General features: G+C 47.6%; 6 protein-coding genes and 2 non-coding genes across 12 annotated transcripts; 5 read left to right on the forward strand and 3 right to left on the reverse strand.

Annotated features, from left to right (window-relative positions):
- The first annotated feature begins 10,601 nt into the window (after window positions 1-10,601).
- PINX1 (PIN2 (TERF1) interacting telomerase inhibitor 1) lies at window positions 10,602-60,682 on the forward strand. Its single transcript, XM_069485080.1, has 7 exons — window positions 10,602-10,726; window positions 14,548-14,657; window positions 16,336-16,428; window positions 17,889-17,967; window positions 20,374-20,466; window positions 26,481-26,557; window positions 59,979-60,682. Exons 1-7 carry the CDS (start codon window positions 10,708-10,710, stop codon window positions 60,480-60,482), a joined length of 975 nt encoding a protein of 324 aa, XP_069341181.1. The 5' UTR covers window positions 10,602-10,707; the 3' UTR covers window positions 60,483-60,682.
- A 16,325-nt stretch (window positions 60,683-77,007) lies between these two features.
- On the forward strand, window positions 77,008-81,747 carry SOX7 (SRY-box transcription factor 7). Its single transcript, XM_069485079.1, has 2 exons — window positions 77,008-77,245; window positions 80,734-81,747. The coding sequence occupies exons 1-2, from the start codon at window positions 77,008-77,010 to the stop codon at window positions 81,654-81,656; spliced, it is 1,161 nt and encodes a 386-aa protein (XP_069341180.1). The 3' UTR covers window positions 81,657-81,747.
- Window positions 81,748-97,823: 16,076 nt separating this feature from the next.
- On the reverse strand, window positions 97,824-108,483 carry C12H8orf74 (chromosome 12 C8orf74 homolog). Its single transcript, XM_069485324.1, has 4 exons — window positions 108,415-108,483; window positions 107,141-107,333; window positions 100,272-100,675; window positions 97,824-98,060 (listed from the first exon to the last, which is right to left on the reverse strand). The coding sequence occupies exons 1-4, from the start codon at window positions 108,460-108,462 to the stop codon at window positions 97,824-97,826; spliced, it is 882 nt and encodes a 293-aa protein (XP_069341425.1). The 5' UTR covers window positions 108,463-108,483.
- A 20,790-nt stretch (window positions 108,484-129,273) lies between these two features.
- Window positions 129,274-137,993, forward strand: RP1L1 (RP1 like 1). Its single transcript, XM_069484782.1, has 3 exons — window positions 129,274-129,882; window positions 131,193-131,325; window positions 133,153-137,993. Exons 1-3 carry the CDS (start codon window positions 129,274-129,276, stop codon window positions 137,991-137,993), a joined length of 5,583 nt encoding a protein of 1,860 aa, XP_069340883.1.
- A 19,440-nt stretch (window positions 137,994-157,433) lies between these two features.
- LOC138393569 (serine protease 55-like) lies at window positions 157,434-172,388 on the reverse strand. Its single transcript, XM_069484783.1, has 8 exons — window positions 172,285-172,388; window positions 171,968-172,165; window positions 170,416-170,666; window positions 169,013-169,155; window positions 166,221-166,528; window positions 159,735-159,858; window positions 158,596-158,731; window positions 157,434-157,486 (listed from the first exon to the last, which is right to left on the reverse strand). Exons 1-8 carry the CDS (start codon window positions 172,386-172,388, stop codon window positions 157,434-157,436), a joined length of 1,317 nt encoding a protein of 438 aa, XP_069340884.1.
- Window positions 172,389-188,997: 16,609 nt separating this feature from the next.
- Window positions 188,998-475,822, reverse strand: MSRA (methionine sulfoxide reductase A). Of its 5 annotated transcripts, none has more exons than XM_069485086.1 (7): window positions 449,687-450,088; window positions 449,410-449,483; window positions 358,731-358,799; window positions 335,902-336,021; window positions 289,631-289,735; window positions 272,437-272,543; window positions 188,998-189,751 (listed from the first exon to the last, which is right to left on the reverse strand). In XM_069485086.1, exons 3-7 carry the CDS (start codon window positions 358,741-358,743, stop codon window positions 189,587-189,589), a joined length of 510 nt encoding a protein of 169 aa, XP_069341187.1. In that variant the 5' UTR covers window positions 358,744-358,799; window positions 449,410-449,483; window positions 449,687-450,088; the 3' UTR covers window positions 188,998-189,586. The 5 variants fall into 5 exon arrangements, with proteins under 5 accessions (XP_069341187.1, XP_069341182.1, XP_069341185.1 ...); XM_069485082.1 differs by lacking the exons at window positions 449,410-449,483; window positions 449,687-450,088 and adding exons at window positions 248,096-248,190; window positions 475,457-475,822 and having other exon boundaries at window positions 189,692-189,751; XM_069485081.1 differs by lacking the exons at window positions 449,410-449,483; window positions 449,687-450,088 and adding an exon at window positions 475,457-475,818.
- Window positions 475,823-507,387: 31,565 nt separating this feature from the next.
- On the forward strand, window positions 507,388-507,491 carry LOC138393857 (small nucleolar RNA U13). The gene has a single exon (XR_011235264.1). It is a non-coding gene; the product is annotated as a small nucleolar RNA U13 (small nucleolar RNA).
- Window positions 507,492-557,323: 49,832 nt separating this feature from the next.
- LOC138393845 (U6 spliceosomal RNA) lies at window positions 557,324-557,430 on the forward strand. Its single transcript, XR_011235254.1, has one exon. It is a non-coding gene; the product is annotated as a U6 spliceosomal RNA (small nuclear RNA).
- Window positions 557,431-576,716: the final 19,286 nt, after the last annotated feature.

Consider the following 576,716-nt stretch of genomic DNA (forward strand, 5'->3'; position numbering starts at 1 on the left):
CTGCCCATCTGTCCACACAACGCCCCCGCCTGTTGTCCAGACATTCCAGCCTTCCCAGATGTCTTCCGCTCCGGAGGCATTTTCTCTCTTTGGGAAGAGCATCCCACAGTTCCTTTTAGCGATCTGTTTCAGGAAACCCTCAATGTTTTGATCCAATCAAGTCTTTGTAATACTTACTATAAATTTCTTCTGGTTTTTCTCTCTTTTCATTTTCTCTCTTTTTCTTCTCCAGAAGCCAGAGTGTGTTTTCCTCATGCAAACAGGTAGACCCAGAATGATGCCTGCAGGCCTCCTGGCCTCACCTTCCACCTTAAAGGAGCTGGGAAGCCCCTGGCTTCCTCTCCTTTGGGAGGACTCTTTGGGGTTTCTGTCCCGAAGCTTACACAGATCTAACCTAGAACGTGTTTTTATTTGAATTTTTAAAATCAAGTCTGCCCTTGGCTCAGGAGGCACTAGATTCTGTGTCATCTCTGAGAAGGGCCGGGGGAGTCCTACCCCTTCCCCAGCCTCCAGGTCTTAAGAGTCTCTTTCTAAATAAAGGGAGAAATGTTTTTTATTCCAATTAGATTACAGTGCTGTTTCTTGAAAGACACCAAGTCCCTGAGTTGAAGATTTTTAAAGGGCTTTATTCCTTTAAAGGGCTGCTATTCCAGCCTTTTACAATCTCACACCACCTCCCCGCCTTTCATAAGTGACTCCCCCCGTCCCCCCTACCAGGCGCCAATCAATCAGGCTCCAGAAAAGATAAAATGTGGCCCTGGGCCCAGGAAGGACCTTCAGTGCCCTTTCCTGGTGGTGGCTCCCCAAGAAGAGGTGAGCAGCCATAGGAACTGCTTTGTCCCATCAGACAGCGGGTGGGTGGGCGTCCTCCCCAGGTGGGTGGGGGTCCTCCCCTGGAAGTGCTGGGCGGGGGAGCACCCCTGCTGGCTGTATGGGAGGAGAGAGTGCCCAGAATTGGCCAGCGCCGGGGCACTTAGCCACCCAGCAGGCAGCCCTGGCAAAAAAAGGCCCTGCAGCCGCCACCCCCAAGTTAGGGCCATAGGTCCCGAAGCTAATTTGCTTGGCACTAATAAAAGTCATTATAATCTATTCTCTTTAAACCAGAAGATGTGACAGAGTTTGAAAACATGCTATTTCATAATCCGGCTATCCTAACACAACTCTTTTCCCAGTGTGTCTCCCGAGTCCCCTGCTACTGTGGGTATGTCCTGGTAGTTCATGTGTGTGCACATTCTCTGCGTCACTGCAGTTGGTTCCAACCTGCAGGTTTATGTGTTACAGTTTGGTTTCTGAACTGTCGATCAGTAGAGCCCCTCTGCTCCCCAGTGTTCTTAGACCTAACACGGGCACGGCCAGCCCCGCTGCCAGCGCACCCGCTCGCTGCTCAAAGTCACGCGCAAACCCGAGGCTGCTGCTGTCTCCACTGAGCCCTGTGGGCACCCAAGAAGGGTGACCACAAGCTCAGCAAAGCAATAAAGCGCACTTGCTATTGTTGTCATGCTCCTAAGGCTAATCGGCAGGATTTTTAAAAATCGCTGCCTGCTTTGGGTAGAGCAGAGCTGAAGAACATGACGCTGATTTAAGAATGTGAAGCCCACCGACCTACCAATCGATCTGAGCAATGATCGTGAACTCGTGGCCAATCTTTTGTTGTCCATCACCTCCCAGGCTGGTGACCACATTTTCTTTATCGATTTATTATTGTAATTCTTAGGTTCCTGGATAAAATGCCGCTCATCTTTCTTTGGACCAAAACAAGTAGCTCCTATCAGAGGAAGGCCAAGCAGGGAACTGGTCCCAGACGCTGGCCGTGACGACCGATGTTTCTCCTTGCACACACTCATCCCCACCCCGGGTGATCAGAGCACAGCCTTTCTGTGCCGCTGCCTGCTCAGGCCCCAGGCATGTCACGGAGCGCCCTTTCTAGACCACCTTCCAGCGCTAGAGGGTGGAGGCGATTTCTGCCCAGTTCACCAGGGTCACGTGCGGGTCATTGGCTGGAGTGGTAGTTGTACCCTGTAGCAGCAGCCGCCCGGGAGCCGGTTCTTCGGCACTAGGCAGTCAGTTCACCCAGCATCTTGCCGGTTGGGCCAGAGTAACAGGCTCCCGCTTCCTATAGCACTTCGGGGCAACTGCCCGTCTTCTTCACTCCAGAGCACAGGGACAGGCAAAGGCTCTGTCTGTTCTGTTCCATCTTCTGGGCGTTTCCCTGTGAGTGGATCCAAGTCAAAGCAGCTTCTTTCAGAGACACCCCAGGACCTCCCGCTCCCATGGACATTGTAGCTGCCATTCCATCTGCTCTAGAGGAACATTCCTGAACCTGAACGGCCGTCCTCCTCTCCAGCCGAGCGTGGGTCTCGCTGGGGCATGCAAGCCTTAGGCCTGGCTTGCCAGGACATGGTGTTCGCGGCCACTGGGATGTGCCAGACACCGACAGCAAAGGTCCCGATGTAACTTCTGCACGAACCTTGGTGCTTCCTCCTCACCCTCGCCAGCCGGGTGGCCGCAGGAAAGATCCGAGACGGTAGGAACTTCGCTCCGTTTGCCCCAAGTCAGGGATGAGCCTCCTTTCCATGGAGCCGTCCAAAGGGCAAGCCCTGTGCTACTGCGTACTGTAAATCCAGAGCTTCAGGAGCCGAGGCTTCCTGTGCTTGGGGGGGAGGTAGCTGAGGACAAAGGGACTCCTTCCCACCTTTCGTTTACCTTCGATCTGGCTGAATTTAGCTGCCCTTAACTTCTAGTTTGCTAAAGTCCTTATTGCCTTAAGAACCACCTAATAAGCAGTCAGAACAGAAGAGAAGCCCCTCCCGTGGGATCCATTGTAAGCCTGTCCCAGTCCCCCAAATGCTGCTGTGCCTCAAAAGAGTCCAAGCTCTCCCCTCCCCCCGCCCGGTCTCCAAAGCCCAGGGTTCACCTCTTGCTAAAAGAGCGACGTTCCCGGGCTGAGGACAAACCCAGGACTGCTCAGGTGGAGAGATGTCCGTACCCCACTGTCCCCACCGTCACCCCGACTCCACCCTCAGTCCCCGCGGCTTCAGATCTGGACTCCTCACTCTCCTCCACCCTCCTCTCATCCCAGAGACCCTGCCCCCATCGCGCTCAGTGCTGTTCCTGAAGACCATCTAGACTTTTTTGTTCTCCGGAACATTCTACTCACCTTCAGCTGCAGCATATTTCTTCAGCCTCTCCACCAAGCTCTTTAAAATGAAAGGCAGTTGCTGTCTTCCCTTGGACAATAATGAATGTATCTATTGTAAGTGCAGACCATGCAGAGAAGTGGCTGGGTTAAGAAAAAAAAAAAAAAAAAAAAAAAGAGGGTTTTTGTAAAGCCTGTTTATTTTTTTAAGTCAAGTTTCGAGCATTTCTATTTTGCCACCCTTCACATGGTTTTGGGGAACCCAAATTGTATCAAGGTCTCATGCCAAAACAAGCCAAAAGTCGTATTCTTTACCTTTTTCCTCCATGCACCATGATTTCAATGATTGTTTCGGTGTCATTTTAAATGTTTTCTTGTGACATGTACTGACGATAAAAGTCATCTTGACAAAAAAAAAGATTTATACATGAATCAGAAAGTATTTATTTCAATTTTGTACCTTTCCATTTTAATACATTATAATGTATTGACTCAACTGAGATAATATAAACAGTTCATTTTAATAACACGTGTGTGTGCGTGCCTTTTCCTTTAAGCGTGGTGGGGGAGGGGCGGATAATGGTGGCGTGGAACATTCTGGCTGCGGTTGGGCATCCGTGTGAGCAGAGGGTGGTCTCTGACTGGACCAAAGGCTTCCTGCACCGAGTTGGAAGCAGCTGGCACCGGGAGAGGAAGACTGTTAAAGGGTAAGTGGGCGGTGATGCCCCCAGGTGTGCACAGCTCCCGCCAGGTAGGAGGAGCCCTGCACAGAGCCTGACTGCAGGCGACAGCAGAGGGTTGAGAGAGGGGCTGGGTAGGGGCAACCCCAAAGAAGCTAAGGGGACGAGAAGCTGGAGAGAAAACCCAGCGTTAAAAGTGAGAGTCTGGGGGTGGGGATGGCAGAAAAGTCCGGGGTTGTACTTTCTGGGTATAACACTCACTCCCACCCCCAATGCCTTATGCAAGAAATTCTGCAAATGAACCTTTGGGGCAAAGTGCCTTGAGACCAAGCCCCACTGACACGGAGCAAAAAGATTTCTTATGGTTCCATTAGGATTATTTGTTATGGCTGCACTCGGAGAAACACGGCATGGAATACAACCCTACTCATTCCGGACTCTTTATTGGATGTGAGCGGAAGGTGGGGCGGGGAGGGGCAGGTTGAGAGAGGGGGGGGCTGAGAGGGAGGGGGCAGGCGTCAGATGCTGCTGGGTCCGAGGGCTTGATTGAAACAGCTTTCAAAGCATATATGGCAAGTAAGGTGGTGGTTACATGAGTCTCACGATGTTATTCTCTTCTCTGCGTGCTTGGACATGTTCCATTTTCAAGAAGTGTCATTTGGAAGGAAAGGAGGAGCCCTTCTTGAAAGGAATCCCTGTCCTATCAGCCCTTTCCGCTTGGCAGGAGGCTGCCCCAGGGTGGGACTCCCCTGAGGAGCGGGGGACAAAGAGAAAGAGGGGCCTTCACCAGATGGGGGCATCCCGGACTCCGGGAGGAGAGAGGGCACTTTCTCAGCAACTGGCCCTTGCATTGACCTCCCTCAACTCCTCATTCTCTCCGTCTCCTTCCCTCCCTGCCAACTTTCTAACTTACAATTTTCTATACCTGCCTTCCCGGTACTTCCTCTCGAGGGCAGGCACCTGGAATGCAGGCTTGTCTTAGAGAAGAGACCACCCTAGAGGAAGGAAACAGCCAGTGGTGAGTAGAGGGGCCTCCCTGGGCCTCCTCAATTGCCCCCAGTCCCTCAGTCCCTCCTAGAAATGTGGGCGAGCCCTGGACAGGGGACTGACTATTAGATTGTGCCAAGCCCTACGCCAAGACTTCAGAAAGGAACCAGTTGCCAATTACACCAAATAAATGGCTCTTCAGTCCCAAGAAGGGGCAAATTGGGGGACACGTCTACTAGGAAAGAAACAGAAAGCCCCCTCCTGCCCACTCACTTCTCAACCTCGTATTAAATGAACGGGTGATCGTTAGCTTACAGAGGGTTCAGCTGTTTAAAGAGAGTTTGAGTTCTGAGGAAAAGACGTTGGGGGCTCCTACTGGTTAGTTTGGCTAAAATCCTTCCTAAATTGAGTTTCTCCCCTTTAGTAAATGTTTTTATCAAACCAGTTATAGAGAACCCCATTCTGAATTTTCGCTCTTGTGGAATATGCGTCTAGAATTTAAGGTTCTCCCCCTGTGCCAATGTGTAATTTTGCTGTGATTCCGGACCCTGTCTTAGTCCATGCGGGCAGCTATAACAAAATACCATGGACTGGGTGGCTTATCAACAACAGAAATTTATTTCTCACTGTTCTGGAGGCTGAAAGTCCAAGATCAAAGTGCTGCCAGATTCCAGGTCTGGCGAGGCCCGCTTTCTGGTTCATACACTGTGCCTCCTTGCTGTGGACAAGCTCCTTGGGCCTCTTCTCTAAGGGCACTAATGCTACTCGTAAGAGCTCCACCCTCAGCACCTGCTCAACTCCCAAAGGCCCACCTTCTCACACCGTCACCTTGGGGGTTAGAGTTTCAATGCATGAGCTCTGGGGGGGACAAACATTCAAAGCCCAGTTGACCCTCTTTTCTCTGTAATGCACAGAGACATTGGTGATTCCTTGTTCCCTTGTACTTGGTGTTGGGGACGGACTATTGTGGGCACACCCTGTAGCTAACTGGGTGAGCTGCTGTCCAGTTTGCACTTGCTGGCCCCTCACCCACACACAGGGCCCTCCACTCCCAGGAGGTCCCAGTGCACCACCCACCAGCTCTGGCCTCTGCCACGTAACCAAGCACCATGCAAGCCCATTTGGACACAGTTTTCTAAAGCCAGGAGCAGTGGAAGTGGAGCCATACGTCTCTCTGTGCCCTCTTTTTCCTTATCTTGTTTCCTTCCAGCCCCCTCCTCTGCCTCTTGTCTCCCAGGCCTGGCCTGACCTCCTCTGCCCCCAGATTCCAGCCCATTGATGTGAATGATGGGCCCTTTGCAGAACTTCAATGCCACAGGGGGGAGAGATCGCCCCTGGGGCTCAGGGTTGGTCGGCCTCATCGTCTGTGCCCCAAACTCAGGGAGCCTGTGAAAGAAATCCATGTTGGCGGGGTCCCACCTGACATTACTTTGGCTGCTAGAACTCTTAAGATCAGGGCTCCAGCTGCTTTGCTGCCCTGTGGCAGTCTTTTTCTCAGAGTGGTGTTGGGGACACACTCACTCCTGTAAGCTCCTAGCTGACTTCTCTCGCGCAGACAGACCCACAGAGCAGCTTCTCACTCTACATCTATCAAATGCTTCACTTACATCACTGCAGTGCCTTCCGGAAAAGACTCCCCTCCTCTCTCCTCCCCTCCCACACATCTGCACAGGGATTGCTAAACTGCGAGGCAAAAGTGGGTGCGGGAGAAATGTAAGGAGGGGAAGAGGGGAAGCCAACATCACCTGGCTACAGGAGACACCTTGGCCTTCAGAGCTGCTTCTCAGATACCCACAACATCCCCCTCAGTGGATGTTGGGAAGGGAGCACTGACCTAGCTCAATGCCAAGTTTTCAGGCAAGATTGCAGCCTGCACAGCTCACAGAAAATGGGATCTGGTCTAGTGCATAAAGAAGGGAAAGGGTTTCGGAGGCTCCTTTGACATGACATGTTATGCTTAGGAAAAACGTAGAACACAAAGGAATATTTAAGAATTTTTATATATACATTGAAAAAAATCCCAGCTCTATCTGAATTATACTGTGATCTTGTTATGCAAACTCTCCCCATCCACTGCCTTCAAAAGGGGGAAAGTGGCCTCGGGCATCTGGGGAGGAATTTTCAAACCTCTAGGAGGAATATGGAAAATCTGTTGGATCTTGTCCTCTCCCTGGCCATGACACATAAACATAAACCAAGAGCAGGAAAGAAAACACTTAGAAAACTTTCTGTTCATTTTTACGGGGAGTAGAGCTGGCCCCTTATAGACCCTGACTGAAAGCCTAGACTCATAAAATGATGTTGGATGACTTTAAGAGAAAAAATATATTCCTTTGGGAAATCAGCTCTGAATAGAGCATAGACTCCCAGTTGAGTTTTTTATCTCTCTCTCTCTCTCTCTCTCTCTCTGTGATTCTCCTGCTTGGTGAACAATATTCCTGGATTTGCTGTTAATGTTTGTGGTCCAATCGTGGCTGTCCTTCCCCCCACCCTAAAAAGAACCACCTCAGAGTCTGCTAGGTTTAGCCTGGAAAGTGAATGTCCATGTGGGGCTAAATAGTGCCCCACACGGGTCACTGTCCCTGGCCCTCCCGTGACCCCTGCGCTGGCCCACTCCTTCACTGTGATGCTCTAGTTTAACTCCAACAGGCACAGCTGGGGTGACTTGGAGCTTTCCAAATGCCCTTACTGAGGATCAGGAGAGAGTAACAGGGCAAAAAGTAATTATCAGATAATAAAATGGAAACAGCCGAGCTTCCAGACACCCCGCCCCGTGCCTTCCCCATGTGTTCTGAGCTATTTCCACCCTGGACCCTGTGGGTTGCTAGACACTGAGCCTGAGTCCCTCATTTCTTAGTTCCTGGCCTGGCTCCATATTGGAGGGCATCTTCTTACGGGCCACCCACTAGAATCCCCCTTCTCAATAGTTTGCCCACTTTTTCAACAAGGCCAGAAAGATGAATCCCATTGGGCAATTCCTTTGCCCATTTCTGTTTCCTCTGCTCTCAGAGACATAATTCTTCTCTCTGGTGACTCCTGTAAATAACCTCACCTTTTATGTGAGATCCCAAATCCACAGGGCAGCCTTATCCATGTAGTGCCAAGAGTCAATTATTAAAATAGTAGTTTCATCTCTGGGATCAGAATGCCTGGGCATTTTTTGGTTCTTACCATCTGTATAAACATGTTAATATCTCATGCCTTAGTTTTCTCATCTGTAATATAGACAATAATACCACCCATCTCCCAGGGATTTTGTGAAGAGTAAATGGAATAATACACATAAAATATTTAGAACAAGGACTCCTACATAGTATTATAATAAGCAATCTTAGCCATTATTATTAGTTAGCATTATACACTATTTTTCTCTTTGCACTGAATGCTGCATGCTCACGGCCAAGTTTGTAGCTCACCTTGAAACTTCAGCTGACATTTACGGTGTGCATCATTTTTATATGCTAACTTTATCCTTAACTAACCTTATTTTTCCTACCCATATTTTCTCTCTTTGTCCTGATTTCTTCTTATTTTTTAAAAAATCTATAGTTCATGTATTTTAGTAAGTCATAAGGCGCTTCAAGTGTTTTGGTTTTTTTTTTTTTTTTTTTGAGACAGTCTCGCTCTGTTGCCCAGGCTAGAGTGCTGTGGCATCAGCCTAGCTCACAGCAACCTCAAACTCCTGGGTTCAAGCAATCCTCTTGCCTCAGCCTTCCAAATAGCTGGGACTACAGGTGCATGCCATCACACCCAGCTAGTTTTTTCTATTTTTAGTAGAGACGAGGTCTCACGCTTGCTCAGGCTGGTCTTGAACTCCTGAGCTCAAGCAATCCTCCCGCCTTGGCCTCAGCAGAGTGCTAGGATTACAGGCATGGGCCACCGTGCCTGGACTGCCTTGCTTTCTATATTAATACTGAGAGTCTAATCTGGACTTAATTCCTTTGCCTTTGTTATTTATTCAACTTTAATTACAATCACTATTTTTCCTATGGACTTTCTCTTTAATAAAGTCTAATTATTGTACTATGATATGTCTTAAAGTTGATTGTTGTAGGACAATTTTCCCAGGGACTTGATGAACCCTTCCAATATAGATTCAGATGTTCCTTTATTTCTGGTGAGTTTTCTAGGATTAGAGTTTTAAACGTTAGTTTTATTCCATTGTTTTGTTTTTCTTCAAAGACTCCAATTTTATATGTATGTTAGATCTTCTTTGCCTCTCTTCCACTTCTACCACTTCCTAGCTGACACTTTTTTAAAACTTCTGTCTTCATCTCATTTTCTTTCCCTTAGGTGTTTTCTTGCCTTGGTTCAATATATTTTATTAATTTTTACTTTGGGCACCTTGTAATTCTATCTGTTCTCCACAGAGCAGCCATAGGGATCTTCTAGAAACTATAAGGTGTATTACCCCTACTCAAAATTCTTCCATGGCTTCCCATAGCTCTTGAGACAAAGCCCCTTTGTGGTAAGAGGGAATGAGCCTGAGGTAAGATGCACTAAGGGAGAAATTATCTTCCTGAAATCATATACCAACATTCATGGGACTTGGAAAACACTGACTTCCTGACCAACTCACTATTCTTCATTGTATGTAACTACCTTCCATTTTCTCTGGTATAATTAAATAGGTCTGTTCATTATCCTGAAGTGTCCATGATCCTGTCTTCCTGAGTCCAACTTCCTACTTTAATATTGTCCCCTATGTCACAATTTACCTGCTCCCTGCCGTGGCCGTGAAAATTCCATTCATTTCCATTTCCTCATCCCCCCTGGGTATTCACTGATAGCTATAAATGTCCTTTTGTTTCTTCTTTCTAACCAGAGGGGTTTACCTTGTTTGTCTAGATTCCTAGTTGAAGGGTTTCATTTAAAACAAAAATCTAGTTCTTCACATAGTTTCTTTCTACACCTGGGTGGTACTTTATCTTCCATTTATGTGGGGAAGGCTTCTGTCTGCACTGTCATCTGCAGTTCACTGGAGACTCACCTGGCCAAAAACATGCCTTTACTCTACCTGAAATTGTCACTGTCTGTCTCTTAACTGCCCTGGAGACAGTCACTTTACTTTAGCAAACATCTATGGAAGCCCTACCATACTGAAATCATTTTGCTAGGTGCTGGTATGAATACACAGATGGATGTGATAAAGACAAAGTTCCAATGTGTGGGCTGTAGTGGAGGAAATAAATAAAAACTTCTGCCTTGTTGAAGGCATCGCGTTATTTAAAGAGAGAACATTTTTCTCCACAATTAGTTATCCGCTTAACGTGGGATCCCGCAGACAGACCAATAGATGGAGGGATATCAGATCTATCTATCATCTGTCTATTGATATCAGAGGGCAGAGGTAGGCCGTGAAGAAGGGATGGGACGTCACGGTGCAAAGTCCTCCTGTCCAGCTGAGTTTTCCAGAATCCTTGTCTGCACGGTTCATATAACACTGACGGCCCTAAGGACGGCTGTTTACACACTTCTTCTCCCCAAGAGACTAAAGTGCTTGAGGGCAGAGTCCCGACCTCTCTCCCGTATGCACCACGCGGACATTTATTTAGAAGTCAACGAGGAAGCCGCCACAGGTAGTCCTCGCGCAGAGCAGTCGCTGAGCCCGCGCTCTAGGAGGCATCTGCGCATATCCAATCCATTCGTACGCATCCCGCTGTAGCCAATGAGCGACGAGTACGGCCTCCGCCTCCGCCTCCCGCCGGGCGGCCACCGCCCCGCCTCCCGGCCGCCGCGTGGCTCAGGAGGCCGTCGCGCGTCACTGACGTCACCAGCATGCGCGCCGGCCGCTGCAATCCACCTGGCCGACGAGTCTGGCGCTTGTAGCTTCTCTTGAGACAGCTGCTGCCCGGTGGCCACAGTCGCCCGGTCCGGAGGTCCCCGTGTCACAGGCTCTGCGACATGTCCATGCTGGCTGAGCGTGAGTGTCGGACGCGGCGGCGATCTTATGATGCCGGGGGCCGCGCGCGGCAGTGCCGAGTGGCTGGGGCCGCGGGTCTCCGGCGCGCCCTGGGCGGGGGCGTCAAAGGCCGGGGATCTGGGGGCTGGGGAGCCCGGCCCGGCTCGCCCTGCCCGCCGCGGCGGTTTGCCAAGCCGGCACTTCCCCGAAGTTAGCGGCAGTCTGACCGCGAGTGTCTCCCCGAGACGCGTGTCCTCACACTCAGACCTGGGATGTGCGCGGGGTTCGAAAGGGGGTCAGGATGTCGGGTCCTGGGCCTGGCCCTGCAGCCGCCGGTCCTATGGACCCGTACTGGTTTCTTCACTCCCCGGGTCTCAGCTTCCTCAGGTCAAAAACGGGAGGTTGGGCCGGAAGGATCACATCAGGCAGTGTAATCTCGTTATCGAAGATGTGTTGGACTCAGGAAAAGAAAAACAAACGGTTTAGAAATATCAAACACAAGAAGACAGCCTTTTCTTTGGAGGGGCGGGTTACAGGGCTAATGAGTAATTCTACGTAAGACTGACGGTTTTGACTTGGGTAGTGGAATTACTCCGTCAATGAAGGGTTGGCCGCAGGCCCCTGTCCTGCCTCCTTTTGCCTTTGACGTTTACCCTCACTTTGGGGTGAAGTCAGTAAATTTCCTGTTTCTGAAGAGGCTGTTTCACTTCTGAATGGCGCCTGTAGCTAAGGCTGCTGGCCACCAGATGGCAGTCGTGCTTTGGCCATGAAAAACCCGTCCTTAACTTTCTTTGAAAGCTGTGTAGTGAGCAATGAACCGAAACAGCTTATTTAACAGATCACCTGCACCTGCACGAGGGTTTGTGAAATAAATGCTGTCAGGCATCCTAATTTCTAGGAGGATGGAGCACTAGGAGCACGGTACGAAATGGGTCGGGCACCGCCTCTATTTTCCAGGGGCAGAAATTGAAATTCAGAGGAAATAATTTGCCCCAAGTCGTTGAGCTAGAAAGTGGCAAACTTGGTCTAGTTATCTGTACATCTTTATGTTCTTGCCACTGAGACCAGCAGTTTTCTACTGTTCTTAAATGGGGACTCATAGAAAGGAATATGTTTTAGGCAGTGAATCTGTGGGCTCTATTTCTTGGTCTGTAAAAATGAGCAGTCCAGATTAGAGCCTAGATAGTTAAGCTCTCTTCTGGTTCTCTAGTCTTTAATGTATACTTAATTCAGCATGCACTTGGGAACACTGGCCCTGGCTTTGCCATTCTTTTATGTCTATTTCCTTGATCAGTTTTTGTGAGGCTATTAAAAAACTTCACTTGTTACCTTCATCACTAGATTGCCTTAAAAAAATCAGTGAGATGTTGAACATGAAAATAGTTTGAAAAGTCGCAGGTGCTATAGAGATATAAAGTGCTATTAACATTTGTAGACATCAGTAGTTCAAATTGCTTTTCAAGAGAATATTTTCCGTTTTTCTCTCCCCATGATTATTCCAAATTTTCAAATCTTTCTCATGATATATAGTATTTTGTGTTGTTCTTTTTTTTATAATTTACTAAATTAATGTTTACAGCATTCTCTGTGATTAGATATTTAGGATTAGTGTTAAAAGGAAAAACCTTAGACTAGATAAATTTAACAGAGTTTGATTGAGCAAAGAATGATTTGAGAATTGGGCAGCCCACAGAACCAGAACAGGTTATAAGAACTCTGGCCTGCTACGTGGCCAGGCAGCATTTATGGACAGTAAAGGGAAGTGAGGTACAGAGGTAATTTAATTGGTTACAGCTCAGCCTTTGCATTTGCTGTATTTGAATCAGCTGGCTGCCTGCAGTTGACTGGGGCTCAGCTGTCTGCAATTGACTCAGGCTCAGTTGCTTGTTAAAAGAACATACTCCCAAGTTAGGCTTTCACTTAGCGTACATGCCAAGTTAGGTTGCAGTTAGTGAACATTTTCCCTTTGTTAAATATGCTGTTTCCTTTGTTTTCCTTTGTCATATGGATTGTATTTTGTTTCCTTTCATCACCACAGGCACTTTTTCTATTTTTTAAAGTCTAGTGATTTTCTTGGTGTTTTTCAAAAACATTCTTTATCCTATATTTGTCTAATTATTAAACGTTACTTTGTTAGGTCTCTCCAATGTAAGACAAGAAATCTAGCTTACACAAACTTCTCCCTGGATAAGACAGTAATTTCATTTATCATCCTCACTTTCCAGTCTTTATATAATTTGGTGTTTTAGACTCAGATTATTTATTGAGACATTACTTTTTTCAGACTCTTTCCTTTTCTAGACCAATCTTTGACACTTGCAAGTCATTACATTTTGTAATCAAATCACAATACTATAGTTAATGGATTTTTAATTCTCATTGCATTAAAATTTTATATTATATTGCAGTTTCCTCCATCTTGAATATGTCTTGAATTAGTTTTTAATAAAAATACATGGGTGGCGTATTTTGAACTCCTGAATATCTGAAAGTGTCTTTGGATAAATAAAGAGATGAAACTTCTGTCCCTGGCTCTTGGGACTGAGCACATCCTTTAGAGTAAGCTGAGTCCTGGCATAGGTCATGTGGTGCAAGCACAGAGTGACTGAAGTCCCTTGCAGCTGTTGTATGGGCGGTTTTTATTGGCGTTACCACAAAATGTATACTGACAGAACCATAATGTTAGATCTCCAAATAGGAGGAGGCCCCCACTAGAAGATAGTTAACCCCATTGTTCCAAATAGTGATTCTGCAGATTCAGGGCATCCTACCCTGAGGTTCAGTGCTATGCTGTATACACTGCCATTCCAGCTTGTGTCGGGAGTTCCCAAGGTCTTCCCCAGATTCCCTTAATTCAATTATCGTTCTTCCTTTTTGCCTTTTCTTTCCTCCCTCCTTCCTTCCTTCTTTCTTTTTCATTCATTTATATATTCATTCACATATTTATTGAGTGCCTGCTATGGGCAAAGTGTTTTTATACTTCTTGCAATGAAACATAAGAAAAAAGAAGACATGAATGTGAGCCTTAAGGAGATTATGGTCTAATAGTAAACATAAAAGATAGCTATAAATAACTGTATCACAGTAGACTGTTAAGTGCCAAAAAAGAAATCGATAGTTTATTCTAGAAGTTTACAGCAGCAGTCATGTGGCATTAGGGCATCCCCGTGCGACGGGATGGTGTCCCATCTGTAGGTCACTTGTGTGGAAGGTGCAGTTGCCTCTCCCTAGGAGCATAATGGCTGCTGTATATTGTGCGTTAGGAATAGAAGCTTTGAAGTCAGTAGGACTTTGATTTGTTTAAAGGGTCTGGTTTTCACTTGGGTATGTTAGGTAGATTTTTTTCTCTAAGCCTCAGATTTTCTCATCTGCAAGGAGAGATGATAGTATCTACCCTAATTGGGTTACTGTGAAAATTAAGTCTAATTGTGGGTAGCGTTTGGCACATGATGCATCGCGGCGGAAGCTGCTACAACTGCTGGTGATGCCCGTGCTGGTGTTGGGAGGGGCCTTCACTGGCTGCCGATGGCTGAAGGTGGAAGGCCCAACTCTGGTATATTGAGCTGATTTCAGTTTGTCACATTGGGAGGGAACACTTCAGTTTTAATCTTATGAGGCCAATTTATATGTTGAGAATATACCGTTATTAGGGAAACCGGGATACACGATCCAGCCTATTAACATTCTATTGGATGTTGAATCTAACATCTGTATCATAATGTGTGTCATATTTTATGCAAGTGTGTGTGCGTGTGTCATGTATTAGTATGTGTGTGTGTATCTGTGTGGTATCTTCCAGATCTGAAATACGAATTGCTGATGAGATACTTCTTCATTTCTAGGTCGGCGGAAGCAGAAGTGGGCTGTGGATCCAAGAAACACTGCGTGGAGTAATGACGATTCCAAGTTTGGCCAGAGGATGCTGGAGAAGATGGGGTGGTCTAAAGGAAAGGTATTTTGGGGAACAGCAAAAATAATCTGAGCCATGCAAAGAGATTACAGATCGGGAGAAAAAACATCCTTCTTATGAGACTGAGAGAAGTTTATGTTTTGGATCAATAAGTAATTTTGATCCCAAATCAAAAATTTTCATGACCTTATGATAATAATATTAGAATTGGACATAAATGCCAACACTGTTTATCATTGAAATGCCGTGATTAGCATCTTTTGTAGATAGTACCTTTTAACTAGTTGCTCATGGAATCATATTTACCCCTCAGAGTTTTATATTTTATTCTCCTTTGTAACTAGACTACATTTTTTTTTTCTTTTCCTCACATCCTATTTATTTTTGACTCCAGTAGGGCTTCTACTGGTATCTTTCCACTTAAATGATTTTTGTTAAGGTCTTTAGTGGACGCATTGTTCTCACATCACTTAACTCGGTAGCAGCATTGGACATAAGTGACTGCTGTCTCCTTGAAATACTTGTCTTGGCTTCCACAGTACTGCCCTCTCTCCTGTTCTTGCTTTTACCTCACCAGCCATTCCTAAATTCATTGCTGTCTTTTCTTCCTCCTCCAGACATGTGATTGTTGCACCTCCTTGGGGTTCAGCCCCAGGCCCGTTGCTGTAGTTTGCTCCGGTGATTTCATTCATTCCCAAGCCACACTTTAAATTATTTGAGGTCAGGGAACTGCCATTTTTCTGTATCTAGTCTAGTTCTGTCTTCTGAGCTCCAAATTTATACATTCACCAGCTTAGTTGACATTTCCACTCAAGTAAGCATCTCAAAGGGATCATTTTTAGTATAAAACTCTTGATCCCTCAAATCTTTTCCTTCTCAAATTTTCCCCATTTTTGCAAATAATACCATCCACCCACCTGCTCAAGGCAGAAGCCCAGGAGTCATGCTCGCTCCCGCCCTGGTCCAGCCAGAGTCATCCTCGCTCTGATGCCCTCCTCAGCCTCTCAGCTGCTCCTCTGCCTCCCTTCTTTTTCTCCCCTGGCCTATTTGCCATACAATAGCCAGAGTGATCTTGTAAAATATGGAAATTAGATCAGGTCATTCCGTTGCTTGAATGACCAGTGGTTTCCCATTGTGTTTAAAATAAAATCTGAATTCCTGCCATAACTTCCAAGGTCATTTTCAGTCTGTCCTCTTCCTGCCATCTTACTTCTTCATTCATTGCTGAAGCTTTCCTGGGTACTGAGGTTCTCCAGTATACCGAGGTCTTTTTCACCTTAGGGTCTTTGCATTTGCTCTCCCCCTTACCTGGAACATCTTACTAGTGAGTGCTAACTGAGACAAGGGACTCGGAGTCCCCTCTGCCTGCTTCCTCATTGTTTTGTAAAAGTATTTGATGGAGAGAGCTGTGGACTCACAACACCTAGGACACCCATGGTGGGCTTCTGTCGTTGTGGCAGTGCTCTGCTGCTGAGTGTCAGCGAGAGGCATGGTCCACTAGTGTTCTCAGGGGCCTTTTGTTGCTCTCAGCTTGAAGAACTGTCATTGACGTGCACCCTTGGTATTACGAACATATCTTGTGGGAATCCTTTAGACTGGATCCTCTGAGGATAGTGCCTCGCTCTAGGTGTTTAGTAGTTAGTTGAATGCTGGAAGGAAGAAAGGTAATCTCCCTTTCTACCTGGTAAAAATGCTAACTCTTTGTGTTTAATCTCCACAGGGTTTAGGGGCTCAGGAGCAAGGAGCCACAGATCACATTAGAGTTCAAGTTAAAAATAACCACCTGGGACTTGGAGCGACAATCAATAACGAAGTGAGCAACGCGGTGCCTGCTGGGGGTTGTCCTTGCATGGCTGATTTCAGTTTTGTCAATATAAAAATTTTAACCCAGTCCAGTTGATTGATCCATTTTTAACTCCTCAAGCACGTTTTGGATAAATAAAGAGCCCCTGGCTAAGCTGGTGCTTTAGGTGAAACGTGCCGTCACTTTGCCATAATTATTGTGCTCATGGGTCCTTTGCTTGCTTATGCCTCAGAGATCCAAACTAGTTTGTTGCTAAACTTAGCAAAAAGTTTTATTTTTATAGAAATATTCATTTCAGGACAGAAAGGAATTTTTAAAATCTTTACCTGTGTTCCGATATAACATGTTTATATCATGAAAACTTGGTGGCATTTACTTTTAGAAATACTATAAGAAAGTGGTGTTTAGAAATACTACAAGAAACAAACACCACTGTCTGTCTCTGTCTGTTGTATACAGCAGTTGAATTTATTCACATTTCCTCTTGAACGCTGACACTTTGAAAATGTGGCACTGTAATTAAAAATTAGTGGCCTGCCATGTTTTTCATTTTCATTCCCTTTAACAAACAAGTGTCTAAGCTGAAAGTTTTGTTGCTAAATTTTTGCAGCCAACAGAATCTGGTAGAAAATCTGGAGGATTGCTTTAGGTAAACTGACTGACTTTGATGAGTTCAGGAGCTCTGAGTAATGGGTTGGAGCAGCTAAAATTTTCAGACACTAAGGAAAGCGTTTCTATAAAGTTGATTTCCAGTGTAGTTGTTGAGAGAAAGATAACACAGACATACTTATTTTCTTAGGAGAAGCGTTGCTCAGTAAACCTACTCAATGTGCATTTACCTTAGGTATTCTTAACAAAGCTTAAGAATGTGTATGAGGCAAATTCGTACATTGAAACCTTGTATGCCAGTGCTTTATATTGTTTGAAGATTCAGATTCTCTTTGTTATGATGAACTTACTAGTTAGTTAACCACTTTACAAATGGGGGCTCATTGATTCAGGGGACTTGAGGTCCTTCCTCCTCCCCTTCCCCAGAGTTTTGTAAAATTGGGGTCAGTACAAGTAATTAGAATTGGGCAAAATATTTTAAGTGCTATTTAGCAAGGCAGAGAGCTTCTAGGTCCCTAACTGCTCTTGTCCTTTGAGCTACATAATTTTCCCTAGTGAGAAAAAAATAGTAATTTATTTTGCTTCGTTTTAGTATTTTGCACACAGGCGTGTTGATGATTTGACTGTAGGTTGATTGTTGAAATCAGGGCCTAAGCTTCTAAGAATCCCCTTCTTAATACTGATCTGGATAAAGAACATTTTGAGTTTCTGTTTCTTGAATTCATTTAAATATATCAAATAGTATTTTGATGAAACATTTAAAATTTCATATTAACCACCAGATTTCCTTGAAGACGCAATTTATCTTAGTGTAGGCAAACTGTAGGCGTGCTGCTCATTCACTTTTTTGGTGTTTTCAGGACAACTGGATCGCACATCAGGATGGTTTCAACCAGCTCCTGGCCGAGCTGAGCACTTGCCATGCTCAGGACACAGCAGGTGGGAGGACAGAGTCGCTTTCCCTCAGGTTCATAGACGACATAAGCTCTCAGTGTATAATATTTTCATCAGCGTTTTTTGCTTTTATTATTTTTTTTAATTGGCACATAATTATACATGTTTACGGGGTACAGTGTGCTAGTTCAGTACGTTTATACAATTTATAATGATCAAATCGGGGTAATTAGCATATCTGTCACCTCAGGCATTTATTATTTGTTTGTGTGGGGAACATTCAAAATGTACTCTTCTAGCTATTTGAAAATATACAATAAATGGTTGTTCATTATAGTCACCCTATGGTGCTATAGAACTGTGGTCCCCAACCCCCGGGCTGAGGACAGGTACCAGTCTGTGGCCTGTTAGGCACCGGGCTGCCCAGCATGAGGGGAGTGGCAGTGAGGGAGGGAAGCATCTGTGTTTACAGCAGCCCCCCATCACTTGCATCACCGCGGAGGCTTTAGAGTCTCACAGGAGTGCAAGCCCTACTGTAAACTGCACATGCGAGGGATCCAGGCTGCGTTCTCCTTATGAGAATCTAATGCCTGATGGTCTGAGGTGGAGCTGAGGCGGTGATGCTAGTGCTGGGAAGTGGCTGCGAATACAGATTATCATTAGCAGAGAGGTTTGACTGCACAATAAATGTGAAGCCCTTGAATCATCCCAAAACCATCACCCCCACCCCCCAGGCCTTGAAAAAATTGTCTTCCATAAAACTGGTCCCTGGTGCCAAAAAGGTTGGGGACCACGGCTATAGAACACTAGAACTTATTCCTTCTCTCTAGATAGACTTTTGTATCCATTAGCCAGCCTTTGGCTATCCCCCTTCCCAGCCCCTTCTCCACCTCTAATAACCACTATCCTACCCTCTACTTTTATGAGATCAACTCTTGGCTTCCACAGATTGGTGAGGGTGTGCAGTATTTATCTTTTTGTGCCTGGTTTATTCCACTTAACATAATGTCCTCTGAGCTCCTCCATGTCTTGAATGACAGAATTTCACTCTTTTTTTAAGGCTAAATATAATGGTATTCCATTCTGTGTATGCACCACATTTTTTGTATCCATTCATTTTTTGATGGACACTTGGGTTGATTCCATATCTTGGCTACTGTGAATAGCGCTGCGATAAACATGGGAGTGCAGACATCTCTTGGTGATGTACTGATTTCCTTCCCTTTCCATATATACCAGTAATGGGATTGTTGAATCATATGGTAGTTCTATTTTTAGTTTTTTAAGGAACCTCCAAACTGTTTTCCATAATAGTTGTACCAATTTACATTGCCACCAACGATGTATAAGAGTTCCTCATTCTCCGCACCGTACCAGCATGTTATTTTTTGTCTTTTTAAATATTTTTGTGAACTCTTTATTGCAAGCATCATATATCTGAAAGTCAACTGATTAAAGCTGTTTCAAATATTCATTTCTGTGTACAGTTTAATGATGCTTTCATTGGATGAACCTTTAGCCCTAAGCAAACACTTTTTTCTCCATTAAGAGTTTGAGAATGGCAAGGTAAATCAATTCAGTTTATACCTTGAATAGGAGAGTGATCTTTCCACGGATGCTTGAGTATGAGTGAAAGATGTTTTGTTAAGCTCCACAGCATGGGAATAAATGGCCTTTTCAGTAAATGGTTTGGGGACAGTTAACTGTCCTTATAAAAAAAATCAAACTTGACCCCTACCCCATACCATATACAAAAGCAATTCCAGGTGGATTTATTAGCAAGAATATAAGTTTAACAATAAGGCTTTTAGAAGATAATGTAGAAGAATTAAGTAAAGATTTCTTAAACAAGACATATATGCTCCTGTGTGTTATGGTATTTGTCACAATAAAATAAATATAAGAACTACATGGGTCCCTTTTGGTAGACTTAAGTTAAAATATGGCATGTGTAATTTATGTCATATTAAAGCTGTAATGAAGGTTAATTAAAGAGTAGCAGATACAGCAATTTGAATATCAGGTATCAGTTTCTACCTTAATGAATATCTCATTCCTTCCTTATTGAGGAATATCCCAATGTAAGGTTGTGCCAAAGTTTGCTCAGCTATACATTCACACATTGAAGGACTTGTGGGTTATTTTCATTATTTTACCGTTATGAATACAACTATGAATATTGGTGTATAGGTTTTTGTGTGAACATAAATTTTCATCTCTCTTCCTTATTAATGAATTATTAATGAAGATTTCATTAATTTCTGAAGGGTAGCCTGGCCTGATCCATAGTACACAGTTTAAAAAAGATTTCTAATCATTTGATCTGAGTTCAATCATAAATGATGGGGCTCTAAAATTTTTAAGACCATTTGCTGTAAGACAGTAAGTGAGAATGGTTACATAGAGTTTAATATAATGCCTTTCATCTTTTTTTTTAAATCTTTTTTTAAGACTCCTTAGACAACAAGGAAAAGAAATCTTTTAGCCTTGAGGAGAAGTCCAAAATCTCCAAAAACCGCGTTCATTATATGAAATTCACAAAAGGTAAGATTAAGCGCTTCCTTATTTGTTGTTAAAATCTATATGTTTGTGCTGAGTTTCTTGAAGCATTTTTAGCTCCTGGCCAGCAGTGACGTCTTGTTGTGTGGACAGTGTGACTGGGCTGATGAAGCAGTGCTGAAGTCTCCGCGTTGACCGTGAGTCTTGTTAAAATGCAGATTCAGGTTCAGTAGATCTGAGATGGGCCCAGGTTAGCTTTACAGGAAAGATGGCATAGCTGAAAATGGAAGTCAGCTTACTATTTAAAGGAAAAGACTTTATGTGGCTAGGTTGGAAAGTGATTTTAATTTATTGCTCAACATTTTTAGCTACATTTTTCATTTCTTTGCGAGCTGAATGTTGGTGTTGAATAGTTCCTATTGTGCCAGTTGAGAGAATGACGGTCTGTATTGAGAACTCCAGTATTATAAATTGAACTCCCTAGCAGACCCTTGTATTATTCTAGTTTCTGTGTCACGGAGTGTTAACGTATAGGCATTCCAGGGTCATTGTCAGCTAGTGTTAGGGTGTTTGAGAGCTGGGTGGTCCATCCCATCTTCCTCCATCACTACCCGCCACGTGGTCATTTGTGTGTGCAGTTGTCCCCTTTAGCCACCAGGTGGCGGTCTTGTACTGGTTGGAAACAATTTAATTCGCACTTACCAACTCCCCAGGTGGTTTCCCATAGAACAGTATCATGAATTAAATGTGCTTTCCAGCCACAAAAGCCTACTTATTACACAATAGTCTTAAAGTATAATAAGTATGATGATGGTTATGTGGTGATACTTAGTCACCATTTGGTGGTTCTCTGGGAGGTGGGATGCGTGTTCCTACCTCCATATGCCAGGAAAAGCCCATCTCTTGCTTTAGTCTCGTTGCCATGGTGGTGGAGTCCTTACCTCCTGGAACTGCCTGGGCAGCAGGGGGAGCCGGAATTCCCACTGCTCTGAACTGTTGATGGTGTTTCTCATTTGGGGCCAGGACCCCAGTAGGTAAGTCTGGGTTCGGTTAGAGTGAGAGTGTGAGGGAGAGCTGTGCAGCGGGGGAGCTGGTGCCAGAAAGCCGCCGCTCCCCTTCTCCCAGCAGGTGCGCCTCCCGCGTTCCTCCTGCCTCCCTCTTCCTGCTTAGCTGCAGGGCTTCTGACCAGGGCTCCCCTTCATCCGCCCTTAGTCTGCTGCGGAAGAGAAATAGGCCTTGTTGGCCCCTCAGTCTTTGAGGGGAGGGTAAATGGTCATTTCATACCCAGTCCCTCAGATATCCCTTCTTTTTTCATTATACCCTGTAGAAAAAAAAACAGATAGAGCAGATGAGTGTTGTTACAGAGCAAATTAATGAAATTAAAAGTGACCTGTAACTTTTGGATGGTATAGCAGCCCTTTAAGCTTTTACTTTTGCAAATAGAATCTTCTGATTGTCCTTTAGTACCTGACTGCATGCGTGATTTCATCTGAAGCATTTGCTGAAGCTGGGGTAAAGCGCTTTAATCCACTTTAATCTCGTGGATGCCGGGAGTGTCTGCTTTCTATTTCTAGCTAAGCCACTCCCTTGCTGGGCGACCCTATCACACTGCTTGGTGCGCTGTGCCTTTGTGTTCTCCCGTAAAGTGAGGCTTGTGTGTTCTTTAGCCCTGCGTGGAGGGAAGGGGGAATGGGTGTGCAGGGAAGAAAGTTCAAGATACAGTGTCGGAAAGGTAGAAGGGGAGATGGAGTGGGGAGCTAGAGGACATGCAGGCTGGGACTAAGTAGAAAAGAGGAGAGAGGGGAGCAAAAACCCAGCCAGTGAAGAGAACGGTGATTGCCTGTCCAGCCCCAGCCCACAGTGAAGGCTTGTGTAGTCTCCAAGGTGGGCCATCTCAGATCACAGGAAACCTGGCTTCTGGCCATTGCTCTCTGGACAAATCTCCTGACCAGTTCCCTTCTTTCAGACTCAGTTTCCTCTTTTGTAAAACGAGGAAACATTTATAAGTCACTATTAAGGTCTAATGTAGGTTCTGTGTTACGATTTTTCAGAAACGACTCATTGTGTGGAACTTGTGCTTTTTCAACATTACAGATAATTAGGATTTTAGCCAGTGAGTATGCTCATAATAAAAGTAATTCACTTAGTTGGTGAGGATGATTAGAACTTCTATGCAGTCCCGGAAATTAAAACACAGGAAGATGGCATTTTTATATAGCTTGGTGAAGAGTGAAGATAAAAATTTTACTTTAGTAAGATTACAGTAGCAAATAGTGTTGTAAAATTTGTTACTAAGTATTGGCTATAGCATTTTAGTTCTGATATTCTGATATATATATATATTCCTTTCTGTAGCCCCAAATTTGAAATAATTTATTATATAATTTTAAAAGTCAGTTTTATCCATATTTGTTTAAAAGCCTAACTCCAACGTGGTTTCTTTTCAAAAAATGTCTGGTGAGGCTGTATCTGCAGAGGGGGGAAATGTCAATTTATACAAAACCATTTTTGAGGTTTGGTATCTATACAGTGAGATGTCGTCAAAAGAACATTGCTTTTTTTCCCCTCAGTTGTAATACAACGGGTGGATGAAAGTCGCACCCCCTGTAGTTGTACAGCTTCATCACAGGAATTTTGCAGACCTATTCACATAACAGTGTATGATATTTTATATGCTGCTTAAACAACTGCGTGCACACCGCATGGTCCCGGTGCTGGCTTGCTGCCGGGAAATACAGAGCTGTGGGCTTTGTGGCATCGTTACCCCCTCCCCACGCTTGGACTCTGGTCCTGAGGACCATTAAGTTTCCTCTTGTGATTCTCTGGACATTTAAATATTGAGTGGCACCATTTTAGGCTTAAAAAAAACTTGGACTAGATTATTTTTGGTTACTAAGATCTCACTTATTTCACCCCACTCTGATTTCCTGCTTTGCCAACATTACCTGCTAGTGGCATTGCCTTTATCTTCTGCCCTGGGCTTACTGTTGGTCCCATGTGTTTGAATTAAAAAAAAAAAAATCAAACTATAATATCATTTTATTTATCCTTCTTGATTGAAGAATGCAAATGGAATTTTCTAAACAGTTGAAGCTACCTACATAAACCTGAATTGTTTTGTATCTTAACAAACACATTTCTGCAAGCAACATTTCCTTGCCCTTGTTCCTCTACTCTGAGTAGATAAACACTACTTTTCCATAGATTTTTTTTTTGAGCCTGTTACAATACAGTGCTACACTACAGTTTTATCCTTGGAGCTTGTTGGGTTATTGCTTTTGCCTTTAAAGTAAGTGGCTCCAAATCACTGTGATTCTTAAGTTCTTGTGTCTATTTTTTAGAGTTTCATTTGCTTCCCATGTGGACCTGTATCGTAAATGTGCCTGACTGTAGCAGTAACGTTCCTCCGTTATGGTTAGCTACCCTGACAGACTGGAAACCTGGTAGTTATGATTACTAGACAGCAGCTAGAGTGATCCTGAGTAAAGCGCTCTTCTGTAACAGGATCTGCTCACCTTGCAGGGACTTTGCCTCACCAGTTTGGATACAAGAAGCCTTTCTTCCTGGTCTTGAAATGTTACGGCCAATTGAAGACTAACAGATAGATGAACCAAATCCAAATAGATAACATATATTTCCTGTTCTATTCAGTGTTTTATTATCATTTTCTCTAAGATATACGTTTATCAACAGTATGTGCTATGATTGGACCATAATTCAGAACTGAGACTAATAAGCTTTTAAAATTTATTTTAATATATATTTTATTCAAAAGTGGCCGTAGTTTTCTAATGTTTATAAACTATTCACCAGGACCATTAATTAATACCTATCTCAAAATCGCTTTCATCTTCACATTTTTGTCCACTTTTAAGTTCCCTTCCATTGGTCTCTGACTCTCATTTCTCCTGTGTGTTCTTGTTTTCCAGATCAAATGCAGAGCACATCCTGTAACAGTCCTGGTTTCTACATTTACTTAAGTGAACTTTGCTAAAGGATAAAAATTTCTGATACAAGACCCCATCACCAAAACTTTAGTAACATTTGTACCCTATGGGTACAGCTTACTGTCTCTACCAGCCGGGCAGCTTTCCCTTTCATTTTTAGATTTGTTTTTAATCTTTGTGTATTCATATTTTGACATCCTGTTTTAGAATTGTGATCTCACATGCAACCTCCCTTCTTTAATCTCTCCAGCATTCTTTTTAGTTGAATTGGTATAAGAGAGATCTTAATTTGCATTTCGTTTTAGGCTGTCTCTCCTATTCCAGAGGACAGGTTAGGGACAGATGGCCAGTGCACATTTTGAATCAAGTACAGCTCCCTTTTCTGAACTAGAACTGCCACCCGAATGTGCTCTGCAGTGGGAGATGGGTCGTGCCGAGGGCAGTGCTGCAAGTGGATCAGTGCGCCTCCTGAGAGTTCAGCCACCTCTCCCCGCCACCACCAATTGCTTCCCCACTTTTCTGCTTCATTTTCTGAGCTCCTGTCTGTAATACGCTTCACTCTCTTCTTAAGTAGCTTTATAGTGAGTCTTTTTGTGTAGGTTCTATTTCAGCATAAATGAGAACCAGGCAGGTTTAGTGTCTGGCTCAGGTAGAAAGGAGAGAGCAGCTTGTAGAGCCACGGAGGAGCCTGCTCCTGACGGCAGCAGGTCAGGCCGCCTGGACCACTTAGTCTGGTACTACTGCCTGTGAAACTGGTTTTGGCACCTGGTTTTGCATTAAATCAGAGATTGTTTTGTTTTTTAATTTCACAGAGTCACTGAGCAATATCATATTTTAACGCCCCAGTGATAATCAGTGAACTAGAACCTTCTGGCTCATGGTATTACATTGCCAGGTCAGTTTGCCGCAGGAAACCAAGAAGGCAAGTGCGTCTGTGACAGTGGAACCTGGGCCTCCAACCCCAAACTCAGAGTCCTGGGTCCGACCCAGACTCTCCCTCCCCCAGAGCCTCCAGACTTCACCTGGAGTAGTTACATTTTAAAGTGCATTTACCATGAAGTTAACAAATGGGAATGGATTTGGCCGACTGCTCACAAAGTATTATTGGGCAGAAGTGGAAATTCCAAAGAAGTGAATTTTGGATTAGTTGGTTTGTGGGTTAGAAATTAAGTTAAAGAGTTTTTTCCTTTTTTTAAAAAAAAAAAAAAAAATAAGACTCCTAGAGCCTTTGGACATTGTTTTTACCAGAGCCATTTAATTTCCTGCTCTCTTTATGTAGTCGTCTTCTAGTTAAAGATGATACATAGTGATAACAGTAAAGAACATTTTAAAAGGAAAAATCTGAACACTTTCACCCTTATATACTATTTTTACTTGCATTTATTCTTTTTAAATTTTCACTTATTGAATGAGTAATTATCGAGCTGTGTGTCAAATATGGTATGTTCTCATTTGTGTGCATCTGTGGGATTTGAAGCTCTGTGTCTAGCAGTATTTTTTATTCTATATTTTATAATACTCCAAGGAAGTAGCTCACGTCTCTTTGAAGTGAATGAGATCTAGTTTATAAATGGGGAACCCAGAGACCCAGAAATTGCACCTTGAAGCCCTACCAGTAGTAGTAAGGCTAGCATTTAGTTTTCCTTGCAGTCTATGTGCTCTAGGTCGGCAGCCCCCAACCCCTGGGCCGCGACCACGCAGTGGCCTGTTAGGAAATGGGGGCTGGCCGCACATCACCACCTGAGCTCCGCACCACACCCCTCCTACCCGACACCCCACACCCCTACCCCCGGTCATTGGAAAATTGTCTTCCATGAAATCGGTCCCTGGTGCCAGAAAGGTTGGGGACCACTGCTCTGGGTTGTTTGTACAATTAAGAGAATGTCAGGGGTTCTCATTCTAAAACATATACTTTGTTTTTAAATTTAATTGATTTTATTTATTAATGAAAGAGTTAAAATCTGTGAAGGAGGGAAGAAAGTCAATAGTTCCAAAATTGTTTATTTCTTTTCCAAAAACCATTTTTCTTTCAGGAGTTGTGTAATTTATATTTGTGCTCCTTATTTTAGAAAGAATGGTGTTACTGAAAAGCATCATGTTTTGTTTTTCTAGGGAAGGATCTTTCATCTCGGAGCAAAACAGATCTTGACTGCGTTTTTGGGAAAAGACAGAGTAAGAAGACTCCCGAGGTATCAAGTCACACACAGTTGATATGTTCTGTTTTAATACCATTTGATTTTCAGCTGTGTATAGGACTATTTATATCTATGAATAGTACTTTTCAGACAAAGTTACAAAAAATCAAAAATTTTTATAGGCTTCAATATAAAGGCTAAATATGATCCTCTCAATAATAATAGCTGGTGGATAATAAGTTTTACAAGGAATCTAGAAAAGGATATGTGTTATCTGCTTTTTTTTCCTGGTGTAAGGACTAAACTTGGGAAAGAATACCTATTGCTGATATACTCAAAGGGGAAGATATCTCTCCCATCACCAGGAGAGCGGGAGGTCGCACGCAGGGACTGTCTGCTTTGCCCAGGCTGCGTTACTCCATTTGGAATGTGGCTTGGGAGGAGGAGTGTCACATGCGTGCTCCAGCACAGCTCTGGTCCGCTTTAAAAGCATTTGGAGGCAGTGCTGGATCAGATGGGATTTAGACGGGGTATTTCCTCCATTGTACAATATTGTCTGCTTCAGAACTAGAAGATAATGGGGTGACTAAACTACACCCTAAATGGCCCAGGATTCATAATCCTAATCATTAAATTGAGCTATATAATATTGCATGGAATTTTTGTGCCATTTCCAAGTGTGAGAGTCCTGAATGAAGTTTGGATGTCAGAATATTAGGATTTTTGAAAAATGGATTTCTGGAGATAATGGGATAAAGTATTTAAAATTGGTATTGTCTAAGAAAATCTGGAATATGTGGTTGCTACAACTATTACTCAACTAATCTGTCACATTTATGTTCCTTTATTTCTAGCCAAGGCCCTTAGTGACTATAGAACAAGAACCCGCTTCACAGTCCCTTCCCCCTTCACACTCTGGCTCCTCCACTCTGCCCCGACAGCCCCCATGGTCGTGCCCTGAATCTGTGTATCTGCCCCACGTCCCAGCCGCACCCTGGCGCCCAGCCCTCTGCCCGCCCTCAGTCCTGGATCAGCGCTGCGCTGGCTCTTCCGAGTCCTCCCCTCCTCAGATTACTCGCTCCTCCCTTCCCCCAGCCCTCCTCTTCTCTAGCACCCTCTTTGAAACTTTACAGCTGAACAGATCAGGGAAGGACTTATTAATTGTGGGCTTTTGGTAGAACTTTAAGAGGATTTATGTGGTAAGGGCAGAAAGCTTTCAGTTGTAAGAGATGAGAGGTTTCTGTTCCTCTGGGGACGTCTATTTGATGACGCACTGGTGTTGGTTGCCATGAGGTTTTCAACACGATCTGTGTTTCTTGATGGTGGTGCAGTCACTCCTAACCGTATTAAAGCGAGGAGCTCACCTGTCTGAGGCGCTTCAGAAGCAGTTCCTAGGACGAGCCCAGGGAAAACCTATTTTGGTCCAATTGGTGTAGAGATGATCAACCTTGATATGACACGGTGTTTTCTGCAAGATTTCTTTCTAGTCACATCGTAATCTTTCTAGTTTAATGTTTTCTTCTGATGATGAATTAAATCCTAACTGTTGGTGAGGCAGTTTTCTACCAGTGCTGCTCGTGGTCTGTAGCTGTGGTTGTCAACAGCGATTGCCTTTCTTGTTGGAGCTTGAGCTTTGGAGCACAGATGCTGTGCTACTTGTGTGTTTTCTGGTCTCTCAGATGAGCTGGATGAGCTGAATATGTTTATATGCAAAAAACATTTACTCAAGCTCCAACAAGAAAGTAAAATTTACATTTTAAGCGTTTTTTTTCTTTTTGAACAAGGAAGAGATTTTTTTTTGTACGGTCCTAGATTTTAAAGCTTTTGGGTCAAGGACTCCTTTGAAAATCCAATGAACTCCGATGTGCCCACACAGATTTCACATATAAATGTTCTTTGTGAGCATAGTATGGGTGAGCTTTGGATTGTGTAGTGGAACACACTGTGCCAAACATCTGATCCCTTAATTATTTCGACTATAACATAGAGAAATAAAAAGAAAATTACATCAAAACACAACAACCCAAGCCCAACACAAGATATCTAGGCCACGTTTATGAAATTAAGTCACCCTGTCTATCCTGTCTCTGACGTGTACACAGCTATTGAAGAAACTGATCCCCTGTGTTTTACGTGTGGACTTTCGTGTCTGTCACATGCAGTGGACAGTGAACAATTTAGGACTCGTGTTCTCATTTCTGAGTCCCCAGCACAGGCTTGATTCCGGTGCTGGGCACGTGGCAGGGATTCGGTAAATTGGAGTCCTACTGTACTTCTCTTTCTAAAATATGGACTTCGGTTGTTACTCATCATGAAAATCATGGTTTGTATAGCTTCAGGGTTGATATTTGAAATATCTTTTCCTTTTGAAATGTTTAGGTCAATAACCATCTCTCTTCTGGGAGTGGCCATAGTCATGAGTCTGCCTCCCACACCAGGCACGTGTACTTGTGCGCATGGCAGGTTCTTCAGGAGGATGACTGAATGGATGTTTGCTTATGCCGTTTTATGTTTTTGCAAATCAATCCAATTTGCCAGAAATTGGCTTTCCGACCTTGCGTTTTACTCTAGAATACTTCTTCATAGCTTTGACTGTTTCTCATTGCTATGGAAGTTAAAGCATTCACACTGCTTCAAGGACTCAACTGTGACTTCATCCATGCTTAGCATTTCCTCAAGCTGCAGAGGCTGTTGAGGGGATGTTTCCGAGCTGAATCTGGCTGTTCGGAAGATAAAGATCATTGCAAATTGCCAATTGCCCAGAAAACTTCTGATAAACTGTGCTGTGTGAAAATGGCTGGTTGTACATTTCTAATTTACAAGTTCTTCCTTTCCACACCATCTCTGTGCTATATTAATTGGAAGACAGCCACTCTGGATTGGAGTACGCCTAAATTGGAGATGTATGCACTTTCTGTGGAGACAAAGAAATGATCGAATGTATTGAATTTAAATTACTAGGGCCCCTCGAGACCTGCAGCGGGTACTTGTGGCCAGTGCCTGCCAGGAGTTGTGTACATGCGTGTGTGTGTGTGTGTCAGAGTGTGTTTGTGTCTTTTCTCACTTGGTTTGTGAGTTAAAGTTGGAGACACTGAAAAACAAATTCCATTAGTTCCTATCTGGTTGAACTTCCTGCTACTCCTGTTTTTTTTTTCCTCTCTCATATTTTCCCTCCCCCACCTTCCCAGTTTCCTTCCTCTACCCAGCTTGTTTCCTGACTCAGCCTTATCACTAGAGAAAATACTCCCAAACTGTATCGAGGATTGAGAATGTGTTAACAACGGTCTTACTTCGTTTCTCTAAACAACATGCTTTTGGCATAGGCTCCTGGCAAGGTAGTTGTCAGTTTCTTCACCTCTATAACCTGGTTGAATTAGAACCTTATATTTTTTATACTTGCCCATGGGACCCAGTTGACGATCACTTTCCTTGAATCCTTCCGATGGCCTTTGCTTTTTGACCCGAGGCATGAATCCCCTTTCTTTCCCATTTCTTGCTGAGTATCCAGGCTGAAAACTACTTTTCAGGAGGCCCTTCTCTGTTATTTGGTTGAATTCACGGGGTATTTTGGACCATTCTTTCTTCTGGTTGGATTCAGTGCCTTAAGTGCCTATTAGGGAAGGTCACTGAGAAAAGAAGAGTCTCTTTTTTTTTTTTTTTTTTTCCCAATTAACTTTAACTTGAAATGTCTTTGAATTGAAGGCTATTTCTCCTTTTGTTCTAAATTTTCACGCTAACCCCTGTCTGTATGGGTTAGCCCGTCCAGTTTCATGAGTGCGTGATGGAGGATGGAGCTCTTCGTCCTGGGCCCACTCTGCCCACCTTCCCTCCAGACCCAGGCACCAGCATCCGAAGCCGCTGCTTTCCCAGCCGAGTCCTTCCGTTCTAAAGTCATCTTCAGTGAAGCTCATGTGAGAGGTCAATTTAAATTAAGCCCACAAATAAGCCAAGAATACCCTTGAGCTCTAACATTTACTTTTTCCAGCAACGATGATTTGGTAATCATCATTGGTAATTCTTGTCAGTATTTTGATCATTGATAACAGAATCAAGGTTCAAAAGAATCTCTCTAAGCTGGGACAGTTGGCCAAAACACTTTCACCTCTTTAAGTTGAAATTTTATGAAGATACGTATAGTCTCATTTAATACTGGAAAGATTTAATTTGGTAGCAGTTAGGTGAAAATTAAGGTAGAGGGTAAGGGCCTGTAACCTGCCCACCAGTTAAACCGTAGGTGGTGTGGCACCTGTCCTGAGCTGCCTTGGAGGGATGGTTCCTACCTGCTGAAAGCGGCAGGCTCTTTGCTTGTTTTCTGCGCTGCTGACTGAGTTTGAACTGCTCTGTTCGGACCTGGCCTCCATAATTTAAAGGAGTCCATTCGGAGAATGGCATTCGGGGACAAAGGTATCTGGAAGGAATGTAACACAGTAACAGATGGAAGAATTGGGTGTGTGTAGCAGACAAGCAGTCAGGAGAAAGGAAGAGCTAGTACTGATGGGCGAATTTTGTAGAAAGATTTCTGCTCAGAGAAAGGAGGCAGCAGGGGCTGGCAGAGGCAGCCAGCTGCAGCCCGCACTTTGTGGTTAGTTTCCTCTAGGATTTCCTGTGCTCAGCAGGAGTCTGCACTGAATGCATACTGCGCTCTTGCAGTTCCAACCTTCCCGATTCTGGAGGAAACGGTGCACATGAAATAATCCCATTTGAAATGGTGACTTGAAGTTTGACATCTTCCTAGACTACAAAGGCAAGCACGTTACTTGGATTCTTGATTCTCATATACTTGGGCAATTTTAGCTTTATCTACTTATGTTCTTTATCCAGGAGATGAATGTGAAAGGTCTTTGGTGTGTTCAAACAAGAAATGAAATAATCTTATAGTAAAATAGCAAGTCACCTGTGTTAGCAGATTTAAGACTCAAAGGAGTTATTAGAAATGTTGAGTGTCAAGATGAAGAAGTTACGTATCTTGGATGTTCCTATTTTATCTGTAAATTCAGTTTTCTTACCTATAAAATGAGAGTGTTGACCAGTGTGTTCTGTGGTAGATTCCGTTTTCCAGAGATGGCCCCAGCGATACCCCTCACCCTTGCCCCTCCTCATCGGGAGGCGGAGTGCGGTTCCCCTCCCCTCCATCTGTGCGGGCCTGGGATTTGATGTAGCGGAGGGAATCTAGAATGTAGCAGTGGGGATGGCGTGTGAGTTCTGAGACTTTGTTAGCTAGAATGCTCACTCCTGGAGCTTTTGTGTAAGTAGTCCAGCTGCCCTGAGCCCCCAGGCCATGAGAGAGCCCAGCACACACACCAGCCCACGTGGAGAGACCATGATAGGTGAGCTGCACAGGTGTCCTGGGCCTGCACAGAGAGAGAGGTGCCTGCGCAGCCCCCTCCTCTGCCCACTGTCAGCACCTTTTGACAACCACCCCTTGAGAGAGACTCTGAGCCAGAACTGTGCAGCCAGGTCCTTCCTCGAATTGCTGACCCACAGAAATAGGGTGTGATGGTGAAATGGTTGTTTCTGTGTTAAGTCACTAAGTTTCGGGGTATCTGTTACATAAATGTCTACAATGGCTCTGCTCTCTAAGGATTCATCATCCTGTGGTTCTGTGATTATACACTGATACCTGTATCAGTATATATACCTGGTGCATATACCTATAGATCTCTATGTACCTGTATATTACCAGTTATATACACCTGATAGAACCATCTTAACCAGTAGAATGAGGAAATCCTGTCATCTATTGAAATGTTCTATTCCTCTGGTTTCTTTTTAGAAAGACTTGTTCAGTGGACTATAGTATTGTGAACAGGCAATTTAGAGATTGATATGCCTGCGTTTGAGCTCTTGAGTAGTTTGAAGACTGTGCGATTTGGGACAAGTTATTTAACCTCTCTGAGCCTCAGCTGCTTCATTTATAAATGTGGATGATAAAAGATCTAGTAAGGATTAAATGATAAGCCACATAAGACTCTTAGCAAAGTACCTAGCACATAGGAAGTGCCCAGCGCACCTTAGTTGATGCCGCTAAGACCACTGTCATAATTATCATTAGTGCACTCAGATTTTTAAGATGGTGAGTACTTACGCTGAAACATAACTTAGAAATGAGAAATTTTAAATCTGTGTATCTGTAGTCATGTGCCAAAGAATATTTGATATAAACATACTGATGAAACTCACTCATTGCCAATCAGTCTTCCCCTTTCTTAAAGTCCTCTAGCAACGTGCCTTCTGGTCGCCATTTTGCCGTTACAACTGTGGAGGACTTCATAACGTGTCAGTTTGTTTTAATTAATGTTTATTGACTAAGGCAATAATGTTCCCTCTAATATATGATGTCCTCTATAATTTTGGGTAGAATTATAGATATTCAAAGTATAAAAAACTCATGGCTTTTAAAAAAATAAAACTGAGATAGAAGCTTCTTATCATCAGCAGCATTTACTGTTTGTGGAGATGCCACTGAATTTAATAAAATTTTTAAAATAGATTGGATGCTGTCCTTGTTCCCAAAAGATTTATAATGTTTTAGTACCTTTACAGTTTGTTTATGTAAAGATGGTAAGACCCCTAGGACAGACGTTCCCTTAGGATCAGCCAGTTGATGCCCATGTCTCAGGTAGGACTATTTCCATGATCATTCTGGAAATCAGTCTGATTCTCTTAACACTAGAAAGGGAAAAGAGATTTTTAGTGTTTGTTTCAGAGATGTAGTTGGCTAAAGAATGTTCTCATCTAAAGAGGGAGTGGACAGTGCAAATGATCCAGAGAGGCCATAGAAAATTCACCTTCGGGAGATATTAACAGTGGAATCCAATGCCATCTAAGAACTTAGGGGCGGTCTCCTTAGGAGGCACCAGGAGACCATTATCCTTACCTTTCCTTTCACTGAAATCCATCTGAGCACATCACACTCCTGGAGATGAAGCTAAAGCAAAACAGTAAATCCTTTACCAAGTATACTGAGTTTGAACCAGGATGATTTTTCATGCCTACTATGATGTTCACATCTGTGGATACTCTCGAAGCCAGATATAAAAGATTTTCTCTTACAGGTTACATACGTTTCTCCTCTTTCACAAGAAGTATAATGTGTTGGTACTTATACAATAATGAAAAAGCAGAGAAAACCTCAAAGATTTAACAATTTTAACCATTCTATAATTATTCATTGAATACCTGGTATGTGCCAACTATTACTCTAGTTGCTGAAGATGCAAACACACTAGGACTTGGTCCCCTTCAGGGAATTCGTGGTCCCCTGCTGGGGAGGTAGACGCGTAAACACCTTGAGCATAATGTCACAAAGTCTCCATCAAGAGTCCAGTAGAATCTGTTCTGTAGTGTCTTTTCCCCACAGCAGCTTGAGTGATCTTTTGAAAATGTTGTATTGAGATCATGTCACTACTTTGCCCAAATCCCTCCCAAGTTTCTCTGTCACAGTAGGAGTAGAAGCCAAATCCTTACGATGGCCTTAAGTCTCCCATGATCCGAGCACAATCCCCCCACCACACACACACATGTGGGTCCTGCTCATCCTGCCCTGCTGTGCCCACCTGCGGTCCCCACGCTGCCTCCTTGTTGGTGATGCTCTTGCCTCCAGTGTAAGTTCTTGGTGGCTCTTCTGCATGGAGTGGCTCGCCCCTCCCTCCTTCAAGTGCCATCTCTGTTGGGCTGCCTTGGTTACCCTATTTGTAAGTGAAAAAGCAAACAACACGACCAGAACTCCTGGCACTTTTGTGCCCTCTCCCTTACTTTGTCTTTCTTCATAGCCACGACCACATCTGATGTTCTCAGTGGTTTACTTGTTGGCTGTCTTCCCTCCGTAGATTGGAACCCCCAGGAGAGCAGGCATTTTTTGCTTGCTGGCATCTAGAACCATGCCTGGCATGGAGTAGGGTCTCATTAAAGCTTTTGTTGAATTGAATTCAGTTGTTGAAGTATGTTTTAAACAGGGTGGGAACACACACAGGGGACGTTAATTCGTACTGGGGATGTCAGGAAAAGCTACAGAGGAGAATTGGTGATTGAGCCGGGCCTGCAGGGCAGGAGTCCTCTGAGGCACAAGCACAGGAGAACAGAAGCAGCGTGAACGGTGGCTCGTCCTTGGCCTCGGACTCGCATGCCGGGCGTCCAGGCGTGTAGCTGAGTGTGTGAGTAGCCTGACGTCACATCAATAGTGGGGAAGGAAACAGTGATGTCCTGTGGTCTGTCTGAAGGTTTCCAAGATCCGTATAGTTATAAAGGCAGTGATAACCATGATGATGATGATGGTGAAACATGTCTGTGATCTCATCCGACACAGACTGCGAATTTATAATCTTGGGCTTATTTGGAGGCAAGAAAATAGTTTTTTGTGCTTCAGGGTGGAATTGCATAGCAAAGACCAGCTGCTTAGACTGGTTTTGTTGAGTGTACATGTTGAAGACGTGCATCTTGTCTCCCGCGCATGCTAATATTCACATCTGTCCTCCTCTGGTATTTGAACTTCTTGGTGCTTCAGTGCCCGTCACAAGCACAGGGACAGATAAGAGGCTTAGAGAACCCGTAGCACAGTGGGAAGTTGATGGCAGTGATTTTGGTGTGTGAACAGCACTTGAGATTGGGGTGCCACTGGCCTCTTCTAATTCAGAGCGCACGTGAGATCATCCCGTGAGTAAGAAGCATTACAGAGCTGGATTTTCTATTGAGCACAGCTTTTGATGAAAGGAAGAAGAGCTAGATATTGACTTTCTGGTGCCTCTTCTATCAGTGGTCTGTTAATCAACAGAGGATAAATTATTGCTCTTCAGAAACAGGAAAGGATACTCCTTGGCTTGAAGACATTTGTACCTTTCTTTTATTTGTCTTTTTTCTCTTTATTGGTAGAGGATCTTTCCTCTAGCCATTTGCTCCTTGGGGGTTTTGTTAAGGACTGAAGGGAAACTGAAGGCAGCTCTTTTGATTTATCTTCCATTCTTTCCTTTTGGTCACTCCACGGGGCTAAAATAGCCGAGCTGGCTTTAATGTGTCGCCATTAGAGACCAAACATTAGCTGAAATAAACCATCATGCCTCACAATGAAAAATGTCCCCTGATTGGCTAATTAATCAGTCAAAGGGGAATGACATGGCTCTCGGCTTGAGGGACTCTGCTAGAGAGAAACAGGCTTTTGATAAATGGTTTTCCAACAAATTCATATATCAAGGAAACTTAGTCATTTTTTAACTACAGTTTGTGTGACTGCAATTTTTTTCCAACTTTTCCTTTTCTGCTGTTCTTGCTGTTTAGGCTGCATTTTTGTGTTGTTGATAGAGAAATATAGGATTTTAGATATGAGAAAATAAATGGTTTCTACTTATTCGTGTCTGTTAGACTGATGGGTTTTGACTGTCTAGGTTTATCAGTAGGTGAAAATGAGATAGTTTTTCTCAGAATAATTTATGAAATTATCTTTTCCTGGCATCCTTCAACGTTAAGATCTCCAGATTCTTTTCCACGTCGCCTGGGTTTAAATCCTAGTTGCTAGCACTGGGCTACTGGACACGTTATTTCACCTCCCTGCACTTGAATTTTCACATCTTTAAAATGGGAATAATAGAGTCTCACCTAATAGGAATGTTGTGAGGATTAAGTGAGGTCACAGGTACAGCAGTGGGAACAGTGGCACATAGAGTATTTGATAAAATTCATTATTTTTACTCAAAGTAACATATGCCCATAAATGTAAAAAGCTGCATCAAACAGCTTAGAATGAAAGACAGCATTCTGCAGTCACACCTTGCCACTTCCACTCCAAGCCTCCTCCCTACAGCACTTCCAATGCTTTTTAAATTGTATGATATTACTTTCGTATTGTAAAATAATATCTTACATTGTCACTTTTTTAATGTCTTATAGACTTGTATTTTGGTAGATTAGGACTTAGGCCTTTATTCCACTCACATTACTGATGTATTATGATTATTCATTTGTTATTAATAGGTTTGTGTCTTTATGATTATGTAAATATTAATATTATTCCCTGTTAAGCCAAATAGTGTACTATTATGACATTTCCTTTCACAATTTTGGGCTGTTTTCTGATGGGAGACAAAAGGTTTCTATGACTCTGTGTGATTTTTCCCATATCTTCTAATAGCCTCTTAATAGCAAACTTTCCAGAGCATCAGCCGGATTAGATAATCTGCCAGCTGGGTTTGTCTCCCAGGAGACCTCCCTCGGAGGGCCGCCTCCTTCCTGCACACTCAGGGTGGTTGCTGGGTCGGCCGTACCCTGTCGTCCTGGGTTTTTCCCTCCACCTTGCTCCATTTAGCTTCTCTGTCCTGAAGCTTACTCATGACTCCTTACTCACCTTCCAGCAGTTTCTGAGAAGGGTACAGGTCTGAAAATCTCTATCTTAATATCATGGTACATTGTCTGGGTATAGACTTCTGGGTTGAAAGTCATTTTCTTTTAGAATTTTGAAGGTATTACTCTAGCGTCTTTTGATAGCCATCGTTGCTGTTCTTATTTCAGTCCTTTGCACAGACCTGTTGTCTGTCTTATCTTCAGGCAGTTTTAGAATCTCCTTTCCTTTGGATTCTAAAATCTCACAGGAATGTGAGTTGGTTGGGTGTTTTTATTCACTGGACCCTTGGTAGGCCTTTCAGTGTGAAGATTCATATCCTTTCATCAGTTCTGGAAAATTATCTTTTATTCTTTTTTTTTTTTTTCCCCTGAGACAGGCTCTCACTTTGTTGCCCCAGGTAGAGTGCAGTGATGTCATCATAGCTCACTGTAGTCTCAGGCTCCTGGGCTCCGGCGATCCTCCTGCTCAGCCTCCTTAGCAGCTGGGACTACAGGTACGTGCCACCATGGCTGGCTAATTTTTTCTGTTTTTGGTAGAGACAGGGTCACGCTTTTGCTCAGGCTGGTCTCTAACTCCTGACCTCCAGCTATCCTCCAGCCTCGGCCTCTCAGAGTGCTAGGATTACAGGCGTGAGCCACTGCGCGTGGCCTTCTTTTATTTATTCTTTCATTATTTTTTTCTCACCTGTTTCCTCTGGAAGTCATTAGTTGCATGGACCTCTTGGATTATTCCTCAGATTTTTCTTTTGCTTCTGGTTTTTCTATATCTTCGTTTTATTTTGGGGGAGATGTGGCGTTGGCAGGTCTCTCTGTCAGTGGGGTTGGGTTTCTCTAGGGAAGCACCCTTGTCTGGGGACAGGACCTGGGCTTTGGTGGTTGGGATGGGAAGGTCCTCACACTCACTGTGGCCTCCCCCCCGCCCTCTGCTGCATCTTAGGTCCTGCCAGCAGAGCCCACCAGCGTCAGTTTTTCCAGAGGCAGTACCTTCTGTTGCCTCACGTTTTTATTTTAGAGGAAAAAAATGATTGTTATTCCCCGTTCTGTAAATTTGATAGGGCCTGATGCCCAGAGGTATTTGGCAAATAGTTACTAAAAGAAAGGAAGGTAGAAACACTAAAAGAGAGCCCTTTCAAATCAAAAGAAAAATTTATTGAACTATTTAACAATCTTTTCTCTCATCAATCAATTCCGAAATGCAATAACTATTTTATCTCAGTAAACCTGGGAGAGTGGGAGTGGTTGCTGCTTTCAAATCCTGGCCCTGGCGTTTATTCCCATTTTAAAACAGAAACAGAAAAGAAAAACTTACTCTAATTACTACTCACATTTACTTCCTTCTAAGATGTGTTTAAGCGGGGCCCTGGGCTCATGCAGACTTCCTCCTCTACACATGCGTAGCCCCCGTCTCGTACTCCAGCCTGTAGGTTTGGAGCCCAAATAAGCCAGAGAAAGACCTGGCCTCGCAGTGAAGGAGATGTGCTCTGCCGTCACCCTTGTTCCCCTCGGCACGCGTGTTGCTTCGTGCTGGGAGTGAAGCACAGGAACCTGCTGAGAGCTCTGGGTGTCTAAGCGATGCCATGAAAACATGCCATTCCTAACTGACCTCACAGAAACGTGGAAGGGATCACAGAATGTGCTCCGAGCCTCCAGAAGTACATCGTCATTATTATTACCCTGACACGGACGCCCGTGTCTGTGACTCCCGCAGCCAGCGAGCTGTCTCTGTTGTACCCAGGTATCCTGTCCCTGGCTCCCATATCCCTTCCCACAGAAACAATGCAAGGTGTCCTGCCAGGAGAGACCGGCCTCACCTGCTGCAGGTTTGCCGTTCTTAGCAGCCGTAATCGCACAGTCAGGAAAGAGGATCCAGTGAGATGGAGTGGACAGAGGAGGGAGCTGGGTACTGGCGGGGCCTCCGCTTCAGGCTCGGATCCGTCAGCAACTCGCGTGTGACCTGCAACCGCAGCTTAACTTCTCCGGTCCTGAGTTTTAGCCGAAAGCATGGCCAGGTCAGTGCACGTGAGAACGGCGGTGACTGGATTAAACCCATGCCCAGGGTTGGAGGAAAACGTGAAAGCCCTAAACTCGTGTGTCAGAGGTCATCTTACCTCCCCAGAGTTGTGGGGTAAAGAGCTTGAGTCTGGTCTTCCATTTCTTTTCCCTTCTGACTCTGGCCCAGGCAGACATCACCAGGGCCCGTGGTCTGTGGTGTTGGCGCCCGCAGCACTTGTCCTGCTTTTCCATTCCTGCGGATGAACCCGTTCCTCCTCCTCCTCCTGAATTACAATCCCAGGTGGCCCCCCAACGCCACTTCTTCCTACTTTCAGGGCTTCCTCTTATCATCTGTTTTCTTGGAATACGTTCTTTGCTGGTGTTACTGTCCTGGCCAGTAGTCCCCAGTGTATGACAGTGCGAGCTCCCTTAGCTGGTACACCAGACCCTTGGCCAGCCTGCACTAGCCTGGCTCCTGCGTCTCCTGCCCCGATCTGTAATGCAAACCCACCGGGACCCTCCTCACCACACTGCAGGCCACTGCCTCCGCTTGCAGTGCCCGGGCCGCGTCCTGGCCCATTCATGTATTTGGCAGATTTTCACTGGGTGCCTCTGGGCTAGGCTCAGGGCTAGGCCCTAGTGATGCGGCAGTGAACAAAATGGGTGGGAATCACTGCCCCGTGCCCCCCAGGGCTTATGCTGTAGTGACGTCTTCATGAAAGGTTTCCTCTTGTCAGTCCCTCCTCCCGCCAAACTCTGCTTCTGTCTGGGTTTGCCGGTCGCTGTACGCCGCCTTAGCTGACACCAGGAGGAGCTACTGAGCATTAGTTTACACATTGCCTCCAGTTCTTAGCTGCAGTTCTCAGCTGGCAGAAGATCCTCCTGGTGAACTTACTAAAAATGCATATTGTAGGCTCTGGCTGGACACTAGAATGAGGATTTTTTACAAGCTTCTAGGTAACTGTGATGTGTAAGTCCGGAAACACTGACTAGGCCATTAGACTCAAAAGAACTCACCTTTTCTGAATTTAGAAACGGTGGCTTGCCCTTTGGAGACAGTTGCAGAAGCAACTGATGGGGAGATGGAAGGATATTAGTTTTACCACACTTGCTGCCAAGGGACTGTTCCTAAATACCCACCAGTGCAGCTTTTGAATTCCCTGTTTGACTCCGTTTATTCAGGAATCCTAGCTGCAGGATTGACTGATAAAAAATAATTATTTTTTTCTCTTCTTTAATAATTTGCATTGTTACATTTTCTTTTATATGTATCGAGTGTAAGTATGCCTTCATATTGACTTTTTATTTTTTTACTATGTACTAGTTGGAAACTAGTAAGTAACATGTCACCACAGTGCCTCATTCTGATGGGTTTCCAGTTATGTGGGAGGGACATAGACCTGGGAGGGGTGGAAGTCGCCTTTAATCAGTAACCGGGGGCTGCGCTTCCCTCAGTATTTTAACAACACACATGCACACACGTTTGCCCTCCACACACGATTGCTTTCCATGCACATGTTTGCTTTCCACACACATGGACTTTAATGGACATATAGCATCCTTTACCCAAGTCAGATGTGCTCTAGAGAAATTCAGGTGTTTTCCAAAAACCTGGGCTGAGCAGCTGATTCAGAGACAGTCCGCCCATGCCTCCCGTCCCAGAAGCACAGGCGCTGGCGGGGCAGTTCCAGAGTGGAGTCTCCGCCCGTCTGTTCTTCCCTCCTCGTGTAGCTCTCGCCTCCCAGAAGTCAGCTCAGTGCTTGATACCTCCTTTGAGAACACTGGCTTCTATCTGACTGGAGTCGCAGGTGGTGTGTACGTTATACTTGGATGCATTAGCCGGGTGACCGAGACTCCTCCGACACTGACGTGTCCGTGCACCCGTCGTCCCTCCCTCAGACGGCTGAAAGGACGGTAGTTCCTGGTGCACCATTTCCTAATTACAGACATTTAAAGAAATTACGAATCATTATATTTCTGTGAAATTATTCTGAGTTAATGTATTTCTGTGACTGAAAATATACCATTAGGTTTCTTTTTCTTCACATTATTCGAAAATACCAAAAGGTAGCACGGAGAGCTTTTTGTCATGATGAAGCACTAGGAATAAAAGTGCATTTCAGGTGCCCTCGTGGTCTTCTGTGTTTAGGTTTCTTCTAAATCTCTGATCAGGGGTTCTTTTTTTATTTTGAATAAAATAATAGTTTGCTAATACTAATAGTCCCCAAACTGCAGTAATCTGTGTGGCTAAGATCCTGTTTGTCTATAGAAAGCCTTTTTTTTTTTTTTTTTAAACAACTCTATTGTCTTCTATAACCAGGTGTTCAAAGCTTTCGTCGAGATCGGTAGAGCACCGCTGTTGGCTGGTCCAAGCTCTGCCCCGGCAGGCTGGAGCCAATGCGAGTGTCCATAGTGTTCAGCCCCACTCTCTTAATCAGTGAGTGCTTTCCTAATGATAATGATGCCTCGGGTGGTGTGGAGCTTTTGGTTTAGGGAGCACAGTCCCAACACTGTTTCCTTCTAGGTCCGTGAGCCACTCCAGCCCTGAGAGGTAGATACTAAATATGAGGAAGCTGACCCAGAGAGGTTGAAGTAACTTGGCCGAAGACTCGGACTGAAAGTGTCAAGACCTGTGCTCAAACCCAGGTCCCTTTCACTCCGTGTGAGCAGCATTCTTCCCGTCATCCCGCTTTTACTCTTCCACAGGTTAATAGAGGTTTCAGGCTGGCAGGAGACGGGCTGGATCCGCCTCAGTGGATTCTTGCCGTCAGCATTGCTGCAGGGCAGGCTTTCCCGAAGTGTGCTCCCCGGAACAGTGGGTGTTCGGGGGTGCTGAGAGTTGTCATGCCCCAGGCTCAAACACACTGGGGAAACTCCAGATTAAACATGTCATCATTTATTCCATTTTTTTTTTTTTTTTTTACCATATCCATCTGAGAGCCTTTTATATGGCAATGAACATGGTATATCTCTAAGATTTCTGTTTTGTTTTTGTTTTTTTTTGACTGGAACCCCTTTTTTACAGCTCTTAGAATAAGTTGAGGAAAGCTGCTGTAAGGGAAGAAATCACTGATTAAAAAAATGTAGGCAGAGTAATGGATTTTTATAACCTGTCTAGAGTGAACAAGTTTGCTTTCTAAGGCTTCCCATATCCAACCGTTATAAAAAGGAAATGTATTTCCAGAATAGAACTAAACAGAACAGCAACCTGGAAGACACGCCTAGCTAGCTGGGTCATCATTATAATAGAGAATTCTTGTCATTCCCCTTCCCAGTCTGCTCTCCCCAAGGTGCACTGATGGCCAAGTGAATTTTGTGACAAAGGCTGGAGCACAGGTAGGACATAGAGAACTCATCAGACTCTTGCACACTGTCTCCACTCTGGTTGAAATTAACCAAATCGAAACTCCTTGGTGCGCCATTTGGCCCAGGGGGAGCCTGTGCCTTTTTATATGCCTGAGGTCTTTGTCTTCAGATGAAGTTCTTCTCCCAAGCTGCCCTGCTACCTGGGTTCTGCTCATAGTTTCTTAGAAGCCTCTCTTACCTGAGCAAACAGACTACTTCCATGCATCCAGCAGTTATTGTACGTGCTGTTCTGAGTCATCTGCTTCTTTAGAAACCTTCCATCTCATTTTCCTTTGAACTTACTGGTTCTCCAAATCTCTAAGCTCTTTCACCACTTGCATCCGAAGTCATGAACCAGTTCCCTTTATGAAGCACCTGCACCTCTCTTCTGACTATAATGATTTTTCTCAAACTACCTTTAGGCAGTTAAAGCAATTCTCCATTTTACTCATCCATGCAAATTCTCTGTTCAGTTGAATGAGACAGAAGTGTAGGTATCGTGAAAAAACTCAAATGATATTTGTGAATAAGGGCCTTTTCGTTGTTTTTGGTGACTATCATGATATTTGACATTCCCTGGTACAGAGTAGATTTTAATTTAAAAAGTAAAATCACTTTAATTTTAACTTTACCTATTTAGGTAATACAGTATGCTTTGAGAGTCTTGTTTTTTTCCTTATAAGCAGTGAGTATAAAGTAAGTCATGAAGTTACAAGTTAAAGACTTATTTTTTACTTAAGGTGACATTGATTGTTGAACATTTTGCTGGCATCTTTAGAAAGAATCCTTTCTGCTTCATTGATTATAGCAGCTAAGAGAGTCTGGGAGTGGGCCAAGTTCTGTATGCAGCCAGATCAGAGAAATTTATATAAACTTATTTGGCTGAGGTAGAAGTTTGATAAGCTTTAGCCATGTAGATTTGGTGATTTTTTCCTTGCCCAAGTGATTTTTTGAGTGAATTAATGTTAGGATTTTTCATTCATAAAGCCAAGAAGCTGTTGAATTTTATTTTCTGATTATGTGAATGAATACCCATATCCTCTTTGGAAATATGTGGCGTGTTCATTTCTAGCTTCAACCCCCTTTATCACCACCTCCCTTCTTCAGTACTGTTCAGTTTCCCAGTCTGACATGTGCGGGAAGCTTGCCCTGAATAAATAGAATAGATAAATGGCCTTTCTGTTCCTGGGAAGAATTCAGAGCACTTTTTGTATTTTATGTCACTAAAAACAAAATGCCATTTTAAATGTTTATTTACTCAAATTTTAGTTTTAAATCCTAAGTTTAATTTGAGGGCATCTTCCCACTCATTTAAAAGTAATACAGGCAAAGCATTTGTTCCTTTTTACTTTATAATACTGTTTCAATATATGATGAAGCTACTTTTTATGAATAAAAAAACTTTTCTATAAGGTTAAAGGAAGTATTTGTGTAAATATTTATAGGATATAAATATTTAGAAATATATTTGTAATATAAAATTTTAATTGTGATAAATTACCAATGAATTAAGCATTGATACTTTGGTCTGTATGAGCCCATTCCTAAAAATATTCCTTCATTGTCACTCCATAACTCATTATTAAAGAGAAAAATCAATGAAGAGAGTTATTACGCTAATGACAAACAACTGCTAAGCAATTAATACATTCATTTTTTTTTAACAGTTTACATTTGTTCAAATTTAAAACTATTCAAATCTTTGAATGCAGTTATCAACTTATATAAAAGGTATGCCGGGCTTCATAGTTTTTGCACACCCCAGTTGAATTATTTTGCCTCTTGTTTGAATCTGTTAATAGATACTCATTGCAATAATATTTGTTTTAAGTTTATCTTAAGTTAAATCTGTACAGGTAATAAGGAGTAAGCTAAAATGCTCGTAAGTGACTCATGTTATCATTATTTGTTATAACAACATTAACTGGATTCATGTTACTGCTCTGACAGAGATCCCTGAGGCAAAGTCACTTATAGGCTCACGATACTTTTATTTTTAAAAAATAGAGTTGTCTTTCTTTGGCTATTGAAGTTAATGGTTTTTCATAAGTAAAATTTAAGCAAATGCCTACACTCCAATGGACACGTGTGTCCTTTCTTTAGCATTGCCCCTTTGAAGCTTTTTGGCAGGAAGATAATAGTGCAGGTGTGAACATTTGAGCAAACCAAGCTCAGGAACACAACTCTTGTCTCAGGAAAATTTGCTGTAAGTAATAACTTGGTTTGAAATTTTTTTTGTAGACAAGCTAATGGAGGATTATATAGATGATATGCTCACTGAAATAGTTTAGGGAATGCAAACACTAGGAGACACAGACTTGGGAACAGCAACTCCTCAAGCTTATGCTTCTAGAAGCTCCTCAAGAGCAAGGACCATGCTTTTGTCATCATCACTTGTATCTCGACCCCGAGCAAAGTGCTGGCACATAGTGGGAACTCGACAGATTTTAATGGGGGTGGGAGTAGTGCACGGAGAAGCCATGGGGGAGTGGGATTCAGCAGATCTGGAAGTGGAGCGAGGCCTGCAGTCCGCTTCCGCCTGGGAGGGACGGGCGCTTGGTAGGGAAGAGGCTGAGCAGCGAACCGGCACAGGCTATGAGACGGGCATCTCAGACAACAAAATGATGTGTCTTGTGTAATCACACATATTTATAGAATTATATATAACACATTGCGATGTAAGTAATTCACACAGGCTCAGCTACACTGTGAGTAATACAACTCAGCCCCTCTGTCAGCTGCGGAGAAGATGGGGGTCGCTCATTCCCTGTCCATGCTCCGACGACCTGCCTGGTCATCAGGGGTGAGAAGCAGGCGCGGGCTGGAAGAGGGAGGCTGGCGGGAAGCTGGCCCAGGCTCGTCCCCTCCACGCCCCCACGCATGGCTCTGCCTTTCCATCCCCGTCCCCACCCGCATCCTGCTTTTCCCCAGCTCCTCCGTTCCCTGGGATTACATAATATTCCTGTTGGATCAGTTCCTGTTTTGCCAGAGAGAGGAATTGTGACTCTTTCAGGGAAAAACCCTGTTCTAACATTAGTAGTGGCTGCTGGTGGCCAATGTATGATCTCATAAGGGAAACCCACCGCTTCGCTGTCCTCTTTGTTCCTGTCTGAGTCAGCGCATAGATGGAGCAACCTTCTGCCTCGGTTGGCTTCCCCTCGGGCCTGTTTGTTCTGTGGGTCCATGATCATTTCACTTGGTGTAATGGAACTGCCAGTGGTCGGTGAGTGACCACTTTCACTTAGACCCAGAGGCCCTGGGTGGTTTACTGCACTCCAGGACACTCGCCTAACATTATACCGGAGATGTGCTTGACCCTTCACAACCCTGAGTATGGAGAAGTTTGAATGTATGTACAAGTAGAGAGAATGGTGACGACGACCTCATTCCAACTGTATTCCCACCCATGTCTCTCCCATTGTTGAAGCAACTCCTAGACCTATCATTTTGTCTGTACTTATTATAATCTCTAAAAGATAAGAACTCTTAAACACACATAATCACGGTGCCATTACCATGCCTAAATAAATCAAGCACCATTCTTCAATATCATCAAATCCAGTCAGTGTTTAAATTTCCCCAGTTGTCTTGTAAGTTTTTAGTTTGTGTACATGTTTGAATCAGGATCCCAACAAGGTCTGTATATTGCAATTAATCAGTAGTGTCTTTTAGACTCTTTTTACCTGTAGGTTTCCATTTCTTTTCTCTTTTCGCAATTTATTGTTGAAGACACTCGAGTTCCTTGTCTTACAGAGTTTTCCATTTTCTGGATTTTATTGATTTCATCTTCCCAGTGTCCTTCAATACACTTACTTTTTAAAGAAGCCCTACACTGACTCACTGTGTAACGTGAATTATCATCCCTGCTGGATCCACTTTTATCCTTAATTTCCCTCACATGGCTCTTTGCCAGGTACATGGATCCTGCTGTCATGTAACTTACAAAGTAGTCTGAAAGATAACAGTTAACTTAAGCTCCTCTAAAGTATTAATGTCAAATAGATACAAGTATAATGTGTCAAATATAGACATTTCTGCTGTAACACAATTTATGTGTTCATAAAAAATAATAAGTTCCACGTTAAAAGTAACAGCTTATGGGGAAAACTTGGGTAAGAGTCAAACTGTTAAAATCTATGCTTTTTGTAACCAGAACGCACATGTTGCCTACCACCCTGCCACGCACGCGCACACACACACACACAGTAATTATTGCCTCAGGAGAGAATTTTCTCAGACCAAGGAGACGACTAAGACAGTGGAATGGATGCGCTGGCTTGTGGGTGCTGCGATGCTAGGGACAGAAGTGGGGCACGATCCGCCCCCAGCTGAGCGCTCTTGGGGAGGGGGTGCTGGGGGCAAGGGTTGTTGCAGGTTGGTTCCCTGGGACTTGGCACGCAGGAAGCTTTCAGGACTGCTGGCTGGGGCGGAGGCAGAGGAAGCAGGGTTGGGCAGGGAGAGGAGCTGGCCGGCCGGGAGTCCTGGGCCCTCCGTTGACTCTGCAGGGAGCTCTGCAGAACTGCCCCAGATCTTTGGAGGGGGCTGGGCCTTTGTACCCCTGCCTTGACCAGTCACAGGGCCCAGCCCTCCTCTGTCCCCAGCAGTGACCTCAGGATCAGTGACAATATGAATAAGGGATGGGAATTATGAACCAAAGACACCAGTGGTGCCACATGCAACCTGGACACCTTCACTGATGAAAGGGACCATGTGGTTTTGTTCCTCACCCTGGCCTAGTTCTGCCATGTTCGCCATACAAAATCCCGTAATGTGGTAGTGATATACCCAGCCCAGAATCTTTTCAGGTAGCTAATCCTACCAGCTTTAATTTTATCTTCGTGGTAACAAACCTAAACACTTGTCTAGCTAAAGAAGAAAGAATTATTCTCAGAACATCATGTTCCTTTAGAATATGTATTACTCCTTCCTTACGTGGGGAGAGGGTATTGTACACACACTTATGTAGATGTACATATACAAGCAACATGTATTCACATACTGGGCACTTAAACATTGATCTTTCAACACTAATTAGTTCAGAGTTGTGAAAATTATTTGTATTCAAGACTTTTTTTAATCTGGGTTTGGGGTTTAAGAGCCTTTGTTCTAAAGGAAAAAACAGCTTCAACCCCAGCTTATTGTTCAAACTGTCCCAATGGGATTGCTATTATAAGAACTAATTGTAATTAGTACAACAAATGTTTGTGTATAAGTGAGAGTTGCCCTATTACTTGAAGCTACCTGAAAGCATTTTTATAGTAATTTAAATAAACATTTGCCTCTGCCTTAGAAGTTCTTTGTAATTCATACTATTTGTAATTAAGTCATTTGGATAAATTATTACCAAAACACTATTGAATGGAGTCTTAAGAGTCTTGTCAGTAAAGTATTAAACTAAGATTCTGACTTGTTAATTTGCTGGGCCAATCCTTCCTTCTTGCAAGAATAATGCAAGAAGCAGCTTAAACTTAGCCCTAAATTAGTAGGAGTTCACAACTAGCTCTAAGCATAGTTTAGACTATCTCTTGATGCTTATCTGTCATTAAGTTGTAATCTTATATAATTCCACTGGAACTAATTTATAACAACCGAAAATTTCTGTTTGAAACTCAACTCCTCAACTAGCCTAAAACTTTATGGGAGTTTTCCAAATAATTTTTTTCTCTGTAAGATTTAACTTATAATTTCTTTATGTTGATTAGGAGTCAGAGTGCCAGTAGGTTTTTCTGTTTGTTGAGATTTTGTTAATTCATATCTGAGGCTAACTGAGCCTCTAAGAAGTTTACTCAGGGTTTGTATTTCTTTGAACGGCAGCCAGTCTCTGCCAAAGAGCACAATCTGTTGTCCTTTGACAAGTTTATCTTTTCTGCATCCAAAAAAGTTGTTTTAAGCAAAGTAGTAGCAGTCATGACATCCAGCCTCCCGCCTCTGACTTTAGGCCAGAACGCCTTTTGTAATTCTCATTCTGACTCCTACAATCACACGGAAGTTCTAAGTTTTGCCTGACTGGTTTTGAAGCATCCGGAAAGCCTGAACTCCAACCAGCTTTTTAAGGAGTCTCTAAACTTATTCTATGTCTTGATTTCAGTACATCAGATTTTGAGGGGTTTCTTTTTCTACAAACAGAAAAGCTGACCTGGGGAAGCTGCTTTACTCCTAAGTCAGTCTGAACATTTAATGTTAGTGCCCTTTCTAGGATGAAGCTGTCTTCTATAGGAAATTGTGGAGTAGACTCTGGCAATCAGTAAAGTTAGTTTTCTCTTATTTCTGTGCAACACTGAAACTTATTTTAGACTCCTTATTAGAGATGCTTATAAGAATCTAGAACTGTTAGGCTGATACCTTGGGGGCACTTTCTTAAAATTAATGCATGAAATCAGCTATGAGTTGAAGTTATAAGAGAGCCATAAACAGAGCCTACTTTCCAGTCATTTGTGTTTTAAAACTACAGGATCAGGCTTGGGCCGACTTAGTATCTTTACACAAAGCTATCGTCTCAGTAATGCCTCCTTCAGGTAAACTCTCACTATTTTGTAGTTGTTCTGAGTAATATGACTTTAATTGTTTTCTTCCTACCCAGTTCCCTCTCCCTTTCCAATTCTTTTTCTACTTAGATGTTTTTCCTTATCATCCAATAGCATTGTTGCGTGACAAATGATTAAATGAATAAGACATAATCCATGTTCCCAATCTAGTCGGGAAGTGCAAGACATACACAGTCACCTGGAGGAAAGGCCTCCAGTGCTGCACCAAAGGATCGGGCGCATATGTCAGTGTTTTATAGTTTTCAGTATATAGTTTTTATACCTCCTTTGTTAAATTTATTCCTTTTTTTTTTTTTTTTTTTTTTGGTATTGTAAATGGGATTGTTTTCTTGATTTCTTTTTTGGCTAGACCCTTATATGTGTGGAATTTACCCCTGGTTTAGTGTACTCAAATCAATCAGTGTGATGTATCACATTAACAGACTAAAAGATAAAGCCACATAATCATCTCAGCTGACACGGAAAAAGCATTTGACAAGGTTCAACATTCTTTTCTTGATAAAAACTCTCAACAGTTTAGGTATAGAAAGAAAGTTCCTCAAAATAAAGGCCATTTATGAAAAACCCACAGCTAACATCACAATCAATGGGGAAAGACTGGAAGTGTTTCCTCTAAGATCTGGTAAAAGCAAGGATGTCCTCTCTCAACTCTTCTGTTCAGATCAGCCTGGAAGTCCTAGCACAAGCCGTCAGACAGGAAAAAGAAAAGATCACCAAATGGGAAAGGAAGACGTGTCATATAAAATTATCTCTGTTTGCAAATGGCATGTAAAAAACCACAAAGACTGTACCCCAAAATTTTAGGGGGTAGATGAATTTTAGGGGGTACTAGATGAATTCAGTAGAGTTGCAAGATACAAAATCGGCGTACAGAAGTCTGTGGTAGACACAGACGGTGACCTGAGTACTTTTGACACGACCCTGCGTGGTATTTGATATTTAACTGAGTCCATCCCAGTTTTTCATAAAGCAACACACTGCGTGGGAAAGTGCTGCGTTAGAAAGAAAGGCTGCCTCTCGATTGAACTTCTCGGCGAAACGTGCTAACCTGTAGCGCAGGGACACGTCTGGCAAGGTTCAGATTATGAGAGGACTGTACGGGACAGATGGTTTGGTTTCATCAAGGACTGTTACAAAAAACAAAAGAGAGAGGGGGATGGGAACCAGTAGCTTAAAAGAGATGAGAGACGTATTAACTAATCATATAAACATACGGTTTTTTATCTGAAACTGACTCGAGTAAATTGTAATAAATTGTAAGTCAATAAAGGCAATGTGAACACAGACTAGATATTTAGTGATGTTAAGGAATTTTTTTTGTCTTTTTATGTGGTAATACTATAATTATGGACTTTTCTTAGAGCTGTCATCTTTTAGAGCTACATACTGAAATACTTATAGGGAAAAGTATATGATGTCTGTGGTTTGATTTGGATTAAGAGGGGGATAATGGTTATATGTTGGTAATTGTTGAAGCTGAGTAATGGGTGCATTGGGTTCGTAATGCTGTTTTCCCTACTTCTCTGTATGTTTGAAAGTTTCCATAATTAAAATGTTTTTAAAAGAAGACTGCCAAATTTATATCACAGGTTGATTATTCCTAATCAGAAAGTATGAAATCTGAAACACTTCTGGTCCCAAGCTTTTCAGATAAGGGATACTCCACCGTACTTTCACCTGAGTTTGTTAGAAATAACTGCATCTATAACGAATTTTAAGTTTCCTTGCTTAGTCTGGATTCTTTTCCAGCATTTATATTTCCCCCTCCCAGTCTCTCCCCCAAAATGCCAAGATTCATAGGTGTGAGTTGTTGCAAAACAAAGCAACTCATCAACGACATGCTTCTGTGTGTTTGGAGAAGCGTCCCATAGGCTCACTTGTGTTTCCGTACTGTGGGGTGCTACTGTCCTGGCCCCCAGAGAATGCTGCTGGTTGAGGGAGGCTCAGGGGCCTGCGGAAGGCGAGAAGCCATGCCCTCCGCAGCCTGTGCTCTCATCCGCCTTGTGCTACGTGCCCAGAAGCTGGTAGCCCCAGGCAGTGAGGGGCAGGGCTCCAAGCAAGGAAAGTGGTGCTTCATTCCAACCGGAGAGGAAGTTCTTACAGAAACCTCGCTCCCAGTTGCTGCAGTTTAACAAAGATGCGAAATCTGTGTGTTTAAAAAAAAAGGCAATTGGTGTTGGGGGGGGTTGCTGGCAGCAAACGATTTTAAGATATATGAAGAACCTCTTCTCTACACCCCTGCCCGCCTCGCTCCCTCCAACCCCACGCCACTCACACACCCAGCCCCCCTTACGCTAGTTTAGTTCATTGCCAGCCATGTCTGCTCTGGAAAGTAGCAGGAAAAGCTGATAAGGTGCTGAGGACAGAATCTCTGGTCTTATCTCGCCCTAGCACCTGGTGCCGAGAGTGCATCCTTTTCCTGTTCTAGGACAGGAGACATAAACTGGCCATCTCCTGGCAGCAGGGACTTCAAACAGCGTTTGGAGCCTGCCTCTACTTTCTAGAGGAGCCAGAAAGGAGAAAGTGGATCATGGCTTTTTTGAAAGTTGTTTTAGTATCAGTAAAAATTTATGTTGTCTCGTAGGTCAGCAAACATAACATCATTATAAGACGCTCATTAAAAAAAAAAAAAGAAGAAGAAGAAGAAAAGAAAAAGCGGTGAGGAGAAGGCCTGCCAGACACCCAGGGCTGCAAGTCACTGGGCCGTTTTGTTTAGTTAGAGTTTCACCAGGACTTAGGTTTGGCCTGAAAAGATTATATTTGGGTTTTTATTTGTTGACAGATGAAGCAAATGGTTTTAAGAGCCTTTGTGATAATAAGAAATTGACACACGGATGGCCTAGTGTGGGAGAAGAGTGAAATACTGGCTCATTTTTCCTTCTGTCCTTCTCTGCTGCCAGGAAAGCAGAAATGACATTCTTTCTCAGGTTTCCATCCTGATGTCATGAGAGCAGGATGAAGAGGAACCTACCTTTGGGTGGGAACATGGGGAAGGGTAGGCAGAGACGGTGAAACTTTGCTTCTCAAGCTGTGGTCTGAGGAGAGCATGGTGGGGACCCTGTTGACTCGAGTTCCCCCCATAGTGTCTTTTTGACCCCACCAGGAAGGGCCAGAAGAGTGGGCCAGCCTTGAGGTCCACCCTTGAGTTCATCATCAGCCATCGTGAGCCTCAAAGAGGACCCAGTTTACAACTCGAGGCTTTACAGGATTGGGGAGCCCAGACTTGATCGTTTGTTACCATTTTTGGAAGAAACCGGTTGGCTGGCCAATTCTGTGACAGCCAATTCTTAGAATTCCAAAAGTAAACCACAACTTTAAGAATTGTGCATATTATATTATATTAAAGATCCAATTGTATTCACAAAAGTTCGTTACTCTCCTGTTGCTGAGTGCTCTGAAATTATCTAGGCTATAATGAACGTTAGAATTGTAATGGACCTTAAAAAATACATCCATTATTTTCCAAACTGGGTTCCATGGAGCTCTGGGAACCCCAGGGGCCTTTACCAGAGGGGCGGGGGGGGGGGGGGGTGGGGGTGGGGGCGGGGAGGCCAGGACATGAGCTGTGGCTTGCCCCAACCCCCCTCAGCCAGAGCTCCCCTGATGTGTTGTACACATTGGCCACATGTCTAAGATTTTATTTGAAGAAAAGCATGTGGTACTAAAACTGTTTGAAAAAAGTTACTAAGTAGCCCTGCTTCCTTGTCTTGCAAATGACTTCACCTGAGGCCCAGAAAAGCCGGTGACTTACCCAGGATCACACACTGTCAGCTGCAGATCAGATCTTTGACACTCAGGTCAATGCCACGGCTACTGTGAATTCAACGTCTGTTTTCTTTCCTTTGGTAGCTAATATTTTATAGCAATGCCATTCAAAGTATGGCCCATAGACCAGCCCCATGACAAGATAAGGACAGAAATTAAGAGTAAATTTTTAGAAACTTTTATAGTAGTTTGATAGTCATTTTTATAAATTAGGACTTGAGTTTCATATGACTTTTTAATATTTCATTTTTGTCTTATTTTACAATAATCTCGCCCTATAATGGATTGAAGATTTGAAAAGGCAAAAAACAAAACAAACCAAAAAAACTAATTCTTTACTCCTGATAATTTGAGAAGCACTGTGATACAGGACATTGAATTTCCAGACTTTGGGTCAGTGGGGATTACAGGCATGCTTTTTTTACAAAAGGTCTTGCTTTAAGGAACCTTTTTGAATTCTGAGCAGGTAGCGAGACAGTATTTCTTGTTCATTTTCATGTAAACTTTTAATATCTTTTTTTTTGGCTTATAGAATAAAATTTTTATAGCTTATGTAAAACCAAGAGAAGAGGTCATTATAGGATTAAATATTTCATAGCAGTAATAATATTTATTTTTTATGTGCTCCTTGGAATTATAACTTTAGTTTAATTGGTTAGAGTTTTTCTTGGATAGAATTGTTTTGTAATAGTTACTGTTTAGTTTCTCTCTGTCCTAAAAATAAATTATCCCAGTGTATTATCTTTTTTTAATTGTATTCCAAACACTTAACATGAGATCTATCCAGTATATTATTTTGTATCATTTACTTTTTTTATATGACTCACTGAGTTCAGAATTTAATTTGGTTTCCTAACTTCATCATCTTTTAAACATAGAATGATTTTGCCCTACCAAATTTGCTCCTAAAAATAATTTTAAAATATTCTTATCTGCTGTATTGATTTCCGGTATATTAAAAAGAGTCTGTGAAAATATTAGCCTTATGTAGTGTGTAAGAATTAGGAGGAGACATGTTTTTGTTAATCAACTGTATTATTGGCCTAAATTAATTTACCTTTCTCTTAAAAATACTATCAACTGATTATTCCAGATAAGTATTCATATTCTATTCTTAGTTTCAAAATATTTTTTTTTTTTTTGCTAAAAGGATTTTAAGTTCTCTAAAATCTTCAAAAACTGCTATGCTTTCTGTAATAAGGAGCCTAACTTTGAGTTGTCATGATTCTAAAGCAATTTTCAGATCTTCTGTGGAGTAAAGATGGAAGAGACAGGACACTCTGGAAGCCTCTGCTTCTGTGAGATTCAAGTTCTAGCTCCAACTGTTTATAAAAGCTGTTCATCCTGCCTCTGGAGAGCAGGGGAGGGAACCAGTCGACCTAGAATACTGAAATGCAGTCAATTTGGATTATTTTTAGACTTCACTCAAAGAAGCTGTGTCACATTGATCTTCTCTGGCTTTGGAGGAGCCTCGTTTATCTCCAGTGGTCACCGTGTTGTGAAATGTCACATGAGTCACTGCAGCTTCCCAAGCCTGAGGACCTTGCAGGGAGGCAGGAAGCCCGCTCCTTTCTCTTGCCCCTTTGCCCAGAGGCGGGATGGGATGACTCTTGTCTGCGATTCCATGTCGGGTACTTGAGACGTGGTTGTCACAGAGAGCCATCCTTTTAAAATATGTTTATGTTGGCTTTTCCTAACTGAGTGGTAATTTGAGTAGCTGACTAAAAGCATATGGGGGAGAAAAGGAAAAGAAATAAAATGAGCAGCTTTGTTAGCACCGGCCTTCATAGGAGGAATTTGGCATTACTATTATTTCTCTGCTGAAATCCGGTGAGGAGTGAGGTATCTCGTCCCTCCAGGTTCCTGTGTCTTCTCTGAGATGTCCAGTTCCTTTGAGTTTGTAAATTCCAGGCAAAGTTCTGGTGCCTAATTATTAGAAAGGTATCTCTGTGTACTTACAGGGTTGTTTAGAGCTCTCTTTGACATCAGATCACTTCGTAACCACACCTTTTCCTCGTCTACCATCCTTTGCTGCTTGAAAACAGCAGCAGTTAGCAGCCGCCTCCTGTTCGCTGGCATAGCGCAGGAAGGCAGGAATCTGTCACAATGCAGGAAGGCAGGCATCTGTCACTGGCCGGAGACTGAGCTCGAGGACTCCACCAAAGCCAAGCCTCCCCCGATTCTACCTGTGTGCATGCATGTGTACGTGTGTAGAAAGGTGTGAGTGTGTGTAGGTACACTTGAAAAGTATCTGTCATTTCCAAAAGTCAGCAGTACAGTAGTCACAAAAGCAGATCACATTTTATAATAAATTTCTTCCTTCAGCAAATACTTAGCACCTGTTATGTGTACTTGTATAATGAAAGAAAACAAATTTCCATAATTTTTTTACCTACAAAATTCAGAACTTACTTTATGGACACTGGTATTTGAAATTCATATAATTTTTTTTCATGTCATAAAATATTCTTTTGGTTTTTTCTTTTCCCCCCATCCCAACCATTTAGAAATGTAAAAACCATTCTTAGCTTGCAGGGTATATAACGATAGGGCCATGGCCATAGTTTGCCAATCCTGGTTCTAGAGAGAACCCTCTGGAAGCCCTGCCGAGTGGGCCTGTAATACACGCAGTGGGTTCCTGTACCTGTTTGCACCTTTGCTCACACCATGCAATTTCTGTATGTGTTTTCCAGTTGCATTGCTGCACAGTTCTCATTCTGTTACTTTATCTTTGCTTTTTAGCGCCACTTCAAATCAAAATGTCTCTTCAGTCTGTGGGGTTTTATATTTTTGACTCCTGTGATATTTGCTAATGCTGAAAGTGATTTTGTCTCCCAGGCAAATTCCCTAAGGCTGGTTATTATGGAGATTGTGTGTGTTTAGCCTAACTCCAGATGTGAGCGATGGATGTCTTGAAAGAAGTATAAGATTTCATACTTGAATAAACTTTTCGTGAGTGTAAAAATAGCTCTTTATCAGTGAAACACTGGATGGAAACCGCAAAGGAAGTGCAGACAGCCACGGCAGCACCGAGAAAAGAAGAGAGAACGTGCGGCCGTGGTGGCGAGTCCTGCTTCTGACTGGCGGCTCTGCATCGCTGTTGGTGGCAAACACATTTGATGACTCCCTGGAACCAGAGCTTTCCCGGCTTGTGTTTTCAGCCCAAGATACAATACAGGCTGCCCCTTACCGACTTGTACCAGAGCCTGCTGGTGGATCTTCCGTCCAGCTGCTTGTCTTCGCTGGATGAGCTGCCGCCTTTGCATCTGATATGCTCTAGAACTGTCTTCTCTCCAGCCTTTTCTCGTGATGGCAAGAAAGTTCAGCCCATTCCAGCACTGCCTGTGTTCAGCTCGTCCCACAGAAGGAACGTGACAGTTCCCACACCATACGGCACCTTGCTTTTTTCCAGTCGACTTATTCCCTAGAAGGTGGCTGTGGTAACATGTGGAGTAATAGACCAGAAGGAGAAATGGATGCAACCCTCGCCTGAGTTCCTGTGTGTCACCAAAGGCCACAGGCAGTCATTGTTTGTGTCATGAGGCAAGGTGGCATCTGAGGAGAAGGAACGGTTTCATCTGAGTGTGTACTAAAATGCTGATTCTCTCAGCATCCCACCCTTCCCAGCCCCTTCTCTGCACCTGCCTGACGTGCACACAAAGCATTTTGGTTCCGTGAGGGTGGGGGGAGCTCTTCCCAGCCTTGGTCCTCTTGGGTTTGGTGTCTGTGCTTTAGCTGAGAACTCCCCATGCCCTGTTCCTCATCAGAGAGGTCGTGTGAATACAAGCAAAATAGCAATGGTCCCTGTTCACAAGGAGCTTGCAAAGCGAATTCTACAGAAACAGAAAATAGAAGCAACTAATTGCTATTGTGGGTAGTAAACAAGAAAGGAGGTTCATGGAAGGAAGCAGTCTTGCACTTGGTCTTGAAGAAAGCTCGTGCGGGGGCCGGAAGAACATTCAAGGCCAGGGAACTGAGTGACTGGATCGTTCTGCCCCTCGGCTGGAGAAGGGTTTCCAGCGCACACACACCAGACAGTGGGTCTCAGTGGTGCCTTCGTCTTGACGAGTCACACAAAGCCACTGGATTTATCTCTGTCCAACATGGATGGATGCAATTTCTGCCTCCCAGGGATATGTGAAGAAATAATTTGGGTAGGTCAGAACTGTCCTGCTGAAAAGTTTGGAAAAGGTGCAGAATGTTCTCGCAATCCACTCACTTGGCAAACTTTCTTCACTTTTCACGGACTAACCCAGCACGCGCTGATGGCAGGCTGTGGCGGGAGGAAGCATCGCCCGTCACGAGCAGTTTGTTGCCCCGACTGCTAATCCACTGCCCGGCAGCTCAGGGTGTCTGCTCATGACGGGAAAAGTTCACTGAAGGATTACAGTTGTGGCGTGGCCTCTGTGTCTTAACGTGGAAATCAGAAAGCTTCAAGATCCGCAGTAACATGTGAGGAAGGCCGGCGAGCTGAAAGGCTTTGCCTCTGAAACTCCATCTCTGCGCAGGTGTGTTTGTCCTAAGTAGGAAGCTGTGTATGTACATGTAATATATGTATGTAATATGTGTGTGGTGCATCTGGCTCCAGATGCCTCACTGAGTTCCCTGCGCCGACGGCTTCGTTTCCTGCCCCAAGATGCTAACAGCATTCTGAGAGTAACAAAGGATCCTCTCTGAGCATTTTACTGGTGATCCATCTCACAAGAGCGAAGCCCTCTGTGAACCCAGAAGAGCTTGCACAGATAGCTCACTGAGCTGCAAAGCCTCCACGTCGAGCTTCCTAAAAGAAACAGAACAAACTCATAATTCTGTAGACACCTGAGAAAACTGGGCATTCGTAGGTTGGGGTATCAGTCAGGGACCTGAGAAGATTGTGGTGTGTTGTAATTGATACCTTGCGGGTCTCTCTCTCTCCAAGAGCATCTATCCTTTGCATCCGTTCTTTCTGTTTTCCTCAGTGATAATTCAGAATTGTCAGAGATGGGCTTAGGCATTAAGATCCTCCAGCTCCAGTCGTGGCACAGGGTGGGTACTCATGAACCACCGGAACCTACCTGTGCTGATGAGAAGGAGTCAGAGCGCTAATGGTGGACTGCAGCGCCGCGCGGAGCGGCTGCCCCTCCGCAGTGGAAGGGCACCTGTGGGAGTTGTCCAGTACCTGCCCGGCAGGGATTCGCACCTGGGTGGAAGGTTGGGCTTGGGTTTTACTTCCTGCTTTAAAACAGGCACACTTTGTCAAGTGAATTTACATGCTAATTTGACAGGTTATAAAACTCTTAAGGCTGGCTTCAGGCTATTTTTTATTTATATGAATTGTGAACTAGATAATGTAGTTTTTTTCCTCTTTAAAAAGTCTTATCTATTTCTGTTGACATTTTTTCCTGTATCAGTCAACTTACTTAGTCCCTGGATTGTATAATCAGCTGATATACATTTTAGCATTGGGATGGCTTAGAGAGCAAGGGTGACAAGGGAGTCTGTGTAGCGCGGGCGAGAGAGAATGCTGCGAAACTATCAAGGAGACTTCTGTTGCGTAAGTGGGCCACCGTCAGGGCGCTGTGTGCCCGTGTGGCTGTGGGTGTGCGCCCGTATGGAGGCGGGATCTTCCTTGTTCATCCAGCTGGGATTGGCCAGCACCAGGAGAGCCTTGAGAAGATTTTTCACTGTGCTGTGTAAAATGTCAGCTCTTTTCCAGGATTTGACGAACAAAAAGACAAAGCAGCCTGATTTTTGTCTCCTGGGGCAACTATTGTTTATTTTTCTGAAAATTACCTGATGGGATTCCAACAAAAATTGAATGCTAATAGGTAAAATTTAAACTTCTTCCCTAAACTTAGTTTCCACATATTCTACATTTTATATTTTGAAATTCTAAAGTTCAAAATCACATGATTTTGCTTTTTCAGACCAGAAGCTGAAAAAAATAAGGCTAGTATTGATTTGATAAGTAGTGATGTTGGTAAAGGTACCCTTTGGGTTTTGAGGCCTACTGTGTTAAGCAAATACAGGGTCTATTTACATATGTTGGTTTGTAATTAAGTTAGCTGCACAAGCAGAGCTTTGTTGGCCAAATTCAGAATAGTTTCTAGAATCCTGATTTGGAAATTGCTTTATTCAGAAACTCTTTTCCCACTCTGCCACCATGAGAGGGTAGAACAACCAGCCTCTTCCGGTAAGAATAAATGAATTATGGAAACCTAAATTTAGCATTATTGTTTAATGACTTGATTATTTTAAAAGTCTCTTTGGGGCAAAGTTATTCTAGACATTGACTTTATTTAAGGCATATTTCTTATATTCTTCAACTTGAAGGTGCTTCCTTTTTTACACGTTTTTATCACCTCACTGTCAGCCAGCCACACCCATGTGGTGTCACCAGCATTTCATTATTTATCCCAGCCTCTTAGGGATTTTCTCTTGCTCTTCAAGCTTTACAGTGAAATGTATTTATTTAAATTAAAATGTAAACCTCACTTAATCCCAACTATTATGTATGAGTAATACCTCAAATTTATTAATAAGAACAGGACTAACACAGTCATTAAAAAAAAAAAAAAGACCAACACAGTTACGAGTATGTGGTTTGTGTCGGAGTAGAGACGGGGGCATCTCCCTTGTCCCCTTCCCCAGCTGAGGGGGGGAGGCGGAAACACGTGCAGTTTTGGCTCTGGCTTGTTCTCTTTGGGAGCAGCTGCAAGGGGGGCCATGCTCTGTGTGGGGAGTGAAAGAAGGTGTCTCTGACAGGCCAGGGTCCAGGTTGGGACTCAGCTCCTGTCCTCTTGGGAAGGCTTAACCTATATATGTGGCATCTGAGTTTCTAGGTCAACATACACAGACCTGTGTAGTACATAATGGAGCTGAAGTCAGTGTCTAACAAAATCACAAAGCTACAGAACTTCAGTGTCCCTGTTTTTTATGGGAGACTCTGGGAACTTAATCACCATAACATTGTTTCTAGGGAGATGTTTATTCAGAATTTCATCTGGCAACTTGCCAGCTAACTTTTTTTTTTTCTTTTTCTTAAGACAGTTTCTCTCTGTTGCCCTGGCTGGAGTGCAGTGGTGTGATCATAGCTCACTGCATCCCCCAACTCCTGGGCTCAAGCAGTCCTACCTCAGCCTCCCAAGTAGCTGGGACTACAGGCACTCGACACCATGCCCAGCTAATTTTTTTCTATTTTTGATAGAGACAGGGTCTTGCTTTTGCTCAGACTAGTCTCAAGCTCCTGAACTCAAGCGATCCTCCCACCTCTGCCTCCCAGAGTGCTAGGATTACAGGCATGAGCCACTGCACCTGGCCCTAACTTCTTAAGTTATCTTCTGTCTGTTCAGCCTGCCACCCCCCACAGTACTTAGCTGGGGTGCTCAGGCCTCCCAGAAGGGGAAAGGAGAGAAAGAGAACCCAGCTCCCAGCTTCGTCTCCAAGTGGAGTCCTCCTGGGTGCTGTGAGGGCTGAGCTGTTGATGCTTAACTGCCTTTCAACTCTTTTGCCCACCTTAGGAAGATTCCAGCCCCTCCACTCCGGATGAGAACGAAACCTCCACGACGACCACCAGTGCCTTCACCATCCAGGAGTATTTTGCCAGGCGCATGGCAGAGCTGAAGAGCAAGCCCCAGGGCACAGCTCCCCGGCCCGACGTTTCAGATACCCAAGTGGAACTGAAAAGGAGAAAGAAAAGAAACCAAGAGAAAACAGGTAAAAGTGTGGAGAGTTACCCCCAACCCAAGGCCAAGCAGCCTGAGGAGGAAAAGTGCGAGGAAGAAGCAAGCCACGAGCGTCTGGCCAAGAAGAAGAGAGCCCTGACGGAGCAGCAGCCCGGACGCCCCCGTCGGGAGGAGAGTTCTGACGACGTGCAGCCCGCTGGTGACCAGGATGTGAGCCCAACGCCCACAAAAAGGAGAGAAAAGAAAAAGCTGCAAAAGCCAGTAGAGGTGGCAGTGGACATTGTGCCAGCTGAAACACCAGTAAAGAAGAAGAAGAAAAAGAAGAAAGGTTCCAAATGAGCTGTCTCCGGGCAGGGCCTCCGACCGCTCCGCCGTCCGGGCGCTGCCGGCAGCCGCCTTGGCCCGAAGTCAGAGTTAACCCCAGAGAGTTTGGGCATCTGTTAACATGCCGTGGGTTGCCGAGTCTCGCCCTCGCGCCGCACTTCCCCGAGTTATATTCCCAGGAGAACTTTTTAATCTTCTAAATCATGGCTCTCATAAACAAATAAATTTTTTTATAAACTCGGAGCCCTTCACCACGAGTGTTTATTCATGTCTTACGACTCCATCCAGTCGTGTAAGTGTGCACGCATGTGAGTCAGTGTCTCCGTCCGTGTTTGCCTTTGATTCCCTTCGGTAACAACGAATGGGGCTTCCTTCTGAAGCACTCGGTCCAATTAAAGGATTAAGAGGCAATAGCTTGGATTCAGATAGTTCCTTTTGTTCTATAGCCAACCATACATTTTTGCCAAGTAGGATTATATGATTACATTCCCAAATCAGAGGGGTTTTTGGTCCTGCTGTGTAGTGTTTGGGTTTGTTTGGGCAGACTGTTCTAATGCCCTCTTGTCCACTACGCCACGGCGGCCCAGCGTTCTCAGGTCTTCTCCCCACGACGGCAGAGCTCCAGACGCGGACGGACGCTGGGGACAGTGTCAGCTCTCAGCTCTCGTGGGAGACCTCTCGTGGTTCCTGTGCTGGATGTAGGTGGTCGATGCGTTTCCTTCGGGGGGTCCTGGAAGACGGTCCCTAGTGAGCTCTGACTTACTCTAATGATCAGAAGGTTCAGAAAACTGAGAGGCCGAGATCACAAAACTAACGTCAGTCTCAGATTGGGGCTGCCTTGTGGGAGGTCTTAAAAGCATAGATACTATATAAACAGTAAAAGACACCTTTCAGGCCTGCCCAAACCAAATGGTGTCGCCTCCTGGTGTTTGTGCCACCTTCTCCTGCCACACCCTGGCCTGTCTCCCTGTGTGTCGGCCACACGCCCCCTCTGGGGTTCACGCAGATACCTGCAGACGCCTCCCACCCTCCCTGGGACACAGAAGGAAAAGAAAGCGCACACTGAGGGTTAGAGGTCCAGCCCTGTGGTTTGCTCAGCCTGTGTCCTCTCCTCTGGTGTCTGTCTTCTCTTCATATCTTCCTTCTTTTCTTCTTCATCCTTGTCTGCTTTTATTGTCCCCTTCCCACTCTCCTCTTCCTTCTAGTTCCCAGTTTTCCTGTACCCCCTTTCCAGCTCCTGTGCCCTGTCCTGCCAGTCTCGAGGCTGCTTGGCCCTGCTCCTGGCAGTCCCGTCAGAGCAGCCGTGGGGCGCGGCAGAGAGGGAGGCACAGGCGGCGTGTTGTTCTCCACTTGATTTATAGATTGCTACTGGTAACAGGAACTAAAACTCGCCCACACTCCAGTGACCTTTTGCCCTTGATTTTAACTCTTGAGGTCAGACATTAGATAGGAAGCACAGTCCCCAGATTCTTGGAGTGGAGAAAGCACACGGAGAATGTTTGCTTTTAGTCTCTGAGGATACTGAACAGTGCTCATTGTTTAAAAAGACACACATGCACACACAGCCCACAGAGAAGATTCTTACAAATTCAGAGCCTGAGGACTCATCTGAGTTTTATCATGTGCCCCAAAGTTTAGAATCTCAGGATAATAAAGCCCCAAAGATTTTTAAAGTCACTTTTCCCCACAGAGGGCACATGCCCAAGTTATCTCTGCTTGTCCTGTCTTGTATGTGAAACAGATCCAGCACAGGGATGTATGCAAACCTAAAGGGAGCTAACTTGTAAAAAAGTATATATAAATGGTTTTTTTCCTATTATTTTATTAACTTTAACTGCCTTCACCAATAAAAAATGAGAGCCCGGAGAACATGCTGGATTCGTGTAGGCGTATTTAGGAGGCAGGTGAGTTGCATTTAGGCCATACGTGGGGGTGAGCGGCCGGGTAGGAAGAGCAGAGGAGGGAGGTGCAGCAGGGAGCTGCAGTCCTTGGAGTTAGGAATTCCCAGGCAGCTGTGCCACGGGTTTGCTTACATGCAACTTTTACAGAGAAGGTAGAATGTGGTGATGATGATTTTCATGGGCTGGAGAAAGGACTCCTGAATGGTTTCAAAATCGAGTGGGCAGCCTGAGAACCAGGTATGTGCTCAGCAAAGGTGAGCAGGGTGACCATTTGCCAGGAAGGAGATGGAGCCTTGTATTTTCTCTAGAAATCCTCAGCTTTCATGTCTCCTAGGTGTCTCTTTCAGGCCACTTAATTTTCTAGATCTCAGTGAAAGTTAGAATAATGAAACATATACTCTGAAAATTGCATTTTGTAGTCTTGATACTTTAATAATTATTGGCATATGAACCCTGTTTGCCTTGAGTTATTTCACCAGGTAAAAACACATTAATTTTGTAGTCTTCAGTGCTTTCCTTGGTATGGTTCAATTTTAAGAGGAAAAGTTGCTTCCCAGGAAAATAAGTGTCCACTGAAGAGGTTTCCCCATGCTGTCCTAAGCAACCTTCTTTCTTTTTCTGGTAGTTCTAATGAATAATGAATTATGATGTGAGGTCTTAGGTGCCTGGTTTTATTCCAAGCACTTTAAATAAATCAATTCACTGAATTCTCAGACAACGCGGTGAGGCAACCATTATCATCGTCCCCTCTTAGAAGAGTCCCTTTCCATTTTCATAACTAGATTTATAATTCCCTGAGAGACCCGGCAATGCTCGAGTCCCCTCTCTACCCCAGGCACAAACTGGCATTCCTTTTCTTCCGTCCTAGCTCCCGCCAAGTCCCACTTCACCTGATAGGCAAGCTTCCCTGCTGCTGACGTTCTTCAAATGTCATCGTTACTTTTAAGTGGGAATGCATGTGAAAGCAGCTGGCAGAGAGGGTCACAATACCAAAACCAGGAAAGGACACAACCAAAAAAGAAAACTACAGACCAATATCCTTTATGAATATAGATGTAAAAATTCTCAACAAAATCCTAGCAAACCCAATTCAGGTGCTTATCAAAAAAATAATCCATCACAACCAAGTGGGCTTCATCTCAGAGATGCAGGGATGGTTCAACATAGGCAAATCTATAAATGTAATTCACATAAATAGAAGCAACAACCAAAGACCATATGATCCTCTCAATAGATGCAGAAAAAGCATTCAACAAAATTCAACACCCTTTTATGATAGGAACACTTAACAAAGTGGGCATAGGCGGGACTTACCTAAAAATGATACAAGCCATATATGACAAACCCACAGCCAGCATCATAGTGAATGGGAAAAAACTGAAAACATTCCCACTTAGAACTGGAACCAGACAAGGTTGCCCTCTATCACTGCTTCTGTTCAACATAGTGCTGGAAGTCCTAGCCAGAGCAATCAGACAAGAGAAGAAAATCAAGGGCATCCAAATGGGAGCAGAAGAGGTCAAACTATTGCTCTTTGCTGAGGATATGATCTTATATCTAGAAAACCCCAAAGATTCTGCCATGAGACTACTGGAATTGATAAACAAATTCAGCTAAGTCTCAGGTTACATAATCAATGTACAAAAATCAATACCATTCCTATACGCTAACAACAGTCAAACTGAGAACCAAATAAAGACTCAATACCCTTCACAATAGCAACAAAGAAAGTAAAATACCTAGGAATACTTTTAACTAAGGAGGTAAAAGACCTCTACAGGGAGAAGTACAAAACACCGAGGAAGGAAATAGCAGAGGACGTAAACAGGTGGAAAACCATACCATGCTCATGGATTGGCAGAATCAACATTGTTAAAATGTCTATACTACCCAAAGTGATCTACACATTCAATGCAATCCCTATTAAAATACCAAGATCATTTTTCACAGATCTAGAAAAAATAATTCTATGCTTCGTTTGGAACCAGAGAAGATCCTATATAACAAAAGCAATCTTAAGCAAAAAGAACAAATTGGGAGACATCAATTTACCAGACTTCAAGCTATACTACAAGGCTATAGTAACTAAAACAGCATGGTACTGGCACAAGAACAGAAACATAGACCAATGGAACAGAACTGAGAACCCAGATATAAAACCATCCTCATATGGCCATCTAATCTTTGAATTTGAGGTAGTAGTATTTGTATGAGCTGCAGAAAATACTTCCAGGTACACTGCACATTAGAAATTCTCAATGGATTTTCTTTTCCAGCTTGGTCAAGAGATTGGTGGGAAATTGAGTAAGCCAGCTCCCTAAAACCTGTTTGCAAGTCTGTGAGAAAAGACAGAATTTCCTCAATTTGCAGAAAATATTGATACTGTGGAAAGATTAAACCCAAATGAGTATTTGTTTCCTAGCACAGGCCATCGCTCCACCTCTCTCCTCTTCCACCTGTTCACTGACTGGCAGGCGCATGCCAAGACCTGTTTTTTAAATAAGAAACAGCATCAGAGAAATGTTTCGGTACAGTGTCTCCAAGTGAGCTCAGCCCTTGGATCAGCAAGCGGCGGCTGTCTTTGGATTTGAGTAAGAACCTCACCATCACCCTATTTATCTCTCGGGTTCTGCAGCCACTGCAATTTGGAGCCTGTTGTGCTGGCGGGCGGGGTGGGGAAGGTCAGATTGGGTGCTCCGGTGTGATTTTATAGTGCTCGATAATTAATGAGCAAATTAGTACCATGTCCTAATAAAGAAGATGACTAAACTCCTTGCATAAAAGTATACAATCTGTTTAGGAAATGGTAAGTATACTCAAATGACATGCACATTCATAGAACCAGGAAGAGTGTGGAAAAGCCAGAAAAAGACGACAGGTAAGGAAGGGCAAGTGGGAACAGCATTGTGCCTGTGTTCTAGAGTGGTATAGATCAGCGGTCCCCAACCTTCTTGACATCAGGGACCGTTTTCATGGGAGACAATTTTTCCACAGACAGTGGGGGGGCAATGGTTTCGGGATGATTCAAGCATATTACATTTATTGTGTACTGTTCTATTATTATTACATTGTAATATATAATGAAATAATTATACAATTCACTGTAGGTTGGGGACCCCTGGAGTAGGTGGTTGGGTAGGTGGCTATGCAGCCTGCACGAGGAGCCGTTTCCTCCCGCCTGAGCTGAAGTTCTGTGCAAGCATTAGCAATGAGCTTTTAGGGAAAGCTGCAGTGAATTCTTTAGCTGAGGGAAGACTTTTGTAATTAGTTGTATGTGGAATGTTCTGTGTGTATAATCTATTCTATATTGGGTTTCCTTAGAGAAAAGTGTGTGGATGCTGAAAGCAGTTATTCTAAAAGCATTTACTGAACACCAATTTTGGGCTAAAGACCAATTCAAGATGGAGTAACTGACTCATTACGAGTCTCTCCACATCCTGGTTCTACCGATTTGTGTCACTGAGAATGGGCCACCATATGCTAGCATCGCCTCCTCCCGGCTGGCCCGTTTCTTCCCGTTAGCATTCATGTGAACCTTAATGAAGTCAGGCGATGAGCTGTGAGAAATTCTTCGTTCATTCATTATCTGACTTGAACCTGAGGAGCGACTTTCCTCTAGAATCTTCCTGTTAATATTTCTAACTCTGTGATAAATAAGCAAAATTATATTACCCACACTCCTCCACAGCGAGTGCATTAGAATGTGTTTTGCCCAAGCGGGGAGGCTCTAAGTGGAAAAGATCAGTCTGAAGACGGAGCCCAGCTCCCCTCCCGCCCCTCCTGTCACTGGCGGACCTGCTGAGGGGATGTGGCCTCCAGGGAGCCTGACTCCACCCACCAACGAGGGACCCCCTTGACCCTGGACGGGACCAAACAGAGGTATTAACAAACGTTAAAGAAATGGAAAACCTAACTCTAGCCTTCAGACCTTGGAGAGAGGAGGTTGTGAGCAGGCCAGGGTGACCTAAGCACCTTGACAGATGGATGCGTCCTTGTCTTCCACACTTGGCAGGTATGTGGCTCCCTGGGTGTGTGACTTCATTCCAGACCATCTGTCTTCCTGCTCCAGCTGTCCTGGCTCCGTACCACATACCACCCCTGCGTCTCCTCCTCTCCTCCATACCCCTGGTCCTCCTCCTCCTCCTGCCGACAACTGGTGTGAGAAGGAAACAGGAAGCCTTTGAATGTTTTTGAGCCATGGGTTCTGTCCTCACCTTCATTGTCTCTGTACGTTCTCTGCCTGTGTACTCGTGGCTGACACTGCTGCTTTCTGGACCGTTCCCAGGTCGCCATCTCCCTCCTCCACTGAGCTCAAGCTTTCCTCCTTCATCTCCAAGCCGGCCATGGCGAAGGTCCCCCAGATGCAGTGGGTCTGAAAGGCACTCTTGTTCATCCTTTCCAGGCTGCCTCCTGCGCCCCGTTACTGTTACGGGGTTCCCTGTGCTCTCATTCACTGTGGCTCCGACATCGAGAGTCATCAACAATTCAGCCCAGTCAAGCGTCTGCTACAGGCGTCCCGAGTAGGGCCTGGCCCTTGGGAGCTCACGACCCGGCACTGCCGCCCTCTGAGCCCTGCCTGCTCAGTGCTGCCCCACGCTCCAAGGCCAGGCCCTGCTTTCCATTCTCCCCGCCTCCTGCCCGTCACCCCCGATACTGCTTCCTGGGACCCCTGCCCCCGGCTTGCCCTCTCCCCCTAGTCCGTCACCGTGGCTCCTGCTGGCATCAAGCCCTGCCCCAGATGCCAACAACAACTTCCCCAGCCTGTCCTGCCCCGGCCCCTAGAAGCAATCTCTCCCTTTTCTGAGTTTTCATTGTGGTCTCCACATTCATGAAAGTCCACTTGTATTAGTTTTGGGATATGTCACTTTCCCCATTCAACTCTAGGGCCTCAGAAAGTGACGTTAATCTTTGTGTCTCTGTAGCACCCGGGACGATGACTTCCACACAGTAGGTACAGGACGCAAAGGAATAAAAATGAGCAGACTGCACCTGTGCTAGAGCCGTGCTCTGAAGGCCTAGGTGTGTCCCAGGACAAGGGCGTCTTACCAGGGATGCACTGCCGTGGCCACAGCCCCTCTGAGGTCCCCCTGAATCCCAACACTGTGTCCAGAATACATGAGGCCTGTCACCCAGCTTGTGTAAGAGCTTGGCTACGAATTCCTCTGCACTTCTCCCCTAGGGCCTTCCGTGTCACTGTTCCCTGGCCACTGGGATTTCAGATGACCTCTCTCCAGGGCCTTATTTCGAGTCTCCCTTGCTGTCGGATTAAATGAACAAGGGACCTAGCAGAATGCCTGACAGCCGCACTCAATGCATTTTCCTGTCTCCTGACACCCACAAGAGGAGAAAATGAAGCGGAAGTGCTCCAGAGGTTCTTTAAGGCAGTGAATCTGCTCTTTATGATGCAACAATGGCGGACACATTTCATTCATCTAAACCCCAAGTGTGCCACGCAAGAGTGAACCCTAATGCAACTGTGGACTTGGTGATGACATGTCAATGCAGGTTCATCGATTGTGACAAAGCACCTCTCTGGGGAGATGTTGGTAGTTGGGGAGGCTATGCGTGTATGGGGGTAGGGGGTAGATGGGAGTTCTTTGTACCTTTTCATTTTACTGCGGACCTAAAACAACTTCAAGAAAATAAAGTCTTTTCAGTCTTTGTTAACAATGTGAGCACACCTTACTGAAGTTGAGGAACCCAGACAGTCAGGAGGGCAGCTACTGTCCTCTCTCAGATGTGGCGGCAGGTGCCAGCAGTCCCGGTGCTCTGCAGAGTCTTCACCAGGGCTCCTGAGCCACCTGCTCCCGCCACTGTCACTCAGGACTGACCGGCTCCCGGGTGAGACACAGGGTGCGGTCGGGTCATCCTGGAGGCAGCAGAGTCCCAGGAAGGCGCAGGGCTCACAACTGGAGGTGGTGACCCGTGCGCAGGCCCTGGGGCAGAGGGTGGGGCAGGGTTGCGTTGACTCAGACTTCTCAGGTGACAGGCTTCAGGATCCTGCCCTTGCCCAGACTCCTAGGCAGCCCCACATGGGGCAAGTTGTTGCAATTCAGCCTGGAGGGATTACAAAATCCTACCGTGATGAGGCAAGGCGCTGCCATCGAGATAAACAAATGGGTTAACTGAACTGGAAGAGGAAGAACGAGTGATTCGGATTCATAAGCCAGTGAGCCTTCCAAATCAGAGGGTCCCTAAGACAAGACATCCTGCTCACCCCAGCCCTGTGAGAGCTGTGTTCTCACGTTCCTCATTTTGCTAAGCACCTTGACCAAGGTGGCCAGTTCACAAAGCGCAGGGGGAATGTCTACCGCACCACGCCACCTCCCCAAACTCTAAGCCCTTTTTGATCCTACTGGGGTTCAAGTTATGAATACTATGTTTGCTTTTTGTTTTTAATAACTGAATTTATTCTGTTCTACATGTGATTTAGTCCATTTTGGGATGTAGGTGCCTTCATACCAACTACAATTTGATTCCCAAGTAAGAGGAGAGTTACACAAAATGCTGTGGGGAAAGTCCCATCGGATGTGTTCGTTTAATCTTTCATTCCACAAACCTTAACTGGTTAAGGCTCTGCTAGGGCTGGGAATACAAATATGGCAGTGACATTGCCCCAGCCCTCAAGAGCTCACCATTTGGTTAACTGTATCACAAGGAAGATGTAAACCTATCTCTATTCACAAGTGACATGTTCTTATATGTAGAAAACCCTAAAGATTGGACACAATAAGAAAACTTCTACAACTAGTAAACAAATTCAGCAAAGTTGCAGGATACAAAATTAGCATGCAAAAATCAGTTGCATTTCTATTCACAAACAATGAACAATCCAAAGAGGAAATTAAGAAAACAATTCCATTAACATCCAGACGTGTGTCTAAGGCTGTATTAGACACCCCACACGCATACTCCCACAGCTGAACTGCCAGACAGATGACTTCTGCAGCATGAGTGACTCCAGGCACAACCAGCAGGAAAACCACCAGCTAAGCCCAGCCCAACTACTAACCCACAGCAATCCTGGGGGCGTGGAGTCCATTTACAATAACATCAAAAGAGTAAGATACTTAGGAATGAATTTAACCAAGGAGATGAAAGACCTGTACAATTAAAACTATAAAATGTTGAAAAAAATTATAGACACAAATAAATGGAAAGACATCCCATATTCGTGGCTTGGAAGGCAATATTATTAAGATGTCAATACTACCCAAAGCTATCTACAGATTCGATGCATTTCCTATCAAAATCCCAATGTCAGTTTTTTGCAGAAATAGAAAAATCCATCCTAAAATTTGTATGGTGTCTCAATTATCCTTGAGTAGCCAAAACAACCTTGAAAAAGAAAAACAAAATTGGAGGTCTCACACTTACTCTTTTCAAATATGCTGCAAAGCTATGGTAATCAAAATGTGCAGTACTAGCTTAAAGAGAGACATATATAGTCCAATGAAGTAGAATAGAGTCCATAAACAAATCCTTACATATATAGCCAAATGATTTTCAACAAAGGTGCTAAGACTGTTCCATGGGGAAAGAACAGTCTTTTCAACAAATGGTCTTGGGAAAACTAGTGCTGTTCTTTGAATGTGTCCCCCAAAAGTTTGTGTTGGGAACCTAATGGCCAATGTAACAGTATTAAGAGGTGGGGCCTTTAAGAGGTGATTGGGTTCTGAGGGTGGAGTCCTTGTGAATAGATTAATGCTATTGCAGGAGTGAATTAGTTCTCATGAGAGCAGCTTGTTCCAAAAGCAAGCTGAGCTTGCCCTTGTGACCTCTGTCTCGTGTACTTGCTGCTTTTGCCTTCTGCCTTTCTGCCATGGAATGACCCTCACCAGATCCCAGTGCCATGCTCTTGGACTTCCCAGCCTCCAGAACTGTAAGAAATAAATTTCTTCAAAATTACCTGGTTTATGGTATTCTGTTATAGCAATGGAAAATGACCTGAGACGACTGGATATCCACATGCAAAAAACTAAAATTGTACCCTAGCCTTACACCATATACAAAAATTAACTCAACATGAATGAAGTAAAACCACAAAACTCTTAGAAGAAAACATAGGGGAGAATTTATGACATTTGATTTGGCAATGATTTCTTGGACAAGAAAACAGAAACACAGGCAACAAAAGAAAAAGTAGATAAGTTGGACTTGGCAAAATTAAGGACTTTATTGTGTCAAAGGACATTATCAACAGAGTGAAAAGACAACTCATGGAATGGGGACAAATATTTGTGAATCATTTATCCAATAAGGGATTGATATCTATAATAAAGAACTTCTATAACTCAACAACAAAAAATGATTTAAAAAATAGTCAAAGCACTTGACTAGACATTTCTCTAAAGAAGATATACACATGGCCAATAAGCATATGAAAAGATGCTCAACATCACTAGTCATTAGAAAAATGCAAATCAAAACCATGAGATACTATTTCACACCTATTAGAATGGCTATTGTTAAAAAAGAAATAAAAGTGTTGCTGAGGATGTGGGGACAAATTGAGTCCTTGTCTTCAAATAAACTTTAGAATCAGTCTGTCAAAATCCACAAAATAACTTTCTGGGATTTTGATTTAAATTGCAGTGAATCTAAAGAAAAAGTTGGGAAAAACTGATGTCTTACAATATTACTCCAGAAAGTGGGAATAGCTCTTCATTCTTCTTTAATTTCTTTCATTAGAATTTTGTAATTTTCCTCATATAGATCTTATATATGTTTTTGATTTATACTCAGTATTTTAGTGGTGGGGTTTGGTGCAAATGTAAATGGTATTGTGTTGTTGTTTTTTGTAAATTTCAAATACCAATTTTTCATTGCTGTATATAGGAAAGCAATGAACTTTTACATATTTCCCTTGTATCCTGCAACCTTGCTATAGTTGCCTATAAGTTCTAAGAGATTTCCTCGTCTATTCTTTGTGATTTTTTACACAGATAATTATGTCATCTATTAACAAACACAGTCTTATCTCTTACTTCCCTATTTGTATACTTTTTATTTCCTTTTCTTGTCTTATTGCATTAGCTAAGACTTCCAGTATAATGTTGGAAAACAGTGGTGAGGATTATCCTTGCCGAATTCCTGATACTAACAGGAAAGCATCTATATTCTCACCATTAAGTACAATGTTAGCTGTAGAATTTTTAAAATTTTTTTAATCAAATTGTGGATGTTCTATTTTTAGTTTTTTGGATTTTGTCAAATGATTTTTCTGCCTTTATTGGTTCACTTCATCTAGGTTATCAAATTTGTGGGCATAGAATTGTTTGTAATATTCCTTCATTATACTTTTAATATCCATAGGATCAGTAGTGATGTCTCCTTTTTCATTTCTGATATTAGTATTTTGTGTCTTCTCTCTCTCTTTTTCTTAGCCTGGCTAGAGGTTTATCAATTTTATTTGTCTTTTCAAAGAACCAGCTTTTGGTTTCAGTGGTTTTTTTCTATTGATGTCCTGTTTTCAATTTCATTGGTTCTACTCCAATTTTTATTATTTATTTCTTCAGCTTACTTTGGGTTTAGTTTGCTCCTTTTTAGTTTCCTAAGGTGTAAGTTTAGATTATTGACTTTAGATCTTTCTTTTCTAATGTATGCATTCAATGATATAAACTTCCATCTATACACTTTCTCTGCATTCCACAAACCTTGATGAATTGTATTTTCATTTTCCTTTAGTACAAAATATTTGTAAATTTTTCTTGAGATATATTTTTTCAGTCATGTGTTATTTAGAAGTGTAATGTTTTATACCAAGTATTTGGGGATTTTCCAGCTGTATTTCTGTTATTGGTTTCTAGTTTAATTCCATTATAGTCTGAGAGCATATATATCATGGCTTCTATACTTTTCAATTTGTTAAAGTGTGTTTTATAGCCCAGAATGTTGTCTATCTTGGTGAATATTCCACATAAGCTTGAGAAAAATATTTATTTTGCTGATTTGGGGTGAAGTAGTTGATGGATGTCAATTATATTTAGTTGCTTAGTGGTGGTGTTGAGCTCAGCTATATCCATACTGATTTTCTGCCTGCTGGATCTGTCCATTACTGAGAGAGAAGTGTTGAAGTCTCCAACTATAATAATGGGTTCGTCTTTTTCTCCTTGCAGTTCTGTCAGTTTACTGAATGTATTTTGACACTCTGTTGTTAGGTGCGTACACATTAAGGATCGTCTTTGTTCTGCCTGCTTCAGTCAGCTGAGCGAAGCCTACAGGTACATCTTAAATCCCTGCTTGTTTTTAATGGCAGAAAGTTACTCTAAAGCCACCTGGGTGGATTTCTCCTAAATGAGCATGGAGAGGTTTCTGTGGGTTAAAAAGGAGGAGCTGGAGCGCAGCGCCTTGTAGGGACATGAGGGCGGCTGGCTGCCGGACTGCGGCCAGGTGGGGGCTGGCTGGCCTGGCCAGGTCTCCCGGCTCCCCAGGGTGCACGTCACTCGTGGCCGACAGGGTTTGCCCACTTGCTTTTCACATACCTTCTCCAGGACACGCCTTGAACTTCAGGCGCGCTCTGGATGAGGAAAGGTCCGGGGAACCTGGCGAGATCGGACCGAGGAGGGCACAGGGCGCGGGGAGTCGCAGCGGCCGGCTAGAGCCCTTTCCTCGGGCCTGGGGCTGGTGCGGGCGAGCCGCGAGCCTGGGCGCGCAGGGACCGCGCGGCGAAGGCACGAGGGCGAGAGCTACGTGCTGGGGCCTCTGCTCTGCCACTTGCAGCCACAGCTCCGCGAGCCTCGTCTGGGAAATGGGCCGCCGCCTCCGCAGGGGGTTGCGTGGAGGCGGGAGGAGCCAGTGAGGGGAACCTGCTTCGCAAAGACCGTCAATCAAGTACGGACAAATGCGTGTGAGCGGAGACGGTGACGGTACCGATTTCGACCTCCAGCCTGGTGTGGGGAGGGAAAAGCAACAACAAAACCCTTGCACCAAAGCTTTGCGGCGCTGCGCGGGCCTCGAAGACAAAGGCTGAGGACCCGCCCTAGCGCAGCCCCCGGCCGGTCCCCCGCTGCCACGGCCGCTGGTTCCCCGCTCAGGGTCTCTCTCTCCCGCTCCCTTTCCCCGCAGAGCTGCCGGGATTCCTCGCTTCGGAAAAAATGAGAAAAGCTCCTGAAGGGGAAAACTTTGGAGGCCCGACCGTTTTAACTTTATTTTTAAAATTTTCACCCACTCATTATGTTATATCTCACAGTTCATTACCATTACGAAGAACTTTTACAAACACTGTCAGTAACCCTATTTGGTCCCCATTTTACAGGTGAAGGAGCTGAGGCTGAGATCGGGTAAGCGAATTATCACCCCGCAGGTTAGTTGGGAGTTTCTGACTTCAAGTCCTGGAAGCCAGTGTTTGCAGAGCTGCGAAGCTAAAAGGAAGGGGAGAGGGTGGGCGGAGGGAGGGAGAGCGGGGAGGGGCAGGAGAGCAGGGAGGGAGGGAGGAAGGGAGGGAGGGAAAAAGAAAAACAAGAAATAAAAAGGCATTTAAGAGCTGAGGAGAGAGCACGAGTGACGTAATACACACCTACACACCGGAAGAATACGACTCCGGTCTGTGCCCCGACATGTCGGCTGCGAGATGCACACGCTGTGTCCACTGTGCCCCGCGTGGTCACACGGGGACCCGCCTCTCCAACTCTGCCCTCCGGTGCCTGCGGGAGTCCGGTCCCCTCCTGCCGCAGGGCCGAGGCGTCCCGCGCTGCCGCCCTGCGTCCCGACCCTTCTCGGCTCGGTCGTCCAGGGGCCGCGCTTCAAGATTCTCCGCCCCAGCCTCGGCGATGAGCCGCTGGACCAACAAGTGGCCGCGGCCCCGGGCCCTGCGCGGGCAAGAGCGGCTGTCGGGATGCCTGGGAGGGCGAGCCCTGGCCGTCCAGCTCGACCCTCCCAGACCCAGGCTCTGGGGCTGCTTGGGGCGTGCGCGCAGCTCTGGAAGGACTGAAGCTTGCAGTGACCAAGGCGGCGGGTCACGGCGACCTCGCGTCTCTTGGCACCGCCAGCACCAGGGCGCGCTCGCACACAGTTGCCCAGGTGAACAAATGCCTCGACGCAAGGGAATGAAGGAATGCAGGAGTGGAGCGAGCGAGCCAGCCGCGGGTTCAGGCGTGCATGCAATGGCCAAGCTCTGGACCGGACCCCGCCCGCGCCTGCGACCGGCGCTTAACGCTCAGCTCCTGGACAGCCTGGGCTGGCGAGCTGTCTCCAGACGAAAAGCAAGACAGTAAACGTTTGGAGACAACCACAACACGTATTCTCCCTGCCCGGCCCCATTGTTTGCTCACATTTGCCGTCGGCCTCTGGGTTCCGACACGGACTCGACCGCTCCGCGTTCCCTGGCCCTCGCGCCTTCTTCACCTGGCGCCCGACGCGGCCCCGCGGGTGCGCGCTCCGCCCAGGGGCCAGGCACGGAGGGTTTCAGGGGCTGGGGGCGGAAGGGGGACGCCCCCGCCGGGAAGGGGGTGCCATCCCCGCAGGCCTCTGAGCCTGCTGAGCACCGTCCCCGCCCTAGAGCGACGGCAGGGTCAGAAAGGGTCGGAGTTCCTGCCCGGGATCCTCCACGGTAGCTCAAGTCACGCAGTGGGACCCCCCTTTCCGCCCTCCCTAAAAGCTACCTGCCCCTGGCGGGGCGTGGCCCTCGATCCCAGGAAGGAGCAGTCTGGCCTCCGGCTTTTTCTGGAGGGATTTCTGGAAGAGGGCCCACCGCTGAAATGGCCTAGGCTTCGCGGGGTAGGGAAGTCCGCCTGGATGGCGGACGCACTTTGCAGACCGTCCCCGCTTGGTCCCCTGCGCCAGCCAGCCCCGCTGCTCCAACTCGGGTTCCAGGCGCCCCTGCCCTGCCCGCGCTGACCCTGCCTGCGCCCTGCGCTGGTCGCTGGGGCCCGCGAGAGCAACGGGTGGGGCGCAAGGGCCTGGGGTGTTGCTGCTGCTGGATCCTGGCTGGAGGGGAGGGAAAACCCAGCAATCTATTTTATGAGGAAAGCGCGGTCTCGGATGAAAATTATCCTGGCCTCTGGAGGTTAAAATTAGGACGTAAAAAATGGAGAGGCTGCAGTTTTGCGTCCACTTGCCCCACTTGCGGTGGGCCTATTGCATGTGGCATGCAAAGTACTGGTCACTGCGCGCTGGGGCAGTGAAGTCTGGACTTAAGGGCTTCGTGGTCTGGAGATGTATTAACGTCAGCCGTCGTGTGGAGAGTGGGAGCTTTCACTACTTTCATCTCACCGGAGCTTCACACAGCCGATGAGGTCAGGCTTATCACCGTCCCGTTGTAGGGTTAGGAAAGCAGCCTCCAGAGATACTGGCATTCCCAGAGGCACATATTAACCCACACACTAAGACAGGTTCTGACTCCAGACCCCACGGTCCTCCCACCACAATGCCACCTCCTTCCAGGGTCACCTCTGCGGAGCCCCGCGCAGGGGTGGCGCTAGGTAAATATTTGTGAATTGAATTCCAGGATCTAGTCAAGCCTGCTGTGTGTTATACAGTAGGGTGTGTCTAGGCCATATTTGCTCACTCACGTATTCATTCACTTCTTATTCCGTAGTTCTTGAGCGCCTACTGTGTGCCGGCGCTGATGGAACAGCCCGACTCACAGCGGGCGGGGTGACGCAGGAGCAGCAGCCCGCGCGGGACTGCCCTGAGCTCCAGGCCCGCAGACCCCTGAGTTGCCCGCAGCTGGGTGTAAGGGTGTCGGGACAAGGGAAACTGAGGGAGCTCCCAGGTGAACCCGAAGCCAGAGGGGACGCGGGAAGGCAGGAGCGGCTGCACTCGGAGCAGTGGGACTGCCAATCAGAGGAGAAAAGAGAAAATACAAGGAGAAAATTCCCCGAGAGAAGAGCTAGAGGCGAGGGAGCTGGAGACCCGGCCCTGGAGACTGGGGTGGCGGTGGCTGGGGGCGGCGTGGGGTGAAAGAGAGAAATCAGACGGCGGAACCCAGACGACAGCCACGCCCTCCTGAGAGCCAGGGTGCGGCGGGGCCGTCGGGGGTCCCGAGCGGGCGCTGCACTGACCCCGAGGCGGGATGCAGGGATGCAGCCCCGGCCCCAGCTGCACCACCGCCGCGGCGGCCGAACCTGGCCGGTGTCGGAAAGCAGTAGGTGTGTTCCCTTAAGAACGGCTCACTGGCTGCTCTCGGGATCCACGGTCAAGGTCTCTCGCGCCCAGGCGTTCCCAGCGAAACCTGTTTGGGCTGGGTTCTCCGAGGTTCCACGCGCGGGAGGAGTTGGTGGTGGCCCGGGGCAGGGAGCTGCGCTCGGGCTCCGCGCGGGCTCTGCAGCACCTGCGGGCCGGGAGCTGGCGGGGCGGGGCGGGAGGCGGCCCAGGGCGGCGGGGCGCGGGTCCCGGGCGGGCTCCCGGAGGCGGAGGGGCGGGCCGGGGGCGGGCGCGGGAGGAGGCCCTCCCCGTCCCTCCCCCTCCCGGCAGGTCGGAGCTGGGACCCGCGGCCTCCCGGGACGCAGGGAGGCGGCCGCGCCGAGACCAAGGGAGGGGCCGCGCCGCGGTCCAGAGCCATTGGAGGACGCGGCCGCCCGGAGCTGATAAATAGGGGACCGGGTCGCGGCTGCCGGCCAAGTTGGACGCCCCGACCCGTGCGAGGGCCAGGTCAGCGCCGGCCCCGCGAGGCGAAGCGAGGCGACCCGCGTGCGGCCATGGCCTCGCTGCTGGGAGCCTACCCGTGGCCCGAGGGGCTCGAGTGCCCGGCCCTGGAGGCCGAGCTGTCGGACGGTCTGTCGCCGCCGGCCGTCCCCCGCCCGCCGGGGGACAAGAGCTCGGAGAGCCGTATCCGGCGGCCCATGAACGCCTTCATGGTGTGGGCCAAGGACGAGAGGAAACGGCTGGCGGTGCAGAACCCGGACCTGCACAACGCCGAGCTCAGCAAGATGCTGGGTGAGCGAGCGGGCTGCCCGGCGGGGGGCGCGGGCGGCGGCCGGAGGCGGCGCGGGGCGACCAGGCGCGTGCGGCCGGGCGCTTGTGTGCCCGCGTGGCTGCGCATACGTGCGAGCGTGGGTTCGTGCGGTGTCCGGGATTCAGAGCGGGGACACCTTGGCGAGGCCTGAAGGGAAACTGCACCGCCGGCCGGGGCTGTCAGGGAGGTCCCTGCCCTGGGACAGGAGCCCGGGTCGGGGCCCCAGGGGGCAGGCGGGACCTGGCAGCTGGACGCCTGGCGACAGGGACCCGCGCGCTTGGACACGGCCGGGACGGAAACGTCGAGGCTGGGTGGAACCGGCGTTGGCTAGGAATATCGAAGCAGGAAAACTCGTCATTCCCTAAACTTCAGAACTGGGACAACCACAGAGGAGGGGCTGTCACCCACGAAACTATACTTAACGAGTATTTGTAAAAAGAGGCATTGCGAGAATGAATCCCTACTTTAACTTAATTAGTAAAATAACAGCAAAACTGTTTACTCCAATAGACTCGGTTCGTTAATCCATTTGTCAATTGCAGGAGTATAGACAGTTTGATTCGGGGGCTTGGGGCCGCCACTTTCTGCGCTGACCTGGCCGGGGCTGGGGACCGGGACCCTCCAGGCCGAAGGAGCCCAGAGTGAGGATGTTAGGAAGAAAAGCCGGAGTTCTTGTCGAGTTTCTTGTCTCTCGGATGTCCGGAGCTGAGCACTTTTCGGCCTGGACTTACCCCCATCTCTTTGTCCTTGCAGTCGGTTTTTATTCATTTTAACCGGTGAAAACCTTTCCAAGCACTTGGTGCACGCAGTGGGCGCCAGGCCCCGTGAGAAGGGACTTGAGAGGCAGGCCCTGCCCTCCGTAACCCCACCCGGCCCGGAACGGAGCCCTTCCTTTTCCGTCTGAGCTCAGGGCTCCTTCCCGGGCGGAACCCGAGCGCCGGTGGCCGTCCCTCTGCTGGCCGAAGCCGCAGAGACCAGACCCGGCTTAGACGCGCTGGCAGAGCGGGCGGAGGGCTGGCTTCAAAGGGCCCCTTGCCCAGGGCCCAGCCTCATGGCCAGCTGTCCTAAGGACGCATTAGTGGGACCGTGGCTTCCTGGGCCCCTTCCCCATTAAAAAAAATACAATAAAATTTATATTTTATACTGTGTTGGCATAAAGACAAATACATTAATATATACAATACTAAAACATTTTCCTTGGCCTCAAGGTTCATATTTTTCTTCAGATTTTAAGAGAAAGGAAAACATGTTTTTTGCAGATCCCTGAAAGTTTTTTTTTTTTTTGCTGGGCACAGTGCCTGCTGACCAGGCCAGCCGGGGACGGGAAACCGGCGGTGACCAGGGCAGAGCAGGCTTTCTGGTGCAGGCCCAGGCCAGAGGCGGCAGAGGAGGGAGGTCAGGGAGCCTTGGCCTGCAGGACTGAGACTGCCTGCTCCCGGGAAGAGGGCAGGCAAAGGGACTTAGAGCAGACAACGCCTCCTGTGAGCTGAGCCTGCTGCAGACTACGCCTAGGTGGGCGCCAAGGTTACGGTTCATTTTGCAGGAAAGTCACTGATTCCTTCTTGCTTAGCTTTATAGCCCCTGGCTTGGGCAAGGAAACCAAAACGCTGGTGCTTTTTAAACTGTGGACTTTGTACACCTGTTGGCAGGGGGACGGCAGGATGGTCACCTCCATCCCAGAGCTTGTTTTCTCAGCCCTTCCGCTTCCGACCCGTGAGAGGAAAGGGCTGGGAGTGACAGTCCCAACTTTTCCTCTGTAAGCTTCCTAAGCTTCATTAAAAATTTCACCTAGTCCCACTAGTATTTGTAGGATATTATGAATGAGAAAGTGCATAAGGACAATTAGGCATTTGGCAGCATTTAAAATGAACCTGTATTTTATTAATACTCCAGCATCGAGGAACATTTAGACACCGGGGTCACATTTTATATTCAGACCACAGACGAGTTGTGAGGTGCATCTGGATCTTGGGCCTCTTCCAACAGCTTTGTGGCCTCAGCCACAGGCTGGGAACCCATGACCAGCCCTGACTCCGGAGTTCCTAACGCTTTTCAAGTTACCCTTTTAAATGACAGCTAATGACGTTAATTAACAACTCCATAGAATAGTTATGAACATTCACCCAAGGGGTAGAACACCCTTAATAATCGTCCTCCCCAAGCCCTCAGCCCCTTTGAGGGCCAGGCCTGAGGAGCCAGCCGGTGAGGGACAGAGGACCGCTGGGCGTGGTTCTGCACCTGGCCCTGCACGGAATGCGCCGAGTGAAAACCAGGGGCCTCTTCTCTTGGACCTGAACCTCTGGGCTAGTGGGTCTCAGATTTTAGGATACAGTAGAGTCACGGGGAAGCATGTTAAAGATGTAGAATCCTGAGCCCACCCTAGGAGGCCAGAATCCGAGGCAGCCAGAGTGACCCTCAGAAAACACTGTAGCCAGAGGGATGCACAGTGTACACTGAGAGGTGACAGGGAGAGCTAAGGTGACTTGTGGAACAGACAAGCCAGCAATGATGAAGTTCAAGTGCAGCCAGCATTTAGCACCAGCGGGTTACATGCATGGGATGCTTCTTAAAGAGAGAGTTTGGAGCTGAGGAGTGTCACCACAGCTTTATTTTACGATGAGGGCAGCAGAGACCCAGGGAAGTGGGGGGTTTACTTCTGTCTGGAGATCAGAAAGCAGGTGCCCCCCACAATCAAAGGGTCCTAAACAGATGGCTGGAAGTAGAAGCTTGTGTGTGTGTGTGCGTGTGTGTGTGTATGCGTGCACGTGTGCCCGTGTGTACCGGTGTGGGTATGTGTGTGTCGCAGGCAGATGCTAGCCTTCCGGCCACAGCCATCCAGCAGGGTCCTATTTGACCTTCAGAGGTGAGGAATAGGCACTGGTTAACCTGACACCCTCTAACTGACTCACATCTGTGAAACTACTGATGGAGCCTGGGTTCGCGCACAGAAAGGGCTGTGACATTTAGGCCATAAGTAAATATTATAATATCATTTCCTAAGAGGCAGCAATAAGTAATGAAGGTAGGGAATTTTAATTAAAATGCACATGTGATAGGAACAGACCCTTGAAGGGTAACAAGAGCCCCAATCAATGTCATGGTCATTAGATATTTGTTTCCTGTTGCTGACATTGGGTCAGGTGGTCCCTTCGCTGAGGACCCCGCGTTGCTTGCAGCGTTGGCTTATCTGGTGGCTTTCACAGGAGAGGTGATGCATGAAGTGGCTTTGTGGGGTTCGGCCTCACTGTGTCTGCAGGACCTGGGCTGGGAAGAGGGTTCGAGACGTGCCCTTGTCCACTGTGTCCGTGAGCGGGGAACAGCGGGTAGAGTGGGGACCAGGCGGAAGGCACGTGTGGTGTGTGTGTGGCCGTGTTTGTGTGTGCATGTGTGTGCACGATGCTTGGAGGCACACGTCTGCGGCAGGTGCACACAGATGCTGAGTGTGGCCTTCTCTGCCTTGTGTGAGCAGGAAAGTCGTGGAAGGCGCTGACGCTGTCCCAGAAGAGGCCCTACGTGGACGAGGCGGAGCGGCTGCGCCTGCAGCACATGCAGGACTACCCCAACTACAAGTACCGGCCCCGCAGGAAGAAGCAGGCCAAGCGCCTCTGCAAGCGCGTGGACCCCGGCTTCCTCCTGAGCTCCCTCTCCCGGGACCAGAATGCCCTGCCAGAGAAGAGGAGCGGCGGCCGGGGGGTGCCGGGGGAGAAGGAGGACAGGGGTGAGTACTCCCCGGGCACCGCCCTGCCCAGCCTCCGGGGCTGCTACCACGAGGGACTGGCTGGTGGCGGCGGCACCCCGGGCAGTGTGGACACGTACCCATATGGGCTGCCCACGCCCCCGGAGATGTCTCCACTGGACGTGCTGGAGCCGGAGCAGACCTTCTTCTCCTCCCCCTGCCAGGAGGAGCAGGCCCACCCCCGCCGCATCCCCCACCTGCCAGGGCCTCCGTACTCACCGGAGTATTCCCCCAGCCCCCTGCACTGCAGCCACCCCCTGGGCTCCCTGGCCCTTGGCCAGTCCCTCAGTGTCCCTGTGATGTCCACCGTCCCCGGCTGCCCCCCATCCCCTGCCTATTACTCCCCGGCCACCTACCACCCCCTCCACTCCAACCTCCACGCCCACCTGGGCCAGCTCTCCCCGCCGCCCGAACACCCTGGCTTGGACGCCCTGGATCAGCTGAGCCAGGTGGAACTCCTGGGGGACATGGATCGAAATGAATTTGATCAGTATTTGAACACTCCTGGCCACCCAGACTCTTCTGCGGGCACCGTGGCCCTCAGTGGGCATGCCCCAGTCTCCCAGGTGACACCAACGGGCCCCACAGAGACCAGCCTCATCTCCGTCCTGGCTGATGCCACGGCCACGTACTACAACAGCTACAGTGTGTCATAGAGCCAGAGCCACTGCGTCCAGCCCAGCCCTCGATCCCTCTCCCTCCCGTGTCCAGGTTTTCCCCCCTTAGCCGGGGAGGTCCGGACTGCCGGCCCAGAGCCTTCGGACTAAAGCCAGACTGGGCTCTGCTGATCCAAGGGCCCCTCTGTCCCCTTCCCCATGGCCCACTCCCCCAGCCTGCATTTTGAGTATATTCCTTCAAATGAGCTTTCGTCGGCTACACGCTGGGAATAAGGCCATCAAGTTGCTGAGAGATGCTGTCTCCCAGTAGAGTGTTCACTGACCTCTTTTCCTTGTCCCCATCGTTGAGACACATGGTGACAAGCCCAGCAGCATTCGAACCTCTCCTGTTTTTGACATGGCTGCACCTGGTCTTTGGGTCCTGCAGGTGAGAAAGCCCCGGGCCAGGATTCAGCCCCAGTTCTGCTGTGGACGCTGGTGAGACTCCAACAGGCCCCCGCTCCCCATCCAGCCCACTCCCCATCCGTAAAGCGGGGGACAGACTTGCTAGCCAAGGTCCCCTCTGCTCCGCGGGTTTTCTGGTTTAGGATTCTCTCAAGGATAACTAAAGGAAAATGGGGGAATCGGACTCATTAATGAGCTCCTTAACATGCAACCTGGTGATAATTGTGTGTTCACGGCCCGAGGACACAAGGCTTGCTACACTCCCTCCAAAATGACCAACGAATTCCAAAAGGACTCTTCCAATTTGAGAGAAAGCGCTCATCCTGATTTGGGAAATCGGGGAAATTAACCAGAACGGTTAACTACTTCACTGAAAATGAGATTGGATTCAAGCTGCTTTCTTATATTTTTTACATAAATTCTTTCTTACCGTACACACGCTTCAGGGGAACACATGCAGTCTGAATCCATGCCGTGAGCGTGGGAGAGATGCCCCCACTCCACGCACACCCTTACACACGCGTCCACGCAGCCTAAATCAGGGATACTCTTATTAACAGCGGCAACTTCCGGCCAACTCCCTGTTCCCAGTGGCCCACACAGCCAGGGTACCTGAAAGGACTTTGCCACAAGGCAGCGTCACTGTCTTCAAGTCTAGATGTGCCGGTTTCTCAAGCAAAATTGCAACACTTTTCCCCTCTGTAGATGCAGAGGGAGTCCCCCCCCCACCCCCGTGTGTTATCCAGCACTCGCTCTCTCCCGTTCCTGGGATTTCTTTTTCTCTTCTTCCTCGCTCTTCCTCCACCCCCAAATTGGTCCCTAACTCACAGAGCCTCTGACTTAAAATCCCAGGCACAATCCCTCTGCTCTGATGGGAATCTGTCGCCCTCACCAGCCAGCTGGTTCGTCAGGCAAAGTCCTCAGCCAATGCTTAACAGAAAATTCTGAAATCAGAAACTCACTGTGTCTCTGAGTCCTGGCTGCCCCCACAACCATCTCCATTCTTCCGCCAAAACTCCTTTGAAGGAACATACCTGACAGTGACCTACAAGACAGTTGTTTGTCTTTTGATTTCAGCGTATTACTGCCTGTAAGAAATATGTGTTTTATATATCCTCCTATTATTTTCACCTTGTATTTTGTATTGTTGACAGATCCTCGTTTTTCCTTCCAAGAAGTCTTATTGTACAATCACCTATAAGATATGATTAATCTTTATGCTATTACTGTGTATGCCATTTGGTAATAAATAGTAAATCGTTGACGATATGATTGACTGGTGCACAGTCCAGAATGTGTATTAGTAATCTTGTAAAATAGTATCACAGACAGTAAGCTAAACTGTTCCATTTTTTTCTTTTTTTTTTGGTAACAACTATACAGGCTTTGGAACGGTTGTAGATATCGATTTGTTGGAAATATTTAATTTAAATAAACATTTTTGTACCATGACACTTCTATCCTTTGAAATAGAGTTTTGCAACAAGAAAAAGTTTTCAGAGAAGGCGTAAATATATCCAGTGCTACTTGTAGTAATTGGTCAAAGTGTTTTCTACATCGGCTTTTTATTTTAAAAACTTGTTACCTTGTAGGGGTGGTTCATTTACTTTTATGAATTACAGTAAAGAGGCAAATCCGCATTGTACATGCCGGAAACTGTTGTGATCGTTGACATGGAACAGAAATACCAACTCTGTGAAGAACAATTTTCTCCTCGAGCTGACTTTATACTTGCAGAGTGGAATGAAGTGGTTCAGGCTGTCTGAGGATTGAAAGTAAGTTTTGTCCAATTACTTGCTTGCTTAAGGCTACTGCACTTTTTTCTTCTTTTTAAGGCAGTCTTGAAACATACCTAGCTTGCTCTTTTTTCTGTGTGTTCATGGATGTGATGTCTCAGTGCGTCACGGGCGCTCGAAACTCGAGGGAAGGTTGTGGAGAAGGCAGGAGGGCCCAGGGAGGAGTAACTAAAGGATGCAACGTCTCTGGAGGTTTAGGATTAAAATTCCAGCCAAAAAGCGTCTGGGAAAAACTGGTTACTCAGTCCCCGTGCAGGTCACCTCTGTCTGGCGTCTGTCCACGGTGAAGCCGTCGTAACTTGTTCCCGTCAAGGGCAGCCTGTGTTTTCCCAGGCCCTCTGGGCCAAGGAGTGGGCCTCGGGAGGGCCTACATGGGCACATGTTCATCCTTCAATTTTGATCCTAATCTGCAGTCATTACGCTAATAGCGCTTTATAGGTGTACGGAGCTTTACAGAAAGTTTTATGGGCTCTTTCTCATCCACAGCCTCAGGTGGGGCCCGTCATCTACCACTGCACAACCAGGGACACTGGGACCCAGGTGGGAGGTGGCAGAGCGCAGCTCACCTGCCTGGCTGGGGGGAGCGGGTCTCAGCGCATCCTCAGGTACGACTGTTGGCAGCTGGAGGCCAAGTGCCTTATCATTCAGCGCTTCACCTGGCGGGAGTTACGCACTGTCCGGTTCACACCTATCACAGCGCGGGGAAAGAAAGAACAAAGAGGAAATCACAGGACCAGAGTTAGATGCGATTAAAGACCTCGATGTTCAGACCCTGTCACTGCGACCAGCCAGCGGTGGCTGTCTGCAGTGTCCTCGGCTGCCCAGAGCGACAGTGTCTGCCCAGGACGTGGTCCCTTGACAATGTCCAGTGGGCGTGTAACATTCCGGCTCTTACTGGGACTGGGGGCAGGAAGGCGCAGGGCCGCCCCTCCCCTGTGCTCAGCTGCGAGTGGATGCGTCCTGCCCGGGAGCCAGGGGTCCTCAGGTCCAGCTGGGCGCATCACCGCCGCGGCACCCAGGTGGCTCCGAGGAGGGTTCCAGCTCCCCCTCTGGGCCCCTCACTTGTCCCTGCACTTGTCCCCGAGTCTCCGTTGAGGCACAAAATGACTCCATTCAATGCGCAGAATGAGCTAACTCTTTCTTAACGGAAGCATTCAAACCGATGACTGCTCACAGCTGCCTTGAGTCTGACCGGGCTTAGCTGCCGCCCGCAACGGCTCCCTGCCGCACCCACTGGCAAATCCAGAGCGTCCCTTTCCCCACGCGCCGCAGCGGATGGCACCCTCCTCCTTGCCTTCTGGCCTGGCATGGCTGCTCTCAGCCTGCGATGTGGGAAAGTAGTTTCCGTCTTGAGCTTTAGCACCGGCTTCCCATACGGGGCAGGGCTGTCCTGCCAGTTGCCAAGGCGACCCGATCGGTTCTCCGGAGTCCCCCGGTGCACACGCAGGAGCTCCAGGGACAGCCGGAGGGTGTCCGGAGAGAGCTGGGACCTGGCGACGGGGTCTGGCTTTAACCATCACTGGGTTTTTATTAGGACTTGGGTGGTGAAGCCCTGAGCCCTAAGGAGGTAGGTAGTGAATTTGTAGGCATTTTGGAAATGGCAAAGCTTTGTAGACAGGCACCGGAGAGCTACTGCCTGTTTGGATTTCTTCAGTTTAGGTTGGTTTTAGGCCTGGGAGCTGGCACTAGTGTGAGAAACCCGGAGCCAGTGTTCCGTGACTGTCGTATCGGTGCTGATCGTGTGGGGAAAGGAGGGGAAGGACCCTCATGAAGCTGAGGGTCACAGAAGGACTCAGTTTCCTTCTTTCGGCACTGAGCTGGGATATAGTCCCTTCTTCCTCCAGTGAGGGTGGCCTCTTCGCCGTTCTTGGCACCTGGGCTTCTGTTTGATCCGAGAGTCCCCTACAGAGGGAGGGGTCTGCTCTCTGCAAGCCGGTCTAGCAAGTCCCCACACACGGGTTCTTCCTCCCACCTCCCCAAACCTCCTGCCCCGTCTGACCCATGTCCGAGGGATGCCGCCTGTGGACACGCAGAGCAAGTTGTCCCCCTCTGGGCCGGGTAAGCCTCACCCTGCAGGCTCCAGGTGGCCTTTTTTCCTTTTATGGGACCACGTTTGAGGCTCAGGTTGGGGTGCGGTTTCCGCCAGACACTCTCGGGCCTGCGTTCCTCTTGGTCAGAGACCGAGTGTCGTGTGGACATGGGGCCGGGAGGGAGAGACGATGCATTATACCAAGAGTGGGGGAGGAAAGTAGGGTCTCCCCAGGACCCACCCCCCTGGCCAGAGGGCCCCCTGTGGGTGCTCTTGGAGGGCTCCACGTAGGCGTACAGTGTCGTTTCGCAGGGGCTCACTCTGCCGCACCTGATGGTGGGTGCCCCAGCCCTGCTCACCGCCCTTTCATCTGGTCACTCGTCTCCTGTCTGTCTGGGGGGCCGTGGGGTGGCTCAGGTCTGGGACAATGGGGAGGGACCAGGAAACGCGAGACATATTCTACCCGGAAAGTCACTGTTTCCAATGAATGAAAGGTCTTTGCAGCCTCCGGGGGCGCCAGGGAGGCTGGTCGTGGTGTCTCAGGGGCTCTGGTGAGGAAACCCACTCGGCAAAGCTGGGACTTCTGGGCCGACTGAGGAGGGCAGGGCGGGCGGGGTGAGGCCTTCTCCCCCATCAGAGGCCCCGAGGAGGGTGTCACAGCTCCTCCGTCCCCTCCCGAGGAGTCACAGAACTTTCTTTTTCTTTATTTCTTTCCCTGGAAAACAGCAGCACCAGCTCACACATCAGGGCCCTTTGAAAGTGGGGGAAACTGTGTCCCGTCTTCCGACCTGCAGGAGAGCGGAACACGGGGGACCCGCTGGGTCCCCTGCTCCGGCCGTTCGGGGTGGCCTGATGCAGACGGAGCAGCTGCATTTTACGGGAAAGAACGTGGGGCTTGGAATTAGATTTTCGTCCCAGCTCTGTAACCTTGAGAAAAGGTCACTGAATGTTTGAGCTGGCGGGAGTCACTGTCACTGCCGACCCCAGATTCCAAGGGAAGGAAACAGAGGCCCAGAGAGGCCACGGTACCCGCGAGCGCAAGCGGCTGAGGGCAGAAGCCGACAAGGGGGTGGGGAGAGCTGGGGGGACCAGGGCCAAGGCAGGAGGGCTGGGCTGCTCCCCCCAAGGGCTCAGCTGCACCAGGTCTCGGCAGGGGCTGGGCTGGCGGCTGGTAAGGGAAGAGGGTGCAGCGGGAGGGGCGGGAGGCCCAGGGGGTCAATGTCTTCAGAGGACGTCCCAGGATGTTCCTTCTTCTGCTTCTTGAAGCCCAGCTCATGGTGGGAGCTGGCCCAGGAGGGCGAGGATGGGACGGAGCCTCCTGGAGTGGGGCGTCCCCACGTGCGCCTGCAGGCCCTTCAGGAGCAGGCAGTGGCTTCCTCCCGCCATAGCTGTCACGGAGATGCCAGCGGAGGCTTCCCTGACATCCAGGCAGTCAGTGCCCCTGTGTCATGTTTGTGCCGACCTTGCGTGCCCCGCCCTGCTGGGGCGGCCCTGGGCCAGGCGGCCGGGGTCTGGCAGGCAGCAGGCCCTGGGGACACCGGGGCGCCCAGCAGGGCGGGCAGAGCTCTGGGTGCCGGCCCTCAGCACACGCACTCTCGTCTGCAAGGAGGAGGAGGAGGCCGCAGGAGGGGCAGGAGAGGGTTGTGTTTTCCTGCCCATGGGAGCTGCTGTGACCAGGAGCAGGAGGATGTGGCCGGAGCCCAGTGTTTCCTGCCTGATAAGCCAGCCCCTCCCTGCAGAGCGCTGGCCGGGGCTGCTTCGCCTGCCGAGAGCCCTGCCCAGGGAAGGGCTGGCCGAGGAGGAAAATCACTTCTCCAGATTAGCTCTCTCGGGCCCGGCCTTCCTCCCCGCCCTGTCCCGCAGCAGCCGCAGGAAGCTGGCCTGGGCCCAGCACCCGGCTCCAGGCCCAGGGACCTGGCCGGTCTCAGGGCCCCATGGCCCAGGTCCCCCGGGAGTGGATGCCTTCTTGCTCCACAGTCAGCCACTTTCAGGCGCGACAGCGACTGACCCCTGCCTGTCTTTGTCAGACCCTGTGCCTGGCGTTGGGCTTAGAAAATCGGTCACTTCTTTCATGGTCAGTCCACGGGAAGCCTCCTCCCACCTGGGCAGGTGCTCTCTCTGTGTCTCACCTCGAGACACATTCTCTGAGCTGAGGGCCGTGGGTTTGAAGGCAGGTTGGCACCGGAACCCCAACCCTACAGCCCTGCCCTGATGAGCTGTGTGGCCGGGGAACACTCCGGCCCCTCTCTGGGCTTGGGTCCCCTTCTGTGACTTGAGGGGTGAGCCAAGTGGGAGCGGAGGGTCCTCCTCCCTCCCAGGAGCCGCAGGAAGGTGCTGGAGCCCCCAGAGCAGCCCAGGGTCCTGGTCCCGCCTAGCGGAGGCAGGGGGTGGCCAAAGGGGGAGCACTGCTTTCGAATGTCACCTCGGGCTGGCCCCAGTCCGTGCTCCCCTCGCCTGCTCCCCTCGGGGCCAGTCTCCTGTCCCGGGGGCGGGATGCGGGACGTGGCTCCAGGCTGGGGCGGGTTGTGGGAGGACGGGGCCGGGGAGGCAGGTCAGCTGGGCTCTGCAGCTGGGAGGGAGGCTTCTCAGGCCGCACTGCTGATGCCCTCATTGTGAGACAGGGACCGAGGCCCAGACGGCAGAGGGACCACACAGTGACACTGACGTGACCCCACCAGGACCACGGCCAGCTCTCAGACGCGGCCCTCAGCGCAGCCCTCCCACGGGCCCTGGCATCCACCCCCGACCCGTGCGTGGGTCCCACCTCCTCCCCGCACCCCAGACCTGCTTCTCCATGCTGATTATAAAGTCACCTGTGCACCCCTCCTGAGGGAGCTGGCCCTTGGCAATAAAAGGTTCACCAGGGGGGGTTCCCTGTGCAGAACAGGTGAGCTCGCACCTGCCTGGGAGACAACGTTTGCACACGTGTCCACAGAGAGCCGCATACGCACACTGCGTGCATGCCCTGCGTGCATGCCAGGCGCGTGGTCACACTCCGAGTGTCACGTGACCATCGCCCCACTCCTGGCGCAGGCGTGGCTGTGTCCTTCCACAGGTGCTCAAGCTGGTGCTGAGGCCGGGTAAAGGGCCGATGGAGGTCACGTCGCTGGATGGATGGGGACACCAGCTGTGGAGCAGGGCACAAACTTGTGCTGTTCCCCGGGGTCTTCACGGCTGGACGGGGGGAGACCAGACCCTCACTCTCCTCACTCCCCTCCCGGCTCCTGCCCAGCTGTCTCAGCTGCTCCCAGGCTGAGCCTCCACCAGCTGCAGCTGAGACTCGGCCCTGAAACAGCTGATGGGCGGGAGAAGAAGGTGGGGACTCACCGGGCAGCAAGACAGCCTGCAGCCACCCAGGGCCACGCGCTGCCAGAGCACGGAGAGGGGGCGGAAGTCTGGGGTCTAGTCCTTTTCATCTAATGCTCTGGGGCCTGGCCCCCCACGTGACCTTGGGCAAGTCTCTTCCCTCTCTGGGCCTCAGCAACGTAGAAGGAGGGACTCCAGTTTCCCAGGCTGGCGTGTCCTGGTTCTCTGAGCTGGTGGAAAGAGAGCAAGGAAAAGAGGAGCAGAGTTCCCCTCGTCTCTGCTCCTGGCCTCCGCTTGGCAGTGGTCTCTAGGGAGGTGGTGGGGGCTGTCCCTGGGCAGGGTCCGTCCCTGGGCAGGGTCCCACTGTGCAGAGCCACAGCAGGCGAGCTGCGGTTGCTGCATCTAGCCCCCCAGCACCTCCCGGCGCATCATCCCCTCCTGCCCTGGCTGCCCTGGGCTGCTGCCCAGCCTTCTGTCACCAGGCCATGGCATGAAGCCCCCACACACCTGGCCTGGCATGACCGGCCCTGGCCCTACCTCCTGGGCACACTGCCCGCCTTGGCCACATCACCTGATGCCTCCGCCTCCCTACGTGGGGTGTCAGGCTGACGGGATGGGGCAAGAGGCTATGTCGTCTGAGCCTAGCCTTGCAGATCCTCACGTAACCCTGGCACCCAGGCGCGCTCTCCCTGCCAGGCAGGGCCCGGTGCAAAGCCTGCAGCTGCTTCCCGTGGGAGGCAGGGCCACCACGCCCCAGGGACTGTCCACCCCAGGCCCGCCCCAGTCACTCACTGCCTGTCACTCTGAGCCTCTCCCCTTCCCACCCGGCTGGAGAGGTGATGGCTCCATAAGATTGGACAAAGTCACCTTTTTGTTTGACAACTTTTGCCTTCCCTGGTACTGCCAAGGCAGTGAGGCTCAGACGTCCCAGAGGGACATTCAGGGCCCTTGACGACCAGTCCCAACTTACCTGGCCATCCTCTCATCACCTGTCTGTCCTCACGGCACACCCTGTGTTCTGGGCACAGCAAATTTCCAAATAGGGTACATTTCCTCATACCCCAGTGCCTTTGCACAGGCTGTTCCCTCTGGCTGGAACACCCCCGCATTTTCAGCCGGTGGATTCCTACTTGCGTCTCAGGACCCGGCGCAATGTTCCTCTCAGAGAGCCTTTTCCACACACCCTGCATCCACGCAAGCCTGCCTCTCCCCGGGCTTCTGTGGCCCATCGTCTGCCTAGTCTCACAATCCTCCGGCACAGATGATGCAGGCTCTCATGTCTCCCCTCCCTCTAGTCTGGGAATGTATGTACCTGGGAAAGGCATCTCATTTACCTTCGAATCCGTGGGGCAGGCCCACAGGCACACAGTAGGTGTCCAATCGGTGCTTGTGGGATGGTCGAACTAGGGGCTCTGGTCTGCCCTCTGCTCTGGGTTGGATCTCAGACCCGTTGCTTCGTTTCTCTGTGCCGTGGTTTTACTCTCTGTGCGTTGGTCCTGCTCTGTGACGAGACATTCCAGATCGCGGGAGGAGACAGGGGCAGCGGGAATGGCCCGGGAGAGGCGCCATGGTGGGATGTAAATTCCCAACACCGTGGCCTCTTCCTGGTCCCTGGAAAGCGTTAATTTCACACCGGCTGGCCTGGGTCTCTGTCCTTGCCGGGCTGTGTCCCTACCCCACCCCTGGCCACCCGTCAGGAATGAAAGTATTTGTGATACTGTCCTCACCAGAGCGTGATAAGGAAGAAAATTTGTGCCACATGGGGAGACACACAGACACACACGTCGCAAAGCTGGGTTCTTCTCTTGCCCCCCGGGACAGGTCCTGAGGGGCTGGCGCTGATGGTAGCGTTGGGGTCGATCCCAAGCGCAAGGGTGCTGGTGCTGTAGTCATGAGGGTGCTAAGTCCCCCCTGGAAGTAAGTGCAGCTGTCTGGCAACGTACTGTTCCAGGTCCAAGAACAAAACCTCCCACGGTTTACTTTGCTATTAAGAAACATGCTGATAGTTACACGTAGGAAACTTGGAATTACAGAGACATGACGACAAAGAGCAAGAGGGGGTCCCCTATGAACTCGCCATGCAAGGACGCCTTCTGGGAATAGCTTGTTGGATTCCTTCTAGAATTGTTCTTTCTAGACCCATGGGTGTGCTCACAGGAATATCTTAAATATCTCTTAGAATGTTGGGATTGCATTGTTTTGGAAACTCCCCTTTAAGAAAGCGAATGTGGAGCCTGGTCGCCTTTCTGTGTCAACGTGTGCCCCACAGGGGCCCTTCTGCCGGTGGCTCTCCAGCTCCCGTGTGTCCAGACCCCCCACACGCCCTCCAGGTTGCGGAAGAAGCCTGAGTTGCAGGAAATGAGGACACACACCCTGTACCAGACAGCACTCCACCTGCCGGTCCTACCCGAGGGGCCAGGGATGCAGCCCTGACCCTTTCAGGGTTTCCCAGGCTCAAGCGGGGTCCCCTCTCCTGCACCCCCCGGGACCCCTTCCTGTGCATGTTTCCAGCAACCAAGAGCTTGTGGAGCTTTCTTGTCCCTGGCGTGGGTTATGGGAATAAGTGGGCCTTGTTCTCACTTTCTAAACTGAATTCTGTTATTCCCGTGAATATCAGTTTTCCAAGGACGTGTTTCCTGCTCCCCCATAATCATCCGACTCCCTCCCCGCCCGGCCCGTCCGCCCTGCTTGGAAAGGCCTCTCCACAGACGGCTGGGGACACAGGGACACCCACTTTCATTCCGCGCTGGGTGCCGGCGGGGAAGTGAGTTGTCGAGGGTTACAGGGTGAGTCAGCAGCTTGGCCTCGGCTGCCCCCAGTGCTGGGAATCGGCGCTGGGCCCAGGACTGCCAGGCCTGGCTCTGACGTGCGCGGTCTTGCTCAGGGCGGAAACCTCTCTTCCGGGGAAGGAGGGGCAAAGGCCCTGGGGCGCCCAGGCCTGGAGATGCCTCCCTTTGCTAGAAACTGCATGGGGAGCTTTTTGGGGCTATTTTCCCTGTGTGTCTCCTCTGTCCGGCTGGACTGTGACTACACAGGACGTGGTCTTCCTGTCTCCTGTGCCCCGAGGTGCAGCCCCTTCCAGCTCGCCGCTGGGGAGGACAGGAAGCTCGGCAGGGAGGCAGCGGCGTGGGCCTGGCCTGCAGCTCCTCCACCTTTCGGCTGAGACCCAGCATGAGCTGCTTCGTTCCCTGAGCCTCAGTTTCCTCAGCTGGAAGGACGGGACCCCTGAGAGAGCCGAGACCCCCTCACCGGGCGGAGAGGCAAGTTGGATTCCACCCAACGACTCAAAGCACAGAGGGGGCTTCCCTCCCACTTCACCCCGTCTCTGCCCGTCCTGGAGACAGGGCTCGGAGGCTCAGCCTCGTGTTCAGGGCCCTCAGCCATGTCCCCCTCCTAACCCTGTCGGCCCAGACAGGCTGGGTAGAGGGCACACAGCACCTCAGCAAAGATGCCACTGGAACCCAGCTACTGCGGGCTTCCTAAGCAAGTGCAGAAGCAAGACAGGCCCCAAGATCTAATTTTTGAACTTGGAGCCCAGGAGCCCCGGAAACCTCCTTCGCAGAAGTTCTGGAGCCGCTGGAGCCCCCAGGCAGCCTTGTCTCTGACCACTGCCCCACTCTGCCACCTGCTGCCACAATCCTCCCGACTCCAGCCTTAGCTCAGCTCTCAGCCCGCCCAGCCTCTCCCCAAGGCCGCCTGTTCCCCAGCCCACCCTCCTGGACCCTTCCCTGGTCCTGGGGTCCCTCCTGTGCCCGAATCCTGCCTCTTCTGTGACGGGTCTTGCCCCTGCGTGTCTGGGACTGTCTCCTTACAGGTTGCATGTGAGGTGTTCAGCCTCTTGTCTAGGTCGGATCGCCCAGAGGGGGAGGATGCCGCGTCAGTGTGGTGGCTGATTTAGGGAAAGGGGTGCACAGTTAGGTCAGGCAGGCCTGGGTCTGAATCCCAGCAGGTTACTTGTCGGCTAGGGAACAACAGGGGCATACCCGAACCCCTCTGAACCCCAGTTTCCTCATGCATGAACCTAGGATGCTGCAACAGAGCCTGGGGCGTGACAGGCACTCGGTGTGAAGTCAGAGGTCACTGTATTGCATTATTTTGATCCCCTCTGTGCCTTGCACATCCCAGTTTTCAGTAACTGCTTATATCCGTTGGAAGTGTGGGTTTCTGGGGGTACAGCTTCACAGGGGACCCTGCAGGGGGGGTTTCCTGTGGGAAAGGCCACCAACCTCACAGCCCTCCACCGGCCTCAGCTGTGCTGCAGGGACCTGGGCTGGGCACCTGGGCCATAGGTTAGGGTCTGCCCTGCCGATGACCTTGACAGTGACTTTGGAAACATCCCTTCCTTTCCCTGTTCCTTCACCTCAGCAGTACTATGGGGCGGCTGAAGTGCATTACTCTACGGTCCCTTCAGCTCTAATGTTTTATGATTCTGAGGTCAAAAGACCTTCCAGTCTCACATAAATTATCAAGCTAATATTTTATTCTAAAACTTCAGACAGAGTGGTAGAGGCTGTGTGGTGGGGAAGGTTACTGCTGAGTAATGGCTGTGGCATTAACTAATCGATTTGATCACTTAGCTGTTTATTCGGCTCTGCATTTGTCTCGTGTTCTGTGCTAGCGAGGCAGGTTGCAGATGGCGGCAAGCGCTTCGTCCCTCCCCGCACCGAGACGTATGTCTGTTTCCCACACCCTTGACTCCGGGCTAGGCCCGACGCTGCCTTAATGAATAGGACACCTTGGAAGTGATGCTCTGCCTGTTTCCACCCTTTTAAGAGAACTGTCAGCTTCCGTGTTTTCCTTCTGAGAACCCTGTCCCCATGCTGTAGGAAGCCCCAGCTGCCACGCGGAGAGGCCCACGTGGAGGAGAATCAATGTGAACAGTCTCAGGAACAACCAGCACTGGCTTGCCAGGCACAGAGGCCAGCTGTCTGGGAGGTGGATCCTTCAGCCCCATTCGAGCTGTTCCTGCTGTTGCCATGTGCGGCAGAGATGAACTGTCCACATGGACCCTGCCCAGATTCCAAAATCAGGACAGGAAGCAGTGGACATTTGGCACGTATTCGGTATGTAGTGGCATCCGTGTGAAGTGGGACGGAAACCACGTGGAACAGTTTTCTGTACCCTTGGCTGGAATCAGGGGTGAGCCCAAGAGACTAGGTGGCATCCCACAAGAGGTGTCCGGGATGACATGAACCTTTGAGGAGCTCACAGTCTCATGCCCCTTCTCAGCACACGGGCAGTGGCTATTCCAGGCAGCCATCGGCTCTAACCGGCTGTGTCCAAAGACGGAGGTTCCTTCTGGGCCTGCGCAACACCCACGGGCAACCTCCTCATTCAGAGTTTGAAAGTGAGTCTCTTCAAGACACCTAAAGTGTCCAACTGGTACCGTCCTTGAGACAGTAGCTGCTGGCCTGAGTTAGTGCTTCTTGCAAACGTCTTGGGCAGTGCTGCCCAGATTTTACTCACAGCTCTAGTCTTTTCCTAGAAAAGTTCCAAAATCTCTGTCTTCCTGCCTGGGCTGAACCCCTGCACAGAAACATTGGAGGCATTTGGAGGACAAAACGCTAAAGCTGGTTTGCATGGGAGGCTCTGGGAAGTTTCAACCCGTGCCTCTTCCTCTGCTTTGAGGTCAATGTAGGGGGCATTTCCAGATTCTACCGGAAATCTGAAACCCACAGGAAGGCTGAGCCTTGAGAAACACGTCTGGAATGATAAGGCCTGGATGACATGGTCTCATCGTATCAGAAGCCTGGATCAGGTTTAGAAAACCTATGTCCCCGTTCCCACTCTGGCCCCGGTGCCTTGGAACTGCAGCCGGGAGCCACTTTCTTAGAATGTTGGAGCAGGAAGGGGCCTTAGAAAGGACACAGGGCTACCTTGCTCCTCAGTGCAAAAACGCAGGCCCTGGGAATGGCCTCTGTTCCTGCAACCTTTCAAGTAGGCATAAAAGAACTTTACAGAAAGTGCCAGAAAGCCCTTTGGGGGACATTCCACAAGTAACACTGTGAGGCGCTCTAGTGGTGAAATGTTGATGGTGGATGTAAGTTTGGACTCTGCGTTTCACAATCGATGCCCTACTCAGTGAGAAGGAGGTGACGCTGCGGTTGGGGTAGACACTCTCTGAAGAGAGAGCTATGACCATGGGAAGATTCTGTTTTGTTCTGCTCAATTCACTCATCTGGGTTTGCGTGTGCAAGTTCCCAGGGGAGAGGTCCTGCCCCTGGGCCTGACATTGGCCACCTAAGAGTAGACGCCGTGGTCTCTCTGAGTCCAGAACAAGAGGGTGGCCTATCCCCAGGGACGACCACACCTGTGGGCAGGGTGCGACCTTGGCCACAGGGGCACGTGCTTTGAGGCCAGGGCGGGACCAGAGCTCCCATCTGGGAGACAGGTTTGCTGCTTCTGTCAGGGCTTCACCTCCTATTAGCCAAGTGACCTTGAGCAATCAGTCATTCCACCTGGCTGAGCCTCAGTTTCCTCATCTGGCGTGGCTGAAGCGTCCCCGGCCCTGCCTGTCTCGCTGACCTCAGTCAAGCGATGGGTGTGTGCACGGCGGCTCGCGCAGACAAGCCCCGGACGGCGGGCGGAGCTGCCCAGGGTGGCTGCATTAGGGGGAATCTCTCAGTCTCTCCGCTCCCTCTCGCCTGCCTCTCTCAGCCTGGCGTCCCAGCTGCAGGCTGCTCCGGCCTCCTGGAATCCCGCAGCCTCACAAGCCAGAGGGAGAGGACCCTGTGAGCCTCGGGCAGAAAAATCCCACAATCATCCCCCATGGCTGCAGGTGGGGTGGGTTGGTGAGGATGCGGTGCTTTGATTGGTCCGGTTTGGGTCATGTGGCCGTGCCTGGTCCAATCACTGTGGCCCAGGGCAATGGAGCACTCTGATTGGTGCACTTGGGGAATGTGCTCACCTGGGAGGCGGCACCGCGGCTGGACGGTCCCAGCAGGACCACCAGACTGTGCCTTCCTTTAGGGCACTGCTTGTGTGTTTTTTGTGACTTTACACATGAGACCTATTCCGGTGCCTGGCACAGGATAGGCACTTACACGTGCCTGTTGAATAGCTTTGGCAGTGAAGTTTCCGGCACCCCAGGGTCACTGAGTCATGCACCTGCTGTGGGCCTCAGGGCGCCTCGCCCCTGCCCCGGGACTGTTGTTTATTCCCCTGTTTGTTGGTGCCCAGCGTGAGCGCGTGCGCTGCCCACGGGTCTGCTTGTCTACCGCTGAGTCCTCAAGGCCTAACAGGGCCTGGTACCAATCATGGGTCAATGAATACTTGTGAAGGGAACGAATGTCGCCTGTCTCTGCAGCACAGTGTCTTCACGGATGGAGTCCGACCCTGTTATTTCAAGTTCCTCATCACCTCCTGCATCCGTCTGCCGTCCTCATTTCTACTTTCCACTCCTCTGGGGGCAGTTGTGACTTAGTACGTCCAGCAACCGATTCTAAGTGCATTTCTGCTTCTTAGGTTTGTCTGGTAGCTTTTACCAAGGTGCTAAGATCTACTCTCTCCCCACTTCATAAATGCAACTCAGCTCCATGTATAATAAAATATACATCTATAAAGTATTATAACCAGCCTCCTGGCTCAGGGTACGAGGACCCACGTGCTCTCTCCACCCCCCTCTGCCCCACCCCAGGCCCTGGGGGGCCGACCGGAAAGGGCTGCGTCCACCGGCTGCCATGTAGTAACCTCCTAACCGCCCTGATTCCTGGGGTCACAGCCACTGGGCAAGGCAACAGCTGCAGGACCTGTGTGGCTGTCTGCACGAGGGGCATAATGCTCCCCACCGCCCTGAAAGAGCACAGAAATGAGAGTCCGGGGGCCTGGGGCCTGGTGCTGGCTCTTGTGCCCCTTGCTGTGTGACTTTGAATAGGGACCGGACCTCCTTGAACCTTGAAACCCTTGACACAGGAGAATAGCCTCATCTCTCTTCTAGGATGTTATGGTGCGAGGGGGACCTTAGACACCACCCCACGGCCCCCACCTGACAGGAGAGAGAACTGGTGCCCAGAGGCAGGCGGGACGTGGGCAAAGTCGCACAGCAGACCAGCGGCAGAGCTGGGCTCAAAGCCGGGTCTCCCGACCCGGAAAGCGCTGGTTCCCTGCCTCAGTCTTGACAGTGTAGGTCGTCGTGGAAGGAGAGGTTTCTGGAGCGCACACGGCGGCTCTGCGTCCTCCAGCAGGGAGACCGGCAGGATGCACGCAGCCGAGCCTGCGTAAAGACGTCAGGAGGAATCCCAGGACGCATTCCCGTAACAGAACCGCTGTGTTACCTGCACGGCCTCGCAGGTGTCTGGGGCGCCCTCACTCTTACCTGCTTCCACCTGCCGGTGTTCTGTCTCCAGCGGGGCTCAGGCGCGTTGGCAAGTGAAGTCTCGCCCCCCTGAGAGCAGCGCTCTGTGCTCACAGAGGGGCACGGCGGTCGCCCATCACTCAGGGGAAAGCCATCTGGATGGGATTTTCAGGTGGCAGAAGGTGGTTTCCAAGACAGAGATAGGAGGGTGGGTATCGGTTTCTTTATTTCAATCGCTAGAAGTTTCTACCTACTGAGTGCTGGGCTCAGCTCATCACACTGCTCAGGATCGCTGGGACTCGTCCCCCGCTGGTCTTCAGGTGACACTGTGGGGACGGCTACTTCTTTGCCTTTGCTTTCTTTCCTTTGTTTGCTTTGTGGGGCTTGAGAGCCTCCTCCTGGCCGGGCGGGCCTGCGGGCGAGGGCGGGAAGGGGCTGGGCGCGTTGAGATGCAGCGTCTTCCTCTGCAGCTTCAGGTCCAGGATGTCGAAGGTGATCTGGATCTCGTACTGCAGCAGCTCCTTCAGGCACTCGATCTGGATGTGGATGGCCTCGCGGATGAGGTGCTCCAGGTCCTGCGGGGACGGAACAGGGCTGGTGACCGGGGCTGGGGGACGTCTGCAGGCAGAGCCGGCCCAGTTCTCACCGGGGCCCTGGCTCCCCGTGCGAGGACCCAGGTGCACTCTCCACCCCACCCCAGGCTCTGGGAGGCCGACTGGAAAGGGGCTCGTCCACCGGCTGCTTTGGCCTCGGCTTCTGGTTGAGTTCAGCCAAGGGGGGTCTCAGCAGGGGGCCTGGGGGGAGGGGAGCCCCCCACCTTCCTCCTGCCCTGCTGTGGGCTGGCCACAGCTGTGGTCCTCTGCCTGTGGCCACATTTCCTGTCCCCAGCCCTCTCCTGCAGCTGCAGCTCTCTTTCTGGGATCCGGTGGTCACTTCTTCTCCTTTCCTGTCAGGTCTAGGGTGACAGTCTCCCTGTTTGGGTGTGCCATTTGTTCCTAACCTTGTTCTGGGCCCCTAGGCTGGTCCCACAGTCCCTGCGAACTCTACTTTCTGGTCCGTGCAAACCCCATCTGGATACCACCATGCCATGTCCACCCTCACATCTCGAAGTTCTGGTGGCCCGCTTCATGGGCGGGGACAGGGGGACCTGCTTCAGGGAGTGGGCATGTCCCCAGCCAGCCAGCTGTGGGAAGAACACAAACTCAGCCACTGTCCACCACGGCACACAGGAGACCCTCTCGCTGGCTCCACCAGAATCGTGGCACACGGAGCCCCGAGACACGGAGCATGCGTGGCCCTGGGTGGCTGTGGCTTCCCTGCGCGAGCAGCCAGATAGCGGAGGGGAGTCTCCGTGGGGGCACATGCATGGGGTGTCCAGTTGTCCGTAATACACTTCTTTGAGATCATGTATTTCAACTTAAAATCCATGCAAAACTGTACGTTTGCCCCAGAATATCCCCCTGGTTGTTTTTACATAAAAATGATGTTCTTCCCTTAAATCTTTGGGAAGATTGTGCTCCAAGAGGATGCACAGTGTCGGGGCACACAGTGTGGGGGGCTTGTGCCCATGAGCTCTGCCAGGGGGATGCACGGGCAGCAGGGCCATGCTGGGGGTGGGGGGCTCGAGAGGAGCAGGCAGGGGCAGCCGCAGGGCTACGTGAGGCAGCCCCTCCTACTGTGGCCAGGCCCTCAGGAGCAGGATCAAGGTCCCCAGAAGGGGCCGGAGACAGACTGTTGCTTGGGTTTTGCTGGGTTCCCAGTAGATGTCTTAAGGCACCAAGATTACACGACCTCCCACGTGCAATTCATCCGGAGACTTGACTTCACACGGGCATCATCCATTCTGGCGTGTGTGTGTGCATGTGTGTGTGTGTGTGTGTGTGTGTGCATGTGTGTACACATACATAGCTTTAAAGCAGTACTCACTTCCGAAGATCATTTGCTGTTTGGCTGATGATTCAGAAACCAAAACCCTTTTGGAACACACGGGCCCTGCGACTCCCCACCCCCACGTGCACACGGACACAAGCACATACATGCACATACATGTCTCTGTGTTCAAAGATGATGCAACAAGGATGACTTCAGTGCCCGAGTACAGCTAAGAAAGTAATTTAGACTCTGTCGGGCACTCAAGCAGTCGGCTGCCCTGGCGCCAGGCCCGTCGCCATTACTGAAGGGCTGGCTGTGGGAGATGCTGGCAGCTGGGGCCCCAGGGGTCTTTACGACCCTCAAGAGGGCAGCCCAATTTCTTAGAGCCACACCCCAGACTCTTCTAGTTTCCTCCCTGGGCCACCGGCTCCACCCCTCGCCTCCCCTGGCCATGTCACCCTCCTTGGCCTGTCCTCGTCCCTGCCTCCTCCACCCCTTCCCCCCGGGCCTCAATGGGTGCTGGCTCTGTGGGCAGAGGAAGGGCATCGGGAGACTGCAGCAGCCCAGAGCCTGGCGTCTGTTCCTGCCTCCTTTGGTGAACGCTCACCCGTCAATGACGCCATAGAAAGAGCTTGGACTTCAGGGCCAGCCTGGCCTCAGTCCAGTGTTAGCTCTACCGTGTGGCGACCTTGCCCGGATTGCGTGAGTTCTCTGAGCCTCAGTTGTCCCATAACTAAAACGGCGACATGGATTTCTACCTTGCAGGGACGTTGTGTGACAATGTGCACGCAAAATCTGCCCTTCCACCCCCTCCCCTGTGTGCAGACGACGAGGTCCCGTATGCCGTGACCGTGGCCTGGGCCATTGCTCGGGAGGCCCAAATGCTCCCCGACGGCAGGTGAGCGGAGCCTCACCTGTCTCTCCAGGGCCTGGCGGGGCGTGGCGGGCGTGTCCCGGAAGGCCTCCTGCAGCAGGTGCTCCCGCTCCAGGCTCAGCGTCTCCTGCAGCAGCAGCATGTTGCTGCGCTTCTGTGCCTCGGCCCTCCCCAGCTCGGCCACCTGCTGCTCGTGCCTCCAGACAGCCCTGTCCCTGCCCTCGGCCAGCGGGAGGGGCTGGGGCGGTGCACACACCTCCACGTGGGTGACCGTAAGGTTGATGTCCTGGTCCTGGCCCAGGACATACTGGTAGAGTTTGTAGTGGCGGATGAAGGTGTTGTGGCAGTAGTCGCAGAGAGCAAGCAGGTGAGTGGTGTTGAACCGCCTCTGGTAATCCCTGAGCTTGTTCCCCAGGATCGTCACAGCCTCGGTAATGGAGCAGCCTGTGGGCACAAGGGGTGCAGAGTAAATGGGACAAAGCTGCACAGATGACAATCAATAAGGGCTCTGAACCAGACATTCTGACTCCAGACTATGATTCTGCATGACCATTCATTAGCTCTTGACAGCTGTGGAGTGTATAATGTTTCCCTTTTTACCTCGGCTTCCAGGAAGCTCAGACAGATCTAATTTTGTGCCATTTTTTTTACTTACATTTATCCCATTTTTTTCTGAGTGTGAGTATTTTCTTATATAAGCATCTCACTCCTTACCTGTGTTTTGTCTTCAAACTCCTGTTTTAAAGACTTCCTTTAGCTGTGCTTTATATTGTCCCCACCCTTTAGGGAGGAGATGGGGATTAAAAAAGGGATTCTGATATGAGGGGAGCAGGAGGTGGTTGGAGGGATGTCTAGGCTTGTGGCATGTGTCACAGAATTGGGCAAATTTTGTCTATCCCATGCAAAGGGATGCTGATGCTCTGAGGGCAGCAGCTGGGCAAGGCTCGGGGGGGTCCACCTTCTCCCGCCTTCCCCCTGCTCTCCTGTCCTCCCCCACTGCCTCCTGCTCACACCCTTCAGCGCTCGGTGTAGCAGTCGGAGGCAGGACTCTCCTGGTGTGTGAGCAGGACTTGACATACGACAGGGAGGCGGTCCGTGGAGGGTCAAAGCTGAATTATGTGCCTGTGCCTTGGAGGGCTTAGGGCAAACAGGGCAGGTGTGACTCTGGCTGGGAAGAAGTGCCAGGCGGTCCCGGAGGGGTTCCCTGGGGAGGCACTAGAGGAGCCGAGACGACCTGTGCCAGAGGAGTGTACTGGGCAGAGCTGGAGCAGAGCGGGGCAGGTGGGGGCGGCTTGTGCAAAGGGCCTGTGGTGGGAGGAAATGTGCCATGTGAGGGACTGGCAGGCGGGTGGGGGCAGGTGGCGAGCAGGCTGCAGGTCTGTGGGGGAGCCCCCCCGGCTGGAGATGCCCCAGGACGCCTCACCTTGCAATGGTGGCACCCCGAGGGCCTCTGTCTCTCAGAAGCCCTCCCTGCCCCTCACCCCACACTCCAGAGCACATATGACGTCTCACATCTTCTGTATTTCACATCTGTGCTCTGCTCCTTGTCATCGTGCTCCTGCCAGACCACAAGCTTCGCGGGAGTGAGGGGCTTCGTCTTTTCCCTTCACTACCAGGGCCACAGGTGGGAACGCCTGGCTGGCAGGGGGCTTGTCGAATGAACACGAGCCAATGGGCAGCCACTGTGTGTTTTAAGGGGGTGGGAGGCATGGGGGGCTTCATTCAAGGAGAAGCTGTTTAAGGAACAGCCCCAGGTACCAGGCGTGGGGGACGTGGCCTGTCACCAAGGCCCTCTCTATGGAGACTGCTGGGCGAGCACCGCAGGCTGAAGGCCAGGCACCCCGGACGTGGCAGGCGGGGGGCAGAGCCAGGTTCCAGGGAGCCGGTCCTGGTCCTGGCAGAGGGGGAAGAGGCCGTGTCGGAGGAAGGGCCGAGGCCAGGCAGGATCACCTGAGAGCAGGGCCTGGTCTGTCCTCACCGACTGAAGCTCTTGGCCGCTGCTGCTCTCGGGATGGCAAAGACCACCTGGCTCCACGTGCCCTGGGGTCCTGTCCTGTCCCGGTCCGCACTCAGAGGTGGGTGCCAGTGTGTGCGGGAGGTCTCCACCGCGAGGCCTGCTGACGGTCAGTCAGTGAGAGCTTCCTTGCAAGGAGCACAGGGGAGAGGGAGGGGATGGAGAAGCACAGGACCCACAGGCCCTGGCCCAGCCCGTGGGGGGGCACTAGCCTGGGGCCACCCCAGGCAGAGGGACAGCAGGGATGGAGGCTGGAGGTGAGCAGAGTGCAGCGTGGCTGTGTGCCCGGGGCCACACCCAGCTCCAAGTGTCTGAAAGCAAAGCTGGGTTCTGGGGATGGGGCTTGTGGTCTCCATCTGGACAGGGACACTCAGAAAGGCCCCGTGCGCCATGTGGAAGGCACTTCCGGGAACTTCATCCCGGAACCCCAGGACTTCCCAGGACGGGCTTCAGGCCTGGCCGGTTCCCCAGGAATTGCTTCCGGAATTTTGCACGCCCTTGTTTCCTGGGGTCAAGTGTGCACAGAGAGAACCGTCAAATTCCTGCAGGTTAGGAGCCGCGGTGGAGAGGCGCTGAGGTGGGGGCGGGGGCTGCCCCAGAGGGGAGGCGGTGGCCGTGAGGACATCAGGGGCGGCCGGCAGAGGGTGCCCGGGGGTGGGTGGCCGTGAGCTCTCCGGTTCTGATGGTCGAAGCTGGACTCCAGGCCTATGCGGGGGCGACTGTGTGAACCTCAGGGGTGGCTCATCGCACCTTCTCTGGGTTCCTCGGAGCTGAACCTGCCAGAAGGTACCCTGTCCCCCAGGCCTGGTTGTGCATGAGGCAGAGTCACCTGAGTCCTGCAGACGTGGTGGCCGTGTCTGCTCCGTTGCCGGGGCCGACCCTCGGGCTTGTCTGTCCAGTCCCCGGCAGCCGCGCACAGAGCCCAGGTCTGCACAGAGATGCCTGTGAGCCCCACAGTGCGACGCTGTCAGTGGGCGAGTACAACGTTCCAGGTGGCTTGTCACCTGGCGGATGCCCTACTGTGGGCGTGAGCTGTGGCCCGAGCCTAAGAGGTGACAGAGCCCGAGTGCGGACCTTGTCCTGGGTCAGCGAGGAAGAGCCCCTGGCTGCTTTCTGACTTCCAGCCCCGAGACGCGGCCTTGGCCAGTCCTGGGTTTCAGCGAAGCTCGTCCAAAGCTGGCACATGAGACGCACTTTCTTGGCGTGAGACCACGCTCCGTGGGCCCCGGGTTGAGAAGTTCCCGGTGACTCAGAGAGCAGAGGGATTAGTCTCGGGGAGAAGGCTCTGGCTGCCAGCGGGCAGACCTGTGCCTGCAAGTTGCTCTTCAATAACAGGGAGTGGCCTTCATTTGCATTGGCTGCTGGGAACTTCCTGAAGACGGTCCCCAAGCCCCTGGAGGCCAGCACCTGCGAGGGGACGGGCCACCGGAGTGGAGGAGGAGAGGAATGAGGAGGGGAAGAGCGGGGGAGGCCGGCAGGTGACAGTGCCAGGCGCCCCAGAATCAGGGCAAAGAGGCGCTGGGCTGGCTCGGGGAGCTCTGGGTGCCTTCCACAGCCCCCACACCCAGGGCCGGGCTGGGCGAGAGGCAGGGGCGCGACACTGTCCCTAAGGGGCTGGAAACGGTGGGGAAGGGATGCTCTTTCCGGGTGGGCCTGAGCCGGAGGACCAGGTGCCCCCGACACACCAGTTTGGTTGTCCCCATCTTGGCTCCCAGGGGAGGAAGCAGGTCGGGCTGCAGCCTGGCCCAGCAAACCTTTCCCGACACCTGGGCGCCCACCGGGCCAGCCTGGACAGTGGGAAGCAGGCGAAAACACAGGGCCCGCCACCTCCACCTGGCCCTGTCCCGTGCCCCCAGTGCTGCCCCACCCCCTTCTGCTCTTGGGAAGGCCACTAAACTGTGTCACCCCAGGGCGCCAGAGACTGTGACGCTCAGGTGTGCTCCTCTGGGTCAGGGCACTCTGACTGCACTGTGCCACACACGCCCGGGGTCACGTGGCCTCCCAGCCACTCCTGGCTCAGTGAGGCTGGTATACCTCATCCCCTCTTTACCCGAGAGGGAAACTGAGGCTCGGGCTGAGGGATTTGCTCAGGGGCATACAGCCGCTAAGTGGCAGAACCAGAACCCTCTCCACCATCCAGTTCCAAGAGGCTTCAAGGCTCTTTTTGTCGACCCTTGGAGGGGGTGCTGGACGGGGCGTCCAGCCCTGTTGGTCGCTGTTTTCCAAAGGACGTTCTGCGATAGGTATGTCAGCTGACCTTGAAGAACACAGGTCGGAGCTGCGTGGGTCCACGTATGCATGGGTTTTCTTCCTCCTCTGCCACCCCTGCGACAGCAAGACCTGGTCCTGGTCCCCCCCCCCCCTTCCTCTTCCTCCTCCTCCTCCTCAACCTGCTCAACGTGAAGATCAGGATGAAGACCTTCATGAAGATCCACTTACACTTAATGAATAGTAAATATATTTTTCTCTTCCTTGGAATTTTCTGAATAACATTTTCTTCTCTCCAGCTGACTGTGTCGCAGGAGGACAGTATACAGTATACATATTACACACCGAGTGTGTGCGCTTCAACCATCTGTGTTACCAGCAAGGCTTCTGGTCCGCAGGAGCTGTCGGTAGCTACGTCTTTGCAGAGTCGAAAGTTATGCGTGGATTTTTGACTACACAGGAGGTCGACGCCTCTTATCTACTTCATAGGGTTAGACAAGAGCAGGTGTATACAGTGCTTCCCACAGGGCTGGTACACAGTAAGCACTCAATAATGTCACTGTCATTGCCGTCGTGTGGTGTTCTGGAATCAACCCGGCTTTGTGGAGGGTGAAGCGTGGCCCTGGGTCAGGGAATCCTGCAGCCTTGACTTCCTCTGTCCAGTCCCCCAGGGGTGATGACCCAGAAGCTCTGCCTGCCGTGGTGGGCGGGGCTTGGGATGCTGGGGGAGGGACCCGGATGGCTGTGAGCCTGCTGGTCCCCAGTTACGGGTGAGAGCGGAAGGGACAAGTCCATCGTGCTGTACCCGCTGGTCTCCCCACGATCGAGAGTGCTGGATGGACCAGATTTCCCACACCCAATTCTAGATTCTTTTTTTAACATTATTTTATTTGATTAATTTTATAAGCCTACAGCACCTGGTATTCCCAGAGGGTCTCCCGTCTAAGCACCAACCAGGCCCAACCCTGATCTGAGATCAGATGAGATCAGGTGTGTCCAGGGTGGTAGACCCAAATCTAGATTCTTGTACTGACAAGCGTGTGTGTGTGTGTATGTGTGTGTGTGTGTGTTTTTACGCAGACAATGGGGCAGGTGATGAAAAATCAAGATCTTCCCAGAAAGCTCTGGCCAAGTGGCTGCTGCCTGGTGCTAAACTCTCAGGAAATAATAATGCCGCCCACCTACACTGGTGTGATACTTCGCAGTTTTAAAGCATTTAAAGTATCTGTCAACTTGTTTAATTATCCCAACCAATCTATGAAATAGGTATTCGCCACCATGTAACAGGTGAAGGAACTGAGGTTAGAGAGTCTATGCGGTTCGCCTGTTGTTAGTAGCAAAATCAGGTCTCAAACCAGATCCTCCGACTCCAGAGTGAGCACAGGACAGCTACGAAAGCACTTGTTAGGAGTGAGTGGAAGATACGTGAAATACACGGTGCTACAGTATGTCCGCTAGTATTTTTTAAATTTAAATTTGGTCTTTCAATTGTAAATATATATAGCATAAAATTTACCATCTTGACCATTTTTAAGTGTACAGCTCAGTGGCACTAAATACATTCCCATTGTTGTGCGACCACCACCACCGTCCCTGGCGCCCAGGCTTGAAACCTCACTCTAGTGTCAGCAGTTCTCCCAGTAACCTTCTCCGTAGCAAAAAGACCCACACAGGCCACGCACTGTGTTTAGTGGCCACGTCTCCTTAGCTTCTCTAAGTTTGGAAATGTTTCCCAGCATTTCCCTGCTCTCATGGCCTTACAGTGTTGAAGCTTACGGGAGAGTGACTTTGGGCAAAGCTCCTGATCGGATGTTTTCTCCTGGGTCGATGCTGGGTCCAAGTCTGTGCTGGAACCCATCCCATAAGGAAGCCGGCTTCTTCTCGTGGCCTTCTACCCGGTGGCACGTAATTCTCAGTGTGGCCTCTTACTGACGAAGTCCACGTGGACCCGTGGATTAAGGAGGTGTCTGTTGGCTTCTTCACTGTTAAAATATTCTTTTCCCTGTTGTCACTCATAAGGGTGTCGTGGGGAAGGTTCTTAGAAAGCCCGTAAATGTCTCCCTTCTCATCGAGCGACCTCCCCCTAGTTTCAGCACCAATGATGCTTCTCGGCTGAGCTAATGTCGCCGTGGTATCAGCCACAGAGGGGCTGCCCCGTACATTTGCCTAATGAATGAATCTGCATTTCACAGCCCAAGGGGTGGACAGAGGGACCACATCCCCTGGTGCCGCAGGGTCACCTTCCCGTGGGAGACACGCTGTCTCCACACACTCACCTGACCGCACCCCCATTCCTGCCCCAGCAAACTCACGCCTGCAAAGGGCGCCCCCAGACGTGCAGCAGGGCCGCACCTGACACAAATTGGGAGCCATTTGCAGTCTCCCAGGGGTCCATGAGGGGTTTCAAGCAGGGAGTGACACCTTTAGTTTATGTCAAGCAAAAATGAAACAAAAGCAAACACGAGCTGCTGGGAAGAGCTTGGGGCGCCGCAGGTTGCAGCTGGGCAGACCATGAAGACCAGTGAGGAGGATGCTGGGAGCCTGGGGGGTCCTCACCTTCCGGTGCGTGGGGAGGTGCGACGCTGGGAAGGCGGGAAGGCCCTGGCGGCCCCGAGGGCTCCTGGGGCTGGGCCGCAGGGGAGGCCTGTGAGCCCCTTTCCGCCCTCTCCTTCCCGGACGCCCCATACCTTTGGTTTCCCTCAGCAGCTCTTCTGTGAACTTGACCACCTGGGCCACCTCCGCCCACGGGAAGCCTTTGCCCACGGCGAAGACGATGCTGTCGTAGAGCGTGTCCAGCAGGATGCTCCTGCGGGAGTCCCGCACCTCGTCGAACTCCTCCCATTTCAGGAGTCTCCGCAGGTGCTCCCGGCCCTGTGACTTCTGCAGGGGGTGGTGTGCGGGAGGGGGTCTCGGGGTCAAATGCCATCTTACTGGCCGGAACACCACTGGGGGCCCCAGGCCGGTGCTCCAGAGCCCTGGTGAGTAAGCGGGAATGCGGGTGTACCCGGGAGGAATCACGCTTTGATTTCCAGGCAGCTTTGCCTCCCCTTCCTGGGGACTTTCTCTCCTTGCTAGCACTACCCTTTCTCCGTGGGTTCTCCCACTAGCCGCAAGCAGGCCTCGAGTTCTCAAATACGGTTCCTCCTCCCTCTTCCCTAAAACACAATTTGACTTTCCTCTGTGTCTACTCTCAGCTAGCTGCCCCAGACATATTGATCTGATAATGAAATTTATACTAAAGTGTACATGACTGATGGAGAAGAGGCTTGGTGTGACGCTTTAGCAGCAGGTATGAGTCTTGTTTGGTGAAAATTCAGGCCCACTGGCAGGCCAGGAGGGAAATACTGTTCAGGGTACCTGTTTTCCCTACCTAGAGGTAAGAACCCGTTTTACTTGAGAGTTTGGCTGGCCCTTCTAGAAAGGTTCTTACAGGTCACCCACAGATGTAGGAGAAGTAAGTGCCACTGAAAAGAAGGGATAAGAAAAGGTGTGGGGTGACGTGGAGACCCACTGCACGTAAGAGCGTTGCTCCCTCAGAGCAAGGGGAGGCTCTGGCTGGGGGGACCTTGGAGGACTTGGTGACACAGAGGGCCCCAGGGACTCCCCTTCCACTGCTGCCACTCTGCTGCCTGACCCAGGCGGACCTTCCCTGCAGCGCCCGTCTCAAAGCGACAGAAGCCCCGACTCACACTGCTGTGCCCGTCCACAGGGCTCCCCGGGGAGGCGGGCTCAGCCCCTCTGTCCCTCCACGCAGGCTCCGCTGCACCGCGGTCCCCACCGTGGGCCTGAGAAACGGCCTGGAGCTCAGACCCACGCACCTGTCACACCTCGGAGGCTGTGTGCTGGGACATGGCGGCCACTACAGGGTCACCTGAACAGGTGCCACCTCGAGCCCCCTCCAGCACCCCCCTCCCCAACCCCAGACAACTTCCTTTTAGAAGCCATGTTTCTCTTTCTTCACCTGAAACTGGAAGACTTCCTTCACTCCCTGGGGTGTTAAGAGTGCCATGGCCCCTGCATCCGGTTGCCAGGACACCCGGCCAGGACTGACTCAGAGTTTCCGGAACCCTGGGGGTGGCTGGGCCGGCTTTGTTAGGTCACCAGGCCTGCTTCTCGAGGGCATTCCTGGGCTTCTTTCCTCCCGGCCCCTCCTCCCCGTGGGACTCTGGGCCTCACTGCCTGCCCCTTTCCAGGGACCCCTACCCCCTTTCTTTCCCTGAAAACCCACCCTCCTTCAGGAAGGGAGTGGTCCTGGGCTTCCCTAGACACAGGAGCACACGCATGCACACGCATGCACACATACCCACTGCCTCCTCATCCTACATGTCCTGCCCCCTGCCTCACCTTGTTAGGATCTGGCCTGCACCCCCCTTCTTCATTGGCCAGTGGCATCCATGCCTCTGTGTTTCTGGAGTGGGGTGTCCCCAAGTGCTGTGCTCCAGCCCCTCTATGCCAAGATTAGGAGGGGTCCGGCTCCCTTTCCAGGCTGGTTTTCCCTTCTCTGTCCTGGAAGCCCCTGGCGCCCCCGTCACCTGGTGGGAGTCCTGCTCTGCCCTGCTCACTGCTGGAGCCGCGGGGAGGAAGCCTGGACGCGCTGGCTGGGCCTGGCAGACGGCTGCCCCGGCCCTGGCTTACCGGGTCACAGTGCTTCCCCCAGGGCGGGGTTGGGAGAGGCCCCGGCTGTGCCACCTCAGCCACCCTGAGCCACAATCCTCCCCCAGCCACACGACCCCGCCAAGGCTCACTTCCTGGCCCACCTTCCTCTTCCATCTGGTGACGATCGCTCAGGCCCTCACTGCCCCTCCCGGCCACACATTCTTGAGTGACGTTATCCAGTCCCAAGGTGAGGTCCGTCCGTTGCAAGCGACTCCCATGTTGGTGCGGTGGAGGTCGTCACTGTGCACAGCCGGGGTGTGCTGGGTGCTGCAGCCTCGCCCTGAAAGCAGGGGCTGTTGATAGTGCAAATCCTCAGACATGCAGGGGCCTCTGGGGCCAGGTGGGATTTAGCGTTTACTGGCTTTTCTCTCGTAGCTACGAGATGTCAGCTTCTCTGGGATTTCTTTGCGTCTTTAATACTGGCTAAGGCGGCAGCTGGAATATGGTAGGTGTTTTAGAAACATTGAGTCATGCATCTCGCGCGGATTGATACAAAGGCCTCCAAGGCTCAGGTTGAAAAGTTCTGGTCATGTTTTTAGAGCTTTGAATAGTTGGAGTAGGTTCTGTGTAGGACAAAGGCTATTTGACCAGGAAACCCATGGGATCACGGACATTTACACATGGCCGTTCTTAGAGGGAGGGCGTCCCTGCACCCCGACTGCCTGGGGCGGCCCCGATGTAATAGATAGTGCCCTGTTTCCCTCCCCAGAGTGGCTTGGTTTAGCTAATAAAGTACGTGGCCACCCCACGGAGAGGCCACTGAATCCACTCCCCTTATTTCGTAAATGTGGACCCTGAGCCCATTATATTTTCCCTTTGCTTGCAACGCTTCCCTGCATTCCCTGGGGGGGAAAAAGAGGGAGTGAAAGTTTTTAGCGCCCTTGTGTGCATATTCGTGTATCCAGACGGACCAGCACGTATTGCACACCCATGAATGCTATGCACCTGTAAAGCGCACGCAATAGATGTGAGCCAAATACACGCATCTGAAACATCTTTGTGCTGCCCGTATCCTGGGCTCTGCATTAGGAATCTGGACTTCAGCTGAGGACTACTGGGCTTGACAATGTTTGTTCCGACTTATTAAAATCACGTGGGCAAGCCCAGCCTTCACCTGTGGCTCCCCCACAGCCCACGCCCCCCGCCCCCCCTCCCCCCCCCCCCCCCCCCGCACACGTGGCTGTTCGGACCGACCTGCTGCGTGAAGCCGCAAGTGCGTTGGTTTGCGCAGTGATCGGTTTGATGCTGAACACCCATAAGCTGAGCCTTTGCTTCTTGGTGCCCACACACCCTCAATCCCAATAATTTCCATGGAGCTCTTTCACCTGATTAATTATTTCCAGTGAGGAAACTGCCAGGCGAGAGGTTGGAGTTCATCCCCTGCCTCCTGGCAGCCTTGCACTGAAACACGGATATTCTAAAAAAAATAAAAAGTTTTCAGCCTTCAGAGAGTAGGTTTGATAATTCCAGGTTCCTATAGTTCCCAGCAGGTGTTGCCGACATAAAGCCAAAAGGATCAATTGAGTCCGAAATGGGTACGAAGAGCCCTCCCCGGGGAGACTGGTTATTCAGCCCCGGCAGAGAGAACAGCTGAGGGACGGAGTGACTGGTGCGTCCAATTCATGTCTGACGCAGTGTCATCGTGTTTTCTGCTTGCTTCCGGGAGATGCCAGCAGGCAGCCCCACTTCCCTGCTGTCCGCCACTCAGGACTGGGGGCTCCTACCTGGCGCCCAGAGTGGGCGGGGCACTCCCCGGCCAGTGCAGGCTGGTCAGGGCCCCCCAGAAGACTGGAATAGGGTGGGAGCCCCTGGGAGGGCTCCCTGCAGCCCCCGGCCGTGTTAACGTCGTGGTGAGCATACTACCCTTGGGCAGAGGGCCAGAAACTGTGCGTGTAACCCCACTAAGCCAATTATCCTCCCTGCAGATGGCATCCCCCACTAATCCTCCTGGGTCGGTCCTAATCCAGCTCTCTTCCGGGGAGAGCTGCCGGGGTGGTGGGGCTCAGTGCAGACGGGCCATCTGCTTGAGCCCAGGAGGCTCGGCTCCTGCCCGACGACTGGGGCTCTGGGCTCCCAAACCAAGGGGAGCAGCCCCGAGGACAGGCTGGAGGAGGTGGGCCAGCCCCGCAGCCCAGCGGGAGCCAGACCCACTGCAGGGAGAGAGGCGGCGTCCACACCAGCCACTAGACGTCCCCCTGCGGCCAGGGGCTCAGGGGAGCCGCGCCATGCCCTTGTGCTCCCTGGAGGACGGTGAGTCAGCAGCCGCCTGTGTCCCTCGGGGTGAGTCACCGGAGGGGCAGAGCGTCTTGGCTCTGGGAAGTCACAGCAGAGCGGGAGGCGTTTCAGCCTGAGAGTCTGGGAGGGACGACTGGAACAGGATGCTCGGGTGATGCAAGGCCGGGTCTCTTCCCGCAGCCTGCCGGGCCGCTGGAGAGTAGGTCGTGTTCAGACACGGAGCTGCTGAGTTCAGGTTCCTGCTCGCTGATTTACAGGATGTTGCTATGACGGCCTGTCTGCTTCTCCCACCTGGACCCGGAGGGTGGACAGGCAGCCTCTGCAGCCAGGGAGGACCCGTCCCTCCCGAGGACCCTCCTCGGGCTCTGGGAGTGGAGGGAGGGGTGACTCCCACGGGGCGGGGACAGCTGGGGAGGGGGGGTGCCTTCTGGAGAGGACCCAGACTTCTCGCAGAAACCTCGGAAGAGCCAAGGGGTGTTGGGGTCCCTGTAAATGACCTCGCCGAATTTTCTCTACCTGGCCTCAAGGCCTGTGTCTACAGAAGAAGAAACTGAGGCGCAGGGAGATTAAGTTATGGGGGGGGCCACAAAATCAAACTGGGGTCTGCTCTTTTTATGGCCGTGACCTTCCCCAGGTGGGCAGGGCAAGTGCCTGTCTCCTGTCCCAGGTTTACTAAGGAAGAAACTGAGGCTTGGGGGGAAGTTGCATGGGAGCATAGATCCACGGCGGAGTCTAGCTCCTCCGACCAGGCCCGGCGGGGCTGCGGTGAACTGTCCCTGCACCTTGGCTCTGTACTTTCCCACGGAGCCACACGTTGCCACCAGCTCTCCCCTGGCTCCCTCCATGGAGGAGGAAGCCCCCCCACGCCCAGCTGCTGCACAGTGACCAGGAAGGGGCACAGCCCAGAAATGCGTCTCCCAGCCAGAACACCCCCAGCGCGGTGCAGCCCACGTCGTTCTTCATTTACCCTCTTAGTTCCGTAAACACTTCTAGAAATCCTCTTACAAATAGTGGTGAACAGAAGAGCTGGCCGCCATTTTCTGCAGCTTAGCGCTTAAACGGGGGTGCGTGGACGAGTGCACAGGTTGCATGTGAGTGGGTGTTTGGGTGTGTGTGCATGTGTGTGCATGTGTTGGTGCGTGTGTGTGTGTCTGTGTGTGGGAGGGGGAGAGCCAGTGCTGTGGACAGACCCCGGGACCTGCGGGCACAGACCCAGGCCTGCTTGGGCCGGCTGAGGGGCGCCCTGCTCCTGGGCCTTGGTTTCCCAGGTGGAGATGGAGGCAGTTGGACTAAACAAGCCTCCAGTTCTTTCCAGAGAGCCTGTGCATGCAGCTTCTCCGCTCCAAGTTAAATAACCCCAGTCCCTGAAACCCTCCCCTGTAAAACACATTTTCCAATCCTTTAATCATCCTGGTTGCTTTCCTCTGAACTCCCTCCAAGAGACCTGTGTCATTGGATAAGTATGTCGTATAAATTAGTCAATAAATCAGTCTGTCAACAGTATCTCTTGAGCAACCGCTCTGCGGCTTGCTGGAGGTGCTGGGCTGATACAATCCAACCACACAGGAACACAAAGCGTTTTCACGCTGCCTCAGACTAAGGGTTCATTTGTCCAGCAGTGGCCTGAGGCCCTAGGGACATGCTGGGAGGACGACGTTCCTTTTAATGACACTAATCTCAAAAGACGAGGGCTGTCCCCAACACGAATGTCTGCAGATGCTTTAAGTAGACATTAGCAGGGCACCTGCTCTGTTCAGAGCCCCACCTGGCACAGGAGGGTTAGAAAAATGAGCGTGAAGCTGTATCTGACTCCAGGGAAGGAGCAGGGACTCAAGGAGGATTTGTAGGGGGGTGGTGTTGGCATCAGGGGGCAGGGACAAGGGGGTCCTGAGGGGGGAGCTGGCCACCCTCACGGCTGCAGGTGGGACCTTGGTGTTAAGATTCGGGCTGCTTTGAAAGGTTTTTTCCCCCCAATATATCAGGATCGATCATAAAGTGAAGTAGCTAAAAGAATTCCGAATTTGGGGAAAACCAGACCTCGGTTTGAAGAGTGATTTCACCACTCATTAACTGCACCAACCTGGGGCAAGGCATTTAATCTTTCTGAGCCCCGATTCTCTAGGATAACTCGAGGATGGTTGTACCCAGCAGGAAGGATTATTTAAACTTAGATGACGTCACATGCGTAAAACGCCTGGTGCAGAGCGGGGAATAATCCACGTGGGTAATCTCCCGTGCCACCACGTGTCACGGATCCATTTCCGAAGAGGCCCTCGGCTCTTTTGTGTGGATGTGCATGTTGTCAGCCGCACCATCAGCTGGGGTTCTGAGTGCTGTGTGACGTGGACAATATTGCCGTCCACGCTTATTGATCCTAAAATAATGTCCTTCCACCTTGGAGGACAGTCTTTTATTCACAGCAGAGTCCGGCGTCGCTTAATGATGGGGACACATTCTGAGAAGTGCATCACTGTGAGCAAGATGAAGTGCACTCACACAGGCCCGGATGGTGCGGTCTGCAGCGCACCTGGGCTAGATGGTACAGCCTGGTGCTCCCAGCTGCACACCTGTACAGCGTAGCGTGTCGCCGTGCTGAATACCACGGGCCATCGCAACACAGTGGCAGGGATTTGTGTTTGTAAACATAGAAAAGGCACAGTAAAAATACGGCCTAAAAGATAAGAAACGGTACATGTGTGTAGGCGGCTCCTCCGTTATACTCTTACGGACCCACCGTCGTGTACGTGGAGCGTCACTGACGAAACATCTCTGTGCTGTGTGGGGCGGTGTGTTGTACTTCTTGTGATTTACAGTCTAGACCAATAGCTGTGAGCTTAGCGTTTATCCTAATGGTTGGGGTTCATGTTATTTTTTAGTTTAGCATCTGTTTGCTTCTTCCTGGCGGGCGGTGCCCAGGCCGGACGGTCCAGCCTGGCAGGGCTCCCGATCACCTGGGTGGTCGCTGAGGGCCACTCTGCTCGTGGGGTGGTGTTTGGAAAATCTGTGCTGTTCACCAAACCCCCGTGATTAGCATCTAGTAGCGGTTGCAGACTGAAGTTTGGCAGCCTCTGCTTTAGAGGACTCATAGACATTGTTTTGAATTTTTATTTTTTCCCTATTGATATCCTCATTTTCCAAAGAATGTGAAGCATTAGAGAAATCTGGGGGGTCAGTGAGTGGGGTCACCCCAGTTGTATGGAACATGTTGAAATAATCGCGCGTTGGTACAGAAATCTGGCAGACTGGCTGTTAGTGCTGCAGAAGCCAGATGGCCACTTGGCTGCGTTGCTCACCTTCCCTGGCAACCGCGGGCCCTGCAGCTGCGCAGGGCTGTACGGAGGGGTCACTGCAGCCCCCAGGGGCACTGGGACGATGTTAGAGGGGAGTTACATGGGACCCTCTCAGGGTGGCCTGGGTGGGTGCCATGTGGGGCCAGCGTGACGACTGCCGCTGCGGCTTCAGGGCTCCTCCCGGGCACCGGCTTCATGGCATCCCCGGGGAAAGCCTGAGAGAGGCGGGGGTTTGTTCTTGTTTCATTGATGGAAAAGGATAAAGAAACTGAGGTCCGAGGGTGGGGGTGACCCGATGAGCCAAAAGCTGCAGGGCGAGGGGCGCCCAGTTTTGCTGTCTCATCCTCAGTCTCCTGTGACATTCGGTTCCTCCCACTGCGTGGGTTTCCATGGCTCTGTCAACGTGCTTCTGGGACCGGAGGCCATGCCACACCGGCACCTGCCCAGGTGAGAGGCAGCCGTGCGCCCCCGGCAAGGAGGGAACGTTTGTCCAGTGCCCGCGTGAGCCCGTGGCCGCGCCAGGATCTTCTCTTTCCCGGTGCAGGGACCGGCTGTCATCTCGCAGGCAGGAAAGACCACATTCCAGCTCTTCCCAGACTCCTTGTACCTGGCAAAAGAGACAGACGGGAAGACAGCCTTCTCTCTCTCTCTTTTCCCCGGGACGTCACCGTAACTGCGTTTCCCTCCTTTCCGGGAAGATGAGCTTGTACCCCTCCTCCCCGACCCCCAGGTCTGCAGGCAGCTCGTGGCAGATCAGCCGTCCCAGGAAGATGTTGTTATTATTATCTTTTTTAGTTGAGGAAACTGAGGCTTGGATTCCTAGTTAATTTATCTAAAATTATATAACTAGTAAGTGGGAAAAAACCAGAATTTGTCCTAAGCCTGGGTGACTCTAAGCTTCATTGTGCCTTGTTTGAAGCTCTGCATTCAAACAAGGAGGGAAAAAAACAGGCGTGGTGGCGTGCACCTGTAGTCTCAGCTACTCGGGAGGCCGAGGCCAGAGGATCGCTTGAGTCCAGAGTTTGAGGCTGCAGTGAGCTTCGATCACACCACTTTACTCCAGTCTGAGCAGCAGAGTGAGACCCTGACTCTTAAAAAATCCATAAATAAATAAATAGAAAACCTCTCTGACCTGGTGCTTAAGATTCTTTTTAGTTTTTGTACTTTTTAAAAAAGTTGATCACAGTTTTGTCAGAGTGAGGCTTATGTCCACTGAAGCCCCCTTCCTTCTCTCCCACTGAAGTAACTGAGCAACTAGTCCCAGGGCCCCTGGGTGCAAAAACAATCTGTGTGTCACCCAAATAAAGCCGGGCTGCCTGGTGGCACAGCTCAGCCTGCTGTTAGGATCAAAGAGACACCATTCTTATATTAAAAAAAAAAAAAAAAGTTTTTTTAAACACAGCTAGAATCAAAGGGAAGGGAAGAGTTGGGACAGTTAACAGGCTTAGGGTGGATCACATGACCCACACCGCGGGGTTACACACACCTCTGCGTCCTGTCTCCCTCTTTCTGATGCACGAGACTTTCCCGCTCACCATGGGGTTGGGAGGACCAGACGGAGGCCAGCAAAGGTCCCCAGCGGAGGTGACGGGTGACACGTGCTTTCCCACCCGCTGCACAGCTGTGGCCTCTCTGTTAATCCGCGAGCAGCTAATAGGCTCTGCCTGCGCCCTTCTGTCTGGCCCTCGTTAGTCCGCTCTGTCCCGGCGATTCTAACCCTCGATCAACATGAGTGGAAATTTTTATTCAATTTTGTGAGGGGGAAAAAAAAATCAAGGGAATGAATGATTGCAATTCTTCCTTTAATCTTTCTCCCCCAACGTGAAACTGTCTCGAATTCCTGCTTGGGTCCCCAGCATCCACGGGCAGCTGCTATGTCGTGCTTCTGTTTGAACTTTTGTCATCAGGGGCTGACCAAACTGTTCTGCTATTTGGCTAGAATCTCTGGGCATCACAGTGCACGCGGAAGCGTGTTTGGAGGTGTTTTATCTGCACGGGCAAACTGAGCCGACGTTGCTGTGTTCACACGTGTAGTCCACATAGGCCGTGCCTGAGACTAACCAACTACTGAGATAAGCCTGACAAGGTGTAGACAAAGCAGGTGTTTTCCACCTGCCTGGACTTAGGACACGCTTCCCCAGACCGTGGCTGTCCCTCCCCAGCTGCCCGGGCCCCGCAGGCCCCCAGCCTCTGGGGCACGTGCCCTCAGCCCACTGTCCTTGCAGAGGGGACCCAGGCCTGGGGCTGCGGGGGAGGGTGGGGCCATGCCCAGAGCTAGCTCCTTATCAGGAGGATACAGAGTCCTGAGAATCCCCCCACCCCCGGGGTTTGTGTTTCCTTTCGGATCTCTGAGCATCTTTTGATCTTGAAACTAATCCATTTTCCTCTCTCTCTTCCTACTTCCCCCCTCTCTTTCCCCTCCTGACTCAACCAACCTAGGGATGTAAACTCCTATGTGGGCATAAGTTACCACCACCAACAGCTACATTAACTCTTTCTTAGCAGGAAAGCTCAGCTGAGCTACAATTAACTAGAGCATCCAGTGCATGTCAGGTAGATTGACTGAAAATGGGGAGTTCTTCTAACTATATATGTATATATTTTAAATTTTATTTATTTATTTATTAGAGATGGGGTCTTGCTATGTTGCCCTCCTGGACTCAAGCGATCCTCCCGCCCCAGCCTCCCCAGTAGCTGGGACCTACAGGTCTGCACCGCCACGCCCGGCTTTTAACTATAATTTTTATTGCTGCGTTTATTCCTTCATTTTGCCAGAGAAGGCTTAGAGGAGTCTTCTGGCCTCTGCATAATGTCACACACAGTGGGTGCTCATTACATTTTTTGCTTAATTGGCTTAATTTGGGAGCGTGAGGTCAATGCTGAGGAGGTCACGTGCTCTACTCTGGGGCAAGGGGGCGCCCAGTGTGACCAGGAGGGCTCAGCTCTCCTCACCCGCTCTGCGGGCCTCCTGCTCTTTCCTCTGCACGCTCTGCCTGTCTCTCTCCCTCGCCAGGGTGCTGCCCCTGGGGCAGCGGGTGGGCATGCTCTGTACCCTGCAGAGAGCGTCCCACACGGGGCCCCGCTGCCACGGCCTCAGCTCGGGGAAGGCCGGACCCGGGAGCTGTCACAGGCATGGAGAGGCTGACCCTTGTCCTGGTCACTGCAGCTCCAGCAGCTTCCCAGGGGCGTCAGAGCCCAGGCGGCCCCGGTGCTGGCCAGGTGGGCGGCGCTTCCCACCTGCCGCGGGTGACAGGCCAGGCCGGGCACGACCCAATCCCGGCTGAGAGCACGTCTGATTGCCTGACCGCCGACCTGCAGCTGGATCATCAGATGTGGCTCTGGGGAATAGGCTTGTTTATAATGCCCGAGACAAAGGGAGGAAGCTGACCGCAGTTACAACAGTCCTTCCTGCCGCCCGCGCCTTTCATCCGAGGAGGCTGCGGGGAGGCAGCGCCTCTGGGCCGGCCCGAGACGCCGTTCAGGGCAGGAAGGAGCCGTCGCTGCACAGGACGTGGGCAGGTGGGATGTCTCCATCCTGCGCAGGACGGTAACCAGGCGCAGAGAGGTAGATTCATTTCTCCAAGGTCACACAGCTGCCACTGGCACGCAGAGGGGGCCTGGCTGCTTCCAAACCTGCTTCTCGTGCCAGGCTGACGTCTTCCTGCTGCACAGGGCAAGGCCCACCTGCCCGGGTGCCCCCAGCACCCTTCCTCAAAACCGGGACAGGGGGCGTCCGGGAGCGCTTGGTCTAGACTCAGGAAGCGTGAGCAACGCAGGACCCATGAGCATTGTTGAGTCTAAATTACTTGCTTACAGATGTGGAAACTGAGGCCCAGACAGATGAAGCAACCCATCCACACCGAAATGACACTGAGGTGCCTTGCAGAAGGCGAGTTGTCACGGAGTTGCTGAATAAGGGAGGGACTCAGTGGCAGAAGTCCCAGCGCTGTCTCCCAGCACCCTCAGAGCACCTGCTGCTCTCCGGCCCGCGCCAGCCTCTTCCGTGGGGGCGGCTCTGGCCACAGGTCAATGCCGGGCCTGACCTCAGGGGTCTTCCAGCACCTGCTGACGCGTGGTGTCCCTTGAGGAGAAGAGACCCCAGGTGGGGTGGGTGGAAGAGCTGTAATGCCTGGGGATGGGTTTCCTCTGCCCGCAGGTGGGCTGGGGCCCCGGCCCCGTGGGTTCTGCGTGGCGGCTCCAGCAGTGCTAGTGTGGCAGCAACGGCAGAGCTGTCCCTGCGCCTGTAGACTCAGTTCCAGCGGGTCGTCCCCAGCCCTTTGCATGGCCTCCTAGCCCAGCAGGAGCCTGAAGAACCGGCTCTCTCCTGCCAGCTGCCCTGCCCAGCCCAGAGCCTCCTGCAGCCCCAGCAGGCGGCACCCAGCAGGGCCAGGCACGCTGGGGGCAGCCCCGGATGGACTCAGGAGCTAAGTTCTTCCCTGGCAGCAATACCAGACCCAGCCCCCACCTTCCACGCTCTGGCCGTTTTGCCGTCTTTGTGTTGATCTTCCCAACTCGGCACGTCACAGAAGGGCAGCCCATAGGCTTCAGAAAGCCTTGCCCGCGGCCCTGGTGGCTGCTCCTGCTTGGGCCCTGGGAGAGCAGGCGTATCAGCCAGTCTGCAGAAGAGAGTGGTAGACCTGTGGTTGAGCCCAAGTGAGTGAGCAGAGGTGTCAGAGAGGAGCCAGGGGACTTGTCTTCCACCAGCCATGTGGCGTGAGAACTCCACTGGCCCCGTGGCCCATCACTTCTCTGCCTGCTCAGACAGCTGTAGGTGTGGTCCAGCCTGACCCTCTGCACCATGTCCAGTGGCTAGGGAGCAGGTGAATTTGGGCACCTGGTCAGGCCCTCAGCCACCCTTCTCCACAGGCAGAGAGAGAGGGGACAGGGTCTCTAGAGTCATGAAGCCTGGGTTTCCCTCGCAGTGGTCGACGGGTTTTCTCATCTGAAAAACTCAAGGGAGATAGAGAGAGATGTCGTCCCTGCATCCCTCACAGGACTATGCAGGGATTAGACGCAACAACATGACGATGCCTTGTAAGCACCCACCCGCCCCGACACAGCGGCTGCTGAAGTTCATAGGATCTTACAGTAGGTCTGGAGAACTCTCCAGGGCAACTCGGGCCACACGCTGGAGGTTTGGAGCGTCTCCTGGTGCTCTGGGTTGAAGCCAGACTCAAGGAGACGTCCGCAGGGCACCTGTCGTTTTGCCTCTCCTAGGACAATGCATCCTCTGGGCAGGCTCGCGGCCCCCATGGCCCCCTGGGCCCCCTGGTGCCTGGCCCCTCGCAGGGGCAGGGAGGGGTTCATGCAGCTGAAGTGCACGCCACGTCTGGAGGGGGGTCACCCATGCCCGCCAAGGGCTTCCTCCGGCGAGGCTGATGTGATCTGGGGTGTGTGGCTTGTTCAGCCTCCACCTGCCCCTCCAGGTCTGTTCTTTGCCCTTTGACCTAGGAGTTTGACCTCTGTACTGCCTCACCTGCACCCTTGCCCTCTGGCTTCTGGTTGGGTTTGGCCAATGGAGCCACCAGGGGGACATCTGAGGGGAGGAGGAGAGTGGGGTCGGCGTCTTTGCTTCCCTGTCCCCGGCCAGGCCCCAGCTGTGGTGGTGCCAGTCCTCCTCTGCTCAAGGTCACTGGGTGGCTGCTCTGTAGCCCCAGCCCCCACTGGGCAGTGTTGCTGCCCCTCCCCCCAGGCACAGCCCTGGTGACAGCGTCACACCGTTGCCATCTCCTGGGCGCATCACTGTCCCTTGCTGGATGCTTGTTGGACACGCAGTGCTTGTCAGTCACCTCCAGCCTGGAGGGGGCCCCAGCCCAGCACGGCAGAGAAGCACGTCCAGCCTCAGCCCGGGGAGGCGTGAGTAGAAATTGACGACTCTGACTGGTGGGCTGAGTGGTCTCAAAAGGATAGGTCATTCTTGTCTTCAAATAATGTCAGAGCTGTCAAGGGGTCCCCAAATGCTTTAAACTCCTCGCACTGCCCTCATCGACCCTCTGTCCGGTCAACCTCAGAGTGAGAACCAGATGACCATTGTGGCCAATGAATGTTCATTCATTCGCTCATTCAGTCGTTCAACAAACATTTCCTGAGCACCTGCAAGGTGCAGTGTGCCATGCACCGGGGAGCCCCAGCTCAGTGGCTAGTCCTCACCCTCGCTGTCTCTCGTCCTGTAGAAGTAAGCTGTGTGCACACACAACAACGGTGCGGGCTGTGAGTTGGGGTGAGGATGGGGGGAGCAGAGGTGCAGAGCTGGAGGTGCTTGGGGGGAAGAGGAAATCAGGATGAGTTGGGGCAGCCCCCCGAATCTCAGGGGGAGAAAGCTGCATAAATCAACACATTGCACTGTCCGGGCAGCAGCTGACTGTTCGCCTGTGAGTTAAACTGGAAGGAGAGCCGGTCTTTGTTGATGTCCTCCTGTGTGAATATTGCTGCTTCTCCATCATCTCAGACCGACCACTTCCACCCACTTCCGGGAGGAGACAAGGGTGAAGCAGAACGTCCTGCAAGACTTTCTCCATCCCAGTGAGGGGCCACAGAGTCCAGGGTTACCCAGTTGTAACTAAATCTGAGCCGGGAAAATAGAGCACTCCCACAGTTCCTGCACCCCGGGGGCCCTCCAGGTTGCCTTATGATGACAACAACGATGACGGTTGTTAGGACCAGAGACAGGACTGTGAGAAGGCGACATCCCTGCCTCCACCCCCTCTCTGTGCTCTTTCCTTCCTCCGCGGGACCTGTCCTCCGGTGGCCCCACGCAGGCTCCCTCCCCCGCCACCACCGCCCCGCTGTGCGCAATGACCAAATGGCAAAAACATTCTCAAGGAAATGCACAGCTCTGCTGGGGCTCTGCTCCCTGGGCCACCGTAAGTGTCAGAGAAAGCGGTCAGGGAGTTATTCACTCTGCTCCCCTGGATCGGTCCCAGATCTGCGCTGGGCTCCGCTTCCTGTTTTTGAGTCCCCACTTGCCCTGGCCGCTTCTCCCACAAGGGGCAGAACCCGTAAGGGCCCATTGTCCCCGGTTTGCCTCCCACTGGGAAAGGGCTGCTTCTCTCCTGCCTTCAACCCGCCCGCCCTCGTGGAGGCATCCAGGCAGCGCTGGGGGAGAGAACCCCGAGTCAGCCTGCAAACCAGCTCCAGCCTCGCCTCTGCCATCTCGGAAGCGGAGGCTGGGTGGCAGGGACAGACCCTGGAGCGGTGCCAAGCTGGGATTGCTCCTTTGTTCCGTGGGGTTTCCCGGCCCCCTGTCCTCTAGGCAATTGTGCGGCCCGTTGAGATAATATTTACGTATGTACATAATCGCTTTGTAAATGAGAAAGAGCTTTGCACATGTCATTGTGTATTGTAAAGAAGTGCCCCTCCCCCGTGTGTGTGTGTGGGGGGGCGTAGGTGCAGTTGCCGTGACAACATCCCCACCTGCCTGCGTGCTCCTCCCCACAGGCCTCGGAAACACCCTGTGGGCTGATCTGGGGTGATCACTTTCACGACACCACGCCCTGCTCTGAAATCCACCAGGGTTCCCAACGGCAGCAGCTGCTCCATGGAGCCCGACCCCTCCGCTCCTGAGGGCCAGGCATTCGCTGTGCGCCTGCAAGTTCTGCAGCGGCGACGACCAGTCTCCTTTATGAACCTCCATGTGCGGGGGCTTCGTGTCGCATGGGCCAGCACGCCGTCGCCATCCAGCTGTGTCCTGTTCTTGCTCAGTGGGTTTCAACACTGGCAGACAATTACTTGGGGAGCTTCAAATGAAAAGGAATATGAAAAATACTTACTTGATAGACTAAAACATTGCTTGAAAATTTTTTTTCCCCCGAGAAGTGAACTTAGAAGTCATTTTACTAACAGAAACCCATGGCCCAGAAACGGCGAGTGCTTTGCCTGAGGTCACCCAGCGAGGTGGAGCCTGTGGTGGAGCTGCCTGCCCGGTGCCCCCGACTCCTGCTGCCCCGAGACCTGGCTTCCTGCACTGGGAATCAGAACGCGAAAGCAAAGCCCTCCACACCCCAGAACTGGTCTCGCTGTTTTCCCTCAATCTGTCCTTTGTAGCTCTCAAACTTACACCTGTTTCTCTTTTCTCCATTTGAATGCCAACAACGGCCAAGAGGGGCACCCCTGCCGTCCCTCCCCGTGTCCCGGCATCCTGTGCAGGTAGGGACAGTCCTGGAACCAGGTCTGCAGTGGGGCAGAGGCAGGAGTTGTTAGACGGAGGGGTCAGATCAGCTGCAGAAGGGGCCAACTCAGCCAGCCTTTGCCCCTGCCTTCCTCCCGCCTGGAATGTGGACGGGTGGCAGAGAGAAGAAAGGCCAGAGCTGGAGGAGGCAGCTCCACTCCCAGCTGGGGGCCAGGTGGGGAGCACTGGGGGACATCTAGGTAAGTGAGACACTCTCCAAGGGCGGGGGCTTTTGCCTAGCCAGGCCCCGTGACGGAGCTCTAAAGAACACCCCACCATCACCAACCAGCCTCCCCCTCAGGTGGGGCCTCGTCAAGGTATGTTAAGACAGAATGGGTTGGAGGAGGCGCTGACATTTCCTGAGCCACCTCAACGCCCATGCGGTGTGGACAGGACCACACAGGAGGGGAGGGTAGCTGCCCTTGGTGAGCACAGAGATTGGGGGTAGACCACTAATGCCAGGCGGAATGGGATGCGGGTCAAACTGCAGGACCCACGGCAGCCGTCTCGTGACTGTGAGGAGTCTGGGGAGGGAATGAGCAAGAAAGACACAGGGCGGAGAGACAGAGGGAGCCGGAGGAACGGAGCCTCCACACCAGCGTGGGAGCATCTATCTCTAGACTTCTTCTAAGAGGGAGGAAAATAACCCTCTGGCTGGGCTAAGTCATTTGGCTGGGAGGGTATCTGTTGCTGGCAACTGGGTTCAATTTGTGACGTAACAGCCCAAAATAGTGTGGGACCACTCCAGTTGTTGAAAGTTGAGCCGAGATCTGCCTCAGTGTCCTAGGAAGGTCCTGGCCATTCCTAACTCCCCGCTCTGCCTCCAGGGCCGCCCCAGGGAAATCTGGTCCCTCCCTCCTCTCCAGCTTCTCCCCGATCCTGCCCGTCTGCTTTTGCATCTGACGTCCTTGGCTCCACCCACCTGCGATTGTTTGTTGGACCCCGAGCCCCCTTAGTGGCTTTCTCAGCTGCTCAGGGCCACAGGCAGCCCAGGGTGTGCCCTGTCCGCGCACGTCCCAGCCCCTTGTCGGCCGTTTATCTGCTTCCTCCGTGCACTTGGCCTGGGGTCAGGCGAGAGCGTGTTCTGCCCTTGCCCTGTTTTTTACAATACCGTCCTACTCCTTGCTGACTTGACTTCTCACCCCATTCTCACCATCGCATGGTTCCCCAATTGTCATCGGTTTATTGTGCAAACCCGTGTCAAGCACTGACCATGTGCCAAGCAGAAGGGACAGAGACCAACCAGACCCACTTCCTGCCTTCAGGGCGCTCGGAGCAGGCGGCACATCCCGCTCTGCACCATAAGCCTGTGAGTCCAGGCCGTCTCATTAACCTACTTCCCTTGCTGATAAGCTGTCTAGAGAACATTAGCGCACACGCGTGTGTGTGTGTGTGTGTGTGTGTGTGCACTCGCGTGCGTGCTGGGGCTGGGGGGGCAGGGCAGGAAGGTGCTCCAGCACTGGCTTGTGTTTTGTTTTTTGACAGTTTCCAAGGATTCTACTTCCCATGTCAGTATCAGGTTTCTTGCAGTCCGGAGTCTGTTTTCCTGACTTGTCACAGATGTGTCCTTCCTTCATCACCAGACAGAACAGGAACCGTCACTGGGAAACTGTTGCCCGTGACTACAGGACGAAGTAGAGGGTCTGTGTTCACAAACGTGATTTCTTTTCTTCTCTCTCAGTTGCACCCTCAGGGCCCCACGGCCGGCCCTGAACTCTATTGAGTCACCCTCCGTATCATCCGTCCTCCCCCCGGCATCCTCATCTCCAAGGATCAGATCAAAGGTTCCTTAACCTGGGCTCCGTGGATCGCCGGGAGGGTCCATGGCTGAGCTGCAGAGGCTTGTGTCCCCAGAAATCATGTGCAGTATTTGGTGCATATGGGAATGTGCCCATTTTTCACGAGGGGCGTTGGTGTTATTCATGGTTTCCGCCGTAGTTTTGAAAGGGGGAGGAGTATTGGAAAATTTCAAGAATAAATGCCCTTGATAATTTCTCACGAGCTCTCCCCGACTCAAGGGTCATCACTGATAGCTCAGCCTCACGTGCTACATTTTCCTACAACCTCTGAGTGTAACCTCAGCAGCCCTGTGGTTTAACACCTTTGTTTTATGGTTAAGGTTAGCAGCAGCACAGAGAAGTCAAGTAACTTGCCCAAAGCCACCAGCTAGTTACTGGCAGAGCCAGAAGCAGCCGGTGCACTCGTGTGCCGAAGGGTGAGGACTCTGGCTCGGAAGTTCTGTCTTCTTTCTGGATTATAGATTCCGTGAGTTGTGAGCCAGAGAGGCGTGAGCCGGAGCCGCCACACGTGCCTCATTCTCTGCGTCCAGCTGAACACCTAGCTGGCACGGAGCGCGTGATCGCTGTTTGCTGCTGGATGGCTTTATGCCTGTTCATGAAAAGTGCTACTCCCGTCAAACCCCCTCTGCCCACGCGTTCTGCCATTCTCTACCCAACCCACCACTCAGCACCAGCGCGCACCTGTCCTCTGTGTGGAGCAGTGTGGTGTGACCCTAAACCCTCACCCGTGTAGCAGCTGGCTCAGGGAAGACGTCCTCCACCAAGCTGCCTTTCTGAAAAGGCAATTCACCCCACCCCCTTCTTTTAAATTTTGTTATTATTTTATTTTGTATTTTTAATTTTGGTAAAATACACATAGCATACAATTTACCACCCTAACAATTTTTCCTCCCCACCCCACCCCGAGTCACATTCCCTGCTAGGAAGCGCCCTGGCTTCCTATCGCTGTCAGCGCCCTAAATCAATGGCAGTCAGGCCTGATGAAGTGCCGTGGCTTTATCGTGACTGTGTGCCACGTGCGCTTGGCTTTGTGTCGTCCTGTCTGCGCTGACTGTCATACGTGCAGGTTTGGGGCTTTTCCTAACGTTTTAATATCTTTGAAATCGAGATGCATCTTGCTATTAATGGCCTGTTTTTGTCTCAGTCTGTTACCATTTTTTTCTTTCTTATCGGTTCATAAAATACTGGTGCTCTTACAACCCGTGGCAAATGCGAGTCGCTGGGAGGTGGTGTTGAAAATGGCTGCCTGACCCCACCCGGCATGTGTAGACCCCTGTGCCGGTGGGGACACCAGGACGCTGACCGGCCCTGCTCCCCAGCTGCCCGTCCCCGGCAGGGCTGGCTTTGGTGTCACTGCCTCTGGCTTTCTTCCCTCCTGTGAGCCCCACCTGCCCTCCCCCAGTCCTTCTTCCTGAATCCCCGCCCTCCCCGGTCTGCGACCAAACTGCTTCCGCCCCTCAGCCCACCCTGCCGATTCCTCCACCGGGCTGTCACCTTTTCTGAGCATTTCCTGTGACTTCTATTTTTTCTCCCTTTGCCCCTTAATCTGTTTTCCCTGCTCCCCGCCCCCACCGGGAAGGCCGCCTCCGCTTTCTTTCCCGGCTTCCTCCCGAAATCCCCAGCATCCTCCCCTCCCTGCCAACCCCACCTCCCAACCCCGCTGCAGACTCAGCTTCCCTGGCTCTGAGCGTGGGCCTGGGGCTTGCTGGGCCTGCTGGGACCCATTCAGCGCCAGTGGTGGGTCCTCAGTCTCTGTGCTCACCAAGACATCCACCACCGCTTCCCAGCCGGACCCCAGGGGCACCCAGGTGGCTCAGGAAGCTAAACGCCAATGCCGGGGCCTCCCCTGCCCCTTGTGCATGACAGCAGGGGAGCCGGGTTGGGGGCTGCTTTGGAGCTCAGGATGGGGCTTGGCTGGGCAAAGGCCCTCTGCCCTTGGAGCTCTCGCTCCCTGTCTAGATGTCCCTCCATCCCCCTGTGCCCTGCTGGGGACCAGACCCCCCGGCCAGCGCCCTGCAGCTCTGCTCCCTTCTCTTCCCTCTCTCTCCAGCGATCCCTTGCACCTTGGGTCAGCCTCCTCCACTGCCTCACACCCTCCCTGCGGGCCTCGTGCCCCAGGTGAGCAGTGGGCAGGACCTGTCTTCTCCCTCCAGGGAGGGGGCTTCTGCGATCACGTGGCCGTCCTGGCCCATGACGTGGTCGGGGAGCTCCGGGGGTCCTCGGTGCCCTCTCTCTGGGCCAGGCCTGGTGTCCACCTTGCTTGTCTGGTTAAAAGGGTCTAGTCTTCTGCTCCTGCTTGGAGAGGGAAATCTCATGACTTTTAAAGGAGGAAAACAGAGGGAAAAAACTAAGTATGCAACTTGATGTGTCCGCTGAGTGTTAATCCTTCGTTTGGCTTCTGAAGGCCTCTCTGGGATGCAGGAATGGGGCAGCTGTCCCCTGCCGTCCACTGGACAAGCTGGGGAGACCCGGCAGCCAGGGAAAAGGGGCTGCCAGCCAGAAGAGTGTGTGTCGTGATGTTCTGCTCTGGCCTGAGCCTGTGGCACAGATGGCTTTGCCTTCACACCAGGTGGCTCCTGCCTGCCCGCAACGTCCTCGAAGCTGCTGTCCTGGGGATCCGAGAGGGGCCCCCTGCACAGGAGGAGATGCAGGGGGCAGAAGCCCTGGGAGGCCGTGGGTTTGCTGGGGGACATGGTGACTCTGGGGACATGGTGATGCTGGGGACATGGAGTTGCCAGGGACATGGTCATGCTGGGGACACAGTGACACCTGGGACAAGGTGGTCCCTTCTCGGACTTTCAGTGAAGGCCACAGAGATGCTCACAGCTGCAAGTGAAAATGAAAACTGAGGTGGAGGAAGGGCCGCCCCCCAGGGCACTCGGGGGACAACTGCTTCCGGCCCTGCAGGGATGTCAGCTGAGGTCTAGGAAGAGCTGCTGCAGGGGATTAGTTGGGAGGGAGGAGGTTGAACAGCTAATTATAAAACTGGTGCCAGAGATGAGAGAGGATTACAAGGTCTTTTTGTGCAGCACAATTTTGAAAATGAGACAATTGTTGGTTCCCTTTGGACAAACGGGGACAAACGGAGAGGAAGGAGGGGAAAGGAGACAAGAGCCCACACCTGGGCACGAGGGAAGACGCCGTTACCTGTGGGTGCATGACAACGAGGGTCCCTTGTGGTTCTGAATCCACTGTGAGCTGGGGCGATGCCTCAACTGGTGTCATTGCTCAGCCCTCCAGCCTTTGCCAGGCCTGGCCCTGGTACGAGCCCCTGTGAAACAGCAGCATTGCTGGTCAGAGTGTATTTCCGGAGCCCCTGAGCTGTGCCAGGCCCGTGCCCTGGGGAGGGTGGGGCAGGCCAGGAGGAAGGACCTGCTGGGGAAGCTTTACTGAAGTGGGGGCTGCCCGGGCCCGGACAGCCAGGGGAGGCCCCACAAAGGAGGAAAGCCAGGGCAGGGTACCGTAGGACAGGGGCCACCTTGATGGCAGCACCTCGGAGCCAGGCAGCCCAATTGGAGGGGGCATTTTCATGCAGGAAAGAAGCAGGAGGGGAGGCTGGAGGCGGCGGCTGGGACAAGTGGGAGAAGCGCTTGAACTGCAGGATGAAGCGCCTGGGCTTTTCTGCAGACGCTGGGGAACCTCTGGAAGGTTTTGGAGCACAGGAGATGTCTGGGTGCAAGCCGGGTTTCAGGACAACTGGGCTGCAGGTGCACAGGACAGGGCGTGGCCAGGAAGAGCACGGGGAGGCTTGTGCAGAGTCCTGGGTGAGGCCACGGGCTCCACGCAGTGGGCAGTGGGAGTAGGCGAAGGCAGGGGCAGCAGGTCTGCGCCTCCATCTCCCAAGATGGCAGCCGCGGGCCGGGATAGTCAACTCTTGTTATGCACCTTGCAAAGTCTTTGGGGCATTGTGAGCGGCAGCATCATTTTATATTAAAGCAAACATCAACATGTAATGACGAAAACACACAGCGTCAGTGGTGGCAGGTCACACACACCGAGCTCCAAGTCTCCTTGCCTGCACCCTGTCCCTGAGGGGTTGGGGACCCACGCCTTCTGCTCCAGCCCCCTCACCTAACAGCTGGAAGGTGCGAGTCCAGAGAGGTGGGAGTCCCCCAGGGTCACACAGGAAGACCCCAGGAGAGGGGGCTTGCCGCCAGGCCACCTAGGCCCCTGCCAGGCGCTCTCGCCTCTGGGTCTCAAGGACCTCTCTTTACCCACCTCCTTAGGAGGGAAACTATAGCACTAAAGTGCTATTCAAGGGGGCTCAAGGTTGGCAGGTGAGGGTAAGGGGCAGCAGGAGGAAGGGGTGGAGATTGGTTGATACTTGCTCTATGCCAGGTGCTTTCTATGTGAAACCCCCTCATTGCTATAGCCACCATGCACGGCGACTGCAGCTGCGTTTTACAGACGGGGCCCCCAACCCCCAGATTACACCATTCACCTGTGGGACCACACAGGGCATACGTGGTGAGGCTGGGGTTTGAACTCAGTCTGTCTGATGCCAAACCTTTGGCCTTCCTCCTCGCCGTCCGAATGGGTCTGCCTGCCTCTGCCAGGGGAGTGAGCAGGAGGCCCCTCTGCAAAGAAGGGGAGAGACAGGAAGTGCAAACCCTGTAAGCTGCGCTGACCACCTTCTTCCCTTGACCTGTTACAGCCACCCGGGCTGCCACGCCATGAACAGCACCCTGAGGGAAGCCCAGGCCCCAAGCCACCGCGAGTGCCTCCTGCCCTCTGTGGCTCGCACCCCCTCTGTCACCCAGGTCGCACCAGCCAAGAAGATAACCTTCCTCAAGCGAGGGGACCCCCGCTTTGCCGGGGTGCGCCTGGCTGTTCACCAGCGCGCCTTCAAGACCTTCAGCGCCCTGATGGACGAGCTCTCCCAGCGCGTGCCTCTCTCCTTCGGGGTGCGCTCCGTCACCACGCCCCGGGGCCTGCATGGCCTCAGCGCCCTGGAGCAGCTGGAAGATGGCGGCTACTACCTCTGCTCTGATAAGAAGCCCCCCAAGACCCCCGGTGGGCCAGGCCGCCCGCAGGGGAGAAGCCCCTCTGCTCAGCAGTCGCGGGATTTTGAAGGCCAGCCGGAGGCACCGGGAACATCCTCCTCCTCGAAGGGTCCCAAAGCCCCAAGGAGGATCCTGCTGGTTAAGAACGGGGACCCTAGATTCCAGCAGATGGTGGTTCTCAGTCCCAGAGACACTCGGAACCTGGCGGCCTTCCTCAGCAAAGCCTCAGGTGTTCTGCACTTCCCCGTGAAGCAGGTGTACACGATCAGCGGGAAAAAGGTAGGCTGCTAGGCCTGGATAGTTCCTTGGAAAACTCCTCTGCACCTTGGGTCAAAATATAATCCTTAGATGGAAGGGGGAGGTTATTCCTTAAACAGAGGCACTTGATCACCCTGCTACTAAGTAAAGGTGAATAGGGTAGAGACATTCAGTCAAGCCGATTAATCCACAAGCAATTGTTATTCATATTTTTTAGCTACCATTTAGCGAGCACTTAGCACGTGCCAGGCACAGTGCCTGGAGCATTCTCATCGTCTTCTTACTCAGTCCTCTCAACAACCTATTTTCTCGAGAGTTCAGCGCAGGAAACTGAAACTACTCCAGGTCCCTCAAGCAGAAAGATATTTAATACAGGGCATTGAGGGGCTTCCCCGTCCTCGGGAAGCTGGAGAGTGAGCTGGGCCCCTCTAGGTGTGACACGAAGCACAAGCATTGGTCTCTGCTCTTGGCAGGTCAGGCCCTGAGTAGAGGTGGTGGCCACATTGGCGTGAAAGACGTGGGGTTTCTGTTGCTAGTTCATGTTCGTCTGCCGCTTTGCTTGTGAGCTGTCTGCATGCCCTGGGGAGGCCGGAGCAATAGGATGACTGTCACCCAGGGAGCAGGCCAGTTTGTGCACCTGATTGTCACCTTAGTGTACATTCACACGGGACACAAATGCTCTCACCCGCTGGGCCAATTCTGAGAGATCCATTCCCAGAACCTCCAAATGTCCCTGACACCACCCCCCACCCCCATCCTGTTCCACCGAGTCCCTGGCTGTCAGGTTGGACTGCTCTCTGCTGCCCACAAATTGCTATAGAACCTCTCGCCATTGCTCCTTCCGTGAAAAATATGCAGCCAAATTACACTGTCCCCTGGATCTTCCTTCCCCACTGTTCCGAGTGGCCCTCGGGCGAAGCAGAAGCGATGGGCCCAGATCCTACTGGAAAACACAGAGCAGACACCAGAGAGGACTGTCCGTTTGGGAAAAGGGTGGGACGAGAATCGGGTCCCCACATGGGAGCTGGAGGGCTTTCTGCTCTGGTTGCTTTAGGGAGCACATTTTGTGCGGGCAGAGCAACAGCCCAAAGGCTCTGAAGTCTTTCCCACCTGAGGCGTCCTGGTGTGGGGCGTGCGGGGCGTGGGGGGTGGGGGGTGGGGGCGGGACCTCAGCCCCCGGCTACGGGGAGTGGTGGGCTCCTGGGATCAGGGATCTGGGGTGAGATGTGCAGAAGTCAGGACAGGGCTGGAGAGATGGGCTCCTCGTCCCCCGGCCGTTGGGCAGAGGGCTTTCTGCAGCCGGGGCTGACTCGGGGCCCTTTCTCCTGCAGGTGGACTCCCTGCAGACCCTGCCGCCCGTGCTGGTGTGTGCCGGCCACGAGGCCTTCAGACCTCTGGCCATGGAAGATGCCAGAAGAAACGGGACTGAAACTTTATCTGGGCTGGCTTCAAGGAACAAAAATGGTGAGTTGGTTTTTGGGTTTCCCCAGTCTGACTTGCACTGGTTGGACGGTGGTTCAGCAAGGGCCGAGCAGGTTTCCCTTCCAGAATATTCAGGAAATCTGCATTTGGCCCCAAATCTCAGGTATCCCAGTCATTCTGGCGTCTCTCTTTTTTTTTTTTTTTTTTTTTTTTTTTGAGACAGAGTCTCACTCTGTTGCCCAGGCTAGAGTGAGTGCCGTGGCGTCAGCCTAGCTCACAGCAACCTCAAACTCCTGAGCTCAAGCGATCCTCCTGTCTCAGCCTCCCAAGTAGCTGGGACTACAGGCATGCACCACCATGCCCGGCTAATTTTTTCTATATATATTTTTAGCTGTCCATATAATTTCTTTCTATTTTTAGTAGAGATGGGGTCTCGCTCTTGCTCAGGCTGGTCTCGAACTCCTGAGCTCAAACGATCCGCCCACCTCGGCCTCCCAGAGTGCTAGGATTACAGGCGTGAGCCACCGCGCCCGGCCCCTGGCGTCTCTCTTGCCCTTTCCTCCTTCCCATCACCATCAGCCCTAACTGGATCGGACATTTGACAGGGATTTGAGACAGCAGAGTCTGGTATTTAAAGGGAGCAGGGAGCAGGAGATCTTGAACTTGAAGTCTCTAGGATCTAAAATAACTGTTACTAAGAACCACAGTGGGCACGACAGCACAGAGGCGATGGCCATGCCTGTGTGGCATGTCTTAAGCAACAGTGGTGCCCTGCAGAGGGGTCAGAAGGACAAGAACTAACCGTGACCGTTGATCTTCCACCCTCCACTCATGTGTCCAGCCCAAAAGCCTACACGGTGCCAGTCTAGGCTACGTTAGCTTAAAAACAACAGCATTATTTTAAGAAGCACAATTAACAAATGCAGAATAAAAGTTTAATCAAAATTTTTAGAAGGACGTTGGCAAATCTGGGGAGTAAACAAAGTACTGTCCCTTGTGAAAAGCTAAGAGAACACCAGCATCGGTCTGCAGATGGCTGGACGCCAGGTGCCGATGTGCGGAGACGCGTTAGCCCGAGCCCCTCCCCAGGGGAGCCCCCAGTCTCATTGGTGCTCGTGGAGGGGCAGGACTCGGCAAAGCCACCTTCTGCCCAGAGGTGCTCCCGGGCTCCGTGGGCTCAGCCTGCGCTGGCCCTGCCTCTTGCTCAGGAGCTGAGAGGCAAAAGCACTTACGGCCCCTTCTTTCTGCCCCCAGCGGCCTTTTCTTCTCTTCGTCATGGCTGGGGGGAGGCGCCACTAGCAGGACCTGACGCTGAGCTCTGGGTCCTTCCATGCAATCGTGTTTCAGCCCAAGAGCATGGTGCACGTTGGGGGATAAATCCCCACTGCTAATTGCCACACGCGTCACAGTTGACAGTCAGGTTTGCAGGCGGCAGCCTGCTGGTCTCGCCTCCCGTGCTGGGGTGGGCACGAGAAGGGCTGGAGTGAGCTCCGGGCACTGCTGCTCTGCCCGCCGGCTCTGCCGGCTCTCGAGAACCTACCCTGTGCCGGCAACTACGCAGGGAGTCACAGGCATGGCCGTGCGTCAGTACCAGCCTACCAAATCGGTAGGACTGCGCTTACTTTGCAGTTTAGGAAACAGGCTCTGCCGAAAGCCACCTGGCTGGTAAGTGGCAGGGCGAGGTGGGATTCAGGCTCAGGTTCATTCTGCTCCGCAGGTGCACAGATGGGCGTTCTGGAAGCGCTCTGCCCCTGCCGCGCAGTCCGGAGGCGGCGGCGCTGTCCCGGGGGTGGAGGGCTCACTGCGTCTTGGCTCTTCTGCCCTCCCTCACTGTCTGTCCTCTTTTCTCTCCCTCTTCACCGGGGCCAGGGAGCTGGGGGCCAAAGGCCAAGCGGAGCGTGATCCACGCAAGGTCCAGGCCGGGCAGCAGGCCGCGGCGGTCCTCCTTGCTGTCGGAGAGGTCTGGGCTCAGTGACCCCCCGGCGTCCCTGCATCGAGCCTGGGTGGGCCGTGCCCCCGATGGGCACCCTCAGGACACGCCTGCCCAGCCTGGCCCCTTGGTGGCCAGCGACGGCGTGAAGAAGAAGGTGCGCGTGAACGAGGACGGCAGCCTGGACGTGGAGATGAAAGTCCGCTTCCACCTGCTCGGCGAGGACACGCTCCTGTGGTCCCGGAGGATGGGGAGGGCCTGCGGGGAGGGCCCCGACCTGGGGGAGGTGGACCCCCTCTGCTGCGTGTGGGAGGGCCACCCTGGGGGCTGCTCGGAGACGTGGGGGCCGAGGCCCTGTGGGGCAGAATGCCAGGAAGCCTGCGGCCGAGGTGGGCAGTCGGGACCCAGATACGAGATCTGGACAAACCCCCTGCACGCAGCCCAGGGGGCCAGGCTGGCTTCTCGGAGGAGGTCGGGGCTGGCCCAGCAGCCCCACTGCAGGGGCCCCTGCGGCCAAGGGGCCACCCTCCGGGGGAGACGCTGGGACAGCGTCAGCTCAGCCTCTAGCTCCAGCCACCCCGAGGGCTCGGAGCCAGACTCCTCTTGCTGCCCCAGGACCCCAGAGGGCAGTGTGGACAGCGGTGGCCTCTCTGCCCAGAGCAGGGCCACGCGGGAAGCTGGCCCGTGCCCAGAGGCAGCGGGGCTGGGCAGCCGGGGCGCCAAAGCGCCTCCTTCTGCCTCGTCGGCCGGCGAGCAGGGCAGGCAGCACCAGGGCTGCTTGGGCGAGACAAGGGCTGAGACTTCCCAGCGGGAGGTCACCCAGGGAGGTGGCCCCAGTTCTCCCGGCCTGAGTCCCTCAGCTTTAAGGAACAAGGACCTGCAGACAGAGACCTGCGGGCAGGGCACCGGGTGCCGCCAGGCCAGGTGGGGGTCTCTGACGCGGCTGCCCCTGGCCCCCGGCAGTTCAGGCTCCTGGGACCCAGACGGAGGTTCTCCCCCACCTCCTGCCTGTGCCTCGGCCCATCGGGGGACAAGAAAGCAGAGGACCCGCCTTAGTGCCGTGGCCCCACCCAGCTCTCCTGGCCTTGGCCAAGTGGCTTGGAGAGGCCATGCCAGGCAGTGTCACCACTGCAGGGACACCCACTGCCTGCCGGACTCACCTGCAGCCCAGCCAGCACCCAGGCCTCCCGACCGAGGAGGGGCCTGCCCGGAGGGCCCGGCACGACTTTCCGAAAGCTCCTGGAGCACCCAGACACAGGCCTCCAGGGACCGGAGGGCCCCCTCCTCGGGCTCTCTGCATTCCCAGGACCTGCCCGCGGCCAGCAGTGCCAGCACCTCTCCTGCAAGCCACTCGGACTGCGCTTCTGGTTCCTGCCACGGCGATGCTCCCTCTGCCGGGTGGGCAGGGGACGCGGGGTCCAGGGTGGAGTCCCCGACTCCCGCTCCTCCCCACACACCGAACTCCTGCTCTCAGGCTAGGGCTGGCGGCCAGGGGACAGAGGCAGGGGGCACCCCCGAGCCTTCCTCGCCCTTGGCCCTGCAGGTGGAACGGCCTGACCGAGGGGAGGCAGGAGCCCACCGAGGCAACTGCTGCTCACAGACCGGGGAGCCCCCGGTGCAAGGGGGCCCCGGTGGCAACACACAGGCGTTGTGGGCACCGTCCTCCGAGGCCACCTGGGTGTGCAGCAGGTACTGCCCCACCCCGCCCAGGGGGCGGCCCTGTGCCCAGCGGCGCCCTTCCAGCTGCGGTAGCAGCGGCAGCTGCCACGGTGCTGCCCGGGGGCGAGGCGACAGCCGGCAGGGGGAGGAATCGCCTGCGGTGGGGTGCATGCTGGCCCCGGACCCCAGGGGGGGATCCCAGGGCAAGACTGCTGGGGGCGGGGGAGGCCGCGAGGAGCAGGAGGAGGGTGGCGGCGCGTCCCCGGCTGCTCTGCCCCACACCTCGCCAGACGCCGTGGTCCGAGAATGGCTGGGCAACATCCCGGAGGAGCCCGTACTCTTGAAATACGAGATGGTGGACGAGGCCACAGATGTGGCCGGGGATGGCCCAGAAAGCCCCAAGGAGGACCCTGGGGACGGCCGTTCCCCAGAAGGCCCAGGGGACCTAGCTCAGGCCAGGCCACAGCCCCCTGAAGGGGACGCCGGCGAGAACCCAGAGCCAGACGGGGCCCTCCCAGGGACTGGCAGTGCCTGTCCCTCATCAGGAGAGGGCCCTTCCCAAGGGGCAGCTCTGGGCGGAGAGCCCAAGGCCTTTGCGGAGGCCAGAGTGGGCGGAGGGGTGGCCGTGGGCCGTGCGGTGCCTCTGCGGGTGCTTCCCGCCAGGGTGTCGGTCTCCACGCAGATCATGAAGGCGCTGATGGGCTCCAAGCACGGCCGGCCCAGCAGCCTGCCCGAAGTGTCCGGCCCGGCAGCTAGGAGGCTCAGCCGCTCGGCCGGGGCCCTCATCACCTGCCTGGCCCAGCTGCACTTCTTTGACGAAGATCTGGGGTCTCCTGCTGGCAAAGTGAGGTTTGCAGACTCCCCGCGGTACCAGGAGCTGCTCAGCCTCTCCCGGGCCCTGTGGCCAGGCTGTGACCTTGGCCACAGCCAGCCAGACTCCAGCCTCCAGGAGCTCCCGTGGAGCCAGGCTCTGCCGGGCCTCGGGTCCCACGCCGTGACTGAGGACCTCACACCAACGTCCTCCTCTGGCGTGGACCTCAGCAGTGGCTCAGGGGGCTCGGGGGAGGGCAGCGTGCCCTGTGCCTCGGACTGTGTCCGGGGCCTGGAGAGGGTGGAGCAGCCCCAGAAAGCCTCCTGCCAGAGGCCTGATTCCAGAGGCTCGGAGAACGCGGAGCATCTGGGAAACCCACGGCCGAGCTGCTGCCCGGCCTCCCCCGACGCGCAAGCCCCCAGCGAGGGCCGGGCAGAGGGAGACGGCGGAGAGCCGGGGCTGGGCGGCCCCCCGGGGCAGGCGGTTGGACACGCAACGCAGGAGGAAGGGGTGCAGTTGGAGGAGACCCGAGGAGGACTGGAAGGAGAGGCTGGGAGAGAGGAAGGGCTTCCGGAAGAGGGCAGGGTGGGCCGTCCGGGTGGGGATGACGAGGGGCAGGAGGAGGAGTTGGGAAGAGCCTCTGCCCTGGCAGCGAGGACAGAGGAACCCACAGGGCCCCCCGGTCAGCTCAGCAAGAGGGACCCACGTGCCCGTGAGGATGAAAGAGGCCTCCAATTTGAGCCTGGTTTGGAAGATCCACCTGGAGCAGCCGGGGTGGGCCACGGGCAAGCCCCAGCCTCACCCCTGCGGGGGGCTGGCGAGAAGGGCACGCCCGTGGCCTGCGGCAGAGTGTCTCTGGATCCTGACCCCATCTGGGCGTCCGCGATGCTGAAGAAGATGGCGAAGGCCTTCATGGCCCACCTTGCCGGCGCCGTGGCCGAGCTCCGGGCCCGCTGGAGCCTGCAGGACCACCCCCTGCTGGACCAGATGGTGGCCGAGCTGCAGCAGGACGTGGGCCGGCGGCTCCAAGACGGCACCCAGAGAGAGCTCCGGCAGATGCAGAGCCGGGTGGGGCGCAGGGCCCCGGGGCCGCCCAGGGAGGCCCTCAGCGGGGAGCTGTCCTTGCAGACGGAGCGGCGCAGGCGCTGCCTCAGGGGCCTGCGCAACCTCTCGGCCTTCTCCGAGTGCACCCGAGGCCTGGCGTCCCTCTCCCTGGAGGACGGCCCAGCCCTTGGCACAGCCCTGGGGACCCGGCTGGGTGGGGTGGCTGAGCCGGAGGAGTTCTGTCCCTGTGAGGCCTGCATGAGGAAGAAAGTGAGCCCTGTGTCCCCGAAGGACACCGTGGGGACAACCAGGGCACCCATCAAAGAGGCCTTTGACCTGCAGCAAATCCTGCAGAAGAGGGGAGGCTGTTCCAGTGGGGACAAAGCCGAGGTGGCCCCTGAGAAGACACGGACAGAGCAGCTTCAGGAGGACCCCTCGAGCACCCGGCCCTCCCGGGGAGCTGATGATGGGCTGGAGCTGGGGCCTGGGGTGCAGGGGGAGGAGGGGCAGGGGAGCCAGAGACGCCGCAGAGATGACAGTTGCCAGCCGGAGGGGGCGGCGGGGGCTGGCTGCTGGGAAGAAAGGGAAGATGTGGCGGCTCCGACGAGGGAAGGGAACAGCCCGGCCAGTGTGGGCAGCAACCCGGGGACAGCAGAGGGGGAGGAAGCCAGGGACCAGGGCTCCGGGGGTGAGGACGGTTTGGAGGGTGAAGCCTCCGCAAGAGGGGACCAAGATCCAGCAGGACAGAGTGAAGATGCTGAAGGTACAGGGGCCCAGGAAGCTGACGGGGAGGGACGGCCTGGGTCAGGAGGGGGGACTCAAGGTGTGAGAGAAGGGAGCCCTCTGGTTGGCCCCGAGCAGGGCCAGTCAGAGGATGCTTCTGAAAATGGCAGGCCCGCGTCACCCCCCACCCCAGGTGGGGACAGCCCCCGCCAAAGCCCAGACCCCCAAACAGGCGCTTCCTCCTCCAGCCCACCCTGCCTGGGCAGCTGCTCTCAGATAGGCTCAGGAGACGGTGCCAGTGGAGACGCGAGAATCACTGAAGCTGAATCTGAGGAGGTCCCTCCTGCAGAGAGAAAAGTCACCAGGATGTATCCAGAAAGTTCTACGTCTGAGCAAGAAGGGGCCCCTTCCCGCCCACAGACTCCAGAGCAGGGGCCAGGCAAAGGTTCTGGCCTACGAGATGAGGAGGCCGCTACAAGCCGCCCCTCCACCGGGGTGGCGGGCAGGGCGGATGGCTTCGGCCAAGACGACTTAGATTTCTAGACAAGACCGGGCTGCAAGACGGCCTAGGCGCTCTGTGTTTGTTAACATTTGTCTACGAACCTGAGCGAGGCTCGGTCTTCTGCAGACGTGCAAAACACATGGAAAAAAGACCAAGGACTTGCCAAGGACACGGCCCAACCATGCTGTCCCTGGGTCCTAAATCCAGAAACTTCCGAGAGCCCCAGGGCCTGCCCCACATGAGCGGGGTGAGGAAGGTGATCTACAGATATGACCTGTTATCAGCTCCGTGGCTCCCCCGGGTTGGTCTGCGGAGCTCAGGACGATGGAACTGATTGGACTGGTTCCAGGAGGGGTTTTGTTTGTGTGTTTGCTTTCTGCTGGCAAGCGTTCCTCTCTTCCCTATTGATCTCCTGCTGTTTTTCTCCTTGGCCTCTCTTAGCTCTCACCTCGTTTGACTTTGAGGTGCTTTTGTTCAAGTCCTGAACATATCTGGTGACTCTGCAGATGAGAATCCTTGGGAAAAGCAGATAACTTCAGGGTCATTTGATAAAGTTTGTTCTCAGCCCCAAAGTCCAAATGTTTTTCCTCCATGCATATATATTTTTTTTTGGTAAGGGAAAAATTGGAAAATGCAAAAAAGCAGCAAGAAGGAAAAGTAGTCATCCACAATCCCATCACTCAGAGGTAACTTCTGTTAGCAGCGTGATGTATTTCCTTCCCCTCACTTTCTAACCATTTTATAGTTGAGATTACTCTACATATTTTTTAAAGTTAACAATGTAAGAATTTCCCCCACTTATCTTGAAATCATCATAAACCTATCTTTTAATATCTGAATACTGTTCCATTCTGAGACTGTAAGATATTTTACCATTTTCCTACTGTGGACCAGTTAGATGGTTTCCATTACTTTGTTCTTAAAACTCTTTTCCCTGAACTTCTAATTACTTCCTCAGGGTAGATTCCCAGGCATGGAATTACTGGGTTCAAGAATATTGACATTTTTAAGGCTTTTGATATCAGAATTGTTTTTCTAAAGGTCTGTACTGATTTACATTACCGGCCTACAATGGTATTGTCATTAAAAATGAGAGATCATTTGCTAACTGTACGGGCAAAAAACAGTACTGCATTTTAATGTGGTGCTATTTCAGGTCTATTTGATTACTAAAGAGATCAAAGTTTTGTCTAGGGTTTTAAAAAACTATTTGCACGTGAATTATGTGTGTATGCCTTTTACCCATTTTTCTACTGAGGTTTCAGCTTTTTTGTTTAATGAATTGATTTGCACGCACCCTTTATACTTAAAAAATTTCTATGTACCATTTGTGAGTTTTTTAAAATGCCCTCTCTCTACATTGTTCTAAAGCAGTGCTTGGACTGGGCTCTGTCCAGGTAGGAGCTCCTGGATGGGGCAGGGTTTCCTGGACTGGTTCTCACCAATTGCCTGCTCGTTCAGGGGTATTTATGGTATCCAGGTTTATTGAAATGCAATCTATGCTACAAGAACAGGTGTTGTTCACTGCTTGCACAAAGCAAAGGTTGGGTGTACGCTGTGTCTGGTATCTACAGATGGAGGAGATGTTCTTAATAAAATCTGACATGTTTTTAAAATGTCTGCAGAGGTGATTCTTTCAAGTTTTTACCATAAAAGCATAAATATACATATATATAAACTTTTACCTATTAATATTTGGGGGGTCGAGTGCTGCTGGTACTGGCAAAGGGCTGGTGGAGGCTGTACACTCGTAGCCCCCCATTAGCAGAATGAAGACCTGGCAGCTTAGCTGGAAGTCCCCAGTGGCACAGACCCCACTGTGGGCTTGTCTGGACATGGTGCCTTGCAGGCTTGAACAGCCCTTGTCCCCACTGGTTGGCGCGAAGCATCCTCTAGGCACCTCTTCTGGGATTTGAGGTCCCCAGTGACCCCTCAGAGATGCTGCAACCCCTTTATTTCACTCCCAGCTGCCACCCCACATGCCAGCGCCAGCCCTCCCTGCCGGCTGCTGGGCTGACACCCTGTTATTATAAAACGGCATCGTTGTCTCTAGCCCAGAGCTTGCAACGGAAGGAGCGTGGGGCCTGGAGTTGGGGGACCTGGGCCCAAGTCCCAGTGATGGCACCTCGGTTTCAACATCTGCGAAATGGGCTAGTAATGTTTTCCTGGCTGTGTTGTTAAGAAATAGAGAACATTTGAAACTTCATCTCGCATTTGCTGGAGCTATCTCGGTATTTTAATCACAACTGCTATGCGTTCAGTGCCTGCAATGAATCAGGTACCGTGCTAGACTCTTTACATAAATCAGCCCGTTTCACGTTCCCCGCACGTCTGTGAAGTAAGCAGCAGGACTCGTGATTTCCACAAAGGAGGCTTAGAAAAGAGACACAAACCCGCCCAGGCGCACACAGCCAGGGAGGCAAAGCCAGGATTTAAACACGGATCTTGCAGACTCTAAAGTCTACGTCCAGATTTTTTTTTTTTCTTTCCATTTTGATTCAGGCCCTGCAAATAAATAACTTAGCTAAAGGTGGGCAACACCTTGTGGAATGAATTTACTACCAAATAGTCAAGACTTAGGAAAGTGACTTAGATGGGATTTTTTGCCCAGCTGATTCCATTCCGCCCTAGCAATGTTCCACTTCTGTGCAGGTACCGGGAGCTGGAGATCAGCTGGGTTTGCAAAGCCAAGGGCTCAGCTGAAAGTTATCTGCCCACGGGATTCTCCTCCTAGTTACCAACTCACCTGCTTTAAGCCCCCAAATTGTTCTGCTCCTTACGTTGAAAAACCTTTGCTGTTAATGGACAACTCTGTGTTTTCTTCTGACTTGGAGATGAAGCCTTTCAGGGCCAGCCGCTAAGGTGGGGATTTTCTGCCTCCTTCCCGCTCCTTTCTCTGCGACAATCCACAATTGTGCAGCATCTCGAACACTGGCCCTGCCGGAGCCTCCGCCTGCCTCCGAATCCAGACTGAGCCGCCGAAGTGCTCGTGGTGTCAGCAGCAATGCAAGAGCTCTGTAGCCGGCGGGGTTTCCCCTTGAATGGTGGGGAAAGGGAACCAAACCCTTCTCTCCTCTGCCTGTTGTCCAGCTGGAGGGGATCAGAGATTCCAGCTCAAAAGGACCACCTGTTAGTGGTTGAGAGCCAAAGCCCCGTGTCCAGAGACTCTGACCTCATTGGTCTGGGCTCCCACATGGCGCTCCTGGTGCATGTCATGTTCAGTCGAGGTGGCGGATCACTGATTTAGTCTGACAGCCTCCTGAAAAAGTGATCTGCCTAAATCACACAGCCTTTTCCATACCCCACTCAATACCCCGCCCCAGGGCCAGGGGAGCCCTGCAGACAAATGCAGCACACTGCGAATCTGTGCCCCGTCACCCCTGCCAGGTCTCCCGCACGCCCCTCCCCCGTCACCCAGCTCCCGGAATCTGAGTCTCCTCCCCGAGGTCCAGTTCTGTCTCCAGAAGGCCCTGTCGAATGTGGGGCCCCTCTCCTGACCTCTGACTTCCCGCTGTGTCCCAGAAAGAACGGGGTCGCTTCCTGACATGCCAGGCTGACTTGGGAGCACCCTGCCTCGAGGCGAAGGGATGAGCTGGGTGACTTCTCCCAGCCCTGTCAATCGTGGCGGTTCTGAGAAAGGGCAGACCCGGGGACGGACGCCCGCGGGTATAACCCGTGCAAAGGTGGGAAGGGTGAGAGTGGGAAAGTGACTAATTTTCTTGGAAAAGGCTGAGCCCCACATTCCATCCCGTTCTGCCCAGCACGGGAGTGCGTCCTCTCTCCGCGAGAGGCAGGCCACGGCAGGACGGGCAGCTCCGGGAGATTTGGGGGACCCAGGGTAAAGAGAGTGCTTTGCGACTCTTTCGTTCTGCCATTCAGTAGCAATGAGCCGTCTCCCCTTTCCTACCCCCAAGCACACCTGAGCCCCCCAAATGCACGTCAGAGTCAAACCCACAAGCAGTTCCGAATTCAAGGGGTGAGGGTGAGGAGAGAAAGCGGATAAACCGAGTCTATTCCCTCCTGGGTCAAGGACGCGCCCCCCACTGTGAAGCTACGTGTGTCCATTCATCCCGGTCTGAGCAGCTGCTCTGTGCCCGGCCACGTGCCACAGCTGAGGATGCAGAGAAAACCACTGTCCCTGAGGTCCCCCGTACATGGGCCGTGTGTGGCCCTCCCTCCCTCGGGGCTCAGTGGTCAGAGGTGCCACCCTCCGACACAGAGGGGGAGTAAAACAAGAACAGTGGTCCCTCTCTGGGCACCGTGTCTGCAACGGTGACAGCCGAAAACTCAGGTGATGGCCGAGAAAACGGAGAGGTGCAGTGGAGTGGCCGCCCCGGCAACCGGCAGCCACGCAAGGGACGCGGCTTGTGGGTCTCTGGGCCGGGGGCAGTGGTGTGTGGCATCTCCAGGGGCCAAGGGCTGGAGCCAGGATGGGTCACGAGCTGAGGCTGGGGTAGGATGGGGTGACCCCAGTTAGGGGAAACTGCAGACAGGTCACACGGCATGCACATGTGTGCACACGTGCCTGTCTGTGTGTGTGTACGTGTGTGTCTGCATGTGTGCATGGGGGACAGGGGGCTCTGTGCAGAGCTGAGAGTCCCAGAGGTGCTGCCTAGTTGAGGAGGGGCCTTTGACGCCCCCCAGGCCGGAGACTCAACAGACACTCGACAGACACTCTCTTTGGAAGGCAAGAGCTTTGGCTGACGAGGGGGCAGGCCCGTGAGAGTCCTGCCTGTGTCCTCGGGGAGGACAGGGCTCTAGCCAGCCCAGCGGCAGCTCAAGGCTTGTCCCTGGCTCGAAGACCAGGGTCCCCAAAACACAGACCCAGAAGGAGGTGGCTGAGGACCTGAGAGAGGTGGGGGTGCAACTGGACCGGGCTTGTTTCTTGCAGGGAAGCGGCCATGGGGGGCAGGGAGCCAGGGCTGTCGGCATCACTGGGTTCTGGGGGAGGGAGTCCAGGCCACCACGAGGGGGTGGGCTTCTTTCTTCCAGAGGTTTCTGCCTAAAGTCTTGCAGCTGCCAGCTAAGATGGCTTCCTCAGTATACCTGGCCTCTCATCCATCAGAGTGACCCAGGGAGCCCACGTCCTCTAGGACTCAGCCTCCCCTTCCCAGCTCTGGGGCCAGGGACTCGAGAGACCCACCCTGTGCTTGGCAGCCACGACAGAGCAACCAGGTGAGAAAGGAGGGCATGCCCCCTCATCCAAAACACTCAGCTTCTAGGGCTGGTGACAGTGAGCCCTGGGGGCCTACTGCCGTCTCCTGATTCTCCGTGTCACAGGAGCACGGGACTGTGGCACCAGGAGGGCCACACACCTGCTACATCTGTTTTATCTCTGTGTCATTGGAGCTTATGTAGTCTGGCACCTTTATTTGAGAGATAAGAGTGCGGAGGCCCAGAGAGGTTGTGCCTCTGCCCAAGGTCACACAGCAGTCCATGCAGAGCCAGGCCCAGGAGCTGGGTTCCCTGATTCACAGGCTCCACGGGTCGCAGCGCACAAGCCTCAGATCCCGGCTGTGTCCCCACGAGGGGGCGGGCACAGAGCCCGGGCAGGGAGGGCAGCGTCCCAGCCTAATTAGACGCTGTCGAGGCGCAGGGACACGGGGCGGGGGGGGCCATGCTCGGAGATTAGTGCCCCTCCATAGATCATAGGCACGCCAAGGACATAATAAATAATCTGCCCAGAGGTTTTAAAGGTAAAAATCAGCAAACCATTAATAACGTTCCCGGCACCATACATCACACTGAAATCTTCCCATTACGCCGCTGCCCGAGCCGCTCGCATTTTCTCAGCTGCTCTTTCTTCTCCCCCTTTCTAGCATGTTCTGCTGCAGCTCCGAAGCCCCTCCCTGCAGGTGCTGAGCTGCGAAGGATGGGGTTTCCCGGCAGGTGTGTCCAGGTGTGGCTGCAGCAGAGGGATGGGGGGGTGCCCACTCCCTTTCCTGGGGCTCCAGGTTGCTGCTTCCACTTCCTTCCCACGGATGGGATGGGGCTGACAGCCACGTCCCCTCACCCCGGCTCTCAGGAGGAATAACTCCGTGGCCTCTCTCTCTGTGACCAAGGAGCTTTAATTAATTAACGCAACAGCGTCATATTAAATAAGACAAGTGCTGATTGCTGCATTTTCCAATCCCCGCCTGGCCCGCCCTCAGTCCGGGGACAGCAGGCAGCCAGCAGGAGCCCGGGGCCTGGGTCCCCAGATCCGGGGACACTGGATGTGCTTTAGCAGTGAGGGGACCTGCGGGGTCAGGGGAACGAAGGGCTGGAGGAAGAGGAGGGAGAATGGGGGAGACGGCTGTTGGCACATGGGCTGGGCTGGCCAGCAGACCCCTGTGCAGGTGACTCGGCCTGTGACGGGGGCAGCGTGAGGACACAGTGACAAGGCAAGAGGAGAACCAGCGGGTTGCACGGGAGTCTCTTCTCCGGCACAGGTCGTGAGACTTTGACTGAGTCACACCCACGTGCTGTCACTTCCTCAGCTGCGAAGCAGACACAGCCCTTTGCGGCGGTCCCATGCCATGCGTCACGAACTAACTCTTTAAAGGACATGCGCATTGAACAGCTTCTGACATCGCTGCAATGAGAGGTTTCTTGGTGAGGGATCTAGGCGAAGGCAGAATGAGAATCCTGTGCTCACTAATCCTTGCCTTCTGGGGAGACCCCTTAGTTAGGGGACCACTCCAGGGAGACTCTCTTGGCCGCGTGGGGAGGAGGGTTCTCGTGTCAGCTCTTTTGCGATAAGCTGGATGGCCTGGAACCAGCTCCTTCACTCTCCTGGGCCTGTTTCCTCATCTACGGACGTTCCCAAAGTCCCTTCCAGCTCCGAAATGCTGGGCTGAGTCACCCCTGAAGTTCCCACTGTACTCGCCGGAGTAGAGCCAGAGCCGCGTGCTGGGGGTCTGGGACCCCCCCGCCCTGGGCAGTCCCGGCTGGGAGCCTGGAATCGCCCAGCTCCAGCCTTTTCCAGCCTTGGCTAAGACATGTCCCTCTCCACGGCTCAGGGCTGTGTTCCCCTCCCCGTCCCCGACTCCACAAAGACAGGTCACGGCGTCCACCAGACTGCACCTACCTCACGTGTGAGCAGCCGCACGTTTCACAAAGCCCAGCCTGGGTTCCCGCGGCCCTGAGTGACCAGGGAAGAGGCAGGACAGGCCTGCTGTGCCCACGTGACGGGCGAGGAGGCTGGTATGGAAGGAGGGAAGGAGGAGCGGGCAAATCCTCCAGGGAAAGGGCCCCTCGCAGAGAGATGCCGGAGGACCGTGTCTTGAGAGCCAACAGCAGGGGCAGGATGGGCGGTTCTAACAGCGTCTCTCTCCCAGCAGGTGCCCCTGAAGGCTCAGCATCCTCCTGAGGCTGGTGGCACTTCCAGGACCGGATCATCCAGCCGCCCCATTTCCCATAGGGAGCCTCGATCCAGCCCAGGGTCCCCAACGGCACGTCGGCGGTCTTGAAGGCCCAGCTGGTGGCCCTGCCTTCCTCTGCACCTCCTGTGTGCCATCTGCCACACTCTGCTGCCCGGCAGTGTGGTCTGCGGCAAGATGCCAATGTCTCCGTGACTCAGTTTGCCCACTGGCCTCCCACTGACCTAAGTGTTTGTGGGAATTCGATGGTGTAATGGGTACATGGCATCGTAAATATGCAATAAGTTAGTTATTGTGACAGGTTGAAAACTATTTGGCTTCAGAGGTACAGGTTGCTGCTGGAGTTCAGCTGGGGGGGGGGGGGCGGGAATTCGCATTCGGTCTGGGCGGAGTGTTTGGGGAAAGGTGCCGTGAAAGAGATGGCGTGTGATGGCGTGTGCTCGACACCTTGGAGAACCGGGAGGGCTTTGGCAGGAGGAGGCGGGAGCTGGGGTGGGGGGGATTCCGGGGCAGGGAGCCGCCTGTCCGCAGCACAGAGGCCTGGGAGACAGGAAGGGTCCCAGTGCCCAGGCGTGGGGGGCGGGGCTGGCACTGTGGCCTGTGCCCGGCTCCCCCACGCTGGGCCACAGCCCCGCCGAGGCATCACTTCTGATGATATAAAACACTTGGCCAGCTGTCCCGAGAGACTCCGCCTTCCCTCAATTCCCTGTCACCGTGACGGACCCTCGACCCCCTCTCAGGCCTTGATGGATGGCTCCCAAGCTGGACTTCATACATCTCCGTCTTCCCCAGAAGCTGTGACACAAGTAATTGGTGTCACCTCTGTTGATTGCATGCCAAGTGCTGACAAAACAGCCCATAATAGGGAGCTCTGGTGCACTGCTCTTGATTGTGCGGGGGAGGGGCTGCCGGGAACTGACCTAGCTCGTCCCCGAGGTTGCGGGGGTGGCCCCAGCAGAAAATGCAAAGGTGCCCTGGTCCCAAGCTGGAGAATGTGCTAGACAGAGTCCCTCTAAACTGACACGGCTCAGTGTTTGGGACCCAGGCTTTGCCCCCACGGCTGTACCTGGGGTGTGACACACAGACCTGCCCCAACCAGTCAAGGGCCCCTTGGCATCTGGGAACATAGCGTCGGAGGCCCTCAAGTGTCATCTTCCCCTGGCTGCTGCCAGCAAAGCACCTGTCACTTCCCTTCACGGTTGATGCATTTAAGGTCAGGCGAGTGTCACTGACGAGTACAGACTGAGGTGTCGGTCGGCAAGGGTTGGTGTCAGGGGACGTGTTCACTGGGTACAGCCAGGTGACCTGCCTCAGGACTAGGTACACCCGACGTTAGGCCAGCCCTGACCTCCCTGGCCTCCAGGGTGGAGAAACAGCTGCTTTTTCGCAAGAGCGTGGCAGCCGCACCCCGGGCACGTGGCTCAGCAGAGGGGCCCGCAGCGGACCAGGGACACGCACGTGGGCCCTCCTGGCTGCGGCCAGAGGACCGTCTGCAGCCCCGCGCTGCCTGACACCTGGCCGAGTCCCGCTGACAGCGCGGTGGGCCGGGCACTGCGGGAGCTGGGCAAAACCTCTGGCCGTCCTCACACATCGACTCTGCCCTTGCAGACGGCAGAGAGCCCGACACACGGCCACGCGCAGCGGCTCCTTCCCCCGCTGTCCCTGACCCGCCCCCGCCAGCCCTGGAGAGAGGGAGCAGCAGGCTGTGGCCGCCGTGAGCCCCCCGGGGAGGGTGTCCACGGCCTTACACCACGTGCTGTCCGTGAGGACTCTGGGTGAGAATTTCTCTTTGGTGTTAGTGTCAGAAATGACACTTTGGTTTGTCTCTGTGTGTCTTTTTCTCCTTTCAAACAACCGCCGTGACAGACCGTGTGGTCCTTTTGTGACAACCGCCGCATCTGCAGCTCCCCGGCCGCGTGCTGGGCGTGCGGCTGCGGCTGGGACCCCGCTCCCGGCTCCACGTCCCTTCCCCTCCCCGCCTTCCTTGCCCCTCACCCGTTCCTGGCTATGACTCAGTTTACCCTGGTGTGCTGCGTGCATCTCACAGCTTGCTCTGAGTCCTTGCTGGCATAAGGTGGGGGGGGGCTGGGAAGTGACTGGACAGACGTGGTCTCAGCGCCAGGGATCCGCATGTCGCACAGGAAGGAGGCGAATCTTCCCTCCAGGCCCGTCGTCCGGCGCTGGGGCTGCCCCTCTGTGGTCTGTGACCCGCACACGTCTGTTCCATCCCTGCTGCTGCCGTGAGCCGGGGAGGAAACGGCCCAGCGCTCCTGCCAGCTGAGCCACCGGCCCGGCTGGGGCAGAGGCAGCGCCTCTTGGGGGCCACTTCAGCGTCACCTGCAGGGCACTCGGTCCTCGGGACAACTTGGTCTAGTGTTGGGCCACACCCTGAGGTATTTTGTCCCCCTGCTCCCCGAGACGGCCAGCCTACCTGAGTGACTGGCAAGGCCCACCTGGGTGTCCGGTGTGGACACAGCCGTTCTCACAGGCGGGGGGGCGAGGGGCCCTCCTGCTGGGCGCTGGCGGGACAGGAGGGCAGCGGAGGTAGAGGTCCCTGGGCCCCCTGGGCTCAGAGCTGTGGCCGTCCCAGAGCGGCCGGCTCCTTGCTCTGACGTGTGACCCCCGCCCTCCCGTGCCCGGGGGGTGGGGGGGCTGGAAGGGCCCTTCTTGGCTGCAGGACTCCCCATCTGCACCTGCCCCACCCGCAGGGAGGGGGCTGCCGAGGAGGGGCAGGGCTCGGAGCACGGGGCCCCCAAACGCCCTCCGCAGCGCAGTCTCCAGCCTGGCCCTGGGGACCTGCAAATCCTTCCTCGCCCCGGCCGCCTGGGAGAGTCCCCACCACCGGCTCATTGTCCCGCTCCTGCCACTTTTCCTCTGCGGCATTGTTCCCGTTATCAGCATCCTACACGCTGCAGCGGCTGCACAGGAGAGCCAGGCTGCCGCTGAGGCTGTCGCCCGGGCTGCGCCCACCGGCCCAGGAGTCCCGCCGCTGGCGGGGGCTGCCCTGCAGGCCTGTCTGGCGTCTCCTGTGCCGGGGTGGTGGAGAGCCCGGCACACGGCCGTGCTCCCTGAGGGTGCCCTGATCTCAGTGCTTGGGTGGGGGCAGGAAACTCGGGGCCCAGGCCCCCCACTTTCCAGCTGTGACCTCGGGAGGTGCCCGCGGTGCCTCTGGGTCTGTCCATCGGCGGGAGGCCCTGCACAGGGTGGAACCGCCATGTCCGTTCCCTTCTCTGCTAAGCACAGGCTGCCTGCGTTACCGAAAGGATCACAGAAGGCCGAGGAAAGGAAAACATTTTGTGGACTGTCCTTCCAGACGAGAGGGGCGTGTTAGGGCTGCTGGGTGGCAGAGGCCCAGAGCAGCCGCGATTTCTCGCGCTTTCTGAAGGGAGGGGTGCAGCTTGGAGCAGGCCTCCCATGGCCGCCACTGCCCACGGCTGGGGAGAAGGGGCTGGGGGAAGGGAGAAGGAGCCCCACTTTTGGTCTGCACTGGGCTCGAACATTCTAGAACTGGGTGGTACACACTTAGTAATAAAAAAATACAAGATACCCAGTTAAATTTTAATTTTCAAATAAAAATGCTTTTTAAAAATATAAGCATGCGATATTTGGTGCAGACATGCTTAAAAAATAAAGTTCTCAATCTCAAATCCAAATGTAGTTGGGCATCCTGTGTTTCCTCTGGGAACTGTACAGCAAGACCCCCGTGGAGGGTCCGGAATGCTGCAGGGAGGCCTTGGGGATGTTGGGACAGGGTGGGAGGAAGGTGGGGGTGTCCTCCTGGGTCTGTGTCATTCCCTAGAGTTTCTCTGGAGCATATTTTCTGGAGTCTTCCAGGGGACACCTGCAGGCTGGGCTGGCGCTTCCGGGCACGTCCGAGGCCCCCAGAGCGGCCTAGGTCAGACGTTTGGGCCCAGCCCAGGGCTCTTTCCTGCCCCCTCAGGGAGGGCCGAGTCTTGAGGGGTTGCAGGTACATTATGGAGAGTCAGTGGAGCTGGGACTGTCACCGGCTGGTCCAAGGAAAGAACCCAGAGAGGTGGCGCCAGCTCTGTCCCTCCCGGTGGCCATGTTTCGCCCTCTGCTGGCCAATACAGATATGACAGGGTTTGTCCCTGGGAAATTCACCTGTCGGATAAGCCACGTTTAGAGTTTCTGTTCCACTCTTTATTGGTTCGAGGACAGTCTGAATTGTGGCTTTTCTGCGAAGAAAAGTATTTTCGAATCTTGTTTCTCTCCCACTAGGTACATGCTGGTGCCCTGAGACACGTTCCCACTGAGGCCCGGCGTGTGGCTTAAACCTTCACCTCTCGGCACTGCTGGGCCATCAGCGGTGGCTGGAAGCCATTTCTGCACCAGGACAGCTAGCGGCGTCTGCCGTGCCACAGAAGTGACTGAGACAGGCAGATGACAGATGGGCAGACAGATCCCATTAAACCCAACTAAATAATCCTTCAATTCCACACCCCTTTAGCCAGATCCCAACAACGTCCTAGGCCACTCCAGTGCCACCCAACAATGGGGCAGGTACCATGGAGGGGAAATCAGAGGGGGCGGGAAACAACAGTCTTACCCTATTTATGAATTAACTATCTTACTTTTGCAAACTTCATGGAGACATGGCCGTGTGAACACATCTGTGGGGCTTTATCCTGTAAGGGACCCCAGGATTAATCCTCGTCACTTCACTGTAAACCCCCCACACTACACATACACCAAGGCCAAACCACAACACAAGAATGTTAACATTATCCACAAAACATTGGCTCCTATTGAAAGAACATTCAGTATTCCAAGTGTTTTGGGGACATTTTTTCCCAGAAGCATCGCCCGGCAAGAGTGATTCTGATGCGCGCATGTGTTTTATGGAGACCACACTTCTTACTTGTAAGCCCAGTAAATAATCAAATGCTCTTTATTTACTGTTTATAAGATTCTGGTTTACCCTGAACTCTCAATGTTGCAACAATCAATGTTGCCAACGTTCAAATTCAGCCCAATTCGTTCTGTCCCAACCCTACCCTGTCCTCCACCCCAGGGACATGAGCACACGGCAGCGAATGCCCCCAGTCAACAAGAATAATAGAGGGACGGCATCACGGGGAAGTCATTTGAGCTGCTGCAATGTGAGCTCAAGGTTCAAAGTCAGTGGAACAGAACGGGAGGAAATGCAACACAATGGGTGCAGGCTGGTTTCAGGGTTTCTCAGCAGAGAGGACGCTACCCCAGGCCTGAGTTCCTGAGCAGGGCAGGGAGCTCTGTGTGGACGTACAGCTGGCTCATCTGTCGGGCTGGTTCGGACTTGGTTTGCAGGAGACAGGAGAGCCAGTTAGATGACAGCGCTCAGGGCATCAGAACGCTCTCTTGGCCCAGGTTCGAGCGTGGATTGTAGGTAAACATCGCCCTCTACTGTTAGGCAGCCGCATCACAGCTCAGGGGCAGCCCGGCTTTCCCACTGGCCCCTCCACAGGGAACAGGTGGAAATGATGGTTTGATGCCTAAGATACCACACACCTGCGACCGAAACAGGAGTTTTCTGTCTTGGCAAGGTGTTTAGAGTCCAGCAATGGTTTGGGCTTCAAACAAGGCATCAAGATACAAGACTACTCAGATTTGGTTGGATAATTGAAGATAAAACAAAACCCTTTTTGTACCTGCTTAGATCTAGTGGATTGGCTCGGGCGTATATCTCACCACGTCAGGGCTTTGCCAGCGCAACGGCCACCCCTGTCAATCAGAGCTTATTCTGAGACTAAGATTAAGCACACCTGTCCCTCTGGGAACTCCAATTTTACCTAATTTAAGAGAGGTGAAGATCATTGACGCCCATGCTTTATGTAAATTGAAGTATCCTCCCAGGAAAACTAAATTTTCTTCTAAAGCTATTTGGAAGCTACAAGGCACTTGGTAATCTAGGATAACCGGGGCTCCGTCATTGAAGACACACACTCCGTGTCCATGTACTCTTGGCTCCTGGGCTCGCTGGGCTGCGGAGCTGTCACTCACACAATCCCCGTCTCTCCTCGGCCCCTCGCTGGAGGCTAGGGGAGCAGGCCAGCCCCCTGTCACCTGGAGCACGCTCGCTCCTCTCCTCTCCTGTAAAGTGACAGAATGGATTGAACTGGATGATGCCCACAGTATCTTCCAGCTGCCTGCGAGATCCGACAATCCCACAATCCCCCCCGTGTTTCCACCGCACTCCTTCGAGGTGGACCAGTCACCTTACACTACAGGGGAGAAAGCGTCCCAGCAGTGGACGTCTATCCCAGGTCACCTCTGTACCCAGGGCACCTACTGCTCTGTCTGCCATCTGTGTGTTAACATCTGAATAAATATCTACCCCCTTCCCGATGTCAAGGAAAACCCTCCGCGATCTGTGGAAGGAAGCCGAGCATTATGGATGATTTGACAAGCTGTGTCACTGGCTTAATTGGTTACATCAGGCAAAACTGCCTGAACCCAACTGTGTTTATGATGTTTTCAAGGCGTAAAAGCAGCAGGGAGACCATACCCCAAGGGATTCAGGCGTATTTTTCCATCTAAACTTGCATCCCTGGGGACTGCTCCCTCGTAAGCGTCCTCACGCAGTCAGGTTGGCAGGTATGTTGGACGCCACCCCATGCCAGGGACCGGGCTGGGAGGCTGTGTCAGCCCCAGCCAGCTCTAACCACCTGACTCTCCGCCTCGCCACCTCTCTGTTCTGACAGCGGCAGCTCTCCAACCAGACTCTTCCAACTGAGCTCCATTCATTCCCTCCCCTAAGCGCCTTGGCAGCTGCAGGTGGGAGGGGAGAGCCTGATAAAATCGAACAGGAATCCATGATACTTAACCAGGTGCCCAGAGAGCTTCTTTGCAACTCCCACGGGCATGGGAGCCACCCAGAACCGTGACAGAGAGAAACTGGAGCTGAATGTGTCTCCTTTGATCTTCCCTCTCCTCCATGGGGTCTTGGCACCCGGGCTCAGCGTTGACTGGAGAGGTTTGTTCTACCGTCCGACCGTGCCTCTGTAGGAAAGCAAAAACTCCAGCTTCCTCTGACTGCAAAGCAACCCTAGAACCAAGAAGACACTCTGCAGGGACAGAGTCCTGCTCGTCCCCCACCCCAACCCCAGCAGGTCTACATATGGGGACTCTTGGCACCCTAATCTATGCTGGGGTTCGGGTGGAGAAGTTGGAAAGTGACAAGCCAGCCTTAGTGTCCTGTTAAACCCACACGTGCATGTGCCCACACCACACACACACACGCACGCACACACACACACCCCTCTGACTGTAAATACAGGATTCAGCCTATAAAAGAAACAATAAGAGCTGGATTCAATGAGGTTCCCCGAGCAAACGGAGTGTTTGGGGTTTTGTTGGGATTCTATTGTGTAGGCTGGAGTTCCTTAATACAGTGAGACAGCAAGCAGCTTCCTGTTATGGAAACAGTCAAAGCCTGACATTCAGAAAGTCAATCTATGCAGCAACTGGATAAACAACCAAGATAACCATCGGCCATAATCGGCACAATAGCCAAAGTGGCATTGCTCGGGGAAGGGGGCTGGCGCGGACCCAAGCAATTCAGATGAACACAAGGCATCTCCTGGCGAACAATCCCCATTCATTGTGCCCTGGGCTTGCGCGGGCTGCGCCGTGCACCGCGGCGGGGAGTGTGCATGCTTGGAGCCCGGCGCTATTTATAGCCCACTGGCCGGGAGCCGGGTGCCTGGCTCTCTGTGTGGGGCACTGTCCCGGGACAGGTGTCCTGTCCTTGCCGGCACTGAGACCGGAGACAGCGCTGCAGGTCCTGTCACTCACTGGGGTGAGCTCGGCCAAGCCAGGCCTTGAATCCAGCTCTTAGTTCCTCCATCGGCAAGAGGGGCATCGTGACAACGAATCCAACTCTCTGCTCTGTTTCCTCTGAGGCTGCACAAATGCGGTGCTTTGATTCTAGAAGAAGGGGCAGCAGAAACAGCTTTATTTTCATAAAGTGTCATGGGGACTCCTGGAATTATTCGGCGGGACAGAGGGGAGACCAGAAACGGATCCATAATTTGTGCCTACCTGTAGTGTTCCATTCTGAAATCGAAGAGCAAAGTGGTTGTGATACGGTTCCAGTTCTCAAGGGGCAGGACTTGGCTTTTCAGAGCCCACATGGATCTTAGAGATTGTTCCGGGCTAAACACTGAGGCTCAGAGGGAGGGCGCGACTTGCCCAGGGTCACAGCACAAGTGGATGGCGGGGCTGGGGTGGGAGCCCTGGCTTTGTGGGGCTGTGACCTTCTCCCCACCGCACTCGGTTTCCACCCGCAGGGCCTGAGGTCGCAGCAGGGGCTCTGTGAGCTCCTGGGCTTTTCAACCCCGAGAGAGGCCTGACCAAAGGCCTTGCCGGGGCAGCCTCTGCATTCCGCGTTCTCCTGATCTCTGGTTCCACCTGCCTCCCAGGAGGAGCGTCCTCAAGTGCTCACAACACTAGGCTCGAGTCCTCGGCCTCCCACGGCTGCCTCAGTGGGCAGGACGGGGCCAGGCTCACGAGACGCTCCCTTCAATCCCTGCCCAAGAACGACCTCAGCTGGGCCAGGAGAAGCCGTGACCTGCCACCACACTTCATTCCTGGCAACAGCGCCTTTTCTGCCACCCAGAGAGAGCAGGGGGACAACAGTGAAGGCCACCCGAGGATGACTTTGAGCAAGAGATTCTCAGACCAAGAAAATCAGTCCTAGAACTCAAAGATCATAACACTTCCTGTTTCTACAGTGTGTAACGCAATTTTGAGTTCCTGCACACACACTTTGCAGTATGTTAAGCACTTTTGGATTCACGCAACCTCGACAGCTCCCCTATGTTGAGAACATCCCTTCATCCCATTTTACAAACAGGACCACTGCTGTCCACGGGGCTCAGTCACTTACCTGGAGCCACGTAGCCAGCGAGTCCCGCGGGCAGGATTCCAGGCCAGCCCAGAGCTCGCCGCACGCGATCTCCTAGAACCTCAGCTCCATACACCCTGCTCAGCTGCCACCGAGGAAGCCAGTGGCGGAGGGAGGAGCATTCACCCTGCTCACGACTGGCAAGTGTCACACTCGACTGAACAGTGCGGATTCACACTGACGTCTGTGGTCCTGTTAGTGTAAAAGTTCTTGAAAGGAAAAAAGAAATCTCTGCCATCCTGGTTCTCCAACAAGGCAGGGCCCGCTGTGGTCCACCCTCCCCCCGACGGAGATATCAGCTGCTGTCAGGCACTTTCATGGAATCATAAAGACGCCGCGTAAACCGACCAGCCAGAGGCAAAGGAGACCCTGTCCACGCAGCTCCCGCCCTGGGACTGCGTGTCATGGTCCTGGTTGTTTTTTTTTTTTTTTTTTTTTGCATTAAATATGTTCAGTTTTTATTAGATATCAACTATACTTCAATGAAGCTGTACAAAACCTCTATAAATGGAAAGATATACTTACAGTACTTCAGTGGAACATCGTGTGCTGTCAGTGCTCTACAAATAAATGTATAAATTCACCATCATCCCAGTAAAAATTCCAGAGAGTTTTCTGGAAAAAACAAAAACAGAACCAAACAGCGGTGCCCAGGCCCTATCCCAGAAAAATTAAACCAGAACTTGGGGCCTAGGGTTTTTTATGTTTTATATTTTTTTATTTGTTTTTATTGATGTATAATAATTGTACCTACTCGTGGGGTACGTGGCAATGTTGCAATACAGACGATGGATAGTGATCGGAGCAGGGTAATCAGCAGATCCATCGTCTCAAGCTTACTTCTTCCTGGGAACATTCGATAACCTCCTTCCAGCTCCTTAAAATGATGTAATATATTATTGTTAACTACAGTCACCCCACAGTGCTGTGAGCACTAGGGTTTATTCCTCCCACCCAGCTGTCACTCTGTGTCCTTTAACAAATCTCTCCCACCAGTGGCCTCTGTGCTGCTTTTTCTTCTACGAGATCAACTATTTTAGCTTCCACGGAGGGGTGAGAGTGTGTGGCGTTTAATTTCTGTTCCTGGCGGTCCTATCTTCTCCTCCCTTATGGGACTCCCGGCCCCGCCACGCCGGACCCCACGCCGTCCTCCTTGCTCTTGCCGATCGCAGACCTCGGACTCTGGTGTCCTGTGTGGCCCTGTGTGGCCCTGTGGTGCTCAGATCCAGCCCACGTGGGTCCAGGCCCCCCATGGGCAGCAGCCTGGCCTGTCCACACGGTCTCCCCGGCTTCTCCCGACGGCCCGAGGCAGCGAGGTCAGGATGCAGGGCAGCAGGGAGAGCTCGAGAAGCCGGAACCACTGGTGCCCAGCAGCGGGGGAGAAGTTGGACTCTGGGTCTGGTGCACACGATGTCACCCGATCCCCCAACCCCCCGATCCCCGATCCCCGCTATGCTGTGGTCTTAGGCCCTTCCTGGTCCCGACCCAGAGAAGCCAGAGCCGGCTCTCCTGGCGCGCTCTTCCTGGCGAGAGGAAGCAGAGAGTGAAACCGAGAATGAGTAACACACGCGATGCTTTCAGGTAGCGATAACCCGAGACCTGCTGTGGAGAATATGAACAGGTTTGGCAGGAAGAGGGAGAGAAAGAGAGAGAGAGAAAGAGCGAGAGGGAGAGAGAGAGGGAGGGAGGGAGGGGCCGGTGTGGGCCTGTCTCTACTGACTCTGTCCCTCACCGCCCCAAGTGCCCCCGAGGGAGCCGGGACAGAACTTCCTCAGCTGTACCTGTGTAGTGAGATATTTGCCTCTTCCTCTCCCCTGGGCACGAGATCGCCACCCTGTGTCTCTGGCCATGTCCCCCTTCCCTGCCCCAGAGACACCAACACAGTGGTCTTGGTGGTCATATTCTCGTCCTCCTTCCCAGGGGATCCCGCTCCTGCAGGGGTAGAGATTCAGCTCTGGCAAGGGTTGCCTGGAGCCCGGTCCACCCACCTCGCAGCCCTGGCAGCAGCCACAGGCCGAGTCAGAAACGCAGGTGCAAAACCACAACATCTGCACCGACCCCTGGTCACACCAGTCACCTCCCATCTCGCAGCCTTCCAAGAAGCGTCAGGATGGAAAGCAATCTGTGGCCAGCGCAGCCAGCCCCAGCGTGGGGTACATTCCAGGGACAGAGGGTGGGGCCGTCCTGGTTTGCACCTGCGGAGCTTTCTGGAAAGTGAGAGTCTGAGCTCAGTTTGGAGATTGCAAAAGTGGGAGTGATGTGGTTTGGCAGTGGGGAGGGTGGGAGGTGCTGCCCTGGGGGTGGGGAGCGGGAGCCAGCAGGGGTGCGGGGTGCAGGGAAAGGCCAGGCCCGCCTGCTGGGCTCTGCCACTGCACAGCAGGGCCTGACCGGAGGGTGGCTGGGATCTGCAGCGGGAGCAGGCGAGGAAAACCGTCTCCCAGAGGCAGCACCTGCTTCTCGCTGTGTTTTCTCTTCTTCCAGGTGAGGGGATGGCGTACAGCTGCCTCCCTTGGGTGGGCTTCTGGAAGGTACGCATGGCCCCCAAAGGGCCCTGGGGCCATGTTAGAACAGCTCAGTACAAAACTGGACGGGACATGAAAGAGTGTCTTGGCTAATTTAATTCCCCGACTTTACAGATGAGAAAACTGAGGGCCAGACGGTAACATTCTCCCTCAATGAAGACCACACGGCTGGTAAGTGGCTGCCTCGAGATTTGACCCATTTTTCTAGCATCCAGCAGGTGTTTTTCTCTACCACACTCTCATCTGCTCTGTGCTGCAGCCCTGAGCCCTACACTGGCGCAGACTGAAGGATGGAGGCCACACTGCACCTGGCTGTCCTGTCCTGCCTGCAAAGTCTCACAGTGGCCCCAGCCCCCCTCGCTCCCCAGAGAGTTGCAGGAGGACCGGGTTTCCCATGTTTGTTGTACGAGAAACTAAAGTCACATACGAAACCCGGGAGCTATTTCACACCCAACACATTTCCACAATGTGGATGATGACACTCAGCCGGCCCAGCATCTTCAGCGCTCCGCAGAGCTGACTTTCAGGGCCGAGAAGACAAAGGATTGTCTTCCACTTACCAGTTGTGAGACTTCGGACAAGCCATGTGCTTTAGTGTGTCCTCATCTCTACAATAATCTGTGCCCTTCTTACGTCACGTAGCTGCCAGGACAAACATAAAATAAGTAATGGGCACATGACACAGCTCTGCATTCACTCTGAAAGCTGTTTGTCATCATCATCATCATCATCATCACCCTCGTGGCCTGGGGGAACCGAAGATGTAGATTATCTCGGATCTCGGAATGCCCAACGCTAATTAGTAATTGCCGAGGGCCTTAGGCGGCTGATAAAGATGCGGCTCAGACACCTGGGCTGTCGTGGTTGGAACTTGCTCTGGGGAGGACGTCGGAGGGAGGACGGCGCCGGGAGGCGGGTGCTGTGCACAGCGACGGCTCAGCAACCTCTCCTGCAGGCAGGACCGGGACAGGCTGAGCGTGGCCGCGGTGGGATTTAGAGCTCACGGCTGGGGGTTCCTCCACCTGCCGTGGTGACGCTGCCACAGCAGACAGGTCCAGGTACTGTGCTCCTAGGGACCGCGGGGTCGGCTCTCTGCACACACGGCTCAGTGTTCCCCAGGCGGGGCCGACGAGACAGGCTCTCTGCTGGGCGGGGGGAGGTCAGGGCTGGTCCAAGGTCTCTTGTCCATTCAGCGAGTGTGTGCGGTAAACTGTGTACTGTGGGAAGAGCCAAGTCATCCCGATGTATTTCCTACTCTAAGAACCCTGCGCTGAGAACGACATGGCAGCACGTCTGAGCCTCTGCTCCCCTGCACCGAGGACGCGCGGCATTGACTTCCCGAGGCGGCGGCTTCCCGGGCGTCCGACAGCAGGAAGGCTGCTAAGGCTACGCGCAGGTGTGCGTTCTGTGGCCTGTGCCGTGCTGTGCTGCACTGACTGTGAGCCCTGCACGCAGGGCGGTGGACCCCAGCCCCGCGGTCCCCCTGCCGTCCCGCGGTGGTCCCCCTGCCGTCCCGCCGTGGTCCCCCTGCCGTCCCACCGTGGTCCCCCTGCCGTCCCGCCGTGGTCCTGCACCAGGCTGACTTCTTGCATCTGTGTGTCCCGCCCGGCTCGCCTGGGCAAAGCCTCCCTTGCCCTTCTGGCCAGAGTCACCCTGCATCACAGCCTGGTTTGGGATGGTGAAGGTGGCTCTGGATGGAGCAGGCCGTCCCAACCCCCTTGCTTGGGAACTAAGGGACATCCCCACTGTGGCAAGTGCCAAGCTCAAGGTCAGGGGGCGAGCTGGAGACAGCCTCCTGGCTCCTGACGCTGGCTGTCGGGACACACGCCTGGTGTTGACATGTCTGGGCCCTCACCGGCGGATGGGTCCTCTGTGGCTTCTAACCCTGGTCCTGCCCACCACTGAGGACCCCCTGGCTCCAGTGCCTCTGCCACCCACAGCTTGTGACCACCTGTGTCCGTGTGCACTGGGGTCCTCTCTCCTGAGCTCCCCTGTGGACAGTGGGGGGCAGCAGACCTTCTGGGGGGGCGACCTCCTTCTGTCCCCCACCCCTTGCCATCCCTTCGCTCTAGCACGACTCCCACGGGGTGGGCCGTGGGACCAGAGCTCACCCGTCACAGGGCCCCGGAGCCCAGGCCCGAGGGAGCAGGGCCGGGGTCGGGCGGGGGAGCCTGGGCAGCAGCGGCCAGCCCCGGCCTGAATGAATGGAAGTCCCGGCGGAAACACCTGGTGGGGACGGAAATCCAGGACAACTTTATTATCCCTGTTCACAGGTCCATTCAGACTATATTGGGGGCTTCCTATTTCCTCTGCTGGCACCTCACACTCATTCACAACAAGAAAGGCCATTGTGCTCCTGAGTTATGGGCCCAGCAGCCCCACGGGGCGGGCATTAAACACATCGGCCCCGAGACTTATTTTTAAAATCGTATTCCCTGCTGAGTTGCAGGTTCTTATTTTTTCCTCCTCCCACAAAGAAAACTTAAGGAGGGTAGTTTTGTCCCTACCGAGAGGGTGAAAAATAACAGTGAGTCCCTTTCCGACGCCCTTCATGGACGATCTTGTGGGCTCCCGAGAATTGGGAAGGGGGCGCCCAGCCCCAGTCCGGGGTTCTGGTCCCGGCTGTGCCCGCACGTTCGCTGGCTGGCGGTAGGTGAGGGTTTAACCCGACGGCTCGGGTCCCTCGTGTCAGATGAGGGAGTGGCCAGGCCTCAGCACCTGCAGTTCCCAAAGCTGTGAATACACATGGCGCACACTGAAGAGGACCATCTTCCTCCGGGCTGCGGCCGCGGAGAGGAGCCTCCATTAGGAGAGGGCAGGACCCTCCCTGCCTGCGTGGCTGTTCCCCTCCCTGCAGGGGTCGGCCCCCGCCCCTCAAATCACAGGCTCCAGAGGAGACCCTTCCCTTGGCCAGCACCCCAGGGTCACAGGAGACTGTCGGGGGCTGAGGGTGGCAATGAGAGCAGGCTCCACTTCTGGGAAGACCCTCCATACAGGGGCATCAGGGGTGGCAGCCCCCAGCCGGCAAGGCCCCCCGCTCTTGAGGTCAGTGCCAGGGCTGCTGCCAGGGCTGCTGAGACCCTCCCCTGACCGGGGGCTCCCGCAGCCTCCCTGGGGACTGATGGGGAAGGAGGGGTTTGACCAGCTATCAAGGGGGATTAGATAGCCAGGCTGGGAGGATTCTTAATAAAACTGGGCCCGGCAAGGACAGACATGGAATCCCTAAGGGGAGCCTCCGCAAAGAGAGGGCTCCAAGGAGCCTGTCTAAATTTTGGCCAAGCCGAGGGCTTTGCCATACCCCTGCCCTACACATGGCAGGTGGGTTTCCCTGAGGAAATCATGACTTTCTCCTCTAGGTCTCGGCGACCCTGCAGTGGGCCAGCTTTTCCTGGCTGGCAGAGGGCCCTCGGCTGGGGGGGAGTTGGGTCTGGACCCTGACTCAGGTGCCGTCCGGGTCCACAACCAGGACTGGGAGTGAGGGGGAGCCCCGGGCCCTCCCCTAACGCAGGCAGCGGGCAGCGACCTGTGTGGGCGGCTGGCGGCAAGCTGGCATCTTTTCCTTCTTCCTTCTCAGTTGATTACAGCTGAGAGGAGGAGCCACGTGGACTGCCTGCTGTCGGGGGGACAGGGCTGGAGTGGGACCTGCTCTCGGCTATCCTGCAGGGGCTCGGTGAATAGCAAATGCCTGAGCGAGTGACCGAGGGGCAGACACACAGGGAGGGGCAGGGGACAAGCAGGTGGGACCATCCACGCCCCCCCTCCTGTGTGGCAGTCCCCTGGGGAGGTGAGGCCCTGCAGGCTGTGGGACCCTCGGCCCACCACAGGTTCAGAGAAGAGCCCCGTTGCCTTTCTCTGCCTTCTTAGTTCTGTCTGGAGTTTTGCTAGTTTGGGGGTCACAGGAAGTGAAAAACAGAAAGGAACATCTGCTGGTAACCCTAACTTGCTCTTAGTCCCGACCTCGGTGGGTCGGATGAGAGCCAGCCTTGGGGTAAGACGGCAGAGCAGAGAGCTCCGGGGACAGGCGGAGGGAGGAGGGGACAACATGCTCCCAGTGCACGGCCAGGCTCTGCTCCCTGTGGCCCTCTCCGCAGGGGCTGACACACCTGCTGTGAGCCAAGCTTCAGGGTCACCTCCTCCTTCCCTACGTGGTAACATCCCTGTGTCACGACTTGGGGGTTCAGAGAGGTCAACTTTCCCTCAGTCACACAGCTGCAAAGTGTCTGATCCCGTATCCCAAGCCCTGGTCTGCCGGCCAAACCGCAAAACAGGGATAACACTGCCCACCCTGCCTCAGTGCCGTTGTGACACTACGTGGGGTGTGTCTGCGTTGTATTGCGGCTTCCTGGGATGAACCACGTCATTTCTGGTCAGAAGACACCCCTGTCACTATAAACCAGGGCGCTTCCTGCAGAAAAGCAAACAGACCCAGAATGAGCCAGTAGGAAACATTCCCAGAAGGACTGGGCTGCCAGGGAGAAGTGGATGCACACACATGCGTGCACACACACACACCTGCACACATACACATGCATACACGCACGGTTGCATACACATGTACACCCACGTGCACACACATATGCACATACACACACCCGTGTGCTCATGTGCACAACACATGTACATGCACACACATGCACATGCAAATACCTATGCACACACCTGCACACATACACATGCATACATGCAGGTTGCATACACATGTACACCCACGTGCACACACACACACCCGTGTGCTCATGTGTACAACACATGTACACACACGTGCACATACAAATACACACATGCACACATGTGTACACACACGCACACACGCAGTCACACACACCCACGTGCATACACACATATGCACACACGCATACACATATACTCGTGTGCTCACGTGCACACATGTATGTACACATGCACACACACGTGTACATGCACACACCTACACACATACATATACAGGTGCACATACACATGTACACACATACACACACAGCAAGGGAGTTTGGGGTGAGTGCTGGCTCCGCCCCCGGAGCCCTGCATTGCTAAGAAGACTCTTGCCTGTCTTTGTGTGGCCTCCGTGGTAGGGATTCACAGCCTTTCCGGGCCGTCACTGAGCCCTACGCATCCCACGCCCACCCTCCCCTCCCCATCCTCCCCTCCCCGCCCAGCTAGGCCCCTCCTCCCCTGCACCATCCCTCTCCCAGGAGGGGACCCTCCCTCCACTCAGCTGGTTTCCGTCCGTGTGGAACATCTCACTGCCCTTGGACCCAGGCCTGCCTGAGACCTCGACCAAAAGCCATGGATGGCCGTGAACTTCAGGCCCCCCAAAGTGCCAATGGATTGTGTACTGACGAGACCGTCAAGGTGAGGTCCTGCTCCCCCAGGGAAAGTTCTGGGCCTCTCCAGACCCCGCCCCACTCTGCAGTTTCAGATCCTGCTGCCCATCCCTTCTCGGCGTCACTCTGTCTCTTTGGCCACGTGGACATTGGTAGGATCAGAGAGCCTTGCAGATGGTCTCAGAGAGAGAGCACCCGAAGCCCTGGGAGGGAGCTGAGTTGTGTCCCCTGAAATTCACATGTAGGCGTCCTAGACCCCAGTACCCCCTCTGCTCCCGCACGCCACGGCTCTGCTTCCAGCGCGGAGCTCGCTGCTTTCCTGGGGCTGCACATCCGCCGCCCTGCCAGGGAGCAGCCTTCACTGACGTGAACTAGTTCTGCCCCTGAGTCACCTGGTGTAAACCCACCCCAGTAACAGCCCCCCTAGATCAGGAACCACGTCACGGTGCCTGGTCTCCAGGTCTCCCACGTCCACTCAACGGCTCTGCTTTCGACGCAACGTCCGGACTGTTCCTCGCCGGCAGCCCCCGTCTGCCCTCCACCTGGTTGGCCAATGTCCTCTTGAAGGCGTGCGTGCTCCAAGAGTTGGCCCTGTCTCAGGACAGCCCTGTCCTCAACGCTCCCTCCTCTTGCCCCTGCAACGCCTCCCACGTGCGGGCAATCTGGCCTTTCCCACCTAAATCTCCTGAATCGATGATCCCAGACCGCTTCTTGCCCGCGCTCTTCCCGGAGCCCCGTGGCTCTGTCCCCAGCAAACACCGGGAGGAAGGGGCGGGGGTCTCGGGCCTGCTTTGCCACTGGCTGCCATGTTCTTGGAGGGGACCCCCCCTTCTGCTGCTCTTCAAAGGGTTAACGGAGTCCGGAGCCCACAAGGCCGGTAGGAAGCTGGCTCCAGGGAAAGGGGAAGGAGCTCCTGCCTTTTTATCCGGCTACAATGCTGAAAGGGAGCCAGTTGGGGGGGCTGGAAGCCAGAAAACAGCCCCCCCAAATGGAACCATGAATGGGCCGCTCCACACAATGCGTGGGGCGTGGGGGGGGCGTCCAGCCTGTTGACAAGCAGCGAGGTCAGGGCCCCGCCGGCCGGCGCAGTAAACAAGGGATCACAATGCCCCCCTTTCCTCCGGAGAGGCAGCTCCTCTCCAGGCCCTGTCCCCTGGGCCCGGGTCCGTCCCTCATCCTTGCCGAGGTCTGTCACTGAAAGCCGCTGCTTCCTCAGGGAAAAGCCGCCTTTTGTGAGCGCTCACTTCCTCCTCCTGTGGGAACCACTGGGCCGTGCACACGTGGCCAGGACGTCTTTCTCAGGGGCCCAAGGTGGGAAAAGGGGGGGGTGCTGGCTGCAGGGCAGGGGGCTGCAACCTGTGGGCTGGGATTGTCATCACCAGGCCCGGGGAGAACAATGGGGCGCCCCCAGCCCCCCAGCTTAGCTTCCCTCTTCCCACAAGCCTGCTCTTTTGTGTGTGCTTTGGGGGAGGTCAGGGGAATTCTGTTGTTTGCTTTTGTTTCCCTTTTTTTGTTTTGTTTTTGTTTGGCCTTTGGCTACCCCCGGGCTTGGGGGGGGCAGTCTGGAGGGGGTGGCCCAGGTAGGGGGGCAGTGATAGGATTGGGGGGAAGTCCCAGGACTCCTCCGGGAGGAAATGTTCGGGGGGCTTTGTGAGGTGAGGAGAGCAAGGTGCTGGATGGCATCAGATGTCTCACTGCCGGGTGGACCCAGCCTTGGATGCTCTCGGCTGGGCCGTGGCTTAGAGTCCTGTGCACGGACGGGCGCCATTCTCCGTCTGCTCCCGAAAAGGGGAGGTGGGGACTTCTTGCCAGCCTCTGAGAGTCCTTGGGGTCAGTGCAGGAGGAAGACACACTGTTCCATTGTTCTTGGCTGTTCCTTCAGCCCTCGCATTGGTACGTGGGTCAGCATTGCCAAGGGCAGGAAGTGAAGCCCCTCTGCGGGGTCCCCCTACCTGGAACAAGATGGTCCAGGCAAACACACCGTCACAGGGAAGCTTGTTCTCCATCTGCTGCGTCCGCGGCCTCAGTTGCTGCCTCCAACCGCGTGGCATCTCCCAGCCATGATGCCGCTGGTGATTCCATCACTCTGCCGTCCCCGCCAGAGGTCGAGCCCGCCCTGGACAGCAACCGGCTGCCGTCTTGGTGTCCGCCCCCCACACAGAAAGCCACTTAACCCCTACTGTGACCTAATGAATGAATGAATGAGTGAGCACATTTTAAAGCCAAGCCAAGGGTGTCTCCACCTCACAAGGTCATTGCCTTAGGAGAGAAGGCAAAGGAGGAGATCAGTAAGGAGTCCTGTGTGCGATTGCTTCCTGTGCCTTTGACCTTCACTGTGAAGCATGACCTCTGCTGCTTGTTGAGCCCAGACGGCTGATAACGGATATCCTTCCACCTCCCTCCCAGAAGGAAGGGGGATTGGATGGCGCTCAAAGCCCACCACTCGCAGGACCTCGCGAGCATGCTCTGAGTAATGTGGCAGCGAAAGGGGTATTTCAAAGTGGCCCTGGGGGACGGCTGCGTCCCTTTCGGCTGGCTGCTGGGGCAGAAAAAAGTCTTAGTGGGAATAACGGATTTACTGAGCGTCACCTGAATGTGAAAGAAGACAGGACGACTGATCAAACACTCCTCCCTCAGGCTCTCTTCCCACCCCATACAAACGTGTTCATGCACACACACGTGAACATGCACGCCCACACATGCACACACACATGCACACACCACGCCCCCTGGAAGTAGGTCATGTGGTCAGCACAGCTATCAGACGGAAAACTGCTTCAGGAGAAGTTAACACAGTTAAAAACCCAGGTAACGTACCCCAGGCTAACAGGAATTTGGATGCAACACAGCTGTCGTCAAATATTCTCAGGGGGGTGGCAGGGAGGAGGGGGCAAGGCTGGGTGGGGAAACTACGGGCAGTCCTGACTCAGAAGGGAGGCAGAGGTCGGGTCCCTGCACGAGGAATGAGGGAGGACCCCTCGGGATGCTGGGACACAGGCTGGACACAGGCTCAGCTCTGACCCCCCCAACACTCAAATGCCATCACCCACCCTCCGAAATCCCACCAGCATTGCCCCTTCTCCACCCGCGCAGGCTGGACCCGGCAGCCTCCCTTCTCCCTCCGGAGACGATGAGCCTCACCTGGGTCCTGGCTCTGCTGTGGCCCATCCCCTCCCTCCCCGCCCCCTCCCTCTCACAGTAGTGAGGCTGGGATGGTCGGGTTGCTCCTGCTCAAGCCCCTTCAATGGCTCCCGTGGCTGCTGCAGGCGCCTTGCAGGGCTCAAAGGACAGGCCCAGCTCCATCCTAGCACTTACTACGGTGACAGGACCATCTGTTTGCTTCCTTCCCTGTCTGCCCCTGGAGGCCAGGGGCCAGCAAACGTGTTCTGGAAACGGTCAGGTAGGAAAGACTTCAGGCCTCATGGGCCATGGAGTCTTCGCTGCGATGACTTAGCTCTGTCTTTACAGCACAAAAAGCGTCCGAAGACAACACGCAGTGAACGGGCATGGCCGTGTTTCCGTACAGCTTGGCCTACAGAGGCAGGCCTGCCACTCCCGGGATGCCCTAGGTCTGCAGGCCTGTCCCAGCCACACCTCCCTGCAGGAACAAAGACCTGCTGCCTGGAGCCACTCTGCCACCCGGAGGCCACCTCAGGAATTGCAGCCCACCAAGCCAGTCCCACCTGAGCGGGTGGGGAGGGGATGGGGAAGGGAGGCGGCCAGCAGGGGAGAGGGGAGTGGAGGAGGACCAGGCAGGCCAGGATTTTGAAGAAAAGAAGTCAATTTGAGCAGCCGCTGTGAAATGCGCGTTTAGGAAGAATAAATAAACAAAATGTGGCATCTCACACAATGATAATTTAGCAATAAAGAGGAATGAAGCTCTGATATATCTATCACATCAATAAACCTTGAAAATGCTATGCTAATTTAACATTCGTGTACTCATGTATTGAGTTAGGTAACTGTCACCCAGAATGAAAAGAGTCCTGACTAATCCATGAACCCTAAGCGCGGTCCCCAGACCAGGGCCCCAGCCTGGCTTTCTGGTCCTTCTGTTCCCAGCCCAGCTCTGCTCCGCAGGCTCCGCCCCTGCGGGAGGCACATTCTCATACCCGCTCCTAGGGTTAAAAAATAGCATCTGTTTTATTTTTGGTACAAAATAGCTCTGAATAACACGTAGGACGGGAGGCAGAGCCAGAGCCAGAATGGGGGGCTGCCTGGCTCCGGGGGTCCCAAGGCTCGGGGGCTGTTTGCCTTCTGCTTCGGGCTCCTCATTTCCTGGGGCTCCAAGGGCCTTCCCTCAACCTGGGTCACCTTGCTGATCCAGAGGCTGTAGGTGGCCACAGCGGTGTATATCCCCGAGGTCCCCTTCTGGCCACAGCTCCGGCCCCAGCTGATAATGCCGACCTGGTACCACTTCCCACCGGGCTCCGGGGTGCAGACCAGAGGCCCCCCACTGTCACCCTGTGGGCGGAGAGCACAGTCAGCAGCGAGCCCACGCAAGGCAGGGCACAGCGCGTGCTTGGAGGAGGATCCCTCAGCCTGTCCTGCTCCGGTGGCCGAAGGACCTCGCCAAAGCCCACCAATGCCCACCCCATCCCAAGGGGCGTGCTGCTGTCCGGCTGGCTCTGGGAGTCACGGGGTGTTGAGCAGAATGGGGGTGTAGGGGACAGGACCTAATGTGGAGGAGGAAGAGGGAGGCTCGGTGGGAAACTGTCACTCCACCCGCAGCACAGGGGGACAAGACAGAGTGACCGTCACACAGGCTGAGGGAAGAGTGCAGACGAGTGTCGTGGGTCTTGTCAGATCAGAAGCTCTGGAAAGGGCTGGAAGGGGCAGGAGAGAAAATGGGATGCCAGAGTGCTGTTACGGTTCTGTCCCTGTCCATGTCCTTAAAAAGGTGGCTAGAATGAGTGGAGTATTCCACGAAGAGGGGAGGAGGAGGATTAGAGTGTCCCGGCCACGAGGCACAAAGCACGGCGTTATCTCCTTGCTTTTTTATCGACCCCGCCAGCTCGGGGATCTGGGAGGTGGGTATTTTGATTCCTATTTTGTAATCAGCACACTGAGGTCCAGAAGAGGTTCGATCGCTGTCACTTAACAAATCTTCACTGGGGCAATGCTCGTCGGCAGGCGTTTGGGAGGCGGGACCGCGTGGTCTTGGAGTTAAACGTGTGAACAGACAGGACAGTGCTTGCTGGGACGGGAGAAGTGTGACCAGGACGGGCAGCAGTGCAGCGGAGGGAGGGTCCTGCTGAGGGAAAGCCCTGTCGGGACAGCTTTTGGCCTGAGGATGCGTGGAAATGTGGCAGGTAGCGGGTGCCTGGGGAAGGGAGGCAGGGGGGGCAGAGGAGGTGAAAATGGGGGGTCTGACCCAGGGTGAGAGGGGGGTGGGAGGGAGAGGGAGATGGCTTGAAACCACCGTGCGGAAGAGAGCTGTGACGTTGGCACGCTGCCGCAGGTCTACTCTGATAACTAAGGGAACGATCGATGATTAAAATAGCCATGTTATCTCATCCATAAAGCAGAGTTTCGATTAAATGTTTCTGTGCATTCCTTTTTAGCTCTAGAGGTCTGTGATTCTCAAAGTCCAAGACTCTACGGAGTGAGATGAGACGTCCACACCCCCGTGGCGGGTACTGTGGTCAAGACAGCACCAGGCAAGCAGCCCAGGTCTGACCCTGAGTCAGCTCGGCAGCCCCTAACCAAACCGCCCTCCCGCCCCGCGGCTGCTGCCAACCCTGTCTCCACCTGCAGGCGCTCAGGGGCCTCCGGGATCTCTTTCAGGCGCCCCTTCCTCAGTGGCTGCTTGACCGACACCTGGCTTCCTCGGTTCGTTTATTTGGCAAACGTTCGTTGAGCATTAATCCCGTGCCGAGCCCTGCACTGGGCGCTGGGAGCTCACTCATGAGCAAGACCCGTTTCTGCTGGAGCTCGGAGGACGGGTAAGAAAACAGGCGGCTGCCGTTCGCTGGGATGACGGTTGCCACAGAAGGACCTTCGCAAAAGCATCGCATTGCTCGCTGGGGATGCGTTTGATTGTAAATTTTGCTTGACTGTGGCACTTAAAAATTTTTTTTAAATTGATTCTTTGAATTTTGAGATAATCGTAGATTCATATGCAATTGTAAGAACTCATGCAGAGAGATCCTGTACACCCTCAGTGTCCACCAGTAACATCTTGCAAAACTGTGGTACAATATCATGACCAGGACAGTGACATTGATCTGGTCAAGATACGGAACATGCCCGTCATCACAAGGACCCCTCCTGTTGCCTTTTAAGGGCCACACTCAACCGCTCCGGAACCCCAGCGTGGCTGTGGCTGTGAGTTTATTTCTGTGCCCATTGGCGGTCCTGGGTGGCAGTCTTCTCCGGCGTCCAGTCTGAGATATTTCGGAGATATACAGGAAACCCCGGGGATCCACAGCGGTGTCATTCCCAAGTATCGGGACCTCCGGCCAGTGCACCTTCTGCCCTGCACCTGTCAGCCTTTTGTTTCATTTCTCCATGTAACGTCCGATGCTTTTCACTGTTCTTAGGACAAGGGACCGGGAGAAATGTGTCTGTTCCATCCTGATCAGAATCACAAGTTTCAGTTCTCTATTTTTTTTTTTTTTTGCAATGTTTTAAATTGTCCAGTGTGTGGAGAAAACACAAGGTTCACGTGACATGAGGATGCATCGCAAGGGACCACGAGACCTGAGGCCGCTGCAGTCGCTGCTTCCTGCCCCTGAGCACCTTCTCCCTTCTCCTCTCCCTCCCGCCTCTAACCCTATCCCAGCAAGCCCCTCCCGAGGGGAGAATTACCAGTTTCCTTGCATTAAACCACCATAGATGAGACATTTTTGAGATCACGCATTTTCCAGACTCCTAATTGTCTATTCCCGGCAGAGACAGGATACCCGTGCACTAGCACGGTGAGCTGAGGGAGGGTCCCCGAGTTACCTGGCAGGCGTCGTAGCTCTCATTCTTGTATCCAGCGCACAGCATGTTTTTGGTAAGTTTGGGAAAATCCTTTGAACACTCCTCCCAGTCCGTGATGACCATCGGCACTTTCATCAGATCTGTTTTCATGGAGTTTTTATTGGCTGGTCCGGAGAGAAAGCACATTACAAAAGCCACTAAGGCAGTCAACGGACTGTGCCCACCATTGCCCAGCCCGGCCCATGTCCCCAGCTCCCATCCCCCACCTCCACGCTCCTCCTTCAGGTAACCGCACACCTGCAGATAGATCACCCAGACCCCCTCCCCCGGGATTTCACAAACAACTCCCCACCTCCTGGAATGAGTCCTCGCATCCAAAACCACATTTCTACTCCCAAGACGCCCAGCTTGACGCCAACCAGCCTGACGAACTCGACTGCTTGGAACCGGCTAGGGGCCACCCCCCAGCATCACCCCGCTGTCTCCACGCATCTGCCTGTCCCTACTCGTTACTACGTGAGCACCACAGGTCCCTCGCACAGGGCCGGGAGAAGCGGGTTTGCATCACGGCGAGAACTTTCGTCCCCCAGCAAAGGTGGGCTGGCCGAGAGCCTTCAGAGGGGACTGGGGGAATCTGCGGAGGTGGAGACCTCGTTAACTAGCCACACAGACATTCCACATCTCTTCCCTTACTGAGGATTTCCAACTGCCTCCTCCAGTCCTGCCTTCCCAGCAGTGCCTGGAGCCCCAGCCAGCGTCCCCCCACCTCCCCTGGTCGCTGAGCCCCCGAAATGCCTACGTCTTCAGGCCCCGGCTCGCTGCAAAGCAGCCCTAAGGATCCTCCATCCTGTGAGGCCCAAGCAGGGCTGTGCTGCTCCCGTCTGCTCCCTGGGCTGTTCGCTTTATGTTTTGTTGGGTTTTCTTTGGGGACAGTCCAGTGGGGCTTTCGAGATACCTTTCTACCCCGGTGCACATTCTCCTATCGGGGTCAAGTAACTGCACAACAACAAGTGACAACAGATTCATGTCTCAGAATGGTCGGGCGACACGCCAGGACCCTCACAGCCTCGCCCAGGGCGGGCAGCTCAGATGCCCGTAGGAACCAGGCAGGAAACATTCACATGTGCATCAACGCAGATGTTTGGAATAAAGAGTGGAGGGGCCCTTGGCTAACCGGAGAGTTTGCATTTGATTAAACACGCACGCAAGACGGCTCCGTGCTGGCTGGGGGGGACCACATCCGAGGACTGGCTCAGACCTGGCATCTCAGCTGGGGCCTAGGCACTCGGGAGGGGCTGAGACAGGGCCCGTGTGGCCTCCACTGTGGGGGGATTTGCTCCCACGCGAGTCCTGTTCTCCTCCCCCCTGCTCAGCTCTCCCCGTCACCCTCCTCCCCTCTCCTTCAGATTCCAGGGCTCTCATACCAGCGTCCGTCTGGCCCCAGCCTGCCACCCAGCACTCGTGCCACGTGGAGGGGCTGGGCTCCGCGGGCAGGCAGATGGGCACCTTCAGGTCACTGAGCGTGATCGGTGTGGCCAGCAGGAGCAGGGCGATGTCGTTGTCCATGTTGACTTTTTTAAAGTCCTTGTGGAGAACGGTGGTGGACACCAGCTTTGTTTCCACGTGTGAGCTGGTTAAGTCGTTGGTCCCCACCACGACGTTCAGGTCTGCAGGTCTGGCGGCGGGAGCCGGAGAGGGGTGAGGGGAGGGGAAGGGAGGTCACCAAAGTGTGCGGAAGTTTCCGTGCCTGAGAAACCAAAACCCCACGCAGTTCTAGGACCTTCAGGCCATCCTGGGGCCACTGCTCAGAGGCTGCGAGAATTTGAAAAAGGGAGAGAAGGTGCCAGAATGGCCCGTGAGCAGAACCCAGCTACGCCTCTGCTCCATCTCGGGTCCCAGAGAAGTGAACGCTGGGGCCGGGCGCGGAGGCTCACGCCTGTCATCCTGGCACTTTGGGAGGCTGAGGTGGGAGGATCACTTGAGGCCAGAAAAGTGAATGATGCTCCCAATACCTCGTCGGGGGCACTCGGAAGAGCCCACGAGAGACCGCCTGGCACAGATCAAACTCGCCTTCAGACAGGTCAGGCGTGAGGACTCCTATTTTACATCCATTGTAATTACCAACAATTTAGAGGCCCAGGAACAGAAGCTCATCTAGACCTGCCAGTGACCAGGCAGAAAAGATCTTCAGTAATCAGTCAACATTCAGGAAACCCGCTCCAGGCAGAATGGCCAGGAACTTTCCAAAGCCCATCCCCCAGTGTCCCATGGCGACAGGTGCCACAAGGTTCCTTGGTTAGGCCATGATGAGACGCTCCCCGGGGTTTGGGTGAACCTTTCTGTGCATCTTCAAACCTTCCCGAGACAGCAGAGAGCAGGAGTGGTGGAGCCAGAATTGAGGTCTTGCCTCTGGCTGCTGGCCGTGCACCGGAGGTGTGGCCTGACTCTACTGGACTTCAGTTTCCTTACCCATAAACTGGGCTTGTTCATTCTACCTGCCTCAGAGGGGCGTTGTACAGTTAAATGAGTGAATATGGGTAAAGTTGCCTAGCAGGGTCGCTGGCACACGGTTAGTCATCAGTAGACGCTAGACGTCCACCCACAGAGGAAACCCTGCCAGGCACAGTAGAGTGGGGGGTTGGATGCCCAGCAAGCAGCCTTCCGGAACTGGAAGGACGTCCTCCTAGAAGGGCTTCGATCTAGCACAGGCACATGGACCAAGCCCTTTGGCTTCATCAAGCCACAGGTGTGTCCTGGGGAGGTCCGAGTGTGGCCTCGGGGAAGCCACGTCATTGGCCCTGGGTGGGAAGGGGAGGGTGCAGCCCCAGGCTGGCGGGGCGGCGTGGGAGTCACCCGTGTCCAGATGGAGCCTGAGCAGCCCTAGGAATCCTCCCGGCGACCGGGTCTGGCTGACCGGGCGGGTGCCCGGGGTCGGGGGACCGTGGGGGGCAGCAGGGCTGGGCTCTTGGTACTCACGAGATGTCTACAGAGTTCAAGCAGTGAGCCGCCGTGAGGATCCACCACTTGTCCAGGATGGCGCCGCCGCAGAAATGCTCGTTTCCCACCTGAATACTCACCTGCCACGGGAACTCGCCCACCTCGGCCTCCAGCCCCCCTATGATTCGGGAATGCCGAGTTCTGCCCTCGTAAGTGGGTCTCTCCCCGCATCCTGGCGGAACAGAAGGGCGCGGAAGAGAAAAGAGGCCACATTAGCACCCACGGCGGGCCGGGCGCGGGGCTGGCAGGAGGCTCGTTAGCGGATACCCTGGTCCCCACGCTAGAGAGGAGCGCACCTGGCCCTCGGGGACACGCCTGGCGGCAGGAGTGAGACGGCGGACGCCTTATCGCGTTTGCGCCCGCCTGGGTCAGAAGCGCCGGCTCTGACTCCGCCCGGCATTGTGATCCCGGGAAAGCCACTCGCCCAGCCTGTCTCTTCCCTCGTGCCAGAGACATCGGAGGGAAATGCGGCCCAAAGCCAGCCCCATGCGGCAGGCAGAGCCACGGCCCCCCAGCAATGGCCCAGTTCTAAGGGGCCACGCCCCCAGAACCCGAGACGATTCTACCTTGGAAGGAAAGAGGGACTTTGGAGGTGGAATAAGGTTGCTAATCAGCTGGGCTCCAAATGGGGACATTATCCGCATAGCCGGGTGGGCCTCGGGGAACCACGAGGGTCCTCAAAGTGGTCGCGGGAGGCAGAGCGTCAGCCTGGGGAAGGCGGGACTGCGACACCACTGGCTTTGCAGATGGAGGCAGGGCCCAGAGAGGGGACCCCAGGCCTGACTAAGGGGACCAGGTGGACCTGCTGTGCGCTGGGCAGGAGGTGTGTGCAGAGGGACGGCCACCTGGCACTGAAGCCAGCCTGGTGTCGGTCAGGCAGACAGAGCCACCACCTCCCTGGAGGGCGACTTTGGGCAAATCCTCCACCTCTCGGAGGTTCTGAGCTCCTCACCCACACCCGGGCGAAGAGCAGAGACTCCACCGTGTGGTGTGGCGTTAAACGTGCGGAAGTACTTGGCCATAACAGCTGCTAAGCAACCCGGCTTCCTTCCAGCCCCGGCCACACCCTTGGTGAGAGATATGACCCTGGAGGGAGCTGTGGGGAGCTGACTGCAGGAACAGAAGCAACCTTGAACTTGATCATGCTAAGCTACACGTCCACTGTGCCTGCGGTTCCCACAGCCTCCCGCTGCAAGCTCTTCACCCTGAGTCACGGGACTGATGCTCAGCTCGTGCTGGGGACTCTATGATTCCTTTGGGGGTACAGTCTCAGGTTGCAAAACCCAAACTCAAGGTCAGACAGGTCCAACTCTGGGCTGGGAAAGAGAGGAGAAGAATGATAAGGCTTTTGAGGAAGGGACACGGGGAAACACGGAGCGATGGCCTGTGTCCTGAGAGCTGGCCTGCTGGTGGCCAGACAGCTAGTTACTGAGCCTGCTGTCCAGCCCGCCCTCGGCCCCTGTGCTCACCACAGGCTGTATGGGGCTGGGTGCGCAGGGCGGTGGTCCTGCCTGGACCCATCTGGGAGAGCTGCTCTGGCCACTGGGGGAGGGGTCCACGTACCGAGGAGTGCTCTCGTGGCTCGGGACAAGAGCAGCAGCACTGACAGCAGGAGCATGGCCCTGGGTGGTGCCGTGGGCCGGGGAGGGGACGGAGGCCAGGGCTGAGGGCAGTGAGGCCGGCGCAGCCCCCCTGCTCAGAGCGAGACCCCGGCTGGTGATGTCACAATGGGCTGCGGGTCTGAGAACCCAGACTGAGGTCACGCAGACTTCTTTTCCCGCTGATATTTTGCTTCTAAGATGGCTGCGCAAAGGGACCCTGTCCTTGAAGCCTCTCTTATCCCCACTTCCCCTCCCCCGGCCCTGGGCACCACCTGCCTCCCCCAGACCCTCATGGGCACCTCACTTTTAGTCCGCATCACACCCAGACCTTTCTGAGGCTCACACGCCTCCCCTTCCACGGGGCCTGTGGGGTCATGGCTTCTCTGTGACCGTGGGGGCGAGGCCTCCCTCCTCCCTGCCTTCCTTGAATGACAAGCACCGAGGTTGTGACTGAGAGGACATGGGGCGCTGGCTGTGAGTGAGCCGTGGAAGGGAGGGCACCTTGGGCTGCTGGAGGTTTCAGGTGGAGGTGACTGAACACCTTGCAGCACCGGTGAGCGGGGGCGGAAGGGAAGGAGCATGTGACTGAAGGAGCCAGAGTCTGGGCGGGGGCGGCTGAGGGGCTCAGGAGGGATGACTCGCTGTCAGAGGCGTCTCTGCTCCCTGGAGCACTCTTGTCCCATTTTCCACCCGCCCCCCTCTCCTGGTTCTCCTCCCGCTCTCCCAGCCATCGCCAGCTCCTCCTCCTCCTCCTCCTCCTCGTCCTCCGTCTGACCGTGTGCTCTGGGCACACACTATCCCTGGGCGACGTCACCACGCTTGCGACTCCAGTGGCCTGGTGACTCTCCAGTGTGTCCCCCACCCCCAACTTCCAGCCCTGGGCTCGTGTCTGCCTGCTCAGCCCGCAGAGCCCCTCGACCACGAGACCACTCTGTCGGGCCTCTCCAGTCCGTCTCTGCAGCCACTTCCTGCAAGACATTATCTCTTCTAGTTTCTTCCTCCCTAAAGTAACCTCTGTGCTATACCCGGAGTCATCTTTTAGTGCAAATGTTACCATGTGACCCATTTTAACTCTACCCCCTCCCCCACAGTGACCTTCGTGGGAAGGTCTAGATCTACTAACAAGTCTTATCAGGCCTTTGCAACCTGGTTCCAGAAAACGTATCAGTAAAAACTCACCTGAACACCCAGAGCTCTGCAGTCAGAGCAGACGCTCGCGTGGGTGTCGGGAGGGGAGTGTGCAGGCAAACCTCAGCCCGGCACGGCCCTGTGAGGGCGTCCTGTCAGCCACCACTGCAGGGGGAGCGCTGGACAGGCAAGGGCCTGACGGCCCTGTGTCCCATGCCCCTGCCCTGCTCTCTGTGATGTCACCCGGCCCACTCTGCCTTGCATTTGTGATGCTCCCCGACCCCAAAGCAGCCGCACCTGGCATTTTATCAGCTTTGGCCGGAGGCAAAGATTGGGCAATTCTGGGCTGGAATGACAAGAAGATGCTCCAGCTTGTAATCCCACTGCTCATGGCACTCAAGAGACACGCCCAGGAAGATCCAGGTCTGTGCCAGGCTTGCCCGGAGCAGAGACTGGGGAGAGGGCTGCCACCACTTCCCTGGCACCCGTAGAGTTGACGGAGAGGCCCCAGGGATGCTGAGTTCGAACAAATGGCTCAGGAAACCAAGAGATTATCCCTGATGACTCACAGTAGGTGTATCGGACTCAGTGAAGATGCCATCTAAAATGACACCCCGGGGTCTGGACCAGAGCTCTGCAAGTACAGGGCACCTGGCACAACAATTTAGCGACTGACTTTCCTTCTGTCTCTGCTCCCCTCTTGGTAAAAACATTAAGGACCCTTCTGGGCCCAACACCCTGGGAGAGGCGGCGGAGTCGTGGTGGAATAAGGCTTTATTTACTTTAGAACACCGGAATTAGATGACGTAATCTCATAAAACGGGGACTATTATGGGGCTGTCGTGAGGAGTAAATGAGTTAAAGCGAAGTTTGTTCTGTAGAGCCTCAGCTCTATGAAAAGCTCCGGGGGGGATGTTCTAGAGTGAGACAAGACTGGAAACGTCCCGTTCGATACTTTTTCTGTGGGATCACAGTGGATATCCACACATTCAAGGCGCTGCTATACCTTACAGTAAAGAAAGTGGTTTAATTTTACTTAATCTGGCATTTCTGAAGTGCTTCTGACCATAAGACCACCCTTGCCCCCACTCCAAGACTTACTGGTACCATTTTATATTGATTATTTTAAGAATGATCTGTTCCTACGGTTTCCCCATTTTGCCTATCCAGGTGAGTGTTTAAAGTGGATTTGCAGAACCTTTTTGAATTTTAATGACAATAGCCCTTTGTCTCTCGTATGGGATCGGCAAAATCTTTTCTCCTAATTCTTTAGTTCTCTTGCAACTTTATTTTGGACCAAACAGGAATTTAAAATTTACATGTGGTGTTTCTTTCTCTGGGTTTTTTACACCTGCATGGGATCATGTGATCACCAGCACAGACAAGATACCGAACAACTTAACTTCAGCAACTCAGCGAATATCCTCCACCCGCCCCTTCACGCACACTCTCTCCTCCTCCCAGCTCCTGGCAGCCGCTGGTCTGGTCTCTGTGCCGATATGACTGCCTCTCCACCCTGTCGCACAAACAGAGTTGTACACAGTGTGTGACCTTTTGAGCCTGGGTTCTCTCACTTAGCATAAGCATTTGAGATTCATCTGTTATTGCATATATCAATAATTCGTTCATTTTTATTGCTGAGAAGGGTCTCGTTGTGTGGACGTACTGCAGTTTGTTTATCTGTCCACTGAAGGGTTTCCAGTTTGGAGGATTGTGGACAGTCCCGTTGTAGACATTGATATACATATGTTAAAATGGCTAAAATAAAAAATGTTGATAAAACATGGTAGAGAAGAAATTGGCGAGTTAAAACCATGGGCTTGGGGTCGCAGGGTCTTGTGCTACGACACATGGACTAGCTCGTTAAACCTCTCATCCGTAGAACGAGGTACTGTGATAATCCCCGTTTTACAGATGAGTCATCAGAGGCTCAGAGGTAAGTGACTCCGCGGAGGTGTCACAGGTGACGCGAGCTCTCTTCTATAGGAGCCCAAGTCGGTGCTGACTCTGCTGTGTCACCTGACCTGTTTGGACCATCAGCCTCAGATCCCTCCTCGTGAAGTCTATTCCCGGAGAGCAGCTTCGAGCAGCTTCAGCTACTCTGTCCTGTCCTGGCCCTGTGACGTGGACACTCCCGCGTCTCTCACCCCCGGCTCCACCCTGACCTCCCACAGCCCAGGGGGCTCAGGAGGCCACCCGGCTGCCTGTCCGGAGCGAGGCAGCTCCACCCAGTGCCTATTGTGACCTCAGCGGTCAGGCTGGCTGTGAGCTCGCAGGCGGGGACAGCGTGGCCACCCCGTGTCCCTCAGCCTCCCTGGAAGCCCCTCCAGGGCCATGTGAAGACCAGGGCTGATGCGAGGGTGGCCGGGCAGAGGGGCCGTGCTCCTGCTGCAGCTTGCCCTGCTGCCGTCCTGGGCACGCAGCTCCCCGACACGTAGGTCTCTGCGGGTCCTTGCGGATGTGTCTGGCCGGGGCTCCCCACGCGGGGGGCTTGTCCCAAAGGCGAACTCCCGGCGGGGGCGGGGCGGGGATGGGGAGCCTCGTTCCTCAGCAGCCCCTCTCGTTAAGCGAGGGAGGAGCTCGGTGGAGAGTTTCAGAGGCATAAACGTGAGAATCATCTGTATAAAGGTGACGTTTGAAGCCAAAGAGTATAGAGGGAGAGGCAGCCCAAGGATTGACCCTTGGCTTTTGGAAGAGGACAAGAACTCAGCAGTCTAAGAAGAACTGGAAAGAACCTTAAAGATTGTTTTTATCAAATGCCCTCATTTTATGGGTGAGAAAACCAATGACCCCAGAGGTAACCTGTTCCACTTTGGGGAAGTTCCACAATGTTAATTTTGATATTAAGGCATATACGAATTCCTTCGGCTCCCGGGACTCCCCTAAATTTCACATCCACAGTGTTCAGATTGTGCAAATCAGCCTTAATTCTGTAATTTCCAACAAAGTGGAATACAGCGACAGGCAGAATTGTCATACTTCCCTCCACCAGATTTTTCACACTCACCTGCAGCTTCGCCCACCAACGCGGACCTGGCAAAGCCCGACCCCCCTGTTGAGGGACGCCCTGCAGGTGTCGGGAGGCCCATCTGAGCCTTCTTGCCTTGCATGTTCCTTTGACGACTCAGCTCCCCATGTGCTGGTCACTGACCTCTCAACGCGCGCTGAGACACCGTGCCAAGCCCTGCTGTCCAGGGCACAGTGGGGTATAATTTCAAACATGTGACTGTTCCCACCCTGGCTTCCTTCTGTGGGTGCTACAGCAAGATCTGGCCCCCAAGCTTGGGTTGTGAGTCTTGCTCCTCAAAGGCCCTCATGGGGACAGCCCTTCCAAGAAGCCAAGCCACGGCGAAGGCAGCGGCCTCTACTCCTCGTCATCACTCTCACACGTGGTGCCCGTGGCAGGCAAAAGTTCGGGGATCGCATTTGTTCGCTGCACCTCCCACCCGGTTTCAGCCTGGCCCAGCCCCTGCTGTCTGTGTGCTTGGGGGTGAGGAGAACCGGAGCTGATGCTTCCGCCAAGCCAAGCAACCTGGACTATGGGGCCCTGGCTCTTTCCTCCATCCTCCTCCTCTCTTCCTTTAGTGTCGTGTGGCCGACGAATCAGTGTGACACCTACGAAGATAGACATTTCTGGAATCCTAGGCGGGGAGCCTGCAGACATCACAGAATTTCCATGGCAGGTAAGAATTCTGCGCGATGCCAGCCATCTCTGCGGAGGATCTGTGCTCAGTGAGTGGTGGATTCTCACCGCGGCCCACTGCTTCACTGGAAGAGATAAGTGAGTATCGCCAACAGAACTTGTTCCAACCAATGTGGTGGAATACTTGCCCCTGGGTGCTTATGATTTTCCTAGGGTTTGTCAGCCAAAGGAAAAAATGCCAGGTGGCTAACTACAGGCCTGTGTGGCTGAAATCTACACTTTGCCGGGGGGATGTGAGCTGCTCCCCTGCGATGATGTTTTGCATATGGCAGAGTGGGCCCTAAATTGCACAGCAAACGTCCCCTGGACTTCTTTGCATCTTGCTAAGCGCATGTGGTCCTGGTCCAAGCCTCTGGAAAGTGCTGTTTCCTAAGCCTCTGCTCTCACTCAGGGAGACAGGTGGGCTGACAGCGGGCGTGGGGTCAGAGAGTTCTCGAAGGAATTAGGACCCCAGGGCAGGACTCCAGGCCTCACTGCGTATCAGAAGCTCCCGATTTGTGTCCACAAACCAGTATTTTTAGGAAGCTTCCCAGGTGCTTATCCAGTCCAGCCTTTCTTGCAAATCAGTTTTGTTTGTTGATGACGTGTGCCAGTTGTCTGTCCAAGTAACAAACTACCCGGCCAAGAGCCAGTCGCAGGGGACAGGACTGGACTCAGGGTCTGTCTTGTGCCAGCCAGCTGGGGCTCTCCTCCCAGCTCTGTGCCCCCGCACAGCGGGAGACGCCTCACGGCCTCAGACTGGTGGAATTATTTTCTCTTAAGACTCACCTTTTCCCCTGGCACCACTGACGTTTTTCTCCTTTTGTTTTGGAAGTTACAACCTGGTGATCACACACAGTGTAAGCAACTTCAGTGTCACGAACGCCACCGAGGTGAAAGTGGACAAGCTCATCATTCACCCTTATTTTGACAGCTGGTTGATGGAGAATGACATAGCTTTGCTCTTGCTCAAATCCCCGTTACCTCTGGGTGCCAAGAACGCACCCATCTGCGTTTCAGAGGTCACCGACATACAGAAGTGGACCAACTGCTGGGTGACCGGATGGGGCGTTACCAGTGAGTTATACGGGCCGAGCAGCCCGGGGCGGGTGGGCCCCTGGCGGCTGCTGGACCCGGAAGCAAACTCTGGAGGCTGCGCTGCCCCAGAAGTCGGCCTGGTGGATCCGGGACGTCACGTTCTCCCTGCGGGCCTCATCACGGGCCTTGTCCACACTGCGCATGGGCGCCGTCCCTCCCAGGCCTTCCTGGGCTCCTCGTGTGCCCGTATCGCCGAACACAACCCCTAAACAGGGCTCAGGGATAACCCAGGTGGAAATTTCCAGAGCCTGAGGGGTATCTTGAAGGAATTTTGAGGGTCATTTCGGTGGGCAAAGGGGCAGCAACGTGAACTGGGCTTCCAGACATTCCCCCCAATCTGTGTCAGCCAGAGCTTCCCTGTCCCATCGATGGCCTGAGTCCTGCTGTCCTGTGACAAAGTCCCCTGTGGTTAAAATAACTTGAAAACCACATGCTGTGTGAATCCTTCGATAGCTCGGTTGGTAGAGCGGAGGACTATAGTGAAAACCACAGAGCCAGGCCAAGGAGACGGGATAAACCGAATAGAAATTTTTCCTTATATTGTTAACCTATAACACACTCCCCTGCCTCTTCTCAGCCAACTCACAAAATAATCCCTTCGGTCTTTGTTCTTGGTAAGTGTGTCTCGCCCCCCCATCAGCAGAAAAAACACATTTCTTCCAAATGGTCAGCCCTGCTCTTCCAAATAGGCACCCAGATGGTTGTGTACCCACTCCAGTGCAATCCCAAAGCTCAGAGCTTTGGAATCACTCTTCCTTGTTGGGAATTGCCCTTAGAAGCTTTTTGGGAGCTTTGAGAAAAGGCCACCTTCTTCACTTAGAGTTCCTCCTACTTCGCTCAACACATATTCATCAAACGTCTTCTATGTTCCATGCACTGGGGACACAATACACAGAGAAGGAAACACCCCCATCTGTGGGAGGGAACATTCTAGGTGTTGCGTTCACTTCCTGCCCAGGCTGTGAACACCTGGCGGCTCTGACGTGGTTCAGGCCTGTCTTTATCTTCCCCGGGCCCCACAACGTAACTTACCATCATGGATGGGCCTCGTGTTCTCACGGATCTGAACAAAACACCTTCCCAGAGTCCTAGCTGGAGCCTGGTGGCTTCTGCAGGGTGGGACGTTGGTGCCCGCTGGCTGAGACTGATCTAGGGCCCAGTCCTGAGGAGCTCTGGATGGCGAGAGGGTGGGCTTGAAGTCTTCTAGATGCCCCTGTCAACCTCTCCCCACTCCACTGTCCCAGTGTGGGTTGTTCTCTGGGCTACAGGGAAGGTCCCTTGTCATTGAGGTAAATGACATGACACGGTGGGTGCTTGGCCTCAACCCAAAGAGACCACTCAGCGCTTTCTCTCCACCTGCTTCTCCTCAGAGCAGGATCGTAAGCCAAGCTTGTCTCCAGGCCTTCAGAAAGTCAACCTCGAGCTGATCAAATGGGAGACGTGCTTCCATACTCTGCCCCTCTTCACCAAGAACATGCTGTGTGCCGGGAATGCTCAAGGTGGAAAGGACTCCTGCCAGGTAATGGGGCTGATCCTGCTTGCAGAGGGGCGGCCAACGTCCCCAGGGTCACCAGACCCCTTCCTCCTCCTCTGGATAAGATGCTGGATGAGTGTCCTGTGGCTGCCGTAACAAATGACCACACACTGGGTGGCTCACAACAGCGGAAATGATTCTCTCACAGTTCTGGAGGCTGGACCTCTGACATCAAGGTGTCAGCGGGGCCCTACTTCCTCTGAAGGCTCCGGGGGGGGGGGGGGAGGGGCCCTTCCTCGCCTCTCCTAGCTCCTGGTGGCCGCCGGCAATCCTTAGTGTTCCTTGGCTTATCGACGCATCGCTCCAGTCTCTGCCTGCGTCTTCCCAAGGCCTCCTCTGTTTCCTCTGCTTCTAAGGACACCAGTGAATCAGTGGACGGGGGTTCCCTGCAATCCAGTATAGCCTCACCCTAATTGAACTCATTGCATCTACAGAGACCCTATTTCCAAATTAGGTCAGATTCTGAGGTTCCGGGTGGACATGCATTTGGGGAGGATGCCGTTGAACGCAGTGCTGATGTCCTGTAAGATCTTATGCGAACACATACTCCGTAGCCAAAGGGAGGCAGTGAGGGGCAGTGGTTAGGGGTGCAGCCTCGGAAGTCAGACCACGAGGCTCCCCTCCCGGCTGCTCTGCTTACTGTCTATTTACTGACCTGGGCAAGAGATGTCCCCCCTGCCTGGCCTTTTCAGATGTCCTCATCTTTAAAATGGGAACACTAAAAGTTCCTACCTCTTTGGGCTGTTATGAGAATTGAGTTAATGCCCACAAGCCCTGAGTAAGGTAACAGGAAATGTTAAATATATTGTTTTTTTCATCATTATCTTTCGCGGCTATCAATCCTCAATAGGGTACACACTGCTGCCACAAATACATAAAAGTACGGTGAATCAGCTCCATGAGACAGGCCTATTTCAGATGGGGAAACCGAGGCTCAGAGAAGCTGAAAGCCTTGCGGAGGACACACCAGCGAGATAAATCGCAGACCCAGAATTCTAACGGAGGCGTGCTGACTTCTGGGGTCAGGGCCACCTTTTGGGCTCCAGTAAAAACCCAGCTTAGTGATGCCCGGATCTGCCGGTCCGACAACCACAAACGCAGTGGGAGCTGCCGTTGAGCAGCTGCTTGCCAGGTGTCAGGACCTGGACTCAGTTGCTTCCTCCACCCCCGCAGCCACGCTGCAAGAGGGATAATTGTTCTCATCAGCATAAAAGCCGAGTCTGAAACTGCTTATGAAACTGCTCAAATTCACTCAGCTAAATATTCACACTGGGGTCTGAACCAAGGTCTGTTTGGCTCCAAGAACTGTAAGATCCTAACTGTGCTCTAACTGTACTGCTGTTCTACCTGACATCTTTCATGACAATCTGTTTTTTTTTTTTTAAAAGATCAAATAATCCTATTTCCTGGTTTTTGTTTGTTTGTTTGTTGTTTGTTTTCATTTTTTTTTTCTTTAGAGATGTGGTCTCTCTCGATCCATCACCCAGGCTGAAGTGCAGTGGTGTGAACACAGCTCACATCAACCTTGAACTTCTGGGCTCAAGCGATCCTCGTGCCTCAGCCTCCCGAGTAGCTAGGATTACAGGCACGAGCCACCATGCCTGGCTAATTTTTTTTTTATTTTTTGTAGAGACGGGGGTCTCACTATGTTGCCCAGGTTGGTCTCGAACTCCTGGCCGCAAGCAATCCTCCTACCTCAGCTTTCCAAAGTGTGAGGATTATAGGCATGAGCCACTGTGCATGGCCCTGTATTTCGATTTTTAACACATCATTGCGTGGTGCTTTTTTCCAGCTTTTTGTGTGTCGCTTAACTTTTTCAAGAATAAAGCTTTGTCATTCAGATCCTAGTTCTGTAAAATCATAATGATGTACGTACATTCACATGCCAGGATGTAGAAAGTTACATCTGAAGATGTCAGTGGGAGTCGCCTTTGCATGGGTGAATTAGAAGCATTGTTGATTTCATTTAGTTATTTGAATATATGGTAAAGAAAGAGCAAGAGGCATAGGCGGGTGTACAATGCAGAGGACATTCACCTCTTATATTTTGTTCCCAGTTGACTTGCCAAAGAGAAACCATTGCTACACGGATGTGTATTCTTCCCAAAATATTCTTTTCATATGCAATCCTGTGTGTTTATATATAGATTTACCTACCCGCATAGTTATATAATACATATAATCTTTATATATAGATTTATATATCTGTATAGAATATTCTTCATGTTCGCTTTGCATATCCGAATTTTCCAATTTTTTCATGATTACACTTCACTCTTTAATAGAATTTTTTATAAAGGTCCAAAAGGTTTTGGGGCATAAAAGTTACCATATTCTCCAATTTTCACATCAATTATGCCTGCTCTGCTTACCTGGGCTAATTTGGCAATCTTTTTCATGATGTTTTAAAATCTGTACGTTGTTTATCATGTAACATCTTAAATCGCAATATAACACTTGGACATGATATTTGTATCTTTTGCATTTTTCCTGTGTCAATCTGTGTGCCTACTGTATTTGCCCAATGACCTATTACGAGGAATAATAGGGTTTTTTTTTTTTGGTTTGTTTTTTACTTTTTGCTACTAAGAACAATATGGAAAGAGAAAAACGGGCCGGCTGAAAATGGATTTGGGGTGAAAAGGCAGGGGGTAATTTTGAAGAATTCTGAAAAATAACAAAAGTGCTCAGAGGCAAAATGGATTGGAAGACCACTCCTCAGTGCATTAACACTAATGCACGCGAGCTAAATCGCAGACCCAGAATCCTAAGGGAGGCGTGCTGCCTTCTGGGGTTAGCACTACCCTTAGGGTTCCAGTAAAGACCTAGCTTGGCCACGCCCAGATGTGCCTGGTCCAACAACCACAAAAGCAGTGGGAGCAAACACTGAGCAAATGCTTGCCGTGCATTGCACGAGAGTAGGAGACGATGATGCAGATTTCCTTTGGGAACCAAACTGTCGTTCGTCACGTTGCATTTGGCCAAATCGTTCGCTTCCTTTCCCGACAGTCACAGAACTAAAGTCTGCTCGTCCAAAGATACCGTAAGTGCTTGCTGCCTTGTGCCAGCTGCCCGCACCTCACTGGGCTACAGGAGTAACTTGCTACTGTCCCTTCCACTCCCAAACCACTTTTCTCTCCTAGGGTGACAGTGGGGGGCCTCTGGTTTGTCAGAAAAAGACGAAGAAAAACATATGGTACCAGCTGGGCGTCATCAGCTGGGGAGTGGGCTGTGGCCAGAAGGATGTGCCTGGAGCGTACACGAAAGTGTCAAATTACCTGCCTTGGATTAAGAGGGAGACGAGGAGGGCAGGGAAGCCGTACAGGTACGAGAGAGACTCCGGGTCCAGCGTGCTGCTCTCACCCTGGGCCACCTTGTTACTCTGTGTCTACTTTCTTTAAGATTAAAGACCGTATTGTCTTAAGAGCCAAGCGTTCTTCTGCATTTGTGCAATAAGGCAGAGGGTAGGTCCGGGTTGCGTGGAGTGACTGTCGGGTAATTGATCGTGCCTGGGCTAATCGGAGACCTATAGGAGCCCTAACAGGATGCCTGAGACCCACCTCACAGCCTACAGGTCACCTAAACCTTGGAGGCAGGTTCCCAAGTATAGCTGAGTCCTCTCACAGGGTCTGGAGGGAGCACGTGTCTACAGGGGGGGCCCGCAAGTGACCCCGGACGTGCTTGAGGCCTCTCGAGGTTCCAGTCTTCCTGCAGACCCACACAGCTCCTAAAGGCTTCACTGGCCTCTCTCTGCCCCTGTAGATGACCTCGTTAGGGACCGAGTCTAATTCTCAGCCTGGAGACAGAATTGGGGACACAGGACAACGTAGCCGGAGGGACTGCGTCAATTCGTCACCGCTCTCTCTGACCTAGTTTAGGGTCTGTCAGTCTGGTGGCATCTGCTCCAAGAGGAAAAAAACCTAACACATCAACACAGCCTGGGGGCGGGGAGCCGAGCTATTTGGGACAGGAGACGGGTTAGGAAAGAGGAAGTTTTCCCTCTGGGTTTTAGCCTGTTTCTTTTTCCACTTCTGTCCGTGAGCTCTGCCCTGATTCTGTCTTGTTACACGCCGGCTGGAATATTTGCACACAAGACGGCAAAGAACGCCAGTGTCATTAATTCCACGTGGGACGGAGGGTTAGAAGGGCAGGTGCTGGGCTTGTGCCTTCGCACGGGAACTGAGCAGCCTCCGACTGATCCTGCTGGGAGAAGAACCGGAGCCTCCCAGGAATGCTGTTATCGACCCGGTCTCAACAAGCAGCTTGTTCCCTTAATTCCCCTGCTTTTTCCCTGAGCACCTGCAGGGAGCTGTGACTCTCCACCCCTCTGAGCTGGAATAAAGGACAGTGATGGTCCTGGAACCGGATAACAAGGACATAACAAGGACAAGCGTCCTGGAGCCAGACCTGCCCGTTGCGCAGGGGTCAAAGGTGAGGTCGGATTGTACACGGCCCACGGCGCTAAGGACGTCACGTGTGCCGTCGTTAACAACCGGATGGGGGATTCTCACTGCCATTCACACTGAATACCAGGTGCCAGATACCGGTTTTGCCACTCAGCATCCCCCTCACCACCCTTCCGGGATTACAGCGGCTAAACTCTCGGGGCCGCCATTTCCTGCACGCGTCACGGCAACGTGGGTGGCGGCTGAGTCCTCGTCCAGGGTCTCACTTCACAGAGTGTCTGATAACTTTGTCACCTCTGGAAGTGCTGGATTAAGTGGCCCCAAGGGCCCTGCCCAGTCCTGTCACTCTGTGACTCTGATTCGGCCCCTCTGCAATCCCGGTTTCCGTTATCTGGAGCCGGCTCGTTTTCTCCGACCACGAGCGTTTGCAGAGAGTGTCGCCCTTACACGGAACTTTCACGCTTATCTCCTTGGGGTCTCGCGGCCCCGTGCAGGGCAGTCAGCACTCGCTCCTCTGCAGAGATGAGGAAACCTGGGCTGAGAAACACAAGTGCACTTGCCTGAGCTGCGCCCACCGAAGTGCCCGGATCTGCACGTCACCCCACATGGCCACGCGGACTGTCCTTCTCAGGCCACCCTGTTGTTGTTCTTCCTCTTGCCAATCCGTCGTGGGTCAAACCCAGGGCTCGGGCTTTGCTCTGGGCTTCTTTCCCAGGAAACCAGCTCCCCTTGGGAGCTCACCCAAGACCCTGTTTCCATACCGCCTGGTGAGAGGGGATCCTCACCCTCCGCCCTCGGCCCAGGCGCTGTCCCCGACCCACTGCAGGGCTGACCTATGATTCTGTGGGTTCCAGACACTTCGCCTTCCTGCTTCCCTTCCTCCACGTAGCCACGCGGTTTACAACTGCATTGCTATAAAGATGAATATATTAGCATACATGAAAACATTTTCTTTGACTTTTTTTCTTTCCAATCATAAAAGAAATTAAAGCGTTTTTGACCAGCCCCTGAAAGTGCTGTAGGCCCCAGGCAACGTGCCTGTTCCATCTAAAGCATAAGGAGGCCTTGCCTACATGGCCTTCCGTAGCCTGGGACGGGGAACTAGCCACGCAGAAGTGTTACAGGGAACAGGCCTGAGAGCTCACATAGGGCTGGGAAAGGTCCCTGTTTCCACCGCCTGGAGTAGAAATCCTCACCATGGACAGGGAAGTGGGCAGAGTGCTCCTAAGTGGCCTAAGTATTAGTCCTAGATTAAATGCTCCTCGGGTCCTATTTCACAAAGCTTAAAAGCAGGTTCTGAAAGGATCAAAAGGTTTTCAAGTAACTTAACTGTGTCACAGAATAAAGCTCAGGAGAACTTACAGAAATACAAAAACATCCAGCACCCCAAAAGGTAAAATTCGCAACGTCTCTGGCGTCCAATCAAAATGTACCAGGCATACAAAGAAGTGATAAAATAAGACACGTAATGAGAATAATCAATCAATCAACGAGAACCAGAAATGACACAGATGAGAGAATAGAGGAGGACATTTTAACGTATTATTATGAACGTATTAAATATGTTTGAGAAGCTGGAGGAAAGACTGAGCATGTTAGCAGATACAGAAGACACATTAAAGCCTCCAGTCGAACATCGAGAAATGAAAACCACCATGTCTGAGATGGAAAATACACTGGGTGGGATGAATGGCAGATTAAACATTGCAAAAGAAAAGATCAGTGAACTTGAAAACATAGCAAGAGGACAATTGGAGCTATCCAAAACGAAAGTTAGAGATTAAAAAAAGCTGAAAAAAAAAAATGATCAGAGCATCAGTGGACCATGGCCTTGGGTTCCCCCATAGGAGCAGGGGAGAGGGAGGCTGGAGAAATATTTGAAGATTTAACGGCAGAAAGTATCTAAACTTGATGAAAATGATAAACCTACAGACTCAAGAAGCTCAATAAAATCTAAGCTTGGGAAACACGAAGAACACTACAGTAGCCAACTGATTTTCAACAAATGTACAAAATCAATTCAGTTGAGAAATGATGGTTGTCTTAGTCCGTTTGGGTTGCTGTTATGAAATACCATAAACTGGGTGGTTTACAAAACACAGAAATTTATTTCTCACAGTTCTGGAGGCCGGGGAGTTCCAGATCAAGTCCCTGGCAGAGTCCGGGTCTGGTGAGGGCCTGCTTTCTGGCTCATAGATGGCACCTTCTCATGTGTCCTCATATTGTGGAAGACGCCAAAGAGCTCCCTTGGGCCTAACTTATAAGGACACTAATCTCATTCATGCGGGCTCCACTCTCAGGATGTAATCGCCTCCCCAAAGTCCTCATACCATCACCTTGGGGGTTAGGATGTCAACATATCCTTCCTTCATTTGTCTGCTTCAAGTGGCACTTTGCAAATTCCTCTGCGACTGTTTTCCCCGGCCTCTGGGTGTTGGATGCCCCTGAATTCTCTCTCCCTCCCTTCCCTCAATGAGCTCAACTGGGTCCAGGGCCTCAAATGCCATCCACATGCTGGTGATTCTTAAGTCCCTTTCTCGGATTCTTCCACACTCCAGCCCCAGGCAGCAAAGGGCCTCCCTCCACATCTCCACTGGGATGTCCCAGAAGCATTTCAAATGTGTTGTGGCCAAAACTGTACAATCCGTTCACTTACCCCCTGCCGCAAGTAAATAACATCCCCCCGGCATACGGTTGCTCAGGTTAAAAAACAAATGAGGGAGAAAGTGTTCAAAATGCCCCAATGGCTGCCCAATTATATAAACTAAAAATCCCATTACGACGTTCCTAAAAGTTTCCCTGGGATGTGGTTCTGCCCACCTCGCTGGGACCTCTCCCCGCTGCCTTCCCCAAGCGCACCATGCCAGCCCCATGGCCTTTCTGTCTCTCTGCAAATCCCTCCCTGGCTTGGGCCTTTCATACTTCCTGGGCCTTCTGTTTGGAACACTTTTCCTTCAAGCAACCAAAGCCCGCCAAGTGGGAATGCCAGCAGTCGCCATACCTGCCCCTCTTGTGTGTTCCCAGCATGCTGCCTTCTGTAGCTCCTGGTGTTGTCGGGATTGTCTGGTTGTCAAGTTCCACCAATTCAGCGACCTCAGCCTCTCTGACGGGCCCAGCTAAGCAGCCCTGCAGGGAACTCCACGGCCCCTGACACAGCTCGTCATCTCGGCTGTTCACCGTCTTCAGACCAGGCACCAGGACCCGAAATCAGCTTATCTGGTCGTTTGTTCACATGTTTATTGCTACGTCCCCAATGCCTTGTCTGGACTGCAGAGGTTCTTAGGGGCGGGGACTGAAGACATCTGCTCTAACTGGAATAGTCCCTGATGAGAGCAATGTGACAGGCTCTTAAAAAACAACTTTTCTTACTGAAGTTGCAAGGAGTTAGAGGTGTGCATCTTCGCCAGAAATTTCCATCATAACATTTCCCATCTGGGGGTGAATGACTATGAGGCTTTTTCCTTCCCAAGCTCTTTTGGAACCCTTAAGTCTACCTGACAGCACTTTGGAATATCCTCCCTAAATGGGGAGAAGACAGACGAGAGGCCAGGCGGTTTGCATTAACGGGCTGCAGGTTTTTATTAGAACAAGCATTTCCCATAGCTATAAGCGAAGCATTAGAATTCATCGAGCTGACTCAACTCTTTCCTCTGCACAGAGGGGGCTGAAAGGGGACAGACAGCCCCGTACAGGTGTCTAGGTCCCACAGAGCAAAGCGCCTCAGTGAATGAGCCACTGAGGCTATAAGTGTTTGCAAATCGTAAGGCACTGGGAGGGCAGGAGGGCACAGAGGGTCTCCAAGGTCCCCTCATCCTGCCCAGCAATCTCCCGGCTCGGTCCCTGGCTTCCAGGGCGGGCACCCAGACCCAGAGGGGAGAACACAGCATGTCTGCTATCTTCATTCAGACCCCGAATCATCCAGAAAACTTCCCAACTCCAACCCATCATAACTTATCAGAAGATCAATTACATTTTATCAACTTGTCATTGCACCTCCTGTAAATTATACCTCAATACACCAGATTTTTATAAATGCCTTTTGCTATTTGTGCATTTCCAAAAAGCCACTGATACATATCACAAAACCATCACCCAATTTGTTGAAAGCATTTTTGCAGGAACCTCCAGGGCCCAACACGTGGGGAGAAGTTATTTTTTAGTACCCAGAGGACAGGACACCCCGGTGCCGCCGAGGCCGCAGTAGCCGTCGGGGTTCTTGCTCAGGTACTGCTGGTGGTAGTCCTCCGCGTAGTAGAAAGTCTGTCCCTCCCGGATGTCGGTGGTGATGGGGCCGAAGCTGTGCTCCGAGAGGACCTGTGGGGAGAGAGAGGCACCGTCAGGCCCCGGGCTGGACAGAGGGCACCAGCGGGCAGGGGCTGGGGGGTGGCGCTGAGGGCAGGGGGCTGCGGCTTGGGAGGTGCAGTGGGTCCTTCCGGGTGGCTCTGCCCATTCCCAGGGGGGTGAATCTGGGCGGACGCTTACCTGGTTGTGCCTTAGTCGACTGGGAACTGACATCAGGCTTAGACCAGCTGTTTTACTCCGCAATTTATGCTCCACCCACCACCCCAGGGCTGCCTCAGTGGTGTGCCCTGGTTTGGACCTTATGGGTGTGTTTGAAACCGGCCCCAAAGCTCTCCCAGGGGAAAGAATGGGTGAGTGTGGCTCCCTGGTGTCCCTGAGGAGGACTGGCAGGGCTGCAGAGATGCGGTGAAGGGGAGGGGCAGGGAGGGCTGCAGCACCGCCCAGCACTGCCCCTCTGCCCATAGGCCCTGGCCCCCTCGGGTAAACAAAGGGTCCCCCCAGGCACTGTGGCTCTAGGAGCAGGGACCCTGCAGGATGTCCCTGCCAGCAGGGGGTCACTTGGGGTCTGCACTCTGAACTCCAGGCCAGGGCTGGTGAGGACGTGGCCTGAGGGTCTGTGTCAACCCGTCACAAGCCTCTGCGTCCTAGTTTATAGCCTGGTGGCATCTACCGCCAGGGCAAGGCACGTGTAAACAGGAATCGGGGAGGAGAGCAGAGCTATTTGGGGCAGGAGACGGATCAGGAAATAGACATGGCTCCCCGCGGACTTCAGCTGCTTCTCCTCCTCCCGATCTCGGCTCTGCCCTAATTCCCTCTCGCTGCAGGCTGCCCAGAGCAGTGAGCACGAGGCCACAGGGACTCAATCCCCGTTTCGCCGGCTCCATGTGGAACAGAGCTGCAAAGCAGGGTGGGGACTGGCCGGACCCTGACCGTCCACTGGTCCATTTGAGGTGAAGTCCCCAAACATGCCGAGCGAGTGCGTCCCAGGTTAGCGTTCAGCACGGTTCCCGGCTTCAGGTTTTCCTGAGAAATGTCGCCTAGTTCCTGAATCTCTGCTCAGCCCTCTGAGCCCCCACGAGGCCGACCGAGGGTCCCAAAGCCCAGCTGGTCCGGAATGAGAAGGACGACGCCCTCGCCAAGGGGGTGGACGGGACCCCACAGCTCAGCAGCAGCCGGCTTCCTCGCAGGGGTGAGAAATGCGGGCGAGAAGCCATTCTGACATTAGTTTTACAATTTATCGTAACCTAGCAGTCATCAAGGGTCTGCTGTAGGCCACACGCTGTGCAAAGATGTCACACCTGTTACTTAGCCTCACCACAGCCGCAGGAAGGAAGTGCTGTCATTGCCACCGCACGTGTGTCAGATGTTGTGCCTGGTCCCCAGCACTGCACAGGTGGGAAGCGCGGAGACCACATTCCCCAGGTCCGATCGCCACAAGGCCCCACGGTAGATTCCACCAAAGACAGAAACCCACGTGCAGTTTGCTGGGCTACGTAAACGGAGGAGCTGTTTTCTGCAGGGCGCAGCTGTGAGGACGGGCGCAGGTCCCTGCTGGGGGCCATCCCGGCCGTGCTCCTGAGAGCCAGTCACTCCTGCGCTGCAGGCCGGGAAAGTCCTCGGCAATGATTTCTGGCGATTTCTATCACTTCTTGATATCCTGAAATCTCCGATGCTTTTCCCTGCCCTTCACCCCAACAGCCCTGCTGACGCATCTGTAAACACCAAACTCCCTTCGTCAAACCCGCCCTGCTGCAGGTACCGCGAACGCTTTCTGTGTCTGCGGTGAAGCCCGGCTGGCACAGGCCTTGGCTCCAGACTGGTTTTCAGGAAACAACCTCAGTGCGAACCAGAGTGGGGCTGACGGACTGGCGGGGTTAGATGCACAGTCGGGAGCCACCTCCCTGGCCGTGCAGGACGGGCCAGCGCCCATGGACAGCAGGGCCCTGCGGTTACTCAGGCGACCGCTGGCGTGTGCCCGTGAAGACGCGCCCCCCCAAAGGCAGGCTTTGGATACCAGGCGGCTGTGAGGATGGAACATTCCGGTGAAGATGGTGAGTCTATGGGGTGTGCTCGCTGCTCGGGCAGCACTCGAGAACTTGTAGAAAAGAAAAAGCTAAGTTGGGACTTGACATTCCTGGCCCAAACTCATTAGGAGAACCAGGGAACTTCTACGACTGCTCTAAAATGATCTCTCATAGTTTGCAACTGTATCCAGTTTGCAACCAAATAAAAAGTTGGCTCCCAAGCGTCCAGATTTAGAATGCAAGTCACGCCCTCACTTAGTCTAAAGCCCAGAATAAGATACACCTTTGAGCCCTCCCTCCCTCCTGCTGTCCACACCACCTACTGAGAGATGTCACCTCCAGGTCCCTACGCTGTCACCTGCCAACACCTGCCTTCTGCCCAGGAGTTCACAGCTGCTGTCTCCAGGAGCCTCTCTAAGCCAGGCGTGGTGGGAAGAAGGTCCTCCCCTCACAGCCTCCCCTGGCGCGAGGACCACCCCAGGGGCAGCACCTGGGGAGCCTGGACGGCAGGTGTGATGGGGGCCCAGGCAGTACCAGCCTCTGCCACAAGATGGCAGACACTCCACTAAGAAAACCCTGGAAAGCACCGCGACGCACCCAGCGGAGACAGTGCCACAAGCTGCCCTCCCGCACCGCCAGTGACGCCTCCGGACAGGTTCGGCTGGGTGGCCGACAGCGGCCATGGCCACCAGGGCTGCAGTTAGCATGGCGCCCTCCTGCAGCCTCGGCTGCGGCTGTCCTCTCCACCCACCCCAAAAGGCGGAGACAGGAGGACAAAAATGTATGAAGGAAACTGGGTGTGAACGGAGACAGGAAAAGGGAAGGTCACATTGAGTCTCCTGCTGTTCCTCTGCTTCCTCCTGCAAGTCACTCCCCTCGGGCACCTCAGGGGATCCTCAGCTACCTTTCCTTACCAAAAGCTACAGTCGAATATGGCGTGACCCCTCCCCCTAGGGCCCGCAGGTGCAGTGAAGTTCTACCTGACTGTTCTGCAAGGTCAGAAACGCGGGGAGACCAGAGGCCGGCGTCAAGCCTGAGCCTCTGCGTTTTCCCCAACGGCAGCATCTCCAAAGGGCTTCCATGCTGTTGCCCAGGAGCCTTCCATGAACTGCAACGTGGGGCGGCATCATTCTCACCTCTCAGCTGGGGACAGTGACGCCAGGGAACACGGAGGCGTGGCCGGGCCACTCAGTCCAGAGCAGCAGAGCTCAGACCAGAGCCCTGTCTCCTCTTTCCCCGGCCCTGGAGTGAGCGCCTTCAGACAGGGTCACCGAGTCCAAAGTCACCATGGCCGCTGCCTGTCCCCCAGCGGTCACCACTAGCGGGGCTCTGGGAACGTGCGGGCATCTCCAGTGAGCAGCGAACATGTTCGGGACTGAGGACCCTAACTCTGATCCCAGTTTGAGGCCCCTGTAGCCAGGAGACGTGGCTGCGGTTGCTTAAGGGAAAGTCCCAGTGAGGAAAGACGGCACCTGCAGCTCCAACCTCACCAGCCTCCGGGTTCCGAAAGCGGATTAAGTCTGATCCAGGCAAACCCCATCTCCTCCACCCAACCAAAGAATTCCGCCTCATCTTCATGTTGGGCTTCTATGTAATTATTTGTAAAATATACTCTATAATGTGCATTTCTTTTTATTTAATAACTTTGTAAAATATTTTAGTGGCATGAAATTAGTTTCCCAGAACAGAAACCCAATTTATGAGTCTGAACCCGTAAGAAACTGGGGTTTGACCTCTAAGAGGCCAACCTGAAGCTGGGCTGTCCAGTCCCCTGGGCTGGACACGGGATGGGGAGTCGGTTCTTCACACTGCCCTCTAGTGGCAGCAGGGGGCTGGTACAGGCACATCTCTCGCGGGTTCCCACCTGTCCCTTTGGAACCGAGAGGCCAGGCCAGTTCCTCCCAGCTCCAGTTCCATCGAATCCCCCTCCGTCCGACACACACACACACACACACACACACACGCACACACGCCAATACCCCAGTCAGCAGTTTCCGTCCACAGGCAGCTTCTGGCTGACCAGATCGCCATCAATCAAAACTTCTGGGAAAGGATATAAAATGACTGGCATGGATATTAAATAAAACCACTAGGAAAAAAAACCACCATCTATTCCGAGCTGGGCGGAGGCTCACTCGTTTCCGGTTCAGGACAGCACAGAACCCGAGTGCCAACCCCTGCCCACAGGAGGGGGCCAGGTGCTTGCCTTCAACCCCAGCGGGGACCCCGGGCCAGCAGGGGCTCGGGCTTGGGGACAGTGGCACTGCCCCAGGAGTCTGTCACCGCTGGCGCACGCAAGTGGGACAAATGAGAGCAGCACAAGCTCCCTCCAACGGCAGCCCTCGAGGACACGGAGAATGCACAGAGGGGCAGAGGCCTGTACCAGGCCCAGTCGGAGCGCACCGACCCGTCCCAGCTTTGCGAACTCCCCGGGCGGGAAAGGAGGAAGGTGGTGACACAGTTAGATCTCACTTGGTCCATTTACAAGACCTGCTTATGCAAACTGTGGCCTCTGGATGAGCGTGTGGCGTTCTTGTGCAGTCCTTCCCAGACTGCCGTTCTGCCAAAGTTAGTAGCTTTCACGATCTATTCCCCCGTGCACCCTCGAGGCATGTCGCGGCATCGTCTGACCGTCAGGGATATTCCTCCTGGCCTGCAGGGCCAAACAACAGAGCTGCGAGCTGAGTTTTGTCTCTGCAGAGAAGGGGAGGGAGGAAAGAGTTCGGTCTGTTCACTCGACCACTGTAGCCTTGACCACAGGACTTGCCTGGACCACATGACTTGCCTGGAACACGTGACTTCCCTGGACCAATAAGCGGCGAGTGAAACTGACACGTGTCATCGCCAGGCAGAAGCTGTAAAGCACCAGCGGGAGCTTCCCTGCTTTTCTCCTTTGCCACAGCGACCGGCAGTAGCTGGTGACGGCTCCATCACTCTAGGTCCTAGTGTGAGGACCATGACAACTTGGGGGCACAGCCCCCAAATGCAATACTTTATTTCCTCCATCGTATCCCCTGGGCTTGGATGTGATGCGGAAAGTTTGGGAGCACAGGCACGGTTAGGCAGAAGTCCGCAGCAGCAAGACTTCTCTGCAAGGAAGTTCTTAAATTCTCCAACTTCACTTAATTAACGGTCTCAGCAGTCACTGTGGTGCATGGGCTACATGCCAAGGCCATGCCGGGCATGTGGGACGTAGGGATGGACAAGACCACCCCTGACCTCAGCAGGGCCCACAAGCGGTTACAACACACGCGCATTGAGTGCCCAGCAGGCCCCGTGCTGGGTGCTGGGGACGCAGCCTGAGGAAGGAGAAGTCCCCTGCTTCCAAGGAGTTCATGGTTTAGGAAGAAGGTCATACGACGAAGATGTCATATCCTGAGAGTGTGAAGTTGTAGCTAAAATGTGACAAAATGGGAGTGACTGAGGTCTCGGGAGTTTGGCAGAACTCCAGGGCAACTCGTCCTGCACCTGCTGAGGGCCACACCCCATGACCACATGCCGGGGAGTGGCGAAGACCTCTGTCCACCAGGATGTCGGAATTCTGCGGAAGGAGACAGGACATGTGTGACCATGAACATCCGCTGTGGGGGGCGGGCAGAGGGGACATGGAGGTGCTGCAGGTGCAAACAAACCTTTGCAGGCACAGAGGAAGGAAAGGTTAGCACATCTGGGAAGATGCGTCCTGGAGTGGGTGGACACTGAACTGGGAATTTTACAATGGGTGGGCGGCGTGAAGACAGGAAGGGTCTGCTCCTGCAACTCTGTCACCAAATGCCTGGAGAGGTGGTGACATGGAGGATAAACCTTCCAGGTGGGCTGGGGCTGGGACCCTGGGGCCAACCCGAAGGAAAAGATGGAAGCAGACGTGGAGAAAGAGGCCTATTTCTGTGTGCTCGTTTGAGGCCACCCAGCTACACGCTGTCCCTCCACCACCTGCCATCACAGTGGAACCACAGAGGGAGCACTTCAAGAGATGGAAGGAGCCATGTGCACCCAGGCAAGCTGGCAGGTGTCTCTGAGGCTCACCTGCTGGCCGGCAGTGAGGGCTGTAAGGCTGACTGGGCTCCGGCGGGGACCCCGGGGAAGTGGGGCTATTGTTTGCTCTCCCGTTGCTTCCTTGTTACCCTTTACCTCCCACTCCTCCCAAATTCCAAGCGCCATTTCCTGGGTGCAAGAAGAACGGGTCCTTCCTTCTCTACTGCGCACCTTGAAGGGTAGCGCCCCACCAGGCAGGGCGGGGGAGGGGCCTCCTGCGACCCCGGCCTGAGGAGGGGGCTGAGATGCTGACACCTCAGGCCTGAGGACGAAGCCCAGAGTCGTGTGGCCGAAACACGCCACTGCCCATTGGCTCTGGCCGCGCAGGGCACTCTCCACCCAAAAGATAGTTTCCATCAACCACGCATTCAAGGACTGCCGGTTCCTCTTGATTTGATCTTTCCTTTGAGATCTGTTGGTTTTGAAAAAGAATTCAAACGGCGTTTCCTATACACGTTTTCCTTTCATGGCTTTCATGTTCAGGAGACATAGATCTCTCTCTTCTCTGTGTAGCTCTCTGAGGGTTTATAATCTGCTTTTTCATACCTGCAATCAATTAACTACAACCTCTGTTTTTGTTAGACGCCTAGCATTTAGTACACAAAAGAAACCGCTTTTCACTTTTCAGAGAAGGCCAAGGACACCGGGTTTCACCTTGGGGAATGAAATGCAGATTTCATTAAAAGGAAAGATCCTTCATTCCAAGAGGGTTGAGTAGAAAAGAACTTAAAGCAAAATGTCAGCTGCTTAAGTTTAGAACAGTGAATTCAAGGAGGCAGAGGAACTTTTCTGAACACCACCATTTCTCATTTATAGATGAGCCGCAGCCACTCAGAGCTGCTGGAAAGACTGGTCTCAATTTGGACTGTAGACGGAGTGGTCAACCATCCTGGTTTGTCAGAGCCGGGGGATTTCTCAGGACGCAGAACTTTCAGGGCTAGAGCTAGGGCAAATGTCGATGGTTGGTCACCCTGATTGCAGAACAGTTAAAGAAATATCTACCTATCTGTAGGGCTGCTAGCAGAATCTTCCTGAACACAGAGAAAATTAACTTTCACCAGTAACTTAAAAGGCAATTGCAATTTCTTAAAATCCTCTTATGCTGAGTTTAAAAAATGAGACTTAGCAACTTTATTGTTTTTTTATTCACTGATTAAGACAATAAAAGTTACGCTCATTTCAATATTAAGAAATTAAAACCCCCCTTGAGACTTTCTCTGCCCTGGGGTAGGTTACATCTGTCAACTGCAAACAGGCCGGGCAGCTTGCGAGCAGAAATTCTCCCTTGGGCTGCAATATGTACAACCTCACACTATGTTGGCTGGGGCTAAGAATTAAACGATTGAGTCTTTTTTTTATTATTATCAAAGGAAATTAAAAATAGGACTATAAAATAAAATATGAGCTGTACGAGAAAATGCTCTTTAGATGTGGTTTGCTGTGATGATTTAGCATCCAGCCTCACATGGCTGGGCCTATAGGGAGACGCGAAAGAGAGAGAGAAAAGCAGCTTTTGTCAGTTTCCTCTAAAGCTTAAAAAACGACCCAGTGTGAACGCACGGCGGACGGCCCACAAAAGGCTGTTTCCCTGCGACAGTGTCAGTGTGACGTCTAGGCGCGGTTAGTGACAAGCGGGTGTGGCGTTCTAGCAGTTTTAGGCAGCAGCATCTCACCTTCTAAGCAGGCATCGCCGGAACACTCTGGCCTCTTTGGATCGTCTAATTTCCAATATAATAACAAAGAGAAAACATAAAACCCGAGTGGAGATGAGACGGAGGGATCTTATTCGGGCTGTTTAATCTTCTTAGCGGCGAAGTGCAGCCGGGATGTTTCTGAAAGGTGGAAGGAGAGGAGGGAGCGAGAGAAGGAAGGGGTGGGGGTGGGGGAGGAGAACCCCAAATAGGCCATGGGATTAAGTTCTTTGCCAGAACATAATGTTCATTTTCTCCAAGGCTCAGAACCGGTGGAAGAACTGCAACTCCCTCAAGAGAAGCTAGCAGGAACACAAGCTAATTATACAATTTAAATTTGCATATAACTGGCATACTTTCCAGTTAAGATGATAAGAACCCATGTTAACTAGAGTTAGGACAATAGCACTGTGTACTGAAAGTAGCATTTTGTATCTCTATGTTTCAAAGATTCCTTCTGACATCTCCGGGAGTTCCCAAACTGATCATGTTTGTCCAGAGGTTGGCGACCACAGGGGTCTGAGCTCTACCTCTGGTTCCACCAAATCACATGATCTTGAACATCTGACCTTGAGCTTGGCTTTCTCTTCTGTAAAATGCGGATAAGACACCTACCTCTCAGCACCATTTTGAAGGACAGACAAAATCACGTATTTGAAATAATACATTGCGTGAATTCAATTTCAGCGGCACTGCTCAAACCATGTCAGTTATTCTGCAATGCTACGGAATGTCATGCTGTGGGGGGGAGGGGGAGAGGTGGCAGGGATTATGCCCCGAGAAGGTGGGACCGTCTAGAACCCGCCTAACTGTAGCCCTATGCCACCCGCTCTGTGTTCCGCCGGCACACCCAAACGAGCGACTTGGTTTTCACGTGGCATCTGGATTTTTGGTGCTATGAAGCCACGGCCTGACTTTCCACACTAGAGTGTCGGTGGCACCCGGCCACACCCCCCATAGCACGTGGGTCCTGGATGTCACAAAACGCACAGCAAAGCATGGGATCGGTGCTGCCATGGGGAAGAACCCGGACCCAGGCCTCGGAGGATAGTCTTTTTCTTCCAACCTATTCTATGAAGAACTGTCTCGATCGATATATATTTAATAGGCCCACGTGAAAATCCTGTGTGTCTGGGAGACGAGGAGTAGCGTGTGTGTGTGATGACGCTCAGCCTTTCCTCCGTGCCTGGCTCTGCCATGCGTGCCGTGCACACAGCGTCCCACGTGGTCCCCGTCACAGCCCCTCTAGCGAAAGCAGTTTCTCGGCCCCTTTGGCAAGAAGATCGCTCAGCAGAGGAGACGCTCAGCAGGACTTGGAACCCGGGCAGCCTGGCTCCGGAACCCGGCTTTGCAACCAGTCAGCACACCTGCCTCCTTCCCTGAAAACTCTCCCTGTCCACGGTGTGACGGCGTACCTCACTCGCATTTCTTGTGACGGAAGAGGCTAACTTCATTTGCAAATCTGGATGCTTCTGTTGCACATTCCTCTTTAAGTGTCACCATAAAGATGTAAAATAAGAGTGGTGCAAGTCACTGATGCTGAGAACCTTGATTTCTGTACATCGCCCAGAGACACGGTCCTTTCTCTCGGGTGTGTGTTCCCTGCCAGGACCCTGGTTCTCTGTTTGTGATGACACAGTTTTTCTGCTGTAATTCTGACCTCATGATTTACCCTTGAAACAAAATTAGAATTTGGTGTAGAAGCTTGTCAGCCTAACGATTGCTTAAAATTGAAAGCCTAGGAGGTTTACATCTACTGTTTCTTCTTTGCAATCCTGTTAATCCACTCAAGGAGCCGTGTGTTACCAGCGTGGCTTGAAGACTAAGTGATCCCGGACAAAATTCTCAGCATGGAAACTTGATCAGACTTCAGAACGCAATGACCATGGGAGGCAGAAACAGAGTTAAAATAAAAATATAATAAGCGAGTGAGAATTTTAATAAAAACATAAACTATCCCATACTCCAGGCACTGTGTTTTTTAGATCGGTGATAATTCCTGCTCCATGTTTCTGTCCCCCGCCATTTCCTGGGGTCTAGACCCTTGTCTCCACTTGTCTGCTGACTCCAGCCTGCCCCTCACCACCCCCCACCCCAGAACTTCCAACACAACACATTCAAACCGGGAGCCATTCTCCTTCCCTCCCCAGAGCTGGTGGTCTTCCCCCGTTCCACCTCCTGGCCCACCGGTCCCCTGAGCAACACATGTCACTGACATCATCAACTCCCCGGTCTCGTGTCCCACGGCAAATCACAGTTGTCAAGCAAATCTCAACAGTTAGTCTAGAATGGTCTTCGAATCCACTCCCACCCTCACGGACACGTCCAGGTTCAAAGCCAGCTCCGGCCTTTGCCTGGGCTGTGGCCATAACCCTCCAGCTGGTCTTGTCAACTCCTGTGATGACCCTGAAGTCTACCCCTCCCCCTGACCAGGACCTGTGTGAGCGCCGGCATTTCATGTCCTCCCCTCTGCTATGAGACCCAGAGCTCTTGCTTATCATGTTTGCAAGGACAGGAAGCCAATGTCACATCTGACGAGGCAAGACTCAAGGCCATCCCCAGCGCAGGCCCCATCTGGGTTCCTTGGGCTGCGTATGTTTCAAGGAGTTCTCAGGTGGCTGCGAAAGGAGGCCCACATGAGACTTTTCCAAGAGATGAGGAGAACCCCTGCACCCCTCAAAGACATCGAAGGAACAAGCACAGAGCGGGGAAGACGTGGCTCCTACGTGAGAAGACACCACCTGTGTGCGCGAGAGTTGCTGTCAGGCCGCCTGAGGCCGGCAGGGAAAAGTAAGCCACGCACTCCAAGGAGACAACGCCAGTCTGCCCAGGGCCCTGCCGCCCACGCGGCCAGCATCTGACCTGCCCGGTAGAACTCCAGGCCGGCCGCTCTGGGGCGTCTCCCACACCCCTTCTCCCTTCCCGTGCCTCAACTGCCTGCTAGGATGCCACTCGCCTGCATGGCCCCCGCCAAGTCACTTAACCTTTCTCTACGTGAGTTTTCTCATCTCTAAAAAGAGAATGGCAATATTATCTTGTGGAGGCGTTAGTTGAAAAGTTATTAAACACTTCAACAGACTGTTATTCTTGTTACCAGAATAACACAGGGGCAGAGAGGTGGAGGACCTGCCCAAGGTCACACTGCTAACGAGTAGCCGTGACCACTGGAGACCACGCTCAGCCCGCCAAGCTGGGCCCCTCTCGGCGACGCTGGCTGAGAACACACTTCTCCCCGGACCCAACACAAGGGCCTCGTTCCTGACTCCAGCCTGGCTCACAGGCACCGGGCGGGCAGAGTCTGTCACTCCCCAAAGAACCAGCTGCAGGGAGAGTCATGAACAGCTCTCGCCCCGCTGGGGAGGAGCAGGAAACAGGTACATAGTTCCTGTTGTCCCATTGGGTCCTACTCAGCTCCCTGGAAGAGCACTCTGAGACAGCCTCACCCTGGGAGACGCCCAGCGAATAGCTCCTCTGTCACTCTCGTGCACGTGTATGTGTGTGCTTGTGTGTGAGCACGTGTGTGCATGAGCTTGTGTGTGAGCACATGTGTGTGCATGAACTTGTGTGTGAGCACATGTGCTCATAAGCTTGTGTGTGAGTGCATGTGAGCATGTGTGTGCATGAGCTAGTATGTGACCTGTCACTCTCGTGCACGTGTGTGTGTGAGCACGTGTGTGCATGAGCTTGTGTGTGAGCACATGTGTGTGTGCATGAACTTGTGTGTGAGCACATGTGCTCATAAGCTTGTGTGTGAGTGCATGTGAGCATGTGTGTGCATGAGCTAGTATGTGACCTCCGTCACTCTTGTGCACGTGTGTGTGAGCACATGTGTGTGCATGAGCTACTGTGTGAGCACGTGTGTGCATGAGCTAGTGAGCACATGTGCTCATAAGCTTGTGTGTGAATGCATGTGAGCATGTGTGTGCATGAGCTAGTGTGTGAGCACATGTGTGTGCATGAGCTTGTGTGTGAGCACATGTGTGTGTGCATGAGCTAGTGTGTGAGCACATGTGCTCATAGCTTGTGTGTGAATGCAGGTGAGCATGTGTGTGCATGAGCTAGTGTGAGCATGTGTGACCTTGTGTTTGTGAGCATGTGTGCGTGTGAGTGCACGTGTGCATTTTCCTTCAGAGCTCACCTCCGCACCTCATCACCCCGCTCCCATTCACATGATTTGCTCCAGTACCAAGTGGCAAAGGTCTGCCCTAAACAGTTATGGAAACAGGGTCCTTGGTGTCCAAGTTCCAGGGAAAGGAGAGTGACAGCCGAGGTGTCGGGGTAAGAAGAAGAAAACACGCAGGGCGTGGAGCACTCATTTTTATTCTCTCTCTCTCTTCAAGAATCTGGCACAAACAGCCCATTTCCTTCCTGCCAGTGATGGAACAGGGGTGACTTGGCGACCGTCTCGTGCCAGATGTCCCCCTCATCTGGCTGCCTTGGCTGGTGAGTTGTTTGGAAGGAGCAGCCCAAACACGGTGCAGGGGGGGGGGTCCTGCGGGGCTGCGGGCGGCAGAGCTGGGTGGCCCCTGGCAATGTCCTGATGCCCTGGTGCAGGGTCCCGCAAGGTGACGGGGCCACTGGGAAGGGCAGAGCCACCTATTCCCTCTTGGCGCTGTCCCAGCAGTGAGGCGGGCGCTGTGTCCCCTCTGGCACTGGGGCATAGACCTGTCCCGCTGTTTGACAGAGACCAGGCTCCTGATGCATTTCAGATCCTATCAACAGTGCAGCGGTACCCACGGGTCTCATCTGTCACACGCAAGACCGCGCTCCGGGAAACAGATGGGAGGGAACAAAGGGCAGCCCAGCCCCTGCGACCGGAACCCGTGACTGTGGCCGACTGTGGCCTGGCCTTCGTGGGCTCCGGCTGGGCCAAGCCCAAAGCCATCCGTGGGGAGCCGTGGGTGCACAGCCGTGCTGTGTGCCCAACACACCAGGGAGGAGACGGAGGGAGAAAGCTGTGCCTGGGAACAAGGACATGCCAGGTTCACAGTCTGGTGGCCAAACACCGAAGGGTGCCAGACCGAGGTGGGCAGCCCAGGGGAACGCGCCTGCCCTTCTACAACGAGAGCTCTGGCCACACCCGCCACCCTGGGCAGGTGCCGCGAGAGCAGAGCCCAGGACCGGGCTGCGGGTCGCACATGGGTGTGTGTGGGGAGGGCGGTGCAGCCGCGCAGCCTGCCAGCGAGCCCATGTTGGTCACCATCTGCCACGGAGAGCCCGCGCACCTGTCGGGAACAGCTGCTGACGGTGGTGCGTAGGTGAGGGAGGGAGCAGCCCCACCCCGGCTGGCCGGCCCCGCAGGACGCCAACTGCTCCAGGAAGCTCATCCACGCCCCGTGTGCCGGACTCCTGCACCGCCTCCACCTCCCCATGGGGGCCAGGGGACGTCCCTGTCCTCGCCTCCCTGGCAGCAGGCCTGACTGTCATCTGTCACAGGGCTGACACAGAATGCATCCAGGACCCCCGTCGGGAAGAGAAAGGTTCCAGCGATCTTATCCAGAGGTGCGAGCCCACAGCCTCCCCCGGGGAACAGCCCTGCCCACCGAGCTGTCTATGGGGGAAGAAGGGCGACATCTCAGTTTCCTGGCACTGTCAGGAACGAGGTGTCCTCCCTGCATGGACCAGGGGCTGAGGTGACAGACTGGAACATGCTGAGAGGGCTGGCGGTGCAGGGCTGGGTCCTCTGAAGCATTTTCTGAAGTTAAATTCATCAACATAAAATAAAAACCCTTAATGTTATGATGACATTTCATGAGGAATCTTTCCGAAGTGAGTTATGTGCTTCCCCGCCCACCGTGTGTTTAAGTATGGATTTATTATTCATGACGTGCTCACGAGTTGCAGGTATTTTACTGCGTTGTCTTCTTTAACGCCCAGACCATCCTCTGTGGCAGGTGCCTGGCCGGTCTGCCTTGGTCCAGGCCTGGCCCCCCAGCACGGCTGCTGCTAATCCCACCTGTGTCCCCCAGTTTCCACTTTGTGAGGCCTTAACAAAGGCCCCGATTGTGCAAAGCACCCGCGTGCCAGGACTCTGTCGGCCACAGACGCAGGTGCTGGAGGCTCTTCCGGAATGTCTGGCTCTTGAGTGTTGGAGCCCAGCTGGAAGCCCACTGCCCAGGGCACTCCCGGAGCCCCCTGGAAGTCCTCCCTGCCCAGGCTCTCTTATCCCGTGGGGCTGAGTCACCCCGGCACCCACTGGCCTGAGAACTCCACGGGAGCAGGGACACCACCGTCCCAGCTTCCGGTCGCCGCGCCAGGAGCTGCTGAGCTGCGCGAGGCACCACGCTTGCCTCGCAGTCAGCAGGACGGACTGCTCCTTGTCGGCTGGGTCGACCTCATTTTTCTCCTGAAACGTCACAAAGTGAGGCACCTTGCTTCTGGAATCTTCTCACCCGCTTTCCCTCTCTACTGGCTGGTGTTTCTTTAGTCTCACGTGCCAAGTTCCAGGAGCTTCTCTGGTGTCTTCGGAGGGCCCCCCCCAAGCCAGCCCCAGACGTTTTAATCCATGGCTTCTCATTTACAGGGGCTGGTAGACAAGGATCTTAAACTTTCTGCATGCCAGTGCCTAAAACCAGAGCCACGACAGGAGCCGGGCACGCTGGCTTTCGTGCTTGGACGTGGCCACTTGTCTTCTGGTTCCTGGAAGCTGTCTGCTCTTCCGGTTTCCGGCTACTCGGCACTCTGCTACCCAGGGCAGCATGCTTTGGCCATGGGTTTGGTGGCCAAAAACTTGCTAGGTGTGATCTCTTCACTTCTCAGAAACAAACTCCTCCAGATAGCAGCAGGGACCAGGTTCATCACCAGTGTGGGGGCCATTCAGTGCAGGGAAAATACAATTTTGTGTTTAAACCTCAAGTCTGGAAAATTCCCTACTGATTCCATATTGTATAATGAAGTAACTACACATACTGTGCAAAAGTTATTACTCGACTACCCTTTCGAGAATAGCTTGGCTGTGTACAACCACACATTTTTTGAAAAGGGTATTTCCTGACGCAAATGTGACTCTGCCTGTGCCAGGACAGTGTTTCTTTCCACTGTGACACTCCTGCACTTTTCCAGGCTGAATAATATTCCCCTGTGTGTACAGACCACGCCTCGTTTATCCATTCAGCTGTCTATGGACACTTGGGTCACTTCTACCTTAAAAAGGCTACTGTGAATAACACTGCTATGAACATAGGTATCCAAGTGTCTGTTTGAATCCCTGCTTTCAATTATTTAGGGTATCTACCTAGAAGTGGGACTGCTCGTAGGATGTAGCAGTTCTATGTTTAGCTTCTTGAGGAACTGCCCAAATGTTTTCCATAGTCATTGTAGAATTTTACACTCCCACCAGCAATGCACAAAAGTTCTAATTTCTCCACATCCTCACCAAAACTTACCACTTTCTGTTTTGTTTTGTTTTGTTTTGATGATAGCCATCCTATTGGGTCTGAAGTGGCATTTCACTGTGGTTTTGATTTGCATTTCCCCAATGATGAGTGGTGCTGAGAATCTTCTCATAGGCCACACTGGCCATTTGTAGATCTTGTTTGGAAAAATGTCTATGCAAGTTCTTTGCCTGTTTTTGAAGTGGGTTCCTTTTTTTGTGGTTGTTGAGTTGTAGGAGGTTTTTTAAAAATATATTCTGGACATTAATTCCTTATCAGACATATGTTTCGCTAGTATTTTGTGGGTTGTCTTTTTATACCTTTGATAGTGTCCTTTGATGTAGAAAAGTTTTTAATTTTGATGAAGTCCAAATTATTTTTCTTGTGTTGCCCGTGCTTTTGGCATCACAGCTAAGAAACCATTGCCAAATGCACTGCAAACCCAATGAAGATTTTCCTCTATGTTTTCTTCTAAGAAGTTTGTAGTTTTAGCTCTTCTGTTTAGGTCTTTGATCCACTTTGAGTTAACTGGTGTGTATGGTGTGAGGTAAGGGCCCAGCTTCCTTCTCTGGCACTTACATTCACTCACAAAACTGGCAATCCGGTCGTCCCAGCACCATCTGTTGAAAACACTGTCCCTTCCCCATTGAGTGGTCCTGGCACCCTTGTCGAAAATCAATTGACATGGATGTGAGGGTCCCCCCTTCCTGTTTAACACTGCCCCCGTACCCTTCTCCTCCTGCCACCACCCGGCAGCGGGACTCCCCCGAAAGGCCGACGGCCTCTGGCCCTGCGTCTCTCAATCGGATTCTCACTGTCTCCAGGCAGCAGCCCCCAAAAGCAGGTCCACCATTCCAGGTCGGCACGGATCAGCACGTCTTTATCTCGTCTCTCGCCCTGTTCCCACTCCTGCTTTTCCTCTCTTTGGTCGCACAGAGGGGTGGGGGGGACTCGATGTTCTCAGCTCCGGCCCTCATTCTCTCATCCCCACCCCCACACACAGCTCGGACAGGTCATGGGTCGTGAAGTCCTCCTGACCTTCTCTCTATTTCTTAATCTGTCTCCTCCCCTCCCCCCCCTCTCCCCAGGCCAGGCTTTCTCGTCATTTCTCACCCCAGCCCACCTTCCAACTCCGTGCCCAGCCCCACGCATTGCAGCCCAGCCCCGACAGCTCCTGCAGAGTGACCAGGTGACATGCCAACTCTCGCTGTCTCTGCTGCTTAGCGCTCTTCAGAGATTCCCCATTTCCAGGAATGTGGCTTATCACCCCACCCCCTACTCTAACACGCACACACCCTACCCCCCACCCAACACACACACACACAGCTCTAGAGTCACTGAAATGGCTGCGGTGTTTCCCATGGTTATTCCAATCCTTGTCACCTCCTCTGTGACAAGTTCTGGATTGTCCCTAAGACCATCCATCTGAAGCAGAGATGGTTGCTCCTTCACGTGTGTTGTGTGTCCTTGCAGCCTATTAGGAACAGCAGCAATAATCAATACCACCGTCACCATCATGACCATGTCCTCCACCACGTGTTGCCCCGTCTTACGCTCTGACACTGTGGGGGCTTCTGGAATACCCATCACAGCAGCCCACACTCACTGCTCTCTTGTCCACTTCTCCCTCTATTTGGTGAGAGACTCGAGGACAGGGACTGTCCCCTATTCACCTTCGCAGCCCCGGCACAGTGCCTGGCACACAGCAAGTGCTGATAAATATTTGCTAAATAAAGGAATGAGTGACTTCGAGCTCTGACTTGAAAGTTTTGCAGCCCTTGGAAAATTCCACAGTGTAGGCAGCTGCTCCTGTCCTCTGTGCAAATAGGCAGTTTATCAACCCGAAGGTTGGCAGCGGATTTGCTGAGCCGAACTCGGTGCTCGGGCTTCTTCCCAGAGCCATCCCTCCCCTCGAGTGGAGGCCGCATCTGCCTCTCTCGATGGGGGCTTCTGCCAGGGAATTAGCAGGAGAGGCGCGGCGCAGCCCCACCGCTTCCAATGCTATTTTAAAAGCAAATTCAGAAGCCATGGTGGTATTTTTTGCCCTTAAGAACAAGATGACTCCTTTGGCATAATAAGGTTAAAAAAGAAACAAAAAAACTTGGTACTGTTTTTCCTTTCAGCTGAATGGGGAAAAAAATCCCCAGTCTCCCAGTTCCAGCTGGCAGACCTCTGGATTCTCAGCTTCCGAAGAGAAGGGGAGCGGAAAGATCGGGCCTTAGCAGCTGAGAACTTATTTTTGGCCGAGCAGCTGTTGGAGGAATTGCTGGCAGCAGGCGGCGTCTCCCCAGCACAGGGCGGGAGGCACCTGCCACCGTCGGGGCGCAGCACCCCCGTCCAGGTCTGGGCCCCGCCGTCGTGCTGGCGTGGACGAGCCTGGCCGTCTCGGGGCAAAGGCCATCCCGGCGGGCAGGGCGTGCTCAGACCACCACAGTGGAGGCGGCAGAAGAACTTCATTGCTGGCGTCAAAGAAAGTCTCTCTTGACAAAGGACCGCAGAGCTGCTGCGTCTTGCAGTAAAGCCGAGACGAGGACCAGCGAGGGGAACTGCACAGAGGCAGAACGCAGCCCCTGCACTGTGAAGAAGGACTTTCTCCACGTTACAGGTCTCTGACAACGGGTGGCTTGCCCCAGAGCTGTTCAAAGGGGAATTTTATTAGAGGGGTCCCCCGACGGCATGGAAAGAACTTAGCTCCTTAGAGCTGGAAAGGCCCCTGCACTCCAGCTAGGAGTCGACGAATGTTGTCACTACGACAGTCACCCGGATAGTAGGGACCAAAATTTTAACAGACTCCAAAGTGCATTTATGCACCAAATTATAAATTTGTCAGTTTGCTCTGATTAAGCTGCAGAGTAATTACCAATCTTCTCTACCTGCGCTGAGTCTACACTGCCTTTCATGATGTTGATGTTACGGCCCAAGCTCAAGGATCTTCACATTAAGGAGAGGGAGTAGGGCCTCCAGCCCTGGTGCCCCGCAACAAGCTGTTATGAGGGGTTTGCTTCTCTACTTTTTTTTTTTTTTTTGTAATTTATAAGGGCAGGAATAAAAAGTCCTAAAGACTATGAGTAAGCAGAATGTTCTTCAAAGAAACCCTTAATCCAGATAGTCAATACTCCAAAAGCATCTTCACGTTCAATGTGGAATATTTTTAAATGGAAACTGAAAGCAAGAGAACGGGAATTAGGTAGAAAACAAGATAATTTCCACTGGCAGAGAGCCTTCCCATTCAAACCCAGAGGTCACCCTCCATGGGCCAGCCCTCTGTTAGCTACCAGCACAGACAGACCCGTGAAAGATGTGACCCCGGCCTGCAGGGGCCTCTGAGAAGCACCCTGAAGACGGGCCCAGCGAACGCTCCCGGAAAGAGCACTGGCTCTGAGGGGCCGCTACCCTAGAGCTCTGCCCACGCTGGGCTGCACGGACCTCTTCCCCTGCCAGGGCCCCTCCCCGGCCCCATGGACTCTCTGCAGGTCAACAGGCTTGTCCCCTTGCTGCTTTGATTTCAAACAAGCCCAATGAAAGCAACATTTCCTGGCTCCTACAAAGTACCAGGGTCGATATTAGGGCCTTAGAGGAGTAGGATTCAAAGGGGAGGAGCTTCTAAATATTTGCCCATCGGTCTGTGTGTACCTCTGCTTTATTCCACCAGCATCAGCGATGGCTTACAAAAATGCAACAGGACCAGGGGAAATATACATTTTAGGAGAAATATACATTTGGGAGACAAAGGTGGAACAAACACCTGCAGGTCACTCACGGAGCCCTACATAGTCATTAAAACAGAAGCACAAATTCGACCACATGGATGAAGAGGACACAGTCTCCAGGCTGCCAGGGGATGGAGAACTGTCCTTATCCAGGACTGTGTGAGAGCGAGGAGCCTGGGCCACAGCGATGCTCTTCGTGGTCACTGTCTGGACACTGACAGTGTTGGCACCCGAGAGGCCAGGTCTCGGAGCACAAAGGTCAAACCGAATCACTTTGGCTGCAAGGCTCAGGAAAGGCTCAAGAGGTCTCGTCTAAGTTGAGGACACTGCCAAGAGTCACCAAGTCACTAATCACTGCCGCCATCTCCGTGCAGGGGCCACGCCCCAGACCTTCCGCTCCGCTCGGCTTGGGCAATTTTATTCATTTAACAAGCTTGAGGTTCCAAATGAGGGCATGGTTTTGTAAGAGGAAAAACAAAACCAGAAGAGAAGGTAGTGGATACACTTCTAAGGGCAGCTCCCTTGATTAAAGAGACAAGGTCACACAACGGCTGAAAATGTGTTATCCTTCTAGAAAGTTCTAATCCAGAAACTGTCTCCAACCCACACCAGAAGTTCCCTTACACTTTAAGGAAAGCTAAAACTCTCTGCAATCATCCCCGAGAGGTTGGGCGCCAGGACGCACGTTCAGGGCATCGCAGTATGAGTTCTCGGTGCATAATCTTCAAACACCCATTTTCAATCTCATTTTCACTACGGCATTTCTCTGGTGTTCTTCCCAACAGTATTTCCATCTAACACACAGCCTCTTCTCGCTCTGAAGTTCCAAATATAGGAAAGAAGTTATTGAAATGTTACGGCTTCCTTCAAAGCTCTTGCAGCTCAACTTGTAAACAAAAAGGGAACGGGGAGGGGAGCGGAGAAGGGTCGCAGGCGCTGAGTGCAGGGGTGGCTTCCTCCGGGGCGTGTACCCAGGACAGGGCCATGGGTTACAGCAGAGCAGGGAAGATGGCCCCAGTAAGCAAAACAAAGCAGGTGGGGACACAAAACGCTGCCGCTAAGGGGGTGGGGAGTGAGCCACATTGGAGCTGGGGGTTCCAACAGAAATGTCACCGCACCACGTGAGGGCAAGAGTCGCCCACCTGAGCTCGCCCCCACTTGGAGGGCTGTGCAATGACTGTCACAAGCCAGAATCTTTGTGAAATGCCGTTCCCGACTGCAGCTTCTGCACAGAAAGGGCTGTGTGCTTAGAGCACCACTCTATATTTTAGCCAAAGACATGTGCCTCTGAAACCCAGGGTAGGACATCTACAGTCTCAAGGACTTCAGCATTTTTCAGGGTCGCAGGACAAAAAGAAGCTGAAAAACACCCTAGGAAGTCGGCAGACGCATCGTCCCTGGACTTCAGGGAGGCTTTCCCACTGTCCAGTAAGTATTCAAAGGTACCTTCCGTAGCTGGGATGCCCCAGGGTCGGTGAAATGCAGATGTTCTCGACATTTCTGGGTGCAGCCCAGAGTCCCATGTTTAGGTTTCTCTTCTCCCCGGAATGCACTGCCTCTCCCTACCCACCGCCGCCCTGTGCAAACACGTGTGTGCACGCGCACACGCTTCCACTGCTTGGTAAAAACCCTGCTCGTCTTTCAAGGCACACGCTTAAATAGGACCATCCTCCTGAAAGCCTCCCCTGCCCCTGCCCCAAGCTCCTTCCTGCTGTTCCTAAGCCATCCCAAACTCATCCTCGCGGCTGCGCTCACCACGTGGTTCCAGGTGCCCGTGTGCCATGTGCGTGCTGGCTTCTGCCACCTGACTAGGCGATCTCAGAGTTCTGTCCACCCGACAGAGCTGTTCAGGGAATCGAATGAGATGATATACAGAAAAGGGCTTTACGAACTAAAAATGTGCTTGTCACAAGACAAAACTCATGCAACCGTTTTGTAAACCCTACCGCGATAAGCAGACTTCCGCTGTTAATAGAATGTTAATTCCCTTTGCCGGGCTGTGTGGAGGAAAGGAGGGAAGGAAGGCTGGGAGCTCTATTCCCGGCTTGACACCTCGGTGTTGGTAAAGGATCAGGCCTTCGGGAACAGCTCCTTTGAAAACACACACTATTATCTTTGGGGACCACAGGGCTCTGGCTGCCAAAAGTACAGATGTATAGTGTTAACTTTGGTTTCTCTACAATGAAAACATGGAATGGCCCCTTTTGGTTTTGGAACGCTCAATGAGAAAGACTCATGATAACAGGAAAGATGAAGAGACTGATAAAATATTTAAATGTTATTATAAATATACGAGACCCAGATGCCATCTAGCTCACAGCTCCTGTCAGCTCCCTGGAAATCCAATGCTGACACTGGTCATGTTGTCTTAAGTGCTCTCCCGTCTGCCGCCTGCTTTGCCACAGATCGCAGGGGGCTCACACCACCCGCGGCACGGGGGCGCTGGCCGTGGGGCCACCCACATGTCCCGCTGCCTGCTGACCACACGACCACACCCACGGCACCCTCACGCCAGCCCGTCCGTGTGTGTGCATGATGCCTGCACGGTGACCACGTAGGTGTGCACACGCAGTGCAAAGACACCAGTCACAAAGCCATCTCGATCCAATCCAATGCCTGCTCGCCCATTAGCCTACCCGACACCCACGTGCTGACCATACGGGAACCAGCTGTCCGTGTGCAGGTCACAGACTCTACAGGACACCCGCATGCCAGCCAGTCCTAATTATTCGCAATTCCCAGGCTGTAAGCAAATCCACACGGTATTTCCAGGCCAGCCGTAGAACTACTCAGTCTGTGTTTGTACGACAGCCAAGGAGCTGTCCAGCTCCCGGACTGAGGCACCGGTCACCAGGCTGTGCCCAGCCTCTCACCATGTCTGTGCCGACCCTGCGTCAGGCACACGGTTATTGTGCCAGTGCCCTTCAAGATGGCATCTTTTTGCCTAGAACATGAGCCCACTTTTACGAAAAGCCAAGAAATCCCTTCTCAGCTCTACAGCAGGATTTTCTGTAATAACTTTGGATTCAAGTCTGAAAACTCCATTATGGAAAATTCGATGGCAGAGTAATGCGGTGAAATGTGCCCGACCGGTGACAAGGACACAAACGCCGGGTGCTGCACGCACGCTGCACGCAGAGGAAGGGCCTTGCCTCTCCTTCTCACACTGCACGGGGACGCTGGGGGTTCTGCTCGCCATTCTCCCCACGTCCTCCCCGAGCTCACGGCGTAGCCGAGGGCGGCAGAGGTGGCTCTGCTCTCCCTGCGTACGTCAGGGGCCCACCCGGCAGAGGACCGTTTCCGTAGGGGAGCGGTCCTTTGAGGTCAGCTAATTTGACCCTCCTGATATCACGGATGAAAAAACGGAGGGCCGAGGGGCAAAGCAGTGGCTGCAGGCCACGCTGCCGATTAAAGGCTGAAGCGAATGCACAATGACACACTCAGCCGCCAGATTAATTTTTAATTACAGAGTATGCTTGGCTACTGAGCGCATTTCCTGACAACAAAAAGAGCATCGGGGGCCAGATCCCGAGAGAGGGAGGAGGAGGCGAGGACAGCAGTGCAGCTCAGGACCGAGAGCAGCTGGGCGTGGGGACCAGCGCTGACGCTGACCAGCCACCGTCCTGCTCTGGCTGGCCGCTTCCTGGGCTGCACACGGAGGGAACAGCCTCTACGGTCCCTTCTCTCCTTGCGGCCAGGCTGACTCAGGGGCTCGAGCGTAGCCCTGGCATTTAGGCTGCTGAAATATAAGAGAGGAGGGGACAGATGTCTGTCGCTCGACTCTGGCCGGCCCCGAGGGGCACCTTCATGCCCCTCCCCTGGTCTCGCGGGTCTGGGGTCAACGCTTAGCGCCACGCAGACAGCTCGACCCCTCCCCTAAGACGCCAGCGGGGAGGCTGTGCTCCACCAAACCTCCCTGCCTCCTTTCCGGAGTTCTTCCCAACCTGAGAGTCTGAAATCTAAGCCTAAAATATCAACTTTTGGAAATGTAGACACCTGTTCCAGACACTTCCATGGGTCAGGGAATGTTCCCTGCTTGAAGAGCGCTGTGGCGAAATGTCCCTAGGAAGTGGCATGCGGTGTTTACAGGCAGTGCCGTCTGCGCACTCACAAGCCCATCTCCTTTCACGTGGGCAAACGCAGCCCTCAACACACGAGGGCAGGAGTTACCCTTCCGGGGCTCGAAGGCAGGGCGGGCTGGGAACGTGGGCGGCGCGGCTGCCAGGCGTGGTCGTGGGGAAGCGCTCACTTCTAACCTGGGTTCGCCTGGGGTCAGACGGCCACCGTGTGGCCCCGGGAACTCACCCAGTGTCCTCACTAGTGTCCACTCATGGATGGCTTTGTGCGATCTCTGGCAAATCCTCTTGGACTCACTAATTTCATTTATTAGTAAGAGGCCCACAGTTATTAATACGAGATGAACAGTATTTCGATACAGTTTTAATTGAAGAGATGATTGGGGTTCAATCACTGAGAATGCCACAGATACCTACAATAGTCCGCTAGGTCCCAGGCGGGACACGAGATATTGCAGACACATGGTGGCAGCTCCCCCTGCAGGGCCAGTCTGAAGAGTTCTGCCCACGTGCAGGTGAAGGGCTCAGACTTAAGTTGCCGCGAGCAGCAGGTGTGCCCAGTGCTGTCCAGACCTTGGGTCCAGGCCGTCGGCAGCTGCAGCAAAGACAAATAACCCCCTTTTCTAACCGGGTTCAGTGGGGTATGTTTCAGATGACATAAAGATTTAAGGGGGAAATACAAAAGACAGTGCAAAATGAAATTAATATTTTTATTAGAAATCACAAAATTATACTTCCTACAGAGTCAGATTATTGACACGTAAGCTTGAGAAACACACCCCTCTCTTTTTGCTGTTTAAAGCACCAGAACATGAGCTACATTTGAGAGCGAGCAGAATTCACCTTCAAAAACTCAGAGCACAGTACCTTGTGCTGTTTGTAACACACAATCTCACATCCTTAATGTCTTTATCCTTAAAAGTGGAGTTAGCGCAAGTCCCCACCTCTCAGCAGGGTCGAATGAGGTAACGTATACAAAAACAGGGTGACAACCAGGGCTCGCCAGCACACGCGAAGTCTCATTTTATCGTCGTAATTATCACTGCGCCTTGGTAAACCTCCAAAACGCTCCCCGAGTCATCATGTGACGGTGGCAGCTGGATGAGGATGTGCTTTAACTGGAAGTTCTCCGTTTGCCTCCTGCCACGCATGAGTGCTCACAGGAGGCCCCGGCTCGCCGTTGGGGGCGGGAAGAGGGACAGGAGCCAGGTGTGAGACCCAGGGGCGGGTGCCAGCAGCCCTCGCAGAGGAGCCTGATCGGGGCTGACAGGTGACCGCATGAGTCCAGCGTGGTCATCTGCGCTCGGCACGCCCGTTAACTGGATAATTGCCGGGCCACCCACTCTGTGCTTGGAAACACATGACCGCACGAGGATCCCTCCTCTTGGGGCTGTCCGCTCCCCACGGAGGCCCCGTCCCCTCACAGCAGACCCTGTGCTGGCCTGAACACATGGGCACAGAGCAGTTCCCAAGGCAGACAGACTGGCACAGCCTGGAGCAACAGGGGTGCAGAAGAGGGAGAGATGGGCTCTAACCGGGGGATGCGGTGGAGGTGGCGACGGCGCTGGGCCCGCAGAAGGTAGGACAGCACGACCGAAGCAGGGACAGGCACGGTGAGTCCCAACCAGAACATCTCCCCGCCTGCCTGAGCTCACTCTGTGCACAGCATGTGGGCCGCTCTGCGAACAACCTTGCATTTCAGAGAGCAGCGTCTGGTTGTGTGCAGTGGGACCACTAAAGTCTTCTCAAAAACGACTCCTGGCTCTAGTCCCTCAGACAACCTACAGGATGGGAGAAAATATTCACAAGGTATACAACTGATAAATGACTAATAATGAGAATCTACAAAGAACTCGAGCAAATCAACAAGAAAAAAAATCAAACAATCCCATTAAAAAGTGGGCAAAAGACACAAACAGAAGCGTCTCAAAAGAAGACAAATAGCCAATAAATATATGAAAAAAATGCTCCATGTGGCTAATCATCAGGGAAATGCAAATCAAAACCATGATGAGATATCACCTTATCCCGGTCAGAATGGATTTTATTAAAAAGGCAAAAAACAATAGATGCTGTCTTGGATGCAGAGAGAAACGAATGCTCATACGGTGTTGGTGAGACTGCAGACTAGTACCACCTCTATGGAAAACAGTATGGCGATTTCTCAAAGAACTAAAAATCGACCTCCCGTTTGACCCAGCAATCCTACTACTGGGTATTTACCTAAAGGAAAAGGAGTTATTTTATCAAAAAGGCGCCTGCACTCGAATGTTTACAGCAGCACAATTCACAATTGCAAAGATGTGGAATCAACCCAAGTGCCCATGAATTCATGAGTGGATTAACAAAATGTGGTATATGTGTACCACGGAGTACTACTCAGCCATGAAGAAGGATGTCTTAATGCCTTTTGCAAAAATCTAGATGGAAATGGAGACCATTTTCCCAAGTTATCCCATTATCCCAAGTGAAGTATCTAAAGAATGGAAAAACAAACACCACATGTACTCGCTATTAAATTGGAACTAACTGATGAGCACCTGTGTGCACAGAGGGAAGCAAAACTCGACGAAAAGCAAGCAGGGGGGAGGGGAAAGGAGGAGACGGGCGAAAACCTACCTAACAGGTACAATGAATACTATCTGGGTGACGGGCACATTTATCACCCTGACTCAAGCATTATAAAAGCAATCCATGAACCAAAAGACTTGTACCCCCGTAACACTTTGAAATGAAAAAATGAAGAAAACAAATCACCCTGCTAAACTTAAGACCATCTTCCCAAACCACATTACTATTATATTTCCAATATAATTGAGAAGTAGTTCTAATCTTTGGGAAACATTGAATTAAAATTTAAACAAACAAACAAACAAAAAAGACTTTTGGGAAAAAAACAAAAAAGAGCGCAGGGCTGGGATATAGAGGAAGGCGAACCTGGCAGCTGAGCCGGGACTGGGGACGGGGTGGCACAGTCCCCCTGTGGCCACCCAGGGCAAAGGCAGGAAGCAGGGCCGGGCCCCCCACGGTGGCCGCAGGGCACAGGAGGGAGAGAAAAGACACTTCAGGAAGGAAGGAAATTCGGAAATTCCATCAGCAGTTCCTATAACCACCCCCACCCCACGTTTTAAAAAGAATGATTTCATTACTGAAGTAGTAACAAGAAAGTTGCAGTTGGATGGGAGAACGCAGACCAGGACAGATTAATCTCACAGGGTGTTTAGAGCCTAACAGGTGTTTTTAAAAAATACCGCGAAGGGAGCTGGCGCTCGTGTTTAACCCTCACGCTGTAATTGCACCGTCTTACCGCCTCTCACCATGCCTCAGGAATGATCCGCAATACTCCTGGTGGAAGTGTATCACTGCTCAGTTCAGGAGACTATTACAGCAGTTCTCAAGCCTTGGCTACACGTTTCAAAACAGGCAGAAACTTTAAAAAACACCAACGCCGGGGACCTTTTCCTCCGGGAGGCACTGAGGGGACTGTCTGGACCGGAGCTGGGTGAGGATTGTTCTAGGCACCACAGATGGCTCCATACGCTGCCAGCGCCGGAACCAGTGCCTACCTCGGTGGTTCCCAACCGGAGACAAGCTCCCCCCTCAGGAGCCATTTGGCCATTTGGTCATGTCTGGGGGACATTTTTGGTTGTCACAGCTGGGGTGGTAGGGAAGGTACAAGCTGCTGGCATCTAGGGGGTCAGGCCAGGCATGCTGGTAAACACCCTACAATGCACAGAACGCCCCCCAACGAACACTTATCTGGCCCCAAATGTCCAGTGCTTTCGAGAAACTCTGTTCTCATTAAATATGATATTAGCTCCACTTGGAAAAAGGGGGGTTGTATTGTGTGTGTTATCTGGAGTTTGATGTCTCGGAGTTTGAATCCTGAGCAAGTTCTTCAACTTTTGGAAGGCTCGGATTTCCCACCAGAAAAGTGGGAGATACAATGGCGTCTCCTACCGTGCAGGACTTTTTGAAGCTAACGTAGGAGATCGCAATGCGCCACTCTGAAATCCGCCTCTTTGGCGTAAGGATTATTTTGAGAGGATTATTTTGAGGAACTGCAGACACAGGAGAAGCTCTGAAAACAGAGAAGTTACCCTTGTCAACCTGAATAACGAACACAGAGAGGCTCCCGAAAAGAAAATGATGTTTATTTGGGAATAGAACATTGCAACGGGAACGCACGCGCCACAGTGAACTATGTGCGTATTCAGGGAGGTAAAGGAAGAAAAGGTGCTTGAAGGAGAAAATGAGGAGGGTTACATAATGGTTTCGAAATAATTATCCTTGGCTATGCACAAGGGGAAAAAGAAAAAAACGTTTTATCCAAGGAAGTGAGCCCTTTCAAATTACCAGGCCCAGAGAGGCATTTAAAATGTAGCAGCAGTGCAGTCTCACTCCCCCTTGAGCTAAATAATTACCTCCGGGAGCCACTTGCTGTGTGGGCTCTAGACTGAGGCCAAGCAGCCATTAGATGTCACACAGCCTATAGTTCCACAAGGTATAGCCAACCCCAGCCAATGGTATTTCTGTAAACCAATGAGAATTCCAGACCAACAGCTTTTGTAATCATCCCTCCTGATTCATCCTTTGTTTTTTTTTTTAACAACTTGAGCCTCTCCTTTGTTCTCCGGAGCTCTCCTGAAAGCAACCTGGAAGTGTGTTCCGGGCTGCAGTTGTCAAACTTGGCCCAAACAAACTCTCTGTATTAATTCTGCCGCAGCTTCTTCCTTTTAGGTCGACAGCTACTAAGATCAATAACAAGGGTGATGCCCAATCTGAGTTGGACAGGGAGTTGCTAGACAGTTTTTTGGTTTTGGGTGGTGTTTTTTTTTTTTTTTTGAGACAGAGTCTCGCTTTGTTGCCCGGGCTAGAGTGAGTGCCGTGGCATCAGTCTAGCTCACAGCAACCTCAAACTCCTGGACTTAAGCGATCCTACTGCCTCAGCCTCCCGAGTAGCTGGGACTACAGGCATGCGCCACCATGCCCAGCTAATTTTTTTGTATATATATATTTTAGTTGTCCATATAATTTCTTTCTATTTTTAGTAGAGACGGGGTCTCCCTCTTGCTCAGGCTGGTCTCGAACTCCTGACCTCGAGCGATCCACCCGCCTCGGCCTCCCAGAGTGCTAGGATTACAGGCGTGAGCCACCACACCCGGCCGGTTTTGGGGTTTGTTTTTGAGAGTCTTGCTCTGTTGCCCAGGCTTGAGTGCAGTGGCATCGTCATAGCTCACTGCAACCTCAAACTCCAGGACTCAAGTGATCCTCCTGCCTCAGCCTCCCAAATAGCTGGGACTGCAGGCACACACCACCATGCCCGGCTGATTTTTCTATTTTTTGTAGGGACGAGGTCTTGCTGTGTAGCTCAGGCTGGTCTCGAACTCCTGGCCTCAAGCGATTCTCCCACCTCAGTCTCCCAAAGCACTAGGCTTACAGGCATAAACCAGCACACCCGGCTTGGGCAGATCTTCTTGCAGAAGTAGAGTGAGGTTGCAATGGGCTTTGTGCAAGGTTGTGGTTTTTGTAGTCTTTTTTGCTATCAGGCATACAAGCATGAGAACCCTCTCATCACGCCCTTCCCCAGCTCTGTTTGTCAGGGTTTTCTTAACATTAGTGACTCCTTTTTGGTTCTGACAACTTTCATAACCTTTTGGAAGGGAAATTTACATCTATAAAGGACATCTCCATTTGAAAGGGTGTCTCATCAAATGACCAGGAAATACTAACACTAACTACAGGAGAAGAGAAAAGACTAAAAGTCATCACCAGGCAGACAGATTTGCATCTGGGAGAGATGACCTGGGAGACTTTATCTGCATAGCAGCATAACCTTTGCTCAAGGTAGGTTCCGCCACTGCCTGCTCTTGCATAAATGAAACTCAACATATATTCATTTATAATTATTTTTAATAATTAGGTAACAATACATAGACACTTGAATGGCCCCTAAGTTCTGAAGTTTTAAGAGGGATTGGCCCGAGGCTGCCCATCCATCCCCCTGCCCTGAAGTGCCTACAGGTAGGGACCTAAGGATTCGGTGACCATAAAGAAAAAGGCGCCATCTCCTTCCTCTTCCGTGTCTGCAGTGCAGCATCGTCCTCCTCTGTCACTATGTGCTCTTAGTCACCTCTGCAGGTTCCTCTCTTCTGCTTTTATAGGACACGTCCCAGGTGAGTGATGACACTCACAACCTGCTCATGCCTGTGTCCCTCCCCAGACCAGTTACATGTCAGAAAAGGGGTGGGGGAGTTTACAAACCTCCACTGGTGACCTCGGTTAACAGCCAGAGTGGACAACCTGTGACCTGGGCGTCCTTAGAGAAAGCCATCCTGGCATCCTAACACCCTGCATCCTGCTGTCCCACCATCCCGCCATCCCGCGGGGCTGCCTGGAGAGGCTGGTGTGGCCCAGATCACCACTAGGGCTCCTCTTGCATTGTTCTGTCAGTATCTGTCCCCAGGGCAAGAGTTCTGCCTCTACATCCCCTGTATGGCCAGGTGCCCGGCAACGTTTCTGAACTGATTTGGAGGCGTCAGAGCAAGCAGGCTGGGGTCAAGGGAGATGCTCCTATTTCCAGGCAGGCGGCTGCTCCCGCTCCCCGTCTCTAAGGGCACAGAAGGCATCGTCACGTAGCTGTCCAGGTGGCACAGCCCTATACGTCAGGCCCTTCTAATTTAAGGTATAAGCTCTGGGCGCATGGCTGGCCTGAAACTGCCAGGCAAATGTCACAGCATTTGAGCATGTGCTTCCATGGAGCAAAGGTGCTCAAAAGGTCATAGATTTGGGGATGAATCTCGACTCTGCAGCCACCGCACTGCGAATGCGGTCACAGCCCCCACCCCCTGAGCCCCTGGAAAGGACTGAGGGTGAGCCTGTGAAGAGGGTCCCGAAAGTTCTTCCCACCCCTAACACCCTACGATGCTCTGACAAACAAATAGACAGGCTCTGCCCCTAGCTGTGCTCAGATGAAGCAGAAGTCCCCGAAACGAAGGTGGCCGTGAGCAGGAAGGAAACTCACAGCGGCGGCCATACTCAGAGTCATCCTACAGCTCCGCAGCCCGGGCTGCATCGACACAGATCGTGGAAAGACGAGAGACGCGGTTCGGGGTGGCCGGAAGAGTGATTTCAATCGCGCCTCCCGGAATAACGTACTTTAAATTCATTTTTATTTCCAGCTATCTGATATGGTTTCCAAAACATTTTTACAAATGTCAAACTCACTGTCAACCCGAAACCACCTGGAAGAAAATAACTGACAGGCAGCTAAATTAAGGAGCCATAATTTCGCTGAAGTGTTCCAGCGACCTTTTAAGCCACGAGAACCAAACTGAAATGACTTTACCAGAGCCCAGAAGCTGTGTGAGTTGGAACAGGCCGAAAAACCCTTTCTCCTTCACGCATTTACACACACACACACACACATACACACACACTTTGCAATTGAACCTGTGCGAGGTGAACTGGAACCTGTTCTCTTCACAGAACCTCAAACCCCCCATTTTGCTTCCTGAGCGCCGCTGGACACGCATCCTACCCAGGTGCTCCTACCAAAGCCTGCACCCCCTCCTCCTCTCCTGCACCTTACTGTGCCTCCCGACGGCAGCAGCGTTGGCTAGCACCCTCCATGGGACAGTCCTGCCTGTGCCATCAGCTGGCTCTGTGACCCTGAGCAACCTCCAAGCCTAAGATATTTCCCCTAAGGATCAGGTGGGTGAACAAGCTGTTCTCTCATGGAAGTTTCCAGAGCTCTAGGAAAGCCCCTCCTTCTTGCCCTTTTCAAAAGTGAGTGTCCAGGGGTTCTGTTTTCTCATCCAGCACTCCAGGAGAAGATGGAAGTTCTCAAGGGGAAAACACATTTGGGAAGCCGAAGACCTCAAAGGGAGCTGGCTGGGGAGGGTGGAGGGTAGGACCAAGGTGGCCAGGACACGTGAATCCACAGGGCAGGGACTGGGTGATGTGAGTCTGCGCTAACAGCCAGTTACCGGCAGGGTGGGGCCTCTCCCAAGCACAGCCTGTCCTTCCGTTCCTGGGAAGAAGAGTCCAGAAATGCCATTCATGCCCTTGAATGACCGTTAGTCCAGTCAAGTCCTTTGTCACCTGCTGAATCTGAAAGCAGAGACGACATATTTGCTGCATGAAATGGTAGCTAGTGGACCCCAAAGGCCTGTTGACCAGATTTTCACGAGATGCTTTGGCAAAGGCCTCTCCTGGCACCACCTTTATGACTCTACATCAGGTTTCCAAATGAGGGGCAGGTGTAGAATGACAGCCTCTGGTCGTTTTGCAAATGGGGCACTCAGAGCGTGCCTCCCTCGCAGCTCAGGATGAGCCTCTACACCAGCTGCCAGAGATGGAGCTTAACACTAAACGCAGTTTGAGGGACTTTCTGGGCACAGGCGTCTTTTCAAAACCAGTGTGGGTTGAGAAAAAGACCAAGGAGATCATGGCCTGGGACTCTCCTCCTGAAGACCCCACAGAACCACAGTGCTAGGGTAGGGCTACCTCCAAGTCCAGAGCCTCGTGAGCTCCTTCCTGGCACTGCTGGAGGCCTTGGAGAAGCAGCAGGGCGGGGAGGTGAGCAGCCCCACCTGCTGCAGCTGAAATAAAGACCTGCGGGTCATCCACAGCCAAATGGTGCGCAACAGCCTCGCCCCAGTCCAAAGGTCACTGGGGCAGTACAACTTCCACGAAGCCACTTAACCTCACAGGCCTCAGTGTCCTCACCCATAGTGGGCAGGAGGACCCCACCCCACCTGGGATGAAGTGGCTTAGTTAGCATTGCTGCTGTCCAACCGCACCCCACTTCTTCCGACAGTCACCTGCTCGTGATCTGCCTCCTGGAGGGCTGCTCTTGACGTGCCCTAATCCCCTGGGGTCCCAAGAGTGGCAGGTGCCCAGGTGGGGCAGGTTGCAGACAGACCCGGGGTGATTTTTCCAGCCCCTCTAGATGGCCATGACTTCAGGGGTCCCTGCCACAGTTTCTAGATCTCTAAGGAAAGAAAGGGTCTGCCCTGCCTCTGCTTTGACACTGTCGCTGGGGCAGAATCTATTGCCCTAACATTATGGGATGTGGGGGGAAGTGTCCCACCCTGTGGTTCCTCTAGCATCTGAAGAAAGAATGCCAGAACCTAGAACCCCACCCACAAGCACTGGGGGCATGTGTGTGTCCACCCCCACCAGCCTGGCCTCCAGGACAGCACGTAGACTTGACTCCAACGTGAAGGGTGACAGAAACCATGGGGAGGGACCAGCAAGGCACACCCAGCTCCAGGATCTGGGCCTCGTGGCTTCCTTCCTCCCAGCTCTTCTCCTGAAATGTTGTGGGGGTGCTGCTCCTTGGGCCGCTCCCTTCCTGGGAGCAAGCCCTAAACAAAAAACCTCCTGGCTACTTAGTCATGGTGAAATGAGAGAGGAGGTAGAGAATGAATGGATGTATTTTAGGAACAGGGTGGATCAGAAAGAAAAGGAAGGAGAGAAAAAAATGATGGCCTCAGGGTAAAGCTAAAAAAAGTAACATGGGAGTGTGGAAAGTGGGAAGGAAAGAACGCAATGGAGAACTGGTTGCATTGGGTAGAGGATCACAGACAGAAGGGAGAGGCTTGGGGGAGACCACTGGGGAAGATGCTGCCCAAGCATCCCTCCATACATCCATCTCTTCATCCATCCATCATCCATCCATCATCCCTCCATACATCCATCTCTCCATCCATCCATCATCCCTCCATCCCTCCATCTCTCCATCCATCCATCATCCCTCCATCCCTCCATCTCTCCATCCATCCATCATCCCTCCATCCATCCATCTCTCCATCCATCCATCATCCCTCCATACATCCATCTCTCCATCCATCCATCATCCCTCCATCCATCCATCTCTCCATCCCTCCATCATCCCTCCATACATCCATCTCTCCATCCATCCATCATCCATCCATCCATCCATCTCTCCATCCATCCATCATCCCTCCATCCATCCATCTCTCCATCCATCCATCATCCCTCCGTCCATCCATCTCTCCATCCATCCATCATCCCTCCATACATCCATCTCTCCATCCATCCATCATCCCTCCATACATCCATCTCTCCATCCATCCATCTCTCTATCCACCCATCTCTCCCTCCATCCATCCCTCCATCCATCCATGCATCTCTCCATCTGTCTATCTTTTCATCCATCTGTCCATCCATCCAAATCATATATTAAATACCTATTGTGTGCCAAGAATATTACTGGTCTCTGGAGACATGAAGATGCAGAAAATATAACCCTTAGTCTAGAAAAGAAAAGGAATTACTAAATGTAACTGCATATTCCTCTCTTGGACTGTCCCTAGAAGGGTCCAGAGTCCACTGTGGGCTAACCAGGATAACTGCCGGGACGGGAGGCTGCACCATCAGCATCTTTCATAGGTCCCTTGGGATATCCATAGAGAAAGAAGATTCAAAACTGAATTCTTACGATGCAACCGAGACAAACAGGAAGTGAGGCTCGGCCCCGTGGCCCATCCCGCCAAGCCCAGCACAGGGAATGTCCCCTCCAGTAGTCTACTCAAAGGCCAGGCCTCCTCCTAACTCGGCAGATGTTGTCCTGGAAAAGCTTCCAGCAGCAGGTGATCTCCTAGCTAAATCTTAAACCACAAGTAGGAATCATCCTGATAGATTAAGGGGAAAGAAATATTCTAGGCAGAGGAAATAACATATAAAAAGGCAAACAAAACAAGAAAAACCAGGCAAGAGAGAGCGTGGCCCACTCAGGCATGGCTGGGACACACAGGGGGGTGTGAGGGAGAGGAAACTGAACTTGAAGAGAGAAACCCAGGTCAAGGTGGAAATGGGCACTCTCCATCTTTCTCCTTCACCCTAGTAACCAACTTGTCGTTGCTGTTGAATGTGGCTGCTTTCAAGCCGGTATTCCCTCGGGTTCGTTACAGACGCACCTCTCCTGTCGCCCAGCCCAATCCGTATTTTTGTTCCTAATCTGCCCCTTCCGGGCGTCGGAGCCGAGCCTGCAATCCATGAGCTAAATAAGCAGGAACCTAGTTTGCCGTGTCATGAAGTTTGGATTTTGTCCCTGAAGCAATGAGGAGCCACTGAAAGGACACACATGCAGACCCACGGACAGGAGATGCCCTAAGGATTACCCTAGACCTAGTAACCCCACACCTGGGGCTCTATCCTAACACAACAATTCTAGAAGGTGCAGGGTTACCTGTCTGGCCTAAGAACGAGCATCGGTCTTGTCCACACAGAGGGCTACTGCTGGGGGGGGGCGGGCTGGGCAAGCCGAGAGGGGAGAGGACCAGGGTGCAGAGTGGGAGGGGAGGGTGGAGGGAGGGAGGTGGAGGAAGGGCTGCCTTCCTGCTGGGGGAGCAGGAGGCTCAGGAAATGACCAGACGGCAGACCTGGCACAGCGAGGCCGCAGGCCTGCAGCCCCACCCCCAGCCCGGCCCCCCTCTGCCGACGCCACCTGCGAGGGGAATGAGCCGAGATTCAGGTGAAGAGAATTCGGGGGAGCCAGGACTGTTCAGTCGCAATGCGTCACTGTAGATTTAGTATCTCTTCCGGGTTGGTTTGGTTTCTTTTTCCTTCGTTAAATGATCTTTTTCAGACAACCTCGTGTTGGGGGTTTACAGGGAAGGTCAGACCCTGGGCCCAGGAAAGCCCCGGAAGCCGGACTCACCCTGGACAGGCAGGTGACTCTTCCAATAGTGAAAAGTGGCAAGTCGCCAAGTGCCCAGGGACAGGGCAGCCATGCACATAAATGAAGCAGGTCACGCCGGGCAAAGGTTTTGCAGTCAATGAAAAAGACAAGTATGAAGGTTATGAAGCAAAAAAAAAAAAAACACACTAATAATGTTAAGTGAAAAAAGTACAACACAAAAATGTCTCTGTGTAAAATGATGCCGTCTATGTAAAAAACTATGCACGCAAATGGACAAGGACTGGAAGAGCCCAGAAGGATGAAAGCGGGCACTGCGGCTGGCAGTGGGCATGGTAGTTTCTAAGGCGTCTTTAATTGCTAAGTGTTGTCTTAGTAACAAGCTGCGGTTTTAAGTGAGAGGGACACACAGACGGGGCGAATGGGGTTGGTCTGTGCGGTGGCTCTCAGACTGGCCTCGGACCGCTTGCATGGGTTGCTGGGCCCCGCCCCCGGGGCCTCTGAGTCAGGAATTCTGGGTGGGTCCTGAGAATCTGCATCTTTAACCAGATCCCAGGTGCTGCCGGTGCCATTGGGACCACATTGAAAACCGCCGGGCCGGGCGTGGTCTCTGAGAGGGATGGACTCGGAGCTGTTGGGGACGGCAGGTGTCCACACAGACAGGCTCTCTGCTGGCCAGGAGAGGAGGCCAGCTCATGCTCCTATGGCCACAGTGAGCCCTGTCTCATCCAGCCTGTTCACGGTCAAGGTCGCCAACTCAGCGAGGTCACAGGAGATGCTGCCGGAGAGGAAGCTCCTCTGTGGCTTGCAGAGATCGGGAAATGATGATGGGCAGGCTCGCCGCCAGCCCTCCTGGTTTCTGGGGTGCCGCAGTGCCCACCTGCAGGGCTCCCCAGCGGACGCTGCTTTGGGGCAGCTGCCCACTCCAGAATCCTCTTGCTGGGCAATTGCTCTTCCCCGTGGTCCCTCAGAATCCAGAAGGAACACAGGCTGCTGGCGCCACAGGGACCCACGGGTGAGCTAACCCAACCGCCAGCTTCCTTATGTCAAGGCCCAGAGGGGAGGAGCTGGCCCGTGGCAGGGCTCCGCCCAGAACCCAGGGCTCCCGATCCCCGTTCGCAGCCCCTTCTCTCGCCTCTGCCCCGTGCTCTCAAGGGTCGGCGGAGCTCCTCTGTCAACGCTCAACCACTGACAGGACATCTGCCGGCTCAGCCATCTGGGGCCTTTCACCCTGAGCAGGTGTTGCTGGGTAGAAGCTTCTGTGCTGGGGCCTGGTTCTCCCAGTGTGGGGGTCACAGGCAGGCTGCCACCACCCGAGCTCCAACTGAGACCCTCCTGGACCACGGGTGCTGGCTGTGCTGGGAAATCTCCTCCCAGTGGGCCAGGACCTGTGTGAAGTGGTTCCCAGCTGGCCACCCGGGAGACGCACCCACTGCCACGCCCAGAGCTTTGCTATTCATGGCCCTCCTTTGACATAGCCCTTTGCCAGTGGGAGTCTGCACATTAAAGCAGCCCAGAGAGACCCAGGAGAGGTTCCCATCTGACGTTAGAGCCTGACATCAGGCAGCTCTGGTGTTATGAAAGACACATGCTGCTCGCTCCTCCGGCTCCAGTCCACAGGCCTCTGGCACTCTCCACCAGCCGTTCTGGGACTATGTCTCGCTAGGCAGAGGCAAAACCCAAAGTGGGAATTGTGGAGTATATTTCTGGGTAAAAACATCTACACCCCTTACCTCGACCACACCCAGAGGCCCCTCTCACCCACCAACCCACCCTGCAAAAGATACCAGAGAAGCTACGCCTTCTCACAGGGCCAGTCACGGCTACTGTGATACACGATTGCCGGGCTGCTAATGGAAAAGGATTGCTACTAGGAACATCAGAGGATTTGATTCTTAATAGCGCAAACTGTGCTTCGAGTCAGAGGTCCCACATAGATACTGGCAGAATCCTCCTCAGAGGGGATTCAGGCCACCTTTCGGTTTGAGACTTTGCCAGCCAAGAATGTCAGATGTAATTAACGTCAAATCATGCAGGCAAACTGGCCTGGTTTTCACCCTCTGGCTGGGTCCACCTGTATAGCAGGCAAATCATTCCAAAAAAACCTTGTGATCGTTACGTGCGGTAAGACAGAGAGAACACCGCGGTCCTGCACCCAGCGGCGTGCCGTGAACCGCCATTAGAAGCTAGTGCGTAACTTTGTGGCCCCATTTTACAGATGAGGAACCTGAGTCACTTCTAAGAAGCTTGAGTGGCTTACCCAAGGTCACACCATAAAAGGATCTGGGCTAACTTTCAGTCCTCTTGATCCCCTCCCCACTATACACACCTTAAAAAAAATTTTTCAAGCAAGATGTTTTTTGCCTGACTTCAGTGCAATGACACAGGAAAGACACGTAGTTGTTGAGGTTACAGTGAACTATGACCGCACCGCTGCACTCCAGCGTGGGTAACAGAGCAGGAGCCTGTCTCCTAAAAAAAAAAAAGGTTAAAAACCAGGAAAACAGGATTCCTTTGGGGTTTGAAGTATTTAATGGAGGCTAATATTTATTGAGCACTTACCATGTGTCAGGCACTATTCTGTGGCTTTACACCCAATAACTTAATTTCCATTAAGAAAGAGAGGAAGAGAAAACCACAGAAAGAGGAGAGGCAGATATGTGTTTGTACAAGTCAATTCCAAAAGTCCCTCGTCTATTCCAACACACAAGAGATCCCAAAGGCAAAATGGAGGGAGAAATGCAAACTGGTCGGACTCTGAACAGTGCAGAGCAAAGAACCTGAAGCTACCTCCTGCTAATATGTAGTGGGAAGGACACAGAAAGACCGACCTGGTAATTTTACTTGTCATTTACTAGCTGTAAGACCTTGGGCGAGTTATTTAATATTTCTGAGACTTAATTCATTGATCTGCAAAACTGGACTCATAACACCTTCCTCGTAGAGCTCTTGCAGGACTCGTCTGCAAGCAGCCAGCCTGGGACCCGGCACGCAGGTCGTGCTAAATTAATGGCTATTCACATCCCGTCCCCAGCACAGTACGGAGGCCCACGCAGGGAGGGGTCTTCCCAGCCCACTGGGGCAGCCAACCCATCTGATAACGTAAGGCCTTGGATTTGGGAGAGTCACTATTTTCCCCTATAATATCTCTACCCATAATCTCCAAATTATATTCTGTGAGTTCACTTGTGCACTTTCTTCTCATAAACTCCACAGGCAAAGCGTTCTGGGACCAAAACGATCCTAGGAATTTGGCCTGGAGAACAAAAGCCCATCAGCTCGCGGCGCTGAACATAAGGCAGCTTGACTCCTCGATCAATCAGCCTAACGGCAGGGGACGATGTCGCCACTGGTGTTTCCTGTGTTTGTAGGAAGCCAGTGCAGTGTGCGGGGGAGGGTAACGTGGCCATGAGTCATGCATCTGCCCTCAGACCCCACCCATAGTCTCTTGATGGGTTCTGAAAGCCCCTGGCCCGGCACTGACCCCACAGCCCAAACCTAACTTCAAAGGTCTTTACAGACACCTCCCTTCTCACCTGCACCTGCTCGGAACCCTCCAAAGGCTCCGCGTCCACCCCACAGGTCCACGCTCCTCCACTGGGCTCCGTCTGGCCCCTTCTCACGTCTCCTACTTAACCCCCAGAGCACATGATGTGTGCCCTCTGCCCGGCGTCCACTGTGCCCTGCTCCTGTGCCTTCAGTCCCGCCGGCCTCCTCCCTGGAGCACACATGGGCCATACCCAGCCCCCCGTTCAGGGGCCAGTGCCCACCCTGCCACGGGCAGCAGCACAATGCCGTGTCAAGAGCACCCGTCAGACAGCCCTGGGTTCTGGCCACCTCTCCCAGATAACTGGGTCCCTGGGGACAATTTCTAATCTTTCGGTCCTTGGTTGGCTATCTGGAAAATGACAGTAATGATAGTACCTACTGCACAGACTGGACAGAGGAACGATGAGATCGTCCTTGGAAACACGCACTCAACACACTGCTTGGCACTGAAACCTACACGAGAAATCCTACGTTTAGCATTACTGGGGTTTCTAAACTGGTTTTAGTTGCCTACCTCAACTCTTCAACCTTCAAAAATAGCAGCTATGATTTTAATCATTATCCCCTGACCGTTCCCACCGTCCCTTGCAAACCCTTGCAGCACCTCTAGTCTGTTTCACATCCTCCCATGTTATTCATTACTGTTTTCATATCTTAGTTTTATCTAATTGTCAGCTTACTCCCTTTGTTCACATCCAGAGAGAGAGAGAGAGAGGTGGGAGTAGATTCATTTCCACCGGATCGTTGTTTTTGTCGCTAGGAACACAGTGGTTGTGTAAGGCCGATTCTCTGAGCTTCGATTTATTTATCTAGAAGCAGAGAAAGCAGCACCTGCCCTATATACGTGTAACATTATTGCAGGGAAATAAAACACAGCGGCCCGTGCACCAGCATGCTGTAACTGCAGACACTCCGCGTGCGTGAGGAACCCGTTCATCTTATTTGCAAGCACAGTGAAAACACTCTCCACGGAGTTCACTCGGAAAATTACTCTGCACACTTGCAGCTCAATGAGGCCTGTGATTGTAATAGTCTATTTCTTAATTCCCAGTTGGACCCCTCTGGCTCGTGTGGCAGCAGCTGCCCAGCGGGGCCAACGACATCCAGCGGGAAAGCCCCGAGCAGCGTTTGGGGCGGAAGGCGGGAAGACCCGCTGCCTGGCGAGAAGCGCTGACGCGGCCCTTCCCAGGGCGACGGTGCTGCCAACACTGCGCCATCATCCCAGACTCGATTTGTCACGAGGTGGTGATGACAATCGCTTCGAATGCTTGAGATGGTATGGCATCGACAAGCCAGTTCTGCTTGGACCCCTGGGTGCATCATTCAGCCTCCGTGCAGGAGGAAACTTCCAGAAGAACTGGAAATCCGGGGAAACCTTACGGAATCACAGAACCATAGAGGTGATGAACTAGACCTGAGCAGACCTTCAGCAAGACTCACCGCCCTTCCTCTTGCGCGCGGGGGGGAGGCAGACGCGGGTACACATGCATGCTAGGAACCGCCACGGACCGCAGAGCAGGAAGGCACAGAGGGTCGGGGCAGAGAAGCGCACAGTAGCACCGGTGGGGTAGGCAGAGGGAAGGCAGCCTGGCAAGTTGTGTGCAGCCTTGCACGCCGCGCTAAGGAATCCAGACACCATCCTGGCCAGACGACCCATCTCCTCTTCTCCCTTCCCGACCGGCAGCAATATTGCTCTTTGCTGCTGTTTACTTCTGCCTGGGCAAAAAGCTGGGAACAGGAGACAAACAACTGCGTCACTCTCCAAGGGTAGGGACCATCTGGGGAAGGCTTGTGTCAACCTTGCGTTTGTCATACATGGGGTCGGAGAAGTCCGGGAATGAAACGCTGCCAGCAGGGGTTTGGGGACGAGGGCGCTTTCCCCACGTCCAACGTAAAGGAGAGCCCACGGAAGCAGAGGACGCGGTTTCTCCCACAACTCGAGCCTCCTCTGTCTTAGAGCTGCATCATCTCTAGAGGCCGAGATGACAAATTTACTTCCTTTCTGACTTTCAAATGCCTTCTGGTATTTATTTCCTTCCTGATCTTGTCCCAAAATAATATATCCTAACAATAACTGTGGAATTAAGTTTTCACCCGTCACCTATCATGACATAGAGAGTTCTGTGTCTTCGTAGGGGTTGCAGAGGGGGGAGGTGGAGAAGTGGGGTTTGAGAATGTCCCCAGGGGATGACAATGTGTCCTGGGTGAGCACCTTCAGCTCAGGGTGGAGTGGGATTGTGGACAGGAGACCTGGACCCTCCTGTAGACACATCTTCTCATGACTAGCCCACAAGCACGTGTTACAGCACGTCCCAGAACAAAATGCCAGCACCTTTTTTCTCCATGGCAACACTGGCACATACTTGCTCGGATAAATGTTCCCATGCTGGCTGACTCATCTGGCAAGAGAGCAAATCCACAGGCTGATCCGAAGCTGACCAACAGCACTTCTCAGGGAAAACCATGAGCATTTGTAACAAGCCACGCTCTCCCTGCTGTTCACCAGGGCACCTCCGACATGCCAGGTACGTAATGTGGACTGGAGGTGGCAAAGAAAGGAGAAAGGGGGTCAGGAAGAGAGAGAGGCATCTTACAATCTGTCAAAACGAGGGCTCCTAAAGGTCGTGGATCAGGTCTTTGTTCTCTGTGCTGATGGTTCAGGGGATGGGGTGGCTGCTCTCACAGTAACTATTGCTGGACGGATAAATGAATGAATGACAACTGACATTTCGTTAAAGGACAAGGGTATTTCACAGTGTAAGTGTGAAATCTCTTTCCTCGGAAACCTCAGGCATTGGGCTATTCTCTGCCTAACTTGCTATTTCCTGACTGGCCATATGTGTGCCATGCCGCCGTATGGAACCAAGATTTCCATGTGGAGGAATAATTCTCCTCCTGGGAAGCAGTGTCCACGGAGTGGGGGAAGCACAGAATTGAGGCCAGAAAATCTAGACTCACGTCCTGCCTTTGCCACTTACTGGTTATGTGATCTTGAGCAAGTCATTTTCTTTCTTTGAATGTAACGGTTTCCACACCTGTAAAATCGAGGACCTAATGATCCAGTGGTTGGGAGAATGAAAACAACAGGTGAAAGCATTTCACAGCTTCAAAACATGATACAAATGTTGCTTATTGAACCAGAAAGCAAAAACTGATGACAGAAGAAAAGTTCACGAAGGTGACCCTATTACTGAGGACTCAGCATCAAGTTTCTTCCACGTGAACAGAACACGCATGTCCAGTGTCCACCTAGGATCAGATGCCAGAACCCTGCCTGTGTGGATATTCCGTTATGAGCTTTCAGTCTTGTAACCACATAGGAGAATGAATGAATGATGTTCCCTCTCTTATCTGCTGTAAGTTACATAAGCGTGCTTTGAAACCTAGAAAACTGACGGATAATTCTCATATCTGTATTTTTGTCCCTACGACTGTGTTTAAAACCATTTTTGTGATTAATAGGCCCTAATTAAGTTAAATAATCGAGCTATCAATAATGCACAATAGGATGGGTGCTGGTGAGCAGTACCTGTCCCACATTAGTAAGTATTTTACTCTGTGCCCTATTTTTTAACTATAGTTTTCATTCTGAAATCAAATTTTGATATATTATAAATTTCTGTAATTCTGTTAGATTGCCTTTTCTTACTCTTTGATGGACTTTTAATGTAGGCAGCACCACAAGTCAAAAGCACACAAAGGTCAAAAGATGACAATTTCATAATTAGGTATGATAGTAACTTACAAAGATCAGTCGCTGTAGGTGGCATTTTGTTTCCTGTACTTATATTTAGTTGTGAAATTTCAGTGATCGATGGTTTCTTTGGGTACTTTGTCTGCAATTAAGGCACTCTACCACGAGGTGGCAGTAGTGTCACGATCATGCTGTGTCCAAATAAGCTTCTGTCTAAAATAGATTATTTCTTAGCTGAGAGGGAGATAGAAACCTGTTTTTCTTCCTTTTATTTTTTAAAAAGAACTCTTTATGAAAACAGCCATAATGCAGCAGCATTTAAAAGGCCACTTTAGCTTTTAATACTTAATATAAAGTAATATTAAATAGTTATGAAACTTATCTTAATAATTCATCTTTAAGTACTTCGTCACTACTTAATATAATTGCTTTTCCCTAAACACTGAATGCAGAGTTCATCTCGAAGTCATTGTGAATCCTGAGCTTGGATTCCGACACGTGCTCTCTTAGCTTTTGGATTTCATGCCCGTTGTTCAACACACCTGTGGGTGCTGTTCCCGATGCCGTCACTGGCACAGCTACGCCCTAGAACCACAGCAATTCTAGTTCCTTGCTAAGCGCTCGGTGACCACTAGAGGGTTTTAAAAACATTTTTCTTTGATTTTCTGGCTGTCAGATCAGCAAAAGGCCCTCAGAGTTTACTGTCCCATCTCCCAGGCAGAAGGGAAAAGTGGTGACAGACAGACAAGTATGAACGGGCAGCAAATACCATGAAGCTTACAAGGAGGAAAGGACATTCCGCTCTTCCTGGAGGGAGAAACATCCCTCCTGCCCAGGGGAGATCTTGAGATGGAGACACACACACACACACACACACACACACGCTTCTCATGGTTCCCTTAGTAACGCCTCTAACTCGGGGTCAGATGCTGTCTCACAACTGCTTTATAAAAGAGCTTTTATCTTTTATCACAGAACAGTGTGTCTTGCAAATAGCGTCTGGGCCAATAGCTACGCAGGGTTTTAAACGCCATCGCTGGAAGCGATCAGGAGTGGGACCACACCACGCTGGTGGTGGCGCTGAGTGTGGACACGTTTCGGCCCCTCTGCTGTGGTGGCCTGCAGCCTCAGCCCCTGGAAGGAGTCGCACTTTCATCTGTGGTTCTGCAAAGGGAGATACCTTTCAGCAAATGAAATGATGGTGTTGCATTCCGTCTTGTTTGTAAATTTTAATTTTTTTGATTTGTTTTAATTTGGATTCTTCTGATCAGATTTTCAAGGCTGGGCAAAGGGAGGGCTTAAAATGACTCACTCTATAAAAATACAGAGTTAAGAGTATTTTAAGCTTTAAAAATGCATCATCGCAATATGGAAGCAACCGAATTTGGAGTCGGAGTGGACGTGTGAAGGCGCACTTGTCCCACGATCCGTGGCGGGGAGGAGCCTTCTATCCCACGGCTTCACGACAGATGGCCATTCCGCCGCTGCCTCGCTCCATGGGAAGGGGCAGGGGACTCTGCTGCCCGGCAGCTGCATGCACTGGGAAGTCCTTCCTGACGGGCCAGCACTGGCCTCACTGCCACTTGCACTCACCAGGCGTGTGCTGTGCCCTGGAGACAGTGAGCACACCTGCTCTCCGGCAGGACAGCCACAAGCGTCTGCAACACAGCCTCCGCCCCTCCCTCGGGTTCCCCCGGGCCAGGCAGACCAGCTTCCTCACGAGGCCTTCCCCATCTCAGCTGCCCTCTGCCCGCTGTGCTGTAGGTGTCAGGGCACTTTGGACCGTCCCCAGTGTGAATGCCACCTTCCAGCGAGGCCCGGCCAGCTAGCGGCAGCGGAACCGGCTTCATCAAGATGAGCTCTTTTGCATTGCAGTCTGCCTCTGCTACTCACACCTGGTGTGACCTGGGGAGAAGCCACACCGCTGTGCTTGCTGGGCTCATCACTGCCAGGGTTATTAGTCATAAAGGGAATTAAGCTGTATCAGATAAGAAGACGTATAACACACTCATACAACGACTGGTAGCTACTACAGTGGGCCCCCTTATAAGTGATGGAGACATTCCAAGACCCCCAGTGGATGCCTGAAACCTTGGACAGTACCAAGCCCTTTATATACAATGTTTGTTCCTCTACATACATACTTATGGTAAAGTTTAATTTATAATTTAGGCATAGTAAGAGATTAACAACAACAATAACAACATAGAACAATTATAATGACATAGTGTAATAAAAGTTATGTGACTGTCATCTCTCTCTCTTTCTCCCTCTCTCTCTCTCAGAATGTCTTATTGTACCGGACTCACCCTTCTTGTGATCTGTCAATCTGTTAACCAAGAAGGCTCCTAAGGGACTAGCAGGCAGGTAGTGTAGACAGAGGGATGATTCACATCCTGGGAGGGACAGAGCGGGACAGCGTGCAATTTCATCACCCTACTCCAAACGGCGCACAATTTAAAACTTATGAGTTGTTAATGTCTGGAATTTTCCATTCAATGTCTTTGGACCATAGTTGCCTACAGGTAACTAAAACCACAGAAAGCAAAACCACAGAGAAGAGGGGATCGATGTGATCATAATGCCAACTGGAACACAGTGAAATCAGAAGGCTTCAGGGAAGCCGTGGGCCCTGGGTCTAGCGATCAACGCAACCAGTTAAGTCCTGTATTATCTCAGCAACTGACTCACTCGCTAAATGAGCATTAGTTAAGCACATACTAATGGTGCTCAGCACCCATGGTGCTCAGTAAGATGGAGCTGACCACAGGGAGTCTAGCAGGAAGGACAGACGCCCACAGCAACCAAGCCCCGCTAGGACGGCAGGTTCTGTTAGAGCTGCAGGTGGGGGCCGCGGGAGCACGGAAGATGGGCCCCGGTTCACACTAGGGGTGAGAAAGGGCTTCCAAGAGGAGACACCACTGTCTGGCCAAAACTCAACCCAAACCAAGAAATAACCACAGTTCCCATTGCTGACGTCCACATCAAGACCTGGCCCAGCAGGCATCTTGCCTGGACTCCAGAATGTCTGAGTACACCTGGGGCAAAGCCTGCCACTGTCCCCACTGCCAGCTCCCGGAGAATTCCAGAGAGGCTGCATGAGGCCCGGCGTGGGGCCACCCCGAGCCCTGCCCAGCCCAGGGTCCTTGCATCTTCCCAGCTCAGACTGCTGTGTCCAAGGCGCAGACTTCCAAACTGCAGGCAGGTGTCTCGGTATAAATATAGAGCCCTTTGCTTCCTCTGCCCACTCATAACTTCACACTTTTCCCCAAGCTGCCTTTGCCTGGAACAGCTTCCCTAAGAGAAACATGAAGCCTTTCTCTTTTTCAAAAAAAAATAAATCTCCTTCGAGCCCATCTGCTCTGGAAAGCCATCCAGATACAATGGTCGCTCTTCCCCTTAGGCTACCACGCCAGCATCGCAGGCTCCCAGGTGTCCCCCAAATCCTGCAGATGGACTTCCTTCCCACCTGTCTGCCCTGAAAAAGCAAGGGAAGGAGGCACAAAAGGTCGCTGTGGGTCGGTGTTGAGGACTAAAGGGGGAAGAAGGGCCTCCTGCAGCCGTAATGACGAGTCAAGGCTGGGGAGGGAGGCAGGAGGACGAGGGGGCAGAGGGATGTGCCCGGAGCCAGGAGCCCTGGGTTCAAAACATGGCTCTTCCATTAACCAGCATGTGACCTTGGTCAAGGCGTTCCACCTTCACACGTCTTAGCTTTCTCCCCTGAGCAGCCAAGAGGCCTGAGGAGCAGAGGCTAAGACAAGCCTCCCCTGCAGCCTGGGACTATGAAGACGCCCCCTCCCTGAGACAGGGACGACTGCTCTGGCCCTGTGCTCCTGTGTCTCCTTCCATCTAGAGCCAGGCAAGCAAAAAGTTAACGTTCTCAGTCTATAAGTAGTTCCTGCTGTTGCAGATAAAATTAAATGGCATGGCTATTTTGGTGGAAAATCAGGTAAAAAAACGCTGAAAAATAAACTCTCCCGTCAAATGCCAGTGCACCCCCCCCCTTGCCCCCCACGGTCTTTTTTTGTGCCCATTTGGTATTTGTTTTTAATTCTGGCTGATTGTCAATTTTAAAACCTGATGCATAGAGTGGCTTGCTATTCCGGAGGCGTTATTTTAAGATGAAACAATGTAAATTCTGACTTTGGATGGCAGATGGCTGGCAGTTCACTGTTTGGCAAACCAACTGGTATGGTATGTTGGAAATTCAGAGCAGCAGGAATGCGGCTCAATTGGAAACCACCACAGATGCTCCGAGGGAGCGGGGGAGGGGCGCAAGCTGGTCAGGAAATTAAGAACAGTACTCTGAGCTCAGAGGGGAAAAAAGATGATAATTAGCCGAAAGTTTGCTTCTTCCAGTCTGGACTTTTTTTTGTGGGGGTGGGGAGGGGGTGTGGGGGCTGCTTCTTAGAAAACCAGGAAGACCCTTACAAGTCAGCACAGCGTCCTAGGTGCCTGCTTGGCACATGGGCTCTGTCCCCGTGAGAAATTCCAAGGTGAGGGGAGGGCGGATAAAGAGAACCTCAAACCCGCGACTCAAGGGAGAGGCGAGAACGGCAACGCTGACCCAGGGCCCCGCTCCCGGCCGATCTTCAAGACAGGATCAGTGAATCGTGTTTCAGGGAGGAAGGCGGTTTCGTGGTTTAGGAAGGACCCACGCACGGGAAAGTGACGATTCCAGTGTTCCTACACCGGGGGAATTTCCCCGGACAGACTTGGAGGGTGTTGGTATTTCCCGTGAATTTGGGTTGTAAGCCCCAATGTGTCGGTGGTGTTCGGCACACCCGGCTGCGGCGGGACGGAACCCTGCTCACATTCACCCACCAGTTAAGGTCTGTTCAAAGTCAATGGAGACACAGAGCACTTTTAAAGAAGGTCACTCACGCTGCAAACCTCAAACTGTCAGATTCCTGTCAAGTAAAATGTCAAAACAACTCATTAGAACAGGAACTCTTGAGATATATATATACATATATATATATGTAGTGTGTGTGTGTGAAAATTGAGCAATTTTTCATTTCCTCCACATTCTGACTATGGCTGGAAGGCAGTGGGGACGTGTTTGCTAATGGCCCTACGATGCTCCTCCTAGAGCACCGAAAGCGAACAGGAAGCTCGGATGGCAAAGGGCGTGTGATGGAGACCTGCCAGGTACAATCTGGAGACAGCATCTCCCAAACCACCCTTGCATTAACGGTCCTCTGACATATCTGAGGCCTGAGGAGCCTGTTTGATGATTCCGAAAAGCAGCAAAACCCCCACTTGGGGTGTCCACGAATTACAACCTAACTCGGTTTAAAGCACCGCAGTCCTCATGACTGAGCAACTCACACGGGCAGGGATGATCCGGTCACCGCATTGCAATCAGGTATTCTGGCCAGGACAACAAGCTAATTAAAATTCCAATTCATAGCATAATTGCTCATCTGGACCTTGAGTAATGAGCGAAGGGTCTCTGGGCTTTAAAATAATCATACGAGTGCGCGTGTGCCGTTTCTCTAGCTGAGTGCGGTGAGGACGAACTCTGGAGACAGTGACCACTTCTCTCCCTCCTGGCACCCAGGGAGGGTGGGGGCACGCGGATGACTCAGACACGGATCCTGCCCTAGAGAACTTACAGTGGAGGGGAATAATAGCGCGTGGGGACATTCAGTGACAGTACTAGACGGAGCATGGCAGGCCCTGGAAGGCTACAGACCTAGCATCAGGGGGACACTGAGTTTCTAGTTCCTCACGGAGGGGCTATGGCCACGCAGGTGCATTTGGAAGGGAGGGCCCCACCCAGTCTACAGATCCCTCCCACACTCCACCATGGCCCTGGGGGTCCCTGCAAGGAGAAAGTGTCTCCAGACCTTCCCTTTATCTGTAGCCCAGAGGAGCCAGGCGTGGCCACGGTCCCTGGCAGGTTTCCCGAGGACCTGGTTCAAAGGCCTGAGAAGGAGCTGGAAGAAGGAGGCTCTCTGAAAATGGGCTAGGGACTGCTGAGCTTCGAATACAGAAGGACCCGGGAGACAAAGGACTCTCAGGAGGAAAGATAAAAGGGATGAGAGGAGGGACAGTTCTGGGGGGGAAATGTCTTGCTTGTTGTATCACCAGCCACTGCCATGTGAGCCACACCCGCGGAGGGGCCTGGCGAGGGTCCCTGAATACATTTCTTGTGAGTGCTCTTAACACCAAATGGATCAAAAAAAAAATTTTTTTTCCCCCAAGATGCTGCAAAAACAGCATGTCCTTCTGCTGTTTCACAAATGACATTTAAACAGCCGAGTGTCTCCAGGAAGGGGACAGGGCAGGACCAGGAGCACAAGAGCTGGGGTTGGGGAGTAAGTCAGCGGTAGCGCAGGGAAGGGCAGGGGGCTGTGTTTAAAAATTGACAAGGAGGAAAACGGCAGGGACTTATGTCCCAGGGAGAAACCAGGCTTGGCTGGCATGAGCTTGATTTTTCAGCCTTTGCAGCAGCATTTGACTAAAGGACCCCCATCTGAGACCACCCTACCTCTGGGGGAAAGGGTGAGGGGTGTCTGTCTGTGGATCCCAGACTCTGAGAGGACTGCCTGGCCAGCAGTCATGTCTACAGATGCAGCCAGGCACATACATGAAGGGAACACGGGAGGCACGCAAACCTCAGACACGGGAAGGGAGCAGAGTGTCTCTCTGACCCTCTGTCCCACCGCCCACACTGTCAAAGATCCAGGCCCACACTTTTGGTTTGTGTTTTTTTGCTTATGACTTTGGGTAGGATATTTCTGGTTTGTTTTACTGGCCATAGATAAATCTATATGGGGAAACTGTCCCCAGCAAGGCAGGAGGGGAAAGGGATGACGCTCCAGTCCTGGAGTGTGGGGGGACAGGTACCCAGGGGTATTTCTCTTCGGCAGGAGGTCACCCCAGTTAAGGACAACTATCTTTGAGCACTGCATTGTGCCAGGCACGAAGCACTTTGAATATATTATTCTATTAATCCTGTTGCAATGATGTGATGCGGGAGTTTTTACATCCATTTTACAGGTAAGAAAACGGAGGCTCAGAGAGGCTAAATAGCTTGTCAAAGTCTCGCAGCAGGGTGGGACAAGGCTGGAACGGAACACAGGTCTCCCTCATTCCTAAGTCCAGGAGTTTTCCTTTGCTTCCTGGGGGCGAGAGATACACACAAAATGAACCAACAATAAGAGCGATGAGGGAAAGAAACCACATAGCTCATGCGAAGGGAACCATTTCCCTTTCCAGGAAATGCAGGGGAAGATGGTGGGAAGGGAAAAAATACACCTTTGCCTTGAAGGATGACAGTGTCATGTGAAAAAATTGAAATTTTAAAACAAACGAATTAGGAAGACATTCTCCACATTACAAGAGTCACGTTTACTTAAAAAAATGATTTGCCTAAGAGTTACCTTAAGTAGATGGCTCCCCAAGTACATTTAAGAGCCAAATAAAAGTCTTTGGCTCATACGTTATTTTTTGTTTGTTTGTTTTTTAGTTTTGAGGGAGACGGAGGGGTTCCTGAGAAGACAGGGCATAAGAGTCCTCAAATGTTTCAAATGTGTCTCCTAGGAGTGGTTTTTACTTGTATCCAGAGTTTCCAGCCTTAAGAAATGCTAATAAAATGCAAGGACAGACTTCTGTACCCCCGACACCCAGGGTACACCATTCTTCCAGTAATGGGAGAGTCAAAGGGAAGTCACCTATTCCATAATATCATCCAGAGCTGCAATGACATAAAAGTGAGTTACAGCCTAAAACACTGAAAGAGACCTAGAATCCTAAGTTTAAGTCTCTCAAACAAAAGTTTACTAAACTTGAGAGACAGACCCCAGAGCGTTCGGGCCAAGGCAGACACGAGGCATTATTATCAGGACTCCTGACGGCTGAGGCAGGAAGACCTTGGCGAAATCGTCCCCAACACATTGCATTTCACAAGGCCTGCGATCTCAGGAAAGGCTGCATTGAGTGTCTCTTGTGATTATGTGTCCAGGACACACACTCCTCTCTTCATTACATGTTTCCGTGGGTAGCCCTGCTGACGGTGGCCACAGCTTAACCCCGGAGCTGCGGAGCCCTCGAGCACAGAGGAGGCCAAAGAGTCGTCCAACTGTATTAGCCAGGGTGAGGCTGTCTGCTGGGTTGAAGACTGCTTTAATTGGGGACCTATGCAAAGAGGCAGACACGTCACTACTGCACAAATTACCTTAAGAGACAAAGGTGCTGGGTGTCACAGCCCAGCAACGCCCCGTCCTGGTGGCGGATCACCGTGGCCGCGGCCACTCAAGCCAGGTCCATGCTGGTCACCTGTCGTCTCCACGCACAGGCCGCAGAGAGCTACTCTCCCCCACCAGAGGGTGGGCTCCTCCCAGATCCCACCCAGCAGTGTGTCCCTGCCCTCCAAATGAATATTTTCCAAATAAATTACAAATACCATGCATTGCCAAAAGCACGGATTTGTACCTGTTTGGGGCTGGGGTTCTGACACAGAGGTAGACGGTTCTGTGTCATTCCACAAACATGTATCGACTCATGTCGTGCACAGGACAATGTGTAAAGCGCTGCTTGATGTTCCGCAACGGCCCTGCCTCCTACCAGCTTAGCACCTCCCTGGGGGGCTCTGGGAAGACGGTAGCTATGGTGACACCTTTGCAATGCCTCAGAGAAGAAACGTGGAGAAATTAAACGTACAATCAACACCTCCCAGATAACATTTGCAACAAAACTAGGTGACAAGGTTTTCCCACGAACCCCAAAATACAAGCCAATGGATCAAACCCCTAATGGCCACAAGACATGCGTTTTACCGGCACCTTGTTAGAGACGCAACCAGAGGGAAGCAACAGGGATGGATCTGGGAGCAAAACACCAAACTACCCAACAGGTATTCCCTGGAGAGCACGGATGGCCAGGGTGAGTGGCAAAGCCGGGAGCAGCTCTGCTCACTCTAACCGTAGGAGCACGCGGAGGCCAGCGTTAAAAGTCCTGGAGGGAAGAGGCCGGAGCCGCGTCATTCCCAGTGTCATTCGCAGGAACTCTCCACGGACTCTTCCAGGACTCCGCTGCTGGGGTTGGAATCAAAACCGAGCAGGTAGAAATTACAGACATTAAGGAAGGAGGTGACCCAGACAAAAGTGGAGGAGGGAAACAGAAACAGGAAATCTCAGTAAACAAGCTGTGTGATTTTTTAAAGACCATGTGAAGCAACAGAAGATGGTGCACTGCCAGGCTAGAAAATCTGCATGAACTAATTCTCCTCCTGAAACTGCAGGAGAACTATAGTCACATAAAAATGCAAATTTTACTTTAGGGCCCCCATCTGGGGGGCTTGGTAGCAGAATGGGGGAAATAAAAGAAGGGGCGTCTCTGTGGCTGTGTGTCTTTAGGTCAAATTCCACACAAGGCCATTAACCAGAACAAAAGGAGGAGGAGCAGAAGAGCAGCCTTCAGATAAGGAAGGCACGCCAGAGAGACGGACTCAAAAAATGATCAAAATTGTAGCATGTTATTTTAAAATGAGCTAAAGGCCTTTAAAAATGATGTAAGACCTAAAATACCATTAAAAAATAATTTAGAAATGAAAACTAAGCTAGAAGGAACACAAAAACTAATACATAAAACAAATGATGCCTTAAAGGAAATGAGAGGTAAAAAGGATATAAGTTTTCAAAAATCAAAAAGAAATGAAGAAAAAGATAGAAAGTGACAAATACGAAAGATATGCAAAGAAGATCCAATTGAGGGAGAATAGGAGTCAGTCTCTGAAAAAGAAAACCAAGGCAAGGGAGCAGAAAAATATTAAAATGTATGACTCAAGACAATTTTCCTGAAATTAAAAAAAAAAAAGGAAAGTAAAACCACACATTGAAAAAGCATACTACAGACTATCAATCCAGAATGACCAACAGCACCACATAATCCAGTAGAATTCTTGGACTTTAAAAAGAAAGAAAAATATCCTTTGGGCACCTAGGTAAAAAGAATACATGACTTATAAGGAAAAGAAAATTGGATTATCACATGGTTTTTGACAGCGATGTTTTATGCTAGAAGAAACTGGACTATTTTCTTATATTTTTGAGGCTGAAGATACTCATGTTTATCATCCTTAAGAAAAAAGTGTGAGTTAAGGGTTTTATATCCAGCACAACTGACTTCAAGTGTGAAGGGCACAAAACAGTGATCGACATGCAAGGATTCGGAACATACTGTTTCTGTGAGATGAACACTTACTAGGGAATCTACTAGAGAATTAACTTCAGACAACCAAAATGACTAAGCTTGCATCAGCGTAAGGACAGTGAGTATTAAATATACAGCTACCTGCATAACTAAGAAAATGCGGATTCAGGTGACAGTATGTATTGGCTATACGAGCCAATAGTGCAAATACAGCACAACCATAAAAATTGGGAGTGGGTAAGGGACTAGGGAGGTAAAAAAGTGTTTAATTGTTTTCAGTACTTAGCACTGATGGTGGGAGCATTGCTATTATTGTTATTCTGAGACTATTGTAATATTTAGGGGATATTCTAATTCTAATTCTGTCTTTAAGAGCCAGGATTCTTGGCTGGAAGAAAGGAGGTACAAACACAATATAAAAGTACTGTAATATAAACATAATATTAAAAAAACTGTAAAAACAATACAGTTCTGATGCTGAGTCTGAAAGATCAGTTTGAACTCACAAAGTATTTGACATCACACACATTCACACACAAAGTACACCTGTGTACATTCTGTCCACTGAAATATTAGAAACAAAGACAAACCCAGTAGCAAGGTGTGTCCGTAGTGCCCAGATTGTGGTCTTGAAATACCTTTTCCAATTAGAAGAAACCAGATTTCTTGGAGAAATGGCTGATTCTAGGTCTAGAGCAAGAACCAGACAACATAAGCCTGGAGTATCTTCCCATACCAGATAGTAAGCAAGATACAAAAACTCCTGAAGTCACGGCAAAAGGACCCTGGAGAAAATTTGAAGAAGTTCCCATTGGCCAAAGATGGGAAAATATTAGTTTCAATAAACATAATACTTGCATTGGATTGAAACCCATCAAATATGTGTAAATCCATGAGTATATAATATCATTTCAAAAGGCCTAGCTGGTTACCTCTTAAGGATGACAGGAAACCAATTCATTATCCTGAAAAGTAGCTATATAAAAAGGGAGGCATTAAACATTTATTCTGCCTTTCCTGTAAGAACCGTATTACTGAGTAATCAGATAGAAAACGGATGGAAGCTTCTTCTGAAAAAAATCATCGCCGCTAATAAATGAAAGCAAAATTACAGAGTTAGGAGGACAGTGTTTTGCAGCGGAGTGAAGCACACCTCGGTGAAGTGATGGGTCCAGGCGTCGAGCAGCCCTGGCTGTTAACGTGCAGAAGGAGCAAAACGCTCACGCTATGTGCTTCCTGACGAAAAGCACCACGACTTTGACAAAGAGATTGAACTTGAGTCTGGCCGTGCCTCTGGGTGCAGCTGCCAATGTGCAGGAAACACAAAAGACAGAGTAACTGCGCCACAGTACACAGGCTTGCAGGAAACTGCAGATGAAGAACGCCGGAGTCCTCCCCCAGAAAAAGCTGTAGGGAGAAGCAAGGGATGGCAGGGAAGCTGCAGGTCTTGAGGGAGGCTTCAAGGACACATCATCTTTTTAAAACTGGGCGGGACTCAAAAATAGCAGTGAGGAATGCACACTGCTTTAGTCTGTTCCGGCTGCTGTAACAAAATACCATAGGCTGGGCATCTCACACACAACAGAAATCTATTTCTCACGGTTCTGGAGACCGGGAAGTCCAGAATCAAGGTGGATTTGGTGTCTGGGGAGGGCCTGCTTCCTGGTTCACAGATGGTGCCATCTCGCCGTGTCCTGGCATGGCGGAAGGGATGAGGGGTCTTGCTCAGGCCTCTTTTATAAGGGTGCTAATCCTCTTTGTGAGGGCTGATGACCTCATGACCTAATCTACCAAAGGCCCACCACGGGGTGAAGATTCCAACATATAAATTTGAGGGGGACACAAACATTTGGTCCCCAGCACACGTTTAGGTGACAAATCCATAAAGAAATGCATGTAAGAAGCTGCCATGACAGCTGGGAAGGATGAGGGTGGGGCACAGGGAGGGGGGCTCTTGAGGTGACCGGCAAAGTTCGGTGGCAACAAGGGTGTTTGCCTTACCCCAAGTCACTGAGCTTCGTGTTTGCTTACTGCTGCTTTTACAAAGATGAAAACAAACTTAAAAATTCCCCCAGGGATCAGTTTTACAACTGAGTACTTCAAGCTCTAGACAAAAGCCAAGGGACAAGGCTGCCAACTAAAGAGTTAGTAGCAGTGAATGTCCAGACCCCCGACTCCGCAGCCACCAACCTTCACGGCGCGGCCGACCTGATCCCAGCTCCCCAGACGAACAAAGGGGCTTCGGGTCAACAGCTTGGCCGTCTGGGCTGCTGGTCCCGTCCTGGCTGTGGTACCGCAGAGCGTCTGGGCTCCTGTGAGGTTCCTTGGGAACAAGCCCCTTTCTCAAATCCTAGTTTTAACGCTGGATACCAGTTTTCCTCTTGCCAAGACTCTAGGACCCTCGTCCCTATGAAACAAGGTCATGCCCTGTCACGTCCACGTCTCCAAGGACTCTCCAAGGTGCCACTCCGAACCCTGGTCCCTTGACTGCTGGGCCTCCCTGGCGCAGGCCATCTGCCCGGCTAGCCCTCTGACCACTGCCTGCTTCTGGAGCCCCTCTCCCGGACCACCCCCAGTCGTCTGCCCCGTGCGGGTGCCCATCTGCTGTCTGGGGCTGGAGTCCAGCCAGCCAGGACGTTCGGATGCTGCCTCTCTCCAAGAGCCACCCTGACTGTCCCTCTCCCACAGAGTGACCGTCCTGCTGCAGTCCAGGCCCTTCCCTTGTCATTGATGCACTGAAGAAATTCGTCCCCTAGGTGAGCCCACTCCTCCACCCTCACTGCGGTTTCGTTTTCTTTGACACAGCTCACCACCCAAGCCAGCCGGCTTTTTCTGTTCCTTCCACATGACTCAGAAGCCTCCAGGTCCAGAAACGCCCTCAGACAGATCATCCTTTTTAATGAGCTCATGAGTTTGGTTGGGAAATCGAGACGCAGAGAAGCGAGGGCAGGTCTGGCAGCTCCGCCATCCATTGGTGATAAGGCTCGTACCCGAACCCAGGAGTCTCCGACAGCGACTCTCTCCATGCTTCTCGCCGTCCATCCCTGGCCGCTGTCTCTTTGCAAACATGCATCAGTGCTCAGCACTTGCACGCAAGCTGCCGTTAGCTCTGTGCCAGGAACGAGGCTGGGCAGGGACAGGTGGCACTGGAGGGGCTGGGGGTATCTCTGGGTTGTCGGTTTCGATGAGGAGGTACACACAACCCTGGCGCTGACACAGTAAAGATTCAAGAGGAGGACAATACATAAACAGTGACCATACAGCGTGTTAAATGCCACAGCGAGGAGAGGACATCATGCTACTGACACGCACGTGTCAAAAGTCATAAAAGTCTGCATGCCCATGGACGCAGCCATTCCTCTTCTGGGAACTTATTCTAGGGAACTAATCGTGAATGCACGAAAAGATTCAGCTACAAGTATGCTCAGCGCAGCAGCGTTTATGGTGGGGAAATATTGGAAGCAACTCAACCAAACAATACTGGATCGGTTAAATAAATTATGGTATATCCATTCAATGGAAACTATGTAGTGATGAAAATAATATAGTAAAATTTCATCTAGTGGTATAATAAGATATTCATGAAATATTGATCAGAAAATGCCTATTATGAAACAGCATGTAGCTATACTATGATTCTATTGTCTAAGGTGTTTATGCCCATAGAGAAAAGAAGCGTATATACCAAAATGTTTACAAATATGATTAGTAAACACAATTTTTTATTCTCTTCTTTTTGCTTATGTGTTTTCTACAATAAACATACATCAATTGTATAGTCAAAAATTAAAACAAAATTCTATTCTGCCAGAAAGCTCCTTAAAAACCCATCCTATTCTGTCACTCTTGCTGCAGGTCCTCACACCGTGCTTAGGCTGTGCTCTTGCTACAGCTGGGTCTTGCAAACAATGTGGATTCCACCAACTTAAAGTCCAAAACAAATGCCATATAATTCAGCTAATGGTGTAACAAGACCTTCCGTGGGCTCACTTCTCTGCATTCTACAAGATGAGCTTTCCTAAGCACAGAAAATCTTCCTTCGGGGTTTAAAAACAAAACAAAACCAAACAATAAATTTAAACTCTAGTGCTAATCAAAGACACGTAAAACCAAATAAAGTGCTGTGTCACACTTACCATATTAGCAAACGTGAAAAGCAGCGACAGCAGCCGGGGCGGCAGGCTGCAATGAGGCGTACTGCCACACAGCGCACCGAATAGCACGCACGTTCAGAAGTAGCCCATTGGAAAAAGAGAAAGGGTGCATTTTAGCCCTCTTCCCAGCGCTGCTTCCCTTTCATAAGAAGGTCGTTTACACCTTTCAAGTTCTTTGCTTCATCTTTTTTCTTTATATTTTCTGAAATACGAAGTTTCCTACATGTTAGAAGAAATGGAAAAACAGCTGTTTATGTTTATGTTTATTATTGTCCTGTGCGGGATTCAAAAGAACTTTCCAAGTGGAACCCTGTCGTCTGCCTGGCACCTTAGCAGGGGGCGCAGGGGGCGGGTGCAGGGACAGAGAGAGACAGCCCTTCCCTCGGTCCGCAGCCCAGCCTGCGCTCCCTTCTTCCACTAAGCATCGCGAGGGCCTCCGGAGAACTGCAGGGCTAACACGACGGTCCAGAGCCTGCCCAGGAAACCGCATCTCACCACAGACAGGTCGGCTACCCCGCTCTGCAGTGGATGGGCTGCGAACACACAAACACAAGCCCCGGGTATCAAATCCAGACTCAGAGGTGGGAGGAACCTCAAAGAAGCCCCCCAGGCCTCCCAGGGCCCTTCTCCCTGCACTCCACGGGGGGGTCTGGTGGCCGTCCATAGCAGATCAGCGCAGCGATTTATTTTACAGTATTTACGTATATTTTGGTGAGTGTGCTAAACAGAAAGCTAGGTGCCGCTGAGTGGCTTTTCGTTAGCAGGACTGCAGGAAGCACTCTCTCCCCTACAAACTGGCTATCTGGAGCAGGCATCTCCTGAGAATGTTCCGTAGCGTGTCAACTACCTGAGCACCGCTTCGCCCCAGAGTCTCTGTCTCGCGGTGAGAACGCGTGTGGGTGCACACGCAGGCCTGCAGCTCTGGCCCATAGCGACAGGGGGAGGCAGGGAAAGGGACCGGGATGCTCTCTCCTCCTCTTCCCCCCGCCACCCGGAGCCGCAGAAGCGCACCCCAAAGACGGTCCGGAATGGCAACGCCGAGAGAGCAACGCGTCGCGTCAGCTGAGCCGCGCGGGATGCTCTGATATACTGCAAGGCGGGGCCGATTATTAAAAAAGAGAAGAAAAAAGATAGTCGAGGCCTTTTTCTCCCCCTGGTTGTTGTTGACGCTCCAAAACACTGGCTCTGGCACGCTTTCTGATCCCTGGAGTTTGATGCACGTTTGATTCACAGACGGCAGCGTGTCTGCAGCAGATGGCCTCGAGTTAATGAACACAAACTCATCACTTTTGCTCACCAGGGAAATGTGCAGCTCGATCTGATTTGTACTCTACAACTAAAAATATTTGAGTATTTTTAGGGAGCATTTTACTGAGACAAAATGGCACTTCAGGAAAGCGTTAAAAGAACAGAGACTAACCAGCAATTGCAGCTGCAATCTTCTACACATTGATAAGCCAGCGCCGCAGCTCGTTGTCACCGACATTAAAGTTCCACGCTGTAAGCCGCACAGCAGCGACAGCCTGTCCTGCTCTCCCTCCTCCCTCCTCCCTCCTCCCACCCGCCACCCGCCACCCGCGCTGCCCCAGGCGGAACTTGCAGACCCAAAGCACGACGGAGAGCTCATTCCAAACACCACATTTTCTCTTCTACATACCTGCAAAAGCGTGTTTCACAGGGCACACGGTCATTCAGATATTGTTTTCATGTCCTCTTATCTGTATGCTTTTATGTATAACAATTTTAGGATTTAGGAAAAAGTTCACCGCACAAGAGCTCTGTCTTGTCCAACTATGAAAGCACTTTGCTCGGCTGAGTGTTTTCCGGATCATCGGCACCAGCAAACAGAACCAACTGACTCCCGGTGACGGGTCAGGAAGCAGGAAGCTGTTGCATGCACACAGCACACTTTTTTTCTTGTGCAAACTCCCGTGTTTTCTGCTGTTTTATGTAGAAATCTTAGCGATTCGGCTCATGACCACGAAAGCCGGGGCTTTATAAGTCAGCTCGGTCCTCAGCTCTCTCCCAACACAGCCAACAGCCACACACGCGGGTTCTTTTCTCATTAAGCGTGACTGCTGGGTAGCCCGGGTGCAGAAAAGTTCCCACAGCCTGGAAACCCGGGTCTCTCCTAGGAGCTTATTAGGAACGGCAACCTGGGCCCCATCCCAGACCGACTGAACCCGAACCTGCATTTGAACAAGATCCCCAGGTGACTCACGTGTCCACGAAACTCGGAGAACTGCTGCTGTGCAGTTATCTTCCCGCGTGTGACAATCTTGGACCACAAGTATTCATTCGTACAGGGTGCACTGTCTACACGGGGAAGAAGTTTAGTCACCCAGCAGCCTTCCCTAGAAAGATGTCTTATAAGTATCAGATGTTCACGGAAACCTTTCGCTTTCTACAGAGATCATCTGTGCACATACAAGTCACTTGCAGAAGAAGAACACATCACCGTTCATTACGTGATGTCGTTTGGTAAAGACGAGCACAAACGAGAGAAGGTGAACTGTTTTCCCCCTGGAACGGAGGTGCCTGGAGACAGGATCCACTACCGAGGAACAGGCTTCCAGCAAAGCATCTCGAGTTGCCTCTGGCAGGATGTCTCCTGACTCCAGCCTTCTCCTGCTTAGGCAGCTAAATGAGGGTCTCTTTCCAGCCAATTCTAAAGCAGCTACAGAGAATGAACAGGAAAGAATGGTCTTGGGTGGTGGCACATTCTTTGTCACCTGAAGGGATGCCACAGGCAGGACAGGGCAGCGAGAAGACCTCTGGCTGCTCCAGACTCACCACTTACCCCTTCCCTGCCAGGCTGAGCATGGCAAATGGCTACAACAGTCTGGAATGATCCTCAGAACTGGAGGGAGCAGGAGGCCTCAGGGGGTGATTCTACCGGGGGCTTGGTCTGCTTGGGGCTGCCATCGAGTGTGGCCGCCGTGGCAACGAGCCACTGTGCCCAGGCCAGAGACAAAGGGTGAACGAGCTACACACCCACTCGGCCCAAAGGCCAGCAAATCCGACCCTGCAAGTTTGAGAGCCACCGTCTGGTTCCGGTCCAAACATTACAGCTACCACTAAGTGAGTTCTAATTCGATGAAACAACTATGACGATTCTGGACTCATTTAACTCAGAAATTCACCTTAACAAGATTCGCTGGATGTCCGAGTAGGAAGGACTTCACACGACCTTCTCATACACAGGTTTCAGATCCAAACGCCCTCAGAAGCCAGCAAGGACGGCAAAGGAGCTCTGGGAGAAGGATCTGACCTGCACCGTCCAACACGGTCACCACTGGCTGCGTGTGGCCGTGGGAGACTGGAAACACGGCCAGTGCACACTGAGAAGTGCTGTGAGCGTGAAACACAGGGTTTTTCGAAGAGGTAGTAACTGTCTGTGGCGAAGGGTGGGGACTAGAGCTAACTGGATGCCTTTTTGAAAGGCGTTAAAATCCAAACTCTAAATGAAGAAAAGAAGACTGCAGACCCAATTCCACTCCTAGGTCACTGGTTTGTGGCCAAGGATTTTACACAGAAAGGAGACGGGCCCCGAATGGACCCGTTAGAGAATGGAAACTCTGAAACACGAACCAGGGGCTGACCCTGGGGAGTGCATGTTGCTTCTTACAGGGGCTGAGCAGAGCCTAAGCTTCAGCAGCAGCTGGAAAGGAACCTGTGACTTTCGTGAGGCGCCTTCACCTCCCTGGAATGTGTGCCTGGAACATGGGGAGGCCCCTAGGTCCCCTGGGGCTCTAACATTCTAGCCGCCATGAGCCTCACGCAGAGAACTTGGGGTGAGCTGTCACAGACACTAAAGACAGCGGGGCCCGAGGGGCTAAACAAGCTGCCATGGGGAGACGCCGTTCTCTTAGAACTAAACTGTTAGCGTCCCATTTCATTAAATAAATATTTCCTGCTTTCCGATCAGGGTCAGGCCGCAGGCACTGGGTGGAGGAAGTTCACAAACACAACTCAGGCAGGGTCCTCCCCATCTTGCAGGTTGGCAGCGGCGGCCCACAGAGCGGGAGAGGGACCCGTGCTCAAGTGCGTTACGAGGTCACGGATGTCCGTGAGCAAAGGTGCGGGACCCCGCGCGGTAGCAGAGGAGAAAGCGATGCCAGAGAGAGCTGGGGTGGCCTCCTGGAAGAGTCGGGGCTTTAATGAAATCCCGAAGCATGAATAAAAAAGGAAAAGACATTCTAGGCAAAGGGAACAGTAGGTACAAAGGCCTAGGATGATGAAACCGGAGGACGGGGAGGAGCATAGCCCAGCAGAAAACCAGTTCGCCGCGTGAGAAGCACATATTGTTATTAAAACCATCTGAAATAGCTGCTTTGCTACTGCTGACAGCAAAGGTGAATCGCTGGCAGTATAAATGTTGATGCTCCCAAAGGCAATTTCTAAATATAAACTTCAGCAATTTAAACAATAAATGTATTCTGTTTTATTAGTAATTGTCTTAATTTATGATTATCATGTATAATTTGCATTATCTAATCACGGTGCAGAACGAGTCGATGTATTGCAGATGATTATTCTGATTTTGTAGGCACTCTTTTGATTCCCTTTCCTTAGGCTGGTGCTCTGCACGGTGCTGGCATTCTCTGAGTTGTTTTATCCTCATCAGATACGGAAATCCAAGAACCAAACTACCAAGCTGGGAGGCTTTTTCAGATGGCGTGAGCGGAGGGTGGGCATTCCCTTGTTTTCCACCACGCTGGTCTCCGTGACCGTTCCGCACACCCCTGCACCTTGTCCTCAGCACGCCTTCTTTCCCACAGTACCTCGAGAATCCCAGCTACATTTTGGTCCCCAATTCTGCCAACCTATCTCTCTTTCCAGTATGACATGTGACTGCAGAGTTTTAATGAGTAAGAAAATAAATATTTTAGGTGCCTTGGTAGTGTGAACTGAACTTCTACTAAAGAGAAGCCAATTATCCCCGGATATAAGTTGGGAAGTAGGCATTTGGCTATGCTACCCATAAATGCCTCAAAAAAAAAAAAATAAATAAACAAAAAGTCCTGGGAAGAGGACCCCAGCACATATTCAGACACAAAGCAATTTACTAGAACTACAAAAGGAAGGGCTAAATAAACACGGATGGTTCAGACACATAATTATTCTGCTACTCTGTCTATACAGCTCCTGATTTATAAGCAAACTCTCACCTGCGGGTTTGAATTCATCAAGCCCAAATCCATCTAAGGATAGACTCGTCTTCTATGTGGTTAGTCTAGATGCACAGACCAGTTGCATAGTTCATTCATTCAGGATATTCAGCCAGGATACACCTGGCTCTGTGTGCATGAGGGTGAGGGAGCCAACCAGCACTCTGTAGCCTGGCAGTAGAGGTGGATGGGGGCTGAGAGATCACTGCACCGGGGGAGGAAGACCAGAGAGGTGAAGGCACCTGCCTCCATCACACAGCTGTTAGTGCAAGGGACAGTATGAGAACCCAGTCACCCCAAAGCCATTATCTTTCAGGTGATACGTGCTACCTCCTGGACATGAGGACGAAGCTCCAGTCCTGCAGCTTAGAGATAATGATCACATGTCAGTTCTAGGCAAGATGCTGCTATTTGGGACTATAGAGTGTTCTATCTTCAAAGTGATCTTTGGGTAAATAAAGCCACAAGCAGTATCTCCAAGAGAGACACTCAGCAAGACTGAGGATGAATCCATTCATTCATTCATTGATGCCCACGTATGTCTAAATAGGATCCGAGACAGTAAAGCCCATAGATATAAAAAAAAAAAAAAAACCCCTATAGTTATTTATAGGATATTATTTAAAAATCTGTCTTTTGCTGTTATTTGTTTCATTGCTTGTTTGTGAAGTCTTCAAATTCACGTATACTGTTTTAACAATGTTAAAAATTTTGCAGCAGAAATCTACTGACTCGCGTGTGAGGGCCACTAGGGACCCTGAGATGAACGTAGTGTTACATTTACATGTGTCAAATAAAGAGAACTGGGTCACCTACCATCACTAAGCTCTCCCTTGAACTGATCAGTAGACGATTCAAGAGCGGTTTGGGAATGCGATTTGCAAATGGATGGCGCTACCGATGCATACATTTCACTTTGGGGGGGGGAAAAAAAGAAAAAGACAAACATATGCTAGAAACAAATTTTAATCATCATAAATCATGCTGCAGTTTATTCAACTGTAATAATACTATTCGTTGGCTCATTATGAGGCTTCATACCACCTTGAAAACACTGATCACTCCTGCATGACATACAGCATGGATTGTTGGGTCTGACATGTAAGCTAATTATATCCGATCTCAGCTCTGCCTTCAGCCTGTTGGGGAGGCAGACGGAGACGGTGTTCTCACCGCGAAGCCTGGAATCCCCCCGCTCTGCTGTGTTGCTGAGCCAGCCCTAGGGTTGTTGGAGAAGGAACAATTGAGACCACGAGATGGGGAAAAGCTGGTATGAATAGTAATTCCTGGGAGTAGTTACTGATACAATACTACAAATGTACTCCTCTAAGAGCTCATTGTGAAGTTAAAACAGGAGTGAGTGTGCATGTGTGTGTGTGTGTGTGTGTGTGTGTTGTGTGTGTATGGTGCTTATGCAAGATGCCACTCCCTTCCCATACATTATCTCATTGAATTTCCCAGCAAGCCTATGAAGCACATATTTTTTTATTATCCACATTTTATATATAAGAAAGCTGAGGCCAGAGAAGTTAAGAAACTTGCCCAAGGCCACAGAGCAGCAGAGCTGGGATTGGAGCCAAGCCGTCTTTCACTTGAGCCTGAGTCCCGAGCCACTGAATTGAGACATAGGGGCAAGCCCAGTGGGCAGAACCTCTAGGTTATGAACTCGGTTTGGCACCCGGGCTGTGTGAGCTTGGTAACATTGCTTCACCTCTCTGGGGCTCAGGTTCCTTGTGTGCAAACCAGAGAACTTGGCTGGGCTCTGAGGCCTTCCCTAGGAACCTTTCCCAGCTCTGTCGGCCGGTGACTCAATGCCCTCAGCTTTGACTTCTGTGCTTCCCTGTGGGGCAGATCAACATGGTGGAATAACCTGTGTCCTCAAGGCCAACAGTTCCGTGTGGCTCAGGGGCCCCTGTGGGCCCCCCGGATCTTTTCCAGGGTCCGCAACTATTCTCATAATCATACTAAGATATATTTCCTCTTTCACTCTTACTATCTCATGAGTGCAAGGGGACTTTTCTGGAAGCTCCACGAAGTGTGCTAACATCTTCACTAATGGCTGAGGGAATGAATATGTGCTTGGTCTAATTTCTGATATGGTAAATAATACACAAAAGTTTCTTAGGGTCCTCGATAGTTCTTTTAGTTTAAAGAGGTCTTGAGGCCAAAAAACCTGAGAATTGCTGCTCACGGTCATGCCTGCAAGACCAAGGGGAACAAAAGAACCTAAAATCTCTAACGCTGAAGAACAGAAGTTAAGAACAAAAAGATCGGTGCTTTCACTTTGCTTTTGCACAGCTGATTACTAATCAGACGTCTTTAACTCCCTGAATTCAGCAGCGCCGGCTGAAACACAGGGCTGAGGAGATGACAGTGGGAGAAGGCTCCCCCGAAAGCCCTTATGTCAGGGAGGAAGTGCTTTGGGAGGAAACAGTTATAAATGCGCCTTAGTTAGCACCGTCCTGACACACACCCTCCTCCTGAACAGCAGCGTTTAATGTCGAATCCCTTGGGCAAATCATTTGCCTCTTCATGCCAACTGCTGATGGAACTACAGACTTCACTGTAAACTGAACAGAATGTGCCAGAATGGAGGGAGTATGAGAGAAGGGAAAGCAACTCCCATGGCAGCTCAGGGGCTTGATATACATGATCTCACTTACTCTACATAATAATCCTCTGAAGTACACACAACTGACCCATTTTACAGGTTAGGAAACTGAGGCTGAGGGATTAAGTTAATTCTCTAGGCTCAAACAGGTAACTAAGTCTGTCTAACACCCAAGACTAAGTACTAACCTACCACCCTGAGGTTCCCAAACATAGCTTGGCATCAGAATTTCCCATTTCCTGGTCCCACCCCTAAGGATCCTAATTCAGTAGGTCTGGGAGGGGTTTTGGAATCTGCAGAGCCCTACGAATAGCTGACTTCTGGCTTGGCCTCTAAATTGGGATATGACCAGAAGAAAATCTAATTTCAATGTTTGGGGGCCTTTTCCCTAACCACTCTACCTGTTGGCTTTCTTTTCAGGGCCATTTTTTTCCTCAAAGAAAACACATTTTTATTATCTCAAGAGAATTGCTCTTTATGTGAAGACAAGTAGAGACTGAGTGAATAAAGAGGCTGCTGCAGAACGAGCCGGGTGTGGTGGCTCACGCTTAGTAATCCCAGCACTTTGAGAGGCCGAGGAGGGAGGATCGCTGGAGGGCAGGAGTTCGAGACCAGCCTGGGCAACACAGTGAGACCCCATCTCTACAAAACTAAGGAAGAGAGAGAGAGAGAGAGAAGCTGATGCAAAATGTTCTTACAAGCTTTAGTGGTTATGCATACCTGTTTAGGTTTTCGTTGTTCATATAGGTATCTTTGAAATTTCTTCCCCAAAACATGCAGGTACTTGGTAAACACTTTTTGAATTGAAACCTACCATCCTCACATATAATAATTCTCAATTTGACGGCTCACAGGCTTGCCACAGTGAGTGGAGTTGGGATACAAATTTTTCGATCATCAAAATCCAGCTCAACAACCCGGTGGTACTGACCTGGATAAGGCCGGACACTTTGGGGTCAGCTCAGGAGAACGGAGAGTCGCACAGAGCTCTGCTGGGAGTGGGCAGCTGCGGCCCCGTGGGCTCCGGTGGCCACGTATTCCCTGTGCTGTCTCTTTCCCAGTTTGTGACAGCATTACTGGCCACTCATGCTCACACCACACGAGACAGGTAATGGCATATTGACAGCTGCTATAATCATAGGCACACACAAGCCAGCCAGCACAGATGCTGCTGGCCGGTCCATCAGGATTTGAAGGAGGTGGAGAGCAGAGGCCTGGGGGGCTGGGGGCTGAGAACAGCACAGGGGGGCGGGCCACAGGGGTCCCCTGGCTCCCTCTCTTAAGTTGCCAGACAACCTGCACTGAAAACCCCACTGCATTACAGGGGGAAACCAACACACAAGAAACCTAAGCACAAGGAACAGGGTGGGCATTGAACTCATTTCACCTGTGTTGTATATGGCACCTTCTAAATGGATGCAATCCAAAAGTGGCCACTGTGGGACCTGAATCATGAATTAGGGCAATTCATGATACAAACTCAACTCTAATTTCAAGAGTGAGTTGCCTTCTGAAGAACAGCTAGCCAGGAAAATGACAGAAAAGGGCCTGTCTCCATGCTCAAAGAAAGGGACGGTAACGGAAGAATTTTACAAACCGCAGCTCACACGCCATCCCTGGGTGAGTGCCCGTGAGTTACGGCTTCACTCTGTCGCTGCGGGGCTGGAAAAGGCACGGGACAGAGAGGAGATCAACTGAATCTTCGCCTATCAGCCACCCTGAACTTCGTCTCTGCAATCAAGTCATCTCAGTTCATAAGAACAAGGTAATAACCCCAGTGAATTCAAAAATAGAAAAGAGTAAAATGCCGGCTCTTGCATCTGTTAGAAAATGCAGTTCGGCAAGGACAGGAATCTTGCCTGTTGCTTGCTCCCCACAACCCCGATTCGGCGAAAGCCTTACATGTGCAGAGCATTTTCTGAGGACAATCCTCTGAACGCTCATAATCTGCCTTGACCCTCACAGCAGCCTGCAACGTGCTCAAGCAGGGCAGGGGTTGCCAGCTCCACTTCGCAGATTAGGACATTATAAAGAGAAAAAGTTGTATGAGTCACCAAAGCACCACAAAGTCCCTTACAGAGAGTTAGAAACTTTCAGTATGTAGGCAGCACTTCTCGGAGAATTTCTGTGTGACTTCTTCCCGGTGCCTTTTCAATCCTAAAATATTCAGTTTTTCTTTTCACCCAAACACAGTTCTTCTTTTAAACATTTCTTTCATTGTTAATATTATTTTTGATTGACAAATCACAATTGTATACATTCATGGGGTCCAATGAGATGCTGTGATGTATGTATACAATGTGGAATGGTTAAATCGAGCTAATTAACATATCCACCATCTCCATTACCCATCATTTTTTATGATGAGACACTTTAAATGCACTCTCAGTTATTCTGAAATATACGTTATTGACTACAGTCACGGGCTGTGCAATAGATCTCCAAGCCTCTTCCTCCTGCCCGTCTGGAACTCTGCACCCTTGATCGGCTACTCGCCTTTCCCCCTCCTCCCCAGCCTCTGGTAACCGTCTTTCTCCTCTCTACTTCTGTGACTTTAACTTCTTTAGGTGCCACATGTGAGTGAGATCACGTGGTATTTGCCTTTCTGTGCCTGGCTTATTTCACTTAGCATAAAGAACACAATTATTCTTGACCACCTTCGCCTCCTGCTCTATTTCCTCCTCCAGGCCTGCCTGTCTAGGCTCCCTCTGCATACACAATGTGCACACAACGGCTCACGTTTTCTCTCTTAGCCCTAATCCCTCACGCATGCTATTTGCCTTTTCTCCTACTTAAGGATATATATATATTTTTTCTGCTGCTGCTCTTTGATCGTCCCTTAGGTTCATTTCTCTTATCTTTTATCAACTCCCCTAACCCCTGCATTCCTGGGCCACCTAATTTACCTCTCTACTTCCGAGTCTCATTAGTCTTGCATCAGAAACACGGAGCCCTGCTGTCATAACAAAGAATGTGTGCGTTTGTGAGGACCACTTTACAAAATGATTTAGCAGAGAGAGGGGCATCTTGCTGCATACTAATAACGCTCTAATAATGTTTTCCTGCAGATGGCTGCGCCCAGGCGAGTTGGGTGGAGGCTGCAGTGAGCCCAGCACGGCTGACAGAGACCTGGGGAGGCACTGGCTCCTGGGAGAAGGGGAGTAGAAGGCTCAAGAAGGAAAATCATGAACCAGACGATGCTACCAAGGAAAACTCAACGATATGCAATATCATAATCAGAAAAACTGACCAACTTCCAGAAGCAAAATGGAATCGACTTGAACATGAATCAACATATATGGACTTAACTTGCTCTCTGTGGACTAATGGCAGACAGTCTTTTTGGACATGTCTTCAGTGTGACAAAGCGTCACAGGGCTACTGTTGTACCAAGGACAGTGATCCCATGTTGACAGCGCATGTACCTCACAAAGGGTTTGTAAATTTACCTTTGAACATGGGTGATTTGAATTGTGAAACCTGTACCGTAACACAGTGTGGACTGGCTGGTCTTGTTTTTGGTGGTCTATACCCTGTTTCCTTGGCTGTACCTGTGAATGGTGGCCTAGGGGCCTAGTGGCCAGGTATGACTCAGCTCTGCCACCAGAGAAAGGAGGCAATTCACTGGATTAGAATTTCTAAGCCTGTCTTTAAAAAGACATTAATTTCCATTTTGCTCCCAAATGTATTTGCAGCCGATGTTGAGTCTAGACGATAAACTACTTACAAAGGCCCTTCAGTTACCTGAACCTGGCCCAGAAATTCTCTGATTTTAAGCAAATATGTACACACATACGTATACATACAAAATGGTAAAAAATAACCTATGTCTAATGCATGAATAAACATAATCTCATTATTTATCATGTAAGGTACAATTCAGGGACCTACAACAAAAGTCCGAACCCCAGCAAGGGCTACGCCTTAAACAAGAGCACAGCTTCACTAGTTCACCCAGCACTGCCTCCTCCGCCGCACTTGCCCCATTCACACTGGGCGTTGAGTTTGGTCTGGAACCCAGGGGGGAAATTATCACACAGCAATTTCCACTGATGACTTTGCAAAGAAGCCAAATAGAAATGAAAATGAAAAAAAAAATGTATTAAAAAAAAATTTCCCTATCACAAGTGCTTGGGTGTTACACTCTGTGGATTCCTGAAACCACACAGCACCCTTTGTGTGAATATGTGTAAAAATAATACATTAGCGTTTAATTTAACCAAGTGTCTTTGGCATAATGATAGCCTCCCAACCAGATCCTTTTGTTTCCCACGCTTCCTTTCTTACTAGATCACGCTAATTTGTAAAAAGTTTTTGTTTGCCAATGTGTTTCTGCCACCGAAAGGAACCATAAAAATTCCTCCACCATTAGCACCTGATCCTGACAAATCGAACTCTAATGACACATTCTTATACAATGGGACGCTGGCAGGATAAAAGATGGCGAGAAACGGGAGGATTGACCTTCATCATCAGGCTCCTTCCCCACTTATACATAGGTGAGGGTGTGACACGTCCAGGAGGAACCCACCGGCCCACGTGCTGGGGTGGAATGGGCACATACAAAGCTCGGAAGCAGAGAACCGGCGTGTGCACCCTGGGTTCCCCCAATTACAAACCCTGTGACCTCAGGGGCATCAGCCTGTCTCCCTAGGACAGGGATTAGAACAACAGCCTCCCAGGCTCCCTGTACAAAGCAGATGAGGAGGGGGTGTCTGTGAAAGTGCTTTCTGCACCCCCAACTCCGCTGACCCCTGCTCAGTGTTGGCCCAACGGGGCCAGGTCACCAGCCACAGCCAAATCCCGACTGGTGCCCCAGCTCTGGGGACCGGAGGCTCTGGGTGTGGCTGGTACAGAGATGCCCCTCTCACTGAACAGCAGGGACCCCAAATCCCCAGCAGAAGGGAGGCCGCTGTAGTTCTGCTGAGAGTCTTTCTCCACACCTGTCTGGCCAGGTGCAAGATCAGGGTCACAGATTGCCCAGAGCACCGGGTCAGGATGGGAGTCACTTGCAGCCCTGAGGCCAGACAGTGACTCTGATCGCCTGGCAAATTCATAGGTGATCCCCATGAGGGGATGATGACTTTCAAAACAATCGGGTTCGGGTGCAGACTTCGCCATGGAACGCCGTCCTCCTTTTGCTGTGGCGTGGCAGGGTACGGTCGGGCGGGCGGCCCTCTCACCTGCGGTGGCCGTGAGCGGCGGGAAGGGTCACCGGGCCGAGTTTCAAATGCAAACACGCGAGGAAAACCGAGCTCGGAGGGGTTGGAGGCGAAGGGCGCGCCGGCCACTTTCCCCCGCCCGCTCGGCCCGCACGCGCTTGGCACTCGAGGGACCGCGACAGCGCCCTGACCCCGCGCGCCGCCGGGCCCTCCGCGCCCGCAGCCAATGGGCGGGCTCGCTCGCCGGCTGCCATGGCAACGGAGACGGCCCGGCCGGCCCGGAGCGCGCGTCACGTGAGCGGGCGGCGCGCGCGGCGGGGGCGCTGGGGAGGGGCGCGCGGGCGGGCGGCCCCGCCGTGGGAGGCGGGCCTGGTTTGAAGTCGGTGCAAAGCGCTAACGTCTGTTTTCTTTCTTCTCCGTGTCCTTTAAGCTCCAGACGCACACGCGCAAACACAAACGTCCTTTCATCTGCGCTCCCGAGGTGCGCGAAGCTCCCGGCTTTCGTGGCCGACATGAAAGCTCTGATCTCGGGAAGCCCGAAATGAGCGTCGCCGGCGGTGGCGGTGGCGGTGGCACGGCCGGTGGGAGCGGCCGGGAGGCTCCACCGCGGGGGTCGCGGGACGCGGAGCCACGTGGGGCCCGGACAGAATCGACGCGCGTTTGAAAAGGGACGCGCGGCCTCTGCGGGAGGCGCCGGGCCCTGCTCCCCTCGCTGCCCCCAAAATGAAAGGGCGCCGCGTCCCCTCCCCCAGTAGTCCTCTGATCTGTCATCCCGAAGGCCAGTCTATGCAGCCAAACCAGGGCAGGGCTTATAAATCTACCTGCTTGAACAACAAAGGCCCTTTTGTTGTCTCTAAAATAGACTCTATCCTAGCTGAAGTGCTGGGTTAAAAATGTCTCCGCTGCCTTCTCTTTCTTGTCCACAGAAATTAACGAATGTTTTATAGATAGAGACAGAGAGAGAATGAATCTACGTGTTGGTAAGATAAGAGGTGATATGCACCTAGGCTCTTTGCCTTTTTTTTTTTTCCCCTCCCTGCTTGCAGCCAGTGGGCGGGAACCTAATGGTGTTCCTGTCATCAGACCCCAGAAATCAGGAAGAGGAGGAAAAATGTATAGGTCCTGTTCCCAAGTGATAGATGAAAGGCACTGAATGTGTCCGAGGATGTTGCTTACAGCTGTTTTGCACTTGGGTTTAATGCACCTGACAGACATTCCCAGGGTGCCTGCTTCGTGCAAAGTACCAAAGATGCAAAGCAAGGGACAGTCCCACTCGTCATCCAGGAGAAGAGACGTGCAAACTCTCTCAATGGGTCGGAAGAAGCGAGTGTTGCAAGCCAAGTGCAACGAGAACACAGGGGGAGGCGGGCCCTGACAAGGGTCCTGGGGTATGGGGAGATGAAAAGGAAGACACTGGCACCTGTTCTGGGACAGACACTTTACATATGCACTATATCATATAACCCTTAGGACTCCCTGAGAAAGCCACTACGCTCTTGTTCAACAAATCAGGAAACCTAGGCTCAGAGAGGTTAACAATCCAAGGTCCTAGGACCAGCAATGATAGAGCGGTGAGGTCCTATGACCACGCAATGACAGAGCGGTGGCTGCCCACGTCATCCTCGTGCCACAATGGGGTTTTCGCTCCATCTACAGACTAGCAGAAGATGGATCCCTGCAAGGAACGCATGTGTGTGTAGTTACCATTTCCTGCTCTTCACCTAAGCCGTGAAGTTTGTGAAATCATGGGCTTCAAACACCCATTGTAGTTTTCCTGATACATATTAAAATAAGCACATAACAATTAAGATTGAAAAGATACATCTGGATACACCCTAAAATCATCTTGCGTACTACAAGGGTTGCAAGAGTGTGGCCCATGGAGAAATTTGAATTCATTCATTCAGACGGCACCCTGTGTCAGGCAGGGTTATTTTGTAGATACCTCTCCTAAAATGAAAATGTCTCCCTGGTCCCCACAAGAATGCTTTCTTCCGTCATCAGTCTGGCCAGTGTGTGGAATCCTAGGTGCTTTGGATGCACTTGAATGGGAAACAGTGAACATGAATAAAAGATCCATGTGGGGTCTGCACTGCCCCTGACTGACCCCTGCCACCACCCGGGGACGCACCTCCCCGCCACTGCAGCAAAGGCCTTGGGCCACCAGAGGGCAGTAACACAAACCAGATTTTTCATTTGGGCCGGAATGTGGGTGCGCACAGTTTAATATGTAAAGGCCATTATTACAAGCTTTGCCTTTCCCCACCCCCTATTAATGAACAAATGCCCAAGGGTAATACAGAGATTTCTAAATACAGTGCAAGAAAGGGCAATCTGTACTCATACGCAGGGAGGCTAACACACAGTAATAAGTGGAAATGAAAATAATCACTGAGATGCAACTAAACCAGATCTAGCTGTCTGTACGGCTGCATACACAGAAATATAGATGCCTGCCTCCCTGAAATGGGCACTTCTAAAATATTTATTCCCCAAGTTCTTATTTAGAGTTCATAATAATAAATCCGTAATTATAACCTCAAAGCTACAGGCAGGGTCTAAGAGGAATTTTATCTCCATTGCTGGGCACACAAAGGGGAATTTTTCTCTTTGACCAAGGTAAGTGAATGAATTATTCAAGGTCTTTCGATGGGCATTTCAAATCATAACTTCATGCTTTAAACAACAGCACAAATAAAAATTTTTTGAAAAGATGAAGAGCTGTCTAATCCCCGAATCAGAAAATATCAACTGACATTTACCCACGTTTAGTCAGGGTCTTCCAATGCAAATAAATGATTTTTCAGTGCTGGTGGAAACGGGAGTCTTTCGCTGCTTTGACCCGTTTTCAGCACTGCAGCACAGAGCACACGATAGGCTAAGAAGATACACTTCCAGCATGCAACCTGCCCATTTCCCTGGGAACAAAGAAACAGAAATAATCCTGCCATGCTCTCAGTTCACAACAGAAAAGAAGACTGGCTGATCCTATGTTTTAACAACGGTCGGGAATTTGAGGACCAGTGGAAAACAGCATGAAGTCCTCGTGGGCAGCCTTATCTCTGGAGTCACCCCCTTAAACTCTGACACAGGTGGCCCTCTGTGTCCTCGGTTCTGCATCTGCAGATTCAACCAAGCTCAGATCAAAAATATTATAAATACATAAAAAAATACAGCAATAAAAATAACACAAGTTTTTAAAAAATACAGTATGACTATTTACATAGCATTTGTATTATATGAGGTATTATAAGTAATCTAGAGATGGCTTAAAGTACAGGGAGGTTGTGCACAGGTTATATGTAAATGCCATTTTATATCAGGGACTGGAGCACCGGTGGGCTTTGGTATGTGCAGAGGGTCCTGGAGGCAGTCCCCTTGGATACCAAGGGATGAGCATATTTGTAAACTGCTTGACAGACAACCAAGTACTTCCACACAGTGTGGGTGAAAAGCTTATGGAATTCAGAGTCGAACGACTCGAACTCCCTAAATTTACTATTGTATCATCTTGGGAATATGAATGAACACCTGTGAGCTTCAGTTTCCTCATAAGCAGGTAGGAGAACAGATCCTGCCCTTCCCTCCTTGTGGGTGTGAAGGCCACTCTGCATATGGGAGAAAGTGCTGAAAACTGTTAAGATTTATGAAAAGCGTCACTGTTCTTATTTTCCCCATTTTATAAAAGAGCTACAGAGACTCGTCCAAGGTCATGGTCCGTGAAGGCAAAGCCAGGGTCCTGGCCAGGTGTTCTCCTCCATGGCTCCTCCGTGCAGCTGAGTGCACAAAACAAGGCTGTCTGGTCAGCTCAGGCTGCCATAACAAAATGCCACTGACTAGGTGGCTTCAGTAATAGACGTCTCTTTCTTACAGTTGTGGAGGCTGGGAAGTCCTCATTCAAGGTGTGGCCAAGGTAGGTTTCATTCTGAGGCCTCTCCTCTTGGCATGTAGGCCAGGTGTGTGCTCATGTGGCTTCTTCGAGCATTAAGACAGAGAGCAAGAGAGAGCATGAGAGCCTATTCTCTGGTGTCCCCTCTCCGGGGTCCGGCCTCCCAACCTCATCTAAACCCTAATCACCCCCCAAAGGCCCATCTGCAAACACCACTGCACTGGGCATGAAGGCCACAACATATGAATTTAGGGGGTGGGGACACAAATAGTCCGCAACAAGGAGAAACAAGATTGGCTTCTTTCTGTGCTACAGCTCCTCAGTTTGGGTCAGCAAATTGCTGACGATCTGCTAGGTGCCAAGCACAGTGCCAGGCACTGGGGACACCACGGTGAATGGGAGTCCCCCAGCAGCTTACTTAATGCAGAAAACATCAGAAGAATTCAGGACAGGAAATTCTATACAGAAAAGAACATTTGTCACATGGGAGCTTTTGTGACTGTATTTGGGACAGTTTATTACAACAGATCTCAACAAGATCTTTCCTGAGATAGCTTTGTTAAAAACAACTGTTACGTGAGTCTGGCAAAGAATCGGGACGTAATTAATATTTGATAAGGTAATTAATTTATTAATTTACTGAGGAAATTAGGGGAGTGTAAGGAGAGAAGGACATTTTCAGCCGATAGACACTTAGAACACAAAGGATCTGTTTGTATCTCTTGGTGGGGGCTTCTCAGGGCCAGTTATATTATGACGGTTATAGCATGGCTGGATGTTCATGGAGTATATTTAATTTCCCTCAGTTGGACTGGCATAATTAAAGCTATTTTCTGGATCATAAAACTGAAGGGGCTCAGCTTCAATTAATGCATGCCAGCGTGTGGATGTATATTTATATGTATTCCTGTGTATGTCGGGTATTTTTTTTTTAATTCTTATAACAAATCTATTGGGAAATTTCATTGTCCACACTTAGATAATTTAAAAATGAGGATCAGAGAGATTATGTCTGGGCTCAAAGATATAGTAAGTGACTAAGAGAGTCCTAGAACGCTCTTGTCAACCGCCCAAAAGGTATTTTGCTTACACACACACATACACACAGTTGTTTCATTTCCCCGTCTCCCAAACATCCTTTTAGCTCTTAGGACTTCTCTTCTATTATCATTTTCGGTATGCCACTTTATTTCTGAAGCAGTAGGGGGATAAAGTTGGGTCTTTTTTGAAGGCAGTGATATTTGAAAGGCGATAAACTTTTGCAAATTTTCACCTCTCTCTTCAAAACTAGATAAAGACCCCAAGAAAGAGAAAATCAAGTTGCATCCTCTGTGGGAAACGAGAGAGTGGTCTGTGTGTGGCCCTGGGGGCCCTGGGGTTCAGGGCCAGCCAGATGGCCCTGTCCCAATCCCCCAAATCTGTGAATGTTCCTTTACATGGCAAAGAGGTTGCAGATGTGATTAAATTAAGGATCTTGAGATGGGGAGATTATTCTGGATCACTTGGGGGAGGGCCCGAAATGCAATCGCAACTGTCCTTCTAAGAGAGAGGCAGAAAAAGATCAGATGCACAGAACAGGTGGCGGCCGTGTGGCCATAGAGACAGGGGCTAGAGTGCTGTGGCCACAGGCCTCGGAGGGTGGCACCCACTAGAGGCCGGAAGAGGCAAGGAAAAGATTCTCCCTAGAGCCCCTGGGGGGGCACAGCCCAGGTGGCACCTTGATTTTGACCCAGTGAAACTGATTCTGGACCTCTGGCCTCCAGGACCATGAAAAAATACATTCCTCTTAATTTAAGCCACCAGGTTCGTGGTGATTGGTTATAGCAGCCACAGAATATTAATGTGGGGATGAAAAGTCAGAGATTTGGCAAATTAGGGAAAGGAAGACAGTTTCATGTACCAACCACTGACTTAATCTTACTAAATATTGTTGAATGATTGTACTATTAGCAATTTCTGTGTCAAGAGAGTTTGCAAGAGAGGTCAAGAGCACTGTGGTTAATGGGGGAGTCCCTGCCTCCTAGCACCTAGTTCATGCCAATACCCTAGACCAGGCAGCAGTTCTCCAGCCTCTGGACTGAGTCTCTGTGGCAAGAGTGGGTCCGCATAGCAATCGAGTGTGAAATACAAAGAACTAGAAGACCATTCTTTTTGATGTTCATGGCAGTACAATATTGAAGGCCTATGGTTCAAAGAGAAGCTCTAGAAGTTCTCGAGCTTTATTAAAAGGTTATGAGCTTTGGGCAAGAATTAGACATGATCAGAAGTTACAGGTGTCTCGTGGGAAGACGGCGAAATGACCCTGTGGGACCTGGTAGACCACGCCAAGGAGTTCAAGTTTCATTCCAAATAGAGGAGGGAGTCATGGAAGACTTTGACATGGGAAGGGGAATGATCAGAATCATACATATGAAGCTCTCCCAGCTGCCCTGTGTGGGTGGTCGAAGTCATGGAGAGGCAGGAAGTCCAGTGGTCCAGGAGCAGATAGCGGTGGCTTAAACTACGATGGTGACCATGGAAATGAGAGAAGCAGGTGCGTCGGAGCTATGTTCTGGAGGGAGAATCTGCTAATCTGATTGACTGGAGGTGAGGGGCAAGGGGGAGGGATGAATCATGGGTGACTTCTGAGGGTCTTGCTTGAGCAAGTCCAATGATGGTGACTGGAAAAGCCGTCAACGGGTGGGGCTTGTCAATGGGGCTGCAGATCAAGCCTTCGGGTTAGGGAACGTCGTGTTGATGAGTAAGTAGAAATGACAAGTAGGTAGTCATATATGGAGATCTGCAGCCCAGAGGGTAGACCTGGACCATGAATTTGAGTGTCACTGACATAGAGGTGGCATTTAAACTTTGATGATAGAGAAAAGCAGCAGAAACTTGATAGCACAGCTAAGTAGGATATTTGGTAATGACAACTGCTCTCTCTCCTTCTCTCTCTCTCTTACACATGCAGCGGTCAAACCACAACTTTCCAGGGCTTCACTGGGGAGCGTGACATGGGGAGTCACTGAATATCTGGCTGCAATCTAAGTGGGAAGAAAATTAAATTATCAAAGATGAACCTTTCTTCTAAAAATTGCTAGCTATAACCTAATCATCATCACATACTGTTTTTTTGCCTTTCACTTTGGGCACTTTTCCTTAAAATGACACTGTATTGAGTATAGACAAACACATAGATGATAGATAATGTGCCAGATTGTTGAAATTTAAGATAAAATTATGGCAAATATTTAAAGATTATAGCTACACATTGAAGATATGGATGGATGAATAAAAGCTGAGAGACTGACAGAGACAGGTTTGCAACATACTGAGTCATTTAGCATTGGTCCTAGAAAGGTTTAATTCTTATTAGAACTTACCATATTGTAAAATGTATACAAAAGAAAACACTGCTTTTCTTCTCTCTTTTTAATGGAAGAAATATCCAGAGATGTTGTGCATGCTATTCAAAAAGTTTCAGGAGTTGGGAGAAGGAGCTAGGTCATGCGGCCAAGAGAACTATCTTTAGATTTACTGCCTTTCAAATTTCAAGAAACATAATTTGTCATGATCGAAAGATTCAATTCCAATCACATGTGAACCATGCCCAACCCCTACCAGAGACCATGTTCAGTTTGTGATATTAGAAAATGTTTTTCATGGCAGGTTCACTTGGGAGGTAAATTGTCCGTGTGTGATAATACAAAAACAATTAATAATACATTAGATTATCTCTTCCCATTAATGCTATAAGCAAATAATTCCACCGTGAAACTCTGTGGGGATTTTTTTTTTTTAAATGAGAGGGCAAGAAAAGATTTGGAAGTCTTTTCCTGGAAAGGCGAGAATACCACCACCCGCCACATTTGATGTGACGTCCTCCGCTCACCAAAGACGCAAAGCAGCTGTCAAACATCTGTGAGCAGCATCCAGCACTTTCAAGGTCAGCAAGCTCAGTGTGAAGTTCAAGTTTCACTCTGTGAGCCTGGATCCTCCTCAAGGCCTTGCTGCCCCTCCTGTACTGACGAGAAGTTCCCAAACTTCTTCAGCCGGTCCTCCCTCCCTGCGGTCCTGGGTGAGCCGGGTATCCACGGCCCAGCCAACTTTGCAGAAAACCACAGTTTCGATGGAAAATCACTTTTGGTTTCTGGCTCCTCAGCAGTACTGCACATCTAATTAGCTCAACAATTGGTCCCTGTGATAAAATCAGCTAATTTTATGTTCAAATGGCTGCTCTGTGGTAAGCAATCCTGTCACTCTGAACTTCACACATAAAGAAGTTGCTGAAGAAGCTGGTTACTAGGGGGTCACTGGGGGCGAACTAGTGAAGACTATTAAATTAGTAACCTAGTCAATGTTATAGTTAGTGCGTGGGGTCCCACCAGGGCTCAAACAAGACAAATTCCCAGAATGGAGGGACAGGGCCAGACCTTTAAAACGGAAAGCAGTATAAATAAAACGGAACGAGCCATCTGCAGAATTTCTCTGCTTTTAGAAATAAAACTGAATGTTTTTGATGAGATTATAGAGTTCTAGACCCTAATCCGGTAGTGTTAAAAATGACTCTCCCTAGATTAAACACCTCTGTTGTTTCAGGAGTCTGTTCAAGGTCACCCTAGATGTAAAACACTGGAGAACAGATTCCAGGGTCACCTCCTCAGCTCCCTGCTCTCCTTCCATCAGTGGTTAAAGGAATTAGTGAGATCTGAATCTCCCCTTATTTTGTAGACTCTAGTAGAAACCATATTACCGTTTTTTTTTTTTTTTTAAAGACAGGTCTTGCTCTATCATACAGGCTGGAATACAGTGGCATGATCATAGCTCACTGCTGCCTCCAACTCCTGGGCTGAAGGGATCCTCCTGCCTCAGTCTCTCGAGTAGCTGGGACTACAGGTGTGTGTCACCATGCCCAGCTAATTGTTTAAACATTTTTTTGTAGATGCAGGGTCTTGCTATGTTGCTCAAGCTGGTCTCAAACTCCTGGCTTCAAATGATCCTCCTGCCTCAGCCTCCCAAAGTGCTGTGATTACAGATGTGAGCCACTGCACCCAGCCCCACATTACTTTTTAAGGTTAATGTAAAAGCACAGATCAACTTCTTTATGGTATAAAAGCTGATAATATCACCTCTCGAGGGCATTGCAAATTATTGATTTCTTATGTGTGCACGTGTGTGTATTATCAATAATACCAATTGAATGAACCATTAGAAATTTATACCTGTATTAAAACTAAAACAAAGGCCTCAGGAATACATGAATGCATACAATTTTATATAAAGACACAGAGATACACACCTATATCTAAACATACCCATTATAGCTATGTATGCATATAAACATAGTCAAAGATTTACTAATTATATCAGTAAAATGTTTAAAACAGTAATTAGCATGTAATAAGTACTCGGTACTGTTATTGCTGTTCCATTATTATTGCCATTGTTATATATATACACACACACCGTACGTACAACCATGTTATATAAACTACATATTCTATCACTATATGATTGTAGCAGGATGTCCTGCTGAAAATTAAACTTGTGTTTTTCTTTCACTGCTCTAAGAGGTGCCAGAAAGTCACTTGATTGTGGCAAATCATCCTTGAGCCACTGCTGTCAGCTGCCTTCCCTGGACTGGGGCTGGGAAGGACGTCCTGGGGACAGTGGCAGCAGCACTCACACAGCCGCACCGCAGCCAGCACCCGCACGCCACCTCGAACACTCGTGGCCTCACCTGCCGCCGACGCCAGCCCCAGCGCGGCGCCCAGGGCCGTGCGGGCTCTCACACCCACCTCCAGCGCCTAGGCCCACACTCACACCACGTGCGTCCTGCCTCTTGCCCGGCACGCAGTCCCCGGAGCCTGCATGTGTGCAACCCAGAGCGCAAACGACATCCAGGGGCAATATGCCTGCTGGCCCCGCCAGCCCCCCCCCCCCCCCCCCCCCCCCCCCCGCTCCGGGATGACTGGTCACGTCATAAGGCTCCAACAACCTGTTACTGGTAGCAGAGGCCAACTCGTACTGGGTCCTTCTCCTTTTCTCCCACTGCCCCTGCCCCTGACTCCTGCTCCCCGGCACCACGCGCCCCACTGCGTCCCCACACACAAGCCTTCGGCTCGCCCTCTGCTTTCCACGGGGCCCAGGCTAAGATAAAAACCCCGGGTCACCTGCTGTGCACGGCGCCCAGTGAGCCCTACTGCTCACCAGGATGGGGTACGCAATGAGACGCTTTGGTTCTTGAGACGGAAACGACTTGTCCGGAAAGGGAAAGGAGGGAGCAGTTCCTGCGGCAGCACCTCCGATGGGCACGAGGACTCCACGGCCGTCCCCTGCCCTTGGGATAAGCCATGGTGAGGGTGGGGGGCAGGAAGCCAGGATGACGTGCCCCAGCCCCCACGGTGCGGCGCACACACCCACAATCGCCCCCAAGGGACTGCTGTGCTGCCTGATAGGGTAGCCCCTGGCCACGTGTGGCTATTCAAATATTAATTTAAATTAATTAAAATAAAATATTCTCTTCCTCCGTCATACAGGCATATTTCCAGTGCTCAGTAGCCACATGTGGCCAGAAGAGACCACTGCCACTGGCGGAGGGCGAGCGGTGCTGGGTTTCAGTCAATTAGCTGGGACAGAAACACCCAACTTCAACTCACCTCCCGGTGGAATCGAGGGCCAGTTTTATTTATGTGATACCATAAAAGAGATGGGACAGTATTTGTTCTCTGAGCTGGTGACAAAGTAGCTGTATGTGGTTATGTGAACAGCAGTGTATATCTGGATGTTGGAGGCATAGGAATCCCCAATATTTATGAAAAAAAATATATATAGCCTACTTTTAAAAGCCAATAAAAAAAATAGATGTATGTATATACGTATTTAATTCTCATATGCTTAGGTACAGAATGCCCAAAAAGCATTTGGTTAGAACTATCTAGAATGTAAGATTAACATTTCAAAAATCGACTGAAATAAGGGAGAAATGATTAAAGCAGCTAATTAATTAATACCTAAGTTTTATCTCCTATGGATATTAGTTATCTAAAATCAACATGGGTTCTGTTGCAAGCAAAAGGTAGAAACCGTACTGGGATGGAAACTGGAAGATGAGGGCTAAGTAGGCCTCTCAGTCATCACAGGGAAGGCCATGCCCTTTTGAACTTGAAGCCTCCACTGTGAACAGCAGGATATCATCTCATCTCAAGATATTCTAGAGGGAGGTTAACATGCTTCCAGAGCTGCTCAGCATTACTGTTGGTACCCTGGGGGATTACGAGTCATTACATTAGGCAATTTATAGATAGTATTGATCAGTTGTGACTTCTAGTAGGAATTACAAACGTTGCCTTTATAATTAAACATACTGGGATGAAACCAAATCGAACTCCTTTTTAAGTTCTTGGTTGGGGTGGGTCCTCTATGGGGCCCGGTGTGGCATCTTGCCTGGTGTAGGTTCCTCTACCCATCTCTCAAACGTAAGTGATCCTCAGGTACTAAGTCTTCTTCTCTCATCTCACCACTTCTCCCAAGTGATCTTATCAGTAACCGGGGTTGCATTGACTCAATATAAGTTGGTAACTCCCAATAATAATAAGGGCTCCTGTTTATTGAGCACTTACTACATGCTAGGCCCTGTGCTTCTTGAATATTAACCCAGTGAACAGTCCCAATAAGGTAGGAACGGCCCATGTCTCCTCCCAATAACTGCATGGATGCCCATATCATCCTCAAACTCCATTTCCAAAACTTACCTTCCCCACACATCTGCCTGTGCTCCTCTGCACCTTGGTAAAGAAAGTCACCAGCCAGAAACCTGTAGGTCACCCTGGACCCATCCCTCTCATTGACTGCCCACCTCCCGTGAGGTTCCAAGTTCCATTCGTTGCACTTCCTACGTATCCCTTCACCCCAGTCACACTTCTACCATCCCAGACAAAACTCCCATCATTTCCGGCCTAGAGTCCCACAGCAGCTGCCCACCTCATCCCTCTGCGTCCAGTCTGTCTTCTCTTTAATGCCAGCTATTCTATGGCTGTTGCCCTATGTCTCTGAGCATTGGAAAAATGGGGATAATGGGGCCCCCCTCATCCTCATAGATTCACTTGAGTTAAATAAGACAGGTGGCTTTCTAAGCGTCAGGCACCTGATGATAAGTTACACAAATGACATGAGAATTGAGACAATTTGATGCCAGAGGCTACATGTGTAACCACCACCACCAGTGCCCAGATAAGCCCACCGTTGCCGAAAAGCCAGGATGAAAGGGACAAGAGAAAGGATAATTTAAAGGTAAAATCTTTTCAGAACAGAAATAAGAGTGTATTCAAATTACTCCAAAATTTAGCAGCTTAAAAGAACACACATTCATTATCTCATGGTATCTGTGGCACAGCTTAGCTGGGTGCCTCTGGCTCAAGGTCTTCCATGAGGCTTCAATCAAACTGTCAGCCAGGGCTGCAGTCCCATCTGAAGGCTGGACTGGGGTTGGGGGGCTTCCACGCTCACCCACGTGGTTCTTGGCAGGCCTCCGCCCCTTGCCACGTGAGCCTTTACACGGGGCTGTCTCATGACGTGGCAGCTGGCTTCCCCCAGGGTAAGTGATCCCAGAAAGAGAGAGAGAGAGAGAGAGAGTCCCACGATGGGAGCCACAATCTTTTATTAGCCCAATCTAGAGTGACATCCCATCACTCTGTCATTCATTAGAAGTGCGTCACTAAATCCAGCCCATACTCAAGGACAAGGGACTACACATTTGCCAAGCAGACATCACACCAATAGGCTCCATCAGCACCTCCCTCGACCCTCTCAGCCCCTCAGAGCTGAAGTGACCATGAGCCGTGAGTCCTGCTACCTGCTCACTGGTGGACACGCCTCCGCCCCAGACTCCACCTCTCTGCCCCACATGGAACGAGTGGAGAACCCACACATTCCTGGGGCTGCTGCGTGCTAGACTTTTTGCATAATTCTGGTCTGTTAAGGGAAGTTTTAAAAATACAATGTAAGTTAATAGTGAAAATAATTGTTTTGTGATATAATGTATATATCTCTGAGACGTATTTTTATTATAATTCAATTTACTGCTACTGGCAAGAGGGCGAGGATTATGGTTGAATTCTGACCCCCACAAAAAGATATGTCGGGTCCTGACTCTTCGGAATGTGACTGTACTTGGAGACAGGGTTTCACAGATTGGATTAGAGTTGGCCCTGATCCAATAATGTGACTGGAGAGATTTGGACACAGAGACAGACACAGAGAAAGGGAAGATGATGTGAGCACACACAGGGAGCAGACGGGCATGGACAGCCAAGGAGAGAGGCCTGGGGCAGACCCTTCCCGCACAGCCCTCGGACGGAGCCAGCCCTGCCCACACCTTGATCTTGGACTTCCAGCCTCCAGACCTGAGAGACAACAGACTGCCCAGCCTGGGGTGTTTTGTCTTGGTGGCCCAAGAGCAAACTAATCCAGAGAGAAGAAGAAAAGAGAGAGATTCAGAGAGAGAGAGACAGAGACAGAAACTGTATTTTCTGTATTTTCACAAGTGACATATTCAAATGGATAAGCTGATTTTAAAGAGAAACGCATAGGAGCCTGCTCTTAAAATCGCACTGAGCGCGTCGATCAGGCTCTATTCCAAGAGGCCGAGAGAAATTTCTAACAGTTGTGCAAACAGAACACGACGCGAGGTAAAAGGAACCAGGCTCTCCTGTGAAGTCGGGTCGTGGCCCTAGTCACGGCGGCCCCTACCTTCTGGTAGTCATCCCGGGACCGCAGGGCCACCTCCATCTGCTGGGCCGAGGTCGCGTAGATGGCTGAGCGGTACTGCGTGCCGTGGTCGTTGCCCTGGCGCATGCCTGGGAGAGCGGAAAACAGAGAGATTACCAGGGTCCCCGGGCGACAGTGCCAGGCCCACCTGGGCAAGATGCCGAGGGGTTCTGACGCTTTTCTCGTCTGGTCTTTAGGACTGACGTGCTGCTAAGGGCTTGTTATAATTTTATCTCCACAGAGCCTTCTTTAAACAAGCGTGCAATGTATCTGTTTTGACTTGTCTGCTTTCATTATAACAAATATCTTTGAACTTAGGTCAATTTATCACAGGTCTTGGATCATACTAGATGCTCTATAAATATGTATCTTTATACGCAAATATTTAGGTAAGAACCTACTCCACCTATCACATGGAACATACTGCGACGCACATCATTTCCTCGGATCCTAATGCGACACCCTGTGTGGACGAAGGGGAAATGGGATAATGTGTGCAAGCGCCTGGCCCAGTGCCCGGCATGCGGGAGTCCTACACCTACGACTGAGGTCGTCCACCTGGTCCAAGGGAAACCTGGGACGTAAGGCAGCACAGCACACTGTCCCCCTGTCCCAGCGGCTGACGTGTGGGTGGCGTTCCATTTCTGAGCGAGCGATGGAGTCTGCACAACGCAACGGCCACAGCCTTACCGTAGAGCCCCTGTAGGTCCCCGTGTCGTAGTCAAATGGACCAGGTCCAGGGATTTAGAAATAAGACACAGAGACAGGATCATTTTTCAACCAGTCACACTCCAAGTACAGTAAAGGGAAACGGAGACCAGTAAGACAACCAGGTATTAGGTCAAAGAGGGGAGTGGGTAAGTTCACGTGACCGGGGGGAAGGGGCCCAGTTCTGGAAGACTGTATCGAGGCTGCAGCTCTTGTCCTGGAAGAGCAGCAGGTGGGCACTGAGGGGTGAGATGCTCTTCAGGAGGCAGAACAAAGGTAAGGCCCAGGGAACAGCGTGATGCCTGCTGGGACGTGGAAGGAACTGGAACTGCTTGCAAGAGCAGCTGCAATGCAGGCAGCAGCTGTGTCAAAGCCCTGAGGCCCCGCTTCTCAAGAAGATGAGCACTTCAGCAGCGAGCCTGAAGCCCGGATGAGAAAGACGGTTCACCGGGAAAAATGCCTGGGGGCTCCACAGGGTAAAACCCGGACAGAAAACCAGCATCTAGGAGTTGCTGCAAATACAAGACGCGGCCCCGTTTTTCTCCTCCCTGAATCAAGAAACAAACAAAATACTCGACTGTCATAAATTGACTTAAATGGGCTTTATGAGGCTGTTCTGCAGAGGGCAAAATTAGCCAAAATTACATTTTGAGAAAGGACAGAAAAATGTCATTGAGAGACAGAATAACCCCTAGATGTCTTTCCTTCTTCTGCAAACAAGTGTGTTCTCTCCAGTAAAAAGAACTCATCTAGTGCCAACTGTGTACTCAACACCGTGGAGGCCACAGAAGAATTAGGCCACAATCCTTGATCTCCAGAAATAACCCAGACGAGGGCGAGCGGGAGGAGAGCAGGCACGAGCTCGACACTGCACTCGGCTGTGCTAGGTCCTGGGTGTCACTCCTCATTTAGTCCCCACGTGAGTCCTGCAACAGAGATACTCATAACCCTCTTGGACCAAAAGGAAATTATGGATCAGAGACATTACGTGACCTGCCACCTGACATTAACTGAGGTCACACAGAGGGTAAATGGCTGTCCTATGATTTAAACCTCAATCCACCTGACACCAACACGCTTTCTCCTTTCCAAATTGATGCACAAACAGTTACAGCAAAACAATGGAAGACAATGGGACAAAGGGCTCCTGGATGTGGCGTGTAAGGTGCGGGGAAATAGGAACAAGCTTGGCATGTTCTGAGGACTGCGGAGAGGCAGGACCGGGTGCCACACGGGGTCTGGTGGGACATGAAGCTGGTCACTTGAGCGTGAGGCCACACAGGTATCTTGACAAGTCACACCTGGGCCCAGAGATGCATGGAAAGATCAGACTCGCGGGAGCTGCAGAATTCTGCGGAACGTTGGCTGAGTCAATCTTCGATGACCCAGAACTCTCTTCTACACAGTCTCAACAGACACTGCAAAGTTCACTGTGCCCTCCACTCGGCTTTGGAAAAACTAAGAGGATAAATTATGGACACTGTTTGGCTGTTTGCACATCCCAGGAAAGCAAGCAGTGGGCTTGCTGTGGGGGGGTGAATGGAGAATTGCTGGCTCAGAAACAACATCTTGTGCTTAAAATTCTCCCATAATACTCTATAAACTGATTAATGAGGACTGGGCTTTGGGGCATTCTTCATGAGGACTGACCTCTTGGCATCTACCAACTGTTTGAGATTTCTCCATCCACCTTCTCCGAAGAAGATTTTAAAGGGACAAACCACCCTGAGAGTGCTCTAAGACTTCTCTCCCTCTCGGCAGAGCTGGAGAAACCACTAGACAACAGAGGAATGTTTAATCCATACTGAAGCCCAGGAGACGAGTTTATCCATCCTGACTGGAGACACGAACACGGGACTATTAAAGGGAAGTTCACGCTGGGGGTTGGTGCCAGGTGATCACTTTGTGGGGTCCCAGGAGTGACCAGCTGATAGTGAACACCAGGGCAGGTGGGGACATATTCCTAAGGGTCTGAAATTACTACCCCACCTTAGGGAACTTCAAAGGAGCAGACGCATTAGCGGGACTATCCGCGTTGGTTGCAAATATAGAGTGGCTCCCACCAGGATGAACTCCACGTTCTTCCCTTCTACAGACTGTTGCTAAGAAAAAAAATGACCCCAAACCACAGTCTGCTGCAGCAAAAGGCCACCTGCATCTGGCAGTGGTCCAGGATGATGGCCTGAGTGGAAGACCCAACCGACGTGCTGTTCCAGGGTGGCCTCCTGCCTTCTGCTGGAAAATAGGGTCCCCGAGGGAAAGGCGAGCCTGTATCCCTGACAGTGACAGGCGGCACTTGTTACCGCCCACGTGAGCCTTCCTGGCACACCTGGCCCTTCCCTCAGGTGTTTGAGACAAGCCTTATTAATATGGAATGATCTTACTTTACCTCACTGAAAAGTTAATTCTGTCAATTTCAACGGATGGCCCATTTTAAATTTAAAACATTGAATAAATGAATGGACAGCCGTTGTTTCATCAGAAGGAAGGAAGGGAGGGAGGGAGAGAAGTCATCGAAACAGCTAATGATCCCAGAGCCCTCACGTGGGCTTTACTTACGTTATCCCAATTCTGCAAGTACCTGGAGTGTGACTATCAAACCCAGGTCCCAGAAAGCGAGACTAACACTCAGAAAGAGGTTAGGAGCCCGGACAAGGCCAGTGTTGCCTCTGGAACCATAGCTCCAAAGTCCATGATCTTACCCAATATTATTCCAATTTGTAAATAATATGTAATTTAAGTGAAAAAAAAAGTGAAATGTAGTGGACTATGAAAGATACTACGTGGCTCTCTTCTAAAAGGAAAGACCCTGTGGTCACTATCATTGTCACAATGTTCTCTGTATTTTTTCATGTGATGCATCTCAAGGGAGAGAAAAGCATATTGTTATCTAATAGAGGTGCCAAATATTCACTCGGTATCTAAAAACAAAAAGAAAGGTTTTGATTTTCAGTAAGGAGCAGGCATTACTTCTATGCTCATAAATAAATTATTTTGAAAAGAGGTGGTGATTTCTTCCTAAAAGGTAAAAAGTTATCTTAGTGTGGATTTTGCTTGTATGAAAGGGAAATTCTATTTATGACTGGCCAAAGGGGAAATATTTTTAATTATTGTATGTCTCCAAGAATATCTTCTGGGACTCAGTATCTCCCAAGTTTGGCCAAATAATGAAAGTATAAGGACACTTTCAAAATATTCAAATTGTTATGTCACCATTTTCAATCCGATTCTTAAAGTTTTATAGCAATGAGTCAGCCAAAGTTCCCCACTACAAAACATCAGGCATGCAAATGAGATTTACAGAATGTGTACATCTGAATCAGTCCGAAGGGTACATGTGCGTGCACATGCATGGAGCTAGTCCCTCATCACGGATATTGGTCACATTATGAGCAAAAGTAGCAATCAACGTATGATGCCTTTGTAGGTTCCAGGTTTGCTTACAGAAAAATACATAAAACACAAATGTACAAAAGTACATATAACATAAATGCATAGTTATTAAAGTGTCCACTTTATTATTACTTTGTTATAGATAACATACTATATAATGTGATTGTAATTATTTAATATAAAGTGAACACTCACATAACCATCCGCAATGCTGAGAAGCAGAGCACGGCCAGCCTCTTTCAGAGCCCTCCGTGTGTCCTCACTGAGGACAATGCCCTCACTCTCTCTAGTTGGTTTTTCTGACAATTTCCTCAGCACACAGACACATCCTGAAAAAACATAGTTTAGTTTGGTCTGCTTCTGAAATTTATGTAAGTGAAATCATACTGTGGTTTGAATCTTTCACTTACTACCATGCTTATAAGCTCCTTCCACTGTCTTCATTTTCACGGCTTTATAATATCCCACTGCATGAATAAACCACGAAGTATGTACACGTTCTCCTGTTGACGAACATCACCACCTTAGGTATAACAAAACACAGGTGTGTACAACAGAATACATGCGTGCATATGTGTAACAGAGTACATGTCAAGAATGTTCTGCAAGAAACATTCAATGCATGCAAAGAACATTCTTGACATATTTTCTGTTACACATATGCATGAGTTTCTCTTGAGCACATACCCAGAAATAGAACTGTCGGCTTATAGGGTTTGCGTGTCTTCAACTTAACAACATGCTGACCCATTTTTCCAGAGTAGCTGTACCAATTTACAAACCCACATCACTGCACAAGAGTTCCTGGAGCTCTAAATGTTTGCCAATTCGTTCAAGTCTGCTATGGTCAGACTTTTTACTTTTTGTCAGTCTGCTTGGTATGTAATAGAATCTCATTTGATCTAAATTTGCATTTGCCTGATTAATAATGACATTTTCATTTCATATATTTCTTCACTGTTATTTAAGTACTTTGCTCATTTTTCTATTAGTGGCTTGTCTTTTTTTTTCCCTGAAAGAAATCTACCATATATATTTTTAATCTTTTTTTAATATTCTGAATACTAATCCTTCATCAAATAAAATCTTCCTGTTCTTGGTAGTTTCTTTATGATGTTCTTTGATGAACCAAAGTTGTGAGTTTAATATAGTTGAATTTATCAAATATTTTTCCTCTATGGATTAGTGTTTTTTTGTGCCTTGTTTAGGAAATTCTTCCCAAACCCAAAGTCATAATGATATTATCTGCTTGAAGTTTTGCACATTTGCCTTTCACATTCAGGTCTTTAATCTACTTGGAATTAGATTTTTGTATATGGTGTGAGGGAGAAATCCAATTGGATTTTTTACTATAAGAATATCATCTTATCACTATTGGTTAAAAAGTCATTCTTTCCCCTGTACTATGAAATGCCAACTGTATCACCTGTCATGTCCAGAGACGAGTATGCTTCTGGGCTCTCTATTCTATTGCACTGGTCCATGCATCTGTGCCTACATCAAATTCACATTGTCTTAATAGCTGTAGCTTTATAATGACTCTTGGTATCTGCAAGAATAATTCCTCTCATCTTCTTGTTCTTAGGCAGCAGCATCTTTCCTGTTCTCGGACTTCTGCATTTCCTTATAAATGTCAAAATTAGTTGTTAAGATCACAAAAAGAACAGAAACAGCAACAACAAAAAACTGTTGGGATTTCATCTGGGTTTGCGCTGAATTTATAAAACAATTTGGGGAGAATTGATCGGTTCACAAACCCTAACCAAGACACAATATTGGACCTTCCAGCTGCTCAACCACTTAAGCCAATGCCACGTTTTTTTTAGTTTGGTTGGTACCAGTCGACTTCAGGGTACCAATTCCTGGTAAATAAATAAACCCTGAAATTCCAGTGACTGAACTTAACATAAGTTTCTTTCTTAATCATGCAGAGTCCAATTGGCGAAAAGAAGTTGGTAACAGTTCTGCTTCGTGAACTCTTCAGGCTGACAGTGGCTTAACCATCTCCAATATGTTGCTTCCAAGGTTTCCCTTGGCTTTGACATTTAGCAGCAGATTGGGATATAAAGAAAAAAGTTCACAGATCATGCAGGAGGTTTTTATGGGCCAGGTTTGGGAAGTAGCATATGTCATTTCTGCCTCGTTCCATTGGCCAGAATTCTGTCATGTGGCCACTGCAAGGGAGGATGGGAAATGTCCGGCTGGGGAGACGTGAATAGGCATCTGCCATGTTTTTCAGTCATTACACAGTTGCTTCTTTCCTTGACTTCCTGCATGAGCTAGGACCCCTCAACACAATGCTGATGAGTGACATTGCTGTATCAATGTTTCACTATTAAGTATGATGCCCGCTGTAGGCTTTTGTACATACTCTTTTTTTTTTTTTTTCTTTTGAGACAGGTTCTCACTCTGTCACCCAAGCTGGAATGCAGTGGCCTCATCATAGCTCACTGCAATGTCAAACTCCTGGGCTCAAGCGATCCTCCTGCCTCAGCCTCCCGAGTAGCTGGGACTATAGGCACTCACCATTGCACCCGGCTAATATTTCTATTTTTTGTAGAGACAGGGTCTCGCTCTTGCTCAGGCTGGTCTTGAACTCCCGGTCTCAAGCAAACCTCCCGTCTTGGCCTCCCAAAGAGCTAGGATTACAGGCATGAGCCACCATGCCCGGCCAGACACTCTTTATCAAATTAACAAAGTCATCTTTTATATGTGTTTTTTATTATCATTTATGAATACTGAATTACATTCAATACATTTTCTGCATCTATTTCAATAATCATATATGTTTTTCTAAAATCTGCTAAAGTAGTTAATTGCATGAGTTAATACTGAACTGTTAAACCAAGCTTGTATTCCTTGGAGGAACCTACATTGGTCATGATTATTATCTTCTTCTGTACTATTAAATTCAGTTTGCTAATTCTGATTTCTACATATGCGGTCATGAGTAAGATTGTCCTATAATTTTCTTTTCTTACATCGTCGAGTTGTGGTATCAACATTACGCAAGGATCATAAGATGAACTGCATCTCTCTCTAATCTCTGGAAGGCAACATGGAAGGTTGCAATTATTTCTTCCTTAAATGTTGGTAGAACTCACTGATGAAGCCATCTGAACATAGCGGTTTCTTTATGAGAAGCTTTTTAAATACTGATTCAATTTCTTTAATGATCATAGTCTAGTTTTGCTAAGCTGTATTTTTAAAGAATTTCTTTGTCTAACTTTTCAAATTTATTGACATAAAGTTACTCATAATGCCCCCCTAGTATCTGTAAAGTCTCCTGCATCTGTAGTGACATCCCATTTTGTATTCCTGAAATTGGACATTTGTGCCTTCTCACTTTTTCCTTGATCAGTTTCCCAAAGTTTTATCAATTTTATGGCCATTTTGAAATATCAACTCTTGGCTTTTTTTGATCCTTTCTACTGCATGTTTGCTTCCCATTTCTTTTAGATCTGCTCTTTATTATTTCTGTATTCTATACTGCTTGAGTTTATTTTGTTGCTGACTTTCTAAGTTCTTGAGACGGACGCTTGGCCTGGCCTTTCTTCTCATGTATGAATGGAAGGCTCCATGTTTCCCTCTAAGAACTGAGTTAGCTATGCCTTACGAGTTTTGATGTGTAGTATTTTAATTATCATTTGATTCCAAGTATTTCCTAATTCCCATCATGATTTATCTTTGATAAATAGGATACTTAGAAATTTTTAAATTTTCTAACATAAGGGGATTTTCCAGATATCTTTTTGCTACTGATTTCTGGCATAATTGCATCATGATGAGAGAAACGTGATCTACATGATTTTAATCCCTTTGAAACATACTGAGCCTTTCACGGCCTAGTGTATGTTCCGTGTGCAACTGAGAAGGACGTGCCCTCCCAGGTGTAGGGGACAGCGTTCTATACGTCCACCAGGTCCAGTGTTCTAATTGTGTCAGTCACGCTCTCTATAGCCTTCATCAGGCTCTCAAATCTCAAATTTTCTGGGATTTGCAAATTTGCTCATAACAAAGGTATCACTAACTCTCTGTGTACCTGTCTGGTTTACTGTGTTCCCTTCCATCTCAACCTGGTAATGCCTAACAATTTTGTCAGCTCTTTGACGTGATGATTTCAATACTTTTTTATATTTTATCCAACATTTTGAGTTGCTCCTGGTGAGAAAGTTGGTCTCAATAACCTAGCCTGCCATTCCTGGAACCTGGAAATTCTAGCTCCTGCCAATGTTATCAGCTCTGATTTTTCTCTTCTCTAATTTAGTACTCTTTTAGGTGAAGTAGAGTAATTCTTCTGACTTCATGTCTTTTTATTGATTTTATATCATTTCAAAGGAATTTATTCAAATTCTAAATGACCTAACCATTACTATTTAACGTATGTGAAATTCCTCCTGGCCGAAAGTTTTCAAAAGCCTGATTCCTCATCGTGCAAATCCCTAACAGGATTATAAAAGGATAATGAGCACCACAAGGGGTTCGAGATCACTGGATAATGTGCTGCTGTTTCCAGCCGCGGTGGGTCATGTTTTCGGCGCGCTAATAGTGTTGTATAATAACATGGGGTCGTGTGCCACGCAATGGAAGAACACAGGCTTAGAACTGAGCCCTTAGGTCCAAATTCCAGCTCTGTCACATAATGTACTAACTGGCTGGTGCCAAATCACATCTCTGGGCCTGTTTGTTTATCTGTAAAAAGGGTCTAAGGTTCACAGGTTACTTTAAAGATCAAATGGGATTATGGACACGTAAGCAGCTAAGTACCATGCTCAGCCCAGAAAAGACCCCCAGTAAGTCTTTCATTCAGTTTGGAGCCACAAAACCCTAACGACACGAGAAAGGCAAAGGAAAGATGTCAACTATAAGCTCTACAGCCTTACAAGGCAGGGGTTTGAAAGTGCGAGTAACACTTCTGCAAATAGCAAAGATGCAATGTACATGTACGGTAATGTTATGCAAGGAAAAGTACGACTGAAAGAACAATTAATAAAGAAAAATATCAGTTAAATTCTTTGTTTCATTTTTCTCGGTTTCTGAAATTCCTAAAAGAATGCAACCCCTTTCAGAATTCATAATGCTGGGTTTGGGTCGTTTTTGCATATTTGTGCAGCTGTTCCCCACTATCAGTATGCACATCTGCTCATTAGCAATACAATATAATTCCCACTGTCTAATTATTTGCAGATGATAGATTCCTTGTACATGGTCTAAAAAAAGGATAGTCCTTCAAAACTGGTGACTGTTTTTTTTTAAAAAAACTAACTTAAAAGGGTCAGCACAACCAAGTTCAGATATTAATTTGGCGAGTTCAAATCTATGAACACCAGTACTTAAATCGCCAAGTTGATGGGAAACAGAGGGAGACTGGGATTTTTCTCCCTCCAGTTAATGTTTCCCAGAAGACAGCACGGGGGCTCACTGCTCCAGAGTGCCCTGCGAAGAGACGGGCAGACCTGCTGAGGATGGAAGGGGCCCTGTCTCTGGGGACCTTCTGGAAACAATGCGGCCAGAGCAGTGCTTCATGGTGAGTATGTGTGTCTGGTTGGGGGGCATGTGGGGTCCAAGGGCATGGGATAGGGAGGTTCTCTAGTTTCAAGCACGGGCTGAGGAGCCCCACACGGTCCCCTACTCATGGCTCTGGAGGCCAAGACAGCCAGCCAGGGTGTGCCGGCCGGGGCCCAGGAAACAGCACAGGTGCTGCGGCCCTCTGGGCAGGCCAGGCCAAGCCTCCTGAGGACAAAAAGGAGCGTGGTGTTGGAGGTGCAGGGTGGGTGCGGGAGGGAGAGGGCTGATGAGGAGTTGATTGAGGATAAAGGGTTTGAACCAAGAATAGGAAACCATCAGGGGTAATCAGAGCACGAGCCGGGGAGAAATGACAGAGAGATGCTGGGATTCACGAAGGAACAAGACAAACAAACGGCAGCTGGTGGACGTGGCTCTTCCACAGGCGGCGTGAGTACAAAAGCCGCCAGACACCGAGGCTGACTCTACACCAGGCACCACGAGCGACATTGCCTCGTACATCCCGACACACGCTTAGCGGGTAGGAACTGTCTCCCAGATGCAGAAACAGAGGCTCGTTCACTCGTTCAACGAGAAAACGCTTAATCCGACACTTACCTTCTGGAGGGGTCAGAGAATAAACAAGAAGCAGGTAAACTGACAAATAATTCTACCTTGAGATACGCGTTAGGAAGGAAAGAGCACGCGGCGGTGGAGAAACACGTGGGGCTGGGGAGACCTCTCTGAGGATGGGTTGTCTTCAGCTGAGACTAAAGGACAAGAAGGCGCCGTCCCGCCGAGAGCTGTGGGCAGATGGAGCGGCAGGCGCAGGCACCTGTGTCTTCCAGGAGTGGAACAAGGGAGCGCTGCCCGCACACAGTGGGCACAGGCTGCGTGGGGCCTGTGGCAGGAGCCGGGGTTGGAGAAGCGGGCGCCAATCGGCTAGGCCCGGGCCGCGCTGCCCACCGTACGGAGTCTGCACATCATCCCCAGAGAAACCGGGCAACCAGCACAGTGCTTTGCGCAGGAGAGAGACACACCTTGTTCTGTGTTTTTAACAGGTCATTGTGGAGGGGAAAGGGCAGGCAGGCCAGGGAGGAGGCCGTCACAGGACCCGGGTGGTCAAGAAGACACGGAAAGAAACGAGACTTGGCCACGCAGCTCGTGCACAGCACTAAGCCACCGGCTTCTCTAACCCCAGAGTCCACACTTTCAACGACAGTGTTGATTAAAGACATTTTAATTAAGGGAATATTTTAATTAAGTTTTCAGATGGGTGACTGGGAGTTCATCACCAGCTTATAGTTGAAGTGTTAGTTAGGATATAGGTTCAGCTGTTGTAGAAAAGGAGAAAAAAAAATGACCTAAAATGAACCAAAATATTTATAGTAATTTAAACAAGGCAGTTCTTGCCTACAGAGTCCAGCCTGGCATGGTGCCAGTGGATCCTTCCGCTTTGCAGCTCCATTGGCACAAGGTGTGGCCCCCACCGCATGGGCCACGATGGCTCACACAACACCCCCACACCGGCGTGTCAGGAGGGAGGAAGTGGAAGAGAACACCCCTTCCTCCACGTCCACACAACCCCGAAGTGACACACCTTCGCTTCTACTTAGGCTCGGCAGTTAGAATTTTGACGTATGGCCACACTTAGCTCTCAGGAGTCCAGGGAATTTAGTCTTTACTGGTGGCTGCATACTTACTGGCTAAAATCCAGACACTACGCAAGTGGGGAAACCGATCGATCTTGGGGGGACTCAACCTGCCATCTCAGCCACAGGCCTCTGCAGAAAGGCTGCTGCTCCCGAAGGAGGACACGGGGACAGTTTCCAGGCCACACGGTCCCCTGGGAAGGCTCGGAGCTACCACGGGAGGCCCACACATCCAGCATGCAGCAGGCGTGACCTAGAGGTTGCAGAATGCACGATGTGTGCGAGCATTTCCGTTTTCCAGAGATACTTGATGTGGTGGGTAATAACATGGGCGTTCAATTTAAAGTGTAATTAAATGCATAGTAGCATTTTAGTATCTTTGCTTCTGAATATAAAGGCACATCTATTAACACGTGGGGGATCCATAAGAATGTCCGTCCTTAGAACAGGTCTTCCCAGGCAAGAAGCTTGGACCTCTCCAGTGCGGGGGAAGGAAAACAGACTTGAGCTGCGGACAGAGCTGGGTGCAAACACTGCCGTCCACACCACGCGCGACTGGGAGGCCTGCTTCTCTTCCGTTCAGTGAAGACAACGATCCCTACTCCATGGCGTCATGGTCAAGATTAAATGAAATTAGAATTATAAAACATCTGTCACTAAGGCTGGCCCAGAAGAGGAGCTTAATAAATGTCACTATCTCTTGCCCCCTCGGACAGAGGAGAGCGAAATGGGTTGCAATTGAGGAGTCCGATTTATGGGGTGAGGTCAGACAAAACTGGTCTCTGCCTTGTATACTTATGCCGTGGCCCAAGGCACACGGTCTGTGCCCTGCAGCCTGTGCAGGAATGGGAGGATTGAACCGTGCTATTCGTGCACAGAGCATTCTACTTAGGGCACAGGCCGGGCATGAGAGGCGGGGACCGGGTCTGCTTCTCTCGATTGCTGTGTCGGCAGCGAACTTGACCAAGGATCCACCAGCACCCCCAGCAGCACCCCAGAATGACAAATGAAACAGGGCTGAGCTCTCTCCCCAACAAGCACGAAAGACAAAAGAATCTCCCTGGATAGAAAACCCACACGTTAGTAGATGAAGGGTAAACATTTTCCTACAGAAAGAAATCAAGGGCAATGTGAATATAAAAATAAATATAAAAATCCAGTGAAATTATATTCTTGTATTGAGAAAGACATAACAGCGAGACCTAGCATTTATGTGGGACCTTACCCTTTTTATGCCATGTTCACATTATTTTATTTAATTCTTAGGATAATACTAGAGATAGTGTTATAGCTATTTCATAGCTGAGAGAAATAGAGGTTCAGATTGGGTAAACGTCTTGGCCAAGGTTGCCAAGCTGGGATGGGAACCCAAATCTCCTAAATCTCAGGCTCTGCCGTGCCACTTGGAGACTGTGGGAGTCTGGGGACCACCTGGTGAGGAAGGGGCACTTGCCGGTCTGTCCTCAGAAGCCCGGGGGAACTGTATCTGTCCCAAGAGTAAGACAGACAACCACGATAGGACGTACGAGCTTAAATGGCAGTATCTGAATGTTTCAACAAAAGTAGAGGACTTGTGGTAACTGGTAAATTCAGAGTAAATTCCTACTGGCCAAATGTATGACGATGCTGATAGGTCTGTTACTCCGCCTGCGGCTACTCCACTGAGTGGTGCCTCTCTGGACGCCCCAGTAGTGGCTGTGGAGTGACAGGTCTCTGGCCCCACCTATATCTTAAAGAGCCTGCACTTTTCAAGCTTTCTCCTACCAGCTTTGCTCCCTTCCAAACGGCAGACGGCGTGTGGGAACTTCACCTGCCCGTCCCGGCCGATGCCACGAGAGCTGCTTCAGCCCCTCGAAGCAGCGAAGAACACGCAGAATTTTCTCTGCTTAGCCCACGCCATGAATATTTGATTTAACTGAAAGGGGACTTTACGTTTCAATTCTTGCTGTTTCAACTCTAGAAAGAGCCTTGCCATCAGCAGGAACCCCACATTTGCAAATATGGTTCTAGAATACCGCTTACCCCACAAAATGCAGCAAATTGTAACTAAAAAATGTAAGTAGCCCCTTCAGATCCTTAATGATTCTACAAATGAGGGACTAAAATCTTTCAACGTGCTCATCAAAACACGCTTCTCTTGAGTTAGATTTCTGCGGAGAATCCCCTGTTTCCGGGACGCGTCCTCACATCAAAGGCCAACGCCTTCTCAACTTTCACTCGAGTTTTGTCTTTCTGTTGATAAGCGATTCTGGCACAGACAAGAGCAGCCCTCGAGTGGGTTTAGTAATTACTTACTCTTGTTTCTTAAAAGTCCACCTAGAGTGGGCTATCACTTCCCAGATCAGAGCCGCCACCACATCCAACATGCTGCTCTCTTCCGAAACATCTACTTTCTGAGAAGGAACAGGCCGTCTGACAACATCTTCACTCTCCTCCTCTGTTCTGTGGTTGGTGGCTTTCTTGCCAGGACCACTTTTCACTGGGAAATGTGAGGAGAGTTGCCACCTAATCTCAAGTAGGGAATTTAGAGGGTGTGGTCAGATGTGGGGTGTGGCGATGGCCACGTTCTCCTGCAGCCCGGCTCTCCCCTGCTGCATGCCCACCCTTCAGGCAGCGGGGGCTTCAGAATCTGGCCACAGAAGAATTACACACAGCTGCACGTTTAGGACCTGCAGGATTCCCTGGGAATACTAAATCCACTGATACGAGAGTTCTTCTGAACTATTTTGCTTTTAATGTTCCAGTGCTAACACATGCCTGTTTTAATAATTTCATGTTATAATATTTTGGTCTTTGGTCTTATGTGCATCTAACTGTATGTTCATTTGATCTCTGTACATTGGAATTTAACTATTTTTTTTTCCGATAGGGATATGTTTTCCATGTGCATTAACCAAGAGGCTGGACATTCCTGCATGTTCCAGACCATTCGGTGGTTTAGTACCACCTAACAGAGCACCCCACAAACAGAGAAGACACAAGATAAACGTCCTAAATGAATAACTGCCTTTCTCAGTAGCTTAAAGATATTGAGAGGGGGTGTGGTATGTTTCTGGGCCATATGTCCCAAATCCTAAACCACAATTCTTTATTCTGAATTACCAAGGAAACCACCAACAGGTCTTAAAGAAACAATTTTTAGCATCCTCCACCCAACATCTGAATCAATGGTAAAATTGTTAACCAAATGGTTTTAGACCTCGGATTTATAAAGCCAAAGGAACATGGTTAACTAACAGTTACTGACTATATTGACCACAGTGATTGTTTAGGTTGAATGTGTGGATTAGTTAGGAGTTTTGTTGTTTTTGCCATTTCTTGTAATAGAAACCCAACAAACTGGCTTAAGAAAAATAAAGGGGGAAGTACACAGTAGTCTCATGGCTCGGAAAGCTACGAGGGGAGCTCCCAGAAGGCAGAGCTGCAGAAATGAGAGGCCCTAGGGCCCCCTCCCTGTCTCCCTCTCTCATCCTCCTGCCTGGCTTCTCCTGCAGATGGGCTCTTTCTGCACACAGAGCACCGACACCCTGGCAGCCCCAGCAAAGGAAGACCTTTTGCCCTCATATAACAGTCCCAGGGAAGGACTCTAATTGGTCCTACTTGGTTCACACGCCCAATCCTTGGGTCAAACACTGTTGACAACAGGACAAGACTCTTTGGTTGGCCAGGCCTGCCTTATGCACCCGCCCCCTCGGCCAGTAGAGCAGGGCCTATTTCCACAAGGGTCATGGGAAACCTTGCAAGGCTTAAAAACAGATTGCTCCCATGGCACCTTACACTGAGCTGTCCGAAAAATAATAATGTGGGAAGACCATATATCTTGTGATTTAATATTTATGACAATATCAGGACTATTCTAAACAGGAATGGATATATGAAAGGGGAAAAAACTATCCTCCTACATGTGTAATTTGTCCAAAATACCAGTGGAAAAATGTATCACTCAACAATCAAACTCCATTGTCTGCAAACCCCACCATTAGCAATTTCCTCTTTTTGCTTAACATTGAATCCCAAAGACACTAGTGTGTGACATTTAACTGGATGACCTCAAAAATCTCTTCCAGCCCATGAGTCTATGAGCCCTATTAGACTCAAAATACCTGTGGAAGAAGAGTAGACAAAGGTATCACATTACTGGACAGTCTCTTGGGCTCAACTGTAACCCCTCCAAATTCATATATTAATGTCCTAACTCACAGAAGGTGACTGTATTTGTATTTTGATAGGGTTTTTAAAGAGGTAATTAAGGTAAAATGAGTTCCTAATCCAAGATGACTGATATCCTCACAAGAAGAGGAAACTTGGACACACACAGGTACAGAGGGATGATCACATGGAGACCCAGGGAGAAGACGGCCACCTGCCAGCCACAGAAAGAGGCGTCAGAAGAAACCAACACTTTAGACACCTTGATCTTGCACTCCCAGCCCTCAGAACTGAGAGGCAAAGCATTTCTTTGTTCTGCAGTACTTTGTCACGGCAGCCCTGGCAAACTGATACAGACAGTGAGCCAAGACTTCCAGAGAGGTGGCCGGGTGAGGACAGAGGCATGGTGGAAACAAACTTGACGTGTGGGGTCGGGGAGAGCAACAGGTTCTTTTAAGGTTCTTTTAAAGGTCCTATCCCCCTGAGACCCAGGGGCCAGTTCTAGCACACTAGTTAACTGGTATGTGCTGATGAACATGTCATAGATGGGTAAGAATTTTTAAGAGAGGGAAGTAGAGAAAAGTTGATGACAGATTTCACCCCCTTTGAAATTCTGAGAGTCTATTGGGACACGGCATTAGGATTGTCCAGACCCTAGGCCACAGCCGCGACCTGCGGGGCAGCCTGTCTCCTGTGCGACTTCAGGCTTGCCTGGGCTCCCGACGTGAGTCTCCACTGATCATTTTAGATCACTGACCTCTGCCCTCTGGCAATGCACCCTGGCCCGGGATGGTTCTTAGAACCAGCACCCAGGACCCACCAACCTGTGCTGCTGGGGGAATATTACGATTCCACCACGAAGCACATATGCATCTGGGAAAACACATCCACGCATCAGGAAATCGCCAACACCGCATACCCACTACACAAAACCCTGACACCAGAGGGAAAATATTTTTGTTAAACAGACTGATTGCTAAATGAACAGGGTTTGTGAAAAATCACATCTATTATATAGGACTTTTCAGTGCATAAGCTTCACAATATCAGATGATCACGTTGGCAAAGCAGGGTCTGTGGGGCTGTTAGATGATATCTGAAAATTGCTTTATTATCCAATATTACAATCATATTTGCCAACACGGAATTTTTCGCTTGTGTGTGCACTCAAATAAAATTTCTGACCGCCATTGTTTACAGCCCAAATATATTAATAATCTCCACATCACAAATTGCAAAGAAGACAAACGAAATAGTTAAAGAACGTGAGCATTGTGGACCTACTGAATACCACATTTTACCTTTATGTGTTTTTTATTTATCACCCACAGACATTTAAGAAAAAAATTAAACCTGATAACGTCAAAAGATGAGAAAAGCTAAACTCAGAGAAATAAAGGAACCATAAATCAAGAAAACTTTGGAGCTGCAGGAGAGACACTTTAATTTTGTAGACAAAAGACTGCATTAAGGAGGAATAATGCAATAATCAAAGGTGAACGGATCTCTATTGTCTGGCATCTTCCTCTGTGGGAATTTTCCCACCCCTGACAGCTGTAAGGGGGGCAGAGGCGCCGAACGTGGCTGCGCCTTTATTCTCGCACCCCCTTCCTCCCCGGCCCCTCCTCTCCTCCGTCAATAAACGTCTGCAATCATATTCTTGAGCTCCTGTGTGATTTCAAGGTTCATCTCTTCCATGCAGCTCAAACACTAATTATCCCAGCTGTAATTAGTAAGATAATTAAATACTGGCTCACTCATCACTCTACCTTGGGTCGGGTCGTGATTCTCCCAGAAGACCTTGAGCAGTTCCTCAAAGCTGATGTGTTCTGGCTGGTACACGACTCGGACGACTTCTGTGTGGCCAGTTTTTCCTTGAAAGAAACAGAACGTACAACCCAAATTTACGGACAACAGAAATTTATTGCAAGGTATTTGTTCTCAAAAAAACCCAACAGAACAAAAGCTGGAACTCTTGCCTCTGAAGGAAGGGGGGAAGCGTGGTTGGACGTTAGCTAACAGGCTCATCCTAAGTCTCTGCCGCCGGCTCTTGTTCCAGAAAAGCACACACTTCTCCTCTAGCAAGCGCCCTGCGATGGGGACTGCTACATTGTGCTCTAATATATTTTTTTGAGTTCGTGAAAAAACAAACGTGGGTTTTCATTTTCCATCTCACTCTTATAAAAATCGTATAGATCCAACCTGACATAAGTGCTCGAGATTTGAAACCCTGCAAAGGGGAAGGAGCCAATTTATTTTTATCATCTCCCCATGCTACATGCAGTGAGCTCAACTGCACTGCAGTGAGATGGTGCCAGATAGAGAAACCTGTAAAAAATAAAAAAATTAAAAAAATTAAAAACCAGGCTGATAACTCGTTTGCATTAGATAAATTAGTTAACGGAGGGACATACTCGGAGGGACATACTCTCTGTGCTGTTAGCACTGAGGCAAGGGTCAGAGGTAGATACCCAGAGGGGCAGTAAGCGTTTTCTCAGCCTAATTCGTCTCTGCGGTAAACAACCACGCAGCACAGGTCTCTGTGCAGGACCCCCTATAAGCAGGACCCTTCTCATAGGTGGCCCCTAAGGTTTGGGGATCAGGGAGGTGGCTGTTTGCAGAACCACTTGTACCTTTGGAATGCATGCCTTATTTTACAGTCTCACAACATGGTATTAATAAATAATGCACCCCTTCATGATGATATCATCTCTGTATTAAAATTTGTTTTCTGCCTCTTTTCAGTGACCCATGTGCAGTAGAGAATTTGGCCTTGCCCAAAGAGGGCTCTGGCCTTTGCCCTCAGCTCCTGGGAGATAATCTATGTCATATCCAATAGAAATGTCTGTTTAGGGCAGGGGCTGGCCACACTGGATCCTAGGATGGGGCCAGCTGTACCCAACAGCCTTAGGTGCAAGTCTCAGGGGACTGGCTGTGCCAGGAAGGGCAATCATGTGAATTAGGGTGGGGGCTTTAGATCACATGGTATCAGTCCACCTGGAGTCTGAGTTCAACCGTGTGGGCAATCGATCGATCGATCAATCATGCCTGCACAATGGAACCACAATAAAAACTCTGGACATTGGAGCTCAGGCAAGCCCCTCTAGTTAGCAATACTCTCTGCACATTATCACACATCAGTGCCAGGACATTTATACGTCCGAATACATGAGAGAGGAGAACAGAAGCATTTGGAACCTTCCCAGACTCTTCCCTATGCATCTCTTTCTTTAGCTGAGTTTGAGTAGTATCCTTTCCCTGTAATAAATCGTGACCATAAGTATCCTTCTAGCAGATTATCAAATATGAGAGCAGTTTTGGGAATCCCCTGGACTTGCACCTTAGTTTGCAAAAGTATTTTCCCATATATTCATTATCTCACTTTAATTATCACAAATGTCCAGCGTTGTAGGCAGAGAAGGCAGAAATCCTCATTTTACAAACCGGAAAACTGAGATACAAATACATTAGATTTGCCCAAAGTCACATGGCTAGTGAATTTGGGGGCCATAACCTGAAAAAACATACCTTCTGACAATTTGTCCAGGGTTCTGTTTAATACATAAAAGGAAAGAGAGCAAGCGGAACATTTGGAACATGGGTCCCCCCAAAAAAAGGAAATCTCTTTATTATCTTTAATTTGTTAATGTTTAAAATTGTTTTGACTGTATAGACAATATTTGCAAATAAAATTTGAAGCTTAGAAAATGTGAGGAACTATTTAAAAGAAAGTAAAAATCACCTGTACTCCTGCCACAAAAGCACTATCAATATTTTTTATGCATCTCTGAGTGCATTCCAGATGCGTGCGCGCGCGCACACACACACACACACACACTCACACATTCCATTATAATCATTATGGCAGGCTTTTCCCACATACAAGTATACTGTGAGTGTTTCCCCATGTCACTGAAATTTTTAGAAAACACCATTCATAATGACTACATAACACTCCATTAGACGGTTGTCCAGCTACTTACTGAATCATTCCCTGTCTTTGGGCAATTAAACTGAAATGTATTTTTTTCCATGAATGTAAATATTTTTCCATGCTTCCACGGCTGCCTCAAGCCATAGTTATATAAGTGAGATTTCTAAATCAATGTTTATAAACACTTTGAGATTTCTTAATGCATAGTTCCAAACTGCCTTTCAGCAAAGTTGGCCCAATTTTCTCTCCCCATTGGCAGCATATTTGAGGGCCAGCCTCAGTCACTATTATAATGTTTTTAATCCTTAGCAACTAATAGCTGAAAAACAGTCTCCTATTGTTTTATTTAGAATGAATTATTAGTGAGGTAAAAATACATTTCATGGTTGTTTGCAATTTTAATGTCTTCTTTGCTCTAATTTTTGTCATGTCCTTTTTATATTGGGTTATTAACTGTTTATACTAATCATTTATTATTGATTAATCCATACAGTTTTCATTCAAATACTACAGTAATTCAAGTTAGCATCTAAACAGATTTTATGTTAACAGATATGAAAATAATAAGAGTGAAGAGTTTGGGAAGAACATACAGTAAGTATAATAATCACGTTATTGAAAACCACTTTTGATCTACTTTAACGTCTTATTTTGTAATTTGAAATGTTTAAATGATTCAACTACAAGAGCATTAAAACTCTCTGAATCATAAAAATGGCAAGATATTTTTATAAATATGATGAAAATTTGGCATGAAAGGCACTGAAACCACACTGGAAATATAAGCAAAACATGTAAACAGGCTATGGACACGGGAAGAAATAAATGTAAGTCAAGACATGCAAAATGCCAACAAATAAAGTAAATGCATATTAAAACATTAACGTACCATCTCTTGTTACATTTTGTAAACTGCATAAAAGCATTCTAGTGCTGTTGAGGATACAATGAAATGGTGCCCTTACCTAGGCAGTGACGGGGTAAAATTACTAAGTCAGGTTTGAAACACCATTGAGTATGAGTATCGAGAGCCACAAAGGGTTCTCATTCACCCGGATTAAGTGATCCAGGAAATCTATCTCAAAAGTATAACCTCAAATAATGGAAAAGATATATATACACACACAAAATTCATGCCATCATTATCACAGTGGTGGTGGACTGTAAGAAATACACAAGTCAAACAAAAAATAAACAAATTATGGCATAACTAACATGATGAAATATGGAACCATTAAAATACCATATCCGAACCATAGTGAGAGCTGTTACTACTTAGTGAACAATAACAATATCCACCTGCTTCACCTACTTGTTGCCACTTAATTGCCCACAACAATTGTTTTCTATTGTGATAAAATGCACATAACACAAAATTTACCATCTCAACCATTTTAAGTGTATAGTTCAGGGGTTTTGAGTACATCCACAATGCTGCTCAACCTTCACCACCATCCATCTGCCAAACTCTGTCATCCTCTGAAACTCTGCATCCATCAAACATTAAGCTCCCACTCCCCTCTCTCTCCCACCCTTGACAGCCACGTTCTACTTTCTGTCTCTGAGAATTTGACTGCCCTAGGGATCTCATATAAGTGGAATTATACGGTATTTAACTTTTTGTGACTTGGCATAATGTCCTCAAGGTCCATCCATGTTGTGGCATGTGTCCAAATTTCCCTGCTTTTTAAGGCTAAATGATATATATTTCAGCCTGTGTGTGTGTGTGTGTGTGTGTGTATGTGTGTACCACATTCTGTTTATCCATTCATCCATCGGTGGACACTTGAGTTGCCTCTACCTTTTAGCTCGTGTGAATAACGCTGCTATGGAAACGGGTATACAAACACGACTCACAACAATTTTGCAAGAGAGAGATATGGTCCCCATCTTACAGATGAGGAAACCGAGGTCTCTCCACAGGTGTTTCACAAACAACATTCCACAGCCATCAGTAGCAGGATCTGGTCATAAGTCAACCAGGTTTTAACCAAAGGTGAAGCTCGAGCTCAGAGTGTGACCGTGAGCCAGGCTGAACAGAGAAACCTGAAGCCACCAAGGGACAGCAAATGTCGCCCAGGCTGTGGCCCAGATGAGATGTCATAGCATTGCAGTAAGTGATTCTCAGGCTGTTGAGAAAATTGTACAGGGTTAGGCTATTGTTTCATGACAGGAAAGATTTCCACTCACCAGCAAACACCTCCAGACATAATCTGGCACTGATAAAATATTATTTGTGGAGCGGCTTAAAGAAGCCCGGTTGTTTAAGACAAACTCCCACCATTTAAATGCAAGATGCATTTGCATCCACAAACAGCGCAGAGATGCCCTTGCCCAGCTCACCTTTAAGTCTCTTTACTTTATTTCTCCGAAGTAAAAGAAGCTGTGTAAAAATACGCAGTGCAAATGATCAAAAGGATTAAAGGACTCAGAACCTCTTACAGAAAATGCCTGCGTGTTGCAGGAACTGGCCAGTGTGCCGGGCTAATTTCATTCCAGCACCCACCTGCAAATACTTTCTTGTGTTTCCAGAGATAAAAGGCCACAGCTTAAAAATACTTTGAGCTGTGTCTTCACATCACCTCGTGCAAATAGCACCATAGGTGTGACGTGCAAACGTGCTTGTTAAGGATTCACAGCTGCATTGTAGCTGCTTTAACATTGTTGCTCAGAAATATCTTGAAAGGGAAAATGGAGAGGGTGACTGTCTCTCTGAGCATTTCTCCCCGGTGCCTGGCCCCCCAGGCCCAGAGCGGCTCCTTTACCTAAATGAACACAGGCAGGTGGACACAGACAGGTTCGTTCCAAGGCAAAACTTCCAAGAAGGGACATATGGGCATGTTTTGAGAGCAGAAAAATCAGGCACTCTGGGGTCATCTGGCTATGTGGAACCCAAGTCATTCATGGAACCAGGTGCTTTAAAGAGAACCCCAAGATAAGCTGGTCAGTTTTTACGGTCCTACAGCACAGCCTCCTGTCCCATGGGGAAAACGTTACCTTCCATTCTTCCAGATTGGTGTGATTAGTTTTTGCGAGCGTCGGGCTGGTGGGGAGAGGAGAGCGAGCAGGAAGCTGGCTACCCGGTGGATGGAACAGGAGAGACAGCCGGAGAGCTCCAGCAAGACACTGAGCAGGTGGTGCAGAGGGGCAATGCTGCGTGCTGGTGGCGGGGCAGCCCCTCAGGAGCCAGACGGCCACAGCTGGAGTCCTGGCTCTGCCACTTGTCAGCTGAGTGACCTTGGCGGGGCCGGGGAGAGAGGGCCAAGCTGGCTCAAACCAGAGCTCCCTGGCAAATGAGCTGTGCCTTGCCTTGGGGCCACACCCATGCTTGGAGGCCCTTTATGGACCTCAGGGAGCGGGCCACAACCCCCCTGCGTTTGGACACAGCACTTTACGTTCTGCAACGTGCTTCTGGATCCATGGACTCATGCTGGTACCACAGCCACCTGGAAGGCTGTCGACGTGAATGTTATTAGTCCATTTTGCTGACAGGTAAGCCAAGCTCAGAGCTCGTAAGACTGAAGTGAGCCCAAACTTCCCACAGTCCAATGCACCCCCGTCCCCGCTGCCTGTTCCACACCTGTCCTCTCTGTCCTCTGCCCAGGGGCCCACAGGAGCCCCTGCCTGGCCCCAGGGCATCATCGGTGCGACCCCCGCCTCGTTTCCCCGCACTCTCCCCTGGTAGTCTACTCCCTTCACCCTGCAGCTCCCGTTACCCTCCGCCTGCAGCCGCCCCTCCCGCCACCTCCGGTCTACACCCTCCTCTGCCCTCAAGGTCCCCTCAGATCCTGCGTCGTCTAGGAGCTTCTCTGAATTTGGGACCTCGAGAGAGGCTCCACATGGCGGGACAGGCTCGGCCAGGGCATCCTACGGGAGCAGCTGTGCTCAGAGCTGGGCTCCTCCACTGAAGCACGTCCCCTGAGTCCCTCACGGGGTGGGTGTGCGGAGCAGAGGTGACCTGTGCAGCAGGCATGGCCCAGTAGCTGGCGCACAGAGGGGACCAAAACAATGATGTTTCCCTCCCCCGGTCCAGCCTCCCATGGGTTCTTTCTCCACACGGGGTCGGTCCCCGCAGTGTGACACTTGAGTGCTTGTTGTTTACAAGTGCTTGCTTAGTCTTCCCACACACACAGCTCACTACGTGATGAAAAGCAACCATGACAATGGCTCTTCTCTGCCGTCCCCAGGACTGGGCACATGATATGATCTTAATAAATACACAGGGGCCGGAGGGAGGATTTCTCATACTGGGTCTTCCCAGCACTTAGCCTCCATCTGGACAGGTGTGCGTGTGGACGCCAGCACGACGCTGCTCACCTGCCTAGTGGCCAGTGCCCAGGTGGGCCCACTCTGCTCTGATCCTCTGCCCCAACCACTGCGTTCTATGCAAACCTCACCACCTGTCCTAAAATGGACGCGGCCACTACCCAGGAAAGATCTTAGATGTGGCTAACACACCTGTAACACCTTCCTGTATGGGCCAACACGGTGTTTTATTTAATAGGAAATATTTATTGAATGTTTCATGCATTGTGCTCAGTGTTGAGTGCTGTGTGGTGACAAAAGTTAATATGGTGACAACATTTTACCATGGGCATTGCCTGTAGTCTGAGTCCAGGTAAGGAACTGCACTTTAAACTCAAAAGACCCAGTCTATTTTATTTATCCTATAGGCAAGAGGGAGGGGATAAGTGAGTTACAGTGATTTTTTTTTCATTAAATAATAACCATTCTTCAACTTCCCTCATCCTTTCCCTGCCGAACCGTTAAACCAAATCAAAGAGCACGCAAAAAGATCCAGGTGTTTGAAGGGAAAAAGGGGAGAGGGTGGGTGAAAAATACCTCCCCTTTTCCCATACAAGATTCAAAACACTACCTTCCTCTTGCTAATTAACTACAAAGAAGTAAGATGTCAGCTCAGTTTCATCTCCAGCTCCTGCAGATAGAAAATGTGATTTCCAACAATGTACTCATTATAAAAAAAAAATCCTAATACATCAAAATTGGATGCCCTGTGGAGTTCATTATAGGATTTGAGGAGTGTCTATACTGTCATTTTATCTTGGCTTTTTTTTTCTTTTGTCTCATCAGTCACTTAAAGTGTCCAACGAGAAACATAAGCTGTAAAAAGCATCCTGTTGATTGAAAAGTAGAAAAAAATACTGTTGGAGCACTCGCGATGTTTTGGGGGGCCCATCATGGGGAGACGTGCTGGGGAATTTGTAATTCTCCGGTGTATACTTTATATGGTCACTTCCTTCAGAGATGATGCTCTTGGAGGAGTGCTATACACAGTTGAATACTTGATCAAGAAAAGTCTTCAAGAAAGCAGTCAACTACACTCATTAATTCTTTGAGCCACTGGAGGTTTTCACTGCTACAAAGGTAACTAGCAGGGAAAAGCACGTAACTAGGGTAGCAGTGAACCGCTCACTAGTTTCTGTACCCAACCTGCTGATTACAGAGGCTGGCTTGACCCCCAGTGCCAACACTCTGAGCTGGTTTTTCCACTATATTAAGCTTAGGAAAGGACCAATGTGTTTGGGCTGATTAAAGCCCATCTTCTAGACTGGCACTTATTCCTGCCCTGCCATGAACTAGGCATTATGAGGTGCTAGCAAAACCAAGCAGGGATCACGGTACCCTTGCGGCCAGGACAACACACATAGTCGTATTCAATGGCTGATTCATAGTAGCAAGGGTATTGCACACTGAGAAACCATGACTCCTTGGTGCTACTAAATCATACACCAAGTTGAAAATGAAGTTTGCGTGCGTCTTGAGGTCAAATTATTTGCTTAATTCAGGTGATTCAGCAGGTGGCAGGGCCCGGTAGGTTTGATTCCATAATCTCGTGCCCTCTCCCTACACACATGGGAGCTGAGCCACTAAATTATTGCTACCAGTGACTGTCCACAGATCCAAATTCAGCTGTCATTTGATCGATATTGGGAATCTTTCTGCCTTGATTAGCAGGTCTTTGATGACAGCCAGTAATTAATGTAGGAGCCCAAAGATAGGCCCTGAGGAACACACCGAACGTTTCAACAATGAAGTGCTGAGAAACTGTGCCAAGGGCGTTGGCAATACAGTGAGAATATTTGATTTGGATGAATTACTTAATTTCTCTGCATCTCAGCTTCCTTGTCCACACAACAGTTATAAAAATGCCAAAAAGGCACGCTGTCAGGATTACATCATGTATGAGCACACGTGCACACATGCACACACACATGTGCACACACACAGAGGTTTTGTTAACTATAGAGTCCACTCATGCCTAGTTTCGCTGCTCATTCTCTCTGTCCCAGCCTGACGAGGCAGGAATCCAATAAATGTCAGCCTTGGGCTCGGCTCCGTGCACAGCGCTAAACCAATAACATGAGAAATCCAGAGATGCGCAAACCCTGAGCCTGCTCTGGGGAAACTCACTCAAACACTAACAACGTGAGACAGAAAGCGTTTGGGGCCACAGGAGAGTAGGGAGGCGCTTCGCAGTCTGCGGGGGGAAGAGAGCAGAGAAGATTTTGTAGACGGGTCTAACTGCACGGTGAAAAACGGGTGCAATTTAGACGCACAGAGCTGGGGGTGAGGGTGTTTCAGGTGTTGCAAACAAGCACCAGGACACAGTGGACACAGAGGAGGAAGTCACAGATTGGACAGGATGGCTCAGAGGAGCCGACCCACACCATTCCCCCTGGCGAACATGGTGGCTGTCGTCACAGCAGCAGAACGTCAGCAGCTCTCTCTGGCACGCCTCACCCTCTGCGCCACCGCTCAGGGACACGCTTACCACGTCGGTTGTGTTTGTTCCCAGACTTGTTTAGACCAATGGCACTTTATCTTACAATCAGAAGATTTAATTAGATATCACATACAGAATAAAAGTGGAAAGAGAAATAAGCTTTGTTTCTATTAAAAATTAATTTTTAATTTTGTTTTTAAAAAGAACAAAAATTCTGTCAACAGCAACATGGATGAGCTTAGAGGACGTTATGTTAACGTGAAACAAGCCAGGCGTGGAAAGACAAATAGTGCATGTTCTCACTCATTCGTGGAAGCCAAAAGAGTTGATGTCGTAGCATCGGAGAGTAGAATAGTGGTTACTAGAGGCTGGGAAGGGTAGTAGGACGTGGGGGAGAGGGAGAACTCTCAAGCTGCAGATACATCAGTAATGATTTCTGTGCTGTGTTCCCTGTCTCGGCCCTTCTGCAAACTGCGGACAACCGTACTTGCCAGGCACTTACCGCAGAGGCCGGGGAGAGGATCATGTTTGCAAAGCTTGTTAGTTTTTGTGGATGAAAGGTCTTTGATTAGTACAAATTATAAATTATGACTATTCATTAGAAAGGACAAATGAATTATTTCAGCTCCTAATGCGTCGCTGACATCCACGCGCTCTTGCACACAGAGGGAAAGTCAGAAAGAACACACCCTGTTCACAGCACCGCCATTGTGCGGAACCGTAGCCCTCCACCTTAGAAAGAACACTTCAGAGCAGCCTGAAAAACCCTGAAAAGTCAGTCCCATATTTCTTTGTCCCTTTATCTAAAAAGCAGGGGAAAAAAATATAATTAGAAATGTGGCTAGGAAGCCGTCACCATTGTGCTTGGTGATAAGCTTCAGATGTTTGCATCCCAGCTCAATAATAGCCGCCGTCTTGATCAGCGCCCTTTACAAAGCAGGCTGCTACTTCACAGGCAGGGTGGGGTCAAGGTTTCCGGCTCGGAGAATAAAGTAAAATTCCCCAGAGGAGCCACTCCGCAGAACCGGTCATTGTGTAGGTTTGATACCGTTTTCCCCTGTAGCACATGCCAGAAATCATCTCTTAAGGACCATTACTCAACTCTCGCGTTTCTCTGAGGTGTGTTTTATAGGGGGTACTGGCTCCTGCGTTCACCGCACGCGCATTGTTCCAGGAGCCTGCCTTCACAGGGCCACCCCGTCGGAGCCACGCGCGCTCGCTAGCGCAAGGGCTGCCACCTGTCAAGGCGGTGGCGTCCCGTCCGTGTGTAGGTGGTTACCTGCGAGGACGGGAGCTGGAGAACTACGTTCATGCCGGTCTTCTCCGTCCATTTTCATTACATCAGTCATTTTGGATAAGCACGTTAAACTTTGTGACTCAACATTCCCAGCGGTGGGGAGGGGTCCCCGAGAGCGAATAGGACTTGGCACATACAGATCTAAAGTAAGTAGTTTAGAGCTACTGCAACTTATTAGTGGTTTCAGTAGAAACTGTTTTTTCTGTGGTTTAACAAACAGTGTCATGGAGATAAAATTCACATCCTATACAATTCACCCATTTCCAGTGTACAATTCGATAGTTTTTAGCATATTCAGAGTTGGGCAACCACCACCACCATCAATTTTAAAACACTGTCATCCCTCCAAAAAGAAAATCCATACACTTTCGCTAACCCTTCACCTCCTGGTCCACGGTAGTGACTAATCTAATTTCTGTCTCTATAGATTTCCCTACTCTGCACATTTCAAATAAACAGAATCGTATGCTATGGGGTCCTTCGTGACTGGATTCTTGCACGTGCTCTTCAATGTCAACCACGTTGCTGCACACGTTAGTTCATTCCGCTGTATGCATACACTATATTTTATTCATTCATAAGTTGATGGACATTTGGGTTGTTTCCACTTTCTGGCTATTAGCAATAGCCACATATTGCTGCATGAACATTTGTGTGCAAGCTTTTGTGTGGACACAGGTTGTCATTTCCCTTGAGTATCTACCTAGGAGTGGAACTGCGGGGTCAAATAGTGTACTAACTCTACATTCAACCTTTTGAGGAACTGCCAGACTGTTTCCCAAGGTGACTATGCTACACTATTTTCCCTTCACACCAGCAGCATATGAAGGTTACCTTTTTTTAAGTTGTCTACGTTAAGACTGTTAGATGTCAATATCAAACAGGTAACTTTAAAAAAGTTAAATAACTCAAAAGTGAAAAAACACCACAATGAAAATACTTAAAACTGAATTATTAATATAATGAAAATACTATTGGGATACAGCAACAGAAATTTATAAATTCAGTTATATTATGAGAAAGAAGCAAAAAGTAAAAAATGATAACAAACTAACAAGTTAGAGAACAGAAGAACAGAAAGATATTTGAAGGATGGGACCAAAAGGGGAAAGGGAAAAGTAATGAAACACGAAACAAACATTCTATAGAAAGGATCATGAAGCCGAAAACTGATCAAGAACAAAAAGAGAAAGCACAAATAGAATTATATTACACATAAAATGCGGCCATAAGCACAGATGCTGCAAAGGTTAAAAAGATGAGAAAACACAGTAACAACTTCATGCCAAAAATTTCTTAGAAAACTGTAACTTTCCAAAATGGACCCAAAAAGAAGGAAAAAAAAGGCTGAATTATTATCATTTTTAACAGGGTCTTTTTCTGTTGCCCCAGCTAGAGTGCAGTGGCATCATCTTAACTCACAGCAACCTCAAACGCCTGGGCTCAAGTGATCCTCCTGCCTAAGCCTCCCCAGTAGCTGGGAATATAGACATTCACCACCATGCGTGGCTAATTTTTCTATTTTTTTGTAGAGACAGGGTTTTGCTCTTGTTCAGGCTGGTCTTGAACTCCTGGCCTCAAGTGATCCTCCTGCCTCAGCCTCCCAGAATGCTAGGATTGCAGGCGTGAGCCACTGAGCCCACCCTGAATTATCTTTAATAACTACTTAAAAAATTGGATTGTTAGTAAACAAACAAACAAACAAAAAACACTTTCCAAAAGGAAAATATCAGGTCTAGTTGGCTCTAAAGGTGAATTCTTATAGGACATTTGAGAAACAAATTAGCCACATCTTGTAGGAACTCCTCAAAATGATACAAAGAAGAGGTAACATTCCCACCACATTCTATAAGACCGGTACAACTTAATACTAAAATCAGATAAGGACAGTGCAAGAAGAGGAAAATTACAGGCTAATCTCATTGATGAGCAAACTGCAGAACCGCAAACTGAACCCAGCAATGTATCTCAAAGCTAAAACTTCATGCAACTTGGGTTTATCCCCCAAAATGTAAACAAGATCATGACAAGAAATTTTTCATGAAAATTGAAAAGCTGACTCTAAAATGTATATGGGAAGCAAAGGACTGAGCATGGCAAGACTCTCCTACAAACTAGTGGAAAACACTTGCCTTGTCAAGCATGTAATTAACGAGTCAGACAGTGCACGGATGCAGTGATGGCGAAATCAAGCTGAGAAACAAAGCAATGAGCCCAGGAAGAGGCCCATGCAAGTATGAAAATGTAGTTTATGACAGAGGTTATATGGTAGATCCCTGGAAAAACTGATCATTCATAAAGACAAAAACAAAATTTGGTCCCCACATAATGAACAAAAACCAATTCTATGTACATTAAAATTTTTATTGTAAAAGGCAAAACTCCTTCTGTCTTTTAGAAACCAACAGAAGGGAATATATTTATGGTCCTGGGTTAGGGAAATACTTCTAGGCAATATACAACATGTACAAACTATAAAGAGAAAGATTAATAAATTCGACCACATTAAAATCAAGAACTTCTTGATTTTAAGGCGCAATAAAGAATTTTAAAAACGAAATTCACCCAAGATGAGAAAATATTTGTTATGCATATAACTGTCAAAGGATTAGCAGCCAGAATATATAAAGAACTCCTTAAAATCAAGAAGGAAAAGACAAAAATCTCAATAAAATAATTAGTAAAAGATCTACCTGGATTTTCACAGAAGAGAAATACAAATAAGCCAACAAATATATGAAAATTATTTCTATCTCATTAGTAATCAAGAAAATGCAAATTAAAACCACAATGAGATACCATTTCATACCATAAAGTTGGCAAAAAAAAAAAATTACTATCTGAAATAGGAACATCCTACCTTAGAAATCAAAGGCTGAGATACCTACAACCCACAGGAGCCCCGAGACACACTCGCACACAGGCGCCAGGAGACAGGTGCAAGGCTGTTTAAGCAGCATTGTTTACAATAGAAAAAAATGGAAACAACTCAATGTCCATCTATAGAAAAACAAAAATAATAAATTGTAGTACGGCCATACAAAACAGCCATCAGCAGAAAAAAAAGGAATGAACTATTGTTACGTGAGTCCACAGAGAGGACTCCCAGGAACAAAATGTTGAGTGAGAAAAATAATTTATGTAAGGATACATACAGGATGGTACCACGTATAAAATGGTCCGAACAGGCAAAATTAAATAATGCATTGCTTTGGGATGCACAGACACATGGCCAAACTACAAAGAAAAGCAAAGGGACAATAAATAGCACATTCAGAGAGTGGAAACCGCCCCACCATTATGGGCGAAGTTCTAGTTCTTACAGTGAGTGATGGGTTCATTTTTATTAGGTTTTGCACCTTACTTATTTATTTTTCCCAGAACTGAGATATAGAAGGAAGGCTGTGCAATTTAAATTCACTTTATTGAACCCCTTTCATGAATCAAACACCTAATTTTCTTTAAAAATAAACACCTGTAATTTCCCTAGACGATCAGTCTTATATCTGCTCTTACCAAAAGAAACTGAGTATTGACCTTTACCGTTCATTTTAAGAGCAAGTTATTCCCAACATCTCACCTGTGCATTTAACGTCATTATATATACAGATACACAAGTTAATTACTAGTCTACTAAGTTGAAGTTATGCCATACCAGTCTAGAACTGAAAATAATCATTTTCATTACAGAGGCCGTGATGCAAACCTTTTTTCCCCATCTTCTGTTAAAATTTACCCTTCGGAAGCCTTAGTAAATCATAGAGCCTAAAACGTGACTTAGGGGTCGTTCAGTGATTCCGGGAGGGTCTCTGCTAGGAAGTTAACTAGGATTGCTTTCCGCAGTAAACTCTAAAATGAAGTAGGAAAATAAACCACAGGCAATGCCCTCGTGGGATGACTGGATTAATTAAAAAATCAGACCTTGAGATGGCAGTTGTGCTGCTGGTGGCTGCTGAGGTCCAAAGACCTCCAGGTGAAGGCCTTCCGAGGGTAACCCCATCCTCTTCCTCCAACGGGCCTGCTTCGGGCCAGGACGCTCTGAACGGGAGGGAGGGCGTGGCTGGCCTCCCCACACTCTGCTTTACCCACTTTCTCCCTCACTCTGACCTCTCCACGGTTGGGCCCAGAGAGAAAGGAGATGCGGGAGAGAGAGCCCAGCTGTACGTGGTGGGTGACATTTGTGTGTGCCAGTGGTCTGGGCTGAATAACCGTGTTCCCCAAATATCTGCAGCTGTTCCCACTTCCCATTAACAAGGTGGAAGGGCTGGCCCAGGATTGGCTGATGGGAGAAACCTGGGGCCCAATCTTCCCAAGGCGGCAGCTGAGCCGCGTTCTGTTTTTCAATCCCAAGCATCTGAGGTCTGTGCCTTCCAGGCAGCGGAGGACACGTGCACGCTCCTGAGACCGAGTTCTAAACGCACGGACCTTTGAGAGCCTGACCCAGCTACGGGTTCATAGAGCAACTCAGGGAAATGGGAGGCAAATGATGAATTTTTATTACCTTTTTGAATGATTTTAAAGCACATTTTAGTATCTGTGGGGAATGATGCAACGCTCCAACATCACATCTGCGCTGTGTGCGCCCATCTGCCCTCCCCACCAGCCTCTCCTGCTACTTCTCCCCAAGGGCATCCTCTCCTGACACTGCTCCTCACGCATGTCCGTGTGTCCGATGCTTTGATCGGGCTCACCTCCGCCCCGCCACCCTCCGTCTGCACCCTCCTGATTCCAGCCAGAAATCAGCTGTCACTCCTCTAGATTCTCAGAGCTCTCCCCCTGGACCTGTCTTGTGGCCCTCAGCACTTTCCACCTTAAATCAGCATTACCTTCTCTGCTCTCCTAGATGATAAGCTACTTGAATTACAACAAAGGTATGTCTCACAGACCTCTGTCCCCTTCATGGCATCCACACTGACAAGTAGGTAGAATGCCATTCAACAGATGTTGAAAGAATTTTTGTGAACACGTGTATTTTAACAATGCACGTAATTTATTCTTCAGAGATGGCAGAGACTGACAAAGAGGGTTTACTCACACATCTGATTTATAGGTTTGATTTTACAGTTATTTTGCAGTAAAACAAAGTCATGATTTTTATGGGGTTTTTTTTCAGAAAGTAAAAATATGCATAGAAATGCTTAGAAACATATTTTTAATCTGTGAGTCCTCATTAGCAAATCATATCTTTATATCAAGTCTATCATAATGAGGAAGACAAATTAGATCATCTAATAGCAACGCTTCTCTTGTGGCCCAGCCATTATTATGAAAAGGTTTGTGTTTTGTTACATTTTTATTTTGTTTTAACTTTTGCATGGTAATTGGATGGAATGTTTAAACATCTATACAGCTACTTGCTTATCCCTCTTGCAAAGTCTCAGAAGCATACTTTTCATCTACATTGATGTCTCTAAGTACCAAAACTCCTGTTCCATTTAAAATTTTTTTTTTTGTTTTTATGGAGATTGTTTTTAGACATATACCTTCAAATGAAACAGGATTAAGAAAAAGGAACTTTGGTTTATGTGTGTATGAAATAAAAACCATAGGAAAGGAACACATCTGGGGTTTTAGATACACACCAATAACCATCCATTTAAGTAGGATTTTCCTAAACTTGCACGATCACTGTACTTTGTGGTCAGCCAAGTGCTGCCACGCGGTCTGGCGGATGCTGCTGGCTGTCCACCCAACAGCTGTCCACCCCCCATGTTGTCCTTGCTTCTAGAAAAGGAGCTTGGGTCAGGAGTCAGGCAGTTGGTAGTTCAGGGCAGGCTGGGTCCCTCTGATGTACCACGGGATGTCCTGACTGTTCTAACTATTCGTGGCCCTCTCCTTCCCTTTCTCAGTGATTGGTTTAGGCGTGGGCACATGAAATAATTCTGGCCAATGAGATACACAGGGTTGCCTGCTGGGGGTACTCCCAGAAAACTCTTCTCCTTCTTACAAAAATGACACAACAATGGAGCATGAACCCTCTTTTCTTGACAATGGACACGGATGTTGCAGACGCAATGCCCGGAACTGTGGCAGCCGTCCAGGGCCAAGAGGAGACGTGCCAAAGCGGGGATGGCTCTGGGTAGAAAGAGAGGAAGAACCTGAATTCTTGATGATTTTTTTGAGCTACTGAATTAACTACCCTGGAACTTCCTCACTTTTAATTATGTAAAAAAGTACATGTTCCTATTCTTAAGCCAATTTTGGTTGAGATTTCTGTTACTTGCAGCCAAAAGTATTCTAAATAATCTACATGTTGGATCTCATTAAATCCTCACATCAGTGGTGTGAAGCAGGCTTTTTTTTTTTTTTTATTTTTTTTGTAAAATGAAGCAAATGAAATAGCAAAAAGTTAAATGGCTGTGCCAAGGTCACATGCCTGTAAATGGCCTAGCTGGATCTGAAACCGGGTCTGATTCCAAATCTGGTGTTTCTTCCAGTGAAACCTGATATCTCTCTCTCTCTCTCTCTCTCTCTCTCTCTCACACACACACACACACACACACACACTAGAGCAAGAGAACATACCGTCAAATCCTACTGACATCCTTAGCAAGTCCATGGCAAATAGCATCACAGAACTAGACTAGCCGCTGAGTACGAGCGCTAGTTCTGTCAGAGAGTCTGTGATTATGGTGGAACCACTTAACATGTCTCAATTATGAGACTCATAGTCTTCGTCTATAAACCGGAGCAAGAGAATTTGAGACACACATCTGAAAATATGAAGCGCTGCCACTTGTCCACAACGATCTGGCATTGTGGGAGACACGACAGACCAGACACTAGCTTGTCCCTAAGAATCTGTTTGTCTGAGACTCTGAGTCATAGATACTTGAAACAGCTGCAGAAGCACACGCAGGACGACATCACGCATTCGCGGATATGATGTCGGTGATAGCGTAATAGATGCTAAACACAGCACAGGATTCAAGAGTAGTAAGGACCCCACAATCAGGTGTCAAATGTCACTCAATAGCCACCAAAATATGTCATGTCTCTGGGTATTAAGTTCAACCATATGAAACTGTTACTATTCAACCATTTTTTACTACGAAAATGGCAATTTTGTGCATTTCATCCTTACTAGGCCTGGGGATGCATCAGGAAAAAAGGGCAGCATTGGATCAAACTGGGGAGTCAGAGATGCAAACCAGCCACGCAATACAAAGGAGGGGTGCTGGTGGGGTAAGAGCACAAGGGTGGGGGAATACTGGACCCAAGCTTGTGGGGACAGGAAAGGTCACCCAGAAGTGGAAATGCCTCAGTTGAGATGTCAAAGGGAATTAGCTTTGGTATTGCAGATTTCTTAAACCTCTGAGAAGTATGTTTCTAAAATGGATGTTTACACTTCCCTATGTTCACCCATTACATGTATCTGCAGAGCTGGCTATTTTATATTAATTAATTCCCTTAACAGAGTTATGTTCAGTAGCTATGTGGAAATCATGCAATGCATGCTTTAATCATCACCCCATCCATTAAGGTAAGAATTATTATCCCTACTTTTACTAATGAAGAGACAGGCTCAGACACCCAAGATCATGTAGCCACTTAGTAGCGGAGCCTGGTAAAAATTATGGTAGGAAACAACAGCATAGTGTGATCCCCATACAACCCATGACCTCAATTCCCTTTCCTCACTTTCCACCCCTCACAAAAATCAACTCCAACAAAGGATTCTTAAAATAATGATGAAAAGTGCTACCGTTCTTAAAATGATGGTGAAACAATGGTGGAATAATACTTAAAATAATGGTTATTTCATGCAAATCAAAACCACAATGAGATATCACTTAACTCCAGTGAGAATGGCCTTTATCAAAAAGTCCCAAAACAATGCATGTTGGCATGGATGCGGAGAGACAGGAACGCTCATACACTGCTGGTGGGACTGCAAACTAGTGCAACCCCTGTGGAAAGCAATGTGGAGATACCTTAAACAGATACAAGTAGACCTACCATATAATGTTTTAAAATACATATTAGCATATGCATTACCTCACATACTTATTATACAGAGCTTTTAATGCAAAAAAATATTGTGCCAATAAGTAGCCAAAGAACTATAAATTAGAGGGCCATTTATTTTTGAGAAAAATGAGCAATTAAAACTATATGCGGCCGGGCGCGGTGGCTCACGCCTGTAATCCTAGCACTCTGGGAGGCCGAGGTGGGCGGATCGTTTGAGCTCAGGAGTTCGAGACCAGCCTGAGCAAGAGCGAGACCCCACCTCTACTAAAAATAGAAAGAAATTATATGGACAGCTAAAAATATATATAGAAAAAATTAGCCGGGCATGGTGGCTCATGCCTGTAGTCCCAGCTACTCGGGAGGCTAAGACAGGAGGATCGCTTGAGCTCAGGAGTTTGAGGTTGCTGTGAGCTAGGCTGACGCCACGGCACTCACTCTAGCCTGGGCAACAGAGTGAGACTCTGTCTCAAAAAAAAAAAAAAAAAAAACTATATGCAATGATACTGAGCTATTTGAGGCTCTTTGACTTCTGGAAATGACCAGATTTGACCCAAATATCAGTAAATCTGGTCACTTATACTGTCCCCTTTGTGCAGGGAAAAAGCAAGAAGACTGCTTTGGAACCAGACCCAGTGAATCATACTTTTCAAATGGGGTAAGAAACCTTAGAAGTTGGAACTATAGAATAATAGAACGAGAAGGGATTTTAGAAAGTTTCTTCTGCAATTTCCTAATTTTAGAGATAAGGACACAGGCACAAAGAGGTCGAGTGACTTTCCAAGGAAACGTAGCTCTTTGGTGAGAAAAAGTAGAATAACTCCAGGTTTGCTGGCTCCCAGACCCGTGTTCCTTGGCTCTGATGACATAGAAGGAAGATCAAACTGCACTTCAGAAAAATACCTGGACATACACCTTCATTAGCTGAATTATAGGAAGGAGGAAAAGTGATTAGAATTATTACCATCTTAAATTTGCCAGGAAAATTTTATAAGAATAATTTCATTGAGCTTAAAAAATTATTGAGGACATGTTTAAAACATTGCCCTAATTTCTTCTGCTATAATCCACTGCCGTTATTATAAAAATCTAGGTCTCAAGTAATGAGGTATATACTTTCTTATTTAGACGAGCTAACAGATTATTTATAATCATCAGAATGATTATACACATCCAATTACACAGAGGGGAAAAAAACTCAAATCCCTTTTAATTCTACCTTTCTTAACCCTGAAGGATATTTCTTCCAGATTTCACCAGCTGATACAATTCAGATGAAAAAAAGATCCTTTCTTTATTACTTAAAGGGAGCTGTAAATCAAACGTAGACCTCAGGGGGGGTGGGGACAAAGAAAGAGAAAGAGGGAGGGCTCATTTGCTTATTAGGTTTCCATAAAAAATTAAGAATAACAAGCAGATCTCAGTCTGCCCACGACGGAAGCCTCGTATCAGTTGCTCCTGAAACACCGAAGGCTCGTCTTGCAGACGAGCGGCAATCAGCCCAACTCTCCACTGTCTCGCGGAGCTGTCTCGCACAGCTACGAGATGTTATTAATAAAGGACGAGATGGCTACAAATTAAAGCAAGCCCTGCTTAATCACATTAATCCAGAGCAAGTCAAAGGCTTCAATTTTCGAAATAATTTTGGGCTTAATGCCTTGGAGATGGGCAGACTGTTCCATTGAGGCAGCAGCTGGTCCAATTTAAGCTGCATTGTGAGGCCGGGATTGTCAGGTCCTTACAGAAACAAGGAAGCCTGACAGTTTTCAGGATGCGACCAAAACTGCTGAGACAAAGGAAATTGCAAGAAATTGAAAGGGCCCTGTAACAATTACAAGGCAGCCATGGCGGGGGGATTATATATGATTAACCGACTCGCGCTGTCGGGACGGGGCGGCGTGCGTTTTCTGCCACTGCACCAGGCCACAGAGCCCCAGACAGCTGCTGCAGGAAGCCACTATGCCGCGTTACCGACTAGAAAAAAGCCTGTCTATAGAGACACAGAGTAACCGCCACCATGGGCGTCACCTTACGTATGTTGCCTGTCTCCCCGACAGGGACGGTGGCCGCAATGACCACCGGGCAGCACTGTGCCCAGACAGGACAGAGGAGCCTGCCCAGCACCAGCAAGCACACACTGGCCAGCACTGGAGCGACAGAAGGGAACTAAACCCAGAGCACCAGAGGATAGGTTTGCAGCAGTGGGATTTTGATTTAGATGAGGAATTATCTTAATGATCTTCTATGCAACGAAAATAAAAAGGAGGTTAAAAGACAAACAAGTTCCAGGCTGTGGATGAAGAGAACTAATTTCCTGCTCCAGGTGTGCAACCTTGCCTGTGTGATTCTGGGCAACTCACGGGACCCTCTGGGCCCTGCTTTCTTCGTGAATTGAAGGTTCCCAGCTTCATGTCACGCAGCTTGTGACAGCGATGACCAACTGCACATTCCCCACGGCATCCTTGCACTCACGTACGTTTCCCAACTTGGTGGGAGACACCGTGGCATAGAGGTGAAGGGCACAGACTTCGCCTTCCTAGTCCCACCTCTTACTAGTCACTACGCTCGGTGTCATTGTCATTACTGATTTCACCACTGAACAACGAAGAGGCCCTACGGAGGCAATGCTTTTCACGGTTTCATTTCGGTCGTAGAACTCCAATGCTGAACAATTCCCATGTGTCAGAAAAGAAAATACACCCAGTAAAACAGCAAAACCAGCCCATTAATCCTCAGACAAGGCTTGAACTAAGGAAACAGAACACAGAATCATGAAAGACCCAATCCTCGTCTCAGCTCTCCTGCTTGGACAACTGCACGTTGCATTTCCGAAACTTCAGACTTGACTAGGTCTGGAATGACCCTGGAGTCATTTGGTTTATTGCATAATATGTTGTGTTTTCTCGTTTTAATGCCTTGGTCATAGGTGGTTTTATTCGGTCTCTTTGCTGATATTACGGCTATCTTGTTTGGCATAAGAAAACTTAGAATATAAAAGGCAGAAAATAAAAATTATTCTAATATTTAAACTGACTAAAAACAAATGCATTTTATGCCAGGTCTTTGATTAATTCCAATATTAACGTCATAGTCCTTGGAAGCCAAACAATAAACACTGGCCCGAATGACATGAGTTTTAATTGAGTGAAATGATTTCGCTGAGTTTTAAAGCAACTCAGAAGAGGACAGATGGGTGGACGGATAGGTGGAAGGGTAGACAGATGGACAGGCGTATGGATAATGCATGGATAGGTAAATAAATGGGTGGTCTGACCTTTAGACATGCAGGCACACCTCGCTCTAGGTAACAGAGGTGTGCCTGAAAAGTCCGGAGCTTCTCCAGACTGGAGTGGACCTTGGCATCACCCAGTTCAGCTCCTGTCCCAGCTGTAACCCCACAACTTGACAGAGGATGACCGGAGCCTCTGCTCCATCATTCTTAGAGTCAGGGGACCAGCAGCATTGGAGATATACATCCAAATTCCCCCTGGTATGCCAACACCTGCCTCCCTATAACTGTCCCTCGTCTTGTTCCCTCTGAGCAACACCTAACAGTGATTTCCTCCCTCCCGTAGCTGCTTTTCAAATATTTGAAAACAACTACCATGCTCCCCTTGCCTACCACGCATACCCAAGCTTTTGACTTAGCATTTGGAATTCAGCTTTCATAGCAGGTTAGACAGCCTTTGAATTTAACAGCAGTGCCAGCGGTTAATTCCTTGCCTCTCAGCTCCCAACCTGCCCTTCTTTCCCTGCTCTGGGATAATGGAGGTGGGCCTTGTAAACAGTCTCCTTCGCCAGATGCCAACGCCAACGCTTGGCAGCAGAGGGCGCTGCAAGGACACACAGGAGGAAGGAGATTCTCCCCCTCCTGGTTCCCAGGGGCTTCCTTCACCAGACCCCTGCGGGGTACGACTCTCTCCCACCCTCCCCTCCTGAAAAGCAGCTGCCTCCCACTAGGCTCAGGTGGGCCTGTTAGTGTAGCTGCTGCCTCGTCTGCAGGGAGGAAGCTGCCAAATCCAACTGCAGGTGCCAGGATCGTACCGCAAGCCTCCAGCTCGCATTTCTCAGGATCTGCTTATATGAATTTGAATAGCTTGTGTTATCTGCAAAATAACCCAAACAGATACAGTATATATGTCTACTTCCATTGAGAACACATTTATGTAGTCCATGATAATAATATAAATATTGTTTGTTTATTTATTGAAAAATTTTGATATAGTTATACAGGAAGAGAGGAGAGAAGATGGTGGGAGGCAGCATAAGAAAGCTAATTTCTAGCTATCGTTGATGATTATAATATTAACTATTACCATTATTATTATTATAAAACTTGCATGGCTTTTACTACCTACCAAGCACTTTACATATAGTAGTAACTCATTTAATCATTACAAGAATATTGTGGGAGAGGGAGGATAATATTATTTTCCCCATTGTACAAAAAATGAATTGAAGCAGAGCAAAAGCAAATTAACCTATCCAAAGTTGTACAACTACTAGGGGGTGAGAGTAATTAATGTCTGAAATGGGTAAACTGAAGAATAGAGGTAGAAATGTATTGTTTCAAGATGTGGATGTTACTAGTAGATGCAGCAGCTAAAATAAAGGAGACTTCCAAAGAGCAGCTTTTAAGGTAATGTAGAACAAGGAAAAGAAATACTGTTTTATTTTAAATGCGAGTTGATTTTTAACCATGTGCACATAAAGTTTGATAAAATAATTAATTCACCACAACTTAGCCTAAAATTCAAACAGATTCTATTGAGTGCTAACTTGATCATACCTATAATCTCAAATCTGTGTGCAAATTGTTTTTAAGAATGAACTTGACAACTATTTTGCTTTTACGGGGTCTACTTTTTAATAGACCATCATCCTTCATGGTTACTTAGATCAATCCTGAAACCCATCGTCTTCCTACGGTCATAGTTAAATTTGGAACATTAATATGTGATATTTTCTAGCTTTTGGAGTTTCTCCTAAATTTATAGCAGATGTGATCATTCATCCATTCCTTCACTCGACATTTATTTGATACCTGTTCAATGCCAGGCCCTAGTCTAGTCCTTAGCGATTGAAAGATGAATGAGGCAAAAACCTTTGCATCAAGAAATTTGCAACCTAGAATAAAATACGGAAATGTAAATCCATGCACTGTAGAATTTCTATTGGAAGTTGGTCTGAAAGCATGAATAAGAGCAACGGTTAACGTTGTGTGTCAACTTGACGGGGCCAACGTGGTGCAGAGACGTTTGGTCAAGCGCCATTGTGTGTGTTGGTGAGGGTGTTTCTGGATGAGATTAGCATTTGAACCTTCCTGTGTGGGTGGGCACTACCCAGTAAGTTGAAGGCCTGAATAGAACACTAAAGTTGAGTAAGACGGACTCCTGACTGATTCATTGAGCTGGGATGTTGATTTTTTTCCTGCCTTTGAACTCTAGCTAAAACATCAGCTCCTCCTGGATCGAGAGGCTGCTGGCATTTGGGCGGGAACTACACCACCAGCTCCCCTGTGCTCCAGCTTAGATCTTGGGACGTGCCAGCCTCCATAGTCATGTGAGCCAATTTCGTATAACTCTCTCTCTCTTTCTGGATGGATGGATATATATGTCATTCTATTGGCTCTGTTTCTCCGGAGAACACTGACTAATATAATGAGTTTTTGTGAAGTACAAAGTGAAGGAAATAATTCTAGTTAGAAGAAACACACTCTTAGCACGTTCTGGAGGCATGAAAGCACCCTTAGCTAAGGACAGAAAAGACTAAGGAAAGAAAAAAGCTAAACTGGAGGATTGAGAAAAAGAGTACTCACGGAAATTAAATAAATCACTTAATGAAATTCTATAGTAAACTATTTTATAAAAGAAACAGTCCCCTTTGTAATGCAAATAGACTGTCTGATAAATCTGATTTTTTCATAGAGATAAAACCATTTTTAATTGAATTTATGGGCAGGTGTTTCTTGCATGTAAAATGCACAGTAATCTAGGCCTAAAATTATGTGGCTATTTACTTATATTTTATAGTCTGCATAATTCCTGGAAAGATGGTTATAAAGAATTTTTACTGTGAAAGTTTTCAAACATACACAAAAGCAAAAATAATAGAAAAATAAACACCACTTACCCACCCACCCGCCAGTGGCAACAAGTACCAACATTTCAACATCTGTACCTCATCAGTCCCTTTCTCCTTTCTTTCTTCCTTTTTCCTTTATTTTGTAGTATTTTAAAGCAAATCTCTCACATCATTTTACCCCTCAATATTTTCATATATAATTGCTTTAAAAAAAAGGATATTTTCTTACATAACTGCAAAACCATTATCTCACCCAACAAAAGTGACAGTTACTCTTTCACCATTTGATTCCCGGGACATATTCAAATTTTCCTGACTAGTGTAAAAAAAAAAAAATGTCTTTTAGAATTATTTTTTCCCAATCAATTCCATCTGTTGGTCCACACATGGTATTTGGTTGTTATGTCCCTTAAATGTTACGTAAGAGAACGCTGTCCCCTGTTTTGTTAACATCTCACATACTTAAGAAACCAGGCCAGTTGTCCTTAGTGTACCCCACATTCTAGATTCACCTGCCTGCTGTACACAGTATGTGTCACGTGAGGTGTTTCCCTTTTCCTTTTATTTCCTGTAAACTGGATGTTATAAGCCAACCGTATATCTTCAGTGACATGTGTATTCAAATCTTTTGCCCGCTTTTTAAAAGTTGTTTATGTCCTTATCATCAAGTTTGGAGAGTTCTCCATCTAAAAACTTTTGTTCTTCTATGGAATATTAAAAAAAAAGAGAGAGAGAGAGAGAATGCATAAATGAGCTTAAAGTTATTTACTGCCAGAACAAAAATGTGCACCAGGCAGCTGAGGGTTTAAAATAAAATAAAGCTCTCTTCCAGGGATGAAGCGCGCTCCCTGCCAGCTCAGCGCTTCTGCGGCGGCAACGCCAGGCGGTGCGAGAGGCTCCTGGCGTCCCCCCGCGTCTGGAGGCCCCTCTCCTGCCACACGGATCCCACCGCGGAGCCTCCAGCCTGGCGTGGCGACCCTCTGCTTTTGAAGAAAAACCCACAGATCACAGAATCGGAGCTTTCCTAAATTCTTTATAGGATCATATATGAACGAGCTAATGATGTCACTTGTGCCGATACTCCATGCAAATGCTCACGGGATCCGAGGATGTCAGGTGCACCCACCTGTAGGATGCTCAGCTCCCCTGCCTGGCATCCCTCGGCACATGCGGAACTGCAGCTGCTCTGACGTGGCTTCAGGGACCTTACGCTGGGTCCTGGTGACCACACTGTCCTCTAGCAGCCCACACAAGGCTCTTGTGCATGACCAGCACCAAGCTGTCAGTCTCCAATCTGCAGAATTCTCTTATTTCTTCTTATAATTAAACTTGGATTAAAATTTCTATTACATGAATAAGGCAACTAGCAGATTACAGATTTTTTTTCCTACATGTTTCTTCAAAAGAAGACACACTTATAATTTCTACAGAAAATGAACAGAAATGTGGCTCTCAGCCCAAAGACATCATGTTTTGCCTTTCTTTTACATGGAGTTTTGCAGCTCTGTGCACTAACTTGAAAGAAAAAAAGCTACTGATAGGCAGAACTTTTTTTATTACTTGTAATAAGAGCTGGTATATAAGTAAACTTTCAAAGATAGATACGTAACAAAACAAATTTTTCTGATACTATTGCATTAAGGAAAGGCCAAACCTCCCATATGAAACTTGAATAAGTTTTTCTGTTCACACAAGAATATATTTATTCGATAGCAATTAAAAAACGTTTTTCCTTCACTGTTCAAACAATACTACACACATGCATCCTCTTCTTTGACACTCATAACAAGCCCAGAGCTAGCTGAGATCAGTTTTTCACAGTCCCATAGAGAGCAACTGGTAGCAGCGAGGCTGAGACCCAAGTTTTCTGTCTCTCAATCCCATGTTTTTGTCACTGTGCCCTGCTGACTCCCTGCAGGTGACACTTCACTGTTGTCCACACAAGTCTACGCCTGATGTATCCAGAAAACTCAAAGAATTTATAGTGTTGTCTCAACCCTACAAAAACGATCCAGTAATCAAGGGTAACGTAGGTTCTTCCCCCCCCCCCCACAAATAGGTCTATATCACGTCATATTTCTGATTCTGCTATAAGTTCTATTTCTTTAAGAAAAGAAATTCCGTTAAGCCTTTATTTTCCCACTGAAGAATAGTCGACAAAGGGATATCTTACAATGAAACCATTTAAATGATTCAGAAAACCAAGAATGGCTCACTCTGTGCTATCATTTCTTTGAACACAATGGTTGGAGCACAATTGTTTGGATGAATTCTACTTTTGCCCATTATCTGAACACGACGTGCGGCAGCAAATTGCATTTTGCGGTCACAATGCATCTACATTGGCTAGAACTCTATTTTCAACTGCCAATAAAGGCGTTGGAGCAGCATTCAGACCTGGAGACAAATGACTGAGCGAGGAGACGCAGAGAGCACCTGCAGGCGGGTTTGTGGGCTGCGCCTTATCTGTTTGTACTCATTGTGTTCGAATCTGCATCTTCTCCAGAAAACTAAAAAGAAGGGTCCCAAGAGGAGGGAAAAGGTTACTACTATAAAGTTGCCTTTGAATGGCAAGAAGTTAAATCGTACCTAAATTCCAGGAGGATAAACATGAAATACTTCTCTTCAATAGGTTGGCTCCGCCGGGCACGTAGAGACCCATTTCATGGCTTCATGTGGCCTATTGAGAAAATGAGCCCATCGTCTTGCTCAAAAGGAATATTTGACATGGCCACTGAGCCATATTAAAATCCCATGATGGTGCAAGAAGAACTCCTGGCATTAAAATATTTGAAGCCAGGGTTTTTTTTTTTTTTTAATTCTTTATGATACAAGCTGGTTTTATCAAAAGCTTAATCATTCAGCAGCAATTTATGGAGATCTGACTACATGGCGGGCAGTGTTCTAGAGGATGAGAGTGTCAGAAAAGAGGACAGTGTGTGAAAATGCACAACAAGGGACCAACTAGCCCGGGGAGTGGAGGGTGGAGTGCCGTGGACAGCGAACGCTTGTGCTGAGTGACGTCGGCTAAAGTAAAGGAGTAACGTCTGTCCCCATCGCTTCTGCTCTTTTTAGAAATCATTTTTCAGCACGATACTTTCCACCCAAATGTCTGGAGTGCCAATAAAAGCCATTTTATTAGATGAGAATGAAGTGTTCCCATTTGGTTGAAAGACAAATAAATGCATTGCTTGTTACAGCCAGAGCGGTGGGAGCCACGGTTACTCACCCACGTCCATCTCCGCCCTTGGCCTACAAATTCCGTTAACACAAGGACTGTCCTGCTCTTCTTCATATTTATTCATTTACTTGCTTATTTGTCAAACATTTATTAAATGGCACTAGGGTTATGAAGATACATTAGAGGTCTTGGCCCCTAGGCAGGGAGGGAAACCATCACCGTGAGCAGGAGGTGCGGGGAGGGCACTGTGCAAGCGGAAGGTGCCAGTGCAGGGGGAGCGGACCAGCCTCGGGGCTGGGAGGGGTGAGGGAAGGTCCCCGGAGGGAGTGATGCCAGTTCTCAGGACGCCTCCCAAAAGAACAGGTGCAAGTTATTTCTTCTACATAAAATGATTCGAGAATGCACGGCCTTCAGCCCATCATGAGAAACACTGGACCCACTGAGCACGTTGTCTGGGCGTACCCACGTGTACACTAGAAAGACACTCTTCTCCTTGTTTGGCAGACAAGGGAATTAGTGTTGGGAGAAGCTGAGTGACTCATTCCTGGTCCCCCGGCAGGTGTAAGGGACTGTCAGAATGCAAACATGTCCATCTGCTGACTCCAATTCCAGTGCTCCTCTCTATATAGCTACTGATTTCTGGAAGGCAAGCACACCTCTGGGGCCAGAGCACAATGGAAGGCTGAATACTAGGTCCCACATGGCGTTCCCGGGGTGAACAGACGAGTCCCTATCCCGGATAAGTGGCACAGAACCGCGGCTGTCTACCATGGTCAGTGGGGCAGTGCTAAGAATTCCTCTTCCTCCAATGATTACAAGGACAAGTACAGGAAAAAACAAACCAAAAACCAGATATCCCCACACTGCCCCTATTTCGTCTTCCCCAAATCCTCCCCTGTCCACGGCTGCTCTCTGTGACCGCAGCCCCCCTCCCACTGGGTCTTCACAAAAAGAACCCAAACAAACTTCTCTTTCGGCTGTTCTCGTGAATGGCAGCGTGAGCACGCCACATTGTTTGGGACAGCCATCCAGAGACATAATTACATGATTAAGCTCTGCTGTCCTCTCCAGGAAGTCTAAAGCACCGTAATTACCACAACCAGGAGGAGGTGGGGGCTAAACAATACGCAATCACTGCTGCTGACAAGGTCTGAGACTGGAGTCCAGGGCTGCGCCGGTTCCCAGTAAAGGGGGAAGAGACACACGTCTTACTCCATCTACGTTCGTAGCAAGAAACGTGACAAACTATAATCAAGAACATAATCAAGAATGTAACAAAACACTGATTGCCCTTAATGACCTTATTATTCTTTCATTAAATGTATTATGGAAACTGGGCAATGTATTTCAGTGGGTTTTCTGAGTGAGGTACGTATATAATGTATGGTTGACCTCTGCATTTCAACAGGATCGCACTGGTAGAAGGCGCCTCTCTCTGTCTGAATAAAGAGACCACAACGCCTTTTGCTATGGTGCACATGTGTCAAAAGACGTGCACCACATACAAACATTATTTCAAAATAGTTCTAAAAAAACTATAAAGCCTCCGGGAAAAAAATGGGAGAGAAGCTTTATGAACGTGGGTTAGGCAAAGATTTCTTAGATTTGACACAAACGTGTGATCCATGAAAGAATAAATTGATAAAGGTTGTCACATAGGGAGATGCAGAGTTGTCACAAAAACGCATATGGCACTAACAGAACGCCTGAACAGGCATAAATACCGTCATGGGATGACAGTGGGCTTTCCTCCTACCAAGGCGGAACCCAGGCCCTCGATCGAGTCAGGGGTGAGCACAGAAGCACTCGGGTCTGAGAACAAGGCCGCCGACCGTCTACATGTGATAAAGGCAAACGATAAATCCCCGACAACTCTGCCACTGGCAGTTTGAGTTGCTGTGAGAATGGTGAGGCCATTAAGAAAAGAAATGAGAAAGTGAGAAAGGGAAGGTAATCTGAGGGTGAGGGTGATCAAGAGTTTGAGTTTAGCCATGTAAAGTGATCAACACCCAACTCAGAACTGGTTTTATAATTAATCACTGAAAACACAGCCTTTTCAGACACTAGGCCTCAGGGTGGCGGGTTGAGATAAGTTTGTAGTCGATACAGCCAGAACCAGTAAGTAGACAAGACAAGCACCAGCCATGGGTGGACGACCACAGCTGGTGCCAGGATGCCCACGAAGTCAGGGGACCACAGCCAGTCAGCTACGAAGGCCATCACCAGCACAAAAGATCCAAATGGACACCACCTCAAAGAAGATATGCAAATAGTAAATAAGCAGATGAAAAGATGCTCTACATCACATGTCACTAAGGAAGTAGAAATGAAAACAATAATGAGATACCACTACACACTATTAGAATGGCCAAATTCCAAAACACTGACAACACAAAATGCTGGCAAGGACGTAGAGCCACAGGAACTCCCATTCATCGCTGGTGGCAAAATGGTACGGCCACATTGGAGAACAGTTTGGCAGTTTCTTAGAAAGTTAAAAATAGTCTTACCATATGATCCAGCAATCACGTTCCTAAATACTTATCCAAGTGAGTTGAAAATGTGTGTGCACACAAAAACCTGTACACGAATGTTTACAGCAGATTTGTTTATGGAAAACTGGAAGCAACTGCAATGTATTTCTTTTTTTTTTTTTTTTTTTTTTTTTTTTTTTTATTTTTTTTTTTTTTTTGAGACAGAGTCTCACTCTGTTGCCCAGGCTAGAGTGAGTGCCGTGGCGTCAGCCTAGCTCACAGCAACCTCAAACTCCTGAGCTCAAGCGATCCTCCTGTCTCAGCCTCCCGAGTAGCTGGGACTACAGGCATGCGCCACCATGCCCGGCTAATTTTTTTCTATATATATTTTTAGCTGTCCATATAATTTCTTTCTATTTTTAGTAGAGGTGGGGTCTCGCTCTTGCTCAGGCTGGTCTCGAACTCCTGAGCTCAAACGATCCGCCCACCTCGGCCTCCCAGAGTGCTAGGATTACAGGCGTGAGCCACCGCGCCCGGCCTGCAATGTATTTCAATGGGTTAATGGATGAACAACCTGAAGTACATCTATACAACAGATTACTATTCAGTGACAAAAAGATAGGAGCAGCCTTAACTGCATGTGGCCAAGTGGAAAACGCCCATCTAAAAGGGCTACATACTGCATGATTCTAACTACATTTTGCAATCGTGCAACTAGTAATACATGACATTCTGGAAAAGGCAAAACTAAAGGGATGAATAGTCGGTGCACAGAGGATGTTTAGGGCAGTGAAAGTATTCTGTATGATGCTGCAATGGTGAATACATATATTATATATTTGTCAAAACCCACGGAATGTACCACACCAAGAGTGACCCAAATGTAAACTATGGACTTTAGTTAATATAACATATCAATGTTGGCTCATCAATTATAACAAATGTATCATGCTAACGTGAGACGTTAATAACAGTGGAAATGTATGTGTGAAAAGAACTCCTAACGTGAATGTGTACATATACTAAATGTATATGAAAATGCTGAGTCGGTAGCAACTTAAAGACATGCCAGTTCCTCCTTTTTACCATCAAATAAAAAGGGTATTAATACGACCAGAGCAGACGATATTTTTCATGGTACACTATTACAGTGACCTACAATAGCCAGAGAACATGATTTTTGTTTTAGTTTAATACTATTTGGTTTTTAAATGATAATTCCATCTTGTATTTTACACTTTATTTTGAAAATCGAACCACATTCTGTAATTACCTATTTCCAATAAAGTTATTATTTTACATTTTTGTGCTTAGAGTAAAAATTCAACATTAAGAAAATGTATTTCAGATATATTTTGGATACCTATCAAATATCCAAATGTTATAACATTTCCTCTCTCAGCGCCATATGATTATAACATTCAGAAAGGGCATCATTAAAGTCAGGCCCTATAAAGATGAATTAAAGATGATGAGTCCTCTTACAACAGACATCTTTTTAAAAATACACAGAATGAAATTTCCTGTATTCCCTTATTGGATTTCATTTGCATTTTCCCCCACCAGTGCAAACTGCTGTTCGCTCTCCTTTCCCATCACGGGCACCTGTTTCTACCTCTGTGCAGGTATGTTGTCATTGGGTCAGCCTGATACGTCCTTGGATTTCCCAGCAGGCATTTGTGGTCCCTGGGTAGCCAATTTATGCAATGAATTGTCCATCTGTTGCCCTAACTCCGGGCTACGTGACCAGCCCATCTGTGCTTGTTGACATTGCGTGCAGCCTCGCTGGTGTGCCGCTAGAGGTGTGGGATGTTCTCCTGTCCCCCCCGCCCCCTCCACCTGTGTCTCCTCTTTGGAAACTTTGCTCTTCCTCTTTCCATTCATCTGGGGCAACTGCAGTTTTTTCACTTCACTTTCATCACTAACCAGAATTCTGTGCCCTGTACCGCTGGCCCGGGCATGGTAGCCCTAAATACTCTTGCTTATTTGTCATATGTGATCCCTCATCTAGAAGTGGATCTTTTATTCTGCTGCAACTGGTCCAATCACAGGGTGAGCCTCCTTCCTAAATGCCTCACCTCCACACAGCTGCTCATTTCTTCCATTTCTTTGCCATCTATTCTGACAGCTCGTGTAGTTACTGTGAATCCATTTAGTCTTGATAGTGTTTATTTCCAGTCCAAATTGGGAAACAGACCTAAATAACATGCTTGCATTTTCCTTTCTGGAACTGTCGTATCTGATGCATTCTCAGGGAAACAGGTCCAGGCTCCTTCTCTGGAGCTTCGTGTCAAGGTTATCAGAGGGCATGTACCAAACCAGGACCAGGAGCAACAGAACCACCCAACGACGAGGGCCCACATGCCGGGGAGAGGCGGGCAGAGCCAGAGTCAGGAGCGCCCATGAGCAGAGTGATGCCACAAATCCACAGGGAAAAGCCCAGGGGAGCAGCAGGCACCATTTGCAAAGGCGTGGTCAGGAGTATGGAAGACAAGACCCAGGAAAGGGTACAGAACACACCTGAATCTCTCCTCCGCACACACACACCACTTGCCTTTAGTCCTGCATCCCTAAGACAGCATGCATTCCCGGAGTGGAATATGCAACATATTATTTTCTGAACTTGCCCCAATCCCCAAAAGAACACTTTTCACCTAGTAAGTACTCAACAGACACAGGAAGGGAATAAGGGAAACGAGTCCCTAACTACCTGGTTTCACCATGAAGTGCACCTTTACCACCTGACTCCGATCATGTGTGACGTTCCTTCCACCGATCTGTGAATTAACTCTTCTGCACGTAATTGGATTCTGTTTTATAAGCTCAATGTTGACAGGGTGCTCCAGAAACCATAAAACTGTGAGATAAATCATGTCTCACCTTGCTACAGCCCAACAGATGCTGAAGTTTTAAAGTTCACTCATTTTTTACCAGTCAGTGGTCATAGATCCAAACCCATTTCTTTTCAGGGCATTGAGAACTTCGCTAGATTTGACAGGGTCAAAGGCAATGGAGGAATGTGTATATCTGAATTTTAAAAATTTCTTAGGTAATTGGCAAAGCCCTTTGCAATGTAAGGCAAAGCCTGGTTTCATCTAGACCTCCACTCTTTCAACCACTGAGGATGAGTTGCCGCCTGTGAGAAGGGTCGGAACTTACAAGGGTCTTTGGACTTTTCTTATGGTATCTTCTGATTCTTCATTTAACACATTAACTGCCATGTGAGTTGTATTTAACTCACGCTAGTTTTATGCCTGGGGCCTCGTGAAGCAAAACCCTGCAGTTGGTTCGTGAAAATCTTGTTGATGTCCTTATCGTTAGAGTCAATATTGACAATTTAATTCTCAAAATGTATGGCAGCCAATGTGTTCACGAGGAAGCATCACTCGAGGCTCAGCACCAGAGCCCCAGAGCCTGTCCCAGACTATCCCGTTGGATCCTCGGACTTGGCCTCATTCAATACATGATGGTGCCCAACAACTGTATTCAATCAGCATTGATTGGGCGCCTATGGGGTACTGCTCTTGGTGTTAGGACAGTAGAGAGATGAAAAGACACAGTCCCTACCCTCAAGGAAAATATAATCTTTACATAAAGGCAAGGAATCTTTACGTAAAAGCAAATCCTTCCCAATAGTTGAATGTTTGTTTTTCTTATTTTGGGAGGGTGTGGTACATCTTACTGAAAATTGAATTCTTTTTATTGTACCTACTCATACTTTCTCATTCTCTTTTAGAGAGACACAACAGAGTAGTTAAAAGCAAGGACACTAGACATAGACTGTCGATGTGTGCATTCTAGCTCTGCTGCCGACTAATCACGGAGGTTTAGACAAGTAAGAGAATCTCCCTGTGCCTCAGTTTGTCCATCTGTAAAGTGGGCACACTGGCATACTCACCTCCCCATTCAGCTGTTATGAAAATTGAAGAAGTTGTTATGTGTAAAGGATTTGGAATGATGCCTGGCACAGGGGACGTACTCAAAAATATCAGCTATTATTTTCTTTCTCCAAACACCAAAGCCATCAAAATGTGTACGGTGTAATCTCGTCATCTCATCTCCTACTTCTAACTAAGACATGCTGCGCTCACCTCTCTGCTGCATCGATCTGGCTGGAGAGATGCCATCAAACATGTCCCGTCAGAAAAATAAAATTATGTCCTAGGTAAGACAATGAATTTTGTGACCAAGGCAAGTCCCTTTCTAAATGAGATTCTACTTCTCATCAAAGCCTTGAGAAACTCGTCCAAAGATTGAGATACGATTGCCCTTTTTAACACCTATACTCAAAAGGTAAGTCATAGGGGTGCAGTAATTTTAAATAAATCAGAACGGTTTATAGTCACAAGCAGGGAGAGCACGCTGGCTGTCAAAGTGTCTAGTCTCCCAGTGCATCAGGACCCAAGGTCTCTGAGGCCAAATTTTCCCGGGGCAAGGGCATTCCGTATTTAATTGCTTGGTTTAACCTGGAGCTGGGGAAGGCCTGTCATCCTCCTCTTACCTCCAGGCTGCCTAAGGACCCTTCCAAGTCACCTGAACGTTTCCATCTGTTCGCGCCCATTCCTGACCATCCTGAGGGAAATGGTGTCACCACCTCCTGAAAAAACCGTTATTTGTCTACGAGCACTAACCGCACCTCAGAATGCGCTGGCCGAGAATATGGCACAACAACACTTTAGCCAATCTTCCTGTCGGATAGAACTAAAATGCTGGGTAAATATATCTTTTTAAAAAAATTCTTCACTGAGCTAGCGTGAAAGAAAGAAATGTACAGAAGCCAAAAACAAAGTGAAAATAAGAAACCTAGAAGGTATGCAGACTCCAAAGCTCGGAGTTTGTCCTGAACCTGCTTTGATAGGCTTCGGGGTGGCAAGGAGGCCAGGGGACAACCCTAGTGGCCCCTGAAGTGAGAAATCTCTTAGGAGACACCCCACAAAGCCGAACCTCCAGCCTCAGCCACGGGTGAACAGAGAAAGGCATCATCTGCCCACAGAAAGTGTGGCATGGAACTGTGCCCGTCTGAACGCTGAGACCCTACGGAGAGAGAAAAGATGCCTTCCCCCGAGATTCGCACCACCAGCCACCCGCCCGCGGCCGTGCTCTCCAAACTTTTGTCACTTATGTGGTCCACACACACAAAAAAAGTTTTAGTTTTAACTGCTTTGATGGACAAAGCCCCCAGGTGCTTGGCATTAGCCAGCAGAATCCTCCTGCGGCACAACTGCACCCCAACCCAGGCCCGGGACGCCCCGCCCAGAGTTCGTGCATTGATCAAGCCGTGGAAAGACGTGGCGGCAACTTAAGCGCACGTGACCGAAAGAAGCCAGTCTGAAAAGGCCACAGAAGGTGCGATTCCAACTCTATGACATTCCGGAAAAGGCAAGATTACGGAGACAGCGAACAGAGCAGCAGTTGTCAGGGTTGGGGGCGGGAAGGAGGGATGACGAGGCGGAGCACAGGGGATTTTTAGGACAGTGACACTGGTCTGTAAAACACCCCCATGGGGGACACACGTCCTGACACAGGGGTCAAAACATCAAGAATGAACTTAATGTCACCTACGGCTCTGGACGGGGAGGACGTGTCAGTGTGGGCTCCTCGGCTGGAACGAACGCGCCACCCTGGGGCGGGGGTGTCGGCAGAGGGGAGGCTGCGCACACGTGGGGGTGGGCTGTATGGGGACTCTGTACATGCTGCTCAATTTTGCTGTGAACCTAAAACTGCTCTTTAAAAAGTTTTATTAGCTTAGAAAAATTAAAGATTAAAAAAAAAAAAAGCCCAGTCCACTGTCCCCCACCCCCGGCTCCAGCCCCCAGGATGTGGTTTCACCATGTCACCACCCGACTCTTAAACAGTGGACAGATGATTTTCCCTGGAGCATTTTCAAACTATCAAATGCAACCAAACAAGACTTAAACAAAGTGACAGATTTGTTTTTTTTTTTTTTTTTTTTTCTCGTGCACAAAGATACACAAGTTCAGGCACCGGTGACTTTTTGTCAACCCACGTTTCCAGGGCAAAGCAGGTCTGCTGACAGGAGCACTGATGTCACAGTCGCCAACAGCTCCTTACCTCCCGGGGACCGGCGGGGAGGGAGACCTTTAAAAATGAATATGCTCAAGGAGCTGGACCTGAAATAGAAAATGGGAGGACAGGATGCTCCGGCCACTCGCTGCGAGACCTGGAACAGGAACGTCTCTGCCTGGGGCTCCTGGCGCGCCTGGGCACACCTGGGAAGGCACGGAGGAAGAGGCCCTTCTCTCTGCACGGCCTCCCTGACAGTCCCGTGGCCTCTGTCGGCATCCAACGCACAGCCCTGCAGCGGGCACTGGTGCCGCAGGAAGTGCGGGAGGCTGTCTGGTTCACAGCGTGTTTCAGCCCAGAGTGGAGCTGTCCGTGGTCCTCAACTGCTTTGCAGATGGAGCGCCTTGTGGGTCCTAAGGAGGCACCTCCAGGGCCAGAATAAAGAGGACAGTGTTGGGGGAAGCTTCCCATCAGAGCATCTTGGACGCTGTTTTAATATTAGGCTTCTCTGCACAATTTGTATCTAAAGAAAAGGTTCTAATGCTTAATAAAAGTTTCAGACATCACTGGAATAGATGACCTCTAAGGTCCGTCCCTCTAAAGAAAAAGAAATCCCGTGTTTCTGTAGATCACATTCATCCAAATGGTTCTAGACCACTAGACATTTTTTACAAGCCATTTTCAAAATTCTAGAAGAACTTAGCAGCTTATTTAATATTTTAAATTATCCTAAAAATCTCAAAGAAAGGCACGTGAAAATGCATTTATTGGAAATGAATGAAGAAAAGGCTTAGGAGGAAACAGTCTAAAATATAAACCCTGTTTTATTTCCAAGGCCAGTAGCAGAGACTGTCAATACCCTAATTAGCCAGGGGACACGCGGAGTGACTTTCTAAGTGATCTGAGCCCCCAGCACAGTTGTAAGCTGGAGCGTTGCTGCTGCTCCATCTCACGGGCCCGGGACAGGGATCAGTATGTGGAAAGTGTTGTAGATTACAAACCAACGATTAATATAAACTATTGTGGTATCTGTTGAGAGCATTATGTTATAAACTGTTCTCCTAAACCAAAGATGTCTACTATATACCAAGTCACCAGTTTTGGCAATTTTTTTTTTTTTTGGCATTATATTACAATAGTAATAAATCAGAGTGGAAAACACAACTTATCCTTAACTATCGGAAAGAAAGGAGAAAAAGAGGGAAGGGGAGGAGAAGGGGGAAGAAGGAATGTCAACAAAGAAAGGGGAAGGCATCAACTACTAATACAAATAATAATGTTCACGACATGTTGTGGGTAAGTGGTCCCTGCATCGGAATGCTCCTGCCAGAGAGACACCGCGCGGAAACCAGCCCTGTCCCCTGGCATTGCCTGAGAGACTCCTGCGTGCCATGCATCAGCGGCCGGGATTTATTAAGTGAAGCTCATCCTGTGGCTGCGGGACCCTGGCGGTTCGTAAATGACTCCCAGGCTGCCGAGGCCCAGGGGGGTCGGAGCCACAGTCCCAGCAAACGGCAGTGACCCCTTCCCAGGCCACTCCGCTCACGTCTGGGGGCTTCACTCCCGAGACGGGAGACCGTGTTTTTGCATGAGTCCCTCTTGTCGCAATTTTCAACTTGGCAGATGGGGCAGTAATTGACCCAGATATTTATTTTTAATGTTACTCAGGAAAAAAAAAAAAAAAAAAAAAAAAAGGAACCCTTATTCTAGGGCTCTAAAAATTGTCAGTCATTATGAAGTAATTAAGACCCAGCGTATCACATAAAATTCCTAGAGAAGCTCAAGCCCCCATAAGGTTATTTTCTCATATTACGTTATGGCTCCATTATATGTGATTTGAAAATATCAGTGTGGGCACATTCATCAGTTGCTTTCGCAATTACGTTTTCAGAAGTGCTTGCTATAGCAAATTCCTCTTAATCTCCCTTCTAAATCTTTGAGAATATAATCCTGAAACAATGAAAGAATAACCTATTTTTAGTCTGGGATGGGGATAAAGCCATGTTTTTATTATTGTTCCTTTCCATTTAATTTATTTTTCTTTTGCAGGGCCTATGCGAATTTCACCACCAGATATGCGGAAACATTGACACAATTTAACTACTTCAGGTCTGTCAGTCTGTTGACCTGTGATCACGGCACCTGTTCCCCAGCAGTGATTTAAGCTGCTCAAGGACAGAGGTGGATCGAACAGCCAAACAAGCTGGAGAATATTAAAATATCAAGGTCATATGAAGAACATATAGCACGTGCAATAGTCCTCAGAGAATCTATACATGTTAAAATTCACTCACCCCTTGCCCTTAAACGACTGAGAACAGACCCGGACATAACTGGAGTCTTTGGCCGGTGAACCCTACGAGGAGGGGAAGGCACTCACAGCCTCCTCCTACCATCTCAGGACGGCAGTCCCGTGGTGCCACCTGTTCTGGCACTTGCCAGCCTTCAGTTCTTTGAAGCTACAGAAAAATCCTCATCCTCTCTGATGTCTACTGCTGGATTTCGACATTCGGGCACACTCAAAATATCTCTAGCAAAATGTGCCCATGTCTATTTGCTTTCAGCTTTGAGAACCTTGACCGACCCGTCAGCATACAGGTCCCAGACCTGTGTGAGTGGGAGAGACCGTGTGATTTTGTCCAAACACTGCAGAAAAGCCCCCGTAGAGTCGCTCTGACTCTGCAATCTGTGGGTAAAGGACCCATGTGGGACAAAGAGCTGCTGTGGATTCAGTGACACCAAGTGAAAGCGTATTTCACTCATCATGACGCCATCTCCCTTGGACTTTGGAAACTGCAGTAGATACTTATTACGTATAAAGTCTACAGGCCACGCTTGGCGGACAAGTCAATTTGCAGAGTGTTTGGCTAACTCTGCAGGCTCTGGGGGCGCATGGCCCAGGCTGGGAAGCCAATCGGCATGAGCTTTGAAGGACGGAGGTGGGACAGCAAAGAACCCTGCACTCTCCTGCTCGGGGGTCCCTTTCTCAGTCCCCTCTCTGCCCCAGCTCCTGCAGGGTCCCTGCATTGTCACACCCCCAGCTCTGCTCTGGGCAGGATCGAACAGAGCTTAGAGCACCTGGAGACACAAGACCTTTCTGTTAGGAAGCCCCAGTACCCAATTATGGGGAAAAAAATCCAGCCCAACCGAAATGATAAGCAGGAACTAAATGACAAAATATTGATCACTTGGATCTTAACATTCAAACTCAGAGCCAGCCCCACCCTGAATCCTTCATCGCCAACCTCACCTGGGGCAGAATGGACACATGCCCTGAACTTCCTTTTAGGATTCTAGCCATGCTGTGGTCTGGGAAGACAAGTAAATTTTCAACCCTTCTACTCAAATCTCTCTGTGAAATCACTTTCTCCCTCTCTCTGCCTCAGTTTCCTTAACTGAAAAGAAAGTAGTCTTGGTGGTTTTCAAATATTTGAAAAAAATTTTAAAGATGAAACATTCGTGAGGACCCCAACACATAACACAGCTAGAAGCCGTGGATGGGTTCTCTGGGCAGCTTAAATGGTTGCTATTTGGTTCAAACCCTGTGTTACTTGTGGAACCCCCGCAGCACCCCTCTGGAGCTCGAGGGTTCCGTGGTCACCCAGTTTGAAAGCCACTGGGTGGAAGATGGTTAAAGTCCCTTCCAGGTCTGAGATGCCTTGACCTCCCCAGGACCAAGCCCCAGCTTCTGGGGTCAGCCCTGCAGAGGGAGGGGTGCAGCCTGTCAAGCCGCCAAGCTCATTGTTTCTGGCGACTGAGGTTTGGGACCAGCAGTTTCCCACTACCTGTATTTTCTCCATCAGGCAATGGGTCCATTCACTGAACTAACGTCTCGAATAGCTACGTGGATGGGGCAGCGGGGAGGTGGTGTTGTCAGGGGGAGTTGTCTGTGGTCCTAGGCATTATAACTGTAAGTCAAAGGTCCCCGCCCTCGAAGCTTGCTTTGTGCCTGTGGGTTTGAAAGAGAGAAGCACTTTTAACCTGCCTGCTACAAGTTCAAGGTCCAATTTTATGCCTAATGTAAGAGGAACAAAAAGCGATCAAATTGCTTGTAGCAAGAACTGAACACCAGAATTCTTCCATTTTCAGGGATATGTCAATAACTTGGTAATTTACCTTGACTGACATTGAAATGAGTACAATGAGACTGACTATGCACTAAAAAGAGATTTAATGTAGTCTGTAAGGAATTTAGAATGAGTTTTACATTGCTTGATAAAATCTGCTAATAACAGAACTCAGCCCTCCTTTGAAGAAGAATGGATCATTAATCCCATGTAAGATATGTAGACGTGTACTTCCACCCAAACACTTCAGACATTCAGTCAAACTAAAAAAAAAAAGAAGTATACTGAGTTGCTTCATATTAGTGGGGAAATTATTATTCAGTGCTTAGTTCGAGCTGTTAAGCATCAAGGAAACATCACGCATTTGGGGACGGGGTGGATATGACCTGCTAAGAACACAGACGAGGAGGAGGAGAAAGTGAGTCCCTTGTGCCACGCCAGGCACACACGCCCCGGGCTCACCCCGGCCCCTGCCAAGCGATGCTTCGTGACCCATCACTTTTACCTTTAACATGCCCGACAGCGACAGTGACAGAAAGTGTATGTCCTAGATTTTCTAGAATACTTCCAATTTGAAACAATTTTATTTTCAACCCCAACTCAATTGGCTTCATAAAGCAGCATTCCTCCCGTTTTACAAGAGAGGAAACTGAGGCTCAGGGAGTGAAATGCCCTGGACGTCGACACCCCTAGGAGGTCCCCTGAGAACCCCCACACTCTGCTCCCCCCAGACCAGGACTCCGGCTCGGGACTTCGGTTGGACAGTCGGCCTGACAACCCACAAGAGTCTTCCGTTGATAAGGAAAGTGTCTGGGCCTCAGATTTCCTCTGGCGATTGTGCAAATGTCACTCATGGGAGAAAGTTGTGCGGTCCCTTTCATGCCTCTGGTTTCGGTGCCACTTGGCTGTGCAGATTTCGACAAGCTTTTGAATAGACTAATAAACATGGAATTGTTCTGAACATCTGTAAGCAAAATATGAAAAGATATTACCCAGTGAATGAACATCCTGGGTTTTCTTGCCAGCAATGGGGTATTTGTATATTAGGCTAATGCGCTGAAATTAACCCAGAATGCTTATCCATTGCAGAATGTCTTTTCATATTTTCATCTGTACAGTCGTTATTATAAAATGTAAGAATAATTCTCTATCAGAGTATTCAGGAATCTGAATAGCTCAATTACTTCTAAAATCAATGTAGTAAGGCAACAGCAGGCCAGTTAATCAGCTGGTTTGCATAACAACTGTTGGAGGGAGTGTGTGCGTGCGCGCGTACGTGTGTGTGTGTGTGTGTGTGTGTGTATGTGTGTGTGTGTGCGTGCCTGTGTAACGAGAAAACCAGTGTCAGCCCAACTCTTTAAAACGCATGTGAGAGATCAAGCTTTCATGTGACTATAGAGAAAAGAATTCTGGAAGACAAGGACTAGGATTATTCAACTTCACCCCCTAAACCACCTTCCCCTAGTACCTGGTACAATGTCTTGCATGTGGTACATTCCCAATAAATGGCATATTTAATGTATTCAAGAAGGCCTGCATGAAACGTAGGCTCCTCAGGGCTGTTCATTCCAGATTGTGGGTTCTCTAGTGCCAGGCAGACACTGAGCTTGTAAGGAACACAAACGAGTGGATGAAACCTTGGACATCCTCTTAGGAACAGAATGGCGGCCGCTCAGACTTACGTCATTTCTCCGCATGTCCCAGAGACAGAGCAGAAGCACGTCAGAGCAACGGCCCCACAGACGTCTGTGGCCACCAGAGCTGCTGCCCACAGCCGAGCAGAGACAGGGTGCCTGGTACAGAAGCAGGGGGTGGGCGGCTCTCAGAGGGGTGCGGATTCAGGCCCAAAACATGTGGGAGAGGAAAGGTTCTCAGCCTGTGCAGGGTAGGCTCAGTGTTAACTGATGAGTGTGAGGAAGGGAAGATTACAGGAGAATGTTCACTTTGAAAACAGGTTTAAATGAAATCGTGGGCACGTGCCAGGGATGGGGAATCCCCCAGGGAAGGCAAGGAGGCAGCTGCAGCCTTTGGAAAATCATAGAGGTCTCGCTTCCAGCTCTCAGCTCTGAAGGCCAAAATTCCATTTTCATCATTTAATTCAACCTGAGGTTAGTTCAGTTTGGAGAGAATGACCTGTGCAGACTAAACTCACACTAGACTGAGATAGACATCTCAGAGTGGCAGTTTATTGACTTGGAAATGAGCATTTGAACTGTCTGCTTGACCAACCTGGTCGCATTGCATTTTCTTTCTGTAAATAATCTCCTCAGGAGGACAAAAGATTAGAAGGCTGGATCAGAATAGTACGGATCAGAAGAAGAGGTTAGTGATACAACTTAAAAGTGCCATGGTGCCAGGCTCTATGAGTCTGCTCAGAGCACCCCAGAGGTGCCACCAGGACCCCCCTTCTGTCCTGGCTTCCCAATCTCCTGCTGAGGCCCAAATTCTCCTTTTCATAGTCAGGGCATTCCATCGGTTTCCTCTGAAGTCCCACAAACCCAGAAACCAGTCTGTCCTCTGAGTCATTGCCTATGTCCACTCCGATTTAGTACAGGCTTATTTTATACTCCCATGCCCAATGGGCAACTTTATTCTTAATTCTTAAGGAGCTGCTATCCCCTTGTATCCTCTCCATATGTCAGTCTCGAGGGGCACCATGAGCTGGAGATTGTGCATCGTGAACAGACCCATCAGTGAGCCTGTCCGTGAATGCTCTGCTCAGATCTCTATCCGCAGCTCTCTGCCGGGGTCATCTCCTCTCTCAGCTGTTCCCAGAGGCTGTATCTTCTCTACGTGCCTAACTGCAACTCCAGCTCAGCTTTCAGAATTACGGGCCCGTCAGTCTCCACGTGGAAATACCGTGGAGACACGGATCGGCAACATGTGTTGCTTCTGCGCTCACATACATGCCCGCTCGCATGTCCCCGTGGAGGCTGTGTGCACCCACGAGAGGGGCGGGCGTGGCAAACTGGAGTCCGTGGCTCCTGGGCTGTGATCCTCGACCTGTGTGCCCACACGCTGCTCGTGGAAGCTTGGGCACCTGTCATCACGCCACGGGCTGCGGGGGCGGGTGGGGTAGAGCCAGCCCTGTGCACTGTGGCCGGCCCCTCCCTGTAATTCTGGCACCTGTCCCAAGATACCAAATGGTACGATTAGATTCAAGAACACTTATGTGTGAGAGAAGGAATTTGCACACAATCCAGGTCCTTCTGCTTCTTTTCTTGAAAAAAATAAAAATAAATTAAAACCTTTACAAAAGAGTCCTGGGTTGTGAGCAAAGTGAACTGCAAACACCAGGGTAAGCAATTTGGACGTTAATGTGAATACTAGAGTATAGACTAGTATTTCTGCCACAGTGAATGAACCTGGGCAATTATTACGTTTCTTACCAGAGCCTTGGTTTTTCTGTGGTTTTGTGTGTGTGTGTTTTGTTTTTTATCTTTCAACTCAGACCCCTCCAGGGCCGACTTGTTCAGCAAGGCTTTGAGCACCAGGGGCTTCTGAGGGGAGGCTCGCCAGTATAACCTGCTTTCTGTTTCCCCCACCCCTCTCCTCGGTCAAAAATCTTTAATTAGCTGGTTACCATAATTACTCTAGCTAGGGACCTTATTTGTTCTCCTTCCCTGCTATTCCCAGGGATCCGAAGGCTCTACCACTTCTGTGCCAGAGGGACCGTTCTATCATAGCTTCTCTCTGCCTTTTTGTTTTTCCCTTTTATGATCAGAACAAAAAAAAAAAAAAAAGGCCTAGGGAAAGAAATCATCTCTCCTTCTGCGTCTGGGTAAGACCCTATAACTCTCTCTCTCCAATCAGGAACAAGTTTCCATGACAACCATGCTTCCCAATGCTACCGCTAACTTAGCAGGTAGCGCTCATATCAAACAGAGAATTCTTTACCAGCCTCCGTGGTTTCTGTGCCTCACCACTGCCACGGGCCTCTCACACACCAGCTGTTTGCACGAACTGTATCTTAAAAGGGTTTTGCCCTTTTTCCTTCTAAACATAAGAAAGACAAAAACAAAATTCCTTGGCATTTTCCTGACAGCGATCATTAAAAAGCACACCCACATATTCGGAAGTACAGTAGAGGGATAGACATGGAAGAGGATTTGTGAGTTGGTGGAGGGAGCACACAGATGGGTGGAGAATGGCTGGGCTGTAGCGGCAGCCGGGTGACTTACACCCTGGTCAGTGGCATAAACTCTGGGCTGAGAGCTAGAGAGGGAGGGATTCCCGCCATGCATGACCTTGGGTAAGTTACTTATCCCCTCTGAGCCTCGACCCTCCCTCCGTACAAGACAGAAACTGAGACACTTCGTGGAACTATTTGGAAAAAAGCAAAGACAGAAAAAGTGCTTATTAGGGTGTCTGGCACACAGTAGGGATCCGACACATGGCAGTTACCACGTTGTTACTGTTCGGGTAAAGAGCTGAACTAGAAAGAGTCTGAGCAAATGAGTGATCACAATGTTCTAATTGATTATTAGCATCTTTCTGGTTCAGGAAGATAGGTGCAACAGTAGATATTTGGGGGTTTTCTTAGCAACCTTTTTCTCTTAGGCCATTAAGTCATGTCTGGCATTACAGGAATGAATCTATTCATTTCCATTCCTAAGACTTGAGAGGATACACCTGGGCGATCTCCAGGGTTCGTCGGAATCTCTATTTATAGCTCTGCCTGAGCGTTTGTTCAATTTTGAAACAGAAGCAAAAAAAAAAAAAAAAGAATAGATTAACCATTAAAGTATTTGTTCGAAATTCCACATTCTCAATACCAATCAGAATGTTTCAATTCTTCTCTAGAGGTAAGAAAAACAAGAAAAATGCATATTTGTATAATATTTTCATTGTTGTGCAGCTCAAATTTCATTTCAGAATCAGAATTCATACAGTAGCAAACAAGTCAACGCGCTCGCCATTCCGCAGGCTCCCACCCCCGGCTCTTCCCCGCCACGCTGCCGGCGCCTTGGAGAGCAGAGAGCATCCTCCACAAATAACACAATTCAAGACTTGACTTTAAAAAGATAAGACTGTTTACCTATTTTTTAAATCCCATTTCTGTCAATATGGTGGACTACAGATCTAGATAAACTCTCCCTGTTGAGACCTCTTAAGATGGTGAATAAAATACACTTTTAGAAAATTGTTTTAAATGCTACCCGAGCTGGCAGGAAAGTAAAGGAAATCCTTGAGGGCCCGAAACAAATCCCGACAGGTAATCTGGTAATCCAGCTAGAATTTGCCACAGGGGCGTCTGCCTATCCTGTTAGCCTAGAGCACAGGTCGGTAAATGTTTTCCTGCAAAGGGCCAGACAGAAAATATTTCAGGCTTCGCAGACCATAGAGTCTGTTGCAACCACTCAAGTCTGCTACTGTGGCATGAATGCACTCATATATGTAATATAATATGTAAAAACAGAAAGTAATAATAATGGGCGTGGCTGTGTTGCAACGCAAATGTATTTATACGGACAGGCAGCAAGCAAGATTTGGCCTCTGGGCCACAGTGTGCTGATCTGTGCATCACAGCATGGCTTTTAATGCTCTTCCCTCCAGAAAACATGTCTGGTCCACGTTGCGTCTGTCCCATGTGTAGACGGTTGCAGTAATGGTCCTGATTTCTCCACACTTCCCTATCTCCCTGCCTTTGGGGAGCCCATTCCACATGGACTCTGGGATAGACCACATGACTTGCTTTGGCCAATGGGATGATAGTAAACATGACATGCAGAACGAGCTCGTCCTCTCTTGCTGCTCCTGGGTTCTCTGCATCCACCACCGTGTGAGTTAGCGCAGTCCAGCGTGCTGAACACACACGGTCCATCGTCCCCATCATCTCAGCTGATGGTAAGCACCAGTTGCCAGATATATGAGTAAAACCAGCCTAGTCCAACTAGTCCCCACGCAACCCACCAGTTGACCAAAGCCACAGGAGTGAGTCCAGGGGAGACTAGCAGAAGAAACACCAAGATGAGCATAGCCTGATTTTGGGATCATCAGAATCATAAGCTAAAGAAATGATTATTTTAAGCCACTGAGTTTTAGGGTGGTTGTTCCACAGCAAAAGCTAAATGATACATTTCATAGGAAGTTTATCATCTTCTAAAAATACAAAGTGAGAAGCTAATAAGTATATTTACAGAAATGGTAAAGATTGAGGAAATATATAAAAATTGTATTTCCATTTTAAAGAACCTGTCACCCAACAGCAGGGACAAGACCTCCCTTGTTTCTCCTACTAATATGACAATGCAAATTCTTCCTACCTGAGCAGACTTCTTTGTAAGTAGGATTAGAAGTATAGCCTCCTGCAAAACCAACTTGAGTTGAATACACTCCTTTCAAGATCCAGAATTTCCTTTCAGCTCCCCAGAAACACCCCATTCCTTAAAAAAAAAAAAAAAAACCAATTAATCATTTATCCAAAATAAGACGGTCATTACACATCACCTGTTTAACTAGAAAAGAGAAGTTTCTCCTGTCATTTGGTAATCAAAAATGACTAAGATTTCCTTTTAAAGAAGGAGAGTTTATAATACTGGTAAATAATTTTATTTAAGGTTATTTGTATAGAAATATCTCTTTGCTTTAGCTATGCAAAAACTTAGAAAGCCTCAAATTTAATGGAGTTAGTAAATCTATACCTTTCCAAATAAGATAATAAAAGAATAATTGTATTTTATGAATAAATTCAACACTCAACTCATAACTTGAATTAACAGAAATTTACTTAATGATCAACTTTCTGGTCATGCTTTTTTTTAAAAAAAAAATATTTTAATGAAGAATTATATTACTAAATTATTTCTTTTAGTGGGAAAACTTCCCAAATCATCATAGATTGATACAATATTTGCAATTAACAATCTCACATACATCTTCAGTTTTTAAAAATTTTTAAAAATTTCTATAAACTTGCATGGAATACATCACTGCTCACCCAAAAAGTATATTTTTCTGAGTTCTATTTCCAAATATAATGAATGAGGGTGTGTGTGTGTGGAGGGGAGGCAGGGAATAACATCAAACTCAAAAAATGAGCATTCCACTCAGCTAGCAAACATTGATTTATACCAGTAGTTACTGAATCCCTTTGACCGTATGATAAAAATCAAGGCCCATCTCCCAAGAATGCACATCCTCACGCATAATGAGAATGCCGTGTTGCATTTCCTTGGGCGTCCAATAAAGAACCCCCATTTCCTACTGTAAGTTTCTAAATTGACCAGTACAACTGCTGTTCTGTGGCCCATCTGTGGATGTGAGCAAGATTACTGCCTCGCTCACGTTTTATACGGCTTTATGAAGTCACAGAGGGCTGCGATCTTGGGTGGAACAACAGTTGGTGAATTAAGATATGCCTTTGACTCCTGCAATCACTTGATTTGCTAGATTCAATGACAGAGATAAAAGAAAAATTACGAGTTTACTGAAATTCTTGACACTTGTTAATATTCTACATCAAAAATTCAAAGCAACAAAACCCAAAAAGCAATAATGTACAAAAATATTCCACTTGCTAAAATGTGAGAGGAAATCTGCTAACCAAAAACAGGTTAACAGTTAAAAAATATTGTAGAGCCAAATAATAAAATTCATTGCAGTAAAAAAATTACTGTTGTGTTAATACTGCAACATAGAAATATGTGTATGATTCTATCATAATTATCCCAAAGCTAAATTAAAAAGGAAAAAAACACAATTATGTGCATGTTTTTATTATAACTATAAAAAAAATTCACACCAAAATAGACTGGAAGGAAATATACAAAAGTTATTACTATGATTATATTACCATGGTGGCGTTTTAGGAATATTTTTTCATTGTTCAAATTTTTCCGTAATAAATTACTATTACTTTAAAAATGAAGAATACACACATTTTTAAAGAAAAGCAAAAAATTCAAAGAAATAACATAAGCACAGGCATCATTGGAGTTACACCCTGCTGTACCATTTTTCCTGTTCATAAGTGAATTGTTTGCTGCCAGTGAATATAAATAAATATTTATTTAGTGTATATAAAAATTAAGTATCTCCAGGACTCTCATGAATTGATTCACTATTAATTTCCCTTCGTTGGGTTCCCTGGGATGAGGCAATGAGGACAGGAACTCTCTGGAGAAGCCCAGGCAAAAGGTGAGCTGGGCAGAACGTACACAGCCACAGGCTCCCAGGAGCTTCCTTGCACTCCTGTTTGACAGGATGTTCCAGGCTCATCCTGTACATTTCCTACTCTTGACTCAGAATCAACCATTTCTCCAAGAAGCCGACTTTCTTCAAGTGGGAAAAGGCATGTCAAGACCATGACCTGGGTACCAGTGAAGCTTACTGCAAAGTGCTCAACCATGGGACACGAGGGGACCATGTGGCTGCAACTTCCCATCAAAAGCTAAGTCCCATTAGACTCGCCAAAGCACAAGGTCACATGGGAGCACCCCCGACCCATGCTAAAGTAGGAGTTGTACATCTGGGATCACACCCAGGCAGGGGCGGGGGCATGAGCAGACCACACAGATGGGCAGCCGGACCGCAGCTTCTTCAGTGCATAGCTCTAGTGGGGAAAAACAGATAACAAGCTCTGAAGATAATAGGGAGATGAGGGAGTAAGTTAGAAGGTAAAAAGAGCTATAAAGCAAAGAAAAGAAAGCAAATCAGGGAGATCAGGAGAGCTGGAGGGCACAATTTTAAATAAGCTGTCCAGGGTGGGGCTCACAGAGAAAGTAACTGCAAACACAGACCTGAAGGCAGGGAGGCAGCCCCCAACACAGACACCCAGGTAAAGGGCAGAGGCCACAGCCCTACAGAGGCACCGAGAAGGTGCCTGCTATGTTTAGGGGGCAGGAAGGAAGCCAGCGTAGCTTGCGAGGAGCGATCAAGCAGAAGTAGTGGGACACAAACCGGATAAGCCAGATCGCGTAGGACCTTGTGGGATCTACACAAGCCCACTCTGGCCGAGGACAGACTAGAGTGAACCCATCACAGAAGAGGGAAGCATCAGGAAACTGTGGCTCTACTCCAGGTGAGCGACAAGGGCAGTTTGGACCAGATGGCAGAAGAGAAGTCATGAGTCGCCATCATATTCTGGATATATTTTGAAGACAGAGCCAAAAGAATTTCTTGACAGATTGGGTGCAGGGTTTGAGAGGAAGAGAGGGTTATGGTTAAGTCTAAGATCATTGGCTTGAGTGTGGAACACAGTGGATGGAGTAGATTTATAGGGGAAGGTCAGGGCTTGTGATCACTCTAGTTTTCATGAGTCTCAATACCTAGTAGAGTAAGTCTTCTTAACTTCCACTTCTCCAAACTTTTCCTTGCTATTCTTGGCCTATGACTATACCAAATTTAGTTTAATACCAGCTTGTCAAATTCCATAAAATACCTTTTTAAAATTTTTAATTAGAATTATATTGAACTTACAGATTAATTTGAAAATATTTTGTCATATTGATAATATTGAGTCTTCCTATCAATAAATATAACATAGACTTCCCTTTATGCAAGTCTTCTCAGATATCCTTTGATATCACATTATAATTTTCTCCATAAAGATCCTATATATTTTTATTATAGTTCTATGTACCCTGTGATTTGTGGTGGTGTTATAAATATTATTTTTTCTGTTATACTTTTTTATTGCTTGCTTCTGGGTGTATAAAAACGCCATTGACTTTAGCATGCTCTCAATATAGCCAGAAAATGTAGAAAATTCTCTCATTAGTTCTAATGGTTTGTCCCCAGCTTCCCTTTGATTTCCTATATAGAAAACCATATTTTGCACAAATCACAGTTTTATATCTCCGTATCCAATTATTGTTCTCCTTCCTTTATCTCATCTTATTGTATTGGCCTAGAACTTTCCATAGTATGATGAATACTAAGGGTGACGGTGAGAATCCTTGTCTCATCTCAATATTAGTGAGAAGGCTCCAATAAGTATGAGGTTTACTGTGGGTTTTTGGATGACATCCCTTATAAGGTTGAGAAAGTTCCCTTCCATTCTTAGTTTGAAGAGCTTTTTATCATGCATGAGTTTTGAATATTAACAATGCCTGCATTCTTTGGAGATTATCATATGGCCGCCTCCTTTAATCTCTTAAGGTAGTGTATTATATTAATAGATTTTTTCTGAACCAGCCTTCAATAAATCTTACTCATAATTCATTTTAACACTGAATTACTTGTGCTATTTTATTTCAAATTTTTTCATTTATGTTCATAAGAAAGATTTGTTATAATTTTATTTTCTTGTGCTGTCCTTGTCCAGAATTGATATCAAGGTTATACTGGCCTCATAAAATGGATTGGCTAGTGTTTCTTCCTTTCCCCCTATGTAACGTTGCATTAGAAAACGGTTATTTGTTCCTTGAAGTTACAAAAAAATTTCCTAAGCCAGCTGGACCTTGTATCTTTGGAGAGAAGAAAGAGAGGAATTGGGGGAGGCTTTGTTTTGTTGTTATTTATTCGTATTTTCCTATTTCTCTTTCTGTTTTTAGAGATTTTCATTGCAAAACAAACCTTGGATTTCATTGATCCTTTTATTATCTTTTTTCTTTTTCTTTTCTTTTTTTTGAAATAGAGTCTCAGTCTGTCACCAGCTAGAGTGCAGTGGCATCATCTTAGCTCACTGCAACCTCAAACTTCTGGGCTCACGTGATCCTCCTGCCTCAGCCTCCTGGGAAGCTGGGACTATAGGCACACACCACCACGCCCAGCTAAGTTTTCTATTTTTCATAGAGACAGGGTCTTGCTCTTGCTCAGGCTTGTCTTGCGCTCCTGACCTCAAGTGATCCTCTCACCTTGGCCCCCCAGAGTGGTAGAATTACAGGTGTGAACCACCACGCCCAGCCATCTTTTTGTTTTCTATTTCTGCTCTTTCTTTTATCTTGTTTTGCAGTGTACTTTTTAGTCTGTTACCTACCTTCTTGATATAAACTATTAAGATTAGCTTATTTATTTTCCAGTGTTAATTTCAAGTGTTCTTTTCTACTATATGTATTTAAGGTTACACATTTACGTCTAAGGTTTGCTTTAGATACATCCAACACATTTAGATATGTAGTACTTTCACTGTCATTCTTTTCTAACATAATTTCCATTTCATTTCCTTTTTAACCCTTGAGTTATTTAGTAGTATACGTTTTTGTTTTCAACCATATGGCATGTTTGTTATATCTGTTTGTTATATCTTTTCATTTTGATTTCCAATTTTATTGTATTGTGTTACAGAATGTGGTCTTTATTATATTCTTTTGAAATTTGAGAATTATTGTATAACCTACAACATGGTCAATTTTTGTAAATATTCCATGTGCATTTCAAAAGTATAAAATTTCTCTCTCTATTTCTTGCATACACAGTTTTACAGACACTTATATATAAGCTTGTCAAGTCATTACTTGAATCATCTTTATTTAATTTTCTCACAGATTGAGTGATGCTGATTCATGGAGATTTAATTAAAATTTCCTTCAATGATTGGGAACTTTCCAATTTCTTTTTTAATTCTGTCAGGTTTTGTTTCGTATAGTTTTATGCTATGCTATTAGCATATACAAGTCTATTATTGTTTTATCTTGTTAGTATTGTTCCTTTTATTACAGTTTAGTATCTCTTTCTAAAGCTATTAAAGACTTTTGTTCTTAAATATATTTTTTTCTAATATTACGATCCCCACATTAACTTCTTTTGTATATATATCTGGAATATCTTCTCCCATTCTTCATTTTTAACCTTTCCATGTATCTTTGTTTGAGATGTATTTCTTGTAAACAGCATATTACAGGATTTTGGTTTGTGCCCAGTTTGATAATCTGAGTCTTATTAGTAATTTTAATATATTTACTGATTATTTATATACTTAAACTTATTTCCATAACCTTATTTTGTGTTTTCTACTTATCCTCTTCTTGGACTTTGATTTTATTCCCCTCGCTTTCTATCTTCTGTTAGTCTTTTTTCTCCTGACTTACCCCACGCCCCCCAACTACTGATTTCATCAGTACTTTCTTTATCTATTTTTTTTTTTTGCTATAACATAATTTAACAAGACATCATCAGTACTTCAAAGATGATACTCCATTGTCTTCTCATGTTCATTGGCACTGATAAGTCCGCTGTCAGTCTAACATCCATTCCTTTGTAGGTAATCTGTCTTTTCCTGTAATTTTTAAGATTCTTTCATACATCTTAGTATTCTGGGGTTTAATCATGACATATCTAAGTGTCAACAAATTTTATTTATCTTGCTTTGGGCTTAAGATGTACTTTTGATATGATGATTCATGTCTTTCTTCAGTTCTAGAAAATCCTCAGTTATTAATATTATATTCCCAAATATTGCTTCTCTACCATTTCTCCCATTCTACTTCTCTGGAACTCCTTTTACATGTCAGCTGAGACGTCTCAATTTATCCTTTGTGTCACTTATCTTTCAACTGATTGATTGATTCCCCTTTTCCCTGCTCTACCTGCATCAGAACTATTCACTAGAACCACGAACTAAGTCCTTTGTCAACTGGGTTCAATCTAAAAATTCCACCTGTAGAATTATTTCAATGGCTATTTTTTAAATTCTAGGTTTTATAATTAGTACTTTTATTTTGCCTATTTTCTGTCATACTTTCTTGTTGTTTCTTCATTTATCTCTTTGAATATCCTAAACATATATATTTTAAAATGTTTTTCAGTTTGTTCCCCCAAATTAATTTCATGAGTGAATTTGTATTTCATTTACTAATATTGTTGGCTTCCTTCTTCACATTGGATTATTCACACACTTTGGAGTTTTGGTTTTCAGGCTCATTTTTGGCCATTGCAGACACACGTGTGTGCAACCTTGGGCAGAAGGCAGGAAACAAAAGCATTTTCAAGTTGCACCTACATGAAGGTAATCAGAACTCCCAGGTTACCTGCCGTAGCAGGAGCTGTAACAAGAGACAGATGATCCCTAGAGAGCCTCAATTAGAGCATAAGAGGTATCTTTTACAGGAAATATCTAAATTGCTCCTTAAAGAATATTTTCTGCCAAGGAGATACTGATGATGGTGGTTTGAGAACTGTCCCTTGGAAGTCACAGATGCTATACAATCACTTGTCACTGCCACCACCACCCACCTCCAGGAACTTCTAAAAAGCCATCTACATTCTGTAGGAATAAAGTTTTGAATTGAAGGGAAAAAATGTCCAAACATACATCATGATTTAAGCACTCAGAGACTTAAAGAACATATCAAAATTACAACTGTGTCACTGTATCAGATTTACATTTTTGGCACAATCATCGCTTGATAAGAACTTATCAAAAGTCCCACTGGATATTTTTTATTTAGAATTACCTTTAGATTCCTGCATTTCTAGTCAAAGTTTTCATCCATCATTTCTCATGAATATCTCTGCCTGTGGGATTTTTTTATATTTGTGGGAATTATTTTATTTTCCCTTTGGATTTGTGATACTCACATGAAATTTTCAGAAAGAATTTTACAGAAAGTTCAAATTTTCATAAAGCCCTTTTGCAAAACATACTGACACTCAAATTTTTTATCTGACCAGTAAAGATCTGTGATTGTTAAAATGCCATTTTCTAAAAATAAGTGAGAGGCTGACCACTACAGCTCTCGAAAGGTGGTCTTCCAGACCTGCTATGTCCTTAGGGGTTCACGACACAAATTGGGTAGGGCAAGTTCTGCTAACTAGTATACCCAATTCTCTGCTAACTAGCACACCCTATTCCCTGTTAACTAGCATACCCCATTCTCCAACTCTTCCTGCTAAGGGTACCAGTGAATAACAAACCCTCAGACAACAGATGGGGTAGGAAGAGCAGTCTGTCTTGTCACAGTGGAAACCAACAGGGAAGCCGGCCTCCCATTAGAACATGTGCAGTCACCACATGTTCCTTCGGCGTCTTATCCAAATGCTCCCTCTCTTCCAGCTCTCTCCCCTACTTTTAGACTACACGCAGAACACAGTCGCGTTCACAATAATTCCCAGGGCTGCCTCCACCACTGGGATCCTAGAAAGTGAGACCTCATAGCCGGAGGGGCCCAGCCATCCCGCTCCGAGGCTGTGCACTTCGTCCCGGCTCCTTCAAAGCTGCGGGCAGTGTGAGGGCTAACAAAATCGCTTTGCCTGTTTTAGCTTGCTCTAAAGTATACACTTTACACTCTCCTTTTTATACTTTTAAAGCAGCCTTTTTCTATACAGTTCAAACCACATATCATCCATCTGAAAATGACTCTTAAATCGAGAGGCCTAACCCTTGACCACTCACCTAAGAAAACTTCAGAAAGGCAGACATTGCCAACTCCCTGCGGGGGGGGGGGGGGGGGGGTCTCCACCCAGACGGCTCCCTGACACCTGAAACTCATTATAGCTAACACCAAACTGATGCCCAAGCCAGCACCTTCTGATGTCTCTATTTGTTGTCATTGCATCGCCATTTTCCTAGGCCTTTAATAAGAAAGCTCAGAGTCACCTGTGTCCTCCCTTTTACTTGTCTCATCCTAAACAGTGACCTCATCTCACAAATTCTCTTTTCCCTTCCCAGCTGGATGGCAACAGTCTCCTCTTCCTCCAGGCTGGCTCCGTCGCTGTCGCTGTCTGTCTCCTCCCTTCCAGGTTGGCCCCCACCACACACACTCTCAGACATGTCATCTTCCTTCTCTGAAACCAAGAACCAACATTATGCAAGGGAATCTTAAAAGTGATAATGTCTTCTGATCCTATGACTCCACTTTGAAGAAACAGTGCTTAGGAAATATTTTTAATAGGCAAGCACTGATTTTCAGAAATGTTTCTAATGGCATTATTTATAATAATAAAAAATGTGAGACAACCTACATATTCACTATCAGAGAAAGTATTTAATAAATGCTGATCCACCCATAATTTGGAATACAGTATTATGCATCCATTTTTCTAAGGTTATGTAATGGCATGGAAAAGTTTTCAAAATATAATGTTAAGAAGAAAAAAGCAGGATATGAAAGTGTCTGAAGAAATTTTTTGTATTTGATTTAATGTAAATACACTGAAAAACAGATTCAAGGGAAATAAACCCAAATGTTAAAAGTGGTTATCATTTCTGACTAGGGTCACAGGTGATTTTTATTTTCTTCTTTATACTCCTTAGTATTTTCTAGACTTCTATAAGCATGAATTCCAACTGTCATAATCAAAGGAAGTTTTTTAAAAATATCTATATAGATTGATTTATAAATAGTTTGGAAAACACCAATGAAGTGTTGGAATAATAGTTGTCTCTGGTTGTTCTCTTTTGTGTTTTTATATATTTACCAAATTTTCTCTAATGAGCATGTCACTTTTATAACCAACAAAATTAAGGCAGTTAAAACTCTAACACCCACACCCTTCCCTCGGCCAAACTGAACCTCTGTCCCATGACCACCCCCTGTCCTGGCCCACACCTTGTGTCCTCTGGTGGAAACCCCACCCATCCACCCAGAATCATTTCAGATACCACCTTCTCCCTAAGTCTTTCCAGAATGCCCACCAGATACAAATCTCTCCTTGGGACCCAAAGCATTGCCAAGTCCTCTTAACTCAGGTGTGTGCACAGTCTACCCTATGGAATGAGCACTGGCGTCCCTGTAACCCGCTCCCTAGACAGTGAACTCTGAACATGGAGTAAACTCCACCTCCCTGGAGTCTGTTTGCCTTCTGGCACCTGGCATTGCACCTGGCATACATGAGGCTCCGGGGGTGGGGCATAGGGGATGGGGAGGAAGGGCGGGGAGGAATCTGTTGAACTGAAATTCTTTGAAAATCTAACAGAATATCTTTATCAATGTAGTGATAAATGTATGTAATGCAGTTCCTACTAGAGGGATTCCTAGAAACCATTTCCTTGGAGGCTTTCAAATGATTATATGGGGAAAAATGTAGAGTCTCTCTGGATTCTGCCTATGGGGTTTCTCGGAGCCAGTTTCTCCATTTCTTGAGCATGTAACTTTCTAGTTACCACCCAACTCAGAAATCCCTTCTCTAACGACTACTTCTGAACCCCTAACCTTTTAAAAGCTTAACATTTCTTCACATATCTGCCTTCTCATTACCTCCTGCCCAATGTCACCAGCTGGGTCATGTCACCCCAAACCTGCAAGAACACAAGTCCCAACCAAGGGCACCATGCGTTGTGTGTCTCTGGGTCACACACTGGGACACTGGAAGGCTGAATTTGTCATCTGAAAAGTTATTTCTAACCACATTATTTCTAACATCCAACCTGATCACTGAATGATCTGATGTCTCTGTGGCATGAATTATAAGAGAACTGAAATCTCCTTTCCTCTTTTCTTCTTCTCAACTTTAACTGTGACTTTATAATTGTGATCAGTGGGCAAATAAAATTTTTCCTACATAAAATAAGTAACCTGGTATCCTTTTCCTTATATGACAGCAAGAAAAAGGAAGTTATGGGAAAGGAATAAAAGTTTGTATTTCCCAAATGCCTGCTGTGAGCCACACATTGCACTAGTATCCCTGGACACATGGCATCCCCCGGTAACCCTATCAGCCCCACTTTAAAGATGAGAAAACAGAGACCCAAAGAGGTTAGGTCACTTGTCCAAAGACACAGAACCAGGGCAGACCAGGATTCCGACCGAGGCACACCTGGAATTCAAACCTAATGTGCTTTCCACTGTGCCGCCCTGCGGACAACTCCGGACGCGGGTCTTTGTGGAAAGCCACGGACACCTGTAAGTGAGCTGGATTAGGAGCCGCCCCCCGACAGGTGCAGGGTTTGAAGGACAGTGCTGTGGTATCAGATTATTCACGACAGAGAGTTCAGTGGCACGTGAGAAATAAAGCGCAGCTCACGTGGATCCCGGGAAGGGAGCATGATTTCACGGAGCGCTCTATCAGAATGGCCTTTTCCGGACGGGCTTTTCCTGGCTGTAACTACAGCATGCATACAGTCAGCAGCACACCCAGTGTACCGTGTGCAGTGCGTTTCCCAGGTGCTCCTTCCCGTGGCTCCTTGTCCTCTTGAAGGCACAGGGTGACACCAGATGAGAGCTCTGAGCAGAACAACGAACTGTCACCCAAGTTCGGCCACAGCTGGACAGATGTGGGCCCTTTATCAGAAGAGGAACCTAGGCAGAGACGAGGGATGTCCTGGCTAATCTCTAGAAGGCAACTCCACAGACCTGAGTGACCCGGGACGAGAGGGGCCGGACCCAGCCACAGACACACACTCCCAGACACCCACTGTGTGGCCAGAGGCCCGGCCCCGCTGTTCAGCCACCAGGAAAGGAGGGGGCAGAAGAAGGGGGATTTGAAGGTGGATCTCAGCTCTAAGATTCTAGGATTCCCACCCAGGAAAGATGAACACCGGGCAAAAATGTAAGGTTTCAGCTTTACTTTTCCAAAAACCCACATCACATTAAATAATTCAACCAGATACCTTCATCACTACTCTTGCTTGAAAACGACAAAATTTTAAAATACCTGCTGCTGATAAAAGAAGCCATACAGCAATTAGAGGCTGATTGATATTTTCGGTACTTGATGACAAGTAATTACCTTCTGCCCACGTCAGGTCCTAATGCTGCTTTAATTTGATTAATTATTCTTTTCAGTCTCTTCCCTAAAATAGAGCATGCTCGTGTGCCCATGTACACTCGGCGGTGCCTTGGACTGTGATTACTACAGGTGCAGGTTTCTTACACACTTGCTGCCCTTCAGCCTCGGCCCTGGGCCCGTCCTCTGAAGAGCACTAGGTCTGCATTTACCCAGAGGGCTCGGGGGCTAGAATTCCAAGGCTGGAAAGGACCTTCGTCTTGTCTGGCTTGAATGCCCTGCGAATATTCGAAACTTCCTTGGCATCACAGTCGTCCAAAGTTCAGATTTCCCTCTGTCTCCTGAAGCAGCCCACTTCCCTCCCTGCAGATCTAATGACAGCTAGAAAAGCTCTTCGTACACTGAACCAAAACCCTGGAATGTTCCTTCCTTCGCTCTAATCCTCTCTCTTGAGGTCACAAATGCCAAATTTAGCCCCTCTTCCTCCCTAACAACCCGCCTGCCCTTTGGCCATTTGAAGACAGCTCTGGTGACTCCTTGGACCTCCTCTTCTCTGAGCTGCATCCTTCATCTGCTCCTCATGAGACACAGCTTTGTGTCTGCTCTCCTCGAACGTGCCCCTGCGTCTGCATCTCTTAAGGACAGGGAAGCCACGGCTGCCCCCGGGGACGGACCCTTGGCAGAGTCGCCACTGCACGTGCAAGGCCAGGCTCCTCACGACCAGCTCGCCGGACGCAGCACAGTTCTCCGGGCTGTGGAAGGCAAGAGGTTGCTGGCTGGACTAGACAATGACAAAGGATTAAACAGCCAGCAGCACCTCAATTCAAGAGAACCAAACTCCTCCTGAGCACATCAGGAAGCTGGGAGTGAGCTGTGGGACTTCAACGGCCCGACAAGTGTGTCCAACAGCTGGCCTGGGGCAAAGGAAAGAAAGCCTTAGGGAAAATAAATTAGCATTCAGTCTGCCAAAGAGGCATCCTTTAGTTATGTTCTATTTCCCAGATGTGTCTGTCCGTGGGCACTCCCTTCTCTAAGGTACTTGGAGCTTGATTTTCCCTTCGGAAGTGGGAAAGAGATCCACGGAATTTCAAAGAACAAATACCATGACATTTGCAGTGGGTGTTGATTAACGCAGTAGAATGATTTCAGTTGTAGCTCAATCCTGGGAGAAAACGTAGGATATATGGGGAAAGAGGCCCCAGAAGGAGAAATCTTCCTGAAAGGGCCCCAAGGCAATCTGCAGCCACAATGTGACCCTCTTCTTGGCTTTCCTGAGAGTCAGGAGAGCTTCCACCAAGGACTGAATCTGCACGTGGGGTCAGAGGCGACAGGGACGGGGGCCCCACGGGAAACATTGCGTCCTCACCTCATGAGTGGCAGAATTACAGAAATCAAAAGACCGAAAAGGGTCATTACATAAAAAGAGAGTTGAGACTCAAAAGATTGCTTAGGGGTTTTTAGGGGAGACCAGAGATGTGAACATAAAAAAATAAAATTTCTTTTCTCACAAAAGAAACGGTGCTGATCCCTCAGCAAGCTTGGTCCTGGCAGGACTCATCCGAGGATGTTTTCGCTCATCGTATGTGGAGCGTGGTTCTGAAATACCTTTTTGAGTTTGTTCACGGTAAGGTCTACCATGACCTATCACTGAGTCTTTCCATATTATCACGAACCCTGGCATCACGGCTGAGACCTGGAAGGGTGGATGCTGGGACCCACCCCAGAAAGACACCCACCGGCACGCCCCGCAGTTGCTCAGCGTCAGCGGGCTCAACATGGAAACCTGGCCTTGGCTTCCACAATCCTTCTTCTAAGTCTGGGGACACCAATGACACTCGTAGACGAAAAATGTTTGACATAATAACACCTAGTAATTATGGACACATAATGACACAGATTATGGATTTTTGCTGGTCCTCTGCACACAAGAGTTTAGGGAACGTTCACAGGTTCTTTCATCACATTCACACTGTTTGGGCCTCAGCTATGCCAAGCTAGATGTGGCTCAAACATGTCGCTTCCACCGAACGTGACTTCCTAGGGTTTCCGTGGTAACATTCCTCGTTATTCCTGGGAAAACAGAACTGGCCCTGTTTGATTTTGATGGCCTTAAGATAAAATGTGCACTGCACTGGACCTACGAAATTTCATTCATGGGAATTATTTTACTTTTATTTACTTTATTTTTACACAGCATCATTCCAAAAGATTTTGAGACTACTTACAAAAAAAACCATGCATGAGGTAGGGAGGAGATTAAAAAATAAGTGGGTCAGTAAATATCTCCCCTGCTTCAGCCCCAAAGTATTTGGCAGTGATGACCACGGGCAGTTTCACCCACTCTGTGGAAATCGGAAGGATGGAAAATGCACTCTGATAAATGTCTCCTGCTGCTCTCGAGCTCATTCCTGACGCAGAGCTGAGGCATGTGAAAGCGCTCCAGGTCAAACAGCCCAGCCGTTAATCTTCGCTATGGGCAGCATTCCTGAGCAGGTTTTGTAATTTCTTGACTGCTGATCCACTTTCACCATTTCAATATTTTGAAAGCACTGCATATTGGGAACCAGAAACTTCTCCAGCCCTCAGGGCCTCTGTAGAGTTGGTGTTTTTAATCCTGGGCTGCTGAGATGCAAACCCGCACGGCAACATGTTCCCCGGTCACAAGATCGGGGGCAAGAACAAGAGAGAGCGCTGCTCCTTAGGCACAGCTTTGCCCGAGAAACTACCTTCTGCCACCTGACTTGGTGCCTGCTTCTTGCTCTTCCCAAGTCTGTTGAGGCAATCTGTCTGCTGCAATCATAGTTTCAAGTATTCGACCAAATGGTTACACATTTCAATAGTTTGGTTAAATGCCCTAGTGAAGATGGTCATTCAGTCAAACTAAAGAAGTTTCCATCACTTGTTAAATCGCTTTTGACTTAACCAACTATCCATATCTGTGCTTCTGATGCACAAGTATACATGTAACCCATGCTCAGATATATGGAGCAAAATGATAGGAGAAAAACCAAGCATTTATCTTGTTTGCCTAATCAATCTGGATCTCACAGTAACCAGCTGATAAAGGGAAGTTTCTTTTTATAGAAATATTCCAGCTCATGCCTATAGGAAAATGCTAGAATAAGAATATCTTGCAGCCACTAATAAGATAATGGATTGAGGCAATGACCAGCAAACGGCTGCTAACGTCACCGAAAGAGAAAAAAAAGCAGTCATTAAATGACTTATACACCACACTTAGAGATTCTGATCAGGATTCTAACTCCCAATTTGTGGAAAATAGAGGACAAGCGTGATCATTCAATCCAGACTGAAGGAAACAGTATAGGATAAATTATCCAATTTCTTGAACAAATAAATTGCAAGGAAAAGAGAGAGAGAGAGAGAGAGAGATGAGCTTCTAGATAGAAAGAGACTAAATATATCAACTAATTGCAATGTATGGACTCTGGCTCATGATTCCAACAAATGGTTTTAAAAAGCATTTATGAGACAATAAGGGAAATATGGACTCACTGATATTTGATGATTTTAACAAAGTATTTTTTTAGGTAGAATAAAAAAATCATTTTTATCTTTTAGCGGTATCTTTTAGAGATAGACACTAAAATATTCCAGGATGAACCGATGAGGTAGCTGAAAGGTGCTGCAAAGCACCCGGGGTAGAGGAGAGGGGGTGCAGGCGGCACAGGTGAGGTGCTCCTGGGCGGCACAGGTGAGGTGCACCTGGGCAGCATGGGAACCTGCGGGGCTCGCGGCTGAGGCTTCGTTACACTAGTCTATTTTTCCGAGTTTGAATTTTTCACAGTGAAGAAGTAAAAAAAACATACTTTTTAAAACTCAACTAAGAGAAATATTGATAGAAAATTCCCTAAAGGATACCTAGTCCTGCGACTGTGTTAGATACCATGCAGCTAACCCGTGGGCTAAGCCAGAGCCACCAGCCGGGCACACTAGCACCTGCAGGGGTGCGTGGGCCGAGTTGTCCTGGGGGCGGGGTGTGGTCATGAGCCCACAGAGCAGAGCAGTGTGACACACGGCCCACGGGACCCCTGTGCTGCCCACTCCAAGGCTGCTGTCAGCAGTGGGGCTGACGCCCTCGCAGTACATGGTGTCATCCCCGTATGTACCCTTGAAAGAAATTTCTTCTCGGTTCTAGAATCAGGAATCTTTAGGATTCCCCCCAAAATTTACATTTTCAGTATCAATGAGTAAAACTGAAACCCATCACCACACCCAGTAGGATGGTTATAATTTTTTAAAAATAAATAGCAAGTGCTGGCAAGGACATGGAGAAGCTGGAACCCTTGTGCTTTGCTGTGGGAATGTGAAAGAACAGACATCGTGGGAAATGGGATGACAGTTCCTCAAAAAATTAAACATAGAATTACCACATGCTCCAGCGGTTCCACCTCTGGGTATATCCACCAAAAGAACTGAAAGCAAGGGCCTGAAGAGATGTCTGTACGCTCGTATTCACAGCAGCACTATTCACAAGAGCCAAAAAGGTGGAAGCAACGCAAGTGCCCACGGACAGATGAGTGGACAAACAAATTGTGGAATACAACATACAATGGAATGTGACCCAGCCTTTAAAAAGAAGGAAATTCTAACACAGGCCACAGGGATGCACCTTGAAGACATTACACTAAGTACAATAAGCTTGTCACGAAAGGGTAACTATTGAATGACTCCACCTATATGAGGCACCTAGAGTCAAATGCATAGAGACAGAAAGTAGAATGGGGTTATTCAGGGGCTAGGGAGGGGGAGTAGAGAGTTAGTGTCTAATGGGTAGAGTTTCAGTTTGGGAAGATAAAAAAACTCTGGAGATAAATGGTGGTGATGGTTGCACAACAATGTGAATGTACTTAATACCACTGAACCGTATGCTTAAAAATGGTTAAAATGGTGAATTTTATATTCTGCTTATTTTATGACAATTTTTTAAAAATGAAACCAACCATACAACCAACTGATCTTTCTTCATGTTGCTGCTAGGAATCACAGAGCCAATTTGTGGCCAATTTTTATAATTTACATAAGATTATGATATATATTCTTTTTATATTCCATGCACTTTCTTTTCGTTTGGCCTAATGTTTACCTAATTTTAATGTATGTTTTCTTGCTGTGTCTTGCATATATTTTAATTTTCCTTTAACCTATTCTATAACAAGGCCCAAGATAAATAATTGGGGAAAGTGAGAGCAAGAGAAAAAATATTATACTTTATATTATCTACATTCAATCCATGATGACTCAGTATTTTTCTTAAGAATGCTAGTTGGGTTAAAGTGAATAATGAGTAACTTTTTTAGTTTTTGTTGTTCTCCATATGTGTGTCTCTCTTCTTAAAAAAGTTAATTTTAACAGAGAAGCAACTGAAATATAATTGTTTCTCCTGCCCTCCTATTGAGTGTCTTTTCTCTATAGAAATTTAAGAGATTTCTCCCATATTTGTAAAATACATTAAATAAATCTCTTTCCAATGTTCAACTGCGATTGGGATCTCAGAGCCTACTTCCCGTCCCACCTGCGCTAGTACCCTGATGTGTCGTCTCAGGACACTCGGACCACAACCCTGGGAAGCAAACAGTCTGCCCTTCATTTTACAGAGGGGGTATGGCAGGCAGAGGGGGAAAGAAACTTGTCTAGAGTCAACAATGCTTATGCGACTCCAGTAACCTCTGGAAATTCTGAATTCTTTATAGACGTCTCCACAACTTTTTTGTGGGCAAGGATTTACTTCCTGGTTCTGACCTGCGTCCCCGTGGCTGAGGTTGATGGATGAGTGATCTCTCAATAAGTGAAATGTTTATTTGTGAAACATTATTTCATTTACTCCTTTCTATAGTGGGTTCAGTTGCACCCTCCGAGCACAGAACACCCCCACCCACGCTCTGCCTTCCGTACACTAAATATACGCCCCCCGTCGTCCCCCTTCTCTCTGACTCCATACTGTCCCTTTCTGGACCAGGACAAGGCAGCGGTACCACCCCAGGTGAGGCCTTACAAACCCAAAGCGATGTTCAACACCAGCTTCCAAAGGTCTCCTTCTCCTTCCACATATTATCTGACCTCTCCACCCTCGGGAAGCAAACGAAAGTTGAGATCATCATGTGCATGAAAAAGACACCTAAAATGTGTCTTAAATTATGTCTCCAATGACCACTTATCACCTAGTAAAGGTGCTTCGAGCTAACTGCAGAGGGAGGCCATTTCTGTTCCCCCAAGTGCACCCCCATTTAAGAAGTTTGCGCCAGTTAGCAGCCTGCTGTTCTAACAGTCTCACGAATTTGGATTGTTCGGCTAATTATGAACACATTTCGAAGTCACTCTTCCTGGCCTTTTTCCTGGAATGAGTGACTGCCACGTCGCAGCTCGCAGAACGGGCCTCCGTAGTTTCCAGTCAAGGTTCAGGGAGAAACATGCCACACCGGGATTCGGTTATTTACCAACATCACGTTGGACGCAAGCCGATGAGACGCCAGTATATTTGCCTTTGAAGGCTGACATATTGCCTGCTGCTTCCAGTGCTGTTTTCTTGGCCGGCAGACAAATAACTGGGGATGTTTCAAAAATCACCTCCCATTCGAGTCAAGGGGAAAAAATTTCTCGTGATTGGTTCATCTTACAGACATTGATCTCGCTCTCCTCTGGGGTACGAAGGCGAGTGCCCCAGCGAGGGGCCCATCTCCGGGCCTCTGACAGCCGCCTGCCCTGGGGTCAGTCCCTCCACGCAGCCATTCAAGAAAAGGTCCGGAGAATGCTCGGAACCTTGGCTGTCAACAGAGATGTGCAACGAGCCACCCACACATTTTCCTGATGTCTTGGGTTGGCTTTTGCTTCCCCTTGCTTGAAGAGCCCTAAGAGAATCTGACACAGAAAACATGCTTTCGAGTGGTTTGAGGTCACAGAGACACTACTGTCGGGCTATTGGGATCCTAAAAACCCACAACCACCCAAGTGTTCACGGATGTACTTCTGCTTGGTATTAATTTCTGAACATTAAGTTTCCTTCCTGCAGAACCTTACCTTGCACTAAACAGCCTAGATGTGCACTTCTAAATGACAGGATCAAAGCATTTTGAGTTAGGAGTAATTTTTTAAACAGCATTTTAACATTCTGAAACAAAGTAAATTCTCATTAGTTGAGAAGAAAGGATCTTAAAAGCTATACAGCCCCACTTCCCGTTGGTAAGGGATGATCACTCTATCTTTTGAATACCTCACACGAGGGAGAGCTTGCCACCCTACATCACGGAGCAGTGTTAGCAGGATATTAAAATTACAAATGTATAATCAGATCAATCCCTGTGCTTATTGAACCAGGTTTTACAAATATGAATTACCTTTTAATTTGAAGAAACTCAGAAAGAATAAAACAATCTTTATTGAGTAAAACCTTCAAAGTTAGCATAACGACTAGTGTTGATGCTGTATTACGTATAATCTAAGTCTACAGCATTGCAATTTTTCCACTCATTCACTTCATTTCATATACCTAAGCTCATTATTTTTCCATTTCTGCTCAACTCATTGTGTATTTATCATTCTTGGTGCAATATTTTAGAACATACAATCTCATTACAGGGTGACATTATATCCCAGCTGCCTGAAGCCCTCCGTGTGTATAACCCATTATTCCAATATAATGTTTAATAGCACCCTCTCCACTCTCAAAAGTGTCCTAGTTTGGGTGACAAATTTATGTTCAAGGATTGCAAAGTTTTAAACATTTTATTTTTTTTAATTGCACTAAAAATCTCCACGGATTAAGATTGGAATCCCCTGCCCTCTGCCTTCCACCCTTCTCAATTGACAAGCTTGTATTTTGAAGTGACCAGTCTTCTGGACTGTGGAGTATTTTTAATACGATGAGTCGCCCCTCCATCTGCAGAACCACCTCCATGGAGGGGCTGGAGCCCGGCCCTCTGCATGGACAGAATGGCCCACAGCCAACAGGATGTCACTTTCATTAAGATACCGAAAACTGGAGAAAACCTTTCTAAGACAGGCACAGCATGTTGGCAACAAAAGATGTTCTCCTGCCGGAGAAAGCATTCCCTCTGCTTGGCCACATTTCTTTCATCTCTGGGTGCCTCAGTTTGCCTGCCTACGAGAGAGCACGGTGCTGCCCACTTCACAGGGCCGTGGACAGGATTAAAGGGGTGAGAGCCACAGGGCGCTCTCAGCTGCCAGGAACAAAGACGGTAAGTAATTGAGAAACGCGAGGCTCCGCTTTTCCGGCTTGTGAGAAAAGGGCTCCCACCGGCTTGAAAGGCAGCATCGCGCGCGGGCAGAAGCCGCCCCCCGGGAGCAGAGAGCCTATTACCTCCGCTGCCGTTGTCCGACAGTGCAAAGGAGACGGGGCGTACGGAGGGGCCCGAGAGCTGTGGGGGCAGAAAAACAAGACCAGGAAAAAAAAAAAACGGACTGATGGACGACAAAAGAAAAATCTGAAAAACATGGACGTCTTGATTTAAAAATAATCTGTGAAGACTGTGTATGTATGCCAGGAACAGGTTTGAAAGGAACCATCTATATATTCTCTGATCCCTTGATGGAGCACATTCATAATTTTTCACACTGGAATGTCTTTATTCCACGTTCTTTCCATCCTTCTAATCTAAAAGGCCAGTGGGCAGTTCAGTGGTCCCTTGCGGAGTGGACTAAATTCCAAAGTTCCTATTTATACAGCTTTCTGCATTCAAATGATTAACCACTAGATAATGAAACTGTACTTGGTGACACTATTTTGGCATAAAATAGTAACACCCGCCCCCCCCCCCCCCCAAAGGGCTGAAGGATGGGTTTGGACAAGTACAAAGTGCCATCGTTTTGGGTAACTCAAGGTCAAGGAGTTGTAAGACGTTCTCCTGTTCATTAATACAGGCTACTAAAATCGAATGGGGGGAAAATCAGAACAGTAGGAGATGTTGCCCCAAGCAGTGTTTTCCCGGCAAAGGCTGCATCTCAAGAACCCTTCAGAGTAAGCACTCTGGGAATGCACAGAAGTTTACAAATCAATTTGCTAAATTGGCTTGGCTGGAAATCATGCTTTTGTGCGTGGATCCCGCTGAAAGGCATCTCTGAATCTACCAGGCCCTCCCAGGGCACTGTCAATGGATGCAGAGAGAGTCCAGGGACATCGTGAAAAGAACATGGATTCGGGGTCAATTAGACTTGGGCTCAAACTCTAGCTCCACCTACCTGGCCAGGTGACTCTGGATAAGTCACGAGATCTCGCTGAGAAGAGGACTGCATGAGCCCACCAGCCTTGCAAGGTGCTGGCAAGACGAAATGCCCGATATATCCCAAAGAGTCAAGCACTGTGCTAAGTTTGACTCTTGTCAGTGCAGAGATAACCCAGAATGGCAGAAGCTCACCCCCCGCAACCCCCAAAATCTCTCATTGCACTGTAGGCCAGGTGGACAAGTGACAGAAAGAGAGGACAGTTTTTGAGAACATTAATATGAAATGCTTGCATACACTTAACCAAAATAGGGCCTTAATTTAAGTATCTGGAAGAGCCAAACTGAAGTTCTAAAGTAAGAATTCTTAGATGTCAAACGTATTCCATTTTGTGATCTGTATAATTTTGCCTTTTGTATATCGTTAACTTGTAGAAATTATGCACATGATTCAACTCTTTCAAAAACACGTGTTGGCCTTTCACAGCGGGCTTCCCGGGGGCTGTCTACAGCTAGGGGGGCCTTTGGTCCTGAACACGTAAGAGGCAGACGCTAAAGGACAGAGCTGCAAAGGTCTCAAAGCTGATCCCATCACCCTCTCACTGCAAAACTATGGCTTGGAGAGGGGAAATTGTTTGCCCAAAGTCATACAACGAAGGCCTTGGGTTAGGATTTTTAGTAAGCCACTATAAGGCAAACCTGTGGCCAAAAAAAAAAAAAAAAAAGAAAAGAAAAGAAATCTTGCCACAGAGCCTTATTCCCTGGTATTTCCAATTCTATAGTCAATGTCATCAGCCCGTCTGGTATTGGGTCTGCCCTTCAGAAAAGAAGTTTTCCTCCAATATCACAACAGAGAGAAACCTGCTAAGATAGGTCAGTGTCATTTTACATTTCCCAATATGACACAGGACCTAGTCTCTAATATGTCTAGGGGTTGGCAAATCTGAGAGACTGAGAAAAAAAATCATCAAAAGGACCCTTTGAACATTATATACATATGACATTTTCTGTCCCATGGTAACAGACACCATGCTAGGATGGGAAAGTTAACAAATCAAACATTTTAGCACACGTTTTAGAGTGTCCATGATAAGCCTTCTACGAAATCAAATTCTCCACGTCAATTTCTGAGCATAATGATTTCTAATCACTGATGGGTGTGTTTTAAAAGGTGATAGCCCACACAGAGCAAGATTTACCAACAGTCAGGTAGCATTGGGCCCCTGTTTCGTAATTCTCCAACTGCTAATCCTCGCTGATTACCAATTCTGGTTCTGTCTCTGGGATTAAGGGAATGTTCTATCTTGAATGTGCTAATTTACAGACCGGGCTGTTCTGAGGCTAATTTCCAGTTCAAACACACTTCAATGCTTCAAAGCAATTTTGTACCCTCATAGGGGACTACCATCGGGACCAGAGTCATACAGAAGCTGCAAGAGACATGTGGTCAGGGGACCTCGTGTATTTTAGGAAGGGAGACATCACAGAGCCTGTCTAAAGGCTCACGGGAAGGAACCAGGGGAGACAGTTGAAAAGGCAGCTGAAATTCCAAAGGGCAGAGGTGGTGCTCCCCAGAAGTTGATTCAGGGATGGGCCCCAGGGCATCACCAGAGGGAAGGGAGGTAGGAAGGAGGTCCAAAGGCAGGCAGGTAAGGAAAGAGAAGGGAGGGAGAAAGAGAGAGACAGGAAGGCAGGCAAAGAAAGTGCCAGATGCAGAGACATTGTGAAGGGAGTTTAGGTGACATTAGATACGCAGGTGAGAAAACATGGATTAAAAAGGACCTCTTCACCAAATGGTTTGGAATTTTGCAGAGAATTTTACATATAACTATGCTCAACCACATAATTATATATTGGAGGTGTGCACTCTGGGATTGGACTTTATTCTGCCGAAAACATTTTTAATTAATGTTTTCTCTTAAGGAATGTGCTCAATTCGTGATGGATAAGAAAGAGATCACTCAATTAGATTGATTTTTGTGGAATAACAAGTCAAAACTACTTGATTCTCAGCCTTTAACAAAGTTATAGATCCATGTGGGGAAAAAAACGATCCCTCCTAGAACCCTAAATTATCAGGGTTAATTCACAGCGTGGACATAAGAAATAGCAAATACTCAGTTTGATATTTGGGTTGTCAAAGTGAGAAAAGAAAGCAGACTAAATTCTATAGAATAAGCTTTTCTGATCCCAGAAATTACTAAGAACTTGATAGTTTTTTTGGCTGTAATGACTTGTAAATATCTAGAAGAGCCCAGATTTTGAAGCCCTGCGGATACTTGCTAAAACTAAGAAATTTGGCACTAGTCTTTGCACACAATTTGGGTTTTCTTTCAGAGTTGATATCTTACCAAATACAGCCATCTGTGTTCCCTCTGGGAAAGGTTCGACTGTTCTGTTGCCATTGACATGATGTTTGGCTAGAAAAAAACAAGAAAGAAAGAAAGAAATGCAAGTTTAAGTGCAAAGTTCGACACACATACTAACACATGTCATTAAATGTGTCAATGAGCCTATTTCTCATTTTGAGTTACAAATGCACCAAAGCTCACCCTCGAGTTTCAATCATTTTGTTTTTAACCTCAGTTACAGAAGGGCCTGGAGACCATCACGTTCAGGTATGCTGATTTACAAAGGAGTGTACCAAGGGGCCTGAGCTTGTACCTGAGCTGGACAGTCGGTGACAACAGGGCCAGCTCAGCCTGAACACTCCCGACTCCTGGGCAGAGGCCCCTGTGCCAGGCTGTCCCTTGGGGAACAAGCGAAGCTCTGGGTTCCAGGCTGAACTGGGGGTGGCTTCCCCCCGAAGACTCTTCACAATGATGCAATCGGTATTTAAAATGAGAAGTAAAAAGAGCAGAGAACCATTGGGACCAATGTTGCAAGGAACAGGAAAGCAGAACATACCATTTCACTGCAGTCCAAGCACTGTTCCCAGGGCCTAACAACACCGGCTTTCTTAAGGGCCAGATGGATATTCCAGAACTTCTCACTGCCCTTTACCTCCCAGGTCCTCCCAACAATCATCTGCCCACCCTCGTGCGCTTCAAGGACTTGGAAATCATAAGTGACCAGGTCATGGTTTTCCAGCATTCATTTGTTCTCACAGCCCCAAACTGTCACCGATAGAGAATGTCTGAGCATGCCCCATCTCTGAGCATTTTAACAATATTCTCAGCAAGCTTTGAATATGAGCATTTATATAGAAAATACATTTAAAAAAAGGATAGCTAATACGCTTCACACTGCATCATCGAGTACATTGTGATTTAATGAGTCACACTGGATTGACCTAACGTGACCTTAGCACTAAAGCCAGGCCCTAGGGGTCTTAGGGAAGGATCACAGGTTCCTGCCCTCGAAGAGAGCACAGTTATCTTCCAGAAGTAAACATTTCAGAAACAAATGTTACAGAAAGCTCGTGATTGTGTGCTAGTCCCGGAATGTGGACTGAGGGGACTGCAGGAGCTTGTGGCGGAGGGGGAGCAAGTCAGGAAGTCAGAGCATAACGTGACGGAACTGCCACGCACTCGGGAAGTGATAAAGGACAGGCGAGGTTTGCAAAGACAAGGGTGGGCAGCAGCTCGAGCAAGGGCCGGAGAACAATCCAGCCTGGGTGCAGTGAAGGTGCTATGTTCACAAACAACAGCAATGAAGGACAGATTAAGACTGGGACCAGGTCGTGGACAGTCTCAAGCACCCATCCAAACCCATGGGGACCCTGGGCAGCTTCTGCAGCACTACTGCAAGTCCTTTAGACCCGGAAGGCTCAGGGGGCTCAGTCCAGTCCAGACAATCCTTAGGGATCCCATCAGCTCCGTGCAGGGGCTCCCACTCACTCTACAGTAATTATCCCTAGGACAGAAAACCTGGGAGAAGGCAAGGAGCTAGCCTGGGGTTCCCAGTGCAGGGTGGTGGGTCAGACCGGCACAATTAGCAGACACGTGATGGAAGCTCCCTGGTGACCTTGGCAAGCACTTACTAGTATGGGTAGGACTACTAGTTAGTGAATTCAAACAAACACGATGAGCCTCTGTGTGGAGGTCAAAGCTCTGGTCTATGGTCAGGACCCCATGGCCCCCGCCAGAGGTTTTGAAAACGTTCGCCTTTACCCACATCAAGAGTCGGAAACCCATTCAAACTCTTTACCCCACTAGTCCCACTTGTAAGAATTTAACCTAAGGAAAAATGCAAGAGGAAAAATAGGTGATGCACATAATATTTATTAAAGTATTACTTGTAATAATGAAATCTTAAAATCAGCTAAATAGCCAAACGTGGGGAAATTGCTTAGAAAATTATCATTTATGATTTGTCAAATGAGTGGAATATTATGCAACATATTTTAAATATACCATTGACAGATATATCAAAATGTGGAGAAATATGTGGCCTGATGACAAGGGAAAACAATCCTGTTGCATCTTCTATGTAGATTATAATGACAACTAATTAAAATATGAATACTTATGGGAAAGGACTAGCAGAGAAACACACAAAAATGAAAATAGGGAGATTATGCAAGATATTTATTTTTATCAGTTTCCTTTGTCACTTTTAGATTCTTATTGTCTAGGATGAAAATATGTTTGAATTAAAAAAAAAATCAACAAAATTATAGATTTTTAGATGTTTTCCACAGTAGTGGGTTTCAGGACTGTCCATCGAGGCTGTCTCTAGCCCAGCTGAAACACTACACGTCCCAGCACAGAGCACATCCTATTTCCCATCTGCTCCGGGGCACCTCAGAGCACTCAAGACGGCCTTGCATCCCAGTCTCGATTCTCTTCCGGCATCCCCTGCCTGGGAAACAGGCCCGCCAGCCTCCTAGTTTCCGTCATCCTCACCCCTTCTCTCTCCTTCACTCGCCGCATCTACTCTGACCCCGAATCTAGTGGATTCCACCTCCCACACATCTCCACCCACCCTCCTCTTCTTCCCTTCACCATTCAAACCTCCTCAGAGCCAACCATCGTGACCGCTCTGTCTGACTCCTACAACTGCCTTCCAGCTCTTCTACGTCCCTTCTCCAGCTCGTTCTGCCCAAAGCAGCACAATTATCTTTCAACAGGAAAAAAATCTAATCATGTGACGGAACCTTCCCAACCCCCTCGCACATCTTCCACATGGCTGCCCATTACTCTTGGGCCAAAGTCAACACTCGTTAGCACGGCCTTCACGGACCCACATGGTGCGGTCACCTGGGTACGTCATCTCTCTACTGCAGCCTCCCTGATCTCTTGGGACCACACACTCCCCAGAGCTGAGCTTTACACTTACGTCACCACTTGGACAAGGACCGTATCTAGCTCAGGGCCAGGAGGGGTTGTATCTCTTTGGGCCCACCATTCCCACAATCCTAGAGCAGCATATTGACACAGAGCAGGTGTTCAATAAGTATTTGTTAAGTTAATGAAGGAAATAGTACTAAGAAGTCTCCCTTTAGCCATTATAAAAGATACATTAAAAATATATATACACAGTGCTATGTTTCACTTGACGGGGACACATGCTGATACAATGTCACTAGCGATAGGAATTTCTCAGTTTTTATGCAGTCCCTTGTCAACTGAAACATTGTTATGCATCACATGACTGTAACATACCTTTATAGGTACATGTGTTCCTTATGTAAAAATAATCATTGAATATGGCCACTGAGAAATAGGTCTCCAGCCAGGTAGCTGGCAACCAGGAACTCCTCTGCTCCACTCTGGCAACGCCCACCCCTCATCCCTTTCCCATTTACCCTCTCCCACCCGGGACACTGGCAGTGCTGGGGCAGAGGGAAAGAACAGAAACGCCCGTGAACTGGAGAGGATGCTCGAAGTTCATCTGCTACTCCCTGCTCCCTGAAGAGGTTCCCCTGGGCCCTCTGTCTTGTCTTTTATTCCAGAGCCTGAGGCCAAAGATGACAGGTTCTATAAACTTGATTTTGCACTTTCTTTCTAAAATACAGCTGAGTGCTGTGGACAGGAGACACAGAACTAGCGGCAAGAGATAGTACAGTGGCCACGGATAGGAACATGGACTACGGAACAAGACAGCCCACCTGTGAGTCTCAGCCCTCCCCTTCCCACTCTTCGAGCCTGGCTTAGTCACCTAAACTCTTTTCACCTCTGTTTTGTCCTTTGTAACCTACCTGGTGTGTTGTTTGGGGAATTAAATAAATTAAATATGAAAAGCATTTAGAACAGCATCCAGTACATAGCAAATACTGTGTAACTGTCAGGCTAGTATTATCATCTACGTGTGAACTTTATTTCTCACAAGATTTGAGTCAGGAATGGAAAATACATGACATGTGGCTACACATGCTCCCCTTCCGTGCCCACGGCAGACATCACTAATCAACCACAGCACACTTCCACTATCCCCAAATGTTGCAAAATCCTTTCCCAACATAGCCCCCTACAGAGTGAGTCCCTTACTGCCTAGAGGTGGCTGTGTGATTAAACCGTTTTGCCATTCCTGGTCTACGTGAATAAAATAGAAAGATGGCCCAAAGGAAGAAGCCATTTCCTTCCTCATTTCTACATAATACATTGCAATAAAACCCCTCTGAAAATCTTCCAAACTCTATAAATAGCTTTAAAAGAATATGGGGCGGGGGCTCTGAGAGCTACTTTCCATTCCAGAATGAGAGAATGGTAAGCTCTTTAAAATCAAGCAATGGCAGTTCTATTCCTGGAAACCAAAGGCATTTTCCCATTGAAACTCTGCTAAGTATTTGGGTCCAAAGAACCAGAGATGTTTTAAACTGTATATATAGTTTAAATAAGATGTGAGGGGAGAGGAGACTAACCTGGGAACTTAAACAGCATTTATAAATTTTTGTTTCAAACTTAGCAGCACGTTTCACTGCAGAAATAAACAGAGAAGCCAGTCGGTGATCGGGTCCCAACGCCTGATCACCAGCAGAGTGTGCAGTGGAGACAGGACGGTCCCTGACAGGGACATGTGTTGCCCGGCCACAGCAGGGCGAATGCCTCCAATCTGGCTGGCTGGGCACGTGTCCCTGCTCCTCTCTCCGCTCCGCGGGGGCACGTTCCAAAGCCACATGCTCCAGGAGGACAACCTCTGCTGATGGCGATGACTCGTCCTCTGCCAAGGGTACATGAGGACGAAGAATAGATTTTCATTTATCTTGAAAGCCTGGTGCTTGAGGAGCACAAAGGTTAATTAGACTGGGTCAAAGTCAACTTTTGTAGAGATTTTGAAGGGGATTTGGAGGACATGCTCGAAAGCTTTAGGAGATGATCCTGATATTGCTTTTTATTTTGTTTTGAGAATGTCTAATGCACTTCAAATTTTATGACTGTTTTCTTTCTTGAAAAAGGGACAGTAGAACTGCTCACTCACAGTGAACCTGCAATGATGCGAATTCGGGGTGAACCAGCCAGGGAGGGGCTCCCTGTTCTGTGCTCAAACGGGGACAGCTAAAAGTCATATCTTCTGGGCGAGGCGGGTAGGGAGCAGTAAATGGCAGGTAAGTGCGGGACAGGAAGGTGGGTCCCCAGACCCTCAGCTTTCAGGAGTGTAGGTCCAGCTTCCTCCTGACTGGGTAGCCAAGGAAACACCACCTAACTGGAGATTCCAGAAACAGCGGCCGCTGTCCTGAGGCTCCTGGTCAGCCACTGACCATCCAACCAGCATCATCCCAGGACTGGAAGAGGTTTGGATCAGAATAAACCCTCAGAGCTGCTGGGCAGCAAGAAGTGTGTGCCCCTCCCGGCTGTGTCATTAGCCCCATGACGACCCAACCCACGCGTCACACCGCTGAGCCATCCGGACTGACTTACTGTATGTTACCCCTGGTCACTCGAGCTGTTACTAAGCTGATCAGCAGAGAGCAGGGCCACAGTGGGGCGTGAGCAAAGCACATCGATCTCCCTAATACGGTGGTAGAAGTCTGTCAATCCCAAAACAAAATATGGTCTCACTGTCACTCCCATTATCTGTTTCTTTGAGGCTTCCTTCTCAAGGTCACAAAGTCACGGTGTCCCACAGTACAAGTCGGACTGGAACTAAGTAGCGTTCCTATGTGGCCCACGAGCCCTGCCTTGGACCAGCCTCTCCGTGCCCAGTGGCAGGACCGTCGAGGACACTGACCCTGGTCCCGATCCTCCCCAAGGCACCCTCCACAGCATGTCAGGGATGATCTGATTGTCGCTCACTCAGATCTGGGACAGGGGCACTGAGGGGGAGAGGAAATGCACTGTGCTTCCACATGGTTTTCATCCCTCATAGTCCTGCAATTTGGGGCTACAGTGTTTTAAAGTGAAAGTTAACCAAGAGTGGGTTTTGCCCCAATAGCATGTTTCATGCATCAGGAGGGGACAGATGGGGATGGACATGGTGGTGGGTGAGTTTCCGGGTGGGACTGCTCAGCCCTGGGGCTGACCCTCACCCGTCCTGTGTCCCAGGAAGTTCCAGTGCTCCTTATAGACCCGTGAGGCAGGTGACAACAGGCAGCTGGAACCTGTGACAAGGAGAGACCAGACAGGGAACCTTCCACGAAGGCCATGATGGGAGTGGGACAAATGTTCCCAACTGCTGTGGACATAGAAAGTGAGCCTCACTCTCAAAGCTCTGGAAGGGGAAGCAGCCCTCACCGCCCTCCATGCATGGCGATCAGCGACTGCGTGCAAGTAGGGGCTGCCCCCCAAAACAAAAGGTACGTTAGGGATAAACAGGGGACAATCAGATGAGAATGGCGTAAGATCACAGCACTGAAAGCAACTCATGCATCATTCCGGACTTTCCCCTTGCGCTCTGACCGCTGGCCTTCCTCCGGTTAACCCCATCCACCAACACCAGACTCCTTCCTCCCTCCGCCCCAGGAGCAACAGACCTGTTGGCCAGTGAAGGAGCCGACACCTGGCCCAGGCAGCAGGGTACCAAAAAAAGTGTCCTACTCAATTAAGTAAAGAACAAAGTCACAGAAAAATGACAAGAAGGAAACCTGGTACAAACGTAATTAACGGCTGCCTCTGTATGCTGATTTATGGGTGATTTTTCTTCCTTCTTTACACTTTTAGGTGCTTCCAAATTTTCCTTAAGCAAGTATTTCTTTGATAATCAGTAAATTATAAGAAGTAGATGAAAAAAAGAAACTATTATAAAAAGCAACACTTGGAAAGGAAGCAAGCCAGCCCCTATGAGGTATATAAGCGAGCTGTAAAAATGTAAATGTGTTCCTTCGAGCCCCACTCCTCGGTTTTCTTTGAGTAGAAAGAAAATGAGAAAGCAGCCCACCTCTCTAACGAACGAGCAGCTTGTTTCCTGCCTCAACTCATAAAGGCTCAGCCGAGGGCCTGTTCTTTCCAGGGCTCTGAGTACCTTGAACCCTCTTGGCTTTTGCTAAGAAGCTGCCCGAGTGATGAGTGCTGGAGCTGTGCAGGGACTTGCAGAGGGACTCAGACCAGCCGTCTGCTGGCCTGTTAAATCCTTCGTCCCTGCCTGGGGCAGGGCTCCCGAGTGAGCTTATCAGCTGGCAGGTGGCCGTGCGAGGGAAGGGCCAGCAAGGGTGACAGCGGGGACCAAGAGTGTGTCTCTGCCCCAGGAAGTCAAGGCCCAGAGATCCACATTCCAGCCACATCCCATTGCACTTAGCAAACGGTTCCTGAACACGGTTCTGTGCCAGGCACTACGCTTACTGTCGGTGACACAAACAGGAAGACACAAAACCTGCCCTCTCTTACCCTTCGCCAACCTGCAGCACCTGCCCCACTCCTTAGAGCTGCTGATCAGACACGTGGGCGCGGGCTTCTGGGCCACCAGAACTGCCCGCCGCTCTCAAAGCATCCGCCACTCCCACCATCGTCAGACTTTCCCGAGTTCCCAATTCATGCGACATTATCCCAACAAAAGCGCTCCTTTATCGTGAATGTCATTTTTAGAAGAATTCCATTTTCACTTCTGTAACGCTTTTATTAATTACCACTTTAAGAACTATGTCTACCTGAGGTATCTGTGATAAGCACATGATATTAATTGATGGATAATTTCCACCTGACTTTTATGAAATGCCCCCTTCACACAAGCCATTGCTAATGACTACCAAAATTAGATAATCTTGAGAATAGAAATGACAATTAAAATGCGGTTATTTTAAGGATGAAAATCTACACTTCAGCCTGATACGTGTGACATCCCCGTGAATAACGATGTTGAGATATAGGCGCACGGAAATAGATGGTTGTAAACCCAAACGGGTTTCCTTTATACCAAGGCATGTGCTTCCTATTGACTCTGAAACAAACCTTAGGTTTTTAAGATGAATGTTAAACATACCTATAAAGAATCACATGGAAATCATACTTATTCTTGTTTTCAAAAATGTCTCCCTTCAAAGACGTGTAGGGGCCCGGCTTCCCCACCCACAGAGGAAGCAGAGTCACGTGCTCCCTCCCCAGCACTTGTTCACGTGGGCTCTGTCACATTGTAATAACCAGTGCGTGCAGTGCCCAGGCCCATGGGTGCAATTAAGGCACGAGGCCCACCGAGGCACCTGCTCGTCCTGTCATCACCCGGAGCCTAACCGTGCGCCTCTGAGCACCACTATAAATCTGCTTCAACAGGCAGGTCCGTGGGACACCATGGAGGAGAGGCGGCACATGGTTCTGGCGAAGCTCTGTGGTGGACAGCACATCTTTCTTTTGCCCCTTGTGAACACGTCGGCAGCCCAAAGCAGGTAGCACGTTGTCCCTTGATGGGACATCATCTGCCTGGAGGTTGCATGAAGAGCTGTCAGCTGTCAGCAGCTGAGCAGGAGTGGTCCAGGGGCTCCCCCTCCCTCCATGCACCCCTCCCGCAGACAGTGATAAATGGCCCAGCCTAATGCTCGGCTGGGCCCAGCCCTCCCCTTGTAGTCTGCCCCAGACCAACACCAGCCTCTGCCCCTGAACCTCCCATCAGCGCTACAAAGCTGGCCTGCTGCAGGGGGAGGTCAGACCCATTGGCTTTCTTGCTGCTGTTTTTTATGAAAAGGAATTCTGACTTTATTTCTTGATGAGAGCTTCTAATCAAAAATGGAACGTTTCTTGTTAGAAACCTTAAGGCAAACTTGTCTTGGTTCTCTTTTGACATTAGAAATGAAGAGAGAGCTAAATTAGGTGACTTTAGGAAGAAAGAAAGAGGAATCATCGCAGGTGTGGAATTTGCTCAGGCTGGCTGTTCTCCATTAAAAACAACAGGCCTCTAATTTATTAAACTATCATCTGCTGGTGGGGCTCAGAGGAAGATGACAAAAGATTCTAAGGGAAATAAAATATTGATAAAGAGATAGAACATTAACCTGGAACATTAACAAGGTTCATCACAGATTAGTGTCCACAATACAGGTTATGCTCAGGTGCAAAGATTGTCATCACAGGATTGTTTGTAAAAAGACTGGCACCAACCTTTTGCATTAAATAATCTATGCTGCGGAATAGTATGCACCCTTACAGAGAAAGAGGAAACTCTATAGTTACAGATATGGAACTATCTACAAGACACACTGTTAACTGGGAGGGAAAAAAATGAAAGTGCAGGAAAATGCACACCATATTCTACAATTTATTTTTTAAAAAAATAACTCTTGTTACTTTTTGACTTTTGTTCACGTGATGTATTACTTTTTCTAAAATAGAAATTAAAAAAACATTTTAAGTGTCTCCAGTCTTTGCTACCCAGGTGAACACTCAGAAGCCAGGGAGCCTCTTCCCAGGGCTCAGGAGGGCTGGCAGGCTGGGCAAGCAGCCACCGAGCTGTGATCAGCCTGGTGCTCAAGTGGCATCCAGTCCCAGGGCAAATGTCAAAGACAGTCCCATTTGTATCACAGGGTAGCTAAACTGTAACCTCACTTTAAAATTCCAAGTAATTTAGAGTACACTACAAGGCCTACAGATAGAGACATCACTCCATTTCCTCTCTAAAATTGTTCTGCTGTCCCCAGAGCAATGTGTTAATTGTTCTCTTTTTAACAGGGAAAGGATTTTAGGAGGATCCGCCATTCCAAATCTTAGATAGATTTAAAAGATTATTTACTAAAAAATAAGAGATGTTTCTGGGTTTACCCTTTTCTTATTTTAGAGGAGGGAAACAGACGGAGACTGAGACCAGAACATCAGCAAGTATTTGCCTTTCTGGAATTTGGTACTATCTGAATTATTTCTGTTCCTCCTGCCTCTTACTTTTTCTGTTTCTCTCTCCCTTGCAATTTTCCTCCATAACAGAAGCTAAGGATATTGTTAAATCTATTTTAGATGTTCACCACTTCTAATTCTAAAAGAAGTTGAAACATTTTATATTTCCCTAAAGAAAAAAATCAAGTTTTTACTATGTAGTCTTCAATTGATTTTCAATAAGTCAGTGCAATTTTTTTTTTTTTTTTGAAGTTCAGCTCTTACTAGAGATACAGCACATGTAAATCGGCTGCCCTGAAAATGTCTTCTAAGGACCTGTCACTCTGAGATAGCAGGCTTGGCCCCACAGCTAATTAAGGGAAGTTAAGATAACCCAGTGCATATTCATATTAAGAAACATAATGAACAAAATCTTCAACTCTGCTTCTACAAATGACACAGAAAGGCACTTTATCGTTTTTTATACTTGTCTTTCTATGAAACGGGGATGCAAAACAAAACATCATCACTTGGGGAAGTTAGCAGACATGGGGGTGGCTCTTCAAACACGCTTCTGGGTGCCCAACTTCATGAAGGGACAAAGATGAGAGACGGCGGTGCCAGGCATGCCTGGTTACAATGTCTTCCTTGAAGACGAGCTCCGGCAAACACTTGGGTATTCAAACGACGGGACGCTTCCTGGGTGGATTCTCTAACACCTGACTGGAGCACTGCTGAATAAGATGAGAGTCACGTCTGAAAATGTCACTCACGGGACAGCAGAGGCAGGCTTGCGCTGAACCCGCCCCCGGGGCCGGAATAGCGTCTGTCTCAGCAGGAAGGCAGACAGGCCTCCATAGCATATGGGCTGAAGGGGGCCTAAGACAGGCCAAAAAGGTTTCTCATGTACTAAATCTGAATAAGTACTTCTGGAAGCTCCTGATTAAGAACACGGAATTCCAGAAATGAAGGCAATGACTGTGACCCAACATACCTCAACTATCAAGGGACTTCAGTATGGGCCTTGCAGAAAATCTGATTTTGAGTACAATTATGTCTTGATAGGTCCACCAGGCTCTCAGTGCTGAGAGTAAATTAATCTTTATTTTCTGTCATTTTCTTTTCTCAAAAGGCTGATAGCTCAAAATGTAAACTATTATTGAGAAAATTTCTGGGGAGGACCTAATGGAACATAAGCAAGTCTCCAACTTAAAAGTGAGTCACATTTTTAAAGCATGTTTATGAGATGGATGTCTGAGATACAGAATTGCATAGAATTTGCTTTCCCACAAGCATGCTGCTATAAGTGGTGGTGAGCTGGCCCACAGGGGCCTACTCAACCCACAATGAGCCTCAAATACAGCTCCTTCCCAGGATCCTGGCCACTATTTAGGGACTACTGTTTCAACTGAGAAAATATATTCTGATTTTTACCCTATAACATCAAGAACATACCCTTTCATACTGGTCAAACTGGTTGCAAGCTGGAGGGGTGGGGGGAGGACATTTGACTACTTTCCCAAGTGGCCCAGCTACTAACCTGCCTGTACACTGAAATCTCCATATTGTCCTATTCATCACCATGAGAAGAGTTTTCCTTCCAAGAATAAGAGGAAATCTCTCACTGCACAATAACCACTGTTCAATTGCAAGGTAAAATTCTAAGTTCAGTGGTCTAATTTCATATTAGAAAATGGAGCTGGGTGGTTCTGGCCTCAGGGTCTCCCAAAAAGCTGCCACCAAGGTGTTAGCCGGGCTGTGGTCTCATCTGAAGGCTCAGTGGGGGCGGGTCTGCTCTCAACATCATTGTTGGCAGGACCCAGGGAGCTTGAGGGCAGATCCCCCCCCCAGTTCTAAATAGATAGCCACAAATTCCCTGCCACTTTTCTGTCAAGAGGAAGAACTGACTGCCTTTCCCCTTGAGTAGGGGCTGGACTTAGTAATTCACTTCCATTGAGAACAACACAGCAGTGACAGGCGGCCAATCCTGAGAGTAGATTAGAGGCTGTGACTTCCATCTTGGGCGTCCCCTGTTCTCTCTTGGATAGCTCGCTGCGGAGGAGCTGGCTGCCCTGTGAAGCAGCCCCTGGAGCAAGACGTGGAGGCCTGCCAACAGCCAAGTGAGTGAGCCTCGGAAGATAGAGCGCAGCTGACACGTAGGTTGCAGCCCCCTGAGGGCCCCCGATCCAGGGGCACCCAGCTAAGCCATGCCCAGATTCCTGACCCAAGAAAACTATAGGATAACAAATGATTATTGTCTTAACTTGAATTTTGGAATAATTGATTACAAAGCAATAGGAAATCGTTACACTAATGTGTTCTAGTAAAGGCAAAATAATGTAATTTTTTTGCAAAGGAAAACGAATAACATAAGCCAGAAAAATCAAACCATCTTTTATAAAGCTGATTTCCACGGAAAAAATATATTTCCAGCCTAACTGGTTTACAAATCAACCCCTGGAACATGACCCATTTCTAAGTTGGAGAGACTCTCTCTGTAATTTATTTTCTCCACAAACTTTGTTCCCTAGTGTGCTGGCATTGCTAAAACAGGCATTTCTGAACCACTAAAGTCTAGGGATAGTGTATAAAATATCAAAGTAGGGCTTTTAGCACTTTTGCAATAATTCTGGCAATTTTTAATCATTTGCATTATCCAAGGGATTGTTAGTTGCTTTTCCTGCTGTTTTGTTTGGGGAAGTTATCTCTCTGCCTCATAGGGCTTACAAAAACAATGAAGAAAAATGTTTTTCCAAAATTCCCAGGGAGGCTAAATTCAAATTCATGCCAAAGGCCTAAGTGCAATGGGAAGAATATTCTGTATTTCGGCAGGGTTTTGTTTGGTTGCGGGGTTGGTTAGTTGAGTTTGGGGGCTTTTTTCTTTGACTAGGCAGGTGTAAAAAGATTGTTGGGTTATTTCTATTCATAGTGATACCTGTAAAGAAATATAGTTTTTCTCCCTTTTCTATGGGAATAAAAATCAAATCTAAAAATTAAAATTGCTGCTGATATTAAGCTAGGTTATTTATAAGATGGATACTTCATCCATAAGCAGCTTAAGGTCATGGTACCTCTATTCTCAGTGGCAAAAGAATGGGATCCTATCCTGTGCTCACAGTAGCTTAAGAAATTCTAAGCAGAGCTAAACACCATGAAACACTGGGAGACTAAAGCTGGAGCTGATCATTTCAGTGACGTTGGAATCCGTTTTCCTGGTTTATTGATTGCTGAACTTTATTTCTTGCAGAAATACCACTCACCACACTCTGGTTTTCTTCACCCTCATTTTAGGTATGTCCCAGGTGAAAAACACATAAGGAGAGGGGGGTGAAGAAAGGAGAAAAAATACCAGTTGAATACACAGCAATGTCTCCTACCCTTCTTGAAAATGAGGACAAAACCCACAGGTCACAAAAGTCTCAGCTCAAATAGTGCTTACAAGGAATAATTGTGTAGCACTCTGCTTCCCACCAGGAGATGGAAACCACACAGTAGGTTAACAGGGGAATGAACTAGGATGAAAGGGCGGAGGGGGAGTACGCAAAAAAGGTAGACCTGGGAGGATTCAGGCTGTGGGAGAAAGTATGGTGGAGCCACTGGAAGGCAGAGAAGTGCACTGGTTTGGCCCAGCTGGAGCTGCTGGGTGAGTTTTGGCGGTTCTCTAGAATGCAGGTAGTCAGGAACCAGCAGCTGTGGGGTTCCAGGCACTGACAGGGACAGAAGGCCTTCAGAGCATCTGCAGAGGTGCTGGGCACAGCCACGGGCAGGGGCAGCCCAGAGGCTCTGGTTCCCTGGAGAGGGTTGCGGAGTTACCACCAGGCTGTAAGGTCGCAACTACATTCTGGGCCCATGACTGGGGCAGCCTGCACCCAAGGTCCTCGGGTCCAGACCAGGAATGGCAGGATAGACTTCCTCCAGCAATGTTCCCCCAGCGTCCTCTACTGAGAATGCTTACTGTCATGCTCATCTTAAACAAGAAATGCCAAAGAAATTCCTGTGTTTATCACAGAGCTTATACAGGAAGGTATATTTGGAGCTGAGAGGCAACAAATTAATAAGTGATGCACCTTAAAAGACACAAATTACCAAAACTGGCACAAGAAATAGAAAATCTGAAATAGAAAACTTCAGGCTCATGTATTTTCACTGGGAAATTCTAAATACATTCAAGGAAGAGATAATACCAATCCTACATAAACTCCTTTAAAAAACAGAGGAGGCGGGAACTTTTCCTAGCTCATTTTATAAGATCCACATTACCCTGATGTCAGAACCAAAGACACAATAAAACTATAGACAAATCTCCTTTATGAACATAGACACAAAAATCCTTTAATAAGATTGAATTCAGAAATTTATGAAATGTATAATAATCGTGGGATTAATCCAAGGAATTCCAAGGTGTTTTAACATTGAAAAAACTCAATAAATGCAATTTACCATATTAACAGACAAAAAAAGAAAAAGATCATCTCAACAGATGCTAACAAAAGCATTTGATATAATTCAGCATCTGTTCATGATTTTTAAAAAAAAAAATTCTTAGTAAACTAGGAAGAAAACTTCATTAAGGTATATCTACAAAAAATCTACACCTAGCATCATTTAATGATAACAGACTGAACGTTTTCACCCTTAAATTAGAAATGAAGCAAGTGTGTACACTCTACTTCTATTTGATATTGTATGGAGGTCCTAGTCAGTTCAAAATGTCAAGAAAAAGAAAAGTCAAAAAAAGAAAGAACAAAAACTTTATATGCAGACAGCATGATTATTTATGGATAAAAGCTATTTGTACTAATAAGTAAGTTTATCAAGATCACAGAATACCAGGACAATATACAAAAACAAACTACATTTCTACATAGTAGCAACCAACGAATGAAACTTGAATTTCTTTTTAAAAGCAGTACTATTTACAATAGCGTAATATAAAATGAAATACTTAGGGAGGTTTTTAACAAGCTATGTGTAAGAACTGTACCCTAAAAACTATAAAAATTGTTGGGAGAAATTAAAGAAGATTTAAATAAATGGAAAGATAGACCATGTTCATGGATTGGAAGACTCTATATCTGTAAGATATCAATTCTCCCCGAATAAATCTGTACTTCAACACAATGTTGATGAAAACCACAGAAAGTTTTTTTTATAGATATTGATGAGTTGGTTCTAAATTTTATATGAAAAATTGGAGACCTAAAATAGCAAAAGCAATTTTGAAGTGTAAATTGGAGCTCTTATACTACCTGACTGCAAGACTTACTATAAGTTCACAGTAATGAAGACAGTGTGGTGTTGGCATAAGGAAAGTCCCATCAATAAATGAGTGGAACATAATATAGAGAACACAGAATTTAACTCTGACACAGGTGCTGAGATAATTCAATCATAGAAGGATAGTCTTTCCAACAAATGGTGCTGGAACAACTTGATTTCCAAATGGGACAAAACAAACCTCGACCCTTACCCCACACCTAACACCAACAATTAACTTGAAATGAAATTGTAGATGGAAATGCGAAAGTGCCCACCACCTGAATGTGGTTCTCCATTCTTTTTATCTCATTCACTGGAAATGTTCAACTGTGGAAATCAATTAAAAACTAAACACTTTCTCAAAATCTACTTCTGCTTTTATCACTATTTTCACATCCTAACCAGTCTGACCACAACCCTTATAGAGAAACCTGACTGTTAAAGGATGACATGAGGGAGTTTCTTCGGAGTGATGAACAGTTCTGTAGATTTGTGGTTACACAATGTGATATAATTTCATAGAACTATACACCAAAAAAAAGTGCATGCAATAACTGGTGAAATCAAAATAAGGTCTGTATTTGAGTTAAGAGTATTATACCAATGTGAATGTCCTGCCTTTGACAGAGTACTGTGATTATCTAAGACATTATCATTGAGGGAAGCTAATGGAAAGGCACATTGGAACTCTGCACTATTTTTACAACTTCTTGTGGGTCTTCAACTATTTGAAAAGAAGTATTTTTTTTAATATTGTGAGGAATCCTAAACATATAAATATTCCCTAAGTTTATGAAATGTGAACTTACAAATACTCAAAGCTTGTAAAGCAAATGGAAAAGGTTTTCTTTCCCAGAATGTAAACACCAAAGTTCTGGAGTACTAACCTGTTCATTTAAATTAAATTCCATGAGTTCGTGGTCTACATGTGTAATCATTTCAAAGGATTTGGGTAATTGATAGTTGTATTTCTTTAGTACAACAGAACTACCAGAGAACCACCTCTGCATGGAGAAATAGCCAGAGTGTAAGTCCATGAAGGCAGGTAACAAGATGTTTATTTAATACAGTTGAAGGACCTTTTAAACTTAACTTACAAACAATAACAGCAAGCAACTACTGCTTGCTAGTAACACATAGTATGATCAAAACATTTGGGGAAGAAATACAGATGAAGAAGTTGTACCTTGTTGTAACAATGGATAATCTATCTAATTTTTTATTTCTCAGATTGCCACGCCCTAGTTTGTAGAGAAATATACTAAATGAATGTTCCTTCAGGCTGTGGAATGGTATTTCTGGAAGGGTGACTGTGTAAGTCAAGCAGCTACATGCTAGCCACTGCATTCCTAGTGAGGTTCCTGACATGTAACATGTAACACGTGACATGGGGCAGGGGTTTGAGGGTAGAAGATAGTTGGGTACTAGTGAAAATCAAGTTCCTTATTAAGTCTCCATATCCTTTCCTATGCTGCTTTCCAAATTCCACAGCTATGCATAACATTTTATGAAAGCTTTTACACTAGAATGCACCCAAGGGTGGGTAAAGAGCAAACTGGTCAAGACACTCCACGGATCACCTGCCAAGTCTGAGGCAACACCTGATCACTGTGAATCACCTGGGGACCAAATGTGGAAGGGGTCCCCAACCACGAAGTCGTCACAGCCAATACCCAGTGGCTGGTCATACCCTTTGCTGAAGCTCTCACACTGGGGACGGATTCTAAAGCCGTCCTCTGTAGTCGAATGGCAGGTAGCTGTGTCTTTAAAACCTAGTTGAGATGAAAAGTATAGCTAAAGTTGAAACTCAATGTAAGGCCCAATTGAAGAAACACTTCATGAAATTGTTCAGAAACAAAAGCAATCCCTCCGCCAACACTAAAAAGCGTGAATTTACAAGATCAACAATCAGAATGGCCGATGACAGCTCACACAAAAAGATCTAAGACTTATATTTAAAAAAAAAAAAAAAAACCAAAGCAAGACCTTTTTCTCCATACAGAGCTCAAAGACAAATGACACGTAGGATTTAAATCTAACATTTTCACTGAAGAGAAAATAATAGCACGGCAGGACCGACCTCGTGTCAGGCAGAGGCAGCTGCGTGCCTGGTGTGACCCCTCCTGACCCACCCATCACAGCCACCGCTGCCCGAAATCCCTTTAGGAGGTGACAGAGCTTTTCACCTCAGTTAAAGGTTTAAATTGTATGTCCTTCCAGGAGAACTAACACAGTGACAATTTTACCCAAAGGTAAATTATATAATATTACAATCCAATTAGTTCTAGAACAGGGGTTGGCAAAACTATGGCCTGCTAGCCAAATCCTATTTTTGTAGGGCCTGTGAGTTAAGAGTGGTTTTACATGTTTTTTTAATGGTTGAAAAACAATTAGGAGAAAAATATTTCATGACACATGCAAATTCTATGAGATTCAAATTTGAGTGTCATTAAATAAAGTTTTATTGGAACACAGCCACACTCATTCATTTATATATTGTCTATGGCTGCCTTCACTCTACAATGGCAGAGTTGAGTAGTCGTGACAGGGACCATATGGCTTGCAAAGCCTAAAATATTTACCATCTGGCCCTTTATAGAAAAATGTTTGCAGCCCCTGCCCTAGAACGGGGATAAGAAGAGGATGAGAATGTGAGGTTACAGGGAAAGCCTCTCTTTCAGGAAAGAGGTAAACACACGACAGGAAAAGGACCACGTGAAGAAAGACCGAGAGCTGGAGGTCAGACCTGGCTGGCCCTGCCGCTGTGCCCAGGTCTGATGCAGCAATGCACCACCAATAAGGGGCAAACGCAGTATAAGGCAGAAGGAACCACGATCGGGGGCAAAAGAACTAAATGTGCAAAACTGGTGGGTTCCACTTGCACCAGAACTTGGCCTTTGAGCAACTCACATAACCCCTCGGAGCTTCGATTTCCTCCTCTGAATAAAATGATAAGAAATAATATTCAGCTTACAGAGTTACTGTGAGAACGGCAAGGGGATGACTGCATGAAAGTGCTCGGTCCCCGCGTTAGGGCTGAGCCTTGAGAGATGACAGATTTCCATAGGAACACGGGGCTCAAAGGTCCAGAGCATAAAGGGAATGGTCCGTTCAGGCCCTCCTCTGGGATTCAGTAAAAGGTGTCACAGTAGCTGAAGCCAAAAAGGCAATGCAGGGCCAGACTGTGATGGTCACAAAGGACCACGCACACCTTTCTTCTCCTTTCCTCTCCTTTCGCTATTGCTTACCCCTCTCTGTTCCCGACCCTCTTCCCAGTGTCTCACAAACTGGTGAAATCACGTGTTCCTGGAGTCCCCCAGAGACACTAAGGGTCAAACTGTGTCCACAGCCCTAATTGGTCCCCCCAGTGTCATCTCCAGAGCATCGATTCTGAGGTAGAAACAGGCTTCTCTGCCTCACTCCACCCACTCATCATCAGATCGTTTGACCCATCTGCCCCCCATGCTTAGGCAAAGTCTTTGGGGAAAACCTCAGCTCCACAGCTGGTAGCATCTTCCAGCTACTGAGTGAGAATTAAATGAGATTCCTGGGACTCCAAGTAATTTATAACAAATTCTAATGACTGCAAGGCCCCAGCCATGGTACATACTGATGAAGTGCCCCTTGCAGCCAGCTGTCCCTCAATCACCAGTCATCCACGGGGGGATTCACGAGCGCAGAGGGCACAGCCACCTTCGGAGATGGGATCAGCACAGGCCCTGCAGGAGGGAAGGGCAGCCCTCCAGCCTGGAGATGGAGGGTCTCATGGTAGATGTTGAGAACACTTCCCAAAGCACCAGGCACGAGGAAAGAACAGTTAGGAACCGGATCTCAGCCCTGCAATAAAGATCATAAGGCTATGCATGCAAACTATTCGTTCTCATGTTTTATTCAACATCACTTACTTTCCTTCCCTTTGTTCACCCTTATTTCCCTCCTTTCTTTCCCAGCCTAGGTGATAAAATCAGGCTGTTTTTTGTTCAGTCTGAGCACTGGACTTGGAGTGGGAAGACCCAGGTGTGAATCCTGGATGCACACAGTTATCAGGTAGACGATCTATGGCTGTGTGTTCTTTGACACAGCCACTCACTTGTCTGAATCTAGCTCCCACATCCATCAAAGTTGGGTCATGCCTGCTCCACCTGCCTGCCAAGGTTCTCACGTGGATCAGGTGAAAACAAACAAGACGATGGACACCCTGAGTTTACAGTGTCAGACAGATCTAACGGGTCCTCGGGGTTGCTTTAAATATGTCTTCATCTTTCAAAATGCCTTGCCAGTTTCTGAAAGAATTGGTCAGGGAAGTATTTAAGATAATAATAATAATAATGACCCTGGAAGCCAATGTAAACCAAGTCATTTAATCCTAGTGTGGAAGGAGAAAGATTTTCTGCTATTTTCACTGAATTTAACATAGCAGGCAACCTTCTCCATCTCCAGGGAAAGCAGTTATCAAGGTTTACTGTTTCCAGGGACAGAAAACTGATTCCTTCTGCTTCTTTGAAAGAGGGTTAGAGTCTATAAATATCTAATGGGGGACTTAGAGGGGAGGGTGGGAATTATTTCAGAGGTTAGCTATATAAGGAAGCAGTGAGGGAACTGAAACACCAGCACCAATACCACCACAAACAACAACACAAACACCACCAATATCACCACCAGCACCACTGACAACAATACCACCAACACCACAAACACCACCACTGCCGCCTTCAATATCACCAACACCACCAACAGTGCGAGATCAGCCTGCCTCTCTGATGCCACACTGTCCTCTCCAGCTAGCAGAAAGGACATGCACCTGTATATCTAGGCCTGGGCTTCCAGAGAAGAGTAATGGAAGAAAATAAAGAAAAAAAATCTGGGGACAAATAGCATACCTACAGATAAGACTTCTATTCTACTCGCTCTGAACGTCTAGATTTTAAACCATTTTCACCTTGACCACCACTGCTCCAAGCGCCCAGACCCTTGGTCTGCCCTTGACTGTGGCTACCATGGCCTCCCAAGCACTGCGTGACTTCTTCGCTGTAGGATCCTGCCCTGACTCTGAAAGGAGGTCCCAGGTGGCATCCCAGCCACTTTGTAAACCTTCCCCTTCCTGATCATCATCACAGTGGGCCCCTGGCAAATGGAGGCCATAAGTACAGGCGACACATGACAGGTCTGTCTGCTAGTTTTCACAGTGCCGGTCCTGGGCATAACTGTCTCTCTCACCTCCTGCATCCCAGTGCGAAGGAGACCAAACTGACAAACTGTGGCCAAGACTGGGCGGGCCAAGGGAGCGCCAAGTGACAACCAAAAGCAGACAAAAAGTTAAGACCCAGGATAAGCTTAACTCTAAAATGAGGGTCCCCAACAGGGTGGTCTGTAGCCTCAGAGGCAGCTACGAAGAAAACCGTTGGAGACAGGTGAGATGGCTTAGCTGGCTCATGGACTGTGTTGTTTTAAAGACTTGCTCTAAACGATATTATCTGCTTCAAAGCATGTTGATGAAAAGGGGCTTAAACATAGACAACACAGGATTTCAGCTGGACAGGCTTAGGCAGAGCCTCAATATCTTGGGTCTCAAACAAAGCCCAAGATGGAACATTGATACCCCATTTTGATCCAGGCCTGGGGTTCGCACACAGTGGCGGTGCATTTAAAGTGCGCAGATGAACAGAGCTCATTGAGGCTGAAACTGCAAACTTAGAAACCACATTTTGCCGGCTTGCGGCAGGCTACATATAACCCACATACGGTCTGCTGCGTTGAAAGTCAGAAGTCCCAGCTCTGGCTTTGGGTAAGCCTCACCACCTCTTTAGGTTTCAGGTTCCTCATCTGTGAAAAATAAGGAGGGCCCAGGGTGATCACTAAGGTCATTTTTGCCTTAATATTCTATGAACAAATCCATGACATACAGCTGTGGCTGACAGCTTCTAGGGTAGTCCCCAAATAGCCTCACTTCCTGGTATTCACAGCCATGTATACTCACTTCTCCTCAGTAACCTGCTTCTAACTAATACAACATGGTGACATTGAGGGGATGCCAGTTTTGTGATTAAGTCACAAAATATGACTTAGCTGCCACAGCCTAGAGGATAAACCAGGCAGGTCACCAAAGCTCCTCCCTCAAAGACTTGGGGAGTCTGAGCTAAGAAAAGAGCTGTATGTAGGTGGGGATCACACGCCAAGAGAATGGCATCTCCTCTCCCCACCCAACCTTGCATTTCACCCAGATCTCTACGTTTTGAGAAGAGAAAATATTTTCTTCCATTTATCACCCCACTTGGCCCTCACCCCAAATGCACACCCATCGCAGAGTCAGGCCAAGGCACCAAGGTGTGGAGGCAGGAGCATGACCCACAGGGCAGAAGCAAAGCCTCCAGGGCACTCACGCTCTCAGGAGACCGCCCCTACCTGACACCATGCAGTCCCACCAGCTCCACCTTCCTCCTCTGTCCGGATCCCGGCCACCCCTCATCACCTCCCTTGCCACCCAGCTCATTCATCCCTTCCTCACTGGTGAAGCCCGTCTGGACCCCACTCTCTCCCTCACTCTGGGCTCCCCTCTTCCCCAGCTGTGCTCCACTGAGTGACCTCAGTCATTGTCTTAAATGACAATACAGCCACATCACCCTCAGCTTCCAGGTTCCCTGCGTAGAGGTTATGGGATTGCATTCGGTGGGGTGGCATGATCAAAATCATCCACTGTAGTTAAACAACAATAGCCTAAAACTGAAAACCCTCCCTTTAAAAGCTCTGTATTTCTGCTTATGATTAGGAATTGGTACTTTAAGATGGGAGTCTGCCATTTTCCTCATTTGCGGGCAAATTAATAAATCTCTTTCCTTCTCAAATCACTTGTCCTCATTCTTCTGATGTGGCCTCAGGGATGAAGGCCCCAGCGTCTGTCCCTGACCGGTCTCCTCCTGTCACTCACGCCTCCCTGGCCACGCTCTGTACTGCCTTGTGAACATGTCAAGATTATCACATCTCCCAAGGTCTTTGTACTTGCGTCCAGCTGCCTGGAATGTTCTTCCCACAGATACCTGCTTGACCCACTTTCTGCTTTTATTCAGGTTTCTGCTCAAACACTAGCGCTACAGAGAGGCCTCCTGACCAGCCTTTATACAATAGCATCCCCTTCTGCTCCCTGCTCACACTGTCTCCTGTTTTTAGTTTACTTTGTAATATTTGGCACTGTTTGAAATTACTAATAATATATATGTGTTCGCTGGTAGTGTTCTGTCCCCTCCTCCCACCTGCATGCAAGTTCAGTGGGGTGTAGACACATCCCCCTAGCAACAGTGCCTGGTGTTCAATAAGCATTTGCTAAATTAATTGTGGATTTGATAGGAAAGCCCAGAGAGGAAGTCAGGAATCAAAAGCTATCAAAGTCGAGGTCATAGGCAAGATGTTAAGTCCAACAAGTCAGGTGAGAGAAGGGATGTGGTCGGTTTCAAAAAATTGGCAATATTTGAAAGTAGTGAAGAAGCAGGTAGAGCATTTTAACATAGCTCTTAGTCCACTGTCTCTGGAAAACATCTGGTTTCCTGTCCTTCTCTTCAGCGCATTCAACTGAAGGAAACTAAAATACGATTCCAACAGCATCTGATTCTAAACAAATATGTTTAATATATACGACTGTGACATAAAAAGAAATACATATTTGGTCTCTGTCCCTGGTTCCTCGCATGGAGCTCTTGGAATTTCTGAGTCACAGGGCTGAGAGATGCATCTTTTGTTATTCGTAACAAGCCCCTTCCAACCCCACCAGAGTTTATGCCAATGAGGTGACTCCTGGAGGTGGGGGCTGGCTGCCAGGGCAACCAACCATGTGATAGAGGATTGCAACTTTCAGCCCCAGCCCCAGACCCTGGGGAGGCAAGAGGCTAATGATTTAATTAATCATGCCTACCTAATGAAGCCTCTGTAAAAACCCAAAAAGATGGGTTTGGGAGCTCCTGGATTGGTGAACACCTCAAGGTGCCGGGACGGTGGTGCCCAGAGAGGGCATGGAAGCCCCGCGCCTCTTCCCCACACCTTGCCCTGTGCATCTCCTGCCTCTGGCTGTTCCCGAGTTGTGTCCTTCACAATAAACTGGTAACACAAGCAAATCGTCTTCCTGAGTTCTGTGAGCTGTTCTAACAAATCATCAGACTTGAGGAGGGGCTGTGGGAGCCCTGATGGATGGCCAACTCAGACAGGAGTACCGGTGACAACCCGGGACTTCCAACTGGCATCTGAAGTTGGAGGGGGCAGTCTGTGGAATGGAGCCCCTTAACCTGTGAGTTCTGATGCCATCTCCAGGTAGTTAGTGCCAGGATTGAATAGAATCATTGGCCATCCTGTTGGTGTCTGCAGAGAACACGAGACATGCATTTGGTGTCAGAAGTGTTTTGTGAGCATAGAGGAAACAGTTTTTCCCTTAGAACAATTTCTAAGGGAAGGGAACTTTTAACTTTTCTGCATGTGAAAACCTTTACTTGGAAAGGGAGGGGTGTAGGGAACCGAGCAGGGTGGACAGGCACCAGGCCCTGTGCTAGCAGCTTCAGTGTCTCCTTAAATACCGCATCTCAGCCCACCAAGTCAACCGTGTCTCCGTTTCACACATGAGGAAGCGAGCTCAGCTGGGATTTGGAACCGGGACTTGAACCCAGGTCTATTTAACTCCTCAGTCCGTGTTCCCGTCAGATATGCCCCATCAGCTGGGGGGTGTATTCAGGCCTGGAGCAGAAACCAGGAATGTCGACACAGAAGAAAGCAAGGCAGAACCTTGCCAGCCATCAGGCAGAAAGCAACCATTCAACACAAACGTACGTGCCATTCCAAGACAAAACCTTGCCAAGACAATAACCTTTCTTTTCAGAATGACTGAAATACACAGATGCAACATGCATTATAATTATAAATGATAGACTCTGAGAGCTGAAAGTAACCATGGAGACGGTTTGGTCCCACCCCTTTACGGCAAAGATGAAGAGACCAAGTCTCAGAGCCCAGAGTTGCACGATTAGAGAGAAAAGATGGACTCGCTGTCCTTGGTACCTATTCAGTGTGCACATCCAAACGTTTGCAACTCCTATAAGAAACTTGAGAATTTTGCTGTATTTTTAAAAATAGACTATGATCCTGTCTTATCACATTACTACAGGGGCAAAAATAATTCAATTGTTAAAAGATCATGCTGACCTACGGGGCAGCTATGACACGAGACAGGGCACTGACTCACCACAGTTAGCAAAGTGAACTGAATACTTCCAAGGGAGAGACTGTGATAAAAAGGAGTTTTAATTCTTTCTGATGCCCCCGAATCAACAGGGCACCCAGACACTTGCAACCAGGTGTGAGTCCTGAGTCATGGTCCTCTAGTGAAGATAGAAAACCAACAAAATTACCAAGAAACTAACCACCAACAGCCTTAAGGAAGGAAGCTTTGCACTGGGCAGCAAGTCTGCAAAATAGGTTCAGATGCTGGTGCCGTCCTGTAGTTCTCAAATCACAGACAAGTTCTTCTTCCTCCTGTCTCTTTACCTGGTAAAACATTCCAGCATAGCAGCTTAGTTCCAACCCTCAAGAAAATTGAGAGCTTCCAATCTTTTGACATCATGGCCTACTTATCAACCTGGGTCAGTTGGAATTTCAACTGAAGAAAGAAAACCTGAGTTACTGAAATGACCGATACTGGCACTGATGTCTATGCAAAGAAAATGTCTGCTTTCCAGCACTAAGGTGAATATTCATTTTTCTTAGACAAAACATGTCTATCATATTTTCATCGCTACACTTGTAACTTTGGGGTAGTTTCTGGGATACAAAATTAGCGATATTGCAGTTAGCAGGTTTTTTTAAATTACTTTCATGCTTGGAATGCTATTGTTGTTGAACAGCTAAGACTCATTTGATTTTTTTTTACTCTCAGAGTATGTTGAACTATGCAAAATCTCTCAGGAAGTATGTACACCCCTGGGTCTTCTGATTTTCATACTCTTAGCTCAAGGACAATGCAGACATTTAAAATGTCATGGGTAATTAGGCAGCTTCTTTACAAATAAGATTTCTTGCTCTGATAGAATCACCAAGTTTGCCGGTCTCAGGAATAGATGTGCATTAGGAAGTGATCCGATGTAAAATATTTGTTCATGTTTCCGGAATAAAAGAAATGGGTGAAGTGGCGGGAAGGACACAAGCCTAAAACTGAGGTGACCAGGTTCTTGACCTAGTTTTAAGTGATTTTAGAGAAGTCACTTTACCTCTTTGTTTCTGTTTTCTCAACTAGGGAGCGAGAAGACTCCCTCCAGTTCTTTAAATCCGCATCTACCTCAATAGAGTTAGGCTTATCCTCAAAGGAAACAGACACTTTGCAGACAATGTGAACTTTCAACTTGGCATCCACAGCTTTTCTTCTTTCCAAGACTGGTTTTTAAGACATTTCAAGGCTGTCCATAGATCTACTGCTACAAAAAGTTTACCAATAAATAAAACATCAACAAATACCAGATACAAGCTGAGAACTGTGTTATCAAAAAAATCTTAGATTTCACTAATGGTACACATTGTGTCACCAAAACATGCAGCAAATGCCTATATGCAACTTGTAAGTCGATGCTGATGTAGCAAATAAAAGAGTTATTCCTACAGCCATTAGGGTAATAAAACATGACTATTTCCTCCCAAAGAAGGGGTTGATCATAACGCCCTGGTGAAGCACTATGCAGCCAGCAAGCACACTGGACTCAAAGAAAACATATCAACAAAGAATATCAAAGCTTGGGGATTTTTAAAAAAGCAACAGACGAGCAAATATAGTGTAACTAAGCATCTTGATTCAGAGAAGCATATGTTTTTTATCTCCCACCATATCCATCAGAGTGCCTTGCCGTTACAATTGGGTTCATAGAGTTGGTAAAGTGCATAATAATGTAGAGTTGTGGGACACAAACCAATCCCTCACCAATGAATCAGCATCAACCTGTCCTGAATTCTGTGAAGAGTTTTCGAAGCCACGAGAGGTACAGGCGTGGTTCATTTCCCCAGCACCGAGTTCTTCAACACCATAATGATGCCCCTCAAGACACCTGCCATTTGCAAAGACACAGGAGACTTATCGAGCCAAAGAGAAGAGCAGCACATAATAAACTGAACCATGTGTAGAACCATTTCTCGCCCTCAGCGAGGTCTCCACTGAGTAACAAGAGCTCCATCATCACCCTGTTTCACTGAGGAAATAGGATGCCGTTATAGCCCCACTAGTAAGTCTCCAGGTAAGACTTTATACTAGGAGGAAGCTAAATTACATAGGGCCATTTTCCAGACAAGAAGGAGGATACAGGTTAGTAAAAACAACTTGAAAACATAGCTATCAAGCTGATCGGAAGTCCCCATTGGAACACACTTCTGAAAGTGGTGGCTGGAGCCCTGGGTAGGGACGAGATTCCGCCTCCGGCCCCGTTGCGGCATTAATTGGCATGTGACCTTGTGCGAGCTGTTTAACGTCATGGGTCCAGGCTACAGGGCTGGAATATGAAGAGTATGCCCTTTACACGGAAGTCTCTGGAGTCAGATTTCCTCTGTCTTTATTCTTCCCATGCAAAGGGGAAAGAAGAAATCAGTACTTGTGGAAAAGTGGAAGGCTTCCACAGCTGAAACTTGAGGTAAGTTAATGACATGTGAATCTGAGCATTCATTTCTGAAGCCCACCTTGAGGATGGAGGCAAAGGAGCCCCTGACTTGGATACATTCACTAAATCCCAGACCTCAGCCTCTGGGAAGCCTCCCGGCACCACCCCAGGGCCACCACACTTGCTTTGTCCTCTGGGTCCCTTCCGTCCTGGGTCCTCGGGAACAGGGACCGTATTCTTCCTGGTACCACCCTGCCCACGGGGTACTCCTCGCGGGGCTGGCTCCTCTGAGACGGCTTGATGTGAGATGAACAAATGCTTCTGATTTTAAAAAGGACAGATTTGAAAACTTTTCCACAGGCAGTCTCTCCTGAAACTTCAGTTCTCATCCTGAATTTTAAAACCATAATGTGACATTTTAACATATGGCAAAGAGAGATGAATTTGAGATCGTTTCAAACCGCTTAAAAGATCTGCATTAAACACAGATTTCCATTATTACAGATCTAATAAGTCCTCGTCTCATCTAGGCTATCAGCAACAGAGTAAGTAATTACCATTCAACTTGGGCAGTTCCAGTCCATTAGCCCAATACTGATGACTCAGGAAGAGCCACACATGAGCACTAAATGCTGATAAAAGATAAAATGGAAGAAAATGATGCTGCCTTATCCCATTCTGCTACATCTATTATAAGGAATGAATCAAAAATAAATAAATGTGATGGAGTAATCAGTCCAAAAATAAATATTTAAAATATGAAATAGAGTTGTGGCTACCTAGATAAAAGCAGAAAGCAAAATGCTTCTTTGGCACCACAGCTTAGAAGAACCTTCAGTGGTCAGTTACAATGCTTACCTGTGTACAAGGACCAGATCTAAATGGTACCAACCACCTTCAAAGTGAAAAGCTTAAATAAGCTGGGTATTCATTCAACAAACTAGCCAGTGGGTCAGGCTCCACGCTAGGTGCTGGCAATATAAATGTTAATGAGACGCTGTTCCCTCAATGAAAGATTCGAGATGGTCATTTCAACCATACCCAAACTGAGGGTACCTTCCACCCAGCATAATTAGTTTTAAGTTCATTAAACTAAAATTTGTCTTTAATCCAGAATCCCAGTTATCAATCAGCCAACGTTTGCTGATCCTATGGTACATTCTTGACATTTGGGAAAATGCAAGAGTAACGACCACTGTGATTTGTTTACAGTGTACGTTCTAGTTGGGGAGATAAGACTAATAGACGTGAAACCGGGAACACAGAGCATACAGAGTCACACGTGAGACTGTGCTGTAGAAACCCTCAGTTCTGGAGGGAGTCAAAAAAAACAACAAGGTGACCACAGCAGGCAGGGAGGGTTCCAGGGCAGACGTGGGGTGTGACCTTCAGGGCCCGTCCTGGGTGCAGGTGCTCCTAGATGCTGCAGGGACTGGCATGGCCCAAGCAGAGGAGGGTGAGTGGGGGAAAGTCGTGGGAAAAGGGCTAAACAAGAAGAGTAGAACCAGACACGCAGACGGCAGACAGCGTTGAAGGGCGATGTGCAAGGTGGATCGCAGAGGATGGGGGAGTCAGAGGTCAGAGGCTGTAGGAATTAGTAATAACGTAAGAAGTGGCAAAGGCCACGAGGAAGAGAGGCAAGCTCAACAAGGCAGCAAAAGGACAGCGGAAGACGGCAGTGTGGAAAGATGAGCCGTATGGACAGGAACTAGAAAACAGAAGATGCCATTCGAAGAGGATGAGTTTGGTTTTTGACATATGCCATAGAAATTCAGCGCTGGAAGAGATCTCAGAGGTGAGCTCATCAGACAGTCCCAGGTGGCTGTCTGAGTGGGAGGTGAAGGTGCACAGTCAGTGGCTATGTCCAGTCGGTGGTGAGAGACAGGAGGACTGAAGGAGAGGGCGAGACTGCAGGTGGGGACCGGGGGAGGCTGTTGCCACAGAGGTGACAAGGGAGGCTGGGAGCAGGGGTGGGCCCAGGGGAGGGAGCTGACAGAGAGAAGATGCAGGATGGTGGGCTGGGGACTGAGCTCTCGGAGGGAACAAGAGGAGGAGTGAACGGGGAAGGTATCAGGAGAAGAGGCAGCCGGTGTAAGCAGGAGGAGAACCAGGACAGAGCCACAGATCCAAGAAGGAAGAGTTGTGGGACAGCTGCTTGATGACATCGAACACACTGACTTGCTCCTGGGCAAACTCCCAGGTTTCCTCCGTCCTGAGTCCACCCCCCGCCACCCCTTCGCTTACCTATATGCCCATGCACTTGGCCCACTTTCTCTTCTCTAGCTGCCACCATAAGCTCTTCCATCTGTGTACCTCATATCCACTCTGCCTCACAAAGTCGGGTACAGGCTCCCCACTCCTACCCCTCCACACCGTCACATCCAGTAACAAGCACCCAGCTCCCTTTTTGGAATGTGCAGAAAGCTAAGGCTGCTCCTGACTCCCTTCCCCGAAACCTTTGTTAGATAACCACATGGATGGGAGTCCTCCCATCTTGTCTTGTCCTAGAAATCTGCCCAGGCCAATGCCCTTGGTTCGGACACTGAGCCCAGCCACCGAGCCCACGGCACCCCGCGTGTCTCAGGCACCCCCAGTGTCTCAGATCTACGTGCAGTCCAGGTGTGTCTCTTTCTGCAGTAGACAAAAGCTGCCTAGTGTGAGTTAAATGTAAATGTAGTCATTTGCAAATGCAAATGCCCGGGATGGGACAGACTAGGAACACAGATGACTGCAGGAAAAACCAAAAGAGTGACAAGAAAACAGTGACAAAGAAGGGGCTGCAGATTGAGTTAATCAAGGCAGGATTTGGAAGACAACATCTTGAAAAGTTGAGCCTGGCTGCCAGCCCGGGAAAGAGACAAGCGGAAAGATTCCTGGGCACGGGGCCCACGGCGCGTTCGGCACACGCCGGAGGTGTCAGGGAGATGCCTGGAGAGCAGTTGTAGCCGCCATTTGTGGGCCATGCCTGGAACCAGCCAGAGGGGGCGACACTCTCAAGGCCCTGAAGCTGGAGAGAGAAGACCTGGCCGACTGCTGAGACAGGACAGAGGGAAACCATGACACTGGCTATGTCAACCTGCCTGGTCTACACCCTCAGATGCTTCACCACAGTGACGTCTTGACTTCACAACCACCGGGTGTGACATGGCTGGTACCATTTTTAATCTCTCACGCGGCGGAGAACAAAGTCTGCAGGCAAACACAGACAGCCTAGAGGGACCCTGGCATTTAACTGAAAAGCCAAAAACCACGTATTTGACCCAAAGGCACCAAGATTTTAAATAAAACAGTTTGTGCTGGGGAAGACTTTGAACAGAAAAAGGGCTTCTAGGACACAGATATTGCTGTGAGAATAAAGTAGCCTTCCAGAAGTGTGCTATTTTAAATGGCCTTTACACAAGCTCTCTTTCCACCTGGAACGAGCCTCCTCTCTCCTCTTCACCTTCCGAACTCTTCAGAGACCCAGCTCAAATGCCAGTCACCTGCCTGCTGTGTCTGCTGTGGTCATCCTACTTGGCGTTACATTTAGAGTGGCCGGTTCCATCTGTCCCCTTCTCACACAGAACCTCTTCAAGACTCTTACATCCGTCTTGGCAATGCAGCACCCGTGCCTGGCACATGCTGGGCTCCGACGTGTGCGGCCCCACAGATGAACGGAAGATCCCACTGAAGGCCAAGGGGAGCCACAGGTGACCAGAGCCCCTACCGTTTGGGGACTTGACCTCCTTCTCCTCCCTCGTGAGTCAGCTGTTTCCATCACGTGGGACACAGCACCCTGCCTTCTCTCTTGGAAATTCACTCCCACTTCCATCCCCAGTACCAAGTTGAGCTATTTCTTTGGCCCCTTAGCCTGAGTTATAAGTCCATCTTCTGTTTCAGGCCAAAGATAATATTCCTCCATAACTGGTCCCTGACCAGCACACTCCCCAGGCTCTGCCCCTCAGTTAATACCTTTCCGTCAGCCAGTTCCAGGCTAGAAGCCTGTCCATCTTTGCTTCTGCCATTTTTCCCTGCCCACAGCCCCACTGCCTCAACTGACCACAGCTGGGCTCTTCTGCTCGGGCTGCAGAGACAGCCCCAGAATGAGACCAGCAACACACGCCTGAGCCCAGCAACACATGCCTGCAAGCAGCCCCCGTGTCTTCTTGCTCTGACACCCTCCAGGCTCGGTTGGCACTTCCCGGGGCCTCCTAAATGGCATTCCTTTGCTGTTCTGGAATCCGTGAGTTCTTTTAGCAGCCCAGCACCAGCTCCCACGCAGGGTGACATGCTGGACACGCCCTTGCTCAGACCCACTGCCTTGTCCCCATCACCTCCCTTCCAGACACTGGCATGGAAGAAGTGTGTGGCCACAACCCTGCACACTTCCATTCGTCTGACCCCAGCCACAGTGGAGGGCCCTCCCGGTCCTCGTGGAAATCTTGGAATGTGTTAGTTTTTACATATTATTATCACTATTTTTATTATTACTATACTAGATGGAATATTACCTGTATACCCTCATCCCGTAACCTAAATTCCCCTGGTTCCATTGCCTACTTCAGATACTTCAGACTTCAGATACCACTTTCTCTCTTCTAATAAACAGCTTGTGACATGATACAAGAAATGCTTTGGCAAATCTAAACAATAGATTCAATACTTTCTGATTTCAAGTAGTTGTTCACAGAATTAGAATGCCATTATAATGACTGATACTTTGCACAAATTCCACCACCAGCCAAACAAATTGCAGAGACATTTTTAAGATGATTTTCAAAGTGTTTTCACATGGTTGAGTTGATGATTTAGCTTTTTCCAGTAATATAATTTTTATGTAATTAACTGGGTGATTCCATATCAGTAGTTTTCTGTGGCTGCCTGTGCTATCAAATAGGCAGCAATTTGGTCACTGGGGGAAGAGCAACACTGACAAATTAAAAAGTATATTTCTTCTTCTAGTTTTGCTCATTAATAACAGTTACTTGATGTCTTATCAACAAAGATATAAGGCCCTTGTTTTCTCTCGCAGAAACTAAAGGGTAAAAATTTGATAAGAACGTCTGTGACAAATTCAGGAAAATGTGGAGAGCTATTCATTTTCTTACAGTTCTATTTTCGAAAAGTAAGGTTTAAATTGGGACAATGTTCTTAAAAGGCTGGCTCTGACACTTGTTCCAGGGCTGGGGGAGTGTAGGGAGAGAAGAACAAGGACAAACTAGGAGGATGCCCATAGGAAAGAAAGATCAAATGTATCTAAAACAAATTAAAACTGACCCCCAACTAGCAGCTTTTTCTAACCAGACTACATCTGGCCCAGCCTCTCTTTCTCTACCCTTCAGCAGAATGTTAAAGATGGCGGCGGAGGGGGGGGGCGCACAGTCAGTTGTGGGCTTTAGCCTTCCCATCCACATGCCAAAAGTAAAACTGAATGGCAGTACTCTCAGAAAACCTACAGCTGGGCTGAGCGAGGTGGCTCATGCCTGTAATCCCAGCACTCTGGGAGGCCAAGGCGGGAGGATTGCTTGAGCTCAGAAGTTCGAGACCAGCCTGAGCAAGAGTGAGATCCCGTCTCTGCTAAAAAAAGAAAAATTAGCCAGGTGTCATGGTGTGCGCCTGTAGTCCCAGCTACTTGGGAGGCTGAGGCAGGAGGATCGCTTGAACCCAGAAGTTTGAGGTTGCTGTGAGCGAGGCTGATGCCATGGCACTCTACTCAGGGCAACAGAGTGAGACTCTATCTCTCTAAAAAAAAAAAAAACGAAAACCTACAGCTAGCATCATCCTTAATGGTAAAAGACCGAATGCTTTTCCCCTAAGACCAAGAACAAGGGAGGACATGCACTCTCACCATTCCTACGCGACATCATGAGGGAAGTCCCAGCTAGCACAATAAGGTAAGAAAAAAATAAAATTCACTTATATTGCAGAGGAAGAAATAAAACTATCATTATTCACAGAAGACATGATCCTGTATGTCTTAGTCCGCTGGGGCTTATGGAACAGAATACCATAGACTGGGCAGATCACAAACAGCAGCACAGTTACTTGTCCCTCAGTATCTATGGGGGATTGGTTCCAGGTTGTGATAACTTATTTCTTACAGTTCTGGAGGCTGGAAGTCCAAGATCAAGACACCAGCAGATTCGGTGCCTGGTGAGGCTCCACTTCCTGATTCATAAAGCACTGTCTTCTATTGTGTTCTCACATCACAAAGGGACAAGGGAGCTCTCTGGGGTCCTTTTAATAAGGGCACTAATATTGTTCATGAGGGCCCCACCCTCACAACCTAATCACCTCCCAAAGCCCCATTTCATAATACCATAACATGGGGGTTAGGTTTCTACATATAGAATTTGAGGGGAGACAAACATTCAGTCTAAACCAGTGCACACTCTAGAATTCTCCTAAAAAGGATTTGTGTGCCAAGCTGCACACATTCCCGCATGGGAGTAGGACAAACAATGCCTACACCTGAGACTCGCCCAGTGACATCTGAGCCGACCAGGATGATGTCCCCTTTGTGACCTGGAGGACCAGAATAAAACAGAAATCTATACATATTGATATTATTTGCCATACTAGGAATTCCACACATAAAATAACACAAATCTATAGGACCAAGATGATAAATAAAAGTAGTAATTGTTAACATGCGTGTGCCTGGTGCTGTTTGAAGCATTTTACACGTATCACCGCACTTGATACGCTCATGACAAGCCTGTGAGGTCGGTACTTTTGTTATTCCCATTTTACAAATGGGAAAACTAAGGGGCAAGGAGCATAGAGACTCGCCCAAGGTCACAAGGCTAGGAAGTAACACAGGTGAGATTCCAACCCAGACGTCGGGGTCCAGGATCCCTCCTGCCTCATCAAGATCAGGATCCGTCACGAAGTGCCACGTCCAAGTCCTCAGTGCTTTTCCCGTCCTGGCCACCCAGGGGTCTGTCCCACGTGCCCAGTTTTCTCAAATAACATGAGGGTCCAGAGCAGGCCCTTCTAAGGCACCAGAGATGTTCTTCTCCTCGGGGGCAGGGGTAGTTACGTGGGTACCCGGAATTATTCACTGAGTTGCATGCGCTCTAATGTCTGTATCTCTCACAAGAGAAAGCGGATCAGTGTTCACGCTCGGCCCCAAATGCCCAGGCTCTGAGCTTGTGTGGTTCCGCGTTCAGCTGTGTCTGACACACACCTGGGACACGGCACAAAGGTGAGGGTGTGGGGAGCCCACACCCCTGCCTCCTCATAGCCCTGTGCATTTGCATGCTGGAATTACTGCAGCAAAAGCTCCGCTAATCTCCAGGCTGGGGGACTGCTATTACCATGCGGTGCACACATGCATATTCATCCCGATTTAAAGGGAAGAAATAAGCCTCCCTCATGGTGCTGCTGATAAACAACCCCCAAAACCGTCCCCCTGTACCCAAACCAGACACATTTTGAAGCCCTGTCATACTTAAAAGTGATTTGCCCGTAAGTCTTTTACATGTTAATGACATTGTGCGTTGAATATGTCATTCCCGAGATCATTATGTGATTGGTTTCCATGTGATTTTCGGCACAATAGAAACGGACACGGCGATATTGGGAGCTGCTGGACACCAATCTCCGTGTTAAAGCTCACGTCACCGACATCGGAGCACGACAAGTCGGCTGCAGTGGAACCGGCCGTGTGTGTCGTCGGCTTGTTTCCAGACAAAACATTTTAATTCCTGGCGTGGGGCGGGTGGGGGGCAGGCAGTGTTGAAGGAGGATGGAGGGGAGGGAAGGGGAGGGGGGAATGGAAAAGGCATAATTAACCCAGAGCTAAGGTATTTGGCTCTACTGCACTTCTCCAGCTATTGCAAGACTGACTCCACCACGTCACCCCGCGCCTTTCTCTTAGGTGGGGTGAATACACCAGCTGTCCCTCAACCCTGGGAACACACTGGACCCACCCTGGCTCCCGAGCAGAGGGCCTGATTTAATTAGGGGAGCCGGGGAGGCTGGGGGGCTGCAGGGTAGGGGCAGACAGAGTGGGAGCAACCTAGACACAAGTTCCAGGTGATGCTAGTGTGCGTTCAGGGCTGCAATTTGGGGTAAGTCCACAGGCTCTACTGACATAGGAGAACCAAGAAGGCCACACAGCTGGCAGGCAGGGCTGGTCACCCACACCTAGAAATAAGCAAAAGCCCAGCTGAGATGGCGAAAATGCCACCGAGCCCTGAAAGTACGATCAAGTGAGTGACCAGGCTGGGGCAATTCAAGATGCCAGAGGATAAAACAGATCCCCAGCCCAGAGAATGCAAAACTTAAGCATGAGGCAGGGTCACTTGTCATGTAACTGTCCAACACACAAACACATGTGCATACACAAACACATACACACACTCATACAAATGCACATATACACTTGAACACACATGTTGTACAAATGCACACACATATGCACTCACACACACCACTGTGCCAAAATGCACCTCCTGTACATTTCTGCCCTTTACAGATAGTTTCATTGATTAAAACCCTTCTGAGTTCATTCTACCCTGCAACCTGAGTAACCAAACCCCCCAAACTTCCAAAAAAGCCTGTCACCACCACCACCCTGGCTTAAGCACACCCAACTGTGTGATTGTCTTGGCTCCTTCAAGTGGAGGCAGGATCACCTCTACTCACACACCTCTCTCCGATTATAACAGCCCGGGTTCACTCATGGCCTGAGGGGCCACCCTGCACCCACATCGTCTCAGGCACCTGCACGTGCCCCAGGCACAGAGGTTTGTGCCTAGACGCTGGAGTCACTGCCCTGGTTCAAATCCCAGCTACTCCGTGGACCAACCTCAATTTCAGACTAGCTGTTTGGCTTCTCTGTGCTTTGGTTTCTTCCTCTATAAAAGGGAGGTGACCGTGGTACCTAGCCACAGAGTTACTCAATACATCTTTTAAAACACAGAATGGTGTTTGGCACGTAGCAAGCATTTACTTGTCAGCAGTCATGTCACCCACCCTGCAACCCTGCAAGGGACTCCTCAACACCCGCAATTTACAGATGGGGACAGTGAGGTTCAGATTCCAGCTACCATGTCCTCATGTATGCGCTCTCACTTATAAGCCGTGTCCTGATGTGGGGGTTAGGACACAGACTCAGCCTACAAACACGGACACAGCTTTGTGAAGTATCTTTAGGAAATCAAAGCCATCTGTGCCAAAACTGCCACTCATTTCCTGCCAGATGGTCCAGGTGGGAACTCGCTGCAGTCCTCTGCCCCACCCACCCTGGTCTTGCCCCTGGCCTGCCTTCAGCCTGGGTTTATCAAAAAACCATCAGAAATCCATGGTCTGAAATTTTGTTTGAACATAGTACGAACGTTCTGTTCTGATAAGAGCTTGGGTTTTTAATTGGAAACCCAGTTTAAAAAAAAAAATGTGCTTAAGCCACAGAAAGTGGACACATTGCAGGAGAAAGGGGTGTTAGTTCTCATTAAGTTTAATGCAAAACAAATACATTATATTGTAACGCTATTAACTCTAATTAGATGGCAGCAGCTTGAAGAGTATAAAGGCCATTTGATCTTCTCAACCTAGGCTGCACATTAGAACTACCTGGGGAACCTTTTAAAAATATTAACACCTATACCTCACCCTCTCAGATGCTGATTAAACTGGTGTAAGACAGGGCCCAGGCATCGCTATTTTATTTTTTAAAGTTCCTTGGGCAATTTTTATGGGCAACTGGGTTGAGGATGACTATGGTAAAGGGCAGGGAAACTAAAATTTGTTCAAGTCCTTCTGCATCCCAGGCACGCACTCTGCTTTCAAATACAGTGTATTATTACCTTTAGAAATAAAAATTCTATTAGGATTTAGGTACAAGTATGCAATCCCATAAGTTTTCCCATTCTTTGTGACATTGGGTTCCTTATTAAATATTTAATGTTTTTCTTCGGCCTGTTGGGTGGTCCTCAAGAGGAGGGGCGGGGGTCAAACCAGCACAGCATAAAATTTCTAGAAAGCTCTATGACGGTCACTTCTTTGAAGACACTGATCTGGAGAAAACCAGCTGGCAGCTCAGGGGGGTCTTGTGCCAGCCCCAGGTTGTACACAGCCCACAGAGGGATTTTCACCCAGAAAGGATTTACACGAAATATTTTAATTAAGAGACTAGGTTGGGTAGGATAAGACGAGGGTTACGTTGAACTGTGAACGGCAACAGTTCAGGACTCGTGAGAAACATACCTGCTTACAGCTCAGACTCACTTTTCTCCGCATGTCCAGGCAAAAGTACTGTTCTGTGATAGAAGGTTGCTGTGGGAAGCATGTGGTTTTGAGAAGAAAAGAATTTCTTAAGATAACAGAAAAAAATAAAAGCAATTTAAGAGAAGGACTACAGAATCAAGCGCAAGGTCAGGCAGACTGGGCGAATGACTCCGTGTTTCCGGGGGTGGCCGCAGCAGCGCTAGTCTCCCTGGTGGGCTCGGAACACGGAAGGCAGAAAGGCTGGTTCTGGGCATTACAGCAGTGTCCGGCTCTGGACGAGCAGCAGCTGACAAGGCCACCACACTGACCGAGGCAAGGGGCAGAGGAGGCCCCACTGGTCTACGCGGTCCTCTCTCCTGCCCTTGTCCTCACGGGCCATTTGCTGCCACACGGGCACCCACTGTCCACCTGGACAGGGTCCGTGGTCCCCTCTGAGGTCCCCACCCAGCCCACCTTCCCCCTTCATGGCGCCTCTGGCTCCTACATTAGCCTTGCTCCCGCCTGGCTTTATCAATAAACAGACGGTCCTTTGATCTTGGACATCATTATCATGCCATAGAATTGTTTCCACCCAATGCCATACTGATTTCACACTTAATCTTCCAATTTCCGGTGATGTGCTGGCTTGACCTGATTTTCCAGCGTGGCACAGAAAGAGGAAATTTTTCTCTACACCCCCGTGAGGCACGATGCCCTCCCCGACCCAGGTAAGGGGCAAGACAACCAGCCACACGTCATGGCGCGTGACACGGCACCAGCAGCTGCAGTTGCTGGACAGGACACACGGCGGTTTCACACACCAGCCTCACTTGCTTCTCACAACAGCCGCGTAAAGTGGGTAGTGTTGACGAGGAAGCCGAGAGGACGGTAGAAGGTGACGTGTCCCACAGAAGGGTCTGCCCTGGGTTCTCAGCACACGCCCTCCCGGTTCTAAGGCTGCTGTAACAAACTGCCACGGATTTGGCGGCTTATGAGCAACAGAAATGCATTTCCCATGGTGCTGGGAAGTCCCAGAGCAGGGTGCCAGCATGGCCAGGTTCTAGAGCCTCCTTTTGGGTTGCAGGTAGCAAACCTTCCCCTGTGTCCTCAGGTGCTGCAAAGAGAGGAGGACAGCACTGTGGGGTCCCTTTTATAAGGGCACTAATCCTATTCAAGAGGGCTCCACCCTTATGACCTAATCACCCTCCAAAGCTCGACCTCCAAATACCATCACCTGGGGGGTTAGGATTTCAACCTATGAATGTTAGGGGGACACACACACTCAGTCGGTAGCAGGCACCATGATATTACGCGGACTGCCGTGACACGCCACTCTGTCGAGGCGGAGAGGGTGAGGGCTCCGGTCAGTTCCCCTGTATGTCCTGTGTGACCTTCGGCAAGCCACTTCACCTCTGTAAGCCTCAGTTTCCCCACCTACAAATGAGAATGATATGAGTGTCTACCACCCCATAGAGAGTTGTGAGAATTAAATGAGATGGTGTATTTAAAAGATTTAGCTACAGATTTCTCCTTTGCCACAATCTGACAAGGCCCCCTGCACCCCCATGGTAGCTCCCAGAGACAGTCCCTCCATTTGCAACGTGTCCAGCCCAGCAGGGTCGCCCGCAGCGCCATCAGAGCGGGCACCGCAGAAATCAGATACTCTGAAGGAAAGGGGAGCCCTGTTGGTGCTCGGTTAAATGCCCACGATGGTGGCAGGATGTGCTCAAACCACTCGCCAGATCCCCAAAGCCCCAATTCTGTGAATACCCTGCTCGAAATAAAACTAAAAAAGAGCCTTGCCCAGAGCTACAGGAGTAACATGGGCATATTCCCTTGCACACCACGTCTCTGTCTCAGGCTAAACTCTGTCACTTTGTTCATTCTTTAAAATCATCTCATGTCAGCGGAGCTTTCAGTGTGTTTCCTCCTTAAAGCTACCCTGCATCGCACCCTGTAACAAGTGGGAAAAACAAGTGGTGTGTTCCCATTTTAAAGATGGGGTGCCTGAGGCTGAGAGAGATCAGGTGGCTTGCCCAGGACCCATGGCTATAGGGGGCAGGGGCAGGATCTGCACACAGTTCTGTCCCCTCCAAAGCCGAAGGGACCTGGGGGAGCCTCATGCAGTTCCCTTGCTGCCCAGACACGGACACCGAGACCCAGGAAGTTGTGCCAGGCTGCAACTGCGCCCCTGGGTGCAGACCCGGGTCCCCTGCACTGTGTCCAGCACACCCTGTTCCTTCTTCGCCCACCTCTCCTTTACCAAAGAGGCGATTCAACGTCACCACTTTGTTGACATCGTGTAAAAGGAGGCTCTCCTAGGAGACCAAAGTGTTTCCCAAAATTGTTTCCTAAAAGAACAACTTTATTTATTTTTTTTCTCTCTCTCTCTCTCTCCTTCAAACCAACCAGTTTAAAGCTGCATAAAACCTGCCCTACTTAGCGCTTCGGTGGAAGGTTCGGCTTCTGCACGTGGTAAATCAAATTCAGCGTTACTGGGGGACCCATCACCCCGGCACCTAATGAACACAATCTATCAGAGCGGCGGCAACTTTATTGGGCAATTCCTGCCCAAGGAAACAGCAAAAACAGCCGGGGGGGGGGGAGGGGAAGCCACCAGGAATTAAATGGGGAAACAGATGATATTTAATTATATAAATATTCTCAGCAATGCTCTGAGGAATGGAATTATTGGCTTGCTGGGCAGCCCCTCATTGAGCCGGGCGGCAAAGCAGATTTACATCGCAGACTTAGTGTTTTCATTAGAATTTGTGCAGGCTGTATTTAGAGAGGGGGTGTCTGGAAGCTTGATGATACTGCGTGTTCGCAATCTGACGCCATGATATGGTGGCTTTAAGAGGAGAAGGGGAGGCTCTTCTCTTATTCATTCGATATTTACATTTTATTAGTGTTAATATTTGGCATAATTACATACAAAGAATTAGCAATGTTAATTAATGCTGCACTAATGCAGTCATAATTACTTCCATTTATTCTAGAACGTAAGTGAATTTATAAATTTATTTGGAATTCAATTGACTTCTTGGATTCACATTTTTTTAAAAAAATCAAGCCTATTTGCCAATCCTTTCTAACTAACCCTGCAGAGGAAAAAAGGTTGTCTAGAGTTTTAGCTAAACAAGACCCTCCTGCTAAATTTCATGAAATGGAAAAACAAAAATCATTTTAAGGCTGAGCCACGGATTTATCCTAACTATATTTCTATTCACTCGTTGGGTTTATACGATATTATTTTTAATCCACTTCCACTGTAATGGAGCTGAATTAAGTGGTCCAAGGAAAATTTCAAATGGACTTCTTTGCACATTTTCAATTGACAAGGTGCAAAGAATGAAAAGAAGAAAAGCACTTGATTTCAACACCTTGCTACGAATTATACCGACAGCTCTTCTAAAGGGTTTTAAAGACTTCAGTCATAAAAGTATCTTCCTAGGGGAAAAAAACAAGGGAAACAATATAAGCATTTTCTTCGAAATTTAACACTCAAAAGTCCAGTAAGAATTAACATTCCCAAATTAGGAATGTATCTCATTAAAAAAAAAATAATAAAACCCTGTAGGAACCACTAAATGGGTAAGATATTTGGAGATAGTTTCTTGTCAATGTCTCTCTTCATGGTATCCACCCATCATTTAAATCTACACAGCATGTTAACAAGATTTTTGCTGGAAATGAAGATTTTAAGAGAGAAAGCCAATCAAATTCTGCCTTACAAGAAGCAACCCTCTCCCCTCTACCTATACATACAAAAATGCTACTTTACTAGAAAGCTCTGTGAAGTGCTTTGACAGAGAAGTTATCCCGGAACATATTTCAATAAATGGAAATAAATGTGGTTTTTTTAAACTGTATTCTATATTTGGAAATCCAGAATAGCACTTCTATACATTTTACAAAAAGGGGAGAAACATCACAAACTGTCAGAAATAAGAGTTAAGCTCCCTCCACCCACCCCACCCCCAGGCCAGGGGATTTTGAGCCCCAGCCTGACTCTTGCATTTGAGTCCTGGATAGACTCAGAGGTCACCTAGTCTAGCCTGACCCCACGCCAGGCTGACACTGCCCCCTAGTTGGCACAGTAGCGGTGTTAGCGACCTCCAAGTGCCGGTTTTTCCAGGTTCTTGGTGATTGTGTCAGGAGAAAAGAATTTCAGGACACATCACATAAGCCAAAGCAACTGTTTTTACTGAAAGATTGAAAGTGAAAGTACACTCTGTCAAGAGCGAGAGAGCGGGCAGGCTCAAAAAGAGCAGCTGCACTGGCAGCAAGTGGCTTTTGGTCTTTCGAAGTGTTACTAATTGAGGGGAGGAATATACAAGGCTAAGGGGTTGGCTTCGGCTAAGAATTTGGGTAGCTCCTAAAATTGGATTCCCTCCCATTTTCATACTTTATATGGCTGTCTTGGAACTGTCATGGTGATCTAAGGGTGGAGAAATTTTAAAACCACAACGTAAATGGTACTATAATTAGCCAAAGTTCACGTAAGGTGACCTAGATAGCTAACAAGCCAGTTGAAGCTGGTTCTTGCCTGTGGTTATCAGTCCCCCTAGTTAGCTTCTGCCTGAGAGTTGTTTACAAATACCTGCACCCACTCCGCAAGCCCCTGCATCCATCTCAGCCCTGTCTCCTGGTGTTCTACTCTAACAGCAGCAGGAAGGGAGTGGAGAGCTGGCTTTGTCTTTCCCATACCTCTTCTCCTGTGGGAAGGGGACTGACACATTGCCCTGCCTGCAGGGGTGGGGCTCAACCTCATCCACACCCAGCTGAATGCTCAGCACCATCAGAGATCTCTGACGGATGTCTCCAGCTGACTTCTGCTCCACCCACACCTACTCCTCACTCTCCTGACTCCTGGGTTAGGCCTACTCCCCTCTTGGATCTCACACCACATGACCAATCTGTCAGGAAATCTCACCAGAATAAACCCAAAATCCAACCACTCCCTTCCACAGTGGCTCAAGCCACCCTTACCTCTCACCAGAATTACTGTACTGGCCTCTCAGCTGGTCTTCCTAATGCCATCCCAGCATATTCTCAATGCAGTAGCCAGAGGGATACTTTTAACCACAAAATCATATAGCTTTTTAATGGGGTTGTTTTGTTGTTGTTGAGTTGTTTGAATTCCTTATAAATTCTGGATATCAGTCACCTGTCAGTTGAGTAGCTTACAAATATTTTCTCCCATTCTGCAAGTGTCTGTTCACTCTGTTGATTATTTCTTTGGCTGTGCAGAAGGTTTTCAGTAAAAGTTCCAATTGTGTATTTCTGTTTTTGTTGCTTATGGTTTTGAGGTCTCAGTCATGAAACCATTGCCTACACCAGTGTCCAGAAGAGTTTTCCCTATGTCTTCTTCTAGTATTTTTATAGTTTCAGGTCTTATATTTAATTAAGTCTTTAATCCATCTTAAGCAGATTTTTGTATATGGTGAGAAGTAGGGGTTCAGTTTCATTCTTCTGCTCATGGCTATCCAGTTTTGCCAGCACCATTCACTGAATAGTATGTCCTTTCTTCAATGTATGTTTTTGTCAACTTTGTCAAAGATCAGTTGGCTGTAGATATGTGGCTTTATTTCTGGGTTCTCTATTCTGTTCCATTGATCTATGTGCCTATTTTTATACCAGTGCCACGATGTTTTGGTTACTATAGCCTTGTACTATAATTTGAAGTCAGGTGATGTGATAGCTCCAGCTTTGTTCTTTTTGCTTAGGATTGCTTTGGCTATTCAGGTCCTTTATTGCTTTCATATGAGTTTTAGAACTGTTTTTTCTAATTCTGTGAAAAATGATGTTGGTATTTTGATAGGGATTGCATTGAATCTGTAGGTTGCTTTGGGCAGTATGGTCATTTTAACAATATTGATTCTTCCAATACATGAGCATGGGATGGTTTTCTACTTGCTTGTGTCACTTATAATTTCTTTCATCAGTGTTTTGTAGTTTTCCTTGTGGAGATCTTTCACCTCCTTGGTTAAATATATTCCTAGGTATTTGATTTTGTGTGTGTGTGTTATTGTAAAGGTTATTGCCTTCTTGATTTGGTTCTCAGCTTGATGGTTATTGGTGCATAGAAACGCTACTGATTTGTGCACATTGACTTTGAATTCTGAAACTTTACTGAATTCATTTACCAAATCTAAGAGTTTCTTGGTGAAGTCTTTATGGTTTTCTAGATATAAGATAATATCATTAACAAACAGAGATAATTTGACTTCCTCTTTTCCAATTTGTAAGTCTTTTATTTCTTTCTTTTGCTTGACTGCTCTGGCTAGGACTTCCAGTACTATGTTGAATAGGAGTTGTGAAAGTGTCTTGTTGCAGTTCTAGAGGGAATACTTTAAACTTATTCACATTCAGTATGATATTAGCTGTGGGTCTGTTGTATATAGTCTTTATTATTTTGAGGTATGTTCCTTCTATGACTAGTTTGTTGAGGGTTTTTATCATGAAGGGCTGCTGAATTTTATCAATTGCTTTTTCTGCATCTATTGAGATGATCATAAAGTTTTTGCCCTTAATTCTGTTTGTGTGATGTATCACATTCATTCATTTATATATGTTGAACCATCCTTGCATCTGGAATAAAATCTACTTTATCATGGTGTATTATCTTTTTGATGTGCTGTTGGATTCAGGTTGCTAGTGTTTTGTTAAGGATTTTTGTGTCTACGTTCATTAGGGATATTGGTCTATAGTTTTCCTTTTTTGCTGTGTCCTTGTCTGGTTTTGGTGTCAGGGTAATGTTGGCTTCATAGAATGAGTTAGGGAGAATTCCCTCCTCCTCAATTTTTTTAGAACAGTTTCAGGAGGATTGCTACTAGTTCTTTGTACAGAATTTGCTTTTGCCATGTGATCTTTTAAAAAATTCTTTGAAAGTGTCATGCTATTTTAATTCCTCAAATTAACTGAGATATCAAATAAATCAACCAAGATTACGGTTGAGAAGAGTAAGGCCCCCAAATCATACCATCAGACAGTGAGACTGGAACTAGAGCCCCAGACTCCTGCGTCCCAGTTCAATTCCATTGCCACTGTCTTCTTTTCACACTTAAATACCAACCATTCAGGAGTGATAACTAGATCTTTATTATCATGAACAGCCTCAAAAAATGTAACCATGAAGCAGACTATTTAAAATGGTTTCTTTTCAGATATAGGCAGCACGACGATGTAGAATGAATATGTATTTAATAAAACAAACTAGAGTCAGATAGGATTGGGTTTAAATCTCAAATCTGTAACTTATTCACCATGTGACCTTGTAAAAGTCACTCAGCATACTGAGCTTGTCTCCTCCTGGTAATGTGGAGATAAGGAAGAATGAACACAATTTAAATAAAAAGCATAGCACATAGTAGGAATCAATACATGATGGGTATTTCTATTAATTCCTTTGTTACTTTACTTACCATGTAAAATCCATTTGATCTATTATGTAAACAACCTAATTTGTAAGGAATGAAGCTTATTGATAGAGAACTAGAAGAAAATAAGTACAAAAGCCCTGCTGGAAAATCTACTCCATCACCACTGATCAATAGAAATAAATCAGCATTCACATATCTACGGCAGGGGGTAGTGGAGAAAGAATAAGCTTGTCTTATAGAAACTATTTCCCAGATGCTGCCCGAGAACCATACCTCTATGTTTCTATAGGAAAAGAAGTGATTGATTTTTATTTCATCTATTTTCAATTTACCTGTTTTTTTATTTTGAAAAATTCCAAACCTACAGAAATGTTGAAACAACAGAGCACTAAACACTGATATACTCCTCACCTAGATTCATCAATGGTTAACATCTTGCCAAACCTTTTCTCTCTCCCTCTCTGCCTCTCTCCCTGTCTCTCTCTCTCTCACACACACATGCTTTCCTTTTACCAAAATATCCAAAAATGGGCTTAAGACATCATGAAATTTCACCCTAAATACTTCAACATGCATATCTCTCTCAAGAAAAAAGAGGTTCTCATATATATATATATATATATATATATAAAGAAAGAAAAAATAATAATTGTGTATCAAACAGGAGACCCACTGAATCCAAAAAATTGAAGAGAGATGTTTGTTTTGCCAATTCCTGATTTAGCCAATGTTTCTAAACACCCAGCCTGAAATAAGTCTGCCTCAGGATTCTTTACAGCCCTGAAATTCAGACCCAGTGACTCACCTTCCTGTCAAAGAGATGAGGAATTGGGCAAAAAGAAATTGACACCCATTAGTTTCTAGGTCTTAAAAATACCTCTTTATTATACCTCCCTTCTGAATCATAAAAACAAACTTCTTCAATAGTGGGTTTTACATTGGACATATTTATACTTTTATGACTCAAACCAATTTTACTTTATTTATATACACACATATACATATACGTGTTTATGTATGTATATACATATAATGTCTTAGATACACACATATACATATATTTATACACACAGCTCTATTCTCTGTATTTTTCAAGCTGAAATCCAATTTGCTGAATTTTCAAGGGGATTTTCCACTTCGAGACACAAAAAAATATGCTCACAACTTAACCATGCTTGATAAAGTTGCCAGTGCGGTAAAGTGAGCCATGTTTCAGAGCGGAGTTGTGTACAAATTAAAATAAAGTATTATTTTAGAAGAAGCACCCCTAGTTTTCTTTTGAATATAGTCTCACAACAAATTGGCCGTCGTAAATCAAGGAAGTAAGGGTCAGGTGATGGGACACTGATGTTGTGAAACTGTGCTAAATATTTCAAATCAGACAAAAAGGTCAGGTAATTTTTTCAATGACCTCGTCCTTTACTTAAGCGTCAAGACATGACCTTCTCATCAAGTGGCTCAGGTAGAATAAGAAATGAGATTGATAGATTCATCTCCCCAGTCTAATCTCACCATTGTTTTTCTTCAACAATTCTAAATTTTAGCCAAACTTGTGCCCTGATCCAATCCAAGCATTCTAATCCCCTCTTTCTGCTAGAATGTTCTGCAATCCCAATCTCTTCCTGTCTCAATCCTTTCCTCCGAGTAAGCCTCCTCCAGAAAGCCCCTCTGGACAGTCCCATAAACAGGCATGATTCCTCCCTCCCCTAACCTCCTCGTTCATGGCTCCCAGCTGGAGCAAAGAGTATGTTACGAATCATTATCTATGCCTCCCCCTGCCTCAGCCACCCCCACCGTCCCCTCCAAACACACTCATGCACACACTAGCGCGGGCTCCACAAAACCACCACCACCAGCTGTGTTCAGGCAGCCACGTGGATCTGCCCATGCCACACCCTACCCACCTGTGACATGAGAGATCACTGTTGTGTTCCCACCTCCCCCCCAGGTTCAAGGGGCAGCAGAAACGATGCCGCAAAGGGACGCACCTGTCTGGGCAGCGCAGGGAAGAGACAGCAGGAGCTGAAAAGAAGAGGGTTGTGTTTTTAAGCCCTGGGCACTTTTTATGCAGTGGCTTCAGAACAGGAGGAGAGAATGGGCCAGCTTTTTTTTGATATAAGTCAAATTACCAAGTCAGGCAAAAAAACAAACTCACCGATATCTGTCAATCAAACTAGGCCATAATTGCTATGTGAGGCTGCTTTTTTTGTTGTTTGTTTCTAGAGATTCGAGGTCATATATTAACACATTAATTGGCATTTTGGTCATAATTATCATGTATTAAGCTGTTGATTACATGGTTGCATTTTGAAATTTTTAATTGGTTTGTTTGGATTGATAAAAGGTAATTTGTTTGGGGACGATGTTTAAAGTTATGTATTTAATTATCATTGAATAGATAATTAATATAAAGTAGCAATAGTAAACAATGACTATGGTAATTATCACTGAAGTGCACATATTTGTACAAATATGATAGACTGATTTTCTCTCTCAAGTTGCATTGGTCTCTGCTCTGAGAGGGTGCACTGTGTCACTTTCTTCACAGATGTAATTAGCAACTTCTCTGTCTCATCCACTTCCTTCAAAGCCATAGGACAAAGGACATCCTAAAAGCCACATGGTGCACCGTTCTTCCCTCTTTGCAGATTATCCTCCTTAGTTGGCTCTCAGGCTCTCAGCATCCCGGGCTTTCAACCAAACCTTTTTACTAAAGTGTTCCTGTGTCATTAGGGTACTTTTTGTCCCCAGCCCAACAGAGACATCATAATCCAAGTGTGGGAAAGCCTCCCACTGTGGTTTAGCTAAACCTAGTAGAAAGACAGCACTTACCGTCAACTATTTGTGAATTGACAGATAAAGGTGGCAAAAACCTCTGTTTTTTAACTTGCTCTCCTAACCAAAACAAACAAATAATAATCCCCTACTCATGTGAAAACAATATGAACATTATGGACTGTGTTTTAAACATTCTGCCTGTTTGTTCATCAACAAAGTTGCCGTGTTACAGACCCAGGCTTCCTCCTCGTCCTGGGCCCCTGCCACCGCCTCCCACCTGGCCCCAGAAATATTCATGGTACATCCCAGCCAGGAGCAGGGCAGGGCAAACACTGTGGCCCTGAGCTCCACCATTCTCGGGTGGTGAAGACGTCACTCCTGGATCTCCCTGAGGGTGCCCAGGTGCTCCGGGGAAACTGCCTCTGCCCTCCCTTCTTGACCATCTCTCTGCCTCCACCTCCCCCGTCTGGGCAGAGTGGCAGTTCCATTAACCACTGCTGCCCAGGCTTCCTCCCTCCGCCTCCTCATCTTTCTTTCTCTGGCGCCGGCCACTCCAAAAAACCTTACAGTCACCATATAACAAATACAGTGAAAACCACACAACTGTTATTCAAACTCTCAACGGAGAAGAACCCAAACTCTCTAAAATAGTTTAAAGAGATTTCTTCCCAGCCGAATATGTGCAACCATGGGCCAGAGAGCCACACCCAAGACCAAGTGGTCTCGGAGTAGTTGAGCTATGGTTTGGTTTCATACATTTTAGGCAGACAAGAATTATATGTAAAGTCATTGTATGTTAATACATGGAAGACATACACTGGTCTGGCCTAAAAAGGCAGGACATCTCGAAGCAGGGGATTGATTAGGTGGGCTTAAAGATTCTTGGATTTACAGTTAGTTAAAGTGAACCTTTGTCTAAAGGCTCGGAACGTTTTAGGATAAGGAAGTCTGTTAATCAGGGACAAGCCCCTGTACATATACCAGACGTATACCAAGACTCAAGTGATCTGTTAAGTAAACTGGTGACCTGCAGGTGTGGTTTAACCTCTGTCTTACATGGCCTTAGGCTTGTTAATGATTTTGCATCTTATTGTTACCAAAACTAACTCCAAAACCAACAGGGCACAGCTAGGCATGTCTGAAATCCCTCTTCTCATGGCCCACAACTCAACTTTCAGGGTTTTTTCGGGGGAGGGGTCCCCTTGGCCAAGAAGGGTCCACTCAGTCAGCTGGTGGGGGTTGCTTAAGATTTTATTTTAGTTCACAAACATTAGTCTACCCAAAGTTTCCCTTCCCTCTCTGTAAAAAAGGGAAAAGAGCAAGGACAGAGCAGTGTTGATGTCATTGTGACAGGCACAGGGACTGACAGAGACCTGGGGCCGGGAGGGCAGGAGGAGGAAGCTGGGTGGACAATAATTTGCCACCAGCAAACGCAGTGCCCTGGATCTACCCTCCTCGCTCGCTCCGAGTCTCCACTTCCACTCGTCTTTCATCACTGCTCCTCAATGTGGTGAGAGGCAAACTAAGTGTCCAGAAGTGTCCAGTGTATTTTAAATACAACTAAGTTCCTATTCTTAATTTTATTTATTTTTTTCTTTTGCAACAACCCATTCCAAATGAACCTATTTTTAATTTTAAAAGCAACATTTTCCATTTCTCAATAAAAAAAGAACTCTTCAGCCCTAACCCAAACATTAAAATAGGGTGCGTCTTATTAAGGGTAAAATTTTAACACACGCTTTCATTGCTCACACCATTTAAGAAGATTCATCCCAACCCTGTGTTTCCAGAAATAGAATATTATCTGCAACTTTATCCCAAAAAGACTTCCCCTTTCCAGCTGCAGAGCCGAGAGGAGTCATTTCTGCTCGGTGCCTGCTCAACAGGGCTTGGGGCTGTCCTCAGCCTGGGGGACCCGCAGCGGGGTCACACCGGAATGTGGCAGAATTCACAGGTGCTGGCATAGCACCTCGGACCATGGGACACTTACTTCCTTCTCCAGCCCCTCCAAAGTCATTTTGCCTCCCTCTGGAGCTTTGCGTCATGGACTGGCACTGGGGACAGCTGTTGGGGTCCAGAGTCTCTATCCTGCTCAGAGTTGGGGGATAGCAAACTCCCACGGTGACAGTCCAGAGGGACAGTGCCCTGCTCATTTTATCTCCCCAGCCTCTGGCACGTGGGGGTGCCCCAAAGGCCGAGTGAATGCTGAACCCTCCAGGCAGCACAGGCCTTCCTGCAGGTGAGCTGGCGCCAGCCTGGCGGCCGAGGCGCTTCTCTTCCCAGACTTCTCAGTGCCCTACTCACAGTGCGGTGCCGGGAATCGGGGGTGGTAGCCTGTCTCCAAGATGGCCCCGTGGTCCCCACCTTCTGGTTCTCGTGTCCATTAGACCCCTCCCACTCTGCATCACGGTTGGTCTGTGTGACCAACAGTGTCCGGCAGAGGTGGCAGTGTGTCACCTCCCAGGCTAGGTTATGAAAGACACTGGCTTTCACTTACTCTTGGGTCCCGCACCCCGGGGGAAGTCAGCTGCCCGTCCTCAGCCCATTGTAAGGACCCTGGTGCAGGCCTACACGGTGAGAGGTTATGTGCTGAAGGTCTGGGACCTCCTGCCTGCAGCCAGGTGACAGCCACTGTGGAAGCTGATCCTCCAAATCCCCTGTTTGCACACTCCCCAGCCTCGGTGACCAGCCCCTTTTCTGGGGTCAGGGCCACATTTCCATTGCTTCGCCGGACACTTGTCTGCAGATGAGCTGCCGGCCACTCCAACCTGGCACACGCAAAACTGAGCACGTCACCTCCCTCCCACTGAGCACCCACACCCCCTCTGCCCCACTTGCCCCACATCCAGTGCCAGGCCCTGCTGGGATCCTGCCTTCTCTGCGTCCCTCCCATCTGTCCCCTGATTTCCACTCTCACTGCAACCACCCCTCATCTGCACCAGGGGAGGGTCACTTTGCCTCTCTGCTGGTGACCTAGAATGGCCTCAGCTGGCGTCCCAGCTCCCAGAAACCATCCTCCATACGTCCCGGAGTAGTTTTTTAAAGAACGAGCTAAACATGCCATGCCCTGCTTTAAAACTGTCCGTGGCTCCCTTTTGCCAGAAGCACGAACCTTTTAGCAAGACCTTCCAGGCTAAGGTACAGCCCCACCTGTCCCTGCAGCCGGAATACCCACGTTCAGCCCCTGCTCCAACCCTGGAGCTCTTGCCAAGGCCCAGTCCAACCCCCCGAGGACCTTCTGCCCACAACCAGCTCCATCCCAGACAGTCTGAGCTCATGCGTCGGCCGCATTTTTCATAACAGCTTCGTTGATATCTAATTCATATACCACACGACTGACCTATTTAAAGTACACAATCCAATGGCTTTTACTCTATTAAGAATTGTGCAACCCTCACCACATTCCATTTCAGAACATTTTCATCACCCCCCCAGAACCCCCATACCCATGAGCAGCCACTCCCCATTCTCCCCCGGCCCCCATTCCTAGGCAGCCACTAAGTCTACGTTCTGTCCCTGTGGATGGCAGGCGGGAGTCACTTCATTATGTAACGGTTCTCCAGTGAGGCAAGAGCAACCGGGGTGAGAACCTCTGGCCAGACCAGACCCCTCTCGGCTTTTGCTTGCGGGCTTCACTCTGCTGGGGATGCTTTTCTTCCGTTTCTGTGTTTAAAATTCTCCCCACACTTACTACCTCTCTTTTCCTCGGTGTACCCCTGCATTGCCCAAATAGCCAGGCGGAAAGGCCCAAGGTAAATAATGTGCTCTTCCTCCACAATCCCACTGTTCTTCGCTGCACTGGGGCCGTGTGGTCACTTGAGTTCTACTCTGGTCCGAACTGCACATTCCTAAACTGCAAGAACCACCTCTAACTGGACTCTGAATCCCCATAGTGACTACGGCACAGCATCTTCACATAGTAGGTGCTGAAAATGTATATTCCAAATACATAAAAATAGCTTACAAACTTCCCCACTGTTACAGATTTCAAACTAGAGGATACCTTAAAATCTATAACACTCAATAAATCTCCATTTTTTCTTAGTAATGATAATACTGAAATTATTACAATGCCAAAATCTTTACATACAAACACATGCACATCCATCTGCACATAGACACGGGTGTATGTATATTTGTGGGTGTAGGTATGCTTGTATGTGTACGTATATAATTTTTAAATTTCCGCCACAGTGAGCAAGGACAGTTATAATGAGACGCATGCAATTATTTAATCTACCATCATATGGGAGGCATCGTTCCTTAAAACATTTCAGGGAAACCATATGCAAAGAATTTTTTTTTTTTTAACAAAGGATTTTGAAAGCGGACAGGCCACGTGTTCGCATCGTCGGAATGTGTAAACAGCAGAAGCCCAAGGAGGCCACCCGCCCTGTGGATGGAGTGGTCACAAGATGCCTCTTCAGGGGACGCCCGCGTGGGCAGTGTAAAATGAATCATGCAGGCAGCAAGCAAAATAAAAGATCCAGACGGTACAGTCTTCAGCTGAAACACAGTATTCATCAATAATCTAGATGCCGCCTTAAAATGGATTAAATACACTTGAAAAAAATCACGCATAGTAATGTCGTGAAGAGCCTTATCTAACCTAAATGTCTTTTTTCCATCCTTTCTCAGTTGGTGTTTCTTTCCCCATGCGAAGCTCCTCTTCGCCCGAATTATTTTATTTCTGTTGTTTGTTCCAAATAAGGAACAGCCGATCCCGCCAGAACAGGTGCTCGGAGCGGACGGTCCTCTCCGCTCACTGTGCGCCCTGCCTCCGTCACTTGAGTTTGACTCAGCTCTGTCAGTGAAAAATTAGACTTCATTTCAGTATGCTAATAGCAATCTCTCCAAAACAATGTAATCAAGGCCTCATGTGCACCTATAATTTCATCCTTGACACAAGCCTGACAGCTATTTATTGTCTGAAAGGAAAAGAGGGGAGGGGGAGGGGGAGGGGAGGGGGGACTCCTACAAGCCCCCTCCCCCAGAACGAGCCCAGCAGCTTTCTGTTTGAAGGCAGAGTCTTTGCAAAGTCCAAAAAAATGGCAATAATCATGGGGTTTACATATGTCTTGTCTTAAGCAATCAAGGCAGAGAGTTAACAGAGAAGCACATTCAGATGTGCCAATTCCCAAACCGCTCACCTCTGATGAGCCAGCTGTGAGCCGCGATTGTCACATTATAATTTAGGCAAAGGGAAAAAAAAAAAGGCATCAGAATACACACTGGATCAACATAATTATTCACAGCAGGATGCTGCAGAATTAATTTAGCCAATCAGAATTATACTTGGGGGCTGGGCGCATTGCAGAGATCAAGGAGAGAAAGCAGGAGAGAGGGAGGGGGAGGGGAGAGGGGAGCGCTGTTTTCAACACCTTCCTGGCATTTGGATAATCCAATCTTGAATATATTTTGAATGCGTGTACGTGCAATGTTGTTTCTTTTTCATTTATTTACAAACACCTATGCAACACTCACGATGTGCTAGTCACCAGTCTAAGCACTTCCCAAATATTAACTTATGTCATCCCCGTGACTCTGAGGTAGGTACTATTATTAGCCTTGTTTTACATAACTGAAGCTCAGAGAGGTTCAAACACTCGCCAAGGTCACACAGCTAAAAACTGGCAGAGCCAAAAATCTGAACCCAGGCAGGCTGGCTCCGGAGGTAACTGACCAGCACAGTTTAAAGGCTCTTGCTCCTAAACAAAGCAATTAGCAATAAGAAGGCACACCATGGCTGGCAATGCACATTTAACCTATAGCATTAGGTAGCAAAAGGGTCACCCTTCCTATGTTCCTTTAAGCTGATTTTCCTAAAGATGGTGGCAATCGGGTACTGCTAAAGCCGGCTGCTATACTTTAGGGCTGTTAACCAACCTGTCGAGGAATTTTCAAACTGGGAAAAGCACAGGGCTGACCCCTAAGCATCACAGGGGGCTGACCCCCAAGTCTCCCAGGGCTCTCTGCAACTCACAATGGAACAGCCTCAGCAACGAGGGTGGCAGCTCGGCCTCCCCTTGCTGACAGTCTCCTAACAGAACAGCAGCAGACAGGAATCCAGGGAATCCAGGAAATCGACAGGAAGGAAAGGAAAAGAAAGGAAGAGTGGGCTGCTCAAAGAACAAGAGTTCAGTTAAACACCTGGCATTAAACACAGATAAAAGATTGAAGGAGAAATTGGAGGCCACGGTTGAAACAACTTTTGCCTGGATTTGTGTCTGCAGAGTCAGGTTTGCAATTGCAGGAGAGGACGCTCGCCTTTGCCGTGGGGACAGAGTGGCTTTAAACCAAAGCGGCCCTCTGGCTTCCCTGCTTGGAATTCTGTCGTGAGGGCGGTATCGCAGGAGCCAGGAGGAGCCCTGATTTCCTCGTGAGAGTTGGGCATTTGCTGCTCCTGGTAATGGGGGGGAAATGACAGGGAGCGACCCGGGGTTTTATGTCTGGCAATAATGTTTGATCTATGCCATTGTCAATGAGAACTGTGATTTAATCCATAAGGATATAGAGCCTCGTGATGAAAGGGGAATAACGACAAATCCTGATTAACAATCGCGGCTACACCAAAGCAGGTTACCATAGTAACAGGGCTGAAATTATACAACAAACTGGGATGCCATACCAGGCAAATTGCTCCATGAAGGGGCCCTTTTCTGAAAGCATTTGGCTTTCTGTGTTCTCTAAAAATTAAGATTCGAGCTCCTTACTTTCAACTGGTATTAGCTTTTCCTCTCTTTTTTCTCTAAACACTCCCTCTTCAGTTGGTCTCAGATAATATGAGGGATAAATATGTACGCACAGGAAATGTAGCAAACAATTAAGCACATTTCAGCTCCTCTTTCCCCTGAAATAAGAGGACAAAACAAAATTATGGTAAAGGGAACCTTCCTTTCATATCATTCTTTTGATAAAATCATGCTTAATTCCTTGATTGAGGGAACTGGGGAAGTCAAAGTGTGCCCCAGTGAAATATTCTACTTCTCACTCCTTATAACAAAGTTCTCTGGATTTGTGGGGGGGAAAGGAGCAAAATAAAAGATCAGAGTGGGGACTGGGAAAGGGAAAGTATTTCCTTTGTTCCCAAGGATGTTTAATTTTTAATTAGGATTTTAAAAAATAAGAACATGGTTTTAAAATAATGTTGTTTCCCAACGTTTACTCAAAGTAATTTCAAAAACTAAGCAGTAAGTGAATCTGCGTTGGTAAACATCACTTTAAAACTATGATGGCTATTATCGCAACTGACTTTGGCGGTGAACCTTTACAAAATAGATCTTATCAAATAGTCTAGGAAAAATCTACTGCATTGAAACATCACACTCAACGTCCTCTTTCAGTTGCAGAGGAATATAAAGTGAGACGTTAAAAACAAACAGAAAAATCATCACCCTAAATATCCTTTTATAGGAGCTAAAGATCGAATGGGGGTTAAAGAAACTTAAATGCTACAGATATTTCATATTCCTCCTTCCAAGATAGGGGGAAAAAAAAAAAGCAGAGCCTCACATTTGTCAGGATTGTCACAGCTCCGGAAAGCACATATTCCTCAAGATTCAGGCACGGCTGTCAGTTTCCAACGCTGAAGGGCAGTGCAGCCCAGTGGAATGAACCTCAGGCACCTTCCCCATCACCTGCCAGCCGCAAAACCTCATCAGGACATTTAGCCCTCTGGGTCTTGGTTTCCTCATCTGGGAAATGGGCATCCTAACACCTACCTGGCTTGCCTACACAAGTTTCTGAGACAACTAGTAAAATACTGCATGTAAAAACATGCTGAAAATTGTGGGGGTATGTATTGTTAAATAACTGCTACATCTTGGGATTCCATTATTCAACACTGACTGAGTGCCTACTAGCGTTATGCTAGGCACAGCACCAGCATGACAATCCTGGGACACCATTTTCATCTCGTAAAAAAGATGCTACCAAGTTTTTATTGTCTCTAGCAAATTCTTATTGGCACTTTACACCAGGCCAACACAAATTTTTTTGAAAAGCAGATATTTGTCAAGAGGCGATTCCTTCACTCTGGCCCCGTTTATCTGCATGTCTTTAAGAGGCACACAACAGTGCTCACTGCTTTAAAGCCCTGATGCAAATTAGGTGCACAAGAGAAGTCAGAAGGTTGGGATATGACTCCAGGCAAGCTTAGCTCTCAGGTTTCTGTGCGTCCTCTGAGTACGTTTTCTTTGTCTCGGCTATCCTGTCCCTGCACTCCCACGTGGCCCGGTGAAGGGGCGAGGGGACATGGCCAGGCCTAGGTGGGTGACGTTGTACATCTCATGCACTGGTGTGGATTTTCCTTTTCCGTGCCAGACTCCTTGGGTTCAAATCTCAGCTCAGCCCTGACCAGCTGTGTGACACTGTGCAAGTCACGGGACCTTCGCGTCTCAGTTTCCTCCACTCTGAAGCTGGAGGACGGCAGTCGCACAGGCCTCCTGAGGCTGCTGGAAGAATCGTAGGTCATTCGGCGTAAGGCACGTAGAACCAGGCCTGGCACACAGTAGGTGCTCAGTAGCTGTTAGCTCTTCTTTCTGTGGGTGTTCAGCACTCAGGGGTCTCGCCTGGTGGCCAGGGCGTGGTAGATGGATCTCCTTTGACCCGAGCATCATTGCCTTGGATTTGAGTGCCTTGCACAGGACGGGCCCTCCGAAATCCACCGCGTTTGCCCAGCACCTCCTCTAACATCCCCTCGTTACCTGCCTGGCCTCCAAAAGGGATTTCCGTTGGGCAGCCTTGCACATGTTCCTGCATATTCATCTTTGGGTACCTGGTTCATTTTGTCTCTGTCTCTCACTCTGGGTCTTTGATTTTTTATTTTTATTTTTATTTTTATTTTTATTTTTTGCCTTTATTCCTGTTAAGTCTGTGTGTGTGTGTGTATGTGTGTGTGTCTGGATCTTTCTCTTTCCTCCTCTTTATTTTCATCCTCAACTGCTTTTAATTTCTATCTTTAGCTTTATTAAATAGAGTTTTATGTTCCCTGTTCTAATTTTTCAAAGCAAAGAAGTAGAATACATTTTTCTGTGAAAGAAACTGTTTCTTTTCATTTAGCAGACCTTGATTCGTTTTTCCTGTGCATTGGTGACATCTGAGAGAAAAAGTGTTCTCCACCCCTGCGGCAGAAAAATCCAAATTAGAAAATAGAAAAATTGGGAAATTATGCGTATTACAAAACGGTTCGTGTAGGCGTTGTTTGTCCATTTGTTTTGTTTGTGATATCAGGGCCTGGGTACAACTGAAAGTGAATTTATTATAGACCAGAAAATATTAAAGCTGATAGATTAAGGTAAAGCTAAACATTTAGGGGAAATGCCTGAAATCTGAAAGTGAATCAAACACAAAAACGGGAAATCTTTGAAAAACTAGGCAAGTGATAGGGTTCAGGACATGCCGCCCCAAAATGGGTCACCGTGGCATTTAAAAAAATGAGCAGAAGCAGGAAGGTCACTCTCTGACCTTTTCCCGCCTTCTCCCCCACAGCAGGTCATGAGACTCGCATGTGAGAGGTTTCCTCCCTGTACCTGGAGGGAAGGAACGCTCCCATCTCGGGGGGACACAGAGAAGAATCTTAGCAAGAAGGCCTTGCTAAGTTCTCCCCAGTTTATCTCCCCAGTCCCACTCCCTTTGTCCAGTCACAATTCCCCACACTGTCCCCTCCTCATCCAACTGAACGATAAACACGCGTGTCTTTGGGTCTTTCTGAAGGCTCCCATGTCGTGGGAAACTCACACTAAATAAATGTAGATACTCTTCTGTTAACCTGCCTGTTGTCCCAGGTGCTTCAGCTACGAACCTAGTAATGGGTGGGAACAGAAGTCTTCTCTCCTTACACAAATAGGTGAAAAATACAGGCACTTTATACACAACTTTCAGAAACACAACCCCTCTCTACTTTTCATACTGGGGATACGTTTATCAAGACCTGTGTCATGCCAAGACTCAAAAAATGCTGTTTTTAAAATAAGAAGTATTTTAAAATAAGAATATTGTTTTGCCATACAATATTCAAATAAGCTCTTTTATTCGCAGATTACATGTTCTTAGAATATATTAGCAAACCTGGCCCAATTAACATCATAACGTTCTCAGATTTCTTTCTGATGAAATATCAACAGTGAGGAATTCATAAAACATAAGAAATTCAAACCTAAGTATTCATTGGCATCTTCTACTCAGATACAAGAAATTCAAATTGCTCCTTCTAATGTGTTAGTAATGAAAACCTGTAAAATAACAGAATCTTGGATCTCAAAAGAATAGAGGGGTCTAAGGTATCACCCAACATAGAAGGCTCTTTCTAGGGGCCCAGGACTAGATGCCAGCCTCTACCTGCACATTTCTGGGGAAAGGAGGCCAGGGAACCTCTAGGCCACCTGCTCCTGGTGACCAGCTGTGGTGTTGTTGTAACTCTTGCTGCTGCTGCTGCTGCTGTTATTGTGAGAGGGAATCCAAACCTCTCTGGCCGAATTTTCCACCCTTAGGGCTTAGTTCTGTGCTGGCATAGTTGTATTAATATAGGTGTGGGGGGGTTGCAAGTAGCTTTCACCCAGATAAAATTGTGAAATAAATCAATATAGTGAGAAACCTTTTTCCAAAGATGATTGAGAAAGGGGAAAATATGTTTAAAGCCGTTTACTTCATTCAAGATGCAAATAGCTTAATTTTTAGTGCCACAGGAAAATACAGAAAAGCGAGCACCACATGTTCTCCTACGAGTGGGACCTGGGCTGTGGGTCTGCAGGGGCAGAGTAGAGTGAGGCACACTGGAGACTCAGCACGAGGAGGGTGGAAGGGGGGTGAGGGATGAGAAGTTCCCTGCCGGGGGCAATGCACAGTATTCGGGTGACAGATACACCTGAAGCCCTGACGTCACCACTACACAATCCATCCACCACCTGTATCCCCTAAATTCACTGAAATAAGAAAAGGAAGAAGAAAAGAAAAACAGCCTTTTCAGGCCCATGGGAATGATGACTAGAGGTGTTCCTGACGGGCTCTGCCTTCCGCAGTGGAAACGCAAGGGGGTCCAGTGTTAAACCCCAGAGGCAGCTGTGATGCCGCGGCTGCCTGCGCTTCCAGGAGGGTGTGTGCCTGGATCTGCGCGGGCCCCTTGGCGTGGTCCACGCTGGTCTCCACCGTGTAAAATGAAATGTGCTCCTGCAATGTACAAGTTTACTCTTATCCCCATTTTTAAATTTATAGCACTTTTAAAAATCACGAGCCACAGCCCCTGTCAAGATGTCTAAGTTCCACGTGGCCACCTACGGTCTGCACGCTTTAATTTCGTGGGCTAACGAGTCACTGGAGCACATGGAGATGGGTGAGGACACCTCCCTCCCCTCGAGCGGAGCACCAGGCTGCCTTTGCCACAGCTCCTCCCTCTACTGTGGAACTTTCTGTCACCTACAGCCCTGTGCCCAGCTTGACTGCAGGACCCCGTCAGTTAGGTTGCTTCTAAGTTAGAAACATCACATACAATATTTTTTCCTTAATGGCCTAAAATCTAAAATCAACAGGGGAAAGCAGAATATGGTGTTCCAGAAGCTACACAGGCCTTGGCCCCAGCCTCCTGCATGGCCCTAACTCACCCCAGGACTGCAGGCGGGTCCCCCCACCTCCCGCTGCCTCACTTACAAAACAAGGCAGTGCCACCAACCCACAGCCCTTAAGGATCCTTCAGGCTCTCCAGTTCCATGAGTGTTAGAGGAAACATTGGTGAATTTTACCTTTCTGCATGGTTAGTTATGCCTTTGTGGCAAGTCCCATGTGTTTTAGGCCTGTGACACATATCAGGGGTGTCCCAGTGAAAGTCCAGAACAACACCTGCCAGTTTGGGTCTGCACAAACGTATGTTGGGTTGAACCACATGAAACTGCTGATGTTTGTTTTGACTCTTTGCTCACAAAACGGCAACTTCATATGGTTCAACCTAAACATTCTGCTGCTGTGCATTGCATACACTTGGGATCATGAACCATACCTTTGCCTTACCCCAGTATAAATTTAAGTGTGATAATGTACACTGAATGCTGTAAATCAAATCCCAATATTATAAATTGAAGTTGTTAATATGACCCTTGCTAATATTACTTCCACTGTTTTCGGCACAGTGAAATTACTTCTTCCTATCTAATATATGATCGTAAAAAGCAGCACTTTGGGTAGAATGGAACTGGCAGGCCTCTATCACACGAGGCAAACCATGGCGTCTCTTTTGTCCCCTTAGCGGTTCAGGTTTCAACGGCTGAAACCCAGAATGATTTCTTCCTCCGCATCACTTTGCCTCTCTCTGCAGTAAGCAGCCCAGCCATGGACACTGCCTTCACCGAGGACAGGCAGGCGCGCTTACCTAGGACTCCGGAAAAAGAGAATTGTGTATAGAAAGAGCGAAGTATAAACACTGAGAGTAAAGAGTCAAGTCCTAAAATGATGGTGCGTATTTCATTAATCTTTGACTTGTATAATTCTTACTCCATTTTCCTCTTCACCTTAAAGCAAAGCTGAGGTCAGATGTTACACGAAATTTAAATGTAATTGTGAAATTATACATTTAAGTTCCTCAGTCGGTTCCCTTGGCAACAGCTCTAACTCTCACAGCCTACCTAGAATACAGAATACTCCAGAGCGAGAGTTCTTTGGGACGGATGCCTCAGAAAGCCCACGCTGCAGTCAGAACACAGCTTGTAAAACGGTATTTAAACACACACACACAAAAAAATGTCACGGTATTTTTAAGACAAAGAATGAAAGTGGGTTTATCATAGACATATTTCAACCAAACATTTAGTCTAGTTGCTCTGTTCTGCCATAAGAGAAGATCGCCCTCCCGAACATGGCACTGACGTGGGGTGTGAAGTCACACCTGGTCTGCTGTCCCCTGAATGACAACAGGCCACGGGCAAACTTAGACCAGAACCTGTGCAAGAGGACGAACCTCTTCACCAAAGGGTCCCCCCAGCAAGAGCCAGCGCTGACGGTGCCTTGATGTGCGTGTGAGGCAGGCATAGGTGTGCCATATCGTCACTGCATTTGAGAGCAACACACACAGATATAAATTAAAACTCTCTGTCCCAACTCGTGGGGCAAAAAAAGAATTTACCTGCAGTCTGTCTGCTGACTCCCGTGCACTCAGCACCGAGAATGTAAAGTGTCAGATTGTGTTTGCAACTGGTAAACATCAGGAGTGGAAAGCTATCCTTTTTCTTATTTTCTTACGTGGTAATAGTGACTGTCTTCTACGTGGAATTCTGCGAATTCACATCTACTGGAACAGTACAAAGGTAGGGAGAGTGGAAGAGAACTCGGGAGGCCAGCTGGCATGGGAAAGGCATTTTGTAATTTCTCACGACAGAAGTCGTTTAAAGACAGGACCTGAGAGGTGGCCTGAAGCGTCAGGGGAGGCACCTGCTAAGAATCAGTCATGACAGTCGAAACCATTTCTCGAGCATTTGCCGTGTGCCACGCCATGTGCATAGAACTTTGCATCCATCTTCTCGTGTCACCTAACAAGGAAGCTGACACTCTGCCTTACATAGGTTCAGGCCTGAAGGGCCTCGCAGTGGTTGGGCCACGAAGCCCAGATTTGAACCCAGTACGCACTGTTTCTAAAACATCTCTCCTGGAACATCTGGAGGGGAGAGGCCTAAGATCTGCTCATGCCTGTGGGCAGGGCCTCATCACTGAAGCACTGAGGCAGGAGCCAAGCAGGGCCTTCCTGGCTGGGGAGCCCAGGTGCCCCGTGGACTGTTCTCTTTCTAACAGGAATACGAGTCTCACAGAGTGGCCGTGAGGACTCAATGAGCTGGAATGCGCCGCACTCAGCACCGTGGAGCTACTGCTCCACCAACAGCAATGCCCTCGCCCCCACCGGTCCCCAACTCCAACCACCCTCAGCACCTTCCCCACAGCCCATGGAAAAACACGGTTCAAAAGGTACATCCCGCTGCCAATGGATCCAGGGACCACGGGCATCCTCCCAGAGCATCCACACCCAGCGTGGCCTTCCTTCCCTGAGATTTGGATGGTTCTAGGGCTTAAAAGGCACTTGTAGGACTCAGCTCCAAAGCAGGACCCCATACGGTGTCTGTTAACATATAGTACAATTTCCATGAGTCCAGACCTACTATAGAGCCTTCCGGTCCCCTAGCCCAAGTGGCAATATGCAAATGGCCCAGGCCTTACTCCCCTACAGTGTGGGATCCGTCCAGACGGAAAGGCAAAGACATATCTTTGTGTACTCACCCTGTAACTATCTACTTTATGACTTTGGAGAAATTCTTTAACCCTCTGACCCCGGCATAGTATCTGGCATACAGTAGGCATTTGGTAAATGAGTATCTTATTACTAACACACATCTCACAGGATTGTTGTTGGGCTTTTAAATGTACCGGGAAGTACATCCACATTTCTAAGTCAAGATATTGGAAAGTAGCCCTTAGTGTTTCAGGAATAACATTGGGGCTTATTGGTTGGCAGCATGGTCTTCGTACTTGGGTGGATTATACAACATGCCACTTTCTATGGACTAAATGTTTGTATCCCCCAAATTCATATGCTGAAGCCTAAATCCCTAATGTGATGGTACTAGGAGGTGGAGCCTAGGATCAGATCGTGAAGGTGGAGCCCCCATAAATGGAATTTGTGTCCTTTTAAGAAGGCTGCTTGCTCCCTCTTCCTCTGCTCAGTGAGAAGGTGGCCATCTCTCAACCGGGAAGTGAGCCTTCACCAGACACCGAATCCGCCAGTGCCTTGATCTTGGACTTTCCAGCCTCCAGAATAGTGAGAAAATAAATTTCTGTTGCTTAAGCCACCCAGTCTATGGTATTCTGCTACAGCAGCCGAACTGACTAAGACACCAGTGTGGCCAGACCCCAGACTTGGGGATGGGAGGCTCAAATAGGGCCAAAGATGCTATCGAGAATCTAATGACAAAAACGTCCAAGGGTGGCCTGGCAGGGCTGCAGCAGAGCACGGATTTGACATCGTTAATGTCAGATAAGCCCTCTTAAAGTCTAAATGTGTTTTGTGAAGGAGTAGACTTCACTTCTTTGGGTGAAATTCCCTGTTTACCGAACGTTCAGGACCACTGTGGCCCCAACATCATTTTTAATTTACGCATGGCTCGAATAAATTGAAAACAGCAGTCAACCTGGAGAATTTTACTGGCAAGGTGGGAGCAATTTCACTCTATCTGAACCATGGTAGAAGATAACGCATGTCAGTCTTCCTGTCTTTCCCTTTATTAATCAATTAGAAGACCAAAAAATTCAATAAAAAATCACATAAAAGGCTTATAAACATCACTCAGATCTTCTTCACCAGTCATTTGCTTTTGTTTAGTATAACTGGTTTTTCCATTAAAAGAAAATTAAATAAAATATGAGATGTTATTGTCATGGCTTAAGAGGAGATTTGGGGATTATACTTCTTAGGAAAGTGATCTCCGTCTCCTTCCTGTTTGTTCCTGGCATCCCAGCACTGCGTCCCAGCTCGGGAACACGCAGAGGCAGAGTCCCCAGTGGCTGGCTGCTGGGCACATGCTGGCCACAGGCAGTGAGGGACAGCAGGGTCTCCGGGATCTTCTAAACCCCGGGGTACGGAGGGGCTCCCTGGCATTGCAATTTCTAACAAGCTCCACAGGAATTTCTGTGGCCCATCAAAGCGTGAGGACTAGAATTCCGAGCCATTAATGAATGACCAGTGACTCCAGGTTCACTCTCTGAACAGTCAGGAGTGCACGCCAGGAACCGGCTACCCTTAGCTGTCCCACCTCATGCCACTCCTGTCATAACCTTTGCAGATGCTGTTCCCCGCATGGCGTGCCCTCCCCTACAATACGTCTTCTTTCTCCCTGCAAAGCTAATTGCTACCTGCCCAAATCCCACATAGTCTTGAAAACAGTTAAATACCATTTCCACTCTTTCCTCTATGTAGCTTTTCTTTGATCCTATCAGCCAGAAGTAATTTCTTCTGTCACTAAATTTTCATGTAATTTGTGCCTTATTTGCATCATCGTCGCCTTCTACCTTGCATCGCGGACAGGAACGCACAGGTTCCTCTCGCACTGGAGGGCAAGCTTCTGGAACGAAGAATCCACGTCGGACTCACCTTTGAGGGCGCAGGACCCGGCACTCGATAGGTGCCCTGTTATTCCGTGGAGAAGGAAACAGATAGGAAACAAAGGAACAAAGGAAGGAGCGAGAATGTGTGTCCTTTCTGATAACTTTTATAGTCCTGTGGTTTGCAAAAACAAGCTGAGCTTGCTCCACAGACCATTAACATTTCCATATACACACTCAGCCTGCTAATAAACGCACACGGAGGATTCTTAAAGGCCCTATAAGAAAGGGTTTATATCCCGGCTTTAGCATCTGTGGCATCTAAAACCTGAGAAGGCTATTCCTCGGAGGTGTCATTAGCTTTCTGTGTGCCTTCAAAGGCTCAAAGACAATTTGCTGGACTCCTAAGAATGCCAGTTTCTTTCCAACCCCTGCAAAATACATCTTAGCTACTGCTAGAATCGTCATTTGCTTTCTATGCCTTCAAAAGCACTGTGAGAGACACAGCCCCGTGCTATTATTGGCACTGTTGGTTTCCCTGTGTAATATCAAAGGAGCCCTCCAAAGTGTCTCTGTGTGTGCAGTCTCAGTGTGTGTGCGCAGTGACGCTAAGATTATTTTTTCTGGCAAAATGTCTTGCCCACAAAGCCAATCCAATTTTTATCTAATAGCTTCCCCATGAAAGAATGGGAAGAAACATCCACATAGCAACAGCCCTTATTTCATCCACACAAACAGAAAGAAAACAATGATGGCAACGCTCTAAAATCTGAAGAAATGTTAACATATATGCTCGGACTTAACGTACCCAGAATCTCATGGTGGGATCAATATACAGTCTACGTTTTCATCAAGTGACACCATTAGTCAGGGCACAGGCTCTCTTAACTTCCTCTGAAACATTATTATCCTTTTATGAAAGAATTATAAACAGTCTCTAATTCACAAAGTTGCTGAGGAATATTCCACACTGTAAAGGTACAGGGTTTCTCTATGGAGATGCTACTAGCATTTGGGGCAGGATAATTCTCCACTGGTGGGGGAGGGGACTGTCCTACACTCTGCTGACTCTTTAGCACCCCTGACAATGCCAGTAGCACTCCCCAGTCCTTGTGGTCACCAGAAGTGCCCCCTCCAACACCCCCACCCACATTTCCAGTCAACCAGTTCCTCCCAAGGGAGGTCAGTACTGCTGGCATATGGACAGAGGCACATGCACACCATTTAAAATCCAAATTGCTACCACATATCATATGTTACAGTATATACATATATATATATAGACACACGCACTGCATATATATATATATATATGTGTGTGTGTGTATGTGCATATATATATAATTTGGGAGAGGGACAAGGGACACAAGAGGAATGGAACTGATGTTTGCTCAACATCAACTCTGTGCAAGCCAGACACTCAGAGCTCTCACACTATAATAAGCAGGTTTGGACACAGATTCAACTCAGAACATTTACAAACACAGATTGTCTTTATTTTTTCCTAACAACTGGTACCTTTGCTTTTTTGAGCCTCCTGTGGCTCAAGGACAGAGAAATGAAGAGAGAAAACTTGACCCTGCAAATGCACGGCATTTCCGCCCCTCCTGACCCGCACGGTCCGACCCCGCGCATCGTGTGCTCTCATTCTGCTCAGGAATCCAGCCTCCTTCTCTCAGCCCGGCTCTCCCCTCCTCTTCCTCAAGGTCATGCATGGTGCTCTTGGTTCCCCAAAGCTGGCGGGTGGGGGGACAGGCATCTGCTCCAGGGTAAACTGAGGAAAATCATTGTTTCAAGTGACTGCTTTCCCTCATCATTTTATACATATTTTATTTTATTTTAAATTCTCAATAGGCCCAAACGATGTGTACTTTAATTCTCATTGTCAAGTGCGTCTTGCAAGTAGGGGAACCAAGCCCTTTTCGCTCCAAAGCCTGTGCTCCCTTCTCTTTCCACCTTTGCCTCTGCAATACCAGCCACAACCATCACCACTGAGAATAGTGATGAGAATTATAATAATGCCAAGGGGTGTCCCTGATAGGAAACGACCGACAGCACATTCATGTCTGATTGCCTGTTAAAAGGTACAGCCTCAGTCAGCCAGCAGCTAGAGGGATAGGGTGGTCTGTTTGATGGAATCAATTAGCCACCAGCAGCCTCTATTTGTGTAAAATAGAACCGGGAAGTGTTAAGATGCCATCTTCTCCTCTCAAGGGGCTTGCAAACTAGTGAGAAAATTAAGACTTTGAGAGATTGCACGTTATACAGTGTTAAGGCTTAAACAGGGCTGACAGTCAAGGCATTTGGAAGGTTACCAAGGAGACTGAATGTCTTCCTAAACTCCTGTCCTACAAAAAAAGTTTCTAAAATGTAATCATACAGCAAGCTTTTCATGATTCATTATAACATGTCCAGTGCATACCAAATGTTTGTGGATGAACGAGTAAGTGAGGTAATGAAGAGTACCGTTGATGGAGAGGAAGAGTTAAATAGAAAAGAAAACAGGTCTTTAGCGCTAGATAAGATACAGTAGCCCCTGCGCATTCTAGAGACTCGGCTGTATCCACGGGGAGAATTTCCCTCGTAAAATGCACAGAACACAGAGCCAAGCGGAGAGGTGCGTGCCAAGTAGCGCATTCTCCAGGCTCGGCCACTAGCTAAGTGAACCACACCAGCCCCAGCCATCATGCCTCTGGAGAATTGCAAAATACTATGAGTTATGGAAGTTCGTACATCTGAGAGATAGTCAAAATGAAAACCAGCAAATCCAGCGATGCCGCATGATCTCGAATGTGTTTTTGTTCAAGTTTCACCAGCATTGGAATTTAAACAGAAACTTTTCAAAGGTCTCCCGAAGGATGCGTGGAGAAAGAGAACGTGCAGGATCCGCTGTCCCCCTCTCCTGAAACACACCCCAGTACACAGGGGGGTCCAGCACCCACTCCAGTTTGGGGGACACTGCCCTGGATGAGAAGACTGAGTGGGCAGCTTGCCCGCATGCACAGAGAAATCATTCCACATGCGGACAATAAAAAAAAAATCCATTCTTCCTGAATGTCTGAAAAAAACATACCTGACATTCAGTAACATTTAAATTTCCACAGCACTAAAAGGATAAAAATACTGGATTTTCAAATCTGAATTTCTTTACTTGTACTTATATTCAAACTCTGGCTCTTTAAAATCACCAAAATTTCTTCTACTTAACCACAACCTTTCAAATTTTAGTCAAATTAGCTAAGGTAGCTCAATTCTCTTTTATCAATAAATACAAGTGTCTTAATCCCAGTATCAAATACTCATCGATTGTTTTGATGTGAAATAGTAAGCTGTAGGAAAGATCTCTGGAAAACATTATTTAATATGTCACCTTCTATTCATCTTCTCTGGGTGACTCTAGTCCCATGGTATTTACTCTTGGGAAACAAATCTACCCAGTAAAATGACTACTACACACAAGCACGATCTCTAAACAAAGTTCAAAAAGTGGGTTACCCATACAAGGGTGGGCACAAACAGTTCAGGTCAGTTTCTCGTTCATCCCATTGAACTCCATATATATTTTATTTGTTTACAAAACAAGCCACACACTGTAAAGACAAGAAACAAGATTGAACATAGTCCTTAACTTTAAAAACTTGAGTTAAAAAAAAAAAATCTAGACAATCACAACAGATACCCTATAAAGAGGACAGAGTACTCTGGAATTTACAAACCAAGAGTGACTAAGAATACAAAGCTATGCATTCCAGTGAGATGTCTGGCAGTGTCATCACCAAACTATCCCATCTGTAGTTAACTCGCAGGAGTGGGGAACCTTTTCACACTGGAAAGCTGTATTAATTTAGCTCTAATCAAATAAGGCCACATTCAAGAAATTTTAATTAGATATACTTAAAAAGGTACATTATTTTGTAAAAGTCTACTATATACTTAATAATTTCAAAAAATGAAAACTATTTGTTAATTTTAAAGTTAACTAACCTTTTAATGACTTTGTTGTGTCTGCCTTTTGTTGGAAAGCATTTGAATATAGGGTTTCAGCATGGAAGTCCGCAGTTTCAGCTGATCTTCTAGATGGGTATGAGTCATTTGTGACCTTAAGGGAATCTTGATTGGGGGCAGGTAGGAGAATGCAGATTCGCAGCAATAACCAGTTGAAAAGCAAGAAAGCATTTTTCAGGCATGTTGCCGAAGGCGTGGGTATTCTAACTGCATTTTTCCATATTTCAGTTGGATCTTTCTTAGCTTAAAAAAATGACTTTAAAATGTCATCTATTGAGAGTTCAATCAATTCCATCTATAGTTCTTTAGGTGCCTCGGTGATATCAACTAGGAGAGGCTGAAAGGCTAATCAAAGTCAGCAAACCTTTCACCGTATTCTCCAATTGATCGGTCTATAACAGCTGCATATTCTTCAAATCATTCGCATATATCATCCTGCTCATCAATGACCTTTGCTAACTGGGGAAAACGTTCATCCAAAATTTCCTTTTGAAGAAGAAGTGTTTTGAAAAAAGATAGCTGTTTTCAAAGTGCTTGGATATTTTGCCACGTATCATATATATAAACTTAGTTTTACCTTGCAAAGAAATAGTCAGATCATTTTGATTTGACATGACATCACACAGAAATGCTGCATTCCTAAAGAAATCTTTCAATAATTCACATTGCTGATTCTGTTCTTCATAAAATTTAACTACCTGTTCTCACAGAGATAAAATTTTGGCTAACACCTGTCCCTGCCATAGCCAATGCCCTTTAGAATGATACAAAAAATCCACACTGATACCTCATCCTTCAACTTTAGCATGTTAGGAAGCTGACGATACCTTGTTGCATTTGCACGAATATAGTTAACAATGCTTATAATTTGTTGCAAAGTGTCACTTAAAATAGTGGCCTTAGCACAGAGATTTTGCTGATGCAAGATACACTGAAAAGAATTGAGAGCATCTGGGTCTGTTAACACTTTTTTTTTCTATCTGTGCAATAAACCCTTCATGTTTTCCTGTAGTGGAAGGTGCACCATCTGTACATACACTCACTAAATTTACCAAATTCAGTCCAACTTCATGACATTTATCCTGAAAGTTGTTGAAGATATCTACTTCCTGTGTTCCATCGATAAGATTGACCAAAGAGAGTAACTCTTTGTTGCAAAGAAAATCTTGTTATGACTGGAATGAAGTATAAAACCTGTGTGGAGTCAGTAGTATCAGTTGATTCATCCAAAGTGATTGAATAATATATATTTTCCTTTTGAAGTATTGCATGAAGTTGTTCTGCTAAGTTGAAGGGTAATTCATGCTGCTGATCAGTTACAGTTCTCCTTCAAAGAATCGGCTGTTTGTACTTTGAAACGTCGGGGTCTAAGCATCCCAGAACTTCGACAATGCATTCTTTCACAATTTCTACATCACTGAATGGCCTCCCTTTTTTCCTGAGTATATAAGCTACTTTACAAGTCACTTCAGTGGCATTATTTCCAGGCGTTATTGCTGCTTGAAAGAATTGTCTTTGCTTTTGCTTTTCATCTTTTAATTTCTCCAATACAACCATGTGTGCTTCTTCATCTAATTAAAAATATTTGTGGCCCCTACGAGTGTTATAATGCTGATGAGCATTGAATTTCTTTCACTTTGATATTGCAGTATCACAAAGCAAGAAAATCATCTTATCTTCAGCAGAAACAAGACAATTTTGCAATTCCCAATCCTTATTTAAAAAAATCTGTTTTCTTCCTTCAGCATTCTCTTGGTCTTCCTTGACATGATGGGCTTTTAAGCAGACAGAATTAAAAAATACTGTCAAGCTGTGCAACTATTCACAAATTCCACTTCAAATAGAAACACAGTGCACCGATAACAGACTGGCGTACTTGACCCCCAAAAACTCTTGCCAATCAGCCTTGTGCGGTAGTGTCACCAGTCAGGCAGGGGATGTTAGAACTAAATCATGAGCGTAGCAGCCATCAATTTAGCCCTTATGGCTACTAATGTTCTAATTGTGCCAGTCAATCTGCGAGGATTATTTCACTTATTTTAATCTTTGGTATTTTAAATATGTTCATCTTAAAAATAAAATAGAAATATAAAAGATGAACAAAAATGTACTAATAAAACTAAAAGGATTTGTTCTGTAAAATTTGGATTCAGTCAAAAGGCTGCACTTACGGACCTAGAAAGCCACATACAGCCTTAAGGCCACAGGTTCCCCACCCCTGCTCTAGAGGATGGGACTTTAGGGGTGATTTTTACTTCCTTTGCATCTGGGGTATTATTTGGCTTCATTCATAGTAGGACTGTATCTTTTAGCAAAAATAATACAGTATTTAAAAAATAAAAAAGTGACTAAAACAGTCCATTTTGTCTGTTGTCTTCCCCCATTTACTAACTATAATTTATTAATTATAAGAACCTTGAATTCTTACCCAGTGGAGAGTGTCCCAAGAACAGAATGAAAGTAGTATGACTTCCAGGGTTTTCCTTTCTTTCCTCCTAAAGATAAATGCAGAGCCTTGCTGCAAAATTTGGCTCAGTTCTGTAGGAAACTTTGACCCTTGGTGCCTTTGATTAATCTCAAATCATAAAAGCCATGGCCAAGGCCTTCTGAAGGAGGTGATGGTTTTGTCTTAATATAAAACGACCAGAGGCACTAGTAACCTGATAGAGGATGATGCATGTTGTAAATATTAATAATAACACTAGTATCCATTTCTGGGAATGAACTTCTGTTCATCACTAAATGACAACAGAGGTTAAGATACTGTATCATCTATTATGCAATACCTTTGTGGACCAAGTGATATTTTGAACAACCAAAAATGTTTAAGAGGAAGAACTTTCATTAAAGACCTTGGGACAACTGTGATAGAAACACATAATGTCTCTGTCATTCAGCACTGCTCAATGGCTCCCCCTGTGCCTTCAAGACCAAGTTCGAGCACCATAGCCTGGTGGATGAGCCTGACCCTGAATATTCTCAGCCTCATCCCCAGCACACTGCGTATGCGCCTTCCCTCCACAGCCCACGGGTCCAAACTGATCCTTCTCGCCTTAGTACCAGCGCATAGGGTCTTCCCACTCCTGCATGCTCTCACTTCTCTCCCCTCCCTTCTCTGTAGCTAAATCCTATTCCAGGCTCATGTCAAGCCTTTGACTACCTGGGTTCACTTTTCTATGAAAACTTTGATCTGTCCATGCCACCCTGCAAGAAACTCTCCAAGCCTTATTCATCCAGATGTCCCAGCATCCTGGGCTACAGACATAACAAGCAGACAGTACATGTTTTTGGAAAGAATGACCTAGCCAGAAAGTTGCTCTCTGCTCCTCAAAAGAGCACCTGGCCCCCCTCACACTCCCTAGGATGTTCTGGCACAATTACTGGACTCATCGAGATCTGGAAGGCCATCACCATACACCTTCTGGAATCACCAGTGACCAACACATAGCAGCCAGTGCTTCATCAAATAGATGGAAGTGGTGAATTGCATCAAAGCCTCTTAGTTTGCATTTTGTACTTTCTTTCAATCTTACAATTTAATATCACTATTTAATCACAAAGTGAATTATCTTCCAAAATAATGAATGTTGACTACCTTTCTAAATAATAAAATATACTTTCCCAGCATATAAACCAATAGCTTTATTTTTACGCTATAACTGATGTGAAATTACATATCATGAATTATTCATGCCTTCCAATTTAATTCAATTATTTTTACTGAATTCATATCTAATCCATAAAAATGTTTAACTCAACCAAAAAAAAAAAAAACCATCTCTGCATCCTTGAATAATAGATTTCTCGCAAAATTTCAGGAGCGATAAGTGGATATTAGGTTTGAAATGGCAAGGCATGTTATAATTGCAATGATGAAAATGATTTTAACTATTTAACCATACATTCTATTCTATTTACTGGCTGATGTCTCATAAAGGAAAACTTATTTAATATCAAAGTACAATCACAGGAGCAGGAAGTGAGTCCTAGCTCCAATTATAGCACCAAAGTCACTTTTAGATTTTCCGTAAGATTCATAAATAGAGCAGGCAGTGCCCCCTCAAATGAGAGCAGATACCTTCCCAACTAAAAGCGTAAATGTTGTCCTTATACAAAAACAGATGTGATTTGCCCCAAAGAAATCAGAAAAGGGAAAACCACCATTCCCCTCTCCTTAGTGGAAACAAAACAACAACAAAAATAAATATTAAAAACTAAATTTAAAAGCTTCTGTACAGTGAAGGAAATAACCAACAGAGCGAACAGACAGCCTACAGAATGGGAGAAAATATTTGCAAATTATACATCCAACAAGGACTAATATTCAGAATCTACAAAGAACTAAAATATATCAGCAAGGAAAAAACAAACAAGACAAAACAAAAAATGGGCAAAATACATGAACAGAAGTTTTTCAAAAGAAGATAGACAAATGCCCAAAAAACATATGAAAAAATACTCAATATCACTAATCATAAGGGAAATGCAAATTAAAACCACAGTGAGATATCACCTTACCCCTGTTAGAATGGCCATTATTAAAAAGTCATAAAACAATAGATGCTGCCATGGATGCAATGAAAAAGGAACGTTTATACACCACTGGTGGGACTGCAAATTAGTACAACCTTCATGGAAAACAGTATGGAGATTCCCCAAAGAAATAAAAGTAGACCTACCATTCGATCTAGCAATCCCTCTACCAGGTATCTACCCAAAGGAAAAGAAATCATTTTATCAAAAAGACACTTGCACTCAAATGTTTATCACAGCACAGTTCACAATTGCAAAGATACGGAATCAACATAAGTGCCCATTAATTGATGAGTGGATAAAGAAAATGCGGTATATATACCGTGGAGTACTACTCTGCCATAAAAAGGAATGAAATAATGTCATCTGCAGCATCTTGGTTGGAATTGGAGACCATTCTCCTAACTGAAGTATCTCAGGAATGGAAAACACCACATATTCTCACTAACAAGTGGGAGCTAAATGATGGGTACACACGGGCACAAAGAGATGTAAAGGACATTGGAAACCAAGAAATGGGAGGGTGGACACGGGTGAGGGACAAAACCTTACCTATGGGTACAATGAACACTATTCTGGTGACAGGCACACCAAAAACCCTGACTTAAACATTATACAAGGTATCCATGTAACAAAAACATTTGTGCCCCCTTAATATTTTGAAATAAAAAAATAAAACACATGGACATTAACAGTATGTCTTCTGTGCTTGTTTACGTCATCAGGGGCCTTTAGACATAGTTGGAACCATGATTTACATATTTTTATTTCCCTTTACCATTTCCCATAGTTCGCTGTACATAGCTAACACTCAGTCAATGTTTGCTGAATAAATGAATAAAAGAATCATTACTATAAAGTATTTCCTAGAATCAAGGATGTACAACAGTGCTGATTATACCTGCCAAGGCAATGAAGTGAAAACCTTTCTCCAGCGTAGGAATTAGGAGTCAGAAAACCCACAGCTTATGCCCTGATCTGCCAACCAACATTAGCCCAAGGGGATAGTTAAATCCCAGTGGACATAAAATAACCAGAATCTTACACTAAAAGCCTATAAACACCTTTGATTTTGTGTCTGTCTCTTTCCTGACTGATGAAAATTAAACATCTCCTCAGAGTGATGAAGAGCTTCTTATGTTTTTGTTTACGTTCAACCTCTGGTATCTCCTGATCAAAATGGAACATTATATTTTCGTTAATTCAGGCAAGGCAGTAGAAACGCAGGATTTTTCTTCAGCATGGCAATCAGAGATTCATTCATGACCGAAAATGAGGGTAAATTTAGTTTTTCTCTGACAACATTTTCTAACTTGTTCATCAGAGCAGAGTCCAAGTTATTGAAAATTAAAATATCTTAATACTTGCATGTAACATTCACAGCAATCACAAAAAAAGAGTCTGGAAAGTATCTGCTTGATGTTGTGTAAATGGCCAAGCCCATGTATTGTTTTCACTCACACCAGTACCATCAAATTACTGACTATCCGCATATGTGTTATAAGACACTTTATTTGATCAGTAGAAGATATGATCCCAACAATTAAGATTCATTCAAATACCCAAAAGATAGAAACTTACATTGATATAAAGCCAGTATCTTCCCCCACTCCCAAAAGACAAGCCACGAGTTCACACCTACGCGGGGACAGAACCAGCCCAGGCCCCTCTTGCTACGCACATGCAGCTGGCCAGCACGAGGGGACGGGGACGGAGCACCTGCCACGCCCAGCTCAGGGAAAGCTGAGGATTTTTCAGACTGTCATTGGGGCCCCTTCTCAGAACTCTCTCCGCCCCGCACCCTTGTGGCAATTCTTCTCCATAAATGCCCCGGAGCACACTCCCTCTGCTCCAACTTCTCTCTAAACTCACCTGTCCTGTGTCCCATCCTCTGTCATGTTCTCTTCCCTTGGAAACCAACCTGGGAGTCAATCTCCAACAAAGCAGGAATGCCCAATTAGCACAGCCCAAGAAGTCCTACAGAGGAATCTGTTTTAGGACAGGACTCCTAGAAAGCACGAGGCAAAGAAGTACGAGGGGCACTGCAGGCACGCTTCAGCACAGCCGTTCTGGACAGGGTGCATTTCCGCACGCCTCATGTCGTCCCACGTGGCAGACCAACCACTTCACCTGTGACCAAGCCTCTACCTCCATACAGCCCACATAGAACTTAAACTTTTTTTAAACTCCACCATGTCTAGTTCATCTTAGCGGACCCTGCTCTATGCTCATGTGGCACCCTAGGCTTATAGCAACGGCACGTTATCACACAACATCAAAATTATTCATCTACTTGTCTGACCTCCTACCTACAACACCTGTAGACACCTCCAGGAGAGGAACCACCTCTTTGTCCTCTGTACCCAAGAGTCTAGCACAGCACTCAGCACAGAGCAGGTGCTCAGAGACTGCTTATCAAATGGATTACTTTTTACTCAGTATGTGAAATTAATGAACTATAGTATTAACACTATAACTTAACTTGAGCTTTAGCAAGTTAGTTACAAGGATGGTTCTTCCCTGCTTTGACACGCAGCTTGAAGCCATGCGCCCTGAGAGCAGAGTGTCAGGCTACTGTGTCAGCAGCGTCAACTCAGGGCAGCGGCTCCAGCCATGAACTTGTGCCTCGAGCCGCCAACAGGTAAGCGAGGCAGGAGGTGAAGGGGACAGCAATTATCCTGGCCCTGTAGTCCCCATCAGAGCCTGGTTTCATTCAAAAATTCATGTCTCGTTGTTTTAAAAATTGACACAGTTTACATTTTTGTTTATTTTCTATTTCTTAATTCATTCAATAAAGAGTTACTGAGAGTCAACTGTGTTCAGTTCTAACTGTTCTATATGCTGGGGATACAGGAGTGACTAAGACAAAGTCCTTGCCCCCATAGGGCCAGCCCAGCATCCTCAAATTCATCTCCCAGATCCGTGGGACCTCCTGAATCATGAATTAAATCTCTTGTCTACTCAGGAACTGAACTAACCCAGCTTATGGTATCAATCTTTTAGAAAACTTAGGAATGGTTCTGACTGCTCACTCTGTCAAATCCCGCAGCTGATCAGTCACTGCATTTGTCTCCTAGGGCTGCAGTAACTAATTACCACAATTTTGGTGGCTTGAACACAGAAATTGATTCTCTCTCAGTTCTGGAGGCCACAAGTCCAAAATCAAGGTATTGGCAGGGGGTAATTAGTGGTACCTAGGGGAGAATCCTTCCTTGCCCCTTCCTGGCTTTTATTTTATTTTATTTTACGGTTTTTGGAGAGGGTTTCACTCTGTCACCCAGGGTAGAGCACATAGCTCCCTACATCCTCAAACTCCTGGGCTCAAGCGATCCTCCTGTCTCAGCCTCCTGAGTAGCTGGGACTACAGGCATGCACCACCATGCCCAGCTAATTTTTCTATTTTTTGTAGAGACGGGGTCTCATTCTTGCTCAGGACAATCTCAAACTCTTGGCCTGAAGTGATCCTCCCGCCTCATCCTTCCAAAGTGCTGGGATTACAAGCATGAGCCACTGTGCTTGGCCCCCTTCCTAGCTTTTAAAGTGGCTCTCAGCAATCCTTGGCACTCCTGGCTTTTGGCGGCATCACTCCAATCTCTGCCTCTGTTTTCAGTGGCCTCTTCCCTGCATGTCTGATGTCCCTACCATTCCACAAAATCTAACCCCCACATGACTGCCAGAATCTCTCTTTAATGTTCTATGAATGTGTGCCCTCATAAAATATTTAATTCATCTCAAATTTATTTTGCTATCGGATGTGAGATGGGGACATTTTCAGTACAGTCAGCCAGGGGCCCCAACAGGATTAAAATCATCCTTTCACCTCTGATGATGCGATGTCATCTTTCCCTTGTAATAAGTTTTCATACTAACTTGGGTCTTGTGTTCCATCAATTCAGTGGCTCATTCTATTGCTAAAACTATACCATTTAATTACTAATTCTACAGTTTTTTGGGAGGGATAATGAAAATGTTCTTTCATTAGATAGTGGTGACGGCTGCACAGTTTTGTGAATATACTAAAAGCAACAATGTTTGAGGTAAAATTAAGTATGGCTGAATCTACATGAGACAACTATTTGCCAGAGAGAGAGACAGAGAGAGAGAGACCTAAGACAGCTTGGGAATTTGACACATGACCAGAGACTTGAGAGACGTTTGGTGTGACTGTTCAGTGGGACCCAGTCGGAGGCTGGGATTGAGGACACTCTGCCACTCTTATGACACAATAGCTTTGGAAACAATGGTGGCAACAGTGTGGCACAAAAACTTCTGACTCCTTCATTCACCCAACAGCCATTTCTCAAGTGTCTCCCACGTTGTGCCAGGTACAGCTCCAGAGAGTGAACATCCCCACACTGAGACACTTCCAAGCCCACCCACGCACCCCTCCTCTTAGAAATGAGGCACGATGTGTTAATGCTATAAAAGAAAAAAAAAATCCCCCCAAACCCTGTCCGATGGCCCCTCCCTGCAATGATTCCACTTGCTGCAGGAGTGGACGGGAGAAGAGATGGACAAATCCTACATGGAGCTAACCTGGGAATCTATCTCACACCCCTGCAGAACTAGCATCCTGTGGTTGGGGCTCTTGAAAAGGAGACAAGATTAAGCGGCCCCGTGAGAGAGAAACACGCAGTGGTGCAGCATCGCAGCGAGGGAAGGGGCGAGGGCAGAGGTTTGACTGGATGGAATGACTCACGTTCAAGGCCACCTAAGCACTGCAGAGGCCCTGAACGTGTCCTTAAGCACCACACTAGACATCATTCTCCACATATTCATGCACCACGATCAACCAGCCACATGGCGGGTTCCAAGAAATGACCGAAGCCAGATCCAGATGATCGAAGTAAATCCATCCTGTCCCTGAATACAGCAGAAACCCTGCTGTCCTGCTCAGGAATAAGATGCTCCACTGGATCAACTCAAGCAAACAGGAAGTTCTCAGACAGGCTTCACCTCTACCTAGGTCAGGGAAGGTCCCCCGTTTGTCAGACGGAACCTAGATAAAAATGTTACTTTCCCCCTTTGCACGCCACCCCACAGTAAAGAGGGAGCTACACTGGAGCAGGTTTGGAGGAAGCCATGTCACTGCACCAGGTCACTGCACCATGTCACTGCACCATGTCATACACAGAGGCTGCAATACACAAGGGTCACTTTTCAAACATGTGAAAGGCTGCCACGTGTCGGAATTCGATTTTGTGCTCTATGATCCCAAAGGTAAAAGGAGGATCCGCAGACGAAAGGAATAGGAGGAAAGACCACGGCATCCCAACTCAACGGAGTAACTTCCCAAAGGCAGCACACGCAGCCAGCCTGTGGGAAAGGGAGATCTCTATTGTGAAGACCAAGACAGCCACTTGACAAGGGAGAGGGGAGGATCAGAGAGGCGATTTTGCTAGATAACATTTAAATTATCCTCCAAATATGCAAGCCTGTGAAAAAGTACAGAAAACAACGACAGAGAACCTTCAAAGGCACTCGCCAGACGATGCCATGAATACAAAGAGGCAGTTCCTGTTTGCGTTGTTTCTCCCAACTAAACCGTTCACCCCACTCGCAGCCGGCAGGGGAACTGACTGGGCCAAATCTCTCTGAGCTCCGGACACCCCCTAACATGCATCTTAGCGGGTAATAAAACGGGAGAGAGGCTAGAGGACAAGCCACCAATCTGGGGAGTCCAGACTTGTGAAAAAAAATCATCCAGAAACAATTAAGAATTGAGTATAATAAAAACTTGCTTCTGTTATAATCTGAACGAAAAAAGGCACTGAAATAGGCCACATCTTTCCTATTTCAAAACCAGCTTGGAAAAGATATTAACTACATAATAAATTTGAAGGTGCTACATGGAACAAAGAGCCTAAACGAGCCCCTCACTGAAGGCTACATCGGGACACCAGGCTGGGGCTCCGCAAATGTCTGCGGAATGCATGAATCACGTGGCTGCCACCAGACGTGGCCTCCCGTCTGAAAGCCAGGGACTAACTGAAACCCAGGATCTTGGGAGCGAGAGATGATACACCCTACCAAGGGCAGACATGGCAATTACATCCTTATGTCTTTCTATATGTGGAAGCCAAAAACTGTGGCAACCAATCTTTCACTGACTCGTGATGTTAAAACCCAGAGCTAGGTCAGGCCACGTCCAAGACTGGCTTTGGACTGGTCCCCTTGGACCAGTCTCCCGGACAGTTTGACAGTCCATGAAAAAAGATGTCAAATGAACTTCATGAAATTAATGACTTCACCTCCTCATTAAAATTCTTCCTCATATACACTGAACCACTACCAGAGATGAAGTTGCTTCCAAAACAGTAATGATACAGTTTCCAAATGCCTAAGTTCAAAGGCTAAAAATAAATCAGAAGGAAAAAGAAAGCACTTGTGCCCTATAGCATTTCAGCACTCCTAATATTGATTTAAATCACATTAAAATGAAGCCTGAGGGAGAAAAGGGTTAACACTGATTTAGTGTATGATGTCAAATACGGCTCCTTTGCCAAAGTGCTTATTTCAAAGGCAGGCGCTATATGCATTTTATCTCCTGGACTTAATTTGTGTTTTGCTATGCTGGACAATTTCAATGCCAAGAGGAAGAAACTAAGTGAGGAAGGGAATGCACTGGTCTGAACCTGGAGAGTTGATCTAATTGAACTGAAAAAAATTAAAACCCCTCTCCATCTGTTCAGCACACCTGCTGATGGAGCACTACCACAGGTAGGGAGGAAATCCATCAGAGACCAGTTATAAATAGATTTTTATTTCATCTGCTAAGAGCTTGGCAGCCGAGCTGGGAGGGCTGCCTACGCCGGCAGCCAGGCAGAAGCTCTGGGCTGCTTTTATGTTGGGGTGAAAGGAGCGGAGAGACAGAGAACGAGGGGGAAAAAAATAAAGCAAATCTCCCAACAACTCATTTGACAACCAACCAACAGTCATTAAGTTTGTTTAAAACGTGCCAGGCATTTCTGATAAGTGCTGGAGAGACACAAAGATCAATCACACCCCCTCGCGAGGAACGCTCAGGCTCTAATGGGAAACAGGTCCACCAATTGTTCACCGGGCAGAGTTTCTATGGGCAAAGTTCCCTTGTGGCATTTATAAAATGCGTCAAGAACAAGGAGTGCACTAATAACGTGATAGGGCCATAAGTTTCAGAGGATGAGGTCGATGGAAATTCTAAATGTACCAAAATGTAAATTAGCAAAAAAAAAAAAAAAAAACCCGCACGTTTTTGTGGAGAAGAGAAAGTAGCAGTTCTAATCTATGGACTGTCAGAAGGATAATAACTGGCGAGGGACATTTGGGCTCCTCCTCCTCGGGGTAAGGGGGTAAGTCGGAGGCAGCCACCCCTCCCCACACCCCTGCAGCTGCGGGAGCCAGCGGCACCCCAGGCCCAGGGAGAGCTCGAGAACAGCAGTGAAATGGAATGAACCGACAACAAGGGAAATGATGAAAGGATCTTGCTCTTTGAGTAAAAATGGAACCAACAGATAACTCAAGACAGGCCTGGGGTGAATATTTGTATCAGAGACTTAAGAGCACAGAGGCAGGGATGACATTTCCAGAAAGGACCGCTGAGAACAGGGCCGTGGGGGAGCAAAGGAAGATGTTTATCTCACTCGAGGAAGCGCAGGCTGAGGGAAGCCTTCCTGACACCCCTCGAGAATGCTGAGGCTAGTGTCGAGAAGATGGGGACCCCCATTCTGCCACCACCAAGGACAACGAGAGAGATGGGACTGGACTGCGGCAAGAAGACTGGGCTAAACACGAGGAAGAATTTCCTGACAGCAAAGGTTATTAAACACTGAGAAGGCAAACTAAAGGAGATTAGGGATGGCCTCTGGAGGTCTTTAAAAACGTAGAATAGCCTGGCAACCGTCCGGGGGTAATTTCGGTACAGCCCTCCCGGCCCCTCTGGCCTTTAGCGGGGCGCTAATTCATCCCCCAGCCTGGACAAGGCAGGCTCGCCACGGTAAAGCACTGTCACGCTCTGCTCCACGACGAGCTCTCAGAAGGAGAATAAGCATTAAGAAAATGGTAAAAGCTCTCTTGAAAGTAAAAGTCATTTTTCTTTATTTAAACAGCACTTTGTTTTTTTGTGATTTTTCTTTTCTTTTTCCCTTTTTTTTTTTTTTGTTTAACACTTATATCCAGAAATAGTCAAACAAAACTCATCTCCGCTGATCTGTTATTCCAAAGCATTAGAAAGAATCCAGGTGGAAGAGCAAGCGTGGAGCGTGTTCCGAGTCACAGACACACAGAACACCTGGGCCTCTTTGCTGGGCACCGCGTGTCACAGGAAACCGCCACCCAGAGATTCTGGGACCTGCTTCTCCGGAGGCTGAGAAAGGAGATTCTCACTGGTTTGGCTACAAGGAGGCAAACCAAATGACCTCCAAGATTCTAAAATTCTAGAGTCTTTATTTTCTATAGCCTTATACTCGGTATTATATTTAAAAAAATAGGAAAGTCTCACTCTCAGGGGTTCAAGTTCTCTATAATACATAGATTTTTATTCTCCCTCTGAGTTGAAGAGAAAAGGGGGGCTGAGGGACAGCAGGCTTTTCAACCAGGACCGTCTTCTCCTGTCATAACAGTCACGACACTTGCTCGTAGTCACCGGTGTGTGGGCCCTCTTGGCTACCATGCTATCCACTCCAGAAGGCAGGGGCCATGCGTTCTGTCCCTGACACAGCCTTGTCACTTAGCCCTCATGGACTCAGATAGTAAGTGCAGGATGGGTTGATCGGATGGACGGATGAAGGACAGAGGACTGGCCTAAGGACACTGTCCCAAGGGTGTATGCAGGGGCTGCTATAAAAGTAGCAACTTGCTATCCTCCAGGTGATCCCATGGCAGAGTGAACTCATGGGGGAAAGATGGAAGGGATTTGAGGCCCTCACTCTGGGCCTCAGTTTTCTCTCCTGAAATGTGTTTGAGTGTGTGTGTGTGTGTGTGTGTGTGTGTCTGTCTGTCTGTCTCATGGAGTTGCAGTAACCTAGATAACATAGAGAAAACAGTTTGTAATTAAATGGACAATAGTCGTTATTTTAGCACATTCTTTATTACAGTTGTCCATAAAACTTTAAACAGTGGAGGAACAGTACAGAGATGGTGACTGGTGCCAAACACTGATTCCAGGCAAGAATTCAGTAAGTGGGGGGAGGAATAAATATCAAAGCTAGACAATGAGAGGCCCCTTCCCTGGTTCCTAGGCCAACAGGCACTGAGCAAAGCACACGGCCACTGCCCTTAAGAAAGGCAAGTCTGCAAGATCCAGACCCCAAATCTTGCCTTATAGATTTGGGGTTGCGAGCCCACTCTTCCAGCAGCTGTTAATTTCCACCTAGAATTCACCCACAGCTGTGGCAAACCATCGTCAAGTGGTGCCAAACCGTCTGAACAACCAGGAAGAGTCCCTATCAGGAAAGGGAAGAGAGTACGTATACTTCCCACTCGAATTTTAAAACATATAAAATTACCAAAGTAGTTTCACATAAATAGTGGCTAGCGCGGAAAGGAGAGGGAGTGCTGCATACAACATCCAACATCCGCCCTGGCCTCCTGGTTTCTGTATCTTCTGTGTGTTGTTTTGTTTTGTAAAGTGATTTGGGAGATTAGGTGGGTTTTGTTTAGGTGGGACAGCCTGAGCAGAGTTGCTGAATAAGTGCTACTTGATTGCACAACAAAAGATACACAAGGAGCCTCAGCCACAACTTGCCTCAACAGTGTGAATTTCTCAATTAAGTTATTTTGTTAGCAAGACTACTGGTTAGGGGAAGGAGAAAGTGCTTATTGCACCGAGATTATTCACTGTATAGAAATCTCTGTAATCAGATCAACAGAACATTCTTTCTAAGGGCCTGAGAACTCCTATTTGGTAACGTTGCGGATGCAACAGGAATGTGCCCGTATTACTGGTGTGCTGAGGAGTCCCTGCAAATAACAAAACAAAACTTCACAGTCGTCCTTAGTTCAACTGATGGGAGACTGGGAACTAGGAATCTGCCCAAGATTTCGAGTTGACCAAAAGTCTATATGGAAAATAACCAATTTTATCCTCTAGATATTAATTAAGTGGGTAAAATTCTGATGCATTCTAAGAAATTAGTCCCATTAGCCTTCTCTGCCATATCCAAAAGCATGGACTATAAGTATGTATTATCACTAAAATCATTTTTGAAAATGAAAAACAAAAGCATTTCAATTTTTCAAACATACACCATAGTTTATTTCAAAAATTACCATAAGGAAAATGAAAAAAATAAACCAAAGATTGAGAAGATGGTTTCAATCCATATAATAAAGGATTAGTATATAAAATGTACCACAAATTAATAGGAATAAAACACCTCAAGAGAAAATTGTGCAAAGGGTATGAATAGAGAATGCACAGAAAAGGAAATCTAAATTGCCAATATAAAAAGATGCTCAATCTCTATAAGTAATAAGGTTTGCAAATAAAAATAACAGCAAAATATTTCCTTCCCGTTAGATTGACAAAAATTATAAAGTCTAGTATAAACAAATGCTGGTGAAGATGTAGTGATTTGATACCCTAGTACAGGAATGTCTACTGCTACAAATGCTTGCAACAATAATTTGGCATTATTGAGTAAAGCTGAAATATTCAACAACTTGGCTCCATTTCTGGACCCTTCCCTAGAGATCACACAGATGTGTAGGGTGGCCATGACCGCGAGGGTAGCACAAGGCAAAAATCTACATGCCTATCCACAGAAGAAGGGCTGGGATGAAACACTCCACAGCATGATCCCTGCAACACAGGTAAATCTCAAATGTCTAATCTCATTTGCAAAAGGATATAACAGTCCAAAACCATTTTATATAAGTTTTAAGACATGTAAAATAATAGTTATATTTTTATGGCTACATCTATATTTAGTAACACCATGTGCATGGAAATGTTCTTTATCAATTTCAGGGATGAAAGAATAGGCCTTAGTTATATCCACAACTAAATGTTTTATTTTCTTTAAAAAAAAAAAAAAAAAGAAAGATCTGAGGCAAATAAAGATGGCATTTGTTAACTCTGGGTAATGGGTACATGAGTATTCATTCTGTTTTATTTAGTACTTTGCTATGCATTGAAAAGTTTTTCATAATTAAACATTTCAAAACATTTTTTAAATATACACATATCCATAGTCTACCGGAAGGCACAGTGGAAAAGCATACGGAATTAGGTACATTGTCTATCTCCATCACCACCATGTGCCTGGGGTAGCTAAACTAGGTAATTACCTCTGGTGTGTGATATCCATCAGCTAAATTGCTTTCAGGCACATTATCTCATTTAATATTCTTGACAACTCTTTGACATAAGTGTTATGACAGCCCTTTTACTGATAGGAAAAGTCGACATTTAGAGTTCTGGAGATCTTCCCAAGATCACCCAGCTAGTAAGTGATCCGGTTACTGGGATCCCACACGTCATTGCTACAGCACAGACGACCAGTAAGAACCCTGAAAATAAATTATTCCAAAGACATTTGCACCATCTTTAAGGTCTGTGTTATCAACCTGAAACCACAGGTGTGAGTTAGCAAATGAAATGGAACACTTTACCACTGAAATTTTTAAAGCCTCCAATCAAAACCCATTTCTTCTATTTCTAATGCATTGGCCTCTCCTAAACATAAGTTTAAAAAGTCTGCTAAAACCTAGCATGTTAATAACAAAGAAAATGGAAATCTGCCTAAGCAGGCTTTTCTCTCCTTTTAAAAATAAATTTTCAAAGTTAATAAAGTGGAAACTATTATTTCATTTCTTAAAATCTTTTATTCAATGTGTTAATTGTAAACATATACTAATTTCAAGGAAGCTAGCGATTAAAGAGGGCTCAGTTCCTAATTTGAGAATTTAACTATCATTAAACAAGTTATCATACACAAGTAGTGCCAAAAACCTAAGCTAAATTTAAGGAATACACAGCTCAGACACTGTCCAGGCTATTGCACCAAGTACAAAACTAACAATAAAAATAACAATATTATCTAAGGGGAACCTGAACTTTACCCCCACCCAGCATTAATAAGGCACCAGCCCCTCCCACCCCAGGGTGGTGAATAAAGGCCCCCTGAGGAGCCTGGACTTCCACCCTGACCTCACAGGAGTGAGAGCTTGCCCCCTTCACCTGCTGGTACAGTGTCAGAGAAAGTTAAAACAGAAGGCTTAAATAAAATCTAGAGTCTCATAACATAATACCCAAAATGTCTGGATATAATAAAAAAAACACTTGTCATACCAAGAACCAGGAAAATCTCACCTGAATGAGAAAAGACAATCTGGCAGGGACTGTAAAGCAGCCATCATAAAAATGTTTTAACAAACAATTACAAACACACAGGGAACAAATATAAAAAACCAGAAAGTCTCAGTAAAGAAATAGCAGATAAAATACAATAACTAAAATTAAAACTCACTAGGTGGGCTCAACCACAGAATGAAGACAACAGAGGAAAGAATCAGTGAATCCAAAGATAAGAACAACAGAAATTGCCCAATCTGAATAACAAAGAAAAACAGACTTTAACAAAATGATCAGTGTCAAGCACTGGTAGGACTATAACAGAAGCTGTAACATTTGTGTCCTCCAAATCCTGGAAGGAAAGGAGAAAGAGGGAAGGTCTAGAAAAGTACACAAAGAAATAATGACCAAAAACATCCCAAATTTAGCAAAAGACATAAACCTACCTTTTCAAGAAAGGAAAGGTACCCTAAAGAGAACAAACCTAAAGAAATCCATGACAAGACACATCATAATCACACTCCTTGAAAACTAAAGACAAAGAGACAGATTTTGAAAGTAGTGAGAAAAAACTGAAATCCTACCTATAAGAGCAAAACAATGCAAATGATAGCAGATTTCTCATCAGAAATCACAAAGGCAGAAGAAGGGAGAAAGAAACCACCAACCCAGAATTCTATACCCAACAAAAATATCCTTTCAGGAATGAAAGGGAAATCAAGATATTCTCAGGTGAAGGAAAACAAAGAAATTTGTTGCCAGCAGACCCACCCTAAAGAATGGCTAAAGGAAGTTCTCTAAACAGAAATGGTAAAAATGCTTAAGAAACACTTTGTATTAGAAATTAAATATGGCTATTATATCCTAGAATATTGTATAAATACTATTTTATGTGAATAGAGTATTACCCTTATTAACACCCAAGAAAAACTGTACACTATAAAATAATTTATTGATGACTGAATGTGGTAGTTGAGTTATTTCCACAAAAAGCTAGACATCATGAGCTCTCTCAGTCAAGCCTCCCATTAGACCACTATCTATGCAGGAAAGTCAAACTCAACTGACATCATTTCAGATTATGAGTTTTTCAAAAATGTAACCTGCTATGAATACTAAAACTGTCTCTTGATCCAGCAATTCCACTTCTGGGGATATACCCAAAAGAACTGAAAACAGGTCTCAAAGGGAGAGTTGTACACCCATGTTTATAGCAGCATTATTCACAATAGCCAAAAGGTGGAAGCAACCCAAGTGTCCATCGGCAAATGAACAGATAAAGCAAATGTGGTATAGATACACAATGGAATATTATTCAGCTTCAAAAAGTAAAGAAATTCTGACACATGGTGCAACATAGATGAATCTTGAGGACATTATGCTCAGCATAACAAGTCAGTCACAAAAGGGTGAACACTGTACGATTCCACTTATATGAGGTCCTTGGAGAAGTCAATTCATAAAGATATAAAGTAGAATGGGGATTGCCAGGGGTTGGCCCCTCTTCTGGAGGAATGGGGGTTATTTTCATGGGTACACGGAGTTTCTGTTTTGCAAGATGGAAAGATTTCTGTGACTGGGTGATGGCGACAGGAGCATAACAATGTGAATGTACTTAATGTCACTGAACTATACATTTAAAAATGGTTAAGATGGTAAATTTTATGTCATGAATATTTGACCGCAATTTTTAAAAATTAAAAAAAAATTTAAATTAAAAAAAAACAGTATCTACCATTTATTATGTACTATATACAATACACTATGCTAAGAGCTTTGCATATATTTCCTTATTTCTTCTCCCAAAAACCTTTGAGGAAGATCACGATCCCAGTCTTACAGATGAAGAAACTGGGTTTATGTAACTTGGCCAAAGCCGCACAACTGAAAAATAGAGTCAAAAATTCACACTCACGTTGGTGGGGCTCCGAGGGCACTCTCTCTAACCTGTGACAGTAAAGGACTACTGGTTTCAAAGGCAGCTGTCCCCTGAGTACACCCAGTGGAAAGCACTCATGGGTCTCTGAGAACAATTGGATCCTATCAGGTACAGGACAATACTCAGAAGGGCTAATGGGAAAGGAGATATAAATGGCACTGACAGATGGAGAAGGCATCACTCCACAGGGACTGATTCTTCAACCTGTTCCACAAAACCTCAAGATCCATACATTAGGGGTATTCTCATCGTACAGGACCAAGAGATTCTCAACTGTAAGAGGAGAAATGTTCATCTCCTCTGTCTTAAAACATGGAATACAGAACACACAGGGTGGCTTTTCCCTTTTCTGCTTTCCTTTCCACTTGCTTTTAGAGAAATAAAATAACCTGAGCACAACCCGCAGCCAAACTTTTCAGCTGAACCTTGCAGAGCTGGTGCTGTTACTCATAGCCTGTTGGGTTTCAGAATGAACCCCTAACTCCAGGACTCTCTCAACCTCTTCCTTCACTTGACCTAAGTTTCTGCTCACTCATCGTTCCCTACTTCCCCACGTTCTCTAGAACTCTTCCGACCACATCTCCCACCCCACCTAGACCCAGACTCCATGGCCAGTTACCGGAAAGCACAGCCCTCCCCTGCCCCAGAGCCTGACCTTCTTCCTTTCCTGCTATTTCACGTCCACGCTTGGATTCACCCCCAGGGCCCCACCAACACCACAGGGACTTGGCACCTTCCTGGGGCAGATCAAGGCACAGGGCTTTGGCAGGAAAGTGGGGACTGAGTCTCAGCCCCACCCCCCTCAGGCACACAAATGTGCACGATGATCCTGACTCTGCCCTTCCCTCTCCCGGGCCTCCAAACACCCCTGGAGAAAGATCTAGAAAGATGCTGCTCAACATGAACTGGCTTCAGCAACCCTTTCACATGCCCTCTTTCCCCCCCAAACCCCCCACAATGATGCCTTATCCAAGCTTGACGCTGCCTGTTGCTGACACTCCAGTCCCACCCAAGACCCCACGTCCCCAAGTGCACCCCTGGGGCCTCCGCAGCTCCTCACGGGACTAGAGCTGGGGTGAGCAGAGCCCTCAGCTCTCTGTGACTTTCCCTCACCACCTTCGCTCCCTCAATCCCCTCAGCTTCTGTCCCGCACTTGTAAGAAATACTTTAAACTCACTAGGCAATTAGGCCACACTGCCACATGCTACGGTACAGTATCGGATCCTTTGAGAGAACGAGGACAGGGAGAATGCAAGACAATGGAGGACTGGCCAGAGAGCGAATGGGCGCACGGGGCCACCCATACCAGTCACGTCCCTATTTTACACTGTCTCCAACAACCACCTTGAGGGGGTCTAACGTGGTCACAAAGAATGTGGCCCTGTGCTCCACCCCTCCAAACCCACAACCAGCAACACACAGTCAAGATAAAACTGAGCACAGTGCTTTTTGTTTTTCAACATGATGGGGGGAAAAAATCCCTTAATCAAATAAGACTCAAGAAGAAAATAATCTGGCTCAACACTGGGTCTGCTCCACCAATGAATACTTATGAAGTGGCCCTCATGCACCTGTCCCTGTGCCTGGCATAGCTGCTGGGATCAGATGGGGTAAGAGGTGACAATATCCGGTAAACTGGAAAGAGATCTGCATTCGTCAGTTATTCTCACCCTCTCCCCCACCCAACTAGACTAGGAATTCCTTGTGGGCAGAAATTCTCCCCTTTGCCTGGCACAGAGCAGGCCCTCCGGGAGTAGCCGTTGAACAGCTTCAGCGCTGCACACCTGCGGGCAGACACTGCTCATCTCCATTCTACCATCCACCAGCTCTGGCATGGGCCTGGGCTGTCACGGCAGCCTCCGAGCCCAGCTCCCTGACTCACGTGACTTTTATCTCATTTTTAGAAGATGAACCTATACCCTCTTTTTATATTAGCGATCAACCGCATGGAACAAAGTTAGGCGCTCGAGCACACACGCACGCGTGCACACACACAAAATCACAAGAGAATACAGAAAGCGAACTGATGGGACCATTTAAAATGCACTGCCCCCTAGCAAACTTTCTTCCAAAGGGCCACGCTGGCTTAAACATGTGGGATTGGCCTCCTCTTCCTCCTCTGTCTAGTGACACAAAACAAAGGAAAGAAAAAACTTCCTCACGAACAGGCCACTGTGGTTTCCCCATGTGGCGGCCACACCTTCCGAGGTTCGGTGACACCTACTCTGATGACATACACACGACCCAGCATGTGGTTCAGTCTTCCCTACTTAGCTTCTTCCTCCCAGCGTCTGAATGGCTCACCTGATACATCTGTCGGGAGACTTGAACAACTCAACCATTTTGGACAGTAAGATGCAGCAACCAAAATAGTGGTAAAACAAAATTCCGATAGCTACATAGACCACAACTAATCTCCTAATTTTTTATGATGACACTCTGGAATCCAGATAACACTCTGGAATCCTCTGGAATCTGTACACTAAAAGCGAACACACTTTAATCTACTGACAAGAATCTCATTGCAGTACTGCCCTTTTCTACCTAGGCTTTTGGACTTTATTTTAAATCTATTCCCTCTTCCATCCACATGTGTGGCTTCCTTCTCTGTTACCCAAAATAACTCTGTCAACAAAATATTAGCATACTCAAGTGGGTGCTCAATAAACATTTGTTGAATAAATGAATAAGTGAGTGAATAATTACCAACTTCTGAACGAAGGCTCTCTGAAATGTTCATATGAGTTTATAGAATAATGTGCTTGCATGTTCAGGTATATACATCAAAATGGAACTTAATAATAGGCATCAAGTAGCAGTTAAATATTCATTCATTTGTCTTGATAATTCTACTTCAAAACATTATACAATCCAAACTACGATAAATATGTGCTGAGATCGAGTTCATTTACAATCAAAGTGTATTTATACACTTTAAAATAAGATTTAAAATATTAATACTAATATGGAAATAGTTAAGAACCTAAACGTTAATGTGTCTGTAATATCAAAGGTCTAAAAGTACAGAAATATGCATTATGTTACACCTACATGTCTGTTTCTGAAATATGTCATCAATATAATTTCTTAATCATACTTTTGAAACAAAGGTTGCACAAAGAAGTATCTATTACGCCCAGTTAACAAGGAGCATCTTCCTGGGGAACTTTTTTCGTTTTAAGATATGTAACAAGTAGGCCAGTGAGAATGTATTAGAAAATTTATTGAGTATAACAGCCGATATTTAGCAAATCTTAATTCTAATACACAATATAAAATGTAGTTTTACCAGTATCAAAAAATTTAATATTTCTTTAGGTATATTCTGGCATATTTGTTTAATTCACCTTCTGATCATACTGTTGGAAAATAATTGGACATAAAATAGTCTGAATATAAGTTTGTTCTTACTGAGTTCGCTGCAACGAAGTTAAGAAATAAGCTAGCAAATAATTCTTTCTAACTTTAAGGAAAAAAAAATTGGTCTTAAATAAACTAAATAAGTGACATATTTAGCGAGTCTAAATGACAAGAGGTCATGTTAAATGTTTAAGAAGTAAATGCAAGTAAATATAAATCGGTAATAAGGTGGTCGGTATTAAAACGTAGCTCTGATTTAAACTTATTTACCGAACTTTCTTTTTGTTTCATATATTGTTGTTTTTAGAAAAGGCATGAATGATCCTATAATCAGTTGGAAAAGGAAGACTGCAGCCACGCAAACGTTTCCTTCCCAGTGCCCATCAGCCCGTCTTTCATGTCTTGGCGTCCATTTTAGGAGTATCAGCGAGGTAGTGGATAAAGGAGCTTATAAAACAAAGGTTGTCATGTTGGCAACCCACATAAACATTAAGTGACTACATTTTATTGAAGATCAAAATGTTGATTAGCAACAAAAGTTGAAGAAAAACACTGAGGCTTAAGTATTCAAACACCTGAGTTAGATTTTTTTTTTTATATTTTAAAATCGTATTTGGATATTAAATGCCATTTTCAGGATTGCTGATGTGTCCCCACAATTTTATAAAAATCTTAAACAATTGATCCTTTAAGGTGCATAATAGAAATAGAAAGCTATACACAGTTTTTGTTTGGGGGTGTTTTTTGTTTGTTTGTGTTTTTTTTTTTTTTTTGGTCAAAGGATTAACAAAATCAATGATTACATACTCAAAACAAAAGCATAGATTCTGGAGCAGTCTTTTATACTGCCCAAAATGATTGCTGCTTATGCGAATACATACAATTTTCCTGTATTCTTTCAGGATATAAAAGAAAAAAGAAAAATACATGATTACAGGAAGTTATAGCCTAATCCTACAACTCAAACTCTCTTCTTTCGAAACAGAATGCTCACTGACAATGAGGGTACTCCACAGAGACACATGCCTTACAGATAACCTCTCCTACAATAATGCTGATTTTTCAAGAGCAGAACTGTCACAATCCACCCATAACCAGGGCTAACAGGAAGCATTTATTGTTAAGAAATTACACAGGAAGTATATATCTAAGTAAAACACCAGGTAGTATTAAAAAGAAAATCGATGAACTTTCCAGATCACCCTTCTACTGAAAACATTTTGAGAGAGCCAGGCTATAGTCATCGTTTAATTACAAAATCTAATCAACACTAAAAATAACGGAATTTTTCTCCAGGTATTTCAAACGCAGCTCCTCACTTCTTAGCCACAAGATTTAAATTTCTGTTCTCTACCCATTCCCAGCCATGTCTGCCAACATCATAAAATTACCTTTCATCATTTCCTTCTCACAATGAGAATTCACTAATCGCGTACATCTCTTAGACATAGACACCTCCCCACCCACCTCCCAAAAATGGTTCAGAGCAAAGACACACAAAAAAAATAATGACCAAGCTCACATTTCTTGTTTGCCCTTCAAGCGAAGTCTGGTGTCTTCAGCTTCCTTTCTGGTCTTCACTGTTGTCACTAATTGCTGGGGGGTGTAGTTTAGGACAGCATGAAGCAGCAGAAATAAAAGCTGTGGCTTTAAGAAAACGTTTTCTTAAACACATGGATAAAACAACTTTGACTCTGACTTCCTGGCTGGGTAGCATAAAATCTTAGAAAGGCTCCTTGAAAAAAGTTAAATGTCTACAAATGGGAAAAGAAAAATAAAATAAAATCTAAAAAACTTACGTTCTGAACACATTCCGAAGGAGGTCTGATTTGATTTGAAAGCAGGTTTGTATTGATGCACAAACTTTATTTTGCAGAAAATTAATATTCTCTCTAATGAGAAATCTGCCTTGCCATCTTCTATAGGAATCCTGTCTCTCATGGTATAATCATACATGCAAAAAAAAAAAAAAAAAAATCAAGTACAGTATTTCCCAAATGCATGGACACTGTGGAAGCTTCGTTTTGAAAAAGGCTTTTATTTCCCTTAATACTAGTGACTAAACATCATTGTATGTACCGACACTTTCAAATAGCCCAAGAGACTTAAAAAGCCTTCTAAGTTTGAAAACCAAAAAGTTCTGAGTTTTTCTGTACCCCAGGACGGTTTTCTTTCCTGAAGCTCAAGCCGAGACAGCAGACAAAAGAAGCTGATTTGACTGAGCTGTGCCAAGTCTTGCCTTTTTTTCTTTCCTCAGCTCTCTCTCTGCCTCTCTCTCTCTCCCTCTTTCTCTCTCTCACTCTTTTGCTCCCAGTATGGCAACCTTCCGAGCAGTCTTGGCGGAGGTCCAGGCTGTGCCAGGCTGTCTGAATTCTTGTCTCCAAAAGATGTCCTTTGCGGATCAATTAATACATTTGAAAACAGGAAACTGTGGTACGGTACCCAAATCCTGGCACCAACGGCATCGACTTCTGCCAAATCACCTTACGGATTTCATGGTATCCTACCTTTCGTAATCATTACTAACATGTTCCTAGAGCAATAATGGAGTACTACAAGCCATTCACTGCTCGGCGATAGGGAATCTGTTCCCTAGAAATGTCCACATGAGACATATGCACAACCTGCAGTAAATCAAAATTCTCCTGTGAGAAGAGATGTATGTAACTTTAATAAGCACCACATACTGTATTTCTTTTTATAAGACTTGCTTTCTCCTTGTCCTGCTGCAAAGAATCATGGGAGAATAGAAAAGGAGGCATGCAGATTAAAATTAAAACTGTATGCCCGAAAAAATCAGGCTTTATCCTATGGGGAATGAACATAGTGCTGATTGATCAGTAACTGTTATTTTTAAGGAGACTCTACTATAAACTTTACCTATTTAAAATTTTACTGGAGGGTTTCTTTGCAAAACAGAAATATCAATAAATAGGGAAAGAAAAAAACCTAGAGTGGATTTAATAAAATTAAGTATTTTTTTATATTTTGACACTTCAAGTTCCAACATAGTCACTTGTTTACTAAATTCACACCAGTATGATCTAATAAGCAGCATGCACACCTTCTGAAGCAAAATAGCCAGTCCATACTTCACACATTTACCTTAAGAAATCAGTTTTCCAATGATGCCTGAAAATAGAAAATAGGCGCACTCTACAATCACCATGGTTTCACAGAAAGAACCCAGAATAGTGAGTTCAAGTCCTTGGTTCTATCACACTCTCAAATTGCTTGACCTATTAATACTCAGTAATAAATTAATACTCAGTTTGCTCATCTACCAAATGCAAAAATCAATGACTTCCTACACCGTGCTCCCAAAATATTCTGTTTATACACATAGTATACCTTCATCCTAATTGTACAGTAGTTAATTGAGTATGTGTGCTCGACCAACCAAATGTGTCATCCTCACAGGCAGGGCCATGTGTCACTTATCTAAGAAAATGGAAAGTCTTGCACTGACCATTCCATATATAGGCATTCAACAAATCTATTAAGTGAACGAGTAATAAGAATGGATCACATAAACACTACTCTGAAGTTCTATAAACCAAGAAATATGACAGTAAAAAACAAAACCAGATATTACTAAATCCTAAAGTTGATAGTTAAGGGAAATGTTAGAGAGATAGCACAAGGGTTGGATTAAAGCACTAACAAAAGTATCCCATGCCATCCTTTCAAATAGGGATGATGAAATGTGGGCAGAACAGCAGTGAATTTGTAATTCATAATCAGCCTCCTGGTAGCCAAAGACAAAGAGGGAATCTTGAAAATAGCAAGAGAGAAGTGACTCGGCAGTAAGATCAACAGCTGATTTCTCATTAAAAACCATGGAGGCCAGAAAGCAGTGGGATAATATAGTCAAAGTGCTGGGGGGGGGGGGGAATTATCAACCAAAAAGTCTTAATCAGCAAAACCATGCTTTGAAAATGAAGGAGACATTAAGACATTGCAGATAAACAAAAACAGAGGGTTCGTCTCTAGCAGACCTGCCCTATAAGAAATAATAAAGGAACTTTTCCTCCAGGCTGAAATGAGAAAACACTAGACAGTAAGTCAAATCCATATGAAGAAATGTGAAGTATAAGTAAAGGTAACTGCAGAAAGGAATATTAGAAATGGTATAAATGTACTCTTTCTCACCAACATCATAAAGCTGTTGTTATAAATCTACGTTGATAAGCACACAATATCTAAGGACGTAATATGTGAGATTTAATAAGAGGGTAAAGGAGAAACAGAACAGAGCTATGGAGAAGCAAAGTTTTTGTATACTATTGAAATTAAGTTGGTGGGGTTTTTTTTCTTTCTTTTTCTGTCCTCTGTAGGCCAGGAGAAATTAAGTTGGTATTAATCTGAATTAGATTGTTATAAATTAAGTTGTTAACTGTAATCCCCAGGGCAACCACTAAGAAAATACCTCAAAAATATATAGACAAGGAATTAAAATGTTGCTCTAGGAAATATTTAACACAAAAGGAAGCAGAAATAGAAGAACAGAGTACAAAAATTACAAAGAGATACAGAATATATTAAAATACCAAAAGTAACTCCTACCTCATCCATAATTACATTAAACTTAAATGAATTAAACACGCCAATACAAGATATAGATTGGCAGAATGGATTAAAATTGTGAAACATGATCCAACTATATGCTATCTATAAGAGTCACACTTCAGATTCAAAGACACAAATAGGTTGAAAGTAAAAGAATGGAAAAAAAACATGTCATGCAAACAGTAACCAAAAGAGAGCAGGAGTGGTTATACTAATAGACAAAGTAGACTTTAAGACAAACCTTGTTACTAGAGATAAAGAAGGACATATTATAATGAGAAAGGGGTCAATTTAACAAGAATTACAACCATTATAAACATATATAACAACAGAACCCCAAAATACATGAAGCAAAAACTGAAATAATTGAAGGGAGAGATAGAAAACTCAATAATAATAGTTGGTACCAATACCCTTCATTCAATAATGGCTAGAACAACTACACAAAAGAACAGCAAGCAAAGAGAAGACTTAACCAATGCTACAAATAAAGTAGTCCCAGTAGACATCTACAGAACACTCCACCCAATAACAGCAGAATGCACACTCTTCTCAAGTGCACATAGAACATTCTCTAACAGACAATATGTTAGGCCATAAAACAAGCCTTAGTAAATTTTAAATGCTTAGATCATACAAAGTATATTCTCCAGGCACAATGGAATAAAAATCAATACAGAAAAAAAATTGGAAAAATCACAAATATATGAAAAATAAATAACACTCCTAAATAACTAAAGAATAAATGATAAAGACTAGAGTAGAAATAGATGGAATAGAGAATAGGAAAACAGAAATAGAAAATCAGACAAAGACATTGCAAGACTACAGGCCCTCGCCTCACACCTGCTAAAATGGCTATTACCAAAAAGATGAAAGATAACAAGTGTTGATGAGGATGTGGAGAAAAGAAAACCCTTCTACGCTGTTGGTGGGAATGTAGATTAGGACAACCATTATGGAAAACAGTATGGAGCTTCCTCAAAAAGTTAAAAATAGAACTACCATATGATCCAGCAATCTCAGTTCTGGGTATATATCCAAAGAAATGAAACCAGCATGTCCAAGTGATACCTGCACTCCCCTGTTCACTGCAGCATTATCCACAAAAGCCGAGATGTAGAATCGACCTAAGTGTCCATCAACAGAAAAATGGATAAAGAAAATATGGTACATATACACAATGGAATACTATTCAGCCTTTAAAAAGAAGGAAATATTGTCATTTGCAACAACATGGATGAACCTGGAGGACATTATATTAAGTGAAATAAGCCAGGCACAGAAAGACAAATACCACATTGTCTCATCTTTATGTGGAATCTCAAAAAGCCAAATTCACAGAAGCAGAGAGTAGAATGGTGGTTAACAGGGTCTGGGCATGGGCTCCAGGGAAAAGTGGGGTCAGGATTGGGGAGATGTTGATAAAGGATATAAAACTCTAGACAAGAGGAGATACGCTCAAGAGGAATACGCTCAAGAGACCTATTATATAACATGGTGATTACAGTTAATAATAACGTATTGTATACTTGAAAACTGCTAAGAGAGTAGTTTTTAAGTAGTCTCACCACAGGAAAAAAAATGATACCTGAGGCCATGCATATATGTTAATTAGCTTGATTTAGCCATTCCACAATGTATACATATTTCAAAATATGTTGTAGACCATAAATGTATACAATTTTCATTTGTCAATTTTAAAAAGGAATAAATAATAATAAATAAAAATTTAAAATAACACTACAGGCCAACATCCCTTATGCATACAGATGCAAAAATTCCGAACAAAATGCTAGCAAACTAAACCCAGAAACACATAAAAAGGATTATAAACTATGACCCAGTGGGATTTATCTCAGAAATACAAGATTGGTTCAAAACATGAAACTCAATCAATGTAAAATACCATATCAACAAAACATGGGACAGAAACCACATGATTATCTCTATAGACACAGAAAAGCATTTGAAAATATCCAATATTCTTTCATGATTTAGAAAAAAAAAAACACTCAACAAAATGGGGCTAGAAGAGGCCTTTCTCAACTTGCTAATGGGCACCTATGAGAAATCAACAGCTGGCATCACACTTAACACGAAAGCTTTCTCCCTAAGACCAAGAACAAGATAGGGATGTCTGCTCTCCTCACTTCTATTCAACATCGTACTGAAGGTTCTATATAGAACCTTCCAGAACCTAACCAGTTAGGCAAGAAAAAGGGGTAGAAAGCATCCAGGTAGGAAAGGAAGAAGTAAACCTACCTAGATTTATGGATGACATAATCTTAATCTAGAAATCCTAAGGAATCATCAAAAAAAAAAAAAAAACTATAACTAGTAAATGAGTTCAAATACAAAAATGAACACATAAAAACCAGTTGCATTTCTACACATTAGCAATGAACAATCTGAAAATGAAATTAAGAAAACAATTATATTTGCAATAGCATCAAAAAGAATAAACTACCTAAAAATAAACTTAACAAAGGACAAGGCACGTGCATGAAAAGTACATTGTTGAAAGAAATTACAGACAACCTGAGTAAATGGAGAGGCACCCATGTTCGTGAATTGGGGGAATTAATATTGTTAAGATGGCAAGATTCTCCAAACTGACGCAGAAATTCAACAAAATTAGCCTCTTACACAGAGTAAATACTCTACATTAACTAGACCTTTGTCTACCTGAATCTGCTTCAGGAATCTACCCAGCAAACTCTAGTGCCTCACTCGGATTTGACTTCTTGGTTCCCAGCCAACTGTGGCATTTCTGGTCCTACCCAAGCACGGCTCCCTCCCACCAGCTCTCTGGGTGCAGGCTCCTCAGATGGCTCCTGCTCCCCTGGGCACCCAGGCCCCCCTCGAAGCACCCAGTTACTTCTGTCTTCCCTCTCGTGTGGCCAGGCCCTAGTGAGCTCAGAATTCTGACAGCCAGCCCCCTCCACATGTCACTGAAGCTTCTGTTCCCAAGACTTGCCCGGCTCTCCGTGTGCACTGGGCATCCCAGCAGGCAGGCAAGGTCCCTCTCAGTACTAACCCAGGATGTGACTCACCCCTTCAGCACTGCTATGGTGTGGGTGTGGTTGGTGTGTCCCCCTCAATCTCATGTGGAAATCTGATCCCCCGTGTGGCAGTGCTGGAGGTGTTGGATTCATTCCTCTCTCCGCCTCCTATTAAATGGTAGCACCAAACATTGAATTGCTCAACCTGAAAATTCAAGAGTCATCTTGATTCATCCCTTGTCACCCACTAGAAAGGCTATAATGATAAAGACAGACAATAACAAGTGTTGACGAGGATGTGAAGAAACTGGAACCCTCATACGTTGCTGGTGGGAATATAAAATGGTAAACAGCTTGACAGTTTCTTAAAAAGTCTAACTTACACTTATCATAGGAACCAGCAATCTCCACTCCTAAGTCTAGGAATGATTGTGATAAATACAACAATAACTAATACTTATTTAGCACTTACTACATGCCACATGCTATTCTAAACTTTTATTTAATTTACTCTTCATGATAACAATGTCTACCTCTTAAGGGTATTATCAACCCCATTTTCAGGCTAGGAAATTGATCGTCACAGAGAGTTTGACTAGCTTGACCATGGTCACAGGGTTAAGAAGTGGCAGGGCTGGGACTGAGCCCCGGCAGTCTGTCTCCAGTCTGTGCCCCAAACCACCACAGCTGAGCTGACTCTCATGGGAAACTCTCATGAGAGCTGACTCTCATTAGGAAGATTTATCTAGCTAAGATTCGCTCGAGGAACTAAAAGAAGGGGAGACCAGAAGGCTCCTGCAACGCTCCAGGTGTCAGATCCCATGAGCCAGCGGTACATGGAGGGGTCACTGCCACTTCCCGTGGGCAGCAGAGGGCTGCAGGGCAGGAGCGAGGCCCCTGCCAGGGGGAACTGAAGGAGCAAGGCAAGGCCCGGGTCAGAGATGCAAAACCCATCCCGAGGAAGAGAAGAGTTGGGAACATCACCATCCTTAGGAGGCCAGAAGAAGTCAGAACCTGGAAGTCAGGTCAAGCTCCCGAAAGAAGTCGGAGGGTGCTTAAAAAACAGCATCCCAGAGTAGCAAAGTCGCTGAAGCACCAGGCCCTGCCCCCTCCATTCCCGGGTGGCCACCCAAGAGCCTCTTACAAGGTGACAATGCCCAAGTTCTTGCACTTCTCACTTCTAAAACGTAATATTGATATAAAGACCTCTCATTTATTTGTAAATGGATTTCAGGCCTTTCAAGAGTGCAAAATTTGGCTGTACCTTGCCCTAAACCCTGTTTTAAATTCAAAATACTCACTTAGGACTGGTATCTAATTCTCAGAGAAAGTATTTTAAAATTAAAATTAAGCAACACATTTAAATGCTATTTCTAAGCTTCTGACAGGTCTGAAACATCTTGAATACCGACACCATTAATCCACAGACATCAAAATTGTGTTATTACCTTAAATCTTCCAAAATCATTGTTTGGAGGGGGAAAAAAAAAAAAACCCACAGGATAGCAGATTAAATTGTCAGAATAAGAAAAAAAAAGAAAATCTCCTTGAAGAAAATTTCCTTTCCATGGTTTAAAAGAAAGACTCAAAAAATTAAAAACAAAAATAGCTGATCTGGAACTGCCCAATTTCATACTTAACTCAGGCTTTGTTAAATAAGCAGAAAAATTAGACATTGTAGGTTTGTATTCACTCTTGGAAAAATGTGATTTCTTATTTCCCAGGAGAAAAGCTTTAAGAGCATCAATAGATTGCTCTGGATATCAAATATTTCTCCATTATTGTGAGTAAATTATATTTGGATCAAAATCAGATGGATTAAATTTCCCTTAAAATACCCAGGAGATTTTTAAAATACAAGGAAATGTGTCACATATCCAAAAACAGTATTTTACCCTAATACCCCCATAGAAATGTCTCTCCATTAGAATATTAGCCAGAAACAAAACTAACATTTTAGATTTTACTGAATTCAAACTAACCTGTTAAAACTAGATCATTTGCCAATGCTAAAATGAAATTCATAATCTTTTGTGCCCTCTAAATATCCCTGAAAATATGGCTTTACATTTTTGTTTTTAATATGGAAAAAAATGCATCCAAATGAGTGATAACTTGGATAGGAGTCACAATTTTATTTAAATGCTACATATACAACAAAGAATGGAAATATGGTTAAGCGCTTCCAAATTCTTGATAAATGCATCCCCCTCCCCCATCAGTGCCACAAGATTCGAGGCTTAATTATTCTCATCTGTTATTTTTGTCTTCCTGACTAGACTCTAAACTCCTTAAGAGCAGAGATTATTAACTTTTTTAATCATCCATTAGCACCGTGCTGAGCACATCTCTGTGTTCAGTAAATATTGACTGAATTTCTACTCTGTTCAAGGCACCTTGGTAGGTGCTCCAGGGCTGACATGAGGAAGCCGACACAGTCCTTGCCTTCACGTGTGACCACAGAGAAGGACTCCCAAGCCCTGTCACTCCTCACCATCCCCTCCCCCACCTACCTCCTATTGGGCTTGGCACCCAGTTCAAGCCCCAAGGTCAATGTCTACAAAGTCCACGGTCTTTGTTTGGAGGGTAACTCCATAGGATTTAGAAGTCAAAGTGAGCCCCTCAGAGCACAGACGTTCGCTGGAACCCATGCCAAACAGAGCTGCTCCGTCTGTTTTGTCAGAGAAGATTTACATTTTCTCAGAAGGAGGGCTGGGGAGGAGGGCAGGGCAGCTTTGCCCTGTGAGTTGGGAAGAGCCAGGGAGAAGCCGCAGGCGCTGTGGGGCAGGTCGGCCCAGGGAAGGTCCCCTCTTTCTGTGTCGCAAGCAGTGTGTCCCCACCTCCATCACTCTGCTGGGATCTTCAGGAAAGGCTGGACATCCTCATGTGGGTAACGGTGGGGTTTTGGGAGAAAACGCTAAAGGGATCAATTCCATGTGAAAGCGACAGTAAGTGGGGATGCAGGAACCCAGAGGAGGAAGTAGCCATGAAGACACAAGCACATGCCCGCGTGCACACACACACTCGGAATTCAGAGAGACCTTAAGGATTGCTTCGGACCAGGTTACATCCATCAGCTATAGGATGCCAGGCTCAGGCCCCCAAAGGGGGTCATGAAAGGAGCCAGCAGCATCGAAGGAGGCCCCCTCCACGTGGAATGGTCCAGAGTGGCCTGTTTTGTCCTAATTCTCATACGATACCTCCTGATCGAACCCTTCCTGATGCTGCTGTAGGACTGCCCTCTGCCTGGATCTGCCTGGCCCTACCCTGCCCTGCGCCACCTCTGCTTCAGTCTGCGTGTGACATCCAGCCTCAGCCTGACTCTGTTTTCCATTGGCTGCTTCTCTATCAAGACCCACAGCTCATCAGGACTACACCTCACTGCGCGGCCTTCTGCAGCCTGGGAGACCCGGCACAGGGTCCTCGGGGGAGACTGGCCTTTGGAGGGGAAAGCTGTAAGCACAGTGCACACCCAGGGGACAGAGCCGCAGGCTGGCAAGGAACCAACCGCCTGCAAAGAGCAAGGGCCGCACGCAGCCCACGCGGAAAGAACCTGCGCTCCCCAAGGACACCATAGTGTGCTCCTGCTCCTGTGCGGTTTGCTTCAAATATTCAGATACAGAAAATAGGCTTGGTCTCTTTAAGAAATTCAGGAAGAAAATCAGATTTTCAAAAAATCTGTAACAAGCTGTCCCATCAAAATGAAATAATAATAAGGAAGGATAAAGTTAGTTCAGAGGCAGGGATATGGGTTCACCGTTGCCAGAGTAACTTCCTCCAGATTAAGAGACTGTCAAGAGAAGTCGGGACTGTATTAGCTGCTGGGCCACATGCCTCCACTTTCTCTCTCTCTCTCTGCCTTTGCCTTAAGGGGAAAAGAGAACAGAGAGAAAGACAAGGGGGAAGAAAGCTAGTGAGACCATGCAGGAAAGATGCAGGGCTTACAGCTACAATTCATGAGCTTCAGAGGAAAGGAGATTAATTCTGAAGGGAATAGAGGAAGTGCCAAGCGCAATACAAAGTCAGCACTTAAAATCACTGCAGGTCAGAATGGGAAAGGAATCTTCAGGACTTTTGCTTGTGAGCACTTTTTATAGGTAATTGAATGTGTGAGCAGAGAAGGTAAGTAAATTGCTCAAAGCTGCACAACAAATTAGTAGCAGAGCCAAAACCCAGAACTCCTGAGTCCACCCACCCTCAGTGGTCATTCCACGGGTCCACAGTAGCTTCTCACCTTGGCTTTGATGAGCAGAACAAGCCTGGCCATGAGAAAAAAGCTTTAAGTGGCTTATGGACATTGAAGGCTAGACCAAGAGTCCTGTGGTTCTTAGCTCTGAAGCACCAAATATGAAAGACTAGTAAAGGTTTTCCTTAAGGCAAGGGCGGAGGATTAGGGGGACCCAAACTTTCACGATGCAACACTTGGTAACTGTTGAGGTTAACAAGAAAGCAGCTAGTTTATACCAGGAGTTTGTGTCTTGACACACACAATCCTGCAGTAACAACTGAAAGGTAATTAGGAAGGGTTAATGCGTGGCCGAGGATGGATGAACAGGACCAATGACACCAACAGTCCCAAAAAGACAAGAAGCAGCTTCCACGCCCAGATTCCACGTGCTCCTGATGGCACCTGGGACAGAAGTGTGGAAACCCAGTAGCAGATGAGGGCTCAGAAACCTCAGGGGCAGAGAGAGGAAGAAAGGAGACCAAGAAAATATCCATGAATCCCCAAACAAAAGGGGACAGGTGGCCACAAGTGAGACAAGAATCCACAAGGAAAATGGCAAAAATCAGTACAAGTTTATTTACATGGATTTATTTTCTTCAGCATCCTCTCATATCTTCCTCCTCAGAATACACATGTTTTCAAGTCTCTCCCATCTTTAAAAACCACATCCCTTTTGAACTGAAATAACTGTGGCCCTATTTCCTCTCCTTTCCAGCCAAGCTGCTGGAAGAGAAGAGGGGTCTGCCTGCTCCCCACGGCCCCCCACCGGCCACATCACGGGCTCTGCCCTCTCCCCTCCCATCACTGTCAGCAAAGCCTCTTGGTTGCCAAACCCAATGGTTGTGGCTATGCCTTTCCTCTCAATATTCTGTCCTCGCTTGGTTTCTGGAACACTCCTTTTGCTTTTCTAAAGGCTCTTCCCAAATGTCTTTAGAGGCTCCTCACCCTCTGCTCTTAAACATTGGGAACCCACAACACCCCACCCCCGGGCCCTCTCCGAGCTCTAGTGGAGCTGTGCGCAGACACCTTCGGGAAAGGCACGGGCCCTAGGCAAATGGGCCCCAGAGCGGGGAGGCACTCAGAGGCCGACCACTGCAGCCATTGCCGTGTGGAGGGGCCCTCCCAGCCTCACCTGGACTCTCCTACTGACAGGGAGCTCACTGGCCCACAGAGAAGTCGGCCTGGGAGGTGGGGAAGGTGATGTCTCCAGGAGGCATGGAGAATGGGGGCTGCACACCTGCACACACATGTTGGCCACCAAGTCATTTGAGAGACTCTCTTTTCCCCAAAGGTGAGAGGAACATGGGCTTAAGTAATAATCTACTTCCCTGTCTCATGGGTGGATCCAGGGGCCAGTCTGTCCAAACGGAAGGCTGGAACTCAAGTTGAGCTCAAGGTCAGTGTGCACCTGAGGTTTGGCTGCCTCCCAGCCCCACACTGCAGCCCTTTCTGTGGGCAAGGTGATGTAACGTAGCCATCAGCCACTCTTACGAAATAGGGCGACAGCATGGCAGTAAGCTGTGCCCCAAATGTCCCCATCAGATGCACTGCATGGCGAAATAAGCATTCTGTGCCTCTGGCAGGAGCCAGGTACCATTCTAGGCTATTTCCCCATCGTGTCACCTATTCCCAGAAATATCCATGTGAGGCAGGGGCCACTGTCTCTGTTTTACAAATGAGAAAACAGAGGCAAATTCGTCCAAGGTCACATGGCTCATAAGCATATAAAGTGTGGTTCAGATTCGCTGTTCAAACATGAAGTATCCACCCAACCAACTGGCCCTTCATTACAGAACATGCCTCTGAATGCCACCTAGTCATACAGAAGCGGCAAACATCTACCTGTGGCCATGAAGGGTCCTGTAGAGAGAGGTAATAAACAAGCATCCATTTCCCAGCATCACACACCACAGCACAAATGAGTTTCCATATCTTAGTATTAAGAAAGGAGAGGAAAGTGGTACCCTTGGGAGAAAAATATGAAGGATGCTAAAGGAACACAGCAACCTCAATAAATCCAGAGATGAACACTGCTATGTGATCTCTGCAGTAGTTATGCTGGGACTGATAATCTAAAGAAAGTTCTTCGTGGAACTTGTCATATCATAAAATCACCTCTTGATTCTAGAACATAAAACAATGTCTTTTTTTTTTATGTAAACACAACCTTGGGGAAACTGCAGATAACTGTGGATCTTTTTAAGATATTTTCTTCTGTCACACTGGGAGCCATTTCCTTCACTCACCAATAGTCTTACATATTTGTAGGAAGACTTCTCTTCCATAAATATTAAATACAAATTGTAATGTAGAAGCTAAGAACTCAGCTCTCCTCTAATCCATTTGGAAAGGCAGCCACTGGGCACACACGAGCACTCATAATCAAATTTCTAAAGATGGATAGTTTCTGCTGGAAGGTAAGTTAAAAACATAGCATCCATTTATTGAGATTCATTAATATTAATATCTATTGACCTGCACTATACTAAAAGGATTTTATTGAACAGACAACTTCCAAACATGATATTACACAGAGGATAAGCTCAATCATTCATTCATTCATTTAACCAATAGTTATTGTGTAACATAAACATGCCTAGGTGCAGGGGACCCAAATAAGTCGGCCCCTGCTAAGTTTGCAATGCTGTTACAGAGAAAATATGTACATACATTAAAGTTAAATCACTACTATAGACTTAATAAAAAGACAACATATGAAGTCTTCAAACAATATGGCTGTATTCCAAATAAGTGGCAATGAAAATAAGTGCTAAGAATTCATAGGAGAGGATGGTCAAAATGGGTTGGGCAATAAGAGATCTCACCGAGGGAGGTGGGAGTGATGGGTAAGAGGAAGTTTGCAAAGAGAAGAAAAAGAGGTATTAATCAATACAAGCCATGTTCTGGCGAGAGTAGACTGGAATAAAATGTGTATACAGAGATGCAGAATGTAATGTCTCTACCAACTAATAATTAGTAAGTACAAAACCACAATGGTTTACCTTTCAATGATCAAAGAATAACGTGGAATTGTAGATGCACATATAAGTGATCCACATATCCACTCAATAAGTGAATGGATAAACAAACTGTGGTATATCCATACAATGGAATATTACTTGGTGATAAAAGGCAATCACCTATCAAGCTAGGAAAAAACATAAAGAATCCTTAAATCATACTGCTAAGTGAAAAAAGCCACCAATATGAAAAGGCTATATACTGTGTAAGTCCAAATATATAACATGCTGGAAAAAGCATAACTATGGAGACAGTAAAAAAGTTCAGTGGTTGCCAGAGATTCTTGGGAGGAGAAGATGGACAAACAGATGAAGCACAGAGGATTTTTATGGCACTGAAGCTATTCTGTATGATACTGCAATGGTGGATACGTGTCATTATACATCTGAAAAAACCCATAGGCTGTACAATAGCAATATCGTAAACTATGGGCTTTAAGTTAATAATAATGTGTCCATAGTGGCCCATCAGTTATAACAAATACACCCACTAAAGCAAGATGTTAATAACAGGGAAAACCTGGAGTGAAGGGAATGTATGGGAACTCTGCACTTTCTATTCAATTTTTCTGTAAACCTAAAACTCCTCAAGAAAACACAGCCTATTAATTTAAAACTAAAAGAACATATTAAAGATATACCAGCTGACTTGGAGATATTTTCATGCTGTACCTATTAAGTAAGAAAAGCAAGATGCAGAAAATAGAATCTGATCCATTTTTATCTTAATAAAACACCAGCAATGAATGTCTGTCTGTGTGTGTGGTTTTATGAATAAGGAGAAAGGTTTTGAAGAACGCTCTCCTTGGGTCTGAACACTGGTTAGTTGGGAAGTTGGAAGAAGAGGATAAAAAAACAATTCAAAACTTACAGATCACACTTTGAGCAAAGATATAAATAAGATTGAAGATTCTATAATAAAGGCCCCAAGGCAAGGAGGCACCACCTCAGCACAGGCTGTGCCGGGTCAGGCCCCACGGAGAAGGAGAAGGGGCTATTTCCAGAGCCACTGGAAGGAGAAACTACACACTGACAGCAGAGACCACGTGGTTCCTTCCTCATTAGTTTCATATAACCATATAAACAATGGCAAATCCTCATTTCCAAAATTATATCAATTTTGTTTATCAACCATCCTGTATGTCCTGAAGCAAATGTATACATAAAATGAAGCGTAAGCTTCAGCTCTTTAATAAGTCTCCTTATTCTGAAAAAAAATAATAACTGTCTGGTTTTTAATGAACTAAAATAGTTAAGGCTTGAGTTCGATCATTATATTAACAGAAATCCTTTGGCTCATATCTTATGCCTGGAAATTTATATGTATATAGCTTATTCCTTAAATCAGATGTGTGTTTGCCCAAAACTACGGCAGCAAACAGCTACGTAATCCTACCCATCCAGTGCCTAACCTTCACCAGAAAACAATTATTCCCTTTTATTACACGTATTGAAATAAATCCACACAGCTTCTTAATATGTGCATAATCCTAAAGAAGAAGAAAAAAAATCTTTTCTTTATTTTTTTAAAAAACTTCCCTGCAATGGGCTCCTCACCACCTCTGCTACATTCAGGGGACTGGTAGCTGGGTGAAGGTCGCTGCTGTGGTGTTCTGCGGTTTCCCAGCAACCGCGTAGGACTGTCAGGGACAGAGTGCCTGAGTTCCTCTGCTATGGGGCCACTGCAGTCCCCGGGCAGGGCTTCTTCGTGCCAGTGCACACATCTCGGCGTGCAAGGAATGCCGAGTGGTCAGCGAAACACTCCAGGGACCAGCCACAGTGCCTGCAGAGGGCTCACCGCAGGATGACGTCGTTCTTTACGCGTTGGTTCTTAGGAAGAGAGAAGGCAGTACAGGTTTTCAGCAGTTCGATGTTTTCTCCGGGGCTCGATTTGACAGCTGGCTACTCCATCCTGCAAACTCTAACGTGGTTTTCTTTTCATCTGCTAATGATAATACATTCACGATTTTTTACTTCAGATTCCATTTTCTCCAGCTGGAAAGCTTTGAATTCTCTGAAAGTATTTCATTTTCATGACTCTTCCCTTTTGGGGACAATCTGTTGAAATACCAGATTTTTTTTTCAGCAGGCCAAAGAATAATGTGTGGCCTCATCTGAACAATGCTTTTTAATTTTTCACATTGTATGTGACCTAAGCAAACTATAAATTTCCTAACAGTAAACTACAAATATTTTGTAAAAAAAAAAAAAAGCAAAGGTGAAATATGAAAAATTCACAAAGGAAAATTCAACACTAATATTACTTTACCATGGTAACATTTTTAAAAGAACTCATTTTATACACATGCTCTGGGAAGACATTCAGTGCTCTTAAATTTTATTCTTCATTTTTTTAAATGTAATGAAAATATATTCATTGAAACATATTGCCACTGCATTTCTTCCAGTTTCACTATTACCAGGCTTTGCTGTATTATAATGCAAATGTAATACACTTATTCAACAAGCTAGTGGATCAGAAATATACCCTGCTGAGAAACACCATAGATGCACTTGCACGAAATGGTACAAAAGTCCTACAGAAATATAAGGAACCATGTCTTTCTTTATGTTGAGCAATAACCTTATGTCATCTTTCTTGAGAGGCCCAGCTTACAGAAAAGGTTCCAGCTGGCCCAGAGGATAGGCAGGTCTCTGGTCAAGGAAAAATCAAGCATTTGGCATCATGAGTCCAAGTAGTTAAATATCTCAACAAACAGGAAGAGCATTTTGATAGGACATCCAGGAGGAAGTTAGCAGCTAGAACCTGAGAATTCTGGTCATGCAAACAGGGTACTGTAACCAAGGTAGGAGTTCAGAAAACATAAGAGAAAAAAAATAGCTATCACTGAGCACCAAATATAGGAAAGGGATTCCACCTTTATCTCCCCAATAAGAGACATCAGAAGGAAAGCACAAAACAGAGCTCCAGGACCCAGCTCCACCTCCAATTACAAGAGCAATCTAAGCTGAAACAGTTCCAAAAGGCAGTTTAGGAGTGGAAGAAGCTGAGTTCAGCCTTGAAAGAGACCCAGGCAGCCAGTGAGGAAGAAAGAAAACATCCTTTCTCAGTCCGTCGGGCTGCTGTAGCAAAGCACCCTAACCTGGGTGGCTTATAAACAACAGAAATTTCTTTCTCACAGTTCCAGAGACTGGAAGTTCGAGATCAAAGTGCTAGCAGATTTGGTGTCTGGAGGGCCCAATTTGTGGTTCACAGACAGAGCCTTCTCACTGTGTCCTCACATGGTGGAAGGGACTAGCTAGCTCTCGGGGATCTCTTTTATAAGGGCACTAATGCCGTTCATGAGGGCTCCACCCTCATGACTCCTAACCTCCCAAAGGCCCCATCTCCTAACAGTACCACCTCGGGGGTTAGGATTCCAACATATGAATTTGGTGGGGGGAACATAAGCATTTAGCCCACGGCCACCTGGGAGGAAGGAGCTAAGAGCAGGAGTCAGCCTCGGGGGTGGAAGCAGAGATCTGGAACACTGAGGTCAGCCGCAAGTTACAGGAAGTGTCTAACACAGGGATGAAGAGCATCACCACACAGTCCCCAGGCAAGGAACCACCAAGACTCACAGGAGGAGGACATCTTAAACACAGAGACAAGGATCAAAGATGACTGGGCTGAGGTTTGGGGGCTTTGAGAGGACAGAAGTGCCACCGACAAAAAACGGTGAATTAACACACATAGCCAATCTTTTGAAAGAGAACTGAATTACAACAGGACCTCTACATCCCATAAGTATTCTGAAATGGAAAAGTGGAACTTTTGCAAGATGAGATGTAGATTTCATGAGCCAAACCACAGAGCAGGCTGGATGGAAGCACAACAGGAGCTGGCCACCCACGAGGAAAAGGTGGAAAGAGGAGAGGCGCGGAGTGAGCCAGTGAGGGCACGGTGCCAGCAGATGCCAGAGACAATGCCAAAGCTGGACACTCCCGACCACTTACCCTCTTTTAGCTTAAAATATAAGGAGACAGATACAAGCTGAAATGATGGAACTGCTATCTGATGGTGACCCTGTGGCTCATTGGAACTTGGAGGTAGCCAAAGCTCTGGGCAGTGTGGCCAAACCTCAGCCCTGTGCAGCCCAGCCTGGGTGGCTCTCTTGACTCCAGGAAAGAGAAGGGAAGTGGTAGGAAAAGAGATGGCCATCCTGTCACAGGGCGGAGTGACGTGGTCTGCGCCTATCACATTTCAATTTGGCTGCAGAAATTCTGCCTAGCTAATAAAGTTTTCTGATGCAATAGGAAAAACCGATTATGTGGAAACCAGAAAACAATGACAAGCCCAAGCCCCAAAACCTTACCCCTCCCGTACTCTTCAGTGCACCGTGCTCCTCTCTGTTACTCGTTCCAACGCGTACGGCTATCCTGTGCCATAACACACAATATGTGTATGTCCATTATTCATGATACTGCCCGGAGGGGCCCTGCCTCTCAAAGAACTCACAAGGTAATATACTACAGCTGTTCAACAAGCAGTCACTGTCAGCCTACTGTGTTCCAGGCACAAAGAATAAGACAATTCCAGCCCTCAAGTAGTTCTCAGTCTAGTGCTGCACGTTCACAAAACATTAAGTATTGTGATGCTCTCAAATTTGGAATGCAGATGTCAGAAAGATGAAAGAGTAGCACATAGAAGATCCACAATTTTCATTCATTACCATTGATACCCTGAAACCATCTCTTGCAGAATTCAGTCTTTCATATATCACCAGAGGTTCAGTGATTTTGGCTGGCACAGGATGGCAGGACCAGCCAGCTGCTGCTGCATGGGAAGGGATCTGCCATTTGCCAAGGCAGAAGGGGTGGTCGCTGGAGGCTGCTGGGACCTTTACTAGGACCAGACCGAACTCAGCAACGAGGCCTCCGCTCTGGTCCTTGCTGAGGGCCTGGTGGCTGCTGGCTCCCTCAGGCCCATGCCCCAGGCTGATGTCTCCTACCCCAACCAGCCTATCATTCCCTGCCTTGGCTGCCCAAGGCAGGGGCTCACAGCGACTCCTCAGCCCGAGGGTCACAGGCCAAGACCCCACATGGATTGTGCTGAGCCTAGCGCCTTTTCCCCACCGCTGCTGAAGCCTAGCAAGTCTCTGCTCAGAGATTTAAAGACAAGGGGCTCCCCGCCCTTCATCCTGGACAGAATAAGAGTTTACCATTGCTCACAAGAGTAACTGGAGGCAAAGTCTGAGGAGATCAGCACAAATCCATCACCACTACTAGAAAAATGGTCTAGAGAACATGCCCCAAGTGTACACAAGGTCAGTTGTGTTAACTTCCCTTGTCACACTGGGCATATGATGGGCACACAAAAGGAGCACTTTTTGGTCTTTGTTTTCCAGCATTAACCATACTTTGCCCAATATCCATAAGCCATTATTGACTGCCTGGCGTGGGCAGCACCATTGGTAAAGTGCTGTAGACCAGAGGGTAAAGTAAGTATCAAACATCACCCCTTCCCTCCAGGAAGCCCAACATCATGTGGGGAGAGAAGACATAGACTGTGCAAGACCCATGCAACAGAACATCTCATCAGCAACGCGAGACCCGACAGAAAGGATTCATAAATGAGTACATAGTTATCTGTCCAGGAGAGAAGAAAGGGATCACTTAGGTTGGCAAGAAAAGAGATGGATTTATGGGAGAAATGGAATTAGAGCAGGGCAAATTTTGAGGAAGGAGTAAGATAAGTATATATGGACAACACAGTACTTTCCCCATGCAGGCATTTGCAGACATTTAATGAATGAATAAATAAAAAGATCAGAATGTGCAATCCACATGGGTATAATCATATGAGCAATTGCAGAGGCAGAACAATCAAACATGGAAGGCAGAAGATCGGTTTCTACAGGGACACATGGTAGAAAAGGCCAGAAGGGAGGTAAGGATCAGATTGTGGAACATATAGAATACCCTTATTCCAGAGACTTCAGGGAAACACCAAAAATTCTGGAACGGGTAAAATAATCAAAAAGCTTTGGGCAGGACACAAAGAGGAGAAATAACAATCTGAGTCCTACAATTTAGAAATTAATCACACATTGGGGAAAATTTTTCTAAAAGGAATACTGTTTTCTATTATTTTCTTTTAAAAATCTATGTACATCACTCACAATAAAAGAAATACACATAATGCCTTCTACATAATAGGAGAAGGAATTTGTCCCCAAAGATCTGTTCTTTGTATAAATGATGCCACCACAATTGATGCTTCAATAAAAATGAATATTTATGAAATGTAAAATGACTTGGATTAGCTTATTCCAATCTCACCCTCTAAATTTAGATTTTTAAATCACGCCAAAATGTAGATTTTGATTACAAAAGCAAGTTGGGGAAAAAAAAAAAAAAAAGATGTACTTGACAAGAAAAAGAAAGCAAAATTAAAAAAAAAACAACTTGAAATAAGTATGACAAAAGATGATAGAAAGGTGGTCAATTAGACTAAAAACAGCAGAGAGAGATCATCTTCAAAGTGGAGTTATTTAATTCAATAATGCAGTCACATTACAAGAATGAAAATTTATTTTAAAAAAAAGAAGCATGAAGTAAAAAAGTCTATGTGTCCCCTTTATCCTCATCTCATTGCATAGCCTTCTCCCCAGCTATTAGTTTCTTAGCTGTCCTTTCAAAGTTTCTTTATACATACATGTTATTATTTTCCTCCCTATAAGTTAGCATACTATATGCATTGTTCTGACCTTGCTTTTTTCACCTAGCATTACATCTTAGCAATCCCACTATACCTATTTATACAGATGTTCCAACTGTATATTCCTTTTTTTTTTTTTTTACAGCTGCATATTCCATTGTGACAATGAACCATAATTTATTTAACTGGCCCCTACTGGTGGGCATTTGGGTTGTTTCCAATCTTGGGCTCTTGCAAACAAAGCTGCAATGAATAACCTGGTACAGTCATCATTTGGCATGCATGCAAGTATATCCTTAGCATAAATACTCAGAAATTGCATTCCTGGGTCAAAAGGTATGCACATTTGAATTTTTGATAGATATGGCCAAATTGCCTTCCATAAGAGTTGAGCCAATTTATATTCTCGCCAGCAATGTACAAGAGTGCCTTTTTCTTTGAGAATTTACCAACACAGTGTATCATCAAAGTTCTGGATTTTTGCCAATCTGAAAAATGAAAAACGGTATTTGCATTCTCCTCATGATAAGTGAAGGCCTTTTCCATAAACTGTTAATAACCTTTACCTATTTTTCCAATGGATGTTGGTGTTTTTATTAATTTCTAGAATTTCTATTAATATAACTTCTTATACATTAAGGAGATTAGTCCTTCACCTATGATATGAGTTGCAAAGATTTATACTAGTTTCTCTTTTGACTTTGACTTTGCTTATGGTGATTTTTGCCATGCAGAAGACTTTTACTTTGATGTAATCTATCAATCTTTTACATCTTCTGATTTTGAAGTTATGGTTAGAAACCATAACTATTACCCACATCTAGATTATAAAGAAATTATTTTCTTATACTTAGATTATTATTATTATTTATTTTTTACATTTAACTAAATGGAAAAAGAGCATAGAATTTAAGACCAGAAACTCTAGAGCCAAACTGCCTGGGTTCATAACCTGTCTCCACTACTTATTAATTAAGTGACCTTGGATAAATCAACTAACTTCTATGGGTCTCAGTTTCCACATCCATAAATGGGGAAAATAATAGTTGCCACCTCATCAGGTTATTGTGAGGATTAATATGTTAGTAAAATACTACAGTACCCGGCATGTAGTACACTCAGTAAGTATAAGCTATTACTATCATATATCTGGAATTTATTCCATCAAATATTGGAATTTATCCTGGTTTAAGGTGTGAAGTACAGATCCAACTTTTTTCTCCCATATGGCTACCCATTTTTCCCAACACCATTTATTGAATATTTCATCTTTTCCCCATTGATTTGAGATGTCACCTTTATCATATGCTATATTCTCATATGTATTTAAGAACTTCTGATCTTTTTTCCTGTTTTGCACATCTCTAATTGCCCTATCTTATCTGACCACATTGGCTAGGACCTACAGCACAATGTAAAATAATATGAAATAATAACCAGTCACTCAAAGTAGGCCTATTCATGTTTTGATCCAATTTAGGTAGCCTGGGAGAAATTAAACATTAAAAAGTTTAAAGGCTTGAGTCTTACCTTCTTACAAAGTATAAATCAACTACTAGGTTGCCCTTAATTAAAAAGGTGGACGTTTCCTGAAGAATCCAAAAAAGGTAGGATTTCTTTTTCAAGGCAGGATAAAAACTAAGATGATAACACCAACAGTATCTGGTAACAGTGCACACCTGGTACTAGGTACTAGGCTGCACCCACATCCTTGTCTTGATCTGAACATGAATGGAAATCTCTAATGTTGCTTCATTAAGCCTAAAGTTGGTGTTTGGACTAAAATAGATGTTATTTTATCATGCTAAGGAAGTAGCCATCCATTCCTACTCTGTCGAGTGTTATTGTCAAGAATGGTTGTTAAATTTTGGTCAAATAACTTTTCAGCGTCTAGGAGACAGCTGTATCACTTTTCTCCTTAGATCAATTAAATGATGAATTATATGAATAGATTTCCTAATATTGACCCCTCCTTTTGTCCCATTTTGGGACTAAATCCCTTTGCTGGATTCTGTTCACTCATATTTATTTAGCAGTTTGCATCCATATTCATAATATGAGACTGGTCTGTAGTTTTCTTTTTTGTGAAATGTTTCTCGGGTTTGGTTTCAATGTTATAGCTGTTCCTTAAAAAGAATCTGGATGTTTATTCCAGTTTAAATAGCCTTGGAATTATCTGCTCTTTAAATATTTGGTAGATGTTCTCTGTGAAACCATCTGAACACAATGCTTGAGGAGGAGGTAACTCTTTGACAACTTTACTTCTTCTGTGAAAATCGAACTGTTTAAAATTTCTACCTCTTCTGAGGTCAATCTGGATCAATTATATTTTCCTAAAAATTATCATTTTCACCCAAATTATTTAATTTATTTTCAGAGGTGAGTAAATAGTCTCCTATGATTCTTTAAATTTTGTTTCTATGATTCCCCTTCTCAGTTCTTATTTTGTGTATCTGTACTTTCTTCCTTTTTGCTTGATTAAACTAGCTAATCATCTAGGAATCTTATTGCTGCAGTTCAATTTTTTTTTTATAAAAAGCCACCTTTAGGATTAATATAGTGTTCCACTGTTTTTCCATTTATATTTAAAATTCTTAAAAGAGGATACCTTCAGATGGTGTTCTACATCTGTTTCCACCCCCAAAAAAGCATCGCAACAAAAAAATACGGTAAACATTATCTAAGAATGTAAAGGCAAGAAAGCAGCAATTGAATTGGACTTGCCAAAGTTGTTTTAAATATCTCCAAATCCCAAACTACCTGATCCCACTTATACTTTGTGAAAAGATTCAATCCCAAACACAGATTAGTAATTTTTCCAATAAGCAACAAAATAATTAAATAAATAAAGGTTCCATATAAAAATAAAAGGTTCCATTGGGCTTTTACAATTATTAATTCATTGGAAATAAGATTTCAGTTCTGACTATAATGAACTCACGTTTTAACAACACAGGAGGCACTCTGAGGTTTTAATTACAAGCCTTCCACCTCCAGCCTATCTCTAACAATTGCCCACCAGTGCAATTCAACAAGTATGAATCCCCCTTTTCCCTCAGTCCCCAAGTTCTCAGAGTATTGCCTTGTGGTCAGGCACGGATGCAGAATGAGACCACCTCCACAGAGAAGGCCAGGTACCTTGCTGTGCACCCTACCAGCCAGCTAGGGCTGTCCAGAAGCCACCCGACCTCAACAGGGCATGGTGCAAATGAGGCAGTCAAGTTCAGTGTCAGTTTCCACCAATCACCAAAGTAGGCCTATTCATGTTTTGATCCATTTTAGGCAGCCTGGGAGAAATTAAGCATTTTAAAAGTTTGAAAGTTTGACTCTTGCCTTCTTGCAAAGTGGAGATCTATTACTAGGCCACAGTTTATAAAAGTGTGGAATTTTCCTTAAGAATACAAAAACAGTAGGATTAAAGCTAAAATGATAACCCTTAACACCAAAAGTATTTGGTAATAGTGCACACTTGATACTAGGCCAAGCAAAAGGCACCGAACAGACAGGCCTTGTCTTCTAAAGTCAAAAGGTGATGCTTTTGCCACAGAACTTTTGAGAGTCAGTGTGCAAATAACAACAGACATGGAGGTAATATAGAGATGTGAAGAGCTGTTAAACGGGAGGGAAGTTGCAGTGAAGATGGATTCAGCTTTCAAAACAGTAATATCAAGTCCTTAAGTTTCAAGTTTATAGCCACCGAAACCCACTGAAGAGATAACACTGCCCATTTCTGGGGCCAATCGGAACTTTCAGCAACCTGTCAAGGCAGGAATACACTCAGGAGTGGAGATTGAAACAGTCACAATCTAAAATTTAAATACTTTTGGGGGAAAAAGTTACACCAGACGAACAATAAGGACATATGCATTGCAGGCTTGGCCCTACACCAAAAAAGAGAAAAAAGTAGTTTACTGGCCCAGATACAGAGATGTGTCAGCGTACGAAAAACAGTCACAACTATATGAAAAGACAGAAGAACCTGGAAAGGAACCAGGTCCTGAGGTTTTTACAGTTAAATTAATCATGTGGAGATGAAATTTTTGGCTCATTTCTGAAATGTTTGTTAATCTTTTACCAAAAATGTCATCTATATACTAGGAAACTCATAGGGAAGACTTTGGTTAAGACAAAGCCAAACTAAATTTTGGTTAATCTTGATCTTGAACCAGTTTGGAAATATGATCAAGAGTTTTTGGTTTCTTCGGTTTTTTGGTGTGAGGACACAGAGAAGACATTGTAGTGTGTGAAGAGGAATTATAGTGCAAGCTAAGGAAGTTTGGCATTTAGAAAGCATTGCTTCTAAATGTCCATTTATGAGTACTGGATTGTGAAAGAATTTTTAAGATAAATTTATAGCTTTAGACAATCTGGTTATATATTATATACTTTTAAAGATAATCTGGACTTTTTTCAAAAAGGAATTTCTGAATTTGAGTCAAAAATAAACTTCTAAGGTTGGGGATGAGTTGGAGGTGAAACAACGGGGGACACAGGGAATAGAAACTGCTAAACAGGTGAATAAGAAACAGGTCACACGGTTTCCAGATTGCCTCTAATCCAAAAAATCTTCTCTAATCTCACACTGAATATTCTATGATACGACAAACCCTCAATATGATCTCCTCCTATACCCAGCAATTCTTTAAGGGAAAGAAAAATAGAATTCTTAGGAAATTTTCAAATGCTGGATTTCTTTGGCATAGAGCCATATGTAAAAGATTAACCAATACTTAATCCTCCAACAGCACTAAGGCAATAGTTTAAAAACTATAGCCCACGTGCATTAAAATCACCTGGAGGGCTTGCTTTAAAGACAGATTGTTGGGCTCCCCCCACCAAGAGTCTCTGATTCAGTAGTCAGGGGTGAGGACGTCCCCAGGTGACGGGGAAAAACTCTTAGAAAAGCCCTAAGGTAATGCTACTCAAAGTATGGTCCTCCTACTGGTGGACCTGTGCTGTCTGCGACAAAAATTGAGAGTAAGCTTTTGAACACTTTTTTTTTTTTTTTTTTGAGACAGAGTCTCACTTTGTTGCCCAGGCTAGAGTGAGTGCCGTGGCGTCAGCCTAGCTCACAGCAACCTCAAACTCCTGGGCTTAAGCGATCCTACTGCCTCAGCCTCCCGAGTAGCTGGGACTACAAGCATGTGCCACCATGCCCGGCTAATTTTTCTATATATATTTTTTTAGTTGTCCATATAATTTCTTTCTATTTTTAGTAGAGACGGGGTCTCCCTCTTGCTCAGGCTGGTCTCGAACTCCTGACCTTGAGCGATCCACCCGCCTCGGCCTCCCAGAGTGCTAGGATTACAGGCGTGAGCCACAGTGCCCGGCCTTGAACACTTTATAGCAGTCTAACATTAAGAGGCATCCAAGCACGTGATCATTATTCTAGTATCCCATTGTTACTGTACTTTCCCAAAACATCGGTCTGAGAAAGACTAAAAAGTTTCGGAAGTTTGAGAAACACTGCTCTAAACGGACAGCTCCGCACGGCTGATCACGCACGCAGCTCGGGGAGCGCAGGGTCGGGGGGACAGTCCTGGCGAGGGGGGGACAGCCAGGCAGCCCGGAGGACACCGGAGGCTGCAGACAATTATTGCAGCCGGAACACCGCCCTGAGACGCAATTTCACAACTGAAGTTTTCAACGTTCTGTCTCCTTCCGGAGCTTCCCGGGACAACACCCAGGGCACCACCGCTACAGGCGGCGGGACCCCAGGGAGGCGCACGGCAGAGGAAGAATGGACACCCCCACGGCGCCTTCCCCGCCCACGGCTCCAGGCCGCCGGGGCATCTGCCTCCAGGTGGGCTAGACCCACGTACGCGATTCCTTCAACGTGTTCAGTTTTGTTTTGGGCGGTGAGAAGCTAAACAAAGAGCGACAAGAGCCGGGACCCGAGCCCAGCGCCGCAGACTCCCCCGACGCCCCAGCCGGCCCTCCCTCGCGCCTGCGCAGACCCCAGACCGCCCGCCCGCCCCGGGCCGGCCCGCCGCTTCCTTCCGGGCTGGTGGGGGGACGAGCAGCCACCCGGGCTGGCGCGCATGCGCAGTGGCGGCGCCCGCGCCCTCGGCGTGTCCCGCCCTTACCGGCTACGAGGGTCGGCTCCTTCCGCCCCGGCAGGGCCTCCTGGGGGCTGACGATCTTGGAGGCCGACTCGCCCATCCTCGCGACGAGAAGGAGGCTGTGGAGGAGCTGGCGGACCCTCCCGGTGGCCAAGAGCATGTGCGGGCGCCGGCGGGCCGGTGCGGCCTCAGGAGAGCCGCCGCCTGCGGAGTCCGGGGCTGGCCGCGTGGGCGGGCGCTGCGAGCGGGCGGCGACCGCCCGGAACCGAGGTTGCCCAAGGCCGGGGCCCGGCGGGCTCTCCCCGAGGGCGTGTCCCTCCCCGGAGGGGGTGCGCGGTCCGGTGTGGCGCCCGGGGAGTCAAAGTTCGCGGGTGGGGAACGCGTGCACTAACTGCGCGAAATACGTGAAGCGGCTGAGGCCAAAAAATAGTGCTGAGCCTTGTGGTACAGCGTTTGATTTTTAGAGTTCGACTCGTTCGCCACCTCCTTGGCAGTTGTTCAGCGTGCCCAGGAAGATGTGAGAGGACCTGCCTTGAGGACAACTGGGGAAATGCGTGTCACTTTCCATTGGAGCCGTCAGATACAATGACAGATCATCAGAAGGATCCCTTCCCATTGATCCAAAGTGAAAACTAAGCACAAGTCTCAAAAAGCATGGAACAGGGAAGATGTGCTCAATGTTACGTTATATGTATACACATATATGCACACACACCTACATAAATATATTTTAAACCCATTTTACAGGGGGGAAACAAGGGAGCCGGGCACTAAGATCACCGTTAATGCAGTTCAGGTGAACTTAATGGTGCTGTTGGACCATTTTTGTTTCCCAAATCATACGAGATAACGTGTTCCTGTGACAAATGTTCAAACTAAATGTAAGGTGGTTGGAGCCAGATGGGAGGTATATATGTGAGACTTTGGTTTTACACAAATGTTCTGTCCAAGTAGGTGGATAGTCTCAGATGACGGAAGGAACTTCAGATTAGCTTCCACAGAAATGAGAAGGCTTTGACCCAACCCTCTCGTGGGTTTAGTTACCGCTTTGTTTTCATGTGGTCTGAACTGTAGGTATAATAAGGACAGGAGGATTAGCCCTATTATGTTATGAAATACAGTGTATTGCCAGACATACGACATTTAAAAGATTAAAGCGTTTATTTTGAGATTTAGATTTCCCCTGGGCAAAATCGTGCCTGAACTTACTTTTGTTTTGTTTTTGCTATGAGATTATGCCCAGTAGGTTCTACGGGCCTTTCTTGAAAATACCCAAGGTGTCCCTTCTAGACTTGTGAGGGCCTGGTCACTGTTAAGCATTTGAAAAAAGAAAGGCATTATGTCAAAGGAAATATTTTGTATTTTTTTATTACTGCCTTTTGATACATACTGATTTGCCTTTTCTGTGTTTTGTAGTTGATTGTATGAAGTTTAACATGTCAGAAATACTCTACAACTAAGAGCTGAAGAACGTTTTATGTTGAGATGTACTTAAAGTGAAAAATACACGTATGTGTATACATAGTATTTATATGTGTATAAATGCAAGTACTCCCACTTACACAGACACTTGAAAACTAAAAGAAATAAAAACAATGTTGCAGTTTTGTTGTTGGGGGTAGTGGAATTCTATTTCATTTTGTTTAAACTTTTGTAAATGTTCTACATTGTTACAGTGTTCTCAAGTGTTCCAATGGAACTGTTACTGTTATAATTATAAAAATAAACATTTTTAAAGAAATAAACATTTTAAAGAAAAATATACCTTAATTTATTTCAAAGCTTCTTTTCATAAAATGGGGGTTTCTTATGACATTGAGGGTTTTTGTTTCTTGAGGAGAGAATTAAATATGCTTTAGTGATGGTGTTTTCATCACTAGGACTTCTTTTCTTCAGATGACCCACCTAACCCTCTCTTTCTCTGCACTGAGGCGCTTTTTTTTTTTATTTTTATTTTTTTAGTCCATGTTCCTCAACCAGTACACACTGCTTTGATTTCTTATTTTTGCAATTATGCTTTGGTTGAAGACTCAATCCTGTTAAATGCCAGTTCTCTCCAAATTGATCTACAGATTCAACACAATCTCAATGAAAATTCCAGCAGGATTTTTTGTTGAAAAAGGCAAACTTATTCTAAAACTCAAGTGCAAATGGATTCTGCTGAAACTTGTATTTGTTTAGTAAATAATTATAGAGTTCATGCCCTGTGCAAGGTGCCACCCTGATCGTACACATGGAAGAGCAAGGCCTTATCCGAGGACTCCCAGTGCAAGGGAGATACATCCTACAGCCAGCCAACCACAGCACTGTACGAGGCAGACCCCAGTGTAGTCCTGTACATGGGCCTGCAGGGTTTTTACAGAAGGAAAGCTCGATTCTCAACCTCTGAGGTTGCAGGTCATACACATAGAGGGCTATGCATCAAAACTAGAAAAGAGCTGTCAATGCATGGAGCATGAACTCAAGGACAAACTGTGCAAAAAGACAGATTTCTTTCTCCTCCGAGAAGCATTCCAGCTCTTATCTCTATTCTCTATTAAACCATAAAAACTGCAGGAATGCCTTGGCATACTCAAACTGAGATAAAGCTTTTTTTGACTTTTTCATAAAAAGCCATTAAATTAGGTAATGAGACACCCTTATAAGTGAATAAATAGAAAGCTTAATATGACACTTCCATTTGCATACTTAAAACCAAGTGGCCTTATTTATGGTCTAAATGCAGAAGATACAAAGCTGCCTTACACATTTTAATTCATGTCATGGATTATTTTGCTAAATTTTAAGGGGAAAATAGAAAGAAGAACAACCATTGTTACTTATTGCTGAGCACCTATTACTCTCCAGCAGCATGTTAGGAGATTTACATGCATTATTTCTAACTTTTGCTCTGACTCACTTTCACAATTTGGCAGATGAGGACATTCAGGCTCAGAGAGGTAACCAAGCTAGCAGAGCTACCTATTAAGGAGAAGAGCCTGAATTCAAATCCAAGTTTTTCCAACTCCCAAGTTCAAGATCATTTTCCTTTATTAAAAAATGAGTTAAGGCCGGGCGCGGTGGCTCACGCCTGTAATCCTAGCACTCTGGGAGGCCGAGGCGGGTGGATCGCTCGAGGTCAGGAGTTCGAGACCAGCCTGAGCAAGAGTGAGACCCCGTCTCTACTAAAAATAGAAAGAAATTATATGGACAACTAAAATATATATATAGAAAAAATTAGCCGGGCATGGTGGCGCATGCCTGTAGTCCCAGCTACTCGGGAGGCTGAGGCAGTAGGATCGCTTAAGCCCAGGAGTTTGAGATTGCTGTGAGCTAGACTGACGCCACGGCACTCACTCTAGCCCGGGCAACAGAGTGAGACTCTGTCTCAAAAAAAAAAAAAAAATGAGTTAACTGGATCTTCATTTAAAAATTCCTCTGCTCTTAAACACTTACTTAGAAATTTGGATCTGAATGGAAAACAGAATGGAATGATTTGAGTGAAAGATAAAATTGCCTTCAGAGAACTTCCCAAGAGATTACCAGTTGATTCCCAATATCCATTCACCCCCTTTTTTGGTAATAGAACCCCCTAACCACCAGGTTGTAATTGGGTCCGTGCTATGCAGTAAAGATGACTAGAGATGACCATGTGACTAGGTGTGACCATGTGACTAGGTTATGGCCAATGGGATGGAAGCAGACATAATGTGTGCAATTCCCAGACCATGACCTTGGAAGGACAAGGTACACTCTCCTGACCCTTCTCCTCTCCCGCTGGCTGAAATGTGGGGAAGAGAATTCAAACTCAGGAACCACTGAAGACCATGAGACGGGAGCTGCATTTTCAGGGTAGCAGAGTGACTACATAGACTGAGCTAGGGTCACTGACATTATGGAGCTGCAATGTCACCCCTAGACTGCTGATGCATGGACTAATACATTAGTGCTATAGACCGAATGTTTGTGTACCCCCAAAATTCATATGTTGAAACCTAACCCCAATGTGATGGTATCAGGAGGTGGGGGGTTTTGGGAGTGATTAGATCGTGATTGTGAAGCCCCATGAATGAGATTAGGGCCTTTATAAAAGAGAGCCCAGAGAGCTCCCTTGCCCCTTCCACCAGGTGAGGACACAGCAAGAAGCTGCCATCTCTGAACCAGGAAGCAGGTCCTCGCCAAGCACAGAATCTGCCAATACCTTGATTGTGGACTTCCCAGCCTCCAGAACTGTGGAAAGAAATTTCTGTTGTTTATAAAGCACCCAGTCTATGGTACTCTGTTATAGCAGCCAGACAGACTAAGACAAGTAGTAAGAAATGAACTTCTGTTTTGGTTAGGTCACTCTGGTTTTGAGTAGCTCCGTGGTTCTCAAACTTCAGCATACATCAGAATCACACAGAAGGCTTACTAAAACACAGATTGCTGGCCCCCAACCAAGAACAACTGATTCAGTCATTTGGGTGATGCCCAGGACTTAGCATTTCTAACAAATTCCCAGGTGATGCTGGCACTGCTGGCCCAGGCAGCAAACTTCAAGACTCGCTGTTCTAGCTGAGCCCCCACCAGCGAGCCTGGCTCTCAATAAACAGCCTTGAGAGCCCCCAGAGTCTAACGACTGTTCTCAACTGCCTTCACCCATCCCAGGTTGCACACTGAATCCAAAACTAAAACTTTGCTCAGTGTTAGTTTATCTAAAGCTATCATTGCTGAATATGAAGAGATTGGAACATCCCACGTACAGAGCTAGGAAATGCAGTATATCCAATAGCACCTGATAGAATCTGTCGAACCCTCAAAACCTGGATTCGAAAACCTATATAATTGAAAACCTCTTTGCAGTCATCTATGAGTTTCTGGGATTACAATTAAAACTTTAAATAACTTTTTTAAATCTACATGTCAAATTACATTAAGCTCTGATTTTTAATAGTTCATCTTCCTGAGCTAGACCAAGCCCATTATCGAATCAGATCAGAAGCTGCAGAGAGGGTCAGGCACAGGAAGCAACAGCCAAAATGGCTAAGATGGAAAATGACCCCCCCCCCCCCACCAGCAGGGATGTTAAAATTGTGAGTGGCAGCGGTGCTTGGAAGATGACACAGACAGTGACAGGTTGAATATTTGGAAACCAGAAAACGTCAAAGACGATGTAAGAAAATGTGCAGGGAAACTTGTGTAACTCACACCGTTCCATGCCCAGGGCCTTTGGAAGTGTCCAAGAAGAGACAGCACTGAGCTTTCTCCCCAGCAGGGTCCCAGGTGACTTGTGAGCCCGCCTCAGCTGTCACCAGTGTCCTCTCACTGCCACCATCAAAGTACCTGACACTGCTGGCTCCATGCTTCTGTCACTCCCTCGGGCCCATGTTCCTCCTGCTTTAATCAGACTCCCCCATAGTAGCTTCATGCACTTTATCTCTGAACCCCTCTCTGAGGAGCCCAGGAAGAGAACCTTCAAGCTGGGTCAGAGAACAGTTCTGGGACAGGGTTCGGTCCTGCACAGATTTTGGCACATAGGAGGTAGTAAGTACTTAATAAATGTTCATCTTTCACTGCCTGCCTACTAGTAACAACTCACCCATGCCCAACCGCTTGGTGAATACAGCCAGCCTTTGCCAAACCTCCTCACCTTCATTAGAGAGGGTGACAGGCCAGATTAGTTTCCCCAACAAATGATCTCATATCATCATGAACCTTTCCTTCAGAGCTCCCATCAGAAAGATAACAGTAACACCAACCTCACAGGGCTTTTCCCTTTTTGTTTTCCTTTTATTCTTGGTGAAGATTAAATAAATTAATATGGGGAAAGTGCCTAGAATGGCTCCTGACACACATAGGAAGCCCTTGGCACAAGTTAGCTGTGATTATTATATACAATAATTGGTGTGGTTGAAATCCATCTCCTCCGCTGGACAGTCAGCTTCGTGCAGGCAGGGACTGTGCCCATATTTTGCTTATTATCATATCCAAAGTGCCTACTACTCTGTGCTGGGCACATAGTAAGCACTGAGTCAATATTGCCTGAGTGAACAAACGAATCACTTGTGGCATCTCCCAAGCCAACTACAAAGTCCCTACATCTTTCTCATTAATTCTCCAGGACGTCTAGTGGGCTTGATGCACTCCTTGTCTCCTATTTTGTTATCTGAGTGTTCTGAGGTTAGTACACAAATTAAACTCCACACACACACACACACACACACTCAGACTCACATCACAGAGGCCCCTCACCAAAGGATGCAGGTAGGATTTATTTTTATAAACACTATAATTTGTCAACAGTATCTTTTTCTTCTCTACCTACCTACTAAAAATGTATGACCATGAAACAAGATAATCCGAGGGAATACACTCAATATACTGCCTAATGCCTAACAGCTGTGGGTTATTATTATTGTCTTTATTATAAAGACATTACAAGCCCAGAGCACCGGACTGCCATTGTAGAGACTTAATATGCATTTGTTGAGTAAACGAATGAATGGCAAGGTGAATGAGTATACAAGCAGGGGCCTGGATTGTAATCTAGTTTCGAATTAACTAGTTCTGTGACCTTTGACAAGTTATTTTCTCTCTCTCGTTCTTCTCATCTGTGAAGTCAAGAGGGCAGGAGGGAGAAATCACAGGTTCTCTAAATTCATTGAATCACCAATTTTTTAAGCTGAGAGGGCAGTTGGCAGACGGTCACTTAGTAGGTAGTTCATCGGGTTCACCCAGAGTCCAAAGGCGTATCGGAAAGTCGTCCAGGTTTAATAACTTAGACTGTCAGATTCTTAATGCACAAAACAATACCAGTAGGCACATGTAGGCTCTCAGTAAGCTGTGTGTTGAATGACTGGAACAGTGAATGGCACGATATTATCTCATTTAAAGATGCTGTAGGTTGATTCTTTTAAAGCTTAATTATCAGACAACGTTTATTTGACTAATAGTTATCAATGATAATTCAATTAACTACCTGTACCAAGATAACTCAATCTGTTAATCCTACCTTTCTAGGGAATGTTTTTGCCTCCAGAATACATTTACCTTTTTTTTTTTCTTCAACTTGTTTTCTTCAACATGTTACTTTAACAAAATGCAGTTATTTTAGGGTTTTATTATTTTAACAGTTCATGTGTCATGTATAGATGTGTACAAGAGAAAGAGACTAGAAAGAAAAGTCTGAAGGGATATCTCCAGGATATTAACAGTAGTTATCCTGGATGGTAGAAGTACAGCTAATTCTCACTTCATCTTCATTCCTCTTTAATAATAAGCATGTATTATTTAACTCATAAAAAATAATAGAGCTGTTTTTCATAGTTCATTTATTAAATAGCCTGAACTCAGGGCACATAAGCACGGTGAACTACCTTTTTTCTTATCATAAAAATTGTATCATTCTTTGAGCACGTTGCAAGTATAAAGGAGAAAACATCAACTACCTCCTATTGTAGGTCAAATCACCCCACCCCTTACAGATGTCTGGGGGGGCGTCCCTCAGCTTTCTGCTCATTTCCAGTTATTAAAAATGAAGTCCAGTTTGGCCCATGCTTAGAGACTTCACTCGTGTCTAATACTTACTCCCTTCCCAACTCCCAGCCCAGCACAGACCCCGCTCCTCCCCCCAAAAGACATGAAGAGGAAAAGGGATTGCCTTTTCCTTCCTTCTTCTCCATTTTCTGGAATCGGGGCCAGAGAAGAAGGATGGAAGAAATGGAACAAGGCTTTCTTCAACTGGACAGCCAATGTGAGTCTCTGTGGGCTGCTCTGCCGGCTTCTCAAGTTCACAGCCAATGGCATAGGAGCCCTCTGTGTGGCAGGCGTCCCTTGCAGACCGTCTGGCTCAATGTTCAAGTGAGCCTCCCAGGCATGCTACCTCCTCGTGGGAGCTCCACCACCGGAAACCTTTTATCAAAAAGACACTTGCACTGAATGTTTATCGCCGCACAATTCACAATTGCAAAGATATGGAATCAACGTAAGTGCCCATCAGTTGATGAGTGGATAAAGAAAATGTGGTATAGATACCATGGAGTGCTTCTCAGCCATGGAAAGGAATGAAATCACGTCATCTGCAGCAACTTGGATGAAACTGGAGACCATTATCCTAAGTGAAGTATCTCAGGGATGGGAAAAAACAAACACCACATGTTCTCACTAGTAAGTGGCACACACGGGCACGAAGAGATGTAAAGGACATTGGAAACCAAAAAGGGGGGAGTATGGGAGGGAGTCCTGAGTTCAGCATGATACAATTCACCCATGTAACAAAAACACCTCTAAGCCCTTAATATTTTGAAAAAAAAAATTCAATTGTCCAATTTTAGTTTATGTTTGAAAAAGGGCTAGTTCCCTACTTATTGGGTTTCTTTTATTCAATTTTCATTATTGAATAAATACTTTTAAATCGCTAACCAATAATTATGTGCTAAGACAATAATAAAAATATGTTATGCCCTCAGCATTATGAGGAATCTTTTCTGAATTCCTTTACACTTACTTCAACTTTTTTTCAGAAGTTTGAAAATGATCTGATATTGAATATTTCTTTTTGTAGAGATAGGGGTGTGGCTATTGCCCAGGCTGGTCTTGAACTCCGGGCCTCAAGCAATCCTCTCATCTCAGCCTCCCAAAGTGCTAGGATTACAGGCATGAGCCACCATGCCCACTGATATTGAACATTTCTAAAGTCTTCTTTAATATATATTTTAAAAAGCAGATTAATCTGATTTTTAATGGTCTAAAAAGGTTAACAAATTTGCTATCTCGATGTTAATAGAACTAGAAATTAGGATCTCTGATTCATGGCTCTATCTTGAGCTAGATATTTGTCAAATAAATGAGAGGAATTATCTTTAACTAGGTTACCATTTCATTCTTTGCATTCCAAAATAATAAATAAACATGGGCTTGTTCCAAAACCTTCACATGGTTCACAGTATCTAGAGTAAAAAATAAAAAAGCCACTTGAACATATTCTACCAATGGCATATATCCTTCCAGATCTTTTTCTACATGGATTTATTTTTAAATTACCTCACTAAAACTTTTTAAGGTAATCTAATAGTTCTGACTCTGATTTTAATATGCAAATGCCATTTAAAATACGTTTGATTCAGAACTACCATAGTTCTTTAGGATTTTGCTTTGCTTTGTTTTGTTTTTTTGTTTATTTGGTTGCTTGCTTGCTTTTCACCCATTCTGCCTGCAGCTAACATGCAGGAATTTTCTAGGTCACAATTATTTTTTCACCAGCATTTCTCCTTGAAACAGTAACCAGCACTAGCACACAAAGAGGAAAGGCAATCTTTACTTCCAGTGTCTCATACATTTTTCCGTGGTTAGTAAGCTATACCTCACGTGGCATAAGTCTCTCAGAAGGTTTAATTTAACTCAGTAAATATTTGGGAACTCAATCGAATTTCAGTAGCTATTCTGTAACTCTCAAAGCATGTAGATACCGGAAGGTAGAAGAATAATACACCGTTTAATGTTTCCCTTTGAAGGTTGCAAAACCTCTACAAACTCGTTGCTGAAGTCAGGTGACACTGGTAAGTGGGTTTTGTTGGGTACTTGGATTCACTAAGGAGAGCCTTCTCGTTCCTCTCCCATCACTGCGTTTTTCATCCCAGATTTCTAAGCTAAAAAAATCCCGACTGGAAATAAATTCATTTCCTTAAGCCATCTGGTGGCTTTCACGTGTAACTACAACATCAACTAGCGGCCAGTCACGGAATTATCACACATGCCCAATACACGCGGGTTTGTCATTTTCTCACTCTCTCTTAGAAGATGAGTTATGATGAAGTGATACCCAAGTAACGTGGTAGAAATTCGGGAGAAGTATTATGGTTCTAACCTCAGGGCCTCTTGAATATTAAGAGCAACATAGTAAAGGCTATGGATGTTGGCATAAGAGAGAAACCATGTTAGTTTATTATAATTATATAATAAGACAAGCCTTATCGAGCATCCTGTAATATACGGAGCAGTGTGCCTACATTTGGGGGCTATAAAAACTAGTATGAGAGGGTCCACGTTCTCAAGGAACACAGGCAAAATGATAACCCAACAGTGCAAGTGTTATGACAGATGTGTCAAGGTAGAGATGGGGAAACCCCTGACCATGCGTCTTTTACCCCAGACTGAAGACCAGGGAATGGCCACTGTTTCCTCGTCAAATACACGACATATCCAAAAATAAAATCAAATTCATTTTTGGAATCAGCTCACATGGTGGTGGAGCTATCAGTGCATCGTGCAAGTTGGTATCCTACCTTTCGCAAAAGCCAAGAATATTCACATCTTTGTGTAATGTGCAACCCTCAAGGTCATGTTCTCCCAAGTTGAATAACAACGGGGGAACTAGGGACCCCAGGGTCAGTAGACAGGCTCCCAGGAGCCCATCTAACTTAGCCAAACAGCACCTGCACCCCAGGTCTTGAGGAGGTGGGACAGCACAGAGGACACAGAGCCTGCTGGCCAGGCTGCAGCGCACCCACTCTGGCTCTGCCGACACCTGAAAACAGGGCGTTACCGGACAAAGAGAGGGAAGAGCTCGTTCTGCCTTGGAAGGGCAGAGAAGGCTCCTGAGAGGCTGTGATGTTTCAGCTGAATGCGGAAGAGCGGATAGGAATTCACCAGACAGATACGGTGGCAAGGCCACTCCATTCACGGTGGCAAGGCCACTCCAAAGCATAAAAAAGCAAAGCTGATTTGGAGGCCTGCAGGTAATTCAGTACGTCCAGAAAGGGCATCGTGAACGCAGAGTGGTGAAAGCAACAGCCGGGAAGGTAGGCGAGAGGCTGCTCAGGGAGGGACATGCACGGCAGGCTCGGGGGGTGGGCCCTTTGCCCTGCAGACAACGGGCCCTCTAGAGGATTCAAGTAGGGCAATGATGTAATCATTTGCATTTTAGGGGGACCATCCTGGAAACAAGATTGATCATAGGTTGAAAGGACAAATGACAAGAAGGAGAAGGTCAGTTAGGTGGCAGTTAGTATATTCCAGGCAAGGCATTACAAGTGTTTCTCAGGTGACGCCAGTGGCAATAAAGATGAAAAAGCCGGATGGAACTGAGAACAACTGAGCAGGTATAATAATCAGGTCTTTGTGACGTGGATATAAGAGGTTAGGTATAAAGGGGATTTTAGGATGATTTGCAGATCTCTGGCTTGGAAACCTGAGGAAGGGGAGTTTCACCGAGGAGGTTGGGAGGCAGCAAACGAGCAAGTTTGGTTTTGGAAGCATTTGGGTTCCTACAGGAGAGGATTCATATCCTACAGGCAGCAGGATCTTCAGGTCTGAAACACGGTGGGAGATCAGAGTAGAAGATGTGAATTCGGAACTGATCAAGCATCAGTGCTGTGGGAAGATGTTACGATAGCCACTCTCAGAAGAGATGTGTTAAATAAACATCAAACAAATAAATACACATTCTTATATACACCTAAGTCTATACCGCAGGCGGGAGGACAGGAAGAAGCCAGCCTAGCATGTTCTGCAGAGCCTGGCAGTGAGGTTGGGGTGGAGGGGGGCCCAGAGAGGGTGAAGATCTGGTGTCACAAAGATGTTCTGGATCGTTCTAAAAATAAGTATTTCCACCAAGTGTGAGTCTAGCTGCATTAATATCTTATAACTGAAGTCACAGTGTTGCATCATCCCTGTCCAGGGCTAGTTAGCGCTTCTTATCTTCAGCCCTGATGGGAGCTCAGAGGCCTGGACCCGACCGGCACGATGGGATGGAGAGTGAGGAGGGACGAGGGAGCCTGCAGGTGCAGAGCTATGAAAAATGTGATCTCGGGTTGGGTGGAAATTCCAATCAAAGTCACCCTGGGGAAATACCAACATTATTCATCTGCTGGAACTTTAAATTAAAAGGCTACCTAATTCTTCCAAGGGGGTGGGTGGGGAGGCGGTTAGGAATTGTTTCCCCTTACATCAATAAGTCCATTTTTCCTCTCTCATCTTCCATCCTATTATATTGTGGAAGAAATTCATTCCAGTTAATATGAAAATGAGAAGCCAGAAATTATGAAGGATGCTTATGGAAGCAGCTCTAGTGATTCATTGAGTCTGTCTGTTGCTCTAGGTATCGATAATACACTTATTTTTTCTGTCATTTAAATGCTCTCAGTATCCATCTGCTCTGGGAACCAATCTGAACATGCCAGCATTATAAAGAAGGCACGAATGGAAAGATACTGAGCCCCTTTATTAATATTAAAAGCTCCATGTCACTTCCAGGGACTCAGTAGGGACCATCCTAAAGGACAGTAAGACGTGCACAGAGGAATAGTGTTGGGATAAACTTGACCCTTGTGGAGAAGAAATCTCAGCCCAGCCAGAAGCCAGCTATGGTGCACTTTTCCTTATTGAGCCGTCCAAAAGTAAAAGCTATATGCCTATTTCACCACACCACTGCTAAACGTTTATTATTATCTTTACCTAACCCTGGGGAGTAGGATAAACAAGAATTAGAGATTTCCCAAAGGAGACCAAGTACGTTCTATAAAACATTTTAACATATGATGACATATAACATTCCTTTGTTATTAATAATATTCTTTTTCAAATTATTTTGATTCTTCTTCCTTTATCATTCTTATTGATCTATTTTGAATGAATTTGTCAATTTTGCCCCCCAAAATCCTTTGGGGTTCTGATTGGAATCATTTTATACCTATGTCATAAGCTGGAAAAAAAAAGACATCTTTGGTCTTCCTATCCGTGGATGTGATATGTCTGTCTACTTGCTGTAATCTTTTTGTGTTGCCTCGTGAATTTTAGCGTTTTCTTTATGTAGGTCTACCTATTTCTTAAGTTTACCTTTTGTTATTTTACAACAGCTTGCTGCATTTACACCGTGTTCAAAAGTGAAAGCAGAAATGTCACATTTATCTGGACACCTAAGGAATGGAAACAGTTCTATTATGGTATTTTAAGAAATCACATATCACGCCTGTAATCCTAGCTCTCTGGGAGGCCGAGGCGGGTGGATCGCTCGAGGTCAGGAGTTCAAGACCAGCCTGAGCAAGAGTGAGACCCCGTCTCTACTAAAAATAGAAAGAAATTATATGGACAACTAAAATATATATATACAAAAAATTAGCCGGGCATGGTGGCGCATGCCTGTAGTCCCAGCTACTCGGGAGGCTGAGGCAGTAGGATCGCTTAAGCCCAGGAGTTTGAGGTTGCTGTGAGCTAGACTGACGCCACGGCACTCACTCTAGCCCGGGCAACAGAGTGAGACTCTGTCTCAAAAAAAAAAAAAAAAAAAAAAAAGAAATCACATAAAATGGAAGAAAATGTAGTAGTCATCTTTTGTTATTAAAAAATGGCTCATCTGATAAATTACATTTTGGTTGCTTTATGGAAATACCTACAAAATCACAGTGTGCCCATAGCAAATGTGGTTTTTGGAAGGGGACAGAGACAATGTATATTTCTACATTATTCATGATAGCCAAAAACTGGAAACGACTCACATGTTCATCCACCAATAAATAGATAAATGTGTTGCATTATATCCATAAAATGGACTACTACTTAGCGATAAAAGGGAATAAAATATTAAATCATACCACATGGATGAATCTAAACCATATAAATAAGGGGGACACAGTGACTTGGGGCTGCCCTTGAGGACGTAAAGTCCCAGGCAGGCCGCTCTGCAAATACAGGCCATTCAAAACAAAGTCACACAGAGCTGGACAAGAGGCACAGGGGTGGTGGGGGGTATCTGGAGAAGGCCCTCCATTTGTACACCTGCCTTCTCTCACTGTTGCAGTTTGAACTGTGTTCCCCACAAGGATATATGGAAGTCCTAATCCCTGGCACCTCAGGATGTGGCCTTGTGTGGCAACAGGGTTGTTGCAGACATCATTAGACAAGAGGAGGTCCTGCTGGAGTAGGGTGGGCCTTTTAACCAGTGTGGCTGATGGGTGGCCTCACAGGCAGGAGATGTGCAGTCACAGGGAGAGGCCACGTGAGGCCCAAGGCGGAGGCTGGAGGTCCTACAGCTGCAGGCCACGGAGCACCAAGGATTGCTGGCCAGCACCTGAGGCAGTAGAGAGGCAAGAAGGATTCTACCAAAGTCTCAGAGGGAGCCTGGCCCCGCCCACACCTTCATTTTGGACTTCTGGGCACCTGAACTATGAGAGAATCCATATCTGTTGTTTTAAGCCAGCCAGCTTGTGGTCATTAGTGATGGCGGCCCTGGGGAACTAAGACACTCCACTAGACTGGAAGCTTCTGGAAGACAGAGGCGGCGCCTGGCTCATGTTTCCCCTTCAGGGTTTGTCTCATCGCAGGCTGGGCCGGGGGGAAGCGCAGCACTGGGTTTAGGCATGAGGTCCCCAGAGTGGTCCCCCAGCCCTGTGCTGTCTGGGCAGCTCCTTTGACACGCACGTGCCAGGCTGGGCCTAGGCTAACACTGGAGGATGGAGGAGTCTTTCGCGCCTCATCCTGTCTGCGTGACGACCTGGAAGCCTGCTTGGGAGCTTCACTGGGGCTGGTGCTGCTGTTGATAACCTTGATGTTCCTCAGCCCCACTCTCCCGTGTGGAAATCAGCCAAACAGCTGTCCCCTGGGCAGCCCTCTGCCGTGCGCTGTCACAGACCAGTGAGGCTGCCCCTGTGCTTCCATGGTCTCTAGGGACCGAGAGCCCAGGTGGGACACGGCGAGTGGATCTCATTTATTTCTGTGTCTTATTTACTTCCAACCCCACCCCCCAATACCCAGTGCCTGGCGCACAATCAGATTCATGTGTGAGTGCTAAACTGAATAAGCCTATTTTAACGTTTAGCTACAGGTGCAAGAAAATTTCCGAATAATCCTTGGCATTCCATTTCTCAGCCAGAGCCGCACAGGGGCTCAAAGATTTGGTGTGTACATTATGTATTTTATAGGCGCCCGGCTCTAACAGAGAGGCTGGAAAGCTTGCCCTCCTCATTTCTTCACAGTTTATTATGCGGAAAAACATAAGCCTTCTGTTTTCCTGGGTTGTTAACTTGGCACCTCATTTCACGTAGAGAACTTGTATTAGGAGACACTACCTCTGTGAGTTAATCAGCCATTTAAAGAGCAAAACTGCTCGATGGTCTGAGCAACTCTCCGAGCTCATCCTCTGCGAAGAATGACTTTATAGGCCAGGTGAGGGGAGAGATTTATGAGCTGGGTGTCCGGTCATTTAATCCTCAAAACAATCTAATAAAGTTAGTCTAAGACCCACTTCCAAGGTGATGAATTGAGACTCAGAAAGGTTAAGTAATGAATTCAAGGTCACACCACTAATAAAAGACAGAGCCCAATGTCTCTGACTCAAAGCAGGGGGGATTTATTTCCTTATTTTTTAATTTATTTTGACAAATAAAAATGGTATACATTTATCGTGCACAACATGATGTTTTGAAATATGTGTACTTTTGGGGAATGACTAAGTCAAAAGAATTAAATATGTATTACCTCGCATACTTATCCCCGTTTGTGGTGAGAGCAATTTCAAAAGCCAGGGATTTTTATTTATTTTGTTATTTTTGTTATTTTTTCTACTTCAGCATATTACAGGGGTACAAATGTTTACGTTACGTATGTTGCCTTTGCCCCGCAGGAGTCAGAGCTTCAAGCGTGTCCGTCCCCAGATGGTGCACACCGCCCCCATCAGGTGTGAGGGTAAGCCAGGGATTTTTAAAGAATTCCATTCAGACTCTCCCAGTGATAGAATCTTAAAGAAATTAACTCTTGCTTTTTTTTACAAAAAGACTTGGAATTATTTGTCCGCATAGGTGATGTTCTGCACAGACATCTCTTGGAAGGTTAGACAGCGATTCCGATGGTGTTTCTGTTGTTCGTTTCACTTGGGGAAAGCTTCTAAGAAGCTTCCAGACTTCAGAACCCGAGAGACGTTCCTTTTTCAGCATTACTTCCGGTGGCTCTTCTTCAACTCTGAAGTCATTTTGAGTAAAGTGTGGAGAATAAGGCAGGTGATTAAACTGGCACTAATGTTTTAGTTCAAAAACACGGTTGGCTGTCAAGATACAGGCTAGATTTTCGGTGTGGGTCCAGAGGTGGACGAGGCGTGGACAAGTTCCTGTTCTGGGTGAGGAGCCAGGCAGGAGGGTCTGAAACCTGTCTTGTCACTTGCCAGCTGACCTCGAGCAAGTAGCTTGACCTCTCTGAGCCTGTCTCCTTCTCTGTAAAGCCGGACCATCGCCTATCCCATAGGGCAGTAAGGAGGATTGAGACGAGATCTCTAGAGCTGCCCCATGGAGTCAGTGCCTCACAATTGATAGCCATCCTTGGGAATCAAAAAAGACCTCTCAAAATTTTTGAATAATAACAATAACATCATTGATCCTATAGCTTGCAGAACACTCAGCCAGATGTTACACACATCCAGGAGTAGGGCAGATGGTTCAAAATGAGTGCTTTGATGTCTTTTGCATTTTCATGGGTTGAAAGCATTCCTATGGTTTGCAGGGAGATGAGCACTTACAACAGTTGCAAGAATAAAATAATGCCAGATTTAAGGTCTGATTGTCAGACCTCTATGGGTTTATCACTGCTCTGTAGCACAAGTGTCCAGGGAAAAGAAAAAGACTTCTGTTAAAATACAAGGAAACCCCACCCTTAAGCAGGACTGGGAAGTAACTGAGCATGGCCTCCTTCTCTGAAGCAGAGCTCACTCCGCTCCTGAAAGGATTGGTTGGATATTTATTGCAGAGCTGTACGCAGTCAGCTGCCTGGCAGGGATTCATATCCTAAGAGAGTTTTTTTTTCTTACAATATATATTTTTTCACTGCACTAGAAATATATGTTCCTTACAGAAAAACTAAAAATTGCTGACAAGCAGAAATAAGACTTAAATCATACATAATTCCACCATCTAGAGATAAATAATATCTGAGGTGAACATTCATTCGACTGTCACTGCATATTTATCTATTTTTACACAAATAGGATCACATTATATATGCAATATTGTAACATGGTTTATTAACTAAGCAATACCATGAACATCTCTCTATGTCAATAAACGTGCAGTGCAGTTTTCGCCAAATGATGCATCATATTCCATTAAAAAAATAACCCATACTTAACCAATCCTGTACTGTTGGATCCTTGAGTTGTTTCAAAATTATGCTTTTGCTACTAGGAATGATACTGTAACAAGGTCACCTGGGAAGAATGTGCTTAGTGAGAAGAGGGGAAGTAGGGACACAATGGCCCTGAGGACAAGGACAGTCCCCCCTTGGGATGAAATGGAGCCTAAAGGACAAGAAAGAGCAACAGAAAATAGAAAGGAGAATGCTGGTTGCCAGGGGCTGGGAAGGGGGACATGGGGAACGGCTGCTCAAGGGGCCCAGAGTGTCAGTCATGCAAGTTCTAGACACCTGCTGTATGAGACTGTGCTTAGAATCATCGATACCATGGTGTACACTTAAAAATCTGTTACGAGGGCAGATCTTACATTATGTGTTTTTTAACCACAGTGAAATTATATAATCATAAAAAGAGCAGCCAGAGAAGGAGAATGCAACCAGGCAGGAGGGATGTTAACAGAAGTCAGGGGAGGAGAGTTTCATAGAGGAAGAGGAGGCTGAACCCTGCAGTATTTGCCACCAGGCTAATAAATCGTCATCCATGGAGTCAACTGGATGTTCTACAAAATCCATAAATGCCACTTCACCATATTGTCTCCCAAAGCCTCTGGATGTCCCCCCCATAAAGGCAGCTGCCACTCAAGGGAGTTGGCATCCTGGAGATCAACTCTAGAGCCCGAAGCTGCTTTCTGGAAACTCAAGCCACTACTGACTCCTTGGCCCACGTCTGCACGTGTTGATGGGCACAAGTGTCATGTCTCTCGAGCAATGGCTTCCTTTCCTGGTGTTAAAGATGGGCTTGGCCCCCAAGTGACAGAGACCTGAGCCCTGCCCAGAGTACACTAGGCAGCTACTGCGTCACCCACACCCAAAGTGGCCAAAACCTTCACTGCCCTTGTGGCTGTCTCTTTACTACTGGTCTCATTTCTTTCTTTAGGGAAGTTTTTGCTTCTCCTTTGATATATTTAATGTTATTCATTAAAAATTATTGACTATTTCAGTCACATCACCGATAAATATTAGAAGATACAATTTTTTAAAAAAACCCAAATTGCATACACGCACAAACAAATACCTACCTGGTCAGGCCTCTTAAAATTAACCTACATCTTTAACACCGTTGCCAGTTCTATGGACGAGTTAATGCGTCCTAAAGGGTAGATCCCATTCCTTAAAGGGCGAGACTTTCTGGACTTCTCAGTTGGGGCCCAGGGTGGTGACTGCAAATGTCATTTGGCTAGGGTGACCAACTCATCCCTCGGTTTGCCCAGGAGTTGCCTGGTTTTAACATGAAAGTCCCTCTTCCTGGGAAACAGGTCAGTCCTGGGAAAACCAGTATGGTTGGGCAATCACCAAGCATCTGGTTCCAGTTCGGGTAGCTCTCTCTACCAAACCCAATCTGGAGGCCTGGTTTTTATTCTGGAGTTCATAATTCACTGACTGTGAATGAATCTCTAACTCAGAAGGAATTACATGCAGTTCATAAACAGTCAATATTTATTAAAAATCATAAATAAATAAATATACACATATATAAATCATAAAGAATGGCATAACTCCTTGGGTTCTGGCATTAACCACCATTCCCCGTCAGTGACTGGTGTAGCTCTTACTAGGATGCCTGGGGGATGTCCCTCATCAGCCCGATCCAGACCTTCCTCCCACAGCACACAGGGTTGGTGTCATAGATGACCTGTCTTCATTCATCCATTCAATATGTACATTGAACACCTACTATGTGCTGGTCATGTGCTGGGCACCAGGAATACAACATAAAACAAGGGACACATCCTGCCCTTGTGGAATCTATATGGTGGTTGAGTAGAAGGACAATAATCAAGAATCTCACAAGCAGATATGTAATTGCTAACTGCTACGGGTGCAATGCGGAAGTCCGGGGTACAATGACAGAGTACAGCAGGAGAAGGTCGTTATGTAGAGTCAGAAATAGCTTCACCAAGGAGGAAACACATGAGCTAGCCATAAAGGTTGAGTCACGATACAAATTAAAACTACAGTATAATATTAATACCACGTAACCCCCATGCATTCAAAAGTTAAAAACTCAGATGCAGCAAGTGCTGGCAAAGATGTGTTGCTTGCTGCTGGTGGGGTGTGCATCCGTTGTTACCTAATGTCCCTGAGTGGTGCCACCTCCTCCCTCCACACTCCGTACTGCCAGGGTCTGGACTCTGCAGACTGCATTTCCCAGGACCTCTTGCCTGCTGGCTTCCTGGGAGGTTCTGCCAGTGGAAGGCACAGGTGGGGATTAGAAGGCGGGAGGAAGAGGGAAGCATTCTGCTCCCGGCTCTGACCCTGGCTGGCCGTTGCTGATGAAGCTGGCCATGGCGGGGAGGGGAGCTGGGAGCCAGCAGCCTGGGCAGTGGCAGCACCTCCTTCAGCAGTGCCTGTGCTGCTTGAGGCAGTGCCTCTTTGGTGGCCCCAGAACCCACTGCAGTCATGTCCCACAGCAGCAAGCACAGGCTTGTGGGCTGAGCTCACGGGCACTGACAGCTTCTGATTTCTGGGGATCACTGAAGCTTCCTTTGGGGTCCTCCAGTCCCACCTTCTTCCTTCTGCTCTTCCACCCTTCTGGTGCCTTTGAAACCAATTCCTTGTATTATAGTCCCTCTGTTTGAAATACCTGGAGTGGTTTCAATTTTCCTAACTTGATCCTAACTGGTTTGACCGTTTTTTTCTTTTCTTTTCACAATTTTTTTATCTTGAAAACAAAAATTTACACATACATATGTGCTTCACCAACATTTTGCCACATTTGCAAATCTCTCTCTCTCTCTCTCTGTCTCTCTCTCTCTCTCCATATATCTACAGTTTTGCTGAGCCATTTGAAAATGAACTGTAGCTATATTGGCATTTCACTCCTAAATACTCTTAAGAAAGAATAAGGAAAGGACATTTTCATACATAACTTCAATACCATTCACATTTCCTTAATTAACGGTAACTCCATGGTGTCACCCAATATTCATTCTGTATTCAAACTTCCCTAATTGTCCCAAATACGTCTTTTACAGTTTTTTTTTTCAATCCAAGATTCATGCATTGCATCAGATTATGTTAGCTCAATCACTTTTGAAAGCAATTTGGCATTATCTTATGAAATGCTTGCTCATATACACCAGAAGGCGTGTAGAAATTGTCCATAGCAACGTAGTTCTTAAGAGAAAAACATGGAGACAACCCACTTGGAGGGGAGGGGAGGAGATGGAAGGCGTCAAGGTGGCTTCTCCGGGCCTGGCTCGGCGGCCTGGTGGACAGAGGTGCTTTCCCCACGTGTCCCACAGTGGTCCATTTGCTTCTGGTTTCAGAGTGCTCACAATTGCTGTTTGCGACTGCTCAAAATTCTCTCTACCGGCTTTGTGCCTCAAAAACATTAAGAGCATTTTTATTGCTCTAGTGATTTCTGTCTCTGTTTGCCTTTCACAAAACCAAGAAATGTAAGAAATGCTCTGTGGGTAATTCCCCTCCCATGCCAAAAGACTCTATTATTGGCCCTCACTCTGCACAATCTCTGAGCATCCTCAGATGGTGTAATGGCCTTTAATTCCAAGTGCAGCCATCACAGAGAGCTCATTTTTCCTATGGTTATGCCCTCTCTCCCACCATGAAACTCCCCTCTCTCTCCACCCCGACCCCCTTCCCTTGCTGCAGTGAGAGTTAAAAGCAGCCGCCTGCTGCCCCACCGGGATTAACTACTTTGTCCTTTCATGCCTTCTTACCTGTGTGGTTTCACATGCAGTGGTGGGACAGCTGCTAAGTACTTAGCTCTGTCTGCTTGTCGACGGTCTCACGAATATGAATGGCTTCATCCATCTACTATCAAATACCCTGACTTATAATGTGTCACCCTGCAGATTGTTTTGCTCTCCAGGTTGATGAAGCCTGAAGGATTAGCAAGGAGGAATAACAAATTGATGAATGCCTTATGAGAAACTGCTTATGGAAATTGTACCATACGCAAGCTTTCAACACGACTTCCCGACCACTGTCTTATCTGACGTGATCACACTGTCATGCCTGAAACCAGTTCCCCACTGTCTTGCTTACATATGTACAGCATACCTGTTAACAGTTCTAACAAAGTCAGAAGCTAGAAACTATGCCAAGTGCCCTGAGATTGACTCTTATAACCACAAAACTAAATGAAACTGTAGAACATGGGAACATGGTAGACCGTTTGGCATAATCCTTGGTGGGCACTAAATCTTTCATAAGAGGTTACACCAAATTCTTGGTCAAGTGTTTTGCGCTCTTATCCTCAAAGTGAAGATTATCACAGACCCCTTGTAATGGCTTAAAGAGCTGCTAGCCTCATCTTAAACCTTTGAAGAAACCAATAAAGGACCTCTCTTCATGGAAGAAGTACAAGTAGAATATTCTAGCATTTCTATACCCAGCACATGTGATAGCATGGAGATCGTCTCCAAAAAGTGACAGCCCCTCCCTGATTACAGTCTCCAATTAGTAAGGGGAGAGCAGAGCCAAGGATCACTGTTATTCATTCTGTGCGATGTTGTTCTTTGCAGTTTCCTGAGTCACACATATGACAGTGGTGACACTTGTTTCCTCAAGCTAAGTCAGACTGGGGTTGGCCAGTGATCATATTCACAGGAAGATTATTTTTGCTACTTTCCCTCACCCTCTAGGATAAAACCTCCAATACCTCTCAAAACTTCCTCAGTTACGTCTAGGAATTTCCAGAAGATGCCTTGTCTATGCTAGTGAATGAATTCTCCTGCTATGGAAGTTTGTGTCCCCCCAAAATTCATATGTTGAAATCCTACCCCACAAGGTGATGGTATTAGGAGGTGGGGCCTTTGGGGGCGATTAGGTCATGAGGGCAGAGTCCTCATGAGTGGGATCGGTGCCCTGATAAGATGAGGCCCCAGAGAGATCCCTCGCTCCTTCTGCCATGTGAGATTTCACCGAGAACACTTTCACCTACGAGGAAGCAGCCCTTGCCAGACACCAAATCTGCCAGGGCCTCGGTCTTGGACTTCCCAGCCTCCAGAACCACGAGAAATACATTTCTGCTCTTTGTAAATGTTTATAAGCCACCCAGTCCGTAGTGTTTTGTTATCGCAGCCTGAAGGGACTAAGCCATTCCAAATACCAATGGAATATCGGCCATGTTCATGCTTTTCTGATCCTGCAGGGATCTCTGCTACCCACCCCCCTGCTCACAGCCCACATAATGCCAATGTCACCCTCCTGCCTCCCCTCTCCGAGGTCCTCTAAGAAAGCGTGAATGGCGATGCCACGTGTGCGGTCCCCTCATTCCCGTGAAACGCCAGCCTCGTCTCTGCCACTGGTCCTGCAATGTTATGGCACTTGACATGCCCCAGAGCTCGCAACGGAGACACTCCCTTCTGTTCCCTTCTCTCCGCAGGACTCGGCATTGAAGAGAGGTCCCCCTCTGTGCTCTGTGTCAGGGCATCCCAGCATTCCAGACACCGAGGCACTGCTCTAAGGCCAAGCCAGTTCCCGAGAGTACATCGGGTCCCTTAAAAAATTGTCCTCTGCTGGCTCAAGCTACAGCACGGATGAACCTCGAGGCCACCATGCTGAGTGAAAAGAGCCAGTCACAAAAGGACAAATGCTGTGTGATCCCCTTTACGTGAGGTCCCCAGAGGAGTCAAATCCATAGAGACAGAAAGTAGGACGAGGGTTGCCAGGGGCTGGGGAGAGGGAGGTGACTGGGCAATTATTAGTTAGTGGGGACAGAGTTTGAGTTTTCCAATATGAAAAGAGTTCTGGAGTTGGATGCTGGTGATGGTTGCACAGCAACGTAAATGTACTTCATGTCACAGAACTGTGCACTTAAAAATGGTTAAAATGGTGAATTTTATATTATGTACATTTAATCATAAAAAAATTAAATAAAAAAATACAATATGTGTAACAAGATTAGACCCAAAAAAACCCCCACAACCCTGGCCTGTAGCAGGCCCACCCTACCAGGCGTCTGGACGCGTCTGGATGTGTCTGCTTCCTGGGAGGACACTCAGTTGCGGCTCCAGTGAGATCTCCAACAGCACCTAGATTCAAGGTGGGACAACGAGCTGTCCCCTCAGCAACAGAAAACTAGGTTATTGAAGGCCCACGGTCTCCTACCACTGTTTCCATACAGGATCTCCTTCCCAGAATCTCTGGGTAAATTTATATTTCTCTGAATTCCAAGAGGGGGGTGGCCAAAGTGTCATCGGGAGGCGGGTGGCTGCAGAGCCATCAGTCTTGCTTTCAGCTACACCATCATAAGTAAGCGTTCATGGGGCCAGCCTGCTGCTAACCAGAAATCACGGTTGCAAATAAAATAAATACTACTAAATTTGCACTCATTATACAAGTCCTACAAGTGGTGTTCCAAGAAACAACAAGTTTTGCAAGCAAAGTAAGTCCTTAAGTTGATTCTGCTTAGTACCGTAGAACCTACTCGTAAGCAAATCCAGATGTCACAGGATGTGAACACCACCCAGTAACGTTTACTCGTGTTTTCAGTGGTCTGAGTACTCTCTATAGTCTATAGTTTCTTATAAATATTTTACCAGAAAAAAAACTGCAGAGAGAATATGATATAAATGTTGCCATAGAATGCTTCCATATGAAATTATTATAGAAATTGATCTGAAATCTGTCAGCAAAAACAATATTGATTTCAATAGCAAAAGCAAAGTCAGGAAAAGCAAACAAAATATTTTTATCATTAAAAAAGGAAATGAACCTTAAATGGAGCAGCACGAACCCTACTATCCAATTTGAAGATGGTTTTGGATGCACTGTAATAATGCTACCCACATCAACACAGAGTGAAAGATATTTTTCTGCATCTGACATATTTGTCATGAAACAGATCAAACTATCAAACAGGGCAATGAATGTTTAGTATGCTCTAAAATTTTCATTTGAGAATGGCAACTTTTAAATAGTAAATATTTGTGATGTCTTTCAATTTTTTAAATGAGTTTTATCTGGTGCTAATGGTCCCTTCCTTCAGTGTTTTCTGCTATCAAATGTTTATATCAAGGAAGCATCATTTTTACATGTTATTGAAATATATCAGTTAATATAAACAAGGCATATATTACATGACAGTTTTTTCTATGCAGAAACCTTTTTATATAACCCCATCACAGGTAGATTCATGATTTATTATTGTGGTCACTCATCATTATTTTTAAATTAATAAAGTATTATAAAAAATTACAGAATAAGTTATGACTTGGAGAGTTCCTGGGGATTGCCAGTGACTTTGATTTCTCATTTTTGAATCTTGAGTAGTAATATCTGTCAGGAATTTGGAAATGCTATTTCCTGCCCATTTATTAATGCCACTCAATACAGAAGAGAGTTTGCACAAAGTCTAATTCATTAGTTCACATGAACTTCATTTGCATATGGGTAGACTCTAGTCTTACTACACACTGCGTAGCTGAGGGATTCACTGAAATTGAGAAATTACTTACTGTAAACTAGAACTTGCAGAAAATTCTTTCAAGTGGTCAAATATTAGGGCTACTTAGTAACTTTACAAAATAGTCAGACATTATATTTCAATATTTGAGATTTTGAAGAAGATAAAATTTTCTGATGAGTTTTTTCCTAATACTTCAAGAAGTTTTACTCATGGACTGCCTCCACTATGAGATAGTCCAATAGATAACAACACGGAATCTTTCTCTAGAAAAAGAAAGCACATTCTTTGTGACTGATGAAGTTCATAGTTTAAGAAATAATCTTGTTCAGCTTTTAAACTCACATTTGCTTATAAAAACTAAAATAAAAAGTTATTTAGCAGTAGCTGAGTTTATTTGAACCTATTAACTATATCAGCCTAGGGGCGCTACTGAGTCATTATTTGTCAATGTTCACTGCAGTTTGTCACGGCTTTATTGCCTCTCCCTTGCCAGGAATAACTTAAGAAAAGTGATTAAATACTCTGTGATAAACATTGAGGAGTAATACGTGTCTATATGCTGTTATTCAAATTTATTGCCACATCTTTAATTAGGACAAAACTTCTATAATGGGTAAAATATTGTCATAGCCTGGATTCCCTAGAAAGCAGAGCCTGAGGCAAGGATTAAGTCCTGGTGCTTCACTTGGCAGGTTCATTCCCAGATCAGCGAGAGTGAGAAAAAGGGGAAACAAGGCCAGGAGGGGTGGGATGCAAGGCAAGATACTGTATTTTGCAGCACTGGCCACACTTTACAACAAGCTGTGAAGTCACAGAGCTGACTCTTCGGCAGATGCCCCCATGGAGCCACACCCCTAGACAGGCCGCACAGAGAAACCGTAGCTTAGGACTAGCCATGGGAGGATGCAACGAACAGGAATTTGTATACCCAGCTCCTTCCCTTCTCCTATTTCCACTGGTCACAGTTTACCTTTGGGGATCGAAAAAATCATGCAGATTGAACAAAATATATTTGAAACAGTCAAAGATGAGAGACCAAGGGATGTTACTATGCAGCAAACAAGAAAACAGCAAACCAAAGCACTCTCTTATTTATACATTTTATCAGAGGAGGATTTAGTAGTGTCCTGCAAACCCTATTTAATTAGACTCATTTACATGATAGCAAGAGAAATAAGTTTTGTTCTATGCTGTTTTATGTTATTTCTTCCGCCTTTCTCTGTCCATTAGCTGTCTCTTCTTCATCTGGAAAGTCCTGTATTGTTTTTCTCATGTTTCATGTTTTACATCTTCTTAATTGCATTTTATTGTTTCTTCATTTGGACGCCCCATTTTGAATCACATCCACACTCATTTGAGTGCCTTTGTAGGAGGTGTGGAGTTAGCCGGGATGGGGAAGAGAAACAAAGCCAGCCCTGTCCTCAAGGTATTTCCTACCTAGAATGAGCAAGCACCTAGAGCTTAGGGCCAAATCTATTTAGCTCGCTCACAATCCCCGCTCATAGAGGAACGGTACCAGGTATGAAACGTCAAGGCATCTGACCCTCCACCCAGCACCGCCTCCCTACACCCCCACATGTAAAGCCACCCTTCGACAGGAAAATGGATGCACGAATTGTGGTATATTCATACAATGGGAAATTATAAAGAAATAACAAGGAACAACCTACAACTACACTCAACTACACAGATGAATCTCACACAATGTTGAACGAAAGAAGCGGACTTTAAGGGGTACACATTGAGTGATTCACATATAACAGGTACAATGCACAAAACCAGGCAGGACTGAGCTACGTCGGTAGAAGGCAGGATAGTGGTTACTCTGGGGATGGGGGGAGTGTGTAGTGGGGGGTCTGGGGGTGCTGGTGACATCCTCTTTCTCTGTCTGAGTGCTGGTTTAAACAGGTATGTATGTTCCGTTTATGAAAATTCATTGAGCCGCACGCTTATAATATGTGCACTTTTCTCTGTGTATATGTCAACAGAGAGGTGTTTTTAAATGTTACCGAAGTGTGCCCACCAATACAAAGTTTTTCTAAGATCGATAATAATTGGGCTCCCAGTTTTCCTGATTTTCATAGAAACAGATTAAGAATAACACTCTTTGTGACGAATCTCGAAAGGAGACATTACTCTGTTCAAAATGCTCACCTGTGTCTCCATAGCTAAGCCCCCTCCACATCTGGGCTGAAAGAGGAAACTGTAACCTAATTGATCTGGTTTTGTACCCTGCGCCCATTCGTAATGATAGGCTAATAGCCACAGGAAATTAGGCTAAAATAACGAAAACAGTTAAGTCCATTTTTAAAGGCAGAAAAGAGTGTGTGGCTAATAAGAGCTCCAAGTGGGGTGCTCGCTGAATGAAGCAAATGTGTTTTTAAATTATTTCCATTCGATGGTGAAGAAAAATGCTCTTTAAAAAACACTCACATCTTCTATTCTAGCAAACATAAAGCAAGAGAGATCTAATGGATGCACCACTAAGTGGGAAATGAACAACTTGCGAATACAAAAAAAAAAAAAACGAAGCACCTTGTTTCACGCATCTACACGAAAGAAATATACACGGAGTCAATTGTGCCAAATGAGCTTTTTTAAAAAAAAAAATCCCCTTAAGAAGCAACACAACCGAAAGGGAAACCGATTGAATTTTACAAAATAGAAGATTGTGTTCTATAGTTTAAGATCTATATTTAATTGGAAGTATTGAAGTGTTTGCACTTTCCTCCCACGTATATCTAGAGCATATTGTCGTTTACAACAATTCCGCAGGATCAAATTGCAAAAACGCAATAAAAATAATGCCGTATTATTACCAACCAAAAGTAAGCGTCGTAAGACCCAATTAGATACGTACTAAATCATGGCTTGACAGATATAAAATGAATCCATAGTCTATCCTAGATTTCAAACCAGGACTTAGGAAAATGGTTTAGAATATGAAATTATGGAAAACATTACAGTACATCAAAGCAAAGCAAGTTTAATTAGGCTTAGTTTGATAATTGCCGAAAACAAAGAACCTGTCTCACAGCGTAGCTGGTGTAAAATCCAGCAGTCAGTCCAGTTGATCCAAATTAAAACCTCCCTATCTACCATCCCGAATGAATCCTTTTATCTGAAGGCTACAGAGAACAAGGAATTACAATGCAGCTCAGAATTACAAAGGGTCGGTCGTTTTTTATTTCATCAGGGTTTGCTTTGGCTAAAACCTAACTATGTACATTTCATTTCTCTATTTTAAAAATATGGTGTATAAGGACTTTAAGGTAAACACCAAGAGGCTAACCAATGCCAGCAAAAGCTGGTAGCAGATCAGCGAATTTCTTCAGCATGTTTACACACACACAATCCAGTTCCAGTTTTCCCCATGTAGGAGTCACAGGAGAACAAAATTCATCATCTTACAGCCAGATTCTCCTCGAAATTATTGATTCTCCAGATTGGAAATGTAGAAATTGACCTCTCTGGAGAATGATAAAATCTCCTCCAAACTTAAATAGATTAGGAACCTCACGAGATTAATTGGGGCAATTATTGCTATGCTAATTTTCCAAAGTGAAAAACTATAATAGGGAATCAGGAAGCCAGGAAGAAAGAGGTGGAGAGGGAATGTTCTCAGATCTAGCTTTTCCCCCGTGCCCAGTCCAGACACTCACCGTCCACCACCAGGACTGCCACCAAGGTCTCCTCTCTGGTGTTCCTGACTTCAGTCTCCTCCAGCCACCCACTTCTGACACTCTCGCCTGAAGTACAGTTCTGAAAAATAAGTATGATTGTGTCATCTGCCCACTTATAAAATGCCACTGAAATTTTTTAAATTCAATACTCATATGAAAAACATTCAACCTCACTAGTAATAAGAATGCTAATTAAAACAGCAATTAAATATCATTTTTGCTTATCAAATGGACACAAATGTCAAACAAAAACATGATTAGTGCCAGCAAGAGAGTTATGGAAGAGGCGCTCTTATAAAAACCTCTAGTGAAAGCACCAATTACAGTAGCATTTTTGAAAATCAATTTGACCATATCAAATTATGAGCTCAAGAAAAAACATCATACACTTTGACCCCACTGCTAAGAATTTGTACTAAAAGTATTCAAAGATACGAACAAAGATTTATATAGAAGAACAATCATGGCGGGTTAAAATTGCCACCATTAGTTTCTGCGAAAGATGAACTTTAACCTGCCATGATTCATTAAGAATATGTGGCCATGAGGCCACCCAGGAGAGATGGGGCACCCCAGGGCAGAACTCGGAGCCTAAGAAATTCTACAGCTAGTGCCAGCTGTGCACACATTCACTGACTTGTCTCCAGAGTAAGAAAAAATATGATGCTAAGGATTAAGGCCATGGTGCAGAGGTAGATGAAAAGGAACAAATTGTCCTGATTTGCAGTGCCCTGCAAAGCTGCTGACACTGCATTCAAAAAATATATTGACTTTTTAATAATACATATACATAATAAAGAATTGAAGTAATATACAAAATAAAGTTAAAATTTAGCTCAAAGAGCACCACATGAAATAAATCATTATTAATATTAAATGCATTTCATTCCAGGCAGCACCCTACGCATACATAGCCTAGATGGAGAAATAAATACTTCTATAAAAATAGGATTATAATATAACCTCTATTTTTATTAAAAAGTATTACTTTTAATTTTACTTTAATTTGATAGAAGGACTAGAAAACAAAGTAAAACTAAAGGAATTACTGAAGTCTAGATAAATATTTTTTCACCACTAGAGATAGTATTTCATAAAACATCCCTCCAAGGTTAAGGAAAAAAAGACATTGGAGTCATTTAGTTTAAGATCTGTACACGCTTTAATTTTAGACAATATCAATACTGTGAGTCATGAAAGATAAGGAAAGTAGCACTTATATTTCCTTTTACCTTCTTGTTTTTATGAGCTATATTATTTTTCTTTTAATTGGAAGTGTATATAATAATATTTACATTCTGCTCTGTCACCATAATTCTCACAGTTGTTTGGTCTTAGTTCTATATTTAAGTTTGTTGTTAAGAAGCAGACATATGTGCTAAAACTTTTCCAAGAAGCAAAGGAATGCTCAGCACAACAGTCAAGAGAGTTATGTCTTTTGTTTGAGGATATAAGGTGACGATGAGAACAAGGAGGGACAGATAGATCACTCCAATTGTTAGGTGGTATATTCATGACTGTTCATGTGTGTATTTCCAGTATGCTTTCATACACACATTTACAAAACTGGAATCACGTCATATTTGAAGTTTGATAACTATTGATACCTTCAAAATGCTGAGAGATAAATAACTGTCAACTTAGAACTATATACCCAGCAAACTATCTTTTAAGAATGAGAGTACAATAAACACATGTTCAAATAAACAATAATGAGATACCTTATAGCAGCAGTCCTCTACTAAAGAGATTTCAAAATATATTTCTTAGAAAGAAGAAAAATGACCCTAGAAGGAAGGTCTGAGTAAGAAGAAAAGGGAAACAAAGACATTAATATACACAGAGATAAATCTAAACTAATACCTTCTGTTGAAAACAAGAGAGAACACTTCCCCAACTTTCCTGAGGACTAGTATAACCTTGATACTTATGTCAAATAAAGGCAATATTAAAAAAGAAAATTACATTCGTATTAAAATCCCAATGATGTTTTTTGCATAAATAGAAAAATCCATCCTAAAAGCCACATGAAATCTTGATTGACCTTGAATAGCCAAAACAGTCTTGAAAAAGAACAAAGCTGAAGGCCTCACGCTTTCTGATTTCAAATATATTACAAAGCTACAGTAATCAAAACAATATGGTACTAGCATAAAGGCAGGCATATAGAACAATGGAACAAAATAGAAAGTCCTGAAATTAACCCTCCTGTATGTGGTAAAGTGATCTTTGACAAGAGCGCCAAGACCACTGAGTGAGAAAGGGGAATTTTCTTCAACAAATGGTGTTAGGAACACTGAATATTCACATGCAAAAGAATGAAGTTGGACCCTTACTTTATACAAAGTACAAAAATTACTTCAAAATAAATTAAAGACTTAAAATTAAGATCTGAAACTATAAAACTCCTAGAAGAAAACATGGGGCAGGAGGAAGGAAAGAAAGCACAGAGGGAAAGCTTCATGACACTGGATTTGGCAATGATTTCTTAAATAAGGCAATGAAGTGATAATAGACAAATGGGATTAGATCAAACTTACAAACCTCTGCACATCAAAGGAAAAAAAATCAACAGAATGAAAAGCAACCTACATACAGAATGGGAGAAAACATTTGCAAATGATATACCTGATAAGGGATTAATATCCTGAATATATAAAGAACTCCTACAACTAAACAACAATAAATAATCAACCCTATTTAAAAATGGGCAAAGGACTTGAATAGCTATTTCTCCAAAGAAGATATACAAGTGGCCAATGAGGATGTGAAAAGATGTTCAAAATCACTAATAATTAGAGAAATGTAAATCAAAACCATAATGGGATATCACCTCACATTCATTAGGATGGCCACTATTAAAAAAAAAAAACAAAATAACAAGTGTTGGTGAGGATGTGGAGAAATTGGAACACTTGTGCACTGTTGATGGAAATGTCAAACGGTGCAGCCACTTTGAAAAACAATATAGAAGTTCCTAAAAAAATTAAAAATATAGTTACCACAAGATCTAGCAATATTACTCCTGGTGGGTACCTAACCAAAAGAATTGAAAGTAGAATCTTAAAGAGATAGTTACACACCTGTGTTCACTGCAGCATTATTCACAATGGTCACCAGGTAAGAGCAACTCAAATATCAATTGACAGATGAATGAATAATGAAAATGTAGTGTATACATACAATGGGATATTATTCAGTCTTAAAAAAGAAAGAAATTCTGACACATGTTGCACCATCGATGAACCTTGAGGACATTCTGCTAAGTGAAATAAGACAGTTACAAAAAGACAACTACTGTGTGATTCTACTTACATGAAATATCTGAAGCAGTCAAATTCATATAAACAGAAAACAGAATGGTGGTTGCCATTGGCTAAGAGGAGGAGGAAATAGGGGTTGCTCTTCAGTGGATATAGAGTTTCAATTTTACAAGACAAAACAGTTCTGTAGATCATTGCACAACAATATGATTATACTTCACACTACTGAACTGCACACTTAAAAATAGTTAAGATGAAAGGGTACAAACAAGCAGTAAGATGAATAAATTCAATGTTTGATAGCAGAGCAGGATGACTATACTTGTAAAAATGTATCGTATTTGGGTGATAGATAACCTAAACACCTGACTTGATCACTGTGCGTTATATACGTGTAAAAAATTTCTCATGTTTCCCCATAAATTTTCACAGATAAAAAAAAATCATTAAAATGGTAAATTTTCTGTGTTTTTATCATGATTAAAATTTTTTTTTAAAAAAGATTAGATCCTTTTGTAGTTCATAAGCATGATGATTGGGTTTTCCTGCTCCTGTGTGAGATGTGCCTCCCTCTAACCCTATTACAATGTCAGCACATTACCTATCTGATGTGGAAAAAAAAAAAGAAAGAAAATTATAGGCCAATCTCTCTCAGGAATACAGAAATAAACACCCTAAAGAAAATACTACCAAGCCAAATTCAGCTTATAAAAAAAAAAAATCACATACTATGACCAACTTTGGCTTATCCCAGGAATGTAAAGATATTTAGCATAGGCAAATCTAAACACATAATCCTCTACATTGAGAAATTAAAGGGGGAAAAAATCACATAATCATCTCATAGATGCAAAAATAGAATTTGATAAAATGTAGCACTCACTCATCCATCTGCTTATTTCCTCTCTCACTCCATCTTCTGGTACGATTTCTCTCGCTCATTCAGTTCCAGGCACAATGGCCTCTTCACAGTTTCCTAAACAAGCTACACACACATGCCCACCTCAGTCTCTGCACCTGCTATGCCTCTGCCCGGGGCGCTTTTGCAACACTTGCGTGCCTAGCTCACTTCCTTGGCTTCCTCAAGCATTCATTCCAATGGCACCTTCTCAAGACCCTGCAGGGCTTACCTGATTCTGAGTATAGTCTTTTCCAGGAAACCTTGAATTTATTCATCCTCTGCCTAACTAGGGAGGAATTCTCCCGACTCTGTCCCCAACACCAATGCAAAAGAGCCATCGAAGGCGTCACTTGCAACAGAGTTAGACCTACTTGCTCACGTCCTCCCTACCTCCACTTCTCTGACCCCGGTAATAGAGAGAATGTATACAGACATCCCCTCAATTAGGTTGGCTCCAGATCTGGGCATATTTCAATTTATAGCACCACCTTCAGGAGGATATATACAGCATCAGGTTTAGGTACTGGGCAAGAATCTTCTTCCTTGGCTGCCATGTTTTTACATTTGTAGCATTGGGTGGTATTCTTTTTCTTATTTAAATGCTGCTAGCAATTTTTTAAAAATTGTTGTTGTTGTTCATTTCATCAGGTATCGTGGGAGAGTGATTCTGTGACCCGGTTTCACTCTGCCTTCTTTACCTAGATGTCTCCCATAGTCACATATTAACATTTTGATGCTGGGCTACACATCTCTATCTAGAACCTGCTGGTGCTGATTAGTGTCTCTAACTCAAGAAACTCTCTATTAGGGACAAATACAGGCACATTTCTCTAAAACGTATTGTCAGGTTGAAACCAAAATAGAATCAGGGTTTCAGAAAGAGATATATCCATTTACTTAAGTCTATGCTCAACAAGCACAACAATGAATTGGGCTTCTGGAGCTATAAAGTAGTCGATGCTGCCTGTGGAGCTTCCCTGAGGAGTCCACAAGATCCATTTTGTGATGGCTCCTAAGGGTCCTTATTTAGAGTCCTCTGTTGATCTGACCCAAATTTAAGCGCCCTTGTATTGTAAGTATCTGGAGTTACAAGACATCGAATTAATCAATCAATTAGTGTTTATCAAGAACCTACCATGTGCTCAACTCTGGACCCAGTGCTGTGCGAGACTAATGAAAAGTATCCAACCGTCTCTGGCCTTATGGAACCCACCAGTTGGGGAGATAAGATGTGTTCACCCAAAACAGTGTTTAGCAGTTCAAAATAGGGGATAAGTGCTCCACTCTGGGCTCAGACTCGGTCTAAAGGTTTGATTAGACTGATTAAATCCACTGGCAAGGCCCTGAGAGGTCATTTTGTCCAACTTCTCACTTCGAAGCACTCATCATAAATGCCTATTTGTTGAGCAGCCATTGCCAGTCATTAACGGATAACTGCAACTGACACTTTAAAAATGGGAAATTATTGGGCTCTTTGTGTGTAAAAGGTTTTTGAACTACCTATTAGCCAACCAGTTTTCCCTCAGAAGCCTATAAAACTGCCATTTCGAGTCACACTGAGTCAACCACAGGTTCATCAATGCTACACCTTGGTACAGGTGCACAAGTTATCTCTGTTGAGCAAGAGATTGGGCGCACCCAGCCCCACTACCATTCTACTTTCCCTAAAACGTAATGTGTGCCTGTCATCCATGAATCAGTGTCCATATTTTAAACATAAGTTTCAACTAGGGTGGCAATCCAGTATAAAAAGAAGTATGGAACCACCCCTGGGTTCAAAATCCAGCTCTGACATTTTTCTAGCTCTGTGACCTTGTTTCTCAGATTTCTTATCTGCAAAATGGAGCTGAGAAGACCTGCTTATAGAGGTTGTTCTGGGCATTAACATAGTAGTGTAGGGAAAGCATGGGGTGTTCAGTAACTATTAGTTCTCTTCCCTTCTTTATGTAAGAAGTTTTCTATGTCTATGGCCTTATAGGGGCCCACAAATTTTGGTATTCTAGGATTTCATTCTTTCAGTATTTCCTAAACCTTTGATGAGTCCACAATAGTGTAATGACTTAGAGGGCAGAGAGAATAATGAGATTAATGAGGTCTTCATGAAGAATATGAAAAACCAGAGTTGAATCTTAACAAATATTCAGGCTTTGAGTAGGCTGTAAAGAAAAGGAAGAAAAGGTTGAGCTGTAGCCTCCATGAGCAAAGTTGAGGAAGCGGGAATGGATGCACCATTGCATGGTTCAAGGAGATTGACAACCTGACTCTGGCAAGAAGGAAGACAAAGGAATAAACATTTTTGAGAACCTGTTATGTGTCACGCACCTTTGTGGGTTATTTAGGCAAATCATTGCATGCAGTCCTCCTAACAAGTCTGTTAAGTGAATGTATTAATATGTATCCATTCCACAATTATTTATTGAGTGGCTACAACTTTATCTGCAAAAAGTTAGAAGAAGCTAAGAAACTTGCTAAAGGCCATGCAGGCAACAAGTGGTAGAAGTAGAATTCCCACCCAGAGCTGCCTCCACCAAGCTTGTGTTTTTCCAGCTACAAATTGCTGCCCCGAAACAGTGTATAGATAATTAGAGTGAGGGTATGTGTTAAGTTCTCCAGAGAGAGAGAACCAATGGGAGAGATACAAGATGGACAGACAGAGATAATGATATGACTATGGAGGCCAAGAAATCCCACCAACTGCTTTCTGCAAGCTGGAGACCCAGGAAAGCTGACAGTCTAGTTCAAAGGCCTGAGAGCCAGAGAGCTGGTGCTATAGGTTCCAGGCCAAGTCTGAAGGTCTGAGAATTTCAGGGCCAAAGCCAGGAAAAAATGAACGTACTAGCTCAAGCTGTCAAGCGGAGAGTGAATTTAACCTTCCTCCACCTTTTTGTCCTAGTCAAGCCTTCAACAGATTGGATGATGTTCACCCACACTGGGGAGGGCAGTCTGCTTTACTCAGTCTTTCTCTTCCAGAAACATCCTCATAGACACACCCAGAAATAATTTTAACCAGATATTTGGGCACCCCATGGCCTAGCCAAGTTAACACAGAAAATTAACCATCACAGGGTATATTACCAAGGACCAGAAAGTAAGGTAAATGAGTCTATAATTTTTGCTATGGCTAATTAGAAGCAACTAGAATGTCCAGATACATAGTAGCTGATTATTCTAGTACCCTCTTAACAGAGTTATAAATACACTGGCTAGCCATGTACAGGTATATCATTTGCCAATGATTTCAAAAATGGTAAGATATAGTTTCTGTTAATGCAGATTGAAGGAGACACGGCAACTGAATGGAATACCCAATCCTACACTGGATCCCCTATTGGCAGAAAAAAGAAGAAAAAGAAATGTTTTATAAAGGCAGTATTGGATTGATTGACAAAATTGCAATAAGGATGGTAGAATAGATAAAAATATTCCATCAATGTTAAATTTGCTGAATTTGATAATCATATTATAATAAGGCAAGAGGTTCAGAAAAATTTACAAATATATGTACACATATGTACAGAAAGCAGGGGAGAGAGAGAGATGATGAGGGAATGACAAAGCCAATGTGGTAAGATGTTAATGAGGTTTTCTTCGTACTTTTCCTATCCTTGCACCTTCTCTATAAATTTTCAGTTATTTCCAAATAAAAAGTTTCAAAAAGAATGACATGGTATCTGTGGTCACTTTTATTTTTAAGGTTTCAGAATTAGTGCCTCAGTCAAATATTTGAGGTCTAAAGACAAATTACTTTTTGAAATAAAAATCTAGCATTATGCACTATTCTTTCTAAAAAATTAAATGTATCCAGAATGTGGGAAGAAATAAGGGAATTTAATGAGTAACTGATGTGTTCTAGGCTCTTGACAAATTTTCTCACGTAATCCTCAAAACAAGTCTTCACGGTGAATTGAATTCCCATTTTTCAAATCATGAAACTGGACTCAAAGAACTCAAGTTTCTAAGGTAAGTGGTGGAGACTGTATTTGAATCCAGGTCTATTTAATATTTATAGTGTTAAATCAAATGTTCATCACTATTAATAAGGTATGAAAATATTACAAGCATCTCATTATTTATATATAAAATAAAAATGCATTCATATAAAACATGTTATGTGTGATATTAAACAAGTGCTGGCCAATGTCCACCCTTTTCCTAGATTATCCTAAAATCATAGCTAGGATTATTTGTCATAAATGCATTGTCTTACACGTGTCCCTTCTGAAGCTTTGATGAATGAGGTGAATCACCAATTAAGAAGCTGAATCATGAAACCAAGCGAGTAGAAGATACAACAGAAACTCACGGCCAAAACCTTATCTGACCTCGACTGCTCACCTTACACATCACGTCCCAGTCATCACGCACATGCACGCATGCACACACATACAGGTATGCACATGTACACATATACACTGCCCACAGGTAATTGCACTTAGTCCCTTACTCCCAGAGTTCTCCAGAGAAACAGACCAATAGGGTATATGCAGATCCATAAAAAGAGATTTAGCATGAGGAATTGGCTCACACCATTATGGAGGTCAAGAAGTCCCACAGTTGTCTGCAAGCTGGAGGCCCAGGAAAGTCAGTGGTAGAATTCCAGGCCAAACCCAAGGGCTGAGAACCAGGGAAGGTGATGGCGTAAGTCCCAGTCCGAGTCTAAGGGCCTGAGAACCAGGAGTGCCAACGTCTAAGGGCAGGAGAAGATGGACGGCTCAGCTCCAGAAGAGAGAGCAAATGCATCCTTCCTCCGCCTTTTTGTTCTGTCCAGGCCCTCGTGGGGCTGGGTGATGCCAGCGTACATTGGTGAGGACAGATCTTCCTTACTCAGTCTACCAGCTAATCTCTTCCGGAAACCCCCTCACAGACACACCCGGAAATAATGTATTAACCGCTATCTGGGCATCCCTGGGTCCAGTCAAGTTGACACATAAAATTAACCATCTCACTCCCTACCCACCCAAACCTACACACTCCCAACTTGGGACACTGTCCTTCCCTCCCCATCACTGCCTGTTCTCAGAGGACTACAGGTGTCGGGACCACCCACTGTCCCATCTCCACAGGTAATTTCACCCAACAATGCACTTCACTGATTCAATTTCCTTTGTCACATTCTCTATTGTGATTCCAAACAGACTTAAATGATGTTAAACCAGGCTAAGAGTGTGCTTGGAGGGCATACAGAATAGAATTGAATATAAGAAGTGTCAATTATCATAGACCGGAGTTCATCTTTTCCCTGCCTTGGTGGCATTTGAAATTTTTTCTATTACTTATTTAGATTCCAATCTCTGAGCCTCCCTCTTCTTTCTCCAAGCTTCTAAGTCTAACAGATTTTTCTCAGCAAAATAACCCTTCAGTTACTACCAGGGACAGGCTGGTATGTGGGCTACAACAGATGTACAAGACAAGCTTTACAGGCATTTTAAAGGGTTCGGTGTCAAGATAAAATTTATCTAATGCAGCATTTCCTCCCAAGTGCAATTTATCATCCCTTAGATGTCGAACCTCTTATAAATATTAGATTTCCTTTTCTCACAAACCCTGTTTGTTATTTTACCCTTGGTTCAGGACAGGCTTTGAAATTAGATTGACTCATTTCATTTCTGCTTGTCAATTCGCTTTCTTTACTCCCAATTCTAATTTTTTTTTCCCTTTGCCTTGAAATTGAATGTATCTTCTAACACTTTGAAAAACAAAGTCAATTAGAATCTGACACTTCTGTGGAAGCTGTTTGTTCCAAAACGCCTTTTAGCACATGCACATTAATGAAGTGCCTCTTGGTGGACCCGCATCCTAGGAAAACTGACGGTGACTACAAAGTCATCCTGCGTGTGCCCAGGTGTGACAATAACTCTGATGTCGTGAGGCCTTCGCTGCGACTGAGCAAAGAGACCCAGATGCTTCTAAAGTTATTAAGTCCGACGATCATAGAACATTAGAGCTCAAAGCCACCATCTGTGTCAGCTGATTCCATGGTGGCAGGACCAGGGAAAGGCGTCGTGGTCAGAGAGCATGATCACAGAAAGGGATTATTGGGTCCTGACCCAAAGAGGACGCCAGGTCATGTCACAGTCGAATGTCCAAACAGGTTGACAAAGCCAGAGTCTCCTGTGGTAAGAGTTAGAAACGCGAGTGCATGACCAATGGACGTCAGAGATCAGTGGATCAGAAAAGCCCTCCAGGTGGCAGGTGAGGCAAGTGCTGGAAATGGGCCGACATCCTCTGCTGGTTCTATTCTTTCTAGAAGGGTTTGGAAGGGGCAGAATTCAGAGAGCTTCAGGTGATGGCTGTGCTGAACGGGCCCACCCACATGCACCACCTTGTGAGGCTTCCCTGGCTGAAATCAATCACTCGCTCCCAACACCATCACAGCGCTGTGTGGCCTTATTTACAGCCTTGAAGTAATGGATGTGCAAGTGCTCAGTAAACTGAAAGGCACCGCACAAATGTCAGGTGCTGGGAGGTTGGCAGGGGAGCGATAGATAATGCATTTCTTCCATTCCCGAGGCGGGGACCCATTGAGACAGAGATGCGAGCTACAGCCAGGCGGAGGCGACAGGCAGACTCATTGTGGGTAACAGCTGGCTCAGGTCAGGCCACGGTGAACCCCCTCACACTGCGCCCCTGGATTAGACACACCCACCCAGTCAAGGCCGACTGCACGCATGCTGGAGACAGGAGCAGAGCAAAGCCAGAAGGGTTAACTCGAGTCCCTCCACTTAGAAACACAAAGAGAGGGAAGCAGAAAGGCCGTTCACAGAGGCCTTCACAGAAGCACAGAGGACGTCCTGTGCTTCGTGCTTCAGGCAGGAATATACTTGGTAAGCTCTGGGCTGGACGATGAGGATATAAGGATAACTGAGATCTCAGGGAGCTTACAATCTAGTAGAAACTATTAACAATCCAAACGCAAGAGCCACACATGCATTAGGAATGGGGCGTTCACCCCACCCTGGTGGACTGGGGAAAGTTTGTTTCACAGAGCAGGTGATAACTGAGTTGGCTCCTAGACTATATGCAGCAGCTCAGCAAACGGAGAAGAGAAGAAAGGGAATTATCCCCAGCAGAGGAGGCAGCAGGGCAAAGACAGGAAAGCTCGAACCTTGATGGAATGGAATGAGACACAAACGAACACACAAAATCATGTGAGAATACAAAGATATATCCTATCACATCTTACTCTTACGTACACCAAGTTTGAAGGCCAAGTTCAGATTAATATCCATGCTGTTTTATCTCAAGAAAAAAAAACAAAATGATTTTCCTTTCTAATCCTACTTACCATATTTAATGAAAGCTTTTGGAGTTTGCTTTTCTTTCTTTATTAAAAAAAAAAAAAGTAAGTCTAAAAAGCTGTCTTGAAGGAGACACAACCTTTATGGACCCAGAGACACAAGTGGTTCAGTCATGGAGCCTTTTGCCAAAAAGTGCAGGTCAATAGACCATAGAAAACAAGAGGAGAGACCATACGTACTTGTGTTTCTTGGAATATTAAAGGAAATTAATAAAAATCCTCATTCTTATCCTGTTTACTTCTCTCATATTCCAAGTCTGGTCAGAACCTCTCTTATCAACGACCCCTTCCAAACAAATAAAACCTCTTCATGGAGGGACAAGGAACTCCTCCACCTTAATCATCCATGTCCTGACTTATATATTTGCCATACCTATGGGATACGTGATATATGTGAGCTAGGTAGATGAGAATACAAATTTCCATTCAATATGTAGAGAATTTGTCAGTTATTCAAGAATAAAATCCATATCCAAACCTATTTCCCAGGGCTCCCCATACATGGAAAAGCAAAACATTTCAGCTGCTCCCTCCAAGTTTAAATCTTCAGGCTCCTCTTGCATGCACTTGTCAGAATTATGTTTTTGAGCATCTTCCTTTGTCCTAGGGAATGGAATTGCCTCCATCTGTTATGTGAACTTTTTCAAATAAGCACTCTCCAAGTCTGAGGATGGTCTTGCCTATAAATCCTAAGATGTCAAAGTCATTTTATTTAATGGTTCCCATCACATCCGCTCCATCAGCCGCTTTCCCAATTCTAAGGGAGCCCCAGGGCATGTGCCCTTCCCCAGCCTCCTTGTCCTCTCCCTGTCCCCACCTGGCCTTGCCCATCTGCTCTTGTGCTATCTGTTAGACCTGATGACTCAGCTGGGCTTCACACCAGCATCCTCAACAAACAAACCAATTGGAACTCTTGACCAGAATGTTTCTAAATGTCAGCTTGTCCTCACCCTCCACATGCTGTTGCTTCTGTTCCCAAGAGCCCATTATTCTGCCACGGTTATGACTCAGAGCACTGAATTGCTCAAGGAAAAAAAACACGTCTGTAACAAAATGACAAGGAGTGGATGTATTTAACATAGTAAAAGATAATACAAGAAAAACAGGACCCTCAACTGAGAAGTGGGTAAACAAACAATTCACCAAAATTAACTATAAATGATGCACAAACTCAGGTGAAATTTTCACCCTCTCAAGCAATCAAAGCCATACAAATGGAAACAATGATAAGATAAAATTTGACGGCAAAGGTATTTAAAAGATAATAGCCAATGCAGTCAAAGTTTAGGGAGACAGATATTCTCACACACTTCTGGCAAATTGGTAGAATTTTTGATGAAAGCAACTTCAGTGTGTATGCTTCCAAGTTTAAGATCCTATCGCAAGAATAAAATGAGAATAAAAAGTGTATGCACGGCTACACAGCATTATTTGCATTACTCATGATTCCGTGTATTAGCAAAAAAATAGTAGTCTTAATGTCTATTTTTAGACAAGTGGTTAAATAAATTCTTATTGATGATGCTGATAAAGATTTTAATGCATAAGAAAATATGTTGTATTAAATGTACATATACATGTGTAGTGTAATTATGGAAATATAGGTAGATAAGCATAGAAAAGAATGAAAGGGAATGCACTAAAATATTAACAATGAGTTTAAATGATGGAACTGTGGGTGATCTTTTATCTTACCTTAACTTTCCTATTTACTCAAATTTTTGTTAATAAAAATGCATTCCATCTATAGTAAAGGGGGAGATTTTATTTGAATTGGAAATCAAGAGTTCTGGTTTCTAGTCCAAGTTTTATAAGAATTATCAGCTTTAGATAGTTCACATCGTCTCTCTGGGCCTAATTTTTCTGTTCTGGAAGTGTGGTGGCTTTGTCATGTGTCAACTTGATGAGAACAAACTGGTTCCTAAAATTCCTTTCCTTGTAAATTCCAGCTGGGACGGGTCTCCGTGGGGCAACCCTCAGTACTGAGGCTGCTCCACCGTCACTCAGCTCCTTGTTCTGCTCCTCCAAGTCCTAGACCAAGTGTGTGTTTGCCTCTGTGACAAAGGATGCTGGCTTCTCTTGTGGGACCCGCACACCATCAAGGTCAGAGGACACTTGGGTTGCTACCACATTTGGCCTATTATGAATAACACTACCATGAATGTGGGTGTACAAATACCTCTTCAAGACCCGGCTCTCAATTCTTTTGGGTATATACCCAGGAGTGGAATTGCTGGATCATATGGTAATTCTATGTTTAATTTTTTGAGAAACCATGATACTGGTTTGCACGGTAGCTGTACCATTTTACGTTCCCACCAACAGTGCCCGACCGAGGGTTCCAGTTTCTCCATATCCTTGCTAACACTTATTAGTTTACGGATTTTTTATAGTAGCTATCCTAATGAGTGGAGGAGATGTTCTTAATTTAAAAAAATAAAAATGCACCCAGGCGCAGTGGTGGTGGCTCACGCCTGTAATCCTAGCACTCTGGGAGGCCAAGGCGGGAGGATCACTTGAGGCTAGGAGTTCAAAACCAGCCTGAGCAAGAGCGAGACCCGTCTCTACTAAAAATAGAAAAATCAGCCAGGTGCAGTGGCCTGCTCCTGTAGTCCCAGCTACTGGGGAGGCTGAGGCAGGAGGATCACTTGAGGATCACAGGAGTTTGCAATGCGCCATGGTCACACCACGCTCTAGCCCGGGTGACATAGCAAGACCCTATCTCAAAATAAATAAATAAATTTAAAAATAAATTAAAATGCAAATAAATTTTAAAATTAAAAAAAAAAGTTGTTCTTGACTTTAAAAGCCCTCTGGGGAAAATTAGGGCACTGAGGAAGCAGTATCATCAGAATCAAGCCCTGCATTAATTCTCTGTCGCAGTTCCCTAGCATCACAACTGCTCCCCATCATCCCATTCAAAAGCCTAACCATCAACAATCCCATTTCTATATGCAGAGCTCCTTATTGCTTTGGTATTAAATATAAATAAAATACCTAATATTTGCAATGCAAATTTTAAAAATCAAGCAGAAAAAGAAAATGACACCCCCCTCCAAAGAACAAAGATAATTCAAGGCACAAAAGAGTACTAAAAACTACAAGCAGGCCAGGCGCGGTGGCTCACGCCTGTAATCCTAGCACTCTGGGAGGCCGAGGTGGGCGGATCGTTTGAGCTCAGGAGTTCGAGACCAGCCTGAGCAAGAGCGAGACCCCATCTCTACTAAAAATAGAAAGAAATTATATGGACAGCTAAAAATATATATATAGAAAAAATTAGCCGGGCATGGTGGTGCATGCCTGTAGTCCCAGCTACTCGGGAGGCTGAGACAGGAGGATCGCTTGAGCTCAGGAGTTTGAGGTTGCTGTGAGCTAGGCTGACGCCACGGCACTCACTCTAGCCTGGGCAACAGAGTGAGACTCTGTCTCAAAAAAAAAAAAAAAAAAAAAAAAAAAAAAAATACTACAAGCAAAACAAAATCTGTAAAACCAGGAATTATAGTCTATGAATAAATGAGCCACAAGGAAATGAGAAAGAGCTCCTAGAATTTGAAAATCTGGCTGTACAATTGCAGAAATTTTAAAAGTGCAATGGAAGAGTTGAAAGATACATTTGAGAGTCTCTCCTAGAATATAAGAAAAAAAGATTTGAAAATCATGAGAGAAATTTTAAGAGCAAGAGATTAAGTCATGAAGTTCAACATCAGATTAATAAGTGTTCTGGAAAGAGATAGAAAATAAAGCAGAGGGGAAGAAATTACCAAGGAAATAATACTAGAGAATATACCAGAGTTGAAGAAAGACACAAGTTATTAGATTAAACAGAGAGCCCACTAAGTACAGACTTAATGCATGAAAAAAGACCCCCTACCAAGACATGGCATTATGAAATTCCAGAATACCAGGGATAAGAAATTGTAAAAGAATGCAGAAAAAAAAAAAAGAAAAGAAAAAACAGGTTGCCTAAAAAGGCACAGCAGTCAGCTTGGCATCCGACTTATCAGCATCCCTGTATCAGGGTCACCATGGGGCAAGCTCTGGAGGAAAATTATTTCCAACCTAGAATTGTACATCCTGGGTGAAGAGAAAATGGACACTTTGAAGTAGACAAGAAGTCCAAAAGCTTACTTCCCATAATCCCTGTCTTAGGAAGCTAACTGAATATACAGCCCAGAAAAAAATAAGGGTATAAAACAAGAAAGAAGGCATGGATTCAGGAGACCAACCAAATCTAACCCAGTACAGCACAATGAGTAGAAACCCAGATTAGAACAGGGGGTTCCGGGAATTAACAACAACAAGAGAAACATGATTTAAAGTTTGAAAAAGTTGAGGCCATGACAAAGGCAAGTCCTGGAGTACAAAAAAAAATAATCTATATGAAATAAATGTTAGGCTCAATCCTCATTGAATGGCCACATAGTGATGACATCAGACCCACAAAGAATAAACCCAAGGGTGGTACTTTTGCACACGAGTGAACAACATTTACATGATCATAATAATGTCCATAATGCTTCCCAGATTTGAAGCTTATAAAATTGACATAAGGGAAAATCACGGGAAAATCCACGACGGTTACAGAGGAACCAGGTCAGAGAGAAACACAGAGAGACACAATCTGGATCTCACAATATCTAACGTAGAGTCCCTCGGTCACGCTGAGAGTGGATACGTTTTCCACAATGTAAGCCAGTAAAGTCTGCTTTGGAGTTGTGTTTCCTGAACTTGCCATTAAAGATGTCCAATATACACCAACTGTCCCTCTCCTTCACCTCCCACCCCACCTCGAGTTGGGGTCTTTGCCTTCCCATCTTTATAAACCTGCATTGGTGATGTGTCACATTGAGGATTTGTATGACAAGTTGAGAGTTCCTAGCTATGTGAGTTAATAGCATTGTTATTTAATTGATAAGTCCAAGTTCATTTAGCAATGCTGTCTTAAAAAGTAAGGACATATTGTTGCTTTGAAGAGACCGGATTGGGTACTGATATAGTTTGAATATTTGTCCCCTCCAAATCTCATGTTGAAATTTGATCCCTAGTGTAGGAGGTGGGGCCTGGTGGGAGGTGTTTGGGTCACATGAATCCCTCACGGCGCTGTCCTCACAGTAATAAGTGAGTTCTCACTCTATGAGTTCCCGCGAGAGCTGGTTGTTGAAAAGAGCCTAGCACCCTGTCCCCGTCTCTTTTGCTCCTTCTCTGGCCATGTGACGCACCTGCTCCCCCTTTGCCTTCTGCCACGATTGGAAGCTTCCTGAGGTCCTCACCAGAGCAGGTAGATGCTGGCGCCATGCTTCTCATACAGCCTGCAGAATCGTGAGCCAAATCAACCTCTTTTCTTTATAAATTACCAAGTCCCCAATATTCCTTTACAGCAATAAAAAATGGACTAAGACAGGTGCCTAAAAGTTGAGCTTCTGGGTTTAGGACCTCTCTGTAGCCATAACAAGAATATTCTTGAATCGAGCTCCAAAGCACTGCTGGATGAATAAAGTACATGGCTGTCTTTTTCCATTCTTAGAATCATAGAGTCATGGAATACCAGAAATGAGAGTGTCTTAGAGATCGCCCAGTCTAACATCCCTATTTTTACGTGTGAGAAACTGGGCTCCTGGGGGCTTCCGTAGTTTGCTCGGAGGACACGCAGAGGGTGAGTGGCAGCACCAAGGCTGGAATCTGGGTTTTTTCCGGGCTCACGGTCCCTGGCTTTTTGTGTTTCATCTTTGGAGGGGAGGAAGGGAGATGATAGCAAAGTGATACCGTCAAGTCTGCGGAGTCAAATAAAGAGCATGAACAGGGACACAAAGGTATCTTGAGTGACAATGACTGACCAGTGGGTCTCCCCAGGGGCCGACTGTGGCCGGTTCTAGCGAGTTCCGAAGCCCTTCTGAAGCTGCGATCTTGGATCTAGGAGGCTAAGACGTCAGGGCTGGCAAACCTTCCTGCATCTCCAGGTGTGCAGATGTGTGCAAGGACACCTCTCAGCCCGCGTGGAGGAAGCCAGCAGCATCTTGCCACACGAGTCAAGGCTCTCTGGCTCATATTCTCTGTGAAAGAAACTTTTTCTTACTTTTTCAAACCTAATCAATTGCACAGTACGGTCTTGTTTAAATGTTAGATAAGTACCTTAAAGAAACATCTAAAGGAGAAACAAGAACTGCCCCTAGCCTCACAACTCTCACATAATAACTGACTTCCTTTTTTTTTTGTTTGTTTATTCTCTTCTGGCTTTTGTCCATGTGCACACACATAATTCTGCTTGGTTGTAATCAGAAGGAGCATACAATTCTGTATTAAAGCAATAAAGTTTTAATGATATATAGATCTACAAGGCAAATGGCCATAAAGCAAAATTTATGTAGGTTTGTAAAGGGAAAATCCATTTTAAAGGAGAGAGTATGGAATAATAGCACATATTAGAGCAGTACGTTTGGGATAGTGCTTAGAAAGATTTTAATAAAATTTCTTCTCTTTCCTTTTTATATGGTTCCTTAACCAAGTCATGATGAAATAAATGTTATGTATGTTCAGCCTATATTTGTACCATTTGATTTTTAAAACAATCATGGTGCTTAAGGAGAGAAAAAAAAAACCATAGATCTTAGTGCTAGAAGGAAACTTAGAGATATTATTTCCAATTCAGTGAGAGGCAAATTGTCCATAGCACTTGGAATTATGTAAGCAAGGCCCAATTTTTGTATTCCTCTGTCTTGCCATGCAAATTCAGCTAACCTCAAGCAATAAGTGAACAAGCATTTATCTATTATTTACTGCATGTCTAGTGCTGGGCATTATTAGGTTCACAAAATGGTAGAGCCTTTGCCCACAAAGTCCTTACAAACTCTGAAAAATTGAGGCAAATATACATGAAACTATCAGTGAATTGGCCTGGCATAATATATATTTAATTGTCATTTTGTTTTCTGTCTATATTTCCCTTCTACCATCAGAAACATCTAGTTCTCGAGGCTGGAAAGTCCAAGAGCAAGGCACCAGCCAACCCGGTGTCTGGTGAGAGCTGCTTGGTGGCATGCAGACAGCTGCCTTCTCGCTGTGTCCTTGAAGAGCAGAGAGCATGAGTGAACTCTGGACGCTTCATCCCCTTATAAGGACACCAGTACCACCACAGGGGTTCCACCCCATGATCTCATCCAAACCCGATCACCTCCCAAAGGCTCCTCCAAACACCACCACACTGGGAATTAGGGCCTTGACATATGAATTTGGGAGGGGACATTCCGTGCAAAGCACCCTCCCCTGTGCCTAACCACTGTGGCTGACATGGGGGTTGCACCCAACATCCTCCTAGCAGCTTTCTTTTGCCCCTCCAGTTGTAGACTGTAAGCTAACTGGTCTTTCTCATTTCTGTATCTCGAATAGCAGAAGTCAGATTTTATTACGTGAGAAGACGAGGAGTTGCTGTGCCTCTTATAACTCTATTCCACATGGACACAGCAATGAGAAGGCTAACCAACACACATACACACTCCCCTTGGCTTTCTCCTCTGGAAAAATAAACCAGATTTCTGCTTCTCCCAGAGTGTGTCCTCTGAATGCATGCTGCTGTCAGAGTCCAGGCAGTCAAAGTGATAAGTCCCTGGAAACCCAGCTGAGTTTCTTCAAGTCTGTTTTGTTGTTGTTGTTGTTATTTCAACAAAGCACTGAAATGCCTTTCCCCAACCAAAACATCTTTAAGCAAATATTACTACTAATGCAGCTTTTTCATCCATGTGTTTACATGTGTGTAAGGAGTTCTGCTTATATCTGTGCAAGCATCATGTGTTGTACCTATCTATACCATCACCAGCATCCAGGAGTCTCTGTGTGCACAGTCCTTAAGCTTGCTCAGTGTTTGTAAAAATGCATGAATGCAGATGAAGGTTTGATGAAGGTCAAATATGAATACATAAATTCAAGGAAACATCTGAGAAGAGGGGAAAATATATCTATGCGTGCAGGAATCACACGTAAGAGGTTCTTACACTGAATTGTGAGGGTGGCCTTAAGAGTGTCTTGTTTTCCTTCCAGAGCTGCCTTAGAAGTTCTCTCTTATTATTTCCACGGAAAGGGGCCCTCGAGAACAAGGTTAGCCTCATCCCCTCTATCCTGTGCATTTCCCAAGGACAGAAATGGATCTTCTTCAACTCTGGCCACAGTGTAAAACGTCTGCCACAAAGGCGGTGCTCAGGGAAAAAGCCGGGAGAGAGGCAGAGAGGGAGGGAGGGAAGAAAGGAAAGGAGGAGGGAAGGAGCAGGCAGAGGGAAGGAGCAGGCAGCCCTGTTTGTCATGAGTAGACAATTAGCTCGTAGTAACAGAGCTGAGCTCATAAACCACTGGATAAGACAGGTAAGATCCGCCACTGGAGCAAGGGACCACCTCCCACCCCACCCCACCTCAACATCTTCTTGGTCCAAGCCAGCTTCTTCCTGACCCATCCATGGACCCTTGGCCCTCAAGCAGAGGGATGTCTTTGGTTTGGCTCCTGTGAAGCAGCCCTGTCTACACAGATGCCAGGTCTGCGGTGACAGGAACAGAGCACAAGCCTGTGAGCTGTGAGGCCCCAGTGGACTCCTTGAGGCCTGGCTTATCAGAAGGACTCTGGGCAAGTCCCTAACCTCCCCAGGCTGCACAGTAAGTGTCCTTACCCATTGAACAGTGCACTGTGTGATCTCTAAGATTCCTTCCCGCCCCGACTCCTGTGACACCCTGTGCCGGCCAGCTCCTCTCCTGCATTGTCACCCCAGAAGATCAGGGTCTGTTTGTGACCAAGGCCTTGTGAACATGGCCCTTCCCCTCCTCCCTGGGCTCTCAGCACCTACGTAGACCCACTCTGAGAGGAAACAGCAGATACCTGACCACAGGCAGGCAGGGTCGATACACAGGGGACCGCTACTCAAGTTCAGACAAGCACCAAGTCGCAGACTGGATACAGAGGTCAGCTTTGGAGGCCGCTCCTGCAAGGCTCTGCACAATCTAGTTAAATCCGCCCAATCCTGGGCCCAGTCTTCCTCGGTCAAGGACGCTTCTGGCTCTGCACAGATGCCAGCAAATCTTTCTCGCTTCCCTCCGCTCCTGAGAACGTCCTTTCCTCAAACATGACCCATTTCCTCTTCTCTGTCCTACTGCTCCCAGCCCGGGGCCCTGGTTTCTTTTCATCTTTTTACTAAGCGGGCGTAAGCAGACGGGCCTCTCTTCCAAGAGGCAAAGAGCCTTTTGCATCTATCCATCACGCGGACACATTAGCTGCAGTGATTAAAGATCTCTCGACCCACTCACATCTTCAACTCCCCAGGGCGCAGGGGGTTAAAGAGACGGGGTCTACTGCTTCCTCTGACACCGGGGAGGGAGACTGCGGGTGCAGATGGGGAGGAAGGAGGGCAGGCATCAACGAATATGAATGTTCAAAGCACTGAGGCGGGTTCCAGGAAGGGTCTCCAGGACGAATGCATCCCGTGCCTCTCCTAAAGGGCTTTTCCGTCTAGTGAGGGAGACGGACCGGTGCGCGGGATGTCGCTGCTAATTGGCCTAAAACATCCTGGAAGAGACACCTAATGCAGCTTGCGGAGGGGGATCCAAGAACCACGCATCGATCCCGTCTGGGGGAGGATCCAGATAGATGCCCAAGGGGAAGTAAAGACGTTTGAGACTTTCAGCTTTATTAGATGGCGGTGCTGATGCTCGGCACCTGTGCTGCACGTTATGGTTTAGAAAGCGCCTTCATCGTCCTCAGAGTCCACTGGATTCCATTCATTCGTGGGTACTGATACGTTTCAACAACGCGTAAGCCTACTCTGAACCAGGCACGTGAGCGTGTGTCCTAAAGTGCAGCATCAGGTCACTGTGGTGGCAAAAGGGAGTGTGGAGCCTGACCCAGGGTTGAGGGAAGGGAGAGAGTTTGGGGACAGAATTAAGGTAAGATGCCCCAGTAGATGGTACAGAGGAGCAGGTCGCGCTGGGGAGACAGAGGGCAGGACGGGAAGAGAACATGTCAGAACAACACACGCGAAGGCAGAGACTGAGCGTGGTCTCGGAGCACGGGGAGGAAAGGGGACACAGGACCCAAAGATACACGCGGGCATGGCATCGCCCTCAGGGCAACCCTGGGATCAAGGGCAGGTGGAGGTGACATACATGACTCCAAGAGCTTCTCTGAGATACACACAGCCCCACACGCCCACACCCGCAGCCCCAGATCCTGGGACGCCCAAGGGGGAGGAGACACCTGCTTCTCCGTGGGCTCGTGACTCCTTTTGAAAATAAAGTTGATTACTCTTCCCTCATGCGGTTCTGATTTCCTAGCCACAGCCCCTCCGTCCCCTGGGTCAGGATGACTGTCGAAAGGAATTTCAGCATCTCTTTTGCTCCCTAAGTCAGGGGAGGACTCTCCTCCAAGCGTCTGGCTTCCTTCTGGTTAGCACTGACCATGCCGGGCACGGGGCTACCCACCTGCGCCTGGAGCTTTGTGACCTGCCCTCTCTCACACCTCCTGCAGCCACACCATTAACGGGGCCCCTGCTGGACCCTCCAGTCCTGACCCCTGACCTGTCTAGATTTGCAATGTCTACCAAGCCCTGTCTACACCTCCATCCATCAGTCTCTGCACTACCTGACTCCAGAGCTTGGGATCGGGTTATTCTCAAGCCTGGTCCTAGCCAGGGCCACAGAGTGCGTCACCTGTCCCAATATGTCAGGACGATGCCTCCCCAGGTTCCAAAGGGACTACAGGATGAGTGGCAGTCTCTGCAGGGAGGGACTTCTTTCCAAACGTAAGAATTAGAATATACAAAGGCACACAAAAAAATAACAAGTCATAAGACAACGTGGAACTCAAGAAACTTCAAGAAACATGTCATGGCTGCAGCATGAGGCTTGCGGCAAGCGGTAGGAAGGTTGAGGCTGGGACACCAGCGTGGATCAAACCTTGGAAGGGCCTTACTTACAGAAGTCCTCCCCGTGGAATATAAAACACTCCCCACATTTGATAGTGTGGGGGGTCATCAGTCAGCTTCCTGGTCTCCGAATTGTTGGGCTTCCGCATCCTTAGAAAATTTCTCAATAGCCAAAGTGTCAATTAAAAATGAAGTTGGGTCCCCCTAACCAAGAGAGTGACCATCTAGTGATACCAGGGAGAGCAGGGGAGGTTGGAGTTGACATATATTAAAGAAACCAAATCAACAGGCCGTCGTGAATGTTAGGGGGTGTATTCGCTAAGGATACCTTTGCTTGCCAGAACATTCAGCACAAACCAGGAGTAAACAGAAAAGAAACTGGTTTGTTCCAGGAGTTGAAAGAGTCCAGTAGCACAGTGGGCTTCGGATGCGACCTGGGCCCTGACCTTGTGGCTCAGGTGGCCCCGCCGTCCTGGCTGCTGAGCTGGAGGTGTCTTCGTGGTAGCAAAATGGGCCGGGCTTGCCCAGACCTCCCATTTGTGCAGCACCTCATTCGAAACAAATAAGAAGCTTTCCTTCCTCCAAGAAATCCCACCAAAGTCGTGGATTTACTCTGTTTGAACCAACCTGAGCTGCCTCAGGGCCAGGGCAGGGCAGCACACTGCCACCTCTGTGGCAAGAGAGACGGACTCGTGACATGGTTTGTTCAAGGGCCTTGAACTAATCAGGGCCACCACTAGGGCTGGGGACAGCGTACAGTCTGCCCAGCCACGTAGCTAACACCCGGGGCCGGTGGGGGAGAAGTCATTCCCCAGACTGAAACCCAGGTGCTGTGAGCAACGGGAGAGTGACGGATATTGGGTCCCAAGCTGCCCCTTGTTGTGCTAGAGGGTGAGGAAGGTGACACCAGGTGACACCAGCGTTTCTGGCTCTGATGGCTGCAGATGTTGAACACCCTGAACACAGGCTAGAAACACAGAGAAAGAAGGAAGTTCGGGGCCGGGCAGAAAGGTGAAGGGGAGCGACGAATCTGTTGCTGAGTTGACTCAAAGACATATCAGTGGAGACATTTAATGTTCAATTCTAGAACTTTCCGGTAACCCCACACCAGGAAAACCACAACTAAGTGGCCCCACTGTTTATCCCGACACTGTTCTGTGTCTCTTTAGCATTTTGAAATACTCCACAGTTATTGATTAGCCATTAGTGATTCCCTCTGTCCCTGCAGACATATTTCCTCTGTCGTACGACGACCCTACAAATAACAGGAAACGGGGGTGAGCAGGTGCAGGTCGGAAGACAAAACATTCTTCTTAATGTGAGAAATTAATTTGTGGCTCTAATTGCCTCAAACTCCAAATGGGAAAAAAAAAAAAAATCCTCATTTTCCCAGCATTCAAAATAGAACACAGGCTTTCTCTGAATAAAGAAAATAATCTGTCGGGGTAGAGAAAGGACGTATGCTGCTAACATGCCAATCTTCCAACACTGGTAAGGAAAAGCAGGTTTAATTACATTCAAATCTGTATAGAATCATTTCTGAATGGTGTGCACAGGAGCCTAAAGGTCTAAGATTTCAGACTTGACAAGATACTTAGACAAAGACAGTGGGGAAAGAGCGAAGTGCAACGGGTCAGGGCGGAGGGACAGGATTCTGGACCGTGGTTCTGTCACGTGTATTAGAGGGCACCCAAGCGTAAACATTCTTGTGCTGCCTTTGGCATCTACGAAATCATCGCAGAAAATTGAGGCCAGAGTCTTTTCCCAAAAATATGTATTTTATCTTATAGAACAGTCTTAACGGTTGCTCTATGTGCCTGGGAAGGGTACACAGGGACATGACCCGGGATTTTCTAATTCACAGATGTCAAAACAGAAGCTGAGGGAAAGGCCCCATCTGAAGTGATCCAGAAAACCAGTGGTGACTCAGAACTTCATGAACTAGAGCCATATCGCAGCCCAGAAGCCAGGTCCCTGAGCCAGCACCTGACAATAAAAGGTGGTTAGCTCTCAGCCCACAGAAAACAAGCCTCCCATCGTCCCTTCCCCAGCCATCTCCCCCTCGAAAAAAAATCTGGAGAGAAAAATAATTTAAAGTCTCTCCATACATAGGAGCCCAGCAGGCATATCGGCTTCCAAGGGAGCATGAACAGGGAAGCACATGCGTCACAAAGTGTCCCCGTCAGAGGACACGTCGTTTTGGCTGAGCAATCCCTCTTCACCAGGGATGTTGCAGACAACTCAGAAGACTAAATGCCAGCCAGGCACAGTGGCTCACACCCGTAATCCTAGTGCTTTGGGAGGCAAGGCAAGAGGATTGCTTGAGCCCAGGAGTTCAAGGCTGCAGTAAGCTATGATCAGGCCACTCCAGCCTAGGCAACACAGCAAGACCCTGTCAAAAAAAAAAAAAAAAAAAAACCTAAATGTTTTAATAAGCTTTGAGGGACATACCCCAAGAGACAGCCACTGACCTGCAGCCGGCTGTAGACGTTTTCCACCCTGATGACCGATTGACGTTGTCATTGCAAATGGCCTCTACCCAGGTCCAATATTGTCTGGTGATGGCTAGCCTAGCAACCAGGGCAAAAGCACACTTCTATGCCTTCTCTCTTGCTTTCCTTTCTTTCCATTTCTATTCAGAGCAAAGCCACTTGAGGAACTCAGTTCTTGGTACCACGTGTGCCTCCCCACTCCTGTGTTGCATCTCCTGAGATCTTTAGATGCATCAAGAAAGCGCTGGAGACGTCAAAAGGGATCCTAGAACCTAGAAATTTATCAAGGCAGTAAACTGAAGCTAAAGTATCGATTCCATAAACAATCACTGAGTAAAATACAGCGCAGAGGGACAGGAATACTCCGGGCTGAGCCTGTCTTCCTTCCATTAGGAAGATGCTCAGACCAGAACGTTGCCTGCAGACGTCAGAGGGTTCCAGCTGGTGCACAGGGCAGTCTATGAGAGCCCTGGAGAGCCTCTCTGGCTCAGGGCGTTATGAAGACCACAAAAACATTGGTTGCAAATCAGTGACGGCACCATGGAATGACGATTACATATACTTTATTATACAGTTAATGTAAACATAATTCTACCAACAATACCAATAGGAAATATATAGGAGGGTTCTGATATTAATTTCCAATCTCCCCTCACAAAGCAACTAGTGAAAACCCTTTGTCAGATGCCTTTGTCTGGTCCTGCAGGAACTTATTTTCCTTTCACATTATCCAGGCTCTGCCGATCTCTGTGTCCCAGGCTGTTCTTGTTCCATGCCATTCTGTGCCGGAATGGTTACTTCCTGATATCAGTGTCATTATTATTAATTTCAGAAAACATCTGTCTCTTGGCCTCAGATTTTAAAGAGTCTGCATTGACTGTGGTTGCTTTTCTTTCAATGTTCTCTGTCCAATGCCCAGTTGCCAATAATGTATCACTCCAGGACTGGCTTTTTCTCCTACATGACTGTGGCTTTCTATCTCTCTCTAAATACCTCTGCCTGCAATCTCCGTGTTCCCCAAAATTCCTAAAAGAAGATTGTGAATGTATAAGCTTGCTCCTTTTGACAGGAATAGTAATTTGCTAGAAATTGTTTCCTTTCCCCACCTCTGCAAAGACGTTGACACTTTGCTACCTCTGACATGTCTTGCCTGTCTGCGGCAGCCCTAGGTTTAATTGTCTGACCCCTTCACATCCTCCGTTGTGTTAGAACAAACTTGCCAAATTTGCTCTTGACCCAAGCGAGTTCTCCTTGCACTCTGACTGTGGCAAAATGGTGTCATTGCATCAAAGACTAAATTAAAACCACGCAAGTTTCAAGGTTACATGATCCTACATAATGATCACAGTTTTGCCTTAATACACATTTTACTTCCTAGGAATTGGCTGAGGGTGGGTTACTATAGGCAGAAACTATTATGTTACATCTTTGGAAATCAAATGGATTTAAATGACAGAATCGATGCCAATAGAATATTTTATACCTGACTTGGTTTAGGTCTACATTTGATGCTTGTAACCCGACTACAATCCGTATGCAGGGTTTGGACCCTAGAGCTATAAAACAGCATTGTTATCAAGATGTATATGACGGTCCCACAGGCAAACTTGAAACAGTTGTCTCTAGGAATCAACAACCAATATTTGCTCTCAGCTAAAACATTTCAAAAGCCACTTCCAGGTGGAAACAACCCAAATGTCCATTGCCTTAGACAATTCTTGGATGAATAGATAAACAGAAGGTGGTCTATACCTTCTGTTCCGTATGGTGGAACATTGTTCAGTCTCAAAAAGGAAGGAAATTCTGCCCCACGCTGCAACAGGGAGGAACCTTGACAACATCATGCTCAGTGACATCAGCCAGACACAAAAGGACAAATACCATATGATTCCACTTATAAGAGGCACCCAGAGCAGTCAGATTCACAGAGGGAAAGTAGAACAGGGGTTGCCAGGAGCTGGGGCAGGGGGCGAAAGGAGCTGGTGTTGAACTGGGGCAGAGGTTTAGTTTGGGAAGATGAGAAAAGATGTGGAGATGGATGGGGGTGATGGTTGCACAATAAAGTAAATGCACTTAATGCCATTGAATTGTACGCTTAGAAATGGTTAAAACTGTGAATTTTCTTATATATACTTATCACAATTTTTTAAAATGTGACTCAAAAATTTCATTTCCAGTTGAGGATTTTTAATGTTCCCCAAAATATCTGGCTCTGTGGTTGAAATGGCCCCCAAAGGACCTAGATGCGTTGCCATGTGATCCTAACCACGTATGTAGAAGATCCAGGCATCGCAAATGTGGGAATATGGTCAAATCCAACTGCAAAGATTTCAAAGCCCAGAGCCACAAATCACTGATGCTTTTTCCTGGTTTCTAGACAAGCCCCCTAAAAGGCTTTTCCTGTTCCTCAACATTCAGAAAGGGATGTCTTACAGGTCAGCTTGGGAGGGGAGTAGACAGGCTAAAAAGACACATGCACAGCAAACACTTCCCCACGGCGACTCACAGTGAACTCTGTGCTCTGCTTTGTTGCCGCAGCCGACAGCCCCGGAAGCAGCATTGCTCGCTGCTCCCCATCCGCCCCGTCCGCCCTGTGCTCCCCTGACCCTGCTCACCTCTCTCCAGCCTGGGCACGCCTACGTCCTGCCCACGGAAGTGCACGGGCGTGAGGACGCGTCTGCCATCGGGGACCAATTACGCAAAGAAATAAAATATCTATGTACATACATTTTCATTCTTAAAGAGCGATCTCGAAGGGCCTCACATTACCTGTTTTATGGAACTGTTGAGGATACCAACTTCGAATGAGGTAAATACTCATCGTCACGTAGAAGCTGAAACGAAAATAAATCATAAATGAAATCCTAATGAAAATAAGTCCTTAAAACGATCCCCCCCCCTTTTTTTTTTAAATAACTTTGCAAATGACTCTGCATTTGATTTCTTGTCCTACCACTGACTCTGTTTCTCGAAGGAGTGAGATGTGGCGGAGAAAAAAAAAAAGAGAGAGAGAGAGAGAAGAGAGGATGGGCTGTAAAGCCAGAGAGATGACCCATTCCTGGCCCCGCCAGGTGACAACTGACAGCTCTGGCTCTCTGGAAGCCCAGCGGTCTATATTCAAATAGGGACCATAATACAGGCATCTACGCTGCGAGATTGCGGCAAGGATTAGAAATTGCACGTGAACAGCATGTGAAGCAGTGTCTGGCACATAGTAAGTGCTCAGTAAGTCAAATCAATGATCACGGTGTCTGATCCCAACCCAGTGGCATAGATCACACACCAATACCGTCCCACAGCTCCCACGCCATTCTCCCACTGTCCCTCGGTAAAAGGTGTCCTGCACACAGAATCTGGCCCAAATTCTTCATCCTTACACTATTTCCTGTTTTATCAGTGTGGAAAAATGGGAAAATAGCACAAATACAGTAAGAATTCCCTCATCAGTAAATGCTGTCAGGCTTGAACGCTCAAGGCTTAGATCTGACTTACAGCGATGTGTCTTGGCCCAATGACACGCTCACGCCCTGGAGACGGAGCCCAGGCCAGAGCACTGCTTGCTATTTCCTTTCTCACTGCCATGGTTCTCTTTCTTCTACCCATTTCCCTCCATTCTTCCCTTTCCTTTCTATCAGCTGTATTACCCAAAATACGAAAGACAAAGAACAGAGTTTTTTCCTAAGACAAGTCATCCTTTGTCATAGGAAATGACTGTGCATATTCAGAGGCGTGTCCTGTGGTCCAGATTTGGATCCTCCTGCTCAGCGTTGGTACAAACACCAAGGGGAACTAGACCATGCTTATACCAGACACCTCTGTCAACCCGTCTTCATGCCTCACCCTGCCCTTTCCCAGGGACTCTTCGCCCAGTGCTCCTGCTGAGTGCCAACGGCAAGTGACCACGTCCCCTCAACCATGGCTGGCTGGACCAAGACGATCACCTGACCCAAGCTGGGCCAGCCAGATGCTCTCTTGTAAGAATTGATCATCGAAACACAGGAATTCAGCTGTCCCCTTTGAGTTCTCACACTGGAACGTGGTCAAGACTCGGCATGTTGGGTCCATATGGAAGTGGAACTGAGAAATGTGCTCTGCAGAGAGCAAAAATGAAGCAGATACCCAGAGAGAGAAGTAGAATGAGGACATGCATAGGTAGGGGGAGACGGGGGGGGGAGCAGAGAGAGAGAGAGAGAGAGAGAGAGAGAGAAAGCCTTCCTGAGGGCTTTCCAATTGCTGGTTCCAGCCCTTCCTGAGACCAGGGAGTCTCTTCGGTCCTTGAGTTCTTTGACAGACACTTGTATCCTTCCGATGACTTTCTCTTTTTGCTGAAGCTAACTTGAATGGGTTTTGTTCCTTAAAGACAAAGAGTCTCTGAGACAAAGCTTCTCATCTCAGCCACTGACCCAACTGGGTGCTGCCATGCCCATCGCCACCAGCAATCCCAGTGGAAACCACTCCCCTGGAATGCAGGGGGTGGAGAACCAGCATTCCATGGAGAGCAGATCCAAATTCCAAAAGCACATCACACTAGCTTGGAGTAGCGTTTGTTTGCCCAGTGGTGTGCTGGTAAATGTCTAACAACCAGCTCTCCTGGGGGAAAAAAAAATTCCCAGTTTGGAGCATTTGCCAATTTCTGTGGTGTAAACAGTCCCACCGTGGCTGCTTCCAACGTGACATTGCCGAACACAGAGTCTGGAAAAGATATTCACAACTGGCTCTCAGGAGTCGGGATGAGTGGCTGTCTAGCCTACGTTTTCTGACTCATAAGTACTTCCTGGCTCTCTTTTATTACTTGGTCCTTTCATCCCACTCTTGGGCTAATGGTTAGGAGTGTTATTTGCTCAATGTCTTTTATTTTGAACCAATTTAAATCTCTTTTGGAGAAGGCATAGTAAAGCCACTTTTAAAACACAGCCTCACTCCTTTCTGAGACCCATAGTTGCATGCTCTCTCAAACACTAAGAGAATCATAATAATAATAACACTTCATTCTTGTGCAGAAGTTCACAGTGTCTGAATTACCTCCATGGCGTGCTACGGTGGCAAGAACACAGGCTTTGCCGTCGCACCAACTGCTTTGAATCCCTGCATAAAGGATGCACTTGGCAAATGTCAGATTCCTTCCACATGTACTGATTCATCTGTACCAAGTATCCACCCAGGCTGAATGTTGATAACGTGCATGACAGCCAAAACCAGCAAAGACTCCCGAACACAGCTGACAACTCTCCCAGGACTCAGTTGCCCCTTTTTGAAAGGCAGAGTCGACCCTTCAGCTGAGGTTGGAGGCCGTGCACCCCTGACTCCAGCTTTGGGAAACCTCACATGAGAGACCAGAAAGAAAGTTAGACAGCAAGTACCTCATTCCTTGTGTTCTACTTTGAACCAAGCTTGTGTCATCTTTGGTTTTGCTTGTAAGACACAGATGAGACAAAATTCACTGGAAATCATCTCCCTCTGGAGATTCCCAAAGGAGCACATCACCTTACCAACAGCAGGAGAAAGAAATGCCCTTCCCTGGCGTGCAGTGGGGGTGTCTCAATGGTTCTCCTGCTAGATTTCAGCTTCGGCTCAAACCATTCCCAGCTTCGCCTCTCGAGTGATTTGGTAATAACAAGCTCTGGATCATGAATCGCCTTGACCAATCTTTCCATCAACTCTCTCCACTCCTGACTATCCTACTCCCCTGGTTGTAAGAAAACCAAATGCCCCAGGCCCCACAGCCTTTGGGAACCAAGGAGGTAACTTTACCAGGAGTAGATGGCTCCCACACCCTGCCTGGAGAGCTTTCAAGTCTAGACTAAGACTTCCTCTTACAGCTTCTTCAGCAGGGTCTTGTGTTTGGGACAAGAGTTTTTGAAAATCCTAGCAACGAATTTCTTTAAGTGAAATCTCACACAAAGATCCTTAAAACAGATTTTAAAAAAAAAAAGTAGAGCTGTTCCTCTATGGCCTTTGAAGACTTTTTATTTTTCAGATCTCAAAAAAAAATGTTTTTTAATTAGAAATTGAAACTGGTTGAATTACAATGAGGGCCCCAAGAGACGCCTCCAGACTTGAGCCTTGGTCCCTCACTCATTGAGAGGCTGTGACACGTGTCCAGGAAGCCCTAGGGCTCCTCGGGCAGTTTGAAGGCCACTGTCTTTGGAAGCTCTCTCTGCCCGTGTGCAGGATTGCCCGAAGTGGATGGGGAGCTGGGGGCAAGAAAAGCAGTCAGGAACTTCCCGCAATCGCTCAAGTGAGAGACAAGAAGACTTGAACGAGCCTAGGAGACGCTCCAGGGATGAAGTCCTAGGACCGGGCAATCGATCAGATGTGAGAGTCATGAGGACAAAGAAACCTCTGATTTTTCAAGCTTGTGTAACTCAGAAAACGAAGGTGCCACCAGTGGAAATGGCTCTCAGAAGGAGACGGAAATAATCAGTGTGGTTTGGGACATGCATCCTATTTTGTTCAGAATAGTTTAGCTTCTCTCTTTGAACCTCCTGGGAGCACTTATCTACCTTAGAGAGAGGAGGTGACTTATCCACAGGTTCCCATAGGAAACTATGACCAAGCAAGGACCTCCCCACCATATGCCTCATGGGCAAACACCCACAAGACACAAAGCACAAAAATCTACTCCCGCTGAAAGGGACTAGGACTCCAGGCTGTGAGGTCTACTTACCCCAAAGTCATAGACAAATGGTCAAGATCATTCTCCCAAATAAAAAATGTTTCTCTCTCCAGGCTCAGCCCTTCTGGGTACAGAGTTTGGCAGCGCTGCTATCAGCCTGAGTGCTGTCAGATCAGATAGTTGACAAATGTTTACTGAGGGCCTACTATGTCGGGGTTAGCCTGGAGAGGCGAGACTACGGGGTCCCCTTAGGAGTCGACCAGCTGACGCACACAGATGGGGTCACCCAGACCACAGTTTGTTCTCCAAAGCGAGTTCATGTTCTTAGCTCAGAGTGATCCACAAACAGTGGCTTCATGCAGTTCTGACCAGGGACTCTGTGCTCCGTGACCCAGGCTGGCTGCACTTGGCTGTCACAGTTAGAAAAGCTGTCACGGAAAGATCTTCCGGTGCCAATCTTCCCTCTCCCTCTGTTTGCCACTGGATCACCGCGGAAGGCAGATGGCGCACTGCAAACACATCCACACACCAGGCAAATGTGAGTCGTGTTGATAATGGAAATCCAACATTGGGCACACCGTCACATGGGACCGGCTGCTGCCGTGAGACCGCGGCGGGAGGGTGGGAGGCAAACTTCGGAACGTCCTCGACAGCTGGGAGCGCAGCCCACAGAGTCAGCCTGCCTGGGTTTGGGTCCCTCCTCCACCCGGTACCAGCTGTAAACCCTCTCTGTGCCTCGGTTTCTACATCTCTCAGAGGAGAATGATGACGAACACCTCCCACGCTGGAGATGAGCCTGAAGAGACAAGAGCCACATTCAGATTCTAGCACAGTGGCTGCCACACACCGAATACATGGTGACTGGCGTTAAGTCCCATCCACGACAGGGTCCTATCACATGGTTTTCCACCCAGAATGTGAACACCTTGGTCAATAACAACGCAAAGGAATTGCACCGTGGCTGGGGAGTGGATAGTACTCTGCTTACCCTAAAGCCACTTCCACTGCCAACATTGAAATACGGAGTCCAGACACATCCTGTCTTCACGGACATCTGCGTGACCCATGTTCACTCTGCCAACACTCACCGGACACCTACTACGTCCAAGGCATCGTGCACCAAATGGGGACGGTGGGGGGATTTTAACCCCAAAGACAGGGCAAGCTTGTGTACAGCCAGCCACTGTGACCATGGCTCTGAAGACCCCAGGAGCGGGGCACAGAACAGGCTACGTGCACAAACCAAACGAGGCCTTGTTTTCTGTTTCTGCCTGCGGGATTAGCTAAGGGATTGGCAGGTCTTTAAATCGCTCCGAGCTGCTTGACCACGCGCAACAACAGACCTGCTACCGAATCACCCTGCCAAGCACGGTGCTGTTTATCAAAACAAGGTCTTAAAAATCTTTTCTTTCCATTTCCACTCTATTTCCTAATTGAGAACTAGATAATCCCAGGAGAAAAATCAGCTCTCATTTCTCTCCCTATCTCTTTCTGTCTGTCTGTCTGTCTCTTTCTCTCTCTCCCCATCTCACTCTGCTTCCTTCCCTTTCTCCTTTCTCTTCCTCCCCACATCCCACCCAGCTCTTATCATTTTAAGCTGTATGCATGCCGTTCTTCAGGGGATTAAAGTCAAATTTAGTCTTCTGCAATTATTATTACCAACCCCTTGGCTTATGAGATGCATTTGCCTGCATTTGTAATGCATCAATAACTTGCACTCTCTTCCACTTGTAAACAATGCAGTATATTAAATAGCCTGTGTCTAGCCTTGTGTTGAAACAGACGATAAATTAGGACTTCCAGTTCTCGGTTTTTACTGATTCCTAAACCTGCCAGTTACATGCCTGTCCGCCCCACTGAACATTCTCTCTAAAGCTGAGAATGCACAAAGCCCTTGTTCACCGTTCCTCCTGTCTCCATCACTGCTGCCGGCTGTCAGTTTCACACCACCAAGCAGATTGTAATTGGCAGGATGAGGTGCAGAAATTGGGAATGGTTTGAAAATGTGGTTCTCACCACACACACACACACACAATCCAAAATCTCTCTCTCTCTCTCTCTCTCTCACACACACACACACACACACACGCAGTCTCTCTGGCTTAAGACATTCCACAAATTTACGGACTTGATATGTGAAGCTTCTCATCAGAATCCACAAGGATGGCCCTCGTTTTCCAGCGCAGGGACGGGAAGCAGAGAAAGGAATCACAGTGCAATCAACACCCACCCCTGACCGAATCCAGCATGTGGCCTGCCCCGTCCTCGGTGGATGTTGCTTGGGGCACGTGCCCTGCTGGGGGCCAGCCCTTGAGCTCCGTCAGGAGGCTTCCTGGGATCTGAGATCTACAAGCTTCCCCAGAGTCACAGTCGCCCCGTCCAGCCTCGAGTGAGGTCCTGGAGCAAGCAGCAGAACTCCAGAAAGAGAAATCCAGGTCACAGAGTCCTGGGTAGTCTTTATGGAACTTTCCCATCAGAGAAATGAAAACTCAACATCCATCTTACCACCCAGTGCATTCCAACACCTACCATCCTTTTACAAATCCAAACCTAGATGGACTGGACCACCTAGAGCAGGGTTTCTCTACCTCTCACTATGGGTATTTTAAGCCAGATGCTTCTTTGTTGCGGGGCGGGGGAGCTGTCCTGTGCACTGTGGCATGCTGAGCAGCATCCAAGGCCTCTATGTACTAGATGCCGGTAACACTTTCCTTCCCCCAAGCGTGACAATCAAAAATGTCACCAGATATTGCCAAATGGCCCCTTGCAGGGCAAAATCACCCTGGCTGAGAACCGCAATAACAGAGTTACATACTTAGTCTTGATGTCTGCCCATAGGTACCGGATTTTAGACCCAGTAAGGACCAGGGAGTTCCTCCAGTCCTGTGGTTCTCAGAATGTGTTCCCCCAACCGGCAGCATCAGGATCACCTAGGAACTTCCTGGAAATGCAAATGATCGAGCCTCACCCCAGATACATTGCATCAGAAACTCTGGGGTTGGGGCCCAGCAATCTGTGTTTTAATAAGCCTTCTAGGTGATTCCGATGCAAGCTAAAGTTCAAGAACAACTTCAGTCTTCCAACTCTCCCTTTTTACAAATAGAAAAATCAAGACCCACAGAGGTCAAGAGACTGCCCCAGAGTCACACGGCTACTTTGAGAGCCAGATCGTCTACCTCCCCACCCCCGCCGGACCAACGCACTTACTGTCTGTTTGCATGTTTTGTGGGTGATCTCTGCGGCCCCGTGTGTGTGTGTCTCTATGGCTGTGGCTACCTCCATGCAATCTGGCATGCGTCCACACGTATCGGTTTGCCAGGGCTGCCATAACGAAACGCCCCAGACTGGGTGGCTTAAACACCAGGAATTTATCGGCTCACAGTTCTGGAGGCTGGAAGTCTGAGATCAAAGTGTTGGCAGTTCCGTTTCTTCCCAGGCTGCCCTCTTGGCGTGGCCACCCCTCTGTGCAGGCATGTCCCTGCTGCCCTCCTTTTCTCCTTATAAAGACACCAGTCACATTGGATTAGGGTCCACCGTAAGGGCCTCTTTTTACCTTAATCACCTCTTTAAAGTCCTTATCTCCAAACACAGTCACATTCTGAGTCCTAGACACACATGCCCCGGGGGGTTGAGGATTCAACATATGAATTCCAGGAGGGACACAATTCAGCCCATCACTGTGGGGGACACGAAAGACAGAGGCAGAGGCCATTACCACTGAGAGGCACGTCCCCCCTCTCAGGCCCACATCTCCAAACACAGGGTCAGTAACCTGTGACAGCCGCTGGCAGCTTGTCCCTTAATTTGAGGGCCAGTGGCAGGCACAGATCTTGTCAGGCAGATCTCAGGCAGGCAGAAACTGACACTTTCCTTCTTTCAGATGGGATGACTATAAAAATTCATCTCTTGGGGCTTTCCGGAAAACACACATGTTAATCCAGGGTCACCAGACAGACTATTTTTGACTAAGATTCAAACGGCCTTTGTGATTTTTTTTTTCCCCCTGCAACTGTTAGAATTAAAAACAGTAATTTTCACATCAGGTGGGCAAAGCCTCTGACCCCTAGTCTTGTATGAACATTAGTAGTTTAAAAACGAATGGTAAAATAAATAGATTTCCTAGCTCAGAAGCAGCTCTGAAGTCCTGTCTGATTTAAATCCTGATTTGAGCTAAGCGTGGATGTAATTGGGTCACCGTAGAAATGTATTTAGGAGGCAGAGTGACCCAGGCTACAAATGCACAACAGAGCTTGGGAAAGAACCCAGGAGTCCCAGCTTTGACCCGCACGGTTCTGTTCGGACAGGTTTCATCCATTTCAAATGGCCAACGGGGTCTTCCTTGATGGGGAGAGGCCACTCCTTGGCCTTGGGTTCCATAGCAACTTTGAAAGCGAGAACACAGAGGCAAGAGGAGAACAACAGGCCATCATCCTTTACCACCCAACACCTGAGATTTCTGTAACTAGATACGAGAAGATTTCAGGTGAGGAATGAATTAGCCACACCTGGCTAATTTTTTGTTTCTATTTTTAGTTGGCCAGCTAATTTTTTTCTATTTTTAGTAGAGACAGGGCCTCATTCTTGCTCAGGCTGGTCTTGAACTCTTGACCTCAAGCGATCCTCCCGCCTCGGGCTTCCAGAGTGCTAGGATTGCAGGCGTGAGCCACCGTGCCTGGCCACAACTCAAAAAATTAGAAATTCATTCTTGGCCGGGCGTGGTGGCTCACGCCTGTAATCCTAGCACTCTGGGAGGCCGAGGCGGGTGGATCGCTCAAGGTCAGGAGTTCGAGACCAGCCTGAGCAAGAGTGAGACCCCGTCTCTACTAAAAATAGAAAGAAATTATACGGACAACTAAAAATATATGTAGAAAAATTAGCCGGGCATAGTGGCGCATGCCTGTAGTCCCAGCTACTCGGGAGGCTGAGGCAGTAGGATCGCTTAAGCCGAGGAGTCTGAGGTTGCTGTGAGCTAAGCTGATGCCACGGCACTCACTCTAGCCTTGGCAACAAAGTGAGACTCTGTCTCAAAAAAAAAAAAAAAAAAAGAAGTTCATTCTTGTCTTATTCCTGATGAGAACACAGGTCTGCATTTCTCCTATAGCTGCTCGTCTTGACAATTCCTTGACACCAGTAATTATTTCTTGATTTAAAAAAAAAAAAAAAAAGAAACATAGAAAACTGTGGTCTCTATGGATAATCAGCACTTAAGTATATTTATTTATTTTCATATCACTTCTATTTCTAGCAGGTGAAAAGCAGTTATAAGAAAAACAACTTCCTGAGGGCCACCCAGCGAAAGGCTGCCAAACCTGACCTCCTGCAAAAGGCGTGGGCCCTTCCGGAACGCAGTGTGGATGAGTCTGTGGCAGGGCAGCTCCACACATGTCTGCGAGCTGGTGGCGACTGGTTCATGACAAGTAACAACAGAAATGGAAAATAAGCATTTGAAAACACTTACAACAATCTGACATAGTAATGTTATTTCTGTTGGCTCTAATATGAAAAAATTGGGATTTGAATTATGTCTGGGGTTTTTTGTTTTCTAATTCTTAGATGTTATTATATTTTACCAAAAATTATCAGTCCACAATGGGTTGCAAATATTTTTTAAAAGCCCTTCGCCACAGATATTTGAGAAGTCCTGATATGCAGGAAGGGAGATATCAGCTTGTTGTAAATAACAATAACTCATATTAATAGCATCATGATGTTTATCATATACCAGGTCCTGTTATAACATAAAGGTTTTCAACATAAGCTCATATACTTGTCACAACAACCCTGTCAGGTAAGAACTATTATGACTCTGATTTCACAGAGGAGGAAACTGAGGCACAGAGAAGAGAAATTACTTTCCCGCCACCACAGAGCTGGCCAATCCTACGGCTGAGACAGGAAGACAGGCAGCATGGCACTTGAGTCCATGCTAACAACCTCGGCCATGAAATAAATACAAAACAACTCGATGCATATGTAAATGGTAAAATATTAAAAAAAAAAAAATCAAGGAATGGTTAACACCAAAGCTTCAGAAGGAAGACATGTGTGGGAGGAAGGCAGGCAGGCAATGTGACTTGGGAGGGGTACACACGGCAGCTCTGACCCTGTTCTACACCTTAACCTGATGAGGAATGTATACAGGTGCTCATTCTACTATTACTCTCCAACTGTACACACACATTTTACACACTCTTTGATGCATATGATACATTTCACAGTTTCAACAAAGTTTTGAAGGAGTAAGCTGAGCCATCAAACAATGGCACCCACGGTCTCTAGAGAGGATGAGCGCCCCCTAACGGAGCGAACACGTTCAGCCATTCTCCATCCGGCACACAGCAGGTGGGAGGCAGAAGGACCTCGAATACCCTTCTATTCGGAGTCTAAGATTCTCCCTTAAGTCACATTCTGGAATTCACAGGAAGGAAAAAGCCCACATTACCTGAGATTTTGAACCAACCCCTTTATAAAATGATGCAGAATTAACATTTATGGCTGACAGAAATGCCTCACTTGAGAAAATATACAAGAGCACAATTTACAGCTGTAGCGCGTATTGAGGAACTCCTTGATGCCTTTCAAGAGCTTTCACCGTATGTGATTTATACGTTCAGACTGATGTGCATAATACGGGGCCCACTCCAGGAAACAGGTGAAGCTACTTGCCTCGGAGGAGACGGCAGTGAGATGTGTGTTTGTGCTACACAAGAACTCTTCTTGGTGCGCAGAGGGCTGGTGTTGCTAAGGGAAGTCTGGGCTTGGGGGGTTTGAACTTCTTTTGGGGTGTCTCGATGACAGCCACGTGAGATGAATACCTAGATCCCTAATCATCGACAAAGCTGGGTCGATAAGCAAGGCAGTTCAAGTAGCCTGTTGCTGAGAGGCTGCAGATTCCCGCAACCCACACCAAACCAGCTGAATCTGAATCTCTTGAGAATTGAACCCCAAAATCTGCATTTCTACAAATCGAATCCCCCACCCCATGATTCCGATGGAGGCTTTCTGGGGCCAGATTAAGACAATCAGGTGAATTCAAAGCAAATATTTTATAATCACACAAACCTGGGTTGAATCTTGTTCTTGCGCTTACTAGTCGTATGACCTTGAACAAGTTATTTAACTTCACTAGTCCCATGGGTAAAGCCCATCCCCCACTGAAGGGAAGATGGTTCCCCCAATCAAAGCACATCTGATTCTTCAACAGTCTGTGTGTAAGATATTGTCAATTCTCCGTTCCAATTCTCTGGAATATCAGCAGCAGCTTTAATTCAAAATGATAGTGAATCCAGAAATCCTACCTGGGGCTTCTAAGACTGAACAATGTTTCAGACACGTTACTCCATTAAAACTGACCAAGGGACAGCTAAGAAGTTATACACTTGCCCTAATCTGAACTCTTCCCGCGCCAGATTCTCATTCTAGAGCTAAGCAGTAAAGACCTCTGAGGTTGATGAAAACAATCTGAAGCTGATTCTCCCTCTCTCTGATTCTACACTGGTGTGGGGTGAGAAGAAAGGTTTTTATTCAAAAGACCTCTTGGTAAAATTACAGACTCATAGCTATAAACAAGAGCTAGTGAACAAAGTGAAGTAAGAGCTTTGTCACACTTGTTAATGATGTCAAGAAGAAATTTAAATAAAAGATTTTCCAAGGAGGAACAATAGCTGGAGAATCCATCCTCAGCAAGAAGTGGCACCTGACTATTAGGAAAGAGTTATGATTGCTGGTTATGATGCTTAACTTGGTACAGCGAATCTCAATGGATCCTCTGGGTAGATCTTTAAAATATCGATGGCAGACCCTACCCCCAGACCAATTAAATCAGAATTCCTGGGGGTAGGGCCGAGGCATGAGTATTGTTTAAAAGATCCCCAAGTGGTTCTAACGGGCAGCTTGGGCCGAGAACCGCTGCCTTCGTTAGCAGAGCTTAGTTACCTAAAGAGGTAAATGCTGCTTGTAGAGCAGTTTGACTTTTTTCCCTTGAGCACCAGAAGAATCATGTTGACTAATTAACATTTTTCAAACAACAGCAATGAATTAACTGCTGCTAATGTTCAGGCCATGGAATTAGACACGACTCCCGTACATCCGACTCATCTCCCCAGACAGATGCTTGGACGTGGATTTCCAAGCACGAGGGCTGGGCAAACAACAATCGGAGACAGACTGACCTCGGCAGAGCAAGCGCCATGAAGGGAGCAAAACCACAGAATCACAAGCTCATTTCCACATTCACTCAAATATTTAATAAGTGTGCCAGGCACCGCCCCAGGGGCTGGAGATTCTGAGATTAAGTGAGTATGACCGATGCCCTGACGGGAACTGGCAGTCTAGTGGGGAGAAGGAAATGGAAACAAACCTTCCAGCCATGCTATACGTGATCAAGACATACAGCAGGTGCTGGGGGCGCCCAAGGAGGAAGCACATGGTCCTCGGGACGACGGGTGAGGATTCCCGGAGAAGGCAAGGTGTGAGTTGAGTCCAGAAGAGTGCGTGGGAATCCACTAGGTCCGTGAGGACTAACGCCCAGGCAGAGGTGGGGAAGAGCGTGAGCAGTTCTGGGGACGACACAACTGACAGATGACCCTGGAGAGGCAGGTGGGAGGGTGCTTACAAAGACCCTTGCATGCCATTGGAACATTTTGACCACAACCTTGGAGGTGATGGGGGTCAAGCAGGGAAGTGACATGATCAGATTCCCACTTGGAATGATCGCTCTAGCAGTCTGTAGAACTTTGCGACTCAAAGCGTGGTCCACAGACCAGCATCGGCAGCACCACTGGGAGCTTGTTGGAAATAAAAAAAAACCCTTCAGGCCCCAGTTTTCTGATTCAAAATCAGAACCTGTGTTTTATTAACAACAAACGCCCCAGATGGTTCACGTGCACGTTAAAGTTTGAGACACACAGTGAAAAAGGATAAATTTTCACAGAAAGAGATGAACCTTATTGAAGACCATTTAGGAGACCATGGCAATAATTTGTTAACCCATTCCTTTAAACGATTTTTTAACCACCACCCCTGGGTAAGGACTCCGTGTACAAACCGTCCCCCAAAGCATCCAGTTGATAAGTAAAACATTCGAGCAACACTAGTACAGATAAGCTGAATTTTCTTACATTACCTTCATTTTCCACCAGATTAGCCAGAATCCTACGGACATAGACGTAGCAGGAGAACAGCATGTCACGCGCTCTGGAAGATGCAATTACATCTATTGTGGAATTTCAGATATAGATTCAGCCAGAGGAAGGAGAGGTCCCCTTTGTCTCATTTTAATGATGAGTACAGGCCACGATACTGGAGTCTTTCCCTGTGTTATCTCAAAGTGGGCACTGCCTTGATAGTGGAGACCCAGACTAAAGTCAGGTGTGAACTGTACAAATGCTGACTGTGTGTGCTGAGAGAGAGATCTGAAAAGAGAGATGGAAAGGTCTTTGGTGGAAAAAAAAAAAAAATCCCATCTCTGATCATGGGCAGTAGCGATGACGGACCAAGCTCCGCTAACCCAAGGCGCTACTTTTCATCAGAAAATGCCTTCTCCCAGAAGAAGTAAACCTTGAAGAATTTGAAAGGGGCAGTGTGGTCTACTATTATAGGTAAGAAGTCAGGGTGTTAAAAGGACAAACAAGCAATTAGTCTATAAATAGGCACAAGAGTACCTCATCTCTAACAATCAGGGTGTTATTGAACAGGGTGTACAAATTGGATTTGGGTTAAATTAAACCTATTTTCAGCCCATTCTGGAAATTTGCTATTTAAAGGAATCCTTTGTAAAGTGGATAATCACCCACTAATGAAGCTTTTGTTAAATCTGGAGTTCTACAAAGCCAAAGTTCCCAAACCGACTGTTCTAGGAAGCTTACCCCACAGCTATCTGGTGGAGGATGACTGGTCTCTGTGCCAGGGGACTGGGCTCTTCTAGGGAGCCCACCCTCAAAGGGAAACAGAGTCCTGCCCTTGGGGAAAGTGAGTGGGCAGACAGATAACAGGACACATGATCTGGTGACTGAAAGAGAACGTAAGACCTGGCAGTCAAGTGAAGCAGTGGGGGGTGGTGAGGAGGGAGACAGGGACTGGCTGGCAGCACCCGGGAAGAAGAGAGGGTGAGAGACCGCAGAGGATGGGGAGATTGCACCTAAATCATGACTAAATCCTTGTTTTTGTTTGTTTGTTTGTTTTTTGGGTTTGGTTTGGTTTTTTTTTTTTTTTGCAACAGCACCGCTCACCAATACTAAATCCTTCTTTGCTCATCTCTAACCTCAGGGTTTCTAGTGCTGGCATCCAGAACGTTTCAGAATTACTGTTAATCCAATTACCTTTGGGGCTTCTGTGAGTTCTTAACTGGCAAGAGGACATTCTGGTTGGAGCAATGTGATACACAAGTGATTTAGTGTTAATCAAGTGATCTTGCATATCTTGACTCTAAGTGCCAACAGGAGACAGCCTGCTATGCTGGACTTCTCGGAATGCTTTCCCAGAAAAGATGGAGCTTAAATGGGAAATTGAAAGATGGGGACAGCTTGGTAATTGGGAAAGGGAGGTAGGAAAAGGCAATCAGAGTTCAATCCAGAGGCATAGCCCCTTAAGGCGCATGCGCACTCTCTCTCTCTTTAAATTACCAAGCACAAGTCATGGACTCCCAATTAAAAAGATCTATCCAGCCACAAGCCTGGTATGATACTCCAAGATAGAGCCCAGGGTGGGAATCCGAGGACCAAGCAGTTCCAATTCCCAATAGCCACCTAGGATCGTCACATCCTCCTCAGCAACTCACACTGCCCACAAAGTAGAACCTCCTCCTTCCTGCATCCCAAGGCTGAATGAGAAGGAAATTGTACATTCATTCAACAAACATTTATTGAGTCCCTAGTAACATTGGGGCAGGAGGTCTGAGAATTACTCCTTTGCCTTTACAAAGGGTTTGCATTGGAGAGGGAAGATTGGGAGAAATCTTAAGAAACAGCTCTGCAGGTCAAAGAAAATCTAAATACGAGGAAGTAGATCTCAATTTAAATAAGTTGGATGTTAGCCAAAAAAATCTATTTGATCCCAGGGATATTAAACATAGCAATGGGCTCCTTCTACGGTGATAGAAATAGAAGCATTTCCAAAGAAGCCTTCCTGAGTGATGTGTGATTTGGAGGATAAGATACGCACTTGGGAGCTTCCTCCCAGGTATAGGGGACCCCCCCGGAGGCCTTTCTGAGGCTGTCAGCTTCACAGCCCTCCTGCTGCAGTGGCCTCCTCACCCTCCCACTGGGTCCCATGGAAGAGAGAGGCTGGGAGGTCTTAGAAAGGTGGGAGATACAGAAGCACCAGTACAATGAATCAAAAGAAAAATCAGGGATGAAAAAAAATCCAATAGATGGACCAGTGAAAGGGCCAGAAAGGGGATCAGTAGAGTAATAAAAAAAAACCAGCTCCATTTAGATTTCAACCAAGATCAGTACCAGCTATTTCTCAAAAGCTTTTAAGACTTCACGTAACTTAGCAACTGACCTATGTTTGGTTTTTGTTTTGTTTTTACCCATGTCAGTTTCTCAGTAGTTACTATGAGCAAAAAAAAAAAAAAAAAAAAAAAAAATGCTTAAGACCATGCATTTACTGAGAGATATGAAGCAAGGAATAAAAATTATGTGCTGTGTCCTGTTTGGCAAGGTTGTGACAAGACAGGACAGCAAAAATGAGGAGCAAAAGGACCAACCCTGGGGATCCTCAGAGGAAAACTCAAGGCCTGAAGGCTGTCCCTGGGATCCAGAAATGCTCTCGGGAGAACGTGTCTCAGAAGAAGGTCCCCGGTGGGACATCTCCTGGGGATGCCTCAGGAAAGAAGCACTTGCAGGTTTTATTTCTCACCTGTCTGTAAATCAGCACCAAACCAGGTAAGTAGTCTACACAGACTCCCTTGCTATTATATAGCCCATATTTCCCAGGCCAGCCCTTCCCCAGGACCACAGGGAACAGGAAACAATTCAGGCTCTTTTACATCTGACACGGGACCCCCATAAGAACCCTAGCCCTCCGTTCCCACCAGATTCTCTTTTTAGTGAAAGAATCTTTTTAGTGAAGAATATTTTGGAAGGCCCCAGCCAGTGAGCTTCCCTATTTGTCAGGGATGACTCTTGCTGGAATGGGAGAGAGAGCCACATCTCTCTCCCATAGCAAATCACAGCAAATCACACACACACACACATATGCACACATGCATGCACACGCACACATGTACACACATGCACACATGTACACACATACCCCCCATCTCTTTGCTGCTGCCACGGAGTCAGGCAGCAGGAGTTTCCTGTGGCAGTTGCAGGGACAGCTCCCAGGTTCCTCAACAGCCAGGCGGCATAATGTGCGTATCAGCACCACCGTGGTGGACAGCTCACAGCAGACCTGACCGTGGCGCTTTTCCTGTTTCTTGTTTGAGAGATTTGTTCAAAACTCTCAAGTCAGGTAAGGAAAGCAAACTTCTAATCGTCTGCTCACCACTCCTTTCTCTATGGCTGGAGGCAGAGCAAAGAAGTCTGGTGACTCTCTCTGGGCTTAAGAAGGGCTCTCACACTTCCCCCGAGGATGTCCACATAACCTGTCATTTTAGAGAGTTGGGCACCTGGAGATAGGTGATTTTTTTGGACAGGCTTAGACCTTAGTGATGCCACCAGGAATTCCAGGTCTTTCTATCTTTCCATTCTGCCATCCTCCACAGGTTGGTTTTTGTCACCTAATGGGCTCAGGGTAGCTGCCCTTGCTCCAGATATCACATCCATATTCAAGAAAGATAGAAGGGAAGTGAGAAGTCACTTCAGCAACACCTGTCCATTTTATTAGGAAAATCAGACAACCACTTCTAGCTGCGAAGGAGGCTGGGAGACGGAACATGTAGCTTTCCTAGACTTTGTAGTAAAAGGGGACAGAGGGGGACTAATGCAATTACCCAACACATCTGCCATAAACAAAAACCATAACTTGCTGGAGGGTACATCCTTGTCTTTACAATGGAATACGTCTAGCACTTAGAAGGATGACGTGCAGCTACTGGCACAGTTCTCGTGGAATACAGGACATACAGGCACATCGGACCCCAGGACAAGCACTGGGCAGTCCATCCTCACTGCAGGAGATAAGCAAACAACACTCTGGGTTACAAAGTGATGCTAATGTCTACAAAAAACTTTTGAGGTTAGGACAATGCACATTTATATCAACATCATAGGAAGCTTGAGTCCTTGGGCAGGCAGCTGAGAAGGGCACCTTAGCGAAAAGGGTGTCAGGATTGCTTTCCCACCAAGTATTACGAGGTCTCCAAGTGAAAAACGGGGCCAGTAATTTGGGGGGACAATTAGAGGTGGAGGTCGGTGGCTGAAGATGTGATGCCAGGGGCAGTTATCAACACTCACTGAGAGATCCAGCGGGGGGCCGTCCGCCTGCATTTCCCAGTGAGGAGCAAACGGGAGTCTTCATCTTGGCAGACACCTGGCTCCTGCTACCCTTCCAGGCGGTGATAGGTTTTGCCCTTTCCTGGGCAAAAAGGACTCCTAACCAAGAACTATTTCTGAACAACCTGTGTTGGAATGTCCAAGAGAATGAAGCTTCTTTATTCAGCCAACAGATTGAATCTACAACAGCTTTACACAAGGCACAATGGGAGTCCCAGAGAAACCTACAAGAAGAGAAAGAAGAAAACTTTTCTTGAGCACTAACGTGCTATGAAGCCCAATGTTAGGAGCTTTGCACCTGTTACCCCATTCGATTTCAGAGATCACTATCACAAAGTGAAAAGTAATAAATGGCCATGAGAAATACCGATGACAAGGATAGTAATAATCACAGAAGCTGACATGTCTTGAGTGTTTACTGCGTACCAGGTACTGTCCTAAGCATTTTGCATGCATTATCTCCTTGAGACAATGTACCATGGAGACATTTCTTGATGTTTCTCCTCCTTTATTAGTTTTCCCCTAATCGTCTTGGCTTCTATTAATACTTCCTGAGTTTCCTTCCGGGGGCCCCTGAGCCTGTCTTTGGTCTCAGTCCATAAAGTGATTCCGGGAAAGAGAAGAGCCTGGTGGACCTCCCGATAAGCTGAGAGCCCCCCAGAGTGGTGTGGGTTGGTGCCTTGACCCAGATGGCACCATCAGGGGAGAAGAGCAGGGAACAGCAGGTCCCTGGAGAACGGAGAAGGAACGCATTAAGGAGGGGGCATTCCTTAGGAAGTGATCCATCACCGTGACATTTAAAATGGAGGCGGGAAGAATCAGAGGACAGGGCAAGACAGGAAGCAGCTCCCTGACGGATGCCCAGAAAAATAAAACTGAATGAGCTCCTTGTGGTTCTCTTCCCTCTGACACCGCCCCTCCCCCCCCCCCCACCAAGTTTCCAGCCACAGACTCAGAGGCCCCTCCCAGGAACCGGGCGGTGAGCTCAGCCTGGCCCAAGGCAAGGGCTTCAAGCTTTAAGCCCAATTAGACTCTCCATTTGCTGCTTGACCTCTTGATCTCTTAAGTAGTGTCTACATAACCCCCGAAACCATCTTATCAGTTGAATCAGAAAATTCAGCCAGTCATTTACCTAGAGGTCTGGGCAACAAATCTCTGGACCAGTTTGAAAGGATGCTTTTATTGGATTGATTAAATTGACCAGATGTTTTCCCTTCATTTTGGCATGGCCTGAGGTCCATATCTGGTTACAGCACTAGCGCCTGGGGGTAGGGATGAATGAGGAATGAATATGCATCTTTTAAACCCAGAGCTCTGCTTACTGCACTTTGCTTTAACAAATGAGAGTGAGCCTACTAGGCTTCTGTGAACCAAATCTACGGAAAGAGGTTCCTCTCTGTTCATGGCCCCTCGTTAATAACAACTATAATTCACAGAGTACTTTACAGTTTATAAATCCAGCCTGAGCTAGAGCAAGACCCCGTCTCTACTAAAAATAGAAAAATTAGCCCGGCACAGTGGTGCACACCTGTGGTCCCAGCTACTCTGGGGGCTGAGGCAGGAGGATCACATGAGGTCAGGAGTCTGAGGTTGCTGTGAGCTATGATGACGCCACTGCATTTTACCCAGGGTGACAAAGCAAGACTCTGTCTCAAAAAAAAAAAAAAGTGACATACGAAGTTCAAATTATTCAGCTAAAGCAGAATAATTTCTGGAATAGATGCAAGAGGACTGTGGGATAAAACATGAGACTTTTCCAAGACTAAGCAGGGACTGTTGGTATAAGCCACAAGTGGAACGGTATTCCGACTGTGGCAGGCAGCCTCTAAATAGCCCTAAATCGTCCCCGCCTCCTGCTGTTCACACCCTTGTGTAATCCCCTCCTCTTGAGTGTGGGCTGGATTTATTACTCACTTCTAAAGAACCGAATATGGCAGAAGTGATGGTATGCCACTTCCAAGACTCAGTTATAAAAAGACTATGGCTTCCTTTTGGGGCTCGCTCGTGCTCTCTCTAGAGAGAGGCAGCCACCCCGTCATGAGGCAGCCCTGCAGAGAGGCTCACGCGGCAAGGACATGAGTCTTGCCAACAGCCACGAGAGTGAGCGAAAGCAGATCCACCCCCAGCCCGGTTGGGCCTCGAGCCTGCCCCCCGACCCGGGCCGACCACTTGACTGAAGCCTCGGGAAGGACCTTGAGCCAGAATCACCGACTAAGTTGCCCCCAACTTCCTGACCCACTTAGAAACCGTGATATGATAAGTGCTGGTTGCTTTCACCTGCTGTATTTTGGGGTCATTTGTAATGCGGCAATCAATAGCTAATACCCCAATTTTAACATGTGTCAACTGCCCCCCACCAGCTCTGATCACCTATTTAGATGTTTCCCACATTCGTTTAGATCTTAACACACATGTTCATTCAGTTCCACTATGACATGCATCCTGGTATTTCATACACATTTGGATGCTAAACACAGCACTCAAATATGAAATACCATTTAGAGGTGCACAAAAGCTCTCAGACGCTGTCTCGCCCCAGGTTCCTGAGAAAGCAGAGCCGGAAGCGGATCCCACGTGCTGATGCCTGGCCGTGGCCCGATGGCCGTGGCTCGATCCCGGGGCCACACCCGTGGCGGGGGAGAGGGAGTGAGGCAGAGGAGGGAAGCAAACGCAAGATGGTGTGTTACGGAGGTGGCCACAGCGTCACAGAAAAACACAGCCAGTTGCTTCGTCACACAGGAAGTCTTCGGAAAGACCATGCTATGGTCCAAATGTTTGTGTCCTCCCAAAATGGATATGTTGAAACAGAACCCCTACATTGATGGTGTTGGGAGGTAGGGCCTTTGGGGAGGTGATTAGGTCATGAGGGTGGGGCCTTCATGAGTGGGAGTAATGTCGTTACAAAAGAGACCCCAGAGAGCTTATTCGCCCCTTCTGCCATGGGAGGACCCAGTGATGGGACAAACTTCCATGAACCAGAGCTCTCACCAGACACTGGATCTGCCAGAGCCTTGACCCTAAACTCCCAGTCTCCAGAACTGTGAGAAGTACATGTCCAGTGTCCATAAGCCACCCAGACTACAGTATTCTGTTCTAGCATCCCAAAACAAGTAAGACACATGAAGCCACCTCACCTCGGACAGCCCACGAGGGGACCACAAAGCGAGTCATTCGTTTGCTGCCTCCTTCCTGTCCTCTCTTCCTTGGTCAAAGTTCATCCCATGGGACGGTAAAACCGCCTACGCTTCCAGGTTGCCTTACTCAGCTCCTCCAGACAGCCACCGGGGAAACCAAGTCCTGCGTCCCATGGCACGTGGTCAGGTCACCCAGCACGGCACTGTTGTGGCTGCCACCCCAGCAGACATCACGGAAGCCTTGCCAGAGTCTGGCCCTCACTCAGGGGAGGCTGACACAGATGGCAGTGTTAGGGGACGAGGTGACAGAGGAGGCAGCTGGAGTTCTTTGTTGATCAGACAGCCAAGAGCTAGAGGGCAGGTGAGACTGAGCAAATCAGGGTGGAATATAAGCTGGATCTGCAGCAGATGCACACACAGATGAACACCCACGCACGGGGATGCTACTGTTATATTTGAAGTGTGCGCACACACACACACACATCCGGGTGTTACACGTATTAACTCAGACTTTATTATTTGTCCCCAGAATACAGGGCTGAGCCATCCAGTACAGGAGGCTTAAAGCAGGTCTCTGTAGCTCTTAACAGCTTTGTTTCATGGAGGCACCCTTAGACCTCAGGGGAATTCTACTTTCCTGGAAACTTAATACTGCTTAATTCCATTGTCTGGTTTCACATCATGATGTCACCAAGAAAACAGGAAGACGGGAGCTGACTCAGGATGCGGATGCCCCTGAGACCTGATCCAATCCTACAGGGGCCCTGGCGCTGGGTTGTCCTCAGAGTTGCCCCAAATGGAGGCCGGAGGCCAGGACTCTGTGTTCCCATATCAGCCAGTCATTGGCAAGCCACCCCCTGATGGGGAGAAGAGGGATGTAACTTTGGATGAGACAGTTCCCCACTGCCAAGAGCAAATCCCGTCAAGAGATGCAGCTCTGAGCTGTTTGCAGCCAATGTTCCCAGTAGCCAAGGGACGGCGCATCAGCCCCACCGAGGGGCACTGGTGGGATGCCACGGCATCCACCCCAGTCTTCTGCCATCTTGACTAAACTCCCCATTTAAGAATTACAACTTAATCTAACCCTGGTTTTCCTCCAAAATTGATCACACTGATTCACCATACACTTCCCCCCAGAGTCAAAAGTCTTCCATTCTTCCACACAAGATTCCCAAGAAGTGCTTAGAATGATCATGTGATGGTTCTCTCTAGGTCCAGTTGACCTCGTGAGTCACTGGGTCAGGAGCCAGGCCACCGTCAACCCCAAGTTCCTGGAACCTTTTCCTTTACAAATACTCTGCGATTCAGATTTGACTTTCGTACCCACCATCCCTGGATTTGGTTGTCCCTCCTGAAGCAAAGGGGCCAACTCTGCTATTGGGTCCAGGCCAGGAGGACACAGCCCCTCTTGCTTCCCTAGATCTGAAGACACTAAGCAAAATAAAATCAAGTAACCTCACTCCTGGGTCAGAAAATCTCACAAGAATCCCCCAAATGTGGCCAACCTCCTCTCATCACTCTCCCTCACCTACCTTTATGCTGGCTCTAGCAGTGCCTGCTGGCACAAAGGGATGGTCACTGTGCCCACCAGACTCAATCCCTGCTCATGTTCTATGCCTTCCGGAGTCCCTGCTCCCTTAAACCAGAGCTCCTCCAAGTGCGACCTGAATGCTCTGGGGTCTGACATGGCGGGGAATGGACCTCCCACCCTGGGTTTTCTCAGAGCAGCTGATGTATTTTTGTTTCGTTGTTGTTGCTGATAATCTGTTTTATATACTGGTCTTTACATAAGATGCTTTCTGAAGAAAAATCAAGAAAATACATTCCAAAAATTCTCCTCTTGTTCAATATGCAAGTGTTTAGCATCAACAACATCAAATTGACCTCCATTTAAGTAACGTGGCTTCCTCTTTCTGAGCACAAACTCCCATCTCTCCCACACTTGCTAATTTCCCATTTTAACAAGGAAAATGTGGACTATAGAGCTTTTAGCAGTATGTAGCTGGCATTGAGTAACATCATTTTAAATAACTATATTTCAGATCTTTGAGTGAACAAATTTAAAGAAAATGATTGAATAAATAATAGAGGAGTAGCAAAAACCATGGAGGTGGTACAGGAATGCCAGCTACCCTCTGTGGGGCAGTTCCCTCTTGCTGACATCCCATCTGCAGTCCACCGTCCAAGCACCGCACGTGACAGTTCTCCACCCCGTTGTGCGTTAGAACCATATTCGAACCCAATACGTCGGAGGTGGGGCCCAGGAATCTGCCTTCTTAACGGGCACCGCCAGTGATTCTGATGCCTGATTACTCCTCCCAGAATATCAACCCTCCAGGTCCCCCAGACCAAGGGCTCCTTAAAGCAAACCCGTGTCTTCCTCACACGTCGCTGTCTACTTAGCACATAGCAGCCCTCAAATAAATATTTATGAAATACAGCCAGGCAGGTAAGACAGAAATTACACGAATGAGAAATGTCAAGCGGGGAAAGGTCTTTCCATTTTACAAATAGAAAGTAAAGCTCAGAAAGGTTAAGTTCCTCACGGATGGCCCGTGGCTGGTAAAAGGCAGGGCGGGGACAGAGGCCAAGTGTCTGAGCTCCAGGGCAGCGTCCTTTTCCTCGGGGTCCTAGACCACTGCCTCTTGCGTTGGCGGTTGGAGCAAGAGTTGACAAGAACTTAGAAGATCATGGGCATGTATTCAATTAGTGCAATTCACTCTTATCCACGGCATAATTTAAGCCTTGAATTTTGCAAAAGTATAAGGGAGATGTAGGAAGGAAGCCCAGACAGATCTGATGGCTGGAGGAAAAAAGGACAGCAAACCCCCCCCCCCCATTCTAATGGAGTGGTAGCAACTTCTTCAAAATGCACGTGCCAGGCATTGAACACACTCTGGGACCAAATAAATGCAATACCTTAGTGACAGAGAAGTTGCATCCCTCCCCAACGTGGAGAACGTGAGGACCTGTGTGGCCACCTTTATGGGCACCTATGTCCCTACTGTTAATGCCACAGTACGAAAGCTCACTGAACATGTCCCTGGGAGGCAGCACGGGGCAGGAGTGAACACGCAGCCTCCAGGGTTCCAATCCTGACTCTGCTTCTTACTGTGTCTGTAATCTTAGTCGATTTACTTAACATTCTCTCCACCTCCATTCTCTCAACTGCAAAATTGGGATAATAGTAGTTCCTACATCAAGGGCAGAACAGTGCCGCCTAACACATAGTAAGCATTTGATAAGCATTAGCGACTATGTTACATTTTTCAATAATCACCGAAAAAACACCTATGGTAGGCACCATGGGAGATAAAGAGCTGCCCAGAGGTGCGTTGTAGTCTGACGGAGGAGATGCAAAATGTACAAAAATAACTATAATTCAAAGACAGACAGTAAGGGTCGGGAGAGTTGTGCACATAAACAGTTACCATTTTGAGAGCATCCGCCCATGGGGTAGGTAGTCCAGGCATTCCCACTCGAAAAGCAGTAGAAGTAGGTGTGGAGTGTTTACTTCACCTGCCTATAATCACACACAGAGAGAGAGTTGCACAGCCAGGCTTTGAAGACTGGCTTCCGTCTCAAGCCCACCAAGCCTGTCCTCTTCGGCACGATACACGACACACACGGACTCCTAACGTGCTAGATTGTGGGTGCAACTGTGACAAGATTCTAAATAAACTCCCTCAGTGGGTCAACATTCTTCAGTGTTGACCTCACCAAACCCAACGAATTTCCACTGCATGTGCTAAACAGTCACTAATTTAATTAATTGCTTAATTAGATAGCGGGCTTATTAATGCATTAATAAGCCAATAATACCTAATTATACCTATTAATGCCAGCCTAATACTAATACCATGAGGCTGGAATTGGCACGATGCACCTGGTACCAAGAACAACACCTGGCACATGGTATATTATGGATTCAATAAATATTTGCTAAGTAAATAAACTTCTACTTTACACTCCTTTTTATGTTCATATGTTTTTTTAACATTTTTATTATTAGAGTTAGCATTTTGTGTGTAACTAAGTGCCTGCCCTCACAAGCACTACAAGCTCCCTGATGTTAAAACATCAGCCCTCTCCTAACCCTTCTACTAATTGGGAAAAAAAGAAAAAAAAACAAGGATCACAAGAAAAGTTTATCTGTTGTGCAATTCTACCAGCAGGCTGAGAAAACGCCCAGACCAGGCAAGGAATGATGCCGAGAACTTGGTGGGGGCAGGGGCGGGGGCGGGGGCGGGGAGGAAGCTGACGGACTCTGGAAAGAACAAAACTTCTACAGCAAAGAACATTTCAGCAGCCTAATTAAGAAAAGTGGACCGGGAATTAGAGATGCAGCCACCTGTCAAAAGATAAATTAGAACAGGTACGAAACCACTGACCCACTTTCTCTATGCTATGATCTTTAGTCGATGTAGCCAAAATGCAACTTATGTTCCTATCAGCTGGTACCCTGGGAAGAGAAACCATAATAACAAATCTTGCTCTAAAATATGGTCTGGCCTCTCTTTTCTTGCAAGGAAGGGTCTAGTCTCTGCACAGCACAAGCAGTCAGAGTTCTGGCAGGAAATGGGTGACAATGCAAGACAAGTAACAAGAGATTATTCACAAAGGCAGCAGCAATTAGAAGAAACTAACAAGGGATGGTGTAGTGCCCCGGGCTCAGCAATACTGGGGAGCCATGGCCACCCCGTGACCCAGATGCACAAGGGCAGGTATTGGTTGCCGGAACCTGGAGGAAGTGGCTATAGGGGGAGGTGCTTCCTACCAGGAGCTGTGGCCTTCGGTCCTTTAGCACAGGTGCAGCAACGCAGCAAGGAGGAAGGCAGAGGAATCAGTACCCTGCACCCTTCCTGGTGGGGGTGCCTCCCACTGGCCAAATCCACCCAGAAGCCAGAGGGCAAGGGGGACCCTGAGGCACAAAGCAGGGTGAAGGATGGAGACTGGACTACGATGGGGGGTGGGGTGCAGATGTCACAGGAGCTTTGGGTTCACACACCTCCCAGGTGTAGTCTCACCCTTCTCCCACCTGCTTTCTACCTGTGTGGACCCCAGGATCCCTGGCTTCTAGGTGGGTTTGGCCAACAGCAGAGACAAGAATGCGATCATGGTGCTGAGTCCTCTGGTTCCCCCCAGCTGGCGGAGTCCTCCAGCAGAGGGGGGCCCCCTACACAGCTCTCTCCCCCAGTCCCTTCAGATTATTGCACAAGGCTTTTACAAGGTGATATCTTTCTACAGTGACACATCCCCAGTTTTCAACGGAAGTTAGTGAGAAACTAGCATTTACCTACCAGAAACCCATTTTTACATTTTACAAACAAATTCTGTTGGAATACATACATTCCCCTATAGAAGGGATACCTGGGAGAGGGGGCGGTTCACGATAGCTCATGTTCATGACATTGTACAAGCAGGGAAACATGAGTCAGAGAGGAGCTTCCTCTCCGCAAGACCTCAGAGCTCTGCCACTGGCTGGCCCCTCGCTCCCAGCTTGAGTGAATGTTTCCCAACACAAGTGTTAAAAGCAGACCGGTCATGTAGCTTCGCCATTCAGTAAATATGGATGTTCATCTGAACAGGGTCGCAATACTTATTGTTCTTTCCCACCTTAGAAAAGAAAGACGCCATGGCTGTCCATTGCGCATTGAATAAAACAAAGTCCTGTGCTCGCCTCGGCAGCACATATACTCAAATTGGAACGATCCAGAGAAGATTAGCATGGCCCCTGCGCAAGGATGACACGCGAATTTGTGAAGCGTTCCATATAAAATAAATAAATAAATAAATAAAACAAAGTCCTCAGCATAAATTCCAAAGCCCTCTGAGATCCGACTCCAACCGGCTCTCTCTTCTCCCCTCCGATGAACACCTGCTGTCCCAGCTCCCCAGACCACGACACTGCTTCCCGTCCGTCTCTCCAAGGCCACGCACCCCTTCTGCCTGCACTGTGCTTTCATCTGCAGCCGTCAAAATCCTACTGGACACCCAAAGACTCATAGACAAATCTTCAAAAAGCTCGATTTTTAATAGCCACCAACTGGAAACCGCCCCAATGTCCATCAGAGGGGGGAGACATAAACAAGCTGTGGCGCGTCCATACAATGGAATCCGCTCAGCCACAAAGCACACGCTGCTGATACACGCACCCACACGCATGAAATCCAAACTCATTAAGCTGAGTGAAAGAAATCAGATTTAAAAAAAAGGATACATACTATACAATTCCTTTTATTCAAAATTCTAGAAAATGTAAACTAATCTGAATTTACTGAATTACCGATTTACTGAATAGCTACAGAGATCAGCGGTCGCCTGGGGATGAGGGTAGAGAAAGGGAGGGACCACCAAGGGGCTCAAGGAGTCTTTGGGGGAAGATGGACATGTATGTTATTCTGATTGTGGAGATGGTTTTAGTGGTGTAAACATATTCTGAAACTCATAAAGTTGAACTCTTTATGTGCGGTTTATTGCACACCAATTATACCCCAATAGAGTTATAAAAAAAATTCTATGAACAAAGTTAAGACAAACCACAAACTTGAGAAACTACTGACAGCAAGCCAATAAAGGGGTATTCATCACAAGATAATAAGAGCCCCAACAAATCAATAAAAAATATAAATAAAGCAATAGAAAATGGGTACAGAGCCCAAGCAAAAGGTAGCTCAGAAACAACTACAAATAACCGATATGCTTGAATACAATCGTTCTGCCTCAATAGAATGTAAAAAAATGCACCTTACTCACGACCGAGGGGCTTGAAGGAATGGCAATATCTGTAAAGATCATGGGGGAAGAAGTGGCCCTTGTGGGTTGGGGGGAGGGGAGGAGAGCATCCTGACCACGCCCCCGGCATCCTGACCACGCCCCCAGCCCCTCCACTTCATGTCCCTTGGCCCAGCAACCTGGGTGCTACCTGGCCTGTCCTTACCAGATTCCATATGTGAAACAACAGCCCCGCCCCACAGGTACGCATGTCTTTGAACTGTATCTTCCGGGTCCAGTCATCAACAGGAAGGTCAGCACATCCCAAGCAGTTACATGTACGTTACTCAAGCCCAGTGCAGGGAAGGGTTGCTGGGCTGGCTCCCAGCCCGCGTCCGTGGAGGTGCAGGCGCACCTGTCCGCTCCCCCACGCAGACACAAGCTCCCTGAGGCCGCAGGGCGCGTCTGTTCCCGTCCATCCCGTCGGAACCGGGCACGGGACTCCTGCCCTGCATCGGGAATTCCGAGTCCTAGTACGGCACTTCCCAAAGCACTTTGAATACCTTATTTTTTTAATCTAATGCTCACAAGAACCCTGAGCTGGTATCATGGTTAACATTATGATGACCCCCTTACTTCTAATGTGAGGACGCAGAGACTTGCAGGTGGGTGGCCGTCCCCGAGGTTGCCGGGTGAATCAGGAAGGGGACGCGAGCCTGCGGCCTCCTGCTCCGAGTGCGTCTCCCCAGACCCACCCCAGCCCGTGGGCGCCGCCGCAGGACGCACCTGCGCTCGCCGGCCGTGGGGTGCCTCCTCCCGCCAGCGTCTCCCTCCGCCGGGCGGTTCCTCTCTGCCTGCCCGACCCGACAGGCTCCCGGAGGGGACCAGAGCAGAGCTGGGGGGGTTGCGGGGCCATTGGGGGAGGCACGGCGAGGACAGGAGGCAGAACCGGCCTGGAAAAATCCCAGATGACCGTGGAAGAAATAAGGGGAGAAACAGGAACATCCATAAGAAAAGGGATATTTTGTGCATATTTTGTGTCTCCTCAGCTTTCCAACTTTTCTGTCTTTAAGCCTTTATGAAAGGGGAGAAAAAAACAGATGATGGTTCATTTATTAATTATTAACAAACAAGTGGCACTAATGAATAGCATCATAAAAGGGCATTTTGTGAATATTAATGTGTAGTTATATTCTAAATAAGGGCTCTGTTCTCCCCTTGGACAAGCCAAGGTCTTTCCTATCCTTGTTCAAAAGTCACTTATTTTAATTACAATCAACCCCCCCCCCCGTTAAAACCCCACAGTCACACCCCTGATTCTGTGTCTCCCATAGTCCTTATCACGTAATAAAATGCTATTAATGCATGATTTTTACATTCATTTTTGTTGTCTCTCTCTCTCTGCACTAGACCACCTGCTTTACAAAGACACAGATTTTTGTGTGTTTTGTACAAGTACCTGATACATCATAGGTGGGCAATAAATATTTATTGAAATAATAGGCCAGGTACGGTGGCTCATGCCTGTAATCCTAGCACTCTGGGAGGCCAAGGTGAGAGGGTCACTTGAGGTTAGGAAATCAAGACCAGCCTGAGTAAGAGTGAGACCTCGTCTCTACTAAAAATAGAAAAAATTATCCAGGCGTGGTGTTGCACACCTGCTATCCCAGCTACTTGGGAGGCTGAGGCAGGAGGATCACTTGAGCCCAGGAGTTTGAGGTTGCTGTGAGCTAGGCTGATGCCACGGCACTCTAGCCTGGGCAACAGAGTGAGATTGTCTCAAAAAAAAAAAAAAGAAAGAAAGAATAAAATAATGCTGCACATGGAAGTACGAGGGGTTCCAGTCCGTACATCACCACCACTTCCTGTAGGATTCCTTCCTCAGTCAGCCCTTTCTCTCACACAGGGCTTGCAAGAGAGACACAGGGAACCTCAGTTCAGCCATGAGCTACGCCCTCCCCTCTGAGCAGGCTCCGAGAGGCCCCATCCCCGAGCTCCTGGCTGCTGCCCCCGCACTCTGAAATCCTAGGCAGCATCCTCCCACACGGGCACATGATCAGAGTTTCAGAGTGGAAAGAGTCCAACGCTCTCATTCTACAGATGCAGACTTTGGGACCCCACGAGATAGAGTCTTCCCAAGGGTTCACAGTGAGCTGCCGAGTCCCTCTCTCATTCTCTCCTGATGCATGAAGACTTTGTTGGTAGGTGATCAATGGCCTGGCTCTAGGCAAAATACCAGAAGGTGGAGGCTGTACTGGGGCCTCGCAGGTGGCTTGCCATGTTCTCCTCTCCCCTCACCCCTGTGCAGGTGTTTCCTGTCCCAGCCTTCCCGGGGCTGTGATGCACTCAGTGACTCAGCCAGTGATCACATTTGGCCCGGCACACAAAACCCCTTTTGGATGCCTCCAGGGGAGGAGGCTCTGGCAGTGCAATTGCAGTCCTCCGGGAGCTGAGTAGAAAGACATTTTGCAGAGGAAACCTCGTCCAAACTCTCATATGTGCTCTCTAAAAAGAGCTTTCAACCTTTTTAACCCCACAGGACAGGGCAGAAGGCCACAGCCAGTGTGTGGACATGACTGGCTCGGGGTCTCTCCGTGAGCCAGGGCTGTAGGGTCCAGGTTTTCTGGTTCCTGGTTTTCAGTCTACAGATTTTCTCTTCCCTCCATCATCATCACATCTCCCTCGAGCAGAGAAGAGCTGCATATATGAGGACCATTTCAGGCAGGTTTTCCCTGGCTCTTCCCAGATCTAAGTAAGCCTGACGTGTGGGTACTCATTCATACTTCCTCTCTTCCAAATGGACAAATCTCATCACCAGAGGCCGCCAGCGGCAAACTTGGTACAAGAGATAAGAAACCCAATGCTTAAAACAGGCCAAGTCCTCTCATGGTTCATGAGCATGATGATTGGGTTTTCACACTATTACGGCATCGGCACCTAACCCATCTGATGTCAAAAATAAAAAAAAAATAAAAAAATAAAAAAAAAAAACAGGCCACAATGACTTCTGTTTCTTGAGCATCTAATACATGCCAAGCACTTCCTCCTATTCATCCTCTGACATACTTCCCTACCACGAGCCTGCAGCATGGGCTCAGAGAGGTTGAGTAGCTTGCCGACTGTCACACAGCAGTAAGCAGCAGAGCCGGCATGCAGACTGAGCACTGCATGACACCAGAACCTGTGTTTTTGCTCCTTAAAATCCTAGCGGCAGTGGGCAACGTCAAGATGGAGGAAAAGACCTTCAGGTGTACGGCGCTCTTGTCCCTCAGACGCTGCCATCTGCCCGGGTTCCTTCCTAGCCCACATTTCTGGGTTAGGTTTTTCCACAGCTCCTGTTGCCATGGCATTAGGGGCTCTTGTCACCATGTGAAAACCCAGAAGAGCAGAATAAGAGGATTCAGCTCTTTGATTCAAGAGCTGACCAGTTCTTTAAAAAGATAAACTCAATCTGGTCCTTGAATCAGGATTAGAAACTAGAGAGAGAGAATAGCACTTGCGGGCCTTGGAGTTATTTAGCTTCTTGCTCCAAGAAGTTCGGTTCACTTTTTAGACATGATCTCACGCTGCTCCCTGGGATCTTAGCAGGAGACCAGAGAAGAGATGGGGACAACTCTCTGTAGGGTCAGACTAGGAGTGAGGCTCACGGCCCCCACCCGTGTGTCAGAACTAGTTCCTTCTTCTCTCTTCTCCTGGCAGGAAAGACAGGGCTGTCACACTGCTGGCACTGTCACGTGTAAGTTGGAATTTACCTGAGGGCCATGGTTTGCCCCATCAAGTCTTTAAAAAATCAAGAAATGAACACCCTGCAAGGTCTGCAGACTATTAGAGCTGAGAGGGACATTACCGTCCCAAGTCCTAGCCTCCCACCGAGCACCCACCTGGCGTCTTCCAGAAGAGCAAACAGGAGCCCAGAGAGATTACGTGAAATGAAGGGAAGGAGTTCCTGTTACTCTCTTTCAAAACAGCCTCCAGGTATGGGGGCCACCTGTCCTGCTGCCAATGCGGAACGTTCTCCAGGCCCCCACTGGATGCTCAGACTACGTTTTGTTTATCACTCACTCTCGTTTGATTTTTTCACGCTATGGTGGAAATGTTTGTGTCCCTCTAAAACTCGTATGTTGAAATATTAACCCCCAAGCTGATGGTGTTGGGAGGTGGGGACTTTTGAGAGGTAATTAGGTCACGAGGGTGGAGCCCTCAGCATGGGATTAGTGCCCTTATAAAAGAGACCCCAGGTAGCTCATTTGCCCTTTCTGCCTGTAAGAACGCAGCAAGAAGGCACCATCTAGGAGCCAGAAAATGGGCTCTCCCCAAACACTGCATCCAGCTGATCCGATTTCCCAGCCTCCAGAAGTGTGAGAAATAAATTTCCATTGTTCCTGAGCTACCGAGGTTATGGTTTTTCATTACAGCATATCCTATGCCCCTACTTGCTCTTCGTGCAATGATACAGTGGAAGGAAAATGCCCTTTGGCATCAGACAGACTCGGGTTTAAAGCTCAGCTCTCACTCCATTGAGTAGCTCTGCAATTTTAGCAAGTCACTTAATATTCCCTCAAACTCAGGGCTGAGAACAGTCTGAACAGGCCCATTTTAAGTCCAACACTCTCTGGTTCTCTGTCCTAGTTTACTTAAAATAAGATGCTGGAAGACTCCTACTCCTTGCTTTATGCCTCGATATTCTAGCGCCAGTGTTTCAAATGTTTTTAACATTCAGTTTTAAATTCCACACCTCAAATTCCCCAGATTTTTATGTTATACTTAGAAGCTACGTCTTACATCTTGTTGACCAGTTCTCAATACAGAGGGCTCCGTTGGGGGTTCTGTTACTGAAACACATACCAATTTCCAACTTGGCTGAACCACTCAATGATGGAAGGAGAAGAGACAGAGCTCTTGATTTTGTAGCGTGCTATTGAGTAACCAGCTCCCCAGTTTGCAGATGAGGCCAAGGATGTTAAGCGTTGTTTGTTTAGTCATCTGTGAATCAGCACTCTCAGCTCTCAGCCCAAATTGCAGAGGAAATTTCATTTGAAAATTCCGACAGTCCCAGCCTTGGGCAGCATACAAACATAAAGAGAGAAATGGCCTAAAAGTGCAATTCCAAAACTTCCTAACCCAGTCAGTATACTCCAAAAACTGAGCACAAAAGACACTATTGAATAAGAATTCATCCAGGGATGCATCCACCTATTTAGACTAAACTACCCACTTACCCGTCTGATCAGAACCAGCCTCAAAGTCACAGGGCTTGGAGAACTAAGTTATATTCTAATGACTCAGGAGCTGTAAGTTTTCACACTTAACATCCTTCAGTGCCCAACAGGCCTGAGTTAAAATTCCTTAGCCAAGATCTTGGGGATTTGGGGAGATATGGAGCTAATGGATTTGGGATTTGGGGGGGCGGTGATGATGAAAATGTCCTAAAATTGATTGTGGTGGTGGTTATACAACTTGGTGAATATACTAAAAACCAAAGAATTTTGCACTGTGGCTGAATTATATGATATGTGAATAACATCTCAATAAAGCTGTTACGAAAGTTCCCAGGCAACCTAATTTTCAGTTTCATTATTATAAAATGGGCTTAACACCTTACCTTGATGTTGTGAAGACTGAACTACTGTAATTAAGTGCCCAGCACTGACCTACAGTACATGTTCTAAATTACTAGACTCTGTTACTGCCAGAGTAACAGTAGCAGTAATAATTACGACAGTGATGGTAGTGAAATTATTCCTATATCCTCCGTAAAGTTTCTTAATCCATTGTAGCCCCAAATTTTCTTTCTTCTCTAGATTATTAACTATACAGGCAATTTGAAAATTTGAGAAATGAATGACCTTTTTATGATAGCTCTTTTTCTTGTCCAGAACAATTATTTACATCTTTTATTCAACTAGTTTTATAGTTAAAAGTCACTTTTTTCTTGTTTATGTCATCTTTCAACTAGACTATGAACTGCCCCCATCCCCCAAAGACAAAGAAAGTATCTCTGTGCCCCTCCCACAAAAACTTGCACTTGAGAAGTGCTCAGTATGGTTTCTTGACTATATTTTATTATTGGATCTGTTGGAAGTATGGAATTAATCTCACTACAGCTTCTTTTGTTCCTCAGTTTCCCCATTCATCCTTTCTTTTCTTGTTTCTATCTAGTAGCTTATCAATCATCTATCTACCAGTGTGAAGAATCAAACAGTCTCTAAACACGGCTTCCACCTCTTCTAGACAGACACTACGCCAGAGCAATGAGGAGGTAATTATTGTCCAGCTTACAACCATCAGTTGGAGAGCTTGCATAGAAGGGTGGACATGGTACCCTCTCAGTTTGCTCCTTAGAGGAAGATTAATGAATGTGGCCCAAGGAATCCTTTATATTTATACAGAATCTTGGGCTCCAAACCTGGCTTCCAAGAAGCAAAAGTCTTCCTACGCGACAAAGATCTTGTCTGTAGTGGGACCTTTGTTCTACATAGCTAAAGGACATCTTTTCTACCAAAACAAGGAAAACTACACAAATCAAGCAATTAAGTTAGCAAATGAGCCATGGCACCTAGAGGAAATAGAACAAACCATAGTTAAGAATGAATCCAAACACCTAACGAAATAGAATCCACAAACTGGCAGACTGTGTCTTCAAACTACTGCCACCTAATGTCATCTGACACACGTGGCTAAGAATGGCAGAAATGAGTGAAATGCTGCTGGTTTAAGAAGCTCCATAGATTAGCGGGGGTACTACTTGTGGGGATCCAATAGCAGATCGAGTTTGCATTGTCTCTTTGACAAATGACCTAGACTCATCTGCTGACCAGCAACTGAGTATATTAGAATGCTTTTAGCTGCAAGTAACAGAAACCTCTGTTTAATCAATAAAGAACTTTATTATCTCACATAACAGGAAGGCCAGAAGAATGCAGTTTTCAGAATTGATTGACTCATTGGCTTGGCAGTGTCACCAAGGACCCAGATTCTTTTCAAATCTCTGCCCTGTCATCCTCAAGAGTTGGCTTTAATATTAGGCTGGTAGGAACAACTCTCAGCATCTCGTCCAGGCCTTTCACCATCTGTTAGGGATAAGAAAGCCTTTCCCAGAGACCTCACAGCACTAACTACCAGCCAGGGGGAAAGGACGCTCTTTCTGCAATCAGACCCACTCAGGAGCTGGGGATGAGGTCAGCTCTCCACAGGTGGATGGTTACATGGGGAAGTGGAGGGTACATGAACAAACTGGGGTTCTGCTAGGACAGAAGAAAGGGGAAATGGAGTGATCACTGCACAAACCATGCTAGGGTACAATGGGATGGCTGGCGAGGGGCTGCCTGTATGAGCATATAGGCAGGGACTAGATTCTCCATAGACTGAGCAGTGAGAGGGCTTATCCACTCACTGCTTTTGCAAGACAAAGCATTCTTTCTTAAGAACCCTTATGGAAGGTCAAATCATCCAAGAGATTTGGCAGCAATGAGTGGAAATGACATGAAGGGAGCTGCGGGATGGGTGGAAACACATGACAATTACTCATACACATCCACGGGCTTCCACAAGGTTCTGAGATGTCCAGCGGCCAGTAGGCGATGGGGGGAAGGGATGTGTCACTAGCTGTTTCCAGCAGCACCGTGACTGCCTGATAAACCAATGGTATCAGTGTGAGTGTCCCTGGTTTATTAAGTTAATGGATGAAAAAAAAAATTCCAGATACAGAAGGGACCAAAGCCAAGTTCACAAGCAATAGCCAACTCAAAGCAAGATGACAAATGTCCTTTAGAATTGGCCTGGCATCACTATCTGCACACTCTGTGATGGGCATGATTTGACACTTTCATAGCCCACAGCGATTAGGAAACCAGAAATGCCAATTCCTTCCCATCAAAGACTTTGTAGGGACTATTAATATTAACTATTGTGTCTTACAGTTAACAAAACAATCTCCCATAAATTATCCCATTCATGTTTACATAACATTGGTCCTCATCTTAACCCCCTTCACGATTGAGGAAACTGAGACTCAAGGAAGTTAAATGACCTGCTCAAGATTACATGGTTGGTGAAGAGCTAGAACTATACCCAGGATGGCCTTTCATAGAGCTAGAATATCAGTTTGTCTTTATTGCATAATTTGGGGCACCCCTGAAGTCCTGGAGATTCTTAGAGGCTATCTTCCACCTTGACCTGAAATTGAGCTTGAAATTCCTACTAGTGGGAACATCCCATTGAGCTAAGGCACCATGTCTCTAAAAGGTCCCTGCCAAAATGTCCATGTCCTACCCGGAAAATGGAAAAGAAATTGGAATCCAATTCTCTGCCAATTATCCTTCAGTGCCCATCCATGTCTTCCCTGAAATCCAGGGCTATTAGGTCAGCTTTTGCATGGAAATCAGACAGCCAGGAGTCCACGGAAAGAAAGGGGTTACTTAGACCTAAAGGAATGAGATTAGGTATGGGCATGGGGAAGAAAGGCCACAGAATTTCATCCTCTCTCTGATAGAATGGGGCAGAAAGGGTAAGACAAGTCCCTTGGGCAGCTGAGGGGAAAGAGGGGAAGCCTTAAAACCCAAAGGATAGACTTAAAAAAGAAATGGCTCTGAGCCCGGAGGAATATGCGTTAGACCCCTGGGTGCCGAGCCTTCATAAGACCCCAGGTTTCCATCTTCAGCACTGCTTGCTGAGGACACTGTATCATTCAGAACTCCCCAGTGTAAACAGCGACAGGCAGAGGTCCCAGCTCTGTCTCCAGGAGGGCCCTCTGGGCGCTGTCTTCGGTGCTGAAGTAGCACAGCCTGGTGCCTGGAACAAGCAGAGGCAACAAGGATGTTCCCAGGCTGCTGCGCACTCCACATCTGATTTAGCTTCAAAGTCATAGCAATCCCCAGCCCTGGGATCCAGCCTCTTAGGTGTCAGAATTGGGACAAAGTGCCTTAAATCCCCACATCTGCCTTCACTCCCACCACTCACACCAGCTCCTGGAAGGTGCAGAAAAGAGATCTTTGAACTGTACCAGCCAAGCTGTCAGGTCAAAGCATTTGCCAATAATATCCCAAGAACCCACTTTTCCTGTCCCAGTGGATCTTCCTTCCCCTGTCTCCAGTGTGCACGACCCACTTCCCAAGCTCACTCTTGGAAGAGGGTCCGGGAGACATCTTTTATAAACCAGAGTGAATTTAAGTCAGTGTGGGTTCTCCACTGGAAAACTTACATGCCATGGAATGGAAGGTCATGCCGCCATTGAAGAGAGAGATTGAGAAGGCAACAGAGAGGGAGTAGATCCCTCAAGGCACATAAGGTCACACCCACAGGCCGCTTCCCGTAGTCCTTACGCAGGACCAGTACTCGTACCATCATCATTGCACAGTGTGAAAGATTTTGGTATTACAGGGAGAAAAACACATTTAACTTACTATAAACCAAGAATATTTAGCTACTCGAGTGAAACACAGGGTGACTGAGACACAGGCTCTATTCTCAAGGCATTCCCCAACTAATTGAGGGAATGGGTGGCGTACAAGGTTCTATCCAGAAAGTATCCAGCCATTGTTAATATAATGAGAACAATTTGCAAAAAATCTATGTAACCTGGCAGCCAAGGAGAGTGGACTGGAATGCACATACGTGAACAATGTTTCTTGTATCTTCTTCAATAAATGTCTCTATTTTTCATATTACATGGTTGGGTACTTTCCAGACAGACCTCCTATTAATAATAACCCATATACGAAGGCATACACCATGTTTCAGGGAAGCCCAGTGACCTGCCTTGAGGATATAGGCACAGATCTTGAGAGAGAGTTTATTAGGTTAATAAAAGGAGAAAGAAAGGAAAAGTACAGGTTGTGAGGTCAGAAGACCTGGGTTCCAATCCTAACTCTGCCAATTACAATGTGATGTTGGGACAGTCATTTTAACTTCTCTTTCTTCATCTGTAAAATGAGAAGAATGACAATGCCAAATTTACTGAGTAATTTTAGAGATGAACTGAAATCATACAAAAATATACTGCGTAGACTGCAGAGCACTGTTAAATGCAGAGTTCAGCATTTCTGGCAGTTGGAGTGAGGATGTCCAAGCTCGCATGTAAGTGCGGTGAGGGCAGGGCTGGTCCTGGCTAGTTACAGCACCTGGCACAGCGTCATGGTCCCAGAGACAGGTGTCAAGAGCATTTTGATTACAAAAGAGCTCTGACTTGGGGAAGAAAAAACACAGTGTTTGTCCTCGGTGGCCAATTCTGCCCAAGCCACCCTTGGGGTGTGGAGCTGAGAGGTGCAATGGAAAAAAGACAGCTTTCACAGGAGGAGTTGGCCTACAACGGGAGCTCCAGATGGAATTTCAGCTGGAAGCATACAGCAGCAGCTGAGCTCAAAAAAAAAAAAAAAAAAAAAAAAGACTGAGGTTTTCTGGACCTCCTCTCTGGCTGGTGGATGGGATGCATCAGACAGAAACAGAGGACAGGTGGTGCAGGCAGAAGGTAAGGAGATGGGGTGAGTAGAAGCAAAAGGGAGGTCATGACGGAGGGTCACATTCCAAATCTTTTGCTTGGGTGGAAATTTTCAGCTAACACAACTGCCACTGGCTATCGCTCTATCTTCATGAAGAGATGCTTTTTGAAAAGAAGATAACCACAGATTATTAAAGTCAGATGAGACCTTTAAAATGATTTAGTCCAACATCTTCATTTTACAGATAAGATTAGGGCCAAGAAAGGTGAAGTTCAAAGTCAAAAAAAAAAAAAACCCAAGTTCCTGAAGAAACTGAACTAAGATTTAGTTCTGAGTCTCGGGTCAGTTTGCTTCTCACTACTCAGTAAGTGGAAGAAGGTAAAGTGACAGGTGCCGTAACAATAAGCACACATCACAAAGACGTAAGAAATATATAAGGGTTTTCCCCCACATTGATGTAACAGTCAGGATATGAGTGGTATGTTGGTTTGGATTCTCCAGGAAATAGACTGATAAGGAGACTTGCATGCCAGAGGTTTACTAGGGGGTCATTTCTGGAGCAACATCTGGACAGAGGGACAGAAGCTTCAGCCAATATCACAGGGCCCTCTGATGTCCCTCTAGAATTGCCCAAAATTGAGGCATGGGATCCCAGGCCTTTCGACCTAGCACTCACCAATCATTGGATGTGGGCTGCCCCTTGGGGAGGAGGTGGAACTTCAAGTGAGGCAGCTCTCTTTGTGCAAGAGAAGTTCCTAAAGAAGAATTCATATGCGAACCATCAGCAGCCAATGCTTCCAGCATCTGGGAGAGTGAGTGCTTCAGGACTGAAAGGGGAGTCCTGGGGAGCCGACCACAGCATCCACTGCAATAGTCCAGGTTCAGGGTGGGAGGTGGGGCAACTGCCTTGCTCCACATGGTCATTCAGGGATCCAATCTCTGTTAAAGCATCCCTCAAAGCATCATCATCAGCCATGTGTCCAAAGCTGGGTCATCACCCTATCCTGTCTGGGTTTATGTCATGGGAAGGGCAAGGACAGCATGGTAGAACACACCAAGGTCTTAATAAACAGGCCAGGAAGTGGCTCAGACTATATTGAAAAGAACCCAGTCACATGACACACATGCTGGCGACTGGCATGGGAAGAAGGGAACTGTAGTGTTGCTGTGCAACCCAGGCCCAACTACAGCTCTGCTACTAGGAGAGAACATGTTAAGAAAGAAGACCCTAAACTGCCGCCTATTTTTCACCAAATATATGTTTTCAATCAGTGGTCCCCAACCTTTTTGGCACCAGGGAAGAGTGAGAGTTCCACATGCAGAAGGGTTAAGTGGAGTTCCAGATTGTACAAACTAGTGTTCGTTAAATTAACCTCCCACAAAGTGGATGCCTGGATTAGAAAGATTCCTGCAAAGAGATCCCTAATGCAAGTGAATTCCAATAACACAATACGAGAAATGGTAGAGCTGACAGGTCTACTCCTGGTTACAGCTCTTCACAGCCACATCACAACGATGACTTAGTCAGATCCAATATGAAATTGGCCAAAAACTTTTGAAATTATCACCATTGCTTGAAATATGACTTAACATCCACTGTCATTATTAATAATGAACCTTACCCTAAGTGCGTATTAAGACTGGAGATATTGACTAATGGTACAAGTGCATTATATAATTTACAAATACAGAAGTATACATACATTGGGGTTGAACACTCAAATAAATTTTTACTGATGGGAAACATACTCAAAAAGGTTTAGAGACCATTGTTGTAAGTCATCTCAGTGATGTCTCATGATTACACTGTGAGTCATGTTATTTTTCGGATGAGAAACCTGAAACCCAGGGTGACAAAAATGCCCAGAGACCCTCAGCTATAGGACCCACATGGAAGTGAAGACTAGCCACCAATGAAGCCGGAACCCCAAAAGCTGAGTGAGCAATTCAGGGAGACATCTGTGGAAATTAAAAAGCAAACTCCATCCCTAGAGCTAATGTGTCCTAGGTCTGCCCTGTTCTGTCCCCAACAGATTATGCCAGGAAAGGCAGCCCTGCAAAGAACAGCTCATCCCATCAAGCTGAATGATGTCGCCCTGAACCCTGTAAGCCCATAGAAACGTCACCTTTGAAGAAAAAAGCCAGGCATTTGCCCTAGGATGTTTTAAAGACACTGTCACCATCGCCATCAACAAGCACAAATGTCACCTTAGCACATAGGTCTGGAGCAGGAAGCGAGACCACAATCCCAGATGATTAAAGCCGACTGCACAAGGGGACCTCGTCTTGGCAAAAGCCAAGGATTCTCGGATTCATCCCTGTGGGGGTTGCAAGGTTTAAAAGTCAATTTCCTCCACCCCCACCCCACCATCACCACCAGCAATGCTCGCTGGGTAGAACTAGCCATCAGAAGAATGGAAACCCCTTTCCCTCTGCAGCAATCCGGTCTGCCTCCCCAGCTCACAAATGTGCTGTGCTCAGCATTTCTGTGCTGATGCAGCATCGATGGTAGAAAAGGCAGGGGCGGCCGCAGCAGCCGCTGCAGCAGTTGCTCTAGGGGGTGGGAAGCAGCTTGCACCATTTCTACCTCATTTGGCAGCAGAAGCACCGAGTCTCAAGGAGGATGAGGTTCTAGTCCACAAGCAGCTGGGCTATGTCATTCTAAAGGTGGTGAGTAAACCGGCTTATTCACTGGGGCATCAGGTTTTCGTGCTATTTCCCTGAGTGAAGATTCTGGGTCTAGAAGGGTGTGTGTGTGTGTGTGTGTGTGTGAGAGAGAGAGAGAGAGAGAGAGAGAGAGATAGAGAGGCGGTACATATGTATGCACTTACATTTTCACTGAGCAGCAATGAGTGCAGTATATAAATAGAGCACAGTGTTTTTGAGCTGGAAGGGGTCAGAAATCATGTCTTCTAAGCCCCTTGTTTCCCAGAAGAGGATTCTGAGGTTCAGAGAGGTAAAGCCCTGAGATGACAGAGCTAGTAAGTGGCCAGGTCTAGAACCCAGAGCTCTGATTCCTAGCATAGAATTCTTCCCATTGCTCTGCAGAGATACACGGTGGCTGCCTCTATGCCAAGTGACCTGTATCCCTGGGCGTGAGACTAAACCCTGCAGCTGCAGCACTGGTGTCACTGAGACATATCTCGATGTTTCCAGTAAACACGGGAAGCCATTTCTGACTAACTGCAACCTGGGGCGCAGCAGCACGTGTTTGCTGTAAATTGCTCCCATCCTAATGGCTACCTCCCCCCAGAGGTTATTCTCCGGGTCACATTGCAAAGCGTATACAGCACCAGTGAGTCTTCCCAGCGGAGTCAAGCAGGCTGTTGATAGGGCTCGACAGTGCGCTTCATCAGTAATAACCCCCTTTCCTTGGAGCAAATATTTGCTGAACACAGTCCAGTTACCAGGCACTGTGCGAGCCACCACCACGTCCTTTATCTAATGTAACACTCGCCACAGCTTTGTGCGGTATTGCTATCCACACTTGACTAGTAGCAGACTGGGGCTGGGTAAGGTTAAACAGTGTGAGTGAGGGTCTCTTAAAAATTCCTAGTTTCCCCAAGAATCGTGGTTTTAAGAGTTATCTTCTATGATCTTCCTTACCAAGATGACCACTGTGCCTAAATTGGAAGGGAATGTTCTCTCCTTAATAAAGAGCAATCACCTGTGACCTGCTGGATCAGCTGGGTAGTCAGAGAAGGGAAAATGACATTGAATGTTTACAATTGACTCTCAATTAGCATTGTGTGGGCCTTTGAGGTTTTCTCAGGTTTTTCTCTTATTTTTCTGAATTCTGTTGCAAGGTAAGATTGCATGATATGTTTAGGACTCTCGGCTTTTTAAACCAGCTCTACCTCCTAAGTGTGTGATCTTGAATAAGTCACTCTACCTCTTTGAATCTCCTTGGCAAACTAACTGCTTAGACCGAATGACCTCTATGCTCCCTTTGAGCACTGATCACTCATTCACTTGCTCAAGCCTTTCTTGCGTTCCCATGACATGCTAGATGCAGTGGGAGTGGTGGAGGGAATTTGAGAACCAATCTCCCCCAGCCCCCCAGCTTTTGACCCGGAGAGGTGATTTGCCAACAAGTCAAAGACCCTTCAAGACTCTCCAGCACGCGTTCCACAGACTAATCATTACTTAAATCATTCAGAGCTGGGAGGGCGTATGCTGTATCCCTCTGCCGGCCCTTAACGATTTGAATTTTTCTTCCTCTTGTTCTTTCCTGTAATAACATTTATTGAGTGTGTTCTCAGTAAACACAGTGCCGGGCACTATGCAAAGCAGTTTTCACGCCTTTCGTCATGGAATCCTGACAATAACCCTATTCAGTAGATCACATGATTCGCACTGATTTACACCTAAAGAAACTGGCAACTCCACCAAAGTTGCACAGTTAGTGGGGACAGAGCTTCTGTCCAGAACGATGACAAAGTTCTGGAAATGGATAGCGGTGGAGGTTGCACACGTTGTGAACGTATTTAAGGTCACTGAGTTGTTCAATTTAAAACAGTAACTTTTATGTTATGTATATTTTACCGCAAGAAAAGAAAAGTTCTGGGGAACTTACACCCAGCTAGACCCAACTCCAAAATTATCTACCTCTAACTACTCCTTACCCATTGCTACCATAGACAGGACTCAGAACTCAGAAATGAAGTAGGTGCTTTTATAGAACTAAGGGCTGAAGGAATGTGTTCCCTCTCCAATGGAGGGACAAGGAAATCCTTTTTCTTTTTTTTTTTTTTTTTCTTTTTTTCTTTTTAGCTTCTTAGTCACAAAAGCATGACCATCAGAAAAGTTCCTCTTTGTGCTGAAGGTCACCAGTAGCCTATTCTGAACGATTCTAGACTTCCAAGTCTGGGAGAGTCGGAAACCACTTCCACTTTCTTTCTCTCCTTTCTCTCCCTGCCTATAAGCCGAACCCATGTCTACAAACTCAGTTCCACCTGGAACACATTTAGATATCAGGGAACTACCTTGCACAAGGTCCTGGCTTACCTGTTGTGGGGGAGCACAGATGAGGAAGATACAGTTTCTTACTCAAAGACTTTACCATCTAGCACAAAGGGCAGAATACACAAATAACTATGAAGGGGAAAAGCCATCCAATAAAATTGCCGAGCACCTGCCGAGATGCAGGACTACGGAGGTGAAGGAAACACGGTTCTAGGCCACTGCAAACATGACACAGATTCAGTGAGAAAGGCCTTCAGAGAACAGATTACAGTCTGCCAGGACGGAAAGATATTTGTGATGGAGGATGTTTCTTCTCATCAATAAAATACCCGTGGACCTATTCCAGGTGGTATTAGCATCTAAATCTCACTATCCCTCCCCCATTTTTCTCCCATCTTTATATTTTCCTTTTCCTTTATTTAGGCTTACCCTGTTTTTTTTTTAAACTTCTTTTGTTGAACACTTAGATCTTTCAGCTTTGTTCTTTCTTCTTTACTAATATACACATTTCAAGGCTTATTAGTTCTCTAAGTTTCACTACAGCTCACACAAAGTGTTGGTGTGTAGTGTTTAAATTAATTAATCAATAATTTACAATGTGATTGCTTTTTGGACTGATGAGTTATTTAGAAATGCCTCCCCCTGCCCCAGGATTTATGGGAAGAAATATGTGATTTTCATGTGGGGGGTTGGGGGGGACTGATGACATCTAACTAAATTGTATCATAATCAAATAACACAGTCTGTGTGACATCACATCATAGTGTTTGCTGAGACTTCTTTGGTAGATTGGAACATGATCAGGTTTTATAAATGTCTCAGGTGCGCTCTAAAAAAATGTGATTTTTCTAATTATTGATAAGAGCTTTTCCAAAGTTGTCCCTTGGAGCAAGCTTGGTAGTCATGTTGTTCCAATCTTCTACGTCCTTGCCAAATTTTTTTAATCAATTACCAAGAGAGGTATTTAAAAGCTCTTATTATATTTCCAATTTGTCATTTTCTCCCTAAAGTGGCTTCTTTTTTTCCTTTTTGCTTTTATATTTTGAAGCTATTTTTCTAGGAGGATATAAGTTTAGAATTTTTCTTCTACTTAGTTCTTTTTCCATTGTTGGTTATGGACAGCCCATCCTCATCACCAATAATGTTTGTTGTCTTTTTTAATGTTAATGTCTTTTTATCTGACATTAAAAACTATGACAGTTTTCTTTTGGTTAGTCATTACTTTTTCCATCTTTTTTTGTTTGTTTTATGTTTCTGCTGCATCTCTTCTTGTAAACAGCACACAGCTAGATTTTATTTCTGGTCCAGCTATATTTATTTCCTTCAAGCTCTACTATGCAATTAAAAGGATATTCTTATGTCGTATCTAAAATGTTTAGATATTAATTGCTAGGAGGTTTTCGGGTTTCTTATTGCCGGAAGGAAGGGCCTTGGACCTTGTTATTTAAGAAGCTTTGTAAGGATGTTTTTTACATTTTCTCCCTTAGGGTGTTAAAAATTGGACCTTTCTAACACTCAGTCTGTGTTGTTCCTTCACATCCTTAATTTCATCTTGTCTCTCCCAGACATCCCCAAAGAACTTCATATCCATAGCTAAATTCTTCTGTTTCTCCTCTTGTAATGGCTCATGCTAATCAATTTTACCAGCAGTGAAATGATGATAAAGTAGATACTGCAGGGTGTACTTCCTTAAAAGTAGGCTTTAATTCTAAGGCTCAGGTCTCCAAAAAGAGAGATCCTCAGACCCTTGGAAAATAAGGTCATAACCAGCCTCCTCTGCTAAACCCCCTCCCACAAAACATTGGGGAACTTCTCCGGCTCTCCCCAAGAGCCCAGCCAATTATACCAACAGCCTTTCTTTGCCAGTAGCTGTCTGTTTCTTTTGCTTTTTCTTTCTTTCCTTCTTCCTTTCTTTCTTATTAGTTTTCATTTAAGTAAAATGCCTTTAGCTAATATTTGTTGAGCACTTGCTAGGACATGGCACCGTGTGAAGTGTTTTTTATGCATTGTGTCATTTTATCCCGACAACAACTCTGTAAGATAGGTGTGACTATTATCCCTCTGCACGGGAACCTTTAAAACTGTGGGATCCTGGCAGGGCTGGGCTGACTCTCCAAGCTCCCCAATGAAAATTCTACCTCTCGCCATCTAGCCCCTCCTCTGGTGTCCTGCATGGTTGGACAGCCCTTGTCTTTGATTTCTAGAGACTAATCAATGACGCTGTGGCCTTGGGCTAGGAAGATATTTCACTTCTCTGGGCCTCAGTTTCCTTATTTTACAGCTCTGAGATTCTTCCTGGTCTCTGACCACCCACCCACAATGGGGACAAGGCTGCAGCAGGTCAGCTGGGGGAGGCAATGTCCCCCCACCCACTCTCTTCAAGCCCCGTTACTATGGGAGTTTCTGAAACCCTCAGGATTCAAAAACTTCCCCCCAGAATCCAGGACCAGTTGATCCCTGCGTATCTCCTCCCTCTGTCCTCTTGTCTTGGCTCCAAGGCCCATGCTTATCCTGCTATAGGGTGTCCCCTCTATGGTGGAAGGGGACAAGGGCCTGGCAAAACCGGCATCATTTCGGAAGTGCCAGGAAGGCGCCCTCTGTCTCCCCAAACATCCATTGCCCACCTGCTTAGGGGCTCCCAAAACACTACTAATTGATGTTAAGGCCTTTTTAAAATTCCCTTCGGAAAATAAGTACAGTGAGGTGCCAGTTACCTGGTTGAGATCTTGCCCTACAAGCAGATTTGCTGAGGAACCAGAAGGGAGCTTCGGCAGGAGGAGCAGAGAACAGAACAAAGAGAAAGATTGGAGCTAGGGCCGGGAAGGCAGAAAAGCCCCTCACCCTCCCTTTACCAGCAAGGGAGGAACTAAGCCTTCAATGGGAACAAGCGACTTGTCCAAGGTTACCATCCGCAGCAGACCTAGAACTAGAACCCGCGCCTCCTGCCTCC

Source organism: Eulemur rufifrons, chromosome 12 (assembly GCF_041146395.1).
Source record: "Eulemur rufifrons isolate Redbay chromosome 12, OSU_ERuf_1, whole genome shotgun sequence".
Lineage (NCBI taxonomy): Eukaryota > Metazoa > Chordata > Mammalia > Primates > Lemuridae > Eulemur > Eulemur rufifrons.

Coding starts and splice junctions, on each gene's coding strand:
- PINX1 (XM_069485080.1), top strand. Junction 14,658..16,335: donor TGGGGTGGTCTAAAGGAAAG/GTATTTTGGGGA, acceptor TAATCTCCACAG/GGTTTAGGGGCTCAGGAGCA. Junction 16,429..17,888: donor GAGCGACAATCAATAACGAA/GTGAGCAACGCG, acceptor TGGTGTTTTCAG/GACAACTGGATCGCACATCA.
- SOX7 (XM_069485079.1), top strand. CDS start 77,008: ATGGCCTCGCTGCTGGGAGCCTACCCGTGGCCCGAGGGGCTCGAGTGC. Junction 77,246..80,733: donor CGAGCTCAGCAAGATGCTGG/GTGAGCGAGCGG, acceptor TTGTGTGAGCAG/GAAAGTCGTGGAAGGCGCTG.
- C12H8orf74 (XM_069485324.1), bottom strand. CDS start 108,462: ATGGCACTCTTAACACCCCAGGGAGTGAAGGAAGTCTTCCAGTTTCAG. Junction 100,676..107,140: donor GCTGCTGAGGGAAACCAAAG/GTATGGGGCGTC, acceptor TTGTGCCCACAG/GCTGCTCCATTACCGAGGCT. Junction 98,061..100,271: donor GCCAGGCCCTGGAGAGACAG/GTGAGGCTCCGC, acceptor CCGTCCCCGCAG/GACCTGGAGCACCTCATCCG.
- RP1L1 (XM_069484782.1), top strand. CDS start 129,274: ATGAACAGCACCCTGAGGGAAGCCCAGGCCCCAAGCCACCGCGAGTGC. Junction 129,883..131,192: donor ACACGATCAGCGGGAAAAAG/GTAGGCTGCTAG, acceptor TTTCTCCTGCAG/GTGGACTCCCTGCAGACCCT. Junction 131,326..133,152: donor GGCTTCAAGGAACAAAAATG/GTGAGTTGGTTT, acceptor CACCGGGGCCAG/GGAGCTGGGGGCCAAAGGCC.
- LOC138393569 (XM_069484783.1), bottom strand. CDS start 172,388: ATGCCGGGCGGAGTCAGAGCCGGCGCTTCTGACCCAGGCGGGCGCAAA. Junction 170,667..171,967: donor TTGAACTCTGTAGACATCTC/GTGAGTACCAAG, acceptor TCCCGCCGCCAG/ACCTGCAGACCTGAACGTCG. Junction 157,487..158,595: donor CACAGAGGACCCATCCGCCG/GTGAGGGCCCAG, acceptor CGGTTCCCCCAG/GCCACGAGGGTGATGATGAT.
- MSRA (XM_069485084.1), bottom strand. CDS start 449,843: ATGTATGATTATACCATGAGAGACAGGATTCCTATAGAAGATGGCAAG. Junction 289,736..335,901: donor TTACAAAGAAGTCTGCTCAG/GTAGGAAGAATT, acceptor GTTTCTTTCAAG/GAAAAACTGGCCACACAGAA. Junction 272,544..289,630: donor GAATCACGACCCGACCCAAG/GTAGAGTGATGA, acceptor CCGCTCTCCCAG/GCATGCGCCAGGGCAACGAC.